The sequence below is a fragment of the Aulonocara stuartgranti genome (assembly GCF_965226115.1).
Source record: "Aulonocara stuartgranti genome assembly, chromosome: 2".
Lineage (NCBI taxonomy): Eukaryota > Metazoa > Chordata > Actinopteri > Cichliformes > Cichlidae > Aulonocara > Aulonocara stuartgranti.
The window spans coordinates 37,334,767-37,905,854 of record NC_138940.1 but is presented as its reverse complement, the minus strand read 5'-3'; the positions used below and the strand labels follow the sequence as shown (position 1 = coordinate 37,905,854).

At 39.6% G+C, this 571,088-nt stretch overlaps 2 protein-coding genes across 8 annotated transcripts; one reads left to right on the top strand and one right to left on the bottom strand.

The window, feature by feature from the left end:
* Nucleotides 1-14,482: 14,482 nt before the first annotated feature.
* On the bottom strand, nucleotides 14,483-61,120 carry glra4a (glycine receptor, alpha 4a). Of its 2 annotated transcripts, XM_082550316.1 has the most exons (10): nucleotides 60,351-61,120; nucleotides 35,666-35,790; nucleotides 34,711-34,778; nucleotides 33,329-33,552; nucleotides 28,292-28,374; nucleotides 23,885-24,022; nucleotides 23,420-23,634; nucleotides 21,955-22,104; nucleotides 19,625-19,735; nucleotides 14,483-15,430 (listed from the first exon to the last, which is right to left on the bottom strand). In XM_082550316.1, the coding sequence occupies exons 1-10, from the start codon at nucleotides 60,416-60,418 to the stop codon at nucleotides 15,137-15,139; spliced, it is 1,476 nt and encodes a 491-aa protein (XP_082406442.1). In that variant the 5' UTR covers nucleotides 60,419-61,120; the 3' UTR covers nucleotides 14,483-15,136. The 2 variants fall into 2 exon arrangements, with proteins under 2 accessions (XP_082406442.1, XP_082406443.1); XM_082550317.1 differs by lacking the exon at nucleotides 19,625-19,735 and having other exon boundaries at nucleotides 60,351-61,119.
* An 85,635-nt stretch (nucleotides 61,121-146,755) lies between these two features.
* Nucleotides 146,756-522,444, top strand: diaph2 (diaphanous-related formin 2). Of its 6 annotated transcripts, none has more exons than XM_082548121.1 (30): nucleotides 146,759-146,989; nucleotides 147,624-147,983; nucleotides 161,365-161,397; nucleotides 162,621-162,797; nucleotides 169,349-169,453; nucleotides 174,051-174,071; nucleotides 249,946-250,085; nucleotides 263,795-263,869; nucleotides 263,967-264,036; nucleotides 264,781-264,917; nucleotides 267,731-267,839; nucleotides 270,421-270,531; nucleotides 271,823-271,935; nucleotides 274,706-274,822; nucleotides 278,856-278,974; nucleotides 280,302-280,366; nucleotides 281,146-281,250; nucleotides 289,455-289,811; nucleotides 294,997-295,111; nucleotides 353,661-353,762; nucleotides 358,425-358,519; nucleotides 374,507-374,608; nucleotides 376,993-377,232; nucleotides 385,655-385,784; nucleotides 421,173-421,297; nucleotides 452,517-452,681; nucleotides 460,553-460,688; nucleotides 472,914-473,006; nucleotides 474,813-474,863; nucleotides 518,705-522,444. In XM_082548121.1, the coding sequence occupies exons 2-30, from the start codon at nucleotides 147,900-147,902 to the stop codon at nucleotides 518,767-518,769; spliced, it is 3,357 nt and encodes a 1,118-aa protein (XP_082404247.1). In that variant the 5' UTR covers nucleotides 146,759-146,989; nucleotides 147,624-147,899; the 3' UTR covers nucleotides 518,770-522,444. The 6 variants fall into 6 exon arrangements, with proteins under 6 accessions (XP_082404245.1, XP_082404244.1, XP_082404243.1 ...); XM_082548120.1 differs by having other exon boundaries at nucleotides 146,760-146,989; nucleotides 474,813-474,878; XM_082548117.1 differs by lacking the exons at nucleotides 474,813-474,863; nucleotides 518,705-522,444 and adding an exon at nucleotides 474,358-474,564 and having other exon boundaries at nucleotides 146,757-146,989.
* The last annotated feature ends 48,644 nt before the right edge of the window (nucleotides 522,445-571,088 follow it).

Genomic DNA, 571,088 nt, shown 5'->3' with positions numbered 1-571,088 from the left:
CACTTGAATCAAATGGCAAAGGCATAATTGGATTCAAATGAGATTTTAACCTATTAGGATGGTTTTCTGTATGCTTGAAGATGCTAAAACTTCAGTGCTTAGTTCTTTTTATATTAAATGCTAATGAGGGATTGATAGGTTAAAACAAAGCCTGTTCACGGCTCTTTAATTATCTGACAGAGACTAAAGGTTGTGACTGCTATTACGCTCAGAATTTTTCTGCCTGAATTTGTGATTTTTCTTTTCCAGTCGGTTTTGTAGATTAGAAGGCAATTTTAACAGGGCGTTCTGAATTCATCTAATGTGATAAAACTACTTAAAACAGGCAAAATAAAACTGACATGTACAGACGCCTGGGCATTGTTTGAGCTCGAATAAATCAGCCTGCTACGATTCAACACACTTTCTAATCTACAACATCACAAAACTGAATTTTCCCTCTTTGCTTTGACAAAACAGAAAAGGGCAGATAAAGGGTAATCCTCTCATGAACAGTCTGTTTTTGGGTGAGACAGAAATCTCAGAGTATTACTTTCATGATAAGAAGCTATGACAAAGTTTTTTATACTGGAGAACCAGGAATGAGTGCACAAATTTTTACCTGGAGAGGGTGTAGAGAAATAACATGATGTTAGATCATGTCGTCGACTGCTCCTTCTTGTGTGTCTTATGAATACCAGTGAGGCCACCTTCTGTTTTAAGCCCCCAAACTCTTGAAATCGAATGCTCTTTATAAAAGTAAATTTAAAGAGCAGTCTTTTTAACATTGCTATTGTCATCAACGATACATGAAGTAAAGTAAACTTGTACTTTACACTAATTTGTGGTTGTGTTTTTGGCCATTTGACAGCGTCTACTTGTCTAGCAGTCCTTTTCTTTTAGCTCTCTCCTCTAAGCTGCTAAACAATCTACTTTGCTGCTATAGAAAAAAAGCACTGAAAGATAACCAAGGCAGTTAAAATGGCTGTAAAGTCTGAACACGGAAACAGAGACAAAGAAAATCTTTATTTGGAATCACAGACTACGTATAAAAGATGGATGCAACTTCAAGATCTAAAAATGAAGCCAATGTGGAAACGCCTAAAACCTGCACGCTTTCCTGTGGAAAAAAAAGACCCTACTCATTATATTCTGAGTTTAATCACTAGTTTTAAGTTTAATTAAATATGGCATGATAATCTAAGGACTGAAAAAGAGAAGAAAAGAATGAGAGTAGTTTGCAAACCCAGCAAACTGCAGGAAAGTGAAATGACAATTTCCCCATATAGAAACAAGGAAAACAAGGATGCATATGTAAAAGGAATGCTGGGAGCAAAACCTGTGGCAGGTGAGGATCAGGTGAGGATCAGGTGAGTGTGTGACGTACGAGGTGTGTAAACGAAACGACAAGATGTGAAACTTAAAAAACAAAGAGTAAATTTGACATTCAACCAATCTCTGTCTCTCTTCCTCAGCTTGTCTTTATCCTGTCTTCCTTCTCTCACCCCAACCAATCACAGCAGATGGCCCCGCCCCTCCCTGAGCCTGGTGCTGCCGGATGTTTCTTCCTGTTAAAAGGGAGTTTTTCCTTCCCACTGTCACCAAAGTGCTTGCTCACAGGGGGTCATATGATTGTTGGGTTTTTCTTTGTATGTATTATTGTAGGGTCTACAATATAAATCGCAGTGAGGCAACTGTTGTTGTGATTTGGCGCTATATAAATAAAATGGAATTGAACCATATGATTAATTATTTTTACATTAATTAATTAAATTATTAATTGGTGCAGGTTTAATGATGGGAAGGAATTTTTAATATCTCTTTCTATTTATTGTGTGCATCTCTCCTTACTTGTAATGCTCTGTTTACTTTAAACTGACTTAAAAGAGGAAACCTCAATGATGCCACGGAAAAACTTTAAGATTTTGTGGTAATGGTGAACAAACAGCCACAGATAAGGACATTTTATGACATTCATCTATGCAGTTAACTTCCATACATCACGGGCAAACAATGAAAAAATGCAAGGTTTAGCCCACGCTGTGACACACTGGATAACTGGATGGGACAGACTATAACTCAGCAGGAAGTGGACAGTAAATAAAAGGGGGTGGTATCACCCACCGAATCCTCCCGAGTCTTGTCTTTCACATTTCAGCGCGGTGGAGGGTTTTTCACTGAAACAGTGTGCAGCTGCAAAGCTCACAGAGTTAACAAAGAAAGATGTGATGTTTATTTTTGAAGCTCCTGCAGAGACTGCTCACAGCAATGAGAAAAAAAGGTGAGAGAAGAGCTCGCACGCTCGAATCACTGGTGTTGATCCTGGTGCATCTCCTTCAAACAGCAGAGTCCCTTTTCTCCACCGCAAGCTTCCTGCATCATGCATGCTCACGCAAACGCAAACACACTCATATATGCACACCTTCATGCTTCAGCCCCCATAGACTCGTTGCCTCCTCTTCAATTACATCCTCACAGAATTATTCACTCTTGGCTCCTCAACGGGCCCCTTTTGTTTCCTAGGCAACAAGACTTAGAGGAAGTGCTGGCTTATCTGTATTTTATCAGGTTCCCTAGTTTGCGAAATATCTGGTAAACTTTTTCTATCAAACTTGTGTTTCTTAGATAACAGAAGCAAGGAGTCTTTTTTTTTCAGATTTGCTTTGTTTATTTTGCTTGTCATGGTATTGAAAGCATTATCACATATTTACAGTAGGTGGAAAGCCCTGCTGAGTCACTATTGGCCTCTTTGCCCACTAAAATTTCAGGCAGCTGCCAGTAATGAGTAAACACATTGCATCTCCTCCCCTATGACAAGCCAAGTGATTAACACTGGTTGTTATAATGCTGATATATAAAAATATCACATAGCCTGGAGAAAAAAGGTATTAAGCAGTGTACCTGTGACTTAAACTTGGACGCTCTTGACTTCAAAGTTCCCTCCTTGTGTGTCTCTGGACAACCTCCAGTTTACTTCTACATGGTTTTGTAGAAGAAAATAAACGTTTAAACATTGAACTATTAAACACCCTGTCGTGAGCTCCTAACAAACGGGTTCTGAGTTACTGTTAAAAAAGTAAACCAAGCAAACCAGAAAAACTAGTTTCTCCTACTTTACCTACAATAGATAGAAAAGAAAGTACCACTATCCCTTAAACTCCTTGAACTCTTTGCTTATATATTTCTAATATGTTCTCATTCAAAGGCTTGACATGATGCTGTGTGTCATGTGCTGCCTATCTCTTATAAGGCTGAGCTTTATTAAACAGGAGGCCCTGGTTTATGTTCTGTTGTGATTTTTGAGTTTTTCACTTCACTTTTTTGCAATTACTGATTCATTTCATTCCCTTTTTTTAAAATTTATTTTTCACTGATTAGGTTTGGGCACTAAAAACTACTTGGTTGGTGTCACCAAAAGACACTTTCTGGCAACAGCTTGCCAAAACAATAGTGCATGCGGAAAGTATTCGATGCACTTTACTTGTTTCACATTTTTCCTGTTGCAGCCTTATTTTACAATGGATCAAATTTATTTTTCACCTCCAGCTACCCCTGCAACTAAAGCATAGCTGCCCTGCTGTAGCAAAATTGTCACTGGTCTGCTGTTCTTTATCTACCACTGATGTGTGGATTAGATTCAACTTATCCAATCCAGCAGCACCCAACTACAAGGCTACCAGCCTTGATTCTGGATGTCATGTTGTTTCCAGTGGGCTGCAGCAACCACAGGCTGTGAACAGGGAGAAAGGATGATTTCCATTTCTAGAAGAAAGAGGCTTTCCCCATAATGCACTTGGTTTATAAACACTGTGTCCTCACACAGAAAACACAGGGTGACATGTTCATTAAAGCACTTCACTTACTTTCCCATAAGGCAGAGCTACAGCGTGTCCCATATTTAAACCACATGAAAGCAGCCTTTTTTCTTATTTATTGCTGTGAACCCATAGCCTGGTTGCACCACTTCAGTTCCATGTAAAACAGTAAGGATAAAAAACAAGAGATGAGGCTGAGGTACATGACATTTTCCTCTAACAGTATCAGATCACCCACCTCAGTAGAAGGAGGATACACTCATACTGAAGGATCAGATATTTGGATGACAGGAATCGGGCTGGGAGACCTACCACGGCACTCACAGTTATCTGTGACTGCAGGTGGTGAAGCACACAAAATGCTTATAGTGCTGCAGTCTCTTCATGGATAAGCTATAGAGGCAATACCGTCCTTATAGTCTTGGTATCTAAGGTAGGGAGTCAGCGAGTGCTACTTCAACCTAGAGTGTGCTGGAGCTGCAAAGTTTTTCTTAATTGGCTTAGCACATACAAACAAATTTAAATATATTAAAAAAATAACTTGGCTAAATATAAAAAGAACCTCCACCATGTTTTAGCAATTCATGTTGCAGATTTCCTATATGAACTGATTGCATGCATCAAGGGCAAATATTAGAGATCACTTAAACGCTCGTCCAGAAACTGTTATATTGCTAAAATATGCAATAAGGTGGTATTGTTTAAAAAGAAAAGGGTCTACTTATTTTGCTCGAGAGGTCTGAAGTTAAACTGCATACTAATTTAGAGCAGAGACAAAGCAAAGAATTAGCACACTGACAGGGTCTTAGCGATTCAGCATTACCTTTGACCTGCTGCTGAAAACAGCTAAGATGAAGATGGAAAAGCTAACCTTAAGAGACATCCCAAGCATTCATTACCGTGCTGTGTTTGGCATTCGTTTGGATATGTGATATTTAGGGAAGGAACTTTTCTTTGCCCCGTCGTTAATTAGTGCAGAAGAAAATGACCTTTTTGAATTGTCAGAGCTGGTGCCACCTTCAAGTAAGGAATTGGAGGACATTTTTTTTATGATGCTATTTGTAGATCTATTTGAAGTATCTATTTTATTACAAGATACATTTGTATGTATTAGGGCCATTTTAGACCTTAGAAATTCGAGATATTTACAATGACAATAGGAACTTTTCACAGAAGTAAGGAAATATAGTGATAATGAGCAAGATCACCTGCTTATCTGTTTGTGAAACTTGTGTCTTTTGGGGTGTTTCGAGTCTACATGTGATACAGGTAAGGGAAAAGCAAGTGTGATCTTGCATTAAACCTGCAGTCTATCTGGAAGAAAAACAGGGGGCAACTGACTGCAAAGAAAAAGGAAGTAAAGAAGTCTATAGGAAAACTGTCCTCTTGCGAGCTTAGTAAGCACTTAACCTGATGAGTTTATATTCTCAGTCATCACCACCGTAATGATGATTGTCTACATTATGGTCACTATTAGAGTAAAAAAACAAAAAGTAGAGTGTTCATTAGGAACTTCTAATTGGCCAGCTGTGACACTGTGAGTGGGCACACCCGGATGTCCTTATTCATCTGCATTACAAAGACAATAACAGTAAAGAACTTCACTGACCAGTCCTGGGTCATTTTGCAGTGAGAACGTTCATCTTCAGTCCTTGGTTAAACAGTACTAAGCACTCCTCATTTCTTTATTCTTTGCCTACGAGAAGACTTTCTTTTAATTTGTGATTCTGAGCAGTAGCTCTGCAGGCTTTCTGAAGGCCTTTCAAAGGTTTTCTTTGGACAACGGCAGCCTTTTCACTATTTTCTTAGTCCATCTTTGTTCATGACCATTTTAAGATGATTAATGAAGGCTGGTTTTGACAATGGCACGCTTAAGAGAGAAAAACAAGGAGAAAGGGCTGAGATGAAAAATTACACATATAATTGTATGGAAAAATCAATGGCAACAGGTTTTATTGAATCCAGATTTTAATATTTTGGTTCAAATCATCATCAGTATGTCTGTGGAGGTCAGGAGGGTGGGCAACAGCCATCTCTAAAACACAGTGGAGGCTCTGTCATGTTTGCTGCTGCTGGCTGCATTTCAGCCAGTTGTGTTGGGGATCTTGTCAAAGTCGATATGAACAAAGTACCATCAGATTTTCACACAGCATGCAATTTTCAGATATGGAAAACAGCTGATTGGCAATGGCTTCGTTTTTCAGCATGACAATTAAAGTGGTCTTGAAACACTTTCATGTCATGGAATTACCGACAGAGAGTGCAATCAACATTATTGGTAGAAAATGGAACAAAAGCCGGCCAACATTCAAGCAAGACATTAAGACTATCCTTCAACAAGCTTGGAGAACTACTCCTGAAGACTGCTTAAAGAAATTTCAAGAAAACTCGTCTAAAGACTTGAAGATATTTAATCGCGTATAGAGAGAAGGACAGTTGGCAACACATCAGCAAGTAATAACTCACTTCAAGTCTGCCACTTCAGGTCACAGTTGGTTCATTTTAATGGAAAGTCTTAGTGGGAAAACATACAGGCATGCAGACGTCTGCATGGACCCATGGGCATGAAAACATACAGTGCCGAAGCCAAATGCCCATGAAACCAAAGTTAGTGTGCAAATCCAAAGGTTAATAATCATCTGAAAAGTACGACCTCACAGCTAAAGCACAGGCAGATCCCATAATTACAATTATGCATTTCTTTAAATCCATATGTTACTAAAAAGTCTTTTTGGGGGCAGATAAGTTTTAGCTTCATTATTTCAGGTGCAATCAGTGTTAAACAGTACAGTATAAAATATAAGGTCATGTTTTTAATCAGCTTACAGAAATAAGCATTTGCCTGGAGGCTAATCAGGGGAAGCCAGAGAGTTTTACAGTGTTTTAAAGACAGCATAAATTATGGAGAAGCAAAGTACAGTAAGGTGCGAACCCCCTTCATAACCATAAAAACACCAGGTTAGAGAGAAGTTACAGCTAACTCCAAAGACTGCTGCAAGGCCTGCAAAGCCAGGAATTATGCAAATGACTGGAGTTCACTGGAAGAGTTTAAATTTTGTTGGTGATCAACACCAACATGTTTTTATTTTCCCAAAGATAAACGCCCTGATGACCTCAACAGTTCAGACTGTGTCACAGGTGCTGGGGAGTTCACCTGACCTTCTGTTCTGTTCTGTAAAAACAATAGTCTCATTAATAAGCAATAACAATGAATCTGCCACAGCCTGAGCTCAACCTGCAGAAGGCATGCTACCAGGGAAAACACTGTACTTGTACAAGATGTGCTTCTACAGTGTTTTAGAGAAGATCCAGGTGAGTCTAGAGTTTCCCAAGGATCCAACTAAAATTCCAAAAATACCCCAGGATTAGAAGTGTACCTGCAGAGTTTTTAAAAAGGCTTTTACCCAAGAAAACTGACCGCCGCAGCTGCTTGACTGCGTGAACAAGAAGCATCTCTTGTCTGCTGCTCTTTAAATTTCTGATGCACTAAGACGGAGTGAACTTGAGGTTCTTAAATTGAACAGTAAAGTTGCATCATCCATTCATAAGAACCTTACAGTTCACTTTATAAATGCCCTCAGGAGAAGGCGGCCTTCAGGATAAAGTCTTTTCTGTTTCCAATGATAAAAAAATGTTTTGACTGAACTGGCAGCGTGACTGTGAAAAGTAATCCCCAAAACTAATTGAAAAGTGACATCAAACCAGCATTTCTCTGTATGCATGCTGTTATGCTTGTCTACAAAATAAATGAATTAGAAACACTGGCATACAAAATCAAAGTATCAAAGTCTCTGGTGTTCAACGACTTTGACTATGAGTCACAGAAATAGAAGCAATAAAAGGAATGACCATTCCTTAAGAACAGCGAATGACTGTGTAAGTCTCTTTTGCTCTTTATTTTTTATCTCTTTGGTGAGAAGCCAAAGAGACATTTAGCGGTCTTAACACACACTCACGCACACACGAAGGCACGTGCGTGTGCTCACACATGCACCGTCTCACAGGAAAATAATTATTTTCCCTCTTAGTTCACCACTCTGAGCCAAACACCTCCAACTCTGATTTGTGTCAGAGCAGCAGCAGCGGAAAAAGGACGCGAACTGTCTCCCTCGCCTACTCTCTTGGGCATTAATGACAGTGACAGTCGTGTCTGTTAGACAGGGGAGAGAAGGAGGTGGAGAAAATCCTCTGTTCACTTGCACAGCAGCAGGAGAGGTGGAACGGAGGCAGACGGCCCTGGGTTGGTGGGTTGGTGGGTACTTACTGCCTTTTTCTTTGCATTTAGTTTATCTTAATAAGGCAATGTGAAACACGAACAAGATGCGAGGATCATAATTATAAACTTGTTTTAAGTTATGGAAAATGGGATTAAGTATGTAAAAGAACCAATATCTCAATGCAATGTTTGTTTTTTTGTGAAAAATGAGCTAATTTGTTCTCTGTGGACTACACAGAGTTAGTCCTTTGAATAAACAGGAAAGATTTCCAGAGGAAAGCACTCTGCCTGTAGGTTTAAACACTTCTGCACTGGCTTTGTGTTCCAGACCTGGGCTGGGGTTGAATAATCGATTTAGCTTTGATAGGTTTCTAACTGAGTGAACTGACCCAGAGGTGTCTACATGGCATCCAAAACATGAGCTAGTCAAATTTTCTAAATACTAATGAGAAAAAGTTCTTTGGTGCTTCCTTTATTACATCGTTTATTTATTACATTTATTACATCAGGATACAACAGACCATCCTTTTTAAAAAAGGACAGGAGATCATCCCATAATTACTTTGTAAACCTACACAGTTTTTTTTAGTGTTTTTGTATTAATCACATGGTGTTTACATGTAATGAAATGTAAATATAAACTTAAATGGCCAAAACTCATAATCATAATCATAAATAATAAGTAACATAAGTGATGCAGATCATGTAAATATTAATATTGTCTTTTCAATTTTGGACAATAATATACAATGTGCTGTGAACCCTTAAAAGAAGTATCTGTTTCTCCTTGTATATATAAACATAATGCTGCTGTAATACAATGTAATTCTTATGAAACTGTTGCCTGAAAATGGAAAAATATATCTGAAAAAAACTGCAAAAAGTTATAATAACATGATCAAAGCAAATTTTCAGATGTTGAATTAAAAGACAAGAGTCGACATTGTGTTTTATTTAACAGACACTGACACTACAAAGCCAGTTTGCCTTAGTTGTGTTTAAGGTTGTTTTATCGTTAGTTTAATTTAACTGTTGTCAGACACTGAAAGCCTTAATAAAGGTTAGAGTTATGTTGGATCATCCATCCAGTTTGATGAAAAACTATGATGGCACGGGATTACAAACTTATCTCAGTGTGGCAAACATTTAATCTCCCTTTGTGAGTCATATGCATTCCCCTTTCCAACCTTCATGATTAAGTGCTATATGACGTACATGAGGGCATTTAGATCCTCTAACCACTGTTTGATTTTAAACTACCAGCACAAGTGTGAGGAGCCACATTAACAATTAACTGACACCAAGACACAGACTGAGGGGAAGGACTTGACTATTTATTCACGTGAGGTGATCAGGGAAGTGGAACTAGCTGGTGACACAAGTGAAAGCAATTACACAGGTGAAGACAGTCAGTCAAAATCAGACGGGAGAAAGCACTACTGAAACAAGAGACTAGCAAATAACCAATAAAATAAAACAGGAAATGAGTAACAGCCATAACTGAAACAAGGAAATGCAGAAACAAGTACTGAGATGTAAACCAAGTAGGTTTGAAAATATATATATCTTTGACCCCGACCTCTTAGCATTAGGCACATTTCTAGGTTTAATAGTCCTAAAACTGTCCGTTCTCTTCCCCCCTGGTCTCCTTTTATCAAATGTACATGTCCTTATGCCCCTGTCTTAATCCTGGTTACTTTTCTGGCATAAATCTTTCTGGCATTGCACAGATGACATACTTTATACGCAATACATTGCATTACATGTATTACTACTGTAATATGCAGAGGAACTGGCATCATTCCTAATTCAATCTTCAACTAAACTCTCCCCAGGAGTTTTAAAATCTTTTAAAGTGAAGTAATTCTGTGGTTGACATCATTTCAGTTGGTACCTATTCTCTCTACAGAGGGACAGGGAAGTGACTAATTCCTTGTTTCTCCTGTTCACACACAAAGACTGTGCAGTGTGCATATACATCTATAAGCATTATCCATGTAAACCTTGAGCTGCAGTCTTCCCAGCTGTAGGGCTTCTCTCAGATGTTGGAATTACAGAAATGTAGAAGCACAGCAAGGGATTAGTGGAAATGAAACCACATGGGATTTCTTGTATAAGTATACACAGTGAGGAGTTTTTCAGTGCTGCTTGAAATATAGTTTTTTTGTCTTTTGCAGTGTTCTTGAAGAAATATTTTCTTGTCTCAGGTTGGAGGAATGGTTTAAAATGAGCAGACTGGATGTCTATCTGTCTGTATTTGAAAGATCCAGCTGACGCATCAATCATGGCTACATCTAGTGTCGAGTCATATAACCGGGCTGGACTCCAGCTTCACGTGTTTGCCTGGCTATCTAGCTAATATTAAAAGGCTGTCTGCTAGGCATGTTTTTTGAATGTGCAAAAATGTCAGGGTATAGATGAATGTCTGAACATTGTTGTTGCAAGAAGAGCAGAAAAGGTTGTTGATGGGTTTGTCTATTGAATTATTTACTAAAGCTTCAACACTGTGTCCAGTGCCTTTTCACAGCTTTCTAAACTTACAGCAGTTAGTTTCAAGAATTTGGCTGCAAATTCTTCATTAACAAAAGACGACATCACCTGTTTTTTGGTGTATCGAGCTGTGGAAGTAGTGGCTCCTAAAAAAGCTACAAAGCTGTGGTGCAAAAAAGGTGTTTTTTTTCTCATGGAAGTCTTCTTTACCTTACAATATAAAAGGAACATGAAACAATTTTTCTGATGATTTGGCACTATATAAGTAAAATTGAGTATCATGTTGTATTGACTGAAAGGAAGTTACTGTGTCTAGACTTGGAGATGATAAACTCACTGTTTATTTTATCTCCCTTTTAGCCGTTTTCCATATATCATATTTCTTGAGTACCTGCCGTGGATTTTCAGGAGATCTGAAGCACTATTTCCAAAGGATGCGGCATTTCACAAAACAGAAAAAGCACAGGATTTGAAATTAAACCTTCACTTGAAGTGTTTGTCAGGGGGATTTTGATTGCACTACTACCCAAAGAATAATGAATACGTATACACTGAAAAGCGCACTGGGCACCAAATAGTCACATAGATCCAGCTGCATGTGTGTCATTGTATAATGGATCATCAGTAGAGGAAAGACAGGATATTTGCATGAAACCATTGTACCACCTACATAGTACTGAATTCACAAGTATGCCTATGGGGGAAGAAAAAGGTGTATTTAAAGTGCAAGGACATCTCTATCCAAATGCTGGGTGACATTCACAAGATTTGCAGCCATAATGTTGTGTGGAACCAGCAGTTTCCTCTGTTTACTCTCATATATTTAAAGGTGACACGTGTAGCATTGTCTCACCAATGCATCACTGTCAAAAGAAGGCAATATTTTCCCCTTAGATGCTATATTTCTTTATCTAGCATTCTGCTATGAAGGTTCTTATACAAGCAGGGGTATATTTGTGTGATAAATGCTTGGCAACAGTGATCTAACTCATAAGCTCTGATTAAAATTATATCATCTATCTATGCTACACTAGGTTTATTTTTGATGGTTCCTAAAGCATTTTTTCCAACTAGATAAACAGCAGTTTGCTCAACTGATCTAAGACATTTTTAATGAGGACCTGAAGAGAAGAGCCAACGACTAAAGGCACGTACAATTTTGTCTGCAGAGAACAGGTGAAATGCTTATACTATGAGAGAAGAGTATTGATTGCAGGTCTTAGGTTGCACTCTTCAGTTTTAGCTCTGGCACTACTGACATTCAGTGAAAATGGGGAGGGGGGGAAAGCTGTTAATCACTCCCAAGGGAGACAGTAAAGGCATACCTCGAACATGATGACCAGCAGCTCCATCAAACGCATATTCCTTTCTCCCGTGCTCACTGTATGTTTATTCATACACAATCACATGGCTTAAAGTCATGTGTGTCATTTGTCAGCATTGAGCATTCCCTGGAGAAGGCCTTCAAATAAACAGTCACACATAGCACATGACTGGATGCATGTAAATCCGGTTGGAACAATGAATATTTTATGTTTTCATTTGGGTCCGTTCTTCCGTTGGGACTAATTTATAAATCAGTTGGTTTAATGGCTTTGGTTTTCTTTTTGGTGCCTTGTGGCAGTGCATGGGTTAAGGGTTTTTATTAAAGTCTCTTGGGAATTTGTGTGTAATGAAAGTTAGGGTGCAAATCCAGCCAGCATAGCAAAGATCTTGCTTTATTGGAATCCATCAGTCTTCCTCTGTCCTCAAAATAATGCACATTTTGAGCGGACATGCTGTTTTCTCGAAGAGGCAATAGAGCATAGTGTGCCAGAAATCACTGGGCCTATTTTGCGTGTGTCAGTCAATTGAAGATTTAGAAAAGCTTCTTATTTTGTAACAAATATGCTGTTTTCCCCCCTCAGAGTCAAAACGATTCCATCTCTGACTTACAATGAAAGGAGGCTACGCTGTGCGATACTATTTGTTTCGGATGTGAGAAATTTTGGTTAGTGTTTTGAGTTTCAAAATGTAATTTGACCTTTTGTTGTGTGGGGATCAACAATGTAAAATCTGAATGTCTGTATTGAGAAATTGGTTTTCGGTTCTGCAAACTGGCTATGTTTGTTGTTTTTGCAGCCAGGAACACTGAAATTTACACAGATCTACATTAGAATGCAACTAGATCTGGTTTTTTGACCAGCCAAAACAGAGCATATTTGGACTGGAAATTGCAAAAGGAAACAACAGCCATATGGGTACAATGCAAACTTTCTTCAGTCTTCCTTATTTATTAGTTTTGTTTCCTTAGACTGTTAAAACACTGGATTTTTACTCACCAAAAGTACAGCACAAATTTCCTACCATATTATTATTTGTCAGAAAACCTCATTAAAATGGTCCAAAAGGAATCAACAGCACAGCACACACAGTGGAAACTACAGGCAATGACAGCAACCTGCAGTTGCAAGGTGGTTTTAAGTGCAGCTCAGTATACCTCAGGATATTCTATTTCAGGTTAGCCACTGTTAACAACTGCTCACTAACCAGCCACAGAATAGACACTTTTCTCTACCTCAATCCTTGGTGTTCATACTTTGTTTAAATGCAATGTTCTGCTGTCGGAGCTTTCTTCTTGGGATTCATGTGGACCCACCATCTACGAGCATAGCCCTGCATGGCAACTGCACTCATCAATGGCAACAGTCTCTAACTAGGAGGAAAACACACCTTACATCACACAAAAAACTTCTCAAGAGTGCCTAAAGTTACAAGAAGATGGGCCGAACCGTAGAAATTACAAACTCCCCAGATGCCAGTCTGATTGAATGAGCCATAGTAAACTCCCACAGTCCAAACCCTCCTAGCTTACCCAAGGGATCCACTACAAACACCCACAACCACCATGGATTAAACCGATGAGATGTAAAGTGTCAATTTGTGACTTTTGTTTAAATAGAGTTAGACATGGGAAGGATTCTAATCTCAATTAACTAGAGGCAAAAAAGCAAATCAGCTTATTTCCCCAAATTTCCTCAAACTAATGTCCTAAAGGCTTCAGATTAAAGGGAAATGCATTAGCCATGGCATGCAACAGTCAACACTTTTGACATTTGCATGCCCTTGCAGACTGTTTTAGAAATTTAAGCTGTCACAAGCAAGTATGAAGGACTTCAAGGTATGTGTCCTTCAAGCTGAGGCAAAGAGTCCAACGTGTAAATGCTTTTTACATTTATATAACAGTAGCTCCTTATTTAAATCTTTCATCCAGTACGTTAGATTTTGATTCCAAAAATGGCAACATATAGGATAATATTTAACCCAGTAAAGTTTAAAGCACAACCCCCCCCCCAGAACCCTATTGATATAAGAGCAGGCAGATGAAACACACACATACACTAAAGGATTCTCACACACGCATTTTCATTACCAGGGGAACCATACAATACAGAGGAGTTGATTAGGATTGCCAACAAAAGGACAGTAGGCTCTGGCTGCCTCTCTGAATTCATTGTCATTAGCAGTGGAACACCAAGCCCTTTTCAAACTCATTAGTTGATAAAACAACCCTCTGATTTCCCATTAAAAAACCCATTCGTCCTCCCTCACTGGCGATGCTCTCCCTCTACTGCATCCCTGAATTTCCACACCTTCCAAACCACTCCTGAGGATAGCAGCCCTTATGCAAACTTTCAGTGAGTTCCTGCTAGATTTAGTATGCAAGTGACATGTTATCACAAATCAAACTCCAACAATCTTAATGTCAATTTAAGATTTTGCATCTGTAACATTTGTAATAATTCTTTATTCAGAACCTTTTTTAAATTTCTTTCCACTTGGGGTTTCAGAGCTGATGGCTGCTATTAAATGAATGCAATAGAAAAGTAATTGTGTGTGATTCAGCTATTCTGTGACTGATTTCTTTGACTACATTGTCCCTCCAACCCCCCAAAACGAATCATTTGAATACCAAGGTTAAAGAGAAGCAGAATCATTTCTGTTTTCCTGGCAGAATAACAATTTATTTAATTTATTTAAATTTAGACAAAAGGAAATACATATTTGTGCTTTGTGCAGTATAATGAACAGCTTTGTTATATACACCATTATATATAATCTCTTGTTACAGATACTTAAACTGAATGATCATCACGTACTGAATAGTCAGAAATATCAAAGACCCCCTTCCCCTCCCCGCCCGTACTGTTTGCACCCATTTGTTAAAGTTGTTTAAAAAAAATATTTTCAAAAACATTCATTCAAAGCTGGGTAGTGTCAAAATTCAAGTCAGAATGTCTTGTTCAGCCAGGACCAACTTTGCTGAAATCATTTATCCATCTTTTGAAGCAAAGGTCATGAACCCAAAAGTACCGTTAGTGTCTCGTCTCTGCTGTAATCCAGGCAAATCAATCCAAGACGGAAATGCACACAACAGCCAGAAACCACGCAGCATAATCTAGTTTCTCTCGACTGCTCTATGTCCAAGATCCTGAAGACGCACCTGAGCACAACATTTTTATTTTTAGCAGTGGTTCTGAGAAGCAGATGTGCCTTTTGACACGGTTCCTCACTGTAATGTAGATTGACAGGCAGTTTTGGTTTCGAGAAAACAAACAAACAAACAAACAACAACATCCCAGACTGGCAGAGTGTTTTACAAATTTGCATGGATGTCTTCATGTCGCAGCACTTTATAGGTGACCCAGTAGAAGATGTTAAATATGAGAAAGCTCAGGGGGAAAACGGCTCTGGATATGGTGTCAATTCGTTTGGCTCGGTCCACGAAACGCTTGTGAAGCACTTCTCCATCAAACATGGTAATTGGAGGTGGTGGTGGGGTGAACACGCTGGCTCCTTCCACAGCAGTGCCATCCTTGGTCTGCAGGCAGTGACCCAGGCCATAACCCCGGAAGTAAAAACCGCGGCTCTCCCTCACCAGTTCCTCCTCCTGTGGAGTCAAGCAGGGAAAAACAGATTGGCCTCTCGCTGTCAACATGGATTAGCATACAGCTTTCCACATTTCCGCTCAGTGGCTTATTCTTAAATGCGTCTGTGGTGTAGTAGCACAAAAGGGCGGCGCAGTGTAAGAATGAGATCACCCAAACAACAAATAGCAAAAAGAAAAAAAGAAAAAGTTGTGTTTTCTAAAATGTTCTGTCAAATTCCTGACATTTGTTTTTTTTTTAATAAAATAGCTTAAACAGAAGGGGAAAAAAATGATTGAAAACCTTGAGATTGAAAACGGTGATGATTTGTCACCAAGTGTATAACACCAGCCTAAGTTTAGGAGAATTACATTTAAGAGAAACAGAAGTCAAAACTCAAGCAAACTTACAATACATACATAAAACTGTATTGAAAAGCAACATTGTTACATTAGATTCAGAGCTGAAAAAACATCAACATCTGTTTCGCTTAAAACTAAATAAGTAGTGATTTTTCAAAAACTAGAAAAATTCAGCAGACAGGGGAAAAAAAAGAAGAAAAAAAACATGCCTGGGTTGAGGGTTGAAAATCATCTGAAAGCACAAATAAACTGTTAAACTGTAGCAGTTTACTTTGTAGTGCTGCATGCTTCTGCTGCCACAGTTATATCAGCATCAGCATAGGTAGCAGACAGTCAGTAGAGATAACTGCTAGCAATATGAAACGGGCAGGTACAAAGTCCAACTCCTGAAGGCTTTTACACACCAAGTGCACTGTGAAAAAAACGACACAAAATTCTTCGGGCTTCTTCAGATGTGACCTCGTAGTGTAACGTATATAAACACAGCAAGTGTTCCATCGTAGCGGAAAACGTAGACCGCAAAAAAGTCTGCATCAAGTGATCGTAAGCTGGTCCTGGTTTTTTTTTTTTTTAAACAACGAAAGGAAGAAATGGAGATTCTGGGTTCATCCCAGTCTCAAGAGAAGGGTTTGATCCAGAGTTGAAGCTGTATCATGTTTCATACATATTTCAGGAAGTCAGTGGGGCAGAATTGGGAACATCTGAGGAGGCAGAGAAACGATACCAAAGAGCTAATTGACCCGGATCAGCGTCTGGCTGTGGGTTGGAGGTAAACCAGTATTATTTTAGTATTTCCGTATCATCATATATTCAATATCAGTGTATGTTTTAAGCTCCAAGTGCAATTGCTGCCAAATGCAGTGGTTAAACTGGTCAGATCGGTTTATTTTCATGAAATGAAAAGGAAAAAAAATCAAGCTTGATCTGAAAAAATAAATGTTGCAAATTTGTCCAGTGAAATTATGCATCTGGTGTGTGAGAGCTGTAACATGTGACCACTTGCACAGTTAGAGTCTACTGTAGGGTGATAGACTGAGCCCACAATACTGCCAGAAATATGATATTTTCATATTAAATCATGCATTTGGATTTGATGATGATACTGGGAACAGAGAGAAGAGCTTGGGTCCATAGGCTGACTATCAAAAATGTGACTTCTTCCAGATTATCCTAAGAGCTTCAAAATTTGCCTGCCGTATCCCTGAAGATGTTGAGTTTAAAGTAGATTAAAAGTATCTGTAACAATCTACTTCATTCAAACAACCAAAGAAGTGAAAATGAGGGCATCTTCTTTTTGCCACTCTGAAAATAATAACCCCCATCTATCCCCTTTTCAAAGTTACAGAATGACAGACCTTTCAGAATGTTAATAAAATGGCTCAAAATATTAATAAAGTCATGATCTGGCATTATGCTTTGATGAATGGCTATGCACTTTTTTTTTTTTAAACAGTTATTGAGACACTGTTCCCGCCCTTTGAAGAGAATATTAATAGACATGCAGCTTAACTCTGACAGCCCTCTGACACTTTGAGAGATTCACTTTAGCAGGGGAAAGTGAAGATGTGGGATCTAAATTGGATGATTAGTAGTCAGTGTGAAGGGCCCTGAAAGCTCTGATCCCCGTGTCCCGCCTCTCTCTGTTTCTCTCTCACTGACCCCGGCAGCTCTCTGGTTCTCTGCTGAATGTCGTTTCTCAGTACTGTACAGATTTGGCAGAAAGATACTAAGAGTGCACATCTAAGTATACTAACTTACTGTAAACTTACACCTTGCGACCAACTTTCTGCTACTGCACTGGTAAACTGCACTATGCAACAGGTGGATAGGGAATACACTGCTCTTCTAGCACAGCTTAATTATCCCTCTGCCACCTTAAACGATACAGAACATCATGTGCTAAAGTCTAATGGTGCATTTCTCTAAAGATAATAGGCGCTTATCTCTGCCTTGTACTCTCCGCAGCAGCTATACTGGCATAACTTCAGCTGAACCCGCTCTGATTACCACATTGTGCTCTGTGGAGAGTAAAGTTATTGTCTAAAAACACAAATGATCAGAACAGGCGAGCTATTTTTTTTTCCTGCTTTAGTAAAATTTCATGTGTTTCATGATCTTTAATTACATCGGTTAGTCATTTTACCCGTGAATAACTATGCTTACTCACTGGTACAGAATTAGTTAGATCATTAATCATTGAATATAAAATGTGCATCTGAGTAAGGACTAATCTTTCAAACTATTACAATGGAAATACATTTTCAGTGTTATATGTCATCACTGAGCTGGGATTGGACAAGCGAAAGAAAATGGACGAGTCAATGGATGGACTGTATCACTGAAAGAAGAGTGTCCAGAAAATATGTAGGACACAGCTGAAAGGTTACAATGACAGGCAGTGATTGTTCTGCCACTGCACCAGAAACAGATGATTCTGTAGTAAACAAACAATAAAAATAAAAATAAATCACTGGGGGGTTCAGAATTTTTGAAAACCACTATCAGTGAACCAAATAAAACATGAGAAGAAACAACGTTTAAAAACAAAATCCAGGGTATGTCCAAATGTACACGGGTACTTTTGAAAATGAAGCTTTTTTTCTATGCGTTTGGGCCTTTAGGGCAGGGATAGCTCAGTAGGTAGAGTGGTGGCCCCATGATCGAAAGGTCGGTGGTTTGACTCCACTGAACGGCTACCCTGAGGTACCCCTGAGTAAGGTACCGTCCCTACACACTGCTCCCCGGGTGCTGCATTGGTGGCTGCCCACTGCTTCACTGGGTGAATGGGTTAAATGCAGAAGAACTATTTCCCTATGGGGACTAACACGCACACTTTACTTTACACTTTCGTCCACACGTAAATGGCGTTTTGAGATTTTTAAAAACTCCTGCCAGGACGGAGAGTTTCGAAAACTCACGCAACGTCAAAGGTGTGCGCCTTTTTTGACGTCATCCTGTGCGCCACATAATTGTGTACACGAGATAAATTTCTACAATAGACTACATACTGTTGCTGTTTGTCTTACTATATGCAGCTTTTACACGCTTACATATACACACGCAGTTACTGTCTCTCCATTTAGAAAAGACCAAAGACTGCTTCTATGCTTCATGTGTTTACTCTTTCCCGTCCAGGCTTCTAGACTTCTGATTGGCCAAGATTTCTACATGGTTAGGATTATGTCGGCACCTGTTGCTTTAGCCCCAGACAGACCACCACCTGACCAAGACCAGACCAAGCTCAATCAAAACTGAAATGAGGCAAAGTGAATAACTGCATTGTGGTCTGACAAATAAAGTCGAATATTCTCTGGACATCATGAAGCCGTGGTTTCAGCTTGTTATCAATACACAATTCAAAAGTTTACATCTGTTACTGTACTGGGGTCCATATCTAATAGCTTCCTCCTCCGTGAAGGCACTATTAATGCGGAATCATATTGAATGACACATTTCAAGTTTTAGAGAAGATGTACTACCACCCAGATGATATATTTATCCAGAAAGTAGTTGAAGTTTGTTCAGCAAGACATTATTAAACCACATTCCACATATAATACAACAGCATGGCTTCTCCTTCGACAAGGAAAGAATACCTGGAGCCTGAAAACAGGTTACACACCGGGGAAGAATAAAGGGCAAAGTGCAAAGATTTCCACAGCTAAAGGTCAAAGGGACATGACTATAGAAACAAGATGAGATCAGCACAAGTTGGGTTTAATTCAGGAAAAGAGGTCAGGAATTCACGTTTAAGGTGAAAGTTGCTCTAAACAATTTGAAAAAGTGGATGCATGGACAAAAATAGGGTTGGGAAGGTCAGGGTTGACACAGGGTTAGATTTTTTACTCCTTTTACCCTGGCGCAAGCGCTGCAGTGCTGATTGAGACTCCTGTAGGTTGAGTTGTTACCAGGGATGTCACTGGCTTTTCGCAACGACTCAACGCTCCCAGGCTGACTAGCAGATACCTCCATTGGAAAGGATGGTAGACAAACAGAGATAGCAGTTACGGACCATTTCATTTTTTATGATTAAAAAATTTGATTTGAAGGCATTTACCTTATATTTTTGATTTGTTTTGAGTATTAGAGATACATTTAAAAAAATCATGTTCATATTATATACACAAACTTTAGGTCCAAATAACAAACTCAAGTAGATGTTCTTAGCTTTTAATTAAAGACATACTGTGAGTGTAGCTGTTAGTGAAAAGAAACGGCTTTGAAGACAAAAAAAGAATCCTCAGGGAGCCGGTTCAAGTTATTTTTGTAAAGACTATAAATGGAAGTACAAATCCATGTATTTATTTTTACACATTTGATCGCTGTGGGTATGCACAGTATACAGTAGCTGGTTGAAATCTCGCCTCTCATTGATTAAGCCTCAGTCAGTCTGGGATTTGTTTGCCTTAGACTCGCAACATCTCTCTGCTACAACTACAGGGCCGGGCGTCAATATCCCTCAGATGTATAGTTTGTGCCCTCCAACTCCTCTGTGGGAGCAATTGTCCAACTGATGTGAACAGGGGAAGTCCTTTTCTCTACAGACCATTATTCTCCATCTCTCCTCTTTTCTCTCTGCTGTGCAGGAAGCAAGCTGTCCTGCAAATCTGCTGGACTCTCCTGCATTTACAGGGAACACTGCCACAGGTCTAGGAGGCTGCCTAGACTTGGAGGTGTTTAATGGGATTTTCAAAATGTCCTGTTTGTTTCTCTTGAGACAAACATCTCTGTCTTACCACTCTTTAAAGACTTTTATTTGTCAACTTACTTGTCTCTAACAACTGCTATTCAGGATATGGATTCAGTTTAGGAGATATATTTTTGGATGAAAGAATATGCCAGGACCAAAAACCAAAAGATACCACTTACTGAGGCGTACTTTCCAGAGGGTTGGTGTTGCAACTTTTAGACTGATCACTATTAATAAACACAAAGTCAAGCGTTCCAGGTAAATAAGAAACTATTAATAAGAACAAACCAAACTGCTAAGTTGTTGCTAAGATGCTCTATCACAGTTTTACCCTTTTAATTCAAATGGACAGCCTAATAATGGGAGTTATGCCTATTTATCTTCTGCACATACAATGTGAACATGCTTGTGCCCCTTTAATAGCAACTTACCAACTATAGCTGCAAACTTTATTGTGTAATAGAAAATTATGAATACATGGAGTTCAGTGTTTCACTGACATTTAGAGTGTACCTGCAGGCTGGTTGGCTTATTGGAAAGTGCCCATAGGTCATTTACATGTCTACCTGTTGGAATAGGTTTGTTTTAGTGTTAAAAAAAAATAGATGATATTCTTATATTGTACATTGTTGGTAAAAGTCAACTCTTAGCTGTGCTCAGGAAAATTACTCAAAAACTACCGAGACCAGTTTCACAAAATTTGATGAAAAAATAGAGCAAGGACGAAGAAAGAACCTGAATTTCTGTGAAATTGCAGTAGTTACTGGATGGCAACACTGATCGGTATAGCCTTTTCATATCTGTCATAACAGTCAAATTTAGAGTAATTCAGTGCCACAAGGTTGGTAAGAAGCCTGTTGCTTTGCATCAAAAGTAGTGTCAGAGGTAAAAGATCACAAGATCTTCTAACAGGTCACTGCTCACGAGCTGAACTGAAGAGACTGGATCTTCCTTATTTAATGTGACAGCCAGCTGTAGCGTGTTGACGCTGTCAGCTCCTGGATCTACAGCATCGCACAACAACAAGAGGCAAAATTCATTGCTAAATAGGATGACGAGGACTCGAAAGTCTTCTTTCTTCATCCATGCTTTTCAGAATCTACTAGATCATAGGTGTCAAACTCTGGCCCGCGGGCCAAATTTGGCCCGCAGCCTAATTACATTTGGCCCGCAAAGCCATAACAAATTACTATCAGAGCTGGCCTACTGGTATTACACAGCTAATATATATTGTTTAGTATTAAGCTTTGCTTGTTCCATATTCAGTTTTTCAGCAAAACGTGTTTGAGTCCATAAGAAAAGATTCATTCTCATATCTGGAGGAATAAATATATTTCAATAAATATTTACGTTAGCCCGCGACTTTGTCCCAGTTTTGAATTTTGGCCCACTGTGTGTTTGAGTTTGACACCCCTGTACTAGATTGTGACACTGAATACAAGTGTGTATGTTTTTCTTTCTGGTAGCAGTGTGTGTTTGCATCATTTACACTTACTATTCTCTGCTGCCGCTGCTTTTTCCTCAGCCTGATGAACTCCTTGTGTTGCCTTGAGACGAAGTTAACTGCTGCATACTCCAGAAGGGCAGCAAACACAAACAAAAGGCACACTGCCATCCAGATGTCAATGGCCTTCACATAAGACACCTGGAAAAGGACAAGGTCACAGTGTAATCAATAGCCAATCAATAAGGCTGATGGATAATTTCGTGGGTTGTTCACAGGCTCTGGGCTATAATGACATACATCTTTGGGATGGCCTAGAATTCAAATGAGTCAGTGGGTTGTGGGCTGTTGACACATAGCCATGAGGCAGGTCACAGCTAAGGCTTGGGGAGTCCCCTGGCCGTGTCATTCATGAGAGAAGATATGTCACACCACATCAGCAGCACCAACCGAGCAGGCACTCACTCAACTGAGCAGCATTTAACTGACTGTTACAGATACATACAGAGAAGCAAGGAAAAACAGAGAGGGATTGACAAACAGTTTCTTTTAAATGACTCCCTGTGGCTCAGGAGGTGGAGCGGGTCGTCACAGAATAAGCTGCTGTAATGTTATTGTGAATAGGTAAATGTGGCTTGAATAGTCAAAAGACTAAAAATGTGCGGTATAGATGTCAGTCCATTTACCACATAAAGACAAAATAAAGATTTTTTTTCATTTCCATTGACTTCACTTTGGTGGGCACAGCCAGTACAACTTTGTAGGAGTTATAACAGGATGCGACAAATTCTGATTTCTGTCAAACTCTCACTGAAGTGTCTCAGGAATTCAGTACATGCACAGTTTAATTCAGCTCAAATCTGGGACAAACTGCAGTCATCAAATAGATAAGTGCCGATTAAGGTTGTGTATAGATCTGAAATGGCTGACATAGTGTGTCTGATGCTTTTCTTGTGATAGTCACAAGGTCTTCGCATTAAATCTATACTCATACAGAACCAATTACACGTAAAACGTCTTTTACAGACATTGATTCTCTGCTGCTATCTCATGAAACATTTGATTTGTCTTGTCAGGTAATATCAGCAAAGTTAATGGTTTTTGTAAATCCTGCATTACTTTTATGTCTGAAAATGTCAGAAGAGTACAATTTTCACACTCAGTTCACAATGCCATTTATTACATATGTTTCACTTGGTCAATTACCTTTTTCTGGAGCTGATAGCGTTATGTAATCCTATTTCTTCTCATACTTTAAGTTTTTGGACAAATCTGGGAATATTATTAGTTTCAAAATCTGTTCATTTGTTTCCGAGGATAATATTTCAGGTCCTGTGGCAGAAAAGTTACTTCTTTGCACTCTGCTGACATTTTAGATGTGATTTATTCCATCTCAGATCTTCTAATTTTAAAAGCAACATGCTAAATCCAGCAGACTGATGTTTATTTTAAACTTCACCTGAATTTGAACAATTTTCCAGGGCTGTAGGTTTCTAAATGGTAGTGTAGGACTCACCTTGGGCAAAGAGGCTCTTGAGCCGGAGCTCTGTGTGGTCATTGTAAGTACTGTGGTGATGCCCAGACCAACTCTGGCTGGTGCAGCATCCATGTTTATCCAGAAAGAGACCCATGAGAGGATAACAATGAGAAGGGAAGGGATGTACATCTGGATTAAGTAGTAACCCATCTGACGTTCCAGGTGGAACTTCACCTCAATGCAGGTGAACTGACCTGCAGAAAGATGGCATAAGACAAAAGACTGCCTGTTTTGCTTTACTTGTTTTTCATGTTTTTGTGTCATGACCTGAAATATAAATACAGTAAGAAACAAGTTTGTCTTTTAAAATGACATTTTTCTTGAAGGCTACTAGACTTCATGCAATCAGAATTATGCAGGGTGTACTGGAATAAGATGTGGCTTACTGCGACATGCAAAAAAAGTCTTATAACATGGGTAACTTGGTGGTTACACTTATTGCACCTGTGTTGTAGTGCTTAGTGCAGTAGCCCAAATCCTTCTCTTCTTTTAGCACAAACTGAGGGAGGGTGAGATCATCGGCCACCTGAACGGGGTTCTCAGACAGCCACTCAAAGATTAAGTCATTCATCGTGTAACCAACTGTGAAAGGAAACCAAGGGGCACAAAAAGGAGAGAACAGACACAAATGGTGAGAAACGTGCTCTTCCAATTACAACTTAGTCTCTTCTACTCGTTCTAAACAAATCCCTCCTTGTTTCTGTGTTTTTCCCTTGCACCCTCCCTGATATTTGAAGCATTTAGCTGATATATACCCCACTATTTTCACATCATGCATTTTCCTACACTACTGCATATTTTGAAAAAAATGCATGCAGCTGCTAATGTACGTCACTTCACACACTCAGTATTGAACATGCAATACCTAAAAAGAGACAAAGTTCCATAAAACTATAACAAAAATACCAAGTTACCACTGACTATCTGCCAAACTGCACCAGTACAACAGCACTTTACAGAGTTATGGATAGCACTCTTCACAAAATACAAGATGTAGTGAAAAACAAGGCTGCACATTATTTAGTCGTTCGGAGACGAGAAGTGCAGAAGTTTACAAAAAAAAGTCTGTGTGTTGTTTAACTCAGATAACCTGCTTCAGCAGCTATTGAATATTCTTGTTATCACTGCCGTTATTCCTCCTCCTTAACCCAATTTTTCAAGGGGATCGTGCTACCACGGTCTAAAATCCGTGCATGAGAAAACATTAGAAACCTTGGCTAATGAGACTTTGAGAGAGGCAGAATGAAACTTGCAAGGCTGTGGTGATGTAATGCTCCTCTCCCCATCTGTCCAGCTACCAGCTACCCTCTGCCATCCTGTTTGTCACAGTAAAGGTCACATCATACTGCACAGCAACAGTTGTGTTGTTGTGGTTGTTTGAAGGTTACAGACTAAGGAGGCGACACGAGGAGCATATCTGCCTGAGAAACTCTGAGAAACTGGTGCCAACACACCATTAACGCACAAACTACAACATAGAATACGACTGCCACGCAGTTTAGAGAAGCACTTAGATGTAAACACTTGGGATAAGTCAACAACAAATACATTCACATGTTGATTTGCATCATTTTTTAAAAGGGTTACACTCCTCACAGCTGCGTGATTACAGGTGTATTAAAAATGCATGCTGCATGCAACAACAGCAAGGAGTTCCTCGCACATCTAAATAATACTGATGTCTACTGGGACCCTTTAGGGCCTGAATTACAAAAGACATCAATTATTCACGATGTTACATCCAATCCCACACCACCAGTCTGAAAAACACCACCACTAAAACACGCTTCTGTCGTTCACAAGGAGAAGTCACTGTCATTCAGACATCCTGCTACAACAACCAAGGGGAATACCAATGCTTTCCTGTTCTGTTCCTCTGCCAGACGGAGCCAACAGACGTCAAAACGCAACCGACACAGCTTTCAAGGTGCAATAAAAATGGAATTCATGAGCCAGCATGTCTGGAATATCTCAGCAAGGTAGAGTAATGAGCATTAGTCACATGCCATCTCTTTTTTCATGTTATAAAGTCTTTCACCTAATGAAAGTTACAGTTATGCTTCACACTTCCTGTTTTAGTCTTTCACTAATAGACTAACTTCCAAGTAGATTTGGGGTTACTGAACATTAATGGCTCGTGGCAAAGCAAACTAGTATAAGCTGCATATATGAGGCTTTGAAGTGTCAGAATAAGGCAGAATCCTATGGTTGGCTCTGTTTATATATCTGTATAAGCCCGTGGCCTTGGCTCTCTAAACCTCAGAAGATAAACTCCTCCCCCATTATTCTCCTCTCTCACGCTCTCATGCTGAGCAGATGGTGTTGCGAGAGCTCTAGTAGTGACAGCAAAACCCATAATGTCCTCTTAACATTAAGCTCAAGCCAAGGTGATCGCACCCTTGGGTGGTGTACACTAGCAGCATCCTCAGTAGGCCTTTAATCATAAATGATTACCTCTCCTCTAATGGCAGTGTGATGTGATACAGTAACCCCCAGAACTAACACACATACACGCACGCACATATAGACAGACACTGCCACATCAGGCACACATCTGTTTACCCGAGCGTCTCCTCTTCTTGCACTTCTGAAGGGTGAAATGTCTTTATATTTTATTAGATTAAAAAAAAAAACAAACTCAGCTTGTCCCTCTGCTTCTTGATTATTACCGAGTCAGGTACAAATCCAGATAGCGGTTAAAACTTTAAACTAAACTTATTTGGATAAAAGCTGAATCTTTGGAAGGCTCTGTCTATTTCACCCTTTGCCAAAGTTGAATTCTTTTGTCCCTGTGAAGGGAAATTGGGTCACCCCTAGGCACAGAGGGTGGGTCACATATAATAAAAGGGACACAAAATTAAAGTTTTATTATTTATATCCTGGAAATTGGTTTCATGAGGGCAGATACTATCTCTGCTAAAGGCAAAGGAAGTCTGAGAGAGGAGAATACTCTTCCTACTCGGTTTTATCAGTGCATAACATTTTAATAGGTTTCAAATATGTTTTCTACGTTTTTTCCAAACTCTCTGGTTTTAATAAATGCGGAGAAAATGTGGTGCCTTGGTCCAAACCTTTGAAACTGTCCACTCCACTGAGCTGACTGATTTGTCTGGCACTGTGACGTGAAAAAGTAGCTTCTCTGTCAAACATTCAGTCCAATGAGCACCAAAAAACAGGACTAAAGATTAGCCAGTGTCACTGGCGGCATCAATGCTGATGCCAAGCAGTTGTCAAGCTGTGCAAATGAGGAATCAGTCTGTTTTGCATTTGTGCTGCTGAAATTGACATGATCCCCTCGAGAGTATTTTACATAGATGGTATGCATTCTATACAAGGGGTAACATCGCAGTTTGATTTTGCTTTGGTCTGCTCTGCAAAACCAATATGTTTGCACGACTGCACTTCAGTGTCAACCTAAAATTGTGATAGCTTCAGACAAAGAGGTTAGTCTCTAAAGAGTGATTAGGGGAAAATCAAATCCTCTCTCCCACTGAAATGTTCAGGAGTGGAGACAGTGTCAGACTAAAGACAGAAACAAAGTGTAAGAACCTGACAATTCTGCCATGTTTCATGTAAGAAAATGTGAATGATTCAAGGGGGGAAAAGTTCATTTTATTTTTCCCTTCTCTGAGATTGCAGCAGCAACATAGCTGGGGTTTTCCACTCGTCCCTTTGCCCAGCAAAGTTTTCAGTTCCTCCCGGGGGATCCTCAGATATTCCCAGGCCAGATACGATATACTCCTTTGAGTTTCAGGCCTTACACAGGGGTCTTCACTCAGCAGATGTAAGCAGAAAAATCCCCCCCCCCCTCCCAAAAAAAAAAAAAAGATGCCTAGGAGGGATCCTAACTAGATGCCCAAACCAACTTAATTGACACCTTGTGGTATAAAATGACAGCTGCTATCAGTAGCAGCACCAATTTTCAGTAACTGACTAATATAGTTAGCTTCACCAAGTGGATAAAAATACTACTGTTGTTGACGTAATGTCAGTCAACATCTGCCTCTATAGTTGCCTAACTTCCACAGCTTAAAAGGTTTTGAAATGGCATGTTTGCTCTTAAAACGGGAACAAGAATGAGGCTGTTTTCGGTAAAAGCAATTGTATTTCATAGAAAAGCTTTACCTGATAGTGTAAAGTTCCCCACATCCTAATCTACAGGACAAAAAAAAGCAAACATCGGTCTATACAACATAGCGTGACTTTTGATCACTGTCACAGGATTTTTACCCACGAGACAGTGGTTCTTATACTAATTCTACAAATGCTGGTTATGGTTTGGGTTAATATAGACCCTTTTGCACTGTTAGATGTTTTGCTATTTGAAAACCCTTAAGATAAACTTCTAGAAAGTACAAAGCTATGACATCACAGCAACATGACCGGTCAGTTGTAACAGTGTCCAGGAAGCAACATTAATTATGGTGATATAGGAACAACACGGCAATATCAGATTGTGGATGGATTAAGTACAATTGGATCCTTGACTGCAAGACTGCACCCAGCTTGAGGAACCTATTTCGCACACATATGCTTGCACATTAGCATCTTTCTCAATCAAGCTGGTAGAGCGCTTACAGTTTCACCTTTGCAGTCGTAGTTTAATAAATATTTAATGTCCGTTACTGCTGTTAAGCAATATGTGGACAATTGCTCCTTCTGTGAAATAGTACGGACAATGGTCAACACCAGCTTGAGTAACAATCATATTAGCAATATCGATTAGAAACATGGACAAACATATGAAGCAATTACAAAACGTCATGCTCACACAAACCTGCAGAAAATAAGAAACCAAAGGAGGATAAAAGAGAAGTGAAACAAAAGGAAGAGGAGGAAATGAAAACTCACAGCTTTCAAGCTGCATGGTACAGGTCTGAATGTCCATTGGGAAATTCTTCAAATCCATAGGGCAAGACAGGGTAAGAGTCAGCCTGAGATAGAAAAAACAGATTGGAAAAGAGAAATAGGACGTAGAAGATGTCAGAGGGCACGACAGAGCTCGAGGAAAAGACACGAAGCATAAGAAGAAACGATCGATTACAACATTTTTAAAAAGTGGCTTTATCAGCGTCGGCTGCTTTGTTTTGCAATTTATGAGTCTGTATGAAAATGTTCAATAAAAAGTAATCGAATAAATAAAAATAATAAACAGGGATCTTTTTTTCAAAAAGAGTAGATTGGAAAACAGCTTGGATTTGTCTGCCATTTGATCGCTCACTCACTCACTCACTCACCACAGTAATAGAGAAGTAATTGGTGCAGGCATCCCGACTTTTATTTGTTGTTTTGATGCATTAAGCCTTCAAGGATTCTTAGAGAAGAGAGAGAGAGCTATTTGGGAGTCTGTCTGGAGGAAAGCTCTGTAATTACCTGCTGTAATGCATTGCCCAGAGGCGAGACAAGAGCCGGCAGCAATATACACTCAGACACCCATTTGCAACTGTGTTATGATGACAATATCTCTTTCACCAGCAGAAGAACAAACTACAAATACTCCACTGGTTGACTCGCTGCCTAAATTGTGTCATGCACTTAGAGGGAACAAAGATGTTTGATGCATAATTACCGAACATAGTTTGCAAGCAAACCTAAGAGATGCAGTAAATCAGTGGAATGAGGAGGTGATTATCTGTATTTGCAATACTGTGAGTCTGTTTTCAATGGATGATGTCAATGTTTATGCCTCTCCCTCTTCCTAAAGAAGTTTTTCTTCTCAGTAAAATAGTAATTTCATGATTCAAATTCAAATTCAAATTCAAATTTTATTTGTCACACACACACAGCCATACACAGTATGACATGGGGGTGAAATGCTTGTAGCTGTACAATGCCCGACCATTAAATGACAGAAGAAAAGTTTTACAATATTTACAATTTACTACAAAAATTTACAAATTAATTTAGGAATTTACAGTAAAGAATGTGCAAATAGCAGAAGAGATTATAAAGATAAGGATTATAAATTATAGGAATTATAGGATTATAGGAAATGTGTGGTGGTGCGTGTGGTGATGTGTGTGAGAGTCCAGTCTTATAGTGACGTGTTTGGGAGAGTCCAGTCCTACACCTGGTTCAGGCCCCGAATAGCCTGGGGGAAGAAGCTCCTCCTCATTCTCTCTGTTTTGGCCTTAAGGGAGCGGAAGCGCTTCCCAGACCTCAACAGTGAGAAGAGTCCATTGTTGGGATGGGAGAGGTCCATCATAATCTTCCTAGCTTTGGACTTGCACCGCTTGGTGTAGATGGACAGCAGGTCAGGGAGCTCTGATTGAATGATGCGTTCTGCCGAGCGCACCACCCTTTGCAGATCTCGTCTGTCCTGCTTGGTGCTGTTCCCAAACCAGGTGCAGATGTTTGACGTCAGGACGCTCTCGATGGTGCAGGAGTAGAAGTTCTTGAGCACCTTCAGTGGCAGATGGAAGTCTCTAAGTCTTCTGAGGAAGAAGAGACGCTGACGGGCTTTCTTAACCAGGGTGTTGATGTGACAGGACCATGACAGGTCCTGAGTGATGTGGACACCCAGGTATCGGAAACTGTCCACTCTCTCCACTGGCGTGCCACTGATGATGAGGGGTTTGTAATTCCTCGCCTGCTTTGTAGTGAAGTCCACGATCAGCTCCTTAGTCTTGCTGATGTTTAGGAGGAGGTTATTCTCCTGGCACCAGGTCTCCAGGTTCCTAATCTCCTCCAGGTAGGCCGTCTCGATGTTGTCGGAGATCAGGCCCACAACAGCAGTGTCGTCAGCAAACTTGACAATGGAGGTGGTGTCGGATGTGGCTACACAGTCATAAGTGTACAGTGAGTACAGCAGGGGGCTTAAAACACAGCCCTGAGGCACTCCAGTGCTGAGTGAGATGGAGGGGGAGACTTGTTTTCCTACCCTCACTGATTGGGGTCTGTCTGTGAGGAAGTTGAGGATCCACTGACACAGTGATGAGCTGAGTCCTAGATCCGTCAACTTGGTGAAAAGCTTAGAGGGAATTATTGTGTTGAATGCTGAACTGTAGTCCACGAACAGCATCCTAACATAATTCCCTCTGCCAGTGTCCAGGTGACTCAGGGATGTGTGGAGCAGGTGAGATATGGCATCGTCTGTGGAACGATTAGTCTGGTAAGCAAACTGAAGTGAGTCGATGGTGGCAGGAAGTGAAGAAGTGATGTGATCTCTCATCAGTCTTTCAAAACACTTCATCACAATTGAAGTCAGTGCTACTGGACGGTAGTCATTGTGGCAAGCGGGCTGTTGTTTCTTTGGAACAGGGACAATAATGGACCGTTTGAAGCACGTGGGAACCACAGCTTGGGCCAGGGAGAGGTTGAAGATCTCCGTGAACACCGGTGCTAGTTGATCAGCGCAGGCTCTAAGGACCCGGCCAGGGATTGCATCTGGTCCTGCTGCCTTCCTGGTGTTCACCCTCCTGAAGGTGTTCCTCACGGCATGCTCTGTGATGACGAATGCATTTTCTTCACTGGTGCACTCCGAGCGCGCGCAGCCGTTTGTTGTTTTAATTGCTGCGGCGTCGAAGCGAGCATAAAACGTGTTCAGCTCATCAGCCAGTGAAGCATCTGCATTCATCATTGAAGAAGCTGGTCGTTTATAGTCCGTTATAGTCCGCAGTCCTTTCCACAGGCTCCTAGAGTCGCACTGTCGTAGCTGTGACTCTAGTTTTTCCCCGTAGCTCCGCTTTGCCTTTCGGACCGCGCTGCGCGCTGCGCACGTTGTAGGACGCAGCCTTGTATAGGTCCATACAAGGGAAAATCAACAACAAAACATATAAACATAAATATCACTGCACAACATAACTTAACGCGAACAGACTTTTGTGATTAAATTGTTTTCTATTGTGTACATTTTATCAGCGTTTTAATTACAAACATGTTTAAAGCTTTAAAATGGGAACTCTGGACACACGAGCACGGAGTAAAACTACATCTACTCCTCCCGTGCAATCGTTTATTAAGTCGGCTGCAAATTTCCCATCTGGCGCAGAGCGTCATTAAACAAAATCGCATCAAAGACTCCGTCACACACTTGCCACTTGACATGTTTGCACCCTATTAATAGTTTGGTGACCTCCAGTGCGCATAGACATGCACTGGTTGGGTGGAAAGATGCAGTAAGATGAGTAACTGGCATTTCAGCAATCTGCTATATTTTAGTTAAGAAGTCATGTTTGAGTGGGATTTATTTTCCATTTCTCTGCTAGCACCAGACTGGGGAGCAATTTTTTTTTTTTTGGGGGGGGGGGGGGGCATCTTCACTGAATTTAGCAGAAATGGAGTGCCCAAGTTGAGTAACGATTTGCTGATGCATAGGGCTGTGCGATATGACCAAAATCTCATATCCCGATATAAGAATTCCATCATCCGATAACGATGTAAATCACAAAAATGTAACATTTTCTATAAATTCCGTGAATCTCGGGCAGCTCGACTTGCGTGAAGTGTTCTCAGCTGGGCGTCGTGTAGCTGGAGTCGAGTGTTTTAACCGATGCATGAAACGATACATTTTTAGACATAAGTTGTAACGGCCGCCATTTTCTTTGTGAGTATTTATTACACGGCGTGCTGCGGGGGAAAGCCTGTTCTGACCTTTGAGTCTAAGGTTTATTTTTTAGCACCTGGCGGCTCTTTTTTACTTCTCATCTGTAAATACTCTGCATACTCTTTTATGTGATTCAGTTTATTTTGAAAAGTCTCAACAGGATCTTGAACTTTATTGTGAAAGGTTTATGTGGAACATAAACAAGCGGACACGCGATGGTGTTACCGTCGTTGTTGCTAACGACAACGCATAAAAACAAGCGCTTGTCCGTCTGTAGTGTGGTTATATTAAATATAAGAGAAAGAGAGAAGTTTAAGAAATTAATATAGCCACTACAGTGACCATCGAAACCATGAAAAAAATATTGCCATAAACAGTTTATTTTGCGACACCACGAAACAAACGATAGCGTAAAATGAAACTATAGACATTTTTATATCGTCATCCGATATATATCGTTATATCGAACAGCCCTACTGATGCATATACATAGTTTGAGTTTAATGCCTCGATTAAAAAAAGAAAAAAAGACGCTGTTTAAAATGTAAACCAAAAGAAAATACAACAATTTTCCAAACTCATAATCCCAGATCTTTGTCACAGCAGCGCAAAGAAAACCTATTCAGTGTTTGAACTGAATCTAAGAAACAGTTTCAGTCCACCAATCTGCAAAAGACTGAGTCTACAAATTCTCTACAATTTCAGAATAATGTTTCTCTGCGTAAAATTGTGAAGGCTGCAAATATCTAATCATCTACAGCACATAATATCAAGAAAAAGAGTCCAAGAATCTGCATGACATGACCCTGTCTCACCTCTGAGATGTGCTGCTGCCAAAAAATTTAAAATGAGCTACACTTTTCTTTAAATAGTACATTTTCTCACTTTAAACATTTGATATGTTTACCATGTTCTTTACTGTGAATAAAATATGGGTTTATGAGATTTGCAAATCAATACATTTTCTTTTCATTTACATTTTACACAGCATTTCAACACTTTCTGAATTTGGTTTGGAAAATATTGTATGTACAGTAATGTTGTATATAAAGCCTAAAGAGGACAGAACAAAATCTGAAGTAAAATAGAAAGTCTCAAGCTCAAACTGAATAGAATTAAATGGACTTCACACATGAATAATTCCCTCTTTAGGGGGTTTATGGTTAGAAATGGGCAAAAAAAATTCTACAGGTCAGACTCTCACTCACAAATCCAAACCTACTAGAGACTGAAATTCAATAAATTCATGTTGTTAAAAAATAAATTGAAGTGTTTTCTAAACATATAACTAGATAACCCAGTACCAGTGGTCCTGCTGTTCTAGAAATATAATCTTTAGTTACCTGATACTGTAAAGAACGCTGCCATCTTGGAAAATCCGTAGCAGCTTGTTATCAGTAGTGACCTCATGGAAATTGGCTCCTTTCTCGTTTGCGAAGAATAAATCAGGTTTCCAGATAGAGTCCAACATGGATGGATCCAGATCAAGGGAGTCATCGGGGTATTCGCTGTATGCCAGACGAGGGTCATTCCATTTTTGCCGTAGAAATACATTGAGCCTGTAGTCCTGTGGAAGAACGCAGGGTAGTTAATGGAAAATATACCATCAGTGGAGGTTGCCGTTAGATGGAAAACTCAGAAGTGGATTGTTCTGCTGTAGTTTGAGAAGTTCTGGGACCAGTCTGATACGGGTCACTGTTTGTCCGTTCTTATTTTGAATTGAAGCTAAACTTCTCAAAGCCAGACAGAAATATCATGAAAGTTATTCTCTTGGGATGGAGTACGACTTTATACAACATTAATTCGAGCTATATAATTTTTCTACTTTATATTTCCTCATGATGAGAATAACACACTTTAATGAACATCCTTTCATTTGAGAAATGTGAAATGTGTGAAAACCCTGGAGACTGAGCAAATAAATGGAAAATCTGAAAAATATTCATATCACACCTAACAAGAAAGAGCAAGCGCTAAGGTCACTGCAGATAATTCATCTTTGTTTGCTGCATTATATTTGTCAGGTTTAGTAAAAAAAGAAAAGAAAAGACTGCGCTGAGAGCTGATAATGAAGGCCAGGCTAAGGAAATACACCAAACACAGCCTGGCCTGCAGCCAGAAGACATAAGTAATTAAATTAGAAATCTAATCAGTACAATTAATTCATAATTTCTCTGTGGCCAATTGCAGTTATTAAGGTTTTTTCTTTTATTTATTTAAAAAAAATAAGAAAAGTCCTGCAGTTAAAATATTAATGTTTTCTGGGTTAACCTGACTGTAGCTTTGGAGCTCTGGAAGTCCCCCGGATACCCTTAAACACTTCACTGCTTTACTGTAGTGTTAATGCAGACGTAAGGGGAGCCATTTTTCCTGTCCTTTCACCCTTCTCCCTTTTCTTTCATTTTCTCAATTTTTCATTTTAATTGCAGAGTGGACAGTTCATTATCAGCATGTCAGTGACCCCAATGGTCTCTGAAGGTTGCACTGTTATGCTCCAGGAAACAGAAATTGCTTCAGCACTTAAAGGATTAGAAACCAATAAGTTAGAAAAGGAAAATGAAAAGTATTTTTTATTATTAATCATGCAGAGAGATACAACTGTACCATAATCTGCTGCTATAATCATGTCAAAGAGTATTTACAATATTTAATTTTCTGGGCTACGAAGAAAAAGCAAAACTTACATTTTTAAGAAATGTGTAATATTTGTACATGCTCTTCTTACCATGGTCGTTTCTGTGATTGAACCAAAGCTGTTGATAAAAATATTACAGGTGACGTTCACAGGCGGACCTGGGGAAAAGAGATAAGAACATAGATGCACACTTGTCCCTGCGATTTATGAAAAAGCACCACTGTGAATATTTGTCTTTGCACCTTCTAAGGCTATAGAAAATGTATCCATTGTACCACTACTTTTCATCTGCTTACAGTGACTGTGACTTAAAAATGTTATTGCAATGCATGCAATGCTAATTCCAGTTCTGAAGTTGGAGTTCCTGCTATTCCTCTCACTGTCAGTGTAACGACAGCTTAAAAGCTTCATGTAAAAGTCTGGGCACAAAGATAATGACAGGAGGAACAAATATAGTCAGGCGTCTGAGAAAACAAAATAGTGCTCAGGCCTGTCTACATTACATAACTCAGGGAGGATGTTTTATAGAGTCACACACTCCACTAACAAGTACACCACAGAGGTACAACATTAAGAAAAATATTTTGTTGCTTAAACCCTGACACTGTGGAGCTGTGTTCAATGTGTGGAGGACACACATGAGAACCTTACTCTCAGGTGCTTTGTATGCACACCATCTACCCATATCCTCTCCTGGTGACTTGTGGGTGGTTCAAACTGTTTCTTCTCTAGAAAATCCAGGTAGCAGTTTTGCACATATATTTTGTATGTAACAGAATTTTGGTTTTTGGAAGTAATGTCGTACTGAGACAAAATTACAGCGGTTGGGTATCTCATAGCATAAAGCATACGAACAGCTTTAAATGTTAGAATTTTCCTACAGTTTTGGTGAAGACACATACACGGCAAATGCACATGAGCTTGGCGAGTTGTTTAGCTTTCACAGCACAGACTCACTACTGTTTGCTTTGTTTTCTAATGCTTGTACTTTCTCTAGGATTTTCTTGAGGGCTACTGCGACGGTCTGCCATGGCGTACGCTGTACCTTTGAAGTTGGGTCTGATCCGTGCATCATATCCTGATGTTTTCCCCATGAGTTTGTCCAGGAAGTCAGAAGGTGAAAGCTCTTGTCTGCTGGGGTGCTTTATCTCCTCCTTACAGGAGCTCAGTCTGACATTACCCAGGAGGAGAGGCAAAGATGGGAGCAACAAATACAAAGAGAAAGAGAAGAGAGAGGATATGAAAAACGGTAGTGAAGGAGTGCATTCATGTCTGAGAGGTAGCAGTGGGGGTTGTGGGCAAAGAAAAAAAAATAAATGAAGCCAGCAAGTCAGTCATCAGCACAAAACACAGCAGTAGATGCGAAATGAGGGTGAAAAATGATAACTGAATGGCTTGCCTCAGCTGGCAACTAAAAGCTTATCTATTTCCCATCATGACTAAGACTTATTGAAGTTGTTAGACCCTAACTACTGAGAAGCAAAACAGAAGCAGAGGTAAACTTGTCCCTCCTCTGTGCCTCCCACTGCTTGCGGCTTAGCAGGGGTAAAGCTTGACAGATTGATGGCTCAATTGTAATGCTATGAATGTCACACTGGGGAGAGGAAGGAGTTGATACGAGCTCCAGTAAGGCTCGGGCAGCCACTGACAAGAATAACCAACAGCCTGGAGTGAAAGGAAAAAGAAGAAGGGTAACAAAGAGGGATATCTTAAGGAACACACAAAGAACAGGACACATTGGATTTGACTTCTGTTTGGCTCTGGCTGCAGCGCAGCATATTGCACCCCATGAATTTGATACAACTGTTAACAGTTCATGATTCTGTCAAGATCTAAAGCTACGTACAGATGGCAGGTTCAGTCCCTGGGAAGGCACAGTATTGCTGATACCCTGTGTTTTCCTGATTAAGTCTGGAACCAGTCTGATTTACCAATCTTATGCTCTTTGCTTTAGAGTCACAAAAACTGCATGGGCAGTTCATAGTTTACAGGGTGACTTTGGGGACAATATTTTTTAAACATGTGTGAAGCCGAGTTGGTCCTAAGATATGCATTATTTGCAATAGCACAGACTACAATTAGGAATTTAATTAGGAATTAGGAAACGCCAGTTTAGCGTTTACTGCATGCAAGAAGTCCAATTTGTGACTCAATTTATACACTTGTGCCATTACTTATTTTATATTACTCAACAGATTTTTTTAAAAATTGAAATTCCTTCGCAGACTGATATATTCATTTCCATATGGTGACATTTTGCCTCTGTAATTCTCAGTTCTGATGGACACCAACTGTACCTGAAAATAGCCTGCACGGTAATTACTACAGTCACTTCCTCTTATTCCTGTTGCAGTGTGTGTAGGGGTAAAAGAATGCATCACGTTTGTTTTGTTCTTTGAACTGCTTTAATTTTACATCCTCTCATTCGGTTTTAGATGATCAGAGTCATTAATGGGGCAAACATTCACTTCTGGTGCTTCTTTAATGGAAAAGCTTTTTGTCATCAGTCCACTTTGATTTAAATAAGGACGCTGATTTGAGCTAAACGTATAATCTAGCTCTGCCATCTATTACTGTGACAAGACAGACATGTTTATGTATCACTGTGTGTAGATTTAGTTACTGAAAGAAGAACTCCTTGTTGTTCCAAAACCTGTGACTATGGCTCCGATACTAAAGCGTATTGCCTACCAATTGGAAGGTCTGTGATCGATGCATCTATCGGAGTGTGACTTTGTGTGTGAATGTTAGAAAGTCCGAGTGCTTAAAAAGTGGACTTAACGGTTAAGCAGTGTTCACCATTTTTCCAAGCAAGCATCTTCAGCTTTATTTTTTAATGAATTCATTCAAATGTACTCAACTTGCTGTTGTTATTCAAAGACCAACACTTACAATTTGATTATCACTTCTGTGATAGTTTTACTAGCAAGCTTTGTATATATTTTTTAAACTTTTTAGACTGAATATTGTGTTGTGCTTGCCCACAGTACTTCTGGTACAGTGCAACTAATCTGACAGCTCATCTATACCTCTGTAACTCTAGTTTTACTGTTACTGTGCTCATTGATTTTACCAGTGTCTGTACCACAAGTAAAGCGAGCTTGTTGCCTTGCATACATGGTGAGGTTAGATGGATTCACTGACAACCAAAACAACATGCCCATGAACATACAAGCCTTATCACTGGAGCCCTTCTTTTGCTTTCATCATAGAGACGTGCACATATCAGTCTTTTGTGAAAGCTCGACTCTCACTGGTCCCATAACTCCCCTCACTCCACGCACTCCTTCCCCTCTAGTAACACTGATGTAACACGCGCACCTCTCTTATCTTTTTTCCCCTCTCACAAGCACTTGGCTACAAACACAAACAGGTGCACAAGGGGGTGGATGGATGGTCAGCCTCTTACTTGCAGTAAGCCACTGATAACAACAAACAATCTGTCTTGGGTTGCGTCCCTTTCACAAACCAACACAGAACAATAAAGCATCCTGTTTGGCCTAAAGTGTGATTTTTCTCTCACAGGTGGTCACAAGAATTCAAAGACAAATGACTGTGACAGTAAACTCTTTAATCTTGAAGAAATATTGACAGACAAAGAATAAGACCCTACAACAAGCATGTGTTGGCAGTGTGGATGCTTTTGATGTGGATGGCTCATGATCAAAGAAAAGATGCTGTTACATGACATTTTGGGAAATAAAAGATCATGGAGAGGTGAACTGCAGTCAAGACACTCAGTCTGCCCCACAACGCTGTCAGCCTAGCTCACAGGACAAGGTTCACCATTTCTATACTGTACTATGCATGCGTCAGTGCTCCGAGCCAACTATTAAGACAGAAACTTCTAGTGAAATACAGCCCCACTTTATAGAGCTGACTGAGAGTAATTTCTGCTTATGGTTGGGGAAATGGCAGTATGAGATTTCTCAGTTAATAAGGTGCTGGTAGTTTTACGATGTTTCCTGATGGTGATCAAACATAATGAAAATACAGTATGCAGAGAACACAAAGTTTAAGTGCATTTAAAGCACACAAGTAAAGAATATTTAAAGAGTAATAAGATAAATAAACTCTTGAGGTCAATGGACGAACTTCTTACCCGCTGCTATAGGAGGATGTGTGGGTTTGTTTTCCCTCGGGGACCAACATCACCTCTCTATCAACCCTCACGCATATCCAACTGGATTTCTTGCTATTGTTTATGGTGTCACAATAGGATCTTATATAACTGAGAGGGTGAAAGAAGAAACAGCCTAAGCCATTTACAAGCGTGTCAAAACAATTTTATCTTTAGGTTTCTGGCACAAATACAACTGTTTGAAAATTTACTCACTTGCATTCCGACTAATGAGTCCTGACAGATGTTTAAGATGTAGTGCTGGAGGTTTTGGGAAAGACTGAACTCCTTCCAAAAATTTACATCTTTATCAGGAAACTCTGTCTTAGTCAATTGCTTTTGGATGTGAAGTCTATCGAGGTTTATGTAGTGTACAGGAATCACTGTTAAGATGGAACAATATAATAATCTATTGACCATAAAACTACAAGAGAGGCTGCAAGTGGCTCATCAGAACCCTTAAAAACTAAATTATGTGGTTCTTTGTTTGAATGATTCAATTATTAAGATGCTCTTTGCTGACATTTAATTAGCCTGACCTTTTGCTTCCCCTGCATCCCTTTCATTTGAGGATCGGTGCCAGGCTGCTGTTGAGAATAACAAGTCATTCCTTCCATTATAAAGCAAGTTTTGGCTGTAACACTCTCGTTAGCAAGTGACTTTTTATTGAAAACAAAGCTAAAGTCAAAGCCAAAAGGTGATTGTATACACACATATTTAGATGCAGGGAAAATTTTGTTATAACAGTGTTGCCAGTAAGAAATGTTTCAATGTCTTTGAAGTGGTAATTTGCTTTATTGCTTTTATAAACACCCCCCCCCCCCCCCGACTTTACTGTTTGAATCTATCATAGGGTGGTTTTCAGTTTGAAAGGCCTCTCTGCATCTTCCTGAACTCACAAATTCACATCAGTGGGGCAGCTACAAGAGGAAAAAGCTGTTTTGGCAAACCTGCCAGGAGCGTCTTATCAGATCAACCATGTGTACCCAAAGTAAGTACAACTGGGGTGAAGAGCTAGCAAGCATTTGATTACCTTTCCACTCCACCAGGCTTTCAACCAAAATAAATTCATTGAATAAACAAATAAACCTTCAGGTTGCCGTTAATTTTGGTCAATGTAACAGAAGCATTATCCTGCTATCTTGTGTACACATGACCCTCAGTCCAGGAAAAAACAAACAAACATAAAAAGTCTACGGATAACAACGCAGGGGCCAGTGTTAGTCAGGGTTGCTTTGTTTTACAGTTCTTCCTCACACAAAACAGACGGATTTTGAGAAATGTTGTATGAATAGAGATTAATTTACTAGTTTTAAGTATATATTTAAAAAAAAAAAATCCCAACAGAGAACAGTGCAAACTAATTAAGCTACAGCGAAACTGGCATCAGCTTCTCTTTGCTTACCAGAGCTGTATGGCCAATTCCTCACAACTTGCTCTGGTTTAGCTTCACCACTGTCATGTTGTGTTTTTGGAATATGATGATACTCGCCACCTAATTACTAATTAAAAATTGGTGAAAAAAAAAAAACGTGAAAACTTATTTTAATCCAAATTATTATCTTTTTTTTAAAAAACAAACAAACAAACAAACAAGCTATACAAGAAAACATTTTATATTAATTGATTTATTTCTATATAAGGAACCCCATTAGTTTCCACAATAGTGGTTGCTAAACAAATTTTTATGAGTGTTTAATTTGGTTTAGATACAACAGGACAATGCTGTTTGTTTAACGGCTTTGGATCAGAAATTGATCTTTTGTATTATTGTATAAGCTTTTTAAATTTGAAGAGCTTATTGTGATAATCACACTCTTGCACTCTTAACATTTCAGCTCTCAGCATTAAAAGCACAATCATTGCTGCACTAGCTTTGAATGTTGGAACTGGATTTAATCCATAAGATGTTTATAAAGTGCAAATATAATTTATAGGAATCTGCTGCTGTTGCAGGTCAAGCAGGTCAAGCAAAAAGATTAGCTACATAACTTGACAAATGCTAGGCATTTATAGTGCGGTGTATCCTTTAGTTATAACGGACATCAGCACATCCAGTAAAATAAAAGAGGCTTGAGCTGTCGTTCTCTATATATTACATAGAGTTCAAATCTATAAGGACATAACTGGACTGGGTAGGGTGAGGGGGAAGGGAGGCTAGGTCAGCAAGAGACCAACAGCTGCAAAATTCACTGATTCCTCTTTTTCTCACGACGTATAGCCTCCATGCCTCAGGAGATATAGAAAGCTGCCCACTAATTTCAAGGACAGATAACGAAGCAGCTAATTATCACATAAAAATACTACTTTGAACATATTTGTTCAATTTTTATTTAACTTAATAACAATCAGTTTATATTTCATATAACAGATAAAAATTGCACCAAATCAGATGGGATGAGGGTCTTCCAATGGAGTTCAAACATATTTTGTTAATTACTTTTTCATTAGAAAGACGCAGAAAAGCACATCTTTTCACAGTATGGATGTTCACTGGTTTCCAACCAGGAAGCACTGGGGGATATCAAGGCCATTAGATGTTCATATAGTACATGGAAATGCTAAGTTTCTAGTCCCATTAGCATAATGGGAAACAGAAGAAAATTGCTTTCTCTGCCTGTTGCCACATTGCTCTAATTTCCTACTTGCCAACTTGTCCTTGACATTTACTTGAGCCTCATGTATTGATCTAATACCTCTTAGATAATTGACAGAACTTTCTATCAGGCCAACCAAACCACAGAAATCATTCAAGCTTGTGACAGGCATCTTATCAAAATGGTGTGCTTCATGGAAATACAATGACATGCCATTTTTTGTTTTTAATGGCCTGTGTAGCCCTTGTCTTTACACCACTGTATGAGATGGCCTATGGCTACTGCTGTTGCTTTTTGATCAATAGGCACATTGGGGAATGGGATTTGGAGCACACTGTAATTTAACCTTGCACATTTATCTTCAATGACATGACCACTGCCATCCTGTAACACCTTGAGTATGAAAACACAGGTACCGACAGAGCATCCTACAGCAGATGATTTGTCACTTAATCGGGCCATCACCGGGATCTCACACTTGTGTTTTAATGCAAGATGCCTTTAAGAAATAGGTTAAAAAAACAAAACACAGAAATCCAGCAAAGACTTGACTCAGGACCCGAGAGATGCATCTGGCTCTCCGGTGGATCCATCTACTGCTCATCAGAAATGGTCTCAATGGAAGGGTGGATGTCATCAAAGAGAGAAAGGGATAAAGTATGTTTAACTCCAAAAGGCCTGAACTATGAATTTGTGGAAATTTCACACTGTAATTTTTGGTTGAAATAATCTTCAGTGTGTATGGAGCGGGTCTGGACAAAAGAACAATACTAATCCATGTATTTTTACATTTTGATAATACAATGTACTCTATTATTTTACTGGATTAGAAAGTGATAAACACCAGTTTTAAATGCAACAACATATATATAGTGCATCAAGAGCAGACAGGGTCATTACCAATAAATACATGTTTACAGACTTGCTTTTGCCACAGTAATGACAAGGACACAATGAGCTGTGGCTTGATGACAGATTCACGTTGCTACTTCAGTGAACTCTAACTAACAGCCAGGCTGTTCTCATACACCCTTTACTAATCTTCAGTTCTCTAATGTATTCTTGTCTAGTGACTTTAAATTTATAGCTGTGGGAAATATATTATCCTATTCTTCATGACATAATGCGTTTATCTGTGAGAATAACACTGCGTTAAATCTGAATCTACTCTCTCTCCAACTCCTAATTGCAACATCTGCTGTCAAAATGTCATGGCAGAATGAATTGTTCCTCCCACATACATTATCTAGCAAAAGTTTCTCTTTCTTTTTTGAGTAGATTTCAGAATATAGTCTTGCTATTAAAAACTTGGGAACCCAGAACATTTATATAAGGTACTCCATAAGGCATCTTTCAAATTTACCAAAGGCATTGAACTTGCTGATTGTGTACCTCCTGTTGGCTCTGGCCAAAGCCTAATCAACAAACTAAAGGTCTCCAACAGTAGAAGTTAAAATGGCAATTCCTGCGATCAACCAGGGACTGACTTGGCCCACCCAAGAGAGACGAATCTAACACAAAGCCTCCTCAGACCTACCCATCTTCCCAGATGTCTCTTCAAGCTACTTTGTATTCAGGCCACCTTCTTCACGTCTACAATCTGATATCAGCATGGATCGCCTCCTGTCAGTCTCTGTGAAACAGAGCTAGCAGGATTTCTGATACAAAGAAGGAACAATACCGACTGCAAAAGATTTGCCTTGATGTGTGCCTGGGGACTTGAAACATACCATGGCTTCATTTTCAGACTGCAACTGGATCAGAGTCATAAACATAATTTGCTACATGTTACATTGAAATTCATATTGTTATTATGAAACTTCTTATAGTTGAATGATTGTGTTCAAATGCAGGATAAAAGCCATGATCAAAGCACTGTGTTTATCTCCATCTTCACCATGTCTTACATTCAAGGCAACAAAATGCAATAATTAGCAAGTTGGGAAAGCATTTTTCTATGTAGCCAAATGGGCACGGTAATTGGATAACATAATGAAGGAATTTGAAGTGCGTCTCTTCACTGCTGGTGTCTGCATCACTGCAGCGACTCAACTCAGATCTCAACGCAACAGAGAAACCTCTCCAGTTCATTTCTTACAGAAGTAGACTACTGTCAAACTATGTAAGCTGAACACGTAATTACACGTTGTAGACTCTTCTGTTATGATAAATGTCTTCCATTTGCTCCCTGCACCTGTATGAATATGGAAAGCACGCATTGATGCTTCTTTTTCCTGTTATCCTTATTTCCTTTTCCAGTTATGAGCTTTTCTTTTATTAGCTATTTGCTAGCCACATCAAGATGATGATGTAATGGCGTTTCCCTCCCTACACTACATTGCGCACTAAAGCTTTTTCACAGTTCTGACTACTGTTTCATTATCATTTCATTATTATCTCTCAAAGGTCACTCTTTGTGGGGGGAAGTACAGTGCGGTGGCCCTCCTATTTTAACTTAGGAACTAGAGCGGTTATTGCAAAAAACAAGAAAGACATAAGAAAGCTAAGGGACAGTGTGTGAGTCAGTGTGCACTTGGCCTTGGTCATGGTCCACCTGCGCTTTTAAAGAAAAGCCTAAAAGCTGGTGGCTTTGCTGTCAATCTGTATAATAAAGTGAGGTTTTAGAAGGTAGAGCAGACTGTCATACAGAAAAATCTTCCCACAGAAACGCACAGCACTTTCACAAACGCACACAAAGACAGTAACTGCACTCTGCATGACCCATATATTGGACAGGACACTGAAGAGAAAGGAAGTTGTAGGCATAGCCGCTGGCCTGTTTCGCTTGATCAAGCTGCTGGCTGGAAGCAACGTCATGACAAAGACACCGTGGAGCTGGGTCTACCAGGGATTTTCTGAATCACACTCGTATAGAGAGCAGCCTTGCAATGCTTTGTGATATCAGTTTGTCGTTTTACCTGTGCTGATAATGTATAATTTCACATCGATGAAAGAAAAGTTAGTTTTTAGTCTTTTTACCAACTTTTTTAGCCTGGAATATTTAAGCAGCCCATAATTATTTTTGCCCATTAAAGTGTAAAATTGATTATAACAGTCTGCAAAGATTAGCTATACAATGAGATATCCCCCCCAAGATAATATTTATTTCATGAAACACTATTTTCTGGTAATCTTATATATTTTTTGCAAACATAACTCCTTTTCTCTCACATCAACACCTAGGGTGTTCCCTGCCTCTGGTGCTATAAAAGCTGGTATAGTCTCCAGCCCTCCCACAGCTATAGCTGAGACTTTGACTGCAGGCTACAATTTTCATGTTGCAATTTTTAAAATCACTGATTATGCCTCAGTAAACATGAGATGGTACAAAGCCAAGGGTAGATAGAAAAGTCCTCGTGTCTTCTTTCTCACAGATTTGTAAAACCCTCAAGAGAGGCAAAGTCTGGCTCTGTGAGATTTCCTCAGAGGCTCGAGTCCAAGAGACAACTCAGGCACTGCTCCATTTGCTTTGTGCACTTTTTCCGGGGTGATGTCTTATTCACAAGAGCCTCTTGGGGTGCTGGACAAGCATTGCATGTCTAGCAGCTTTTTCCAAAGAACAAAGGCATATGGCTATGGTAATCCTTCAGCCTGTTAAAGAAAAACACGTTCAGACAGACTATGAACTAATCCTGTTTGACATACACTGTTGTGCTTTTTTATGTCTTCCTATCAGGTGGATTTAATTATTCCACTGTGTGAGAGAGAAGCAAACAACAAAGGTAAGAAAAAGGTAAGAAAAGTGAAAGCCTTTTGATGTTAATTAACAGCCTTTATGTGACGCATCTTCTCATACACAGGGAACCACACCATTTAGCACACTATTTGAGGAGACAATGTTGCTTTTAGGGACATTAAAAAAATGAATAAAACTGGAAGGAATCTCAGTGGTCAGGAGGCAAGGTGAGAACGAATCTGTTCAGCTCACATGATGTCTGCTCAGTATGATAGAGAGATGTGTCTCCAGCACCGTTATGGATGGTTAGCAAGCTCAGAGGTGAGTGTGTGGACTGAGATAACCATGAACAAAGCACGGTCCTGCATAACTAAAAAGAGTGTGTGTCACCAGGTAAAAAAAGAAAATCATGGCAAAAGCACATCTTTTGAGCATAAAGCCAGTCATCTAAGCAGTGCCCTCCAAGAGAACCATACAAACATAATCAAAAACTATTCTCCTTAACATTGTGATGTTAAAAGTAATTTTTTACAGAATCTCACTGGGAAGTTGTACACCGTTATGATCACCAAGGCTTTTGAAATATTAGCTGGCTTACCTTGAAATGACAGTTTGAACATCACTAACAGAGAGATGATGAAAATCATAAAGACCAACTTTCAAAAGTGACTTTAAAGATGGCAACATGGGCTATGAAAATAAGGCATAGTCAATCTGCGTAAACAAATTTCAAGAAGCTGATCTCAGAAATGTTGGTAGTAAAACACATTTTAACTATAGGAAACGTCTAAACTTACCCATCCACCCTTCCTCGCTTCCACTTATCCAATTCATGATCAAGGGCTTAAAAATTAATATTTAAATGTAATTTAACTAATTCAAGCAATGAATATTATAGTTGTCCCATTTCAATGTTAGACATGGGACATCTATGGACCCACTAACATGATTGCAGCAAACAAACTTAAATGTCTCTCCTTTCTGGGGAAGACAAATGTCCCCCAGGCAATCGATTGAATCAACAAAATGAGGAAGAATTAGAGGCTCAGGCTGGGATCTAATGGACTCAAAGACTGTCTATACTTTTTTGACAGTCTTAAATGTGATATGCTGGTAATATTTTGTAACACTAGACATTTCTTTGATTTAGAGATTAAACAAGGGTTTCTGCTTTACTGCTTTCACGTAACGAGGTTAGCAAAGAAAGGCAAAATAACCATGCACGAGTCAATTCGGAGGCCACTGAATTTGATGCACCATCAACACCACTGTTGCGCCCTAAATTTGTGCATCCATTTGAAATATACTGCACACAAAATGTCAAAGGCTAAAACTGTGTTTTTAAACGCTCTCGCTTTAGATTTAAGCTAAATGTCTCCCACAGATTTCAGCTGACATGCAATTCAGGGCCTCTTTAAGTAGGGGACATGTCTCAAATTCAGGTAGGCCAGGTGACTTTCTGTAGGACGCATGCTGCCGAACTGCAAGAACTGGGTTTCACATCATTTTTGGAGAAATAAGCAGTTACTGAAAAAGACATGGTATAAATTGCAGCATGAATTGCTCGTATCTATTCTTTTGTTTGCTTTGAATCTATAAAGACAGACCTTTTCCCCTCTGATTAAATAAGTGCAATAATAATTACAATAAATAAATAAGATTCTAAAGACCTAGAAGATAATCTAAACTTTTCCATTCTTTACTTTTACTGTAGACCTCAGACAACAATTACTTTGAGAAAACAGATTCTTTTAAATTCATTCTTTCCAAGGAGCAACCATGAAACAGCGCGCCAACATAACACAGAATATCCTTGGGATTAACACAAACACCTTCCAAAAGCTCACACTGTTGTGCTCTCCTCAGCAAAGATTTCTTTTTTAAACTTAAACTTAAGCACTCTGTGATACCATGATACCAGAAAAAAAAGTCCGCTAGCAAGGCAGATTTGTGGAGGTATATGAACAATGTTGCTTTACCCTTGAAGCAGCTTTCTACTCTGTTGAAGAGAGTCACATGAAGGCCACGTAGGGTAAATGGGCCACTTACATCACAAAGTGTCACATAATGGACACATACAGTAAGTCCAACCATCAATATGGAGCTATTTAACTGATGGTTGAAGACCCTATTGGATCGGTTACAGCAAAGGCAGAAAACCTACTGAGATCAAAGCATCTCAGGAAGCTTTTTCCTCACCAGATGAAACCGTCATTTCTTGTAATTTGATTCTTACCATGTGAGAGCAAAAGTAAGCCTTAACACACAGTAATTCTTTGAGTGTATAGGAGAATTATATAGGGCCCTTATATAGGACTTTGCAAGTGAACTTCCCTTATTTAATGCTGCTGAAGAGGAGAGACTCCCTTACCCTGGGTTATCTGACAAATACAGCTTTAATCTTTCTCAACCACCTTTACCACCTGACAGATTCTCCTTTACTGATTGTATGTGACTTAGGGTGTAGTAAAACGTAGGAGGACAATACTTTTTATGCTGTTTTGACTTTATTTGGTAAAACTGGGTTTGCTACGAACTACTGAAAGGCTACGATTAAAACATTGTGTAAACATACATGCTGGTATGGATATTAGGGGTTCCATGGTATGGTAGTTTTTGCATTTCCTGGTCAAAAACAGGCGGAGACGCAAACCCAGCATCTAGTCTACTCTTAGTGCTGGTCCCTGTCTGAATGAATGGGCGGGTTGCATGAGGAAGGGACTCCACTGCAACATTTGTGTAAAATCAAGCATGTGGATCCCCTTGGGAAATAAGGGATCCGCCAAAAGTTTCTTCTTGTACACAATAAAGATTAAATCTGGTTTGTGCTGCAAGAAAACACAGTCCTTGTATTCAGCTTCCCAAATCAACATTAGGAATTCTGCTTGAAACCCGGGTGTAGTTTTTGTTTAACCTTATTAATTACCAACATCGCACAGTTATGCTTCCTAACTTTTACTCTCACTAAGCCAATGACAAGGCCAAAATGTGCCAAAGTACCTCGTGTTGTCAGAGGAGAATGACCACACTGCCTTCAGCTGAGAGGAAGGCAACAGTAACTCAAATAACCACTCAATACAACCAAAGTATGAAGAAAAGCATCTCTTTAGATGCCCCACTGTCATCAGATCTTAACTCAGAGCACCTCTGGGATGTGATGGAACAGGAGAGTCACATGCAAACAGTCACTAAATGCCATCATGTCAGTATGGCATTTACCTAATTGAAGAACTAAGGCACTACTGAAGGCAAAAGGGGCTTTCAACCGGGTACTAGCAAGATGTACCTAAATAATGTAGCCAGTGAGTGAGTGAGTCACACACACACACACACACACACACACACACACACACACACACACACCTAGTGAAAACTATGGTGCCATGTTTTGGGAGAAGACTGTATCTCATAGTTACCAAAACACCAAACAACCCCCACTCCCAAAAAAATAAGTTCCAAAGTCTTCAAACAACATTTCTCAACATGATCCTTATCATCTACTGCAGCGGTCCCCAACCCCCGGGCCTCGGACCGGTACCGGTCCGTGAGTCGTTTGGTTCCGGGCCGCCAGAGCTGAGGCTCAGGTGTGAAATGTGTGGTTTTCAGGGTTTTTATTGGTTTTCAGCGTTATTTTGTTATCGTTTACTCGGTTTTCCTGGGTCTTTTCACGTGTGTTATGAATAAATTTTCTTTTTTTCGGTACCGGTACTAGTTTTATTTTGTTGTATTTTTCCGCGACACCTTAAAGGCCGGTCCATGAAAATATTGTCGGGCATAAACCAGGCATAAAAAAAGGTTGGGGACCGCTGATCTACTGTACATACATAATGCATAAAATCAGAGCACAAGTTAGACAAGTTAAAAAAAGGAAAAAAAACAAACAAACAAGCAAAATGATTAATACATTGTGGTATGCTGCTGTTCGACTGTTAGCTAGCTGTAGCCTGCAATATTTGTCTGACAAAGCTGACACAGCCCTATGTAATTAATGATTGATTATAGCATGGTCACTCTAAATGGCTCGGTTAATGACTTTCGGATTCAATTACAAAGCAGCTCTTCAGCTTGACTCCACTGGCCACTTCTTCTTTTGGCCAGCAGCGTATTATGAGGTCTTGCTTTCTGAGACCACACTTTTCCCCCCTCACTCTCAAAGTGAAGTTTAATCAGCAAGGCCCATCTGGTCAGATGTAATGACATGATGGAGGGTTTCATAATGGTTCCCCACTTCATGATTCTAATTGTAGAGAGCATAATGACCTACAATGGTGAACCTCAGAGCCAAAGTGCTCTCCTAGTCAATAAGTGGGTATTTTTAATTTGCTAGAGCTAGAGAAGAAGAGTGGAGAGCTCCCCTTTATTGCATTACCTTACCACTGTGTCACATTTTCTTATCCAGACACTGGAGAGAGTTAGATTGTATGCTGGATTGTTTTGGCTGCAAAGATGCAGCAACATGTATTTGCAGAACACACCTGTGGTTTTATAACCCTGATGAAGCCACCTGAAACCTTCACACCTACCGCGCCTCCACCTCAGCTGGCTGGCTGCCTTCTGCAACCAAAACTAAAATAAAGAACTGCGACACTAGCAGTTTGACTGTGAAGCCAGGCCATTGTTAGAATCAAGAACAAGTAAGATTTGACACAAAGACTATGGTATAGAGCTTTACTCAGGTATACAAATCAAACAAGATCTTGCACTGAATTATTTAAGCAAGCAGTGAATGGAGCACAATTTACAACATTTTAAAGCACAACATAATCTAAAAGAGTCGGGGTGCTGCGTAGAATGTAAGTTAGTGAGTTGAAGAATTATAGAAGGCAAGTAGTTAAGCATACAGTTTTAAGGATGCCATCATCTACAGGTTTTAATATCAATAAATGATTCAGAGAATAAAAAACAAACAAACAAAACTATATACAAAGAAGACGACCCATAAAACTATTATTTGCAGATACCATCTTTGGACAGGTAGTTGCTTTATAAACAGGCTCATTTCTAGAATATTGCACGGCCTCCGGTACATTTTGGCAAACAACTGTCAGCGAAAACATATCTGTATGTAAAATTACATATTAAACCTAAAAAAAAAAGCAAAAGGAAAAAAAACAAACATGAAATAGATTATGAAATACTGCTGTTACTCTATAAACTAAAACAATTGCCAGATAGAAACTGTATATGTAGATCTGAAGAGTTTCCTGATCGGCAGAAACTTAAAAAAATAAAATAAAACAAAACAAATAAAGGAAATAAAACATTTGTTTATGTGGGTTTGTGAGAAGACCCACATAAGGAATGAGGGTATCGATTAAGTTGGCTTAATTACCTTTTGCAATTCTTGGCTACTTTAGGGGTTAACGCAGAGAAGGGAACTACTTCAACTTAAACCGTGCAGTTTTTCATCTTAGCCCACGACTGATGGACAGCTCTACTTAAATTAATAATGAAGGGATTGCATCAGGAGATGAACATGAAGTTTTGGTTTGTTTACTCAAAAGAAAGAAAGATGCTAAAAAGTTCTCCATTACCTGAGGAAAACTGCAGAGGCTACATAAAAATATTGATGCACGTCTGAAAGGTTTTTGGAGGTTCCCTCCATAACCAGTGGACAATGTTGCATTTAATGCTCTTTCAGCTTAGCATTAGCTGGCTACATATCTTTAAAGATTAAAAGTTTACCCTGAGCTGATGCGCATCAGTTACGCTTCATGATGCATTTATTATTCAGTGGCTTGGGGTTTTGATTTCAGCTGGCGGCAGAGGCATGTCAAAAATACATGGTTTAGTGTGGACAGGAAAAGACAGGCAGAGACCCAGTTCTCATCCTGAATACAAAACTGGTTTATGATATGAATGATCGTAGCCATTTAACTCATGGTTGGATTTTGTAACTGGCATATTTGCCCATATAAAATCCCTGAGGACAAAAACACTGTTTTCATCCACCAGCACCTGAAAACTATTCCAATCTGTCAAATGAGGCCATTACACACTTTTGATTTAACTAAAAAAGGGAAAGGTTATATGTGGTTTAACTGAAACATATGTCAAATAATCAGTCACACCTCTCAGCCTGAGGTGTCAGTTGACCAGTGAAGGAACAGGCCAGCTGCTAGAGACCATCACTGAACTGTCACCTCCACCATACATCCAAATACAAATCTAATGCCCACTGAAGAAATGGGTAGATCTATGTCAGACAGTGCCTCCTTGACAAGGGTGTGACTGTGTGCTACCCTTTTATTAAAAGCTGCACTTAAATAGAAGATAGATGTTCATTTTGCCTTTTTCCAGCTGCACAGAGTTATTAAAAACTGAGAATGTGCAGAAAAAAATATGTTTTTTCCCCTTTCCTTGGTAAAGTAGTATTTATTTATTGTCATTGTCAAGAACAATGAAATTGCGTTTGGGGCTTCCATACAACCCAAAAAAGAAGAAAATAATAAATACCCCTTAAAACCCAAGTGTACATATTTAACCCAGTGTGACTCCAATGCAATAAGACAATCCTTAGCAATAATGTTCGTAGAAATTCAGACAAAGACCTGAGAAACATGACAAAATACAACAATGCACCCATTCAATATTATTGTACTGTGAGATATGATATCAGATATGATAGTTATCTATTTAAGAAAGGGGGGGGGGGGGGGCAGGAGGGGGAAGAGAATAAAGATATGATGCACCAATGCAGACCAGTTCATTGCTATTAAGAAGTTGGATATGGTTATTGTCCGTGAGAGGGGGGCAGAGAGTTCAGGAGCCTCACAGCCTGTGGATACAGGCTGTTGGCCAGTCTGGATGTTCTGGCCTGTATAGACCTGTACCTTCTCCCTGAGGGCAGCAGATGGAAAAGGTGGCGCGCAGGGTGATGTTGGTCCCGCAGGATACTGTGCACCCTCCTCAGACAGCGAGTGGGGAAGATATTACTGATCTCTGGCAGACTTGTTCCAATAATTCTGCCAGCTTCTTTCACCACCCGCTGGAGTGCTTGCTGATCGGCCTTGGTGCAGCTGGGGAACCACACTAGAAATCCATACGTCAGAACGCTGCTGATGGCACAGTTGTAGAAGTTCAACATCAGAGATCTGGGAATGTGTGCGCTCCGCAGTCTCCTCAGGTAGTAGAGGCGCTGTTGGGCCTTCCGTACAACTGAGGTGATATGGTTGCCCCAGGACAGGTCCTCGGTCACAGTTACCCCCAAGAATTTAAAACTGCTCACCCTCTCCACCGCCTCACTGCCAATGAAGAGAGGCAGATGGTTGTTATGACCCCTCTTCCGGAAATCTACAATGATCTCCTTGGTCTTTTTGGTGTTTAAGACCAAGTTATTGTCGTGGCACCATGACTCTAGTTGTTGCACCTCTGTCCTATAGTTTGTCTCATCGTTGTTGGATATAAGTCCGAGCACTGTAGTGTCATCGGCAAACTTAACAATGAGATTGGACGCGCAGGAGGAAATACAGTCATGGGTGAAGAGAGTGTATAGCAGAGGGCTCAGAACACACCCTTGAGGGGCACCGGTGTTGACCACAAGGGTGGAAGAGGTGTTCTTACCCACTCTGACACTCTGTCTGCGGTTAGTGAGGAAGTCCACAATCTAGTTGCACAGAGAGGAGTTAAGTCCCAGTTGGTGGAGTTTGGGACGGAGTTTGTATGGCCGGATGGTATTAAAAGCCGAGCTGTAGTCTACAAAGAGGAGCCGTGCATAGGTGTTCCTGTGTTCCAAGTGCTTCAGTAATGTGTGCAGCACTGTGGCGATCGCATCCTCGGTTGACCGGTTCTCCCTGTATGCAAACTGGTGCGAGTCCAGGGATGGTGGAAAAGCAGCTCTGATGTGTTTAATGACCAGTCTCTCCAGGCATTTGGCGGGAATGGGGGTGAGTGCCACAGGTCTGAAATCGTTCAGACATGTGACATTTGACTGTTTTGGGATGGGAACGATGGTTGCTGCTTTGAAACAGGATGGTACCAGTGAACAGGAGAACGAGGTGTTATATATAGAGGTGAAGACGTCCGCCAGGTCCGCAGCACAGTCTTTTAGCACCCGGCCCAGCACTCCATCTGGCCCGGCCGCCTTCCTGGTGTTAATGCTCCGGAACACACGCCTCAGCTCATGAGCGCTCAGGACTGGAGCAGGATCGGTTGAGGGGAGAGGGGACAGGACAGGGTCGGTGTTCTCCCTGTCAAAACGGGCATAAAAGAGATTTAGATCCTCAGCCAGAGTAGAACTGTCGGCTGAGGGTGATGGTGTTCTTCTTTTGTAGTCCGTGATAGCCCTGATGCCCTCCCAGACCTGCCTTGGGTTTGTGTTGTTCTCAAACCTGGCCTCGATACGCCTCCTGTGCTGCTGCTTGGCAGTCTTGATGCCTCTTCTCAGGTTGGCCCTGGCAGCACTGTATGCCTCCTGGTCCCCGGATTTGAAAGCGTTGTTCCTTGTTCGAATAAGTTGTTGAACTCCGTGTGTCATCCAGGGTGGATTATTAGGGAACACACGGAATCGTTTCCAAGTTGTTACATTGTCCACACAGAAACAGATGTAGTCCAAGCCATACTTAACTTTTATGATATCCTCATTGGAATCTGAAGATTACAAGTGCAAAAACATGAACTCTTTGTTTATCTTTTGAGGACTTTTTTGTCTATTGGGTTAATATTTCATTGATAAGCATGCCTCTACTGCTCATGGCGGTGGTGGCTGTGGAGAGCAAACTGTCTGCTCGCCTCTTGTATCCAGCTTGGCTCTCATTTTTTCGTCATTAACTCACATAAACATCCCATCTGTTCTCCTTTCACACTTCCTTTTGCCAGTACTCCTTGCTGCTCTAATCTGTGTATCAGCCAAGCATGTGGGGATTTTCTGTGTTTTTGGAAAGAATGAGAAAACCCCAAAAGTGTTTGTTAAAGTCTAACTCAAGGTGAAATCACTGTTAGACCCTACCGATTTGTTTCTTTGTCTTGCCATGTGCAGCCGTCTTTTAAAACCCCGCTACACACGTCACATGTGAAGTTTAATTTTCAAAGGGTTTAAAAAAATGCATGGAAAAGTTTTCTCTGATGGAAGTGCCAGGCATTTTCTCACCGGGATTTTCCCCATGCAAGTGTTTTGGACAACTCCTTGTGGGCTGCAAAATGTTTAAAGTGAAGGCACACAATCTTTGCAGTCCTCTTCTCTCTGCTGTTTACTAGCCTCCAGATATTGCTTTGCTGTTGCAGATACTTCTGTACCAGCTGGGAGGACCATCAGAATTTAATTAAAAGCTATCACAGAAAGATTTTGTCCTCGCCCAGAAACCGAGCTTTTGAAGTCTATATTGGCTAAAAATCGTATTTACTTCTTTCCAGTGAACTTACTATAAAGAAATCCTTTTTCTGTTCTTTAGCAGTTGTTTTAGAACGGGCTTCAAAAGAAACATCAAGCTTGCCCTTAAAGAGCTGCTTCTTCGGCGCTATGCCCTCTCCAACGCTGAACGAGCCAAAAAGCTCCTCACCCTGTCAGACTTGAGTGGCAGTACTGCTCTCGAGCTCATGGAGAACATGTTGCCGTTGCTCATGCCGGATGACGGGGGAGTCCAGAGCGCGTCGCTGCCTGCCGCCTTACGCTTTCACGGCCCAGGGTAACGGACCCGCCAGTGCACCGTAGCAGCCGCGACCGCTGGCAATACAGAAAGGCTGCTCTTCATAGAGGACTCGCGCTCTGGGAGACGTTTTCTCGTGGACTCCGGCTCCCAGAAGACCCACCTTCCCCCTACCACTGCCGACAGACTAGCAGGGAACTTTGGCCTGCCATTTGTTTTTGTTTACCTGGATGATATATTGGTGGCCAGCTGCTCAGCGAGCCAGCACGAGTCCCATCTGCGCCAGATTTTCCAGTGTTTGGCAGCGCACGGCCTGATCATCAACGCTTCCAAGTGCCAGTTTGGGTTGCCTGTTCTGGATTTCCTCGGGCACCGCATTTCCGCTGAAGGTGTGGTTCCGTTGCCCGACAGAGTCCAGGCCGTTTCGACTTTTCCGCGTCCCATGTCGGTTGAAGTGTTGCAGGAGTTCTTGGGGATGATCAATTTTTACAACCGCTTTCTCCCCAGAGCTGCCCACCTGCTACAGCCGCTCTATGCTGCCTTAAAAGGTAAAACAGCCAAAGATCCTGTTGACTGGCTGCCGGAACGCGTCCAGGTGTTTTCCGCAGCCAAGTCTGCGCTGGCTGATGCCGCCCTGCTGGCCCACCCGTTTCCGTCAGCGGCGATCGCGTTGACCACCGACACGTCCGACGTGGCAGTGGGTGCTGTGCTGGAACAGTGGGTTTCAGGTCTCTGGCAACCGCTCGCCTTCTTCAGTCGTACGCTCCGGGATGCCGAACGCAAGTACAGTGTTTTCGACAGGGAGTTGCTGGCCCTGCACCTCGCGACACGACATTTTCGTTTTTTCCTTGAGGGTTGCAACTTTACTGCGTACGTTGACCACAAACCTTTGAAGTTTGCCATGTCCAAGGTCTCTGACCCATGGAGCGCACGCCAGCAGCGCCAGTTGGCGGCTATTTCAGAGTTTACCACAGACATTCAGCATGTGGCTGGTAAGTCCAATCACATGTTGGTTTCTCCGATGTATGTCAGCGTCGACTACGCTGCCATGGCCGCTGGGCAACGTGCTGACCCGGACGTCCTTGCCCTTCAGTCAACGAAAACGGACCTTATGCTGGAGGACACCCCTGTGTGGGACGGCGGTCCGCACCTGCTTTGCGATGTTTCACGCACCTTTTGACTGTGGTGGACTGCACGACCAGGTGGCCGGAGGCGGTACCCCTGGCATCCACGACAGCAGTGACAGTGGCCAGAGTATTTTTGTCAACGTGGGTTTCGCGTTTCGGTCCCCATGCTGACATTACCTCCATCCACCATATGACGGGCCATACAGGGTTCTTAAACAGGGCAAAAAACATTTCATTTTGGACTTTGGTGGTCGGCAGGAGGTTGTCTCTGTTGACAGACTTAAGCCTGCACATGTTATGCAAGATGATCAAGTGGTCCCGGCCCAGGCCACTTGCCGCAGCCACCCACCTGCCACCGGGCTGATGGGTTCTGTTTTTTCCCCCAGGAGCGTCCCACAATCAACGGAGCCCGAGTTATCTGCAGCTTTTTCTGACCGCCAGTGCCAGCCTCGCTCCCGAGCTGGGTCTTCCTCTGTCAGTTCCCCACCCCCCTGGTTCAGCCGTTCCGGCTGTTTGCTTAAAACCCCGGGTCCTGGACTAGTTCTGCTGGGTGTTCGGGGGGGGGGGGGCATGTGTGGTGGATCACTAGAGGGCTCCACTCACACCCGTGTTGAGGAAGTGTGTTGCTGTGTTTTGTGGCGTGATGTGTTCAGTTGATGTTGGAGAGGAATAAAGGAGTAGTGAGAACTGAGAGCTCTGTGTCGTCCATGCTTACCTCCACACAGTAACCCTTTTCCAGTCACTTCCCCCATCACAAATATTTGAAGGACAATCCTAAGCTGGTCAATATCTTCCAGTAGATGTATTCAGCTAAAGCACATTCCAGTTTAAGGTAGAAGTCAGAATTTCCAACTGGAACGCCCCCTCAAGTCGGATTTCCAAATCTGAAATTCGGAGCTGCCTGGCCAACCCCAGATTAACAATCCAAGATGGCGGCAGTGAACATAAACCTTGCTAAGGAGCAAAACAAATCCTGTTTTTTCTCGATTTTCCAACTTCACTACTGGAACATGCTCAACTCTACAGTGACATCACTCCTAGTTCAGACTTATTCTGTTATTATAACTGCAGTAACACTAGAAGTATCTCAGTGGTGTACACATCATTTCAATACAATGTTTTAATTAGGCCAGTTAGTCACTGAGACACAAATCTTTTTTTAAAGCGTTCAAAATTTTAAGTTAGATTTTCCTTGCAAATGCAGTGACACTGCATTAAAACTACTCCTCAATTTATAAACTAAATATGAGAAACCGAACGTGCCAGCAATGCAGTGAAGAATCTAAAAAGTAAAAATAACTTCTTTTATGTCTCTAACTGGGTTGCAGAATTTTTGATCATGTTTATCTCCAAATATGTCACTCATATGACGTTTAATGTTTATGGCTGACCTATTTTCTCAAGTTGAGGTTTGGGGTCATGTTAAGTCTTTATCTACTCCAATTAATGCATTACAGTTAAGAGGGAAAGATCCCATGCCTCCTCTTGAACTACCATGCTCTCACGTATGCCTGCCTGTGCGTGCACACACACTCACTCACTCACACTCTAATCAGGCTCGCAAGTGCCCAGCTCCATCTGATAAGACTTACTCTCTGATATTTTTTAAGCTCTGACTCATGATCTCTAGCTGACTGCAGGCAAGGACAGCAGAGATCCTTGGTGTGCAATCCTCTGCCCTTCACTTCATGCAATCCACTACTCTTCTCTTGCAATTTCCCAGTACACATGTCAGATGACCAGAGGTCAGGGACATATTTGCACAATTTCCTCTGATGTGATGTTCACATGGTGAAGACTTCATGTTTGATAGTTTGGCTATTTTTTTTATTACAGTATCAACAACCAACTCGTTTTTCACTGAACACCCCAAAGAGAAAAATTCAAGTTCTACCATGTGGAAAGTCCCATTCAGACAACACATCAAATGGTGTTAGTCAGAGGTGACGTGGCAGAAGTTCTCTGTTGTAATGTGGACCTCTTTTGCTAATTTGCAGCTAATTATTATTTTTTTAATTCTTGGATTTGGCTAGAGTAGCTTCGCATAACTCAGTTTTTTTTTAAACCTCATGCTGAGCCATGTTGCAGCCTCTCAATTCATCTGCTGTCTGAAACAAGCCATTTTGGCTCCTTTGCTTTCAAGGCCAGCCTCTCTTTGACCTAACTTACTTCTGATAGGATGCCGCTTATAAACAGGAAGTTTGAACAGCAGTTGGGTGTGGCTTCCATACTCGCAGCAGACCTGTGTGCCTGGAGTACCTTATTAGAGACAATCACTCTTATGAAAATCATATAGAGTCATTAATAGAGAAAAACAAAAAGTGAAGCCTGAGCTTTAGGCTCACGTGGATTGCTTCAATTTTATCTGACACTTGGCCGTGTTTAAGTGAATATTATCAACTTTAAGACTATAACAGAAAAAAATGAAAACATAATTGGTCCACTTTCATAGCTCCCCATTATAATGTGCGTTCTAAAAAAAAAAAAAAAAGAGGCAGTATGACTAAAACAAAAACTCATGACTAAGCCAAAGCTAATTTCTTTAGCTGTTTTCACATTTTCTGATCCAGCTTTACTTTATTTAAACAGTTATTTTAAATCAAGTTCAGGAAACCCTGTTCTGCAAATGCACACAATATTTTTCACAGCTAATATTTTAAAAGGTGTTGGCAATAAGGTGTTAGCAAGAACATTTACAGTGGCACTGTTCTGTTAAAGTGTCCAGTAAACTGTAACGGTGAGCAAGCACGAACCATAGCAAGGGAAACAGCTAATATAATCCAGCCAGCTGGTGTTTCTCTTGCAGTAGTGCGATAAAATGCAAAAGAAAATATCCAAAAGCTTAGAAGTTATGTATAAGTTAGTTGTTTAAGTGCTGCGGACTTAAAATACGACTTGCAGCAAAGCACCATGCTTATCTTTATGTTTGTCATGTTTCAGTTCTGTGAGTGCAAGTTTTAAAGATGCTTAAATTAACATAAATCAACAACTTTGCAATTAAAACTTAGCATTTTTAAGTTTCCTCTAGCAGGGTCAGAAATTGTTGGGATACCACACAAAGAAAGGAAGTGGATGGCAGAAAAGCTTCAGGAAAAGAGAACGTGTCAGGTTTTGTTCCAGGTTGTCATTCAAGTTAAAGAGACACAACATCGCCTCTTTCTACATACACACGTCAACACATAACCATCTCCCAACCCTCAGAGTATGATAAGAACTTGGTTATTACGCCCTTCGTTCCCGTTTCGCATTTCCTCTTGTTGACAAACACCCAGTCCAAAACATATGTCCATCCTGCTTGATGAGCACTATTTCACATGACATTTTTCCCCCAAATCTCTTACAGCACTTCCCACCTAACATACACCTCCCCCTCTTTCTCCATCTCGTTTCTCCTATCTGAACCATTTCTCTCCATCTACCAGCCTCATTCTCCACTTTGCTAATCTTCACACCACCTCCAGCTAAATGAATCACTCTTTCAATTTCTTGTTCCCATTTCTCCCCATCCCAGGTTGCTCCATTCCCATTTTCATCTTCCATCATTCCCCCAACATGTCCATTGACTCCATCTGATTCTGCCTGTCTTTTACACCTTAATCCCTTCCTTTTCCTTCATGCCTCCCTCCCACTCCCTCCCTACGTGGCTAGCAGAATGACTGGTAGGAGAGCATATAATTTGTCAGAGGAGGTGCTGTCAGTTGACTGCTCTCCAGGCTAAGAGCTGCTCTCCTCGCCCCTGGGTTCACGGAGTCACTGCTCTGTTCCGCTCTGGGATTATGCAGATCTTAATTCCCTTCCGCTCACACCTGAGGGTGGCAGGGCATGAAATAAGAAAAGTGTTCACTGCAAATAAAACTTTTTGCCACCAAGAGGAGGGAGAGAGGTTGAGGGAGGACGAGAGGAAGGTGACATGGAAAGAAGAAGACAGAGGAGCTTGGTTATTGTTAGATGGACTGAGTGAAAGAATGATGGCGTGGAAATAAAATGTGTTCTAGAACCCACAATGAATGATATTTCCTGCAGTAGTGAATAAACTAAGCACAGAAACAATATACTCCACTCCCAGCTCCCATTTTCAAACATGCATCCAAATGTTCAGTATGCAGCAGCTTTATTAGTTTTTATAACCCCAGCAAGCTTTGTAATCACTGGCTCCCGTTAAACTGTTCAGCACAACGACCACGATTATCCTACACTGGAGTATTAATGTAGCGATTTAAACGACCCACAAAAGCCATCACTCAACCTTTCAATGCAACCGGGAATTCCACAGGTAGTCTGACACCTCTGGGCAAACAGGGTTTAGTGACTCCGTGGTTACTTCATAGTTAGAGGCATCTTTTTGTTCTGTGCGTAAACAGCAGGTCTAGTTTTTTTTAATTAATTAATTAATTAATTGGTTTCTTGCTGGTATGTACCAGTCTTCCATTCCCCCTTCCAACCAGCAAACGTTTAGATGTTAATTTCTAATAAAGTCTTTTAAATAAGTAAACAAATGACAGATGTCTTACAGCCAGTAGCGTCGATTAAAATGGTTTAAAAAAAAAAAAAAGTTTATGCGAAGCAGTTGATGAGAGAGAAAATAACTCGCACAAACACTGAGAGAATAGCAGATTGCTCCCTCACCTGATAAAGACTCCTTGGAAAAAGCAGAAAGACAAGACATACAGTATCCGAATGACCTGTGGGAGCATCCTCTGGCTCGAAATCTCGCCCCACTCCCGATGAATAACTTGCAAGGTTAATTGTTGGAATCAGCAAATCCACTGAAGAATCGTGAGACCGGTGTGGAGGAAAAAGGCATCGTCTCTCTCAGTGATCCAGGCTGGTCTTTGGGTAAACTTCTCCCCCCTCCCACCAAGTCCAAGGGGGGGTGAACACATGCAAACAGCGGGCGCTGTGCTTCAGGCGGCTGGACGACACTGGTCAGACTGTCAGTGCGCTGGTGCATGTGTTCAAGGGGAGTGTCGGTTTACGCGTGGGTCTCTTTTTTCCTCTCTCCTTTTCCTTGACAATGTGGTTTCGTCTCCTTTTCACTGTATTTCCCTCCCTCGCTCCAAAACATTTGAAAGGAGTGAAGATTTAAAGGAACAGTAGCTTTTGTTTTGACGGCTGCCTCTGGTGTAATTATCCTTAATTAGAATGAAGGGAGTGAGGCCTCCGATGATGACCTAATTAGACGCTAGCTGATGACCAGTTTGGACTAAAACACTCAAAAACGTGTAAGTAAAATGTGAAAGTTCGTTTTTAAATTGTTATTATTTAAGATTTCTAGCGCAATAAAATAGCTTTCTTCAAGTATTATCCACAGCGCCACAAGCTGTTTTATGCCATTCACCATTTTGTTTTCCTGCAAGTATCAGCAGGTAATTTCCAGCAACAGTCCCCTGATAGCAATCACCTTTGACCATCACAGCCAGCAGCTTTCTATGCACAAATCTAATTAGGTGCCGTGGTTTAATTACACTTACAACATCTAGTTATCATTGGTAAACTATTGCTGTCAAGGGAGCGTGACCTGTAAATCCTTAGCCGACCAATCAGCATGCAGAATGTTAGCACTTCTGGACAAAGCTGGTTTCTAATCACTAATTTAGAAGAAAAAAAAACCCAACTAAATTACATAAGTCTTATTTATTTCAGTTCAAACAAAAAAAAAATCTGGGCTGTTATTTTAAAAAAGGATTATTATTATTATTATTATTATTATTATTATTATTATTATTATTATTATTATACCCAGGAGATGCATACCCACAGATAAACCTGCTAATTACTACTAGCAGACTAAAATGTCACTCACATGAAATGGATCAAAAAGCTTCTTTAAGGGTTTGTACCACATGGACAAATGAAAAGGTAAATTTGAAAGAAGAAAAAGAACAAAACAGCCATTTATAGTTGTTGCTTTTTGAGTAAATGATTCTTTGAAAACAAAGCCACATTTTGTACAAAGCTGTGGAATGGGCATTTTAACATGGGGGTCTACAGGTAGTGACTCGCTTTTGGACCCATTCATAAAGTAGCCATTGGAGGAGCGGCAGTTTTTGGCACTTCAGTATTAGCTTCATTTTTAAGCCCTGGAAGCTGCAGTATGGGCAAAGCAAATGTTGTTCACCAGTTTTTTTTTTTAAGGAGCTTCATTGAACCAAAATACAATATTGTTATCAACCAAATGACCGAGGTAAACCTGCCACCACCTTTGCGCCCTTTAATCCTGGCAATATTGTAACAAGAGTGATTTTCCACATGGAAACATCACCAAAGTGGAGCTTTTGCAGGGATGTTGCTGTGGTTAGCAAGTGCCCTATCTTCTTTGGAAAAAAGATCAATATATTTGTGGCTTGAACTAGATGGAACCCTGTCTACTACGGTAGACAGTGTTACTGCATCAGGTCATTGAATGCATCCCCATGTACTGGCAAAAGAAAGAAAGCAGAGCCAGTCTCAGTGTCCATTAGCTCCTCTGAATATTAGAAATTACAGGGCAGCAGCACAGTTGTCTGTTTTATTGTCAGTCATCTTTCCCGGTTTATTCCACTCAGCAGCTCTAATATGTTCTAAGCAGGCAGAACCATTACTTGTCTTTATATGTGAAAATACAGCAGATTAACCTTCGCCATATTCAATTACTTGGTCCCATTTCAATGAAGAACGGTATTAAAGATGCGTTAGGTTTCTCTTTCTTAAAAAGGAGTGAAAAATCACAAGCCTCTTTAGCTTCACATTCCAGTGGGCTTATGAATTTACATCGGCTCATTCAAATTCTGTTTTTGAGTTTGGCTTTGGTCTTTTCTATGAGCGAGCGGGTCACACATTCAGAACTTTAAAAGAAGTCAAAAGATATAACAGGCAAGCCCACGTAAAGTCTGAGAAAAATAAAAACAAGAAAACAAAGGGATTATCCAGAAGGTGGTCTAAAAGGAAAGCGGCGATTAAACCCTGCTGCAGACGCTGAAACACACAGCTGTAGAAACAACAGCCAAGGCGTCATTCTTGTAACAGTGCTTTCACCTACCTGAAGCGTGCATTTGTATTTAGTACATTATTATGTAAAGGCTCTGTAGATGAGACTTTACCATCAACATCTGATAAGTTTAACATTTTTCTGGCCCAGTTGGACCCTAGCAGACTTATGGGTATGTAACACATTGCAGAGACAAGGAATTACACAGGAAGGACTCGGAAAATGACATATAAACTAATAAAATAACATGGGTCACACCATCTATCAAAACAAGTGGAGCTGACTGGAAAAGAGGCACAAGAGGAAAGAATTCGGGAAGAGCGTGTGGGCACAAAAACAAAGGAAGGGAAAGAAGGCTGAAGTTAAAGAGGTCAGAGATGTGAAGGCAGAAGTTGCTTTGGATATTTAGTGTCTTTGTACAAGACACTGGCTGATATGGTAACATCTAAAAGTTGTTTAATAGAAGCTCTTTTGGCCTTTCCAGCAAAGAGGGAAAGGGTGGCTGTATTAAAAAAAAAAAAGTCTAGTAAAACAACATAAAAGAGACAGATCAGAGAATAGTAGTTAAAGTGGGGGGTTCTTGGGAAATTAGGAAAAATGATAAAGTTTAAAGAGGAAGGTAGATTTGTTGTCAAGTTTAAAGATAAAAGTGACAAGGCCTTAAACCTCCCTCTAGCTGAAAGATCAAAGGGGAAATGTAGTGAATGTGGAAATGATGCTAAATGCTAACATTCCTGTCTTCTGCAAATCCAGAGCCCAGGGGTTGAAGTAAAAGTTAACATCTACTGTGTTTAGTAGATGATATACATTAGCTGTAACAGAACAGAAGCTGTTACTGTGAAGAATTTAAATTCTCAAAAATTGAGGCAGCCATTCAGGAACTGAGACACTATAATTTTAACTAAGCATAAATACACGCAGGATGAAGCAAGAGCTGTGGAAATGCAAAAACCGCGACCAGAAGGAAAAATGCCCCAACCAGATTCTTTGAGTAAAGTTACAGGACACAATTAGCCCTTCATTTACGGGAGAACTGTTTCCTCCTGAATTCAGAGAGAACTGAGGTTATCATATTTGACCCCAAAAATCTCAGAAACATGGTGTTTAATCTGATGCAAGATTCCTCCAAATCTTGGAGACCTTTTTGAACAGGATATTTCCTTCGGTGTAGACATTAAACAAATATTTAAGACTGCTGAAATGCTAGTTAATGCATTTATTACTTCTAGGCTGGACTATAGCAGTTCCTTAATATCAAGCTGTTCTAAAAGTTCCACAAAAAACCCCAGGTAACTCCAAACACTGCTGTGAAAGTATTGACAGGGGCTAGAAAGGGAGGTTTTATTTCCTTTCTACATCCCTGCTTCTCTTCATTGACTCGGTCAAATCTCCAACTGAAAATCCTCCTCCTCACATACAAATACTTGAGTAATCAGGCCCCATCATATCTTAAAGACCCCGTGGTACCACATTATCCAAACAGAGTTCTTTGCTCACAGACTGCAGGCTTGCTAAAGTAGAATGGGAGGCAGAGACTTCAGCCATCATGCCCCTCTCCTGTGGAACCAGCTTTCATTTTGGGTTTAGGAGACAAACAGCCTTTCTAGTGTTAAGATTAAACTCAAAACTTTTCTTTTCGATAAAGCTTATAGTTAGATCTGGATCGGGGTGAGCCTGAACCATCACCTAAAAAGGCTGCAAGGGGGACTTCCTATGGTGTACTTAGGGTGAGTGGAGAAGAAATGCTATTTCACTCTTCAGGTGTTTATATACCACTACTACATGTCATTCGACTTTGTCTTCTCTCTCTCTTAGCTTTTTTTGTCCTTGTCCCCCTCTGATGTTGCTTTTCTTTAACCTCTTTCCCCTAATGCCAGACTTCAGCCTGTTCCTGAGCTTTGTTCAGCTGAAGATTTCTTCCTGTTAAAACTGAGTTTTTCCTTTCCACCACTGCTAAACACTTGCTCACAAGGGATCGTGTGATTGTTGGCCATTTTCTATTTAATATAGTAGGGTCCTTAAATTAAATAGATGTGCTATTGGCACTAGAGGCCAAACCACAAGATCACACATCAGTTGTGGTAGATGATGCAAGAGGCAGTTTTAGAAAATAAACACTGGCCCAGAGAAGCTGCAATATTGCATTACATGAAGTATGAGAGAGAAGCAAGAGACAGGAGTATAAATCATGATTATAGAATTTGATTAACATTTTTAAACTGAATGCAATGAGTTTGAAAACAGGCAGCAATTTAACCCTTTGAAGCCACGTTTAACATATTAGATAAATGAGTTTTTGTGGGTTTGTGAGACATTTAAGGAATAAATTACAATAAAGCCCTATGTTTCAAATATGATACAACTTTAAACTCATATATGCAAATATATGAGTTAATATTTAATGTTAATATTTAATGTATTTGTGTGCGTGGGGGGGGGGGGGGGGGGATGTTGTAAGAGATTTCACAAAACACAAAAAGTTGTACTTTTGGTAATTATTTAGTGGTTCAGGCTTTAAAGCGACAATTAAGAGGTGTATTTAAAGATTAGCCAGGTATTTTGCCTTCAAGCAAACCTAATTAAGCCACATTTAGACACTGTGATTCATGTAAATGAACTTATCACATGTGAGATGGGCTATAAAATTACAATTCTTGGGAGTGCACGTGGATGGTAAATGGACCATCCACATGCAGACCCGCTTTGTATTGCGAGCCTCATTAACCTTTAACACAAATATTCGTGCAATTTTTTGTTGTTTGGTTGTTTTTTTCTATTCCTAAGAACATTGTCTAACATTTTCACACACCCTCACACGGTTGCATCACGGGCAACTTCAACATGCAGACTGGAGTAGAGCCACTTTTCACAGAAGTGATTATGGCTGTTTATGTTAAGGTACAGCATCCAATAGAAAAGGGTGCAGGCATGGTGTGAGTTATAGACCTGGAGAGGAAACAAAACAATCATCATTGTGGTGGATATAACAGACTTGGAAGCATTTTCTGGCCACTGGTAAAGCAAACAACACAATATGGATTCTAAAGCCAACACGATGAAGAAAAAGTCATCCAAAAGAAAGAAGTCCACTGATGCTGATGAACCACCGAAATAGTGGTTACTAAAGAACATAGATGATATAGAATCAGTCCTATCTAGTAAAATCTGTTTCTCCCATAAAGATTCAAGATTATTTGACTTTCAACTCTCTGACTTTGCACCAGCTACATGTTTGCACAGAAATCACAGAAAAGGCAAAGACTAAATAGCACCCAGCTTTCAAGATATTACCTGAACAAATTGAAATGGTGAAAAATAAACTGATGAAAGAAACAATGCTGTACTTAACAGCACATAGAATAGACGGCAGATTGATTTTTGCCAGTAAAACCAAAAACAGAGAAAATACTTAATGAAGGCACTGCGATTCCTCAAACCACCTTCTAGAATATCACATTCCTTCAAGTCAAACGTTTTGTCATCAAATCCCACAAATCACCAAAATCTTCTGCAATACAAATAAAAGACAGGGCATGTGCTGTAGTTCTTGGATAACAATGTGGGGCCATGACACAGGCCAATAAGCTACTGGCTGCTCAGAGAGATTTTTATGATTTGATTATGATTCAATTTTTATTTTGATGTTGTAAAATGAAAAGGCACAACCCTAAAAAGAGAAAATACACAGCTGATAAGCTACCTAAGTGACATCTGAGGCGAATGCTGTCAGCGTCTTATCTTTGCTGTTATTCTTTAACCTCTTGCGCTGCCCTCATCTCAGCTTTGTAGATTATTAGGAGGCACAGTAGTGAAAGGTCAGATTGCAGCTGTGGCAGTCACTCTGACTTTTTTCCCTTTCACCCATACAACCAAAGGCGACGTTTTCTTTAACCAGCTTTATCCTAATATAACTGTGAAGCATGTGTGGTAACATGCCAAACTTGACCTCTAACACAGCAACCTAATAAGTTGGTCTCAGAGACTGGGGCTAATATTTCCCCTTGTCTTTAGCAGAAACCTCCTAAGAAATCAATATTTACGTTAGCAACACATTTATGCAGTATTAGAGCTGGGCGATATATCGAGTTTTTAAAACATATCGATATATTTTTATACGAGATATAAGATGTGACAATATCCTTTATATCGATATAGTCTATGTTACGTTATAATTATAGTTGTGGAGCCGCAAGTTTGCCTCTCTTTCGTCCACTTTTGTCTCTACGCAACGTTACTCCGCCTCGCCTTCACTGAAGACAACTCCCCCTCCTCCCCCATCGCTTCACGTGCAGGCAGCGACAAGACGGACACGGCAAATCTCCGTTAACGAGTTACTGCGCATCGCCCCATGCGTGGGGCTGGACGGCGTCAACGTGCTAACGAGCTAAACATGCTAACGAGCTAACAGCGCTAACCCTAAAATCCTTTCATTCTCTCAAAAGTTGACAGCGCGCCTTATGTATGAATTCTGGTTGTGCTTGATGGCCGCGAACCGATTTTATGTGGTACACGGCGCTCAGCAATCTGTCAAAAATGTTTGAGTACGACTTTGGTAAGCTACGGAGCTGCACCGCTTGATAGATTGTCGGCGCATTACGGCTACCGAGGAGCTTCGCGGAGTGATACGTACTGTGCATCAACGTAATATTACCGTATTGTGTGTGTATAAGGACCATAAATGGCACCTGTAAGAGACGTGGTTATGAAGCGGATTTCAAACTCCAGGCTGTCAGTCACACAGTAAAACTTGGGAACAGAGCAGCTGTGAAATCTGTCTGTCTTTGTTATTACGCTCAGCGTCTTTTAGTTTACATTTTGACTGCACAATTGTGAGCTCTTTGTTTAGCACAAAAACAACCTTGTTTTCTTTTATTTATGGAGCATTATTATTTAATGAATGCTCATAATTTAATTTTGAGTAATTTTTCATGTACATCTGTGCTGTATGTTAATAAAAGTGCCTGTGTGACATCTGGGACACAGCTTTGACTAAGAACTCTCTTTTTGTTCTTACTTTATGGCTTAAAAAAAAAATCGAGATATATATCTTATATCGCCATCCAGCTAAAAAATATCGAGATATGAATTTTGGGTCATATCGCCCAGCCCTATGCAGTATGTACTAAAATTCTATGCAATTCTCCGAAGCCCTGTTGCTGCCAGCATTTGTGCCAATTGTGAATTTCCTGGGAAGTGATTTGTTTTCTCCCTATGCTGTTTGTGCACTCCTTTAGTCGCAGAGAAATGGCTGCACAGCCTGGCACAAAATCCCAATCTCGAGCTCTCCCCCAGAGGGTTGGACCTGTGGCTGGAGTAGTCTGTTTGTGGTCTAACTTCTTCCTTATCCTCTGCTTCAGAGTAAATAACATTCTGCTTGGCTGTTGGTCTGGGTGAATACAAAAAGCTTTGTGCAGCGGTCCGTGCTGTTTATGGCCTAAAGAGGTGATTATCCACATAATGTTTAGGAACTTACACAGAGGCAGGGTTAAGGTGCCATCCTGTCTGGTTTTATTGGCTTTATCTCAGCTGTTCGGATTTGACAGGACTTTGGTAACAACTAAAAGTCTGTCCTCTTTCATCCATGTTCTCTGTATTTATACTTTTCATGATTTCTTGCCGTTGCACAATATTAGATGTAAAATTCTCCTTTCTGTACGCTACTGTGCATTCTGGAGAAAATGCCATATTTAGTAATGTGAATAGATGAGTAGATAAGTATGTGATAAAGAGAAGACAATGTAAATTAAGAACAGATTGCAGGAAAAAACACAAAATTCAACAATTGTGTCACACATACTAAGCAGCTTTTCAAAATTCAGAGGGGATTTGAGCAGACTCCTTTGCAATATTTCTTTTGCTTTGTTTGTTTTTCTTTGGGCTGTTTTGCTTTATCTTCTTTTTGGGTTTCTTTTCATTTATTGAGGTCCTACTTTTGGTTTGATACCATCTGTGTTGTTTTCTTCTTATGTCAATGCACAGACCTCTTTGAAATGAGTACTGCGGTCTTGGGTTTTCTTCCCAAAACAGTATTCATAAATACGTTTCGTACATTATCACCTAACAGAGTTTGTGAGGAAGAAACTTTCTGATCAGGTATTCTAAAAGGTACAAGGATGAACCTATTCAATAACTACCTACCATTCAATGAAGAACGTGCTTGGTCATATCTAACCCCCTCATACATAAATATGGCCCTAAACCCATTTCAGTCTAATCCTTGTGGCATTTGCTGTTTGCTCAGTCGTGTTTTCAGCTTCAGAAACTTGATTGCAAACTTTATGTATAAGTGTTATATTATTTGTATCATTTGATTAAATGTAAGGGACAAATTCTCTCATGGGGACATAAATGTGCAGAAATAGATGCAGATGCATAAAGTAAAACGAATAATCTAGACAGACATGACCATCCGTCTGCATGCATAAAGCATCCATTCATTTCATACTGCCAGCCAAGGTGGGCATGCAGTCCAAAAGAAAGCTGATAGGCTTTGACAGATGGACATGTGCGCCACAATGTGAATGACAAGAGTCAGTCAGAGCCAGTCAGCCAAAATATTGGAAGAATACAACGTCAAAGTCAGTCTAATACAACATCAGCTCTACATTTAATTCATATTAGCTGTAGTCAAAGTCTATTTTATGATTCCCAAGCACGTAGTTCACTCCAGCACCCTAACCCACATTTCAAAAGCAGTTGCCCTTAAAGCGCATTTAAAAGGAGGAGCCGTTTGTTTTGAAATTCCAATTAGCTTGCAGACATATCACAAATCAACCTCAGCTACAGCTTTAGACAGTAACAACGTAAATCTGTTGTATGCTTGTAAGAATGAAGTCTGAAGACATATTTATGTTTAACTTGTGTCTGAGTTAAGCAGCACTGAGCCACTGCAACAGCTGTTCAACATGGTTAAATGAAGATGGTTATGTTTATATTGCTCCACATGTCTGGGAAAGTGAATGACCATGAGGATGAGGCAAACAATAAATATACATTAGGCTACTGGATGAAACTGGAGCCAGCAGACAGACAGCAGTGTTTAGCAAAGACTGTTAGCTAGCAAATCTTAATTTTTTACAGTATAAAGATATGTGATTGGCTGTAGCGCCAACTTCCCATCCTTATTCCAGTCCAGTGGCACCACTGCCCAAACCAACTATTAATTTATTTGCCAATGCAAGTCTTTTAGATGTATTAAATACTTGTGATTGTTCTTCATTTATATCATAGACTTATGTAATGATAATTGTATTGTATTGTATTGTATCTTTATTTATTTCAGACATAATAAAACAAACAACCAAAAAACAAAAAAACCAATATATACTCGTCTACATGTACTTTCGTTTACGGATACGAATATATGTGTAGATATACACACACACACACACGTATTTGTACAGACAAGCAAAAAAAGAAATATAATAAAATAAAACACATTCGTCTAACATGAAATAACAATTGTTTGGTCTGAAAAGGAGTAGGATCAAACTGTATGAAACAAAATTTGTGCCACTGCAAAACCTTTGGTCATGACTGTGCTGCAATCTTTGAGATACAGGAATATAGTTAAAGTACAAAAATGTAACGGGCAGTGTCACGTTTGTAATCATATAGCCTTATTGTTTAACCATCCGTCCATTTTCTTCGCTTATTCTGGGTCACCTATTCTAACTGTCACAGGGCAAGAGAGAGGGTACACCCTAGGCAGGTCACCAGTCTGTCACAGAGACAGACAATCATTCACTCTCACATTCACACCCATTAAGCTAACTCCATTGTGCTGGAGGAAGCCAGAGTACCTGACGAGAATCCACGCAGGGAGAACATGCATACTGGATCTGAACCAACAACTTTCTTGCTGTGACAGGATGGTGCTAATCACAGCATCGCCATGCCACCCATTATTTAACCAAGTCATGGGTTTTACTTTTTTGTGATCAAAAGAAAGCCTACAAAACACACAGGTCTTGTGTGTTTGGGGTCAACGCTAGCTTGAGCTGCTAACCCAGGGAAGCCTACCATTCAAAAACACCTTGTGCATTTTCTTGTAAAGCTGTGTTTAATAGTACTGAATGTCATGACTTGTTACAGTTACTTTCAGAGGCTAATAATAGTCCAAAATATGAAAATAGGTCTCCAAAATACAAACCATTAAACATTAAAATTTTACTTTACTTTCTCTACACTCCCCCAAAGATACATGAATGCGGACAAAATTAAAATGAAGTGCAATATGTCGTTCTTTTTATGCTCCCTGACCTACTGCCACTCTGACCCCTGTCAGACGATCATGGCATTTATTTTCTTGACATCACCAAACAATTGCAAAGAGCTAAAAGGAGGCTGGTCAAAGCTTTAACGAGGGTCTGGTGTGTTTAACGGTGGTATGATTAGCTGAACAGACTAAAATGGAAAGAAAGGGTCCAATTTTGATGACTGGTGTGAATCTGGTTCCACATATTATGGAGGGCACTAAGAGAAAGGTCAGTAATGGATGTTTTGGAGGCCAGTTCAAAAACAAAGTGCATCTTCTTTCGGTCTTTCATGCTGTAGAGTGTATGAGCTTGTAGTATCTTCCATGTTGGGTAGCACCATTTCAGAATATAGCAAACATTTTGTGCTACATTCCCCCAAGAGGGCAGACACCGAGTCCGATGTTTTGGTCTTCAGTATCGTAGCGAAGTGAGCACTTTGTTAAATTCCAGATAAGAACTTCCTACCAGAGAGAGCCGCTCTCTTCCATCTCTCTAAGAAGAAGATGGGAAAAAAATCACTCCTGTTCCTTTTTGTAGTCTTATTTCCTGCTGACAAGCCTGTCAGAACCTCTGATAAGACCCTATATTAAAGATGCATATAGGACAGTTCTGACTGACTGAATTAACTTTGGACGATCAGCAACCCTGATCTGCATTTGTATTTCAATTCTCCACACTGAACCAAAAGACTCTTTATGTGTGAGTATGACCTTTGAATAGCCTGGACACTTATTACTTATTAACCCTATCTCCTGATTATTATTTTAAGGAACGTGACTAATACATAAACGCATGTATATGAGGAATTTGACACAAAGTAAAAACTGCTTTGATACTAAAAATATTATTAGTATAGGTTAAATCGAGGTTGGTCACTGTATAGCAGCTGTTCAGTTGCAGCTTTTTTAACACGAGGACTACCAAATATAAAAAACAGCTACACTAATTTTTCAAGTGCAAAGAAACTTGCTAAAACACAGCCTTTATGATGCAAGCATTGAATGAAGTTGGGTGATAGTTTCGACAAGGACTGAACATTGCATTTACTAAAGCACAGTTTTGACTAATAAACTGATGAAGCAACATAGTATAGCTGAGTCTCAGCAATATCAGGAAGTAGGATAGGACCCTTGGTGTCTAAACACTGGTGGTAGTAGAAGTGAAGCAGATGGTGACTCAGATGAGACTCTCTGAGCAACCAGGATGAGGCGGAGATGAAGAAAAGGCAAAGAGTCTGGGAGGAAGAATATTTTAGATCAGACAGCAGATTTGCTGGAAGATGGAAAGAATGTTTGCAAATTAAGGATTAATTAAGGTGATTAATACAGGATATTGCTGTTCATTAGCATTTTTTAAATTCTAAATAGGACGATAATCATTCTCTAATATTAGCCGAGTGTTTATTGCGATACAAAATGCTGGACTGATATACAGTGAAAACCCCACATTTTTCACAATTGATTTAAAGCTAAAAATAATAAATAAATAAATAGATATAATTATCCAAGTCCTAAAAAAAAAATCCAAGTTTACTGGTTTTGTATTCATATCTCTTAAATTTTCTATAGCATGTAAATATATCCTGAATGTACATGAAAAAAAGATTGATTCTGCCTATAAATTAAACACAGGTGCACTCAGTGTTTGCTGAAGCCAATAATAAACAATATGTTTGTGTTCTTTATCAGATACCCACTCTTATTTTTATTGTACAAACACAAACACTCAAGTCAGGCCCCATTCTCCACCGATCAATGGTAATGATTTTTATACTGAGCAGACTGGAATCGGTTTGCTCTGAGTCGTGTTACAACTGTGATGCAGTACGTTTTAGCTGCTGTGTCTTTTTATGACTCAAGTCACTATGTCAATGAGTTGTGACCATGAAATGCAGCTCAGCCTTTGCTGACGTGAACATGCAGCTGAGCGCAGCTTTAAGGCGCAGCAGCTATAAATAAGGTGCTTTATGCTGTCTTTGTTCTTTGACTTCACCGAGGCAAAATGTACTTCATCGGCTGCGAAATAAATTCTTGAAGAAAACATTTAGATTTCCTTATATTTTAAGACGAGAAGGCTTATAAAGGACGCTTTTGAAGATAACACTTTTAAACGGCCTTTGTGTGACTCATTTCTGTTAGAGTGGAGTTTGAAGGAGTGTTCAATGGCTGTCCTATTTTCCACGTAATGCCTGTGACACTCGCAGGGGTAGAAATGGTGAGAAACAACAATGCTGTGCCCCGCAGCTTCTTTTTATGTTGCTCTTGTGAGTTTGTGATGGAAATGAATAGAATCCAAAGCAATATGGTAATGTGTTAAATTATAATTAGCCAACAGAAGAAGTGAATTAAGTTGTCATTTTTCCCTCACGGACAGAAATCACAGCTTCATTTTCTGCAGTCATCCTTTAGTGACTTGTGTCTTTATCTTTATTTCATTCAGTAGGCTTAAACTATTATTGGAAGTTATGACTCTGTGTTTATCAGTTGCAACATACTTTATACATAATTTGTCTTATTCAAAATCATAATGATGGGTCAGAGTCACAGACACTAATCTGCCAAGATCGAAGCTGAATCATACCAGCACACATAACTTCTCATTGAACATATTCATTTTAGGATTTTGGATTAGAATTAAAGATGATTTACTGTTAACAAAATCACACATAGATAAACTCTGTTTTAACTCTCTGTATCACTTAATCCATAAAAAGGTGTGTTTTTTTTTAAAAAAATAAAGTCCTTTTATTTCACTTTTTAATAAAGATGAGCCAGGAAAACTAAGTCTCTATTGGAATAAAAAAGCCCTATTTACTTTGAAGAAGATAAAATCGCTGTATCGATTTCTCCTCTTTACTAACAATAGAATCTCTTTTTAGGGCAACTACTCAATGTCCATATTGCATGTGAGCATTGTTGCATGACTGACTGAGAAAAATGGGCACATTCCTTTAAACTCAGTTGTTGTATTTGTACGTAACATAGTCTGATTGAGTAGCTTTATTAGGAAGTGGGGAGTGAATAATGGCTCTACTATGTCATAGATACAGAGAGCACTACCAAAGCAATTGCACCTGAAATCGGTTTAATGCCAGTGTTTCCAGTTGAAGTACCAACATCTACCTTTGCAGTGTTTCATGGGGCCAGCTTTACACTGCCCAGAGTACAAAACACCAACATGGGTATGTGAAATTAACATGTGGATAACCTCTTATTATTTCAGATTCTGTTACAAATGAAGGTACATTTGAGTGCAAGCGCTATGAAAACATTTTCATAATTGATCAGTGACTCTGAGCTGCAATACAAATTAGTTGCAGAATTACTCAGGGTGAAAATAGAGCCAATTAGCACACAGTTGATTGACCCCTTTCTGGTCAGGATCCTTGAATCTTAGCAGGTTCATTTGTCTGCTCTCAATTGTTATTGATGCAATAGGATGAGGAAATGTTTCACCAACGTAATGAGTCTAAGGGGGATTTGAGTCACGTTTCATGAAATAAACAATGCAGAAGCTTTTCTGAGCTGCCAGAGGTACCCAGACGAAAAGGGTAGAAACTGCAGAGTTCAACATGATGTATGATGAAACCAGGAGCAACTGCATCTTATCTTTTTATAATGGAAAAGTTTGGTATTGTACTCTTCCACTTTTGCAGGTAACAGACCTTAAAGGCCACCATACCCAGACATCTCCTGGGTTGCATGTTATATAGCTGCTGCTCAAGCTTAAAGGAGAGTTTCATGGGGAAAATGCCATTAACTAATGCTACTGATTTCAGAACAGTCTGAAGAAAGAGCTGGTGATTCACTGTGCTGCATCAGGAATGTGCTCATGTGAAATGGCACTGTATGTACTGGCTCATCACTAAAGGTTGTAACTGTGCTAAAAAAAAAAAAAAGGTTTTACACTTCAGATGACCCAGTATGTTTCATTTGGTAATTTGTGAGGTCACTCCAGATCAGTTTATTACAGAAGAGATTTCACAAGGGATTATTTCATTTTCTACTTCAGACGTTAGACATCCAGAGGTCAAACTACCAAGTCACCATCTGCATTTTATTGCTTTCAAAGTAGAATAGAATAGAATAGAAAAGCCCTTTATTGTACAAAAAATACAACAAATTTGTGGGTGCTTCACTCAAATACTGTACAAGAAATATAAAAACACAAAACAAGATGCATTAACACAAACGCAGCTCAGTAAAAAGAGCACTTGGTCATTTCTATGTTCATGTATTATAATATATAAACCCCGATACCATTATTTGCCTTACAAAAGCAAATATGCATGTCTGAAGTACAAAAACTAAATTTAACATTTTTTTTGTACATTTTAGCTTTTATAAATAATAATTATTTGTCATAGGCAATACCAAATACTTTGCTGAAGAAGGTTAACATGGCAACATTCAACATACATTTCAGAATGATTAGGACTGACTAAGAACAAAATGTATCCACTCTACAAGAATCTTTTAGAAATTCATCTTTTTGCAATAACAAGGTTTCTTCCTGTTAAAAGGGAGTTTTTCCTTCCCACTGTCGCCAAAGTGCTTGCTCATAGGGGGTCATATGATTGTTGGTTTTTGTTCTGTATGTATTATTGTAGGGCGGGGGTAGGGAACGTTAGTCCTCGAGAGCCGGTGTCCTGCAGGTTTTAGATCTCACCCTGGGTCCCTACACCTGAATCAAATCATTAGTTCATTATCAGGCCTCTGGAGAACTTCAAGACATGTTGAGGAGCTAATTTAGCCATTTAAATCAGCTGTGTTGGATCAAGGACACCAGCTCTTGAGGCCTTGAGTTCCCTACCCCTGTTTTAGGGTCTACCTTACGATATAAAGTGCCTTGAGGTGACTGTTGTTGTGATTTGGCGCTGAGTAAATAAAATTAAATTGGATAGTGAATTCAAGAAGCTCAACATATTTTCAGTATATGCTGGCTTAAGGTTTTCGAGGGACTGTCACAGAAATAGTAAAATCCATTCAGTGGAAATTATAATATTTCCATACTAAAGAAACAACGATGAGCTAATAAGAAACAAATTTCTCTAAAGTGTGTGCTAAATATTCTCAAATTACTTGGCACCCTGACCTTCATCTGTGTTACCTGCGTGTGTCCTCACACTGACAATAAAATAAGCCCACAGCTGGAATACAGCCGGAGATTCAACAGCACTGTACACAACACAGGTGTTCGTTTATAGTCATGACCTTTGGTATTTCAACAGAAGTAAAGAAAAAGCAGAGGAAAGTACACTCTACAGCACTTGAGCTGGGCAATTACTTCTGCACACTTAAACATCATGATTCAGCAGGAGTGCAGATTGGTACTCTGAAAGTGTACAAATCTCTGTATATTAGTACTTTAGGCTTTTCATCTGTGTTTTATGACTCTAGCAACTCCTACCTAAATGTCATAACAGGTCAATTGCCAATAACTCTCCAAAAATAAAAATGTGTTTGTAGATTTGCTGGTCGAATGCCTCAATGGGAAAATGGTCTCCAGAGTAATATAAAGAGTGACAACCTTTGCTTTTGGAGGAAAAGGTGGAAGTGGCAGAGGCAGACATGCTTTCACCCAAGCAAAAAGGGTCTACTTCCTTGTGCAACCAGATTTACTTTTTAGATTTTCCTGAATGTTTTTGTTTACAAACCCGTTTGGTTAAGTTTAAGCACCAACACTTGGTCGTGTTTAAGCAAAGGTCACGAGAAGCTTCTCCACTATTTTCTTATTTATTGGGGAGAGTCCCACCTTATCTAATATCAGGTGGTTTACTGAAAAGTCAACACCAATTCTGAAAGGTTCACGGTTTTACATGGGCTTATTTGTATGACCCCTGAAATTTCCCCAGTATTTGGTTGCTTTAACACCGTCATCTACCATGATTTAAATGGTCAGTTGTAGCTTCCATATAGTTTTCTAAATTATTATTTCTATTCCAGGCAAACAATATTTATGTGTATATAAAGTAAAATGCCACATAGTGCATATTTTTAATTTGTTTTTGTTTGACCTCTTTAAGGTCACAAGAAAGTTCTATAATTTTCTAGACTTGTGCTGCACAAGGTAAAGTCCTGGTGACTGTGCTATTCTTTCAGTTACTCCCTCTCGCTGGTTGTGAATATTTAAGATAGCTTCAGACCAGCAGCCAAGGGCTCACAGTAGAGAGTGAAGCAGAGAGAAACATGCATTTAAAATCTGGGACAAATTTGGGAGGAAGAAGAGAGGGAAGGCTGAACAATTTGGGTCGACGGTCATATTTTTGATCTGGCAGTGGGCAGCGGGAGGGAAACATGACATGTTCTCAAGAGAGGATAAACTGGTGCAGTAGGTCAGACTAATGTAGATTCTCTAAGTACTGCTGACCAACTGCTGCCTGTAATGCTATTATTTTGCTTCCTTGTTTACTCACCTCTTCACCCTCGTTGCTAGTTGGGGATTTTATGCCAGGTCCAGTCGTATACACAAGGTCAGCCAACAGACCGCACAATGCATGCGAGGGGCAGGGGCAGACAGCAAAAAATAAGGAAATAAAACGCTAAACTAAGAAACAACCTAGGCTAAGTGGAATACTTGTCAAGCAGAGAACAAAGAAAGAGGAGTATACCCAGATGAGTAATTAGTTGATTCGACACAGGTGAGGCAGAATGCTGATGAGATGTAAAATAAGGTTAGTGATTAAAAACGAGACAGGAAATGACAACTAAAAGCCCCAAACCCTGAGAAAATCAGGGACAAATGGTGTAAAATCTCCTTTTAGATTGAGCCAAAGAGCTTTAAACTAAAAGTGGCAGATGCTGTAATACTTAGAGCGCTGCACATACACATTGGGGGAGACAAAACACGGTGTCTTGAAATAAAAGGTCGATAGGGATCAAAATTGTTTGTTATGACAAGATATTGCAAGTTTTTTTTATAAAGCATCACATTCGTAGCCCTGCTCCTCTCAGCAGAATAGATTGCCAGTGACAAACAACAGTAATTCACTTTCTCCTGCACTATGAATTGATAAATTCCATCACCTCCATCTTTGCACTGCAGCAGTTTTGACTGCAGCAACTTGAGAATAATGTAGTCAGCTGCTCCTATTTCTTCTCCTTCTCAAACGGTGCTTAAAAGCTGGAGGGGTGTGGATGGTAATTGGTTTGACTGGAGGTTCAGTCAGCTGGAGGAAGGGGGTTTGCCGGTAGTGATAACTGCATCTCTCTCGCAACTCTTCATACATCACTGAGTCAAATTTGAATAATTCATCAGCATGTTGTGGGTTTATTTTGTCAAAGCATCCCCAGACATGATGAAGGGCAGGGTTACAGTGTGGGAGGAGGAGGTGGAAGAAGAGGAAGCAGTAAACTCTTAGGGAATGATCAACAAAGTTATTAGTACTTGTCAAAAACTTGTCTAGCATCCATCATGGCTAATTAGGTTTATGGCATGCAAAGGCACAACGTCTTATTTTGAAAATGAATCTGGAGGTGATCTATGCAGAGCGACGGCTGCTAATGAGAACTGATTGTAGATCTCAAAATTATCTCACTTTCGCATTTTGAATTCTCTTTTTGAAATACTTCAGTTGCACTCTCAATTCATTATTCACCCTGTTGTCTAAGATGTGCTATATTGGTATGAAAAAAAATCCCCTTGGTTTGGTTTCTGCAGACAAATTAAGATCCTCACTCTTATGTATGAATTCCTCTAATCACCAAGTCTGTACATGAACATTTGGGTCAACCCTCAGCTTTTGTGCCCTGCAGCAAGTGTCTCTATTGTACCAGCATTTGCGCTTCACTCCTGTTTTTCATATTTTGTTTATGGTTTATTAAAATTTAAAAGTACCCAAACTTGTCCTCTTGCCTTTGTAAATGATAGTCACAGCCTCTTGTCAGACTGTATGCTTGGACCATGCTCGTCACAACCATTGCGGTTCTCCTTTGAAACCCCAGAACAGTGGTTTTCAAGCCTCAAAAGTACCTGTCGTGTTTTTTTTTTTGTTTTGTTTTTTTTATATTGCATAAATGACAGACCCTCAGGGACTTGTCTCACTCCAGCCTTTTCCAAATTTGCAAAACACTTACCACTTTCTAGCTTGCAAGAAATTGCATCTTTAGTCTTTCTCTACTTCAAATGCGTGTAAGGTGAGTGAAGACTCATTTGGTATAAAAATACCCAACTACTTTAAAATTTTCACTTCTTTTTACTTTTATGGGCTCTTATATTATTTTCATTTTATGGCTCAGAAACCCCTTCCTTTCAGGCCATAGAATTGCATGACGCTCTACCTCAATCTCACTTGCAGGCAGGGTTTTGGGAGTTAGTGCTCGACTCTCTTGGAGGCCTTCTTTAAACAGTGTCCTGCTGAGACACCTGCGGGATATTCTTTTCGGAGAAGCCGACATTCACTGTCTCTCAGACACATGGGTAACTCTCTGGGGAAGCAGAAGACACAAAAGCCCAATATCGCATGAAACCTGACACAACCAGTAACTGTAGATTGGTCCTGGATGCCCTGCTGAGATACACTAATAAGGCCAGGGAGCTAACTGACAGTATCCTCTTTCTTACCAGGAAAGTGTGGCATTTCCTGTTTTCCTTTATCTATGTGGCAGGAATATAAAGAAGTACGCTTTAAAAGGTCTACATAGTCTGACGAGATGAAGGGCATCGTAAGATACTCAGGAAAAAAAAATTGCCACTAAAACCACCACAATGAATTTCATTTCAATGATCTTTGTTGTTTCATCCTGGATGGTGGTTCTCACTCTCCCTAGTGCTGGATTTGGCTCTCAGTCTCCAGCCTCGTTATATTGTTTGAGTACACCTTGGATAGTTCAGTGGAGAACATCCGATTTATGCTCCTGGCTTCTATTGTTTTCGTGTCTTCATGCAGTTAGCCAAGGCTGTGAGTCTTTGCTTGGTCTCAGAGATGGGCAGCTTGTTGTATTTCTTGGGCATCCCATTCTTCATCACACCTTTCAGCAGCTCTGATAGTTTGCTAACTTTCCTCCATGTTGTCTTGATCTTGCCTTGGCACGCCTCTTTGTCGTTCATTCTATTGCCAAGCATCTCGAGGATCACCTTGGTATAGATTGACTATAGGTGTTTGAAAGAGCATTAGCGAATTATAGTATATTCAGGATTTATCGTATAATTGACAAATATTCAGATGCTCTGTGAGACAGCAGCCAATTTAAATTTCAAAATTAACCCTACAAATATTTTTAGGAGGTCTCGATTCCTTATGTGATGGAGGAAGAGTCAGGAGCCTTTAGATGGTAATGCACGTATACTTTCAGATCAATGCACAAATGGAGACACTTAAGTTTAACATGGCATTGTCTTTGGATGCTCACTGACTCTCTGTTGCCCCGTAATGAATACAAACTGCTGCGTAAAATTGAATAACACAGAAACAACACAAACAAAAATTCAATAAGAAGAAATAAATGGGGCTTTTCTACAAAATCAGGAAAGTGTATCTAATGCCTCAATTAGGCCCACTGACCACTTTTCTTTTCCTTCGTGATGGCCGCATAGATGTAGAAAAGAAAGAGAGAGAGAGTGGGAGCCTGTGAAATAAATCATTAAAGTAGAAAAATAAGGTAGCACTGACATTGGTGCTTGAAGTGATAGTAGAAAGAGGCCTTTTTGTGAAATGAGAAACCACTCTGTGGAAAACTACTTAGAAGCTGTCTTTTGACACTCCTGCTGTTTTCTTTTAATGATTAATAAAATTGGCGTGTTAGTGTTTGCTGGTCTGATTTGTTTAGATGGTGCTACCGCTCCTAGAAAGACAAGCACAGCTTATTCTTTGTCTCTTTTTGTCACTTTGAGGGCAAATAAAAATTTAGACCTCATTTTGCATCCCTCCGGCTTTACAAATGTAAGCTGCTGCCACAGACTCTGTCTGAAGCTCAGAATATTTCATCTTAAATCACGCTTTCCTCAGGACTTTAAAGTTACTGAGGAACAGAGTGGGGTTGTGGAGCTGGGGAAGGTCACATAATGGGTTTAATGTTTTCTTGCTGCTACTACAATGCAATAAAACCAGTAGACAATAATGGAATGATAGCAAATGACACTGGGGGACGCAATATTGCACCTCCTGTCTTACAAGTGAGGAATTACACCAATAAATATGGTTAATGGGAACACAACCTGGAGCACATGGAGGGGTTGCACGCCAACCAAACACTAAGCTATGTGTAAAGCTATAAAACAAAAGATCAGTGAAATTAATCTGGAAGGTGTTGCAGAGACACCTGACTGCAACTGTGCTGTAGCAGGAAGACGACTAAAGATGTCAGGGAATATATTAAAACAATAACCACACAAACACTGATGATGTTTCCCTTTGTGCCTTTTCCACTCATAATTCTCTCTGCTGGTCTCTATAGCAACCACGGGCTTTTGAAGCCGCGCACACAGACACACATTTAATGTCCTGCAAACTTATGATGTATCCCACACTGTCCAGCAATGTCCTTGGCTTTTTGTGGCAGGTCTATATTTCATAGCAAATACAAATATCTCCAATTATTTAAAAAATGTGTTTCATTCATATTGAACTAAAACTAAAAGTAAGATGCATACCTATAACTGCTTTGACAAGAGCTCGCTAAGACTGCGTTGTTGATTAAGTTTGGTTTGTTAAGCTCAAATGAAAACCTTGTATTTGGGTTTATATGGAGAGGAATATGAGCATCATGCAGTTCCCAATGTCATCAAGAGCCACATGGGGGAACTGAAAGGAGCAGGGGCGAGATGTAATCTTCTAATAATTCAGTTTTGTTCATTCGTGTTCTACTCCAGTTATAAAGGAAACATCCTGAAGAGGGATATGCAATAAAGCTCTTGCCTTCCATAAGACCCGTAGAGACCCATTGGTAGACGTAAATGTAGTTATGTGACATGTTGCACATCCTCAGGGATGTTTGATGAGGCTCGCTTCCTGATGCAAATCTTTTGTTTATCTTTTAATGTCATGTTTTTATACAGTAAAATGTAATTTGGGATAGGACTTTCAAACATTACAGCGATTACAGTGACCTTAACAGCTAAAATGTTATTTATTTAATATGTAGTTGTGGTCAGAACTTTACATACACTTATTATTGGCATGAAGGTAATGGTAATTTGGGGCTTTTCTTGACTTGTCTGAAGTGTTCTTTTTCCAAAGTGAAATGACTGTACACCATGGTTCTTTAATGAGTTTAAAAAACAAGAATCAGCTGCAAGCTCAAAGTTTAAAATTTATTTTGCATTTTCTCTAATCCACTCTCTGTCAAAAGTATAAATACAGGTTTTTATATATATACAATCCCTTAAACTCATCTACTAACTGATTTAAAATTTTTAATAAGTAGTTCTACAACTTCCAGAATGTCTTTTAACTTGACAAATCCAAGAACTATTAACTTCTCGTTAGTGATCATGATCATTAACGGGTAGTTTCTCTTTGCCAGAATAAAATGATTTGTTTGATAGCACTTTTGGAGTAACCAATACTCAGAAAAATGGGAAAATCCAAGGAACTCGGTGAAAATCTAAGGAGAACTGTAGATTTACACGTTGGTAAGATCTCCTCGAGCCACTTTTAAAACAATGTAAGTACAAGTTATTTAGATGTGTCCAGAAGAAGGCCCAAAATTTCAAGAACAGCACAGGAACCACTGACTGGTAGTCCACTAGTCTGCCATGAAATGGAAACTAGTGGACTACCAGCATCACTGCCCAGAGTGAAGTGAACAAATTGAAACAAACTAATTGTGCTGAGAGAGGGGTCATTTACTATCAGACACTTGTCGGCTACTAAAGGGTGTGGCTGAGTTTTAACTTGTTAAGGGACATTTAACCAAATATTAGTGCAGGTGTACATGTATGTTTGGATCAGTAAGTATACTTTTGGCTGTGTGTCGATTAGAGAAAATCCCCCCAAAACACTGCTGCTGTAGGTTACCAGTAAGTGAGTAAAGAGCCCAAGATAGGATGAGAAATGACATTACTGAAAACACAGCACAAAGATGCAGCAGTACACCATAAGAACTAACATTACTTTTCCTGTTTATTTTCAGCCCACTAGCATGACTGTGAACCAAGTTTCAACAACAAACACAACTGAAAGTGACACCGGTGACAAAACAGATTAAATGTGAACCCAGTCACATCCAAATTAACACGGACCTACAGCAAATAAGACACAACACTGTGGCAAAAAAGCTCCTATTTTCTTCTGTCTTTTTTATTCAGAATTTACTTGCACAGATGAATGAGCAACAAGCTCTCCACATTAATTATCACCTGGTAGAACACATAGACAGCTTTGCTGCTATGAACAGTAAATATAAACTGGTCAAAACTGTAACAGATTTGTCTACAGTTAAGTTCTATTATTGCGTCTCTTATTTTCAGTCTTAAGATATGGGTTACCCTGAACATATCATGTTGATTAAAGAGCTTGGGCGTACTTGTTGATCAACCCTTACAGAAAATTACAAGCACTGTTAATTTAGGTCAGCTGTAGCATGAACCTTTCATTGGGTGGTGGTCTCATATATTTGTTAGCTGTCATTATCACCATCACTATCGCTGTCTTTAAGGTTATCCTTTGTATGTCTGCAATCTCCATGGCAACCAGCCCCTTGTGACAAAGCTGTCGTGCAGCCAGTAAGAATACGTCTCAGGTTGGGATTAGAAGAGTGACACAGCTGGCGGGATTCATGTGAACCATACCAGACATGGAGGTTCCAAGAGTGTCATAAGATGAGAACCTCTTCCACTACTGTTGATGATGGCCTGCCAGGTGGACCATTTACCTTCCTGTTGTTGGCTCACAGCCAAAATTGTGTATTTTTCGCATCCATTTTGGCTATTTCAGAGATGACAAGGTCTTTCTTCTCCGTTTTGGTGGCTTTGGATCATATGTTTGGCACTCCACCCCATCGTCGAGTGGCTTTGTTTGAGATTGTGTGAGCCCTGATTTACTGGTTGAGTTGCACTCCACTTGCATCATGTTTGTGCTTGGAGATTGGCAGCTTGTATAGCCAGGTCTTGTAAGCCTCTTAGATCTAGAAGAGCCTCACCCTTTCCAGACTGATTGACCGTCCTGGCCGGACACAACAGTCAATCTTGTGCAGAAGTTGAGTTGTTATGCTTGAGACCACATGCTTGTCGTGCATAGTCTACCAAGGCCTCTCACGGGTCCCCCTAAGAATCAGATTGTTTCACCACCAAGAGTAAAGACGACGCTATCATTCCTGGTCACTCTCTGAATTGAAAGGCTGCAAGAATTGATGGTGGGCTTGATTTTCATATGTGCCCATGCAAATAGCTCCTCCGGCTTTTTAAGGAGCCTTACTGTGCAGGCTGGGATTTGGAGAAGGGTGGTGACATTGTCCAAGTCCATACAGCTGGGAGTCTTTGACCTGAAGATATGACTCCTCTTACCATGTGTTTTCCACCTATTAGGATGATCTCAAATACTAATTATTAAAGTCATTGTTTAGTATCATCATCTCAAAAACTCGTTGAATCTTTATTGGCATTTAGCAGGTGATTTGTTATTAACTTTCTGAACACACTGAGATGTTTCAAGCACCCATGAATCGTGCTCTGGGATTAAACGGGTTAAGTGCCTCCCAGGGAAGAGTGCAGCTGTGAATAAATGAGTCATTTTTAAATTCCATCTCTGCTGGAAGTCCAGCAGTGTTGATGGGAAAATTATATTTGACCAAGAAAGGCAAACCGTCAGAGTGAGAATGACACAGGCTTCCAATTAAACCTGATCATAATCTTGTAAGCCTACACTATCACCAGGATACATACATTATTGAGATTGGGATATGCTAAGTCTTCCTTGTGTTCACAAAGTGAATATAAATTTGCCTTATCTGGAAGTGCGCTGTGACCTTGAATGCTTAATAAGTAGCTTTGTTTTGATTCATACACTACCATTCTTCTTTAAAAAACAAACAAACAAACAAAAAAGACCTTTGAAGCTTGAAGGATGTTGTATAATTGCATAGCTTCATGGCTACACTAGCAGGCCAATTTCCACCACAAACAACCATGAAACAGAAGAAAGGTGTTTATTAAATAAGGCCCACACAGCAAGTAACAACAAAGCTTTGTTGCATCACCAAAAGAAGTCAATATCACTCTAAACTATAATAAATTAATAATTTCCCCCAGACCCTCAGGCATTAGGCGCTCATGCCTAAGGCAAAAGAGATGTTTTTGTTCATTTGTAAATTTTGGTTTGTTATACATACCTAAAACCTGCTGTTTGCAAATATGAAATATGTGTATTTTATGTAATATTTACCAGAAGTCCTCTCAAAGAGAAAGAAATGATTAGCATAATTTTGCTAAATGTAACTATGGCCTGGAGGGCCTGCAATTCAATGTTGGAATGGCAGGCAAAAAGAGGTTGCTCAGGGCAGACAGTGATGGATGGGGAGTGTCTGGAGCCATCGGCTTAGTGTTAAGCATACGCTGCATTTCTCTCACTCGTCCCGCTGCCCTTTAAGGAGCATCAGCAGGTGCTCCATAACTCAGTGGTATATTGGAGGAGAGGAAGGTGGGACAAACAGCACTGGTCAGCCCTGATAAAGGTCTGTGTCCTTGAGAGGTGACCAAAGAGTAAACAGCATGAGATAATCCCTGTCTTTGTCATGTGGACATGGGAATATTTGTGCATATAGGTGTGTGTCTGGCTGTGTGTTTGTAGAGTGACAGTTAGAATCGGGGGTAGTGCGGCTGCGTTTCAGGGTAGTCCAGGTAGGTCTGATCAAGGTGTCCTAAAAATCTTTATCAGCCCATCATGAAGTAACAGCCTGAAGTAACTACAGCATCGTTCTGTTTCTTTCTGGTCATGTTTACTAATTCAAATATTCTTATTGAGATCAGCTTTGCTGTGGTTTATTGCAGAACAAGGCTGCCGTGACAGAAAGCCCAAAGCATTTATTTAGACAATTATATTTTAATTCAAACTTCTTCTTTTTTTTTTTACTTAAGCCAAATTGCTAAATCTACCCATAAACAATGCAAACCACAGGCTTTGCTGCAGATTGTAAATGTAATTCATTATTACTATTAATAACGCTTTTCTACTCAATTTGAGCATTTACAGTGCTTTTTTTAATATAAACCTCATTCATCAATTCAGACACAATCCCCATAGAGATTAGGGAAACCAGGGATTGAACCCCTGACCTTCCAATTAGTGTATGACCCCCTCTCCTTCTTCACGAACCACAGCTGCTGCATTGTTCTTAATCTTATTTTTTTATTTAACAAGGATGCAATTTTCAGGAGTGTAACTTCAATGGACACCTTTTTCCATGTCTTCAGGTCTGCCATACCTCTGGATGTCATCTGATCATTAGCAAGGCTGCTTATCTGGTCCTGTGCGCCGGACCAAGTGTTCTTGGCCACTAGGATTTCTAGAAAAGTGCTGTGGTTGTACTTGCTTCCTAGCATTAATAAACTAGCTCTTTTACATATTGTGGCTCCTTAAGCTCAGTTTGACCTGTGTTCTTACGTTAATAAAATGATTAGTATGTAAAGAAACTGGATTGGCGTTCTCTGCCCTTTTTTTCATCCATTCATTCATTTTCTGAACTGCTTTTCCAGTTCAATTTCAAAGCGGGCCTGGACCCTATCCCAGCTGTCCCAGGCTAGCACATAGAGACATCCAACGCACCACACTCACACCACTGGGCATTATTGAATCACAGATCAGTTTAATATGCATGTCTTTGGGCTGTGTGAAGAAACTGGGGATTTTGGCAAACACTTGGTTAGGATTTTTCCTTTTCTGCCCCGTAAGTAAAAGGTGCAAGAAGGAGGTTCGAAGACGGAAATAATATAAATTTGAAACTTTCTGTAATGCCATAATATCACTAAGCGCACTCTTTGAAGTTTAGCGCAGAGCAGTAAAGTGAAAAAATGAGAGTGTCTGACTGGCCGACGGGGACCAGCTGAACCTGGGGGTAATCGTCCAAGGAATGTTTCATCAACTTGTACGCTCCCTACCTCAGCAGATTTGCATCCCCTCCTGTTCGCCTCATCTTTCCAACTTTCTCTCACTCCATCATTTGACGAATGACCCTGAACAGCTGTCAGGGTAGCAACATTTAATGGCTTCTGCAATCACAGTGACTTGTCTGCAGTAAACAGATCCCTTCGCGTTTCTCTGTCATATGGAGAAAAACAGCACAAGCACTAGCAGAGAATCTCTCCGTCACTGAGACCCCTACTTATGCAATCAAGTGGGTGACATATGTTTAAATGAAAAATTACCCTTGTGCTGTCACCAGTTGTATGAACAATGTCGTCATATGAATTTGTTAATGCGGTAATGGCATGTCATATTCAGGGTAAGGCAGGCAAATTAAATGGTGTGAACGGGGAAGGGAGTTCGTGCAGAAGTTAAAATATCAAGCTATAGTTAAAGGCAATGCACAGTAATAATGTTGTTACACAGTCCTGCAAAGTTTTTAGAATATGCTCAGAGAAGACTCATGACACATCGGAAAGGGAAAGAAAAGGTGGTGTATTTTTTCTATTTTTGCACTCATGCTTATGCCAGTGAAAGCCGCTGGGCTGAAAGAAAAAAAACGTGTTTCTCCAGCTGCTGCTCGGCATTAGGCAAGCATAAATTTGAGAGGGGTACAAATCCATCTCATTTGATTCTGTTTCCATCCTAAACTTGAGAAAAACAACAATGTTGTTACTCAGACTGATGAGCAGTGCCAGAAGTGGCTTCAAGCAATGATTGAGCTTTGATTTCTGAGTGTTTACCTCCTTCATATTCACCTGAAATATACCTACAATACAAAGAAGCTTACATAAAAATGAAAACACTGCTAATATATTTACTGTTCAAACGCATATTTTCTTTTTGCAAGAAAAAACACATGCTGACGGGTCCGTGTTGCACTTAGAGCGACGGGGTAAAAAAAAAGAAAGAAAGAAAAATCAATGCACACCTTGCAGTTTATGATGATATCATGACAGCACATATAGATCATACTGATGCCTCAAGGCTTTCTGAAAAGCTAATAAATTTATTTCCATTTTAGTGCTATTTTATTACCATCTGCTGTATTTCTCTTTAGTGGGGTCTTCTTTGACTCTAAATAAAAGCACACAGCATAATATGAGGCACCATCAAGTTAACAGCTGCTTTTGTGAATATTTAATGTTGTAACTACTGGAATTATAGCCACATAAATTGCGCAACACTATTCGTGTGTTTATCTTTTATTGTGAATGCAAACCCTTTTGTCTTAGGATTCTTAAATTACAACATATATTTGTACATTTTGGCTGCCAATGAAATAGTATGTCTTGATGTAGGAAAGGATTATCATTTATTATAGATTATTGCTGTGCTTTCTTATGTCTTCCACTGTTTAAATGCTGCTGTGGTTGTGTGGGTTCTCTCCAAAAACACCAACTTCCACTCGTGCTCCAAAAGCAGCCATGGTTTAGGTGAACTGTTGATTCTAAATGGGTGGTAGATGTGAATGGTAGAGGGTGTGGTTGCCCGTGTTAGCCCTGCGACAGACTGGCAATACTTCCAGGATGTATGCTGCTACTTGCCCTGTGACAGCCGGGATAGACTCTAGACTCCTGCAATCCTGAACTTGATAAGCAGAAGACAATGTATAATGGATTACCTCGATGTCTAAGTTTAAGTTCCTTTTTCCTAGATCTACAAAGTCGGTTGGCAAAGAGATGTTTGTGAAAACAGTGTCCCGACTGATCATGGCTTGCTGACTTTCACTACATGCACGACATTAACATTTTACTCAGGGAGCCACTAACCTAAACCAAATGGATTATCCAGTAGTGAAAACGTGGCTGATGCAGACTCCATGTGCTACATGTGAGAAATGATAACTTCCTACAGTGTCACAAGCAAATTCTTCCAAAATTCATGCATGATACAAGCTTATGATAACGCCTCCCATCATAAAATGGTCAGAGTTTGTTGCTGGCATCTATTGTCAGTCCCCATGGTCAAGTTATTCTTGTGCTGATATTATGCAGCCTGAACCTGGCATTAGTTTTCTGCTTCGTCTCAAGTGATGCTGTCCTGAATATTTGTTGAGAAAGCACTTTTCTTACTTGACTGAGTACCGGCAATAGAAAGTAAAGTGTATTTGGTCAAGCAGTCATGTGAACATCTTCGTCCGGGAGTCAGTGTGAGCATGCATGATAAATAGATACCTGTGTCAGCTGGTCATTGAGCCACATGTTCAATGATGTGCATCTGCACAGTGTGATGAATTGAGCAGTGAGATCTGTCTGCAAATGTTTTATTCTTTGTGACGGCTCATTGCTCAGTGGCGATGTGGAGTGTGGATGAGCATGAATGGCACCATCTGAGGATAACAGGCCTCATGGGCAGAGGGGGTGTGTGGGACCCTGTTTAGGGTACATCTGGACAACTGGCTGTCCTCTTCTGTAAGAGCCAGAGTCAGCTGAAAGTCCAGCTGTCACTTCTGCTGCAGTGAGGTCTGATTTCCCCCCTTCAGTTTCCAACTTCAGATCAAACTATGTGACTTAGTTTAACTTTAAACTTCCCATCTAGTGGTGACCTGGTAGCAGATTGGTCACAATCCATGATGCCACATAACCACAAATGCCCTGAGCAGCAAGTGCTTAATTTGTCTCTGCTTGGCCAGAGAATTAGCTGTGTCTCAATATCCTGCTTCTTCACTGTAACAGTCAAATACAAGAAATAGGTTTAAAGAAAGAAAGTGTACTTATTGCATTTTCCTAAGCCTCATCCATCCAGCTGAAGGCACTTAAATAATTTTAACTAAAATTCTCTGTTTATACCTGTGATTTAATTTGATTTGGAAAATATTCCAGTATGTTGTTAATATATCCCTTCTCTAAATTAAACTGAAAAATAATGTTACTTTTATCATGACATGTGGAAGCCATGTGTTGGTAAAGAAGGGAGAAAATTAATGTTTTTTTGAATCAAGCGTTTCCTCACATGATTGCTTTATATTCGTACTAGCAGCCTAATGAAAGACTCAAATAAGAGAAAATTGCTTATTGTATATCCTGTTTCCCCACTCAAGGGTCTATTTTTAATGTATTTGTACTAGCTCCTACAGATGTTTCTCATTTGATTCAGTCAAAATGGTTCAAACAAACATGCCAAAGTTAATAAAATGAAATTGTCTTTGAATGTTTAGAAGCGGCTGCATTGGAGATATTGCTGTAGCTGCTGCTGCTTCCTGAGTCTTAAACAAAACGTATCTGGAGGCCATGCAGGTTGTTGCGAATTAATTCTGAAACCTTCCACATGACAGTGACTTTATTTTGACCAAATAAAATCCGGCAGGGAAGGAGGGACCTAAAAACTTTTTAATATATTCACTTCTTTATATTTCACTGTTCCTATGAAATAAATTTCCACCACCGATTTGACATTTAAAAAAAATAAATTAAAATGTTTTATTTCCTTCTTTGTTTGCTTGTTTTTTTCTTTACCTGAGGAAAAAGGCCTTGGTGACGATCTCTCTGGTATTATTAAGACCAGTTACAAATTTAAAAAACAATAAAATGGAAGTTTCAACTTGCACTTAATTATAATAAACCTCCACTCTGTCACGTTTAAATCGGATAATACCTAACAAGAGAAGCTTACAGTGGACTAATACAAAAGGAGAGCAGACTTTCACAATAACTTTCCCTTTTAAAGCCTTCATGCACTCACAACACCTTAGGCCCACAATTCCAATTAATGAATCTCAACTTTCTGCTGTCTCCCTAATGAGGGGGCGTTCAGGAACTAAGGTGCTGGTCCTGTGACCCTCCTCTGATCTCTACATGTGACAAAATGATGCTTTACCTAAAGGACATTATACCTTCAGGGAGGGGCAAATGTAAATGATGACAGTACGCACCCCCCTCTTCATCTATGCCATCTTGTTCTCCATTATTTTTAATCACTGGAGTGCTGAAGGAGCAGATCACCTTGTTAAACTGTGTCTGCTGTGGTTGAAAACTCCGTAAAAGCTCAGTTCTTTACATACAGACTGAATAGACAATAAATGCCAAATATCAAGCAGAAAATAGCAAGATATGTTTTAAACACTGTAATATTCTTTGCTGGCTGTTCTCATTTTGCATACACTGAACTTGCCGAGATGTGTTTCTCCTCTTTTCCGTCGGTCAGTGATTATAGTGGATATTTACAACCCACTTGTTTTTTATTTGGATTTTGCAGAATATCCCAGCAGTTTGGTTGTAAAGTGGTTTATAGGGAAACTGCGTTTCCTAACCAGTGATCTTTTCAAATGATTGCCCTAAAAAACTGATTTTTTTCATATGCCTTTGCCCAAATCCAACGAATTGAATTTTGAGAATTCAATAGCCACCATTAGGTGGGAAAGTGGATTCAAAAGCACCCATCAGGATGGGGAAAAGTCAGTTGTCTTGAGTTTAAATTCGTTGACAGTTAAAGAACAACAACTGGTTTTCCGTCTACTACTTGTACCTTACTGCAGTCCGATGTGTATCTGACAAATATTTATGTTTGGTGCTCTGTGCAATCATTATTATGTGGTAAAGAGCAGAATAATGCTGCTATGTGTACTCAACTTTTATTTATTTATTTACATTTTTTATTATTTCTTCATGTAAGCTGCGTAATTGGCCGTAGGTTCTGCTGCCACACATTTGTGCCTGCAGACAGTTACAGCGGGATATATATGTCACTTGCTACTTACAGGATGCCACATCAGCATGAGTCTTTGTCACATTCACTCTCGCTAGAGTATACAAAAAAAACAAAAAAACAATGTCATCCAGAAGCTTTCCAAAAAATCAATTACAAACACTTTCAGTCCAGCCACACTGAGGATGTCCCTGTAGTTGAGAAATGCACTGAATTTTACATCCACTGATCTTGTTAGAGCCAAATTTTTCACAATTATCACAAGAGCAGGATAACTTTCTACTTTTGACAGCAGAAGTACCGTCATCGGGTCACTGCGATCAAGGGTGATAATAGATAAAGATGGGACAATAATAGGGATTGGATGATGGGACAATGAGCTGATATAAGCTGATATACCAACCTCATAATTCATTCATTATCTGTCCATATTTTCATTTAACTACACATATCCAACACTGACACAAGGAGAAATGTTATTTGTACATTACAGGGCAAGTTTCTTGTTCAGACTTTTTGATTTTGTAAAGTAAGCCCAGTGAGTATGCAAATTGTCATAGTGATATGGCAGGTGAGATGGGTATTGACCTAGGGAAGAGAGGAAATCAATATCTTGCCATTTCAGGTCCCTTTGGGCTTTTTTTAGTAACTCGGTGCACAGGCGTTAATCACTGAGTCAATTGTTTCATTAATCAAGTGAGAAGTCTCAGAAAGTGGAGATGGGTGTGAAAGCTCTCTCTCTCTCTCCTTCTCCCTCTGCCCTGTCCTCGCTTTGACAAGTAGATAACTATCCCTAAAAGAGAGGAGATAGAGGTGACTGTGCTGCACTGGAGCCAAATCTCACTGGGAGGCTGTCAGGCTGAGTTCCAATACTGAAAGGTCTCCTTTTTCCTCAGCTGCTGCTTTGGGGGAGGTGGCATGAGCAATTGTATTCTGACAGTTTCTCTAACTTCCTTAGTCTTGTGAAATCTACATAACAGAACAGTCATGGCTGCATGAGACATTTGATGATCTGTTTTGTGTCTTTTGTGGCTCAGGATATGGAAAAAATGTCAAGTGGAAGTCATGATAGATTGCTTGCTTGCTTCCTTATTGTACACTTTGAGATATATTAAGCTGGATAAACAACCAATTAGTTTTTATACAAATGTTTGTGGTTAGATGTTAGAATTCCAGATTTGCTTTAAAAAAATAAAGATTTTATGCTTTGTTTTATATATAAATATAATCTCCTCCCACTCCCACCCACTTGGGTGTGTGGTACAGGTTTGTTCCTCAAACCTTGGTCCCCCTCCAGAGGCCGGGGAGTTTGAGGGATTCCATTCAACTTTCTTTATATAGTACCAAATCACAACAACAGTTGCCTTTAGGCACTTTGTAATGTAAATTATAAAGACCCTTCAATAATACAGAGAAAACAGGCACTGGGTCACCTGATCCAGGCCTATACGCTTTATCAAAGAGAAGCTACATTAATGATACTTACCCTGGATCCAGATGAAACCATGCTGTCCTTTGATGTAGTCTCTCTCTTCACTTGCATACCCACCACGGAGTCAGTGGAGACTGTCAGAAAACGACTACAAGAAGACAGCTCCTTGGAGGCTTTTACAGACAAAAACATGGCTGTGCCATGGGCTCCCCCGTGTCACCTATTGTAGCCAACCTTTACATGGAGGAAGTGGAAAGGAAGGCTCTTGGCTCTTTCAAAGGAAGAGTACCCAGCCACTGGTACAGATATGTGGACGACACCTGGGTCAAAATCAAGACACAAGAAGTGGAATCCTTCACTGCGCACATTAACGCTGTGGATAAAAACATCAAGTTCACCAGGGAAGACACAAAGGACGACTGTTTGCCTTTCCTGGACTGCACTGTGCACATTGAAGAGAACGGCAAACTCAACATCGAAGTTTACCGGAAGCCCACACACACGGACCAGTACCTCCTCTTTGACTCCCACAAACTTGGAGTAATCAGGACCCTACACCACCGGGCAGAACATGTTCCCTCTAAGCCTGAAGGGAAAAAGAAGGAACACACACATGTAAAGGAAGCACTCAAAACATGTGGTTATCCTAAATGGGCGTTCTTAAAGTCAGCAAAGAGGCACAGAAAAGAAGACCAGACACCAGCGAGGGATGATAAGAAGGACAGACGCAACAATATTGTCATCCTCAGGAGAGTTTTCTCCAAGCACGACATCCCGGTGCATTTCAGACCCAGCAACACGCTCAGACAAAAACTGGTTCACCCGAAAGACAAAACTCCAAAACACAAACTTAACAATGTGGTGTATGCTGTACAGTGCAGCGAGGAATGCCCAGACCTCTACATCGGAGAGACCAAACAGCCACTTCACAAGCGCATGGCACAACATAGTAAGTAAGTAGGTAAAGTTTATTTATTAAACGCTTTTCATAGACAGTCAGAAAGCGCTGCACACAGAGATTAAAATAAACAGTACGATAAATAGCAAAATGCGCAATATACACAATATAGAGTTTAAATGTAAATTAAAATATAAAAATGTAAAAAGCATTGGTCAACAGAAAGCTTGTTTAAACAGTAAAGTTTTTAACTGTTTTTTAAAGGATTCCACAGAGTCAACCAAACGTAGTTGTAGAGGTAGACTGTTCCACAGCCTCGGTGCCACAGACTGAAAGGCTCCGCCCCCTTTCGTCTTCAGACGTGTTCTGGGAGCAACCAACAAACTCTGAGTCTGTGAGCGGAGACGGCGAGCAGCAGTGTATTTAGTGAGAAGCTTGGATGAATAATCTGGGGCCATTCAGTGCCCTGTACGTTAAAACAATAATTTTAAAACGAATTCTAAAATCTATTGGGAGCCAATGTAAAGAACATAAAATAGGAGTGATGTGAGCTCGCTTGCTAGAGCGAGTTAGTAGTCTGGCTGCTGCGTTTTGTATAGCTTGGAGGCAAGAAAGAGATGATTTATCCAAGCTGGTAAACAGGAAATTACAATAATCTAAACGCGATGACACAAATGCATGGACAGTTTTTTCCAGTTCAGCTAAGGAGACCATATGTCGCAGTTTAGAAATGTTCCTTAAATGAAAGAAACAGGAACGAGACAGAGGTTTTACGTGTGAGTCAAAGCCCAGAGAAGAGTCAAATATTACTCCAAGATTTCGAATATTTGGCTTAGCAGAAGAACAGAAAAGGGCAAGAACCGGACTGATTTTAGAATATAGATCAGGAGGAGCTATGATCATGGTCTCTGTCTTGTTCATGTTTAAAACAAGGTAATTGTTAGAAAGCCAATCAGAGATTTGAGTTAAAGCCTGGACTAGGGTGGACAGCCTATCCAGCTGATGAGGCTTAAAGGACATATACAGCTGAATGTCATCGGCATAGAAATGATAAGACAGGTCACTAAAAGACTGAATAATGCAGCTAAAGGAAGCATATAAAAAGAAAATAATAATGGACCCAAAACTGAACCCTGTGGAACCCCGCAGGTCAGGGCAGCAGTGTTTGAGAACCTATCAGTCCTAACAGAAAAAGTCCTGTCTGATAAGTAGGAAGAAAACCAGTCTAAGGCGGTGCCAGATACACCAGCCAGAACCTTCAGCCTGTTGAGTAGGATTTTGTGGTCGATGGTGTCAAAGGCAGCGCTAAGATCAAGCAAAATGATCACGGAACAATTTCCTGCATCAGATGCCATTAGTAGGTCATTATAGACCCTTAAGAGAGCCTCCATAGAGTGCTGCTTTTGAAAGCCAGACTGAAAAGGGTCAAAAATCTGCAATCAGCATAGTAAGGACCTGAACTGATTTTCTACAATCTTTTCTAGTAATTTACTTATAAATGGCAATCTTGAAATAGGACGATAACCACTAGGGGAGGTAGGATCTAGATTCAGTTTTTTTTAACAGAGGGGTTACCTCAGCATGTTTAAAATAGGACGGGACACAGCCTTGCCTCAGTGAATTGTTGATGATGGATAGTAATGTGGGACCAATGCTGGTGAGAGTCCCAGACAGGACAGAGGGGAAGGTAATACATCTAAGGAGCATGATGAGGATTTCATTTTACCTATTACTGCAATTAAGTCATTGAGTGTGATTGGAGAAAAATAAGTAAATGACCCGGGACAACAAGGGGCATCTTCATAGGGGGAGGCACTTGAGCAGATTTTGGATCTAAAGTCCATCACCTTATTTACAAAGTAATTGAGGAAAGTGCTGCAGTCTTCGTCAGAAAGTAACACAGCATGCTGAGTTGGAGGAGAAACAATACTACTGACTGTATCAAATAGAATTCTTGGGTTATTTTTATGACGATTTATGAGATTATTGAAGTAAGAGGATCTGGCCTCTTTAACTGACTCATTATATAAGTGAAGAAGTTCTTTGAAGTGTTCCCGATGGACAACCAGCCCAGTGGACTTCCAGAGATGCTCTGCTTTTCGACAGGAGAGTCGAAGACCACGGGTTTGATTATTTAACCATGGTGTGCAGGAACTAACAGTGCAATTACTAGTTTTGAAAGGAGCAACCTGATTAAGAATGGCAAGACAGTGTTCATTAAAAGAATTAATAAGGATGTCAACCTCGTCAGAAGAAGGTTTAAAATTAAAAAGAGAAGACAACTTTAAAATGACAGAGTCATCAATAAAGCGCCTGCACCTAATAAAACTTTGAGGAAGAGACTCTGAATTGAACGATACATTAAAAAAGACTGACTTATGATCGCTAAAAGAAACATCATTTAAGTTCATGTGGTCAAGGGAAACACCACAGGTGAAGACCAAGTCCAGAGTATGCCCAGCTGTGTGAGTAGGACCTGATACATGTTGAACAAAATTTAAAAAGTCCATAATGCTCAGGAACTCCTTAGTGGTACTATTTGATGAGTCCTCTGCATGAATGTTGAAGTCACCAACAATGATGACCTCGCCCAGTTTAATCGTGGAAGTTAAAAATTTTTGTAGGTCTGACAGAAAAGCTGCAGCAGACCCAGGTGGACGATAAATTAAAATGCCGTATATGGGCTGTTCTCATCCAATTTTTATTATAATCATCTCAAAAGAGTTGTAACAGCTTGAGGAGATCATCTGGCATAAGAATGTCTTTTTGAAAATTACCGCTGTTCCACCCCCTCGTCCAGATATCCGAAGCGCACAGAGAAATGAACAGTCAGCGGGACACAGCTCTAAAAGATGTGAGACTTCATTCTCACGCTGCCACGTCTCATAGATAAACATAAAGTCAAGCTTCTCCGTACAGAACAAGTCATTTAAGATATAAGACTTGTTGGCAATTGAGCACGCATTAATTAACATCCATTTAACGCTGCGACCCACCGGGACAGGGGTAGAGTTTCCAGGAACAGAGTTCGTACTATGCGGTAAGCTGCGCAGCAAAACAGGGTTCCTGCCGCATATAGAAGAGCCACCTCCACAGGACAAGACTCAGCTGTCCATCTGCTTTTAAAGGACAAAGGTCACTCTTTCGAGGATGCCAACGTTCACATTTTGGACAGAGAGGACAGATGGTTTGAAAGAGGAGTGAAAGAAGCCATCTATGTCCACTGTGAGCGACCATCTTTGAACAGAGGCGGGGGTTTACGACACCAACTCTCTGCCATCTATAATCCAGTTTTGAGATCCCTTCCCAGACGCCTTAACGCCCACTCACATCCTGGGCCGTCTGACCTCAGGAAATCACATGATAAGGTGGGGCCAGGTTTCACAGTGAGCTCACCTGAAACTCTGGCTGATTGGGACCCACGCCCGCTTTCACACCTTGGCTCATGTGATTAGAGGGTCATCAGGGGGTCCTTTTGTCCCTCTGTGGGGGGTCACTCCCACTGGGTTTAAATCTGGGACTCTCCACCATTTGACCTTAGAACTGAAGAAGCTTCTCGGATGAGAGGTGAAACGTCTTCAAGCAACTCAAAGAAGTCCAGACGCTTTTCTTTGCAAGCTCCTTTGACCAGCTACATTAATCTTAAAAGTAGAAAATGTATGTGTCCTGAACCAAAACAGGGATCTGGTTCTACGGAAGAGGGGCCTGAAAGCTGAAGGCTCCGCCTCCCATTCTACTTTAATTACCCTGGGAATCACAATTAAGGACACAGTCTGAGAGCAAAGCACTTTATTGGGTTGATACAGTACTATGAGGTCCTTTAGATAGGTGGGGCCTGATCATTCAAGACCTTGTATGTGATTAGAAGGATTTTAAATTTAGATTCTGGATTTAACAGGAGCCAATGAAGAGACGCCAGGGATCTTCGTCAGACTGCACTCCTCTGGTCAGAGACAGAGATATTGTGAATGCCTTGACAATGCATTTTAATAAAACTGGGACCACTTTGGACTTTACTTTCCAAATCTGCTCCAGTTGTTCCTTCAGCCCCGGCTGAGGAGCCGGTGTTTTTATAATGCAGACACAGAAGAGAAGAGGCAGAAATGATGAGCCGTTTATGGGAAATGAAGTTGGAAAAATAGACTGTGATGACCATGACAAAACAGACAATGAACAGGTTTCAGAGCAGGAGCATGCAAGGAAGGAACACCTGGGGAAACACAGCTGACACAAATGAACATGATGCTAGAGGGGAAGCAAAACTAAACACACTGAACATGGAAACAGTAGACCTTACAAAATAAAGCAGGAAACATGGAGAGACAACACAAGCTTGGAACATGGAACACAAGGAGAACCAACATAGACAAGGAGGCATAGAAGAAACATAAACCAGACTAAAAACTCACCAAGACAAATATTTCCTTTCAGCAACGAGTGTGAAAAACACACTTCAAACGTCTGCACAAATATTATTTGTAGTGAAGGTGAGACTTTGATGAAAGCAACACTGAATGATTTCATTTAGTCTTTAATGGCATAAGCAAAGCAACCGATACACAAAATATTTGAATCTTCATATTTATCAAAGCAGGCTTATAAAAGTGTTTCAGGAAATATCTTCTTACACTCAGTTTTGCTGTTTATATTTCAATGAACATGTTTCTATCTCACCTAATTAACGAAAAGTGACGAATGTGGATCATTGGCTTCATTTCCTTTTCTGTTAAACCAAAGAAACTGATATAAGCATTTTACTATCATCCACAACACTGTGTGCTGCAGTGAGGAGGAAAAATACATATTATCTCTTCATATTATTGATTTATGGCACCGAGTTACTACAGCAGATGTGGAGGGATCATGTTTTACACATCAAAGCTTGTTGTTTCTCAGAAGCTTTGAGAGAAAATAATGAGAAAAGGGTCATGATCTCATAATAAATTCCAGTAGTCTAGTACTTGCATTTATATGTGTGTCTGGATTCTTCTCCATAGAACATGCACTTTACTTAAACTCTCAGTTTATGAGTGGAGAAGTTAAACAAATCATAATTGCAGAATTGCAGCTTTTCTGCAGATCATCCTCGTGCCCTTCACACCATAAAAAATATTAATACAACAAAACCTTCTACCAGCACTAAAAACATTTAACCTCCTCTATGAACCCTTTCAACTTGCATTCAGCTTGTAAAAAATGTGCAAACTGAATACACGTATTGTCATGTTTAGTGATTATGAAGCACCGTATTGCTAAAAGTAAATGTTAAATTTTAAATAGAAAGCAGAAAGATAATGTATCTTAGCCCTTCCGGCAAGTTCAGTTCTTGATCATTTCAATCAGCCATAAGGAAGTGCTCTACTTAGAATCATAGTACTCAGAAAGTCCTGCAGCAAAGGCACATAGTTAAGATTCTGAGTAGGACCGAGATAAGAGATGAGAAAGCCAAAGTGCAAGCGAGAGACAAATAAAGGTGAGATGCAAGATTTCTCCTCACTGAGTTAATCATGTGAACAGATGAGACCAGCTTGGACCTATCTTGGAGACGCACTGGCAAAACAGAGCTGACAAATATGGCAACTGGAAGATGAGGGAAGCGATTACGGGCATGGCAAAGAATAAGGCCTTAGCACGCTGAAATCTCTTAATGTTCTTGGATGGCGATAGTAAGTCACGCTTTGGAACTCCATGCATGTCAATGTGCATGCCTAACAAGCCTAGCAATGTGCCACGTCTGCCTTATCAGTCTGCCATTCATTTGTGGATCAAGTCTGTACGCATGCACATTTAAGCATTTACATTAATATGCATGGACGTGTGTGAATGCTTAGTAATGTATGAACTGATTCACCCCTGGCTCACCCATTTCACCTTTTCACATGAAAGGTATTTATTTGGAAGGGTGAAATAAACCTACAAAGGGAGAAAGGATGAGGCGTGAGTTTCCTTTGATCAGAAACAGTAAGGGACCGCCTATGTTGAAAGTGTTGTTGTTTGCTTTCCTATTTAATTTGGGGGAAAAGACCTTGTGCCGGTAAGCTCTGTCTGCTGTAAGCTTGACAGACTCTAGTCGCTGGGAGTCTAAGGCCTGAAAAGTAGCAAAGTGGAAAAGTCTTTAAAAACATCTTTAGGTAAGAACAGGAGAAATGTGAGGCTGATTTCATTTTCAGTACAGATGAGGTGAATATAACTTCTGTGATTCTGTAATCTCAGCATGGAAGTTTGTGATCTAAAGGTGACAAATTGGAATGGTATGTAGGAGGGAACACTTACTAATCCTGAAATCGTATATGTTATGTAGGAAAAGGACATTTTTTTTAACGGATGTTCTCATCCTTAAAGACAGATCCAGTTTTTTTCCCCATGTGACATGGTTCATAGGTCATTTAATAACCTTAAATTACAATTCTAATTTGAATCAAAGTGACAGTGAATGGAGTGTGTCCAAAAGCACATTACCTGTGCTGCATATTAATGAGGACAGACTGCTTCGAGGGAAGCTCCTGTCTTACGGCAGTTTATGTCGATGCATGGTTACTAGGCCAAGATTTAATGAAATAGCTGTGCAAGAAAATGACTGCCTTTTATATGACGTGATGCCAGCTGTCTCAGAATGTCTTGTCTATCTTAGAGAAAATGCAAAAAGGTAGTAGACAGGATTCCCTTTTATGGCACAATTTTTAGTCATTTTAAGTCTCTCTCTCTCTTTGCTTGTTTGAGATGGATTAATAAAATAAAGTGTTGTGCTGTTCCTGCACTCTGACATCTTTCTGCAGAACTGGCAGAATGTAAAATCTCCCTTTTCATTAAGAGTCAAAATGGTTTCTTTGACAGTCGGTGTCAAAAACATGCAAGAGGTCTATTAATAAGTGATTGGAGAAGCACGCTGGAGGGGTAACCTCAGCAAAGCTTTAACCTTAATGGTCATCTTTTCATGAATTTTTCAATTCCTCATTAAGGTTGCATCCATTAAATGTGCATTTGTTTCAACTCTACACTGTCAAACAAATGATAAATACGCAAAGGTTATGAAACCGCTGCATATTCGCAGACTACATTTGCAAAGAAAGCCAGAGACAGTTGAGCAATTTTGATAAATGCAGCCTCAGGCAAAACTAGGAGCCATTTGTTGTTGCCTGAAGCCATAGAGCTGTGTAAAAACATAGCTTTATACTCAGTGCAAATCAGTAGTGTTAGGAAACCCGTGGAGTCTGAACGAAATCCTCATTTTTTTTTCTGTGTTGTGTAAAGGAGCTAAGGATTAAAGTATAAGCACAAGAAACGGTGTCAATATGTAATGCTCAGCACTGTGCTTTCTCACCATGAGGGAAAAAATCATTTCCGCAGGGTATAAATTAAGTGACCTCATTTTTCCCCTTCACGTCCCAGCCTAAATGTTGTTTCTCCTGTACTCCCCATATTGTGATGTAAATGAGATGCATATTTGGCTCATCTTGCTCTGCTGAAGTGGAAAGGTAACTATTTGCATTATGTTTGCAGGATGTAGTGCTCGCCACATTACTTTATTCCATAAACGCACATCTTCATGCACAGCAACACTTTATCTGAGCTAATTGGTCCAAAGCATACCAAAGCTTGGATGACTTGTGAGTCATGTCTGTGTGCAACTCATACTGCCCATCCTAATCTAGTCTGACTTATAAGGCGCGCACTTTGCTCTTGTTTTGTTGTTTTCTCCCCCATTTTTCTGCTCCATGTGTTACTCTGTGGAAAATACTTCAGGTCAATCAAATATAATGAATATGCTCAGTGTTCTAACATAGTCCATGAGCCCAATTAATTAGATTTTTGAGACAGCAAAGTATAATTTCACTCTTCAATTTCTTCTGCACCATTGTATCACTGACATAGCATTATTTTGTTTTCGGGATGGACAATTTATTCCTTTTTCTTCACATCAGTTGTAAAAATTGATTTACGATTGATTTAAATTTTAAAAAACCTGAAAAACTTTCAACTCATGCAAATGATCTTATTTTTAAGCAATCTAGAGGTGATGTAAGTGATAGGAGTTATCACCTAAAGGTGTAAGGAATTAATTGGTAGATGCAAGGTGTAATAAACGGGATTCGGTGTTTTATAAATAGTAAGTCAAATTATAAGGACTGAGTATGGCTGAACTTGTGTTATTGGAAGACACTGGAAACCATGTTTTAAGAGAAAAGAAACCTGAATCAAAGCTTTGCCTATAAATCGTGTTGGATTATGTTGGGATTCCTTGTTATTTGTGAATAAACCATCAAGTGTGATCTATCCTTATATCCTGCTATCTTTTATTGTATTGTATCGTATTGTATTGAAAAAAAATGTGTTGTACCACTGTTTCAATGCTCTTTCATATGATATATTCCTCGAAATGGTTTCTTGTAATTATTTTTCCAAGGTCAGCTTTAACAGGCAACTATTTAACAGTGAAGGACAAGGTCAAATGCTTAGCCAACCGAGAGGATAATGGTTCCCATGGGCTTTGAAGTTTGAAGAGTCAAAAGTTTAAAAAAATTGAGGGTAAAACAAACTTTTCACTTAGTTTCGCATCTGGGGAGACCTTGACCTGATTTTTAGCAAAGTTTAATCAGCTCGAGCCGTTATCAATATCTGCCATCACACAAAATTTGAAAATGATATCTAAAATTGAGCACGCTAGAATGCTAACAAACAAAAGACAGACAGACAAATCTCTCCCTTCCCTACATACGACGTGTATATGCACATATAATTAATGAAAATGATCATAAAAATTATTCCATGGTAACAATGGTTAATAACCATTAAAAATAATATTGTTATTTCAATAAGATGATGAAAATAAAATGAAACAGATATATATGACGCATTTTAAATGGTTAGTAAATATCGTGATGTGCATCTAAAACATTATTTGCATGGCTATTATAGAGTTGAAACACAGCTGTTCACAGCATTTACCGAGCGTGTTGAAAAATGATGCTTAAGGGTACCAAATGTGACGGTGACTGCCTCTGAGACCTGTCTCACTGTTGTAATGGCAGGTGCATCTTGGCACCATTGCCAAAGGGCACCTTGTTCTCTGGAACGTCAGTTTCTTGGAAAAAAACTGCAGTATTTGACACCCTGGGGCTTTGGCGGGGCTCTGTGACTTAGTAATGACGCTTTTGTTTCAAAACAATTAACATTTTGAAATCATTAACCAATATATAATATAGTATACAAATGTAATGGCTGCTGATTTCATCAATATAACATTTTTTATCATATCTTATCAGCTATGACACAATACATGCTGAGTAAAATACATAAAAACACAGACAATAATGAATGAAGTGATCTGAACTAAAACAAAAACAACATTTAACAGAGTTTTAATTTAAAAGATGTCCAATTTGTAATCAGAGCTTGTGCACTGACAATCTCTGTTGTACACAGAGTGCAAAGTAGTAGCTGAGCTGACACTCAGATATGTGTGAATTACTATCTTTCATGCTTGAGAAGACCTTACATATCAGTTACAGGACTCTTCATTTGGATGAAAACAAAGTAGATGCTTAGATAGCACCTCATCGAGGCAAACCAGCAACATAAATCATAACTTCTTCATTTCGCACTCAACACTTAGGTACCCATCTAAATAAACAAATATGACAAAGTATGGCACCGCTTGGGTGAATAACATTTCACAGTGCCTGGAACCAGAAGGCATCATACTGAGCGAAACGGCAGGGAAAACTGAGTTGGACTTGGCAAAACCATGGTTGCTGAAGTGGCTGGTTTGTTCCTACTCACCGTAGCAGTGTGAGACACCTCTCTGGCACTGCCCTCTTCTGAATTCAAGCCAAGCCCTCCTGCCTGTTACCGAGGTACAACGAGGTTGCAGCTGCAGAGCACTTTAAAAAGAAAAGCTAAATGCCTGCTGATAAATTGGAACCTGTGGTATGCTGTGTGCTTGTTCACTTCATGTGTTTTGGTGTCAAACGATCTTGCAGGTTTGCTGTTTCTGCTGTGACCTGTAGAAGTCTCTGCATTGAGACTTCTGCCCGTCTACAGGAGCTGTCCAGCTGCCTGTCAAAGATTTAAGTGTTGAATTTAACGTCTATATTTATACTGTCTCCAAACTGGACTGACCTCAGGGCTCAAACAGCCCACAAAAGGGCAGGAGATAATAGTCATTATGATGGTGTAATTATTTGCCCTTGTTGATTGCTCTATTAATGTTTCTGAACGTGAATTGTGGAGTTAAATCTTTGCAAATCCCCCACCACATACAGTGCTATACACAGATTACAGTATCACCTGAAACCAGAAACAAGTGAGACAAGCCAAACTGGAGCAAAGCTCTCACTTTTCTTAATATGCACAAACCCGGGCCGGAGGTGCATCTCAGATGAATAACATATTAATCACTTAAAATCCCCCAGAATCATTCGCTGCTGAAGAAGACTGCATTCACCTATGTTTTTGCAGCCCTGTGAACCAAGATAACTTTGAGGAGGCGACATCGTTCAAGTAGGCTTGGGTAATGTATTCATATCTTTGCCAGCATTGCATGTTTCGGACTGTTTGGCATGCTAGAAGCTGGTATAAATAATATGATGGACAGATTCAGACTAGAGATGTTTTAATTTACAAAAATAAACAACTGAGTACATGGCTGAATTACATTATTATGTAGCTTTAATTTATAAACTTGACTAATTCATAATTTGTAAGGAAGCAGTTAAAATATGTCTCCACTCTCTTCAATTGTCCGTAGCCAAGGCTCCATGTTATAGTCAAAGCATGACGATGAAGAAGATGTCAAATGACAGTTTGTGATCATTAGACACGTGCAAACGTTATCTGAAAATCTGAATATATTCTTCTTCATTTATAAGAGTCTTGGCCATAATGCTGTGTAATCTGTCTCTGTATTGAAAGTAATCACAAAGCCATAGAATTAAATCAGAAACTGTCCTGTGTCCAACCAGCAGAAACTGAAAGCCATTAATGAGAATTTCCCTTTCCGAGTGATACGTCGCTGATCATAACAACATGACAGGTATCAAGAGGATGCAGCACTTTCTTTTCTTGGAGTCAGTGTGTGAAATGGAGCTGAGAATTAAAATAAAATTATTATAAAATCCAGGAAGTGTTTTAAACCATAAACAGCCACTCAGGTATAAAGATATTGGATTAAAGCATAGCAGAGACACACATTATTCAGCCTTAAGTGGCCTATGATTGTAAATCTGATTTTCTTTTGTATCAACTACTTTTGAACACATACACACTAAGTCCTTATCATCAGCCTGCTAGCAAACATGGTGGCTTTTTAAACAAGCAAGCATATAGAGTCATTCAGAATCTGTTTTTCCTCATCAAACTGATGAACGTAAGTCTGGTGTTTAATCTCCTTCTCTAGGTCTTTTTAATCTCTACCAAATTTAACTCTTTAGCACCTAAACGCTCTTGTACTTTGCAGATAAAACCTTTATCTCTCATTTGGTGGCATGTGGAATACAGTGTTCATCACTGCTTTTAAAATGAAAGCAGCCACTAAGTAACTAAAAATGCTAATCGGAGCAATTACAGTGAAACCTGAAGGAGGCTATAGAAGAAAAATGATGAGTTGTTTTGAATTTTTTCCAAAGTGGTGAAATAATTGTGAAGCACGTTCAATTACATTCCCAGTGCTTTTATTCCTACTCCTAATGAGACATTGTGAATATGTATGAGTCAATTTAACAAAGTCTTACTAATGAAATAGTGGTCACATTAAAGAAGAGTCTTGCTAATGTTTTCTGTATGTTATCAACAATTAATTTTTTATGTTTTACTGTCACTTGAGATAGCAGTCTTTTAAAAGCTGAGACAATTTTTACACCTAAGTAAATAAACAAGTCCCTGGAGAAGAGCTTTTGTTCCTGTAAACATCTTTAGGGCTGTGGAAAAGCCTTTATTTTCTCCCTCTCTGTAAGCATATAGCAAGGCTTGCACTTTCTTTGGAAGGCTGATAAATATAAAATATTGCCCTACCACCTGAAAGTGCCCAGGCTGCTTTGCATGGCTGCACTTTGTATCTCTGCTTGTGACTGAAAGGAGGTGTTGCATTGAGCGAGACCAAGAGCAACACTGCTTATCTCCATGGGAGAAAAGAAATAAAAAAAGGCAAATTCAAGATTTAGCATGTTCTGGCCAACCATAATGTTGTTTGAACCCTTCAGTCCTTTTAAATAAATCTGTAGAGGAGTGAAAATGTTGCAGCTAGCGTGCTTATGTTGTACAGTCGTGCCAAATGCTGTCAGACAAAGTCTCTACATAGATTTGCCGGCGTGTGCCAAAACCCAGAGCTTTGCCAGGACATACTGTCACCCAGAACTAATCTAGCACAGACAGGCATGGACAGGTCACAGTTTTCACTAATTTACTCAGTGCAAGCCTCACTGCTGCTTTTTATAGCTGATTCACTGTGAATCTAACCAGCATTTGGAATGTGAAAAACATCCACAGATGTTATTTTCCCCTCTCATAGTGTTATTTATACACATATTTTATCAGTTCTGTTCATTAGCTACAACTAAACATAAGATGCAAGCGCATCAGGATGTAACTAATGACATGCTGTCCAAATATGACAGCACTCAGTCACGACTTATCAGAACAAATCACCCCTCTCCATGGAATAACAAAGCACCCCTGCTGTAAACACCAGGGTTCAGCAGTAACTTAAACCCCCTCTTTAAGAGCCTCAGTCTTTCATGCGCTGTCTAAAACCAATGAGTGCCACATCTATAACCCTGGCCAAAAGGCTCAGCTGGGTTTTGTGCTTCGAAATGGACTGCTGGACACCGCCCAAAAGCCCTCAAAGTCATTTCTCCATACTGTAGTCTTGGGATTTCTTGTTAATCCACCATACCCATCATCTATAAATAAGTGGCACACTTGTGGAGAGCGCAGTTTAGAAAGAGTGGTTTGAGGCCGGACACTTACAAGGCCTATCATTCTTCATTTCCAGTCTACTGAGCAAAGCAAATTGGAGGAGGCCAGCAGGAACAGGTACGGCAGACAGGAAATCTGTACGTCAGGTGTTTTAAAAAAAGACTTTCCTTGTGGTTTCAAAATTTGTCACTCTTTATGTCTAATAACTGCAACTGAGTAGAGAGTAGTGTCAATTTGAGCATGCATTCAGGGATTAGTTGTTCATATTTCTCAAAGTTTTCACCATCTGCCCGGCTTTCACTGTTCATCATTTCCATTTGTTTGGCAGGGCATTTTTACCAAACATTATTCAGAGAATCTGTGTTTTCCCTTAACCACAAAATGCTGGGGGCTTCTTCACTCCCAAGTCAAAGCTTGCACTAAGCAGTAATGTATCACAGCTATGACGGGGAATGAGTTGTTTGTTTCACATCACTGCTTTGCAAGATATTTGTTTTATAAATTGCCAGGGGGTAAGGCGATTATACAACCTAATTCTCATTGTGGCTTTAATTGCCAAGTAGTTAATTAAAATGCACAGTGATTGGAGTGTACACTGTCCCCCAGGATGTAATAAAGCTGATATTATAAATACTTGATTGTGAGACTGATACCAGATAATATGCGCTATCTCACCCATCAGGATTTATGAGGTTTTGAAATTTATACTTCCTGTCACCTTTTGTTACTGGGAGTCATTTCTGGAACCCACGTTCATTTCCTGTCACTAATAACCCATTAAAGGACTAACCTACTTGAAGCAAGAAGGATAGGCAATGTTTAGCAATGTAAAACTAGTTATTAGGCTTTTATTGCTTATGGGCAACGGGGTTAAACAGGCAGGATTAGCAGACTTAGTGAATGACAGGAGAATGAACTGAAGCAATGGTGTATAACCTTTGTTTAGGATTTTTTACTCAATTACTCTGCTCTTTTGTATTGCCTTAAGATCAGTTGATAAAACACAGCACTGTGTCCCTCACTAGCATAGAATTATAAAAAGCTTCTGAGTCTATTGTATGTTTGGATGCCGATATCTGCATGTTTCTTTCAAAGGGGATTAAAAGATATAATACATATCATATTTGTATTTTAGTGCATTACTGGTTTCTCACACTTGAGATCGGACATAGTACACCACTGTGGCAGAGATCATGCAGAGATCATGCTAGCAACAGCAGTGCAGCTCTTGGGGAAATATCTATATTCCCCAACTGGTTGCCGAGCGGTTCCTGAAGGTTGCCGGCTGTTGCTAAGCGAAATCACTTGCATACAGGGTGCTGCACCAGAAGCTTCCTTTGATCACCACCATTACCTGTAGTTTGCATAGAAGAAATCAATTTGTTTGCAAGTAGTTGCTAATTACAACATCTTGTAAAAATTGAAAAGGTGTGCTGCAGTCCAGTAACAGAAAACATTTGCCTTCAAAGTAAAAGTTGTGGTTCAGCACTGCAGCCAACATTTTCCAAAAGCTGCAACTTTTACTCCTTTTACTCCTCCACAATGGAAAAACACTAAAAAGTCACTGGCTGACATCTTAGCCAGCTCCATCTGTTTGGCTGGGGTCATTTGTCTTGAAATAAATGCACTTAATTTGGTTTGAGTTGCAGAAGGCTGCAGTTTTGGGGTAAATTGTGGATGCTGCAGCAGAAGTACACTCAAAACAAGACACTCTTCAAGAGTCAGTGAATAGCAGCCTGAAAAGGGAGGACAAGTGAATAAGACTGAGGCCTTATTTTTTCAACATGATGACAAAATGACAGACAAGTTAGCATGACATGGTTACACGTCACGTCTGCAAAACCTCAGTACTCGCCATGCTCACCCAGAATAAGCACTTTGATGTGAATCTGCAGTGCATATATTTTAGTTACAAGTGGATTTGTGATAAAATACAAAGTTTGCTTTGAAATAGTTTGCCCCCCCACAGTGAACATTGCTGTCACTCTGTAAATCCTACATTTAACCACCAAGAGACAGTCATTTCTGTAAAAGCTTAAATCTTCTTATTAGTTGTTTTGCCTCCAATAAAATGGCTTCACTTGTTTTTACAAGGCCGTGAAGCGCTGCTGTCCAGCTGGCATGCTCTCTGCCACTATTTAAACTGCTGATGGTTGGTTCATGTCGGCCACATGAGCAACACTCTACAGATAGCATTCAGTAGCTGTAAAACAGATGTGTGCTCTGAATGTTAACTTGTCACAAATGAGTGAGTTTATGATCGCAGTATGCAAAATGAGGGATTATGTCAGTTCATAATAGAATGCAACCCCTAGAAATGCTGGAGAAATCAACATGTCTGTGTGTTTTGGGGAGTAATCTATTTCTATTTCTTTCTCTTTTTAAAATTATTTTTAAAACAAGTGCTCTGTGAGGGTCTATTACCAGAGGACAGACTGGCTAGAGTCTGTCTCTTCTTGCACCTGAGAGCTGAGGCAAAAGTATGTGATCAGTACCCTTTATTGGTTTGTCAGTAAGATTATGCAAAAACCTGCCAGGGTGAATTTCATTAAATTTGATGAGCATGTGCAGCACGTGCAAAGGAAGAACACATTAGATCCAGATCATTTTAATTAAAAGTGAGCGTTATGGCAAAAGGGGGTGGGAGGTAACGAAGGGGGTTAGTGTTTGGAGGTATAGAGCATCCTCCATAAACTCTGAGTGTAGCACGTAGGGGATCGAGCATGGCAGTTGAGTAAGGCTCTAATATGTCAGTGGCACAGTGAGCAGAGTTAAGGAATAAACCACAGAGACAGTGGAGCTGATTGAAGCAGAAGGGATGAGGACTATGAAGTGGCACAGGGAAACACGGGATTAACCAGGAATGCAAGCAAGATGAGCTACAGCAAAATGAATAAAAGTTTTGTTTGCTCGGAGCTGGGGTTGATGGATCAGTAGATAAGGAGGTGAACAGGTAGGCTGGCCACAGATGTGGATGTAGAGCACCACAGCCACATGCAGACTTTTTTGAAAGTAAGGCAAAAATGCAGACATTTGAAGGGTGCCAGGAGAGAGCAGGCTTTTACCAAATTTGTATATATTTCTAAAGCAGTTTCCATCAATAGGTTTTCTTTAATAAAAAAACAAAACACTTTATGACATAATAATAAGACTGTGTCATTTTAGTTGAAGGGTATAGTAACAACTATTGCCGCTCTAGCTGGCAAAGCAAGATAATAACTTAGTGACTATAAACTTGGGGGGAAGGGTAAAGCTTTGTTATCTTCCATATGATGTCATATGAAAGCTCGAGCCAAAGTTAGCAGGAGTGCGACATCTTAAATAGGACGGCTGCACAATCGTGATTGGTTGGATACCGCGATATCTGTCAAGCGCATACACACCCTAATGTAGCTTGCTGTAAAATGCATGATGGAAACACACAGTTAGGCACACTAAGTGGGTGATCTAGTGGGTAGTACTGTTGCCTCACAGCAAGAAAGTTCTGAGGTGGAACTTTCCGTGGGCCTTGCATGTTTTCCCATCTCTTGTTACGTTTCTGTTCATGCATTTAAAATGTGTATATTTTAAGTGCTGTATCTATTTTTGCATTTTTATTTTTGAAGTGCAGTATGATTGTTGCTGAGTGCTCTTTGAGTGGTCAGTCAGACATCCATCGAAGTGCCTTCAAATTCCAACTTGGATAGCAAGAGCAGTCTTCCCCACAATCCAATTGGAGAGCTATTGCTTTGCTATTGCCATAGGCTTGGCAATATGGAGGCTAGTCCAACATACAGAGAGTTGGTCAAAAAGTAGGGCTAGATTTCACTGACACCCTGACATGCCTTGCAGCAAACAGAGTGCATGGAGAATGCAATGAGAACACAAGAATATCACTGACCCACTTAGAAACACCAGCAATAGCCAGTAACACCAACTTCAGAGACAGATGTAGAAAATAAAGCGCCTTGAGGCGACTGTTGTTGTGATTTGGTGCTATATAAATAAAATTGAATTGAATAGATGTTTCAAATTAATTTCATTAAATTTATCCTGTAAAACATGGCATGCCAAAAGATGACAGCTGAGTGTTTTACTTTCATGCCCCGAAATTAGAAGCAGGTACACTTCTGGCAAACACAGAAATCAGGTTTACATGTGCGATAATTTAATTAAACTTACGCATTTTCTCACATGTTTTTATAATGTGTAAGATCTGAATGTGGTCTAATTTGCTGATTACTCAGTTATGAATATTGCTGTTTCTAGTTTATTTTTAAGGATTGGCATAATGAGGCTGTGGACAGCTACAGGTACCTTGGTGTTCATCTGAACAACAGACTGGACTGGACTCATAACTCAGACGCCCTCTACAGGAAAGGGCAGAGCAGGCTGTACCTGCTGCGGAGACTCAGGTCGTTTGGAGTGGAGGGCCCACTCCTGAAGACCTTCTATGACTCTGTGGTGGCTTCTGCTATCTTTTATGGCGTGGTCTGCTGGGGCGGCAGCATCTCTGCTGGGGACAGTAAGAGACTGAACAGGGTGATCCGAAGGGCCAGCTCTGTTCTAGGATGCCCTCTGGACCCAGTGGAGGTGGTGAGTGACAGGAGAACGGCGGCTATAGCTGTCATCCCTGATGGACAACATCTCCGACCCCATGCAGCAGACTGTGACAGCACTGAGCAGCTCCTTCAGTGGGAGACTGCGGCACCCACGGTGTGGGACGGAGAGATTTCGCAGGTCTTTCCTCCCCACTGCTGTCAGACTCCATAATAAAGACTTTAACTGATCAAGCACACACATCCACACATGTGCAATAACACTAAGTGCAATAATCCTTTCTGTCATCGTTGTATTTTTACTCAGTTGTATATAGTATTTGTATTTGTATTCTATTTTTATCTTATTGTATATTTATTTTATTTTATTCTACTGTATATAGTATTTTATTTTATTCTATTCTGTACAGTTGTGTACTGTATTTATTCTTATTGTATTCAAATTTTTGCCTCATAACTTTTGCACTGTCCACTTCCTGCTGTGACAAAACAAATTTCCCACGTGTGGGACTAATAAAGGTTATCTTATCTTATCTTAAGTATGACGATGATAATAAAATATCACACAGACAGTTCTTTGGATAACTATTCCTTATCAAATGATGGATAAGGAATAATTTTGGAAGTACTAATCATGACCAATTACCAATTAAGTCAACGTTTCATTTGTTCCACAGTCATACTTTAATAATATGCAAGCTTTAGGTTCTCCTATTACAAAGAGTCTCCGTATCACAGTATTGCCCTGGACACTACATCTTCAATCTTCAAAAACCTCCATCAGGGCTAAACAGCTGGCACAGCATTATCGAATCAGGGTCTGATACCAAAGATGCTTTTCATTATGCCAATCACATATTCATTAGGAAGAGCTCAGATGCAAGGAGAACAATTAAGTGAGGAAAAAAAACAAGAGATGAGCAGTATATGTGGTTTCTTATGTGGTTCTCCAGAAACCTCCTTTCTCTATTACTTCTCAAGGGACTGGAAAATCTTCCATGATGAGGAAGATGGAAGGATTTCCGGGTCATGGGAGGAGAGAGGAGCAAGAAGAATAAATTAACATAATGACAAGTTCCCACAGGTGCTGACACGAGTGCAGTCCGCCTGCTGTTTTCTATCAGAGAAAGCCAACTAGCAGTTTTTCTGTACGTTTTGGCATCAATATTCTCATTTTTTCTATTAAGATTGCGCCCGCATGCATAAAACATTTTAACAGGAGTTCTTGTAATGCTGAGGTATCTGGTGTCTGACTTTAACTAATTATGCTGCTAGTGCTGGATTCCATATATTATACATTATAAGTGGATGTCTGACAGTAATGTAGGCAAATAAATGTGTGAAACCATAACTAAGAAGGAGAAAAATACAAAATTAAACTCATAAATTAGAGCCACATTACTATTACCTACCCAATATTCTCAATACAAACACACACATACAGAGAGTTTTTCCCATTTTATGAAAGCAAAGGTTTAAGTTCCTAACAAGCTACAGCATCGTCAGATCTCTCATCACTACTTACATAAAATTATCTGTGGTAGCTGTTTTTGCTCTCACTGAGAAGTGCCATGGGCGTCAAAGCAGTTAAAGAAGTCTAGCGGTAAAAAGCGTCCTTCTCCTGTCAGCCTGCTAGCCCAGCATACCGAACCGCTGATCCAACCTGACACATGAGCTTGAACGATCCCTGTAGGGTGTTTGTTTTTCCTTAAAGGCTTAATTATCTCTCTTTTTCTGAAAAATAACCCAAAGTTAGTATTTTTAATTTGCTTACCACTAGTTTGATAAAGCCTGGCCTTCAACTTTTTATGTGATCTTGTAAACTTATTCAAACAATATTTTACTGCAGCCTGTTGCAGGATTTTTAATGCAACAACCTAGTTCTAATTTTGAGTTAAGAACTTTGGGAAATATGTCTATTGGAGTTATTTTTCCAAGAGTTACTTTTAAAAACATTGCTCAATTAGAACTAAAATCAACAGCTGCTTAGTGTAGTGAACAGAGAGAGAGGGAAAACAACTGGTCTGTATGGAAAAGATGGATGGAACCACTGTGTTGTCACCAGTGTTGGTCAAGTTACTTGAAAAAAGTAATCACTTACTAATTACTGATTACTTCCCGAAAAAAGGAATCCTGTTACTTTACTGATTACTTATTTTCAAAAGTAATTAGTTACTTAGTTACTTTTTTAAAACAATTTACACCCTGAATAGGTGATAAAGTGATAGATCTTTCAGCCCAATTTACTTTTTCTGCATAATCCATCATACAAAATGTAATCAAACGGAAACGTCTCTTTTTAAAACTTGTTTTATTAGTTTTAATCTTTTAACTTTATGCATCAAGCAACAATTGGCTGTCTTCACCAGAGCTGCCCTTTCTCAATGATTCTACTCATAATTTTTATGGACAGAATTTATAGGTGGAGCCAAAAGGTAAAAGGCGTCCACTTTGGTGGATTCCAAAGCTCATCTCTGTTTTTTTGCAGATGATGTAGTTCATCCTGTTCTCTCAAACTGAAGCAGTTCACAGCCAAGTGTGAATTTGCAAGAATGAGAATTAGCAACTTCAAGTCTGTGACCATGGTCCTGAGCTGGAAAAGAATGGAGAGCTCAGTCATTACGTGAGAGCAGTTCCTCCTGATTCCAGGAGGAAAAACTCTGTGGCAACATCGTGGTTATAGTTTAGTCTAAGTCCTGAACTTGTTTAATCAAAGGTCATAATTATTTCATAAATATTACACAAACAGAATTGATGAATAATAAAATAGGCTCCAGAGTTTAGGAAAACTCTAAAAAAAACCTAAACCTACCTTTTTTTATTGCACCCCATGCATACAGGGATAGATCTTCTATAAATAAAATTGGTTTGGAGCCACTAGAGATACAGTGCAAATACAGCACATCTACGGTAGCGAGGGTATTTGACATGCAGAAAATCTGCATGATCAAGACGCTCCCCTCTGGCTCTTTAGAGTCGAATATACTTCAAGGCTCACTGTGTGCTCACGGTTTAACTATGTCAGCAGTGACTACATGATCACTTGAGCATGCTGCTTTGATGGCATACACCATTTGACACCAGTAGCTCGTGTTCCTTGCTTTCCCTCTTCCTGACCCTTGGAGACTCAGCAAATGGACTATCCACTGTATTGGAAAAGGGATTTCCCCTTTTAACACCACAGTGTTTCAGTCCACACCTTAGCTCTTTGCGGGTTTTACTCCCTTTTCTTCGATTCCTAAATGGCTGATCTATTAAGTCTCACAGTAAAACTTTTAAAGCTTTCATCCCATGAACACTATGACACCGCAAAACGTGTTTCATGAGTTTTAAAATTTCCCCTTTAGATTCTGATGTCAACATCTTCTATTTGAAGTCTGAACACTGCTGTCAATTTATCATTGTGGGGTTTTTAACATTTCGATCCAATTTTCTGTTTAGAAGATCAATAGAGTCACACGAACTGTTGTGGATACACATTCCTGCCTTTGCAGCAACACGGGAATGATTATATTACATACATACTAAAAATATTTATGTAAATAATAAATTGCTTCTGCTGTTGCTGTAGCTGCTGCCATCATTGCTCTATATTTCCTCTATTGTATATCTGAAATTACCTTTTTTTTTTTGCTTTCTGATAATGCTGTCTGTAAATATATTTGCACTGAGTTTGAGTGAATTACCAGAGATGAGATTGCACAAAATGCATTTTTCACCTCAGTCTTTGTCTAACATGCAATTTTTTCCTGATGGTTGTTGGCTATATACATATGCATATATAAACAACATGCTAAGTTGTTGCACTTTGTTTGTTGACAGTGGCAAAGTGAGATAAGTAGAGGTGGTGTGAACCAATAATGATTGCTATTTATGTGTTCCTCTTTTCAAAATGAAAAATTATTTTCTTCTGGGGTTTTTTCCCCCTTCGCCTCATTATAATACTCCACTCCATTCAATCAGTGGCAGGCTATTCTATTTCCAAGTGTCATGTTTAATGAACACACGGTTCATTCATTTATAGCTGGAGATGGGAGGGAAGAAGGGAGGGAAGTGGGCAGTGTAATAGTGACACAGAAAAAGAATAAAAATAATGAAAAATGATATAGGAGCAGGAGAATCGGAGAAAGAGCAGTGGAATTAAATAAGGGGGAGGAAAATTAAAGGTACTGGTGGGTGCAGTGGGGCAATCAGCTCAACATTTTGTCAGACTCGCCTTCTTCTCACGAGGTTTTTAAAGCCTTGGTCACTAAATTTAACCCAAACATGAGCATGCATGGATGCCTATTAAAGCCAAAACTGCAGTGATGCCAAGAAATGGACACAAAGGCAACCCTTATGGCATACTGTTGTGTCAGCTGCTGCAGAGGTGACTCTTTAATTATGACATTTTTGATCACTGAGCGTTGTGTTGAGTCTTCAAAAACCCAACTGCCTAAAGGGACGTTGTATTCTCATCCTTTGATTTGTCCACACTCGCCTCATTTTCTGAGGACAACAGCAATACTTTCAAGGTAAGGATCTGTATCCTCAAGCTAAAAAGAGCCAAGTCAACATTCCCCTTGGAATGCATTAGAGACTCATCAATGTTACCCTGTCTTAAAAATATCAAGTCAGCTTTTTCTTTTGCCCGCCTCTTGTGGCAAACACATTCTCATTAAATAACTTCCATAACAAAGGTGCAGCTGAAGACCAGGTGATGTTGGGGTTTTCACTGGCCTCAAGGGATGAGTGAAGGTTCAAGCAAAAACCTGCAACTACTGAACCGGTTTAGGATGAAAATTTAGTTTTGAGGATTAAATTGTCCTGATTAAAGTTAGACCCTTCAATATAAGGACTGTCCTCAGAAAACTGAATCTTGAAAATAATGGAGAAGAAAACGGTTTGTTTTTTTTGTTTTTTTTAATGGAGAATATAACCTTACTGGTACTAAATAGGTGGGACTCAACCCAATGGTGAGATTCCACCATTTACAGTCCCATTTCTATTTTTCAGCCCCATGAAATTGCCCATCAGTGTCAAACTAGTGCCATGAGGTCAAAACGAGTGAGATTATTTTAACTCATGGATGGTCATTGGTTTTGTGGCTGCTGCCATTCACCGAATAACCCCCGCGGTGTATTTTTCCTTTCTTTCTTGGCTTCTCTGTCTCTTCATTCTTATCTTCTCTTTCACTTCTTTTTCCAAGCCATCATGCATTTCTTCTTCTTTGCCCTGCTTTTGCTCTCACTTTATCTACCTTTGGCTCTGGATTCTTCCCCATGTCTCTGGCCAAAATCCAATATCACAAAGTTCTGTGTGTGCTTGGTCAGGAAATCCAGCAGGACAGTCAAACAGGTTGGAGATAAGATAGCAGTGTGGAAAAAAATAAGCAAAAAAACTAAAGATGACCCCCACAGGTTATGGGCTTAGAGGAAATCTTCCCTCTATGAAGGAAGAAAATGTAACTTTTCCCCCACATTTTGCATGTAAACACTATAATCCAAAGGGATGCTATTTGAGTATTCGAATCTATGTTTTCTCTGCTTCCTTCTTTTCCAAAAATATGATCTTACACATCTCCTGGCAATTGCAAATGTTGGCATCTTGTAATGTAAACACACAGTAAATATAGCACTCACCTTGGAAATAAAATGTGGGGGATTTTCCTGAATGTACTATGTATAGTTTTGTTTAATACGTTTTGTTTTTTGGGGGGTTTTGCTCTAAAATGCCTGTGATTTCTGCAGTATTTCCATTGCACTGTATTAACAGATTCTGGCTAATACAGCTGATTTTTATTTCCCAGTTTGAAAAAAAGGATGTGGTAGAAAATATTCTTCTTATCCCTGAAGCATTGCAATTTTGTTAAGCTTGAATATCGTCAGAAATAAAACATGTTATCACCATCTCCAGTGCCAGTTATATATGTACTTACTATCCACTAAGTTGTTGAAGGAAAACTTTATTATTAATTTTAAGTTTTTATAATAAGGTCACTATTTTCTTTCTTTTAATTCAGCATAATAAACAGTTTAAATAAAAAAGCTACACAGAGAATACCAGTACCTAGGTCAGGGGTGTCCAACTCCAGACCTCGAGGGCCGGTGTCCTGCAGGTTTTAGATACCACCCTGGGTCAGCACACCTGAATCAAATGATTAGCTCATTACCAGGATTCTGGAGAACTTCAAGACATGTTGAGGAGGTCATTTAGCCATTTAAATCAGCTGTATTTGACCAAGGACACATCTAAAACCTGCAGGGCACAGGCCCTCGAGGCATGGAGTTGGACACCTCTGACCTAGGTATTACGACCCATTGTTTTTGGCTACATGGGGTAATGATGAGCCAAAAAACTACACTGACGGTGGACAGCTGAAAAATAAAGATTTTTTTGTTTTATTTGTTTTATGGGCCTGAACATGCTTTGAACATGCTGTGTGTATTTCACTCAATGTTTTGGTGAAACAAAACAGTAACGCTTTATTTAAAGTGCGGTGGATTGTATAAAGCTGCGTTTTGGGAACTGCTGCCATAAAGCTTTGGATGGGGAGAAATTAAATTGTGCAGAATAAGCTGCCTTCCAGCAATTTATCCAAAACGCTGTGGGAAGGATTAGGCAGTGTAGCTACAGAACAGCTAATGGTGGTATAACTAGCTCCTGACTTTATATTGCAATGAATGGGGTATCTGGTCTGTTGTTGTTCCAAATCTGAATTTCTAGGTCACTTATCAGCTTTGGTGTTTGCTTTTGATTTTATTTCTGATGTTTTCTCCCCAAAGCTTCTGTTATGCAACTGTTTATGAAAATAGGGCAATGGTAATTAAAAGAAAAAGTAAACTTTTACAGCTCTATGCACCTTACATTACATTGAGACAGAAAAATCTGGGAAATCTGAGTCCGCCAGTGTGTACTGGAAAAGCCTGATTTTTAAGTGCTACAGTGGAGTCGCTTAGTGGTCATCAGATCAAATGAGTCAAGCAGAGACCAGTGAGAATGATCTTTCCATGATTTATACCTTAGCTGAAAGAGTCAGTGCTGATGTCAACATGCAGCTTGCTTTTGGTAAAAAGTTTTGGCTGAACTTTCAAATGGTGAAGTTACTCATCTACTTCAGTTACTTTAAAAAACTAAACAAGACTTCAAATACTTGACATGGGCCATATCCGTTGCATTAGGGAGTAACTTTATTCTGCACAGATATATGCTAGCTTTTTATCCAAATTCACAAACCCAGCTGAGAGTACTGATCACTGAGTCAAACGTTTCGGCTGACATTTTTCTTACTTGGTTTCAAATAGTAAAGATTCTGCAATTCTGTGGAAGTGTGCCATGAAGATAAGGTAAAGAGACATGTCAAAGTGTGCCTCTCCATCCAGAAGCAAGGCACATGGGACGTTTTTCAGCGAATAAGTAGGCCAACTCTAATTCTAATTTGACAGCCTCCTCTAACTCGTTTTCTCAGACCCTTAGCAAGAGAGAGAGGAGAAGCTTCTACAAGCAAGAGACAGAAACTTGGATGGAATAAAAAGTAATATGGGTATGCATACATGTATTTACTTGTAGCACATGTATGTTTGCATGTGGCTCACAGTTGATTCATGTCTCCATAATGTGGAACACTTCACTCAGTGCACAGCGTGGTCATAGTCAAGCACACATGCCAGCAGTGCTGTGTGCATGTTTCTAGTTGTGTTTGTGTGTTCGTGTATCGTGGTGAATATGTTTCCCCTAATGCTTGAATACTTGGGTGACTTTCCTTCCTTGGGTGTGAGTCTGACTGAATGCATCAGCCACCTTTTCAGCCTCTCCACAGGTGTTTTGTGGGCCATCGTTATTTTATTCCCCTTCAGACTGATTGAAGAAGCAGGAGGGCAATAAAAAGTCTGTTTGTAGCCATGATTTCACAGGTGAGAGGGCCCCACTTTTAGCCCATGAATATATTAACAGCAGGCACGAATGGACATCACACAGCAGCGTGTGACGGTCAGCACTGTCATCTGACGTCCAAGACCCATTTAACAATTCAGTTAAATTTGGCTTCTTATAAGATTTAAAAGTGGCCACATTGTATGCATATATAAAGCCAATATGCATATTCCAAATGATTTGCTGTAGCAGTTTGTATGTGGCTGTCTTCATCATGAATTAATAATCTGCATCATGAGGCGAGCAGCATCAATAAGAAACGTGTAGTTCAGTAGTTTGCAGTACCACATTTCTTAATCTTTACTGTCTTCTTTCCTTGTATTCGTCAGTTTGTTTATTTGTTAGACTATAGTCTCTTTTATGTTTATGCGAAAGAGGATTTTTACTTCAATAACCATCTATTCTCACCAGGTGCAATTTTATATAATGCAAAATACAGGGTGTACGAATATGGATACATTCCTTTTGAAACTCATCACCTTAAGCCCAGCATCAAGAAATAATTACAAAAATAACACACACCCAATATTGTTGCCTTTACCCCAGCTGTTATTTAATACATGCATTCTTTTGCACTACTGTCTGGTTTTTGCAGGCTTGTTCTGCCCCCAGCTGGCAATCAGTGAAATTACATTAATTCTGAAATAACAGTGCTAGCAGCACACCAGCATACCATCATTTGAGAATGTATCTAAAGTGTCATACAAAGCTGTATCAAGGGGATTACAGCTATTACATTTGCACGCTGTGTTAAAGTTCTATACAGCGTAAAGGTTTTTATCTGCCATCATCATGTTTCACATTAAGTGTTAAAAACAGGGTTTTATAATCTTACAAAGACATTGAGATTTGACCACATCGTCACCATCAAATGAGAATGAAATGAAATAATGAAATATGATGCAGTTAGACAAAAATGAATTGATGAGCCTCAAAATGCTTTAAAATAAATGGTGTCTCAATGTAAATTGTAGGGAGGGTTGTGAGTTGATTTTTAAAAATGAGTTTATGCAGGCTGTCAACTGGTTTGCGTTGGATTTATCTTTCCGACTGATAGTAAATATATCATGTTAATCTACCATTTTAATGTTTCAAGTTTCTAGCACAAGGCTGTTTTCCACCTCTTGAGCTCCTTTTGCTGGTTGCTTGTAGAAGATAACATTGGATTTAGAACTTCTGCCGCTGTACCAGCCTACCGTGGGAGCTTCACACCTCCTGCCAGGTAAATCTAGTCTGTGCAGGTTGCCTTATAAAGCTTATCAACCTCCAGCCCTGCAACATCATGGCCATCACTTTGGCCAGTTTCACCTCTTCTCCCCAGAGCTGAACTGATCTTCCAGCTGCAGCCTGGAGTGCAGACATGGGTTGTTCTCAGTCTTCATCTGCTATAACTTGGGTAACAGCCTTTCCTCTTAAAATTGTCTTCTTCTAGTAATGTCTTTTGACAGGCGAGTTGTTTTTGTTAGTTTTTTTGTTCCCCTTCACAGTGCAAAGCTTTAATGTTAGAAAAAAGAATTCAAACACTGTCTATTAAACGTGTGCTTGTTTCTTTTCACATTGGATCATCGGACATACTTTACATAAATTACACTAAATCTGAAACATTGTAGCTAGCTTTGGGGTAATAGCAAGTTTATGTGTTTTAAGGATGTAGCTACCCCTGCAGGCTGTGATGTTTATGGATGCTGCTATGCAAAAATCCCCTTTATATTCTTTAAGGATTGTCTTTATTATTTTCTATTTTAAGTATACATGTAAGTACGTAACTTCTTTAAATTGAATTTTTAGAAAATCTATGAAATATTTTGTTTTTGGAAAGAGGTATTGCTATTGCAGTGACAGATATTTTAATGATATGGTTGAAAATTTCTGTTAGATCTTTGTTAGATTAAAATACATGTTATAAAAAAGATGGGGTTTTTTAACGTTATAAAATTTGGGGTTTTGCACCATGCAGATAATTTTTCAATTTCTTATACATATTAGTTAATTCATTGTACAAAGTAAAATAAAACCAAAGCATATCTTCACAAGAAATGCAAATTGTTCACTTGTTCTGTATTTGCTTCTTTTCATAATTTTGTTTGTGACTTTGTTATGACCGAGCAGGCAGTAAAGGGGGTAGTTGTGCTGTGATTGGTGTCCTCCTTTTAGAGTTGTGGAATTAAGTGGGCCATGGGTCAGTTCAGCGGGTTAATTAGACATATTTTTCAAACTGTCAAACCCTGAGGACTGTGAACCAACTGCCTCTGTTTACATTCTAATGATTTTCCAGCCCATTAATCACAATGCTCAAAATTTTGGGACTGCTTACATGATACATTATGATCCTGTTAGGGGTTTGGTAAATGATTTGTAGTCACATAGACAAGATCGAGGTTGAGAAAATATAGCTTCTGTAATATTTAAAGGCTTGCTTAATTGCAGAAGAAAACGTGGAAAACATCCAGTGTTTCAACGAAATTGTAGCATTATCATTACTGTAGTCTGATTATTTAAAAATGATTTTCAGAGTTGAATGTCATTCTCTTTTTTCTTTCTTTTTTTGTTATTGAAATTTCAAATTGAAAAATGATCCGTCTTTGAAAAACGACTTCTCTGTATAAGTCCCAGTTCTGTTATTTAATAAAGTAGAGCATGTGCTTTTTACCTATTTAAAAGGACCCGTACTTGTTATTTTTTGACTCAACATAGCTTTCAATCATTCACAGAAAAAAGTACTCATCCGGGACTTGTAGACTTTGGTGCAGCCTTTCAGTCACTGCCTCAAATTAATTTTAGCTCTCCTCCCTTTAAGGCCAACTTTCATCTAATTGGCTGCCCTTGACAAACAGAGCTTGAAAAGCCAGCGGGTGGAGCTTCTGTGCTCATTGTGAAAGCTGTGTGCCTCAAGTGACCATAACAATGATTGATAATGATGCTCACATGTGACGTCATATAAACTGATAGTTTAAATCAGTCTGAGGCATGGGCTTTAAACTCATATATGCACTGACTTCATCATGAAGTGATGGCTTTGGCTGCAGCATCCACCACTCTAAGACCATATACTGAATGACAGGAAGAAAAGAGAAGCACAATAGGGACCCTTTAACAGTTTAATTATATTATCACATGAAACAATGTCTCTCTATGTGCTCAGTTTGCCTTTATGTTTGTGCAGTAAGTTCTTCAAAGACATAATATTCAAATCATTGAAACAGGTGAAAATCTAAGCAGTAAATGCTTGCTGTATCTGACATTTATTTCTAATAAGGATGTGTAATGCCCCATTTTCCATGATAAAGGTAAATGCCAGTGTCTTTTAAATTCTATACCTCAGTTTATAAGAAATTTTCCTCTTCAAAATTTGTGCCATTCAAGGTGAAACTGTTGTAACTCTGATCACTTGTTCAGACATTTTCTTTTAACAACATGACTTTGTTCGATTGTAAACCGCCGGTAGACTCATAAAAGATATTGCATCGCTACATTCAGGGGCTATTATGACTAATCTGACCTTCAAGCAGCAGAAAGAGTCTTTTATGGTGTCCTTACTTTCAAAAATCCATCCCGTGCTCACTATCTGTGCAGTTTGAGTCCGAAATATTCAATATTTATATTTCATGGAAGTCCTCATATACCGCACGCACAGAGTTTAAAAAAATGTTTTTGGATTGTGTAGTCAGAAGTGAGGCAGAACACAGGTCTACCACTGGATGGCATTGTGATTCAAGAAATGAGCATTGCCTCTACTCATCTTGAGTGTTTGTTCCATGACCTTCAGCGACTCACTCCCCTGTGAATGTTGTTTTAACAGTCCATTTATATCTAGCAAGTAAAATAAAGCTGTTAGTTTGAAAGAAATCATATAGCAAAAACAACTGAATGCCAAACATTAAGTGTCCTTCTTTAAGCCAAAAAGCAAACTTTACTCTTAATAACTCTGTGTAGCTCAAAACAAATACAACCTACTGCAATGATTTCAATGGATCAAATTTCACAGATCTACAGAGTTTAAGGGTACAGCATTTAATCGTACTATTCTGACAACAAGTATGCTAATGTGGGCTCCTGTCTTGTTGCCAGTGTGTGCATAAATAAACACCTATACATAACCAGTGGAATAACACTTCTAACAGATGTCCTTAGTTATTCTGTATTATATGATGTAAATTATTGATCCTTCAAGTTTTATTTTGGGGGTTTTTTTTGGGGGGGGGGGGGATTTTTGCATGCAATGCAAAGGCGGAGAATTACAACCACAGATTATTAGGTCTGTATTTTCTCATTTACGAGCGCCAACTGTTGTACTGTTGGTGGTTTGCAATATAAAGTGATTGATTATCCTTGAAAAATAGAAAATTAAAATCATACCGTATGATCATTTTTAATTTATATTGGGGCATTTTTTCATTACTGTTCCATTTTATACATTCATACCTGGGGGATGCCCACTAACACCAGTGTTCTGCTGTTCACTGAAGCATTGCTGGGTCTGACTTTTAATCAGCTCCTTTCAGTACACATTATATAAAAGGTTTTGCACCTTTTTCTATTGAGTGTAAAATTTGCATGTGATCCTTATTTTTGTTATTCGTTTTAAAAGAGTGCCTCAAGATTCTCAAATATGCTTGTTTCATATTTTGTTTTTGGCTAAATTTAAATAAAATAGTGATGCCCCTTGTTCCTGGTCTTTAAGTCAAGCTGATTTAAATATAGCTATCACACCCAGCAATTTGTTGGATAGCTTAGTAAATAATATATATGTATCAGGAACATGTAAAATATACATGTTATTAAACCATAAAATTGATTACCAGAGTTATTGTCTTGCAGAAACTTTAATCTTTCTAGTAAATGAAGTGGTAGATGAAATAATCAAAAGTGAGCTGAAGGGCTGACAGGTCAGCTATAATGGATTCTGTCCCCAAAATGAATGTATCCCTCTCCTACAGCGTCCTCATTCATCCCCTGCTATGTACTGCCAGTGTGTGTATATATGTGGGTTTCACCCATTCCTCCAGAGTTCTTGAGCGAACTGAATGAGGCAGAATAAATCATAGAGTGATCAAGATGTCATCTTCACGATAATGAAAACATGATGCCTCGTAATAAGTTTCCAGATCAAAGGGAGCCACTGGGGTTTAATAACTCAGTGCCAAGTGGCCGAAAAGTGAGGAGATGGATTTAGAAGAAATGAGTGGCAATAATAATCCCTTTTTCTTGTGAGTTTCTTTTCTTTTCTTATTTTAATTTGAGAATGCTGAGTAATGACTGTCTGTTGCACAAAGGATGTACAAACTCAGACTTTAGGTAGCATTTCTTGATGCATAGTATTAAATTGGATTTGCCTGCATCTGCGTTTTGTAATTTCTTTTCCACATAATTTACTTTATTCATGACATGGGATTCTGAATAATGCCTGTACGCCTTAGCTATCCTTTGTATAGTTGTATTAATCCACCAGAGGAGTGAAATAATTGCCATGAATCTCTTTTTTTTTTTTTTTTTTTGAAAAAGCGATGTAAAAAGGCACCTACTCGGTCTTTGGAGTTGGCACCAAAAAACAGCAGAGCAGCTTTTGAAACGATGGCATGACAACAGGACGAGAGAAATACAGTCAGTGGGAGCACCAACATTCAACAGCATGCAGCTCTCAAGTAAATAATTTCAGACCATATTTTTTGACATTCCAGGAAACTTTTATAGTGTGTTGTTTCTTCAGTAAATCTGTGTTTACAGCTTCACCCCTTCATCAATTATTCAACACAGAGGTGGTGTGCAGATTTCAAATGTGCTCTTGTATTTATGAGGTTTCTCCGGGTGAAAATGAGTGTGTGCCTGCTAGGTAGCATCACTGCGAACTCCAGTTTTCCTCACTGCAATTTAAACTGTTTTGTTTCATCTAATGCAAGATGGCATTCATCATTCCAGGATTACGCTTCAGCACTTTGATTCCAGAAGTTAGTGATTCATGAGATAGGAAGACAAACCTGGGAGGGGGGGAAAATGGATTCGGTATTTTGTCAAGCCAGGCTCGTGTCATGGTTGTGGAGAATAACAATGGCCAGAGTGTAGCTGCAAGAGGTGATGAAGGGGCCAAGCAGCCATGGCAACTTGATGTGAGCATATTAAAAGTGCAGAACACCAGTAGTCAAATAAAGCACTGGGTGAGGGTGCAAAGTCATTATACTGCATTTGGCATCAATACATGAAACGGTTTCTGAGACATGGCCATATTTCCTGTTTGGCAGCTCGATTGCCCAAAAATATAAAATACATCAGGTAACCTTGTTGATACTTGGTGTGGATTTTTTCCCTGAAGACTGGCAACACATTGTACACTGTTTCATAAAATCTCATATGGCACCATTCCTTATTGCAGAAAATGACATTAGGGTGCTTTGAGCTCAGTTTAGTCAAAGAAATCCGATTCGGAATCACAGAACTTATTTTAAAAGTGGGGTAAATGTTACAGCATAAACACACCTAGAACTTCAACCCATGGGTGGTACCATTGTGCTCAAGGGGACAGTCTCCAATCTCTGTGCCTAATTTCAAAATTGCTAACCATATGCTTCCAGTGGTTGAACAAGAGGAATATGTTTAAACAATAAACACCAATTTTGTTGTGAGGAAATTCATAAAATGCAATTTAATGCACACTGACTTTGTGGAGCTTAACTTATATTAATAGTGGTGAGTTATTTAAGCACCTCACTGCTTGTAGACGTGCTCCAAAACACGATTTCGAGAGAGCTAGGGTGGCTCGTTTCACAAACCTAACCACGTAGCTGAGAGAATAAGCCATGGTGACAGCTTTTCCTTTGTAAAAAGCTTAGCTCGTACTAGACGGTTGGATTTAATCATGCTCCTTGACCAGATGTGTGTTTCAGATGGGAGATAATAAACCAGACCTTCTTTTTTAATTTTACTTTTCGTTTTGTCTCTGCTGTCATGTGTTTTTGGCTGTGTAATGAGTTTTTGGCTGGTTCATTTGTTTTCAGCATTGCTTTACCTGAACTAAAAAGCTCCCCAGATGTGTTGGGTTCTAGTGATGTCCCTCAATTTAAGCCTTAATGAAAGCTTTGTCCTACCGCTGTGAAGCTGTTCCTTGACAACACTTCACATTCGCCGGTCTAAGAAAAGTACCAAACGAGACGCGCCAATCTCCTTCGCTCTGAAACGAGCTCCCCTTCTGTGATGAAAAATGCAGCCTGTCTCTTTGCTTATTGCCGTGGCATTTAGGTGGCTCAGTGTGGTGATTTGGAGAGCCTGTAGTGTCAAACCTATTTCTCCTGCTTGTGGCTTAATGCTCTGACTCAACAAACCTGACCATTGTCATTTTCCTCCATCGGCTTCATGGTGGCCGTGAAGAAAAGACAAGAAGTGTGGGTAATAACCTTCAAGGAAGGGCCTGTGATTGCTCATCTATTTCGCACAGAAGCCTTCTCCCTTGCCTCCCCAAAGCAGTAAAAACTTATATAGGAAGAGGAGTGAGAATGGCAGCACGGCAGACACAGTGTTTTGTTAGTGGTGGGAGATAAAAGAGGAACCTGTGAGTGGGAGAGAAATGTATTGCGGCTGCTGTAGCTAGTGTGTGTGTCTTAAGAAAAAAAAAAAGGGGTCTTCCACTGCTGGGCCTTCTTCGCTTCTAATCCTAATGGGTTGCTAGGGGCACTGCATGCCTCTTAAACGAACCACTCTGCCTGCTGGGACCACTGACCAGAAGCACAATTTACCAATCTCACTCTCGCAGCCTAAACCGTCACAAAATAGATCATAACATTTTCAGCACCTGGCAAATGGGTAAAAGTGGATAAACACGTCATATTTATAGAATAAGAGGCTTTACACTTAAAGAAGTTGCAGCCATTTGTTCAGTTATCTCTTGGTGCATGGTAAATATATTATAAAAGAAATGTTTTTTACGGTACGTAACCTGTGAAGTCTGTAAATGTATCCCGTCTGATTTCATATGGAACAATCGGCTAACCTCGCCAATCATTATGCACGATGGGGTTTGTTCCTATTTGTTTGGGATAAGCGTGTCTCAAATCTCCTGATGTCTTCGGATGCCTCACATGTCACACAAGTGCGGTGGTTCAATCCCAGCTACCCCCAAGTCTGCATGCTGAAGTGTCCTTGGGTACATTCTGGAGCCCAAATTTCCTGTGATGTATCCATCAGAGTGTGAGTGTGTGATTGTTAGAAAGCACTTAAGGCATTGAATAAAGCACTGTGTGAATGGGTGATTGTGGCTTGCAGTAAGAAGTGCTTTGAGTGTTCAGTTAGAGTAGAAAAGTGCTATATAAGAACCAGCATTTACCATTTCAAAAGAATCTGTCCTAGGTTTATTCTATTCAACTCATACTTTTACCTGCATTTATTACTGACAAGAAGAAGTCACTGTTGTATAGATTACAACAAATTACATCCATATTTGTGCTCTCTGCAGTACCGGTTTCATGCAATTGCACAGTAGCTTTAAAAATGTTACTTTCTAGGTTCCCCACACAGTGCTGTTGACCTTGCAGAGCAATGTAATTTGATGGTAAATGGTTGTCATTTGTTCTGCCATGCCTCATGAAGCCATCTACGTTGTTATTTCTTGCCCTAGAGCTCCCACTGATCACCAAATTACAGTGTTGCATGACTAACTGGATGGCCACAGCCAGAAGCCAAATAAATTACACTGGATCGTTCATGTTGCAGAGTCGTAGTTTTCAGTTTGCACTGGTTTACATACGGGTTTTTTCCACATAGTGGCACACTGAGTAAGGATTTTATGCAGCACAATTAGCAGATAATTTCGTACAAACGGCACAATGCATGCTTATCGGAGGATTAGATATACTGTCTGATTTTAAACCTCTAGATGTCACTGTTGGTTAAGTGCTTCTCTGTTGCTTTCCAGTGGGTTGTTTGCATGGATCACGCAACTTGTATAACAGCAGATGGTGCTGATCATCACGACTCACATCATATTTATTTATTTTTTAGTTGTTGTAAAAAACCACCCTCCAGATAAATAAACATTACAACTGATGGTACATGTTGGCTCAATGCAATTATTCCTAATGAAACAAAATAAGATATGAAGACTTGGTCGACTGTTGGAACCTGCAATTAGGCTGAAACAATTCAGGTGTGCAGTCTTATGTCTCGCCCTTGAGGGAGACAAAAAAAAACACACACACACACAACCAAACACAAGAGTCTATCATCCTCACTATTAGTTCTTCAAATGCCTTTCCATGTAGCACCGTAGATTAATATGCATTCATCTTGTCCCTGAAAAATTAGTCTGTCACTTACCGAAGCCCTTCATGTTAATGTTTCATTGTATATAATTTCTGTTCTCAGAGAGGTCATTTCTCTCTGTTTGAATGAAAAAGTCAGACAGTACGCCTATAATCAGTGATCACTGTCTGTAGTACTGCATTACATCTGTATGCCTGGTCACAAATATTCCTTTCACTGATTTTCTGAGTCGGTGTTTTTCCTTGTCAGAGTTAGCCCTGTGAAAGAGCCGCAGTCAGGGTTTGCTGTAACAGTGTTTTTGTTTGCCCAGAAAGGCCCTCTGGGATCCTTGCATGTTAGCAAAGCCAATCAGTGCCGTATAATTGAAAAAGAGCGACACTAAATGACCTCACATAGGAGCTAAGCTCCATTTCCACTGTACAATTAGATATCAAGGTCAATGATGTCTGTTGAAAGCCAACTGTTGTACTAGGAACTGTGTTCTCACTGGATGGTGCAGATAGGCTCGCTTGGAGTTGTGCAGGAAATATGATGAATGTAGGGTGGAGTCTGGTAGTGATGATATGAGAACAGAGGCTTTGAGAGATGATGGAGATTGGGAATGTGTATTTATAGTTTATAGGTTTAGGTTTTACTGGTTTTAATCCACTAGAACAGTCAGCTTGTTGTAATTCAGTTATTTATTTATTCATCAACTGTACATTAGTCTTTCTTTATGAAATGTTTTATTTGGATCTATGAAACATGAAATGCTTTGGTGAACAGTTTTCACAGTTTTCTATTTTCTGATCAACTCATTTAAATTTCTCAGTGTGATGTGTTTCTTTCCTTTCTCGCTCTTTTTTTGTGTGGAGACTGTGGAGGCCCCATTATGTATCAGATTTACTGTGTAAAAAATTATGAATTAGTGTGTCAAACATATATTATTTTCAAAGTTGTTCAAAGTATGTCAAAAACTAGAATTCGTTTTTAAAAAAAATCGCAGCATATTTGAAGGTCTGCGTAATTAAGATTCTTTTTAAACGTAAGATTGCGTCCCACCTTATTCATTTCATTGTTTTAGGTAAACCAAATGAATTTGTCTGAGTTTCTCTTATCAAGCAAATATTCTTTTAACAAAACAACTCGACTTTTTTTTTAATAATTAAAAAGTTAATGTACTAGAATTTGCTAATACGTTTTACATATCACACGAGTTCAATTTAAAAGGGAAAATGTTCATGGTTGTTAGATAAAAATAATGAGATTATTACTTTAGGCTTTAGCAAGTCTCCAGCAGGGAGTTCAACTGTGTTTGCAGCTTCCATTGTGTTTTTCCTCTGTAAATCTATGACAGACTAATGGGGCTTCCCACCAGGGAAATCTGCTTGTCTTCCTGTCCCAGAGCTACCCTCTTCCTGTCTCTGTGAAGACCCGCAGGCTGCTTCGTCTCCACACCGGAGAAGCAGAGGTGGAGTTCACTGTATGTGTTTGAAGAGCCAGAAATAGTCCACGGTATCACACCTAATGTGTTGACTTCGACACAAACGTGGGCATAGGGTGGCAGTTTCCAATTTCTTAAGCGACACATAGACATACAAAAACATAGGAAGAAGCCACAGGACCTTTTACGGGGTAGTGTTGTAATAAATCTATCTGGCATAAATATCTGTCATTGGTTCATAATAAATGTGCTTAGGATGTGTATTCATGCTACATCTACCATGTAGCAGCGTTCTTTAATTCAAAACACAACAAAATATTTTTGGAATAGACTTTAAGTCCTGATTTATGACTCCCCTGGGATTGTAGCTCTTTTCAGTGTGCTTCTTTTTTCCCCTTCTATTCCCATTTATTCTTCACTGACCACAACCGCTGACTGCTCCAACTCCTCAATAATCCATGCCATGTGTGTTCTAAAAACAGAAAACAACAACAGCCCAGCTATAGCTTGTCCAATTTGTTTGCTAACCTTGCCTCTGCAGCTTTGTCTCCAAAATACTTGATGTGAGTCCTCCCACTGATATACTCTTCTTTAAAATTTACTTTATTTAAAATCCTGCCCGGTCTGGTCACTCCTGACAAAAATCTTATTCTCTTCAACTCTCCCACTTTCATCTTGTCCTCCTGTATTTTAGCTAGTGCTGCCATTTGTAAAGCATACATCATAGCAGGTCTCATAACCATCTTCTAAACCTTCCCTTTCACTATCCATCACTACTTCTGCTCCCTGCATCTTCACTGTTGCAACTCTTTTTTTATTCCTCTTGTCTCCGGAGCATATCTCCCCCTTTCCAAGTTCTCTTCTACCTTCTTCCTACTCTCACTACACATCACGTCATCCATGAACATCACAGTCCATGGTGACTCCTGCCTCATCTTGTCTGTCTGCCCATCCATCACAATTGCAAACAAGAAAGGGCTCAGAGCAGATCTAATGTATTCCCACCCCCACCTTTGACCCATCTGTCAGTCCTAGCACCTCACACACTCACCACTGTTTCACTGTCGTCATATATGTCCTGCACCAGCCTCACATACTTCTCTGTTGTCCTGACTTCCTCATTCAGCACCACAGTTCCTCCTCCCTATCATATCTCTAGATGCTCTAAGACAGTCCAACTCCTTCTGACCTTCTCTGTAAATCTCCCTCAAGATTGTATTAAACAACCTGCTTAAAATGTGAACTGTTCTCTCTCCTTGACATCCCCATACTTTCTATACTCTTCATTGTCTTCATAGCTGCCTTCACTTCCTCCTTGCCAATCCTTTGCACTTCTCGATTCAGTCTCGCATCCATCCTCCTCTCTCTCACTCTCATTTTCATTTTTCATCAACTCCTCAAAGTACTCCTTCCATCTTCTCAACGCACTCTCTTCATCATTAGCACATTTCCATCTCTACCCTTAACCACCCCAATCAGCTGCACCTCTCTCTGTCGAGCCCAGTGGATATAAGTCATTTTCTCCACCCTTGGTGTCATGCTTTCTTTATCTCCCTGACTATCACAGTGTTTCTTTACTAACGTCTCCCTTTGAATACTTCCCAGTACTCCCTTGACACCACCTTGCAGTCTCTCTCCTCTCCACCTTCTACATAAGACGTAGTCCGCCAGTGTGCAGCTTCCTCCACTCCTCTTCACCACAGCCCTTTCCATCCCTTTCGCAAAATCCTCTACCATCTGCCCTCCTGCATTTCTTCCCATACTTACACCATACTTACCCAACACCCCTGTTCCCTTCACCTACATGTCCGCTGACGTCTGCTCCAATCACCACTCTCTCCCCCCTGGGAACACTTTCCACCACTCCAGACATCTTTTTTCTCTTATAGCTGACATCCACCTTTTGGGGCATTCAGACTGACAACATTCAACATCGTCTCTGCAATTTCGAGCTCCAAACTCATGATCCTGTCTGACACTCTTCACCTCCACAACACTATTACTTCAAGATAACCCCCACTCCATTTCACTTCCTATCAATACCATGGTCAAACCGTTAAAACCACCTCTAAAGCTCGTGGCCTTGCTTCCTTTCCACCCAGTGTCCTGAACACATAATATATCTACTTTCCTTCTAACCATCATATCAGTTAGCTCTCTCCCTTTGCCAGTCATAATCTCTACATTTAAACTCCCAATTCTCGCCTCAGCACCACCTTTCCTGCTCTCTCGTTGCATCCCTTCTCTTCTTTGTATCTAGCCAACAATAGGTCAGTTTCTACCAGCATCCTGTTGACCAATCAGGCATGGAAATGTCATTCTTAAAAATCAACAAGTTTGATGCTCTTCCTGATGTACCCATCCCCACTCATGCAGGCTTTGAACTATAAGTGTTTGAATTATGTGCTTTTGGCTACAAATAAAGTCCTAAATCTTGAAACTCACTCAAACTGTTATTGAGTCAATGCGTGAGATTAGTGTGTGACTGCACACTTGGTTGTTGTCACTGGGAAAGAGTGGGCCTGAAGTGGTTCTTAGTAAGATAGGGCTCATAGTTTGTGGTGGCAGCCACTTCCACTCATGTGTTTACTCAAGCAGGGCATCTAAGAGGCAATTTTTGCACCAGATTTGTAGATCTTCATGCAAAACAGCTTGACACTATTGAACAATGCCAACCAACAAGATGGCAATATTCAATTCTGCTAAGGCAGAAAAAAACCAACAGAGCCACTCTGTGCTGTCACAACACTTAAGACATTTATTGAGTTGACAGTTAACTTGTGAGTGACTGGCACCCTCTTAATATTCTTAGTGGGGTCACAAGTGGAACATGTCCATGGAGATTTGATTTTGTGTGTTTCTCAACACTGAGGGCTTTCTGTGCCTGCCTGGGGATTTGAAATGCCTTGAAGGTTTATGATGCTGATGCTTAAGGCATAACTGCTTCAATATTGTACTTTTATCTGTTTCCACAGTTTATTTTGTTATCAAAAGTCTTATCAACAGTTTTCTTCCAGTGCGCTTGACTTTGCCGGTCAATCACGACCTTTGATGTTCTTGAAATGACCGTGGACATAGAATTTGCAAAGTCACAGTGGCATGACCTCAGAATGCAAATGAAGATATTCACTCGCAAAACAATCTCTCCTGCTGCATATAGAAACTGTGCAACACTTTAAATGTTCTCTTTACTTACACTGATCTTCACTGTTCTCTGAACACTGACTGTTTAAACCTAAAATATATAATAAACCTATGAGAAACTTTTAAAAATGTATTGTATGCTTCTTTGATACCAAAATAAGAATTGGAATCAGACCGTGTTTATCAAACCAAAGCCAAAAGTGGGGTTTTTTTAAAATTTGATTAAAGTTTTCTCTCGAGCATTCAATGCAGTGATGCTGTGCATTCTCTTTAAAAAATGCAAATAATTAGTTTTATTCTACCTGCATGAAGGAATAGTAATTACAATATGTATGTATTCCACAAAATCAACCTACCTCTGAGAAACTGGTGCAGTGGGAAGGAGAATGTGATTATTATCTGCAGAGATGTTGTCACGCCTATAAGGACTTTGTCCCCTAGAAGGGAAGCACTGTGGAATTACATTATGGGCTGAAGTTCAACTATACTTCCTGTACTTTCCCTGGAATTTGTGCTTGAGTTATCAGCCATGCTGGTCATGCACTGTGTGGATTTTACAGTGTATTCTCAGCAGCTTCCCATTTCAAATGAGTGCATTAATATTCTAGCTCATGTTTCTATTTTCCTCAGTTTTCTCCTTTCCTCTCTCATATTCATGTGGCTCAAAGCAGTCAATACCAATAAAGGATATAACTTTTTCATCTAGACATTTGCTTCTTTTTATGGCTTTATAGTGCTGACTTTATATTCCCATGTTCTCATAGATCCACATATCAGTACTGACTCTACCATCAGTGTCTTCTGCTTTTGGCCAGTGGAACAGTTGAAGGCTAAAGGCCTTGGTCAGGGGCATGTAGCCACCGGGATTCTCGGAGCCGCAGTGTACATACAAATGAGACACGCACAAAAGAAAAATAAGAAATGCACAGATGCCAAAGCTGAGGTTAATGCATAATGTAGGATTTGTGCATTACACATGAGAAGAGTTAAGAATGATTTGGCAACCTTAAGTCTTATGATCAGTTCATGTAAAAGCTGTCTTCATAATCTAGCTTGTATATGAAAATGTAATTTTTCTTGGGTTAATACTTCTTAACTTGGAACCTAATATTCTTATTTCCAAAGTATGCTTTTAATTTGGAGAGTTTTCAAGTATAATATAACTTTGCTGTCATCTCAGGGACTCGAGGCTTCTTTGCAACAATGTCATCCTCAATTAATTAACTTTTAATTTGACTGGATATATTTTTGTGAACATTGGTTGGCCCCAACAATAAATCAAAACTGAGGCTGGTCAGTCCATGATAAAAATAAAAAAAAAATCACATACTTAAAAGATGTACAAGACTCCTACAAGGAAAATAAAAAACAACATGGCCCACAGAAAGTGGTGACCACTGCAATCTGTTATCCTGATTAAGGTCACAGTCACCTGTGGGGACTGTCAAGTTAGAAATGAGTAATTACCCATTTTTAAGTCTGTAAAAGGAAGAGTGCAGAAAAGTGTGTGGTGTTGTAAAGCCTTTTGTGCTGGTGCCCTGAAAGTCTTTTCAGTTTAATATTTGTCTGCACCCTTTTACAGGAAAGCTAGGAGTATATCCTGTTTTGTACTCATTTTCTGACTGCCCTGAACAATGGCCCTTTCTCAGGGTGAAGCTGCTGCGGATAGAGAGTCAAGTTGTTTAGTGCTTGGTTTGTGCACACTAATTGCCATCCACTTATGCCTGTTTACACAGACAATCCACATCCCAAAGGGAGCAAACAGGAGCAACAAGTTCTGTTCCAATTTAGTTATCATTTGAAAATGTAGTTCCATGTTTGCTTTTGTTCTTTTATTTGAAGTTCACAATAAGAATTTGGTCTTCTTGTTCTTTGAACTATGGGATCCAGTCAATATTACTTACAAATACTGGACAAATGGTAAATGGAGTGATTCTTATACAGCGCTTTTCTACTCTCCTGGAGTATTCAAAGTGCTGAATACAACACGCCACATTTACCCATACACACCCATTCACACAAGCACTTCAAGCTTTGTCAGTGCTTTAACTAACATACACTCATACACATTCATGCGTATGATGGATGCATCGGAGAGCAAGTGGGGGTTAATATCTTGCCCAAGGATATTTGGCATGCAGAGTGGGGGAGCCAGGAATCGAACCACCAACCTTCCGATCAGCAGATCACCTCCTAAACTACAGCCAAGTATTTATCAGGTCAACATTTTCATCCAGTATAATCAGCTTTTTTCCCTCACCAGTAAATACTGCAAGAAATCATCGAGAATTCATCCTTCTGTTCCTCATCTATCTCAGCTACACTTTACTTAGTTACTTATGTATTTTGCTTGGGACCAGAGTAAATGCAGTGTCTGTGTCATTTGGATGATACACATAATATGGTCATGGATCTCATATTTTGGTTATATATATATATATTAAGCATGCTGATCATACTCTGACCAATAGAAATTCAAAATGACATGAAGTGGGTGAATAAAGCACAATACAGAAAGCAATGAGCAACCACAAAAATAATGCATTACAAGGAGGAGCACCACGGCCAGCTCAACAAAAACATTTTAATCAGAATATAGCATCAAGTAAGTAAAACCTTTGGGACAATGATCTGGTTAGTTAGTAGTAAAGTGGGTTGTAGTCAGGTTCAGCTGCTTTTGTGTGAGTGAAATAAAAACTCTTCCAAGATGTCACATGAATATATGTCATTGGCAGATGGTTTACTGTGTCTACCAGCAGAGTCTCGAGACAGTGGAGAATATTTTATTTCTCTAGAAGAGCAGCACAGGGCCTTAGAAGGTCCTTAACCATCAGCAGGACCCGTATCTGCTTCTTTGTGCAAGAAAGAACAGGTTTAGCACTGTAGATCCATACAATATGACCAGGCCACTGGTGTGAATGTCTCTGATCAAATAATCAGAAGCAGACTTCATGAGGGTGGCCTGGGAGCTTGAGTGCTCACTGCCTGGCACTGTGGAGCCATATTGGCTGTTGCCATGGAATACCAGAACTGGCAGGTCTGCAAATGGCACCTTTTGCTTTTCAGGGAGCAGGTTCACCCTGAGCACGTGTGACAGACGTGAAAGGATCTGGAGAAGCAGTGGAGAATATATGCTGCTTGTAACATAATTTAAATGACCAGTTTGATGGTAGGTCGGTGATGTTTGGGAAGGGTTGTATACAGGAATTAAGGGCATTAACTGGCTCCCATGTTTCTTCGCAATTGTTTTTAACAACATTCCCTGACATTAATGCATTCCCAATCCTCGTACCTCAAACAGGCTTTTGAAAGGTTGTAAAAAAAATTAGAGCTTAATAGTTAATGGGTTGGAACTTAAACTGGTTCTCAGAATGATAACAGGGCATATTTTCTTTGTTTATATTTGGCTTTGGTTTCCTGTAACGAATTGTGGTGGATTTTTGTGTGATATGTATAACTATGTAACTATATACACTATATATCTATGTGCACTGAACATCTATATTTTAACTTTCATGTAGAGTCTTAAGCACAAGACATTTTGCTTCACCGAGGTTTATTAAGGTGGTACAGTAACAGGGCAGTCGATGCTGTTGAGAGTTCGCCTGAATAACTCACTCTCCAGCTCCGGTAACTAACCTTCACTAATACTCACTCAACGTCTTTCATGCAGCACAACCAAAGCAGTAACATTGCCTGAACACATCACGATAAAATATCATACGATATAATCACACACGCACATACTTTGAACTACACTGAAGTGTTTTAAGAACCTATGTAGTTATAAGATTATATATCGTAAAGATTTAATAATTAGGATTAATGTGTGACCTTTGACCATGTTGTGACCTATTGTCAGAAGGCAAAGCAAAGGGTTGACCTAAGGGTGTCCCTTTGGGCAGGGCCCTCAGCCAGAGCCCTGCCCGTACCCTGGCCTGTACCTGACCCCTGCAGCTGTGTTTGGGTGAGTGGGAAAGTTACCCAGCAGCAGGGGGCGGGGATACTGATCCCTATATATTAGGGGAGCAGAGGACACCCCCAGCACTTTTTTCCCCTCTGCTGTTTCTCTCTGTCCGTCTCTGTGTTGCTCTGCTGTCTGTGCTTAAGGCTGTACACCCCGGGGTTTGGCTTTGCTTGCTTTCTGCTATGTAACTCTCTTGCTAAACGTCTGTATGTATTTTTCCTGCTGTTCATATGATTCAGTGTATTAAACTCTGTTCCAAGAATTCTACTCTTTTCCAGAGCATCTTTTTGAGTGTCTTGATTTTAATTGGATCTAAAAGGGTTGGATCTCCACATCGTTGGTGGGAGAAGGTTATCAGGATGGCTTCAAAATGACCTCACTCGTGTTGTCTTTATGAGTCATTCTAAAGAAACCGAAACCCACAATCTGCCTTCTCAACAGGCAAGATCACATATGACATAAGCATCCTAGAATGGGCTGTGAACTTTGGAACATGTATAACGTGTTTTTTATAAGAAGCTCATGCCAGCTGTGAGGCATGGTGTTGGGTATGTTATGTTTTCAGCTGTTTCCTTTAATTGGGGGTCTTGGAGGCATAGCATGCTCCCCATTTCAGATACTGTATCAGTATTCTGTTATTATGTTGGATAGAATTTTGCACTATAGCAAAATGTGCATGAAGACCATGCATGAAGCATGAAGGCATTTTCTCTGAAAATTCAAGTTAAACCATAATAGCACTAAGTAATGCCCCAACAAGGAAGTATTAAATGCATTATGGAAAGGTCTAGTCTAGGGACACAAGTAAAAAAGAAATATTTAAATCCAGCTTAAATATTTGGGGGGATTTGAAGATGGGGAAACATGTAAACTATACCCTCAGACCTGAACCTCAGTGAATTAAATATTATTTGTGTCACAGATAAAATCTGTCGATATTGATTTTGAATGAATTATTTTATACTTGCTCTAGTCCTCGATTATACTGCTTTTATATTGGATTGTAGTAACTGTTTCAAAGAGGATGGATCAAACATTTGCTTATTCAAATATGTCACCAAAGCTAACAGTTTCCATGGAACCCACTGACTCTTTCACAGGAGAGTGCTGTACGAAGAATTACTGAAAGAGGGTGAGTGTGAGTGTGGCTCTATTGATGGCGGTGTTGTGGGTGTTTCACAGAAAAAATACAAACAAATCAACACCTTGAACATTCATGAGCCTCGGGAAATGCATAAAGTGCTTGACATCAGGAAGTCTGCCATATGTTAAACATCTGGGAAATGTATATTCTTGGAGGAAGTCATAAAATATCTTTCAGTAAATGTAACCCCATAAAAGTAAGACTGAGGCAAATACTTGATTAATTCTTGTTTTCAGGCTAGATTTTAGAACTAACAACTGTTCTTTCTAAAAAAGCCCAATTTGTTTTCAAGCCAAATAAAAGCCTCTGCTGTAGCATCTTGCTGCAGTTTAACATACAAATCATCAAAAGTTGCTCTTGCGTTGCAGTTTATATTAATAGTATCCTTACAGATTGTTACGGTAGCAGGGTCAGGTTGTCCAAGTTTCAGTTTGGTTTGGATCCAAGATATGCGTCTGTCAGTCGTGTCTTGCTTTTTTACATGTATATGCATGTCTTGGCTCTCGTGTATACGCACTAGTCCCTTTGTTAGATAAACATGTTCAACTGTTTGGTTTTTTTTCAACTGTTCAACTGTTGTCTAATCAGCCAATCAGCAGCAATGAAGTGTTTTTAGCTATGCATTAATGGTCTATCAGCCTACTGAAGTTCAAACTGCATATCAGAATGAGGAAGAAGGTTGATTTCAGTGAATCTGAACACAACATATCAGTATCATATGGACAGGCCTGGGTATTAAAAAGAAGAAAACTGCTCATCTACTGGAATTTCCCCACACAGCCATCTCCAGTGTTTACAGAGAATGGTCAGAAAAAGAGAAAATATTAAGTAAACAGCAGTTCTCTGGGCAAAAATGCATTGTTGATGCCAGAGGGCAGAGGAGAATGGCCAGACCACTTGAGCTGATAGAAAGCAACAGTAACTCAAATATCCACTTGTTACAACCAAGGTATGCAGAAGAGTATTTCTGAAGAGGATCGCGTCAAACCATGAAGCAGATGGGCTGCAGACGTCTAGCACGGTTTCCTGTCATCATCATCATCAACTTTATTTATAAAGCACTTTAAAACAACCACAGCTGACACAAAGTGCTGTACATTGGAACTGTAAAATAAAATTACATGAGATATAAATAAAAAACAAATAAAAGAAGAGTGAAATCATTAATTAAATAACTACTGCATTAAAAAAGAAACTAAGTCTCACTGAGGTTAAAAGCCAAGGAATAAAAGTGGGTTTTAAGACGTGATTTAAAAGTGTCAGCAAAGAACAGGAAACTGAGGCTACAATTCACACAGGCTCATCAATATTGAGCAATAGAAGATTGGAAGAACATTACCCAGTGTGATGAATCTCAATTTTGGGGTCAGAATTTTGCATGAACACAAAAGCATGAATCCATCATGCCTTTTATCAACAGATAGACTGCTGCTGCTGCTGCTGCTGGTGTTAATAGTGTGGGAGGTATTTTCTTGACACACTTTGACCTCTTAGTACCAGCTGAGCATTTGTAACAGGTTACAGTCTGAGTATTGTTGCTGACCATGCCATCACCACACTATATCCATCTTCTGATGGTTGCTCTCAGCAGGATAACGCGCCATGTCACAAAGCTCAGATCATCTCCAAATGGTTTCTTGAACATGAGTTCACTGTACTTACATGACCTCTGCAATCATCCAATAAGAGCACTTTTGGGATATGGTGTATCGTGTACGCGCAGTCGACAAAACTGCAGCAAAATGAACTCAAGCTTCAATTGTGATGTTTCCAGCACTTTGTTAATCTATGCCACAACGATTATGGCAGTTATAAAAGCAAAAGAGGGTCCAAACTGATACTGGCAAGGTGTAAGTAATAAATAGTCCAGTGAATGTACGGTTAAGTTTGCAAGCCTATAAGTTATTAGTAATAGCAACCCGTGGACTTTTGAGCTTTGAATTTCAGCTTTTATTCCAGTTGTTCACAGATCTTACAATATGTTCCACGTGAATATTAATATAGAAGCTGACTTTTCTGATTCTGATTGAAAGAAATCTGCAATTTCTATGATTGTGTTTGTTTCCAATAAAATATTAAAGTTAACCAAGTCAAACCAAGTTTTAAAAGGTCATTTTTGTTACCCATCTGTTTCATGATCTCAGATCTATCTTTCTGATTTATTATCATCATTATGCAGTAGAGGTCAAGGAAAGGTCTTCATGCTTGATGTCATTCTGAGGCTGATGTAAATGGGATATTGTTCAGTCTCTGTTCCCACTTCAGCTCATGTGCCTGTTGAGTATAAATGATTTGGAGGCATGCTCAGAGTTTCAATTGTATTTGCATAACACTGTGTGGTGACACGGTGCTCCTAGGAACATCTTTGTATTGTCACATGAGAAATGTTTTTAAGTGCCCTTTAAACAGTACACTCATTCAGCATGCTTTCATGGAAAGAGGTAAACCAACCTCCAGAAAAGCTATTGTGTACAATTAAATCTGAACTTAAAAAATGAAAAGAGTTTATCATGGGCAATTATTGTTGGGTCAAACAAAAATTCTTTTGGCTTTTATATTCCAGTGTTTCAGATGTTGGTTATTAACTGACTGAAAGCATCTGAGACAAATAAAGAAGGTTTTTTTGTTTCTGGCTTTTAGTTATCAAAACCACTACTTTTTTCACTTCCCTCAACAAAAGTTTGCCACAAAACTCCCTTTTTATAAAAGGAAGAAATAATGCTGATTGAAATTTTGTTCTAATAGTGAAACAAATATTTATTTAACAGCTTTGGTGCTAATAAAAGGAAGTAAAAGGTTCATATGATAAGATTTATAAAGCTACAAGATTCAGATTAGACTGACGCATTTTTGTAACAGCACCTCATCATAGTGATACGGTATCTCTAACTCTGGCTAGTTTTACAGAGTGCTTTACAACTATTTCATCCATTTGCACAAACTACACACTCATCCTTGGAGTCAGAGCTACCATAAAGGTCTTCACTAGCGTTAGGGAGCTTGCCCAAGGACATAGCCGTGGCCTTACAATAAGTACGCACTAGACCTCCAAAACAAAACAATGAGTTGAATCCAACCATCTTCAACTAAGATCTCCATAATTCATTGAATGATTGTTTCAGATGCAAAATGAATACACAGAATAAATCTGAATATGTGGTTTTCAGGCTCTTATTCATCTTAGAATGTCCAGATGACCCTCTTGGGAAAATAATGCCTCCTATCCAGAGCACCTGTATGTATTTAATTACAGAGCTATAGAGGAGATGTTGGTGCCAGTGAATAGCCACCAAAAAAATACAACAGATTCACCAGGGTTAGGACACTATTGCAAGCGATAACATTAACATTAACACTGCGATATATTATTTACGAGTATCAAGAATATGTTAGCAATTTGTGAAAAAAAAAGACAAGGCTTTAAAAAAAAATTTCACGGAAACAATTTGAGAACAACAGTACACCTATAGACTTTGAAGCCTATTATTATATTTACTATATTTGTATATTTATTGGTAGTTTAGCATACCATAATTAAATGCAGCTTTCACATAATAGAAGAAATACATTTTCTACTTGTGAAACTAAGATAAAAGTCGGCTTTTATGACACTACAGCCCCTTTTTCTGTTTTTCTGTGGATGGGGTCATCTTCCGCTTTTCACCCCATTTTTAGCCACATCTCTGCAAATCTGCAGACAGGGGAGGAGGCAACCTTTGGTCCACTCACTGAGATGAACAGTAGGTTTTTGGACTTTAAGAGGAAAATTGGTACAGAGAGTCAGTAAATATCTGAAAATGACTCTCCTCTGTAATATGTTTCACGGCATCATGGACGGCGAGTTCTAAGATTCATGCAGTGGATTGATCTTTTCACAGCGGAGTTGTGGCTGCTTCTTTATACCAGCCCATCATCATCAAAGCCAACAAGCTGTAAGCATAACATTCTACTGAGATGCCACAGCAGCCCCAGCGCATGACTGCATTTCAACAAGTTGAAATAAGAAGTTGGAGCTTGCACTTTCAAAAGGATGCCTTATGCATGATTAGGCATACGTTTGACACTGACACTTACTAGTAGTACTTCTAGAATTTTTCTATAAGATTCCTCTTAAATATCACAATCTGCCGCTCCGAGTCCACTTAATAATTCAGCAGAGGCAGGGATATGTAGTGCAAAGTAGTGCCCCAGCACCAGAGTGTGCCACAGAAATATAACATCTTTTTATTAATCTTCTTAAAAGAAGTCTGTATTTTCTAACTTGCACGTGATGAATAGTTGTTTTTGTGTTGTTTTCTTTTCCCTACACATCCAATAGGTGACATGAGTCCAGTATGGACAGATGGAAAGCTGAATGACCTACTTAAATATCAGGCTCTGTTTTCAGTCAGCTGAACTCCAAGTATCATTCAAAAGAAGCTGGGATGTGCTAAAATAGTAAGGGTGTTTGTTTCATGAAATTGGCTATTTATTGACTGTTGTACTGATGAGGGAGCATTAGGACATTACTTTTTGTTGTTGTTATTGTTTGTTTTGTTTTGTAGAATTTACTGTATATTCATTCAAAACTGTCTTTTCACACTTGATGTTTATTGTTTGGTTTGACACTCAAAAAGATAGGCAGGAGGCAGGACAAGTCCCTCCCGTATCCAACCTGTGGCATGGCTCCAGTGACTTTGCATTTGAGATTATTTTTACAGTTGCTGTGGACTGCTGTTGCATCCTCTCTTCCAAAAATTTGTTAGTAAAACCAGCACAAATCCAAACATCTTTCATGCAGTGCAAGTGGCGCTGCACGCAGCACCACGCCTGTGTGAGCGGAGAGCTGCAAAACATCAGATGTTGCAATCCTGCCATGTTTTTCAGCCTTAGGCTAATGCAATTAGTTATCCACTGCTCCATTTACAAAAAATGTAAATCGTAGGAAACAAGACTCTTTTTAAAAATCCTAAAGAATGTTTGTGTTTTGGCAGGCTAAGCTTAAAGGTGTTTTTCAATTTGCATATTTGTTTTGGGTTTTTTTGTTTGTGTGTTTTGTTGTTTTTTCAATTCAATTCTCTATCAGTTCCTTCTCAACAGTTTATCACACTAATGCAACATACTCGTATGGTAGAGTATTGAAGATGAAAAGTGGACATTATAACATAATGTCACTACTGTATTCTGGATTTTAACTAGTTAGCTTAGACATTCTTCATTAGATCACATGAAATTACAAGATTGTTAAGGTACTGCCCAGTGGAAAATAAGCCACCCCTGTCATGCTCCTAGGTCTTTGACCCAGAATGATCAGTTTTTGGACTTTCAGATTCAGTTTTTTGTTAAATTTTTCACTTTTATGCATAGTGTGCTTATTGTTTATATTTTTATGGTTGTGTATTCCTTAGATATTTTCCATTTTTAGTCCTGGTTGTTGTTACTGTTTGTTTATTAGTTCTGTCAGTGTTTTTCTCTGTGATTTCCTTCTGTGTAGTTTCCTTATGTTAAAATGGCTTGATGCATGCATCAATCGTCCGGGTAAGGAAATCCCAAAAAGTTGATTCAGTTCATCTGGACGTAGCGTTTTCAGTGGGAGAAACCTTTCGTCACTCATCCAAAATGACTTCTTCAGTCTTTAGCTGACTGCAGGTTTCCCCACCCTTTTAAACCACACATTTGCATAATAAGTGAAACTAGCACCACTGGCAAACAATGGGCCGTGAAGTCAGCTTCTTGATCATTAGTATGCAAATTGTCATGACCGTTGATCAACAACCACTGATCCTCACGTTAAAGTTAATTTTATGCCTCAGTTTCCCTTTTTGGTTATTATTACTTCCGTCCTGTTTTAGTTTGATAGTTAGTTATCTTCTGTGTCTTATATTTATTTTTTCTTCCTCCTGTGTGATTCTGTGCACCTGTGTCTCGTTTCCTCCCAGCTGTGTCTAATTCCCATTAGCCCTCAGCGTGTGCGAGCATTGAGTACAATCGTTCCTTTGTTCACTGTGTCACTGTCTGTTAACATGCCCTTGTGTGTTCCTTCTTACTGCCCCATGTTGTTTTGGATTTTTGTACCCTCTGCCTTGACTTTAATAAAGGTTAGTTTTTTGTTTTTTAGCCTCAGTTTGGAGTCTCATGTTTGGGTCATCTTCCTCCAACCTTTCACACCCTCGTGTGTTTTTGTTATCAAAAAGTTCTCAAGAAAATATCCATATAACAGTGATGGCATGCATTTTTCTAAAGAATAAGTTGTTTTATTTTTAATATTTTACTTGCAATTTGCCAATTATAGTTTTCAGTCAGGTTTTTTTCATAAGGTGCTCCTCCTATTTTTTCTCAGCAATGGATCTAAAGACACACCACCATTATAAACTTACTGCATGTCATTGCATATATATTATATATCATAACATATAATACATTTAAATGAAAATACCTACTGTACCTGCTGTGGGTTATAATGTGCAAGTGCAATTCCTCTTGCAACTTTATTCTTCTTGGCACAAGTCACAATGACAACATTGTATTGTTATGTGCAAGTCATGCTAACAGTACAAGCACAGATTCTGTGGCCATCACTCAACTAAATTTCTTGTTTGTTTTACTTTACTACCTTACTTCTTTTCTGTTTGGTTTTCTTTTATTTTCCAGTGCTGTGCATATTATTGTGTTTTGGATTCCAATCATTTCGTTAGTGGTCGAAAGGTTGTAACGCTAACTTAAAAAATGAGATAAAATTGCCTCCAAGCCTCTGTGGACTGTTGCCAACAGCCACACTGGACAATCACGCTTAGGCCAAGGACCACAGTTTTAGAGCCATGACCAAATTATTTACTCACATTAGTCATGTGTGTTTACAACACATCTTTGGGTTCTATACTTTTATTCCTAATAGGAAGATTGGCCGCAGAGAAATCAAGTCTCATTTAGAGATGACAGCTTATGGTTGTCATGCGCCACAGAATGACATGTGACCATGACAGCATGACAAAGAAGTTTTATTTATAGACTGAAATTACCAGTAATGATACGTTTTGGTCACGCTGTGGTTAGATCAACTCCATGTTTTAATTTTGAATATTGTTTTTCTTGATTACAGAAGTCCGATTTATGTTAATATGAAATACTGCAAGCGTCTGTGAGTGTGTGTGCACGTGTGTGTATGATTGACTATAGCAGCTATAGCTCTTGATACGGTTTCATTAGCAACACATAATTTAAGTAGGTAAAAGGAAGCTCCAAAAATATTATTTATTAATTTTTTTAGTTTTGGAATACAAAGTTTTTTTGTTGTTTAGATCACAATTAGTGGTTTACTGTAACCATAACATTGAATGGTAGATTTGCACTTCTTCGCAATCAGATGAAATAAAAGACACATTAAATATATCGCTGAAAAGCGCTCAGTATTGATATGAAGACAGAATAGTTAATGATTGTTTGTCCAGTCTTTGTCTGTGGGGTAATCAGACAACTTTACATGTACCCTATATATATAGCAACAATTCATCCTGCCCCTGTCTTCTGAAGAAAAGGGCAAAATTGTATGTTGTGATTGTTTATCACTTGGCTGACAAGCTCTTTCAGTGTCTTCAGTTAAGTTCAGTTAAGTCTGTTTGAAATGTTAGCCATACTGTTGCCCATCATTCAATCTGGTGTCCCAAGCTTGGGTGTCCCCAAGCTCAGAGATGCAAAGGTACTTTTTATAGTATCACATATAATAAAATGGCAACTTTAAGCCATAATATAATTATATAACAGTAGGTATTGGAATGACATACCTGTTCTAATGCTGCAAAACATATATTCTGGGTAAACCCAGGGCATTCATTTAATAAATACTTATATTAAAAAACAAAGTCTGCGCTAAATTATTTTATGTTTCTAATTTATAATATTTTGCTATGATTGACCTTTAAATGATGTATTATTACAGTAGGCATAAAAGTTTCACAGTTCCCTTTGAGAATTTCTAGTATCTGCTGCTGACAACTTATTTCCCCTTATATGGAGCCGTTGTTTTATTTAAGAGTCCATATCTTCTTTTTTTTTTCTTTTTTAAATATAGTAGACACTCCACTGAAAAATGTAATAATTGTTACAGTCAGTTTTTAGAGAATTGCTGTAGCGGTCCCTGTGTAAAAGAGATTTAATAGTCTGCATTGGGAAAATGTGAATATAAATTTTATATGAACATAAAATTCAGAATTGGGATCTGGCCCACCAATTAAAGATATTACACCTGATTAATTACTTATTTTAGTGCCTGGGGTCTTCTCCTCAAACGCACATCTGCATCTACCTTTTGTCTTTATGCAGTCGCAAACAGCCAGGCCTATATGATGCACTCCATTGTATAGCTGGGTAACAATGGCACCAGCTGTTTCTGCAGACACAAAAAGTTGCGTGTGTGTGTGCTAATATTAATAAACACACACGCGCACACGTATACACACTGGGTGTGTTTCCCAGACGCAGATTCCCGCCCTGCTTCCTATCCGCGCTCAGCCGCTCACACGGTGCCTCCGTTACAGATCTATTCTTACAACTGCCTGAACCCCATCCACGTTGTGTGAAATCGGTGCGACCTCTCCGTCACAACCGACGCCACGCCGACCTCGTGACTGCCAAGACATCTGCCCAATAGTAGCTTGAATTCTACGTCATTCAGTCTTTCAAAGTCCAGTCAAAAACGGGTGGGCGGGATTTCCGTGGGCCTGGTATTCACGTTTGGTTGTAAAGGTAAGCCCTGGATGGGATTTTTATTTTTTTTTAGTTTTCTTTTTCTTTTATTTAATCTTCACGTTTGGATTTGATATGGTTTCATACGTGCTGGTGTGCTACTGTGTCCGCTAAAATAAACAGTGCTTGCCGGGCAGTGGTCGCCCATTGCTCGCTTGTGTACAGCAGTGTAAAGTATTCTAAGCAAGAGAACAACGGTGATTTCCCTATAGTACAGCAATTGTATATATATTCTGATTAATGACAGTTAAATAGTGGCTTTGACGAGGCACGTTAAAAACTGTCAGGGCAGCCTGAAACGTTTTTGTCTCTCTATTACTCCTCTATTGCTAAGTTACACGGTTGTAACTTTGCTTTCTGCAACAATTTAGCCGCCTGTTCCCATAAACAGGGGGTCAATTAAATGCTACTTTAGAAGAAAAATATAAAAATAATTGATGGCTATTTATAGCTAACTCAGGTGGATCTGTTTTACCGTTCACGGTTAGATGTCTTTACTGAATGCATTCTGCATACTAAACACTGCTGCTTATGGAAACACGCGTGGAGACAAAGCATTTGTTGAAACTTAAAACCCGGGTGAATATGTTGGACTAATCAGTTGTTGTTTACACACTCTTGTGTTACTTTCTAGCTTTTCCCCCGCGTGTGAGCTGACATACTGCTACGCCGAGGAGAACGTGTATCCACCCTACCACACCTCTTCTTCAAGCAAACTCCTCGACTCTTTTGGATGCTATTTGAAACTTGAAATTGTTCTTCAGCCTTTTAAACGGAATGAATTTTGAAAACACATAACTTGGAGAGCGTCTAGTAAAAAGTGTGTTGAAATAGCCCACCGGTGGAGTTTGTCAGCGTTTGAGGACGTCGCATTAGGCGTTTCTGGAAGGGAAATTAACTTAAAGCTGCAATGGATCAAGCCAGCGGTGGGGAGGATCCAAATAAGCCCTCTAAAAAGAAATCCAGCGAGGATGAGGGTAAAAACAAAAAGCTGGTAGGTATTCTAATAGCTCACTCGTGTGTAACGTGCGTGGAACTAGGGTGTAAGTCAACTGACACATCCTGTAATCCCAGAAGCAGCCCATTATGTCACACTCAACTTTATTAAGACCCAGAAAGTTGCACTGCTTTGCAGCTGCAGAAGGTTTCATGTTAGGTCTGTGTCAAAAAAGAAAAAAGATTTATTGTAAATGCTAAGGACAGTCTTCCTTTTACTTTTAAAGCTCATGATGAAACCAAGGAGCAGGACAAAGCATATTCTCGATGCAGAACTTCCCTGTTTAGTGCAGGACGAGACACAAACAGTAATTCATGTGTTGTTGTTATGGTTTAATGTAGGGGCTAATAGCAGCTAGAGTTGAGCAAAGAGGTACTGTTTCGCTGAGTGCTTCAATTTTCGAGGCACTCAGTGCATCATGTGATTATTCCTGTCAATACATCTCCTGATAGGTTTTTGAAGAGCATCCTTGTTGTGACAGTTGGGGGTCTTATATTAATATGCACACAAAGCACAAGTTAATTTACTGTATGACTCAGTGTACAGCATGATGTACATGAGGTTTGTGGGGGCGATTTATGAACAGCATGAGTGTGTGCAATTGATAAAACTTGTCCTCAGGCAGCCCTTGGGCAGTGTCTATGAGATAACAACTGAAAACCCATTTAACATTAATTTATCGTCATTACATTGGATGGACTTTGTGCAGTAGTTTAACCAGAGGAAGGATTGTGCTTATTTAGAAAAGTAGCAAACCCGAATCTACATCATTAAAGCCGTGGTGTCATTAGGTCCTGCACGCCATATCTTGCCCTGAAATGACATTGCAAGATTTGGTGGAAGTTTTGTTTTGGCTTATGTGGAAATGCTTAAACAATCACTTTTGTTTTTTTTAGTCATGCTGTTCTTAAAAGTTCCTGGGAGAAACTAATACACTCTTCTGAGGAATTGTGTAAACAGCATCTCTCCAAAATCTGTAATTTCCTTATTTGGTAAACTGTAGCTACAATCTTTTATTTACCGTCCACAGTGCCATGTTAAATGATAAATCTAAACTGTAATGCTGAGGGTGTGAAGTGCACGTCAGTGCCTGCATGCCGTCAGTGCTTGCAGAAAGCAGTGGTTTAAAGTTATTTTCCATGACCAGAAACAAAAAAGCTTGGCTGCCGTTTGATTTTCACGTCTGTTTTTCCACATTTGTGGAAAAAGGGAAAGTTCGGCTGCCGTTGAACTTTGTGCAACTTTCTCATGTCACCTCCCAAATCTTCATTGTGAGCTCTGTTAGTGTTGCTTTATGTTGTGACTTATTGGCTGGGTAGGTCACAAGTTTAGTTGCAGCCACAGTTCCTAAATAGGGAACTGAAAACGGCACAGTTTAGATTGACTAGTGTTTCTGTCTTCACTCAAGCATACTGGAATGATTGAAGGACAACATTCTGAATGAAATGTTTTTGTTAATGCCTCTGATATTTCTTTAGGTGGTGCTCATTGTTTTTGAGCATTATTGCATGTTTAGCATTTTTTAGTAATTGTCCTAAAACTGAAACACACAAAGGAAATTGCTGGTTGTTTACACCAAAGTTAAGGTAAAGGAAAGAGTGGCCAAAATAACTGCCTGACAGGAAATCCCAAAGTGGGGCGAATTGACATGCACTCCCAGAGCTACTAATGGGTGTTCCTTTAAGAAATCGTTACGACAGCCTTAAACTCTTGACTATCCTGCCTCCCAAGTTTAAGATGTTTGCGAGAGTGCCAGAATGACATCATCAGTCAGTAAATCACTCAAGAAGTCTATGTAAGACCAGTGTTTGGTTTTGTTTTACTAAAAAAATGGTCTCATGGTCAGGCGTGTTCTCTGTTGCGCAACTCTCTGAGCACAACAGGCAGAAGCAGAAGGCAGCTTCAAATGCGGCTGTTGCAAAAATACTAACATTAGCTTTAAGTTTGAAAGAGGAAGCTGATTATTCTTCCTTGAGTTCAGTTTTGATTTGTCCTCTTGTGTTTATCCCAACTTTTTAGCTGTCCACAGTCATGTAAATAAGCTAAATTAAACAAATTCAGCTGTTTAAAGGGCTAATGCAACAAAAGTGCAAGCGCTATGCAACTAAATCTCTAAATTTTACTACACATATGCAGGGTTGTGTTGTGACATTTTTGGCATGCAGTGCAGGCTGTGTGGATGTGGAACAGACTTGAGGGAGGGGTAATACTGGCTGTAAACAGCATCAAAGTACTGGTTTCATAATCACACCTAGCGCTGCTAAAGAGCACTGTCCCATGTGCTTTGGTGATAAGAAAATGCAGAAACTGCTGTGGTTTGGTCAATGCAAAGTCAAATCAGTCTTTAGAGGAAAAACACTGAAAGCTGTGTGTTTGTTTAACAAGTCACTGGGCAGCATTACATCACGGCAACACCATTTGGGCTATGGGCCCAGGGTGTAGATACTCAGCATAGCATTACAACAGCACTGCAGTCTTTTGGGTCATAACTCAAATTTTCAATAGTTCCTAGCTTCTCTTTGTTATAATGTCCTTGTCTTGAAGTTTTGCAAAAGTATGACATCCAGGAGAACAGCCAGATGGAATGAGCTCTTTAGTAAAAGGAATTCAGAGGAGCTGGTTTGACCGAGAGGGAGAGAACTGTTACTCCTTTTGAATTCCAGATTAAAAGATGATCTCATAGTGTAGCAACTCAGAGGAAGGAAGCATCACATTGCATAAATATAATAATAACACTGAGACGTTAAATATTAGGATTAGGAATGTGGGAACCAATAACTGGGAACCAGTTCTCAGTTATATATATGTATATTGTAGTAGACCTAAGCACATGCATGCCTTTCTTTATTCTACACTGTGTGAAAACTACTGTATTGAATAGGGCTGCCACAAACGATCATTTTGATAGTCGACTAGTCACCGATTATTTTTGCGATTAGTCGACTAATCAGATCATCATCCATTGAACGTAAAAGTACAGCTTATTGCACCAGCAGCATCTGCTCTTATATAACTATCATTAGCTTACAGCTTTAAGTGTTTCAGGTCTGTGCTAACTAAAAATAAAGACAAGATGATAGTTTATTAAATTTTAATGAAACTTGCAGATTGTCTCGGTGAAGTTTAATAAACTCCTTGCTATCTAAAATATAACAGGACACCGGAGTAAATTCTGGAGCATCTCACACTTCTGATGATCAGCTGTCTGCTTGATGTTTATTCAGCTGTGTAAAAACTATAACTTTAATCTCAGCCAAACCGATTTACTCAGGAACAAATAAAATACTAAAAAAAAAAGCCAAACAATAACATTTTAAGTTATCTAAGTGACTCATATATCATGTTTAACCTGAGTAGCGAAAGACGGCGGTGGGTTTGAAAATGATTTGCGGGGAGTCCGGTGTTCTCACAGCGCTAGTGAGCCTAGCCCCCGGCTAGCTATCGAGCTAGTGGGTAACAGACGTCTCCAAAAACGTCGTAGCGCTTTTGAAAATATGCGGTGTCTTGATAAACTGAGCAGATATTTGAGGTTTACACAGCTACATTCTCGCCTGAAAACATGTTAAACGTTTATTTTATGACCCAGAAAGAATAATAAGAGTAATATTAAAACTAACTAGCTGCGCTATGAATTCTGGGACACAGCTTCTTCTTCTTCGGGGTTTAACGGTAGCTGGCATCCTTGTACATGCAGTGCTGCCATCTTCTGTTTCAGTCCGTTATTACACTCTTAAATCCTGCCACTTATTCCTGCGTCTTTTGTGATCTTACAAAGCTTCAAACGACGCGTCGACTATTAAATCAGTCGTCGACGATTTTGATAGTCGACGTAATCGTGACTAGTCGACAAATCGTGGCAGCCCTAGTATTGAATATCAATATTTTTCACTATACTTTATCAAAGTTAGACCAACATTGTGGCAAGACTATGCTGAAGTACTCAGTATATTTATCAAATGCTTTAGCTCTGGTGGCTCTGTGGTGTAGTGGTTTACACGTTCACGTTTCGAGGAGACACAAATCCCTTGGAGGTTGCACTAAGAAGTGCTTTCAGTGTGGTTGGGGTGACCCCTTGTGAATAAAGTCTGATTTAGAGTTATGTAGGAAGTCTTTATAGAGCCTACAATGAATCTGCATAAGTGACTGGGATCAGCCAGCTTTTTTGTTTCTTCTGGTGCATTATGTGTCATTTCCAGCTGTTTTTGTGTGGGGCTATTGTAAGATACAACGATTTTACAACAATAAAAGTGCTGATGATCAAACTTTCCAATTTGTCAATACACAGTATAAGATCCAATCTTCTTTATTGCCTGCAGGCTTGACAGGTAATGTAATGATGTATACAATTTGTACTTGTTTCTTTCTATAAGAAAATTGTTTAAAGTATTCAGAATCTCAAACATCGTTTGTTCCTGTTTGCTTTGTAGTACTGTGATAAGCATCTTCTCCTTAACCTAATTAATTTATAATACACATCGATTGCAAATTGGTGAAATGGTTGGTTGGGAGTAAAGTGGTTTAAGCTTTAAAGAACATGCATGTCTGTACGGCAATTTGTTTAGATATGAAATGTGAAGGATACAAGGATAGTAGGGGTGCAACGATACACAAAAATCACGGTTCGGTTCAGTTCGATACTTTGGTGTCACGGTTCGATATTTTCTTGATACAAAAAAACGTTCATGCCTTTTTAATTTGTCATTTATTAAAATTATAAATATATATTTTAACTCAAAAGTACAGTTTTTAAATTTAATGTTGCTGAAACAACAAAGTAATAAATAAATAAATCTATCTGATGGAGAAATCCCTCATCTTTGGAAAAGAGAGTTTATTACAGAGAAATGTCTCTTTCCAAAATAAAAGCTCTACTATACGCTTCTTCTGGGCTATATTCTCAGCAGCATATTAAACATATCAGGTCCCCATAAGGAGAATCCTGTGCTAACGGCTGTCTAAATGACTCGGGTAAAGTTTGTAGCATGCGTGCTTGTTGTTTTTGTCTGCTTCCACTTGTCTTTGCACTAGGATGCTGTCAGCGTTCATCTGCGCTGCGCTCAGTGGATCTGCGCTCGACAGTGCAGCCTAGGCGGAGTAGTCGAACGCAGATCCACTGAGCGCTGAACACAGACAGCATCGTCAGAAGAAAAGTTGATAAAATAAATTTACAGTTTTGTATTGTTCGATACATATGCGTACCGAACCGAAAGCACTGTATCGAACGGCTCAATACCGATACGAGTATCGTTGCACCCCTAAAGGAAAAAAAAAAAAATTTAAAAAAGGATCCTATTTGTTTTATGTTGGCTTCGAGCCTATTAAATTAATTCTGAGTTATTATTCCATGTTATCAGATGCACTTTTGCTCTGCTTCCTTTTTTCTTTTGACAGTTGGTTGCTGTTGCAGCATGAGCCTGCCAGATTGTTTCATTATTTGTGGTTCATAAGCTGAACTAAAATCAGAAACACTCATTAACTATGTTTTGGCAAATATTACATGTTATTAGTCCCTATTAAGTGTTGTTAAAATAAGTTTTAAAAATATGGCAGACATACTGTTAGTGCATGGTAAACGTTGGTTTTTGAAGATAAAGGGCATTTGTGGAAAACAGTTTCCGTAACGCTCTAAAAGTGTGCAGATATAAGTAATTTTAGTGGCTTCAGATTATACTGCAAAACTCTATGTCAGATTTAGTGAGACCAATTCCTATTTCAGATGCATCCATTACATTTTTTTGCACCACCAGGATTTATAATACATCGTGGTTGCACATTGAAGCAAAGCATGCAGATTATGTGTCATGTGTCAACAATGTGGAAAGGCGTATTTAAAGAAAAAACAAGTGTTCAAAACGATAATGTCACATTCATGCTGAAAGGCATTTATATTCAAGGTAAAAAAAACCAAAATTCTACTATTGTGAGAAATGAGATAATAATGATCACATAAGTAAGGATTGGCCTGGTTATTGTGAATAAGGTGACAAATGAAAGTGTGGAGTATTTGCAGGAAATATGGAAGAGAGAGGCCGGATGTCATGACACAGCCACAAGGCACTGGGCAGTGAAAGAGGTTTATTAAAAAAGCAGCAACAAAAAACCCCACAAAAAACCAAAAACTTGATACCACTTTTGTAAATGTGTAGCAGGGATCTGTAGGGTCACACTGAAGCTGGTTCTGTGCTAGAGTTAACCAGTTTGCTGTTAGCTGCCATATTCTACTCCTGATAGCAAGGATAGCAGTGTGACACATACTGTATCATAGATTTGGTCTCAGAAGCATTGCTGTCATGAAAATAGGCTGGCAGTTTTAGTCAGGTGTACTAGTAATTAATTGTATTTTTTTATATCTGTGATTTTTATGTTGTGACATATCAAACTGTCTGGTGTATAATAATATATATTGAATAGCTATGTGGACAGCTAAGTAGGAAATTGATTATTATTGCATTGAAGCTGGGTAACTTTACTGGCCCCAGAAACCGTCAGCATCATCATCTAGCACAGCGGTCCCCAACCCCCGGGCCTCGGACCGGTACCGGTCCGTGAGTCGTTTGGTACCGGGCCGCGAGAGTTGAGGCTCAGGTGTGAAATGTATAGTTTTCAGGGTTTTTATCGGTTTTCAGCGTTATTTTGTTATCGTTTTTATCGTTAACTCAGTTTTCCTGGGTCTTTTCACGTGTGTTATGAATAAATCTTCTTTTTTTTGGTACCGGTACTAGTTTTATTTTGTTGTATTTATCCGCAACACCTTAAAGGTCGGTCCATGAAAATATTGTCGGGCATTCATTTAGTTAAATGGAGTTTATTTTATTCTATTTTAATCATGTAGGAGACGCGAAACAAGCACATACTTTAGTAATGGGTAAAGCTCATACTTCTAACACTGCTGATAGTATCACATCATGAAGCATACTTTGAATTACTTTTTTGTTTTGTTTTTTTGTGTCATTTGATGCATCTGACATTTTGATACGTGAGCTTTAGGGAAGCCTCGGAAATCATTTTAGGTCATGTTGGCATGTGGTTAACACAAGCTGTCAGCTTGTCACACACTTGAGCCATTTACAGTGCTGTGGTTAAATATATTAAAATATTTCTTTATATTTTGCAAGGAAAATGAGAAATGGGTGCAGCAACTTATTGAAAAGATTACAAAAATGCATCTAAATACGAAGCGTAAGGCAAAACCAGAGTTTGTACAATTCTGATGATCTTGAAAGTCAATATATACACTATAACAAAGCTTATTCATGCAAACAGCCTAACTCTCTTGCAATTTCTTTAAGGAGTCTAAGATTTTTTTTGTTCTATGTCAAGATGTTTCCACGCTGCTTAAATAATCCAGAGATTATCAGCTCTGAGGATGTCAATCCATGACTGATAGTTTTTCGGTTTGCTTACACAGATTTGGTAGTGTGTTTGACATCATCGTCATGCTGAGAAATGTAGGCATTTCCAATCAGATGCTTTCCATGTGGTATTGGACAGAGGAACAAAATCTGATGGTACTTTCCTGCATTCATAATTGCATCAGTCTTAAGAAGAACACTGGCTGAAATCCAGCCTCAAATCATGACTGAGCCTCCACCGTGTTTTACAGAAAGCTATAGACACTCACTGTTCTAGCTCCTTCCTGCTTTCTCTGTACATACTGATGACAGTTTGAACCACAGAGTTTATATTTCATCACTTCATAAGAGCTGTTGCCACAGTTGATTGCTTATGTAATCTATCTTATCTCAGCTTTTCTCCCAACTTTCATTTTTTTAAGAATTGCTCCTTGACAGTCAGCCGTCCACTGAGACTATTTCTTTTGAGCCTATGGCAAAAAGTAGATCTTGGCTGGATATTTATCCATTTCTTAAGAAAAATGTCCAGCTACTGTTCTTTAGGTCAACCATTTTTTCCTCCAATTGTCCAGTTTCTTCAAGCATTTTAAGGATTCAGCCAAAGAAATGCAAACAAATTATACATTTTAGCAATAGGCTGACTGTTAGATGGCCTAAAGAAACAAATAAACATTGCAAGGAAATTGATCAGATATAATGGCTGGGCTGAGAATCAGTGCAAAAAGTAGCCAAAGCAAAGTTTAGACCTTCAAGAAAGCTTGGAGAACTATTGCTCTACTTAAAGAAATTAGAAGACTGTCTAGCTGCTTGGAAACAAAGAAATGAGGGGAGGCTCAATACTTTTGCACAATACTGTAGGTATGCCCTGCATTTTATTTGGCCAGTCTTGACAAGATTTTGTCATACTAACTTTCTTTTTTATATTTTTTACATACTCTGTTATTATATTAACATGACTGGCATTGTGTTGGGGGGGGGGGGGGGTGTGAGCAACAGCAGGAAACAGACCACATGTGAGTCTTTTAATGACATTCAGGAAGTTTGAGAGAGGAAGTGGTGACGAATGCTTTAGTCACACAGTGGAAGAAACACATTCACTCCTTTAAAGTCCCCCTCTGTCATGAGCCTTATTCACGTGTATCAGTGGATGAGATCTGAGACATGAAAATAGGAAGTTTGTTTTTTGGCTGCCTCAGTAAAACTTGTATGACATGCATATATGTCATGTCCATGTATGCATGAATCATACTGCAAAATTCCTCTCGCAGTTGGAAAAAAAATGTTTGCCAGATCAGGTTAATTTCAGTAGACTTTAAAATACAAATGACACTTTATGTGATGTTATGATCAGTGTAAAAATATCTCCTTCTTTTCTTACAAACCTCAGCTCTTATAATGACCACATATCTTGCCACCTTCAAGGATACAGTAAGAATTTGCTTTCAAAAGAGATGGAGATAACCCGAGGGCAGTACTGTGCTAGTCCCCAGTCACATGGTCAGACCATCCATTGTGGAGCCATTCAAATCTTAGCTGTACTAGCTTTTGTGTGCTTCCTCTTTTCAGTATCTGTTTTGGGAAACTAAGCAGTACCAGCACTTCCACGAGACTAATAAGGCTACCACAAACTCACACACTTTTAAAGACACTCACAGAAACGTGCTGCATTCCATTTTTAAATTAACTGCGTTTTTTTCCAAACCTAAATAAAATAAAGCAAAGTAACCTACGTCAATATTAAACACTGAGGGAGAAGTGTTTATGTCAGGTCTTTTTTAGGAGAGCAACCTTATTTTATGAGCTCGATTGAATCGTTACTTCACTTTATTGAGATGACAAATGTGTCATTCTGCCTTTAATATGTTTTTCTGTTATCTGCTGTCTTTGGTTGTGTGTGTTTTTGTCTTTCCGTGTGTGTATGCTTGTGGCAGTGCCTACAGTAATGACACTATGTGAAGCATGTAGGGCACATAGGAGTCAGAATCTTTCAGATTTGACAAGTGTTTTAATATAGGTATTTCTGTTGTTACGATGTACCACTTCATATGCGGCTCTCTCAGTCTGACTGAAAATAAAACACTGATTCACTTCTCACACTGAGCCACTTGTAAATTTGCTCACAAGTCTGGATAGACATGCTTTGTGGCAGTGAAATCTTTTTTATTTGTCTTGTCAAGCTATTTTTTTTATTAATCTTTTTGTTAGTTATGATATTGTTAGTCTGTAAAAATCAGACTATTTTCCCTTAGTGACATCTTCAAATTGCTAGTTTTTATCAAAGTAGCAATTCTCTGAATTCCTTCAATACATCTTTCAATAAGCTCCTTGGCTGTGTAAAACTGACTGATGTTAATAGACCTGCTGTAGATATTAATCTCCAAAGATGTTCAGAGATTTCAAAAATCTCTCCGGGAAGTGTCGGAACCGCTAAGATAGAAAACATGTAGTTTAAATAATAATCACACTCAAGGCTATAGAGCAGATGTTTATTATCATTTAACGATTCAGAAAGAATTATTGGAATATTGTGAGTGGAAAAGCACGATGAGGGAACTTGTATTTCTATGTGACAGCTACATTCAGTGTGATAGTAAATGTGTTCTAATTGAAATATAAGTCACATTGATTGCCAGGTTTAAATTGTGTCTCAGTGTCTTTTTTGCCTCTTTTCTCCACCTCCATGCTTTGCTTGAAAACATTATCCTCCCTGTGCAAACATATGGAAAACCTTGATACATACCGTCAAGCAGAATACGTGCGCACTGAGAAATCTTTAGCTTAGGCAGTGTCTTGCATTATCTCTGTGTTTGCAAAAGCAGTCATTGAGAAGCCATTGTAACAGGATTTATTTAGATGAATTAATTTGTTTTGACTTGGTCTAATTCAGTTACACGGACCGTATTCTGTGTGTCTGATGCCACTCCTTTCAAACTGATCAGTACATTGGTAGTGCAGCAGATCTTATCAGATTACACAAAGACAAATTATGTAATTTTGTTGTTTGATATGACAACGACGAGCAAGCGTTACCCTCCGATGTAGTGTGACAGTTTTGCGGTGCTTTGTTTTTCTTCGGAGGAAAGCAGCTTTTTAGCATAATCCACACAGTATCTCTAGATGAATGGTTTTCGAGTGGGAGCTCTAGTGTACTCTTTTGAAATGTTGAGGAGCAGCAGACCAAATTTGAACGGCCTTTATACTGACATTTAGAACAGGTCAATATTCTCCTCGTGTTTTTAACTGTGGTTTGACAATGACCACAGACATGTAACTGTGGCTATCTGTGTATAATCTGCAGTGTTCAGACAGGTGTACTATGTTGACGTACAGGTTTCTGAATGCTTTACTGAATTGAGGTCATCACTGCTAAGCTGCTGTGTTTTGATAATGATGCGTTCACAATAATTCGTTTCTTACTTGGACACAAAATTAAGATAAGCATGTATTTTAAGTAAGTTTCAATGCAAGCTGATAACTCATGTAAATGTAATTTTATTTACATAATGTGAAACCACAACAGTTGCCTCAATGTGCTTTATATTGTTAAAAAAAACCCTCTATATTAATAAAGAGATCAAATATTTTCTTTTTGACCAAAAAAATATTTTTCTGTTGACAATAACTTTGTTAATTTAAATTTTCTGAATAAGCAACAGAAGTTAAACAAATGAGCGCCTAATAAAACACAAGGTTTGGTTTTTTTTTGCTGTGCTACTGATGCTTACTTGCCAGCATTCAAGGCTAATTATACAATTTTTACAGTTTTCTTAAAGTCTCTTTCATCAGCTTTGATTTTATTTCCCCAAAATTTAAATTTTTCTTGCTGAAAATCAGGAATCGTTGCTAAAATCTGCTAAAATGTAGATGAACAGAGCGTCTGATTAAACAGGGACACGAGGTAGTTTAATGAATTTACCAAGAACTGTCAGAAGCACTTTGTGTTACAGGCCTTACTGCCAACAATGGCTATCTCACAGTAATTCTTTTTTATTATTAGAACTAATTAAAGTAAAAGCTAATTTCCTTCTAAACCCATTTTACAGTGGCATCGTGGCTACTGATTTTATAGTGATAGTTCCAGTGAGTGAGTTAAAATGACATCACGCAGATGGTCTTGTTTAATTGGTTGAGTATAACAAGCGTTGCTATTTAAAAGATATGCAATTATAGTCACTTTGAAACAAAACTAGTCTTTTGTCCAGCCTGGAAAAGAAACGTATTTCTCCTTCCACCTGGTGATATTTTATATCTTTACACGAATTAATGTAATACTAACATTAATTGCAGTTTGTAATATTAATTTTAACATTTATTGTAGGAAATATGCATACTTGTATGGTTTTGTGTCCCCAAATTGGTTCTCAAGTTGTGGGATATTGCTTTGTGTTTTCATTTTTAAGGATCTGCATGGACTCATAATCATATTTGATTAAGGAGGGACCCAGAGCTAATTTGATTAGGTTATTTAGAGAAATATGTGTTTGGTAATAAACATTTATTATGATGAAAAAGTTTACTTTAATAAGCGGGAGAAGCCCAGAGGACATGCAAGCTTAATTGTTAGATGTTAAATTGCAATGTTGCGATGTTGCCAAGATAATGGGCAAGGAAAGGCCCTCAAGTCAAGGCAATTAACCAAACAGTGGTTTGATTGTTGTTAAATTGATTAGAAAATGTTTAAGTACTCCATTTGAAAATTAGCTATTGTTTCACACAGTTTTAGGCTGCTAGAGAATGCTGGGCTTAATGATACATACGTACTGAGTTACAAATGAGAAAAGTTGTTGCTCGGGTTAAATTATTAGCGTTACACATGTTGGGAAGTGTCATGCTGCCTTTTTAAAAGCAATAAAGGCTTTCACAATACCGAAACAAATACCTGGACATCCCCAGCAGAACCCTCTATATGTAACGCCGCCTGTGTTATTTTAACTTGAAAAAACAGCTTAGGTAACACTGCACATCGAGACTTTGTTCTTTCTAGTCAATAGCTTTATCTCCCAACTGTTGATCAGTTGTAGCCGACAAAACTAGTGATAGATATGGCAGTTTGAGTGTCTGCCCAGAGCGACAGCCGATGAAGACACACAGAGGGAGGTGCAGGTTAGCGCCAATCTGTTTGCTCGCCCCAGCATCAGTAGTTTCCTGATTAGAATAGTGGCGAAATCCGCGGCTGGAGGCAGGCTTTATGGCCATCGCTACCCCACATCTTCCCACTCATTAGTACTTTACAGCTGAGCGCCACAGCATATGGCAGCGTTGCTACTGATTCCCATTTGAGGTGTGTTTCAAATGGCTGTCCCTTGCCGAGCCACAAGCCTTTGGCAGTAGCCATTCTTAGTGTGTCTGAGATGAAGATAAATATCTGGATTAGGAGAAGCGGTTGAATTTTTTGGGCCACTGTCACTACAAAGGATGCTCTTCAGAACACAAATTACAGGAATAAAAGAAGCTTTTGGTGTTTAATTGTGTCATGCTGTAACTACATTCCCTGGGAAAATGTATTATTTTGGGAATACACAAAACTTTAACCTAGCAGTGCTAACTTGCATGTTATTGGGTTTTTCTGGTTTTTTTTTAACCTGATGTGGATGTGTTTGATTATGGGTGCTTTCTGATGGACCTCATTTTGTGTGCTTGTATTTGTCGTGTTCATTCTTGAACACAAACGTTTTTACTTTTACCCTATTGTCTGGGATCATCAAGTGTTACCATATCCTGCATATGCACATGTACAGTATTTGCTCAAGACAGGAATGAGCTATTGCCCTCTGTGGTACCAAGACAATTTGCACATGTGTTTTATGTATTCTCTAATGTATGCAAGCATTATTAAAAATTTAATTTGGTATCTCAGAGGGAAATGCAACACCATTTTCTACTCTGTGATACCAAAGAGAGAGAAGAAAACGCTGCGGTATCCAGGGGACACTGTACATGTGAAAACACTTGAGATGGGACGTGCACTTGCCAGTGTTGTCGTTTTCTGTTGGATTGTTTTTCACACTGTGCCCTCCCTCCAACAGAACATACACATAAAAACATTGGCTGATGATATGGTAAGGTGCTTGGTTTAATTTTGGTGTGATTAGTTTTGTTTTACATCCTCTCACGTTTTCTTATAGCTGCATGGGACTTTTAACTGAAGTATATGGATGGATCAAATGTGCCAGAAGCAAATTGTTTAAATTGCCATTTTAACTGTATATGAGTTACATCATGTGGCAAAATGATACCGTGGGTTTTTACACATTAGCAAATAATGATAAGTCTGTCCGCAGTAGCGCTCTCTAAAGCTGTGCCGTGAAAGACATTTTTTATTGTAGTGCACTCTGCACCAACAAGGTCTGTTTGCCTAAATTTTTCATTATGAACATAACTTAGCCCTCAGCATCTCTGCTTTTGTAAGCAGGTCATAGATCATTTAGTGTGCAATTATTAGTAGCACTTCTGATTAGATGGTTTTACCTGGGGCCTTTTTAATATCCTTAGTTAACAAATAGCCCGACGCATGTAGTATTACATGAGTTTTGGGATGTACAGCCAACATATTATTATTACGTACTACTGCTGCAATAATCAGCTTTCAGTATGTTTGATCCATCCGGTAATACTTCAGTATACTGACATTTGCGACATCGTGTATGTCATCATTATATGTCTGTCTGTTAATTTCATTTATATCTGTTCATTCATCCAGCATGTTCTCTCCCTTTGATAATACTAACAGTGACTGGTTGCATGCAGTTCATATACTTTTCTGCTTTTACACTTAATGTTACTGCATTCATAAGAGTAGGATTAACCAATTAATATAAAAAGGAATGTCTCTTAGTACCCTACCCTGCAAACTTGCAAAGTGGCATTGTATGCTAGAATCACTTGAGCATAAACTGAGCAATCCTGTGGGTTTGACGTTAAGTATATTATTTAGTTGTTTGTTTGTTTTTTAAGTCAAACTGGAATCTACTAAATACAGGTGTTTGCTGTATGCGGCAGATATTTTTTGTAATTATTTTCTTCAATACAAAGTAAAAATGAAAGAAAAAAAATCTATAGTTTTTTTTTGTTTTAACCTCACTTTCATTTGTTTGCAGAAACACATCTGTTCCTGAAATCAGTGCATAATAATCGTGCTGTCTTTTGATAGCAGGAGACAATCTTTCAATCTAGTTGTTTTAAAAAATGTTTTTTTTTCTTAATGATCCATATACTTTATAGTCAAAACAAGCTCACTGGCAGTGCGATATTTTAATATGTCAATGAATCTGTTTTCTTTCAGCGTGATCGTATTACCAGTTTTAGGAAAACGGGGACGAAGAAGGAAAAGCTCCTGATACAGCACCCAACAGATCCCCTGTCTACCCAAACTGAACTTCCTGTTCCTCAGCCTCTTTTTGATGAGCGGTCCATGAACCTCTCAGAAAAAGAAATCATTGACCTCTTTGAGAAGATGATGGTAAGCTTTGTGTTTTGTGATAATAGAATGATTGCTCTCCAGACCGACCCTGGTTTTATACAGTGTCTCTTAAAAAAGTCCTTTCAAACAGGGATGATATGCTGTTCTTTTAACTAAATAAACAATTTGATTAGCATTAACAACATTATGATTGAAACCAGGATCCCACAGAGCTGTCATCTAGTCGAGACAGCTTTATCTGTGGATTTAGAGAGATAACTGTGATTTTTTTTCAGTGCTTTAACGTTAGCATCAATCCAGGACTTAAAAACCTTGGTGTAACTTATACGTTTATAGAGTTATGTCCATACCATCTTTGTTAAAGCCCCACAAAACAATATTAGGATGACACACACAACCTTTAGTACCTATGTGTTAGCATGATATCCTTGGGGTAATGTAGACAACTCCTGCAACTCCTTCTTACTGATCCTCATTTGAAGTAAACGGTGTGCAATAAATTAACCAATTTTTATTAAAGTCTATTTTCTGGAGTTTACCGTGATGCTTAAATTATTTTTAAATAGCTTGTCTTTAATTTTAAATATCCAGTAATCCCATGGTTGTATTGACACAACCATTTTTATTTACCTGTATCTCTGCTGTTGTCGAAAGACAATTATAAAAGCACCACTAAACTATAATGTAGCACCGGATGACATATATGTTCATTATGAAAAATGCAGGCATAGATTATTTTGAAACAACACCACAGTCTTAATAATGGTGGAGGCTTTCACAGTCTCCAGAGATTAGTTAGTGGAGGAAAGAAGCCAATGCTTGTGATTGAGGAAGTATTTTGTGTTGTTGTTCTTTTTTTTTTTATTTTTTAATTAACAATAAAAGAGTCGCTGAAAATTACGTGGTTTATAATTGATTGTGTCAGCATCATGTGATTTCTCTCCTGTATCATGGTGTTTATTTTGCCCAACCCTGAAGAAGGCCTTTTTCGCCTCAGGTGAGACGCCCGGGCAGTACGGGTTACACAGGAAACTTCAGTGTTGTCTCTCTAATTTTGCTGCGTCTGCATTGCAGCTCTAATAATGTCTCAGTGACTGAATCTACATTGATGTGTGACATGCATTCATACTCGTTTCGCCATAAATTTGTATTTTTCAAAATACTTGTGTACAGATTGCGATAAGTTGCCCAACAAAGTTGCAAAGCAGTATAAGCAGATAGGGCTGCCACGATTAGTCGACTAGTCACGATTAGTCGACGCGTCGTTTGAAGCTTTGTAAGATCACAAAAGACGCAGGAATAAGTAGTATGATTTAAGAGTGTAATAACGCACTGAAACAGAAGATGGCAGCACTGCATGTACAAGGATGCCAGCTGCCGTTAAACCCCGAAGAAGAAGAAGCTGTGTCCCAGAATTCATAGCGCAGCTAGTTAGTTTTAATGTTACTCTTATTATTCTTTCTGGGTCATAAAATAAACGTTTAACATATTTTCAGGCGAGAATGTAGCTGTGTAAACCTCAAATATCTGCTCAGTTTATCAAGACACCACATATTTTCAAAAGCGCTCCGACGTTTTCGGAGACGTCTGTTACCCACTAGCTCGATAGCTAGCCGGGAGCTAGGTCACTAGAGCCGTGAGAACACCGGACTCCCAGCAGATCGTCTTCAAACCCACCGCCATCTTTCGCTGCTCAGGTTAAACATGATATATGAGTCACTTAGATAACTTAAAAATGTTATTGTTTGGCTTTTTTTTAGTATTTTATTTGTTCCTGAGTAAATCGGTTTGGCTGAGATTAAAGTTATAGTTTTTACACAGCTGAATAAACATCAAGCAGACAGCTGATCATCAGAAGTGTGAGATGCTCGAGAATTTACTCCGGTGTCCTGTTATATTTTAGATAGCAAGGAGTTTATTAAACTTCACCGAAACAATCTGCAGATTTCATTCAAATTTAATAAACTATCATCTTGTCTTTATTTTTAGTTAGCACATACCTGAAACACTTAAAGCTGTAAGCTAATGATCGTTATATAAGAGCAGATGCTGCTGGTGCAATAAGCTGTACTTTTACGTCCAATGGGTGATGATCTGATTAGTCGACTAATCGCAAAAATAATCGGTGACTAGTCGACTATCAAAATAATCGTTTGTGGCAGCCCTATAAGCAGAACTGCATGTCTCTCTGACATCTAGGAACTACTCTGTACTTTGTCTTTAGAATTATTTATGGATAACAACGTTAAACACAGACTTCGGCCACTTCTCAGTATTAGTTCATTGTGGTTTCTGTGTTTTCATTGGATTTGTTGATATAAAAGATTATGGAACCAATATTACCTTTTAACTGAACCAAAATGACCTGAGATTTATAGAAAATGTAAATGTTTTATATTCAGATGTTAACCTTTTGTGAGGCCGGTCTCCACCTACGTATTCCTTAGGCCAGTGTGAGAAGTATCAAACTTTGAAATTCACTTCGCACTCATCCGTGGGGTCAAAGCTCTGTCACACTTGTGATTTTCTCCATTGAAATGCATTTTTGGCCTTATGTACTGCAGGATTGAAATCTTACAAAAAGCTTTCAGCCCATCTCTTTGAAGTGAGGAGCTGAATTACTCTGGCTTCATTGCATAGGTTGTGTGTACTATTGTGGATAATGTCTCTGAGTGTGTATGTGTGTGTGGTACGGTGGCTGCCTTTCCTTTTTTCTCATACAATGGTCTTTATTGCCAGGGCCAGAGAAATACGACCAGTGCTCCTGGTTTTCATCAGGCGAGTGCTCAGTGTTTTCTTGCCTGGGTGCTCATCCCTGTCACTCAGTTCACCTCTCAATTACTATGTTTGTGCTCACAGTGGCGTGACATTAAACCCAGGCTTCAATTTGCTCAGTGACAGATGACACAGAAGGCATGTTTGTTGGTCTGACATTTGACAGGCCTTGACACTTTGGGTTGGGAAGTATAATTACAGTAATGAAATTAAAATTTAAAAAAGGGTTATTTACTTATGTACTTTTTAAGCAAGCGCTATTTACACTCATAGACAGTAAACTTTTCTGGTCAAACCTAGTAAACACAGAACTGTGGTGTGTAGTTTCTTTTGATGATAGTAGCTTCTCTTCAACATCTATCTGTTCAACACACATTCCAGTTGCTCTCTGTCTTCTTTGTCTCTACACCCATTCTGTAATTGATTGTTATTATGGTCCTACATGTTGCAGTCTTGATGTCTAGCTGGCTTCAAATAAAGGGCTGACCCATGGCATATTAGTGAGACCCCCTACTGTGCGTTAATGACTAGCAGGAAAGTGAAAATACTTTTTTCCGCTGCAAAGTGGTCACACATTGCGCCGTGTATCTCAAAGCTTAAATAGCACGTAGCCTATTACTGAAAGGTCATCAAAAGGGTTTGTCAAAATATAGGAAGAAACACTCAGTCAGTGGCCAGGAAAGCCAAATGAACTCTTTCTAGAATTTTTGAAACCAACCATTAAGAGCAGGAGTATATTTGTAAAAGTACAGGGGGAAAGTTAAAATGCATGGAAAAACATTTACTTTCAGCGCTGCCTTAGGAGGGCATTGTGTTTGTATGTCTCCATGCGTTTTGTCACGGAATTTCCTAAGATGTGCACAGCTTGAATTCACAGGATCTCATCAAAATGCGTAGACATAAATCAGTTGCTGGAATTTCATGTATTTGCGTCTCACTAGAAACGCAGCTATAATGCTGTAGTCGACTTCACTAATAGCACAAAAACAACATATAAAAAGAATTGACTGTTCTGTTGAAGATTTTTACTAAACCTCGAGGTATCACGATAACCACAGTCCTTTTTTTAATGTGTAGAGTTATGACTGTACACTAGCATAGGCGTGGTGTTTTGTGAGGTCAAACGCATGAACTCATCTCCTCAATTTAGACCGTCTGCCTGATGGTGTGAATATGGCTGCTGCATATTGGCACTCTCCTCCCAAGTTGCCATTAGCAGTCGTGGCATTATTGCCCAGATGATGGTTTTACTTGGCTGCCAGCATGAAAACCTGCAAGAGCATGACATCCATACTTGATTGATTCGACTGATTTGATTTCTGTGCCAATTTGTCTCTGTTTCCGCTCTTTAGAGAATATCTTTTTCGAGCAGGGGAACGGTATTGAGGTGCGCGCAAAGACAGAGGAGCAGTGAAAGAAGAATGTGACATTGCAGTGCTGCTGTGGCTAGTTTGGGGTTTTATGTGCCTCTCTGTGAGCCTTGTCAGGATGAACACTCCTCGTAATAAGCTCCTATGTGATCCCTCAGCAGTTCCACTCTGCACCAGGACATTAAAACCAGCCCACAGGAGAATTACTGCATGTGCCCTTCCACACTCATGGATCAGACTTGAGGCTAGTGGACAAAATAATTGATTTGTCACAGTTGAAGCAAAACATTTTATACTTCTACTTTTCTTAGATCCAGTTTTCCCCATAGGGTGAGCACTCCATACTGTTTTCTGCCTGAGATGCATTTGATGGCTCCCATTAATTTTCCCTTTCAATGATACAAAGCCTGTAGTGCCCTGGTTTTGCTCTGTTTTAGGCTTACCACACCACAGGATTTTGGAATTTTAGGGCCATCTTGTATTATTTTATATATATTTTAGAAACTAAACACAGCAGTGAGTGTCTAACGGTTTGCATTGTGCTCAAGATTTTAATATTAGGGCGCTTACGTCCACATTATATGATCCATGCAGTAATTTCTTTTACGCCTTTTTAATACAAGGGCAAACTCATTTTATAGGTCAAATCATAACCTTAAACTATGCAATAATTTGATGAAAATCTGTCGCAGTTAATGAATACCTGAAATTTACCATCCACAGACTTTAGCAGATGCTTGGTATCTTCCCTGGTGAGGTGCTGCCAGGCCTGTGGTGCAGCCATCTTCAGTTATTGCTTGTTTGGGGACTGGTCTTTAGTGAGTCAAACACCTGCTCAGTTGGATTTAGGTTACTGGCTAGTCAAGAGCTTTGCACAATACGTATGAAAACTCGTTGATTGCTTCGACTGTATTTAGGACGAAGCAATCAGCAGAAAGTCTGCTGTGTTTTTATTGCCTGGCTACTGTAGAAATACATTCTTAGTCGATTTTGCCAGACCAGTGTGAGACAAACAAGGAATCTTTTTCCCCGTAACTTCGCCGTCATTTATACAAGCTCAGATCTCCTCATTTCAGTCACATCAGCAGCATAGGCATGATATCTTGAGACTCCTTTTTATGTAGCCTGTGAGGGTATAATTAATAATAGAGCATTAATCATTTTGGAGGCGAAACATGAGGGCTCATTCCTCGAGTTTGCCCCCTGACAAGCGTCCCGCAGGCCCACTGCTCCTACCCCTCCCATAATGTACTCACCCCATCACATTTTGCCTCCTTTATTGAATGCCAATTAAGCAGATAAATTAGCAGGGTTCAGAGATTAATTGAAAAACCTGCTGGTTTCCTTCAGTGAAAAAAACCTGCCAATTGTAAAAGTTTCAGCTGCACTTTCTCCCCTCCTCTATCTCCCATAGATATTAATGATTTTTCTAGCTCAAAGGGTATTTACTAGAGGAAATATGCTTGAAGGAATTCAGGTCACCGTGCCCCTGGATGGAATTCCTGCCCATGCTTCGCTAACAAATGAAGAAAAACCTTGTGAATCAGTTTATTTGTGGTAAGACATTCAAACAGTGTTCTTACTTTCAACTCACGCGCTTCGTTTTTTTCTCTAGCTGAATTTTACACTTAACTGCATGAAAGGAAATCACTGTCAGAACAGATCAACGTGTACTAAAAGACAAATGATTTTCTCTGCTTCCCAGCAGAGGGCAGCATGCCTCCACACCTTTAGGTTCGCCGTTCTAAAACCCCGAGGAGGATGTTTTTTCACTCTGTTCATTCTACCCATCTCTTTGTGAGAGAGTGCTTCTGATAAACATCCCCCTCCATTCTAATCATCATGTCATTCCCTAGCTTTTAGTGCTCTGTCCAGCCTTCGCTCTATCCCTGATGTCTCTCACATGAAAGACCTCTTTTGTGATGCAGAATTAAAGTAGCATGAAGATAATACTCCCAATAACACACAGATGCTGCCTATCCAGCCTATCTGATGTGATTGCATGGCCTCAATAGAAGCAGTGTGTTTGATTTTGTTCTCCTGTTCTGAGTTGGGGTGTACAGTTTTTATTGCTGCAGCCTTGCTACTTTCGTTTCAAGGGCTAATTATTATTGCCATTATTTTCTGCTGCGGAGCCACGTGACTTTAATAAAGAAACAGACAGCAAACTTTTTTCAGCCATGGAAACAGGATTTTCTATTAAAGGATTTTAGTGGAAATGGAACAATAATTGTGTGTTTGTTGAAAAAGCTTCTTCTTGTTAGTGAAACCATTGTGCTGTAAATAACCTTGTAACAAGTTTGAGGTTGTGAAATGCAGTTGATTTGAAATGTTTTATTAAATTCAAGTTCAAATGTCAAGTATTTTTGTAAAATCTGTTTTTACTTAAAACTGTTGAGTATCACAGAGCTTCATTGTTAACATTTTGACTTTCTTGTTGTGTAGGAGGACATGAACCTGAATGAGGATCGCAAAGCGCCGCTGCGAGAAAAGGACCTGAGCACCAAACGCGAGATGGTGGTCCAGTACATCTCAGCCACGGCCAAATCTGTAAGTGAGAGAATGCATTTCAGAGTTATGTCTTTATAAGCTAAGATATATTGTACAGTTGTAACTGGTGGGCTGCAATGTCACGACACTTAACACTCCTCTCTAGAATGACAACATGATGCTTTTTGCTTGCTTTGTCATCTGCTCTTGCACACGCTCACTTTTGCTGCCTTTCTTCACACCTCATGCTTGAAATCCACGCCTTTGATTGCAGTTTTGATCTATATCCCTTACTTCTCCTCCTGTTGTGCCAAAATCTTCCAGATTTAAGGCAATCCCTCACTTACTCAATCATAGGTGGATGGTCCAGTCACATGCTTGCATGAAAACGGTTGGTTGTCCAGGTGTATAATTGCATGTGAATTTTTGATGGTGTCTTCTTGCTGCATTATTTGTTTATAAAGACGAGAGGCACTGCAATCAAACACAGGAGTGAAATAGGACAAATGTCTGACCAGTAAACCTGTGATAATTCTTTACACTGCACCATAGCATGCTTTACCATTTAGTTTTGCATGCTATGGATGCTTAGCAGAATTATTTTGTTGGTCTGTTGACTCTCAGTTGTTTTAAAATGAGATTAGATATAAAATTAATTAAAATGATTTTGCCTGTTTTGTGTTGGAGTAATTTGGTGGAGAGGCGATGCTTAATCATTTTAAGCAATAACAGTTTTGGCAGCGATCCATGAATGTATGATAAATTCTTGTATTGTCTATTGAAGTTATGGCCAGCCTCGTGCTGTAAAATTCAGATCACTTCTGAAGAAGAAGAAGAAGTAGAAGAAAAAGTGATTTCTGTCCTCTTTGTTTCCTGAACCTGGTAGCTCCTTCTTGACATCATCATTTATTACCTGCCTCATTGTTATGGTAATTAACTGGCATTATTGATAATGATGATTATCCGAGATGATTGAATTCCACACAGGGCCCATTATGCTTTGTGAGCACTGATATTTTATTCAAATGAATAACGTAATCCATGTAGTCAAAGGACAGAGGACAAAATGGGATGTCTGTCAGCACCCTGCTATCACATTTAATAGGTCTGAAGAAAGGGGATGGTTGAATGTCAGTGGTGATTGTGTGCGTGCTGATTCATGCAAGTGCACATGCAGTCACACTATAATACAGGACAGCTATATATCCAAACACCATTACATACCAATAATACATAAAGATAATGTGCTTCAACTTAATAGTTTGCCATTTCTTTACATATGATTGCAATAGTAATGTGACACGGCTGCCAATTCGCTGCAGTTAGCAACGTGATACACAACAATTATTCCTGTAACTACAGTATGAGAGAGACAGGAAGACTTTTATTTCAATGTTTTAGAGTATATCAGAGATTATTCCAGGAAGAAATTCTGTTATTTTAAGAGTATAAAAAAATATAAGACACAAACAAAACAAGAACAAAAAAATGGCCAAGTTGGATAATTTAGTCATCAGTAGATTTGTTCTCCTGTTTTCAATAAAGTGTATTTATACAATTAATTGCCTCGCTTTCTTTTATGTCCTGATAGATGAAAAAAGATATTTCTTAATGTTACTTTATTTAAATATTTACAAATGTATGTAACAGTAAAGCTTCCTCAAACCGCCTTGTAGTGTTCCTTTGCTGTTGGACTGTGTGATGTGGGTTGTGGTAACCCAGTCACTCATTGCTGCAGTGTAGTTTGTCAGCAGTTGCCTTACAAGTGTGAAGAGGGTTTACATTTTTGAGACCTTTTATAATTTAGACTTCAAAATCACCATCATTTTTTTCCACTCAGTCTGCACGAATGAGCCTATATGTCTGTAAATTAAAGGTTGGACATTATTGGGAGCTAATGCTGCATATGGGTGCTAATACGCATGTGAGTGGTGATTGAATGTAGGAGTGCATTTTGATGTCTGTCTGTCTGGATTCTCTGTCTTGCTGTTGTGCATTCAATGCTAATGTCATTTTGCTCATCTAGCAAAGATGTATGCTGCATTGGGAGGTTGTGGTTTTTGTTGGTGTCAAACGGCTACAAACATGCTTTGTTTGTCTTTTTCTTTTTTTTTTACTCCACACGCTATTTAATAGGTGTCTGATTTGCACTTACCTTTCATTTCAGTCATTGAAATATAAGGGGGACAACCAGGACCATTTCTTCCACACTCATATGTAGTCAAATTTGTGTGTAGACACTTTAATTCACCTCTTTCTTTCTCAACTTAATGCAGTTGCAGAGAACGTAGATTTGGAACTAGAAGTTTAAATCAGTAAATGCTGGCAGAACAAGAAATATCCCCCTTGTATTGTGTAACCCTTTTCTTGTCTGTCTCTGCAGACTTGCTCAATTGAACATGTGCCTTAGTGTTCAGGAATAGGCAGTATTCCTGGAGTTCAATAGCTTTAAGTGCTTCAGGTTTCTCTCACGGGGTGCTCCTTTCTTGTATGTACAGTATATTCACCTTTCATGCTTACTGACATACCACATCCAACTGCTGTTTGGCTCGAAAATGACATAAAATGGGAAAAGACTAATTCTTACTTTGTTTTCTCTTGTAAAATATGTCTTTCAAAGGGAAGTTAAAGCTTTTCTTCTTCTCTCTCCTGTGAATTGCCACCTCTCTCCTGGTCTGTTGCCAGGAAAGTTTGAGAACACTTCCCATAGTATACCAGGGTGCCTCAGCAGGGGTCTAGCAAATTACCCCCAACACAAACGGGATGTCTTTTCACAGGAGAATTCCACATTAACCCTGTTCATTTGAATATGAGCTGTGTTTCAGTGGAATCCAACGCTGCTCTTGCACGAGTGTGTCTACTGACATCATTGTCCATCAGCTTTGCATGAACAGCTGCACTTCTTTCTCATCTTATTTTCCTGTGCTTTCTTCCCTTTACATGTGTGCCAAACTAATCTAAACAATTGATACTATTAGAATTTCTCTGAGATTTAGTTTTGACTACCAGCAGTGAATATTTCAGTGTATAATTCCAGACTTGCTCTATCTCATCCAGCAAAGGTGTTATGGCAGGGTCTTAACAGGGGGACGTTCTAGTGTAATTAACGAAGTTTTATTCAAATATTGGTTTGTTTGATGCAACCAATGTGCCACCTTCTTCTCTGAGTGGGACCTGGATTTGCTGAGGTCATTCAAGCACTTTATTGTTAGCCTGATAAGTGTTTACGTAATTATTTGGAAAAAAGAAAAAAAAGAGTAGACATAATTGTATTTGTTCTGAATAAAAAAATCTGTATACTTGCACCTATTGACTTTATACGTGTGCCTATTGACTTCTCCTGCTAAGCATCAGAACTCAAAAGGTAGTAAAATGAGAAAACTTGTCCTTGTTTCAGAAAAAGGTGTTACATTGCACCCAAACCAAAAACTCGTTAGTGAAACTGTGCCGTTCCCCCTTAAGCTCCTCTCTGACTATTATCTGAACACACTAAAGATAGTGTCTGCTATTTTGGTCAAGCTGCTATGAAATAATATTAAAAATACGTATTTGATCTGGTTGGCATCAATATCCACGCAAAATATCTGAGCTCTGAGTTACATCAATGTGACTCATTTCAAGGAGTCTAATCTGCAGGATTCAGGTAATGCACCGTCTTAAATAGTGATATGCTGCATTCGCAGGAAAGCAAGGAAAATGTAGTTAGAGTGTGAATACAAAGTAGTATTTCTGCGATCAGGTGATGACGTGTAGAAGATGCTTTATGTGATGGAGTGATGGAGAGGGGAATCAAGCATCATATGGCCACACATCTAGAGAGTTTGTGCGTGACAGTAAATGAAACAAAAAGGTAGGTTTTGTACTTCCCCTCTCTGCATACTAGAGAGACGGGGTACCCTAGTGTGTCCTGTAACTTCCTGCAATCAAAATGCATTTCTTCAGAAGCATACGGCAGAGAAAGAAGAGCTCAACCACAGATTAGAATACATTTACTCTGCTGACAGACACACTCCTACTGTGAAACAAGCCCCACAGTTGCAGTAATGAAAATCACTTCCGTTACCTGCCACTATTGACAAATAACAAGGTTAAACTTCAAGAATCGTGCTGACGGCATGGGTTCAAGGTAGCTCCGCCACGCAAATTTGACACCTGAAGCCCAACGTTAATGGCAGCAGATTGATTTCAGTCCACAGAGCCTCTTTGCCCACACTAGCCACTGTTCTGTTCTGTACCACTCATTCAATCAGGCAGTCACAAGGGCAATCATATTTTATCCCCTTAATCATTTAATTAATACCTTGTGTGGAAGATGGCATGACTAAACATGACTTCCGCTTTTGTTGCCGCAACTTTTACTTCGGCGTGTTTTCATATGCCGAGCAAATATTCATATTCAAAATAATTGGTAAAACTGCAGCTGCCAAACGCAGACATTATCTTCAGCATGTGACGACAGTTTTGAATGTTCTCTTGTTGGCTTTTTTCAATTGTAAGTGTATAGTGTGTGCTTTAATTGTGTGAAGAATTTTTGTGATGTCCCATAAGTTACGCTAATGCTTCAACGTGTAATGGAGAGAATTCTCTGGCCTTACTAATGATTGTGCTGTTTGTGTCTTTTTGCACATTAACCTCCTCCGCTGATCGCTGCATGCAGATAACTGGGAGCAAAGTTGCGGTAAGTAGCCCATTATTTATTTAGCTTGTGAATCTTCGTACTTCTGTGTATCTGTCTTTATTCACTCCCTAAGCTCACAAATACACATTGCACATCATTTTATCTCGTTTTGGAAGGATGTTGAGGAGCGCATTCTGAACTGTGCAAGTGAGGGTCATTTCATTTTCTTTTCATTTTCACCTGTGATATTACTAATGGGCTTTAATTTGAAAAGGCTATAAACTGTCAACACTTTTCCTGCATGCAAATTTTTAGCACTTTAAAATGAGAAATCTTGAAATTATACAGCCTGAAAGTGAGTCAGGACACCTTTTGTTGGTTTTTGCTGTTTCTCTTTGAAATTGATTGCAGTGTAACTTCTATTAGCATTTCAATACTTTAATATCCACAAAGAAGGATAGCTTTTACACAAATTCTCATAATCTTCAATCTAATTTGTTTATCAAAATCATTTTAATGATAATAATAATAATGGATCGCATTTATATAGCGCTTTTCGGGACCCCTCGAAGCGCTTTACAATACCACTATTCATTCACTCTCACATTCACACACATTTTGTCTGTGAGATACAATGCACATAGAGAATATACAGTAAAGCTTCTCTGACTACCCCCCACCACAGGGGGTAGCTCTACACGTCGCCTTGCTGTTATTTGGCGCTACATAAATAAAATTCAATTGAACATGTTTAATTTGACAGATGTTCTTCCTGACACAACCCCAAAGGGATTCGCGTTTCTTTTTGAGATCAAACGGAGGATCTTTCTTAGGTGCACATGTACCACACTTTGGATCCACATTAAAAATATACAGTATAACACTTAAAAGGACTTTGCACACACTCATAAATACTGTACACAGACACACACTGACCCACAGTGCACTGCAATATTTTTCTGCCTAAAGCAGAAATATTCGACCATATTAGGATAGTGGAAAAATTTATGGTTGTTTATCAAAATTTGCTGTCAACAGCTCCCCATGTGACAGGAACACGACTGGTTCCTTACAAATGCTTATTCTTCTTCTTCATTTTACTTCAGGTAGTTTACTTGAAGTATACTATTGGAATTTCCCACAGTATTGGCAATACACATTCATTTGTTCACATTATAATATACAGATTACTTATTTTCACCTACGAAATGGCATCCCTCTTTTGTAAAGAAGAAATTATTTTGTGTTTTTTTTTTTTATATCTACTGGTTCATAGTTTGGCAAGTGTTGAATTGTCACTTTAAACTGTGGCTTATTACCTTTTGAGAGCTTTGTGAGGATTAGGAGGACTGTAAAGCTTAACAGAAACCCACAGACAAAGTAAAGTAGCACTGTGTGACCTGGCCTCTGCTCTGCTCATGAGCTCAGACAAACCTCGCTCTGCAAGGCATTTAACAGAACCATTTGTATCGATTGAGTTTTCTCCTTCTTTGTCAAACTGTTCTTTTGTGCTTGGTTATTTCCGTTGGAAGAACTGGTTTTTCAGCTCTGCCCCTATTGACCTGGACTGAGTAGCTTTCAATCAGCGGCAATGGACGATTTGTTTTCACTAGGCATAATATGACAAAATCATACAAGTTTGAATTGTGAGACCTAAATTAAGAAGTTCTGCAAACCATGCAGGCACCCTATCAAATGCATTGCTTCCAACTCAAGAGCATACTGATTAGGGCTGCCACGATTAGTCGACTAGTCACGATTATGTCGACTATCAAAATCGTCGACGACAAATTTAATAGTCGACGTGTCGTTTGAGGCTTTGTAAGATCCTGAAAGACGCAGGAATAAATAGTATGATTTAAGAGTGTAATAACGGACTGAAACAGAAGGTGGCAGCACTGCATGTACAAAGATGCCAGCTGCCGTTAAACCAAGAAGAAGAAGCAGTCTCCAGTATTGTAGCTGTGTCCAAATTTACGGGCTGCATCCTTCGGAGGCCGCATTTATAGGCCGATTACGTTACAGCGACGCGACGAAGGCTTTCCAGATTCAAAGATTCCTCCAAATGTGTCCTCCTTTTCCCCGAATTTGAAGGATGAGTCGGATGTATCCTTCGTGGCCCAACCTATCCCAGAATTCATAGCTCGGCTCAGCCTATTCCAGTTTCCAACAATGGCGGCAGCTACTTAGTTTTAATATTACTCTTTCTGGGTCACAAAATAAACTTTTAACATATTTTCTCGGCGAATATAGCTGTATAAACTTCAAATATCTGCTCGGTTTATCAAGACATCGCATATTTTTAAAAGTGCCCCAACGTTTTCGGAGTCGTCTGTTACCCACCCGCTCGATAGCTGGAGGGTTGAAGGCTCACTGGAGCCGGTGTAAAACACCAGACTCCCTTCACTACCTGTTATATTTTAGATGGCAAGGAGCAGACGCCCGAGTTTATTAAACTCCACTGAGACAATCTGCAAAATTCATTAAAAGTTTAATAAACTATCATCTTGTCTTTATTTTTAGTTAGCACATACCTTAAACACTTAAAGCTGTAAGCTAATGATAGTTAGCGGATGCATGCTGGTGCAATAAGCTGTACGTTTTACGTCCAATGGATGATGATCTGATTTGTCGACTAATCGCAAAAATAATCGGTGACTAGTCGACTATCAAAATAATTGTGGCAGCCCTAATACTGATGCATTTGTAACCTCTATGCCATCCCTCTACCAGTAGCCCATAGATATGGCTAACATACAGGCAGGTATAAACTGTCATTCTTGAAAGCCCAACTGAAAGCTAGTGGGGTGCAGATGGAGAGCATTTAGCCGATGATGGCCTACAGTACAACTCCCTGCTTTGCTGGCAGATTCCCATTTTCATGCTGTCTGCGTGTGTCGGTTGGACAGAGTGCTCTCTTATGTGCTGTAAGGGAAGTGTTGGTTAGGATTGTCTGCAGGGAAAATACAACTGTAACTTCTCTGTCTAAGGCATGAAACCTCCCTGGCACTCTCCTCATGGAGAATGAGTTAGGAATACAGAGACTGTGGGAATTACCTGTAATCCACTTTGACCATTGTTAAACTGTACAACATTGCAAAGCCGCATATGCTCTCAATGTGTGGATTCCCTATTAATGCCCCTATTCTGCCCCTGTGTCATCAAGTTTGTGGTCTTTACCCTTGATGTTAAGATTCATTGTATATAACATATACATATAAGTAACTGCATGTTTTACGCAGTGCGCTGCAGTTCCCTGTACCCACTACAATGGCTTTATAACGTCAGGCTTTGTAAAACTTGGCCTGATTTACGTCACAAGTCAAGGGCCACATTGTAACAATACATCAATGTCTGCTGCAGTGTTAACGTGAAAGCCTTTGATTGTGAGAGGTTGTGTGATGCAGGCAAAAGAAAAAAAGAAACTGCAATCTCTAGACCACAGGGAGGTGATCAATATCTGTATGACTGGACAGATGACTGCTTATTTCCATGGTAACATCGTGGTCAGTTCTGAGATGTCAGGTGGTGATGGCTGGTGTGGTTGTGTGTGTTTTCAGTGTGTGGGTTGGACCAGAGATCCTAAAACGCATCAGACAACCTGAGAAAAAAAGTCAGAAGAGGCTGTATCGGCTTCACTATAGCTGATGAACTTCATAAACTGTCTTCTTTTTTCTGCTGCATTGGAATGTTGGCATTTTAATTTCAGTGTAGCTAAAGATGTCTTTAACATCAACTTTATTTTCTTGTGTGCAGAGTTGTGCGGATGTATGCAGTTATGTGATTGTGTATGCTATAGGAGGATAGGAATACATTAGAAAAATCTCACATCCTAATGTCATGGAGTATAACTTAGTTCAACTACAAGGTCGTTTTCATTAATCTGTTCAAATGTGGCTGTATATTCAACATTTAAATGAAAAGATGTTTGTGTGTCTATCACGCACAGCATTGCAAAAGCACTAAACCTTGATATTTTCCTCATTTTTGAGATAGTTTCATTTGCAATCCACCTGAGGTATTTTATTGATGTATTTTTTAAATCATTATTTTCTAAAGATGCATTTTTCCTCACTAATTTATTAGTTACTGTTAAAAGTTAATCAATACCTTAGGTAAAAATTCACATTCAGAGCATTCAGTCAATATGCAAAATTTGGACATAACTTTTTATGATCAGCAGTCAAAACCCCTAAATTTCTTTTTTTAGAGAGAAAGGCAAGAGAAATGCACTTACCCTTTAGCACTGAAATGAAGGATGTTGATATACATTTCTTTTGTTTTATTGATTGATATTATATGTATCTCAGGTGAATTACCTGTGCTCCTAATCTTCTGTGTTAGTGCCAAGGATTTTTGGACAATCTGTTAGCAAATAGTTATCGTTAGGATAGAGAATCGCAAAGCATCCAGATGGGAAACAAGGGACATAGAAAGAGAGTTGCAAGGATATGAGGCATACATCTGGCTCCTCTTTAACTCCAATCAAGTGTTCGTTCACAGTGCCAGGAGTGCTTGTGAAGGACCCTAAAAAAAGTAAAAAGTAAAAGAAATATGGTGAGCCTGAAAGGAAATCAAGGCACCCTCCCTCCCTGCTTACCTTTTAAAACCACATACCTCAAAAGACTTTTTGTTTCAAGCAAGCTATTAAACTGGGTGCTGAGGGTTGAGCAGATTTGATGTGGCACATGTCCTTGGTTCTTTAAAAGAACAGGAATGAAAAATTAATCAATAGCGTGTGCCTCCCATGCCCTGAGCCAGTGTTCAACATAGATTCTATTTTAAATTAAGATCAAGGAAACATGCTCTGGAGGGGACCGTTTCAATAAGATGTTTCTTTGATTGGCTGAAAGCAAATTTTAGAATTCTTCTGATTGACATAAAAAGTTGCCTGAGAGTGAGATTAGGAAATATTTATTTGACAAAATACTTTCACATAGGATATCTTTAAATATGCTTTGCTATCATTGTTAATAAATACTGAACATTTGTTGCTTTAATGACTCAAATTAGAGGAAAATTCTACTCCCAGAATCCTTCACTGGGATGTGTTAGGGCGCTAACATGTAGACTACAGTTTGAAAACCCAATGGTTATCATTTGGGGCTCAGATGTAAATATCTGGATAACTAGTCATGCCTTACTGTTCTGTGCATAATTTCTGCATTTGACTATGGCCCACGAGTTTGAGATGATGGAGAGAAGCATTCTTTATGTAGGAAAACCCCGTCACACCTACAAAGTCAAGCTGTACTAATGCAGTTGAGGGAAACGAGCCCACACTGGAATTGAATCTCTCTGAATAACCTGGACATCAACCTGACAAATCCAGGTTCCTCCTTTCTGCTCCATTTGCAGGTCAAAGGGAACCCTTTTGTCATAAACAGTTTTATAGGCATGTTCCTTTCTTCCTTTGTGAACTCATCGATTGTATCATTTGCATCTACAAACGTTCCTCTTTCCATCCTTTTGATTCAGGTTGATATCTTTTTCATTCGTCCTTAGATCTACAACCAGATCTAAAACTGTATCAGTCTCTTTTTGTGTGTTTTTGATATTTTTTTGTGTTTGAAAGCATTTTGTGTGGTGAATCCTGTGATGTTATGGTGGTGAAGTCCTCTTTTGATCATTGACAAGGAAACATGTACATCCTTTCTTGACTTGTTGTGGAGGCATAAAGGGCTCTCTTGTCATTGTTCAAATGTTTTTTTTTGTCCATGAGAATTGTGCTTCTTTGTTTACCAGTTCATTTGTTATGTCGTAGCTTTGTAGCGTATCCAGGTTTGGTAGACTAACCACCTTTTAATGTCAGATTTGTTCATTTATAAGCTCATTATTGTCTTCATCTTACTCATTATCAGTTTTTTCTTGTTTTGTAAAAACAGTCCGGTTACTATTATACCCTTGGCAGTTATTAGGCAGAACATGCTACATTTGCCACAATGCCTTACAACAGGTTGCTCGTTCATGCTGCTCTAGACATTTTAGTGGTATGGTTTGGGTCCATTCGTCCCCTCAGACAGAAGGGTCACTGCAAATCGATACAAAGCTTTTCTGAGCAATCACCTTTGTCTAATGATAAAACTTTACAATTCTGATGGGAATGGTCCTCTCCAGAATGCCTCCAGCCAATGGCGATCAGAGGTCACTGAATGGTTTGATGAGTATAAAAATTAATCACATGCTACAGCCTTTGTAGTCACCAAATCTCAACCTAAATTAACACCTGTGGGAGACAGATGGACTTTTATGTCAGAGAGTGCTTTCGAACACCAAGTAGGAGAACATTTTTTGAGGAAAAACTCACAGAATGAGCATCATGGCACACTGAGGCTCTTCTAGGAAGATATGAGGGTTCAACACGGTACTTTATAAATACTTTTATGGATAACTTAATAACATTGTAAATATGTAATAGCTATCACAGTTGTCATGTCATGTTGAACTTTTCCTACCAGCTAATGTTGTTTTTTTGCCGAATGACTTGTCTTCAGGCATTTATGGTTGGATTGACCTTTGCTGGCTGTGGAAGAAGCAAGGTTTTAGCTGTGACAGAGGCTGGGTTGTGTGGGAAGGATTAAGTCAACAACAGCTCCCACGGGGGATGAGAAAAAGAGGTTACTTTCCATCAGCATTTGTCCTCTTTTTATTTTTTGTGCTTGAGTTTTTATGGGTTTTTTCTGCCTTTTCTGCAAGCTTCTCTCCTTCCTTATTTCTCCCCTCACACATCTTTTCTATACAACATATGTCTTTTCAAAGGAAGAAACAATCATTCCTCTTCAATCAGAAGAGGCGAGCTGAATCTCGTTATTTTGAAGGGAACATGAAAGGCTGAAGTGGTCACAGTATGCTGATATTGAATTGAACAGTGACTATGGCAGTGCTTTATAGTCTCCCTATATTTGTGTTGGTGTGTCCACATGAACGTGTTTCTGTGCTGGTAGTAAGAAGCACTGTTTTTCTCCATGAATTTTCAGCACACTTGCATATTACAGCGACGATTTAGATATTGCACAGGAGAGACTGGCTATTTTAGAGAAGGGCGGGGAGGAAAAAATAGGATTCTTAGTTCTGTTGATTGCATATCTGTGAATTTTATGTACTGTATGCACATCCCACACTAGTGATGGAGCTTGTGAATACGGGCTATGCTCTCAGTTGTACATCTCTCTCCCACAGCTCTGTCAAACACTCAACAGCACTGTCGGCATGCTCAGCTCGGCAGGAGGCTCCTGCAGGGCCGCATTAGGCTCCATAAACTTTATAGCATATTTTTACAACCCAGCTCTCTGTATGCATCCACCATCACATCCCATCGCATCTGCTTTAACTGTTCACACAGCTGTGAAATTCTGTGTATCCCCATGTTTTATGGTTGCTTGCTTCTCCAGTCACTCCCGATTTCTTTATTTGCTTCTTTAGCTCTTCGATACCCTCTACATCTGTGTATATTTAGTAAGTTATTTGCTTTGGTTGATGCGGTCGGCTTCTTTTTCTAGATGTGATCTCTGTGAAATGTGGGCTCTGTCTGAATATGTCAAGATTTGCATGGAGAATGCTTGCATTGGGCGATGTGAGAAAGCACTCCTGTTCATAACCTTGCCAGGCTCTCTTCACACTCACTTGCATTCCAATGTAAGAAGTGCATTGACCCCGCTGATCTGTAATATCTCTGTTTTGTACCTTGGTAGTTGAAGGACAGGTAGGAAGAAAAGGTAGCTGTTGACAAATTGACAAAGTTGTTGCAGATGTTGGGTTTGGTGAGAGTCACATTGACGGCCTTTTTTATAATCCCTCACTATTCTTGCAGTAAGCCCACCAGGACCTGTGGGAGTGCCCTACTGCTCAGTCAACTAGTCCACTCAGCACAACAGCGTGCTAACAAGGTATAGTCTCTGCCTATCAGCCGCAATGCTTTCATAGCGCTGTCATACTTGGACGCACAAGAGTAAAGCCATATAATCGCCTCATCAACAGCCAGGTTTCCCCTGATTCCCTAGACAGCTCTCTGCCGTAATGATTGGTGACATGATCAAGGCCAGATCACTTGCTGTGTTATTGTCTGGCTTGCAGTTTCTTTTTGAAGGGTGCTCTGGAGAGATGGGTCATAGTTTTAAACTGGAAACCTTCAAGCTATATCACTTTTTCGCTGTTTATTGGCATCATGTGGCTAGTTGGCTTGCCGCTCACTAGTTAGTAAATGGATGGAAGAATAAATGAATGAACAAATGAGAATACATTAACTAGTAATTAGGACTGTGCAATTAATCCCATTACATTTTTTTTTTTGCTTCAAACAATTATGAAAATAAGATCATCGAGATAAAACAATAATTGCGCTCCATTCTCTTTTGCCACAAAGCTCCTGTTTTGTGTTAAATACAGAGCATTCTGGTCTTTAAATGAAGAAAAAAGCTAAAATCTATTCAGTTATTAACCTTTGATTTTAGGGTGGTCCACAAGGAACACTAGCAACAACAGAATTTTAACAACTGTAAAATGCATGATGAAAAAAAAAGAAAAAAAAAGTCAGTGAATAATCGTGTCAAGTAATTGTGATCTCATTGTTCACCGGCATAATTTGGATTATGATTCTTGCAGTATTTGAGCAGCCCTACTGGTCATGCACTAGATAGAAACACTCAGGTTGCCATGATGTACTTTAGGCTTGGTTGGTAAAGCGTAGTTCAGCTGTCCCAGAGAATGCGAGTCTTATCCTGAGTGAGTTGGCAGCACCTCGCATTCATGCATGCTGGCTGCTCTCTGCTTGTGTTAAAATGCCAAACTGGTCACAGTTTTTTGTGAATTGCACGGGGACATCTTTGTGTGCTTTAATTGTGCACAGCCTAACTTTATGTATTGAAGACAAATATTAGTATTGAGATTGGGTTTTGGGTGCCTCACAACAGTGTTGATAACATTGGATCTTAGTCAAGTACAGTAGCTCATCGTGGACGATCGTGGTCTGTCTCTGCTCAGATAGACATGGCAACAGCTGCAGTTCTCCAGCCACTAATGCAGTACTGAAGGCTAGCACTTGGTGGCAGTGGGTACCCATTGAATCGACCAATACATTGTTGCACCACAGGGGCTCAAAAGCCACATTGTTGCTATGGAATTGACCTAATGGGTTTCTTGCCGCCCATGCAACACACGGCTATGTGTGCCACTAATGCCATTTGTTAGACATCTGATCTTTAAAAGGAAGAATACATGTGAAATGGCTCAATAGGACTCAGGCAGGTCTGTCTTCTCTAAAGAACAACTTTCCCTTACAACTCTAGAGATGGAAAGGAGGCTTGATTCATTTATTCATTTATTGTTATTTTTCCTTCAACCTAATACAAAAGTGAGACTGCCTCTTACATGGTGGAAGAGCGCCAAACTCTATTGGGTACACTCGTTTTTTTTTCCTTTTGATTTTTCACTTGCATAATCTGGGCCTGTAAGGAATTATGTGTTCCCTTGCCTGCCATTAACAAGACCCATTCTATTGACTTCCCATATGCTACGAATGATCAGTCCAACGCTAAAAACAGATTTAGTCTCTTAACAATGAGACGTCAGCTATGTTTATGGAACAACACCATCGATGTCTCTGTCCTTCCTCCTGGTTGTCTGTATACATCCCTTTATGCTTTATGCCTGTACACTGACACCATATCAATGTCTCCCTCTTTTTGTGTATTCTATGCAGTTGCTTTTCCTCAGAGATACGAACATCAAACCTTCTGACCATATCTTTCCATGTGAGCCATATTTGCTTATTGACAACCAGTGCTCTTGAAAAGACACATTCGTGGCAACATGTGTTCTGCTGGAGCATGGTCTTGGTCAGGCGTGACTTTCAGTTACAGGAGAGGTTGTTTTTCAGGATAAAGATTGTTGATCGAGCGCAGCTAAAGAAACAGCTTTGCTCTTCAACTCATCATTTTTTTCCCCATATTATCATTCATCTCAGGTGCCCTCGCTAACATAAGGCATCCATTTTTAATGCACAGCCATATGGTGATCTTGTTTTTTCTCACAGGTATTGTGCCAAATAAATATAAGTAAATGGAGCAAAAAATGTATTTATTCACATATATGTTTGACTATATCAGTTGGTAGACAGGATGTATCAAGCTCTTCCTTAGAATGGAGCCAATTACTCGATATTGGCCTGAGGCTGATTTGATGGCAGATGTATAGCGTTTGTAATAGTGATGTCCTTGATGTTGGCTATAGACGCAGCATGAGGTGGCATCCAATCATGCTGAGATGGCTGACCTGTCTCTTTATATCCTGAGTGGTCTTGAGAAAAATGATCTTTCTTTCAAAGCTGATTGGGTGAATGCTTTCGTCATACCTGAGATGCAGGCCTTGAGTCAAACAAAGTCTGCAGCTGGATGTAATAAAAACATAGGACCTTACAATGCAGACCCCTGATGTGTATAATTACACAGTCATTTAATAAGACAAGCAGCAAATTCAGTGTCATGTGTGAGGTGCTTTTCTTCTTCCCTGTCAAGATTTCCCATGTTAGCTTTCAGTTGGCTGTCTCTGCTGGCGACGGGTGTTGTTTGCTAGATTGTTTGTGTGTCACCTCACATGTCTCTGTGTGAGGAGGAGACATTTGCCACCACAAAAGAATGAAATTGAGAGGGAAAAAGTTCTTCCAAGCCCTGCAACTAGAACAAAAGAACAGAAAAAATCATGATGTTATTATCCCAGCAACATCTTCTGAGCTTCTGATATAAATGAACTAAAGGTTCTAAAATTGTCATTTGAATTATGCCTTTCATCTCCCCATGGTTTTTAGCGAAGCAGTTCAGTCCAAGTCTCTAGTGAATGTTTTTTCTTCTCCTGTTTGCATTTCTGAACAAGCGCCGTAACTATAATGAATTCTATTATTTTAAAACCAATTACTGTTAGTTGGGAGCTTTTTCACCACTGCTGTCGTGCTCTCAGAGGAATAGTGTTGTTGCAGTGTTGACTGCACTCAAGCCATGATGGTGTTTCTTCATATTTCCCTAACTATCCATATTAATGTAACTTTCTGCTGCATACAGTATGTGCTCCATATACAGGACGAGTTTACATTTGAAGCAGAAGTAAAGGAATGAGTGCAAAGAAGATTCATTTTTTTATTTATTTAGTTGAATTACATTTTCTTTAATTATTTGAAAATTATACAAGCCAATGAAGTGTTTGAATTAGGAGGGGAAAAAACTGAATAAATAATACTTAGCCTTTCACTCACTGCATATTTTTTCTTCTTTGGGGAGGTTTATTACATTTAACAGTTTTTTATTATTTAAATGATATGATGGCAAAAATAGTAAAAGGCTAAACATGGAACTTAAAAAGAACTGCCATCTAATATGACTGCAGAACAAGAAAATATGCTCAGGTAAGTTTGAATCTTATATATGACAGGGTTATTAAAATGGTCATTTATGTTCTTATTAGAGCAGGGCGATATGACCAAAAATATTTATCATGATATACATTTGAAAATTTGCGATAACGATATAACTGACGATATAATTGACACCAGACAAAATACTTTACAACTCCTCAACTTTATTAGTGCAAAAAAAAAACCATCAATGTATTTTCACTTAAACAAGCAGCTGTTTTTATATGTGCATTAAAGTTATATAAAAATGTAACATGTATGTATTTATAAATGTATTTATATTTAAAAGTGTAATACTGTAATTTTCTGCTGCTCATTCCTGTGCAATATCCCATCTGCCCTCCCGTCATATTTCTTGTCAAGATTTTCTTATTTAATCACTAGTGTACATATATTTATATTTATAGATACATATATATTTAGTCATCTTTTCTCTTTTACCACGTCTCTCTAATTTTTGCTCCTTACTATTTTTCTATTTTTTTTTATTATATTTTCTTCTACTGTATCATGCTGCTGCGTGAACTGCTACTCGTCAAACACATTTCATTGCAATGTTGACCCTGTGCTAACTTGCATATGACAAATAAACTGAAAACTAAAAACTAAACTAACAGTGCAAATGCAAATTCCTCGCTGACAGTTTAACCAAAAGGCATTTCCAGTGTTAATTGGCCAAAATATCCTCAGCACAACCATGTATAATAGCCACAAAACTTAAAAAGAGGTTATACACACACAATACGGTAACATTATGTTGAAGCACAGTACGTATCACTCCGCGAGGCTCCGCCTACGATAGCCGTAATGCTCCGACAATCCATCAAGCGGTGCGGCTTCGTAGCTTAGCAAAGTCGTACTGAAACATTTGACAGATTTTCCAGCGCCGTGCACATAAAATCGTTTCCAGGTCAGTAAACACAACCAGAGTTCATACATAAGGCACACGGGATTATAAGGGGCTCTGTCGACTTTCAGAAAAATCAAAGGATTGATTTTAAGTGTGACGTATTTTCCAAACAACACGGTAATAACGACGGCCCGCTAGCATGCGCTACCAAAAATAGTGCTTTGTTGTGTATCTGACGGACGAAAGCTAAACCAGTTCCACACCACTGAAGCTGCAGCATTTTTACAAACCAGTTCTGGTTCATCTGTTTCATTCAACGATCCGCTTTCGCTCTTCTCATTCTGCATCGCCGCCATGTGCGTATGTAAACAAAGGCACTGCGTATGCGCGTTTTACCCATATTCTATCGTGATATTTCATTTTCCCATCGTTGCCCAACATTACACCGGTATTACCGTGAACGGTATGATATGGCCCAGCCCTAGTTCTTATAGCTGTAGTTTTTAGCAGTGAATTAGCACCAGAACATTGATAACTGAACTATTGTAAATTAGATTAAGATTACAGTGCTGTTTACTATACAGTAATCTCAATTTCAGAGTTTAGGCTTAGATTAATAGTTACCTTTATATTTACAACTAGATATTACCAGTTGATATCGCAAAATTACCATTTCCAATACAAAATAATATTTTTTTTAACATTTAAAACTTGTGTTCTTGAGATTAAGTTACCATGCCCAGTCTGCGTTGTTTGCCACACTGTTAATGCACATAAAGTGATAAAGATAAATAAAAAGGCTTTCATTGTTCCTAATTTCGTTAAAAATTCCTAATGGAGAAAAAAAACGTTTGTCACCAACTAAATCATAATTGTATTTGAGATAATCAGCAGGATGCTGTGTTATGTGCCACATATGTTAACCTTTGAATCCTTTAAACTGGTCCACATTTCTGTCATTTTCCAAGTTAGCTGTGCGCTCAACAGTCAGGAAGAACACGGCAACATTATTTGTGGCAATGTTCATTGTTTAGTTGCTATGAAAGTTGCAGCAGTGGCATTCCCACTGTAGTAGCAGGGACTGGAAGCAACACACACACACACACAGCGTCACTATCACAAGCAACTCAGGATATACAACTCCTATTAAAACACTGTCATTCCCAAAGTATTGGTACAAATCAAATTTTGGTGCAGTACAGTTTTATCAGCAGGGTGCAGTGGAAACTTTCTAGCATTTGAATATCCAGCAACATCACATAGTGTGGAATATACATGCACATTCAATATATGCATGTATATCTGTACATAGACATTCATGTATTACAAGATTTTTATTTTATTTTATGTAATTAGTGCTTTGGAGCCCAACATTGGAGTATCATTTCACCCTATGTTAGACTACACAGTTTTCTTTGTTCATAGTAATTATATTTATTCGTGATCGCCAACTGTGTGTACGGACACGTTACATGGACTAATAATAAGGTTTCTCTTTGAGGCCAGTCTCCATTATTCCTCTTTCTATGCATAAGACTAATTGGCTCCTGCTTAGCCAGTGTTTGGAGGTGGATACTTTTTGTTCTCTTTTTTAAAAATGTTGTCCTCTAATTGAGCAACTTACATTCAGTCACTTGAATTATCAGTGTGCTACTTCAAGTTATACTTTGAAGTTGTGGTGAACAATACAAAATACTGTTTTTTAGTCTAACTTTACACCAGGTCACCATGTAGTATTTTCCTCTCTATACATGCACACAGTCTGAGAGAACTAAGCAAAGAAAAAAGATTAGACACGTCCACTCATTAAAAGCCAGCCACTCATTCTGCTCTAGAAATTGATTTATAGCTTATTTAATAAGCTGAAAGGTTACCTCAAAACAGATTTTCTCCATAATTGACCAATTTATTGCCGCTCGATAAGCATTCATGTCAAGGCAAGATTTTGAGGTATTTCTAATTCCCATTTCCCACAGTTTTCCTCTCATTTATTAACACTGATATTATTCTGCAGTGATTAGTTATTAGAGAAGATATGAAATATTCAACATGTTGTTTTTTGGATGTTAACAGGGTGGGGTACAAAACCTGGGCACAATGACTGCAGCATTAGTTAGCATCACTGAATGTTCTCCTAATTACCTCACTTTGCCCAGCAGCTGTCTGCTATTAGGGTCCTTTGTTCCAGATGTTATCTCATTAGAATGGCATTGATCATCCTAATGACTCAGGGAGAGATTATTGGTCCACATTAATGTGACCCGCATGTCCCTCCTTCTTCCCTGAGGTCAAACAACAATAACTCCATCCATCCATATGTTCAGCTGACAGTGCATTATGGCCATTTTCACCAGTCTTCTGTAACTTGTACATGAAATGGCAAATGCAAGAATGTAGCAGAAATGGCTAGTGGCACATGTTGTTTGTAAGGAGGCAAGTTTTTGCTGTAAACACTCAGCTTTCTATGAATTGCCCTTGTGTCATTTTATTAATGGCTTTTCTTTACCAATAAAATGGACAAGGTTTAAGTTTGAAGAAGTGAAGAACTGAAGAAGCTTCTCGGATGAGAGGTGAAACGTCTTCAAGTAACTTAAAGAAGTCCAGACGCTTTTCTTTGCAAGCTCCTTTGACTACGATGACCTGGATGATTGAGAACCTTCACAGACAAGGTTTAAGTTTCACGTTTCTGTTTGCTTCATATTATGTTTCAGTTTGAGACATTGAAGGCAATCAGTCATCTTGCCTGTGAAACCAAGGTTTTCTGAAGCAAGGATATTTGCTTTTGTGTACTTTCACACTGACAACAGTATCCAGTCACCAGTGATACTGAATGGGCTTGTCCGTGTTATGCTACACCCAAGGCTTTCATTTGGTCCATGTTTGTGTCTCTTTGAGTGCTGTAAGTATATATGCACATATCTGTTTGATTTGCTGGTTTGTCTTTGTTTTTTGAGGATGTATTGCTGGTGCTTTAATAAGAAAACTGGGAACATTTGAGTCCTGATCTTACACTTTTGGTCTTGAGTATTTTTATGGCCAGGCAGGTTTGTGCCGGGCATCGCTGACAGCTAAAAAGCAAGTGATTCCCTCCCCTGCCACAACAAGCACACAGCACAGAAGCACACAGAAATCTGTGTGTCTGATCCCTTTGTTTCCCTTTCTGCTGGCCTGGAAGCTGGCCTGGAAGCTGGCCATCTCAGAATTCTGTGAAGCCACCGGAGGATGTTAGAGAGGAATGGCAGTGCAGAGCTGGAATAAAGAGGACGACAGCTGGAAAGGTGGAGTGACTAGGTAATCTGGTGTAAAGATGAGGAAGGAGTATTCAGGCAAAGTGATTGGAAGAAAGTTCCTAATTACACTCTACGTCCTCGCTGTGTAACTAATCCTGACTTGCCCACTTCCCTCAGACTGTGGGGTAGATCTGCTAGAATGTGCCTCTGTGGTCAGCTAATTTCCAATATAACTTGTAGGTCTCTTTTTCCCGCTCCACGAGAATCTGTTGTATTAACATGGTGCCTCTGTTTTATACTTTAGGCTCAAATGTGTAGTAAAACAATCGCGCTTAATTGCATCTATCTCAGTGGTTCAGTCTTCAAGTTTTCAGGCTCCACGGCCTAATGAAGACGACGAGGCATCGGTTTAATTATAACGTACTCGTCTCTTATCCAGGAGAGATTGTTTTTATTTGGAGCCCTAATGAATTTCTCATCAGTTTGTTATTAACATTGTGCTATCTGGGGCTCAAGTGGGGAAGCAACCAATTACATGGCTTTGTTCTCCCCGATGGACAAGAATTTGCGCCTCCATTGAGAGAGAAATAACTTGTACATGCTGTTGGAATAAGGGCCAGCTTTTTGAGTCATTGAGAGCTTGAAAGTTTTCTGCGTTAGGTAAAGTAGAAATGGCATTAACGCAATTAAAATGTTTTCATATTAAAAAAAAAGTCCTGTATAGATTCCCACTTGGTCTGTTTTCTTGTAAAAACTACCTCAACAATGTATAAAACTCTTTTTTTGGAAAATGATGGGCAGGAGCTGAAATATTGGCTTGAAGAGGGTTAACGCTACACCGCCTTGCCTTGTCAGACATACAGTGGGGCAAAAAAGTATTTAGTCAGCCACCGATTGTGCAAGTTCCCCCACCTAAAATGATGACAGAGGTCAGTAATTTGCACCAGAGGTACACTTCAACTGTGAGAGACAGAATGTGAAAAAAAAAATCCATGAATCCACATGGTAGGATTTGTAAAGAATTTATTCGTAAACCAGGGTGGAAAATAAGTATTTGGTCAATAACAAAAATACAACTCAATACTTTGTAACATAACCTTTGTTGGCAATAACAGAGGTCAAACGTTTACTATAGGTCTTTACCAGGTTTGCACACACAGTAGCTGGTATTTTGGCCCATTCCTCCATGCAGATCTTCTCGAGAGCAGTGATGTTTTGGGGCTGTCGCCGAGCAACACGGACTTTCAACTCCCGCCACAGATTTTCTATGGGGTTGAGGTCTGGAGACTGGCTAGGCCACTCCAGGACTTTCAAATGCTTCTTACGGAGCCACTCCTTTGTTGCCCGGGCGGTGTGTTTTGGATCATTGTCATGTTGAAAGACCCAGCCTCGTTTCATCTTCAAAGTTCTCACTGATGGAAGGAGGTTTTGGCTCAAAATCTCACGATACATGGCCCCATTCATTCTGTCCTTAACACGGATCAGTCGTCCTGTCCCCTTGGCAGAAAAACAGCCCCATAGCATGATGTTTCCACCCCCATGCTTCACAGTAGGTATGGTGTTCTTGGGATGCAACTCAGTATTCTTCTTCCTCCAAACACGACGAGTTGAGTTTATACCAAAAAGTTCTACTTTGGTTTCATCTGACCACATGACATTCTCCCAATCCTCTGCTGTATCATCCATGTGCTCTCTGGCAAACTTCAGACGGGCCTGGACATGCACTGGCTTCAGCAGCGGAACACGTCTGGCACTGCGGGATTTGATTCCCTGCCGTTGTAGTGTGTTACTGATGGTGACCTTTGTTACTTTGGTCCCAGCTCTCTGCAGGTCATTCACCAGGTCCCCCCGTGTGGTTCTGGGATCTTTGCTCACCGTTCTCATGATCATTTTGACCCCACGGGATGAGATCTTGCGTGGAGCCCCAGATCGAGGGAGATTATCAGTGGTCTTGTATGTCTTCCATTTTCTGATGATTGCTCCCACAGTTGATTTTTTCACACCAAGCTGCTTGCCTATTGTAGATTCACTCTTCCCAGTCTGGTGCAGGTCTACAATACTTTTCCTGGTGTCCTTCGAAAGCTCTTTGGTCTTGGCCATGGCGGAGTTTGGAGTCTGACTGTTTGAGGCTGTGGACAGGTGTCTTTTATACAGATGATGAGTTCAAACAGGTGCCATTCATACAGGTAACGAGTGGGGGACAGAAAAGCTTCTTACAGAAGACGTTACAGGTCTGTGAGAGCCAGAGATTTTCCTTGTTTGAGGTGACCAAATACTTATTTTCCACCCTGATTTACGAATAAATTCTTTACAAATCCTACCATGTGAATTCATGGAATTTTTTTTCACATTCTGTCTCTCACAGTTGAAGTGTACCTCTGGTGCAAATTACTGACCTCTGTCATCATTTTAAGTGGGGGAACTTGCACAATCGGTGGCTGACTAAATACTTTTTTGCCCCACTGTATATGTAACATGATATTCACAAATTCAACCTTTGTTTCTTTTTTCCTGAACATTTCAGTCCTTGGTTGCAATGGTTCATTTCACCTCTGGTGGGAACAGGTTGAGTGGAAAATGGATGTTGAGAATTCATACAGTGAACTGAAGTAATGATAATTTGGCGTTCTTACCCTTGATTCTGGCTGCATATGGCATGACTTTCTTAACCTAAAAATGCATTTGGGACTAATCTAATGGGATATGAAAGGAACATAATGATGTGTGGGGCCTTGCTATTTGCCTTTGTTCACAAAACACTTCCCTAGTTTATTGCATTTTACGGTTGAAGGCCTTGATCACTAGTATTATGGTTTTCTAAATGGGAGTCAATAAATTACCCTCTGATTAAAGACGATGCCCTCACTTTAGGTGTGAGAGCCATTCGCTATGCATGGTTAGCATGAATCTTTTGTGTGCACTAGTTTAATCACTCGAATTCCTCTTTCATTCTCAACTCTCTTCATCTCCATCACTCTCTGACTTCTCTATGACAGTTGAACAGGGCACAAACATTTTTATGCTAAGATCTCAAAGGGCTTTGCGAGGGAGATGGAGATTTCAAATGCATCTAACTGTCTGTTACCCAGACAGAAAGTCTTAAGAGTTTTTAAGACAGAAGTCTCCTAACTAAAAGTGCTTTTTAATAATTGTTTCTGGTACCCTATTCCCCCTTTGACAAGAATGCAGTTTACTTAATTAACTTAAGTAAAAAGTGGGAAAGTTAAGTCTATGACATGAAAAGTTTTCTAGTTATTTGAAGTATGCTTCTTAATGAGCAGTTTCTCTCTTATACATAAATGCAGCTCCTCACTGAAAACATGAAGTGGAGTTTTTGCTTATGGAAAAACAAGGATGTGGTAAATAGCAGGACAGATGGTCTAGGTCTGTTGACAAGAGCTTCATGCATGGCAACTCGGCAAGAGAATTATACTGCATTTCTGCTGACCCCAGACTGTGAAAAAATGTGATGCAAACCCCCTCCATTCCAACCACCCTCCCCCCACACAGACACACGCACACACACTCACGCACACATGCACACAGGCATACACGATTCCCCAGCCCACCAGTTTGTTTCATGCATCTTCAAACCTCAGTCACACTGATTGATACACTGTGGAGTAGCCTCGAGCTTCATTTTCACATGAAAAAGCATATAAGTTCCCTAAAGCACAGAAGACTTGCTGGCCATTATGGGACTGGAACTACAAGCCATGCAAAATAATAATCTGTTGCAGCCCCACCATACCTCCACCCATACCCTATTCTTTATGTTGCATTAATGGATGAGGAAATAAAATATTAAAGCTTAAGTTAATTAAATGTTTTTGTTGGTTTTATATGAGCCTAGTTTGGAATTTGTTATAATTCCACAATGGCTGCATGAACATTACTGAATATTGAAATTCAAGAAGAAAGCAAATTATGCTTGAATAGGAATACTGAATACTGAACAATATTTGAAGATAAGACCTGTCTCACTATGTATGATAGGATTTGCGCGACTTTCAGTGACCAAATATGATCAGCAGTCTGGGGATTTTTAGCACCTGCAGACTTTCCAGTAAGTTGGTTTTGACACTTTTGACACATCGGTTTTGTTTTTTAATGACTAAAACAACACAATGTATTGGTGTGCAGAACAGGTGCATAGTTGTAGTGGAAACACCTCTGCCAGGTTTACGCCCTACCCCTTTAGTGTGGATTAGCCCCACTGCTGGAGGAGGATGAGAGGAGGGTGTCAGGAGGATAATGAGGGCATGTGGCTGGCCCAGGGGCAGTCAGCAGGGCCCAGCTAGGTGGATCTGCCTGTGTGGCTAAGCCTCTTAACTAACACCGTCCTCACTGGCATCCTCAAACTGGTATATCATCACATGCTGCTTTTGTGCACGAGTGTCAAGCAACATAAGTCCTAGAAAAGCACCTGTAGTTCTGAGAGCCACATAAAAATGGTTTGAGTAGATGAATACCTACAGGAGTCTTTAGTTCACAGAATAAAGATTAATAGGCTCATTTAATTTCAATTTTTAAAAAATTAACTATTGTGTCAGTGACATATTTTTTCAGTACTGTGTAAAGCAACAGACAGTGAGAGGAATAAAAGGATTCTCATCCTGTCTCTTTTTCAGCACATCTCTCGTTTCCCTTGCTAAATTCTACATTGTTTAGCACTAATATATATATATCTCAGTCTTGTTGAATAGGCCACACTGTACACTTACATGAAACGTCCCTTGTTATTGACTAACTTCATCTCTACCTTTTTAGACTTGGTGAAAGAGAGTGATTAATGACATAGACGATTAATGAATGGATGGACTTCTCATTCAAATAAGTGGCAGGTGGGATTGGGAAAGTTTTTGGCCGCTGCTATGGTTTCTGTTCTACATGGATGAATAATCAATAAAAATATTTAAAAAGAAATGCATGATATGGGCATAATTTGTAATATGATATTGTACAGTAAATGACTACAAGCACTGGTTGAAAGTTACATTAATATTAAGCGCAATTAAGTTTGATTTACATGTACATTTTCATGTTATGCAGTTTTAGCCTTCGACACCAAATTTCTTAATCAGGTAAATGTATTAGAATTTTACTTAAAATAATATGATGAGCTTGTGACCGTCTGTTAATTTTCAAGTGAGTTATTAGCAGATTAGGTCTAAAGACATCTGCCTTTAAACTGCTCAGAAACAAATCCAGTATATATTATCACTCAAATCAATAAGAATATTGTATATCAGAACTTTATTTTTTCTCTTTTGTTTGCATATTAATGATCTCAAGAATCACGAGTAGAAGCAGAGTGAAAATACTCTAGCCATAACATCAACAGTACAATACAGAAAAAGGGCCAAAGGCTGCTAATGTTGAGCTTCTGGTTGTTGGCTCCTAGATTAGCTAAGATAGTTAAAATACTAAAAACAAATATAATCAGCTCAGGCAGGGTGCATATCAGATGTTGCATATCTGATTCCACCCGCCCATCTAGTGCTAGAGTTTTTGTAACAGATAAAGATTGCGTATTACTCATCAAATTAGACACCCAGCCCAAAAGACACCAACACCTCTCTATCTCTGTCTTTCCTTGCTTCTGTGTTTGTTCCCAGTCTGTTTAAGCTGTGGTGCTTGCTGGAGAGGATGATTTTTAGGCCCTACATGCCTCAGAGGCCTTCTTGTGCATTACTCCTATCCTTACCTTTCATTTACAGTATGGGACTATATAACAACCTTTTTAATAAATATTTTTATTGAACGTAAGCCTTAAAGCCACCTTGTACCATTCTACTTATTTGTATACAAATATAAAGCACAGCTAGATGAAGCTAAGTAAAGCTAGGAGCAGCATTGTCTTTGATATTTTAGGGTATTGATGACAAATTAAAAACTTTCCTGAGGCTACTGATGAGCAATTATCTTGTCCAGTTCATGAGTCACGTAATTTAATGCGAAGAAAAAGATGAGAAATTCATTAATCTTGAGCCAAATTCATGGGGTTGGCTGATTATCTGCCTGGCTGGTTACTGGAACTGATATTTCAGACACCATCCATCCATTTATTGTAAAAATCTGCTGTTTTAGAAATGATCACTCTGTGACTATTGTCACATTTTTGCATGCAATTCACAGTTACATGTCACAGCTATTAGCCAATCATATACTGAAGGCTAGCTGAGGTAGCAGTTATTGCCAAGTGGCATTAAGTAACGCAGTTAAAAAACAAAAAACATATTGATCGATCTCTCCAAGTAGGTGTTGCTGTAGCTCATCTACTAATTGGAAGGTTGGTGGTTCAGTGCCTGGCTGCTCCGTTCTTCATGCCAAAGTATCCTTGGGCAAGATACTGAACCCCAAGCTGCTCTCCGATGTGTTCATCAGCATGTGAATGTGTATGAATGTTAGAAGGAAAGCACTTAGGTAGCAAAAGCATAGAAAAAGTGATTGTATGAATGGATGTGAATGTGTGAAAGAGGCATAAAACATTTTGAGTGCTCGAGTACAGCAGGAAAACGCTCTATAAGAACCAGTCCATTTATCATTTCCAGAGTTGCAACTATGATTTGAATATACAGTTTGACCTGCCTTATATAGGTAAGATTTGTGATATGTTAATGTTGACCCATGATTAAGCGTTATATGGCACAGAGAAAGAAAGATGGAAAATAGTGGAAAAAAGAAGACTTATTTGTTCCAAAAGTGTTTCCGTATGCATATATTTGGGTTTGTTTGTGTTGTGTGAGTGCAGTGGTGCTCCAGGTACACCATAGATGCCTGTCATTCTCCTGCTTTAGTCCCGCCTCTATAAATAGAAGTGTCTGTGTGCTGCAATTCCTGAGGGGCTTTGTACTCGTTTCCTTTTTTTCTCCATATCCTTATCCCCTGCTTCCTCCCCTGCTCCATCCTGGGACTCTGTTTGGTTGTCTGTCCATATATCACACAGCCATATTAGGGTGCAATATCATTACTGAAAAACAGTGCACTTTGATACTGATTATCCAAATGTACACAGCATGAACATGGTTACTGCTGTATGGGTTGACATTTGTCTTAAGCTTGTATTGCATTTAGGCATACGTGCCCCTCATGATCATGATTTAAGTGCTTACTATGATTTGAAATAGCAACAAATAAACATTTTCTAACAGGTATTTTTTCTGTTCTCAAGCTTTGCCCCTGGTTGTTTAAAGATTGCACAAACATGAACGAGAAGCAGATTTTGGATCTTTGGCAACGTTGACTTGTGTCATTGACAGTCAGACAGCACCACGTATTAAACTTCAGTACTGTTTCTCCGTGACAGTTTGAGGGTAGAGGATGGTTTTGACGGTTAGAATTTTAATAGAATCTAAACAAATCAGATGGTGAAACTAAGGTCTCTGCAAGTGCTACGTGAGGTGCTTGCCATCTTTGACTTGTTTAGACAGCTTGACATGCCATATGGCGCGCAATCAGATAGGTTGACAACAATTACTGTTTGATTCTAAGCTTAAAGAATAGGATAAGGTCTGTAAACAAACAACAAAAAATGTCAAAATATTCTTGATTCTACTTCACATGGGATCTGCTGCTTTTTTAAGCTGCTGGAGTGAAGATGCATTTGCAAATTTTTTAATGTTGGGCTGTACAAAGTTTGTAACAGTGAAATAATCATTGAAACATATAGGTTTCGGCTTAATGCAACACAAAAAACAATGCTGGGCTAAGGAATACAAAATTATGCAAAAGACCTACATTTAAAGTAGTAGACACAGGCTAGGAGAAACAGGTGTAATATTTAAACTGTAGGGGTTTTTGTTGTTGTTTTTTGTGAGTACACAACCGGGGAGGATCCAGGAAGTTGATTAAAGTGGAAGAGATACTTCATCACTCGTCCAAGTGACTCCTTCAGTCTCAGCTGACTGTATGTTTTCCAAACCTGATAAACGCTATATTTGCATAATGACTGAAACTAGCACTATTGCCCAACAATGGGGTGTGAATTCAGTTTCATGATCGTTACTATGCAAATTGTTATGATCATCGATCAGTGGCCATGACTGCCATTTGCAGAGAACTGGGGAATGGCAGCAATCACACCCTTGTAGCCCCCTTTCTCGTTCAGGATAGTCGTTCCCTTTTCATGTAAATGGCCTCCTTGACTCAAACCAGCATTCCTGCCTGATGGTTACTGGTCTGTTTATGTAAATAGACTATGGAGTCTTGGCCTGACAAGCTAGCTCTTCTTTGTTGTGCTTAGCCAGAGGTTATTTGGTTTTAACAATATATCATTCACAGCAATCCTTATGGCACGTAACTGCGTACACTATATTGCTCTGTTTGTGCTGGGGGACCCAATCTTTGGGGTGGGATTAACAAAAACAAGACATTTCTTCCACTGAAAATGCTGTATCAACATTGAACAGAATCAGCTTTTTGGGGTTTCCTTACCTGGATGATTGAGCATGCATCAATACACCTACACCATTCCAGTTATAACAGTATGCCAATAAAAAGCCACAGTAATCAAAGATAGTGTTTACTTTAATACCTTAACACATGGCACCAATCAAAAGACTTAAATTGCAATGACATTATTACCTGCCACTGCATTGTTGTGCCTCATTTTTATAACTCAGTTGGCGTCACAATCTTTTTATCTGTAAAAATCTGTACTTTTGTAAAGAATGAAAAAAGATTTTGAACTCAGTGCTTGTGAAAAATATCCAAAATAGCTTCTACAATATATTTTTGCAGCATTCCTAAGACACAGTCCTACTAAATATGGTTTGCACAATAACAGCATCCTGCATCAAGTCTTAATTAGTACTCCGATGCATTCAGAGTAACTTAACTATTGCTATGCTTATTTACAACATTAGCATTATTAAATAGCCTGATAAATTGAAAACATGTGGAGACACAGAATTTTGTGGCCAAGATGGTAATTTGTGTTAGATTTAGTAAGCCAACCCCCAAATCTAAATAATGGAATTTGCAGAGTGCTTGCTTTCCAAATAATTACCATCAAGTGGGACGTGACGGCAGGAGGCTCCAAGGGCTGATGTGAGCTCATCAGGGAGGCCTGCCATTTACTCCAATTGACTCAAAGGCAGTCTGCTCTCCCTCAGGTCCTCCTACCCACACCCTGAGATGCTGACTGTGGGGTACTGCTAATTAACTCAATGAAGATGAGGCTTCTGCCACAATTGTCTTAAATAGTGCTCAGGTGTGCCTGCACTTTTATCTGGCTTAATACCGGTTTTACTTTCCTTCCTGTCCCACACTTATTGTTTGTCTTGCATTATGTTACTCTGTTTGCTGTATTATCTCTGGATTACTTCTTTATTATTTCCCTGTTCACTGAAATGCAAATGTTTTCAAATCCTATATAAAGAACTCCAAAATAACAAACTGAGAGGGTTGAATAATGCTCTTTCGTGTATTTAGCCACAGCTGCCTTTGTACAACTCATAACTTTAACTCCAGCGTTTCTATGATAATGTATTTCTTTCTTTATTGGTTCTTATTATTCACTCTAGGGGACCCCCCCCCCCCCACTAAGTTAATTGTCTTTCGAAGGACTTGGAGTAAGCTGTGACCTGACCAGGAAGAAGAGAGGCAGAGAAGGTAATTACTGAGAGGAGTGCCTTTTTTAAATGAGGAAAAGACAATGGAGCCGCCATCAATAAGGACAAACTTTCCTCAACCCTCTCGCTGCACACTCTGTAATGAAGACCTTTGCTTTTGGCTTAGATAGATGAGGGTAGCTCTCTCGAGCAGCTGAGCAAGAGGCAGGTAGATGTTTGTTTAGGGCTGGTTCATGTTGGATATATTGGAATGGGAGTGGGCCTGTCAGATAGAAAGGCACATTGAGACCAGGGTGATTAAGGAACAGAGTTGATGGAAAACGAAGCACTATTGACAAGGCTTTGTCTTCCCCTGGTCTCCCTTGTGCCCACATTGATGCCCCTGTCTGGTCTCCTCAAGGCTAAGCTACCCAACTGGATTCACAAAACTTAAGAGGGATTGATTGGTCTTCAGCAATTTTCTATGCAAGCCGAGGCCAGCGTATCGATCTTGCAGGTTCCAGGAAAGGTGGTCTTATGTTTATATTACTGTTAATCATTACACTCCCCTCCTCTTCTCAGGCACTGATGAGTAGGTCCAACATGTGCAATTAATACCCCTGGTGCAAACCTTCAGGTTGTTTCTATGCATGTAGTTTTACATTGCTACACACATGGAAGCAGACGTGCAATCCACCTCCTTCGCATTTTTCGTGTTCAGTACACAAGCGTAACAACTGTTACACATTCATGCATATACTTATCTTGTACTTCTCATCAAACACACACGGATACACAAAAATGTGCACATATAAACCTTAAAATTCACCAAGAGAAGCTCCTGCATGGAATTTACAGCCAGTGCTCCTGACTTGAAAGCCTCTCTGCTGCCTCAGATGTGACATCAGCTCGTTCTGTCTCCTGCTCTCCCCCTCCTTCTCTTACTCCCTTCCTCTTTCCTATCCTCTTTCATCAGCTGAGCCCATCTTTTGACACTTCAGAAGGTGTTCCTCACATGCCTGTCACCTCTCCCCTCCTCCACTAACACTTTCTTCCCGGCTCTCTATCGAGAGCATGCGTCTCTGTCTGAAACTTATGTACTTTGTAGAGTTAACGCTTTGGCGTTTGCATCACCTTGAAGTCGGTAAGTGGTACTGAGCGGTGAGACCGATCTTTAGTGTTTAAAGAGAGAAGAGCTCTGAAACATTCCGTGTTAGTGTGGCATGGTGAGCAGGCAGACATCACACTAAAGAAGGGGGGAGGGAAATAAGTGTTTCACCTTTGTACCTGTGCTTCCTTACAACTTTGAACAACAGACTGTGAAGAAGGGGGGGAGGTTAAGGACTTCTGTTTCTCCTTTCTGTAAAAAAATACTTTCCTCTGTGCTCTGGAAGTATTTCAGTTATGTATGAATCTACCATCAAATGCATCTTTTCAGACTTATTTGATGCCAATTGCAATCATCCTTTTAGAGACTATAAGTAAACATTGGAAACTGTATAAAAAGTCATCAGGAGAGCCGTGCCAAGCATGGTATGTTAGCTGCACTTGAATACGCTGATTGTTAATGTATATTTCTGTGCTTCAAGTATAATGTATTCCCCAGTGAGACAGTGTACAGCTATGTAAACACCTTATGTGGGCTGAGCTTTGTCGACTCCCACATGCATGCTTAGGAGCAGCTTGGCTCAGGCTCAGAGGAAGCATGTTACCTACCAGTACGGCTGAAGGTGGTCTTTGGCACAGAAAAATGTGATGCGCTTACTTGTATGTGGGTTTTTCTTTCTTGTGTAACAGTATGTCTATCGTGCAGTCACAGAGAACTAGTGGTAGTGTTACGGCCGGGACCGTTTCAGACGAGTGACAGGACTCAAACGCAAGACGCCGAACAGCTCGTAAATATATTTTAAGAATAATGTTTAATGTGCACACAAAATATTCATAAACAAAAGGTGAGCGTAGACGTTAACTAAATAATGATCTGGTCCGGGTCCGGGGATTGGACTGGAAAGCAAGTCACAAAAGGTCCAGGGAAAGGTCGGGGTCACTGTAACAGAATGCAAATGTTCAAAACATCGATAAAGGAGGCATATGAATATGTTGTTTGGCTCAAAATCCTCCTTCGTACTGTGTACTTGCCAACGGAGGTCGGAGATAACATAGAGGGGGAGTAATCCGGGTGTGTAAATCCAAAAACTCCTGGCGTGGAGGCAGAGAGGCAGGTAGGTAGTTTTGGTGGTAGCCTGAGGGACTGCCAGAAGGTCCAGCATCCAAGTAGAAGCTCTTCGCCAGGGGTTTAACAGTTAGGTGTAGCTGAAAAAGGGAGGCGCACAAAAAACAAACATACAGTGAAGCAAAAGTGATTCACAAAAAAACACGTAAGGAAATTATGGTGGTGGCCTGCACTGACTGATGTTTAGCAGAGAATCTGGCGAAGAGAGATTGAGAACGCTGGCCTTATGAGTCCCCCGGCTAATTACCCACAGATGTCAACGATCAGCAAAAACCACTGAGGCCCCTCCCAGGGGTGGAGACGCCGGCTCGGAGGGAGACACACTGGCACACACCCGGACCATGACAGGTAGAAAGTGTTTTAATGTGTGTGTGCGTGTGTTTTGGCACTTTTTATTTGTTGGCTCAAAGAAAGCCTGAGGGTCTGAGAGCCATGTACTTTTACTGCGATCACTGTTAGGTGGAATAATACCAACCTTTTCTCTTGTCTAATCAGTTTTTATTTGCAGTATTTTGCACACATAAACGTTCATACACATGAACGCTATGCACATACACATGTATGCAAGCCTTGCCAGACTTTCTTCCCACTTTACTTGGAGGAAAATGGATGGGATCAAAAGGTTAAGACACATGGGAAAGTCTGGGATAAGCAACATTATAAGGTCATTGTTGTAACAGATCCTGGCAGGAACAGGTTAAGCTAACAAAAGTCTCTCACTAAGATTTTTAGTATGTAATCTTCACCTAAAGAGACATCATTGGCTCTAGTGGCCTTTCAGCACTGTTTTCTTCATAGTACGTGTAGGTGTAGAAGCAGGGTTCCATTTCCATGGTATTATCCTATCCCCATGGAAAACCATTGCTTCTATTGGGGTGTAATCCTCAGCATGGGAAGTGAAGGCATTTTAGGTATATTAGTTTATCTATTTATTTATTTATTTATTTTTTTGCACAAAGCTAAAGAAAGCCATAGGAATGCAGTTTGTGCCATGCTGAGATCAGTATGTGTGCATTCCACACAGAGACAAGAGAATTTTCAGCCGGTTGAGTGAGAGAAGAAGACCAGACAGGGGTAAAAGGGGGAAATGCTATGCAGGAATACGGAAACACTGGCTTCCAGAGAGCTTAACTTCATTATCTAGTGAACTTATTATTCCCTAGAGTAATGCTAACACTAAATGAGGTTTTTTTTAATATGCTGGTCAGACGCGCAGCAGTGGTCACTTGAGCTTTGCAGGAAATACACTCAAAGGAATAAGCAAAGGAGCTCACAATTTGGCAGGGTATTTTCTGCCCCTCTGAATTTAGATATTCCCCAAGAAGAGCAGGGAGTGGTGTGTGGTTTTATTCTGTTTTATGATTATTGTCTGTTGTTTTGTGTTTTGTTGTTTGAACAATGGCCCAGTGCCATCTTTCTCTGGGTTCAATAAACACTTCCTTGACATTATTCTTAGGCATCAAGCCAGACCAGGGCTGGGGAATCACTCTTTTATTAGAAAACATGAATCTTGTCACTGGGATGCCTAAGGAATATTGATGGTAGTTGCAGTACGGATGGCATTTGCAGATAAAGTGGAGCTTAATATTCAAAATTATCATAGTGTTATCTATGACATTCTTCAAGTAGCGCCTAGTTCTTATCGATCCGATGCTGGTTTCAGAAACGAAAGAATTAATTAAAGCTAGAGATCGATTTTTAAGATAACACATTTTGTGCTGCCTCTCTGATGCCACATCTACTTGGGTATGATGGATGTTAAGAGTATGGTTCTAAGAATATTCAGGGCCTCATGCATCGGTAAGCTAGGACAAAAGTTTTCCAGAAAAGTTTTGTTCTTAAAAGTTTGCTGGAGCGACTCTTGTTTTCTTTTCTTAGCTTGTGACTTGGCTAAACTCTATTGTATCATGGTAATGAATTCAGAGTCCTTTCACAAATTAGATTCAGAGTACTTGGAATAATGGTCCTTTCTAAAATGAAGTGATATTGCATGCCATCATTTGGTGTATTAGAGAGAAGAAAGTGCTTTTGTCGCTCATTGTCATTTCCTTGATTCTTACCCCTGCAGTTGAACTCCTTTCTGAGCCGTATTCTTCTTGAATCATTTCTTTTTCCTTGTTAATCTGTCGTTGATGGATTTTAGTTTGTCCTTTGATGCGCTATAACTGACAAACCGAGCTTTTCAACACACTTAATCTCACTTTGATGAATTAGTTTATCTTTTCCTTTTGCCATAATAGACACATCAAGTTCTTAAACAAAAAACAGCTTTCCCTGCGCCACAGTCAGTTAAATAGACATCATTTCGCGCTGACAAGTTAATGCTTTGTTTTCCTGTTTATAGGGTGTCATGTGGGCACAACGAGTAAATTATTGTCACTGCTGTCAGAGGTATTACATTTCCAAAAGTTTGCTGTTAGTACCGTTTGCCTAATTTTGTGAGTAACTTGGCCTGTCTGGAGGGCCTGATACTGCCTGCTCTTGTTTATGGCAATGCCTTCCCGAATTGGAGCAAATTAAGATCCTCATTATTTTATTTGCTGGGTGCAGGGTTTTTAATGGTCTTTCAACAAATTAAATAACCTCGGGGCATGGGCAGGATTAATTAGATAATAAGAATAACATCTCTTTTCATCCTTTTTTACGATGGATTATGTCTTGATGGTTCCAGGGATGAAATTGGCCTCTGTTTTAACTGCAGATCACAGTGAGAATCAGTGCGGGAGAAAATCTACTAATTATTTACAGAGAACCAGGAGAGCCTCTTTTTTTCTTTTGTTAACCTCACGGGTAGTGGCCACCTGGTTGTATGCCTATAATTGCAGTATCTACTAAAAGTTGCAGAGGCATGATACGTTTTATTTCATTTAGTGGAAATAATTCAAATAAGTGGTATTATACATTTCAGGCTCTTACACGTGAAAATGAAAAAAAAAGCCAGACTGTGATTTCAATTCCTACTTTGTCTAATGAAAAATAATAAAGACTTAAAACTGTAAATGTATCTTCAAAACAATTTAAAAAAAAATTGTGTTTTGTGATCGCCTCTTGCAGCCGCAATAGTATGACTTCTCTGGGGTGTAGAACCAATGAACCTCTCAGTGTGTAGTATTAGGCTGTTTTCCAGTTCCAGCAGAAGGGACTTATAAAGTTATTGGCATTGGCAGAAAGAGAGTCGGATCGCCTGGAAGCCGATACGTCATGCTTGTCTCGTGATTATAAAATTAGATTGATAAAAGCATGGAGTAAAACCAAGAACAGCTTCTCAGTTGATGGTAAGAAATTAAGGGGGTTTATTTGTTTTTCTTTTCTTCCAAAATGTGTCTATCTTTAAGGTTATTTATAGCCTGCTTTGATTATGTCATTTTGTTACTTTATTCTTTATGCTACTATGAATACTGATATTCAAATAATTTATATATACACAGGGCTCTAGACTAACTTTTTGACATGGGCGCACCGGTACGCCTAACTTTAAAAATTTAGGCGTACCGGCACAAAAGTTAGGCGCACTCAAATTTTTCAACCGCATCGCTTAACACCGCAGTTTTACATGTGCACTTTCTTTGGGGGGGGGGGGGAAGTCCATACAGACAATATTAATTTCTAAATTATTAACTAACAAACTTGTGCTTAAAGTGCTTTGTCAATATTGTAGAAAATGTTAAAAACTTAATCATCATCTTGGCCTCCTCTGACGACCTGTTTGCTGCTGTCTGCTGCTGAAAGGCCGTGGGGAGAGGGGACACTTGGGCAGTGCATTTACTGCAGCATATAATGTGCTTTCTGGATACACTGTGCTTTTTCAGCATTCAAATATTGATGGCACCGTGTCAGAGCACTGGCTATGAATTTCAGACAGATCAGGCCTTAACTTAACAAAAAAGTTATCAATAGTTCTTTTCATCTTTTCTTATTACCCACAGCTACAGTACATCCACTTCTCTCAGGCCTAGGCTGCTCACTAGGGCTGAGTATCATCACTGATTTCTATAATCCATTCAATTCCGGTTCTCAAAGTCCTGATTTGATTCAATTTAGCCTCAGACAGTCAGAAATATTATAATTCTGATCATTTATCAGTACTGATACACATGAGACTTCATCAGAATTGTGAAAATCACAGCAGATGCCTTTGTGTGAAAGTAACTGAGAATAAAACAGGAAAACATGAAGGAGATTTTCCTGGTCTGGCTTTTTATAGCAGATAACCTTAAAAATATTCTGCAATTTTGCATAATTTTAAGAAATTTAAATTTCTTCAGTATTGAACAGCAGAAATTAGGCTTTCTTGTCCGAGGTCATTTAAGTGAAAAAAGAAAAAGCGCTGTAAACAACGCTAGACTGGTGGGTAATAAGCGAATGAATAATGCAGAAAACAGATTTGAGACGGGAAACTGTTCCTGAAGTACAGAGAGAGAGAGAGCTGTGCAAGTGTGATTTTTATCGTGGTGGAAGCAAAACAGCAAAAGTCAGAGGGAATTCATGACGACATTGATCAAATGTGAAGCGCAGTTTGCTGCTTCTTTTGCTGCAGGCTCGGTGAATTTTGGTTGGAGAGAGGCAAAACCTGCAGCTCAGAATCAGCGCAAAAAGACGTAAACACAGCGCGGACCCGAAGAATCGCTAAGCTCCGACAGCGTGTCTGTGTTCAGGCCGTCGGGTGAGAAAGCCGAGAAAGACGAAGCTGATTCTGATGTGTTGGGTCCGCTCCGTGTTTAGGTCTTTGTGTGGAATCCGTTAATGAATTGATATCGCTTTATTCAAGCTACTCACCTCTCTCTTCCACCTGCACTTTCAACTGGACCACGGCCAATCAGAGAGGTCCCGCCCCTGACTATCTCTGATTGGTTTAGTCCACGATAGGGGCATAATGTGTGTCTGTTGTTGACCACACGGAGAGTTACAGAGATTTTTTTTTTGTTACCGGAACAGTTGGTCGCACCTGTGCGACCAAATATTTATTTTTAGTCGCACCACTGAAAAATTTGGTCGCATTTGCGACCAAATTGGTCGCACTCTAGAGCCCTGATACATAAACTTTTTATTCCTGCTAGATCAAGTTAAAGCATGCATTATTTTATGTGTGTAGCAGTACAATTAACTGAATCCACAGCCAATCCTATTAGAGACGTGTCAGAGAGTTAGTTGAGGGTTAAAAAAGAGTGTTTGACCTGTGTTTGTGAGATTCTTTCACAGAGAACTAACCACTTAAAAAGCCATGTATCAATCATAAGCACTCGCTGGAGATTAACCCATTATGTGTTAGTTACCAAGGCTGGGTAGAAGATTACAGTGCTTTCTTTTTAGTGCTGGACTTTACTGTGTTATTCTTTGAGAGGTACTGAGCACCCCACCGAGGAAAGCTGATTAACAGATTCAGCGTTGTGTCTGGTTGCGCATAATTACACAGTTATGTTAGCTGCTGCTGCTGAAATGTATCTTTAGGGTATTTTACTATACGACATTTTTTTGTCTATATTTTTGCCATTTCACTCAAACTTCTCTCATTTCATGTCGACGTTCTCCTCTAATAGCTCTTTTCTTTTTGCTTCCTTTATCTGCCTCATACCACTCCTGGTCTCATGTCACTCGTGTCACTCGACTGATTTCCTGTTTTTTGCCTTTGTCTGAATTCCTTCAACCGATTATACTGTATATCACCAAAGGCCTTTTTCATCAACGTTTATCTGACTACTAGATTTCGAGATATTCCAAATGAGTGACCACTGGTGGCTTGTCTTGGCAGACAACAAGGAGATAATGCATTAAACCTATGCCAGAAATGTTCCAGATGAATCATTAGAAGATAAGTAGCAGTCTTCCGAATTGTGCCTTTATATGAAAAAAGCCTAGTCGAGCACTGTTGAGAAAAAGTGTACAAACAGAATTAAGCTTATTTAAAGACTGGACCAATTATGCATATAAATCACTCCATAAAGGCACCTACGTCTTCTACATTTAATACCAGTCACTTAATATCTGAACATAGTCTAATCTAGCTGTGTGGAAAGGAACCTTCCCTTGCAAAATGTCCTCAGTTGAACCGATTCCCTGGAATAAGTGGCAAAACAATCTCAGCTGTTAAGCCTCATCAGTTTTGCCTTACATTGTACATTTAAAGAGCAAAAGTCTGTCCATACATACTGCTAGGTCCTGTGCGGTAGAAGTATTGTTTAAGTCTGTCTTTGATTTGAGGATACGGTATGGATGAAAGGAAGTTGACTTTATTTCTTTTTTATATGCTAGTATATTCTCTTTGACTACCTAATAGACTGAAGGCATATCAAAAGCCTCATCAAAGCCGTTGACTGAGTGGAGCATTTATGGGGTGTTAAAGCGCTTTGCTTCAAGAGCTGTGGTTTAGTACAATCTAATGACTGGAATGATGCGCTCTCAAAGATATCTTAGGCTCTCAAGAAACACTTTGCATTAGCTGTTGGAATAAAAATTGTTTGTTGAAGTGGAAGGACTGTTTTAAAATGAGGAGGTTTGAATATCTATCTGCCTGTCTGGATTTATAGAGAGATATCTGTTGGTATAAGGTCATAATGAGGTGAAAGTTTATTAGTTACAGAGAAGTTGTGAAGAAAATGCTGCTGATGTGCCTGTAACTCTGTCAAAGGAATGACTTTGCAGCTATTGTTAATGGCCTCTTCACTCTGAGGACTGTTTTTCATTATATTGCAATTAATAACCAAATAGCTTCAGAGTAAGTAAAATTACTCCCCTTTCAACTCACTATTCTTTTATGTGATTACAGGTTGACAGCATACAATACATTCTATACTCTATATTCCATATTAACTCTATATTAGTCTTGTCAGTTCATGATATTAAAGTCATATTGCATTTCACATTGTGAGATTCAAATTGTGTTTGTGCCTGATATATTTGATTTTTCCCCCCCTATTGTTGACCTTTACGATAACTGAAAAACTGTCTGTTTTATATCTGAATGTTTCATCAGGGAAAATGAAGTTATTACAAAAATTAGATTGTTTCATTTGCTTCCATCTTCTCTGAAGAGCATTTAAATACACAATGAGCTTTTACACATCAGCACAGCGTGTTGCTGCTGATGAGCTAGCGCTGGTGGCTGCACACTGAAATGCACTTCATCTGAGCTCGGAGGTATGCTCCAGGCAAAAGTTAACTTCTTAAAATTAAACTAAGCGTTTGGGTACAGAAGTTTATGGTAATCTGACCAATGTGCCTCTGATGCATTACAGAACATTTTAGTGCTTGGTGGGGAATATTAAATAGCCGGTTGTGTTAGTCCGCTCAGTGATAGAGGAACAGTGGGTAGGTTTGGAGAGGCTAATTTTCTAAAGTTGCTTTAGGTTTTTGCTATAAACCTCACAGAGACGGTGACCATATCAAAGAGCTCTGAGCTGAGCTCTGCACCGAAATGTCACAATCTTGACAAATCACCCTGGATATATTTTACATTATTATTATTATTATTATTATTTTTTAAACTTGGCGTTTCTGCTTCATTAGATGCGGCACAAAAGTGACAAATGTAGAAGGAAAAGGATGGCATTTGATAAAGGTTGGAAACGACTCTCACACCCACAGTAGCGCACATCTAATTCCGACCCTAATTCAATGAAGCTATTGGAAGCAACGGATTTTCTCAGATCAATTTTTGCTGTAATATATTATCAATAGTCACTCTAGCAGGGACTTAGGATGCTGTAGTGTTTTATAGAGACAGATTGGTACAGATTTTTAGGGAATAAAGTCATTATAGCGACATAGTTATACTAAAAATGGAAAATGGTGAGGTTATTATTTATAAACTTTCCAGCAACCTATCACACAAGCTAGTTTCCAGTGTACTTTTTAACTCTGCTTGACTCTGTACCTCTGTCTTCTCAGCTGTGATGTGTTCTCTGTTACATGCAGACAGTGCTAAGAGTATTGTAAACAACTGAGTCGGAGCTGGTCTGCTGAGCAAAAGTATGTGGTGACACCATTTCTACATTACCCCAAGCATCTTTTTCTACAGAATGTTCTGCAAAAGAAAACCGGAGCTCAGTAAAAATTAGGAACAGCCAAATGTTGAGGTCTAATCTTTTATAGCCACCAGGGTGTAAAGATTCAGCGAAATTGCTTTTTTGCTAATTTAAAACTCTAGCTGGAAATATAAAGTCTTATAAAAGTAAGACAAGTCTTTGTGTAGGGACAGGTGAATTAAGAATTAGCAGAAGGCCTCAAATGATTGCCTGTTCTTCGTCCCTTTTAGTTTTGAACCGGGCCGAGTAACACCTATAATTTTTATTTCTGTGTTTGTCTTCAGTTAGTGATAAATTGGTTGCAAAGCGTATGGATTCCTGTTGAAACCCCATGACAATCATGTGATGAGTTATGAACTGTACTGTGATTTGCAAGGTGTATCGCTGCTCACAGTGGAACACCACTGCAGCAGTTTTGTAGCCGCTGTGAAATAAAAGCAGTTCCTAGAATGGCTACATCTGTAAAGAGAGCAGCTTTGGGTAGCTACCTATATGTCTTTCTTTACTGGCTGTGCAGTATAGTCCACCTAGCTTTTGAGATCTTTTGTATAAGTCTTTGCACATCCTTTGCTTTCTTTTATGCTTAAAGGCCTGGGAATGGCACACTCGTCTGCTTTCATTACACCATTCGATAACTCTTCCATGCCAGTTGAAAAGACGTAGCTGTGCAAAAATAAATAGTGTTTACTGATAAGAGTGGACTTATTTAATCGTTCAAAAATATTCACATCCATGTAAACAGTACGAGTAAAGGTATTTCTTTTTTCACAAGTCAGAGTGAGACTTGTAAGGCCTCCATTTTTGTGTCAACCATCATCAGAAATCCTCACTTGCACAAATAAAAACTGCATGTGTCCTGACACTGGCACTGACTGATGGACAGGGTCGGGAAGGGTAAATAAAGTTGTTTTTCCCCCTTTCTATGTTCTACAGAGAAGTCACAAGTTGTGCAGCTATATTGCCTTGTCAGTCTTGTGTAGGGCGGGGCTTATTTTATTTTTTTATATGCAAGTGATGCACTGTTTTATCAGCATGCAAGTGTACTTATACACCTTGTTATCCAGCTGGGTTTGTAGATGTTAACTCTTTTGTTTCCCTGTTCCCCCTCCTACCTCGGGCTGCATAAAAAAGAGAACCTTAATTGATGTAACGGCTGTTTACTCCCACATGCATGAACAGATGTATCAAGCATCATGCAGTGCTAGAAGAAGGGGAGAAGAGGGAGGATACAGTGAGAATAAAAAGTAATTGCAGAGGGGGCACCAATTTAGATGTTCCCAAGTGATCCTTTGGTTACTAAGGGACAGAAACTGAGTGGGTGTGTGCACAAGAGTAGGATGGAGAGGGTGATTTGATCTCGCATACCATGAAAGGTTCGAAGGGAAAAGCAGTGATGGCCATATACACCCAGGTCGAAATTTATTCCCATTCAGAGAACCATTATTTTTGACCTTGCCGTGCCTAGGAAAGCCAAAGTAAACAGCGGCCTAATAAATCAACTTTAACAAGCCTGGTAGTTCTGGCTGGGGGAGCAGCCATGCAGCTCGGACACGCAGGGGTGGATTAATCCACACAACCCCCTCTCCGCAGAGGATACCTGTAGAGTGTGATTTGACTGATAGTTTGTATGCAGACACATAGGGACGTTTAATTGCTCCACTGAATGCCTCTCCCCAGCCAATGTGTTTGTATTAATATTCTGGTATGTGTTTGTGTGGGAGATTCAGAGCAGTCAAAAGAGAGGATGCATAATCACACTCTTGTGCAGGATTTTTAGACTACACTAGAAATTTCATTACATGCTTACCTGATGTTCCAGTGCAGGCAATATTTGTAGAGCAGATTGACTTGGCTGCCTATTTGATTCCTCATCAGTTTCATATCCCCTACACGTCAAGGGATGATTCATGCTTCACACCAATGCAATGTAAGTGCATTTGTAAAAATCCTAATATTCTCTGGATACGGAAAAGTCATAAAACGGTTTACTAGTGACTGTTTTGTTTTTGTCTCCCATTTTTTTTATGTTTCAGATCATAAAAGGAAGAGTTATTAAATTATGACACGATGCTCAATACAACCTGGAAAATGTGTGCATTTAAAACACGCACACGCAAAACAAAACAAAAGAAAAACACAAAGCTCTACACACACCACTCCATTCTCCCATAGCAGCCTTCTCTGCCCCAAGTCTCCTGTTCTTTGCCTCAGGGGCGTAAATGTGAGTGGTTGCTGAATAGTAATTTTTGAGTGTAGCTTGTGGGATGAGTTTAGAGTGAATATATGGAGAATTGGCACTGTCAGTCAGTCAATAAATCAGGCTGTCATTCTGTCTGACAGGTGGTTCAGGAAGGATCCCTGATATCATGTACAGAAGCGTTCCGAGCTTCTCTTTACGAGACGCAGAACAAAAGCAAAAAGTAATTCAATCTGATGGCAACATAAATGAGCCCAAGTTCATTTGACCAGCAGCATATAGATGGCAGACTTCAAGGCTTTGTGCGGAAACCCCATGTTCATCATTCATACAGCGCGTAAAATCTTCAAGTAAGGACACACACATGTGCATGTATGTAACAGTCTGAGTATGAGCACGTGGGCGTGTGAGTGGGCAAGTAAATGCAAGAGAGTTATTCTTCCATTGTCATATTTTTGGCATGGCTGTGTTGTGTCCCAGGCTGCTGCACAGTTGGTGAATATCAATGCAGTGTGGCGTAGTGACGGAGACTGGAGCTGACATGTTGTCACACTGTGATGAAAAGCACTCTGAAATGATGTGGCGGGAGTGTTCCTCCTGTCCGCAGAGAGATGGCAAGCTGGCTGTGGCATTTGTGTATTCGTTTGTGCCTCCATGACTGTGTGAGAATGCGTGTGTGTGTGAGTATTTTTTTGGTTTTTCTCTAGGTGCGTTTGTGATTGTGCGCTCCTATTGCTTGCTGCTCAAACCCATATCACTTCATACACAGAGTGGGTGGCTTTGCTTCTTTTGTGTTTTTGTTGTAGCGGTAGCAAAGGTACATGTGAGCATTCGTAAACCAACCCCAGTGCTACAATTAAGGTAGTAAAGAATGTGGACATCAGGAAAATGTTCATGTATTCAAATTCTAAACTTCAGTTTTGCACACATTTTAATTGACCTGCGGCTTCTTGACATGTGCCACAGACACACTGGCATGACTGTGTATTTGCCCAAATTCACAGAAATGCCAAGAAAAGATGAAGCTTTTTTTGTCCCTTGCTAGTGTTCCTGAATTTCACTTGCTGTGAATATAATATCTCTGTGAACTTGGTATACTCTCAAGCTTCTACACCCCTGGAGAGTGGACATGTGAAAGGAAGAAAGTCACTGGTTGGAGCTGCTGCCTTTCCAGATCTGTGCAAAACATTAGAAGGGCCTGTTCAGGCCTCTGGTTTCTTGTTTTGGTCAAAGGTTCAGCTCTCACTTTGACTCTGGCCCGTTAAAAGCTTTTCTTATTGCATAAAACGCAGTCTCTGTGGACCTTCAGGTAGGTAGATAGATAAGATGCAGACCCCACCATGTCACTGCCAAAACTCTTTCTGTTTAATTATTGAACAGAGAGGCATGAGGAAAACCAGTGTATGAGGGTTTGCACAGCGCTTAACTGCCTGTTTTTATTTTTAAATGTGCTCTCACTTAAATATACAGTGAAAAAGTAGTTAAACTGTTTGATTAAAAACAAAACAATTAAAATGAAAGAATCGAATCGTCTTCATGCACCATCTCTATGTTACCGAAGAGTTCAAGTATAGAGAGAAGTGTTACTTGTAATGCTTGTGTTAAGAAGTTTTATTACATGTAACCTTGAGAACTGCACCGTGTAAGACAATATGTACTCTGTGGAATCAACTTTATTTGCTCAACTGCTGCATTTCTCTTTGCTAGTGTATTAAGTGCTTGCGCTTCAGTGTTTGGAAGAAATTGGTTTAGTGAAGTTGGAGAAGCGATGAGTTTGAATTTCTCTGGTACTTTTCTTTGTTCATATTCAGTGTGCTTATAGACGTGAGTACTGAAACGCATATGTTTGTATTTTTAAATGTTTATGTGGAGGTATGTGTGCCCGTCCTCCGGTATTAGCAGAGTGTTACTGAATATGCAACACCATCAATCAGGGAGTTGTCTACTGTCTCCTCTGTCTTAATTGCACCCCTAACCCTGCGTCTCCTCTCTCAGACTTCTCTTGCAGACTTTGGTTGCAGCGTAGCATTTCATTTCCACAGAGGAGTCCTTTTTGATACAATAGTCTTATTGAAGTACTCCTCTCCAGATGTTCTCTCCATAGATAAATCTGCTATTCAGATCTCTATAATTGATTGTAATATGCAGAATTAATGCCTGGGGTTATAAAGAGAATTCTTGGACATTTTTCACTTTCCTTTTGAAATTCAAAACAAGAAAGCACCACAATGCACTTTTTTCTTCTGCCCAGACTCAGCATACGGGTGCAAAGTAGCAGTGCCTATTTGCATATTCTCTAGCTGATTCTGTGCAAAACAACTTGGGTATTGTTACAGACGTAATTAGGAAGATGATCAAACAGGCTTTTTTGCGACTTTCACTCGCTCACCCTCTCATGTCGTCTGGAGTAGCACCGATACCATTGCTGCATTTCCTCTCAGATTGAATTTTTTTTCTTCCTTTCTTTTATTTCTTATTGCAAAGACCGACTGCTAATGAAGATTTCCGTGCACAGCTGTAATGGATGTATGCGATGTATTTAGAAATGCGTGCTGTTGTCAGGTTCAGAAAGAGACAATCACTGAGACAGACGAGACAGACAGCGAGGAGAAGTGAGAGAGACAGACTGATAGAGTGACAAAGAGTGAGGATGAGTAGTGAGCTCATTTGGAATTCCACTGTGTTGGTAATAATAAGGGAAAGTCGGCAGCCCTTGTTGAATTATAGATCACACCAGCATGATTGGTTGAGGTTAGGCAATTGTAACACCAACTTAATAATTTACAGATTGTACTACTACAGTGATCATTTTTTGGGGAAGGTAGGCGTTCTTCCGGTGCCCCCACATGTATGACAGAAGAGCTGCGTGTCATACTGGCTGTTCAAAATTTTTACAAAGACAAATCTTTCACATACTCAGCCTGCTTTTAAGCTGCTGATTGGTACTTTTTTTTTTACAGTCCTTCAGAATGATTTGATTTTAAATGAAGGTCACAATATTTTGAGGGTGGTGTGCTTCTGCAGATAATTTTGTTTTTTTGGTCTGCTTTTTTAACCCTTTAAAGCCGGTCAGAGGGGGCACGCTCCGTTTTGCATAACTATTTTTAAATCCGGTAGCACTGCAACCACGTGAGCTAGCGCAATAGTTTTTTTTGCATATGAAACTGGAGGAGTTGTACTTACATCTTATGCCATCAGCTTGTCCTCGGTCACGGTTTCCTTCCACATATAGCTTTGCAAAAACTGCATAAAAAGCACTTGCAGCAACAAAAACATAATATTCCAGAAACACGCTTTGCCGATCCGATCAGCTGTTTGTAACACTTCCTACGTCCATCAGCGTGAACGATCACATGTCCGCCATGACCTGCCCGAAATCAGAAGTGACGTCATTTTCGCAGAAATGTAGTTTTTTTTACCATCAGGGCCTCATGAGCTTATACTGGTGTTTTTAAAAGTTATCTTTGACTTTATGACTTTCTGTGTCGTTTCTGGGATGCTGAGGACTCATATTGCACTGCTGGAAATATTTTATTTTGATGCATATGCTGCTTTTTTGCAAATTTGCATTATAATATTTATTTTCGTTTTTCCTGCAGTATATAAAAATTAGTGTATTTCAAAAATAAAACTATGAAGACACTCAAAATAAATTTCCTGCGGTGGGAAACTATTTTGTGCAACTTTTTTGTATTTACAGTTTTGAGGGATAAGCCTCTTAAATTTCTCTAACTAGAAATATATGTTAAAAAACAAAAACAATTTTAAATTTCTTTGTAGTTTATTGCACTTTTTTGCAATTTATGTAATTAGTATGCACTTAATGCAGACATATTATTAAAATTTAGGCTGTAATGGTTGTATTGATGTATAGCAACTTGAAATGCTCCCAAAAATGGCTCCACAGCATGTAAAAATATACTATAAGCTCTGGCGGACTTGGTTCTGTGGCAGGTCTTAAAGGGTTAAACTCTTTCTTTGTGATTTTGAAGTTTCGACGTCTCCATCTGCTCCTGAATTTCTCTCTAACCTATATCTTCCATGTGACCTTGTGGTGACAATGGGCACTGGGCCACTCATTGTTCGCGTCTGACTCAATGATTCAACCTACTTAGCTTCATCATTGACAGCTCACATGCTGATGATTAAATCTGCACAGACTCCAACACATACACACTCACACGTGCATTATTATAATGATCTACCTTTGGTTGTTATTGCTGCCACATCGGGCTTTGTCCCTGTTCTCTCCTAGATGTGTGACGCATTGATTATATATGTGCCATGTCACTGTGACTTCACACAGCCGCAGTTCGGTCCATTCTGTTTTCAATGCCTGTATTTATGAACAAAGGATGTCCCAGATTTCATTTTGCAAGATATGTGGAGGCATTGTCTTCGGAAAAATGTGGCAGGGAGCAGACTTCATGAAGACGCTGTAGGAAATGAGAATTTATAGTGTTAGAAGCCACCGGGGTTGGCAGTGATAGGACCATGGAACAACCTCATTAACTTCAACCCGTGTTGTTGACAGAAGGTGAAAGTCAAGTCAGGCAACCGCACTCATCTCCTTCTCGGCCACTTTTCCCCACTGAACAGCCTGTATTTTCTTTTGTCCTAATATAAGCTGACAGACAGTTAAGCATCCTTACCGCACATCTATCTGTGCATGCAACTTTATGTAACTAAGCGTGGCTATGGTTTGCCTGTCGATTGCAGAGCAAGGACTTCCTTAGGCAGTGGTAAAGTTGCAGTTAAAGATGTTAGATTGTCTGAGTGTTGCATCATTTTGAAGGCAGTGGCCTAATAGCATGCATTTACAGCCTCTGTGTTGATACCGAGTTAGTATAGTTTCAAAAAACAAATGATCTCTGTCTTTTGAAGCATATATTGCACATGAAGTGTTTAAAGCATAGTTGCCTGATAATGGAGAAGTCGTAGCTTTAAAATCTTCTAACTACTTACAGTCAGACTTTGTGTAATGTGTGGATTATTCTTTTTTATTTTCTTAAGAGTCTACGCTTGGAGAGACAATATTGATAGCGTGATTATGTGAGTGTTTCCTGGAGGTTTGGCTATTGTAATATGGTGAAATACCATGAATGGGGGATTGCAACATTTGCAAATCAGAACAAGATGACATGTAATCCAGAAGTCTGTTAGATCATTTGTGCAACATAATATGTTTAGGCACATCTTGTTTCTTCTTACAAAATTCATATCTACATCATGTAACTGATCGTTGCTGGTAAACATGAAACTGACAGCTGTTTCATAAAACCTGTATGTGTAACTGTGTAAAGACTGGAATTTATGTTTCCTTCGTTTGGCCTTTTGTCAGCTCAATCTTTTACATTATGTTTGTCTCATGAACTCCGCAGTTAGATAGAACAACACTACTCTGGGCCACAGTTTGTAATGTTTCCATTTATGTTGATCAGTGAAAATGAAACGAACACAATGGGCTTTTTTAAAAGCATCGTCTCTTTTTTAAGCGGAGTGGTTACACAGCCTATTTGTGACTGTCAGTTTCATTAGGATTAAAGGACAGAAAGCCAGTAACAAGATAATGAGCGCTTTCTTTTTTTGCAGATCAGTACAAATAAAAAAAATTTAAAAATGCAATTGCAATGGAAGAAAGGCATAATTGGCCAGCCATATTTAGAGGACCTAATGAAGGGCAACTGAAGCAAAACTACATACGTACTGTTTTAGAGATTGTTCTTGTTTGTCACATTTCTTGTGGAAAAAATAATCAGTGAGTATGTTGACAGTGGAGATACGCAATAATGCAGTGTTTGGAGCTCAATTAAAGGGAGTTAGATTCATTTTATTTCGAGGTAGGCTCGCTCTTATCTCTCTCACTGCCACGATCAATATCTGTTATTATGTTAAGGTTTGAGTTAAAGATTTTACGCATCATGTTTCTGTGCTCAATTGTTCTTTTGAAAAAGTTCCCATTTTCAAGATGACTGTCTCTTTCTTGTGTTCAGTCGTGTATAAAGATGAATTGTGCAGAAAAAAGCACATATAGCAGTGGAGCACATGAGTAACATTCAGTAACATAATTGCTTGGAATCAAATATTTGTCCAGATATTGTGCAGTCATACCGCCGAGACAAAGTTTGTTTTGGAAAGGTTTGTCGTAAATAGGCATTGAGCTTTTATCTTTTCTCTGGAAATTATCATTTAAATCTGAGCAATCTGCTGCCTCGTCTTTCCTCTCAGAAGGGGGTCTGTGAACCTTTTTTTCCAGCCTAGTAGAGAAACCTCTTTTGCCCTGCAACTATTTTAATTGGGACGCCACGGTTGAAATTGGAGTGGCGGAGGCCCACAGGGACTCCTATTTCTATCTTACCCCGTACCCTTTCAACTTGCAAGTTAACAACCATACCCAACCCTTATGTTTAGACTCACAGCGTGATCCAACTACCATATATCTCAAATTCACCTCTGTTTTCCTTAAAATCCACACAGCCTTTCTAGCAACATTTTGTAGCATTGAAATCCCAAGTCCATCAAGTTTTGAGTCTGGAGCTCATATTGAAGGGTCCTTATATGTTGTGTTCTGCATCTTTGACCCTCTGCATGTATCCCGATACTGCTCTCACTTTCTTAAAAGTGGGCTATGCTTTATTATATTATATTAATATTTATATATTATTATAGTTTGCAGGGAGGTTTGAAATGAAACATTTTGCAGAAATCTGGAAGTTGGGGCTTGTGCTGCACACACTGTTGGTATAAAAACTATTTTTTTTCCAGATCCAAATTTAACTTCAGTGTAGTTGTTAGGAATTTGTTGATCAATAAGTACTGATTAAACAGTGCATGTTTGGTGCCCCTTTCCTTTGTGCTGGTTCTATAGCTATTCTTCTGTCTCCTGTACCTTCGTTACTTGTCTCTTTTACAGAAACCACACACACACACACACACACACACACACACACACACAGGACAGACAATCTCAATGAACATTTGCCAATTTCCTTTACCCATTTTCTCTTTCGCTCCGCCTTTTCAATCATGACACTGTTGTGGATCTTTGAGTTCTAACTTTCTCTCTCTGCAGGACAGAATATCATTTCTTCTCAGATGTGCGTGCGTGGGGGTGGCTTCTCTGCGCTACTGGTCTCAGAACCTCAGCAGCATCTTTAAAGCTTTGTCAGTTCTTGAGAGTGCTTGGAAAAGAGAAGATGTTTGCAAGCTCAGGCATCCTGCCAGTGTGTCCATCTTTCTCTACATGGGCTGCTGCTGTTTGGGGTCACAGCTCAGGTCAGGTTTAGAGTCTGTCAGCAGGATTAGTTTTCCTTTCACTGTCGGGTGAACACACATATCCAGTATACACACACACATATATATATATATATATATACACACACTACAACAGTATATGAATATCTATAGCCATCAAGGTGCATAGGAACACTATTCCTTTAGAGCACTTTTCTTGTAGTCTTGTCATTCAATTCCCAAACTGTTGATGATGGGTTATTTTTTTAAAATGTTGACTAAAAGTCATTCAAACTACTTTTTTCTTTTGATGTTAGCTCAATTATTCATTCATGAAACATATTTCACAGAATACTGAGCCCATTTCGATATTTGCGAGATTACACGTACATTTAATGGGCAAGTTTACCTTGGAAAATGCAGTTAATACGAGAGCAATTTTTATATTGGCCTCAGTTCTTTAAATGCATTCAGAGCTAGTGTTAACCATGATTGCTGCCTATTTCCAGGTTAAAAATAACCTCGCGATCTGTCAAGTAGTCGAAAAATTAATTGATAGCAGTTTTGGCTTAGGTTTTGGCACTTTGATGACCATTTGTCAGTGCTTGACAGTAAAAAAAGTTGTTAACAGAGTATCTGATAAACAAAATTCTTGTTAATTTATTACAAAGCATGTTTAGTTACAGGCTATGACTGCTCTTAATAAATAAATTGCCTGGAAACTTTCCAGAACCTTTCCAGATTCAAACAAGCTTAAAAACAGGAAAATGTGAACAAGGCTTTTGGTTTGTTGCGCTGTCGTATTTGATCGGTGCAGATAACAATTTTCAAAATACACTATGCTGTCATAATTTAAGACAAGATTTACTTGCCACATGTTAGCGGAGAGTTTCTGTGTGTGAGCCTGCAGTTTAGGTAATGGCGTTTTTGCATCATGTTGCTTCAGTAATTCACTTTTTAAAGCTGAGATTAGAAGACCTCATTTGAAGCACTTGGCACAATGTATGAATAGATATTATATGTAATTTGTCAGACTTTCTGATGCCGTGTTTCCTCTTCTTCACTATCCACTATGAACACACACCCGTGTGCATGGACGTGTTCTACGGCATATGTTTACTTGACGCACAATATTATCTTTGTGAGCTTTAGCACTCTGGTTAAACCCTTTAGAAATGCACCGCTCAGCGAGGCTTTGAGCTCTTCCTCCTTCATCTCTCGTTCTCTCTCTCTTTCTCATTACACTTAGTCTGTGCTCTCTCTACCCCACTGTCCTGTTCCTTGGAGGCAAATTTCTGACATGAGATGGAACTGCAACTTTCCTCCGTTCTCCTTTTGATAGAGGTGTGGGGTCTAATGAAAGTGAAGGGATGGAGACTGGGATGAAGCTGAGGGACTGTGTAAACTGTGGGGGTCTGGGTCTGGAATTGGATAGTTAGAAGGTTGCCACAGTGCATTAGTGCAGGGGACATGGAGTGGGAATGTCGGGAATGGCTTTTTTCACCAGTGATTGGGTCCCCTGTCACCAAGCCTGCTGGTTTAAATGATGCCTGATTAATGGAATGAGCCACACACTCCACATGGACTACACTGATAAGGACTCCATACAACACAAGTCCCCTGTATTATTTTCAGCACAATTGTAGCATGAATCTCTTCCAGACAGTTAAGATTATCCAGTGAAACATTATTACCCACAGTGAAATAATTTGTCACTGTATCCTGGGTTCACAATTATGAGTTCAGTAATTGACTTTATTGTAAAAGGATAGCAGGAAAAAAACTTCTACATCTGGTTGTGTTTCTCAGCGATTGTCTTTTGTGGGACTGTGCAGGTCAATCAAGGCCTCTTACCTCGATCCCTTTATGTGCCTGAAATGTCAGTGCGAGGAAAGAGGATGTCAACACAGTAGGCGAGCCTTCAGCACTATAGTAGACTACAGTACATCTGAGAGATTAACCAGGTATTCAAATGTATTAGAAACTATTTCAAAGGATTAAGATGTTTCAGCTTCACCTAAAGTGTGACACCAAATACAGTTTCTAGGAGAGTGGGTAAGCGGATTTAAGCTCCCTCCTTTCATTACGTCTTAAATGCTGTTGAAACGGCCCGCGACGAGGTGGCGTCAAAATGTGCAGAAAGGATCGATTCCTCCTTCTTAGATGCCAACAAACGCTGGGCCCCACGTCCTCGCGCAGATGCATTAGAAGATTAAAAGTAATGTCTGGACGTGGCAGCCGCTTCCTAATTGATCCTAAGCCTCCTCTGCCTACACACAATCTCCTTCTCCCCACTCTGCCATCAGATGAGGTGCTGCATTGTATCGATCCCTGACGCCAATTTCTTGATTGCAAATTCTAATGTGGAGAATCCTGCCTAATGCCATAATCATACACTTGTGATTATGGGGGAGTCTTTTCTAATCAAAGACCCAGGCTGCTGTGCCAGAAGGCAGCACGGGGATGCAATCAGTAAGTGATGGTTTAAGGAGACACATGGAAAATATCCAGTCGTATTTTTCTCTCACTTGAATTCTAGCAAAGGCATGATCCTCAATTGTGATTACAGAAAACTAGGCGGATGAAAAGCCAGCGCTGTTGAATGTCAACTGAAGTGAATCTACAGTAATTGCTATTTGCATGTCAAATTATTGTACTCATCAGAGCTGAGGTGGGATCCTGAAATGACTGGATAGCAATTGTAGCTTATTTGTGGTACTGTGCAATAAAAAAAAAAGCGTGGCAGAGTTCATCTGAGTTGGTAACCAAACCCAACTTTGTACATATACCAGTAAAACAGTTTACCTTATTTTAGAGGATCAGAGACCTTTAAGCTAAGAGATCGCACTAGCTTGTAAGCGATGAGCTGAATTCGCCGGGTACCACTGACATCTCTGGGCATCTGCTTTAGTAGTGCATCAAAAGTTCACCCGAGGTCACCATTAGAAGCTGGCAGGGTGAAATATGTTGTTTCCCCCATTGACACCAGATACTGGCCCAAGTAGCTAATTAGCTCAGTAAAGTGGTTGTGTGCAGTGGGAGGTGGAATATGGATGCTTCCTCTTGAGCTCACTTTTTAATAAGCTGATTCTTCTTTTTAACAGAACAGAACGACCCCTAGCATCCACCTGACCTCTGCACTTAACATGTGTTAAGAGCCAGTGCAGTAGACTAGAAAGTCAAGCTGTGAGGAAGGGAGGAGGAGAGAGTGTGTATGTTAGAGAGACTAAATTAAAAGATGTCCTCATGCTACAGCCACCTCAAACGATCTTCCTCGTCAAAGCAGTTCTCCTTGTGCAGTTTGCACCAACCGAGACAATCAGGATGCAGCCCCACATCATGCCTGGCAATATATTCCACCTTTTAAACACAGTGTTCAAGTACTTACTGTTTCCTTCTTCACTCTTCTCCACAGTGTTTCAGTGCTGTAAATAATGCTAATAATTTCAGGATGTTCACCTTGACAGGAAAGTGGCTGTTTTCTTTCAACAGCTCATTCAAAGACTCATGCGGTGCATTGTTTTTGGTGCGCAGCAATGAGGCACTTGAATTGCTATTGTTTAACCTATTGGGAATAGAGCTTGATGTACCTCCCATCTTCACACAGATGGAAATGAAATTGGTGTGGTTGTGCACATACCTTTCAATGGTATTGATAGATTAGCATTCTGGCTTGTTGATGCCCTCTGTGTTGCTTGTGTTTTTCATGTATTTCTCTAGGAAATTGAGCTATTCCTTCAACGCATGATATGAAAGACATGAAGTGCATTCTGGAATAAATGAATGACTAATAGTTATAGTGGGCAATTTGGCATCAAAACTGCTTCAAATCGAGCTGCCAAATAAATGATGACTGAACTTTGTCAGATCTCTCGATTTGGTCCTTTTTATAAAATGTTGTTATCATAAACAGCACAACTACCATTTAAGCTGTGACACCTTCCATTCATTTGTTTGAAAGTGATTGTGATAAAAGATGTAATTTTCAGACATTTACATTGTGTTTTGAAAATGCTAACATTAGCATCGAAATGTGCAGAATATAAAAAATGAGACGCATATCGTCACAGGAAAACAATTTTCCCTTTAACAACATAAATGTGTACAAAACAGCTACAATGAAAAGATATTTCCACTTTGATAATGTACTTGTCTTCCGTGATGACTCATTATAAATAATGGTTTTCAGTAAGTATTAAAATAGCAGCACAGAGCTCATCAGTGGCAAATGGGTCTAAAAATGTGCACTTTGAAAAGTAATACAAGCAGCCATCAAGCATAGCAGTAAATGCAGTTAATTTATCAAAAATAAACAGAGAGCAATCATACATGTACAGTAGCATTTAAATCTCTACTGTAGTGTCCTCATTTCATCTAAACATTATTCTCCTGTTACTGTGTTCCTGTTTCTCTGCCAGCTTGATGTTCACCCTGCTCGCCTGCAGAGGGTAGTCACTCACTGCATTAAGAACCACACACCTAAATCTTAATTTCATATAATATCCATACACAAGCGACGCACACGTGGGTACACAGGCAAGGGTGCACACGCTCAAAAGCACAGAAACAAACTGGCCTCTGTCATTACACCAGATTGTGAACTCTAGTTAGATGCGTGTGAGAGCAAGGGAAATATACAACTGACAGTTGTTGAGAACCTCTAAAAAAATCGAAAAATAAGCCCCAGTCCCAGACAGGTGGAGCTGGTAGACTCCTATACCCAGTTGCAACAGACCATACACTTACCAGGGTTTCCTAGATGAAACGAATGGGATTTTATGTAAACTGCTTGTCAGCAGAGATACACACTGATCCTTTTCTCCACAGAGCTGGGGATGTGAGGATCCCGGTTGCTACAGTATGGCATGTCGCTTGTGTGTGTTTGTATGTGTATATGTGTGCTGCTTCTGTCTGTTAATGTCTATTCATTTGTTCTGCCAAGGCAAATTTGGGGGAAGAGAAGCATAAATACATACTTGTACACATGCTTGTCATAAGAGCGCTCGCTATCGAATATGATGCGGAAGCTTTAATAATGGATGTGAGCAGCAGCTGGAAAGGTGGAAAGGCATTGATTTATACCCACAGGTTTCCTGGGATTTTTATAGGATTGGCTAAATGTCATTACACCCCAGGTGGGGAGGTGATGAACTGTAATAAACTTTGATGTGGATGGGTGTGTGTCTCCTGTCATTGGCTCATAAACCGGAACACTGTGACAAGTCTCAAAAGATCTACTACCCTCCCACCACCTGTCATCGTTTCAAATGTGTACACTGCACATAGCCACGCTTGCACACCGAAATCTGTGCAAGTGCAAACACGAATAAATGGGTTTGCACATGAGAAGACACATGTGTAGTAGCCACATATGGAGACAGAGAGTGCAGCAGAAAGAAAATTCAAGCCAGAACGATTCTGGAACAGTTTTCCCTTCATGGTGTTGAGTGAAGACAGTGAATGTGCTTGTTGTAGTAATGATTAAGAGCTGGAATCTACTGCATTATTCTTTTCACATGTTGGGAAGTATTGATTTCCTTTTCAGTGTCCATCAATTTGTTCAAATATCCAGTATAGGCAAGCATGCGCGATGAAACTGATTGATCCCTCTTATTAATGTGCAGACATTTGAAGGTTTCATTTTAACTCCATGTTGGCATAAAAATCAATGGCTTACAAAATGAGTTTTAAAGTTCTGTCAAGGTTAATCAAGATGAGTGAAAACATTCATTTTAAACTTAACCGGCTTGATCCTTCATGTCCAGATTTACCAGATTTAAATACGAAGCTGGTGTTCTTCTTCAGCACCTTAATAACTTTACCCCAAACCTTTAAAACCAAGAGTGCTTGATTTGGTGTTTGGTTATTTTAAGCTGAAAGTAGCTCTGAAACAGCATAGCCAGCTAATGTTTTATTTAATTTTGGTTTAAAGGCACACAGAGGGCAGGATGGTGGTGTGTTGGTTAGCAATGTTCCCTCACAGCAAGAAGATCCTGGCTTCAGATTTAGCCTGAGACCTTTTCCTTTTGGAGTTTGCATGTTCTTCTTGTGCTTGTGCAGGTTCTCTCCAAGTACTCAGGCTTTCAGTCCAAACGTGTGTTTGTTGGGTTATTTGGGAACTCTAAATTGCCTGTAGGTGTGAATGTGATTCCTCTGTCGTAGCCATACGACAGACTAGTGATCTGTCCGGGGTGCAGCCCTGTGAGAGCTGGGATGTGCTCCAGCCCCCCTCCCAAACTGGATAAGCAGAAGAAAATGGAGGAAACAAAGAAAATAAATATTTTGATGAGGTTTTTGTCCGTTTCCTGTTTTTTCATCCACTTATTATGAATTTCCTATATTACAATATTATACATACTATATTACAATAAATGATTTTGTAATAATTATTAGTTGCCATTATACTACTGCAGTAACTGAGTGTGACTGCTCATCCAGCTAAAGGAGTCATGAAGCTCCAGCTCAGTCACGCCCTGGATATTCGGTGAGAGGTGCCAAGAGATTCAAAAATACTTTTCTTTATTACATTATATTGTGCATTGTAGAGAGGAAAAAACTAACTGGTAGGGGTGCAACAATAACAAAGTAGCAGCAAGTTTTGGGTGTGATGTCTCTCCAGATATGTTTCTGTTTCCTTCCGCTGGTGAGCTGTCTTGTTATACGATGTGTCACAGGAAAGCGAGGCAGCTAATGTCAGTGGGGGTTTTTTAACTGTGGGTTTTGGAATTGGCACAATAGCTTGGATCTGAATGTCAAAGTGAATGGATTTGTGGTGTTGCCATTTTCAATTTAAGTTCTTACAAACTTCACAGAGCGGGGTGGTCTGTTTGACGTTTGGCTTTCCAAAACCATTCCATTTCCACGTTGCTAAAGAAATACGACTACGTTCTTATTTTCATGTTTCGTTGTCCTGAGTTGATCCTGAAATTATTATGTTAAACGGTAAATTTCACACATGGAATTTGTAATATATCAGAAAAGCCTCACTTTGAAGTGAGTCGAGTATTTATTGCTTTACTGTCAAAATTACTGTCAAAATATTTCACCGTTTGTGATTATGCTTGTCGTCTGGGTTATTTTGCTGTTTGGCCGTCAATAAATAAGTGCAGCCAGAATTAAACAGCCATTAATTCTGCCCCGTGTTCCTTTAATCTCAAATGAGCAAATCTGTCCTTGTTTCCTGTGAACAAACAACTGTAGTGGATGCACCTTGAAGGTCAAGTCCCGTACTCTAATTAATTGGCCTGGATGTTTCTGATAGTGTTGCCAGGGCAGAGATCTTGCAACATTAATATTCACACTCTTGTTTATGTGCTGCTGTATTGTTTTTTCCCCTCTGCTTATTATTGTCACCTCATTCAAACAGAACCTAAGCTGAAAAATCCCCATAGGATAGTTGTCAATTACTTAATTGTTCCGACGTGGGTGTCTCCATTACGGAGTCCAGGTGCATTCTCGGGGTCCCACTTGGGAGGCAGCATTCACTACACTCATGCCGCCAGTGAGCCCTTACCAGGGGAAATAGAGGAGCGCTCTCACAGATCCTGGGGATTCAGGAAGTTTTCATTAAACATGCCAAACGTTGTCGATTTGAAAACACAAAGAATGGAGACAGGATGAAAGGGTCCTTACTTTTGATTGAGGCATGCACTTGATGATAAATTACTTCAGCTTTTTAAATCCTCTTGCTTGTTGGATAATGATAGCTTTTTAGCTAAAGCACACATCGAACTCACCGCTCCCATAATTCTTAGAAACTCTTAAAGAGCTTCACACCTCAGTGCCTGTGTGCATTTGTTGTATTTTACCAAACGGGGCCAATTGTGTGCATTTACAATGCGATAAACCTCATTATGTCTGCCCACTAACCAGTTGCGCATTATCTGGAATGGTTTATGGGGCTTATACAGGCCAATTTACCACAGCGCTTGGTTCCATTGTTGGTCCATGAATGTGATGCTTGTCTTAGCCTGACTGAGCTAATGTTACTCCTGCTTAGAATGAGGATGCTCTCTTCCTTTTCACTCTTTGTATTTAGGCGATTAAACCCCGGGGATTTTGCATCCACAGTGGGACATTATTGCCGTCACTGGTGCATGGCAAGTTGAATGCACCTTTTTGCATGTTAATCATTCAAGTCCTGCACTTCCGTGTGTTAGGAGAAATATCCCATTAAGTAACTTGAAAATCCAAGCGAAAGCTACTGTTTATTTTAGAGACAAATGTTTATGGAAGTTAAAAATTTCCATGCTTGCAAAGTTTGTTATGCTTTTATTTGAGGATCCCAAGTTTAAAAAAATGAAATTTCTCAAGATATTGGGTTTGTATTTTCAGAGAAATCTGAGCATTAGAAAGACATTTTTAGTTTCTTAAAATGAAGTCACAACTTAGTCTCCTTTTCTGATTACTGATCAGTTTAATCATCATGTGCAGTTTGCCTTGACCAGGAACTAAAATGTTGTCTCAAACACGAAGATACAATGCAATTTCTGCATTCCTTCAGTCGCTCTAATTGATGTCTAGTCAATATATATTTCAAAAATCAGTGTTCTGTGACCTGACATTTTCTGCCTACACATACTGACATGTTCAAACAACATCGCTGCTTTCGTGGAACCCACTAGTTCAGCTTTTTTTGTGGTCAGAAAGAACAGATGCAACATTACAAAACATCAAGTTGGCTTGTATATATCATTATTTCTTCTAATAAGAATTTGAATATTAACAAGTAAATACATAAAAGTAGTTGCTGTTACTTGCTGTGCCTCTTGTACCACATGTGGAGAGAAGTGAGAAGAGAGGCTGTTTATTTCAGTAATAACAGTAATACACTGTACTAATCTGTCCTCCTGTGCGAAAATAAGTACATCTTTATCTTTTGAATGCTATGGTTAATGTATTAGTTAACTATTTTATTTTTTAACAAAGATGGAAATGAAGCTGGGAAAGAGTAGAATGCATGCTGGTATTGTTATTGTAGCAGATCTGTGATAAATCACCCACATGCACGAATCATACATCAATAATAGCCTAATTTTATGCATGATCAGTGGTGAAGACTCAGAAAAATTCAATTGCATGAAAAACATTGTCAATATTTTGGAGACACAAAATCATTTTTACTAGGGAAATCATATTTTACTAATAGGGGACAAACTAATTGTGGTTTACCTGCAAATAACACCTTTCTGACGTGGCATGCCTGATCATTCGTAGAAAAAACATAAAAAAAGAAGAAGAAACTACTTTCCGTGTCACAGTTTACCCCTACTGACTGTCTATAACAGAGCAGGATAGTGAAAAGTTAGATCTGTAAAAGTCACATTAAGGGTTTCTCGATAAACCCACATATCATGATATCAACACAAATAGTCCTCAAATTATAGTACTCGTGTTTTCACTGATGAAAACATTTGATAATCTAGTGTCCCTGTTTACAGCAGCAATGACAACTGAACCCGTATTCTTGTTTATCTGTCTGCCCTGTTCCCACCGCTCCTAACATCCCTCCAAACAAAAATTCCATTATTGTGACAACTCTCTGAGGTGTTTGTGGAGGCAGTGACAGGCAAGTCATACTCACTCGCCACATTTCTCTTGAAACCTAATCTCAAACATGGCCTTGTTCACCCACTGATAGGCAGATAAAGGTGGAAAAGGCTGCCGATACACTTGCTGTCAGCAGCGCCGCCTGGAATATGTCTTCTCTCATTAATATTGACTCTGCGCTTTGGTTTTATAGTATCTTGCAAGTGACCCATGAAAGATGAACTGGAGGCAGGCCTCGACGCTCAGTAGCCGATGATTGCGGCAGGAACGTCATCGCTACACCAGCTAACGTTAGCTCTAAATGGTGTTGCTCCACATAAAGTCGTGTGTATAGGCAGAAGAACTCAGGGGCAATTTAATATTTGTGGGTATTGATCGCGGACCCTGTAATGTAATTTCACCATCCTTTTTCCTCTTAGCAAATATTGGGGTTAAAAGGGGACCGTCACCCATCGTAAATCCTCTTCCGTTTCCCATCTGTTTCCTCTTCATAGCTCTCTCTCTCTCTTTCTGAATATCTTTTCCTCTCCCTGTCTCCTGTTGCCCATTGGGCAAGGGCCCAGAGGAGTAGAGTTCTTTGGCTGATGGAATTTTATAGTTAGCTTTTTGGCAGACTCCTTCATTTCAATTCTATCCTTGTCACTCTTCTGGCGGCCCAGAAAGCTGTCTGTATGGAAAAATCATAAAATCCTGTCTCTGTCACCAGGCAAATTTAGATAACTAATTTTCAGATCAAATTATAAATCTTTTAACTTGGCTGCCTGTCTGACTGACTGGCTGGCAGAGAGTAGCCCACTGAGCAGAAGTTTGAGCAATCTTTGCCTACTCATCATTCCCTTGGAGGAGGCATATCAGTCTGTAGTGGCTGGCTGGGGTAGTGGGACCAGACAGAGTTACGGTCAGCTAAACCAAATGGAATGAAATGAATCAGTGAGTGATTCTCGGGCAAGTAATATGTTCATGTTCTATTACACACTGACATGATTGGAAGTCAGATACCAGGAAGTCGTGCTACTCATCTGGAATGTTGTTGAAATCATGCTGCGTGTGTATCACAAGTGACACCACTGGAGGAGAAACTACCACAGCGTCCTTGTATAGTCAACTAAATCCAAGCACACACACACAAAACAATAAGAAAAAAACTACAATTTCACTGTTTTGGGTTAAATATAGATCTTGAGGTGAGTGCTGCACATGCAAATACAGCTCAGCTGTTCATTTATCTGTGTGTAGTTGCAGATATCAGCTGGTAAAATCTTTTAGACCTGTTATATCTGTCACGGTCTCGCTGGCAGACCGTGGGGATGTGGGGAAAGGAGGACCCAAAATGCAGGACTCTACAGTGCAACAGTGTTTATTTACAGTGGTGACAATCCGAACAACAATAAATCCCCCCGTGCGATCCCAACTCCCGTTCCGTGTCTTCTCCTTTATCCCGTGCTCCGTGCTCTGTCTCCGTTCCCTGTGTACTCTCCGTGTGCTGCCTCCTGGTCGCCACAATTCCTCCTGAGGAAACACGCATACCAAAGGCAGCCGTGAGTACAAAACCTAACAGTAGACTTGCACTAACCTTGCACAATACACTTAAGACTGACGGGAAGTCACTCAACGATCCAGCGTCGAGGAGCTCTCAGCCACACTGTTTTGAAGCTCCTCTGACGAGGCTTGATCGGCGCCAGGTGTGTGTGGATTCCTGGGTGGGACCGGTCAGCTGGCAGGGCCACACCCACCAGGCCTAAAAGTGCCTGCCACGACCGCACCCTCACATACACAAGCACACACCCCTAAACACCTGACAGTACACCAACACGGAAAAACAGGACAGCAGACACAACCATAATAACAACAACCACAATAATGATAATAATAATAATAATAATAATAACTACAATAGTAGTCCACACTGCTCACGGACCCCGAATCCCTGGAACTGGGTCCGTGACAATATCTTTACAATATTACCCTGGATTTGTCATCATTTCTTGAAAAGCACACTTTCATGTTGTTGTCTAGTGTAAGATACCACTGTAGGACTCGGTAGATAACAAACTTGAGACAATTACTTTATTCACATTTACTTTTTCTTTTTCTCTTTTTTTGTTGTGTTGTAACTCAAGCACACCCCTTTCTTTTGCAGAAGTGCACCTTCACCCCTGCTTAAAAGATCAAACTCACTTACTGTTTAGTGTTGCTGGTATAAAAATTGAACAAAAAAGAGAGCCTTAGGTCAACAACATATATCTAGAGGAAGTAAAAGTCTGAAGTTTTCCATCTGCGACTCTGTGGGAGTTTTATTAACGGTTGCCTTTGTCTTGAATTTGCTCTTAGAATGTCTCACCCACTTCCAGCAGCACGTGGCTCTTGGCAATCAGCCTCGGCTCTCTGTTACTTTCCTCATACCTGCCGTGTAGGTCCATGAGGCATGCAAATCTGCTGGCACAGTGGTGCCGTGGTGTCGGATCTATTGAGATAGGCTTTATGGTTAATATCACCTGCTGGTCAGGGCCTTATTCCTGTACCGCATAAAACCGCTTCCTCCACTACCCAGTCAAGTGCTCATGCACATCCATAACTTTCACTCAAAATTTCCATTGAAAAGACTACCTAGACTGTCTCTTAATTTGTCACTGTACATAACACTATGTCAGTAGTATTATGCTGCTGCTGACAAGCTGTAATCACTGATAAAATGTTGGCCAGTATTGTTTTTTTCTGTGTGATCACAAATTAAATAAATAAAATAATTTTTGTTCTATTTAAAGGCAGAAAAATTCCCTTAGAAAAAAAAAAGAAAATGATGCCTTGAATTTAAGTAGCTCTTTTTTTGCTAAGTTAATAAATGATTGCGTTAAATAATCAAGATTACAGTATAATTTCTTTCATAGCCAAGCACGTGCACCTTATTGCTTTATTGTAGAAAATCCTAGTTCACTAGGACTGAAAATGAAACCCTTTTACTTTCACTGAAGTCTCCTTATGTTGCCATCCACCATACCTCGCCCTTTTTTTCCTCTTCTCATGCTCCGTTGCCTGGTTCGCTCGTATAACATACAGCATGTAATACTTGAAGTCATTCAAGCACGTTTTTTTCTTGATGATGCTGTGTGTGGCGGTACTACCATATAAAGCTTTTTAGATGAACTGTCTTTGGAATGGCAATAGGTTTATCCACGAAAAAAAAAAATACATCACACACGCACATGTGCGGAAGGAATTTCTGCCTGCCTCCGCTTTGAAGCCGCCATGCTAGAGCTGCCTGTGCGTTACTAAATCCCATTCTTAAAGAGCGCTTTACCCCCCACGTTTGAGAGGCCCTTGGCATTGGCAGAGAACACACACAAAGGCGCATGCACAAACACAATCTGCATGCCTGATGCAATGTTCAGTCACTTGAGCAAACAGACACATTATGGTACATGAAACAGCACTGCAGTGTGCTCTTATTAGTGAAATGGTACTTACACACTTGCTCAGTTCCTCTTCATAGGTCATTTACTGTATACAACACTGGAAGGGGCAGTTTAAGTTTGATTTGCTACATTGCTGAACTATTGTGAGTATTGCCTCATTTTGATTTTTTCTTTCCTTTTCCTATTGCTCTTCGAAGACCTATGTATGACAGCAGGAGCTTTCCCGATGAAGGTCCGTCTAAAGCTAAGGTTTTGAGAGAGAAAAGATGACGATCAGAGAGAGAAGGGTACAGGGGGATAGATGAAGGGATGAAGGAAGGCTGTGGCCCCGTGAGGCACCTGGAGCTGTGGTGTTACTGAGAAATATGGTGTGTGTGTATCTGAAATCCTACTGGATAGCCTTTGGCACAGTCTGCCGTGTTTGTTACATGCAGTCCTTATGTGAAAAATCACCTTCACCCACTGGAGGAAGCCCGATCTCTGGTGCCAAAGCTTTTTCAGCATAGTTTTCCTGTTGCATAAGAAAAGCAAAGTTCAAATGGAAGTTGCAGTAGCAATTCAGAGATCTGAACTGGATACATTTGGAAGGAAAATGTATCCTGCATGTGTTTGGCATGCATATCGTCCTGATCCTGATCTTCATGTTTGAACTCAGTATTTCTGAGCCGTCTACATTTTTTTTTCTCCATAGGTTTGCTCGCATTACCATGTCTTCCAGGCACAGCTAACGTCTCCTGGTACTGAACCTTTAGACTTTGATATTTTCAGTAGCCTCCCCCACCTCCCAGTATCTTGCTAACCCCTTGTTGGTAGAGTGGAATTTGAATAAACTAAGAGAAAGCAGTCTCTCCGTGTGTTCTGTTATATTTCAGCATGAACACACCCTGGGCAGCATCTTTAACCATAGTACTCCTCTGTGACCTGCCGGGATCAACAGGGAGGAGTGCAGAGATGGAACGAAGGCACGGAGGAAGAGATGTCATTACCAGGCTGTACTCCAGGGTTTAGCAGTTCACTGCAAAGGTTAACTGGTCTCACTGCTTGATATTAGTCGGCATGGCTATCATTTCCCAGGATATTTTTGGCATCCTGATATTCTCAGTGGTCTTCTTTCAATTGTCATTCAAAAGGTGGCCAATGGAGGCGACCCGCTGTGCTGAATCGAGTAGTGAAGAAGTTCCATATGCACCCATCTGTTGATGTCTATTCTTATGAGACTCTGATATCTTCATTTCCTTCTTAACACAAGAGATCACTTGTGAGTGGCTGCAGAAAAAAAAAGCAAGGGTCTCTTTTGAGGGAATAGGTCTAGAAATAATATTACATTCTTACAGCAATAATAATAAAACACTCCATCTTTCTTTTATGACTCTGCAGTAAGTGAGTTGTTTCTGCATCTCAGTACTGAATAGAGAATAGGCAGGGAAGGCAGCACACAAAGCAGAGAGGCAGGGCCACTGGTCTTTGATGAATGTCTCTATCTCCAGGCATTAGGTGTTCTATTTTTCATAGCCGGCCCTTCGGCCATGCTGGAGCGCTTGGGCCTCACATGCGCATTTGTGCAAGGTGCCACAATCCTGAGAGGTAGTGACTAATCCAGGCCTTCTACCTGGGGACGAAAGTGGCTGCTACCAGCACAGCCGAAAGGTCACACCTGTCAGACGTGGGGGAAAAACAGGCCAAAAAAGGAAGGCGGCACTGTAGTGGTCTCTGCTTGAGAAGCTACAGTGTCTTCAACGTGTCTCGAGTTCACCTTGCAGACACATGTCCAGCAGATGCACTGACCAAGATGGAAATACTGTGTGCATATGACAAGGCTGTTACCTATTCTCTTACTTCATAACAGAGTCTTACTGGGTATGTTTTTCTTTTCTTTTTGGACAGGTGAAGTTTTTCAATAATTAAACCAAGGTTGAAGTTTGTGTTCACTGTTCAGGGATTTCTTTTTAATATCTCTGTAATAAATCATTTGCTAATTGATTTATTTACTATAGATGTGCAAGTTAGCAGTGGATGCAGATATCATTTTGATTAAATGTCTGATTTGTATATCGAGACCACACATTTGCTGCCAGATAAAGACATGCAAGCTCTCTTCTAACTAAAGCTTTGCAATCCACTTTCTGCTTTTTGAATGTAGTGTTGCAGTGTTGACATTTAACCAATGTTCTTGGCGCATGGGAGACGCCATTGCACCTCACCATCAGCTAGGCAGCATGCCATGCTTGGGACATCAGCCTCAATTCAACAGGCAAATTAATCTTGCTTTGTTGGAGTAGTCAAGCCCAGCCTAGGAGAGAGTTCGTTTAGCTGCTACTCTGCTGATGCAAGTGCTTTCTCTCGAGTTTAGAGCCTTCATTTATGGGCTGTTAAAGATCTCTCCATCTGTTATTAGGCAGGACCTGAACACAGATGCTTTGATGAATAGGTGTTTCTACTGCTATTGAATGGGCTGCAGACTCTCAATGGAGACAAAGTAATAGCGTGGATATCAGAAGAAGTAGTTTTTGTTTCCTGAGTCTTCAGTGTAAATTTGCAAAGTTTCCAGTCTTACTTGATTACCGTGGGAGGGGGCTAGGTTTGGGATGTAAGTGGAGGAAATCAGAGTGGAACTGCATTGCTTTTGCTTTCTCTGCAAATTTATTTTGATATATTTTCTATTTACATGCACACAAACATCAATTCAAAGACCCAACGCCGAGCGCACACACACATTCACATTCACCTTCTCCACACATAGTTGTTGTGTTCCACTTTCAGTACAGATCCTCTCTCTCACCCTTATCTGTTAGCTGTGCTGTCTGTGTGATGAGAAGATAATCTCTCAGTATGGGTTTTTCATGGGAAGATATTTCATAGATCATGTTTTTCTTCTGATGGGGTAGCACCAGACAATTTGAAATCCTATTTATCTAGCTAACAGGGAAGGGGAGAGGAAATGTATCTGTGGTTATTAGAGATGATACAACCCCAATGCAGACATGAGAGGGAGATCAAAGCTGAATCCGACGTACCCAACCCACTGCTTCGAGGTTTGGAAAATGCCGAGCTTTTTTCTTGCTTTGTCAGTTTGAGTGCATGTGTTATTTTTGGTGTTTTGTTGGGGTTTTTTTTGCTTGGTTTTTTTTGGTGTGTACATTCCTGTGTTTACCTGGTCAGAGCTCAGTCTGTTCCCATTTTAAATCCGTCCAAGTTTAGGGTCAGCACTGCAAACACAAACATTAACACAAATACAAACACACTTGCATACCTCCCACTCTGCTTCTGGCAAGGCCCATCTCCATTCTCCTAGGACTGTCATTGTCATAAATCATGCTTGTCCCCTCCATCATAATCTGCCCGCTGAACCTGTGTAGGGATTGGACATCATTAATGTCCCTGCCAAATCATTTTTACCTGTGCCCAGTTTTTTGTCCCATTCATTCTGCCTATTTTCTCCCTCTCTTTTATTTATTGTACATTCTTGAAAGTTTGTTCTCAGGTTGGAGAAATGACTAGAAAATGATGGTCTGTGGGTTTTGTGTGCTTTGCTGATAAGAATGCAGAATATTTCAGTAGCAGAGATTACGCACGGGTATGCATGTGTTAAGTTAATCAAGATAGACCCATCAACCTTTACTTAGTACAAGCTGCATAAAACGTAGTACATCCTTATTTCTCATTCAGAGTTAGGGAGTGAGATGGAGGCCCCCACTTTGTATATGCAATTAGGATTTTATTGTGTAAACTTTTTCTTTTGTTTCACACAAGCTGTGTAGATGAATGTGGGCAAGTCTATAGCACCAGTAAAACACAAGACTGTGAACTTTGGGTGATCCAGAGGTTTGGATCACCAGTCTGGCACCCATCAGTAGCAGAAGCGTAGGGCTAAGGCCAAGCCGGCAGAGCTTGATTAATTTCACACAGTGACAAAGACACAAAAGGCCAACAGCAGGCGGTAAAAGGCCAAAGCAAAACTACACTCACTAACATGAGAGAAACTAAGCTGGAACCAGGCAGTCTGCACTGTTACACATACCTCAGCAAATACAGTAATACAACATTTCATAGTCTCTGGTCTCTGCCTATGTGTGTGTGTACTATTGCTGGATTACAGAGTGACCCTTTGTGAGTCAGCATACATGCCCGAGTGTATTAGAAATATTTATTATCATTCTTTAAGCTCTATATAAACTTCTCAGGTCCAAATCATGTGAGGTAAAACAATGCTCTGTGGCTTGTCTGGTTCTTATTGCTTGCTTTGTAGCTCTCTATTAGCTTTCAGGCTTAGTCATGCATCCTCATAATGGCTAGACACCTTAAACCCACTTCTCTCTCCGGATGAATGTTTTGCTGATGATCTGTTGCCTCACGTTGTGTCTATACACATAATCTCTTGCAACTTTTGAAGTGAACAAAAGGTAATTGAAGTGTTGTTTATTCTTAGAACTGGGGTTGTTATTCAGCTGAATCTCTTCGGAAAGCATTGGAGAAAAGATGAATATCACACTAACGTGGACCTTTTGCCCCCATATTGTGCTTGTCCTATGTATGATTTATCGAGATTAGTCCCTTATGGAGAGGATCATCGAAAAAGGACAGAGGTGTGTTAAACAGGTCACACATTGGAAACCAGCATCAGTGCTCCTTCTCATTTATTAATAGTGTCAGCGTTGTTTCTCTTCCTTCAGACTTTTTTTGTAGTCCTTTTCCAAACTTTTAGTCAGTAGTTGCAGCTCTTGGCTTCACACCCGAGGTCCCAGAGCTAGATACAAGAGCACAAAGTACAGAGTTCATTAGGCCTTCACATTGCAATCAATGCAGCAGAGACAACAGTGAAAACCTAAATTAGATCCTGTGTGACTTTAGCTGCTTAACTGCTCAGTTGTTAACCCCATCCGCCACAACAGTGGGAGCACATGAGTGGGAAACAAATGACAAGAAGGCTTATTGCATCTTTCAAGGTTTTTTCTTCCTGTCATTATTTTTGTCATTAACTGTGGAAATTTGTCCACTTTGTCACCTCATCTACATGCAAAATACCCCGCGTCTTCGTGCTTTCGGGAAACTTTTGGGACAATATTGAGCCACCTGCTGACCTTGAATTGATTGGTGAGTGGTTGGAGTGTAGTACATTATCTTGAAAGCAGTGTGGGTGAGTCACTGCAAGGGCTTATTTTTAGTTTGAGCTAATGGAGAAAAAAATCCATAAGTCTCTGTAATGATCTTATTGATGGAATTTCAACTCACAAAACCCAGTCCATCAGTTGTCTTTTATCCATTTCATCACCTTTTGTTAACATTCGCTCAGTAGCTGGACAACTTAGGCGGATTAGGGAAAAAAGCTCACAAGCATATATAATGCATTGCAATGAGAATGTAAATGGATCAAGCACATCATTTCTTGCTAATTCAAGTAAAACTGTGCAGAAGCTATAGCTTCTAGCTGTAATGTTTATTAGCAAGTTTAGGTCCAGTCACAGTTTTTCCAGATTTTTCCAATAGTTTTTACATTACTCACAAACAGATTTAGAATTTTTAGATTTTATGAAATGCAAATATTGTGTATCTAATTATACACTCAACAAAAATATAAACGCAACACCTTTGTTACTGCTCCCATTCCCCATGGGATGGACGTAGAGACCTAAAATTCATTCCAGATACACAATATAACCATCCCTCCCAAACAGTGGTCACAAATCAGTCCAAATGTGTGGTAGTGGGCACATCTGCTATATTGAGATAATCCATCCCACCTCACAGGTGTGCCACATCAGGATGCTGATCTGACATCATGAGTAGTGCACAGGTGTACCTCAGACTGCCCACAACAAAAGGCCACCCTGGAATGTGCAGTTTTTTGCGCTATTGGGGGTCTGGGGACCCAGAACCGGTCAGTATCTGGTGTGACCACCATTTGCCTCATGCAGTGCAACACATCGTCGCATGGAGTCTATCAGATTGTCAATTGTGGCCTGTGGAATATTGGTCCACTCCACTTCAATGGCTGTGCGAGGTTGTTGGATATTCGTGGGAACTGGTACACGCTGTCGTATACGCAGGTCAAGCACATCCCGAACATGCTCAATGGGTGACATGTCCGGTGAGTATGCTGGCCATGCAAGAACTGGGACATTCTCAGCTGCCATCTGCCCTGAACAATGTGAACCATGATTCATCCGTGAAGCGCACACCTCTCCAACGTGCCAGACGCCATCGAATGTGAGCATTTGCCCACACAAGTCTGTTACGGCGACGAGCTGGAGTCAGGTCAAGACCCCGATGAGGACGACGGGCATGCAGTTGAGCGTCCCTGAGACGGTTTCTGACAGTTTGTGCAGAAATTGTTTGGTTGTGCAAACCAATTGTTCCAGCAGCTGTCTGGGTGGCTGGTCTCAGACGATCTTGGAGGTGAACCTGCTGGATGTGGAGGTCCTGGGCTGGTGTGGTTACACGAGGTCTGCGGTTGTGAGGCCGGTTGGATGTGCTGCCATATTCTCTGAAACGCCTGTGGAGACGGCTTATGGTTGAGAAATGAACATTCAATGCACGGGCGACAGATCTGGTTGACATTCCTGCTGTCAGCATGCCAATTGCACGCTCCCTCATTGCTTGTGGCATCTGTGGCATTTTGCTGTGAGACAAAACTGCACATTCCAGGGTGGCCTTTTGTTGTGGGCAGTCTGAGGTACACCTGTGCACTACTCATGATGTCAGATCAGCATCCTGATGTGGCACACCTGTGAGGTGGGATGGATTATCTCAATATAGCAGATGTGCCCACTACCACACATTTGGACTGATTTGTGACCACTGTTTGGGAGGGATGGTTATATTGTGTATCTGGAATGAATTTTAGGTCTCTACGTCCATCCCATGGGGAATGGGAGCAGTAACAAAGGTGTTGCGTTTATATTTTTGTTGAGTGTATTTTGGACTGGTAGATGTGGCACTTGTGGTACTATGAGGCCATTGTCCAAAAGGAAGAAACCTGCAAAGCCAAATGCTCTTTTAGCCATCAAACAATTCCCTTATTATGATAAATAATGGGAAAACTTAAACAGGTATCATCCAGATAATGTAGAAAAGACTAAATAACATGTTGATAACTGAGTTTATTCTCACATTTTGCTTGTTTTTCATGTAAAAAGAAATCACGTCTTTCGTGTACTACACTGCTACAAGTAGATGCGCAACTTAAGACTGCCCTCTCTGTCTAGTATGTATTCAATTTTACTCCCTCTACTTTTCTCACTCTCTTCTACCTGACTTTCAGTGAGCTGGCTGACATCTGCTCCTATCTTCATAGAAATGTCATTGAAATTCAGTGCATGCGTGAGCCCTGCAAAGCACAGGGAGAACTGCTTAGGGGAATATTCTGCACCACACACAAACATAACCCAACAAACGTACGTGTGCAAACACGGGCTCTCAAGCATGCACACACTATTGTGTGAGCAGAACCATATTAATGTAAGTGTGCATACACACAAGAACACACAGACATGCAAAAAAAAAAAAGCTCAAAATTTGTGTTACAAGCTTTCCAGCGGTCCTACTTGTCAGGCATTAATTAACTGTGGCGTCAGTGGCCTTTAGTTAATTATAAATAAAAAAAATTCAAAAAGCAGTGCTGTGTTTAAAAAAAAAAAAAAGGAGAGAGAGCTGAAGTTAACAGAGTAAAATTTGGGTACATTTTTGAAACGAACGCCCACTGTGCATATGGCTGTGTATATATGTGCATTGGGATGTTAAAGTTGTTACAGTACAGCTACAGAAAATCAGTAGGCTAAGGCCAAAGTTCTGATCGAAGGAGTTACAGACATTAAGGTTCCAGGACCTAAAACAGAGGATCATGTAGGCGCTCCAAAACCATACCCGTTTCTGTAGCCATAAACTTCCCACTAATTCCCCAGTGGGGGAAGTTATGTTACAGCCTTCACAATTACTTGCACCAATTCAAACGGTTAACAAAGAACACAATTTATTTGGAGACTGCACAGACAGTAAGGACCACACTGGTGTGAGCTTAAATCAAAGTAATTAAACTTTAAAAGAAATTAAGCTAAAAACTATTAAATCATCATCATATCATCCATATGATGATATCTGACCAAAGCATGGTGTATGGTATAAGAGTTGCATCACGTGTATGTACAGGAGTGTGCAAGGCATCTTCTTTTGACAGTAGTTTAAGGTATAAAGTGTAAGTAAATGGTTCTTGAAAAAATACAAAATTACATGATCGGGCATGTGCGCATTTTTTCCTTTATTGACAAATTTTTTAATTGAGCTCTTAAGTGTGTAATTTATTCGCTTTAAATATGAAGATTGCTCTGTGCTTGAGTTTTCCCCCTGATCGTGTTTCATCGATTTCTTTTTCTTATTCACATGCAGACATTTAAATTTCATCTTCAAGTTTCCACAGTTCAAAAGGTTACAGTGGTTCACTCGCTTGCTATTATTTGCATAGACTTTTAATGAGTAGCTTCTGGATTTTCCTTTTCATTTAGCCAGTAGTACACTTTGGTTTGAGTTTAACTGATGATCACTGCTTTGCCCCCTGGTGTCAAGTGATGATTAGGAATCCAGCGTTCCTCAACAGAATATTTTTGGGCAACATTTCGCTTCAGTTACCGTAGATGAAAGTTGTCATATTGCAGGTCAAATTTGAGCTTCAGGTGAAAGCCCAGAGTTTGCTGACGTCGCTTATTTTTCGCCCTCACCTTGTTTGTATCAGGAGCACAGCCAGCAGGATCAACATACTTGTGTGTGGTTTCTCCAAAACCTGAGCTGTCTGGTGTGGGTCAAGCGAAGGGTAAAAGTGTGAAAGACAAAGGAAGGAGGTGAGCCACTTAAAAAGGTGATCGCAGTCACCCTTGTTACTATAGCAAAGGTCAAGGTGGAAGTCTCAAAAATAGGTTAGCCTACACCAAAGACTTCTAGTTTAACTTTGGCAAAGTTTATGTGGTGAAAGGTTGCAACATAAGTGCTACAGGATGGAAACTTCATAATTGTTGTTGCAGCAGCACCTTCAAAGAAACTCCCCTGCAACAAAACCCCGCCAGAAACCACAAAAACCCCACACATAGAGCTTTCGATAAATGATTTTATTATTTGTGATATAGTTCCTGGTAGAAACCTTTCATTCACGTGTGCCTATTCCTATATGGTGTGCTGATATCTAAAGATATGTCAGGGTTTTTCTGTAAGCATCAGAGCATCTTGTTTGGAAAATAAAGGCTCGTATATAAAAAAAAGTCCTTTCTTTAATAATAATGGAAAAACTCTAGAGCTCTAATATAAATGTGTATTCAGCCCTATGGTTGAATGGTTTAATGTATATACATTTTTTATATCTGACCTTTCAGTGTATTCATAGAAAGCAAGCCCTACCTCATAAAAATATAGAAGCAGCAAACCATAAGTAATTGAATTACTTTGCCAAACTATTGTGGGCATCTTTGTGTTAAAGGAAAAAAGAGGGGGTGGAGTTATTGTTGCTTCTGCCTTTGTGGGCTCATCCTCTAGACTAGGGCTGGGCCATATGATACCGTTCACGGTAATACCGGTGTAATGTTGGGCAACGATAGGAAAATGAAATGCTTTTGTTTACATACGCACATGGCGGAAAAAGCATGGCGGCGACGCAGAATGAGGAGGGCGAAAGAGGATCGTTGAATGAAACGATGAACCAGAACTGGTTTGTAAAAATGCTGCAGCTTCAGTGGTGTGGAACTGGTTTAGCTTTCGTCCCTCAGATACACAACAAAGCACTATTTTTGGTAGCGCATGCTAGCGGGCCGTCGTTATTACCGTGTTGTTTGGAAAATACGGCGCACTTAAAATCAATCCTTTGATTTTTCTGAAAGTCGACAGAGCCCCTTATAATCCCGTGTGCCTTATGTATGAACTCTGGTTGTGTTTACTGACCTCGAGACGATTTTATGTACACGGCGCTGGAAAATCTGTCAAATGTTTCAGTACGACTTTGCTAAGCTACGAAGCCGCACCGCTCGATGGATTGTCGGAGCGTTACGGCTATCGTAGGCGGAGCATCGCGGAGTGATACGTACTGTGCTTCAACATAATGTTACCGTATTGTGTGTGTATAACCTCTTTTTAAGTTTTGTGGCTATTATACTTGGTTGTGCTGAGGATATTTTGGCCACTTTCCACTGGAAATGCCTTTTGGTTAAACTGTCAGCGAGGATTTTGCACTGTTACATTTTATATAACTTTAATGCAAAAACAGCTGCTTGTTTAAGTGAAAATACATTGATGTTTTTTAACTAATAAAGTTGTGGAGTTGTAAAGTATTTTGTCTCGTGTCAATTATATCGTCAGTTACATCGTTACCGCACATTTTCAAATGTATATCGTGATAAATATTTCTGGTCATATCGCCCTGCTCTACTCTAGACTGTGGTGATCAGCACAGAAATGCAGAAACACCTCGATGCCTTGGCCACAGACCAGAGTTTAATAAATAAACTCTGCAATGCTTTTTTTAACCAACCCAATACTGCATTGTTGCTTTTTTCTTCTTGTGTTTTCTGTTTCTTCTCAGTCTGCTACTGTTTTGTAGTGAACTTGTCTTGTCTGGACACAAAGATATTAGACACAAAGACAAGCTATTGACTTGATTATTGAAAGAATGTTGTAGGCCTAATTGTGTCCGTGTTATCACCACGTTGTAGTTGCCCAGACGTAGGAGAATAAAGCTGCCTGATTTTGTTTTCTGACCACAACAGGCAGAAGATGGAGAGTGAAAATAAATAAAAGAGGCGAAAAGCCCCTGGTGTGTACAGATAAACACATATTTCTTTGTAGCTTTTACCCACGTTTCAAAAAACACCTGACTTTGGATGGAGTAAGATAGCAAGGGAAAAGAATAAATATGGGAAGAGGGAAAAAAAGGCAGAATTGTAGATGGACGATGAGAGGAAGAGATGAAATACTTGGCCACATGGTCTGGGGGGAAATCCCCTACTGTGCTGGGAGCCCTGCGCCCTGGTGGCTAGATGAAATGTCTTATCTGTCGGCACCAGAACTCTGTCCTTTAAGTAGGGCTAGGGAAAAGTCATTGTCCAGCCAACCAGCATCTCAACTGATCCGTGTTCCTGTTGACCTTTACTGTGACTGCTGTCACACTCACATGCCAAACTTTAGATTGTGTTAAATGTTGAATTTCTCATTTATTAAGTGCAGAATCTTCCACACTGGTCACTTTGCGATTGTTTTGTTAGAACTTATTTTCTTTGGCGGTTGAGTCATCAGCATTATTCATAGGTCATGTTTATATTATAAGAAAAAAAGGTGAGACATGAGACACTTTTTCTACCTGTCGGTAGACTGTGTATCCATTCTTGTGGTATCTTTTCTCTATAACTAATACAACTAATTTATCAACTCCTAATGAACAGGAAATTAAGTTATAACATAGCTGTCGTGCTGCTTCATATGCACTAATTGCTCAGATTCTATCTTTATTATTGTATTATTTTTACATAGAGCAGTAGGATGTGCTAGTAATTTTCATTTATTAGACATAAAGAAGCACTAATTGTTTTTTCCCTCTCTTTCTTTCTTTCTTTTTTGTGATTGATGTCTTGATTTTTGGAGGTTAGAGTGGGGACCATATGCTTTATTATGTTTTGATTTAGACCTGCCCTGGTCCACTTCAGAATAGCCTTAATGTGTAACACAGGTCTATCTAGTTATTCTGCATTTCTTTAAAATAATCTCACGCACCCATATTGTAAATGTATTTGTATTTGTATAGCGCTTTTACTAGTCCCCCAAAGCGCTTTACACACCCAGTCACACACTGGTGGAGGCAAGCTACAGTTGTAGCCTGGGGCAGACTGACAGAAGCGAGGCTGCCACCAGTAGGCGGTAGGTGAAGCGTCTTGCCCAAGGACACAACGACCGAGACTTTCCGATTACAAGACGAACTGCCAACTCTTGAGCCACGATCGCCCTGTTGTACATTTTGCTTATCTGCTACTGTGGGAACTTTAAAGCGCTCTTTGTGGGAATGTTCTGAAGTGTTCTCGTTTTGGTGCAAAGCAATGCACATCCTGTCAGTGCTGACAAATACTAATTTTACTGTTGATCTGTTGATTCAGTATTACATCTTCTATTAGATGACTCCAGGTTTTCAATAATAGCGAAAAATTATGATTGCCAGGCATAACCGCTGCCAAAACACTGGTGGTTCAGAGGTGGCTTCCACCACATGACCTGTCAGTGAAACACTTGTTATGCATCTTGTTGGATCTTTTGTAGCTAGAATCATCCTCAGCTAGAGTTAATCATGCGAAACCCTCAACTTTCCAAAATGGCTAAATGGAATTAGATATATTTATATGTATTTATTCTTTCTTTACTTTATTCTTTGTAACTCCTTGGTTTGTTGTGGGTTTCTCTTTATTTATTCCTTTGATTTGCATCGTCTTGTGTTATTTTGTGGTCATGGCTGCATCATGATGTGTCAGTAGGGTGAGTGTGGTTGGATGGGAATGGGCGATGAGTGGTTAATAGTAAGGGGTAAAGATTGCATTGAAAAAATACTCCCACAATCTTTGGCAACAAATTGAATGATAATCTGTTTTTGTCAAAGATATTTGACAATATGAACTCCATAGGCTACTTTGTGAACTTATTTTGTAGTGATCATTAAAAATCTATTATCATTTTGGACATTGCATCCACGCTTTAAATTCTTATTTCATCCAGTTTTGCTTTTTGAAAAGTCCTCACATTTCAAACTAATCATCTTCTTCTCCTGTCCTTCCTTCTTGCATCTTTTGAATCTTTCTTTCTTTCTGACAAGGAGGTTATCACACATTAAGCGTTTGTCTTCAAACGCACCAACTGTAACAGTAGCTGGCAGACAGATTGTGTGCCAGCCTGTAGAAAAGTAATCTACATTTGAAATTACCTGTCACTTCAAAAAAAAAAAAAAGCAGCTCCATTTATGTTCTTCCCTTCTGTGGCACTAGATAGATGCTAAAGTACCATGACCGCAACTTTATTGATATCTGCACGCATGAACGCATGGCAGGCATGTGTTTAACGTGTGCAGGTGCGTCCACGGGGTGACATTACTTTCTGATTTGTTGAGTGTGTATCTCTGTGGCACCAGCTGGCAAAATCTCCAGGCTGTAGCACATGAAAAATGAACTTGCTTTGATATTATTATGTATTAACGTGGCTATCAGATTTAATTCTTCCTTAATCAAAGGTGTCAGAATGCTCTAACCCCTGGTTATGAGGGCCAAAGATCAGTTCACAAAATGATGATAATGCTGTTAAAAGGAAATAATGAAGAGTATACGATAGACTTATGTTGTAAGTATGTCGATTTCTTTCTAAACAGTAAAAGAAGTAGTATTTGAAGAAGTCTCCAAACATGATTTTCTTAAGGTTTTTGTGTGATTGTACCATCATCGTCCTTTTATCTAAATAACAGCTGTTCCAGTTAGGTAAGAGCATGTGTACTTCTCCCAAGTTGTTTTGGTAGATGGTATGTTTTATGAAATTTCATAATACATATTTTAGTTCATCAAATCATCAGAAACGCCAGAAAAAGACATCATTTTTGTCAAATAAGGTAACAAAGGCATTGCCTTTGTACAGAATGATCAAGCTTACTGCCGCATGCCGTCACCCCCAAAGGCCCATTCTGAGCCATACACAAAACCCTGTTGTGCATATGTGCATATGTGTGAGAAAGATAGAGAGGTCGCGCAGCAGACTGAATGACAGAGGCATGTCTGGCCTGGAAGCTATCTCCTAGCACTAACTTCCAGGCGAGACATGTTACTGCTTATGTGGTTTTCCAGTAAGCTGACAAAGAAGCTGAATAATGTATCTATCAGTCTGCCTGAGTGTGTTGAGCACTGGGCACTGAAGAAGCTGCCAGCTTGTTATAAGCTCATTACAGGTGAAGATGACATGTGGAAGTGCAGGCGCCTTGGCATTGTCTCCCTGCCCTGCCCTCGATAGAAGGCACTGCACTCAGTCACTCCCCGTGGCATACAGAAAGGTAGACAGAGGTGATAGAGGAGGAGGGAATGAGCCTCAATGCTCCCCTAACCCCCCAAAATGAAATTGACAGGCTCGGTGAAGTAATTGCTCCCAGCACTATTTTCTTTGGCAGGAAATACTGTTATCGACAAATAGGGGATTCAATAAGCGGCAGGAGATGAGGCTCTAGGCTGTGGTCAAAAGGCTGTGTCTGTCCTCTACTGTAGAGGTGTTCTATCTTTCTGCCCTGCCCTTTCTCCCCGTACTCTCTTTTTGTATCTCTTCCCTAGTTTTTCTTATCACCCTCATACCCCCTGCTTCTTTGACTTTTCATGTCTTACTGCTGCATCACACACCATCTCCCATCCCTCCATTGCTTCCTTTCTGTACGGACTGTTTTTGACAGTTTTGTGCTGTTGACCATTTTTTGAGAACCTGATGGGAGGAAAACTCTATTACCCAGTAGTCAGCAGGTAATCCCCCCTCCTGCTCCTCAGATTGTTTCTCTGCTGCCAGTATGGGAGTGTAATGTTGATATTATCCCAAAGGATTCTATTGATTTGGGCTAGGGTCATGAAAAAACAGTTTATGGTCAGTGTCTTTGGTTTCCAGAGGTCAGAGCCTGTGGTGAAACCAGAGCTCTAGTGTTTCTGGATATAGCGGTATGCTTGCTGGGAACTATTGAGGGGTAAGAAGATTAATAAAAAGTGGGTGATGCACTTGCCTCTCACTGCCCAATGCTGAGGAAGTATTTTTCTGCGAATCGTGTCTCTTAATCAGTTGTATCCAAAAATAAAACGCCAGTTTAAGCAGCATTACATTTATATATTTTTTCCCTCTAACAGTATGCAGTGGTTTTTCCTGCAATGTTTTGATAAACTTTTATATTATTATGGCTTTGATTACTTTGCTCAAAAGTGGAGGTATTTAAGGATGTCACATCTGTGAAAGTCTGAATTTGTCAAATAAACTTTTTCTCAAGTTTGTAAGAGTTTCTTATCAAAACTGTTCAGTTACTGAACCATGATATGGTGAAGCTGGAAGCCTCTGAATTTGAATCTGGTCTTGCTTACTATCCTCTGGGTAATCTATCTAACTCCTGCTGTAAAAAGACTTTTGGTCAGTTGTATTGCTTGTTATTCCAAATTGCCTATGGAGGAAAGGTAAAGAACTTAAGGGCGTAAACAAGGGTGCTGTATAAATGTGTGAAAAGGTGAATGTGGCTTAATGCTTTCAGTGATCAGTAAGACTAGAAAAGCAGTTTGTAAATGCCAGTCCATTCCTTTCCATTTCATCAAGCTCTACAACAACCAACATCAAGCTTTTGCCAATTTGCGGGTATTTGGTCTTCAGATTTAGGTGAAGTGCACTAATGTGATTTTTAACACTCACCAGGCATTATTTTCCAAACTTTACTGAGCAAAGTTCTGACATGACCTCTCCACTATCTACCCAACTGAGCTGCTTTAGCTTTTGTTGTTGTCAAAACTGAATCGCTGCAGACAGCAGTGTGTTTTCAACACTCTGTCCTTCTGTACAGAAACAAAAGGTTTGGTTATCTGACTGCTGTGATTCTGCTTTTTCAGGGGATAAACAGCATATTACACCAACTCTCAACAATGCTCATTCTGATAATCTAAATCTAATTATTTTTCTTCTACTTTTTTAGGGGAAGTAGCTTTTAAATAGCTTATATGCTGCTTGTGCATGCTTAGCATGATTGGATCTGACACTTAATGGTAATGCACCATCTTAATCAATAGTTTTAATGACTTAGGTCCATTTACTATGGAAGATCCTTGTCCAGGCTGTATTGGGTAATGAATACTCTAGATCCAGTCTTTTTCTTATCTACTTGATAGAGAAAAATACATCTTTGAGGCTCATCAGAAAAGTAAGTATTTTCAATTAATGAACACTTAAGCGTACCAGTAAAGGCAGTATGTCTAGTAGCTCATCGGTCCAGTTCCTTTTCAGATAGAGTCGAGATCAAGACATAAACATCTTAACTGGTATGGATCAATTGTTATTTCATCTAAAATAAAAGCCTAAATGTAACATTTGGAATTAAAAAGGTACTCAGACACTCAACCACAGCTCGGTGATACAGTGGTTGGACTGGTGCCTCACAGCCAGAAGGTTCTGCATTTGAAGTGAATTGTAGTAGTTTGTATGTTCTTGCTGTGCCTGTTTGAACACGTCAGGACCCCATCTGTTGTCATTCTCTTAAGCCATGTTATTTTTCATTTTTTAGCTTTTTAAAAGAGTAAAAGTAGAAACAGCTAACCGCTGTCCCTAAATAATAATTTGTTACCATGTCTGAATTAACTGATTCATATCACAATATTAATTCAGAGTGCTTTTTATCAGCTACTCTTTTAGGGATACACTGTGGCTTCTGAATATTTTTAGTGAAACAATGAAGATTATTACATTGTGATTGAAAATGCTAATTACTTGAACTCTGTGCATATCAAATTTAATAAAGAGTCATTCAATTATAAGTCTAACAACACGCGCACGCGGATGCACACTGAGTTATTGAGTTAAAGGTTCATCGAGTTAGACATAAATGATATGAACTTTTCTTTGAGAACTGATTTCAAAAACATAAGCTCTACCACTCAAGGATTAAAAATACATATGTTCTTTGAAGTACCTTAACTGCCAGGAAAGTGTAATTGTTATGTAATTTCTATGAAACAGTTTTACATCACTGTCAGGCTTCAACCTTGAAATCTATTTCAAGGTTTGTATTTCTCATTTTGCTCGTTGAGAGTTTGGAGTATCTGTCTCTCTACTCCAAATTGAATAAAAATCTATTACATTTTGCATTTCTATATATGTGGTTTTATCATTTGCTTCTTACAGTTACTATTGTAGCTTTTCTCTGGCTGTCAACATTTTAGAATTTTTAAGGAAAGAGGCGTATGGTTGTTAATGTTTGCAATATTTAGATTCCAGAGTATAATTACCGATTAGGATTCCTGTATGTAGAAGTTTTAATACTTAAGCTAATGATAAGTCATATTTTCAGTCACAAAGACAGAGTCACACAGGAGAGTTGATTATTTTTTAAAGAAAAATAAGAGATTAACAGTACAAAAGAAGAATGGTTCATGCATTTGAACAAAAAAAACCCCCCCAAAACTTTTCTTTTTCAACTGGAATTTGTAGATCCATCATTAATATTCTTACAGCCGATACAGTATATAAGCTACGATGTGTGATTACATTTCTTCTGGTAATGAAATGAAATTGCTTTTGGCAGGAATCACTCAAGTAATTTACAGAATGTGATTTAGCATTTTCCGGAATCTAATACATATGAGAGATTCTGTGCCATTATTCGGTCAATCAGTCTGTGAGCTCAGTTTACACTGAAAGCTCAGAATCAGCGGTAGCTTGCTGTTCTTAGACTGCATCTGGTTTTTGCAACAAAAAATGTGCTTCTTTCATGTTCACTGTGCATTGCAGGAGATCAGCAAGCTTCTCTTTTCTCTAGATAAATGAGTTAGCTTATTACTTCCCAAACTGGCTATTAGCACATCTCACATTGTAGGAAACCAGCAATCCAGGGATGATTACAAGGCAAACGCCCAACTCTTGAGCCACGATCGCTGTAGTCCAATATATAGTGCAATGTTAACTCCACTGTGTGCTTAGACAGTGAATGTAAAGCGAGTGTCAGTGTGTTTCACTGTTGTGCTGAAAATGTGTGTATCGCTGCCAATAGATGCCAATAGTCTCATTGTGTAAGTATCAGTGTAGCAACAGATCCCTGTGGAGATTAAACACAAGAATCCATTTACTTCAAGCAGGAGTGGCTGCAGAGAGCATGTGCAGCCTGTTTTTGGCTCTCTGTCAGTACAGTCCATCATTAGAGTCTTGGCTGACTAGGAAAGGGAAAGTGGCTGGTGCAGCTTCTCCTTCTTCTAAAACATAGATGTCCGAGCCAAATGTTATTATTATAATTATCATGTAATAAAAAGATGAAAAGAGATTTTAATGTGAAAAAGTAAAAAGTTAAAAAAAAAAGCCCACACACTCATATTACTACATACAACACACTGATAAAAGGGATTTTTGATTAACACCAACAAATTCTTCTTTTTGTTTTATTCACCTGCAGTTTTTCATTCGCTTCTGTGTATTTAGGGAGATATTGTTCCAAAAGTTGAGTTATAGTATGGTCTGCTGATCTCTAATAACTGTCCCACTGATACTTTGTTTGCAGGGTGGACTGAGGAACAGTAAGCATGAGTGTACCCTTTCTTCCCAAGAATACGTCCATGAACTGCGTTCTGGCATCACAGAAGAAAAGCTGCTCAATTGCCTGGAATCCCTCCGAGTGTCTCTCACTAGTAACCCCGTCAGGTTAGTAAATGAAGCTTTTGTCACATTCTGCCAACTGTCTTGTTCCCGGGCAAAAATCTGAATGATAAGGAACCCCACCCCCACAAAAAACATTTCTAAAAGAGTTTTTATTATTGGAAACACATTTTTGCTGTGAAGGATTGCTGTTCTGATGATTTTAGCTATTACTGTCCCCACACATTATGCACTTTCTCCACAGTTTTCCCTCTAGTCCTTATATAAAAAAACATATAGATCTTTAAAAGCATCATTTTAACTCATGTAGTTCATTCATCGTGTGGTTTTTAAGATCTTATTCTTCTGTTCTTTCTATTTTACTTCCTGTATTTTCCCACACAGTCTGTGCATTTGTAGTCCAGTTTGTTTCGTTATTGGAAACTCCTGATTTTGATCTCAAAAAGCAAGCTTTTGCTAATGAGCACATCTGGCTATAATAATTGCTTCTTAGCAAACAAAAACAAACATAAAAGGGGACTTTTTCTTTAATCCTGTGTGAACCTGTATCACTTGTTTGCTTTTCTTTTGGGTCATTTGTTACAAGGCTTTCCCCCCTAGCCATTTCTATAGTAGGTAACTAAATTCTACCATCTCTCCTGTAAACGAGATCTTCAATCATAATTTAGTCTCACTGGTGCAATACACACTTAGGCTTAGTGACAGCAGATTGCCTAAATTATTTATCATCCCACTGTTCAGGAGCCGTTTCCTAATGTGAATCAATGAGTGGTGCAAGTAAATGGTCACTGTATAAGTGGAAGCATTTTTATGTTGACCCTGCATACAGAGAACAGACCTGGCAGCATAGCCTCAGAGGAGCTTTTATCTAATCTGTGTGCTACTACTGGCATTACTGCTCCATCCCTGCATTAACCAGTTTGAAAGCAAAGGCAATATAGTTACATGCTATTGCTCAAATTGTGCACAACAGCTGCTCAATACAGCCAGTTATATACAGAAATGGACACATTGACAGCAATTCTCTTCTTCCACATCAAACTTGTGAGATTAAAGAATTCACCTGAAATGCATTTGAATTTTTAAGCACAAGAATATTCAGGTGGCTAAAATGATTATGTGACACATGCACACTGTCATGTACTAACATATAACCGTTTGAGCTTAAAACAAATGCAAGTCCTTATATAATATGTAACGACATGAATTAATAGCTAAGTAATTATCCCTAGAGTGATTGCATTCTGTGGAGTCGCTGCCCGAAATCTGCAGCAAGCTGTAGGGAGTCAGCCTTTCCACTTAGAAAGGCCAACTGGTGCCTAGGGGTTCTAACTGAGGCCAGGCTTGCCCTGTGGGTGTTTTTAAAACGGCTGAACCTTTGACCAGCTTATGAGTGACCCGTGCTTTATGAAAAACTTGCCTCCCACGGATGACTAGACCTACCCAGGGACCCATCTTTGGATGGTGATTCTGGCCAGGACTGTGCAAGTGTTGTCCCCTGCCTGTCTTTACAGCTCTTATTATTTTACTCTTGAAGCATGAATAAGGTTTCCTCTAATTAATATGTACTTAATTGTTATGGATCACAACACACAGGAACTCTGCATTTCACTCACACTATGTTAATGTAACCTTTGGTATAGTTTGATTGTATGTTAGCATATAATGGAAATAACCATGAAGTCTGTTCATGCTTGATTTTTAGTTGCACCTCAGAATAATGATGCACTTGACTGCTTTTAAATATGTGTATTTTAATAAATTATTTAACTGTTATTTATATATGGTACTTGTACTTCACAGTTAGGGCTGCCACGATTTGTCGACTAGTCACGATTACGTCGACTATCAAAATCGTCGACGACTGATTTAATAGTCGACGCGTCGTTTGAAGCTTTGTAAGATCGCAAAAGACGCAGGAATAAGTAGCAGGATTTAAGAGTGTAATAACGGACTGAAACAGAAGATGGCAGCACAGCATGTACAAGGATGCCAGCTGCCGTTAAACCCCGAAGAAGAAGAAGCTGTATCCCAGAGTTCATAGCGCGGCCCAGCTTAGTTTCCAACAATGGCGGTAGCTAGTTAGTTTTAATATTACTCTTATTATTCTTTCTGGGTCACAAAATAAACGTTTAACATATTTTCAGGCGAGAATGTAGCTGTGTAAACCTCAAATATCGGCTCAGTTTATCAGGACACCGCATATTTTCAAAAGCGCTCCGACGTTTTCGGAGACGTCTGTTACCCACTAGCTCGATAGCTAGCCGGGGGCTAGGTCACTAGCGCCGTGAGAACACCGGACTCCCGGCAAATTGTTTTCAAACTCACCGCTGTCTTTCGCGACTCAGGTTAAATATATATGAGTCACTTAGATAACTTAAAAATGTTGTTGTTTGGCTTTTTTTTTTTTTTTTTTTTTTTAGTATTTTATTTGTTCCTGAGTAAATCGGTTTGGCTGAGATTAAAGTTATAGTTTTTACACAGCTGAATAAACGTCAAGCAGACAGCTGATTATCAGAAGTGTGAGATGCTGGAGAATATACTCCGGTGTCCTGTTATATTTTAGATAGCAAGGAGTTTATTAAACTTTACCGAAACAATCTGCAAATTTCATTAAAATTGAATAAACTATCATCTTGTCTTTATTTTTAGTTAGCACCTTAAAAGCTTAAAGCTGTAAGCTAATGATAGTTATATAAGAGCAGATGCTGCTGGTGCAATAAGCTGTAGTTTTACGTCCAGTGGATGATGATCTGATTAGTTGACTAATCGCATAAATAATCGGTGACTAGTCAACTATCAAAATAATCGTTTGTGGCAGCCCTATTCACAGTACAACTAAACAGTACAAACAGAAAGGAATACAACAAAAATGTATTGCTTCACAAAAACTCTGGGAAAGTGTCAACAATCCAGATTATCTTTTCGCATTTAAAAGCAAACTGTGTTGTTGTGTTTTTGAAATGGTCACCATTTGTTCCACAGGCATCCATCTGCCTCGACGTCTTCAATGTTTGCATCTTTTTAGCATCTTTTACGCCCAAAGTAGGGAGTGCATGTCAGTATTTAGGCCATGCCTGATAGAAAAAGCTTTTTTTTGTTGTTTAGATTTGCTTCTTTTTTGTACCTCTCAAATATAAATATGAATTAAGAGCTCCCACAACCACTAAATTGGTTGTGGCAGATCCCACTTATCCAGCCCATACTCAGTGTTGTACTCAGCGTTGTGATCTCAAACATCAATGGTGCAGCATCTCCTCCTCTGATCCTGAGCTCTGGGCAAGCAAGCGTGCTGATAACCATAAAGGAGCCAAAATGAAAATGAGGAGAACGTTTGATATTAGCCCTTTTTTTTAAGAAGGCTCGAAATAAAAACAACTGGTGACCAACTAGGTAATTTTTATGGTGTTTTTTGTTGTCACTTGAGATAACGTAGCCTCAATAACATATTTGAGCCTTTTATAATTACTTAAATCATCTGCTAATAGTTTAATCTTTGAATGTTTTGAACATGAGAGGAACATGAGCTGTTTCAGTGTAGGGATTGATACCGCAATTAAAAGTAATTAATTCATCATTGTCAATGGCATGTCACCAATCATTGACGAACTTAAAGCAAATATTGGTGTATAAGAAACTGAAAAATAAAGAAACAAAAAGACTTTCTGTGAGGCAAATGCCTCCCAGTCTGTCTCCTTACTTACTTCCTGTAAATTTCAAACGTCATTTTGCATTTATGACAGATAAATGATCATTTTAAATGACAACAAACCGACCCAAACTTTGTTTCTTTTAACATAAATACAAATGCAAAAACGAGATAGAAGTCTCCCCATCAAAGTGTAGTTGTTCTTCACTGTCAGTGCTTACTATTGCTTTTTGTTTTTCCTCTGATGTTTGGGGAGGCTGCTAATTTGCTCCCAGAGGCCTGTGTTTGTCTAATAGTTTAATTGGCTAGGCTGCGCACCTGTTTGGCAGCACAGGTGGCCACAGGGCCATTGTGCTGAGGGCCTTATCTCCCAGGCAGTCCCACACAGGTGTGTGGCATGCAGCCTTTGCAGATCCACCCACAGATGGCATTGCCTGGAGCATCCAGTGCCTTCTCTGTTTCCACTCTCTTTTTCTTCAACTGCCATGTTTTCCACTTCTCTTTCTGTCAAAATTTCCCCAGCTAATTATTTATCCTCTACTTCATTCTCCCCCTTTTAATTTTGTCATTTGGATACTTGCTTCTTAATTTAGAAATGTCAGATTGACTAGCCACTTTTCATTAATTTCGTAATCCACTGATGTGAAGAGAGATGCCAACTTACAGAAAATTACCACCCCGTTATTTTCTCATTTAGAGAGGAAAGAAATCCTGCCGCGTTTCAACCCAACTTTTCCCACTCATGTCACTGCTTCTTTGTCTGCTTTACCACATGCGGAGACATTGATATGATTGAGATAGTTCTACATTATTAATATAGCAGTCGACTGACACTTTTTTAAAATTTGCCAGTACACTCTTCTTTCATATGTTTAGATTTTTTGCATCTGGTAGTTTCAGTGTTCATGACCTAATCCTAACTGCTGCTCTATTAATATACTTTTAAATAGAAAAGAGGAGAGGGGTTTAAGTGGTTATCAGCACAAAAGCACATTTTCACTGTCCAGGCTTTTTACTTCTCTCAGTCTTGCCTTCGGCATTACACTGTGACTTTGCTGAATCCCTACAGCTACCTCCATATTAGATCTGCTGGCCCTCAGATCCCTAAGACATATTTAACCAAAATTGAACCGGGCTCCTAACTTTTCATTATGTGAAATCTTCACGGTACAAGTCGAACATTTTATCTAGAGCATTTTCTTGCGGGCTCTTTTTGTGGAGGCGGGAGACATTTGCTGACACTAGAGCTTCTCTCTGTGTCTGTATACTCAGGGTGTGGGTTGTTGTGATGATCTTGCTGCTCTGCCACACTGGGTGTTTTTGAGTCTGAATCAGTTTCACCAGCTTTTCCCTGGTGAATGCTTGTGGTTGCATGGAACGGTAGTAATGGGCTTTTTATGGGCTGGGGAGTTGCAATGCCTGCTGACATAAAGTTGCTCATCCTGTTGGCTGTCTGTCCTACTGCCCAGCATGATTAAGCAATGAACAACACACTAAGAAACACTGACATCTCTGCCAAGGACATCTCGGTGCTCTGCATATACTTTATGGTCAAAAACCATTAAACATTACTGCTTAATCTATGTCTACTATTTCATATATATTTTGAAACATTTTGTCAAATTTCACCTGCAAAAATATATCAATATACTTGAGCTTGTTTACATTTTACATTTCTGGCAAAAACTCACACAAAGTCAATTATAAGGTGTCAAAAAAGCTGCTCCCTTGGCATAAAAGTTTAAATGTAATAGCACTAACTGGGACTCTATATGCCTGAGTCTTACTCCCTCGGCCTTTTCTGTTTGCTTCATGTACAACGGCCAATTAACGCCAGCACCCAGAAGCATATCCATCTGTCCTTCTGCTGTTGTGGCTATTGAAACAAATGTGAGCATCTAAACAGCTCACAGGTTGTGTATCCCCCCTCGACAGTGTAGGCCTGAAATCTCGTCTGGCACAAGTACAAAGTGTGAATAGTGGCCCTCGATAAGACTGCTATGAGTTAACACAGCACTGCACTGATGAATGATTCTTGTGTGAGAATTCAGACACAGTAGACATCAATGAGATAGCTCTGTCAGACATAGATTCTTCACAGAGATGAATAACTGTTTCAACTCTTGTCATTTTTGATGTGGAAATATGGCAGTGAATCATCCATAATTAATCCTCTGTATCCACTTTGTTATCCTCGATAGTCTTTTGTAAGCTTAATCAGACTTCTTGTCAATTTGATTTTTTTTTTTTTAAACGTAGCAGAAAAAACAGCTGTCCCTGCTTAAGTTCAGGGAGATGAGTTAGCTCGGGACATGAGACAGACTCTGAACTTTGCGGATTAAGCATTATTTCTTTCCATCCAACTTTGTGGAATAATAGAAAAATAGCAATTTAATTCTCTGCCGTGATGATCTAGTTTTATCATCTTCCTTTAGTAAAAATTTTCCAGAGTGGTCATTTTCTTGGCAGTGAGAGTCGACCACGCTCAGTCACCCTCAGGTTCTCCGAAAAGTTTACTCATCAAGGAGGAATAAAACTGCAAATGACATAAGTGTTTAGTAGAAACCTGAAGGTAAAACGCACTGTGGCCTTCTGTTGTTTCAGAATAATTTATTTCATTAGAGAATGCATTTTTGCTTTTTACTTTGACAATAGTACGAGCATAAATCACTTAGAACAGTCAGAGTTTTATTTGACTGTTAAATTTGGCACCGATGTTATGACACTGTCCTCGGACGTGAGAAGGAGTGAGAAATGAGCAAGTGAACTAGTTTGTACCCTTGCGGCTGACTTCAAAGTTGATGTTTGCCCTTCTTCTTCACAGGCAATGAAAATGATTTTGGAGACATAAATGTCCTCAGTGTCTGCGTGCATTTTAAGAGTGATGCCTATTTCATTTTATGACACCATCTGTTAACCTCCAAGATAGCCATATCTGTTACAGCCCCAAAGCATGCATACATAATTCAGACATATCTGATTTGAATTTTATATTGATTTCGTTGGAAACTATTTGCTGCAGTATCGAAAATAGCTGGTAGATATAGGAAATAACTGACTATAAATCTATAATTATTGTTCTTCGCTCTTAGTCATTATTCATAGGTTACGGTTCATGTTATTCTTTTTGATATAATGCGATATATAAAATTGTGGTATAGTTAAGTGGAAAGTATTAAAAGAAATAAATAACACCTGTTTCATATTTGACCTTGTAAACAAACATCCTAAGAACTTATGTCAAATCTGTGGAAAACGCTCATAGTGACACACTTTCCTTTATGCTTATGAATAAAAGGATTTATCACCTTATGTGACCTACAAAGGCAATCCTTTCTGCCGCAGAATTTAGTAGAGCTGCAGAGCCGTCCTAATGTTTCACTAGTTGTCTGCAGATATTAAATACTGGCACCAATTCTGGTGAACATGTTCTCAAAGGTGAACACTGATACTGCAATTACATCTCCTCTAAAAGGTGGCAGCAACAAAAGCTTGAACAAAATGGCAACTTAATGACTTTGAAAATAGAATTATTTCTTCCAGGGAAGTGCTTGCCATTGCATTTCCTTCAACTTGAAAGATGAAGCTCATCTTTACAGGAGCCTGAGGAATGTGTTGATACATTGCGTCAAACCTAATGGTCCATTCTTTAATCTTCCTCAATAAACGCAGCTTTACACAATACCACGCAATTAAATTGAGAAAAAAGACTGTGTCCAGCAGTGTTTTAGCAGTAATACTGGTTTCTGTATACCTTCAGGTTGCAGTGATGCTATGTTGGTGTGTAGGTATTCTTGGTGTTGTTCTGGGGATAATTAGAAATTCCAAGAGTGTTTTGCTCTCCGTGGGGAGTCATTTCAAAGTATCTAGGGAGCATGGTGTGCTGTCTGTCAGCTCTCTGATGGAGACCTCCACTCTCCAACCTCACACTCCTTTCATGTTCACACACACGCACGATACTTTCAGTTCTACATTCACCTGTGTGGTACATCTTTAGTCTTTGTTAAAGCCATGTTTCAGTATCAAGCTGAGACTTGAATACCATTACAAGTGCAAAGTGCTCCCTTTGAGTACTGCACGGTTCTTGTTCCTGCGCTTCCTTGACTATGCCAGAAATTACATTTGTGGAGTGCTGACACCAGGTATATTGTCCTCAGACTGTATTACGTGGTTTTGTAGCACTATGAAATAACAGCACCGCTGCAGATGACTCTGTGGACAGTTCTTCTGCTCTAATTCAATAAAACCACTGAAAAATTGGTTGCAAGGAATATACTTTATGAAACAGTTTATTCATATGGTACACACAATCGTAACATGTTCTGTGCTGTGATGCATTATATTTAAGAGTTGCTATAGCCCAGCGGTCCCCAACCCCCGGGCCTCGGACCGGTACCGGTCCGTGAGTCGTTTGGTACCGGGCCGCGAGAGTTGAGGCTCAGGTGTGAAATGTCTGGTTTTCAGGGTTTTTATCGGTTTCCAGCGTTATTTTGTTATCGTTTTTATCGTTTACTCGGTTTTCCTGAGTCTTTTCACGTGTGTTGTGAATAAATCTTCTTTTTTTCGGTACCGGTACTAGTTTTATTTTGTTGTGTTTATCCGCGACACCTTAAAGGCCGGTCCATGAAAATATTGTCGGGCATAAACCGGTCCGTGGCGCAAAAAAGGTTGGAGACCGCTGCTATAGCCAGCCGGAGTTGGAGACCAAAGATATTATGAAGACTGCCGAGCAAAGTGGCAGCACGGATGGGAAAGGTGCATGTTAGCTGTGCTCTGAAACATCCTGCCTGCTTGCTGTTCTCTGTCAGGTTCAGCACAGGTCAATGATTTTGACTCACTTTGTATGTATAAATGCCAGATGCTGGATGCACACAGTGTCCATAATACTTCAATATGTATTTCAATCTCTTGATAGTTCACCTTGCCCACCCCCTCCCCCAGTGCTCATCTACAGTCTCCTAAATATTTAACTCAGTTCTGTGTGAAGTAAAGGTTTCTGTGGCTAAGGATCAAACAGCATTAGAAACAGGGTGTAGGAGTTTAAGAATTATTTTACAGGATTAAAACAAATGTTTTTGTCATTGATACTTGCTGGCTACAGCCTGGTGTTGAATTAATTCATCAGTCTATCCACAGTAATATATTATAGAAACTTCAAAGTGTGTGCAAATAATGTATGGCGTTTGTAGGCAAGCTAATAATGTGGCTCTGGGGATGAGAGTGCTAGTTGCTGTGTTTAACTCTATGTTGGTCCAGTAGCAATACTTTACGTCTAGACTAATGAGTCAAAACCAGAGCCAAAAGAAATGAAGCACTGATTATCACATAGTGCGTGCTAAGATCTGAGAACACTCATCGACAGTCAGCTTTGAGAACAGTCAACACAATGTGCAAGAAGACGGTTGTAATCTCCAAGCATCGAGGCCGGGTAGTCCCAGTCATAAGTGGTAAGTACCCACCAAAGGGAGGTAGAGTGGAAGGACAAACCACGAAATCCATCAAACTGTGATACGATGGAAAAGCAGAGACAAATGTTGCTGCTTTTAATAGTTATTTGTAGAAAGCATTTTGCTTAAAGATGTAAGGAACAGAAAGATAATGTTCATATTTAATTTCTGTCATCTGATATGCACTGTGCTTTATAGGCATTTAGGGTGGCTTTTATATTGATCACAGTGTAATGTACCCCCATGTTTGGCATGCCAAATCACTAAACAGACGCTGGTGGTGCTTGGTTTCAAGATTTATTTTTCAGGCCTATGTGTTGCACCTTGGCCCTAAGTCCCGATTCTGTAGTGGTGAATAGGTCAGTAGTCCCAAGGAGGAACAGTTGTATGCCTCGGCCCTGTAATGTAATATGAAAGATACTTTACAGACACAGAAGCTTTCAGTAACATAACCCTTCACCAAGCTCTGATAAAATAATAAATCTGGTCTATAAACTGAAATCAATACACACACAGTCTATCCAAACACAAGACCAGTGATCAGACAAACAAGGTGGGACAGTGTCTCCCTCTCGCTGCTTCTTCCAATGCTGAGTCACTTAGTGTGGCTGGTGATGTGCAAGTAATCTTCTCTTTATGTAGTAACGCTTCCCTGGCGATGTACTTGTAAAACTTTATTCTCTTTTCCATGATCTTTGCTCTGAGTTTGTTTTAATAACATACAAAAGTGTAGGCTAAAAAATAAGTTGCAGCATATCTTTCCATCTAAATACTATTAATTTGTAAAGGAATCACTCTTTTTTAGTATGAAATATAGTAAATATAATAACAGAAACAATTTTACACTTCAAACAAGCTGCAGAACCAAATATAAGAGGCATAGACATTGGTTGCATGCATATAACATATGTAACCCGTGACATTAGTACATGTTATAACATAACTGCTCTTTTTACTGCAGTGCTGAGAAAAATCTACAATCTAGTTGAGACTTTATGGACCTGAAATCTTCATTGAACAAACATCTTGTTAGTAAAATGTAGTTCATTCTGAACTCTTGTTTGTTAGATAAGCTGTGAGAATTTCACTGCATACATTTTCTCGCAGTTAACATAACTGCAACATAATTGCATCAAGCTAGCAGAGCCCCTCCCCTTCAAAAGAAAAAAACAAAAAAAAACCCCACAAAATATAAAATAAGAAATTGCTTCCCTAAGACCAACCATGAATTTTTCATTTTGCCTGGGGAATATACATGATTGCAGAAAGTAACACAATTTGGTGGCACTTAACTAGAGGATTATAGCCATCAATATTAGATGAACAAGTTCTCCCCCAAGTTAATGAAATTTTTAGATGTATTCCCACATTAGGAGAAGAAAGTGATAAGGAAAGGATCTCATCTCATGTTGTTTCTGCGTTAAGGTACTTTACATTTGACCAAACAAGAGCCTATGGCCACATCCGCAGCACACGTTTTGTTGCTCTGCTTACTAACTATGGAAGTATTTTGTATTTAAAAAACAACAATGTAGATCTGTTACAGAGGCTGGCATCATTGTTATTACTTTATTATTACCGCACCATAGTGGGAAAAGTAGGGTTATTTGTTTTAGTTGCTGTAATAGTATGCTGTCCATTCAGGTAAGTTCTCTGATGAACAGAAAGGGGCCATTTCATAGCCTGAGGACAAACACTCTAAAAGTACCATCTCTCATTTTCTTAGTGGTAACTTTGGGGACATTTGGAAGGCAACCTGTAGAGGACCTAAGGGTATACGTGAGGGGACAGAAAATGATAGACAGTCTGGGATGTAGGGAGGACTGAAAAACATTTAGTGCCTTAGAAACCTTTAGGGGACTGCATTATGTTGCAACCTTCAGCAAGACGCACATTTTGAAGAAAAATTTAGGGCACAGACAATCGCAGTTTCTCTTCTTTTCTGCCTATTCTGATTCAGTCCAGCAGTCATACAGAAAGGCAAACATGCAGCAAACGTCTCTTGCTTATTTTACAAGTTGAATTCTCCTTTAATTAGTACAGCTTGCCTGCTAAAAGAATGCATTTGTAAATCTCATAGTAAGGCTAGTTTTCTCCCATAAAGCTGTTTTTGAATTTGTTTGGTTTTTCGTGATGATACGTCACGAAAGTGCACCAAATTACACGAGAACTAGAAGGACATTAAAAGCTTATCCAAAGAAGAGTTTTGAATGTTCTTCAAGAAGCCTCAAAAACTATTTAAAGAAATCACAAGAAAGCTTACAGACCGTGCTGAAGAATGAAGATGTCCACATCAACTAATGACTTTCAAACTTATCAGAATTGTCCAAACTCTGCTGTCCCTGCGTTTATATGTTTGTTTGCTGCACTTATTCTCAATTTGACAGCAAGATATAAAGAAATGCAGAGCATTAGAAGCTATTTTGCACTATGAACTGTGCTGCAGGTGCTCTTCGCCTCAGTATCTGCTCTGTAACTTCATGCAGTTGATGTGATTTGCAATAATATCTAGGAGGAGTACATATAGTGCCATGCTTAAATTCACTGAACTTTTCTGAGTGACCTTGTGAGTGACAAATGGCAGACTACATGGCTAGGTGCTTGATTTTATTCACCTGTAGCAATAGGAGTGAAACACTTAGGATTAAGACATGCGTCCTGATATTTTTGTCCATGTAGTGCATTTAACAGGAGGCTCCCTTTTTCCTCTTTTTCGTAAAACACGACTATAAACCTGATGATGTTCCTATCCAAGCATTTTTTTCATCAAAAATGAAGTTTTATCTTCCTTTTGAATTACCCTTTAATAAACGACAATTTATATATTTACTGAAGGGGGTTTATGATTTGCATTTCAAACTGAAAAAAAAAAGCAAAGAGAGAACGAACACTATCAAAACAAACAAAACACTCAGTCTCATAGTTTAATTGGAATTATAGTTGCACAGTTTGAAAGTACAGAAGTGGCATAACCCTTTCAACAAGCACATTGTCTAGATTGCGAGCACGGAGTGTTAATTTGTAAATTAATAGGTAAAAAAAATCAGCCACTATAAATAACAGTAGCATTGCTAAAATGTACTTAACGTGTAAACACACACTCCTTTGAAGGTGGAAGGAATCATGCTCTGCAGACAGCAAAACAGAGTCGTCATATTACACATTTACACCTTGTTTACTGTGATAACGAACATGATTGCAAAGCATGAAATTGTAATTATGTAAAAACCTCCTTATGGCAGAGGACATAGTATTTTTTTTGTTTTTGTCTGCAGTGTTCTCGGAGATGTCTCATAGCGTCCTACAATCCCATATTACAGTTACACTGTGTAATGAACAAATTTCTGTTCACAAATATTGGTCCAATTTCCTGCTCTCCGAAGACTGACATTAGCATCATTACTAAGGAGCATAAACAAAGACTGTGGACTTAGTGAATTGTGATTCTTGAGCCATGTCGCCTCCTTTCCCTCCGCGTTGTCGCAGCCTTTCATTAACTTCTACCTCCTCTGTATCACATATACATACAGCTTCATTGTTATTCTGCAGTAAACTGAGCCAATTTGGTCTTTCTTTTCTTTTATGGCTTCCAGCATGTGCAAAGTACATGCTGGAAAAAAACATTCAAATTGGAAGGCTCTTGGTAAACAGACATTTCTAAACATTATAATGTGTTTTGTTTTTATTAAGAAAACAGATCATCATTACATACCACAGTAAATATTAATAACTTATAAACTGGCGCTGCTTGTCTGGTAATGAAATGTGAGTAATGGTAGGTAGGGTTTGTTGTGCGTGCTAATTTAGTCACAGATCAAAGAAATACCTCACCTCAACTTTGCTAGTTGCCTTAGGCTAATGCATCTCATCCCTAATTGAGGGTCTCTTCCGACTCACTGAGTCAATACAAATGGCTTTAATACTGAAACCATTATTATTTCAAATCATTGTCAAAAAGGTGGGATAAATCGTTGACTTATGCCCCGTTAATGTCATAAAATTGCCCCATATATTTTACATTATTGACAGTTGGAGGCCCAAAAACAAGTAATGCTAATGATATAATCTCGCTGTGACCACACAGTCCCTCCCAGCCTCCTCCTGCTTCTCTCTTCCGCTGGCTTAGACAAACGGGCTCATCTGCACTGGATCATTTGCTGTCTCCTGATACGCTGAGGTTTATAGCCAGTTATCTCCCGCGATCCATTATCGATTACAATGTTATCTTCTTGCATTGCTTAATCTTTTGGCACAGTAACGTTGTAGCTCAGAGGGGGGGTGGTGCTGGATACAAACTGCTTGGCAATGGGAACACTAGTTAAGATGGATGGGTGTTCATTTGCTTGTAAATGGGTATAGTTTAAATGTAAACTGATTCAGACTGTATTCAGTGTCAGAGAGAGGGCAGGAGGGTTTTTGATTTGCAGCACTTTCTGTTAGGAATTAAAAATCACTGCAACAGTCAATTTATCGAGTTAAGTGTTAAACCTCTGATATTACTCTGAGTGACTCATTTCCTCTGAGGTTAATGCAATATTGTTGTTTGTGCTTGCTTCTTTCTGTGAATCAGCGTGGCTGACAGCAAACCAGCATGGCAATAACAATTTAGAACGAGTATCGTGTGACCAGTTTTTTTTGTCTATGTGTTTTATTTACAGTTGGGTTAATAACTTTGGCCATGAGGGTCTCGGACTTCTTCTGGAGGCACTGGAGAAGCTGCTGGACAAGAAACAGTGAGTCACCTCATATATTTGTTGTTGAGTTTTTGCACAATGTGCTTTTCATTCAATCGCAATACATAAAATCTGTCTTTTCTTTTTCTTTTTTCAGGCAAGAGCCCATTGATAAACGCAACCAGCATAAACTTATCCAGTGTTTGAAGGCTTTCATGAACAATAAGGTCTGTATGATTCAACAGACATAAGGCCATCCACACAACTGATCACCCACATAAAAATCTCTTTTCGTGTCGGTATGAAGTGATATTACTCTGACGCAAACGGAAAAATCTAAGCGAGTACACAGGCCTGAAATGTTCACCAGCTGAACAGTGAATTTATTTTACAAAAAAATAAAAAGCACGAGAGAGCAAACTCTTAGCTCACTTACATTAAACATTTTATAAATATCTCAAGAGGCCAAGATTCCAAACCTTATTTGAATCTGAACTCCGACAAGCCTGGGATAATGGGAGCGTAAAGCTAATTTTACCATTTCAAGCCCACAGTCTCAGATCTTTTAATTATCCTTTTTTGGGTAGTCTGGCTCATTTCTCAAAAGTGGCACACATTTCAAGCATAGATGAACTGTTGATATTGCTTCTCTTAGAGTTAATCCCCACATGTGGTCATCTCTACCCATTCTTTCAGTTGTGGGGAGACTACAAGGTACATGAGACTATAAGTATTTGTCCCTATAGTCCTGTCCTGAATTAAATTAATTCATCATCCTCTCTATTTTCTCCCTCGGCCTCGTTGTCCCTCCTTATAAGAAAATTAAGGCCAACTATAACTTACGTAGATTGGAGATTTTTTTTCAGTTTTTTACTTGAAGTGAAAGTTCTCTATGAATGCTAATGTTCTCATTAATTTATACCCAGTGGACTTTTTTCTATATCCTCTCCTGTCTTCTTTTGTGCCCGTAGTATGGACTGCAAAGGATCTTGGGAGATGAGCGGAGTTTGTCGTTGTTGGCTCGAGCGATTGACCCCAAACAGACCAGCATGATGACAGAGATTGTCAAAATCCTCTCCGCTTGCTGCATCATCGGAGAGGAAAACATGTAAGTTCCATTCAGAGACATCACGTTCACATGCGTAGGTAGTCTATCAAAGTCCAACCACAGATGTCTGCAGACACAATAAGTTCTGTCTCAGTGCGTTAAATTGGGAGCTTTGGTTTTTTGCAGGTTTAAAGATTTTAAATAAGGTTTAATTTGAATAAAATTCTTATTTGTGGTCTTTACTTTGGGTCATGTGGATGAATTGACCTTTGAAGTTGCTACCGTACTTTTGCCTATCCTATCTCCTATGGGGATTTTAAGTGTTGATAGGATCACATATTTCTCAGGTTTTCTATATATTTTTCAATAAATTGCAGCTGATATAGAAATAAATGATTGACTGATGGAAAAACAAAGAAAAACAATGAAAGACATGACCCATCACTGCTTTGTGTATACAAATCCCTGTTTCTGAAATAGAGGGAAGAGTGCAGGACATCCCTATAATATTACTGTCGCTTCAATCTTCTCTCACTGGGTGGCATGTAGTCATACAGAGATTGCACCCCATGCTTGTGTGTTTACCCGCTATGAGTTGCCACTGCATTTACAGGTGACCTTAGTCGGTGTAGAAATCTCTTGGATCACATGCTCAGATGATGCAGTTTAGTCTGTTTAATGTGGTGAACTTCTCAGTGTAGCTTGCTGCAGACACAACCAGGCTGACAGCGTATAAATTGGATTTAGGGGAGTGTTTTTTATTGTTTCCCAGAGGGCCAGACTAGAATAACAATGGCACTTCAAAGTCAGTCTGTATGCAGTGCTGGAAACAAACAAACCCACAAATTCTGTTGGAGAAGCTGAGTTCAGGAATGTGTCTGCTATCTCTGACAACTCAGATAGGCCTCAGTTATGACTGCATATGTTTTTGTTTTTAATCCAGGTAATTTTTCTTATTTCTTAATTTTCTTTGTTTAGATTTTTTGCCCTGTATCAGCTTCTAAAGATGCCACTTAAACATGTGTTTACTATAATTTAATTGTCAGACAAGAAATAATTATAACTATATGTACTGTTTGTAATAAAAAAGAACATTTTTACTTCTATAAATAGCAAATAGATGTGAGACATTTTGTTTTGTCATGAAAGGTGAGGCATGGGTCAGAACACTAAGACAATAATGACTACTCTCCCATTTTTCTAGTAAACAGTCCTCCTGAGCCAGGATGTGCAAACCTGGACACTTTAGGGATTGGGGGGGCACGGTTAATGAATCCTACCATCATTAATTCTAGTAATTAGAGTAACAAGGGATTACATTTAGGTCTTTACATTGTCAAGGCTAGAATGAGTAGCAGAGCTGCCCTCTATATTAGCAGGTTATCACTATTAGCAGTACTGGGGTACTGAGTTTCACATAGTCAAAATACAGACAATCAGTCACAATTAGTTTGACTGAACATTTTAGCAATGCACATCATTCCCAGAGCGAGCTTGATTTTATATAATAATGATTTTTCAGATAGATCCATGTTCTCTTCAGTCCCTTCTTTACACAGAGACTGCATGCATACGCACTCATACACAACTACTATTTTAAGCAGATACTGGCTATATAGATAGGACAGACCTCCCTCTCTCTGTCTGTCTCATCCGTGTCAGTCAAAGCATTCAAGAAAATGTTGAAGTAAACATGAAGATCGTCGCCGTGATCATAGCCTTGCATTAAAATGCCCGTATCTTGTAGAAATGACAGCCAAAAGAGCTGAGGTGTCACTTTTTTAGCTCAGAAACTTCCTCCTCAACCGACATTGTGACGCTGGCTCATGTTCAACACCCACTTTAGCTGACAGCATCAAAAGGGAACACAGCGAGTTAAGCAGATCTATCTTGCCTGTTTTGAAGCGTCGTCTGAACTGGCTTTAAAGTTATTCAGTATGCAGCTCCCCGCGTTTGTCTGACTTTGTAACCTCTATCACAAAGAATCATCCTTCTATTTATCTGTTTGTCAGGCTCAGTCTGCACATACAGTCTCGTCGGTCAAGCACATGGTCTTCCTCACTCACAGATTTCCTTCTGGTTATTCCAAATTAAGAAAAGTCAAAATTGCAAGTTTATTTGGCACATGTGTGTACATACATAAACATGCATTCATTTGTATAGTGTGACTGTTTACTTACAATGCTAATACTATAGCATTTATTCCCTGACTTCCATGACAGTAGGCTGAGCTCTGCATGCCATGGCAACGATGGCTCTGCAGTGACAGGGGCCACTCGCTGCCAATTATTGGGTACACATGTTGTGAATAACTCTTCATGTAACCGCTCATAAGACATGAATTTACTCTTATTGCAGCCCTGTTTGTGTGGGTGTGGTTATGTGCAGCTTACTTTATTCAGAATTTAGAGGCTAAAATTGTCCAACACTCTATTTAGTTGAGCTGCCTTGAGCCTTTGCAAGTGCTCTAATTTGCTTACCTTCTCAATAGGTGTATTTGAGTGTTTGAGCACTAGTCTGGCTCTCCCTGCAATAATTTGGACCCCATCTCGTTCAGCCAAATACACGATTCCACAGCTGCTTTGACGACTAAACACATTTGCAGGAAAACCCTGTTTTTGTCTGCCATCGCCTTAGTAACAGTTAAAATTGGACACTGCAACAATAAAGGACTAAATTGTATACAAAGGGATTGAAAGCGGTAGAATTTGTCAGATTGACCAAAGATGGGCTGAGTAAATGTTCATGCCAACACACAAGGGAAAATAAGATACATGATGCCTGAGGTGAAAACTGTGAGTAAATGTCCTGGTAGCGATGTGATAAAAGTGTTTGTTGACTTTTGTGTTTGCCCGTTCTCTGTTTTCTACCAGCTTGGATAAGATTCTGGCTGCTATGACAATTGCTGCAGAAAGGAACAATAAAGAGAGATTTGCTCCAATTGTGGAAGGACTGGAGAACCATGAGGCCCAGCAGCTCCAGGTTACACACAAGTCCACTCACATAAGCATTCACACACACACAGCATGCATTCATCATTCCCCTTTTATTACCTTTGGTGGATAAAAGTGACCTTCGTGTTTTAATGGTAACTACAATAACCAGAACACTGTTGTTCTGTAACACGCTGCACTAGGTTTGCATTCGTGCTTCCAAACTTAGTAGTTACATTGACACAAACTTAGTAGTTACACTGACACAAACTTAGTAGTTACATTGACACAAACTTAGTAGTTACACTGACACAAACTTAGTAGTTACATTGACACAAACTTAGTAGTTACATTGACACAAACTTAGTAGTTACACTGACACAAAATTAGTAGTTACACTGACACAAACTTAGTAGTTACATTGACACAAACTTAGTAGTTACACTGACACAAACTTAGTAGTTACATTGACACAAACTTAGTAGTTACACTGACACAAACTTAGTAGTTACATTGACACAAACTTAGTAGTTACATTGACACAAACTTAGTAGTTACACTGACACAAACTTAGTAGTTACACTGACACAAACTTAGTAGTTACACTGACACAAACTTAGTAGTTACATTGACACAAACTTAGTAGTTACATTGACACAAACTTAGTAGTTACACTGACACACCTCCACAACCAGGTGCAATTTGATTCTACAACTATTACGCTGAGAAGCTCTACTCAAACTCCTCCTTCACCGCTGCTGATTTCCACATTCATTTTGAAAACATCACAAAATAATAATAAAAAGGATGTCGAATCTCTAATTTATATTTTTCTCCCGTCTTTCTTTTTTATTCCTTTTGCTGCTTCATTTAAATTCTCCATTTTACAGATACTTCACGAGTATTCTTCAGCAACAAGAAAACTTTGTAATAGCAATAACAACACCCCTTAAAACGTGTATTTGCGAAGCCAAAAGGAGGAAATTGCTTAAGAAATTACTTTAGCTGCAGGGATTGAGAAGTCTTGAAGGAAAAGTCATGAAGGAAACTGATGAGGCGGGTGGTAGAAGAGAAAGTAGATATTCTTTTATTAGGAGACTGTTGTTTTTCCGTTAAATTTTGCCGTTAATGAAATGAAGCTGGTAATTGTGAAGTAAATTAAAATGCTTTGCTGATGCAGGGGGTTCGGAGGAAATTAATAGACTTTTTATCCAAAACCTGGAATGGGCTCCAGAACTAGACCTCGCTAATGTGATTAAAATGCGTTTTACCCCAGTTCGGGGTATATTTGTCTGCCGAGCATGAGAAGAACTCTGACTTTCAGCTTTAAAACCGTCCTGGCAGTGCCACTTTTAATTACGATGTTTGGAACCCCCTTTTGGCAGCACTGCAGCTCTCTAAACGTAACGCACATAATGCCCTTACCCCCAACTGCTTCCCACTCCACAATACATGACTGAGGTATGTTTGAGGTGATTGATGTAAGTATCTATCTGTATGCAGCAGAAGAGAAAGAATTTTTCATGAGCTCCATGACTTTCTTCACTCACATAAATTCTGTGAAGGTTTGGTGGAGTTTCTTTTATGTGTCTGGCCTCTGGTGGATACAGTAAAATGTCAGGTTTCAGTGCACAGTTCTCAGTTTGAGGCTCTCAAGCTTTTCTCAAACACGGAGAAGTCTGTCATCACTCCGGTTCCTGGCAGTAGTGGCACATAGTCAGCTGCAGTGCATCCTTTACTACAACAAACGTATACTTTTCAAGAGAATATGAATGCATTTGGTAATGCTCCTACGAGCGCTGCAGTAACAGAAAAATCAAAGGTTCGTGGCGTTATTTTCACTTTTGTTTCACTGAGTAGAAAATAAAAAGCGTGTTCAGGTCGTATTAAGGTTGGAAAAAGTTGATTCAGGACTGAATGTTGGTCTTTATGGAAATAAACCTTAAACTGATTTTGGTAAAACTTTTTACCCAAATAGCGTTTTTTTAACCTTGAAAAATCATAAAGCTTACACAGGAAACCACACAGACTCAGAATTGTTCCGATTGCTGTTATTAATGCATACATACCGACAGCACAGGGTCAAGGTTTCAGGAGGCAGTGTTTTTAGATTGTCTGTGGGAATCCTTTAGCCTGCTATCGATTGTCTGTCTAAGGGAAACTATCTTATTCACGACTTCCTCCCCTGAAACACGTTACAGGTCATTATAATTCATCAGTAATTTCCTCGTTACCCAAGCAGCCTCATCCACCTACCTAGCACACACACACGCACCACCACTCACTTTGAGGATTTCTCCTTACCAATAAATCCATTAATAATGCACATATAGTCAATAGACATACCAGGGTTGTATTTTCTACTTTCTGCAATTTTCCATTTGACTTGTCTCTCTTTACTTCCCTCGCCTCATCCTCGCGGTGCTTTTTCTGTGATTTTGCAGTTTGAAAGGAAATATTAAGGTGCAAATATTCACCTCAAATTGCAGTTACGCTGCTTAGACTAAACATGCATCTTAGAGTTGAGTTACATATCTGATGATGACACTTTTTTTTAGGTAAAATATTTAGTTTCTCCTGAGTTTTTCTCTTGATTTTGTTTTGTTTTCGTTGTTTTGTCTGCTCCACAGGTTGCCTGCATGCAGCTGATCAATGCCCTGGTCACCTCCCCTGACGACCTGGACTTCAGGATACATTTGCGCAACGAGTTTTTAAGATGCGGCCTAAAGAAGATCCTTCCTGTGAGTTAGCAATCTCCAGAGAACACATTGTTTACATGCGTGTCATAAACATAATTTTGCATCGTTATTGCCAATCCTCCCACGACAACTTAGCTCTCTCTTATTATAATTACTGAAAGCAAGATTTCCTTTTCATCACAACCCAAATAGCTTTTCGTGCACTTTAAACTTCCAAATAATTGGGATGTGAATGTTTTATGTAATTGTGGTCAGGCAGCATTCAGGCATTCAAACCAAATTATTGAGATGTTAAACTGAGTTATTTTCATTACACACATACTAGAGGGATACATTTTATTGTTTTCATTTAATTAGTAGTAGTAGAAGCTTGTGCCAAGTATTATGCACTGCTAGCACCTCATCACGCAGGCATCATTATCGGCAACCTTACGCATCTTCGCATGAGCCGAAAGGCAAACGAGCTCCAACACATCATTCAAACTCTCATTTGTCACAAGTGGGGTGAAGATGTCACAAAGCCAGTTGTTAATAAGTCATCCCAGCTGTGCCTGTTGATTATTACTGTCATTACTTTAATTATCTTCAATTCTGCCCCCTGATATGAAAGAGGCTCAGTGTACAGCCATTCATGAATGCCACGTTTACCGCTTTTAATGCCGACATTCAAACTGACACTCTTTCGTCTAATTATGAGTTATGCTCAGGAGTCAGTGTTGCTGTTGGCAGAGAACTAGTCCACTGAAAAAGAAAGAACAATTTGTTTTGTTCTTATAGTCCTTGATGCATGTATTTGGCTCTCCTCCTCTTCTCCTTCCCTCCTTTTTTTTGTGCCATTGTGCACCTCCCTCCGAACCAGCGTTGCTTGCTGAAGACAGATGGTGCGCCCAAAAAACGGTGCAGGGTGATTGATACCTGCAGAAATTGGGTTACATTTGGCCCTGTCTCCATCTGTAAATTCCACTGCCAGTGATTCATAGAGAACTTGTAAAGAGCACCTCTGTAGCCCCTTGTGGCTGGAACAGGTGTGCAGGAATTGGTACTGTCTGGAATACTTAGTGAGAGTTCACAGCATCTCAGTTCCCAGTTTTCTGTACACCTGGAAGAGGGAGATGAAATTTTGGTGTTAGTTTTTTTTCTCTTATTATTATTATTTTTTTTTAGAATAAATTAAGTTATAAATACCATAAAGTGGAAGCCTGTGAAAATTGAAAAGTAAAATTTTCACAAACCCATACATGCTAATGCGTCTGCAACATAATAATCTGCAGTACAGGATGACCTTTGGTAAAACTTAATCTAAACTATATACTGTATGTCTAACTCACTGCAGGAGCTAAAAGAGACAGAAGAGCTGGACATCCAGCTGAGGGTGTTCAATGAGAACAAGGAGGAGGACTCGATCGAACTCTCACATCGCCTGGATGACATCCGCGCAGAGATGGAATATCCTTTTGTCCTCCCTCTGTGAGAATATACAGATTCTGCAGAACTAGCAGTGAGAGATGAGTGTATATCGTGGGTTTGGTTAAGCTTCATAGGCTGAAGCCCCCTCATGGCTTTGTTCATTAGAGAAGGATTCGAGGAGCTTGAGCACATTATCCAGCTTCATCTCTGGCCAGGTATACTAGGTAAATAACCTCGTAATCTTAACCTCCAACCTCTCTTTTTTTTATTAGCTCTTCTCTTCTCCTCTTCACTTCACTTTTTGTCTTTTGTCTGTTATCGTTGGTCGGACTCTAGTAAGACTCCTGAGGGAGATATCGAATAGGAATACTCTTTCCCTTTCTTACCATTTAACATTTACAGTAGACAATTAAAATTTCCCATGAAGTGATATTGTCCTAAATGGTAACATATCATATTTTTTTCTGTTTAAGTAACAGTCTGCTCTCGTTTCCCTGCTCCAATTTAGAAAGGTGAATTTTGACCTCTAGCTCTCTGTGGATGTCCATTTAACTCCAAACACTCACAGTAGAAGTTAATAAGGTGATATGTAATTTAGTCCCAAGTTGGAAACTTCTTCAAGCACCCCAGACAAGAACCTTTTAATAATTCACAAATCTTCTCTAAGGCTATGTATGAATAGCTGACATTGTTATGCAGATGTTCATTCCCACAGCCTTTTTCTTCCACCAAATCCCACAGTCCTAGTACATGCACAAAGTGCTACTGTGAGTGACAGCTGCTGTTGACACATGTAGGTTAGGGGAGGAGGTAATGTGTGTGTATGTGGAGAGACGATATAGGGGGAAAAAGTGCGCCGAGATTAATGATGTGCTTGAGCAGGTTCACAAATGAGAAGGTCCAATGTTTGTTTCGAAGGACAATTTGGTATTGATCTGTTAGGTATGAGCATAATCTCAATGCCCAGGGCTACCCTTTGTCTCTTTGCCTGCATGCGGACACATTCTTATATATGTACAGACAGGTAGTACCTCTGTTACCTGAAGACTGTATATGTGTCTTGCAGCAGTTTCATGAATATTAACCTGAAAGGCCTGTCTCCTCTGTGTCCGACCCAGGTCCAGGTGCCGAGGAGGTGACTCCAGGCCACTAATAAATATTAATGATCTGTGGAATGGTGATTGATTGACCCCAACACAGACTGGCCTACATCACACTTGACTGCCACTCATGTTTATTCATTATTTGGAGAGATAGTGTAAAGAGAGACAGAGAGTAAGAAAGTGAGCGTAGAGGAGGTGCCAATGAATAGATTGGCATTTTACATTAGGTTTATGTCTGCAGTTTAGTGATAGATGAAGCTAGTTGGATACTTTCCCAGTGTGAGCTCTTTCTCATGTCCTCTCAAATGCTGCTGTGGTGAGGCTATAATTGAATCTCACAGGCCTGGTAATTCTCACAGGCTTCAAACTCCACTAATGCAAGGAAGGCAAAATGATACTTTAGAGAAGCCTGTATTCCCATCCCTGCTTCTCTAAAAATTTGATATGGGATAAGAGTTTAATTACAGACATTGTTGAAATTAATAGCAATTAATCGGACTGTCAAACGGTGTTTAAAAGAATTGATCTGCTCCAGTTGCAGTGCGTGCAGATCGTTTTGTATGGGTGACAGCAAGCCGGGCCATATAAAGATCGTAGTTCAGTTTCTGCACATTCATTTAACGGATATTTTCTGTACCGAAAGCAGGATGGAGGGAAATCACGACATATGGTGCCAACATGCTGCAAATTTAACGCGATTGCTTTGTAGTTACTGCGTTTCTCTTTGTAAATATTTTAACATACATTGTCAAGATCTGCACTTCGTGTTAGGATGGCAATCAGGTTTTTATCTCTGCAAGCTTGACAGTGCAGTCTCCTTAATCTACTTTTTTTCTGCACATTTCTGAGAGGCTTATTCCACTTTTTATTTTCAGAGAAGATGAGTGCCCATTGGGAAATCGTCTTTTCTCAAGCAAACAAATCAGACAGACTCCAGATCACTCATTTTCTGTATTTATTTAATTGTTAGAGTTACGCTTTAAGGAGGTTATGAGAACAGCACAAATATTTTACTGCATTAAATACGACATCAAAATTGAAACGTTTTTCTCTCAGTAACTTTTTTTTAATTCATCACTTACAATTACATATTTACACATGAAGAATAAAATGTAGGCTAGTTCAGTTTTATGTCTGTTTTCAATGCCAAAGCCATCACTACCTCCCCCTGGGAAATGCAAACATAAGATGTAATCAGTAACTTTTGGAAATCAAATAAGATCAGTTTTTACTCCTCCTACATGTCAGTTTCAATTTCAGTTTTGAGACTCAACTGTACTTTTGCCCTACGAATAATCTGATGCTCATCATTCTTAGCTTAAAAATTCAAGCCAGTTTTTCTCTTATTAATTTTCCATCTCTTGAAAAGTCTGGAATAAAAGGGATACCAGAGGGGAGCATTTTTCATTCCTGATCCCTTTCCACAAGTTAGCTGTTTACACTGCTTTAGCTCTCTCTCTCGAGAGGACGGATAAGAGGAATCGCATCTCTGTTTGCTTCTGCGCACAGAGTCCTTGTAAGAAAAGCTGGCAGAGATAAATAACTATAATGAGAAGGAGTAAGAAGTAATGAAAATCTAAATGTTTATTGCAGTTGAATGATCCTGAATAAGTTCAGGTTGGGGGGGGGGTTTCCAAAGAAGTTAGCCATATCTGCAATAACATGTCAATAACTAAAGTTGCTTGTCCTTAACCTTACTCTTGCACTGATATGAATGAGGTGTACCATCTCCTGTCCAATATGGTGAAAGACACTGCCTCAGAGACCTACTTCCTGTCAATCCTTCAGCACCTATTGCTCATCAGAAATGACTATTACATCAGGTAAGTTGTGTTTGTGTTTTTTTACCTACCACTCTGTAAGTTTGGTGTAGTTTTTCCTTTACTTTTTCCCCATAAAAAGTGCTACAAAAAGCATAAATTTTAAGGTTTGACATTAGGGACTTGGTTGCTTTGACTGACAGGTGGAGGCTAGTTAAGGAGCTGGTGTTTTCAATCATCATGTTTATGATGCTGGTGCTTTCTGCCTGGTTATTTGTCAATAATCTGACAAATAATAAGGCTTTTTTTGTTTAATTTTGTTAACATCCCTGTTACTGAGCACGAATTAGCAGATATGAAATATGTGAAAAGCAGCTGCTCAACTGGGTCCAAAAGTAAAATAGCATTAAGTTACAAAACATGTGCACGTGTACACTGTAGTTACATTCTGAAAGGGGAGAAAAGCTTTAAAAATAGCTTGTAGCTATTTTTTATTAATCTCCTTTATTGTGAACTCCAAAGTAAAAAAAAGAAAGAAAGAAAAGAAAACACTGATCAGAGTACTGCAGGGATAAAGTAATGCCTCCATAATTGCAACCTCAGTGGACAAACAGATTTAGTTTCCAGGTTGTCTGCATTTTTTTAAATTTGGTGCTGAGATTCACTTGAACTCAAGCAAGTACTGATTAGATTTTGGGGGGTGGAGGTAAAGGTCTGATATCATTTCGTCCAATTCATGTCAGTGTTGATTCCTCAGGAACAGCTGGGCCTAATTTTATGAAATCTAAGACAGCTCTAACCCAGGAAATCAAACGCCAACTTACTGTACATTAAGTTTTACATGAATGTAGAATGGGATAAAGTGACGAAGCGGTGACATTTTCTATCCAAAAGGTCCAAAGTCGACTTCACTTTGACATAATGTGGAAAATGAGGGAACATTTTCAACACCATAGATATTTCATTCTTGGCAGGTTGCTAAATTCTTAACATTGCCCTTGTATTATATTTCTTCAAAGTCTTCACTACATAAATTATAAATCTATACAGGTATGGTTGTAAACTGCAACTTAACTGGTTAGCAGAGGCGGTAGTTTTAATTTAATTGATTTTAACCTGTGGGGGTTGCTTTTTATTTTACCTTTGAAGAGGAAAAATATCAGTAGCCGGGAAGGTCGACACTCTTCTAAATAGAGTGATTCTGGTGATTTCGCTGCTGTGTCAGATCTTTTTGCAGAAATAAGACTTAAAAAAGAGAGTTCAAAGATGAAGGAAAGCTGTGAGGAGGACGATGAATTTACCATAGACAAGTTGCTGTTCCCCTCGAGTTATGAATTATGTATTCCTCATCTATTCGGAGGAAGTGAGAAATAGAATTCGCATTAACCATCCAGTATCACTATGTCCACCTCAGCTCGAGTGCCCACAGTGTAAGCCAGCAGTAAAGAGAGATCAGTACCAAAACTCGTAAAAATCGGACGGCCTTTTTAAAGATATGTTTTGGAATATTTCTTTCTTCTTGAGCTTGCATAACAAAAGCAAGGAAAATCTCATACCCAAACATTATCACCCGAAATGCATTATGACTGAGGCCTTTTTATTCCTCGTACATCACTGCTGTGCACTTAGGATGATGGAGGACACAGTGTTACACTGCATGCAGCTATTTCCAATAGATACTATCGGCTATTTTTTGGCCTTTGCCCTAAGAGTTATCAGCTTTTAGGGTTGTGGTTAAAATGTGTGGCTATACCATTTCCACAACATGAAGCTAAAACAAAGTGGGAGGCCAGTAAATGGTTGGGTTTAACTGGGATTATTTACTGGTGGAAGTCTTTTAAAGGTAGCTTTCACATGAATAAACTTGTAGTTGTATTTTTCTGTACAAAGTAAGACATTACATTTCTTTGTCATTGTATTAATTTGAATTACCGCTACACTTGGCTCCTTAATTCTCCTTTCAAATAATAACATTAAATGAGCGTTCATTAAATATTATAATTAGTCTTCTAATAATAAGACCTTCTGTAATGGGCAGCTGCTCTGTCTACTGTAATTCCTTCTAACACAACACTAGTTGTTTTTCTCCCCTCTGGGGTTTTGGTGTATTTTTGATAATTAATCTCTTCCTGAAAGCCTAATGAATGGGAGCACATCAAACCCACCCAGTAAATATAGAGCAGATCTGCTCTTTTGGAGCCTGGTGATATGGGGATTACACTGGCTATGTGGAGCAGAGCTGGATCAAGTGGCTGGGGCTGTGCTGAACTGCAAGCTATCACTGGAAGAAATGAAGGTGCCAAAGTAAAAGAAGAGGTGGGGAACGATGCAGGGGACATATGCTTGCTTCTGGAGCCCAGCCCTGCCCACTGTGGAGGGGCCTGACAGTTCTGGGTCACTCTCTCCGTCTGCAGTTATCTCCACCCAGCCCCTATCTGCCTGGTGGTGGCGGAGGATGGAGGACGGAGGGAAAATAGGGCGGCTTATTGAGATAATAATGTGGTGTACATTGGTGACAGTTGTAAGCCGAGTGCCATAGTGCTTAAGCCATGCAGGGCGATGTGTGAGCTTTCACTCGCTTGTTCCAGTCATGAGTGGGCGAATCCACCAGGCTTAATGTATGGCATTTCATGCTTTCAAAACAGAGCACCTAAATGCTGATTTATTCTTATTTGCTTTGGCTCAGAATTTTGTGGCTTTTCATTTTCCTGCTCATAACATGATATGGTCTGTCCACCCACAAGGTATCATCAGAACATAGCCTTTGAATTTTTGTGCGGAGTTAAAGCCCCGAAGAAAAAAACAAAACAAAAGTTTTCTGCATTTAATGTTTGATAACAAAGTGTGTTCCTTTTTGCTCAGATACATACTTGAATGATGTACTTTTTTATCTTTTCAGACAAATTACCTGACAGCAGACACATTATTCACGGTTCTGCCTGCTAACATAATTATTTATTTTTCGTGACATTAATGCTCTTTCATTGTAGTGCTCTGGTACAGAGCCATTCAGGTGGGCAGTCTTTGATCAGACTTTGAGTGTCTTGTTTAGATCAAAAATGGAATAAAATATTTTCTAAATAACAATAGAATTAATCTACATGAAATTAGTATTATTTGCCAGTGAAAGCCTCTCTGGACTGGTGTACCATGTAATTGTTCCTTTTAACAGAGGGACATAGCTTTTGCTCACTGCACCCACTAAAAATATGTTTATTTAAAAGAGATGAAAGGAGTTCATGTAATTATTGAACCACTGGGTTGTTTATCCTGTTTGTCCAATTGATAATGCTATATTCCACCAATTAATTGTATAATAACCGTTATTGCCCAATAAAAAATAAATAAATAGCATTGACAGGATTAGTCGGTCCTATCTGTGTGCACCTGTAAAAAGGATACTTTGTATTTATTCATTTATATTTAAAATAATTGAAAAAATCCATAATTTAGGTTTAATTTGATGAACATCATTAAGTGTCAGTTTTTCACATTTAATGGTTTTCTGGTCAATGTCTTGCTTAGAAAATAATTATCTCTTGCTTAAACTGCCATTGTATTTGCTAAATGTCACTTGCAATTAAAGCTGATAATGGTACAGAGAAAAGGTCACATACCAGCCTGTGTGCTAGAGTCGGACTCTCGGGCCGATTCGCACAACCTTCTTGAAAACACCAAGCACTCTGTCACACTCCTAACTGGCTGACATGTTTTTCTATTCATTGTGCTTTCAATTACTCACATTACACTGATTAGATTTACATTTCAGTTTTTATGGTTTCTCTAATTGGCAAAGATGATTGCAAATTATGCAAGAGGGCAAGCATGGCCTCGGCTACTGTCAGTCACCTTGAAATTGAAAGGCTAACACATACTTGGGTTCTGTGTACCCATTAATCTGCTAATTCCATGTAAGGGTTGATCAAATTTAATAGGGTGCCTATTTTGTCCAGCAGCACCCTTTTTGACATGGCATTTTGTGACCTCTGGGTTGGATAACAGACTCATTTGTGGTTAATTAGCCTTGTGGAGTTTGCGTCACTCATATCTTTCTGTGGTTTGTCTAATTGTTCTACTGTGTTTCGTGACTCTTCAGGCCTCAGTACTACAAGGTGATAGAAGAGTGTGTGTCTCAGGTGGTCCTCCATCGCAGCGGGATGGACCCGGAGTTTGTCTATAATAAAAGATTGGATGTGGACTTCACCCACATGATTGGTAACTAGAGAATTGTTTCATAATCATTTGTTACTTGCTAATTACACATACTGTAAGACGGCACAGCGATGCAGTGGTTTGAACTGTGCCTGTTATGATATGATGTGTGTTGACAAACAAAATCTAAATGTTAATATGTGAATAAAAAGTCACCTTTGCTTAAGGTAAAACAAGTACCTTAAGTAAAGGTGACTTTTTTTAGATCCTGTGCTTCAGGAGTTATATTAGGAGTTATATTCATTATTCTCCCAGAGCCTTCGTCTAACATCTCCAGTGACTTGTCATAAGATAAGAGGGTCATTTAATTATTAGTTAACTGAATCCAGTTAATTCAGGAAGAAAAAGCCCTGTTAGACTTTAAAAAAATCTTGCTTGTAGTCTTCCAGTGAAAACATCTATTTGCACTGTGTTACTAATGGGTATCTTTTTAAACAGAGAAATAAATAACACCACCATGTGTCTCTCAGTTGTGTCACCAACAGTTCTGCAACTTGCCAACAAAGGGTCATTAAAAGTTTCTAAACCTATGCACAGAGGATCGGTGCAGTATTAAAGACGTTTTTTTTCCTTCTCAGTTCACTTGGATTTAATCAAGTAATTTTAAAAAGAAACAAAAAATCTGTTTTTCTTTTCACATCTTCATTTAGTTTTTGAAAGGTGTCTATTCACTTGTGTTTTTATCCACATTCACCACAGGTTTTTCATTGTCTAAATGAAAAAAGTGTAGCTAAATATGTGATTTAGCAAATAATTAACGCCTAGAATTTGCACTTTTGCTACCTACAGGGCAGATGTAAAATGTGGGATTTGTAAAGGCAAAGCTAACAAAATAAAATAAAAGATAGAGACGTCTGATTTGATCCATATTTATATACTCTGATTTCTTTCTTTTTGTTTCAAGGCACATACCCTTAGGCAACAGATAGCTAACAGTCGGTGGTGGTGTTCTTGTTACAATAAAACACTGATGTTAATAAAGAAGTGGAATAGATGAAGGGGTGAGAGATAAGTACATTTGCTAATCAGAACCAAGAGTTGCACAAGGTGCTTAAATGTTAATACAATTTTAATGAAATCTAAAAAAAATAATATTATGTTATCGCTGGCTGATAATGCTACATTAAATGAAATGAAATTAAAAATTCAGTGATTGATGCGATCTCCCAGACCTAACAGTTGTTCCAAGATTTAAAAAAACAAAGAAAAAACAATCCCCAGCTTTTATGTACTTTTAAAACAATATGCGACTGTAAATCTCAGGAGCCTGTAAGGCACACCCACAGATGCATTTGAATTATCTTTTGACCATGGCCAACTTCTCTTGCAGATCAGCTTGTGGATAAAGCCAAAGTTGAAGAGAGTGAGCAGAAGGCAACAGAGTTCTCCAAAAAGGTGAGACATTAATCACTCCAGCAGCGCCCCTCGGTTGGTCAGCTCCCATCAGGAAAGTTTTTTCTTCCTCCGAGCTCCCAGACAAGCTATTGATTTTCCATGCCCTGATCAATACCTGGCTGTGACGGTACATGATCCGTATCAGCATTACAAGAATCAATGCAGATGTTCTGATGTATACTTATTTGTGCACAGGGCCAGGGTAGAGTTAAGTTATATGCAGACTCTGATACATGTTTTTAAGCTGATGCTTTATGGGCCTCTTACTGTATTTTAAATTAGTTGTATTTTAAATTACTGGCTTGATTGATGGTTTGTATTTTTGGAGAGAAATAAAATTCAAAACCTTTCTTTCAGCGTCGTACTTTTAGTAATAAATTGTGTTTTATGGAGAAACATTATCACGGGCTGACAACACCCCAGTGGGGGTCCTGGGAATGTTTTTTCCTTAAGAATCATACCCCACCATTGTACCGGGCACCCTACTGGGACAGTGAAATCATTGTAACGACACGGCATAGTTTCTGCAAAGGTTAGAACCATCAGGATACATGAAAGCCAAGCCTGAACCAAAGACAGAGGACAACAGGGCTCTGGGGACACGGGACCTATGAACAGAAATTGTCCAGAGAGTGTAAGGTGGCGTGTTTTGGTGTCTGTTGACATGCCCTGTGGCCAATCTCTGGAGACACCCTGCTGCTCACCAACCTCTGTGCCCGTGTGTTTACATCTTTGTATATGTGTTCTGCACATAGACATCTTAGTATTTCTTGTTGCAGTTTGATGAAGAGTTCAGTGCACGGCAGGAGGCCCAAGCCGAGTCTCAAAAGAAGGAAGAAAAAATCAAAGAGTTGGAGGGGAAGATCCAAGCCCTGGAGTCCCAGGTAAATCCATTTTTACTCTACAGAACAATGTTGCATTCCCCAGAGATCTTTATAGTGTATCTTTCCCCAAAAAACAAGAAAACAAAGATAGGTGAAGCTCGGTTGTCCAAAACTTTTCTGTTTTTAAAATGAAAGACTAAGAATGTGCAAATAAATGTGTTTGTCCTAAAATCGTAGCACAGAAAAGTAATGGCGCCACTAAAAGAAAGTTTTGTTTTTATCCGGATACCTTTCCACCCCACTTACAGATGCAAAGCTACTGTAAGTGGGAGTTATCACCCATGCAAGAACATTTGATTTAATAAGGGGTCAATCTCCTTCTTAAGTTGTATTTCTTTATATGGACGAATTGCTCTATTGAAGCTTTTCCTATGAAATTCTATCATCACAGACATCGATTGCATTTCTTTTTCTTGGCCTCCACATCATTTCTTCCCAGGCAAAATCTTCCATTTTGAATGCAGAAAATGACTGCTATTTCCCCCTTAACCCAATTTCAAACACTTTAGTACTACCTTGGGACAAAAAGGCAGTTTGCCTCCCTGCTTAGGGAATTTAATATAAACCAGCATTGAAAGATGGTATAGCTACATCCGTACCAGAGGTTGCTTTTTCTTTCAAACATTCATATCTCGTGGCTTATGTTGGTACTTACCAACTGATAAACTGCATATGTGGTCCAGGAATCACTTTCACAGCTCAGAACCTTTCAGATCTCACGTCAGTCTACAAAAAATACTGTTGTGCAGAATGAACTTCAGCTGGTTTCATAGCCAAAGTTATGTAGCCGTTTTCTCCTTCGGATTCAGTTTGTGTGTAGATCTCACTTCTGTGCTTCATACGCCTACAGGGTGTGTCGCCACTTCTTACCTGCACTTGTAACCTCTGAGGTGTCAAATTGAGCCATAACAAAGGCAACGCATTACATCTAACCGTTTAATAGAAATGTAGGTGTGTGTGCAGGTGCACAGCCCTGATAAAAAGAATGAGTTTTACATATTTATAATTAACTTTTAACATCCTTAGTAAGTTCTAAAATCATTTTAGTTCAAGCTCAGATGAACAACAATACATTACAATACAAACTTTAGCCAAATATAACAGAAGCAATGTGTGAAAAACCAAGTGCACCCTTCTAGTTCTGGGAATTAAGAGTTTAAGTAGCAGTCAGGTACTGCTAATCAAATGCACTTGATTAACTGATCGTGTGTGAGCACCTCTTTAAAAGCAATTCGTGACAATTTGCACATCTGGATGGTACAGGTGTGGGCTAATACAATGCAAAGGAGGAAAGATATCAGCAGTGATCTCAGAATAAGCAATTGTTGCTGCTCATCAGTGAGGAAAGGGTCATAAGTACCTGTCCTAATGGTCCCACTGTAGTCCATCATTCTACAGTGGGAAAGAGTATTTGCAAGTGGAAACATTTAGTCTTCCCAGGAGTGGACTTGCCAGCCAATTCACCTACAAGCTACGTATGTCAGACTCTGCAGGCTTCAGTTAACAAGTTAAATGTTAAAGTTCATGTTAGAAAAGGACTGAACAATCATGGCTTGTTTGATAGGGTTGGCTGGATTAAGCCTCTTCTCTCCAAAAACAACATGGCAGCATGGCTTGGGTTAGGAAAGCTGCATATGACCAAACCACAAGGCTTCTGAAACCATCTCCTTTGGATGGATAAAACCAACGTGGGGATAATGCACAGCACCACATTAGGGAAAACTAAACACAGCACATCACCACAAGCATGTCAACTGTCAAGAACAGTGGAGGAAGGGTGATGATTTTCAGGCAGGCTTGTTTTGCAGAAATAGGACCCTGACAGTTATTGAGTAGACCATGAACTCTTCTGTATACAAATGTATTTTACATTCAAATATGAGGCCATCTGTCCAGCAGCTAAAGCTTGGCTAAAACTAGGACACACAACAGGAAAATGATCCCAAGCACAGCAGCAACAACAAAATGGCTGTTGAAAGAAAAGTATCAAAGTATTGCAATGGCCCAGTCAAGGTCCAGACCTGAACCCGAATGAAAAGATGTGGCAGGACCTTAAGAGAGCTGTGTATAAATGAATGCCTGCGAACATCACACAGTAAATACGAGGATGCGAGAATTCCTCCACAACAGGAACTGATAAAGTCATCCAGAAAACGACTGATTAAAGACATTTGGGAGTTATTGCTGCTAAGAGGAGTTCTACATGCCTTTGAATTATAGGGTTTGCTTTGTTTCTCACACATGACTTCTACATTTTGGCTTAATTTTAATAATAATGAGACAGTTGCTGTTTATTTCAGGTTGTATTTACTTAATTTTAAGACCTTGTAAGGAATATGTAATCCTTTATTATGTCCTGATAAGTCAAAGCTTACCATAGAGAGCGTACTGCAGTAAACATCTGCATACCTTAGTATTTACTAAGTGTCTGATCAATAACAGGACGTGTTTTTACCTGTGACATCTAAAAGGACAAATCTCTTCTGCTCCTGTATCCACTGAGCATCTATAAATCTGTGCTGCTTGTTCATGGGTTTGGTCATATAACAGGTACCTCAAACAGGCTGAATTTGTTTTGGCTTTTCATTGTTCCCAAACTAGTTCATCACTCCTTTCCTAAGCACTGCAAGCCCATTTTAATCAGTCCATAATCGCCACCTCCCCTGCTCAGCCTTGTTCTTTCTTTGCCTTGCTCAGTCTTTGTGTACATCAGGTTGTGCTACCTTTACCTGAACTAATTCCCTCGTTGGAGCTTTTAACAATCTTTTTTCTGCACTATAACACACCTTTCCCTCATCTTCCCACAGCAGGTCTGTGTCTTTTGAAGACTAGCTGGCTATGGTGCATTAACACGTAGCGTACAGCAGAGATGCCCCGGAGAGTCAAACTCTCTCTTTCTCTGTTTGTCTGAATGCTCCTTCAAAGAACAGCTACTGCTGGAGAGCTGCAGAGACATTAACCTCGACAGGGAAACATGTCATTTGTTTGGCACAAATTACCAGAGTGTTGCTGTAAGAACTTTAGATTATTCCCAATTCAGCCTAACGTAACTACGCTATATACCGTATCGTATTTGTAAGAGAAGACTGCACTTGCTATACCTTTTGTCAGAAAATTACAAAAAATACTGGGTCTGTAGTAAGAACTCAAACAACGATGTAATCCTCTCAGACAGATGAGATTCTGTTACTTCAGGAAGACCGGTCTGTAAGAATGTTTTTTTCCTTTTCCGTGTTTGACACGATACTAGTGCCGTAGAAAAGTCATTAACTGTGAGTGCGCAGAGCCTTTAAATCGGTGTGAGGACACGCATTCAGCTTGCCCATCAAAGCAGCTGTGCGATTACTGCCGTTTTACTGAATATGAATGAAGTGGGAGCTAACGCTAACCTTTCATCTCCTACACTGAATTCTTGTCAGATATTAAAACTCACGCATGCCTGAGTTGCTTCTCTTCACCTTGTTTGTGAACCAGCACATTTAATGAGAGTGTTTCTTCAGAAACTTTGGCATTGTAACAAGCAGCCTGTTTGATGTGTCTGTGTGATTATCTCCCAATTGAGTTGAGTGGAAATTCTCCTTGTAAACATTAGGAGAAGGACTTCGAAATCACAACAAAGTGCAATCCATCCACCTTTTCCCCAAACCTTAGCATGGATCCATTCAAGGCAAAAGGGAAGATATTCACTGAATTGGCTCCGGATTTGATGAATAATGTAGCACTGCAGTGGTAGACTGGAAAACTCAGTGCCATCCCATTAATAGGTTTTAACAACCTGGGGATCTTGTAGCTGACCCAGCATGGCCCCGAGAGCAACTGGAGGTGCAGTAGACTACTTTCTCTGCCTTTTACTGCCAAACTGCTGTCTACCTTGACTGATTAAAGAATTCTTCTAAACTGATAATGCCTGCAGAAGTTTCAGTGTAGTAAATATGTGTGCCTTTGCGTTTACCCCAGCATACACAGTTAAATTTAGAATATTCACATCTGTCATACATCATTACATTCTTACACATGCTTTTATTCTAACTATCTGGTTTTCTCAGAAAGCAGGGGAAATGATACCTGCTGAAAATCTTGCTCTTTAAAAGCACTTTGGGGTCCTTGGGGACTAGTAAAGCGCTATATAAATACAGGCCATTTACCATTTAAAACTTAGATATCTCATAGCTTTGAACTTTTAATCCCTGAGGTTGAACTATAAAGTAGCATTTCTCTTTGCTTTGAATATTGCACTTCACTACCATTATACAAAATTCTTTCAAAATAAAAAACTCTTCTTAAGACACGCAGCTGAAAAGTTTCCATCTTCTCTTCCATTACACACATTCAATATTTAGTTTTCTACAGTTCATAGTAAGGAATGTTCTGTGGGAATAACTCCATAAAAACACAAAATTGTTGTTACTTTGAAATATATTCCTATCTTCTTTCTTTTGGCAAAGTTGCCCGGAGTGAAATATCAAAGCAAAATCGGTACATTTCTAAAACAAAGGCTGCGCAGTAAAATCAATGCCCATCACACATCTAAGAGTTCTGGGTTGAAATCTATTTTGTGATGCCAGAATGAGAAAAAATTGAAATAGAATTAGGTTTTTGAAGGTACACCAACTGTCAGTGATGCTGCGCCTTGTTCCTTTCATGCAGTCATTGCTCCGCGCCGGCGTTCTTTTGAAGAAAGATTAGATGTTGTTTTCAGTGTAAAAGTACAGTACACTCTACTTTGCCTTTTGCACATCAAATAGCTTGTTCAGACAAAATGGGAATATAACACTGTACTGCCATTGTCATTAACTGTGTGAAGGACGTCCTTGTTGTTTCTCTGGCTTGATTGTGTTTGGCGTGAGTACTGTACCTGCTCTATTGTACTAGTCTTCCTGTTCCCTGTCAATCTAACCCACCCCCATTTGTGCCTCTTTGTTGCCCTCTGTGCCTCTTGTAATGTATGTGTTCCCATGTGTATCTGTGGTGTGTGTATGTGCGTGTGTGTTGTATCTGCACAGTTAACTATTGAAAATGACAAGCTCAAAGAGGCTCAGAGACTCATCAGGGAATCTGAAGCCAAGGTGGGTGTCCCCGTTGCATGTGTGGCCCTTGACATAATCTCACATTTAATCCCCGAAAAATCCAAGTGCGTTTTAATGTCATTGATTTGTGGTGCTTTAAATCTGTTTTTGGATTGTTGGACTGATCTTTTGTCTCATATTTTCTCTCAGCATGCTTGCCCTTTGTATTATATAGCACATATTACATAGAACTTTTGTGAACTTCACAAAAAAAGTTCACAAAAATACTTTTTTTTTCTTTTGATATAAATGAATTATTGCCTCTTGACTTTACTAATCAGCAACAAATAATGTGCTCTGTATACTGCATGTGTGGAAGAGCGAGAGAATATATCAACTGAACGTTGAGAATCTCTATAGCTGCTTTCAGCCGCACACATTGCTTGCTTGTTTAATGTAATTTTCATAAGTAAACACTTGTGATTGAATTTCTTTATCAGAGATGAGATTGGGCAAAGATTTAATCACATAGCATTCAGAGTTAATTACCTGTCACGCTGACCTCCCCTTTGAGTTCAGAAGAGTATGAATCCATTTGGGTGGGTTAGATTTTGTATTAGATTGGTTGTCTACTTTACACAGAGCTCCAGATGGGCTCTGGTAGAGTAACATCAATAAAAAAAGGATCACTTGCCAGCACAATATATTTTAATAAAATATGCTGCCAAATACACATATTAGATCTGAAGTAAAAGTGAATTTAAATTGTATTTTAGTAAGTAATCATGGTTTTTGCACATATAACATAGACCTCTATTTACTAGTTCACATATATATACTTTGGGTTTGTATATTTTGTATACACTGCATGCAAATCATGTGTGACCTTGATAATTGCAACACAAGAATCACCTTATTTCCTTTAAGGTAAAAGACGTACAAACGTTTATTCGCTGTACAACATTTTGAAAGTGTTTATTTTGATACCCGAGGAAGAATATGCCGGCGGCAGTGGTTTGGGATCCCAAGAGTTCCATGGAACACTGGGCTTATTATTACAGGGTAGAACAGGGAGGTGGATAGAGAGAGAGATACTCGGAGGGCCCCTCAGTATGGAAACAACGGCACTCTAATTTAGCAGCTAATTTGCTTCCATTCTCTCATATTAATCTTAAAAGAGAAAACGGGCCACAGAGGGTTTGAGATTGACAGACATGTAATCATTGGATGTAGATTTTACTGAGAGGCTCTGGGCAATCTGTGAAAAAAAAACTCCAGGCAGAACACCTTTTTAATTCCGTCTCTAATAAACAATCCGCCAATGCTATTATGTAATGAAACAATATGTAATGTCTTTAAATATGAAGCCAATTGCATTTTAAGCACACAATCAAGTGAGTAGGGGAAATTTAAATAGTACGGAATTGGTTTTAGAAATGAAAAGTGCAAGAGGAAATCCTATTTGGTAAGAGCAGACATCTAATCAGCTCTGAAAATCAAACCCTGTCAGAGCTAGGGTGTACTTACTGTATTTGCATTATTTATTTTTGGTATATATCAAGCAATTACAGATTTTTGGTGTTTTGTTGATTTATTAGGCTGGAATAAAAACTTACAATTTACAAATATAAACTTTATTATTAATTATCTCCAATGAGAGGACGGTTTTCCAAACACATAAGGCCTCCCTCTGCACTTCAGTCCTTCTCGGCTCAGTTGTCCACATGCAGCAGGTTCCTTTTGGAGTACCCCTTTATCTTGCAGTAGATCATCAGTAGCAGTCCAAGACAGTTTAGTTGGAGTACATCCAAATATAAGACAAGAGACGTTTTGGGGAGTAGCGGTATTGAGTTGGGAGTTGGGAAGGACTGGGACTAGCTGGTTACCAGCAAGTGAGCTTTCAAAATAAGAACACCTGGAATCTTTCTGTATGAGGCCTCATAGATAATGGTCACAGACTGAAAACCAAGGCATAAAGGATATAGGGTTCGAGACTATGCACAGACTATGCACAGAAAGAAAGGTATAACGATGCAAGACATTTTGTGTGTTAGTAAAACTGTCCAAGAACATGGTAGCTACTAGCTACCGTCATTCTCAAATGAATGAACCACCGACACAGTCTTTCTAGGTCTGACAGCCCAGCCAAGCTGATTAATCGTGGATAAGTTGTTGTTGTTAGACATGTAACTTAGAACTTTGTGGTTGCTGTTGAGATCCATCTTTTGGAGACATTCTGTTCCCCAACATCTTTTACAGGGCAATCACTGGTACAGCACTCCACCAATCAGGCATTTATGGAAGAGCGGCCAGATGGATGCTAAAAGGCACATGACAGTCCACTGGAAGTTTGCCACTACCTGAATAATTATCACAAAATGAGAAGCAAATGCTCTGCTAAAGCTAAACACAAATTTAACTATAGCTGCATTTAACTATAATAGTGCAACTCTAGAGAGACATGAACATTGCTGTTCTTTGACACCCCCTATCATACCTAGTTGTGCCTGAGCATTATTGCCATAGAGAAAAGGAGAAACTCTAAAAAGCTCAAAGACTTAAGGTTCTTATTTCTGCCACCAGAATGTTAACCAAATTCTAACTGAAGAATCTGCAAATGGAATATTTATATATTTGATTGAAACATAATCTATAAAAGACAACTGTTGTTACTTTGTTGCTGAAATATTGTCTAGTATTGATTGATGAGAGAAAAAATCCATTATAAAATTAGGCTGAAACATACCAGTGTAGAAATGTAGACATCATAAAAGGAGCCTGAAAATGCTTTGAAGGAATGACATATATGGAGTGGCGTGCAAAGGGAACGATCCTTACAGGGCTGATAGCAAAAGTTAACTTCGCTAATTTCCAGAGATATGCCAGTTAGACATAAGAAAATTCACAGACCTTTATATGTCTAGTGAATTTGCTCCCACTTGACATTATAATTCTTGACTTTAGTGGCAAGTTTCAAGGATATAAAACGGATGCATTCCATTAAAGGAGGTAGATGTGGCTGAGTTTGTAGAGCAGGTAATCAGTAAAAGCAAGATTAGTGGTTTGCACACATAGGACACGGAGGCCTCTTTACTGTCCTTGTAGCTTTTTGTATTAGGAACATCAGTTTCAATCAAATCAAAGGGAGTTTACATGCATATGTGGGCCATTGTTGACATCTGTGTTCTGTATTTGCAGATTGCTACAGGCCTTACTGCAACTGGAGCACCACCTCCACCACTTCCAGGAGGTGCTGGAGTTCCACCACCACCTCCACCTCCTCCTCCCCCACCTGGTGGTGTTCCTCCACCTCCTCCACCTCCTCCACCTGTCCCTGGCCATGCTGGCATTCCGCCACCACCACCTCCTCCACCGCCAGGTGGTGGACCACCCCCTCCCCCGCCACCACCTGGTTTTGGGCCTCCACCCCCGTTTGGAGGCCCACCAGGACCTCCACCACCTCCTGGATTTCCTGTTGTTAAGCTGCCTTATGGACTGGAGCCCAAGAAGACCTACAAGCCTGAAACTGTCATGAAGAGGGTCAACTGGACCAAGGTATAGCAGTCTGAGCAGTCATTGGCTGCAGTAGATAATCTTATGTTCACTTATAGTATTAGTTACTTAACAGTGTACAGATGGTAAATGGCCTGTATTTATATAGCACAAACACACATGCACATTTATATAGCGCTTTACTAGTCCCCAAGGACCCCAAAGCGCTTTACATATCCAGTCATCCACCCATTCACACACACATTCACACACTGGTGCAGATGCAATGTTACACTTCCATTTTTTTTCCATTACCTAATTTGCACATTATTTACAAGCATTTTTTTCAAACAATTTGGACTGGCATTAGAAGCTGATTGATTGTATATTTTGTAGGTAGGTTTGCAGAGTGATAAAGTGTAAAGTTGAAGGTTCAAACTAAAAGAAACCTCTCTTTAAATCTGTTTCTAATCTAGTCAAACATTCGTTCAGCCATAGGCCAAAGTGCTCCATACTCAGCACCCATTTCAAAGGATTTAACAGTAAACAGTTTTCACTCAAATGTCCTTGGATTTGCACATTCTTAGCATAATTGAATGGAGACTTTGTTGTGTAATTTTCCATCACATTTGAATATAATTTCAATAGGACATTCTCTTGATTTGCATTGTATTTTGCCATAGATAATTTATCCGTTGCCCCAGGAGTTCTCAGGATTATTTTAATGGTTCTTTACTGATACTTATGTGACCTTGTGTTTTATTCTGAAATTACTGACTGCAAACAAAATATCAGACTAGTTTACTTCACATAATGCTAGAAGTGCAATGATTTTGTAGAATCAAGCCACTTAAAAAATAATTATGAAGGCTGTCGACAGTATCTATCCGTGTGCTTATTATTTTACAGTGCTTAAACAGGTCATGCACATTTTTCTGTCTTATCCCAATTATTTATCCAACCACATGCCACCAAAGGCATAAAGCGACAATGTGAAAATGCAAGTCAACAGTGATTGCACTGCACTAAAAAGCACTGAGGTGGTGTTCTGGGTTTGAATTATTGGTCACCTTAAGAATTCTTTAAAATGGCAAATATGCTAATGTTTGACTCTGTGTAGGAGGTTCCTGAACGGTAAGTAAGATTAATAATAATGGGATGTCATACCCATTGTGTAAACAGTCGGGGAAACAGCAGTTTGTTTCTTAATAGAAGGCATTCCTGTGTGTTTGTTTTTGCCTTGATATTTTAAATGTGATTAGTCATTTTCCTGTGAAATATCTATGTGGTTCAGTTGTGTTATATGACTTGTGTGCATGCGGTGTAGCACAAATGACCGTTGTCTCTGAAGTGTACAGAAACAGGTTAATGTGCAGCAGCATTAACCTTGCCTCCACAGGAAATGTAGTTTTGTGATGCAAATGAAATTCATAACCACCTGAGGAAAAACAATCTGTGTCTCTTGTGTCGATTAAGTGGGACATGAGTCGTCTGTCTTCGCTGTGTGCAGCAGGCAGAAGTATAGGAGTACTAGGAATGATTTGGTTGTATAAAAAAGAAAGGGGAAGGACATTGTTTCATAATTTCAAACCTTCCCTCTATTAGACGATACATGTCCAACAAAAGTATCGTACAAATGAGAAAATGTGACTCTTATAGTTTTAAGAAGATGTTGAGCAGCTACCATCCATCCATCCATCTTCGTTTACTTATTCGAGTCTGAGGGGCAGAAAATGCCAGTAGAAAATTTATCAGTCAAAGTCCTGTACAGCTCTCACTACTGCTGCACAGGGACTGGATAGAGGACCAGTATCCTGAACCAGTCCAAACAGGATCCCCTAGGCAGACCTTCCCAAAGTGTGGGGCCATTCCGGGGGGGGGGGGGGGAACCAAAACTAAACGCTTGGACACTGCTAGCACGGGGCGCCCACAGAAACGCAAAGCAGGAGATGAAGCATCGCTGAATATGTTTCCAAACCAACTTCATTCTAAGCCAAAGACGAGAAAATACGGTGAAGGAAATCTTCCCTTTGGCTTCACCTGCACAAGTACCAAGGTAGGTCTCCCTGCAGGATTGGTTTTCCCTTCGTCGGGAGCAGCGCTGGGTTCTCCAAATCACGGACAAACAGGATCCCACGTTCTTGATTTTTACTTTACAAACACTTGTTGTAATGACTAACTACTCCTGACATTTTGGAGATGTTTGCTCTTATACAGTAAAGTTGCAGCGGGATACAAATAACATCAGGCTGATCCTGCCACGATTTGTCTAAATCACGGACAAACATTTTTCTTGTAAAACAAAGGGGGGCCTAGCAAAAAAAGTTTGGGAACCACTGGCCTAAGGAATACGGTTGAATGCCTTCTCCAAGTCCACAAAGCACTTACAGACTTGTTCGGCAAACTCCCACGTAGCCTTGAATGTCCAAAGGAGGATAAAGACCTGGTCCAGCGTTCCAGTACTCATTGTTCGTTTCCATGAGATTCGACTAACAGACAGACTCTTCTCTCCAGCAGCCCACATTTCCATGCGACCCTACAGAGGAACATTAAACAAGAGAATCCCACAACATCTAGAGCCAGAACATAGTCGGGGTGAATTTCATCCATCCCAAGGGACCTGTCATCTAGGAGTTATGAAGTCAGTGGCGTCCCACCCTCACTGTACACAGTATGAGTAGAGCATCACTTTCCCTCCTCAGTTACTGATGGTTTGCCAGAATCCCTTTCAAGCTCTCTCAAGGAGTCTGGTTCTAGACCTTAAGCCATGTGTTGAGATGATACCTACTATATCTACCTGGTATTGCTCAACATCACTCATTAGTTCAGGCTCCTTTCCTACCAGAGAGATGATGGAAGTTTTAAGAGCTAGTTTCAGTAGCTACAGGTTTGACCAGTTTGCCTTGGGCTACGCAACCAGCATAAGCTCCCAATAACATAGCTCCTGGGATCACTTCGACACACAAACACCTTCACCACGATAAGGTGGAGATTCAATGGATGAGTTGTACAGAGCACATTGAGGTAGCTCATATTTAAGCTCAAAATTAAATCATTAAATTGCAGTAAGTGCTTTCTCACAAGCATAAAGATGTAATTTGTGTTTCGCTCTGCTCAGGTCCAACAGGGTAAAGCCAATATTCACTTACAGGCCAAATGTTAAACAAAATATTAGGAAAATGAGAAAAAAAGTTCAGATTCATTCAGTTTTCTTTTAAGCCAATTTAAAATGGTAACACTTTATTTATTTTTTTATATATTCTGTATATATAAAAACATTTTATGCGATTTACCTCAAAATACCTTTGTATTCGGTCTTGAAAAAATATGTGACTAATTCACAAGCTTTTATAGTGTCTTTGGTGCTTTGTTTACCTGCAATTCAGGACCTCACTTAAAAGAGAGATGGACTGTGGTTAGATTGTTTCATGTCATTGCCTTGACTTAATAGCACAAAGTAGGAGCAGAAAAAAATTCTAAAGCGCAAGCTGTTTTGTTGTGCTACTTTCATGTAGACGAAACCTTTTAGTTGGTTAGGTATTTGGTTAAGTATTTTTCTGTTGCTTTTATTTCTGTCGGTTTAAAAAAACAAGAAAAAAGAGTGGAGCCTGAAATCTGTGACTTCACAGACTCGCACTCTGCATAGTGTATATTGGCAGATATACATGTCCTAACCTATAGTCCTATAGTTGCAATTAAAGTAGTCACTTCTGGAATTTCAATGTTCTTTGATTAGTACTTCCTTTTTATTAATAGAGTTCAAAGGGCCAGGCGTGTCAGTGACTGTCACACAAAAGCCATAGCCACCCTTTGATAAAATTCATGAGATCCCTGTCTGTTTTCTGCTTTTCATGTTGTGGACAGTCAAATACCAACCCTAAAATTGCTACTATGCTGTGTGTCCCCCCATTGGTCACACGCAATTGTGCAAACTATAAATTGCTTCCACATTCTAAACACTTGGAAAGCTAACATTAAGTCATTTTTAATATTTACATATTTATCCATCCATCCATTCGCTTCCGCTTATCCTTTTCAGGGTCGCGGGGGGCGCTGGAGCCTATCCCAGCTGTCATAGGGCGAGAGGCGGGGTACACCCTGGACAGGTCGCCAATCTGTCGCAGGGCCAACACACAGGGACAGACAACCATTCGCACTCACGTTCACTCGCACATTCACACCTAGTGGCAATTTGGATTATCCAATTAACCTATCCCCACAAGCTGCATGTCTTTGGACGGTGGGAGGAAGCCGGAGTACCCGGAGGGAACCCACGCAAACACGGGGAGAACATGCAAACTCCACACAGAAAGACCTGATGGTGGAATTGAACTCAGGACCTTCTTGCTGTGCAGCAACAGTGCTAACCACCGTGCCACCTTATTTATATTTACATATTTATTTCGGTAAAATTCTTTTTCTTGCTACAATAATTTGTAATTCTTGTGAAACAGCTGTTATACGCATAGGCAATTAAAACAAAACAAACAAACCTATTTTAGGCACATGTGTGTTATGTTTGTATACGTGGGTCGAATAGAAGCAAATAAGAGCACAGAGGTTATCTATCCCGGACACCAAAACAAGCTCATGATTGACTCTGCAACACTGTTATACTTATTACTGTTACTATACAGCATTGGGAGTAATGGACCAGAGCTAGATGGAGATTGGTCTGTGTTGCATGAGTGTTTTACTTAGACGTCTTTCAGTGTGAAATGACTGTGTTTTCGAAGATGGTTATTGGCAGCTTTGCACTGGGTCAAGTGCAAATTCGAGTGTTTGACAAAAAGCCACAGATATGGTCTCATTATAGCACTTAATACAGTGTACAGCGGAAGTAGGCAAATGGTATAGATATTGATGATACACTACTACAGTAATTACATGTGTTCATGTCTTGATCTTCCTTTACACGCCTCCATTTTCGTCTTTACTAAGCAGCCGTGTGATTCCTACGATGTTGGTTTTTGTGTCTGTTCACTCGGGTAAAGTTTAGCATGGCTAAGTTCATGCGGTTTCTCGTCATATGCAAATATTAATGTATCCCTCACGTTCTCCTGTTGCTGTTTGGTTATTTCTTGTTTGTCACTCAGATGCTAAAGATGCCACTCAAGGGCATGTGTGTGGCCGCACGCAGCAAAAACACTCACAAACTCCATCTCCAGTGAGAAGAACTTTTGAGTGGCAGCTTGGTGGAATGACGGTTTCTGATTGTGGTGATAATGGAATCCTTGTGTCATTGCAGATAGTGCCTCAGGAAATGGCAGAGAATTGCTTCTGGATCAAAGTCAAAGAAGAGAAGTTTGAGAATCCTGACCTATTTGCTCAGCTTTCCCTCTGCTTCTCCTCACAGAGCAAAGGTAAGGAGGCGTCATCTTTCTCCACCCCATCCTTAATTAATCAACAGACATATGCTTCCTTTGGCGTCTTTTCTCACTTAAAACGTAATTGTCTTGACACCACCACCACTGTTTCTGTTTGGTCTCAGTTCAAATCTCTATGCCAGTTATGCATACCAATGCTTGTGTTTCACTGTGTTTATGTGTCTATGAGGAAGTTAAAATGCCAAGTAGCTCCTTTTTGTATTTGTTGTTTGTACCCACTGAGTAGTTTCAGATCAGTGGTTTTTATTTTTGTGTGTGTGGACGTGCACAAACCCGAGCTTGTACATATATGTGTGAATCAAGAGCGGCCATGCTTGGTTTGGTTCTTGCCTTTTCCAGTCCAGTAGACCAATCTTCCATCAGGGAAGACGTGAAGGCTTTGGTGAAAGAAGCTCTGGGAATTTACTTATCCCGGCCAGTTTGTTTCTCAGATACACAACCAGGCTACCTAACTTGCTGATGAACAACACAAGCAGTGCAGCGCAAGTTTGTTTTTATATGGAAGAATATGTGTGTGTATATGTGTGTGAAGGCACTTGATGTATTCCTCCCATGACAATTTGAGTGTTTTCCACTTCTTTGACAGCGAGCGTGTGCATGTGTGTTTGTGTATTTATGTGTGTGCAGCACACCCCTCTAATTCGAGCAACAGTGGGAGGGGAGAAGTCAGAGTCCTGTCAAGCGCAGAACAGTCAAATCGGAGCTCTGTCAGCATGTGTGGACATAACTATACAGAATCCTCCAACTTTTCTCTTATACCCACCATCTGTTTGGACACTAGTCAGCCTGGCAGCAGCTTCTTGCTCCGTCTTTCTCATAGCCTCCAGGTCTACAAACGAGAGTCGTCTCTTTTTTGTACTGCGAAATAAATAGCAATTTTCCCTTGGCTGCCGCAAGGTGATTTACCAGCATAATACAGATGGAAGGAGAATGTGGGCTGCAAAGAACAGTTATTGCAAAGCTTAATGAAGTGACAGGGATAGGCCTAGCAGTCATGCCACTCCCTTCTCATCTTTCACGAAGGGATATCTGCCAGGCGCTATAATTTTTAACATGTACTCTTTAACGCTGTTCAAGTAATTGAAGTGAAACCCTTTTTTTTTTTGCAGTTAACAGTTATTTACTTTTTCGTTTATTAGATTAATGAGTTGTTATTGAGGAAGAAAGTGTTCATATTAAGTGTAAATCAGCGCTACGCTTGGAGAGTGCAGTAAAAAATGTTTCCCATTGATTCTTATAATAAATTTGAACTTAACCTTTTTTTGGTTTCACAGACACATGGCTTTAATTCAGCTTTAAATGTCCTTTTAAATTCTTTATTAAAGCCACTTTCTCGCCCACTGGGGATTAAAAAAAACGTCCATAGATAGTCCTTGTTCCCGCTGGCAGGGTAGGAATTCATGATCCAGCATTTCCCCCGGGAGTTACCTTTGCTGGATCCCTATCAATTACCCCTGCAGCGGCTTCACTGAATCAGCTCTTTTTCCTCTATTGTTGAAACAGAACATGATTTGCTCATGAATGAAAAATGCTGTTTAATGTTGTATATCTTCCACCCCCCCCTCCCTTCCCTACAGTGAAGTTGAAAGTCAATGCGAAGGGCTTTGATGTAGATCGTATTGCAGAAAAGGTGCTAGATAGGATTTTACTAAAATGAGATAGTAATTCATTTGTTTTCCTCTTCTCCATGTTTCATGCTTCATTCAGTTCAATCTGAGGATAAGCGTGCTTAAAAATGAAATATTTTATCTTAAAAAAGAATAAGTTTGACCTATATTGGTGTAAAGTTTTCGTCTATCTCAAGTCCAGTTGTTTAACTGAGAATGGTGAAGTTTAAAGGAGTTTTGGGGGTGGGGGGAGTTTCAGGTGTCGTGACCAGCACTAGCAAGATTAATTTCTGAGGTCTCGTACTCTCAGTGTAACCTCTCATTGTAGCTACGGACCATAAATCCTTTGTGCTGATTTGACAAACAAGTCACTAGTGAAAACCGACTTCATTTGTCTGGGATATTGCCCAGACAATATCCCTGTTTTTGTTTTTGTTTTTAAATAACACGCACACACACTTGTTGTTTTTTCTTTGCTTTTTTGTGGTCCCTCCATCTTTGCCACAAGATGTGGATATTTATAAGTCAAGCACACTTTGGGGGCCTAGTGTATCGTGAAAGATGAGGCAAGCAGGTGTAAATGCCTTCCCTGCAGAGCTGCCCTCAGAAAATGGTGCAAAAAAGGCTTCTGTTATCTCCACGTTTCTTGGGATTCTTGCTTGTTACTTGCATTGTTGAAGAACAACACTTTGGCAGTAAAAGAAAAAAAAGAATCACTTTAACAGCCCCCAATTTTCAGATGCTTATTGCGCTCAGAGGCCTCTAAAACAACTGAGAATGCTAGACTGTCATCTCCCCTGCTGCTTTTATGAGTCTTACTGTTTAATGAGTTTTACCAAGAAAAGGAAATGATAATCAGGAGGGATTTCAAGCCTGGCTTCAGTCTTTTAAAGTGGCTATTTTTTCTTTGTCATTTATTATAATATGTTTTTTCAACTTGATTGAAAACTTAAAACATAAGTCACTACTCTGGGTCTTAACTGACTAAGTCATACTTAACATTTCTTTTTCCGCCTTTGGATGTTGAATAACATAAAAAAGTTGTATTGCACATATTGAAAATATAGCAGTTCCATTTAACCAGCCCATTAAATGGATGTGGTCACGATTAAACCAGGATGTAGTTATGCAAAAGAAGGATTTTAGATAGTTATTCTAATGCTTTGAATAATGCCGGTCGAGGCTGCATCCTGAAAGGCATACGGTGTAAAAATCAAACATGAGGGAATCTAACAGCAGCCAAAATATACATGTAAATATACAGCACCTGTTAAATCAGTGCTCTCCAGTGATGCATTGTTGTGGTTACAAGTTTCAGTAACTTTGTATGATTACAAAGAATAAATACAGCATAAATAGAGAAAAAGACCTTCAAATGAATCATGCCCCCTCCAAGAAAAAAAGAAAAAGAAAGAAAACTTTAACTCAAGCCATCGTCAATCAAACGTACACAAATGTAACGGTTTAAGGCTGTACAGCAACACAATCCAGCTGTTTCATCCAAAGTTTATTTATTGAACGACTTGGTGTTAATTCATATTTTTGCTGTAAGTGGAATCAGTGTTGGTCAAGTTACTTGAAAAAAGTAATCAGTAACTAATTACTGATTACTTCCCCCAAAAAGTTATCCCGTTACTTTACTGATTACTTATTTTCAAAAGTAATTAATTACTTAGTTACTTTTTAAAAACATGATTTACACCCTGAACAGGTGATAAAGTGATAGATCTTTCAGCCCAATTCTACTTTTTCTGCATAATCCATCATACAAAATGTAATCAAATGGAAAAGCATCTTTTTAAAACTTGTTTTATTAGTTTTAATCTTTTAACTTTATGCATCAAGCAAAAATTTAATTATATGCAACATTCTCTGACTGGAAGAAATTAGTTTAACATTTAAACCTATTTTCTGCACATTCCACCACATAAAATATATATATATTTTTTGTGTTTACACTCAGTCTTTCAAATAGATGCAAGTAAAACACAGCAGAAAATAAATAAAGTCAAAGACTCAGCGGTCCTGTTGTTCTATTTTCACCTGTAAAGCAGGAGTGGGGTAGGCGGAGGGTTACCCTGGTGCAGGTGTGCCGCGGTCAGTGGAAGAATCCGCGAGTTTCTCTGTGAGTTTCCCATTACGTCGTAGCTACTCGGTGCTTGTCGGAAGTTTAGGGGTTTTTTTCGCTGTAAAAAGAAGTTTTCTTCCCACGCACAGCGGACACTAATGTTTTTGTCACTTTTTATGGAATCAAACTCAAAGTAAGGTCAGTACTTCCACGCTTTAAACGCTGCAAGCTCATACTCTCTCTGCACTCCATATGTGATCCATTGTTGATCTGCACACAGCTGTTGTCATTAACGTCGCACTCGCTTACGTCACTGTCATGAGACATTCTCGCAAAAAAATCACGGTTTTAGTAACGCAGTAACGCAGCGTTCCTACGGGAAAGTAACGGTAATCTCATTACCGTTTTTGCAATAGTAATCCCTTACTTTACTCGTTACTTGAAAAAAGTAATCAGATTACGCCCATCTCTGAGTGGAATACGCTTCTGTGGCTTCTATAAAGGGAAGAGCATTCAGCCCGATTGTTTCAGCCTAGCTGTGCTTTATTCTGTTTTGCTCTTGGAAGGATGCAGCATGTTGAAAATGTGTTACAACTGTGGACACTGATGTCGTGCCATCGTCTTCACCTTTGACACCATTTTGCAGTTTGTGATCAGACAATTGTTTCCACCCCACAAAGAGCTGAACAAATGTGTTATCATAGAAATCTCGGTGTTCTATTAAAACCACCCAAGTAATTGTGTATGATACAACACTTGGTCTCTGTAGAACAACTTGGACTCAATTGTAGAATTATCTTATTTTGCATTCAGATAGTTTTTTACCCTTTTGCTATTTGTCTTTTGTCTTATTCGATCTTCTCTGCCTTTACTTGGCTGTATCGGTTTTTCCCCTTTACACTCTTCCCCATTGACTTGGCTCTCTTTTTTTCTTTTACTCTCATCTCCCCTCAGTTCGCTTTATCAATCAGTGTGTTGTGCCTTTGTACGGCTCTTGGGATCAAAACAGATTCACTCTGGGATTGAATGCGTGTAGCCATGGCCTCCTGCATTTGAAAGGCAATTCATTCAGCTGGAACTTTGCGGTTCAATTTGAAACAAGATTGATGTTGGCAAACTTCACACCCCCTTTATTCCAAAATGTTTCCTCCATTGCCCTCATCAATTGGTGATGGACAAAGGGCATGTGCCAGTTTGTAATGGTGATGTCTGGGGGGGCTTCTCAGCAGAAACAACACAGAGAAAGAAAGGAGATTACTCAACAACAACTGAAATCCCGACATGGACTGTATGTTCCTTATGTGTCATATATAAGTTGCAGAGAGGAATATATATAAAGCCTATCCGAGCTATCATAGAGTGACAGGCGGCGCACATCCTTTTGTTGTTCGGGAATTATTTGTAAATTTAAAAAGGAAACAAAATCAAACACACACAAAGAAAAAGCGGTGTTAGGGATCTATCTAAGGTACACATATTGAAGTTTCAGTGTAAAGGTCAGCACTGAACTTGGCTTAAACCTGACTACAAGTGATGGCTGCAGTCATCCTGCCCCTCATAACAATAAATTAGATCAAATCCTTCAAGAGTTTTCCCCACTTTGACACCCATTTTTGCTTTACCTCCATCCCCACAGCTCTGCCCCTCACACATGCTCTCCCCTACTGAGCCAATGTGGTGTGCACACCAGCTGATTCTCAATCCCTGCTACAAAGCCCCAGCAGCAGGGCGGTAATGGCCCAGCCACAACGGCAGTAATGATGGAATCAGTGGGGGGTTTAGCTGGCTCTCTGACTCTTCCTAATAAGTCCCCTAATAACTCTGTTAACATCAGGGCTGACCTGGCCACCGGATCAAACACACTCACGCATGATCGGCCACCTCACCAGACACTCGGCAGCGTCTTAGACAAGAAAACTGTTGCTGACCAGTAGCCCCTGTAGTGCTTCTTCACTATACTTAACAGACGTTTTGGCTCACAAAACATAGCAGCAAATGTTGCAACAAGTGCTACGCAAATTATTTTAATCCCGTTAAGCGGTATTCATTTACTAACAATATGTCTCGGTGATAAAAACCTTGAAAAAGCTTGTTGCTCTTTCAAAAAACACATCCCTAGGCTATTGCTGAAGCTCTTCCTTTTCAGCTACACACAATGTAATAAGGACCTTAATCTAATGAGTTTAAGCTCAAGTGAAGACATTGTAGCCCACTGTGGGACAGTCTGCCTTGAATTGATAGCGTTTGTGCAATGATTAGCTTTTGATATCTTCTATGTCAAAGTGTTTGGGAGTCAAGCTTGATGGTTTGCCATGCTTCCCTGGAGTACACGGCTGTTTATTTCCGATTGTGTTAATTGAGAGGAGGGACCGTTCGCCAAGACAGCTTTCTCTGTGTCCTTATCCTGTGCTTTTCTTCTCCAGAAATCTCGTTCTTTCTTCTTTCTTATCTCGTCTTTCTCCGCTTTCTTCTGAAATCATCTCTTTGGACATGATGGTGTCCATCTGGAGCCGGGGCCAGCCTGGTAAAAAGACACCCACTCTCAGCCTCATTGTTTAACAGCTCCAGTCTCTCACAAACAAGATCTCAATTGGCATTTTACCACATACTCATTTTGTAAATTGTCATCGGTGTCTGAGTGGAGAGATACTTCCCTTTTGGGTGAATTGTTTTGATTACCCGAGACCTTTCCTCACATTTCAATCACTCAATCATGCATTCCAGATTAAATGTCCATTATTACTTGAAACGAGGCTGTTTTGGAAAAGAAACGCCTCAAATTGTGCAATTTTCCACATTTTATGGGAAGGCCATTAATTGCTGGTGCAGGCAGGGGACATTTGTCTCAATAAAACACAAAACACCCCGATGTTCATTTCTCTCTGTTTGGGGCAGCGAGCTCACTGCGGATATCTGTGGGTCAGCCGTTTTCTTTGCTCATCCCTGCACATTTTTAATATATTACATATGAATGGAAATTAGGCCCTTAAATATTAATGACTAGTAATTGGTTTATTGTAGGAGACTATATTATATGTGTGCATCTTTGTAAGAGAGTGAGTCAGCGAGAGAGAAATTTCCTCTCATTCCCACTTCATATTGCCTTGCTGTGATGTCCCACTGATTTTAATCTTCTCTTCTCAGATGAGAGCCATTCTGGCTATCATGGTGCACTTTAACTTTAGCCCTCTGAATATTAGCTTTCTTTGATACCTGCCGCTTACAGCCTCCCAAGTCTACATCCAGCTAACTTTTATGTGCCTTCAGGTAGACTGTAATGTTCATCAAAAAGCTGTCTCTTGAAAAATAAATATCCCCTATGCATCTAAATATTTTATTTCTTTTTCTTCATGCTCGCTCCCTCGGATAATCTCAGCTAACGGAAATTTGGGATATGTCAATCTTTCTTGTTATCGTTCTAATCTTTTTATTCTCCACGGACCTTAAGAGGTATATATTTTCCATCAATTTGCCTTTATCTTCTCATCAACATTTTTAAGTATTCCCCTTTATTGAGCTTTTTCTTTATTTTCTCAGTACCCTTGTGACAAGGGAGGAGCCAAAGTAGCTTTTAGCGCACAAGCGTCTTTTCCCTTTTGATGGCAAACTAAGCTTGTTTTGTCGAGCTATATTTCTAGAGTGAAAATTGCGAGACATAAAGTCTATAAATACATGAGAGAAATGTTGAATGACGTCTTGTATTTGTCAGTTATAAATACAGCTCCTTAGTTAAATGTTAAAGTTCCATTTGTTTTGCCGTCTCCACTATTGTGGCTGTGAATATCTTGGCCACTCTCCCTCACAGTTACCCTTACATGGTGTTTGCGGGTGTGTAATGCATAATAACAACCATGCTTCCCAAACATGTCAGAAAATTTTAATCTATTCTAATGTAGCATCTAATAGAGTGAAAGGGGCATTTAGTTTTAAACAAATGGAAGAGTATCTGAAGTTGCTGTATGTGTTTGTGCGTCTCCCTCGTGTTTCGTCCAGTAAATCTCCCGTCTGCACGCCTTCCTAATTGAGTGATAGGATTCTTATTAACAATGGGACTTGCCTTTAAAAAGATGACAATGTCAGCACTGTCGCCGGAGCTTTTCACATGAACAACCCCGGTGGAGCCTCATTAACTCACCCCCATGATCCCAAACAGAAGAATATGGAGCGCATATCTAATCCAGCTCAGAAGTACGAGTGCTAGAGCTGTGAGTTTTATAAGGAATCCGTAATGTGGGCTCACTGCTCGCTGTGTGCGCTTCATTGAGTGAAATTCAAAAGTTTTTAAAGTTTTGCCTTAAGTGTTGCTTTCATTAGCGTTGATAATGAAGTGAAGTGGCTTGTCTGCATGCTGCATGGGTGATATTTATATGATTAATATATTTATATACTGACTGAGCGCTAGTACACATGTCTAACTCTGACCTGTCTGAACGCACTGTGGATCTACCTCCGTCTTGATTTTCATGTAGATAAAGATCAAAAGGTGCAGACAAACCTCTGTTTCTCCACTAGCTAACACAACGCCTGACAGTGCAGACTAGCCTGCCGAGTTTGTTACATGGCATTAAGTTTCATTTGTCTGTGAACCTCTTTGGTGGAATTGCTTTGTGACTACAAGAGGGCCAGGCTGTGACACTCCCACAGCCAATCCGGTTGGAACGGTACAGAGACGAGACGGAGCATCGCCGGGGGGAAGAGAGCAAGCGTGATGTCACAAGCAGGATAGTAAACAATCAGAGGCCTGCGTGTTCAAGATGGTGCCTCCTTGAATATAAACAATCATGACTTCTCATGCCAGAGTGCGGTAAATTTCTGCACAGATAGAAGAGGTTGAGGTAAGCGAAAGAGAGAATAAAGCAGACAGACCGTCGTGATTACAGATTGTGATCCAAAGTCACCTGAAAAACGAAAAACAAAACAAAACACTAAAAGCGGCGACACTTAGAGGAACTATATCAAACTTGGCACCGCTGGAATAAAACTTTTTTGTTACGTAAATATGGAATTGAGCTTTGTCAGATGCAGCAGTTAGTTAAAATATGTTGCTGTCAAAAACCAGTAAGACATCCTGACTAATGATGCTTTAGTCCCAGACAACCATTTTCAGAATATGCTAATGTAATATCTTGTATGATATAGTTGTCTTGAATTTTTCATTACTGAAGTAACTTCATTTTAGCATTCAGGATCAATACAGACTCTACAACAAGCAAAGGAGCCTGCACTTTTTAAGTTTTTGATGAAGACCATCAAAAGCCCTGTGTCAATGACAGACAGGAAGGATGTTTTCCAGTACTGTGTGCACAAATTAATGTTAAGACACTTTTGTTTATCCAGCTCAGTGAAAAGGTTGAGTGTTTTCTCTGGCCTTGTAAAGATTGAGCACCACCTCTCCACACCAGTCACATAAACTCTCCTTTAAACTTGTCTCAGTTTCCCTTCAGGAGACACTTATTGGTACAGTTAGCCTTTGCTTTTAGCCTTTGTACTTCTCCGTCCTCCCACTCCATCCCTTTATGTGCTCCTCACCATCTTTCTCAACCTGTCATCTCGCTTGAACTTAAAGATGGTATCTTGCTTCTTTTTCCGCTTATCATTGTCTTGCCACTATATCCATAGCATACAAATTTCTGTGTTTCATTTTCTGTGTGAATGTTTGTCTCTGTCTGTTTTCCATCACAGCATTAGGTTTAGACTCGGCTCTCTTTGGCAAAGTTTCCTCCCTCTGTCCCTAAAAGTTGACTCTCTCAGTAGGTGTAACAAAAAAAGGAGAAGAAAACTTAATAAATTAAAGAAAACTTTTTAAAGTTCATGTTATTAATTTGCTCATCTAACAAGCATATGGTCCAAACATATTTTAATTTTTTATTTATTACCTCTTTGCTTTTTTATTTGTTACTCTCGTGGCCTTGACGGCTTCTTTAAAAAAAAGATGAATTTTGAAATAATGATTGAAAGTGTTAAACAAGCCACATAGTTACTATTAATGGCAGATGAGATTATAGATGCATCGCAAGTTGCAGTGCAGAATCATTGAATGGGAATCATGTTTTTCTCTAAACCGCCATTTTTATAGATTATCTCCTCCTTTGTTCCCTCTTTTTGACCGTGTTTCATTAAACACAGTTTGAAAATGCAGAAAAAGCTAAAGCTGGAATGTGATAAATGTGCAGGAGACTGAGCAATGATGTTCAGCATCAACCATTATTTCAGTGTGCTTGTTTTTTGCCTTTGGTGCAGGCGTTTGCCTCTGTAAGCAAACACTTGATTCACAGAGTCAGAAGGTTTCTGTTCCTGCTGTGAGGCTATTCTCATACTTCAGCCATGTTAATCTGTGTGTCTTTTGGTAGTGTTTCACCCTTATTGCAGTTTTGCTCCACCTACACATGTTGAAGGAAGCAGTTCAGGACAGAGACAGTTTGCTTTTACACTTTACGTGAGCACACTGAAACCAGCTGTAACGCTGCAGCAATCAAGCACATTTTAACTAAGATTCAAAATGAGTATTAGCAATTCTGCACTGTTTACATATTTGTACAGATAATACCAGGGTGTTTTGGGAATGTTGTTTACTGAGACTTTCATGCAAATAAGGCCCCGTTGAACTGACTCAGTCCACAGTGGGTGGGCATGCTAATAAACATTGGATTTCAGTGAGTGTTTCATCATTTCCAAATTCTTCCCAGACCTCTGACCTCCGTTTTTCATCGCGGGATGAGGACCGACTGATGTCAAGGCCACGTTTAAATGTTTTGCTGCGTGGAAAGTAGAGGTCCAGTTGTAGTTGGAGACTATTAAGTAGCAGAGCTGGTGGTTTTAAAGATGTGGCAGATTACTTTGACTGCATGGATTTGCATTAAGTTGTTTCTGCTCTCTTGGCCTTTTTTTTTATCACCTTTCCAACTCCCCTCCAATCCAGCTCAGTCTGAGGTAAAGCAGCTTATTAACCTTTCTGAGGCCGCAAGCATCCCCAGGATGGAAAGACACCACAGACGTACTGTGTAAGACAAATTAACCTAAGAGGATTGATACACCTTGATTTTAATTATAATCACACGAGGCAGCAAAATGCATTGGATATTTCATGTCTGCTGCAAACATGAATATTACTATATATTGCTGTTTTATTAAAGTTCAGCTGTGCTGAAATGGAGCTCTAAGAAAAGCAATGAAAAGGTTTCCAGCCAGTCAGTCTACACTTCTGCGTTCTTCACATCTTGTTACTATGATTTGAATTCTTATTATAATATTTTCTGTTAACCTAACATGTTGAATACAGAAATGTCAGCGTACCTCCTATTACCTCTTACTTGCACTTTGCGACTAATGCTCTGTATCGCTGAGTTTAATGTCTCCTTTATACCTTGAAAGTGTTGGGACAGTTTCCTAGCCATCCCTCAGATGGGTTCAAAAAATTTGCCATATGTATTCGATTATGCAGGACTGCACTGCATTACTGTGCAAGAAACCTTACTGCACAGTTGTTCATTTACACTCATCCCCATGTAGATTGGTGCCAGTGGACATATAATTCTCCTAAGGCGTATTCCTTTCATCTATCAGCTATCTGCCCCAAGCGATCAGTGCCAATTTCTCCCAAGCAAATGTATATCTTTTATAAATCTGCTACAGCTGTGTCTGTAATTGACTACCTATAATTGAATATGTGAAGCCCTCCCCTCCAATGTAATTAAGTCCCACTGTTAGGTGAATGCGATATGAAGACAAGCACATACCAGTCACCTTGTGGCCCATTATTCTGCCCCTAAAATGGGTATTTCACCCTCTATGAAAGAGAAAAACAATTTGCTTCACAACACTCTCCTTATGTACTTACCAGATTAGTTTAATGTGAGTTAGACAAGCAGAGTTTTTTCTCCCTCTTTTTTAAGAGTCTTGCCCCATTCTTGTGAGGGTCCCTTGAGGAATTTCTTCAAATTTGGTTCAACTGTTCATTTGTACTCGAGGATGAACTTTGATAAAGGTCACTGCGACCTCACATCCATATAATTCTTGTAAACGAGACGTACCAGGAGCCCACAGTGGGATTTTCGATAGACATGGGAACTCGAGGATGAACCGATTTCATTTAAATGGCTAAAGATCAAGGTCATTGTGACTCCACAAAACACAATTTACCCATAACTCAATAATTTATATGCTAATTATGAAAACATTTCACCCAAATGTCTACCATGATGAGATAATAAGGCGAGACCTTTTATATATTTGGGTTTCTAGTAATGAAAGTAAAATTCACTGCTGTTGTATAGATTATATGTGGTGCATATAAAGAATTTTACAGCAGCATTTATATTTAAATCAGAGTCGACTGTCATTGCATCAGCTTTGCATTCTGTTAGGAATCGGTGTTATTGAACAACAACAAAAAAATCAGCTTTAATATGTTTATTAAATTCCTTCAAAGTGTTGACTAAAAATTATCTGGACAGTCATGGGTGTAAAGTGCAACTTTTAGTGGTTGCCAGAGGCGAACAATCGCAAGGCGGCATTTCTAGTTTAATCGCTGCACTGACTGTAATGAGCGCTGATGGCAGGCAGAGAACAGGGGCAGCAAAAATACTCTGGGATTAATTGTTTGTTTTTGAGGACTCCAGTTTGCCTTCCTCTACTGGCTTTAGCCAAAGCTTGCACACCGGTGGAAGCAAAGGCACGTGCAGGATGTGATGAGCTAGTGGTGTAGTGGATGACTAAGCAGGGCACCCTGGCCCACCCATAAGTCCCTCTCTACATCTGAGGCTGAATTTGTTCATTAAAGGTGCAGGAGACTGTTTGACCTTAGGCAAATCTCCGATGACCCCTTTCCCTGTAAATGCTTCATTTGCTTTGCTTCACACATATTGGACTGCCGTATTTAGTCTAAGCTTCTACTTGCTCCACCTAAATTGTATACATAGTGTGTTTGTGTGTGTGCTAGTGCGTGTGCATATTTGTATGTGTGTTAATGAGGGCTCCTGGTGGTGTGTAATTAACACAACAACAAATGTCCCTAAAGGGTAAGATTAACGTTGAACACATTAGACACAATGGAGCTCGGGAGAGACTTTTTTTTTTGGCAATTAAATGTTTTGTGTGTGTCTGTGTGCGTGCGTGTGTGTGTCAGACCATAACTCATGTTGGCTGTATTGCTGCCATTTCTGTCTCTCAGACATACACACATACACGTGAGCACACAGTCACACAAAGCCAGCAGTCCCTCTGGATTTGCGGGCTCCTCACATGCAGGCTGGCAGGATTCTGTCTGCCTTCCTTTTCCCGACCGCCTCCTCCACACAACCTGGTCCAACAAAGATAAACACATGCTGGGTAGATTATTAGAGAAGTACCAGGGCCCCACAGCAGAGCAGCCAGTGCACAATTGTGCTTCGAACGTGGTGGTACCTTGTAGAATCCGATGCATTCACCCCCAGGGTGTTCTGATACATACTTAGACACAGGTGGGCGCTGATACCGGCATGTGAGCTACAACAGACTCCGCTGACATTTCATTGTCAAAGAAACTCCCGGCACATTGTTTTCACTAATGGCATTTCTGCTGGTTTAGATGCTTTAGCAGCTTTAAAGGTAAGCGGAAAAATGGCGTTTTTTTTTTAATTGATATTGGTTATTACACAGATATGCAGTGCAGTAAAAACATCGTCATTTTCTTAATCTCGTCAAGATGACACAACTCATCTTGGACTACACAAGAATTCCAGTGATGATAATGATGATGAGTAAACCACTTTTAGACATTAACTGCACAATATCCCAAGCGAGTGCTGATTGAGAGACCTAAATAGCCTTCACTCAGCAGAAGCACTCTCCATCTTCCATCTTGTCTTTATGCTAAGATAATATTAGCATTGGAACGCCAGGCTCACGGAAAATGACAGGTCTGGAATTAGAGTTTTTCTCTTAATTTTAGTGTCTGTGAAAGAAAAATGTTTTAAAAAAAGGGTTTAATTGCAAGATAGTTGGGAGCATTCGTGATCATTTTAACTTTAACATCATTATGTAAATTGAATGTATCTGGGACTACTGGTTAAGCAGATGCTAGTGACGACAGATCTAGATGATGCTCTTAACAGTTTATTTTTAATTTTTTTTAGGTGCCCTGAACCTAATCTCCCTCTTACCATACGTTTGTAGCTGTGGGATTGCATTAATTGCGGAGCGGTTTTTCTTCATATCTCTTCATACTAAATTTAAATGTAAATCCTCATTTTAAAGCCGATATTTCGGAGCGTTCTTCCTGAGCGCTCCCAGATCCTTCATGGGGTTTGCACCTTTTTTACTCTAAATGAGTTTTGCACCCAAACTTGTGTATGCTTAAGAAATAAACGTGCTCTAAGCATGGTTCTGTGTCCAGGGAAGAGTCGAGGGAATAGTAAGAGATGCCATTGTTTTATTAACCACTTTCACTTGAAGATGTGTGGAAGCAGTAAGCACCTGAACAGCAAATGGAGATGTAAATGGTGAACATGTGAAAGAGATGTTTAAAGGAGTGACATTACTTGAGATGAAAGTGATGATAAAGGGAAAGGGATGTGATAACTACACCGGTGCAGGCTGTTATTGCTGCTGAAAATGATAACCTATCTCAGTGGAGCATTTGTGTATACATCACCACACTTTCGTCAACTGTATTAGACCAGGATTTAGCTGTGGAAGGAAACATTACTCCCCTATTACTTTGATATTTTGTTGAGTTTACTGACATGTGTCTGGAAAAACTGGGATTTTTAAAAGGTTAAGTAGCGTCTGAGATTGACAGCAGTGGTATTCAGTGGATCAAAAGTAAATGTATGGAGATGTGTGGCCTATTTTGTCTACCATATGGCACAAGGGACATGAAACACACACCAGAGGATACCTACAGTGGCCTTGACAGGCGTCCTGTGCTTCTATCATTGTGTTGTCTGTTGTAATTAGGAAAAACATGCTGTCAAACCAACAATAAACACTCGTTTAGTCATGTCTGAAATTTTCTCTGCTGAATGTGGCTTGATGTCATTGTCCTTTAGCACAGAAAAAAATAAGTCCCAATTATTGTAACACATTCTCACCAGAAAACCTGAATAGCTCTTTGCTAGCAGTGCTGTAATTCAAGGTCTCTTAAGCTTTTAATCACTAATCAAAGCTGACAGGTCAGGGGTGTATTGCTACCTTCCAACAATCATTACTTAACAAGCTGTCAAACCTGGAGAAAAAATATTCATGTTATCTGGTGTTAGACGCAGTTAGCACGCGCAGTGTGTCCCACGCAACATGTGAACTTGTCATTTATCTGCTAAAAGAGCTTAAATATGCACATAGGGGTAGTTGATGTTTATTTAGCCCTGCAAACAGAAAAAAAGTTTCAAGGTGTTGGTTATTATGTTCAAAGTATAAACATGCTGGAAAATGCGTATTAGAAGTACATACATTTCATTATGGAGTTTGCTTCACATCCAGAAATCCTTTTTCCCTCATTATGATTAAGATCGTTATGATGGAATTAAACTACAAAGTCAAGCAAGTTTATGTTTCTAGAAAGTTATACCTAATAAATATTTGGTAGAATAGTTTTAGTGTTATTGGTAAATTTTCGATTTAACAGTATTTAATTAATTTATATTATTAAACTTGTCATATAACAGGTTACTGGAGTCATACACGACTCTGAGTAGATATGGCAAATAGCCATGAACATAATAATGAATATAAACTCAATCAGTCAATCTGTTTTGGTCTTATTGTATTAAATGGAAAAGCATTCAGTATATTTTTTTTTACTTAATCTGATACTGATTTCAGTCTCGTTAGGTTAGTATTTTTTAACTCTTTATTTACAAAATGATTTTCTCCCTTTCTTACTTTTAATCTAAGTACTGGGAGGTTTTTTTTGGTTAAAATCCCAAAAATGTAATTGTTTTCAAACTGGATAAAAATCACTGTGTGCTACAGAAAACCATAAGCACTGCATTCTGATCTTCCTTTTTAGCTTAAGTACCTTTGTCGTATGGTACTTGCATACCACAGTGAGTGTTTTGATTGAAATGATTTTTGCCTGTCACCATTCCACTTGCAGTTATCAGTTTCCTTCTACCAGTTGGGGGCACTGTGATACAGGCCAATAGCTAAAACCTCTCTGAGGTTTGAATCTGTGGTTCATGGTGAGAAGTGCACATTCTCTATAGTCTCATTGGAGCTTTTAAAAATATCATATATATATATATAAACCTATGGAACACAGACCTGACATCAAGATTTAATCAGATCACACAGCGAGAGGTTTCTATAACATTAACTTTCCGATGTTTCATTTCCAATAGGAGGAAGGGTTTTCAATACCACGGTCAATCTGTTTTTTAATCTGATCAGGGTTTGTGTCAAGTTGAGTTGAACCTTTCCTCTCAGGAGTTTGTGCCTGCAAGACTACAAGTTCAGTCTTGAATATCACCGAGAAGATAAAATTAGGCCGAGGAATGTTCACTCCTTTGCAATATATGTGGAGACAGCTTAGAAAAACAGTGAGCTGAAGGAAAGGCCAAACTGTTCCTTAAAATATAGTGTTTGAGATTTGAAATGTTGAAAGGTTATGTGATACACAGAGTTAGGGTAAGAAAACTATGTTATCAGAAACAACTGGAACACCGTTTTATGGCTTAATTAGATTCATTATCTCAGTATGGAACATTTTATTTCCTCAGATAGTCTCCTCGCAGTCAGGCAGACATGTAACGAGCCTACACACGTGTCACTGTATACGGTATAATTGGCCTGATTTTAAAAAAAGAGAGACAAAAAAGGATAGTATCTTGAAGCAATCGCAAAACCATTGTGGACTTACTAATTAGTTTGAAATGTTGTTTAAGGAGATTTAATTAAAATTAATGGGTCTCATGAGTCTGAGACGTATGCAAACAATATTTACACATGTCAACAAATTAAGTGGTGTTTAGCTTTGACTTTATCATAATAAAAATGATAATGTGAAGAGCTCATGTTAAGTAACTTGCATTATGTATGTAAAACAAGTGCAGTTCTATGGTTAATGACTGTTGTCATCTTATGTTATGAGGCATACAGTAATGTTAATTCAGGTTAAATATATTTTAAAGTGTTCATTCAACAATTCATTTACCATTATAAAAACTAAAAAACAAAGCACATGTGTGGTATTTAGGTGCAGGTCATTCGCTCTTTAACGCTGCAACATGTTGATACACTGCAGTGTGTATGTGAGTCTCCAAAAGCTGATTCTGTTCATCTGGACGTAGCGTTTTCAAGAAACGAAAAAAAACTGAAAACGCTACGTCCAGATGAACAGAATCAGCTTTTGGAGATTTACTTACCTGGATGATTGAGAATGCATCAAGATGTCTATGTGATTATCAGTTATCAAATGACATTGTATCTAGCGTGTCCCACGTTTGGTATGGCTTAAAATAAAAAAAACATAGACAGGAAAAAAAAGGAAATTAAATTTTGACATCCTTGGAAAACTGTAATCTCCCAAGAACAGAGAATATTTCCACTAGCTGTTTGTTTTACACAACAGTTTAAACTGACACGGTGGTGGCCTTATAACAAAACACTGGAGAACAAAAAGGTTAGCATTCCACTAATGCCATCCCAATGTGAATGCTCCAACTTGGACACGGTTATGTTTGATTCATGCATTCTGATCCACTTTGCTTTGTTGTCCTTTTTCCCCCTTCTGCTGTAGCATTTGGTATTCCTCCAAAACTTTGTATGATGAACTAGAGGGCTTTAAATCTGAAGCAGTTACAGGAAGTGTTGAGTTTGTATTAACAGCCCGATGCAGTAAATTTCACAGCACAAAAACGGAAGAGAGCAAACCAAGGCTTTGTGCTAAAATATTAACAGTTACAGTTATCAGGTGGGAGGACTTAACAGAAATAACAGCTCACTTATGAGAGGAAAGTCTGTATACAGCAATGCTTATCAAGGTTCTATAAATGTTCCCATAGATAATGGTCAGCTGCACTTTCATGAGTGGACAAATTTGTGATTTGCTGCACAGTTGATTGTGAGTTTTTAACTTAAGATAAAATTGGTGCGGATGGGTTAAATGGGTTAATTAGGCTGCTTGGTTGAATGTCTAAAGCCTGACCAGTAGAGAGGCGGAGAGGAAAAAGGCAACTACCTCAGGCTTTTCTTGTCCTTGCTTGTCTTTCCTTGGCAAGTCATTATTGACTGTCCAGGAAGATGCACAATATGCACTTGGTTTCTCTTGCATCCTGATCAGAATCTTAAAGGCATTAGTTTTCTGAACATGTATATTGTTTGTCAAGCTTGCAGTCCTATAATGTAAAGAGTGAAGTACACCTTTCCTTTTTGCCTTCGAGAGAGGCGAAATGCAAATAATGAGTAGAGCTATGATGAGTGTGGGTGTATTTCACTGGATTTGCTGAAGCTCACACACAATATGTGAAGGTTAATTTTGCATGGAGAATTGTTTGCATCTAAAGATAACTTGCATATTTGTTCAGGTACATTAAATGTAGGATTGGAATAGAAATTGCACTCGGCCTGCATTATTTAGTAGTCAGTGAAAACAGTGCGCGGTGAAATAATGGTACAGCCAAACTAACACTGTTTCTTTGAGTCCATTGCTGATGTTTGGAGCTTAAACAAAAAAGACTTACTAATGTTAATGTGTCAATGCAGGGTCTCTTTTTTTCCTCACAAAATTTGCTATGACATCAGCCTCAGACCTTGGAAATATGTCTTTTAGCAATGCGCCATAATCAGTTAACATGGCTGATACGGGCCAATATATTGATGCATCTATTATTCAATATAACACTGAATCTCAAAAGGTGCATTATATTTTAAGTTAAAGACCCTATAATAATACAGAGAAAACTTCAACAACCCTCTATGAGCAAGGACTTGGCGACAGTGGGAAAGAAAAACTTCAGTTTAACAGGAAGAAACCTCCGGCAGAAAAAGGCTCAGGGAGGGGCGGGGCCATCTGTTGTGGGTGAGGGGAGGGAGACGTGACAAAAGACGAGCTGTGGAAGAGAGCGAGAGATTAATAATAACTAATGATCAAATGTGTAAAGCGTTGAATAAACACTGTACTATCAATAACACAACATGTTTGATTCAGTGGCGCAAAGATGCGATAATGTTACCCAGAGAATGTTTGTGAGAGAAAATATAAGCAGCATGATGGATATCTGCCTTTGAGCATTTCTGTATTCAGTCGTGTATCACACTTTGCACACGACTACTCTAACAACTGATTTATTCTTTATTTTATATAAACATTACGTGCAATTTCTAATTTCTCAAAATAAAGCCCCAAACTATCAGGCTATTGCGATTGTTTGCTCAATTTTACTAAAACCTTGACACTTGCAACCTGTTACTGTGAGCAAATCAGTAATCAGAAAATCAAACCGAAAGGTGTGGATCATTTTACAATATTGTTACGAAAGCTACTGGTGGGATTTCCAATTAAGATGCAATCTGTTATCTGTTCAGACGACTAATAAGCACAACAAAGCCATTGAGGGGACCCCCTGGAATTCACATCAGACCACTTGAAATAAGCATCGAGTCCTCCTATCTGATGCACTGCCAGTACCTGTTCACTTTCCCAATTAAAACCGAGGCAAATTGTTGTGCTGTTAATAAAGATTGTTTTAGTTATACTGTCATCGTGACATATAATGGGCGGACGCCAGCTAACTGTGTGGGCTGAGAACATTTCATGTTGTTTGCGGTGATCTTTTCATCTCAGATCCATGTGCATGTGCGTGCGCCCGTATATGTGTGTGGATAAACATAGCCACATGCTATGAGAAGCTATCATGGGTCAACATGGAGGTGTTCTTTTGTGGTAATTAGGACTGTGCCACTCCGAATCAGACGCAGAGGCCACCAGTGAAAGCACAGCATTGATGACCTTCACTTTATGAGAAAGCCAATTACAACATGAAAAGAATGAGAAAAAGGAGCGAAAGTGGCATGAAAGTGAGGCGCAAACAGACGAAGACAAGGACATGTTTTAATCCTGTTTCACTTCAAATTTTGTTTTTAGCATTTTTGGGCCTTGTAACAGAATGTGACTAAAGCTTTCAAACAAATATTGGAAGTAATTGTTACGTTTTAGGTTGCTTTGCTTTGATTTGTGCCTGTCTATGTGTATGTGTGCATCTGCATGTACATGTGGGTGGATGCTAGCAGTCCATTTAGCCTGCAATGTTTGTTTGTCATTTTGAAACTTATAATTTTAGTGCTTTGCTTCGCCAGAAAGATGATGTCTAACACTTGAGGCATACAAACATGGAGTAATAAATACAAAAGCGCTACAAAACTATAGCCTCAGACGTAACGTTATCGATATGTTGCTGTTATTGAGTCGGTCCCATCTGCATGTGCAGATGTAGTTGTCTGCATGCATGAGGATTACTCCTTTAACAGGGAAACTTGCTGGCTCAGCAGGGGGAAGTATGAGAATTTCTGGCTCCGTTGAAGGTTGATAGGCCCACATACACACATCCCCTCAGAGATTACGCACTGTGGGCAAGCCTCTCCTCAGGGCAAATGGCACTCAGGGAAAATATGTCTCATCCATACCATGCCTCTTATCTCTTCTGCTGATATAAGCCTAACATGCATGAAGACAGGGCAATCTATTTTGGTACATACAGAAATATTTGTGTACGTACACATATACTGAGAGAAAGACACAGTCATACAGAAAAGAGTGACTGAATCCAGATTGTTTCAGGGCAGAGTGGGGGGGACTAAAGTAGATGCTGTAGTTTAATTAGGCTCTGACAGCACCCACTGAGAATTGCTCCTGAATTTGACACTGTTTTTCAAATGTCATCGTCGAGTGCTCGACTTAGAATGAAATGGGAGTCATTATTCAAACTGTGTCACGTTCATGTTGTTTTATTTTTTTCTGCTTTCATTTCCTCGGAATAGTATTGTAATTAACAGTGATTTAATAACTATGTGCCACACGATGGCTGCAGTACGATCTCTTCAGAATGACCTGTCAGCTGGAGAATCTACAAATACACAGTCAGCAAATGTGAGCAAATGAAAACAATTTGATAGCCACTGATGGCCAACCGAAATCACAACAAGAATAATTTGTCATTATTTTTGTACATGTGCATGAGACAGCTGTCAACCTGTGTGCATTTTAAATGGTGGCTGTACACTCCCACCCCTCAGTATTTTGATAGAAGTGAAAAGCAAAGCAGAGATATGTTCATGTTGTATATACTGACTTGTCAAATCGTGTTTTCCTACCTGCTTTGTCTGCTACCCATTTCAGCAAACATATGGTGTCATTGCCCTTGGCGCCATTAAATAAAGCAACATTTAATTTCAGTCATAGCTGTTATGAATAACCCAAGCCATGACCTGAAAAGGAAGAAAAAAGTATAAAAAATGTATAATAAAGAAGAAGAACACGTATATTATCCTTAGACAGGGAATTATGCCTCTGCACATGTTGTTTCTTTTCTTTTCTTTTTAAAAAAAGAAAATCAAGAAATTCTCCAAATCTGAAAAATTCTGATTCTGCATCCATGCAAACATAAACCATGCAAGTGCACATTGTAGTCCTAAAAATGAAGGCATGCGGGCACATATAGTAGTAAAAAAATAACGATTTTAAAGATTTTTATTTTTTTTACAGCTGTCTCCAAACGTACGTTCAGTACACCACATCCCACAAAAGCCTGTTACTTTCTTTGTGTGTGCTTTTGTGTTTTCATGCTCTTTGTAGGTCTCCAATTCTCTCGCTGTTTGAATTCCCTGATGGCCAGGGAGTTTGGACACTCATATCAGTCGGGCAACACTCTGTCTGTGCCTTCAGTCCTCATCTCTGAGTGATTCACTCCACAGTGATCAGTGGAGTCCACTGAGGATAATTTATCAACTTTTATACTGCACCACCAGATACAATTCTCCTGCCATGCTGGAAATTGTGTGATTTTTACTGGGGCTACTCTCCCACGGTGGAATATAAGCTAACATCCTGTGTAAACAGTAATGCTATCAGTGATACCTTTGATATACCTCTCTGTAACCCTTAGAAGTCTAAAAGGTTTTGCAAAATCAATTTGTACACAGGAAATTTAGCTAGAAGTCAGTTGTGTAATTTCTTTTAGTTGTTTTAAGTTTTCAAATAATCATTTAGTTGGATGTCTTGCCTGCTAGTCAACTCCTTTATATTTCTCATTCTTAATAAAAAATATGATATTTTTATTTTAACTCGTATAACATTCAACAATAACAATTCATTTGTTTTTAAATGTTTTCCTCTTTTCCACAAATCATGATTTATTGTAATGGACATTGTTCATAATTGATAACTGTGGCTATGATAGAAAAGTTTGTTTCATGTGGCCATAGTGACTGAGCTTCTTGTTCAGTAGAAGTTCATATTATTTACATTTTCAGTTTATTTTTAATTTGATTGTCACAGCAGCAGTTGTGTGAAGGATATTATAGGATATTACAAGCTTTTTTTTCTTTCAGCAGTATTTCTCTAAAACAGGCAAGGAAACACTTTAGTGTCGATTGGTATCACTCTAAGAGGTTGGGCATTGGCCTTGGCTGGGGCCAAGAATCTGAGTGCCTTTCTACATCAGAGTTACTTATTTGACTGAAGCTTTTTTGGTTTATTTTCGTAAATCTCCAATTAATATTAATATTCACTAAAACTCTTTTCTATGAATAATAATCAAAATAACCGTACATGTCAGTGTTACAAATCATTTTTAACTCTTTGAATTGAAAGAAGCTTTAGTTGTTCAGTTATTTTGTTATTTTTTGTTGGTATTTACATGGCAGTGGTGGGGGAACAATGCTGTTTTCTCTGAATTTTAATGATATGGATAGCAGAGAATTCATTTTGGCATGAGGAAGATGAAAATGTGTGTGTGTGTGTGTGTGTGTGTGTGCACGTCCGTGTGTGTTTGCATGTGGATAGACAACCTGTGGACCAGCTTTGTAGTGGTAGCCACTATGGAAGGTGTAACATAGCGATGTGAGCTTTCAAAATTCATTTGAATTGTTTTCATTGCACCTCCATGGCAGAGCACAGGACTTTGTTGAAATTTTAATGGATCTTTGACCTAGATTTGGCGTGCATGCATGTGTGCGTCTGATGTGTGTCAATCTTACCATTGTCAGCTGAAGAACCACACTCACCATTGATGGAATTGAGCAAAAATGTAGCGCAAGCAGAAATATCTGGCGTGCTGTCTCGTCTGCATAAGCCTGTATTCAGTCCTAAAGGAAATAATAATGCTAGAAAAAGAGACACATCTGATGAACGTCTGTGTGGCTCCACTTTCAAAATTGAGTGCTGTGCATAATAATTTGCCACTCATTTATGCATTTATGAAAGAATCACCCGTGGGCTTTTGAGTCTGCTGCAAAATCTGCTTTATTAGGAAGGAAGGGGCTGAAAAGTCAGGCAGACAGAGGCAGAAAAATGCACTACTCATCACTGACAATCATGCCATAGCTTAGTGTATGCACTGACAGGGTAAAAACTGAATTATGGCTTTCTTCGTTTCAATTTGGCAGTTTGGTGTTCTTCCTTTAGCCACTTTGTTTTGTTTCTAGCTGAGCAAAGACATCTCTTAAGCAAAGTGAAGCCCGTTTTGGGAATGAAAGAATGAAAGGCCCACTCTAGTGTAATCATCTTCCCATGACATAAAATCTACGTCTGCTGTCCTTTTCACGGGGACCAATAAAGTACACTTTCTTCTTCTTCAAAGCAGAATTTGGAAACTTAGGTTTAAGGCCATTAAAGCATCAAGTGAAACATCTTTATCATTGTCTGCAGCAAAAATAAATGTATCTATATTGTATCTCTAAAGGGAAATATACGTGTACTAGGCACCTGTTCTTCTCCTTTTCACTATAGCAAATCAGATGTTGATGAACAGTGCTCATAGTAAAGCCGATTCAGTCTAACATTTGCTCTACAGTAAAGGTAGAAATGTATTTAGATTTATATTTAGGAGTTGGTTCCAGTTGTGCAATATGTTTTCTATATTATTGTTGTTGTTTTTTTAATGTTTCAGCTTCAGAGTTAGCCAATTTTTTATACTTTGGTTTTATATTTTGAGCCCAAGTAAAAGCTACTTCTTCATGTATCATCACATAACATGTCAAAGGTTAAAATCTTTCTGTAACAAAACCAACCCGCAACCTAATTAGTCGAGCTGCCTGCCAAATACGCTGCTGCATTGTGGATATGGACCCCTGACTGCAGCTGGAAGTAAAATTAAACCAGGAATGGGGAGGTAGAAGAGGATTCCTCAGTAGGTGATTAAAAGTAACCTTTGGAGCTATGGAGAAGCTGTTAGCCATGCCCTTTATTTCCCTGCAAATGCCATCTGAGAACTCTGGTCTAATGATGCAACACTAGTTTCAAGGCAATTACAATCCCCCAAAACTGATCCGAAAGAATTGGACTTGTGAGTCGGAGAAATAAAGAGGTAGGGAGTGCAAAGGTACATGTCAATCCAACATGGAGTTAGACAATAAGCAAGGCGGCTGGATGATGTAGAGTCATTGGTTATAGTGTTTTATAGCCACCAACCATTTTAAGCTAGTTCAACTGCAGTTTCTGGCATGCTTTATCAACTTTTTTTTTTAACTATAGCTATATTAGCATTCTTTTCACGTGCCTGAAACCGTAGGATGCATCAACTTTCCTAGCAGGCAAACAAAAAAACGTGTCAGCCCTTGTCTGCCCTTCCTATTAGTGTAGATGGGGCAGCTCCTATGGCTGCCTCCAGGTATGGCAGCAGCAGGGGATGCTGCGCCCTGCAGGAGCCTTGTTTTGCCATAGCCCTTGTCCTTGTAACCAAGGGAATTCTTTGAGGCCCTGCCAATCATTTTATAACAATCACAACAGCAGCTGTCCACTTTGTTTAGGCCCAGCGTGAGTGCAGAAACATATACTTATAGACTTGCACTGAGATGGGGATAAATAAAGAAATCCACTACACACTTGCCTAGACACACAAATACATGCACAAACAAACAAAATTTGATAATGGTTTAATTTGTGGTGGAGATACAAATACAAGCTTCATTGAAGCAGATGCTCATAAATCCTCTTCTTGCAACTTCTACTGCAATAAATGCTACTATTACTACTACTAATATTAATAATATCGTTGATATAATATTAAATCTTTCTATAAGATGATCTAACAATGATGGTGATCATAATAACTGTTATTATTATGTAATAAGCTACTATAAAACTACAGCTATTGCCGAATACTATAATATCATGTTCGATTACATATGCATGTGATTTATAACTCATAGTAAACCTACAGGCAGCTGGAAAACATTTAATACCATTCAGAAAAAAGGGGACACTGACCTCACCTGTGTTGTTTATCACTAAAGGTACTAAAGGCGGACTTTTCTTCAAAACGTTTTTTTGGTTTATATAAATTGTTTGTCACCAGAAGTCTTCGTGTATTTCTTTGACGTCTGAAATAGGCATTAAATCAAAGTGTTAAAACTTACACTTTTGCCAACAGTCTTCATCTATTTTCTTACTTTTGCTGGCGCATTAAAAGTTTTGTTGGCTAGATGGCTGTTTTTACATCAGCGAAATCTGTATGTCTCGTCAGCAAGTGCACAGATGTGTACAAAACACATTGCCCTGCTAATGGGCACATATACCACCTGGGTTTAAGAAAAAAAAAAGAAGGAAAAATTAGGAATTTCCCAGCGTCCAATGAGAAGTCCAAATTACTACACTTACATTTGAATATTGAATTTATTTGTAAAACTAGAGCGCATTCACATCTTTTTAATATGGTAGTAAGATGATACAACGAGGATCGCAATGGGTTGGAATGTAGGGTGCTAGAAGTTGGTAGATGTGTATTTTTTTTATTGTTGTGCTAGAAAATCATGCTTTTTCCATTTTTGTGATCCAAAACACTAACATTTTGTTAAGTGTTGAGTAAAGTGGTTACATACAGTATTTGTTTTGCAACATGGCTCTCTTGCGGTGTTTCTCACGTAGTTTTGCCAAACAAAACCTTTTTAAATTTGTAATAAGGCTGATTCTGTATGATTTTTGTTACTCTAACATGGGTAAATATTGTGACAGTGCCATGTATGTGGCACTCATGAAGTAGGGCAACTCAACAGACTGAATTAAAAGGACAAACAAGCTAAAAATAGGTGTTAAATTCACTCTAGGAGACAGCAGGCTTTACAGTGAACTGCCTGTGTTTGCTTCTCTCACCTTAGGGAGTCTTAAGGCTCATAATCACAGTCCAGCATGAGTAGGCAGATGGCCCCCAGTTATACTGTGACCTCACCAAATCTGCATACATCAACCGTCTCTGTGTTCAGTGGAAAAATCCAGAAGACCGTTTCGGAAGGTTCTTGGATCCAGTTTTCACTTCAGGTCTAAAGTTGCGGCTTGTATGTGAAGAAGAGTAATTTCCCGTTTTCACATCTTCTTCAGATATTTCGGTCTATCTTACAAGTGACGTTAAAGAGTGGGGAAGATGGAGAGCAGGTGTACAGTGATTGGGATCATTGTAGCAGAAAGCTGTGGGATTCAAGGGACCTGGCCTGACAGTTAGAGTATGCTCCTGTGTTCTTGACTCCCTGCTAGGCCCCAGCTGAGGCCATCTGTTGGGGTGAAGCTGCAGTCCCAGACTGTACATCACTGTTACAGCCATGATATAGCAACATACAACAAAAAAAATATTCAAGTTATAGTTATATATTACGTGTAAAGTGCAGACTCTTATACTTTATTTAAACTTTATTCACATCTAAAGAAATGGAGTAATGGTTTGGCTTTTCCAGCTCTTTAACAAGCAGCTCTCTTTTTCTCAGAGTAGCTATGTCGACATATCATAACAGGGTAAACACAGGTGTAATTGATAAAATTAATTAGGATTTTTCTAATTGATGCGTCAGCCTCTGCAGTGAGCCAGCATGCGCAGCACCCCAGTCTTGGCCCACCGTATTATAAGAATGCCATAATTACTATTATTGATTACACATGTTTACCCCCCCCCCCCCCCGACATGTCAAAAGGGTTCTGAGAAAGCAGCCTGTTGGATAGTTAGCTAAAAGCTCTTTCACGGACAGGTGTGGGCTATCCGTTTGTCTCATCTACGTCAATTAAACAGAGTTTTAGGATCGATTCAATTTGTTAGATTTGCTCATATGGAAGCTTTTGAAGGCCTCAATATTCAAATAACACAAGCGTAGTGAATGATCACAGGTCCTTGGTAAAGTCCTTCCACAGCATTCAGCAAAATGACGAATACTTTAGCAGGTATATGTGTCATTATCCAAGCCTACAAAAAAATGAAAAGACTTCCCTGGTGTGTGCGCACATGTGTATAATAGTAAAAAGCACTGTATGTACATAATAAGAGGCTCTTTATGAATATGTTTGAATAGGTGAATACGGTTTGTAATGTAAAGCGTCTCGAGTGGCTGATAAGACTGAAATGTGCTGTGTGAATGCAGTCTTTCTTGCAAATGTTGAGGGTTCAGCGCGGGGTTCAGTATGCCTTGATAATAAAACAAAAACAAAAGGAAAATAACGGCAGGTTGTTCTATACCAGAGAACATCTGAAAAACACAACACTGTAGGTAGTGCACCCTAATGCTACCAACCACCTACCATAAAACGGTAAAAATAGGAACGAGAAGGCGCAATAATTAACTGTCTAGCCGCTGCCACGGTGTGTGGCTGCTGCCGCTGCGCAAAATCATGCCAAAGGAGAGAACTTAACTTGTGTTACTGTTACGGGCTAAAACCATCGCCATCGAGTGTCAAAAAAAGAGATAAAATCCACATTTTTAAAAGTTTTGCAAAAAGTACATATTTTTTTGAATGTTTATTTTTGTTACTATTTTTATTTGTATTATTGTAACTATTTCACACCTTTATAGTAAGCAACAATATGGAGAAGCTGCTACCTTGAATATATTCTCAGGTTTCATGGTATTTGATAATCAGATTAAATCAGATTAAAAAACATGCTTTGATTGTGGATGCACACAAGTGTATGCAGTTTTTGTAACCAGTGGTTTGCATTTGCATCGACTTTAATCGCTGCACTGTTCCTAGAATGGCCATCTGAACTTGGAAGTTTTGCAAGTCATTCATTGCCTCCTGTTGCCTGTTACTGGTCAACAGTGTCATGTAATTGGTTGTGGGTTGAATTTTTGGCTTATTTTTACAGCATGTTTACTTTTTTGAACAACTTGAAAGTTGTGTCTGCTCCCACTGTCACTTGCAAGTTCCATCTGGTGTGGATGCCATTAAATGAACAGACCTAGTGTCGCAGTGGGTATATTGGTGGTGAGCCGAGCTGGTGTCAACAGCAGTCTGAGAATATGCCAAAGTTGCTTTGTTTGAGAAGATAAAAACCTTTTTTTTCTTATTGTATTACAGAATGTAAGGAAAGTATTCTGAACCAAGCTGAACAAATTGATGTTCTCATATATACTACTGCATATTAGGCTGCTCTTTCGAGGCAGGACCTTTTAATTAAAAATTTGCAAAATCTATTATTAAGTGGGAGTGTTGTTTTTCCTGTGGTTTGTTAGGACATATCCCACATCAAAGATATCTTTACCCTTTTAGCTCTGCGAGTGCATGTGTGCTATGTTTACAGGGCTACTGTAAATGTATATTTAATTTGGCCCAGCTACAGAGTATTTTGTGTGTATTTCTGGATAAAAATATGCTGGGAACTAATTTGTTTGCAATCCACACATGAAAGAAAATGCCCAATTTGCAAAATTGCTAGAGTTGATGTGGAACTCACATACTGCACTCCCACTTCATGGTTGCTTGATCAGTCAAAGCCAACTTCCCCAGATGTACTGTAGTTTCTGTACACTAGCAGGCTTTCCAACACAAGTGTTCATGCACATGCAGGACAACACAAAAACATGTGCAAGTAACACATTCCCTCAATTTTCATTCATCATCACAAGGAAGTTGTTGATTAAACACTGTTTTGGAATTTGAAAAACACACTTAGACTCTCTGATGAGCACTCTTTCGAGTTTCTTTCCCTTTTGGAATAGTTATATGGCTTTCCCCTCTGGTATGTATGGGTCTTCATTTGGCGATAAGAAAAAGCCTTGTGACATGAAGCAAACTTGTGGTGGCCTCTCAACTCTAGGTAGAAATTATATATATATATTATTATTATTGATCTGTGTGTTGGGGGTGGTATGGTGGGGCTCTGCTGCTTCACATCCTCCCAGCGCATTACTTATTCCTTTTCCCTATCTTACCTCCTGCACGCACACTCCCACAAACTCAGTCTGGGCTCAAAGCCACATTCTTTCCACCACTCCCTTTTGATTAAATTGTGTGGGAAAATATTCATTCATGCTCTGTCATTGCTTCACTTGTATGTGTTGATGAGGTTGTCTTTTATCTACATTCTGACTAATGTAAAGGCCCTTTCATTTGAGGTGGACTATACGGGCTGAAGCATGTGATTTCTGCTTGTTTATTTAGTTCATAAATTAAAAAAAAGCACAGAGTGCAGCTAAGTTCTTCATCATTTTCTAGTCATCTGAATTTCATATAACCAACTGTATCAGGTTATTACTATGGAAATCACAATGTAACTGTTGCAATACTGTCACAAACCAGTGGCAGTAATGATGGTGTCGAATTGTCTATGCAACCTGAAGAAAGGCAAAAAGTGGGAAACATGTATCATATTGTATTCTTATTAATTGTGATCCAGTTTTATCAATAGTCCAAATCAGTTGGTTGAATTGTCAGTTTTCCTGAAGAAAAAATTAGTTTGGTTTTCTTCCAACTTTTGAGTTTGAACATCCACTTTGTATATAATGATCTTAAAAATCTTAAAGTAATTTATAGAATCAAGTTGTTCATTTGTTTTTTGTGGCAATTTCTGAAGTTAACATGGCTTATTTATTCAATGCAATTCATCTCAATTTTATTTATATAGCATCAAATTCAAACAGTTGATGATATTCTGGTATGATTTTGTACATTCTTAAACCATTTGCAAATGTATTCAGTGAACTACGTGGAGAAAAACATGTCAGGAACATTTTTATTAAGTGATGATGGTTTGGTTTGCTGAGTCTTGTGGCATTTGGCGTACATTTCAGTTTCCTTATACTTTACCACGAGTAAGCATTAATCCTTGTATCCCTGCCTCTTCAAGCATATTCATTCAGTTGGATCAATGGGCAATTGGATTCATGTAATTGGGTTCTCTTACAATCGCCACTCCTCTCGAGGTTTACATATAAAAATGCATTAATGTGTATCAGACATGGTTGCCTTAAAAAAATAAATCAACAAATTTACTCATTGTATGTTTAACCAATGCTACTTTTCTTCTCTGTCTTGATTTGTATTCATTGTGTGTTCCTGTATTCATCAACTATCACTAACGAGATCTGTTTGTGTTGCCAAAACTGTGAGAGATTTTAGAATTGTGTTTTGAGGTTTTTCACACTGTTGCTGAATTTCTATCCAGCCAGGTAGTTAATTGCATCCACCTTGCAGCCCCAGGTGTAAAGCAGTCCCTGAGTCTGAGGCCCACTGATCAAACCTTTTTTTTTCCTCTATGAAACATCTTTGTAGACTTCAAGGTTTTTTTCTCCCTTTTAAGAGCTGCAGTCCTTACTGGGACAAAAATTGTGAAAATCCAAGCACCACCTTATGCTGTTTTAATCCTGTGAATACGAATGCAGAGAGCAGCACTGTCACATTCATAGAACAGCATTTTAAAGAGATCTTCCCCAGTGTGCTCTGTGATCAGCACCGCATTGTGCATATCCGACATGTCCTTAAAGTGCTCCAGGCATTGCGATCTGACTTATTTTCTTGAGTGACTTCTCCCACATCAAAATCGTCTTACTCTAGTAACATGCTTAGTGTTGCTTGCCCACAGAAATAGCATCCAAAACAAGGTCACTGCCAGATGTCTTTTTAACAGCTTTAAGTGACATTCTTATTGTAAAAGTCGATCCTCCGTCATTGAGTAGATTCGTCAGAAAAGGAGAATGTACCATAAACACAGTTAAATTTTAGCTCACTTTGGTGAATCCTGTAGAAGTAGTACTTTTATGAAACCTAACTTTTAAGCCGATCTTTATATAGGAATACATTCTCCATTCATCTAAAAATGGATGTATGTCAGTAATACAGGCCATGTGACACATCAAACTTATTGGTAATGTCACAAGAAAAACAATGGTGTGCTTGGTTTCAACGTATCTTTATTCTTTCATGAGTTATTTACAAGTTTCTGACCAAAATGTGTTCAATGTGCTGCCCATTGTGTTGGATTGTCAATGCAACCCTCTTCTCCCACTCCTCACACACTGATAGCAACACCGCAGGAGAAATGCCAGCACCCATAATGTGGTGGTGCACCATCCTGCTGGAAAAACTGAGAGAACGTGCCAGCTTCAGTGCATAAAGAGGGAAACACATCATCATGTAGCAATTTCAAATATCCAGTGGCCTTGAGGTTTCCACTGATGAAGAATGGACCCACTATCGTTGTGCCCCATATACCACACCAAACCATCACTTTTGTTGGTCCAACAGTCTTAGAGGGATCCATCCAATGTGGGTTAGTGTCAGACCAATAGCGGTGGTTTTGTTTGTTAACTTCACCATTCACATAAAAGTTTGCCTCATCACTGAACAAAATCTTCTGCGTGAGCTGAGGGTCCTGTTCCAATTTTTGTTTTGCCCATTCTGCAAATTCTGTGCGCCGATCTGGGTCATCCTCGTTGAGATGCTGCAGTAGCTGGAGTTTGTAAGGGTGCCATTTGTGAGTATCTAATATCCGCCGAAGCGATGTTCGACTAATGCCACTCTCCAGTGACATGCGGTGAGTGCTACGCTGTGGGCTCTTGCTGAATGAAGCTAGGACAGCCACTGATGTTTCTTCATTAGTGACAGTTTTCTTGCGTCCACATTTTGGCAAATCCAACACTGAACCAGTTTCACGAAACTTAGCAAGCAGTTTGCTAACTGTAGCATGGGAGATGGGTGGTCGCGTAGGGTGTCTTGCATTGAAATCTGCTGCAATGACCCGGTTACTGCGTTCACCAGATATCGACACGATTTCGATCCGCTCCTCACGTGTTAACCTCTTCGACATGTCAATGGCTGTGAACAAAGAGAAACTTGTAAATAACTCATGAAAGAATAAAGTTACGTTGAAACCAAGCACACCATTGTTTTTCTTGTGACATTACCAATAAGTTTCATGTGTCACATGGCCCTCTTCCTATTGAAAAAACAAAAGTTGTATCCAAGATGGCCGACTTCTAAATGGCCACCATGGTCACTGCCCATCTTGAGGAGTTTGCCCCCTCACATATACTAATGTGCCACAAACAGGACTTTAATATCACCAACCATTCCCATGTTATTACGGTGTATCCATATAAGTGGCCCACCCTGTATATGGAAATGCTACACATTAGTTCTGCTACACAGTCAAACAGAATATGTAGTTCATTTGCAGCAAGTCGGTTTGCAATTAACTTGCTGCACAACCGCTGATCTATCTTACTGTAAGAACATGTGACTTTTGAACAACTTGTGTTTTAGACTTCATAACTTACACAGGGTATTAAAAATGCACATGGAACACAAGCAGTTTTGTTCAAGTGCTGATGTTGTTGAAAACCTTTGTTCTTAAGCTGTCTTTATTGTATTGGAGATTCACAGATGAAGCGCTCACATTCATCTCTGTAAAGCATAGGTAGCCCCAATTTATCAAACCTCACCGGAACATGTCAAACTTCATTCAGTTTTGCTGCACAATGAAAACTCATCATTTACCAATCAATAAATCTGTATAGCTGAAGTCAGATGTGGGGATGATGAAATATGAATTATGAGTTTGCTGAGGCCTTCTTTTTTGCACACATCCATCATTGTCAACAAAATGAGTCAAGCAAATATTCAATTAAGACCTCAGGGCTCCATTCCTAATTCATTATTCTGGGGTTAATTTGCAACCGTAGATTTGTCTTTTGTCACTTTGAGGCTAAGAAAGGATGGTTAAATAATTACTCTCACTCTTCATCATCCTGGAGTCCGTGGCAGCGTTCTTTAACTTGGTTCTTACCAAGTTCTTGTGGAATTTATAGCATATAAGTTACTGTTAAGATGGCACATTTGAACCATGAGTACAAGCATTTTGGAGAAAGCTCAAAAATTAAATGTAAATTTATTATACTTACCTTAGGTAAGTATAATAAATGTATTTAATTTCACTGAATGGCACACATTACTTAAAGATCCATTAAACACAAACAAACACGTCAGCAGTATTATTTAGCTACAACACTAAATATGTAAGTCCAAATTAAATTCCTCCTCACATTTCCAAGCCCCAGAGCACAGAGGTGAGAGCCAGACTATATGCTGCTGGCACTTGCAGTGAGCTGTGGCGCTCACAGCTGCTGCAGTGCAGGATGACTGCAGGATGTGGCAGGTGGCAGAATTCGGAATAGTCTGGCTGCTTTTTCCTGATATTAGGCGTGAATAGCGTATTAAATCCTTTCTTTAGTCTCATGCTAACATTGCAAACTTCTAAAATTAGCATTAATGTAAGATCAAAGAGCTTTTAAGAATTTTAGAAGAAAGTTTTATTTTAGTAACATCTTATAATTCAGTGCATTAACGAACATGTGTGATGTTTCAAGTCCTAGTCATAATGCGAGCCAAGCTGTCCATCAATCTAAAAAAATCCTTTCCTATTAAATCTAATTTTCAAATTTTGTGTATCACTGAGTGGGTGATACTAGTGTGAACCACATTATTTGGGAAAGTTTTGGAGCCTTCATTCTGCTACAAATACAAATACTGAGGTGACACTTATTTAATGCTGAAGGATGGACACATTGTCACTGTCACAGGGCAACATGTTTTTAAGAAACATTAACAATGGCCTCATTTCTATGCATAAACATTCATCGAGTGCATTGACCCTTTTTGGTTGACCCCAGGTCATTACCGTGTCCTCACCTCTTGGTTCCTTATGCTTGTTTTGTATAGAAATTCCCTCTTATTTTCTCTCACACATTACCAACACCATCATAACAGGCAGGGTTTCTGCCAGTTAATGACCTCCAACTATTTCTGTTTGGCAACAGAATAACAGAATAGCTAGCAACCTATCGGTAATGGTGAGGAAAACTTCCAGAGGAAAACCCAATGCCAAAGTCTAGAGCTTTATCAATAAAATGTTGTTGTTTACAATCTGAGATCAGCACGAGCACAGTCTTTTGAAAACTCGTTCACTTCTTTAGTATTTACTTTTACATGTAATATTGTGGTGTTGTGAGTGATTATTTTTTATTAAAATGAGTTAAATGTCTGTTTAGTTGCTACTGATATGCTTATTTTGTTGTGTTTACATGTGATCTCTATCTAAAAATGTTATGAGTAGATTTTTAATTACTTTAATTTAGTTTTTGTTGATTTATTAAAATTTGTAAGATAAGTAGGATGTTGGACAAGATAAAGCAGAAACAGGTAAACTAATTTTCTATGTCGTCATTCACACTTGCATGTAGTTGTGTGTGTGTGTGTGAGAGAGAGAGAGGATACAGTAAAGACTGTTGTAAAGAAAAGTTAAAAGTTAACCTTTTCAACGGATATGTTCACCTTTTCCAATAGCACATGTAGCATCCTAGCAACTCATTAACTTCCATATTGGTACATTTGTGGGCAGATATTTTCTGTGCTTATTTAAAAGACTGTTTTCTGTGGTCTTTTATAAGAAATATTAGTAGTAGTTGTTGTAGTTGGAGTAGCAGAAATGCCTTCTTTTGATCCAGTCTGCAGTTCCTTACCTCCAATGCCATCTTGCATAGAAAACTCTTCTCGACTGCAGAATTTTTAGTCTTGCCTCAGGCTACCATGCAGACAGGTCCAGCTCACTGATTGCCTTTTCATCAAGGGGGCGGAGGTGTGCGGTGAGGAAGAGGTGAATGTCGCACTGAGTGGCAAGTGGTAGTGGAGCCCTGGGAGAGCCATTGGCTGACAGGATGAAAGTTAAACAATGGCCTGTGGTTTTGTCTCACAGCTGGAGTCAGCTTGTTGCCTTGGGGCAGGGGCCCATTTTATTGACTAAGCTGGTACCCCTCACCTTCCCAATCCCTGTTTCACATGGATTTTTCTTGGCCCCAGCCAAGTCTTAAGAGATGCCCATGTGTTATTGATTTAAATGTTCACCTTTGTAGACAGCAAGAAACTGTATTCTGCTTTTCAAATTTACCATTTTCTGTCAGCTGTGGATTTAAGGTTCCTTGAAGCTGAATTTCTATTATCTATTCCTTCATCTCAAACCAGAGGGGCCTCCAGTCCCAGAGATCCACATTCCATTATTAGTCTCACTACGAATACATATCAGTCCTATGTCCAGCCAAGAGGAGGGATCATCTTCAGTTGCGCTTGTGTATATGTCAACAACTGTCACAGGCAATCTGGAGATGTTAAAACAAACTTATTTTATTTCACTGCTATTGTGTTAATGCACTATAATATGCATCAGTAGATGGGTGTGCTTGTTAGCCTGGGCACCCACCAAAGGTTCATTAATCCACAGGGAGATCAAAATGACAAGCACTGGTGGAACTAGGTTACCGTGGCACTATCCGCCCACCATAACACAGAGTTTGTGGCACAGATGGACCAGCGGAAGTGCGTAGGTGCAGATCACGCTTCTTCTTCTGTGCAGACACAGTGCTGGTGATGAGAAAAGGGAGCGAGAGAGAGACTGACTGGCCTATTTTCCATGTCTGTCATGAAGAGAAAGCATTGCAGGCTATAGCAGCAGGAGAGTGCATAATTATGGTTAAGCACTTTCACATACAATAATTCATTTCTAACTAATGTTAATTAGTTATCCAAAATGAACAGATATCAAACGAACAACAGAAAGTTACAAATAATTTAAATGTATCTCTTTCTTTTCCTTTGCTTCTTGCTTGATCTTTTTTCCTTTACCTGTAAGGTCCCAATTGGTAGCAGGAGGTCGTTGAAAGTTGCTAGGTGAAACTGGTCACAAAAAGGTATCTAGTGCTCCACCAAAATACTTAAAAGATAACGAAACTGTGAAAAATGTGTGCAAAGTAGTTCCTTACTCCAGCAAATAGCATGCACCAAAAGATGCAATATTTACAATGAATTTGAATGGTGTCTTTTTCTGGTTTTCCAAGTTTGGTTATTATTAATTCCTTGTAGGCAAATAGTTGTACACGTTTCCAACCTCCATGCAAACTACAGGGAATCACAATCTGCTAGCATCCAAAACAATCACAAGGAAGTTATTGGTGGAACATCATTTTTGCAAGTAGGTCCACCTTTATGCAATAGAAGCTGACCTCCATCGATTGCTCCCATACCAGCCAGGGAATAAACATTTTCTCCTAGCCACTGGAAGTTTCCAGGAAGTCACTCTAGACCTATGTGGCTGAGGCAGCTTAGATTGTTGTTGCTTATTTTAGTAAACAAACAAACAACTGCGATACTTTAGGAACTTCAGTGGTTTAAAAACACTTTAAAGACATTCTGATTTCACAATACTTATAAGTCTCTACACTGATAACATTTAGTGATAAATGTTATCGAGCATAATGCTGTAGTCTTTTTATTTATCCAGCCAGGTGTCTTAAATGTATTTTTTCTTAATGTGTTGACACAGCATTGACATATTTTACATATAGCTGTAGTGTCTCGTTTGATTTTTGTTTGAAGACTGCTGTTATTTTGTCTCTTCTACTTGTGAATTTGGCATGTTTCCAGTTATTGAACTGGATCTGTTTGATATAGCACCAAGCCTGACATTTCAGCTGAATCCACTGACTCTGCTTGCTTAGTCTCAATGTTATTTATAGCTGTTTCGACTCATTAAAGTAGATTGTCCTACAATATTTTATACATGTTCACAGCCGAGATTTTCATGGAAATTGAGAGAGTTCCCAGATTTGCTGGTGTAAGGTCTATTTATTACTGAGGACAGTCAGCAATGGAACAACAGTCTGGTCGCATTGATGAATCTGCATTGTCATCTTATTAATACCCCAACACGGCCTGGGCGGCTGCTATGGATTTTCCATCTAAATGGATTAAGCTTTCATTTCTTACACCTAATCACAAAAAGAGGGTGAGCATAAAGAAAACATGATGAAGGTCTATTCATAGCACTTTGGTTGACCCTTTTCTTTTTTCGGGAGCTCCTAACAGCAGATCAGCTTGTCCTTATCGTTGTTACCTTATGTGTATATATGATGTCTTTGCAACGTATATGTATCTATCACATTTTATATGTTTCATCTCTTGTGTTGGACTTTTAAAAATTGGAGTTTTAAAAATTATAATGAAGTTAAAATTAACAATTGTAAACAAAGAAAATTACCCTTCTCTGAAACATGAAGTTTAATGTAAAGTGTGTGGCAGTGTGTGTCACTGACACTGCAGGTGGGGAGAGAGTCTACACATGAGCACACTCAGAGTTTTAGCTTGACCTCTGCAATGTCACATGTTACCAAGATGCATCTTGGCAATTGTCCTGCACTGAGGGGATTTGTGGAAAGAAGAAGAGGGACGAGAATGGAGAAAAGGATAGGTTGTTGGAGTCAGCCCCGGATTTATGTGCCTGTAACAGAGCCATTTACGAGGACACAGTTGCCCCTTTTCTTCAGGCGGAGTTGCTTGTTTGCCTCAGAAGCTGCTGTGCAAATATTAGCCGTCATGGTGCACCTGCTACCATTGCGGGATTCTCTCCATCTCTCTACCCTGTAACGATATACACTTCATTTGTCAAGCACACAATGGTTGACAGACACACAATAAAGGGGCATTTCAGCAATGGCTTGGCCCTGCATTTATTCCCTGACACGGGGTAAACGGTGATATGACCTCCCTTCCCCCATGACTGGTGCTGCTCTGCTTTAATCTGGGCTAACAGGCGTCATGCACGAGGACTGGTCACTAACAGACCACAATAGTCATAAGGAGATGACCACAGGTTGCCAACACCACAAACCTCATCTACACATGGCTTTATAACTCATGAAAGACATCATCGTGTTGGGGATGGTAGATGGCAGTATGCATTTGTCGATGGAGGGATTAATCTCATTGTCTCCTTATTCAAAGAGCTTCAAATCCAGTTAATACCCCCTTTTCTCATAAATATTTATTGTTGCATGTTGCTAAACTATGCCGGCCCTGTGTTCCCCACTACTGAACTATAGTTAGACTTTTTCTCACTTTAAAGACAGATATTTTATCATTTTCTTGTGAATACAGTTGTTAATTAAACCTCAAATGATACCTTTCAATGCTGTGACATATGTAACATTTTAGTCGACCAGTTCAGAAAATCAAAAGACAGATGATTTCCACTTAAATTCGATCTTAAATAAATGATCTTTTAATGGTTTTGTAGCTCGCAATGTGGCTTTAAGCCAAACTAACTGATGCTTGTAAGAAGTTCCACATTTGTGCTAAAAGCTAAAAGATGAGTTGTAATTTACAAACTAATACTTGGACACAAAAGAACCAAACAAGCCTGTTATTTTAAAACATACACAGAAAACCCATATTTAAAAAACAAACAAACTGAGTCTTCAAAACTAACTAGCTACATATTACATACCTAGGAGACGTATACATATTTGCAAGTATATGTTTTATTTATGGGTTCCAAAATGTAGATGGTGCTGAGGGTGTGCCGCTGTGTTGCCAAGTGTACCATAAACTATAATATCCAAACAACATGAAGCACAAAGTGTTTATAGACCTCTTTGTTCTCCTCGGTCTCACTCTGTGCAGCTGCCCTCAGTGTGCCCTCTCTTCTTTTTAACATATTGCTTTGTGCGTGTGTCTGGGATGTGCTCAAACGCACACATGCCTGTGAACACAAACACCACTACCCTCAGCTGCACAGAGACGGGGGTCCCTGGAGTGGGCAACAATTACTGCGTGTATCATTGCTTACTCATTATGTCTGACAGGCCACACCACTCTGCGCTCCCCGCTGTCTCCCGCGCATTGCCTCCTGCATCATCCTACTTCCCAGTGCAAACACTAGCGCGGTGTGGTCGCTTGTGCAGGTCACCGTCCATTCATGCAGGGCTTCAGTGAAAGTCACAAGGTGTCAGTTTACTTCTCGCACTTAATATAACAAAGCCTTTTTCCTGCCAAATACCTATACAAACTATTCAAAAACTCTAGCTCAGAAACTATGATGTATTTGTCCTTGGATTCTTTAAACAGATTGTTTAGTGTGCTGCATTCACCTTTATATAATCAAAGGAAATTGTTTGTAATACTGAATATGTGATTAGAAGGCCACCAGCAATAAAATGTAAGTTAAACTACTTATTTTAGAATTGATTTAAAGGTAAATGTGTTACCTTAAGAAACCCTGTAAATTTGAATCATATTGTGTCAATCCTCTAGTCAATAGATTCTTCAATCAGTAACATAAATTATCAACAGAATTGGCTAAATGTAATGATTATATGTAGCTTTTTGTAACTCGATATTGCATATGTTCAGATGCACTGGATATAGGCAGAAAAACAAGATCTTTGAAGAAAAATGCACTGTGTGAATTGTAGGGGTTAGACTGACGTTAATGCACAGAATGCAATAAAGCCACTTACACTCGGAAAACACCCGAGCTGTTGCAGAAAGTCACAATTTAATAAACCTAACAGAGCCGTGTTGTCTTCAGAAAACAGACAAGATGCGTCCCACATAACAACAGCATCATCCGCCTGACCCCACCTTCAAATCACAAATACCACTGGTGGCAAGCTGAATCCCCAGGGTGACGGGGTCAACACCACCTGAAAGGCTTTTCTTAACTTTTTTATGCTCTTGCAACTGCAAATACCAGAAACATCTCAATCACTTATGCTGTAAAGCTTCTGATTATTCTGGATTACAAGCATAGTATTGCTTCTGCTTGCAATATATCGCCTGAAGTTAATCCCAACACACTTTTGTCAAACAAGGGCAAAATGCAAATAGGGAGTCAAGACTCCAATTAATTGGCCATAGATATGCAGCTACATGAAACCATTATTGAGGAGCAAATGGCTTTAACTTTGTTTCTAATGTAATATAAACTTTAATTAATAAAGTGTGTGATGAAGTGGAGACTTATCAAACAAGCCCTGTGTCCATTAAGGGCCCTAAACCCTCACAAGGCAGTCTTATTAAACCCTGTTTCAAAACGTGTTTATGAGCCCCATGGAGAAAAAACAGGGAGAAATGCCGAGACATGAAGAAAAAGAAATGAGTTTGTGTAATTAGTGAAAATTAAGAGCTTTTAATCCAGGAGGAGGGATGGTAGAAAGGGAAGTATGGAAGAAGAGGGAGTTAAGAGGGAAGTATTGGCACGGTGAGATGGGTGGGAGGGACTGTGGAACTAATGCTTAGCTTACTTTTGTTTGCCCCTGAAGAAATGAGCCAGGACCCAAAAGCACACACCTAATAAAGGAACTCATAATAAAAATATGGTTATTTTTGTAGGGGGCTTTGAAAGCACAGCTCCCTTCACCTAGAGGAGCCCTTTGTTGAAAAACATAGTAGGGCCTCGTCACATTTTCGTACCCAGTCGTGGGGTTAGATGCATATTCAGTTTCATTTCATAACTGTATATGAGTATATGATTTGATATTGTCAGATATTTCATTCCCTTGATTTGGAAGTAGATCGTATTGCATTTTTTAAAATTCTGTAGATAAAAGTCATTTTCTATTAAGCTAAAAAATAATCAGTTTTATACGTGTTGGTGTTCCTACAGCACCCGTGCACGTCTTTATCTCAGTTGAAGGCTTCTCAGACTTTATATTATCTACAGAAATGTTATTTCCTGGTCCGTCTGAGGGTGGCATTTCTTTGCTCCATTTCATGACATACATCGAGACAACGTCTGCTGACAGTTTCTGCTTCACTAGCCCTGACCTTCTAAAATGAATCCAGATGTTTCAAGTGATGGACAGAAGAAGTGAAGACCGAGGGAGCAGTCATGTTTTGGAGACAGGGTGATAGTATTACATTAGATGGGAAAGTACAGTCATTCCCTCATCACAATTTTCACTGCTACAGAAAATAATGCAGACCCCAGTCAACGGGGCTGGCATGACATGCTCATCTCGGTCATCCTCCTGTCCAGATGTGATGTATTTTTCATACCCCAGTGAAATGTGATTTCTTATTCTTTATAGATGATTTAGAACTCTCATTGAATAGATCTTTTATCTGGATTTTTACTATATGTTTACTTTGTTGAAATATATAACATGAGAAATCTAACTTTTTCCCCTTCCTTTATTTTTGCTTTGATGGATAATGGAAAAAACAAACTCCTTGTTTTACGTGCGTTCCAGTCCAGCTTACAGCAACAGGCAGATGGTAAATTCAGAGTTAACTGCTGACAATTACTTCATCCGGCATATGAGATATACAGCCAACACATATTCCTGTTGAATTCCTGCCCAGACTCCAGTGCTGCGTGTTTTGTCATTTTATGATTGTCCCACCCTTTAAGCAACAAGTAATACACAGCATTTGTTTTAAATGAAGATACTCAAGAGAGAGATTAATCAGCATTAAACACCAGGACACGTGCGCATATGTTTTTGTGTTTAACTAACATTGGTCTAAATAGAGATAAAAAAAATCTGGTGGCATGTTTTTGTTATTTTTGTGAAATGATGACTATTTTTGTTTAAAAATTGTCTAGAATTTCTGAATTGCATTCATTCTAGCCTTTATAGTTAGACATCTGTGGTTGGTTGTTGCTCTAAAACACGCACTGCAAATAAAGTTGAAAGGAATGGCAATTTACTGGCTACATTCAAGATGGTCTGCCATTACTGTAGACTGTGTTTGTAAGTGAAGGGAATGGGGTACATGTAATGTATCCACTACCTTCCACTATACACTTTGTTCTCCTGGGAAATGAAGCCAGTGTGGGCTGCCTTTAAATCTGGGGAGTCCCATAAGGCAGGGGCCCATCAATGGCCAATGGGAATACTCTGTGAGCTCCCAGCTCTGATAAGAAGACAGCTACCTACAACAGAGGAAGAGGATGGACAGAATGAATGAGGCTGGGAGACAGTGTGCAAGAGAGGAAGAGTAAGGTGCTGCCATTATTTAAGGGAGAACAGGTGAAAGTGGGATGCTGCTTATGCTTTGCTTTAAAAATGAGCCTAATTAAAACGCGTGGGATACTAGCCTATTAAATAAGGATGGCATAAACACATTGTATATGTATTTTTTTAAATTTGTTCTGCAACTTTGACACACTCACACAGACACATGCACAGGCAAAGGCTATAAACATGGGGACATTTCTCTCTTGTGCGCATGCGCCAACCAGCGTGTAGCCTGTTACAGTCGCTCCTGCTTTTCTCTTAGTTTAGCTCTTTTTTCTTACGTATTCTTTTTTTTTTCTGACTTGTATTTTCCTCCGTTTTCTATCTCTTACTCAATCATGTGGATTGAGAGAGTTTTTGTTCTTCTGGTGGCCGTGGAACTGTTACTTTTATCATGGAACGGGACCGCGGCACATCTCCTACACGCACGGACTGTTTACTCCAGAGATCAGCTGATCGCCCTGATGCCGGCCGGCTCGCTGGCCAGGCCCGCAGAAGTGCCCGCAGAAGTACCAGCTGAAATTTGGAGGAAAACACATCGGGGATGCAGAGGTCAAGGACAGAAGAGAAGAAAAAAGGTGACGGTGAGACAGCGGAGGCTCGAAGCGAGGAGGAGGTTTAAACCGTGTCTGCCGTCTATCGTGATGGGAAATGTGCGATCGTTGGCAAGTAAAATCGACGAGCTCTCAGCACTGGTACGGAGTCAGAGGGAATACCGAGAGTGTAGCCTGATGTGTTTCACCGAATCATGGCTGCACCAGGTCATTCCCGATGAGAATGCTTCCGTGGAAGGCTTCCACACTGTTCGGGCGGACAGGGACAGCATCGCTAGCGGTAAGCGTAAAGGAGGTGGGCTTGCTGTTTTAGTTAACAACCGGTGGTGTAACCCTGCCAACATAACAATCAAAGAAAGGATTTGTTGCCCGGACACTGAACTGTGTGCTGTTGGACTCAGGCCGTATTATTTACCCAGGGAATTCTCTCACGTCATCTTGGTGGCTGTTTATGTTCCCCCCTCTGCTAACCCCACAGCTGCATGTGACACTATCCACTCTGCCATAGCTCGGCTACAGACTCAGCACCCGAGTGCCTTTATTGTGATCTCGGGTGACTTCAACCATGTATCACTGGACAATACACTACCAACATTCAAACAATATGTGGACTGTCCCACCAGGGGAGAGAAAACTTTAGACTTACTGTATGCTAACGTCAAGGATGCATACAGCTCCTCCTCCCTCCCCCCACTTGGTAGGTCAGATCATAACCTGATTCACCTCACCCCCCGCTATGTGCCAATTGTGAGGAGGGAACATGTGACCACCAGGACTGTTAGGAGGTGGTCAGAGGAGGCAATAGCGGAACTACAGGGCTGTTTCGAGGTGACCGACTGGGAAACACTCTGTGAGCCTCACGCCGAGGACATCAATGGGCTTACTGAGTGTATCACAGACTACATAACTTTCTGCACCGACTCCATTGTTCCAGCTCAGACTGTTCATTGTTACCCAAATAACAAGCCGTGGGTGACTAAGGACATCAAAGCCCTCCTCAACAACAAGAAGAGGGCTTTCAGAGGGGGCAACAAAGAGGAGGTGAGGAAGGTCCAGGTGTTACTAAAGGACAAGATCAGAGAGGCTAAGGACAATTACAGGAGGAAGCTGGAGTGGAAACTCCAGCAGAACAGCATGAGAGAGGTGTGGAGGGGCTTGAAGACCATCACTGGATTCAGGCCAACCAACAGCAGGGGAGCTGAGGGAGGTGAGAATAGAGCCGACGAGTTGAATCTGTTTTTCAATAGATTCGACACCACAGTGTCTGCTCCCACCCCCACAACCTCACCTGCAGTCAGCCTGGAATCCAGAGCCACACCACTGTGCCAGCCTCTCTCTTCACATGTTGCCTCCTGTGAGATTCCTGACACCCCTCCCCCACCCATCACCTTCACTCAATACCAGGTTGAGATGCAAATGAGGAGACTTCACTCAGGCAAGTCTGCTGGACCAGACGGAGTGAGTCCCCTCGTCCTCAAGGCCTGTGCCCCCCAGCTGTGTGGAGTCTTTCATAAACTGTTTATGCTGAGTCTGAGTCTGCAGAGGGTCCCGGTGATGTGGAAGACATCATGCCTCGTCCCTGTACCAAAGACGCCTCGTCCCAGTGGCCCCCAGGATTACAGGCCCGTGGCACTGACCTCCCACATCATGAAGACCCTGGAAAGGCTCATCCTGGACCAGCTGCGACCCATAGTAAGACCACATCTGGATCCCCTTCAGTTCGCTTATCAGCCTCGTCTCGGAACAGAGGACGCCATCATCTACCTGCTCAATCGTGTCTACACCCATCTGGACCAGCCGGCGAGCACTGTGAGGGTCATGTTTTTTGACTTTTCCAGTGCTTTCAACACCATCAGGCCGACCCTCCTGGGTGATAAGTTAGCAGCGATGCAGGTGGATGCTTCTCTGGTGTCCTGGATTGTTGATTACCTGACAGGAAGACCACAATATGTACGTCTCCCACAGTGTGTGTCTGACAAGGTGATCAGCAACACAGGGGCACCACAGGGGACTGTCCTCTCCCCCTTCCTCTTCACCCTCTACACCACAGACTTCAGCCACTGCACAGAGACCTCCATCTTCAGAAGTTTCCTGATGACTCTGCGGTGGTTGGATGCATCAGCAGGGATGATGAGACAGAGTACCGGGCTGTGGTCGACTCCTTTGTCACGTGGTGTGAGCAGAATCATCTGCAGCTCAACGTGGCAAAGACCAAGGAACTGATCGTGGACTTCAGGAAGACCAGGAAACACTTGACCCCTGTTTCAATCCAGGGGGTCAGTGTTGACATTGTGGAGGACTATAAATACCTTGGAGTACACATTGACAATAAACTGGACTGGGCTAAAAACACCACAGCACTTTACAGGAAGGGCCAGAGTCGTCTCTATTTTTTGAGGCGACTGAGGTCCTTCAACATCTGCCAGAAAATGCTGAGGATTTTCTATGAGTCTGTTGTGGCCAGTGCGATCCTCTATGCTGTTGCATGCTGGGGAGCAGGCTGAGGGTCGCAGATGCCAACAGACTTAATAAACTGATCCGTAAGGCCAGCAATGTTGTGGGGATGGAGCTGGACTCCCTCAAGGTGGTGTCGGAGAGGCGGATGCTGTCCAAGATAAAGACAATGTTGGATAACACCTCCCACCCACTCCATGACATGCTGGTCAGTCACAGGAGCACGTTCAGTGAGAGACTGAGATTACCCATGATGCACCACTGAACGACACAGGAAATCATTCCTGCCTGTGGCCATCTCCCTGTACAACGCATCCACTTAACACACTGTTTGCTGCTACAGCTACACATGTTTCTTTTCCAACTATTTATTTATAAGTGACTTATGTATGTATGTATGTATATATATGTATATATTGTACTATTCTTAGTTAGCGTATTGTCTGTCTTGTCTTAATGTTGGTTTAAAATGGAGCACTGTAACAAAAAATAATTTCCCCCAGGGATAAATAAAGTATTCTGATTCTGACTCTGATTCTGATTCATCCCGCATCTGATGAAATTGGTAGGCAGAAAAGGTGTTCTGTCCTTCACTGGTGGCCTACTTTGAAAGTTAAATAGAAACTACTGGAAAAATAGAATGCCAATATAGTACTTAATATGCGAGCATATCAAGCCTAGTGCAATGCTGTGGAGGCACAGCTGAGAGGAATATGAAACTGCCGGGCCAGGTGCTTGGTTCCCCCGAGACAGTAGGGACCGGAGGGTTTGGAGAACAGAGGAGGTGTTTGAAGTCCTGGAGGACGGTGCTGATTGTGGGTGGTATGGGAAGTCATAAGTTGCAAAAACACATGCTGCCGCCTGGTTGTCTGAAATAGGCTGCAGATAACTGGTTGCTGCAGTTATCTGAGCCTGAAATGCATGTGCAACTTGGAGGTGTTGCAGATTCATTTTCTGTGTTCTTGTTTGAAGTTCTTATGAAAGAGGATTATAAATTTTTCAGACTGCAGAATTGGAACTGTCCTCTGGATTCATCCTAAAATGAAGGAATGCCATTTATATATATATATATATATATATATATATATATATATATATATATATATATATATATATATATATATATATATATATGTGTGTGTGTGTGTGTGTGTGTGTGTGTGTGTGTGTGTGTTGTTGTTTTTTTTTTTTTGAAGTAAAGGTATTTGGAAAAATTAGATACCGAATCCAGCAAATATCTGAATTAATGCAAAGTTAGTATAATTTATGCACCTTAGTCATTCATTTATCCATATATTACAGCTCTACCATTGGTAGATCTATAAATCAAAAGTATGTCTATAGAGCAATTCGAAGGTAGTGGGGAATGAAAAGTGAGATGCTGGAAAATATCTATCTGTCCATCTATAGTCATAGGCAGACATCTCTGAATTCCATGGGTTACATGGCTGGCATGAGTCTTCTGTATATCCCCTTTCTAGATGAATATTTCTCCACCTTCAATAGAGGATTTATCCGTTGCTGTTGATTCTGTGAACCTCTACTTCTCTCCAGTCCCAGCACTCCTACAAGGATCTGTGTGAATCAAGCGATATGGTTGGAAGCAGAAAAGGAATAAAAAATGGGAATTTAGTCGCGGTGCACTTTTACTTCACATGAGTCTTGATCAGTAATACTTTCAAATTCTAAAAATGTTCATTCTTTTGTCTGTCTGACTTTAGAAAAGTCTCTGATTTCTGTCATGTTATTTCAGACTGGCTTTTAAATGACTGTATCATTCCCGAGAGCACACTATAACGCATAGCAGTCACACCACTCAGTGTCGTGAAGTAATCATCTGTACATATTTTGCTACAGTACATGTTGATTCACGTGGACGCATTTCTCAGGTGGAGCCCAACAGTTCAGAGGCTGCTTAGTGAATGACAGCAATAACCGTTCAGAGCAGCAAATTGCTTAAGCGATGTACTTACATGTCAAAGCACCACAAACCCTGCCTTTTAAAGCCGTAATGGCAGTATTTTAGTTTTTTACTGTGGTTTCACCAGAGTGGTATCTTAAAAGCACATGAAATGTAGAAATATCATTTATTTGGAGGTCGAAAAAACTGTATTGTACTGTGCCGTATGTGCAGTTGCCCTGCAGCTTTCCCTTGTTATACAGTGACAGTGTGCTAGTGTGTGGTTTGAAGTTTGATATTGTGCTTTCAAATGTTTCATATTTTGCAGCGTACCGAATGCTGAATACGATACGCTATGCACAGCATATTAAGCATTCATAAGTTGCACAATGGAATAAACAGATTATGTGTATTAGTGTAGCATCTGTATGAATGTGTATTGCTGACCTTTTCTTTCATTTCAACCCAGATCTGTCTTCTTTGCAGCTGGAGAAATGTCATTGTGATTATTTTTTTTTTTTTGCTTCTATGATATGTCTTGGCAAGATCCAACAATTTTTCTTTGACTTGTATGCGCTTATGCTTTAATATTTCAGAGGGAAATCGAAACATTCACAAAATATACCTGACAGCTGTCACTTGGCTGGAGATAAACATCTGGTACTCACACAACCTGCTGTTGTTTAAGGCTAGTAAGGACAATGCATGTTGTTGTGAAACACTTTGCATTAATCTTTTGTTTTTTGATCGCGTATTCCAGATGCAGCTATTTAGGTGCATGTTCTTTTATGTGGACATTTTTAATTTTTTTTGCGTCGAAGGTTGTTACCGCCTCACAGAAGGAGTTTTAACATAGACTCATACTAACTAACATACTAAAGGGGCGATCGTGGCTCAAAGAGTTGGCAGTTCGTCTTGTAATCGGAAGGTTGCCGGTTCGAGCCCCGGCTCGGACAGTCTCGGTCGTTGTGTCCCCTTCACCAGAGGGGCCGATGGCGCAATATGGCAGCCTGGCTTCTGTCAGTCTGCCCCAGGGCAGCTGTGGCTACAACTGTAGCTGCCTCCACCAGTGTGTGAATGTGAGAGTGAATGAATAGTGGAAATGTAAAGCGCTATAAAAATGCAATCCATTATTATTATTATTATTATTATTATTATTATTATTATTATTAACTTGTGTGAAGAAAGTAGTTCAGAAGATATCATCAAAGTGATAATGGGTGTGTTATACATTACCTCTTCTTTGGCATGACTAATTTTATTAGCTTCACTAATTGCATTCATGCAATTCATAATTTAGAGCATTATGTTACAGCAACTTCAGGTGTATCAAAATAGTGAATGTGTACGGACTTGAATTATTTCAGTTTTATTAGTCTTTAGTGGAGTGTGCTGATATAGATTGCCTCCTACAAAGATAGAGGTTGATTGTGAACTGAAGGTAAGGGCAACTACTAAAACTCGAGGTCAAAAGCATGGTCTTTATTAGTTTCCTCCATTTGCTCATACACTTCACTATACAAGGAAATCTACACTTAGTGACTTGCTTGGTGCTTCAGCAGCCTTTTTACTGCTAACAGGTCAATACAGAATCCCATCTGAGTCATCCAGGCTGCAAGGTAGCAGCAGGACTCAAACACATCATAATCAGACCAATAAGAGGCACTTAAAGAGTTTGTGCCCCTGCAACAATAGCCCTAATTCTACTGCAGAATCCAGTTACAATCACCCAACTGTAGTCATCAGATGTGGAGTGCCACAGACAAAAGCCAGCTTTGCATTGGGGCTCTAAATTCTTACTTTTTCCTACAGGGCAAAGCCAAATCTGTTATTATCACTCATTAAGCCTGACTAACCTGTTTTTATCCTTTCTCGCTAAACAAAGGTTGGATATGATTATCTGCACTGCATAACATGCAATGTCAAGGCCTTCATACTAGCCAAATAATTACAGGTTATCAGCTTTTGATGGCACAAAATTATAATAAGGAACTTTTCAATTATATATAAAGGTGTCCATTTTACATGTGCATATTTACAGATCAGCTCTCAATACTCAGTCATTAAACTCTCCTGTTGCTCCAGGGTGTTTTTAGTTGCTCCTCACAATTATGCTTTTTAGGTCTCTTATGGATCCTTTAGTGGCCAGCAGCATGGAGTGATTTTACTAACAGAATGTACCACAAGGCCATACAATCTTTGTTTGTGTGTAAGCATGTTACAACGCAGGCTTTCCGAGTACCAAAAACAGCAATATCCAGATTGCTCACATTTTTCATTTTGACTCTCCTGGTATCTTATATGTTACCTGGTTGTTTCTCATTTTGCACGTGTTATTACTCCATGTGTAATTAGGTGAATCTCAACCCAGTACTATATTTAAAAGTCTGAAACAGATATAAAAAAAAGCAGCAGCATGATAGTTGTTCTTATTCAAGGATTAATACTGTAGGGAAACAACACACACTATAAAATCTAGTGCTGAAAATAAAATAAGTGTAGCTGGATGCAATCATAACACAATGGTCATCATTCGGTGTTAGCAAGTAAGAGGAGACATCAGATGAATCAAAGAAACAAGCTACGGAAATATAAAGTATTAGAAATATAAATATAATAGAGCGCAAGGAGAAAAGAGGAGAAAGAGAAATGATCCTTGTAAACCTCGAGGCAGGTGAGGAGCTCAGCAGCTGTGGTTTTGGGAGTTTAATGTAGTTCACGACTGAGCGCCTCTCTTTACACTCATGTTCTCTTTGCCTCGATTTACCTCAATTCTCAGATGCTGCGTGGCGCATCTTTAATCAGGGTACGTCTGCGTTCACTCCTTCACATTCCCACAACATGCTATTCTGCAGCTGTGTGAAGAATAGCCATCAGATAGTGACAGGATTGAAACTGTAAACATGTAGCTTTGAGAAACGCTTTTGTGTTTTTATGCACGTATGGAAGGGGGAACACATATACATTAGTGGCAACCGCATAACCAGCTGTCCTTTAAGTAATAGGGATCTTACAATCACACTGTATTTTCCTATCCCTGTGCTGATTGCCAAGGATAAACCTATTGCTGTTAACAAGTGTGAAGTCAAGCTGCCAGGAAAAGAAAAAGTCATTTCCCCCTCCTCTTGTCCTCATCTCTCTGCAAACCTTGACATTTTCCAGCACAGAAATGTGAAGTATTTCTTAAGTCCTTTCACGCCTCAGTAGACAAATTGGATCAACCTATCGGTTAACCTTCACAAGAAGAAGAGATAATACTTGAGCGCATTTCTTAAAAATAAAACATAAGCATGGACATCTTTTCCTTGTTTGACAACCGTTCATACACCAGTCTTCTTACCATTTTGTTTAGACATATGTTGCCTGTAAGTTTGAGTTTTTAAGCAGTAGTGGTTACAAAGAGAGCTTACAGTTGCATAAGCTGATCTGTCATAACTTTTTAGCCATTAGTCTAAATGCTATAGACTTTTTACAAGTTGCATCTTGATCTGAGGACTTGAAAAGAAGATATATCTATTGTGGCGTGGTGGTAGCACAAGGGTATTTCTTGCCATTTCACGACAGGAAGTGTTTTGGTATAAACCTCATGGTCAGCTGGATCCTGTTGGGGTAGACGCTTGCATGTTCTCCCTGTATCAGTGTGAGTTTTCTCCAGACACTCTAGTTTACTCCCACAGTCCAAAGACATGCTTGTTAGGTCAACTGGTAATTTGAAACATTGGGTGTAGGTGTGGAAGCAAGTGTGACTGGTTGTCTGTCTCTTTGTGTTAGCACTGCAGTGCATTTGTCCACAGTGTACTCTGCCGCTTGCCTGATAGGGCGCAGATGGATGGATATATTCATAGTGTCACAACCTAAGCAAAAGCACACGCAAATGCAGTAAAAATGCAGTTTACAATAAAGATGCCAAATGCCCTGAGACAAAATGCAAATGAAAATAAAACACTTCTTTTTCTTCTTTGTTGAGCATCCTATTTTCATCCTGAAATAATGAACAAGCAATCACAAAAAGAAAAGAACTGGGGTACCCATGAGAGAGAGAGAGAAAGGGGAAAGAATAACTGCTTTATAAAGAGAAAAAAAAGACAGATTATGTTCTGTCAGCTGACAAATGTACAAAATGCAACCCTGTCGAATATACTCAGAAAGTAGGACAGTCACTGCGCACACAACCCAAGCAGTGTTTTTCTCTATTAGACAGTAGAAATCCCAGAAAACAAAGAAACAAACAAAAAAGTAGTAACTTAAAAAGCACAATTAGTCTTTGTGCTAGAGGAATGCATTTAATTTCAAAGATGAGACCCTAAATGGAGTGCCTAAACTGCAATTTGAGTATTCAGAAAGACTCAAGATTTTATTTATTTATTGACATTTGATGATAAACCACATTTCATTTTATACCTCTACAGTAAACACATTAAATCCTACATGTGAATATGACAGTCATTGGTTTAGCTACGGCTTTTTTCTGCTGCTTTTGCTTTTTAAGAGTCTCTCTGAAGGCCCACAAGTAAAACTGACATCCGTATTGTCTTGTAGCCTCCAGTGAGACAGCCCACAAACATCTTTCCTTGTATTCCTTTTAAAAGTGACCAGCAGTACAGGTGCACGTCCTAAAATCTCCAACTATTTCAGCTTCTTTAAGTGTACTCGCTGGGCTTGGTCCAGTGCAGCATTGAACTGGTGGAGGTAATAGAGACCACAGGGACATCAGTAATCCTACCAGTTGTCCAAGGAACAGACTTAGTTTCAAATCTCTATTCTTCGTCCCCCTCATAGTCATACAAGCTGAGCTTCAGCGTCGTCTCCTGAATGCTAAAGTTTTGACTGCGTGACAGGGTCTTAAAGAGACGGCAGGTGCAGTCATTTGGACCATCAGCTAGTGCCTTCCCACCAGCGCCCAAGCGTGTTGGGTCACAACAAAGTGCTTTGGCATAACCAGAGAAAGGTTTCTCAGAACTGATTGGATGTCAGGCTCAATCCATTCACTGCCCCCAGGAGCATGTCTCCATGACCAATTTAAGAGAAAGAGTTGGAGCCTTCCCACACTCCCCTGCCTGTGAGAGAGGCCAATAGTCATTTGTAGATGTGTGCAGATTAACTACACGTGTTAAAAGGCGACACCAAGCCCCAGGTGATTAACGGTGCTCAGAGTTACTGATTCTTTTTCTCAGGGTTTGTTGTTGTTTTTGTTTTGTTTTGTTTTTAAATTGTATGTAGTTGATGGTAATGTTTTACTGTGTGTTTTGAACGGCACCATCATTTCTCCTCCCTGCATAAATATCCTCAGTATATTAGATGAATTATTGACTGTGCTAAACTATGTGGATGCTTCCAGTTTGGATAAGAGTTTAGGTAAATCAAACTGACACCATCTGTCTCTGGATTCATAACATCTTTTGTACTCTTAAATAGATCCTAGATATACCCCCAAATTACAACAATAGTACACTACCAGTTAAGTATGTAATTATATATAAATATGTATAATCTTGTTATTCCTGCTTTAACTGACAAAAACTTACAATTTTTATGGGAAATATACACCATTTGCAAAGTCCAGGGCACTAAGGGAGATCTGTCTTGTCTCAATTGGAAGAGGAGGTGTTTTTCTCCCTGGGCTCTGCTCCAGGCCCAGCTGCATACCTTCCACCGTGGGCTTAGCCTCTCCCTGCATACTGAAAACATCACTGGCCATAGGTCAAAGCGTCACTCTGCAGGACTCATCCTGCATTCTGTACACACACCTTTTATTTAGACATCTCGGATAATCAGAACCAGATGCTTTCAGATAGTAGAGCCGGTAACTCGAGAGAACTATTGTGAGCTTGAAAACTCATATCGTCATTTATGACTCAGGGTGCGCATACATATTTTCTGGAAGTGTGTTTTGACACAGTGGTGTGCTCACACTAATATTTAACACCCTATCCACAGTTACCATCATCATAATCATTATTAGCCACTTCCCCCTCTCCCTGTTATCATTAGGCATGATGATGATTGCATGGTTGAGAGCTACATCTACATCTCTCTCTCCCACCCAACTGCAGCTTCATTCTCATGGCTAACCTTGAGCTGAAGAGTCTTTCTAAAATAAAATCATCTTCAACGTTTTAGTTATGTCAAGGTTAGAACCTAGCAAAGGAAAAAGGTGCTTGAATTTGTTCTCTTGCTGCTAAGAGATCTGGTTTTCCCAATCCACAGGGAACAATTGGTCTAATAAAAAAGAGTAAAGATGTATATTCATGCAAATGTCACGTGTTAATCGCAGTGTGAGTATTCTGTTTTAACAAGGCTGAGTTTGAATGGGGGGGGATGGGGCTTTTTTGGCGTTTTCATGGTCCAAAAGTGTGTACTTGGGGGGGTTGGTATTCACACAGTGGTTTGACTTTGGCTTTGAGAGTGAGACATCTGTGAGCCTTTGTGTATTAGAGAAACTTAGTCATGGATTTCATTGGTCATATGTTAAGTTTAATTCTTGAGTGTGTGCTCTGTTTTTTTTTTCTGTTTTCTCTAATTAGACGCTGAAAAGTCTTTACCCTCTCATAAGACATTTAACTGGGCTCCTGCTCATTATAATTTACTCCACAATTGATAAGACAGCAAGCATGAATTGGTGCTACCTTCACTGTATCCATGCCATTCACCCCACCAAAATGTTTTACAGAGTGATTGTTTTAAACAGAGATGCTGAACATGAAAGGAATTTGCTGGCTACTTCGCGATCTGTGTACACACCACGCCTCTGTGGAATTGTTTTTTCTGTGACTGAGGCCAGTGACTTTTCCTCAGAATGCATCTCCTTTAGACAAACTGGCAGCTCTCCAGTAGCTCAATCCTCAGTGTGAGTCCCTGAGATGGAGGACAGGGCACATGTTTGCAGGCAGATTGCACATTTGAAGGAATAAATTGCTTTGTAGAGGACCAGACTCCACATTGCCTGTTCCACTCTGTGTTCTTTTGCCTTTAAATATGTTTGTCGAAGACCTGTCATCTGCAGTTTTCTGTTATTTCTTTTCAAGGCCCGCTTATTTTCTGGTGACTGGTGCTGGGGCTCAGCCGGATGGTCTGTGTCCGGAAGTGAACATGTGGTAGTGTTTAGCTTTGTAATGCCCTGGGTTTTATGGACGTCTTGAGGGAGATATTGCATGGAAGGCACCCAGGATAGTGTTTCTGGGCCAGCAAACAGACTGGATATCCAAGTGTTGGAGAACTCTTGTTATCACAGAGTTTCCCAAGGGTATACCTCAGTCCAAGGCCCACAGAGAAGGCTTAACATGGAAGCCAAGTCATCTTTAATAGGCCAAGTCGTTTTTTTTCCTGCTCAAACATTCACGTATTTTGTTCGTTAAAACCTCTATCAATTTGGTGACTCCTTTTGGCATGGAGCAAGCTTTAACTCCCCCTCAGTTAATGTAATGTGTTACAATTACAGTCACCAGAGGATTCTCTTCATGTGGTTCTGCTGGCGCCAGCAGAATTTCCATGTGTTTTGTTTAAACATGATTTCAAAACATTTCCTCCCCGACAGTCTTCTCAAATCTTTTCAGCCTTGCAAGTTAAGATGTAACAACAAATCCATGTGAATTAAAACTACTTTTCACTGGTACATTTTCCATACTAAACTTACACAACCCATGTCATGTCAAAAGCATTTGACCCTGTTGTTTGCCTTGGAGAAGAATACGGCCCAAGAATAAGCTTCCTGAAAGTTGAGCTTTAGATAGTACAGTAGGGTGCAAATTTCAATAAACGTTTCTTCCTTCTTTCATGAACTGAGTACTCTCGATGAAAAATGTATTCCTCACCCAGACCATCGCCCAATTTTACCAAATAGCAATAATTACATGATTATATTAGCTTTTAATTAGAATTCTGTTATCACTACGTGTTCATCTGACTGCCTGACACAGAAATAATGCATCTATGTGATAGGACTCCATTGTACACAGAAGCGAGGGAACCAACAAGCTGCCAAGAAACCTCCAACATTGTTCCCGCCACAAATGGTGCTTCGCTGCATGATTGCTTGAAAGATTCCATTAACAAATATAACTGTGTGCATGAAAGATGTCATTGTTGTGAAAGTATTACATTTTAGCCACTGGGCAAGTAATAAAACACGTCTAAATATTGACACAGGGTTTGATCAGCTGCTGTGGCCCTACACGTTAAGCTTTCTTGGCAGAAAAGGAGTCACACACATTCCCAAAGTTGGATTTTGGTGGAAATAAAAAGTAAAACTTTTGTCAAAATGTAACTTTGTCTCAAGCCATGTGGAGTTTGGAATATTTAGTAACTATCTGACAGCTCCTGTGTTTTGAACACATGTACAGAACTTCTTTATTGTTGCGGCCAACCATCTGGTTATATGCCACCTATAGTCATCCTCCCCACACACCTGGGACTCCAACTAGTGTGGCAGCTTGAATGTGTGCAAGCCCTCCAGGGCCCATCAGTCCACATGCAGTGCCCAGAGGAAACATGTGACATGTGGCATAATTGAGTCAGCCAGCAAATACTGTTGCAGAAATCAGCCTAGTGATGCCACTACTCAGTGCCCAGTGGGAGAGCTCTGAGCCGTATAGATGGTTTTAGAAAAAAAAATATGCCTGTTTCATATTATAGAGGGCACTGTTTTTATGTTTAAATTGATATAGCACAAGGCCCTTGGGACTAGGGTAAAGACAGCTAAGGCACTGACCAAAATGGCCGGGATCTCCTTGTTGAGAATTTGAGGTACTGAAATGAGAGATTCAAGAGGCCGTGTGGAAAATGTGGAGGTTGAAAAGAACACTTTGGTGCCAAAAAGCAGCCTCCTCATGGCTCAGTTTGCTCTCTGTCTATGGGGCATTGTTTCCTCGTATTTTCATTTATTTATTTATTTCCTCCTCCTCAGATCCTTTGTTCGTGCCACATAGGAAATGAAGGATGATTTCTTTGTTGGTTACTGGCCCTGCACTGTATATTGGATTTGTTGTTTTTTAACTCATTAATATTTTTTTTTGCGTCTGTTTTCTTTGAGGAATTCAGACGTTCTGGCATGACATAAGAGAGAGAGATAGATAGATATTAGTAATTATTTTTAGTTACTAGTACACAGTGTACAGTAGTACAGTAAAATAAAAATAATTTCATTATTTAATTACTTTGTAGAACAGTCATTTATTACTTTTGGCTTTTTCAGTAGTGCTATTGCGTTCTTCCTAATTACTTGTAATTGTTAATAAAGGTACCTTCCTGGCAAAGATTAAACTAAAACACTATCCATTAAAATATTGAAATAAAGTGGGATTTTCTCTTATGACATTAACTTAACTGCAAGTATGTATGAGGGTTGTGCCTTGTGTAAAACACTTAAAACACAGCCACTAATGAATTGGCTAACATCCTCTTCCTAAATGCATTTATGAATTCTCAAGTCCCACGTCTCACCCTTTCTGTTGGCATGTGCACACTCGTGTATTATATTGCAAGTTAAAGTGCTGTGTCCTACAGCCTCCTGAAGGATCACGCTATTATTTTGACAGAAAATCAAACCATAATACTTTGTGTAGCATTTGTATTATAGGTACAGCGTTTTACCAGTAGTAAACAACTGCATCCCAAATGTCATGTGCGTCCTTGAAAGCACTTGAGTTAGGCAGGTGCCTTTAGCATTCCTTCTTCTGGCTGCCCAGGAGATGTTGCTTCTTTGAGTCTTTCTTCAAATATGCAAGCCTGCGCTGAGGGAGCAGATTGTTTGTTCTAGATTTCCTGGGAGACTCCCACCTTGGGCTTAAACTGAGCAGTTGTGATGATTAGCAACAAAGTGTGCTGCCTCTCATAAACCACTGGGGGAGAGCGAAGGATCTAAGGAATCTTCTTTCTCATGTTGCTGCATTTTTATTCTGAAGTCTCTCCTGTACTGTAATTACAGTTTAACAGATTTAGGTGGACACAGGTGTTAAAGTTGTCTGACAGTGCACCTGAATTCCACCACAGAGGCTTGTTTTGTATGAATAAAGTAGAATTACGTTCAGTATTAGCAAATTCTCTGTGAAATCTCACAGCCAACTAAGTTATTAGGTACTGGTCTTATTATTTTGGACTTTTTGGACATTTGATAATTGTGATAGTGCTGTCTACCGTTATGCTATTTTTCCCCAGCTTCAATAACATAGTTGAGACAAACATTAACCTCCTAAGGCCCGAACTCTTCCACGGCAGCATTTTTAATTTCTCTTTGATATTTGGGCTGATTGGGGCCCGATGAATGTAAAAACAAAGAATTACCAGATTTTTTCTTTTTATCTTATTTTTGTTTTTAAGAAAAATCAGAGCCACAAATGAGGATATTCATTTAAAATGTTGATAGAACAGTAGCAGCATAATGTCCTCGTAAGTGGATCTCAGGCCCTTGTAGAGCAAAATTGAGTATTTTAGTCTAATTAACCCAAAATGTGATGTCCACATATGTGGACGCAGGTCCCAGGAGGTTAAAATGCTTTGATCATGAGCAGATTTCTTCTTTCTGAAACACATCTGAGCATTTAAAGTCCAGCAGGTGATAAATTCATAAAAATAATTCATCATGACATTTAAAGAGTTTAGTTTGCCAAACAAAGTAGAAAAAAGGAGTAGCATGTGTATGATTCTGTCCCCTGCAGGCTCATGTTTTTAGACAAATTGGGTGTTACTGCAGTACTGTTATTGTGGTGTTTCCCCAGTGTGCAGACTCAATAATCTGTCCATTATGAAAACATAGGGTCTCTTCATTCTTAGACAAATTCGTCTATTGTGTTCAGTCACAGACTTAATACTATTTTTTGGGATTTGTGGGGGCTAACACAATTATCTTCCTGGCTCTAGGAAGTTAACAGGCAGGGCCTAAGGGAAGGAGCGGTGCTTATCAACCATCTACCCACTGTCACAATGACAAAAGTGTTGGCACATGCAAATGAAGATAGGAAAGTTGTCTGCAAGACTTTCCTCTGATGCTGCAGATGATTATATTGCCTATTATGTAGTTCCACTTTTATGTTTAAGATTGCTAACATCAATCAGTTCTGCCTATCACCAACCTTATATGACATATGTTAAGGACTGCAGAAAGCAATGCATTCAAATCAGTTCCACTGTAGAGTTTCCATGTATTGCTGCTTATGTGTATAAAATGGCAAAACCATGCACATTTGTGAACATTTTTACCTATTGAAGGTTTATTTATTTAATGTAACACATTTAGAATCGGTGTGACTGTTTCGTATATATTCAGTCATTTATTTTAGGTTTTCACATTAAGTGTAGAATACATCACAGGCTGATCAGTTAGATTACCTGCCAAATGTTTCAGCAGTAGCTGATTAGCTTTTGCCTTTTGTCTAGAGAAAAAAGATGCAGGACCAAAATACTACTTTCCGGGTACTGAAGCAATGGTTTTTAATTGGTTTATGCCATCTGTTGGCATCTAACGCATGTTGTCCTGTACGCTTACTTTTAATATGCATTGAGATTCTAATGTATGTAAATTAATTATTTTTCTATGTTTTGAGAAATGGTGGAAAAATGTTGTTTAATGTCATTCAATTCTTGCTTTTATATAATGGTGATTGCAGTTAGCTTCAAAATTGAGCTTAATAGTATGCTCTTGTCCCCAAAATGAGTATTTCTTATGTTATGTATCTATATATCTACGTATGTAATATTTCTTTTTTTTTTCTTGCAGCAAGAAAAGACCTGAAGGATGAAAATGAAGAAAAAGTGCCACAATTTAAGAAAAAGGCAAAAGAGCTTCGTATCTTGGATGCCAAGACTGCACAGAATCTTTGTAAGTAGATGCAGTTATTTGTCCTACAGAAATGAACCATAACCATAACTGAATGTTCTTCCTCAGTAAGGATGGTGTTTTGTTGAGTTTTTTTAATTGGTATGTAGTGTTTTATTTGCGTCCAAGCCTTTTGATTTGTAAAGCACATTTTTGTTAGAACTGAATACTGAAATTACATGTAGGTGTTTAAAATCACTTGTGGCCGCGACTAGCCTGTTTACCTAGTACAGGTGTATTAAGTCACCTTCCAGGCTTCTTCTTATTTTGCTCTTCAGTTAACATGCAAATGATCTAGAAAAAACAGACAGAACTCCTACTCCTTCTTCTTAAATAGTGTGTGTGCTTGTTAGCATATCTGCCTGTCTGAAAGATTTGGTATAATATAGCTCAGAGTGACAATATAGATCATAACACCTCAACAAATATGAATGTCACATGTTAAGATTATGCCAGTCAGTTGGTGCTTGCTTGTGTAGGCTCTCTCTAGGTACTCCGAGACATGTGTGTTGGGCCGTAGGTGTGAGTGTGAATGAATTGTATGACCAGCAATCAATCTAGAGTGTCTCCTACCTTTTGCCCCATAACTCTCAAAATAGGCTCCAGTCCCATGATGAAATACAAGTGGTTAAAAAATGGATTAATGTTTAGATTGCAGTCCACTCATTTGTTTACATGTGTCTTTTACACTGTTGTTATTTAAGCAGAAAGGGTGAGAATTGTAAACAAGTGATGACATATTCCATAAATAGAGATGTGATAAATTACTTAAATTTGCTAAATATTGAGCACAAGTTTGAAACACAGAAGCCTGTTTGCTGCATTTGTATGATTCTGTCATTGCACGTCATTGCATCCTTGTATGGGCTGTGACAATGTTGATATGATAGGTGTCACTGCCATCTTTTATTATATAACAAGCAGATGGGCTTTGAATTTGACAGGAGGCAAAAATAAGAGTGTAGAAAACCTCACCTTCAGGAAGGAAATGGGTTGGAAGCATGTTGTTGTACTTAGTTATGCAGCTCTCCTGAGCCGCGTTGACACATACTACAGCATCATAGATCATATTCTGTGCGTGCCTCTGAGTTCCCTTTACAGTTTTGATGTTTAGTAGTTTTGAAGGTCCGGTGACTGAGATATGTAGGTAGTTGTAATGTAAATACCATGTTATGTATTGTGGTATAGCAATCATGCGTACCAAAGTCTGATCATTTGAACTTATATTAAGCTTAATGTTGGCTTTTGACTTTAGGGTCAGCCCAAATTAGAGAAATTAACTTTTTGATTATTTGAATGTACATATGAACCTTGTTTAAGAATCATGAAAAGCTGAAAGCTAGTAAATTCAAATTTCAATGAAAAACTAACATATGTTCTTTAACATTTCATATTGCAAATATTTTAAATACAAGAGAGAAGTTGACCAAAGTTAAATTACTACTTAATGTTTAAGAAAATTGTTCATTACAGTGGCCTGCTATTGTACTGAATGTATACATCACACCTTGCAATAATGGTCTTAAGACTTAAATGGTGTTGCATAGACATTTTTTGGGGGGGTTGCAGTTAATGTATAGAAGCTTTGACATAGTGTAGCCCTAAAATCTTAAACTATATATGTATATATGTATATATGTATATACTCTCTCTTCAAAGTTCTTTTCAACTTTTCCTTACAGTACTTGTCATCTATCGGTCTTGTGCCGGTATTTAGCCTTAGTTGGGGATATGTATATATATATATATATATATATATATATATATATATATATATATTAGGGGTGCAACGATACACAAAATTCACGGTTCGGTATTTTTTCGATACAAAAAAATGTTCATGAATATATATTTTAACTCAAAACTACAGTTTTTAGATTTAATGTTGCTGAAACAACAAAATAATTAAAATAAATGGTAAATGGACTGGTTCTTATATAGCGCTTTTCTACTCTTCTGAGCACTCAAAGTGCTTTATATAAATCTATCTGATCGAGAAATCACTCATCTTTGGAAAAGAGAGTTTATTACAGAGAATATGCTGGCCTGAAACTGAATTTAATAAACTCATAAAGGCAACGTAAACAGATTTTTAAAAATAAGGCTTACACTTAGTTAGCTTACTAATAATAATTACAGTAGCTTGTCAAGACAATGTACTACAGTTCATATGAATTTTAATCTTATTCAGTATGTCAGGTGCTTCAAGAGTAGTAAATCTCCTACTCAATATACTTCCCCAACTGGAACAAAAAAGTACTCGGCACAATGCTTTTCTCTCTTTTATCACTTTTCTCTGCCGCTGTTTTTTTTTTTTTTAACACAGCTTGTGCACAATGTAGCAGCTGTATAAAGAGAATTAATAAATGGAAAACCGACATAAAATGCATACTTAATTTAAAATTAGCAAATAAAGCTGGATTACACGGGCAAGAAAATATTAAAATATAAAAAAATATAAAAAATATATATTTTATATATAATGTTTAAGAATTCATGTATTAAAACGGGATGATATATGTACCAACTGGTTTCTCAGTGAAGAGTTCCTGCAATTCTGCTTAGAACTAGAAACCATTGAAAACCAATTGTTTCCACAAAAAGAATTAATGCACAAACAGAATTCCAACGCATTTCAGAAAGTAAACTTGCAGGGCAGCATGCCACCTGTTTTCACTTCCATTGGAGATATTTAGGTTTTGTCAGAGTCTGGTGTGCTATATTCACTACTTTTTTTTACTATACATGCAATTTTAACATCTTCATGTGCACTTTGTCTCTATTCTTGCTGGAGAAGAGAGTTGAGAGATTTAAGTCCAGAGGGACACTTAGAGGTGGGGTCTGCCTCAGTGAGAGAGTGTTGTGAGAGGAGATACAAACCCTGCGTTCTTGTATTTCCTGAAAGAGAAAAAGGACTGAAAAAAACTCAGCATAGAGCTACGATACTTAATAAATTTATTAGACCACCTTTCATAAAAACCAAGAAAACACAGATATTTAAAAAATCTGTCAAAAATGAGTTTAAAGCTAAAAATCATATTGTTACTTATTAGACAAACAGAATTCATGTTTATATTGCTCAAATTAATTCATCGAGCATAATGTTCAACTATTCAAACTATTTTTTTCTTTTCAGGAAAATAAATAACTTCAATTTGACGCCTTAATAAAAAAATAATGATGTGTGTTTCCCTTTTTTATATTTTTTTGAAAAACAGTACATTTGAAAATTCATGGATAACAACAGTAATTATATCACAGCATTAAAAATGTCATGTCGATTAAAGTGCTTCCACATGCTGGCGGATTAACTGTTACAGAAACATAAAATGATTTTGATAATTACCAATGCTATTCATTTAGAGCAGCTATGCCATAAACCGTGCATTGCGTGGTCTACTACATTTGCTGTTGTATCTCTATAGATGTAGTATCACTTATAGTATCGCTTTCTATCCCTTTTCAACAGTACAGAAAATGGAACATAAGAATCAGATGTTTGATTCCCGTATCAGTAATGCAGTAATGCAAAGCTCCTTTGTATACAAACTAAAACGAAAAATACACCTCAGTGCACCTGGAAAAACACATACATACTAATCCTCATGGGGGAATGTGCAGGTGCAATTTTCTGCTAAATTGTGCACCAAAACGGCATTGTGCTGCTGAATCTCATCAACACACCTACACCTACACCATCACAGGAAATAAGAACCAGGTGCAAGCTGATAGCACCAAATGTTGGATTTTCCGCCTGGAACTTTTTTTTTTGCCTTCCCATCTACGTTTCCCTCACTTTGAATCTCCAATGTGTCCTAGTATCCAATACATATGACCTATGAAGGGCGACTCTTAAGAGAACTCAGTACTGAATATCCAGCTGTAGGTCTATTGAAGAGGCAATACAAAGCAAAGACAATGTGCTTTATATGACAAAAAATGTTGAGCTGAGGAAAGGTAGGTATATTATGTAGTGAAACCAGAAAATGATGCTAGATGTTATGGGACTAAAGCTCTACAACACTATATCGTAAATCAAGGTGATAGCAACGGCGTGTTATGCTTTGACTGACTTAAACGCAGTAAATACTCTGTATATTAAGTAGCAGTAGACTATGAAGAGCTGAAAAAAGGACGCACTCCTTCTCTGTTGCACGTCACATACAGACATCAGGTCCCAGTGCTTCAGTAGTTAAGCAGCTGTTGAGTGACTCTCCTCCAACTCATTACCAAACCTCCATGTGTGACTTCCACCTGGATACACCATCAGCTCCAGTTTTCAATGTAGCCACCCCACCTGGAGTGTGAAACAGCCATGAGGCTTTGCCCTGAGGCAAATTCACTGGGCACCTTTGTATCCACCCTTACAAAAGCATGTAGCTGTTCACATGACACAAACACTCCTACAGCTAATTAAAAATATTCTCATTATTAGTATTGTTATTATTACCTGTCACTCTTTTACGTGTTGTTGTTAAATCTTGATTTTTCTTTCCTGTCCAGCTTTTGTGACACAGACTATCCAGTCGAAAGGCTTAAAATGCATTAGTTTTTCCAAGTGGAAAGTTAGGTCTGTGGTCATTTTGTGCTGAAATGTCTCTTTGAAGCCTGCAGTCTAATAAAAAAGGGAGAGGAAATGACTCTTTTCTGTCTACATCACAACAGCAATTTTCTTGGGCTCGTTCCGCCTGCCTTATGAAGAGATCCGGGACATTGTGCTCCAGGTAGACGAGGAGAGACTGAGTGAATCACTCATCCAGGTAAGACTGATACTCAGTGTGGTGCGTAAGTACCCCCCTTCCCCCCATTTTTCCTTTCTTTTTTACCCTTCTCTGTTACTTTGCAGTTTCTAAAAAATGTGTGAACTTTGTGTGTGTGGAGACCTGGTGTGGTCTCTTTTTTTTTTTTTTTGCACAAGTCAGTCGTCTCATTTTCATGTGGACCATAGAGACCCACCCTTTATCCTATTACAATGGATGGAGAAGGTGAAGGCTTGGCAAAGTCTCCTCAACTCCACCCCCATCTCGTCTTGTCTTTGTTTTAAACCGTGATTAATGAGCTTTCTAAAGGCTACTTGTTTTTTTCTATTTTATTTTTCACTGTCTCAAAAAAAAACCATTAATTGAAAACAAGGTGGATGCACTTGAGGTGAAGATGCATCACTGTGCAGCCTGAGCCTCAATCTGCACTAACATTTCTTGCACTGTCCTTGTGAGTAAAGCAGCATGTTGGCTTTTATTACTGTTTTATTTCTGCAGTAGGAGGTGTGTACCCTAGGGGTGAGTAGCAAATAGAACATTTGATTTCAGTATAATCTTGGCAGTGATACACTGCTTTCTGTGCATGAGTGTGTACAGAAGTCTTTCCCCCCCCCTTTTCTTTACTTGACAACCAGGAGTGGACATTGTTGAAGTGGCTGCTGATTTCAAGCTTAGGTCCAGAGAAAGGGGGAAAAGTTCCCACTAGCTCGAAGGGTGTCCTGTGGTGTCTGGCATTGGGACAGTTGATCTATTGGGTCCTGTGGTTGTGAGGTGGGCTTCTTTGGATTGCGTTTGCTCTGACACATCCTGTAGATGCTCAGTCAGATCAGTGTCATGTGTTCCTCAAGTCATTCCTGGCCAATGAGCTGGATCACACTGCTTTTGTGTTAAAGTTCTAGTGTGGTCTCAGAATGCAGCTGTGGTGTGGAGGTGGGTGATTACTTGGTTTGCACCAATGTTTAGTAAGGGAGCACATGTGCCAACATAACGCCCACATAATTCCCAGGAAAAAACTTCCCCAGTATAGCTGTGCAAAGTAACAATGTGATTAATGTTATTCAATTCACTTGAAAGTGGTCTTAATGTTGCTTCTGGTTGGTATATTGTATATACCAGTATATATCCTTTACCACCAAAACTTGCACGATTTGTACATCAACTAATGTAAATCCTGCAAAATCAACCCTTAAACTGACTAGGTGAAAGTACAGCCATAGGGTGTGTATGAGAGGACACACATCCCTCCTCTTTGGGGCGGAAGTATGTTAAAGTACTAACACATTGCCAGTACACACAGCACCACATATGATGTGATGAACAAATCGTGGCTGAATGTAGCAAAAATACACCAATGAGAAATGTCTCAGGGTTAGTCATATGTAGCTTTTTCAGCATTCAAACAGCTAGAAAGAGGTTTTTATTGTCCCCATTTACTTTCTCCATTTTACTCTTTATTCAATGTGAAGCAGGACAGTGGGGTTTCTAACAAAAAGGCTCAACGGGGCTTAGGAGAATGAGCGTATGACTCAGTAAGAGCATCTGAAAACCAAGCTAATGTCATGAAATCTAGGGGGAGCCAGGGTGACCAACCGGGTTAACTTATTGGTACAGAAGGGGCACACATCTGGCATGTATGTCACTGCTGGTTAAATAATGGTCTGCATGGTCTGAAGTAGAAAGTTCAGGCGGAACAGTTTGGATAGCATCCCAGTTATTAACAATTCTTTCTTCTGTTAATTCACCTGCTGTTATGCTAATGTTATATAATGTCTCTTTTGAATTTGCTTTGAATTAATTAAATTATGATTCTCTTACATTAGAGGTTTACTAGCCTTTATATATGGTGTATAAATAGAATTTGAGTGGGTGACAATGCATACATATTCTATTATTGTGGAATATAAGCTTTTAACTAAATCCAATGCAATTGTTTAATGCATGGATATAACACTGATGCATTCTCATTTTATGAGAATGAAGTTCATTTTAAATATTAAGGTTGAGGTATTAAAAATCAGTTTGAACCCACAGACAGCTCAAAGCGCATGTCATGTAGTGGTTAAAATGTGAAGCTCGAGGACTTATTAAACTGTGTTTGACTGAAAGCACGATTTGCTGCAAATGGTACATTGCAATAATGTTTGGCAAGAGAGGGAAGCAAAACAAATGCGTAAATTTTTATTTACATGAAAATGTTGCTAATTGTATACTTAGATAACCATCCTACTGAAATATGAATGAGGTGATTATAAAGCAAAAGCGTGCAGAAATGAGCTCGCAAATTAAACGAGGCAGCAAGCAACACATGCCCAACAAATACAATTATAGCTATAGTTGAAACTGTGCAGAGGCGCTGAAGGGAAGCAAAAAGACTCCCTGCTGAGTGACACAGTCCTGAGTGTGGGCTCCATCTGCACAGTGCTTATCCACATTCATTATGCTGATTAATCATTCCTCACCACCCACTTTCAGCCACACGCCAATCACCATTTATCTTTTGGACAGATGCACACACATAAAATAAAGCAAGGACGCTTTCAAAAGTAAATGAGTAACAACAACAACAACAACAATAAAAACATTATTAGTAAACTTTCTTCATCGTATTCTTCATCTTCACCTTCTGCTTCTTGCTCTTCTTAGCAAAAGTGTACATGCTATTGGTTTTACACCAGTCATTTACTGTTACTGAACTACAATCAAAATGTGCAATGGAAATTTTTAGTGGTTTTTTTTTTCATTCAAAAATTGCCACGTTGAAAAATTCATTTGGCAATTAGACAAAGAGTGCCTGTATTTGTGGTGAAGAAGAGGAGACATGAATAATTCCTCCTTTTTAACTGGCTGTGCAGTTTTCGTTATGAAACGAAAATAACCAAGTTCAAATGTCTGTTCAACAATTGGAATCAACCAGATAAGTTTAAAGAATGGTGAAAATGGAAAGAATCAGGGAAGCAAGAGGTGTTCATAATCCATCTAAAACCCTGTAACTCAATCTTATTACCTTCCTTCTCAGTCGACATGTCTAATGTAATGATTTGTCAGCAGAATGTGGCAGTACGCTGGCCTTGAAGTACCCCTACAATGTGTCACCCTGGCAGAGCGGATAGATAGGAGTTGATTGGCTCTCCTTATTCTGCATTAGGGCCCATCAACGCCTCGGAGATGATATACACATCCCTGAATGTTAGCAGACAGTCCTGGATCTCCCCATTCATCCATGCCCCACACGAATGCTTGCACCCTTATTTTCATCTCCATGCACCCAGCATGCAAACATAAGTACGGCACATGCAAATGGATAGACGGTGTCAGTTATCCCCTCTGTTTTCTAGTCCCTGTAAAACTGCATTATGCATCATCTAACCAATAAATGTGTGCACAGTCCTCAAACACACACACACACACACACACACATTTGCATTCTGTCATGCCCTCTTTCTTTGTCTGTGCTCTTTGTTTGACTACAATAGACATAGTGCTGGTGGTCATTTTGTAAATCAGGTCAGCTTCATCAAATTTTAAAAGACAGAGTCACCACACTACCATATAGATTATAACAGTGTGGACAATGACAAACAACAATACCAGTTGGCTCAGTGAAAGCAGGTTGAGTCTCAGAAAGCATTGCAAAGGTCTGCTTTTAAAAGAGCTGACATCCTGACAAAGCTATTCATTGCTTTTATTGGTGGCAGGAGAAGCAGCAAGGGAAGGGTCCTGTAGACCTTTTTTGTGTGTGAAAGAGTCAGGCACATGTGGGCTTCAGGGCCAGGTTCTATTGTGTTTGCATTTAGTTTTGGCACTGCAAGACTACGAGACCTAAGCAGCACTCTGGCTAAGAACACATCTTCCACACTTGCATTATTTCAATCATTTTTGTGGATATGTACCCATGAGCCTACTGTTACTGATTTAAACTGTTGCCTTTGGTGTTTTTATCTGTCCAAAAGTACCCAACAGCCTCTTTGCCCCAGAGGGGGGAAGGCTTAACTGGCATAATGATGGTATTTGGTCCCATGCCCTTACGGTTCATGCCAAAGGAACACAAGGAGGCCAAACAATGCCCAGATTATTAATAAGCACTTGTAAACTTGAATAGTTTATAGTGCAATCAACTGGTACACATGCAGGGAGTTATTAGCTCATAACCTTTCTCTGTTAGAGTAGTTGTCACTGGAGAATTGCAAAAGAAGTTAAAGTTGCTGACAATGTTGCCATTATTGTATTAAACAGGGTTTGCATTCTCAAAGAGAAACTGTGTCCAACGGCTTATTTAAATTATTTTTTACTTACAGTAGGACGGATTAAGAGGTGTTGGTTTTTAGGAATTTAGATTAATGCTTAGCAAGGATACTCTCCAAGCACTCTCTCAGCTCGTTCTTTTGTCTTGCCACTTTTTTCCTTATTATTCTTGTACAATGTTTCTGCTGGACTACCTTGCATTCCCTCATTGCTTAATTGGCACATCTTGGGAAATAGTTCTTTGCGATTACAGTTTATAAATTCTTAAGCTGTCTACAATGCATGTATACCCTCTTCTAATGCTCCCCCGGGCAAATATAAGCTTTTTTAGGTCTAATCAGCTTTTCTCCTTCCATCAAGCAAAAACAGCCCGTGGTTCTTCATGCTGTATACATAGTTGGAGATCACAGCCCTTGTGATGTCCAATTATGCTCCATTTCTAATTTAACCATTTCATATTAAAGCGCATCACTACATTGACCTCAGTAGGTGAGAGCAAACATGTAATCATAAAGACTATATTTAAATTAGGCAATTTTAGTCTGGGAATTCATAAATGCAATATGCAATATATGCAGTATTTTGCATCATCATCCTTTGTCTTTTAATAGATATCAGGTCGATTGCTGCAGTTATTTTTGAGAACTTGCCTCCACTTTGCATCCTGGGTATTTCAGTTTCTTCTCTTTCTTTAGCCAATCCAACTCGCTAAATGAAGTTAAAAGAGGGCATATGTAGGGGCTTAATCATGCTGCAGCATCAATCTTGGATTCACCAAATTATAAATAAAAGTCTTAAAATTCAGATAATTATTTCTCTCTCTCTATTTTACCCCATCTGCATTGAGAATTAAACTTTAGGCTTCTGGAGAGCAGCTCTTTTCTCGGTCTCTACTAAGAACACACCACGTGATCTAGCTTTTTGAAATGGGGGAGTCATCACTAAATGTTTTAGTACGCCCAGTTTTTGGTGCGTGTGGTAAGCTAACTCTCGTCAGCGGATGATATGGCCCTAGGGGCTTGTTTTGCAGAATATCAGAGTGGCTCCTTAATGTTTAATGTCTGCCAATGTATTTTATATTACCCCATCTTCTTTTCAAAAGGAAAGGCTAATGACTAACACTGCACCGCTGCTATTCATTTGTAATTAGTATTGCCCTATGTTGTGTGCAAATGCACTAGTAAAAATATCAAAGAATTGCATAATAGTGGCCATTAGCTTGCATTTAAACTTAGCATATCCTAATTGAGTCAGTGTATGCATATCACTTTTATTACTCATTGGTTGACATACCAGCGCTTTTAGGTAAATAGTGGGACATTTCTTTATTCCTTTTTATGCTTTTTATATAAGCAGAAAATTGTTACATACATTGCACTCAACTCCTGATTTAGTGCAGAAAAAATGAAAATGATACAATGCTGCAATATCAACAGGAACAGACCAATAGCCTGTATGTATTACACCTTCTTTTTCAAGTACAGCACTTATTTAAATAAATATTTCCCCAGTCTGACCTATTCTGACCCTGCTGTGATATCCTGTACATGAAAACAGGAAAAGCAGTCTCCGCTATCAGTTTATAGCATTTCTTTAGTCCCTGTTTTGCTCATTGCATTGTAGGTTTTTGAAAATATGTTTTCATTTTCAAAGTGAAAGCAAAGTGTCTAACAGCCCTAAGATAACAGCAGATATCCTGACTTCATGTTTCCTTTGATGGCTTTTTTCTTTTTTTTGGGATCTTCTATGCCTTACTTCTCTGGGGAAAGAAATGCGCTGATGTGTAACATGTATACGTAGAAATTTAAATAATTTAGGGCTCTTAATATTTTTCTGATTCTCAAAGAGTGATGATTATGTGGCTGTCATTTCATCAATATCAGTTCACATTATCAGTGAAGACAATTTAAAGTGGCAGGCTGAATAATCGGTCGCTAACGTGGCTAATAAATGCTGCATAAAAATGATGATTACTTCAGTTCAATCGGCTATGTGAACACAAATGGATAATTGATGCTTCACAAATACGATATACCTTTCACATAAATGTAATATTTACTTTGAAGCTCAATTTATATGTAAAGCTAATGATAATAATAAAGGTTCTTCACTGGCAATGGCAATTTTAAAGGCGTATCAACTTACTGCATCATATACAGTCCTAATACACACTGACTAGTTGGTCTCCCAGTAAACACAAGTGTTGTCAGCTTTTGGCTTTTCACTACATCCCTTCACTTCGCCATGGCAACAACCTTTCCACCAGGTCTCACAGGAGTCTTCGGAACTAGCCTTGCTTGTTATTATTGTTTATCTCTCTTGTCAATCACCCAGATCACCACCATGCTCATCCATATGCATGGCCCTATGCAGTTGCTCATTGGCTGCTGGGTCTTGCAGTGCCCATGCCAGTCTTTGTTCGCTGCTGTAACAGGTGATTGTAGCAGACTGGCACATTGTTGGGCATCATTTTCATGGTGTAAAAGTGCACATGTGGGGCATGGTGATAAGTATGGGCCTGTTGGATTAGAGCTTAAGCAGGAGAAACGAGCCCCCATGGGCTTAATTGTGGTTTATTTTGGCACACAGCACATAACTCTACTCTGCATCAAATGCCAATTTAACAATGAAATGTGAAATACATTATGCAGACTTGGGAGGGCTGGAAAAATAAGACAGGAAAGGAGAGGAGGTATTGAATAAACAAAGTAAAGGCAAGGAAAAAGAGAAATCAGGCTTGATTTGGTGCTATATCAAAATGTGTTTTAGAAGTGATGGCCAGCACCCAAGGTACTGCATGTACTTTTCACTGATCATCACCAAGCTGCTGATCTGTAACCACAGGGTCCTGGCCAGGTACTCTATCCTAAGGTTGAATATTGATTAAAGGAAAAAACACACAGGCACAGACACACACACCTACACACGCAGTAGGAAGTCCATTCACAATGCACCACAGCAGTTAAATTTTGATTATGTGCGGTCCATTCAGCTCCTTCTCTGGCGTACCGGGTGCTGTATTTCCTTAACCAAGTAAAAATTTGTTTTCTGTTTTCACTTTCCAATTCGGTGTCTTTGTTACTGTGACAGATGGCACATCATTCAAAGAAACCCTCTCAGAAGGCAGACTCCATAAACAAATTAATTTCTATTACTGTTTTGCATGCATGCTCTGTTCTTACATGATTGACAGTCGCCTCATATATGCTCTGTATTAGTAAGACTATATGAGACATGGCAAAAGAAAAATGGATACAAATGAGTGACAATTTCAGTGCAGCTGAGTAAAGTTCACCCTGCTATCTCCACCTTGGCAAGTTTGTTTCTTAGCAAATGATTTGAATATAGTTTCCCCTGGTATTCTTAAAACAATATGAACATCATAGAGGAGTGATAATAGTTGAATACATGTTTTAAAGCAAAGTTTATTGTCAGTTATTTATGAAAAAGTTTCATTTGTAAGTCCTAACGGCTCGCACCTATTCAAGTGAGAACGGATGCACTTTAATCTCTTGCTTTCACTGCTTTGTGTGTGTGTGTTGCTTGTTTCTGTCTCTTTTGCCACCTCTCTGTTTTAATTTTTCTTTTTGTGTGTGTAAACTTGTACTTGCTTTCTTACCCTCACTCTTAATCGCACTTCACACCTTCCATCATAAATACAAGTGCTCAGGTATGCATGTTTAACAAAAAATCCTCATATTTTATCCTAAAAGGCAAATTTAATGTCACACTAAGTCTGTCAGCTTTTCCAGCCCCAACCCTGAAATTAATCCCTCCCCACATCTCTCCCAACCTGTTTTCTTCTCTCTGTGTGTTTGTCTTTTTCTCTTAGACTGCATTTCCCATTTAGTTTAATGCGATTTTAGAATCTGCCACACTCAGTTCGTTGCCTGTCAGTCTGTCACTGTCGCTTTGCTCACAGTGAGATTTGACGTGTTTATGTCGTTTGGCAGGATGTAGATTGTCTAAACTATGCAGCTGTAAGACTGATGTTCTTTGTTTAACATGTTTACCTCCGAGACATGATTTGCCATTTCTTTCTGCTGCTTGTTCTTATTTTTAACCTGTACGTCGCTCCTGTAGTGTCAGATTTAATTGTGGAATGTTTTCTAAGATATTTTTAAAAAGCACAAAAGTAATTGTAAATGCATTCGATATGATTTGAAATATAACAATAGTTTATTTGAGATTTGTAAACCTAATTTTTTTGTAGTGCTGAATATTTCCAAGCCAAATTTGTGTTGCAGTGTACTTTATTTCGTTGATTGTTTTTCAGTCAAAAGTGCCCCCGTTTGCATAAACAAAAACACAACTTGATAGCCTTTGTTCCATGTATTCGGTTTACAGTAATAGTAACCTTTTGTTTGAGATTGATGCCGTCTACGCCCACAGAGCATTGTGCAAAGTTGCTTTTTTCTTTCTTTTGACTATTAAGCTTAGTTTGAGAAAAAAAACAAAAAAAAAAGAAACTTTTGAAATTGCCCAAGTCTTTCTTTTTAGACTGTCAGGGGCTGGTTTAAGAAGTAAGGTTTGCAGAAAGCTGAGAAGTCTTTGCATCTGTTGATTATTTTGTTATTGATTCAACCCAAAGTCTTCACTGATTTGCCATGAGCCAGGTAAAAAGCCCGCTGAGGTGTCACGGCAGATAAGTGGCAGTCCCATGTTGTTCTCATCACAAGTGTGGGAATAATAGCAAATGTTTCTCTGTCTTCAAAAACTGAGGAGAAAATCAATTAAAAGGAGAAAATCACATCTGTCAAACACATGGCAGGCATGGCTTGTCTTCTGTCTTTGTTATAAACCTTCCATATGCTCTTTAAAAAGGGGCACAATTTACTCAGATCATATTTTAGACATCTCGTTTCTCCTTTATTTAACCCAACTTAATAAAGAGTTTATTGCTCTGAGAAAAGTTCCATCGATTGGCGTATCTCTAATATCGCTGATTGTATCTCAAGGGTTCTTGGGCTTCTTTATCATTTTGACTTTACTTTTGGGAATATGCTGCTCAGAGCTCTGGTATGAGTTGTAGTATTATTGTACTTACAAGTCCAAGTCAATGAAATTTGATGATGATATACACCATATATACATATATGTATTTAGCAGATACAGTAAGCACTGTCACTGTAGCCTGAATGTCAGTGTTTTTCTTAAGCACTACATCACCAATCCTTTTTTTAACCGCATGCAAGCATTTAAACTGTTTGTTAAAGTTTATAGTTATTGCATACCCAGTACTGCCCATTAAGTTGTTCTACCTTGGCGTGTGAGTGCTGAATGCTATGAAACTGTGAATTGACAGCAGCAGAGATCAAAGTGTTGAAGTAAAAGCCCTACAGACACTGTCATCCTCTGCAAATGTTTAGTGAACCGAAACCTGTATCTCATTACTTTTACACTCTTCTTTACCCTCTCAGCTGCTTCCAATCCCCACCTTGACAGTCTGAGTACTAATAGTGAAATTATTCCTACATATATCTACATATATATATATATATATCTATATATATATATATATATATATGTAAAAGAAAAACAAAACAAAAAAAACTAAATCCCCTCCGGCCCTGCGGACAGTCTTTATCCCCTTTATCAAGCTCGGCTCCTCTACCAGATGCCTGGGAGCATAAGGGTCCTGGTCAGTATCTAGGAATGTTCCTAGGAATGTGCTTTTCTGGACAGAGAACAAGAGAGCAGAGATGTCCTTCACGGGATGTGCTGGAGCCACTTTTCCAGGTTGGGGTTCACTGCCCCAAGTGCTCCAATTACCTTCACATTCCCACACCTTCTATAGCTCCACTCTAAGTCTCAGTATTTGTTTCCTTCTTCCTGATGTGGTATCGTTACATCTATTACTACGGCCTTCTTCTTCCACTTGTCCACCACTACTCAGGTTGGCTAGCCATCACCAGTTTATCCACATGTAACTGAAAGGCCCACCTGATCCTAGCTCAGTCATTCTCAACCACTCGAGAGGTTTGACTTCGGGACATCCAGGCAGGCTTTTTTGTCTTTATGTCAGTGGCTTCCACCTCCTCCTTTGGCCAGCTTATTAAGCCAACTTATCTCATATCTGGCGCACGTAGGTGTTGATTGTCCAGATCTTGTTATTCCTATTCAGTTGGATCCTCAGGACTTGCCGTACTCTTTTGGTAGTACACTCCCCTCAGTAGGACTATGTTCCCTCTCCCATCCGTTCCCTTCACATCTAACTACACTTCTTTAGTCTGAATGACATTCCATTGTTGTTGCTGTAGATCCTGGGGGTGTGGATCGAGTCGTGTTCACTTCTGGCATACAACTTGTATGCCATGTTGCTGCGATCTGTTTTTAGATGCATTAGCCACTGAGTGTTGCAGTTATGTGTTGCATCCTTCTTAAACTGTATTCTTTCTAATAGAATACTGCTTAAAATAACCCTGCATTTCGTTAGCAAAATAAATTAAATGAGTCAGGTTGTGCGGAAGTATGTGATGCTTTATTTTATTTTCTTTCCTTTTTTAAACATTTATAGTATTTATGGAGCAATAAAGTAAAATAGACAATAAAGCAGCAGGGTATGCTTTCGGACATTCCCTTCTTGTGACTGACACATAACTGCTGTGTGGATTTGCACTGTGTCCTTAAGTTCCCACTTTCATCGTTGTTTTATGTTTTAGTTTTTTTAAGCAAGACATGAAAAACTAAAATCCTCAGCTATGCAAATCCAAACAGTTTTCAAACTGACAGGTGGCCATGTTGTCTTTTTAATATAACGTGTAGACAATGACATTGCCAGTTTTCTACTCATATCAATAGTTTCTTCACTACGTTTCGCATAAAACATCTTACGACAAATGCGTATACAGTTGCTACACACATTTCACCTACACCTGCTTTCTTTTTTGAGGATTTAGCATGAACAACATGCTGTTGTTGCTTCATGTTTCGCCGTGTCTTGGCACATGTGCTGATACGTAGCGCCTTCATCTTCGCCCAAGGCGGTAAATGAATGTGTAGTTTTGCTAGCATACTTGCAGTAATCTCTCCTAGACTGCTGTGTGTGTCTGGTGGCCTGTGGTGAGGAGTCTGGCCCAGCGTCATCACCCAGACTCCCACATTGCTACACATATGGTGCTGCCTTTGTGTCAATTGTACTCTATGGGGTTTCTGATAATTAACAAGATGACAGACAAATGAAATGACAAGCACAAGGTGGATTAGATTTTCCACTACCTTGTCTTCTTGCTTTGTTTTTCATTTAGTTGCATTCAACTTCCATATTTTGAATGTTTTAGATTAATTTCACTTTTTTCGCAAGGTGCTCATAATGTAACTGCAGTTTCTACTTTGCAAATGGCAAATTTAACAGACATTTTCTGTTAAAGTTTATATATGTAATGCCTGGTCTTGGATTTACATGCTGTGTAAAAGTGCCGCATCAGTTTTGAAAGGTACAAACATTATTATAAATGGACTGGAATACATTTATCAACAAGGACTGCCAAGGATACTTTTCCTTCATGTCTCTTCTGTGCCAGACCAGACTCATGGAAATGGAAAGACATTGTGAAAGACTTACATTATGAGTGTGAAGACATATCCCTAATTATTTGCCAGAGAATAATCTAAATGATTTGTCACAGTATTAGCTGTAGCTATTGCAACAAATGAACAGTTTTCCTCTATATTACCGTTGTTTTATTCAGAGCCAACTCTACAATGTCAGACAGCACTGTTACTAATCCGACTGCTAATATTATCTTTTAGAGTTCACGAGAAGAACTTTATTCACAGCTTATTTTGTTCTGAGTTTATCTACCAGGAGAGTGTAGATAGTTTTTAGATTTTTGGAATTTTATTGCATACAGAAAAAGGCCATTCGGTTCAGTGAAACATGGATGTCACACATGAATTTTGGATAGTAAGCTGTACCTAAGCGGTCTAAACGGCTGCATTACTAAACATATTTGGATAGAACTCCTCGGAACACTTTAGCATGATCCGAAGTTTTCCCAGTCATTATTAACTTCAGCATGATCCTTAAAATTACAATTGCACCAAGATTTTGTTGTTGTTGCTCTGTTTTTTTGTTGTTTTTTTTCATATCCTAAAAAAATATTTATGTTCCTGTTGACATGATCAAAAGCCTTCATTATAAAAGCACCATTGCTTGCTGCAGACCTTAATTGGGGCTTTGGCAAAAGCAAGAAACATTTGATTTAATGGCTTCATCCCAAACAGGACTGCATGGCTTGTATTATAGCTCACTTTTTATATTGCTGAATTCCCTGAGGGAAGGACAGAGATGTCATCATTAGTGGGAAGTAGACTCTGGCTGTGTTGTCTGTGATGACTGCTGAGGTCTATAGCATGGTCAGCCAGGCCTGTGGCCCAGTAGCTGTGTCTGCTCTCTGTTTTCCCTGTCTAGGCTTCCATCTGGCCACGTGATCCTGCGCCAGTCTGCTCCTGCTGAATAAATTTGGGGAGCTAATGAGGAAGGAAGCTTTGTGAGGAACTGGAAAAGGGCACATCTTCCTCTCTTTTCCTCTGAAAAAAGGAGGTGGAAAAGTCGCTGTGGTCAATTTTATTAACTTGGCTGACCTTCACACAAACAATTAACATTTACAGAAAACGCAGCCCCTCCCATTATCTTCCTCATCTCCATCTTTATCTTTAACTTCACTACCAGCAGGATTGTTTTTTCTTTTGCGAAGAAATTTATAAGACAATTGTAGATTGATGGACAACCCGCTGCATGTATTTTATAGACAGTAGCAAGGATATGTTGGCAATACTGCAGAAATTTGGATATCTTTTATTCGTTATCAGGTTTAGTAATTGGCTAAGGGCCACCATTCTCACAGTAATAAACCAACAGTGAGCAGTAACTGCGTGACCTTATCTTGTCATTGTTGTATGAGTCCATCAGCAAACCACTGTGCACTGAGTAAAATCTGTTCCAATAAATCTGTTAAAAAAAGTGTGTATTCATTTATGTATACTAAACAAAACTAGACAATCCACTAACTGGGTCACAGAGCCTGGACCAAGTCTAAACCTAAGCAGCAGGTGAGTCCAAAAACAAACAAATAGCAGTTCTGGTCACCGGCCACGGGACAAGCGGCACTTCACTGGGAACTGCCAGAGGCGACGGGACTCCTCAGGCAGCTTGGTTTGAGGTTGTCAACAGACGCGACGGAGAACCTTGGGCTTGGGCAGAACAGGACCAAGTGGCGGAGCACAGACCTCTGGCTGGGACAAAACATGCTGTGCCACAGATGAATGAGGTCCACACGGCGTGGGCACCTCTGGGTAGGACAAGGCAGACGGTGCAGAGAGCTCTGGCTGGGCCTGCACAGGGCACACAGCAGGCTCTGGATAAGCTACCATTCTCATTCTGGAAAAACATATGGCTGAACACCAGTCATCCCCACCTATGGAACAGCTACAGGTGCAGAAGTGGACTGGGTCTCAGCTGCCCTCGCCCTGGAAACTGGTGCAGGGACCCACCGGACATCAGCTGCTTCCACCTGAGGAACTGGTACAGGTCCAGAGGTGGACTGGGTCCCAGCTGGCTTTAGCCTGGGAACAGGGACTGCTGCAGGGGCCAACTGGACACCAGCCACTCCCACCCGAGGAACAGGTATGGGTGCGGGAGAGAGCTATGTCCAACCCGCTGGGGGAACTGGAATAGGGCCCAAGTCACAGGTGGAAAAACTCAACCAGTTTCAAAAGCACAACAGTCTTTGTATTTATGAATTGAATGATACAGGTTGGGGAGCAAAAACAGTCTTTTGATAGTCCAGCACACATTCACAGTAAACAGTCTTCAAAGAGGATAATTCAGGGTCCTCAGAAGTGACTGGTTCAGGGAAATAAACTGTGAAGTGACTTTAGAGTCGCTAGCCCAGCCTCTTTGCAGACTTTAGTGGGTCAGCTACATGATGCACACGTTTAATGTTGGTCGCTTTTGAAGCAAAAGAAACAGTCTTAGATTTTGATGGGCTAGTGGTACACTGAACAGTCATTAGGTCCTTTGCATAGCAAACAACAGTTTTTGACTTACCGTGAACACGAGGGAAAAGGTCTTTCTCACTCACAGGGAATTGCTCTGCAAAAGAAGAGCAGCGACCATGGGAGCCTAGCATCTTCTTGCTCCGACTGCCCCCGACTCAAAACCTTCAGCGAGCCACACAGCGGCATTGAGGTGGAAATGCCAAGCATTTCAGCTCGTCTCCCTTGGAACATGAGGAGACACAATATATACAAGGAAGGAGGAAACAGAGCAGAGCGGAAACACCTGGGGAACACAGCTGAACATAGTCCGACTGATGAGACGGGAAGCAGAACAGAACATAATGCACCCAGGACGAAGGACTGACAAAATAAGACAGGAAGCACGAGAGACGCACACAGACTGACTACATACAGAGGGTGAGGGCGAGAGCATAGAGGAACCAGATAGACACATAGGGACATGACTGGGGTAACAGAGGCAAATAAACATGGAGACAAGACTAACTGCACAGGGAGACACCTATAATTAACACAGAAAACTAGACACAAGAGGATGGGAAACACTAAGGAAGGACTTGCTCTTACACAATGTATAACAGAAGAAGACTAAATATGCCAAGGGAATGGCTACAAGAAACAATAATGAAATTAACCAAGCGTAGAATTCATAATAAAAAAATCTAGAAAATCCACTAACTCAGAACGCTGGGTCGCAGACCCAGGACCATGACAAATAACCAAAGTTCATGTGTTACTTTGAGGCTTGTATGCTGCTTAATATGAATAAATGTTGTTGATACCAAGCGTAGTATTATGTCTTTGTGCTGATAGCTACAACAGCAATCGGGGTCATTGTAGGAAGAAAAAAACGAGGTAGTAGTGTAATATTCAAGAAAAAATAACAATGAACAATAAAAAAACAAATCTCAAAGAATAAAATCATGAGTGTATTAGAAAAAAGCCAAAAACGTTTTCACAGTCCTGGCCACTTGTATGTTTGGACTTTCTATTGATCAAGTTTCTTCTATCAGTGTTTCGGATTTGTCCAAATCTTGTATTATAGTTGAATGAAGAAACACATTTTAGACCCTGTTTTCTGCTCTTAATACCAGTTCAGTTTTATCAACCCCTGCTGTGGTTACTTGCTTTCATTAAGAAATATTCTGCTTAAGTTATTACGACACATAAACTATTTCGTTGTTATGATGCTCATAGTTCTTTTTCTCTTGCATTTCCAAATTGATGTTGATTATTCATAGTACTGTGTTTTTGGTTGTTGGTTGGTGTTGAGGAAAATACAAAGCACTCTAGTGGTATCAAGTAGTGAAGTAGAGTAGAAAGTACAAGTAGAGTATCAAGTAGAAATACATTTTACTAAAATTTTACCTACTTACTGTATAGTCTTCACGTAGACCTGGATCTCATCTGCAGGTTGACTTGTTAGGAAAGGCATGTGTCCATGAGGCAACATGTGCAGTTTTTCAAACTATTTACTAACCTAGTAAACTAAATAGGAACACAATAGTGTGAGTCCAAGCAAAGAGCTGTTGTGGACTTTTTTCTCATCTTTTTGTGTAAGCTAAACTGTCCTCCGTGTCTGTGCAATGATTTTCATGTTGATGTGGAGAGAAAATTACATTTGCATTAACAGTAGCTCTGTTGTTGTGGTGTGTGTGTGTGTGTGTGTGTGTGTGTGTGTGTGTGTGTGCGTGTGTGTGTGTGTGTGTGTTCTTCCATTTCTAGAACCTGATAAAGAACCTGCCAGAGCAGAAAGAGCTGAATGCGCTAGCAGAACTAAAGGGTGAATATGAGGAGCTTGTGGAGTCAGAGCAGTTTGGCATTGTGGTGAGTATAATTTTCTGGTGCCCGCTGCCTCCCGGATTCCAACAAGAAAACAGTCTACACAATCACATTCCCTGTATGTTATAGTCAAATATTTGCAAGCACACACTGTTTAAAAATTGAATTTTTACTTCATTACACACTCACTTTTTTGGGGAGCTGCTTGGTTTGGACACTGGTAGCTTATGACAAGGATTTTTAGAAAAAAGCAAAACTTCCAAATGACAGAGGCTGTAGTTGAAAGCGTCCTTTTGACTTGAGCAAAGAACAGTTCAATCATTTTTGATTAGAATTCTGCATCAAGAACTTACTGAATGCCATATTTTGACATCAGCTGTCAATGTTGTCTCATGATAAAATCCTACCCTGAGGCTACCAATGCTGTCTGTAATAAAGTCCTTTGAAAGGTACGCAGTTGACATCAGTTGGCTTGGTGATCTTTCCCAATCCTCTAATCAATTTACCATGAACAGCCAAATTTCTGTCTTTTGCAGTGGTAAGATAAATAAAGTTATAGTGAGCCTTTTCGTATCACAACTTCACAAAGTAATCTTCATGTCTAGCACTCAGATCTAGCACTATAATTGTTTGATCGGAGTACGCATACACATATAAAGATACGTAAGACATATGAAGAGCTTTGTCCTATTTTATTGTTCTTTTTTGTAATTCACAAATTGCCACAGACCTTTCAGAGACTTTCGTAACCACGAATCACCTTTGAACAGACTGAAATAAACAAACAAATAAATACAGATAAATATACACAAAATCAGCTTTGGACTTGTCCTCTAATTGAAACAGATGCTACTGAGGATGACCGACAAAGTCAGGTTAAATTGTTTTACTGTAAATCTATTCTAGGAGATGGAAAGTACATCATCAAGCTACTCTGACCTTTCCACTTAGTTACAGCTATAATGACTTTTTAATTAACTGCTCTCGCCATCCACTTACCAAGTGAAAACCCAGCACTTTAGGCAACTGTAAAAGAAAGTGTTCTTTAAAGGTAACTTTACAACAAGACACAGAGGTACATTATACAGGTCTACAAAAGAAATGCTAGAGCTAAATGTTAGACCTCGGGCTCACAGCTATATGTTACATTACACTATTTATCTCTTTACTTGTCTGTGTCTTTTGGAAGATGTAATGAAGCAGAGGGTGGCAAGTTTCCCTCATGATCTCACCAATGTTGTGATCGTACGCTGCCCCGCTGATGAAGTAGCGCCTCATTGTAGAGATATTCAGTTCCCCTGGGAAATAAGCTATGTTCAGGCTTTTCTCTACCAAAGCTGTCACCAATACGCTTGCTTTCAGTGTGTAAGTTGTACTTATTGTAGACAAATCATTTCAAGTAAGAGAGAGAGAAGGAATGTGTGTGCATGTGTTTGTGATGGAGAGTAAGTGACTGAGTGTGTATAGCTGTGCCTGCAAGGAATTAAGGTAGAGGGGATTATGGGTATGTATTGCTATATATCGTATGTGTTTCTTGTTTGTTTTTCACCTGATTAGTATTTCTACTGCATTGGAACATATTGTGTTTCACATTATTTAAGACAAATCTGTTTAATAGATTTCTGTGTGAACGTGGAACTTGTTTATGGTAGATTTGCAGTTTATTGCAGCAGTATTACACTTGAGCTTGAACACGATGGTGATAGCGAGGTGCTATAGCTTTATAGGATTTCTGTACTTCTTTTCTTTTTTTTGCTTGTTCATTTTATGAAAATGTAGTGTACAGTATGAACCCACAATGTTTTGTCAAATATCTCTTAGATTGTGGATAGTGCTACTTCACTGAAATCTGTAATGATTAGATTCAGAAAGCCTTTTTGCTTTGATGCTGATGATCTGCACACACACACACACACACACACACACACACACATATATATATATATATATATATATAGTTGTAGGTTATTTGTCTAACGAGTGCTCTGGCATGCAAGTGCAGTTTGCTTGTCAAGTAAGCCACAAATTGCTTCCAATCAGCAAAGTTTTGCTACTTACTTAATACATATACATTTATTGAGGGTAACTCACCCAGATAATGAGCTCATTGGGTTGTGTGTCGTGACGCATTATTTTTCACATGAAAATTGTGTGCCTGTCAAAAATCTGCTCATTTGTTAATTAGCTGAAATGAAAACAAAAAAGTTTCATTATTGAATAATAATGGAATTAAGAATATTTTCCTAACACACAATATGGGTATGTATATTTGAAGATCTGTGGCAATGAGTATTTATTTGCTTCCACTATGACAAACCCAGGATGATTTTACAAAAGTAGGTGTACAAAGAAAGTGCTTGTTTGATTTTTTTTCTCTTTTTTTTACACATAAATGCCACTTACATTCTTTCTTTATGTTGTCACCTCAGATGAGTTCGGTAAAACTCCTACGGCCACGTCTCAACGGCATTCTGTTCAAGCTGACGTTTGAGGAGCAGGTGAATAACATCCGGCCCGACATCATGAATGTGACATTTGCTTGTGAGGAGGTGAAGAAGAGTGAAGGTTTGAGCAAACTCCTGGAGTTGGTTTTGCTGGTTGGCAATTACATGAATGCCGGCTCAAGAAACGCCCAAACCTTCGGTTTCAACGTCAGCTTCCTTTGCAAGGTAACGTAAACAGCACACATTTAAAAAAACAAAACATGTTGGTTAAATGTCTAAAATGAGAACAGAAATGAAAATGAAAGGTGAAATTTAGTAACTGTAACTGTATCACGTGATTTTCAGCTAAAGGATGGCAGATTTATAAGAACATAAGGGAGTTAACTAATTAATTCAGAATCATTAAATCAGCATTTTTTCACAGTTTCGTCATATTTTAACATTAAAGATGATTCAAAATGTATTGATCTGATTTTACGTTTTAAGTGATCCCAATTTGTACAAAAAGTCAGTACCCCCGATGTTTATGCTGCACTTCTCCTCCAAGTTAGTAGCGGCCAGGTAGTTTTTTGCATACTTGCTGACAGACAAACAAACAGCAACATTTTCCCTCCACCTCAGCTTTCACCTTGGAGGAGGAAAAATGTTTCAATAGACAAAATAACACAAACACTGGGAGGTATGAAGCTGCCAGCAAAGGCTACATCTGTGTTCACTGCCAGGTAAAATCACAGCATCCAAAGGTGTGAAAGAGAAGACTGGCAGCCATGCACACACACTTACAAAAGCACAACAAAGCCATCAGCCCCACAGCCGAAACAGCTAGGGTTAGTCATGATACCATGAGTTGAAGTACATTTGTTATTGTACATGATTGATTGACATAAGTACCGTATTTCCCGGACTACAAAGCGCACCTGAATATTAGCCGCACAAGCTAAAATCAGGGGAAAATACATTAGCCGCACCTGACTAAAAGCTGCAGGTGTTTCAATCTTGACTTATCATATGTAAGAGAATATGCACAAAGCGAATCAGGAAAGAGATGGCTGTTTGGAGACACACCCCTTTTATTAATATTTTGAAAAACAAGTTATGGGTACATATTTGCACATGTAGTACATAACAATAACCTACAGCACACCAGAAAAATAGATTCGGACTACCTTTTAGGCTCAGGTGCAGTGACACGGCTTTAACAAGAAGAAAAGTCAGTCATTCACCACCATCTTTCTCTTCTTCCTGCGCACTAAAACCACCAAAGTCCTCTTCTCCAGTGTCGGATACAAACAGGCTCAGGATGGCTTCGTCATCCACTCTCCGCTTCTTTCCTTCGTTGTCACTTTCAAAACCAAACAAATCCTCGTTGTCAGTGTCAGAGTCGAACACCCTCAGAAGGGCCGTGGCGGTGTCCTCCTCTCCATCATGCAGCATTCAGCCCTTCGAAATCCGTTGGTGATTGTGGATGTTTTCACACTTTTCCACGCTGTCAGAATCCACCGGTGGAGTTGAGCATAACTTGCTTTTCGCAAGTTTATCGCCGCTCATCATCCACGCCTCCCGCTGAACGCGTAGCGCTACTTTGAAGTTTGTTTTTCCCGTTACTTCGTACGGCACTACGTTGCCTGGCGGACGGACACGTGACCAACACACCACTCTTGAACCCCGATCTTTCGCCAGGCAACGTAGTGCCGTACAACAGCGGAACAAACAAAACAAATCGTCTTACGATATGACGAAAATCACGGACAATCCATAGAAAAGCCGCACCTGACTAAAAGCTGCAGGGTTCAAAGCTTGTGCAAAAAGTAGCGGCTTATAGCCCGACAATTACGGTAATCACCCAATATTTTAGGCTAAAATGGAACAATATCGCAATATCTATAATAATATATAAATTTAGTTAAATACAGACACCTATATACAGACTTTCTGCACCTCTGTGAATGCACTCTAATAGCTTCTAATTTGCTTTTCTTTGTCGTTTCTAAAATGTCCTGATCTGTTTTTGTTTGTTATGCAACTAAAGTCACCTTTTTAAGGAGTTTTCATATTCCCAACTCAAACTCTTACATAGTAGAAGAAGGGGAAACTCTTTTCAGCTGCTCCCTTGTCACAATGGGTCACCACAGCGGGTAGTTCTGTGTGTTTGATTTGACAGATTTTTTTTGCCGGATGCCCTTCCTGACACAGCCGCAAAGGGGATTTGTCTCTCTGGCTAGAAGTGAATCAGCAACCTTTTGTTTACCAAAAAAATTGGTAATCTACTAAAATATCGAACCACTAATGATTCTGTACTTACGCAAAAACCAAAAGTACGGAACAAAAGAAACACGCTGACATATATTACACACATAAATGCATAAAAGAAGGAACAAAGACTCCAACCAAACATTCTCTTTGTTTTTCTTGCTTTAATGTAGGTTTATCTGATAATAAACTAATAAAATAGTTACTGGGGGATGTTTAGAGAATGGACAAACCTCCCCTTAATACCGCCTGTGGTTAGCAATCTTGCACTGGTGAAAAACAATCAAATAATATTTCAAATATATGTTTTGGGCATTTTGTTCTGTTTAGTTTCATTTTTTGGTCAAACTACTGTTTGCTAGCTGTGTTTCAGCTTTAACCTCCTGGGACCTGCGTCCACATATGTGGACATCACATTTTGGGTTATTTAGACCAAAATACTGAATTTTGCTCTACAAGGGCCTGATATCCACTTACGAGGACATTACACTGCTACTGTTCTATCAAAATTTTAAACGAATATCCTCATATTTGGCTCTTATTTTTCTTAAAAACAAAAATAAGGTAAAAAAAAAAAAAATCTGGTAATTCTTTGTTTTTACATTCATCGGGTTCCAATATGACCAAATATCAAAGAGAAATTAAAAATGCTGCCGTGGAAGAGTTCAGGTCTTAGGAGGTTAAAAAAAATAGAAAAAATTTAAAAACAAAAATAGAGCTGATGTATTCTGATGATCTCTCACTTCATATGATTTTTTTAATATTAGACAACTATGCATGAGTTTTAAAGCCACCCCATTCTGCATGTATCTGAAGTTAGCAATCCTCCATATTTCTTGTACAGCGAGAGCTTTTCTATGGTGGATGCAGTGTACTGTACTTTTGGTATTCCTGCAAGCTGACTAAATCAGTGTGGAATATCAGTGTAGAGCCTGGTAACCCCTCAGGGGGCTGATTGGCCATTATTGATGGACAAGGAAAAAAAGTCTGCTTTCTCACTTTAGTCAATCAAGTAAATGGCCTCCTAGGTGGCAGGTCCAGGGTACCTAATGGGCTCATCATGGAGGAGGTTGATGATGGGAATAAGCAGCAAGAGGAAAGGCACAGGCTGACCCACCTTCACCTTCCACCTCTTGACTCCCCTGGTTCAATCTCCTATCCTGTGGAGTACTCACTGATATCCTGGTCACATATATTAAGCAAGCTGAAATTCTGCTAAAGGGTTGCAAGAAGTTTAGTAACTGTATTGCTCAAAGAATACCTGTATTACACTAAATACTTTAAAAGCAAAATTCGACAAAGCATGGTCATTCAGACTATAGAAAGAGAATGTTTGCATCTTTAAATGTGTGTCATACGTGTATAAATACTGCATGAGTCAAAGAATATTTGTTCTTTCAAATAAAGAACACCTGGTAATGATCATGTTTGACTTAAGCTAGAGGTAACAGGATGTCTAGCAGGCGCTTGACTTGGTGGAATGGAGTCATCTACCCGACAGTTCTGACCTTGTAAAAAAATACAGTATTTCTACAGGAATTACTGTTTTTTTATAGAATTACTAGTGTCTTTAAACTCCAAAGCACAAGCATTTATATTGGAGTTGAGGAAACCTTACATTTTAGTGTAGTGTGCATTTGCAGAGCTTTTTTTTCTCAGCAGCTGCGTGTACTTTTATGTTCAAATGCCGCTTTTGCTTTTTTTCTCTGTTTCTTATGATCCAGTGTAATATTTGGTTGTATGAGTAATCATGCAATATATTTGTCTTTTGAGCTGCTCCATCTGCAGCAGTTAAATTGAGCAATCAAGGGCCGACAGTCCTCTGTTAATGTGAGGGTTCTATATTCCCACTGCCACTTTTTCTGTTATCAGTTTTTCTGTTGTTTTCATTTATTTATTTCCGATCTACATATTTAAGTGGGAACTTGTTTGCACGAGATATGTCCTGCTACTCTTAGTTCTCATGTGTATGCACTTGTGAAGGATTTCAAATCGTGTTACCTCAAATCAGGTTTTGTTATGAAAGACTGAACGACAGAACTGTTCAGGATTTGCTTTCAACAACACAGTAATGAAGCTTTTTTCAATCTGTTTCAAATGAAAAGGTTTGTCTAAAGTAGTGACATGTATTTACACTGTAGTTACTGTATTGTACGAAATATTTTATTTGGGTAGTTTAAAAAAACGCATCTAAGATAACAGTTAAGATATCCTAGGAGACGCTCCTCAGCTTGGAGCTCTGACAGTAAAAGTCACTTTTAGTACTGACTTTCAAATATCCAGTGCAAGGCATGGACTGAGATTAAAATGGCTCTGAACTTTGACATGTGCCCAGGCACCGCACAGCCCCTGACACAGTTCTCACGATACCTCAAAGCTGCATTGACTCAAAATCCTGATGTAAAATAATGTGAAAGTAACATCAGCATCTTGGGCTTTATACAAAGTCCTTCTGCCCTTATAGAGGCCCTCAGCCGGATGTGTTACTACTACCAACGACTCCTTCTGTCTTGTAGCGTTCTCTCTTTAAAATACAGTATACTTGCAACCATACATGACTCATCTTGGAGGGTTTTCTTTGCTTGTTTTTTAATAGTAAACCATTACCAAGTACTTAACATGGCGCTGTAGTGCTTTGTTTTGTCTTTCTTTTTTTGTTTTTTTTTTCATTTAACTCTACAATTATCATTGAAGTAGTACAATTTATTTGGATTTCTTTTTCATTTCAGTAAAGCAGCTACGTTGGGCTATCTAGGGTTTTGCTTGTTTTGGGATTCAGTCTTATTATGTCAGAGAAAATTCACCTTACAATGCTAATCGTGCTTCCAGATTCATCAGCCCCGTTGTTACAGGTGTGTGAACTCGAGCACGTAGCTGTGCTCTGCCCTTATAAATGTTTGTGAAGAAAGGGGTCCTTCTGAAAGGTTCACTGAATTTGAGTGTGGCACTGTAATAGCATGACCATTTATGAAATTTCTTCCCTCCTATCATTCCATAATGACGTGTGAGTGGTGTTATTGCAAAGTGGAAGCATTTAGGGACCACAAGCACTCAGCCATGAAGTGCACAAGAGGGCTGAGGCGCATAGTGCGTTAAAGTAGTCAGCGCACTGCTCCTCAATAACTGCGGAGTTCAAACGTCCTCTGGCGTTAACATCAGCATGAAAACTGTGCACCAGGAGACTCGTGCCATGGGTTTCCAAGGCTAAGCAGCTCCTGTATGTATAATATGGAGATCTCTCTTTCCTGATAATTCCCTTATTCTTAATAACAAATGTGCGCATCATCCCAATGTGTCCTAGATTTGTTCAAGATAAATATAGGGTGTACGTTGTAGCTGAGGTGGCAGAGAGGGTTGTCTAACAGCTAAAAGGTTGGTGGGTTGATACATTGGTCATCAAAGTATCCATATGCAAGATACCGATATGCTGCCACTCATGCATCTATCATCGTGTGAATGTTGAAAAAAGTACTTAGCCATGGATAAAACGTTGCATGAATATATATGTGTGTGTGTGAATGAATGAGACTTATAGTAGAAAGTGCTTTGAGTGGGCTCAAAACATAAATCCAAGGCATAGTTGCTCTTTTTACAGTTGGAATGGTTGAAGTGCATCAGGAGCTGCACATATTTTTAGATGCATACATCTAAAAATATACAGAACTATCAATTTAACACCTTACAGACAACCACAACAAACTTTATTTATAGAGCACATTTAAAAACCAGTGGTATACCAAAGTGCTCCACATACGAGAGGGTCAGATATAAGTAAAAGAGAAAGATGAAGGCCATGGCCAAAACCAAACATGCTGGCCAGTTAATGGCAGTAAAAACACAGAAACAAAATTGATACCACAAAAGTCTGTAGTAGCGCTGCAAAGAAAGCAACTGTGTGCACAGGAAGGAATATTTAGATGCCAGACAAGAAAGAACAAACCCATTTGAGAAAAATTAAAATGATCTGCACGCTGTTTGTCTTCTGTTAAATAATTTAAACCCTAAAATATTTTTAATGACAACATTTATATCCTCTACACGTTTACTACTGCTAGAAAATTATGGGCTCAGTAAAACACTCAATACTCTTATTTTGAAAAGATGCATATGAGTGTTATTTGTGTATAATAAATATGAAGTTGTGAATATAACGTGGCGGATAATGAGAGATGCTTTGCATGCTCTTCAGATGACAGGCAGTCTCCTGTCTCGGTGACAACCTCTACCCTGTGGGAAAAGCAAAACAAGGAGATGTGTGATAAAACAGTTAAAGTGTCCAAATACTTTAGATCGATAAGTGAACGATAGAATGACAGAACAACCTGTTGCAGAGATATTGAGGCGGTGACTTGTGACTCATATATAATCTGCCGTCAAAAATATAAACGTAGACTGCTGTTTTATTGAGTCACATACTTTTGATCTAGATGCGTGTGGGTGGATAATTGAATAAACAGAATAATAAAGAATAGCTGAAGATGTACTCTTTGTTCCCATTACTGACTCTGTTACATCGAATGAACAAAAATTCAAATTCACAGGCGTAGACGGCTGAGAAACCGCAGTGCCCACCAGCCTACAAAGCAAACAGAACACGCTGATAGACATTTATGTGTTCACCAGTTGTAATGTTACAGAGTCACAAGTGTTACCACCAGAAGGGATTTTCATGTTATCACTGTGTTAGAGACGTGTTATAATCACAAATATAAACAGTGAGGCACACATTCACATTTCAGCATGGTTTACCTCCTGGCTGCGTTTGACCAAACTCCTAAGGAAACCTTCTAAATTATTATTATTATTTTTAGAAATGACATCTATTACCAGCTACAGTCAGCGTTGACCAGATCATGTTACTTTTTAGTGATGATAATGTCTGATATCTGAAATAGAATAAACAGAATGTGTCCCTCAGTCTTGTTGAAACTGATACAATAAAGAAAAACAATACAATGCAATTTTATAGGTCTGTGATTACCCCAGATAAGGATCATTTTTTTGTTGTTATTATTATTATTATTATATTTTAATTGTCTCATATTACATATTACTAATCTTGGAAGTTTCTCTTCTCTGCGCAGTAATAACAGTTTGGCAATATGACAATAAACCAATTAAATTTCCATGAAATTCAGTTGTGATTAGCGAAACGATGATTGATCCTCTTCTAATGACAACAGTGTGTGTGTTTTTGAGCTGATGTGTGACAGCGTCTCTTTGCCTGTTCTTTTCCCTACATGTGTGCACATGAGCACACGTGTTTCCATGCGTACATGTGTGGGCATGTCCAGCTGCAGGCTGTTTACAGGATGGATATTATCAGTATGAGTACACTGAGGTGGGCTGTGCTAATTAGCTTTCCCAGCATGCCATTCAAACAGCATAGCAATCACAGTGGGCAATGAATATGGAACAAGTTCTCTATGCACTGATGTGAAGAATCCAAGCTTCAGCTTATGAACAGACTCACACACACGTGGCAAATGCAGTACATTACTTTTGTTCAAACTTTCCTGCTCCAGCGATTTATTCTCAGGGGAGTGGGGTTATTATTTGTGTATATACTGTACATGCATATGTGTATTATTATCTGTTTCGGTTTAGTCTTCAGTAATTGGTTGCACATTTTCGGGGGGTCTCATTTATTTTACCTTCTCCCTATGTATTGTAATCAGTTTGAGTTGGAGTTCTCCAAAATTTGGGCGTTTGGCTTGTTAGGAACTAATTTTGTTGAATGTACAGCAACAGCCCCCAGAGAAATCCCTCTTGTGTTTCTGAGTAAACAATTATGTTTAACATTGTCAGTGTGGCTATGGACAATAAAATATAATGTAGAGATACAACACATTGATCCCACGAAATATATTGTTTTAGCAAATAATATTATATCTAATTTAGCCACACTTCCACTCTCTTTCTCTAAAGCACATCTTACTAGTTGCATTATTATTACCATGCAGTTGGTCCAAAATGACAGCCAATGCTTCGTGTATATTAACAGGAACACATAAAAACTGCTTTTAAGTAAAAGGGCCATTCCTATCATAGTCTTCAGTGATATAAATCTTTGTTTTTGCCAAAATGTTGTGATGAAAAACACTTTCCTCTTTTCAAAGCTTGCCTACATCGACTCAATTTTAATTAAAATTCACATGATTATTTAAGGAAGCAGGCATATCAAGCCGCAGATGTTCCAGAGCTGAATGAGGGAAAAGACCATGCTTAAAAACTTATAACAGTCACTGATTTTAAGTGAAAAGAGCGCCTGGTATTGAGGATTTAAAAAAACCTTTGGTTTGACAACATGTACCTTCACTGAGAAAATGAAGGGACATTGTTTTCCTCAAGTAAATGACTCTAAACATCTGTGAATCTTTTTTTCCATCTTTTTCAGCTCCGAGACACTAAATCTGTCAGTCAGAATACAACACTTCTTCATTTCCTGGCTGAGAAGTGTGAAGAGAGCTACTCTGAAATTTTGAGGTTTCCAGATGAACTGGAGCATGTGGAGAACGCTAGCAAAGGTACGTCTGTCTGCCTGTGTAGTATGTCTCAAGACTTTCCCAGTCACAGACCAGTTTGCTAATACCACTATAGACATCTTTACTGTGCTATTACCACAGCACATCTTAAACTGGAGTGGAATTTGCAACCATCTAGATATCAACGTATTTTATAGTTTAACCAGTTTAAAATATCCCCGATGGTGTATGTTCTTATAGTCTCTTACTTTTGTGAGCATTATGGTAGCTCATACTGAGTTAAAATGATGTAATTAAAGTACTATAATTAAAGTACTGTATGGACACTTATACATTTCATCCTTGGACGTCAGCCGGTACTCTGTCTCTGTGACAGGAATAGAGTTGTTTGTCTGACCACACTGTCATTCAGCCTGTCAATAAACTAATTCCACTTTAATTCTATTCTCAAGCAATTGGTGGAATCCCTGCAGGCTTATTTACTTTGTTAGTCTCGTAATTGGTTATTTAATCTAATTCAACTAATTATGTACTTGACTGGGACTGCCAGCCATTGTGTAAGTGGGCTGAATAGTCTTCAACCGCTGCATATATTAAGATGTCCATGTGCACACATTTTGAATTGTATCAATTTTGTCATTTCATGGAAATGAATTATTCAAGGAGAAACCAATTAGTTGTGTGAGACCAGTAAATAAATGCCTCTTGGGAAAAAAACAAACTTCAGGATCTATTTAAGAAGTAGGGATGCAAAAAGCGGTTTACTCGGCATCTCACTTACACCACATACTGTCCATTCATCAATCATCCCGTATAGTACATTACACTGGATTTTCAAGCAGGCGGTCTCCCGTTCACATTTTTACACAAAATATGCTAATGTACCTACAGGTCATTGTAGTCAAAATGGTATCTTTATTTTTTTTATTCGTACATGTGCATTATTTGATATATGTTATAGAATTTATAACAAGCTCAGAAACCACAGAAATTGAAACATCTCTTCTTTTAATCGGTTAAAAAGCTCTAAAGCTGACAGTACCTGCACTTTTGGCTTGGATGACATTAACAGTTTTTACACCCACTAGTTTGATTTTAATGTATTGTTGTTGCCTACTTTCAGAGGAAGTTCACAAATGTTTATGGTAACAAGAGCACAGTTAATAATGTTCCTCAGGGACATATTAGGTCCCTGAAGGTTAATTGCTTGACGCTATTTCCTGATCTTTTACAAGGTTTTGGTCTCATTTTAGGCAAACTGACTATAGAAAATGTATTAAAATGGTTTATTCATCTTAATTTCATCTGAATGCACATTGTACAATCTAACAGTTTAATATAAAATCAGAACTACTTTCACATTTATTGAAAGCTCTTTTTCATGTTACATTACTTGAACCGCATACTGTTTAATGATTTATTGATATAAACATCCATGGAAAAAAAATAATGTTATTGTTTCTTTGGAAACCTTTTGGCTTTGTTAGAATTGTCATATTAAGTCTATACAATATAATTAGCATTTACCCTAAAACAACAGACCAACAAAATAAAGTAATTTCATATAGAGTAATATGGAGCTGCACAGATGACCTTCATCCTCTCCTAAATATATATATATATTATTTCTTACAGTAAATCTCAGGTGTACAAGCATATGATTTCTGATTGTAAATTGTTAGAGGCTTTTAGAGAGCGGCTGATTTAAAGTGACGTAGGGAGTGATGTGTGACATGAACGTATAATGAATACACTGGTTTAAAAGTACAGTTAATAAGCCTCATTCGTAAGGGCAGTCAATCCTGTCTAATGTCAGTAGGAAATCGTAGTTTGTTTTTGTTTCCTTGATTAGCTACTTTAGTGTTCTCTAGTCTAAAGGGTTTTTTAAAAAATTACAGTACCGCAACACCACTGAGTTATCGTGTCAGACTGTGCAGCTTATTCGATTATTTCGCTGCCAGTCGTAGTCCAGTCTGTTTGTTTTTAAAAGTTTGGGTTACCCAAAAAGGCAGTTCAACTTTTTTATACCTTATAGGCTGTCTTGTTAGGAGGAATGTGTGTACCATAATGGAGATTAGAGGGTAACAATAACTAAGTCCAGCACATGTGAATGTTCTCAATGGAGACCCTTCATTCCTCATAGGATTCAGCTATTTTCAAAGCTTACCTCTGTAAAGGTCAATTTTAATTAAAATCCACGATTATTTAAGGAGGCAGCAAGTTGCAAATGTTCCAGATCTTAATGAGGGAAAGGCTCCTCCTTTTTCCACCTTAAGCAGTTCACTGTGGACATATAGTTTTAAAGAAATGTTACTATGAAACATGTGAACTTTTAGTAAAATAAGTACCACACTTTACATTTTACTTTATTCTGCTATCCAAATGACAATCAGGCACTTCAACATTAACAATAACAAAAAAAAAACTATGACACTGGCTAAATTATTTGCTTCTGTAATTTCAAAATTAACTGTTCTCTGCTCAGCAAAAGGATACTTCACAACAAAATGGTAGCAAAATTATCAGTATTAACTATATTTTTCATTAGGAATGTGGAGCAGCACTTCTACTTAGACAATGTGTCACACGTTTTAACGAGGACCCAAATGCAGATGCTAGGAGAATAAACTTAATGAAAGCAAGCCGTTTAGTAAGGCTGCACAAAATCAAACGAAATAAAAAAGGCAACATGAGACTCAGACTTTCACTAACAACAAACTGGGCAAAACTAAACACAAAGAACATGGAACATGGACGAGAACGATGGAGGTAGAACTGACAATCTGGCCAAAGGCAAGGGGAGACTGGGACAATATACACACAATAGGGTAATCAGGGAAGTGGAGGCAGCTGGGACAACAGGAGGAATAAATCAGTAACAAGAGGGAAGCGAAACTGAACACAATGCACATGAGACGAGAGTCTGTCAAAATAAAACAGGAAGTGACAAGCGCACTCAGACTGACTAGACACAGAGAGAGACGAGACGGGCTGGGGACGTCACAGGAGATAATTAAGCAGTTACAGCAGGCAAGTGCTAATGAACGGTGCAATTTGTAAATGGGTTATACTCAAATATGAGATTGTCATGGTGGAAAGAGACACCTTTAGACCATGGCAAGAGTGAGCATAACACAAGCCACATGGTGGTCATCAGCAAACTCTTTCTGGCAGATGTCTTGTAGCAAACAAGTGTTTCCAAATGGGCTATCTAAGCTGCTCTGCAGAGGCACAAAAAACAGGCTAGGGTAAGGACTGGAAACGCAGTGGTTTGCCACTGAAACTTGAGTGCAGCAGACAAAAGTCAAGCTGACTTCCCTTCAAAAATGGAAGAGACCCAGCAGCTCCATCAGCTCAGAATTGGCAGAAATCAGTGAGACCCTGGTATACTTGCCTACAGTTCAGAGAAGTCTGCTCAAAAGGACCCTTTAGGGAGGATTTGTGGCCAGAAGAGCAATTCCTCAGTTACTGTTGCACCTATTTTTGAAAACGCAAGAACTACGATACAGAAAAAATGCCCTCCCTAAAAATGTTCTGGAATGATGAGCCAAAATGCAAAATATTTGGCAGTTTGTCTGCTGAAGGACTTGAGGGCTCCAAAATAAAGCATGTCTGCAGGCAACTGTGAGATTCTTTGCACGATAGAACTTTTACTGGTCTTGTAAATCCTAAGCTCACAGGCAAATTCTTATCCATCACACAGTACCATCAAGGACACATCCGGCCAGGCACAAATTCATTCTGCAGCATGACAACAGCCTAAAACATGCAATCAGAGTTATACTGAAATGTTTTTGTGCACTGATAATATGATTCCCAGAGAGCCCTTACATAGTCTCAGATGTAAACATGCACGAAACACTTTGTATATACCTTCTGCACTTTGTGTGAAATTAACTGTTCAGTTCATTACTTTCATATATGCGGACCCTGTTAGTGGGAATAACACAGGGGAATACTGTTACATATTTTTCATTTAAATAAGTCTCACCACACTTCTACTTTTCACTTCTACTGCACAATCCATTATATTCTTGCTGTGAGAGGAAGCGCTTAAAACAAACAAAATATAAGCACAATCGTAATGGCGTGCACAACATTTAATAGTGCAATACTACATTTTCTCCTCCGTGGTCACCATAATTATTTTTGATAATTCTTTCAGAATCAAACATTTTAAATGTATTTTGACTAAAAAGATTTCAGTACGGGACAAAGCACCAGCCTTTGGCAGAATATTGATAAAGCCACTGTGATTCATTTGAAAACAGCCAAGAAAGTTCTACTTTTTGAGAAATTACATGTCCAGAGGACTTCATATTGTTGATTCATAATCTGTTATAACATGACTATAATTAACTTGTTTGTTTAGATTTGCACAGACTGACACAAACAATGTACAGTACACAAGAGTGAGACTAATTCAAATAGATTTGTATGATTTTATTTTCAGACTATTCTTTCAATATTATTCTAGTCAAATAGGATGGCAAACTAATGATGCTGCCATTTTTGCACAACGTTTGGTAGTATTTCCTGCAGGCATTAATAATTCAGCACGCCATCATACGGACTGATTAATTGAATGCTCAAACTAAGTAATTAATGGGAACTGTTGCAGTATTGCAGTAGACTGTGGAACAGGATAGGCAAACCATTAATGTGCATTACAAAAAACATCAAATAAAGTGACTTGGCTGCTGATTTTGGTAAACCTTTACTTTAACTGTACTACATTTACTTTCATTTAACAGTTATATTTGTGTGCATTTGGTTAATAGTTTGTTTTAGGTTGCCCCTTTGATAATAATCCTACTGTAGTTAGCTGTATGAGCTGTGGAAAGTGTATGTTGTGGCTGCAAGGTTTTTTACTCAAACAATGTAAATGCTCAAAATTTCAGCAGCTTTATTAATAATTCAGCTGCCCAGCACACACAGTGGAGTCCTGGCTTGTTCTTCGACATAAAGCAGCATTCTAGGCAAATCTTTTTCTAGGATGATGCACTGTGGGCAATACTGAGGCTAGATAGTCGTTCTGTGTATAAACTTTCATTTATAAATATATTATTGAGTGTTGGAACTCTAATCATTTGAAATGTAGCGATAGAGTCTATTATTTTCATACCCCTGACCCCATCTTAACAGGAGTGGCAATGGCTGGAGAGAAGTGTCATTGGCCAATTTGCCTTGTTAAATTCCCCCAGAGATGAATATGTGGGGCCTGACAATGGGAACTAAGTCTGTGTGGTGATTCCACTCAATCAGTGGTGCACTGACAATCTGTCTTGACAATCCGGGAAAAGAGGAAATATGACACAAATGTTCTCATAAATCTATTTAGTATAAGGCATAGCCAAGGGCAAAGTACTTTGGAGCCTGTGAGAGGGAAAATGGAGAATGAGGGGAGAAAAAAAAAAGATGAACTCTGAGGATATTAATACCGCTGTGAATATATCTATTATCCACATTCATTTCAAGGCACTGCAGCATAATAAAGCAGTGCCCATTTCCCATTTAAACTCAGAGCAGTACTTGGCTCTGTATTACGTAGACAAAATGCCTTTCTCGATATGGTGGGACACAGAAAGGATCATTTGTCTTTTAGTTTTTGTGCAGTTGCATAGAATCATTGGGTTGAGAAGATATTCCCCTCTTGCCAGTCCAGGGATGGGAGGGTATCTTACTGAAGTCAGCTGCAGAAACTTGGGGAATGTGAAGAATAGACATTATTCAAATCAAATAAGTACTGCTGCAATAGACAAAAAGCTTATTTATTTCTCTTTTTGGCCAAGAGACTTTCTTTTCGTTATTAGAAACCCAAGTTGACTCATGCAGACAGACAGACAGACAGATCACAGACAGACCTATTTACCTGGTTTTAGAGCTTCATTTGTTATCAGGTCTGTTTCCCTTGTGGGTACCTTATTCAGCACCAAAGAGGCATTCCCCAGTTTTGTCATCAGTTCTACTTTTTTTCTGTTTTGTGTGGTGCATTTGCATTGGATAAGGAAAGACTGTGTTATACTCACACTCAGATAGGATTTCAGGGCAATATTAATTTGATTAGCACAATATAATTATATTCTAATAATATTCATCAAATGGAACTAAAATGAAATGGGTCATTTGGCAAATTTTCACTTGTATTTTAGGCACTTTTTGTTCTTTATTTAGACTATAAAGGTGCAGATTTGTGCTTATTATTGCTCTCATACAACACCTCAGTGTTATATAAGATCGTTATCAGTATTTTTATGGACATGGCAGATTCACATGCTAATAAGTACATAACCTCTGAAAATGTTAGAAACTACTAAAGGTCTCCAGGTAATACTAGGTTGGATGAGTCTTGAGCCACCCCAAGCAGTGAAAAACAACAACAGTAATCTATTTCACAGACAGTTAAATCTTCCTTTGTAGATTTGTAGGCACACTTTTCATTCTTGCTTAAAAGTAATTGAATGACAATCTGACTTAGGTGCATATTAATATTCTCAATGGGATTTCCATTTGCCTTTTAATCATGGGAGTTAATAGGGTGTAGTATGGGGCTCGCTGTTGTAATTTATAAAGTGGCAAATCTGAAGAAACTTTTTAATATCTATTTTAACATGTAATTAATGTGATTTATACAGTTGTTTTACAAAGAATATCATTTTAATTTACAAGCTTTGGTAAACTGTCCACAAGAGCTGAATTCCTTTGGGATGCCTCCGGCTGTAGAGAAGCTGGTCATGACTTTGGAAACTTTGAAGGTAGAAGCACCTGATCTCTAAGGAACATAACCTCGGTCCTTGATGGAGATTCACCTACCAGTGGTACATTGACCTAGAGTGCACACCTGAGACAACAGTAGACTGGCTTTGTCTTTGTACTTATAAATCCTAATCAAAGGGTGGTTTTAAACCCCTTTGAACATCTATAGAAACACTGAAGATTTCAGCTCACTGATGCTGTCTACAAGGAAAAAAGGAGAGGAAGTGGCCTACTCCTGACACGCAGAGCTGGTAGAAAAATTGTGCACACCAAGATGACTTACTCGAGTCACATTTTTCGTTTGCTTCTTAGTAAATCTCCCATCAGACTTAAATGCTGAAAACCTATTTAGAACCAAAACACACATTAGCTAATCGACAACCTTTTTTCATTTTGAAATATGACTTGAAGAAATGTTGTTTAAGAACTATTTAAAAAGAGGTGATTTTATTATTGAATAAATTAGAGATGGCACGATACCACTTTTTTATGACCGATACCGATATCATAAATTTGGATATCTGCCGATACCGATATGAATCCGATATAGTGTTGTTGTTTTTTTGTTTGTTTTTTTTTGTTTTTTTTTTTTAACTTTTAATTGCAAAGCAGGGAAACAGCAGTCACCAGCATATACACACACAGGACAAAGATGCATCTACATGTATAGCAGGACGTGGGAGGCAGAAAGAGAAAGCCAACAGCAATATTCATAAACAATGAAAAAGGTTAACAATCGTCCCTTTGTTGCCAGGCTAAATCCCGTAAGCCCGATTTCAACCTCTGAGCAGAAGGAGTGTTCAAGTGGGCCAAAAAAGGGTCCCATATGCGATAGAAAAGGAAAGGTTTGTCCTTAAGTGCTGTAGAGAAGGCTTCCATTGGCATGATACATATCACAGACTGTAGCCACTGGTTGACAGATGGGGCCTTATCAGAAATCCACAGTACCATAATGCACTTTCGAGCGTAGTGTAGCAGTATGTGAAGGAGATCTTTGCTGCGAAAGCCGGCAGGTAGCTCATCGTTCAGTCCTAACAGGCAAGTCCTTGGACCCAGATGCAGTCGGCAATTAAATATAGTACATAGCTTGTCTATGAGTGATCTCCAAAACTGTAGAATAACAGGGCAGCTCCACAGACAATGAAAAAAGGAACCAACAGCAGACTGACATTTGTTACAGAGATTAGGCAAAGCTGGAAACATCATGTGTCTCTTCTCGGGTGTAATATAAAGCCTATTTATAAGTTTAAACTGCCTTTCCCAAATAGAATTAGATGCCAAGGCTTTAAAAGGACGACAACACAACTCATCCCAAGCTTCAGCATCTATAGCGCCTACGTCTGATTCCCATTGGCCCTTGATTTTGTTAGAGTTATCCATTCTAAGATCAGACAGAATGTTATAAATCTTTTTAGTGATACATTTTAGTTGGGTAGTTTTTACCATGAGTGATTCTATAGGAGAAAGACCGAACCCTCCATTCAAATCCTTCAATTTAGAAGTAATATAGTGCTTTACCTGAAAGTACTTCAAAAAATCCTTATTGGTCAGACCAAACTTGCTTTTCAGTTGATTAAAAGTAAGAAGAGAGTTCTCATGAACAAGATCACCCACTGTATTAATCCCTTTTTGAGACCAGTCCTCAAAACCAGCCCGAAGACCAGGTAAGAAGTCAGGGTTTTCATGAATAGGAGTAAGAAGGGAGAAACAATTATAATATCCTTCCAGGCGCCTGACTTTGCGCCAAATAACGAGCATATTCTTTAGCACCATATTATCTTGTGTTAGAACTGTGGCTTTACCTGAGGAAATATATAGCAGGTTCCGCAACGGAATGCCCTTTAAAGAAGCGGACTCAGCGCTGAGGTAAATGGAATCCGGATCGTCCATAAACCATTCTGTAAGAAATTTAAACTGTGCAGCCAAGAGGTATTGTGGGAAGGAGGGAGCGGCAAGACCGCCTTTCTGAACAGGCAAACACAGAAAACTGTATCTCAGCCTAGGTCTTTTCTTACGCCATATAAAAGAAATAGTTGAACCATTTAATTTTGACAAAACCTTTTTGGACAGAGCAAGCGGTAACATCTGGAATAAATACAAGAGGCGAGGGAGGATATTCATCTTGACCAGATGAATACGACCTAAGAGAGACAGAGGGAGGCTGCACCACCTACCCAAATCGCGATTGATGGTCTGAATTAAAGGGGTGTAGTTCAGACTATACATTTCTTTTAGATTCGGTGAAATCTTTACCCCTAAATAAGTGAAACCGGAGGGAGACCAACGAAAAGGCTGAGAAATGTTTGGATCAACCTCATTTAGAACAGAGAGGGGCATAGCCTCACTTTTAGAAAAATTGATCTTGTAGCCTGAGAAGGAGCTGTATTGGGAAATTAACGCAACTAATCTAGGAATTGAGTGAGCAGGAGAATTTAGAAAAATTAAGACGTCATCTGCATAAAGTGAAATCTTATGTTGAGAATTGTTCAAACAGAGTCCTTCAATAGCAGCATCCTTCCTAATGGCTGTGGCAAGGGGTTCCATAGCCAGGGCGAATAACAAAGGGCTCAGCGGACAGCCCTGCCGACTGCCACGTTCAATACTGAAATTGTCCGACCTATAACCATTGGTAATCACTGCCGAAAGAGGGGAAGTATAAAGGATCTGGATCCATTTAACGAAGTTGTCACCTAAACCAAATTCTTGAAGTGTGAAAAGAAGAAACGGCCATTCCAGACGGTCAAAGGCCTTTTCAGCATCAAGTGAGATGACTAGAGCCTCAGGGTTAAACAAAGATGAGTGCTGAATAATGTTAAGTAGGCGCCTCACGCTATGTGTGGAATACCGCCCCCGTATAAAACCAGTTTGATCATTCTCAACGATCGAAGGTAGTATTGGCTCAAGACGTACAGCCAGGACTTTAGCAAGTATCTTCAAATCAAGATTTAAAACAGATATAGGCCTATAGGAGGCGCATTCTTCTGGAGGTTTCCCCTTCTTCAGAATTAGCGAAATATTAGCCTCCATTAAGGAGGGGGGGAGAGTGCCTGCCTCAAAAGAGGACAGAAGCATCTTATACAGTGGGGAAGTCAGAATATTACTAAATTTCTTAAAGAATTCCCCCGTGAACCCGTCTGGACTCGGGGCTTTGTTATTTGGAAGCATCTGAATAACTTTCAAAATTTCACTTTGCGTTATAGGTTTACATAAATCATCCCTTTGGATTTCAGTAACTTTAGGTAAATTTAGTCCTAAGAAGAAGTGATGCATACCTTGTTCCAATGTTGGTTTAAACTGGGAGGTATATAACTGCTTATAAAAAGTTTTAAAAGTATCATTAATAATTAAATTGTCATATTTAGGTAAACCAGATGAGTCTCTAACACATGGGATATTACAACCAGCACCCTTATTATGAAGAAGATTGGCCAGATAGCGGTTAGGTTTATTAGCAAACTCATACAACCTCTGCCTCATGAAGAAAAGAGATTTCTCAGCCTTTCTTGTTAATAGTGCCTCCAAAGCTGTTTTAACCACCTGAATTTCATTCCTTAATTGCTCTGAAGGTGATTCATTATGTTTAGCTTGCAGTTCGTGCAATTCCAGTTCTAATTTCCGTTGTTCCATCTGATTTTTCCGCTTCAGGCCTGCTGAATATGATATAATCAGTCCACGGGTGTAAGCCTTCAGGGTGTCCCAAAGCAGGCCTGGAGAAACTTCAGGGGTTGCATTGACCTTTAAAAAATGTTCAAGCTGATCATTTAAAAATGTTTCGAACCTTGGGTCGTGAATCAAAAAATTGTCAAATCTCCAGGTATGAGACCGAGGGACAGGATTTAGATCGCTTAGCTGAACAAAAACCGGCGCATGATCTGATATAATAATATCGCCTATTGTACATCTCAAAATGTTTCCCAGTGATCGTTTGGGGGTGAAAACGAGATCGATCCTACTACTTGTTCTATGAACACCGGAAAAAAAAGTAAATTCTTTATCGTTAGGATGAAGAGTCCGCCAGGTATCAACCAGATCAAGTTCGTTACAAGTATCTAAAAGTGCTTTGGCCCTTGTAGACATTTGAATTTGTTTAGGAGGGGATCTGTCCTTAGTTGTAGAAAAATAACAGTTAAAATCACCGGCTATCACAGAATTATCACAAACCCAATCAGAAAAGGAAGAGAAAATATGAGCAATAAAGTCACTAGACTGTACTGGTGGAAAGTAAATATTCAGAAATGACACCGCCTGACCACCTAGGGTGCCTTTTAAGGAAACATATCTACCAGACTTATCACAAATTGTTTGGTCAACTGTCAGCGGTAGGTGTTTATGTATTAAAACGGCTACACCGCGGCTCTTACTCGTAAAGGAGGAACTAAAAACTTGACCGACCCAATCACGTTTCAGTTTTAGATGCTCCTGAGGAGACAGGTGAGTTTCTTGCAACAAGGCAACATGTACATTCTCCCTCTTAAGAAAGCTCAATATTTTTTTCCGTTTAATAGGGTTATGTATACCTCCTACATTCCAGGAACAAACATTTAACATTGAATTATCACTTATCATACAACATTTTAAATAAGCATGGAACCACGCTCAGGTGACCAAAGCATAGCTGATATGTAGGGCTCCCAAACACTGCTCTACAACACCAGTGGCAAGTAAAATACACATAGAAAAACAAACGTACTGCTTTGCTAACAATTAACAAAAAACTATTTACAAGAAACAGAACCGTCAAGAAACCAGTGAGTATGGAGGTCAGACAAAGGTCTCCAACGCCCAGCAGGGGGCGCAAGCAAACTTTCCAGCTTGGACATAGAACGATGCTGGACCAGAGTACGAGTCTTTTCTCAATCAGTAACGTGAAACAGTTGCCCGCCCGCAGCTAAAACAAGGATTCGGATTATAAATGGCTAAATAAAATAGTCTATGTGTATGGGGTTATTATCTCCGCACAGACCCGAAAAGAAAAAAAGAAACCAAACAGAAAAAATAACAATAATAATAAACAGGGAAGGAAGGAAAAAAAAAAAAAAAAAAAAAAAAGGAGGAGGAGACGAGGGATTGGCGAATGCCTCACGTATGGGACAGGAGCACAGATCAACAGTCCACTGGAGCCACCGAGGATGAGCGCGGCCCCGCCCCTTGAGGTACGTTATCCAGGTAAGCTGAGACTGCTTCTGGAGATCTAAAAGATTTCTCCTGGCCATCGATCTTGATCCTAAGGACAGCCGGGTACATCATAGCGAAGGGGACACCCATCTACCTAAGGCGTTGTTTGACGTGGTAGAATCCCTGGCGTTTCTTCAGAACAGCGGCGGAGAAGTCCTCGAATATCATAATAGGAATGCCATTATGAAATAAGGACTGCTTCCTCCTAGCCGCTTGCATGATCCGTGCTTTATCCTGGAAGTTGTGGAGCTTTATGATGACCGCGCGGGGTCGCTGGGCACTGGAAGGGAGGCGTGCAAGCACCCGGTGGCAGCGATCGATTTTAACAGCGCCGCCCTTGAAACTCACAGCCACCAACTCCGGTAACCACGTTTTGAAAAAAGACACAGGGTTGGTACCTTCACTGCCTTCGGGTAGCCCAATAACACGTATGTTACACCGTCGGCTCCTGTTCTCCAAGTCATCAATCTTATCCAAAGCGGCCTCCAGCTTGAGCTCCACTTCAGAAATCTTGGCGCCATATCCCGCTGTAACATCTTCCTGCGTTGATATACGTGCCTCTGCCTCCTTCATTTTAACATCCAATGCAGAAATGTTAGCTGCGCATGTTTCCAGTCTTTTCAGAACTGGATCAATCTTCTTCTCAAAGGAGGCCTCCACCGCCCTCAGCACCTCCGCCGATATCCTCTCCACCAATTTGTCGACGTCCATTCGGTCGAGAAGTGGGAGCGACTGGGCCTCCGCCATAACCGCTACAGCATGATCGCTGAGCGGAGGGTGATTTCCTCCGGATTTGCCCGGTTTCGACCCAAGGTTGAGCTTCTTCTGGGTGCTTGGCATCGTACGAAGTTTAAAAGTCGAAATAAACAGAGACTTTAACCAAATAAGACATATAAAGGCCTAAACAAATGCCAAGCTGCGGGAGCGGGCGAGAAACACAGCTACTCCGCCATTGACGTCACCGATATAGTGTTTTTTAATCAACAAAACTGTTTTTTAAATATCTTGCTGCATTTTGTATAAGTTCATACTCAAGTTTAAAACAACAACTACACTAAAGCTATTCTGTTATACCTGTATGCAAAAAAAAAATATTTCATAGTTCAGCAATACTGATCAATCTAATAAACTTAAACCTACACCATCCTCCCTATTCTGGTATTTTAAAGAGTACTTAGCGTAAATATTAAGCAACCTAACTAATAGGGTTCCAACTCCCAGCAACAACAAAAATAAATAAATAAAAAATAGGGAACCACCCCTCACGCTCCACCTCATGATGCTTAATCGACGTAATCAACCTTAATTTGATGCAGTGTGAAAAAAATGCACAGAAATCAATTATTTTTCAAGAAATATTAAATAGATTCAACATCTTTCTTCAACAAAATTGCAGACTGCACAGATGGTACCTTCCCAAAGGAAAAAGTACTATAGCTTACTAGGGTATATATATTAGACTTAATAGTTACTATATACAGTAATTGACTTCTATTCATTTTACATCAAATTAAAACTTTGGGTGTAAGATTCGGATAATTATTTATTAAAAGCTAGACATTTTAAATGAGAATAAGAAAGAAAAGTATGTCTTTGTGCCCCCTTTTCCCTGTTCATGCCCTATCGGCCCCCCTGGCTAAACTTTGCTAGATCCGCCCCTGCACAGTTACCAGCGTCAGCTGTAGAAAAAGATCCTGGTGTAGAAACTAATATTAAATACATTCTAACAACAGCTTATCAAGCTTAAACGTGCTGCTGTTGTTCAGCCGATGGTTTCCTCTTTCTGGTGCAAAGTGGGCCAAAAACAAACCAGAGAGACGGACTCGCGACAGAAAAGCCGATCAGCTGATCATTAAGCAGTTTCATGATTGAAGTAGCAGCGAGAAGAGGCAGTCGCTCCATATATTGTTTGGTAAGCTTAACGCAGGAATGCTTTACAAACATTCAGAGATGGACTTACACACTTGCTTTACTTCTCTCGGGGATAACTTTGTCGGAGATGAAATGCCGGGTTGCTAGCGAAGCTCCAAATGCTATCCAGACCACCGACAGGTCCCGCATGCCACAGCCGCTCTATCACGTGATGCATACTGCTCCGACTGCTAACGTTCTGAGGTGAGTTACGGCGTGTTGCAAGTTTTGTGAGGTGCTTTCGTGATATTTAATGGATCGGATTACATTTTTTATTTTTCTCCGATATCCGATCCAGTAATTTAGGTCAGTATCGGACCGATACCGATACGTAATATCGGATCGGTCCATCTCTAGAATAAATATTCTTTAGTGCTATATAGGGCTGCCACAAACGATTATTTTGATAGTCGACTAGTCACCGATTATTTTTGCGATTAGTCGACTAATCAGATCATCACCCATTGAACGTAAAAGTACAGCTTATTGCACCAGCAGCATCTGCTCTTATATAACTATCATTAGCTTACAGCTTTAAGCTTTTAAGGTGCTAACTAAAAATAAAGACAAGATGATAGTTTATTAAATTTGAATGAAATTTGCAGATTGTTTCGGTGAAGTTTAATAAACTCCTTGCTATCTAAAATATAACAGGACACCGGAGTAAATTCTCGAGCATCTCACACTTCTGATGATCAGCTGTCTGCTTGAAGTTTATTCAGCTGTGTAAAAACTATAACTTTAATCTCAGCCAAACCGATTTACTCAGGAACAAATAAAATACTGAAAAAAGCCAAACAACAACATTTTTAAGTTATCTAAGTGACTCATATATCATGTTTAACCTGAGCAGCGAAAGACGGCGGTGGGTTTGAAAACGATTTGCCGGGAGTCCGGTGTTCTCACGGCTCTAGTGAGCCTAGCCCCCGGCTAGCTATCGAGCTAGTGGGTAACAGACGTCTCCGAAAACGTCGGAGCACTTTTGAAAATATGTGGTGTCTTGATAAACTGAGCCGATATTTGAGGTTTACACAGCTACATTCTCGCCTGAACATATGTTAAACGTTTATTTTGTGACCCAGAAAGAATAATAAGAGTAACATTAAAACTAACTAGCTGCCGCCATTGTTGTAAACTGAGCTGGGCTGCGCTATGAATTCTGGGACACAGCTTCTTCTTCTTCGGGGTTTAACGGCAGCTGGCATCCTTGTACATGCAGTGCTGCCATCTTCTGTTTCAGTCCGTTATTACACTCTTAAATCCTGCTACTTATTCCTGCGTCTTTTGTGATCTTACAAAGCTTCAAACGACGCGTCGACTATTAAATCAGTCGTCGATGATTTTGATAGTCGACGTAATCGTGACTAGACGACTAATCATGGCAGCCCTAGTGCTATACAAATAATTACAGCCTTGGGAGTCCTGAAAGTTGCTTTAAACTAGACATAAATAGTGTATTTTTTAAATACCATAGCAGGAATGCTTTCATTATTTGCAACCTTAGCCATCAACTTTATGCTATGATAATTGTAAAAAAAAAAAGATAGTTTGCTGCATTGTAAACACTAAATGCACATTGTTGATTTAAACATGTGATGCACACCGATACCAATATCAAGTACACTTGACCAGTAGTCATCTTAACAGCCACCATGACTAGAAATGGAAACAATTTTCTTACTTGTTGCTGAAAGTATACCCTTCCCTGGACCTGAAAGTAATAGAGGAGGATCAGCGAGGCCAGCAGTGTAAATGGACAGTCTGTCATGAAGAATATTAGGAACAGGAAACAGACCTGTCTAGCTCCACCAGCACAGGATGAGTGATGAGCTCTAGAGAGTTTTCGTTTTTTCTGTGCTCACTTCATGGTGGATGAGTAGTTCATTGTAAGAGCAAAACAACTATTCTCTTTCTTCATTTTTTTTGTTCTTTTTATTTTTTCTGTCCATCTCCCTTTCCCTCCACCTCTGATTTCTTACATCACCACTTTGGCCAGTGAGTATGACTGTAGACAGAGATAGACACATGCAGGGAGGCCAGCAGCCCTGCTTAGCATCAGGCTTCAGTCTGTGGCAGGAGAATTCAATGAGAGCTGACAATGAGACCAGGAATGAGAATAATGCTTTTTGCCAGTCTAGAAATTCAGGCTGTCGCAGTAGACCATTTTCAATGCTGGGAGTGTTCCAGTAGCTGAGGTGAACAAGGAAGCTCCATTTAAAAAAAACTAGATTTTTCTATACTAACACAGCAAGAACCATTCTTTCCTTAAGATGAAAATAATCGTAACATAATTGCAATAATTTAATATCTGAGCAGATAATATTGCACAATTATTGTTATAATGACATATTTTTTCCTCAAAAAATGTACATGATTTTTAATAGAAAATATAGTTTACTGCTTTTGCAGATCTCTGTTTCATTTACATATATATATATGTTAAGGACTGCAGGCCTTCATAGTATTTATGTACCACAACATCATTTTTAGGGGTGAGGCAGTGTTTGTTTGCAAGATAGCCCTACAGTTGACCATTTACTAATTGCACTAGTATGTGGACCTTCAAGTATGTAGGGAATGCTCCAGTACCGCTCAGATAAATGTTACAATATTCTGTACTCCTCAGAGATTTCGGTCTCCATGTAGCAGTTTCATGAAGTCATTACAATGCTCGACATTTCCATTGACTCCGAATATTATCACAAAGCTTGATTTATATGGTATGCGTTGTGCAATGACAAAAGCATATGACACGATGCATTTGACCTGTCATAGCAAGGTTTAAGCAACAGAACTAAGAAGTCATTGACAGGAGTTTTTACTAAACATTGGGGAACTTTGAAGTTGTTTTTCATCTAGAGAATTGTGATAGCATGTCTGTCAGGCTATTCTGATAAGAAAGATGATGACGATTGTTGTACAAATGAGCCGGAAATTGAGTTTTCTCTGAGGTGATCCCTGCACTCTCCTGATAAGGCCCTGTTGCAACATTACAATAACAAGTGCAAGGATTTGTGATATTAACTGACTGAAAGAGCGTAATCCACAGTACAATATGCCCACCCAGTTAAGGATTTATGTTATGTGCTTGTGTGATGCTTCAGTGGTAAGGTCTATATTTAATAGGCTAAGCTTGCCAAATAGGTATGACACTATTGTTCAATAGTCATTTTGGCATCAATGCATTTACTTTTTATTTACCCAGTCATTTACTTTTAGTTCAAAAACTGGAATATAAAATTTTATTTTTGAAGCCCAGACTGTTGAACACTTCACTTCTAAATACGGTGTGGAAAAAAGTGTTTTTCATTTGGATTCAGAAGTCAACTTATAATAATCTAACACAGAAAACAGTGTTTTTATAGCCGAATGCCACAAACGACTTTGAAAAACAGGATAATGTCAAACAAAATAGCAGAGTGCTAATAATTTTACACAAGGACAATCAGTGATTAACCCTCTGTAGAACCTGGGACCATTTCGTGGCCTTTGCGTTTTTTAATTCCACGCCATTTCCACTGTGTTTAATGGAGTATAGCCAAATTTTCTAACATGTATTTTTTTCCCATTTTATTTTGAAATTTCAGTCTGAGTTTTTTAAATGAGCTTAAATGGCTGAATAAAAGGCATACATCCACTATCGAACCTCGTGGCCGATTTGTGCCCCATTGAAACCCTTTATAAACGCTATTTTTCACTGCAGGATTTATACCGTTAACATCTGGGTGATGGCTTAGGTTTCGTTTTTGTTTTGGAGAAGAGGCCTTAGAATTGTAATTTTTTTATTTGTCCACCGGGTGGTGCCCTTGCTCCACATTTGACCCGGGGCTGGAAAACAGCGGGCTGCTTAAAGAGACCTGCGGGAAATGACGCCTCTTTTCCGGCGTGCTGCAGCGGCTTCGCCCGCTGATCGGGCGGGACAATTTTCGGCCCCAGGACCGTTTGAGGTTGGATTTTTTTTTTTTAATCAACAGGAAATGACGTATTTGTTGTGACGTGGTACCGGATGTGTGTGTTGGAAAAAGGGGTCCGACGCAACATGCCCCGGTCATCGTCGCGAGTCAACCCGGGAGCATGCACCGATTCCGGGCTAGAGGAGAAGCATTTGCCGCCTGGAGACCATTTTCTGGTCCTGAAAAAAAAATAAAAGGCGATCGAAATGACTGTTTGTGCCAATCTTTAGTCCATCTAAAGGCCTAATTATAATAACAATCAAATATTACTTCAAATGTTTTTTTGGGAAAATATTTAGTTTTTTAGGTTTTTTTTTAGTTTTTTTGTAATTTAAAGGGTTAAAACAACGAAAATATAATTAAAACTTTATATGAATATTTCAGGGAGAAGTAGTTTTAAAAGACTGACCAATTTAAAGTGAAAAAAAAATTAATATTTAATATTTTTATAGCACTTTTTGGGCGTGGTCGATAGTGTGCATTTTATGAAATGCGCTCCTGGAAAAAAAATAAAAGGCGATCGAAATGACTCTTGGTGCCAATCTTTAGTCCATCTAAAGGCCTAATTATAATAACAATTGAATATTACCTCAAATGTTTTTTTTGGAAAATATTCAAGTTTTTTGTTTTTTGGGGCTAAAAAAACAGGGCGCTCATGTAATAAAACTGGGATTTAAAGGGTTAAAACAATGAAAATATAATTAAAACTTGACATGGATATTTTAAGCAGAAGTAGTTTTAAAAGATTGACTAATTTAAAGTAGAAAAAAATATTGATATATAACATTTTTAGAGCACTTTTGGGGCGGGACCATTTTGGTCCCGAGGTTCACGAAAGGATGGGATTTTGAGGTTTTACCAAGGGTTAATTAATATCAGGCAAATTTTATACCCAATTCCACAGATTTTTTTTCTGAGTGTCAGGAAGCAACTAACAAGCCACTTGTTGAAAGAACTTCAGATGTTCAAAAAGTTTGCTCAAAAATCATTTGTGCTTTAAATAAATGGAGAAATTAATTTCAAACTACACTTTTAATTGCAAATTTTCTGTCAGATGGGAATAGAGAAATTACTTCCAGTTTGTCACATATATGTTGCCATTAGGTCCGATAAGTCCGAAGCTTTTTCAACATGTATAGCCTTTATCTATTGAGCCGATTCTAGTTCTCATTCTTGTTGTTTCACACGCAGGAGTCACACCATGACGCGGAGGAAAAATACACATTATAACAGACATGCTATTTACCCAGAAAAGCAACACATAATTTACTGACTAGGTGGTCATTGCGGTAGAGTGCCTCTGTTTTGCTCTCCATGCTTCACTGCATGCTCTGCCTCTATTGACCACTGTTTGAGAAAACGTGTCTTTGGATGAAATGCTGTCATAAGAATCTGAGCAGCTTTTGCCATCTCCTGTGCAATTGTGGGGGTGAGAATTGATTCTGGATTCTAAATTGAGTATTTTTTTTTATCATGGGTTTTCATCAATATATAATATAAGAGCATAGGCAAACATGACAGTGCTACTCACTGGAGTCTTACTAGGCCCAGGGGAACAGATTCCTATGTGTCCCTTTTAGTTAACACATGCCACTGCGTGAAGATTCCACCATCACTCCTTTTTTAACCCTTTAAGACCTGCCATAGAACCAAGTCCGCCAGAGCTTATAGTATATTTTTACATGCTGTGGAGCCATTTTTTGGAGCATTTCAAGTTGCTATACATCAATACAACCATTATAGCCCAGATTTTAATAATATGTCTGCATTAAGTGCATAGTAATTACATAAATTGCAAAAAAGTGCAATAAACTACAAAGAAATTTAAAATCATTTTTGATTTTTTAACATATATTTTTAGTTAGAGAAATTTAAGAGGCTTATCCCTCAAAACTGTAAATACAAAAAAGTTGCACAAACTAGTTTCCCACCAAAGGAAATTTATTTTAAGTGTCTTCATAGTTTTATTTTTGAAATACACTAATTTTTATATACTGCAGGAAAAACGAAAATAAATATTACAGTGCAAATTTGCAAAATAACAGCATATGCATCAAAATAAAATATTTCCAGCAGTGCAATATGAGTCCTCAGCATCCCAGAAACGACACAGAAAGTCATAAAGTCAAAGATAACTTTTAAAAACACAAGTATAGGCTCATGAGGCCCTGATGGTAAAAAACTACATTTCCGCAAAATGACGTCACTTCTGGTTTCGGGCAGGTCATGGCGGACATGTGATCGTTCACGCTGATGGACGTAGGAAGTGTTACAAACAGCTGATCGGATCGGCAAAGCGTGTTTCTGGAATATTATGTTTTTGTTGCTGCAAGCGCTTTTTATGCAGTTTTTGCAAAGCTGTATGTGGAAGGAAACCGTGACCGAGGACAAGCTGATGGCATAAGATGTAAGTACAACTCCTCTGGTTTCATATGCAAAAAAAATTATTGCGCTAGCTCACGTGGTTGCAGTGCTACCGGGATTTAAAAATAGTTACGCCGCTCCGACCGGCTTTAAAGGGTTAATACACCTGAGAGGAACGAAGACGTGGCAGTACATTTGCTGCCTATGTTGAAGCTTTCGCTGTATGTGTTACATTTAGGTCTACCAACATCGTGCTTATCTTCATCTGTCACCTTCCAAATGGTTGTTGCCACACATTTTCTTTACATTATGCAAAATTGTGCACCAGTGACTTGATGATGCTTTACAGCTGAAGTCTGAAGTATGGGGTTGGAATTTTCAACTGGATTGTTCCCTAAAGTTGGACTTCCAACATGGAAAGTCAGAACAGCCGCTTACATTTCCTCGGTTTTCTAGAATCACTACTAGTGCACACCATGCAGAAGTTTACTGTTGTCTGAGCTCTGACTCTAAGGCAAACAGAACGCAGCATTGTAGCAGACTCAGCTATATCGTTGTGAACTAGTTTACAAGTTGGTAAATCATCCATTTTTCCTCATCTTTGTGTATAAAAGCAACTGCTGTTGTTGATCATATACTAGATAAATCCACTATCATATCAGAAACTGCTTCTTTTGTGCTGTATGAACTGTATTGTGTTTGTTTGGCTTTGAGATGTAAATCAGACCAATCTCCTCTAATTTTGTCCTCGGGCCTTGTGAAATGAGTTTAATTTAGCAGCAAGCCCTTTATTTAAAAAATAAATCTAACAGGTCCGCACGATGACCTTTCTCTTACATGTTGACGATTTACATTTTCCACCTTCTTTTTTTTTTACAGCTCTGTGATATGGAGTCACACTGTGCAATCCATATTCAAATATTATTTAAATCAGTTGCTCCACATTTGCATGTGAAATTGAGAATTTGAGGCCAGGTTGCCTGCATACTGAGCAGAGGGATAACCTTCATTGGAGATGGGGATGATATTGCAAATTAATGGGACAGGGTATTAATAATTGTCATGAAAAGGAGGTTCTATATTGCCCACCACCATAACAGAGTGTTTTCCTCCCATGTAATGAGTATGATATCATTTCCACCTCTGTTGCTTTCATCTCAGGAAATAATGATGCTCTCTTCAAATAAAGACAGTTATGGCGTCACTCTTGCATTAAACACAAGACGGTGGCTTCCACAAAAAATGCCTTTCATATTTAGGGGCAGAATACAAAAACATAAATAAATCGACTTGCCTCAATTTTTCCCAGGAAAACAATACCATAGGTTGTCTGTGCAAGATATGAAGTAACATCATGTTTTAAAGTTCGGTGACCTTTAGTAGCTGTGTGAATTAGTGCATGTAAAATGTCCATTGGTGGGGTAGAAATTTGCACCCCAGTAACCAAGAAAGATATCTTTTATAAATTTAACAAACAGTCGATGCAACTTAAACTGCAGTCTGTTCCTAATCCTAATCAACACACAAGACAACATGCAAGAACTTCAAAGAGCGGGGTCTGTGTGGGCAGTTCACACCTTTTGCGAGACTTCGTTTTCTTCTTTTGACTGTAGCTAGTTCTTCATATCTATAGCAGGTCGTTATCATGCTGCAGAAGGAATTTAGTGGTCAGTCACATGTCGACCCAATGGTACTGCATAATGGACAAGACCAACACTTTCTCCGTTATACTCCATATTTATTTATAGCATTATTATATGCCACTACAATGTGGTTATTACTTGTAGAGTACTGTCTGACTCTATAGATGGTGCATGGCATAGTTCGAATAACCAAGGCGTATGTATATAAAGATAACCATCTTTACAAGCCAATAATCCAATCAGCAAATTTCCTAATTTTCTGTTAAATTTGTTTATGATAAATTTTGCATGCACCAATGAGATAGGTGAAGAACGAGGTCAAGTACGTGAAATTTCTTTTCAGCTTCTACAACTAATCTGTAACCCAAGTTATTAAGCAAAATAGTAATAAATAAATAATAATAAAATTTCTGTGTTTGCTATTTAGGTATAGAAGATGACCTAAAATGTTTATTTTATTTTATTTGCATAGCTTAAAGCTATAGTTTCCTAAAGCTCCACTGTTCATTTGGGTTTATTCATTATTGTGTATTACAACTGATATATAATTTTCAAAGTCCATGCAAGTTGTAATCTACTATTTTGACCATGATTCAAATATCGTGATTGTAAAAATGTGAATACCTGTTTAATGGTCAGCTGCAATTCAGGTGTCTTGCTGTCACCAGTTTTCCTCTCCTTTGCCTTGACATGGCATACCAGCTGAGACCTGCTCTTTACCGAAAGGTCTGTTTTTATTCCACCAAATGAAGCAGAGGTAAGAAGGGACAGAATCGATTGTTGCAGGCCAAATTGAACCTGTGTCGAGCTGCAGGCAGCCACAAGATAAAGCCTCTGACGCTGTCTGCTGTGTTTATCATCAGGTGGCCTTTTCTGTGTGTGCTATGCTGCGATTTTGATGTGTTAAGTCATAATAGGGGAGCCACCATTCTTTGGAGGGGCTGCCAATAAAATCTCAGACAGAGGGGATTATGTTTCATGTCAGCCCATTATTGTTTCCAGCTTCCCCTGTACACTTTTTTCTTTACCTGGAGAGGCCTCTGCCTCAGTTTTGCAGCTTTCTATTCTCCTCTGCCCTGCTTACCCTTTGTTTATATTAAGAATGAAAACTTTTAAATGCTGCTAGTCTTCACTTTGACCAGTTAAGTATTATATAAGGGCATGTTCCTCACTGATTTTTTTTTCCGCTTTGAAATCCATCAGTCCAACTTAATCAAATACATGGTACAAACCTAAGTAATTCTAAATAGCTGAAGACACAGCAGTCCAATTCTGTTTTTCTGCTGGCTCAGTCCTCATTTAAACTGTTTGCTTTTTTGTCAGAGAAAGCTTTGTTTAATATTTGGTAGAGAGAGGAATATGGTGTGGGATTTCTTATGTATTTATTTTTTTAAGTAATTGGGCTCAGCCACCTCCTAATTGTTGTAGTAACTGGTCTGACACTCCTTGTGATTGTTGGTCTCCATCAGATTGCCATAGTCCCCCATAGTTTACATGGAAGACATCAGGTTGTCTGCAAACCGTTGCCGACTACTGGCCAAGCTGTACTTAAACCTGAAAAAGTGAAAAGAAATCAACATCATCATCAAATGAACAGAAATCAAAAATACTTCCCTTCAAAGTAATAAATAAATGAAAAACATTCTTGGATGGTTTAGAAAGATTCAGCCGTTTAGGTCCTTGCACAGAAGCTTACCTGTACACAAATACTGACTCTACAGCTGCCATGGCAACAGGATGGGTCTTTTTTGAGCAGTTTTCTACTCAAGATATACACAAAGGTTCATTGCATGCTACTTTATAACATCATTTGTAAAGGTGATGCTGGTCCTCTGTGTTCACATTTGTTCGTCTGCCATCGTGTGTTATCTTATGCTGCTTGGTACTTGTCACCAGAATAACAACAAATTACCCGACCTAATGTAATGAAATTTTATGGAAAAGTCAAGCTTAGGCAATAAAGGACCCTATTAATATTTATTTAATATTTAGCTGCTTCCTTTAAAATTGTGAGATAGCCAAAAAGCTTCCAAAGGCCAGTGCCCTATGCTTTACCAAGATATGAGCAAGTTATTGTTGCTGGCTGTTACCTTACTCTGTCACTTCAGCTGTATGAACTTGAGAAGGGTACATTCATGGTTGTCTATATTTTAATTACGTGTGGCTGCAAAACTATGAATGGAGAGTTTTTGCATATGCATCTTGAGCATGAGCACTTTTTGATTACACAGCAGGACCCCAATTACAGGAGTGACATTTTATTTTAATTTGACTTGCTATTCACAGTTCAAATCAGATGAGGCATTGTCTAAATGAAGTTTAAAACCAAGAAGGAGGGAAAGTCCGCTTGAAATTTGCCTGCAGAAAAACGTTCTCCCTCCTGTGACTGGAATCATTTTATTATAATAATTCCCCCAGGACATATTTTACAGACACATTTATGATACTTAGAAGGTTAAAATTTCATTTAACTGGTGACCTATATTCATGGAGTGTCTAGCGTGCATCTAGAGCAACAACAGCTTTTAGCAAAGCCTAAAGCTGTTGGTTATTACAATAGGGTGACTGGCTGCAAGCTACAAACCCCCCGTAAGTAATGGGTAAATGGGAAAGCACAGTGAGGCTGCTGTGGGCTACTAGATAACAGCAGAAACACCCCAGTATTGTATATCTTTTGCAATTTTAGGTCCATTGTGTTGTTGGTAGTCTTTTGGCACTTGTAGCAGTCCACTCTTTAACTATATATAGATACAGATATAATAACTATATAACCTCTGCAACTACGATCACTTAAAATACCCTTTAACATATTTATTTGTTATGTGATTATCATTTTGTTTATCTATGCATTGCGTCCCAGAATAAATGGTTAACTGATTTAATAATTCCTACAGAATCTTTGCAAATAGAAAGAGTGATTTCAATAAGAATCTCTTCTTTAGCTGACTGAAAGACATTGCTGTAGTGTTGCAGTGCATCTGTCTTTAAAAAGACACTTGCAGATTATATTGGTTCAAAAGTTGGCTACATTGGTTATATAGAAAGAAGTGAAATGGACTAGTGTACAAATTGGCGAAGGCATGTGTGATGTAGACCAAGGAAATTGTATTAATTACCTTAATAATTGGCCCCTACATTAAAGGGATCTCAAGGCTTGGTTATTCTTTTGGGGGCCTTTATTTACTTGGTTTTACTTCACTTGTTCTCACTTGTTATCAATAAAAAGCTCTTCCTTAAGGATAAAATGTTCAATTAAATTGGTAGTGGTTGCCATCTGCAAAGGTTTTAGATTACAGTGTGTCTTCTTCACTTGACATGAAGTCACCAGTTTTTATCAGATGTGGTCAATAGATAGTATTTTACATGAAAGAGTAAAGTTCTTTACATTTTGCCTCTCATTTACAGAACACCAATACACCAATGTTTGGAACACATTAAACTGTGGCAGCTTCCTGCATTGTGTTATAGCTCTAACATAAAGGAGCAGTCATCCCACCCCTCTCTGCAAAGACAAACAAGTTTATGTAACAAGTGCAGCGTCTAAAACATGAGCCTTCTTTGGGTTTCCACTCACAGTCCCATCCATTGAATTTAGTTGGACAGCAAGCCAATGTTAGAAGCACTATATGTAAAGGATTATGGTACTGACTTAAGATTTCTCTCCACTATTAAAAGGTCTCCTTTATTTCAATTTATATTTTACTCTGTGTGTGCATGCAGGCTTTATATTCAAACTTTCAGTACTGAAGTGGCTTTCAAGGTCCTTTTTCTATTACATTGACTAATGCAAGAGACTAATTGTTTCACATTGTTGCAGGAAACCCAGTCAATTTTCTTAAACTCAGCTATGTGTCAGTTTGTCCTGCCACATATATCACAGTCCGGGATTGCTCCCCATGCTATATTCAACTACTCTGCATGTGGTGGGTAAAAACAAGACAAATAGCCAGTTAATTCATCTCGTAGCTCAAAAGTCTCATTACCCTGCTGATGAGTTTAAGGATTGCCTGAGGTGGAAAGGGACTATGTTTATGGCTCGGCAATCGTGCGTACCAAGTCTCGTCTCCTGAATGAAAAACAAAAGACATGTCAACACTCCAGCCAAATGAATACTGAATACAACCCTGTTTAAATACTTAATGATTCTACGGTTTAAACATGTGTTTCTAAAGGGATCATACGTCCTCTTTATATGGTGACTTCTAAATGAAGACAAATGTGGATTGTGCTGGAATTGATCTGACCTTTCTCATCATGTAAGGGTTATGAATCTTACTGAGTCTACTTTATTAGTGTGATATAGGGACATAGGAAATCCTAATTTTGGTAGCCACATGTAGGTCACAATAAAATTACATGCAGAAGTGGAACAAGCAGCTGGTAACAAAACTATATTAGAAAAAAGGAGGGTTTCGAGCATTTATGAGTTTAAAAAGAAATTAAAAATTTTCTACCAGAAAATGTTTCCACATTTTGTCAGGCTTGCCCATTGATTACATAGCACGCAGCATTAATGTATTTATAAGTGTAATCCATCGTTTCCACGATTTGACCTGCATTAAAGTAAAGATAGGCTGGATATTTTTTGTGCTATTGGAGAAAAAATAATAACCTTTTAAAAAATAGCAACAGAGGTCTAAGAGGAAAGTTGAACTGCTTACACTTCCCAAGCCCCCTGGGCTTTTAGCATGTATGAAGCAAGTGAATATGTTGGGAGAGCCTTAGAACAAAGTGTGGAAGGTGCTTTTTTTCTTTCCTTTTCCAGGAAGAACTGTCAAAAGGCTGCACCCCAAAACACCACTCAAGATTTTGAAAAGAACTATCAATCAATTTCCACTGCTACCCAAAACGCACAAGTATGAGTTGCAAAGATTAGGTTTAAATCCAACCTGCAAAGGTTGCTGCATTAAGAATGAGGACTGTACCTTAAACTGAATAATTTAAAATGTATTCCTGCTTCCACTGCCAAATACCTTGTACACAGCTCCACGGCTTCTAGTGAGTTAGCATATTTAAGACATTCAGTTACCTCCACGTCCTCCTCCTGTTGTTAAGGAACCACTTTAACCAGTCATCCGCACTGGAAGATAAAATCTGTTTGCTAACTGGAGGTGACCTAACGTTTAACAGATATCTCGTCACTATGGCTACTTAGTTTAAGGCCAATCAAAAACAGCCTGGCTGTCTTTTCTCCTGAAATGAATACATAATTTAAATCTAAATCAGGGATGACAATGTGATTATGACCGTTTACAGAGCTATACTTGGATAATGCAAAGGATTGCTGTCTGTGTGGATGGTGACAAACACAGAATGATTAAAGGGTGACATTTTAATACTGGACTGAAGAACTTCACTGAGAGCCTGAAGTGAGATCTATCACCAAACTAGACGGGAATTTTCCTTTAAATGCAGATATGCTGGGAGTTTAGTTATCTGTCAACATCTCTATTTTTGTAACCATTGCAAAATAAATGTTTAACAGAGTCATAGACAAGTTAGACAATAACAACAACATGTCATGATCAATAAATCCAGTGTTGTGGAAGAACACTGGAAGAACTTTATCAGCAAAAAGGAAAATGGGGAGGCCAACACAGATTTGAGTCATCGTCCACCCTACACAGTTCTTATGAGTCATACACCATCACAAATGCACAAACACATTTTTCTTTATTAAAAAATCTACAAAAGACTGATGACATTTATCTCTGAATTAAAGGTAGAACGTGGATCTTCAGCCATACATACAGTGAATTTATGTCTGAAAAGCTCTCACTAAGTACACATCAGGCACATTTTGTTTTGTCATAAAAAAAAAAATCACCTCATGTAGTGCATACATATTAAATTTGAAGAGATGCATTTATGGTCATCAGTGTTAGATTTTAGTCTCTGAAGACATTTTTTTCAGTACATACATTTAGTTTTAAGGGGGCCATATTAGATTAACAGTTTTAGGCACTGCAATAATCCATTTCTATCTTCATGAGAAAATATTGCTTTAAAAAAATCCCAGGATTGGTTTAACTGATACAAGTAAAAGTTTTATCTATTACGTATATTTGTTTAACTACTGCAGAGAAAGTAGTTACATTTCTTACTGTACCTGATAGACATGCTGTATATTTATATCAGCCATCTTTATTAAGATTTGTGTAAATATGCCCAACTACAGACTTTGATCTGTGTGGCTCTCCCAGAGGGAGCTCTTGCGCTACAAATGGGAGGAGAACAGAGGCCAGAGAAACTGAGTAAAGAAGAGAAGTAAGAGTGACTAACATTAATTTAAAAAACAATAGGAAAACTAAGAACTGTTTTTGTTTCTTTTCCTTTATTTTGTCTTTTTCTTCTCCTCCTCATCATTGTTGTTTTGCTGAAAATTCATAACACTTCCACCTGTCCCTCTGGAGTAAACTGAGAAGAAATTACGGTAGGTTATAATTAGTATACATTTTTGCCATCTTCAATTTTTAAGTAATAGAAAGAAAAAAAATCTCATTTTAAAAAGTCGCTTCTCTTCTGTGAATATGCACCGGTGAACTGTAGATCATGATGGGATGTCACTGACAGGTTTTCTTAGATAAATAATAGAAAAATATCAGTCAAGTTCATGACCCTCTCCCACAATTTATCCTCTTCTCATTCTAGTGTTCCCACAGCAGTTGGCCTTTCTTAGTCTAGACTCAAGCAAAACCTTTGATAAGACTGAATGTAAACTAGTTAAATAGCAGCAATATTGTCCCACAGATTATTACTATTACTATATGTAGAAATCAGACATATTTTTATTGCAATTGAAAAAAGTGTTAACCTGAACTCGGCACAAAGCATATTTTGTACTTCTTGCATCATGTGTAGTGTATCACATATTTACTAGAATCCAGCAGTTTTCCTTTGCTCTTGTGCTGATGCAGTTGCTCTTTCTTTTAAGATTAACTGTATTAGAAGATGTGTGTTCAGGGGCGCACGAGCACGAACACACCCTTGGGCATACGCCCTGGTAATTGGTGCTTGCAGCTACTGCATATTAATTGACATTGTTATATTCAGTGTTAAATATTTAAAAGCTGGGATTTTGTTGTTGGTTCAGTTTGAATCTGTTTTTTTCTTTCCCTAAGTTTTTTTTTCCAGCTCTCTCTTCTTTTTTCTTTCTTTCTTTTTTTTGCAAAAGTTCTCTGATTCTGAACTATAGTGCATTGCTGTGAAGAAATATATTTATAGATTTCAGGTCAGTTAATAACTGAAGTAAGGTTTTGGTGTCTTGGATGTAGAAATAGCAAGTTAAGTGTTTCCCTTTAGAGGTGTCAGGTGAATTACCTTTAGCCATGTGATAAGGTGCAACTTTGAAGTTGTGAATGAGGTTAGAGGCAAGACTCAACCTCTGCAGGCTATCATGATGACTTGGTATGCCACACCAAGTCATATCCATATCCATCTTACTGTGAATGCAGTCCTGTTTGATGTATTTTAAGTTAGTCATTTCCTTCATTATTATTTTGAAGTTATACATGTGTGCATTTCCTTTTGTGTGTGTGCTTCCAATTCAGCGTCAGCCAAACTGTGGTATTGTGATGAATTGTGGCATAAATACATACTTTAAAAGGCATTCAGGCATTTGTTATTGTAATTAATTAGTAGTTGTACTTGTAAGTGTGACTGAAGCATCAGCATGAGAACATAGCTGAGGTTTTACTTATTCTGCTACTTACCCAACAGCACACTTATTTGGATAACCTAGTCAGCCTAACATGAGTGCAAACATGCATGAAAGATGGAACACATGCTTGCCTCTTCAAGCTACGGTAACTCAGCTTCCATTGGTGTTTTTCATACACCTTGCCTTAAAATCAGTTACCCTAACCGTCCAGCTGTATATTCCTAACTCATAATTTTCTGTTGTTGGCATGTCACAAGAAACGTATCATAACAATATCAAAGAAAAACACGTGTTGACAAAGAGAAATTACCATCTTCAGGTGCATTTAGGTTGCTGGCTGTCAGGAGAGAAGAGGTAAACCCTTTGAGATCCTCATTCTTTTTATTGCAGAGGGCATAGACTTACATATAGCAGCAACACATCACCCTGACTGATTTCTTCAGCACTTCCCAGGGAATTGTCATCACCCCAGGTCAATGTCTAAACTTTCCCATGCATCAAAATATATTGTAATTGACTCCATTTGTAATTCCTCCAGAGATCTGGCACTGGGCTGTAGCTCTGATGGCTGCCAAAAGCAATAAAGTCTCATAGACATGACCCCCATTGCAAACAAGCCCTGCTTCTAGATCGGGAGGAACAGTAAAGTGTGTGTTTTTTGGTGCCTGGCTGTACGTTTCCGATTGGCTGCAGCCCATACTTCCATTCAAATGTCATAATTAAAAAATTATGCAGTCATGTTTTATTCTTCTTGGTTTAACGTTCATATCTCTCCTTCTCTATTTTTGATTGATCTGGTAGCTTAAGAATATTGGATATGGTGACACTGCAAAATTTAGCTGTGTTTTTTTCCAGGATGGGGAGAGAGTGGTGGTTGTAGCGACTCCAGGCTTAACATCTGAGGCCTCTGTTCAGAAGTGATCATAGCAAGGATTTACAGATTAACCGTTACGAATTTAAACCTTCTGATTTTACTCTTCAGGGGGTCATCAATTACAATCAGGCAAACAAATCCTTCATTATGGTAACAGTTTTTCTGCATGAATGCTTTAAGGAAAATGCAAATTAAAAGAAGAAATAGAGCAAAAGCAAGAAGGTTTCATCCTTTTATGTGCAAACAATTAGTGTAAGATTGATGGAAAATTACAGCTGTGACTATTTTTGCACACTGTGCTACTTCCTGCCCTCTGAGTGAAAGTAATAATATCGTTTATCCATACGATGCATCTAAATAATTCAACAAACTGGTGTTTTAATTGTTCACACATGAATAGATCACTAAAGAAGCTATCTTTTGTTCTAGTAAACAACGGGAAACCATACCAAAGGTAGATTATCATTTCCAATGGTTTCAAATTGTACCCTAATATTTACAGGTAATCCTGAGCTCCAACTTTATGCTGTCCATTAAATTTACTCATTTGCGGCTTTCACCTGCCTGCTGTTTTTAGGAGTACATGATTCAAGGTAATCAGAAAGAACAATGTGACTATGTTGTCACAGCAACACTATCACTTTCAGTACTGCAACCTGAGCTGCTTTGATTCCTCCTGAAAAGGAAACACATGCAGTTGTGTTTATCCTCTTGTAGCTTTCCTCTGCTGTACAATAGTCTGTCTCCCACTTCATCTCTTATTTGCTTTCAGGTGCCACCGAGACTAAAGAAAAAGATAAAGGAAAATTCTTTGTCATGTTAAAGTAGAGGTATTTGAAGTAGCACTAATGTGTACAACACCTACTTAGAAACGCACACAATCAGTCATTGTCTTGACTGGTAGTATTGCGCTGATCAATAACCAATTTTACTCTGATGTGATGAATATACCTTTCAGCACATATTATGTGTAGCTGGTCATGTGAAGAGTTTACTGAAGGTCATCCTGTCTTTACATGTTGCATAGTCAATGAAATGGTGAGAGCTTTGCGTGGGTAAAAATGCAAGCGTGCCTAAAACTGTTTTGGATTCTCGAAGAATTTAACGCCTATAATCTCCAGAGGCTGGAATATTTTTCCACATATGAAGTGCTATTATACTAGCCACTACTGTACCTCTTAGACTTGCAGATTTCAAATATTCACAGAGAATTAATGCAATGGAAAAACAAGTTGATTCAAATGAGAATAGCTTCGGCTGTCACTGTAAAGAAAGGCACCCATTTTTTTTAAACTTTCATTCCTCCCTGCAACATGAATTTCAGTTAAATTGATCCAATATAACATTTGACTTTTTAGTGTTTTATACTCATCCGATTATTAAGTGATGACGTGACGAATCCTACTTCCAGGTCTAAAGTAGTCTGCGTTTAATATGGCTTTTGTGTTGTTAACATGTTTAATGTTTTGTATTTTCTTCTATTTGATCTCAAAAAGCTCCAGTCAGTGATCACTGTTGACCTCCCTCGGCTTTTATTACCACTAATCATTTATTTAAGCTCAGTTTTTAAAACCTTAGGATGTAGCTACAGCCCAGCCCATGCAGCAGTATATGAATGACTAACCTCGTATTGTGGATGGATTATCGCAGTTGTTCTCCTGGCTGAAGTTTGGTCCTTTTACAGCATCCTGCCATGCGATTACATTTGTTCCTGACCACCGAGAACACTCACGTTAACTTTTATCGAGTGGAAAAAAAGTTAGCTTGTTTATATTATGCTAACATAGCTGTGTTGCTAGCGGTCACGTAGCACATCATTATATACCAGCTAGCCCAACTTCAGTGACCCTACAAACGTCACTGCTGTTTAGTTTTCTGTCTTCATTTATGTTGGAAGTGATAACAGAGCTGTACGTTTTAATTTGTTTCCAAAACCCCGCAGTCAGGACATGCTATATTGTATTTAGATAGAAGCTAGCGAGCTAACTCCCTGCTAACTTCTAACTCTGTTAAATGTCATAAATTCCGTTTTCATGGATGCCTGGATGTTAAACTCAATTGTTACACCTGGTAGAGCAGAACGCTGATCATTTTATTAAAGAGGAAAGACTTTAGACAGTTTTCAACTCTCAGTAATGCCATAGTGATGTTTGATATATGGACCTGCAGCGGAGTTTAGGCCCAGACACAGCTAGTGACGTCAGACTGAACAATCGGATTGTCATTAGTTTTTGAGATATATTTTAATTAAGAGATCATTTTTAAACCTAATCAACATATAAAATTGAAAAATGCTTTTATGCAGTCTGTGTTTGTGCATCCTTTCTGTGTGTCCCTTTTCCCTGTGTCATATCCTCTCCAACATACACTTACTTTGCTAAAGGAATAAATGTATTTATCAATGACCTTCTCTTAAGGATTTATGTTGCATTTGTCTTTGTTTTCATAAGTCTTTAGATTATTTAAAACTTGATCTTTTATGCTGCGTTGGCAGCGATGTTCAAAATAAATCTCTATTTCCTTTGTAACTTTTGGCAGCATTGCAAGAGCATTAGTTGAATGATTGGTATTATTTGTCAATAAATCAAAATGAAAATTGCTCCCCTCAACAGATGACTGAATAGAAGGTTGACATCTTCGCATTATAGCGGTTGATTTGGTATCGTGAGCTACACAGTATTTTTCCCTGGCAGTTTATTTGAGGGAAACAAGGCAAAACGCGATGAAATACATTTTGTCTGCCTTTTGTTCTGAGGAATGACTAATGCCGCAATGGCCAGTTTTACCGAGCTCATGTCAATAAATTAAGGATGTCGTTCGCAGTTTTCCCCTCACTCTGTAATTCATACAGCTTAGAGCATCGCTTTAAAATGGCTTTTGTCTTTTCTTTACTTTCTCTTTTCTTCCTACATCGCCACACATCACTCATCCCTCGCTTCTGTGTGTATGATATATACCTACCTGCCCTCTTTATTTCTCCACTCATCCACTTGGAACATGTATTCAGCGTACAGAAGGTATCACTGTAGCTAATGACATCCCATAAGAATCAATGCTGGATTTTCTACTTACATATACAAATTTATGAAAAGTATAAAGTGGCCTACAGCTACAAATTTAATGCTAAATGCATGTATGCAAGTAATCTGTTATGTAGCTGGGTTTCACTTGTTTCCCATCTGGTTTACTTCCCATGTTAATGTTTCTGTTTTGAATTCCTATGACCCCTCTCTGATCTCATAAAAAACACTATGCTTGGTTCCTATGATCAGTTTTTCAGCCAAGCCATTAGTCAGTACTGTCACTCAATCCACAAAAAAACTATCATAAGCCATAACAAATGACAAACGCATTCCCAGTGGCTTGATGTGAATTTAATTGTTTTGCCTCTTGCTTCATCTGTCCACTGCTCGCTTTCCTTTTTCACCATTAGTAAGTCTTAGATCAAAGTGACAAGCACATGTGGATCTCAGGGGCCCTATCAGTCGAGAAACAGACTATGTGATAGTGTGGTCTTCTCAGTGTCATTCCCAGGAGTCAGTTCTACCAGAATTGAGAAGGAGGGATTGTGAGTCTCCCAGTCTACCCAGCTAGCTAGCTGAAAAGTCTAATAATGACAGTGACCTTACCCATCACTCTCACTGCATTGCTTCTAGACCAATCACAATAGGCAATTTCTGTGTATGGGTGTGTGTTCTAATGGAAATGCAGCTTAGATACCCTTTGTGTTTGTGTCAGACAGTATAGTGCATGCGATCCAAAATATTGCTATCCAATTTTATTGTCAGAAAATGAGAGAGGACAAACTCGAGCTGTGGAACTGATGTAAAGCAAGACAAGGTTGACCCTTATGTCAGTGAGTCCTGCCACAGCTTTCTGTTTCTCTTCAGTTACAGACAAAAGGATGTAAACACTCAGCAGATGTCAAAGTGGTGCCAAATATTAAAAGTTGTCCTGGGTTGTTGTATTCAATCTGTACTTGAGACAAATAATAACGAGTTCATGCAAAGTAGAACTGGATGGCCCATTCAAATAACATATAACCTATAAGATATCAGCTGGCAAGACCTGTTAATCAGCAGGATACATGTTACTCTGCCGAGTAGGTAGTTTCATCTGCTTGTGTTTAGTCAACATTGTGAAAAATCAAAGCTAGACTGGAATGAAAGCTGACACTCTTAAGATGAAGAATCCCAGAGGTTCTTGTGACCTCGTGTCCTTTCCTGTTGTGCAAGTCCAGTCAGTGACTTTATGAATGTAGCTTCAACTTACATATCCTCAGAAAGTAAAATAAACCCATGTTTAGCTGACCCACGAACCCTCTTTCACGTAGGTTCACTACCAGCTTCACTTCTAACTACTCCTATACAAAGATGTTTCTTCTCAATACAGTACAGTATTTTTGTCAACTGTTTCTCTTTTAGTTCTCAAAAGGCTCGGGGCTTACAGTGTACAGGAAGCTCAAAGCCAGCTTAAATAAAAACAAATAAACAGAGATACTTTTAGTCATGTGCTCTTTATACCATCTCCTCATTCCTCTGATATTAAAGAAAGTTAGTTACTGGCTTTCTGATCAGCCTATTTTTCTTTCCTTTCTCAAACTGGGCAATACCATTTAACCAACATGACATATGTTCAGTTTGAGCAAACTGGAATTTGTGTGTCAATAAAACTAAACCCTTTACAGGAACCTAAACATGCCACTGCATCCATGCTCCTGTCCCATTTGATCCCCTAAGACACTGCATGCTGTTTGAAGTCTCTACTTGAAAGGCCTGATCTGAATATAGTGGATTCCACAGCAACTCTGCAAGCAGTGATTACAGACTGATTAATGAACCACTGCAGACAGGCACACACACCCAATGTGCACACATATTACCACTCGTGCTCACTTTTCTAGGCCATACGCAGATGGATTATGTGGAGTCACTATGTCACATCGGTCTCCCTCTGCGGTAGATATGTTTGTTTAAATGTTTAACGTTTTCAGGGATGTGTTGTTTTCATCATGGGTTACTCCTATATGGAGCAAGAGCCCGCTCAACTGTTGATACTAACCAGCTTATTGTGTGTGTTTTCACTTTTCCACAGTGTCCGCCGAGATCTTAAAAAGCAGTTTGACCAACATGGAACGGCACATTCAGAGGCTTGAGAATGACATCGAAAACTTCCCCAAAACAGCCGATGAACAAGATAAGTTTGTGGAAAAGATGTCTATATCCTTTTTTTATTGTGTTCATTCCAAGACAATACACAGGTTTGGACGTAAATTTGCTCCCTAACAACATTCGCTTTGAGCGATATTAGGACATTCTTTGTCCTATTTTGTAGCGAGCAGTGGCAAAGTTGTGTGCTGTTTGTGTTCAGCCTGGCTGTGGTAAGCAGTTTAAGTCACTTGGTGTGATAGGTGGCACCCTAGGGAACTTGGGGAATGGATCTGGCTGCCTTGCTGTGAGACGCTGATCAGATCTCCCTCTTCAGTCCTCCCTGGGTCCCAAGAGTGAAATCATGCCTGTGGCTATTTTTACTTCACTCTGCCACTGCTGCCTGTCCCCTGGGGACCTCTAATAGGGACTCTGGCCCCTCATACCAACTTATCGCTTATTCCTGATTTCATCTTTTGGCCGACCACAAACCTCTCCACACAGCCATCCACGAACTCTTTTCTCATGACACCTCTCCTGTTTTGATAACAGAGTGTTTCACTTACACCCAAGCATCTCTAGTCCCAAATTGAATTAGCCATGTCTCTGCACTTTCTTGAATGCCCTTTCTGAGAGGAAAGGTTCTCACTGTATAGGTTTGATCAATAGTGAAAATCAAGTCTGTTGTCAATACCCTGAGGCTAAGGTGCCTTTCATGGGGAAAAACACAGTGAAGCAGTCAGCAGGATAGCCTATGTTTGTCTCTAATGTTATAAAGAAAAGAAAGGATTACTCTCGAGTAATTTAAAACATGAGTGGGTGTTTCCATATGCTAGGGGCTCACACAAAAGTTAACATATAACATTATCTTTACTTCCTTTTATCTGATATCTATTTAGGCTAAATCAGCACAATTGGAGGGACGAGAGCAATAGTCCCTAAAAATCTCTTCAAACCAGAGATGGACATTTACATTTTTACATTTAAAAAAAGAAAAAACTGATGCAGAGGCTTCCCTGGCGGCAGCTACTATATGAAGCAGAGCAGGCAGGCAAGAAAGCTGCTCTTTCCCCCAATGTCAGTATTGATTCCCAGGCTCCGTTGAGAACTAGAGGCTTGAGTGAGAGGAAATGGAGAAGTGTAGATATACTGCAGTATGGTTCCTTTTCACTGTCTGGAGTTCCTCCCCAGAGAATGGCAAAGAGAAACTGGCTGGCCATGACCTGAAACATCACCCCTACCCCACACACCCACACACCCCTACCCATCCTACCTGGCCATGCTGTGGTCCTAGGAATGACGCTCATACAGATTTACTGCAGTAAAACAGATTTTGTGTCTTACTTTGCTAAAGGTTGGAACAATGACATGGTTATATTTTATATTTTATTTTGCAGTGTTGTATTCATCGTTGATTATAAAGTTACTTCCCGAATAACTGGGAGAATAAAGAAGGATGTGATTTTCAGTATTTCATGCATTCTTTTGTGTTAACATGTTAGGATTTATAAAATATATATATATGTTGTTTTATTGTAGCACAGTGCATATTATCAGGACGTCGAAGTAAATTACGTTTTGCACTGTTCATTCCGAGAATTGATTTCGGGGGTCTGATACAGAGGGAAACCTTTGCCTGTATGTGTCTGTGTGCGTCTGTGTTAATTTAGCTCTTTTCTCAGATTTTGCTACCACATTAAATCTCCTCAGATATCAGATCTTGGACTGTTTTGTGTAAATGAGCATTGTGATGGAATGAATCCACATGCATATGGACCATAAGGAGAGATTGAAAGTGGAGACTGCTTGAATCACTGAAGTTTGTAGTACCAGCGTTTGCTATGAGCTTAGGGGGGCACTTTAATGCCGAGTGTTGGAACAGTGACAGTGTGAAATACAGGGCCGTATTTTGGGGGTTGACATTTCCTTTGCTGTACATAAGATAGCACAATCAAGGGAAACATACCTTTTTAAACTTTATGCTGGGATTAAAGAAAAGGATGTTGGTTCCTTGAAGCATGACAGATGGAAGAACAACAACATCTAAAAGTCATGCATTTGATGCTTGAGCAACCCTGAAAAAGTTAAGTGAAGCTCTGTTGTCTTGACGGCTGGGCACTGTGATGAATTAGTCAGACTCCGTTTGTGTGTGTGTGCTTGTGTGTGTGCGCTAGAGAGAGATGCAGAGAAAATGGGAAGGTAATTTACATTGGATGTGTAGGTGAGTACATATGCTTCTGTTCCAGTCTGTATGTCTTTCATCTTTAACTAGCAAAAAACCATGCAAGGTTTTAAAAAGTGTAGTGACAACTTGATAAAAAAAAGAGGTAAAACAAAGAGGTAAATAGATGGACTTTTTCAACATGATACCCCGCTCGAGACTGTATAATCAAAGTTACATAGAAATAATGGTCCTCTATCATAGACCTGGGAGTTTTAGGGGTCTGCACAATATCTTAGCTGTTCCCAGTAAAAGACCTCTGATGTTGTGCCTGGACTGGACTGCTGGAGCTGCTCATCTATTTTGAGGGATAAAGCTCTTAATAGTCCTATTACCTCTGAAATGGCTTTGGTTTTTACCTTCCACATCTGCTCCAGTTGTTTCTTCAGCTCTGGTACTTCTCAATTTTCTCTTGCGCCTTCTTTCTGATGTTGCTGTCAGCTGGAATTGCTACATCTATCACAACTGCAGTCCTCTGCTTTTTATCAACCATCACTGTGTCTGCTTGGTTGGCCAGCAACTGCTTGTCAGTCTGGAACTTGAAGTCTCATGGGACCTCAGCCCATGTTCTTGACCACCTTCTGTGGTGTCTCCCTCTAGTACTTTGGGACTTCTAGTCCATATGCAGCACAGATGTTCCTGCACACTATTCAAGCTACATGGTTGTGCCTCTCAGTTTATGCTGTCCCAGCTTGCAGCTTACATCCTGTTACTTTGTGCTGGACTGTCTCTTGGGTCCTGTTGGCTTTGGTAAACTCCTGCCTCTGTTACTCTAGTTTAAGGGAGAATTTAAGCGTCCGGTATCATTCCTTAATATGCCACCACCTACCTGAGTGTCGTTGCTGATCATGTGCATCCCCTTATGACCACAATGTCATCATTTTTTTCTAGCAGGGTAACATGACACAAAGATCAAATCAACTTCTTTCTTGAGCTTAACACTGACTTCAGTGCATTCAAATGGCCACCAGACAGAGGTGTGGACTCGAGTCACATGACTTGGACTCGAGTCAGACTCGAGTCATTAATTTTATGACTTTAGACTTGACTTGAAAAAATGTTCTAAGACTTGTGACTTGACTTGGACTTTTACACCAATGACTTGGGACTTGAATTGGACTTGAACCGGTTTACTTGAAAAGACTTGATATTTTACCCCAAATATAAAATTTAACATGCATATTATATAGAGATTGAAAATGTGACGTCATTCACGGGTAGAACCGCAAAGGATTCTGGGAACTCGTGGCAAGCGGTACTAGCGCACGCAGGCTTTCAATTAAAATCAGTCACACAGCGATAAAAAGAAACACAAAAATGTCAAGAAGCTGTTGTATCATTAACTGCAATAGCCGGTCGCATGACAGCCACGGGAAGCCGACGGGTAAAGAGATCGGTTGTTATCGGATTACATCGTTGAAGAGAAATTGTTCATGTTTCCGAAGTAACAAAGACGCGACGGATGGCCTGGATTGCAGCCATTCAAAGATCAAATATAACGTCCCAGAACACTCCAGCTCACAGGTTAGTCTGCTCCAAGCATTTACACGAAGGTCAGTGTTTTTTAGTAGTTAATACGTCATTTTCATAACATAATTGGTGATATAGGTTACAAGCAAGAACAGAAATTGTCGCGCTATGCTCCTTTATTTATTGTGCATAAATAGTGAATTGTCCTGACACAATATTGCGTTTCGCTTCTGTTATTATGGTACACTGACAAAAACATATACTTTTATTCACAGGATAAAACAGTTGTTTTGTATCACTAATTGCCCAGTACGATTACAGCATACAATATTATTGTCACTGCTACATTTCTGTGATGCTGCCAGAAATTATTTCCACTACTAATTAATTACCGTTGAGCTCAAAGGTCCTATTAATAAACGGTTAAGGAATGTGTATTTATGACGACAATTTGTGAGACTGGTAAACTTATGATACGTACGATGGTCTTTACTTTCTACACGGTGCATTTCAAGGTCCTGCACCCATCCGTCGGTAAACTGTACCTGGACTTGTTGCAGTGACCGGAAGTTACTAAACTTCATGAGTGTATGCACTCACTCCAAGAACCGTATGATTATAAATATGCATATAAATATGCTAAGATGAGATAGCTGACTTCATCTAACTAGCAAATGTTGTCCAGGCTACGTTGGTGATACAGTTTTTTTTAATGTGTATGATATTTTTGTCATGCGATTTTAAAGCCGGTCCTACAACCGCATCCAAGAATAACATGCAGCTTATCTCAGAACTGTCGGTGAAAATTATTCTTGGAGCTAGGTTTAATTGAGCTGCATTTTAAAGAGGTGCAATTTCACAATTTGTGTATATTTTCTAAGTTCACTATTTTGTCATGTGTTGAGAAAAACACAGATTTAAAAATCACATGGTCTAATATTTACATTTAGCATAACTGCAACATTATTTTTTCGTTTGTTTTTTTTAAAGACTCGAAAGGACTTGAAATTCAAAGTTTCAGACTTGTGACTTGACTCGGACTTTTACACCAGTGACTTGAGACTCGACTCTGACTTGCCTGACATTACTTGAGACTTGACTTGAGACTTGAGGATAAAGACTTGAGACTTACTTGAGACTTGCAAAACAATGACTTGGTCCCACCTCTGCCACCAGATCTCAATCATAGGACAAAGAGGAAAACGAAGACTAAGAAGCCAGAACTAACTTGGTGGAAGCACTTCATTTGGCTTTACTGATACATTTTTCTCTTTCCATTACTGTAATGTATGCTAATTACTGAATGGGGTGTTTGTTCAGCAGTTTTGTGATCTCTATCTGTCAGAAGTAATGGGGGCTCACAAAGGCTGTAGAGTTGAGACACAAGCCCCCAGAGAGCCCTATTTCACCAGAGAGGCTATCGCTATGATGTGCACACACATGCACGCTGCACTTTGCTGCTGAATATGATAAAACAGAATAGGATGAGATTGTGCATGCTAGAATATTGATGTAGAGAGGTGGTTTGGTGGGGAGGATGAGAGACCAGAGTGGACCCTGATGAATACCTTGACATGCCCAGTACATCTCTGTGTACTGTATTCAATGACTTAACACAAACTACTGATATTTAGTTTAACCTTTTACTTCCCAGAGTGCAATAATCACAGAACATCACTGTTGCGTCTTCATACAAAAAAATAACATGGTCCTCTGACTAAGAAATTAAAAATCTGCTATTTATATTATACTATGGGGAATCTTTAGTGTATTTTATATCTGTGTTTTTGCGTGTGTCACATTTTTACACAGTGACTGAGTTTTCTCAGTGAAACGTCTTTTGAATTCTTTCACAAGGATAAGTGAATAGAGCTGTGTGCCTTTAAGCTATTGTACATGGCTGTGTTATTAGTTGAATAAGAAAATAGTCTTACTTTACCCCAAAGTTTAGATAGTCGAGTCTTGAGGAGTGCATTGTCATACTGATGAGTTTAGATATCAGTCTGGACTCCTGAGTCTTAGAGAAATCAAAAGGATTTGTTTCCCTGTAGGAAGGATTTTGCCAAACTATCATGAGATAATTCAAATTGGTAGAATTCCTCCCACATCCACACCTCTCTTGATAATTTCCCAACAAGAACAAGTGACGATTGAACAGCAATACTTATTTACAGTAGTTATTGACACCTCTGGGTGATTAGAGAGCCTGAAGTCCTAGGATTTGGACCCACATAGATAATAGTGTGAGTTTCTCAAACCAGTTTAGTCCTCTAATCAAGACACTGTTTTTTCCAGTCCCGGGGCTAGCTTCTAATACAAACTGACAGATGCATTTATACAGGTACCTCCTTTTTGTTGTTCTCTTAGTCTTCAGTCTGATTTAGTTCGCATTTCAAAGGAAGAAGTTCACCGCAGTGTGTTTATGGATGGCCCCTGTCAAAACAGCAACAGTTGGACACTCTGTTGGCTTCAGGCTAGGTTTTTGCACAGGTGCAGAAATCCCCTGCATCAGCACCACACACTTAAGGTTAATAAATGCCTCTTAGTGAAGCAGTTGTTCTGTTATAGAGGGTGAGCTTGAAATACCCCTCACTTGTTTTGTTTTTTGTTAGCGTGTATTTTTTGCGTTTTTATGCTAGACAGTGTAAGTGTTGTTTGGAAAAGTTAACACAGTTCATTACACCTTTATGTGTTTCAGTATGTAAGTCAGATTAATTAGAGAATCATCATGTTTATTTCTGTATGTTTGTGTAAAATAAAACTGGGTTAAAACATGCTGGTGGCAACACGCTGAGTAGCTCCGTATAATGTTTAAAGCAAAAGTACCCCACCCCCCTCGCTGCAAATAAGCTCCCTCTCTTAATCACCACCTTCCTCCAAGCCCCTCATGGCCCACCCCGCCACCCCAACTGAAGTGGTTTCTTTTGCTAATGAAATTCACTGTAAACTGTGTGGCCAATTAGCTAAAACACAGATAAACCACGGAGCCTTTTAATTATCCAAAATTCAGGGGAAACAAGTGTAAATAAGTAGCAGTGCTCCCTGCGTGCTTTAGTTCTGCTAGTGTGCCTTGCACCTTAATGTAAATGTCCAAATAAATAAAGATAACCACTCAGATTTAGAAAGAATGAGTCAGTCACAAGAATAAATAGTAATTCCTCACTTTGAACGTGGCATCTCAGCAGACATACTGATTTTTGACAAGCAGACAAATGACTTATCTGAGCTGCAAAAAGTTGTGAAAATGTGTTATAATTCTCAAGATGCCAGCACGCTTCTCCATAGAAGTATGAACCCTGTTCAAAATAAACAGTATGCATTCTTGTGCGAGCTGTTCTCATCAATGCTGGGATGTTCACTGTTCTCCCAGCACTGCACTGGGTGCTGTTGTTCTACAGAGAGCAAGGCTGCAATAAAAAACAAGATAAAAAGCTATATTTTTGAAGAGGTTTATGAATGAAATATAACATGTGTTGTTGCATTTGTTTTTATCTTCTGAGCTTTATAAATATGGGTGTTGCTGAATTATTAGTGTGTTTAAGAAAAAGACAAATAGTGTATGTCTGTGAAGGTTCTCAGTCATCCAGGTCATAGTAGTCAAAGGAGCTTGCAAAGAAAAGCGTCTGGACTTCTTTAGTTGCTTGAAGACGTTTCACCTCTCATCCGAGAAGCTTCTTCAGTTCTAAGGTCAAATGGTGGAGAGTCCCAGATTTAAACCTAGTGGGAGTTTCCCCCCACAGAGGGACAAAGAACCCCCTGATGATCCTCTAATCACCTGAGCCAAGGTGTGAAACTGGGTGTGGGTCACAATCAGCCAGAGTTTCGGGTGAGCTCATTATGAAACCTGGCCCCACCTTATCATGCGAATTCCTGAGGTCAGATGGCCCAGGATGTGAGTGGGCGTTAAGGCGTCTGGGGAGGGAACTCAAAATAGTGTAGGCACTATTTCTATAGACTAATAGCTAACATGCGCTATAGTGCACTGAGGTGTTTTACTTTCTGCTCAAATTTAGTCAAACGCTTCAAAACCACTTTACAATACAGGTGGATCCAGGCGGGAAAAAATAGTTCTTTAATGGCAGTCACCTGATTACCAGCTGAATATGGTTTTCATTTACTGTAGGTGAAAAACAGGAAGCAACTGAAGTAAATATAAAACTTCACAAGGTCTGAAACTCAGCATTCGGTGATGTACACGGGTTCCAAACTGCTTTGCATCACTGACTGCAAAGAACGTGTATCCATGTCTTAATCCTGATATTTAAAATGGCATTAGGTTACGCGGAAACTTACGCATCAAAAATTAAGATAATGGTAAAGTTTCTGTTAGGGTTAGACAGGAGTAGTTAGGTTAATTATCCAGGTAATGAATGCAAGTCAATGTGATGTCCTCTTAGGTGTTGTTGGTAACATGATCAGTAACATCACTCTGTGACACCCATAATGTGTCAACTGGGAACTTGCCAAACACTTTTATACCAATGGGACCTATGTGACTTTCTACATGCAAGAACACAAGACTCTAATGACATTTATATGCAATGTAAACAAAATGTCGTATTGGAATTTCATCTTTCTAAGCTACCAGAATAATTTCAGTTAATGGAAAATCCAAAATAAATGTAGTCAAGTTACAAATTACAAATTGCAAAATAGAAATACACAGATTATTGTCAACATAAAGGATCGTGCTTCACTTGGCTTTTCTGTCGCCAGTCGTGTTTACTGCCAGACCATTTCTGTGCTCTCTAGTCATACGAGAGAATTTCCTCGGAGTTTGCCAATCAGTATCTTGTTAGGCTGTGACACTTGGCCTGATGTGGCAGCTTCATTAACCAGCAGAGTAAGCTTGCTGATAGACTCCCTGGACTGTAGACTCTAGATGCAGGAACGGATGTGGTACTGGAGTATGGGAGGTACCGCCATGATGTACTGGGGATATACTTGTGGACTGATAAGCCCTCATGCCCTATCAGTCTTGTAGGGTCTCCTCAGCGGTATGTTGTATCCTGTTGGGTTTCCGGCATACTCTCTGGAGTCCAAATCACTTTTTTGCATCCCTGCTGAATACATTTATTATAATGTTTGTTTAAAGTTCACATATAGCACAAAGACTCAAGTACTAATAGATAATATATCCAGAGGATATAAATCATAAAAAGCTGTCATGTTCTGAATAGAAAATGATTTGTTTAGTTAATCGGTTTTATCATCATGTTTCCATGCGTTGCTCAGCTGCTCTATAGCTTTGCCACTATTGACCCAGGTCTCCGCTGATTATTTCTGCTCTACTGAAAGCCAGGCTAAGGACCCAGTGGCAGAGGCTTCAATCTGCACCTCATTACTTCCCCAAAAGGCCTGGGCTTAGTGCAGGGTAATAGACAGAGGCCCAGTCGCCCTCATTTGTCATGGGCTCCTGGGTTTGATGCAAAGCCCCCCTTGAGCACTTGTTGCTGAGCTCTAATCCTGCAGTAGACACCAACCACGCTTCTCTGCTTAGCCATCCCCGCTCTCTACCGTCATGGCTCATGATTTCACATTCATTTGATGTTTTAATGAAATCCCGGAGACTCAGGTGAATGGCAGGCCCATTGTTGGCAAATTATTCTATCAAATGCAAGTGGATGGGAAACGTGACTAGAGTTATTTGTCTAGTAAATATGAGCCACTGAGGGTGTACAATGCTTGTTTTGTTTTCATGTGAACACACAATATAAGACATTTGGAGTTAAATGACATAGGTTGACTTAAAAAAGATGGTTTGCATGTTTTGAATAACTGTTTGTTATGTCTATTCACTTGGCTTATATGACAACTAATAGCAATGTTACATCTACTATAGCAGAATTTATATGTGAAATAAGTAGCTTTTAATGCTGGCAAGTAGATCACAAAGCAAACCTTTGTACAAAGCTTTTTAATTATTCCAGTGTAGACCAGTATATTACTTTGTAGTATTAATTGCTACAAAAAGGCCTGAGTATCCTTAGCAGAGTATGCAGGTTTAAAGTCACTGCAAAATGTAAATCCTTCCAAAGTTTGAGTACTTACTGTCCCCGAGTAATGTTATTACTTTCTTGCTGTTGCTGTCCAAGGGATATATTGTTGTACAACTGTTTGCTACTGGGTCTCTATTGATTTATAACTTGTGGCTAGCTTTCCTCTCCCCTGACAAAACCCACGGATCGCTGCCTCTGCATGACTGTGGGACATCTCTCTGGCAGCATGCTTGTACGTATGACCCCAAAAATCATTTGCCAAACTTATTGACTGGATTTGCTTTCTTTAGAGCAATTACTTGTTCATTATGCAAATAAAGTGCACTAATTGCTTCACATTTGCTAATTGATCATAAGATTCGTTATATGTTTGACATTACAGTTGACTCTTTCAGGAAGATTTTGTCTCCAGCAGTTTAAGCAGTGCATTTTGTGAATAAATTAATGACAGCAAATAACACAGTGGGCCATTTCCCTGGCATGTCACTGTGCACTCAGCTCTGCAAATTCGAGACACAATAGAAAAGTCGGAGGAGAAAGAGATCGCTAATTAAAATGAATCTGTGACAGTCAGAAACACTAACAGTTACAAACGGCAATCTGATGGTAGTCAACAGGGGATTCTCCATTAATTGGCAAAATGAGGCTCATCAATCACACAGAGGGGGAGTGCTGCACAGACAGTATCCTGTCAGAGTCACCCACTGTGGGGGGAGCAGCATGACGTTTGTCTCAGGGACAGAGTCATGTAGAGAAGGAACAGTTTCTTCTCATCGCTCTCTCTTTCTCGCTCTCTCTCGCTTCTTTTTCTTTCTTTCTCACTCCCTCTCTCGCCCAACTCTCTTTCTCACCACATGTGGCTCTCAGTAGACATCTCACCAACTCATTCTGACAGGCTTTGTTTTTCCCTGTCTCATTTCAAATGGGGATTGGCTGGCATTCACTGCCAGTCAAGGCCGAGACAGAATTGTCAAAACACCGTGTTGAATTCCAGCTTTTGGAGGATATTCTTTGCTGATGACATGTGCTGAGAGGCTTGTAACTCCATGCTACCTCGTCACATTCAGGCAAAAATGCAGGTACTGCTGATTTTCTATACAAAAAACCTTGATCATGTTGCTGTATTAAAACTTTTTAACCAGTACTGACAGCTATGTCTGAAGACTTAATTGGCATGTATGACTTCCTGCCTACAATGTAAGTGTTCACAAAGCACAGGGTTAATCTTTAAAATCTGCATGACCTTAAAATGACAGTAAAATCTTTGTTCGGTACGATCGGTAAGCACTGATGCCCCTATGATTGAGTAAGCCAAACAAATGCCAGGGAACATAGTAATGTGCCTCTGCAGGCCAATAAATGTGCCCAGGCAGTGACTGGTTGTTTTGTCAATTGAACCAATCAATGTGCTGCGCCTCTTCTTTGTCACTCACTTAGTTTAAGGTGCTTGCATGCAAAGTGTGACTTGAAATAGTTCTGTGAGTCTATTTTTTAAACTTAATATATCTGGTATAGGGCTGTTCGATATAACGATATATATCGGATGACGATATAAAAACGTCTATTGTTTCATTTTACGCTATCGTTTGTTTCATGGTGTCGCAAAATACCAAGCGCCTGTTTTTATGCGTTGTCGTTAGCAACAACGACGGTAACAGCATCGCGTGTCCGTTTGTTTATGTTCCACATAAACCTTTCACAATAAAGCTCAAGATCCTGTTGAGACTTTTCAAAATAAACTGAATCACGTGAAAACGTATTATTGACGGATGAGAAGCAAAAAAAGAGCTGTCAGGTGCTAAAAAATAAACCTCAGAGTCAAACGTTAGAACAGGCTTTTCCCCGCAGCACGCCGTGTAATAAATACAAAGAAAACGGCGGCCGTTACAACTTATGTCTAAAAATGTATCGTTTCAGCATCGGTTAAAACTCCAGCTACATGACGCACAGCTGGAAACATTTCACGCAAGTCGAGATTCACAGAATTTACAGAAAATGTTACATTGTTGTGATTTATATCGTTATCGGACGATAGAATTCTTATATCGGGATATGAGATTTTGTTCACATCGCACAGCCCTAATCTGGTATAGATTGCCATAAATGACAGACCATACTGTTATATGAGATGCGCAGGTAACTGTATATTGATACCATGATTACTTATTTGCGGTGAATCAAATCAAATCAGCAATATGTGAGAAATGTTACTCAAATGGAGTATAACCAACTGCATCTACAGCTTTAATCAACAGGTCTAATATACTTCTTGTCCAAGCAACAGTCATGGCTGTGTTATTTATTCATTAATTTTTTATTAACAATACACTACCAGTTAATTGGTAGGTGTGTTTCATCCCTGCATAAGATGATAGGTTGAGATAAGTTGTCCCCTAAAAGTCCTTCTGGTTGGGCTGATGATTAATAGGTCAGTTTTCTGTGAAGTGGGACCTTTTGTTAGTCCTCAGTATTTTTTCATTGGATGATGCGATATCATTTTAGGAGATAAAATCCTTGAACCCACTGGGATTAACTCCAATAGCAAAGATATTCAAATAATAATGGACATGTTGCAAAAATGTTTTAAATGGCTTCCATCTTCTTTTCTATTTTCTGTCTTTTTCTCACTATCCCACTCACAGTGTATTCTTTTAGCCTCTTAAGCCGTGCAATTTAACAGCATGGGACTGTGTGAGATGCATCTAGTACCTTGACCTTGAAATGACTTTTTGTGTTGACAATTTATACTTGATCCCTGGACTTTTTCCTTTGATGTGTTGCAGCTTTCTTTCATAACTTAAAAACACTGGTTAGGAACTGTAGCGACAAAATATAACTTTCTTTCAACAGCAACTTTCAAGGACCCTCGTGCAGGTCGGAAAAATATGAAAAAATGTCCTCGAATTTTTGCAGATTTTGTTTTTTTAGAGCTTACAAAATTAATTGAAAATACAAATAGGAGGTATTAAATTTTTATTCAAAATTTTGCAGACTGGAACATTTTAAAATGTACGTTTTGCTGTTGTTGTTATATCCCAGGAGCTGTTGTGTCATTGGTTTGTGACAGTACCTGGCAAGAAATAGGTATAAATGTTTTACAGGTTTTTTAAATAACACTTTGATCAACAAAACGTAAGCTTTTCATAATGCGTTTTGTGTCTTTTGCTTATCCCAAAAGTAAAATTCAAACACGCATATTCCCTTTTTTAATGTTTCTTCTTGTATATTCCAATCATTTTCTTTGTACACTTCATTTGGACACTTTTATATATCCAAGATTTGGATTGAAAGCTTTGTAAGACAAGATAGATAGCAAGCAAGGTTAACTGAAAGGACACATCCATTAGTGTTTTTTAACACAGCAAGGTGGTGACAAAGTGTTGTTCCACCGTAACACTTTGTCGCGACTTTTACCAACACACCCAAAAACCTTTTTTTGTAAAAGTCCAATCGAACAGCATTTTCATCTGTAGGGAGCAGATTATGCCATCTATAATTGTGATTGAAAACTGGTCGGAAAGGTTTCCATATTGTTTCTAGAGGCAAGTTGAAACCCGATGTAGCAAAATAAAGAATTATTTCAGCCATTTGAATGACTGACTGCAGTTTCCATGCGCTCTATGCTCTTGAGGCACATTTGTGATGGATAGTACAGCAGAGGTTATGATGCCTCAAGCTTGTTTGATGCAGCGGTCATATTCTTCAACTTCTGTGAACAAGGTCATGGTGCTCCTTTTGCAATAAAAATCTATTTTCATGTACTCCATTGCTCTATTCCTACACTTTGCATGAGGAAATCGAATTTTTTAGAATGTAATTTATAAATGTGGCCAACTTGTACACTATCCATCTGTTTAATAAGCCTTTGTTCCAGGTGATAAACAGTAAATACATATTAATTGATGTGATGGTTATAAAGAGGACTGTAGCAACTATTTTTGTCATAAATGTTATTGTATTATTACTGCTAATATAATTATATTTAGGATTGTTGCTGGATTTTCACAAAAAAGTATTGACAACACAATACTACTATGCTATAGTGGTTTCTGTGTCACCCAGGTTTTTAGCCTTTTTACAACATTCATTTCAACAAGTTAGTCTACAGTATAATTTTGCATTATATTAAATATTGCACTAAATTTTCATCATATACTGTGTGTTAGTTGGTCCACAGCAGGGTTCTTCTTTTATCCAACTTCCCAAAATCCAAGGAACAAATCTAAATTAAATTTAAATGTAAATTTAATTAACTGTATTGTACTTTAGTTTTTCACACATAACAGTGACCCTTTTTAAGGCATAAAAATAATGTTAAGCATGGAATCATAATTTTTATTAAACAGTTACTATGGTTTGAATTGCCATGGGTAGGAATGAAGCATGTGTGCTTCTGTGCTTCAGATCATTGAGAGTAATCGTAGTTTAAGCCTCACAGTAATATTTGTAGTGTTACATGACCTGTTTGAATTGTGGTAACACTAAAATGATTTGAACTAACAAAGGTTACCAGGTGACTACAGGTCAGGTATGTCTGTTGCACCAGCTGAAAATTAGGGCAGCAATGAAGTGTCTCCATTATTGTGTTTTTCTAGCTTGTCTCGCAATAAAGGCCTCCTGAAACAAAAAACATTTAGCAGCTTTTCCATAACTCATATCTCAGAGATCTGTATAGGCTAATGTCTGGAAAGATTTTGGGATAAAGGACAGCATATGAATTCCACTCTTTTATTAAATCCCTAACCCCATCCATAAAGCCAGATTTATAAAGTGCTATCCTAACTGACAAGACGAGGCGGCAGTCCCAACATACACAGGGCTATAATATCTTTTGCAGAGTCATGGAGTCCCGATCTTAATGCCATGAAGTCATTCTGAGGAAGAGCAGAGGCAACTGAGATAGTCCAAATGTACAGAAGAACATTGGCAAGCCTCCCAAAAGGACTGGAACAACATACCTTTTAAGCACCTTGAAAAACTAGGCGAAAGTGTGTGTAGGAGAGTGCTATATTGATTTAAAGTATTGATTTTATTTGGCTGCATAAAACTTTTACACACGGTAGTATGTGTGAGTGTGAATATGCATGTCTATTTAAGGGTTTATCAGTGATAGTTGTAGAGAGCCAGTAATGTCATTAGGCATCTTGTTATCACTGGTGAGAGAGAGAGACTGTAGGAGGGGTTTTGCAGTGCTCTGTTACACAGAACTATCAGAGAATGGCAGTCATTGTGTGTGTGTGTGTGTGTGTGTAGGGTGGTGTTTAAGGCAAGCTTGAAATGTGTATACATGAGATAGCTGCAAGGCAGTGTGAAATGATAGCTGTGAATAAGACATTTTCCATTGAAGTGATTAAAATGATTGAGGACAGCAGCGAACTCATTCATCTCTGAGCAAGGTGATGAGGGACATTCTGTACGTGTGGGTATCTGGGAGAAAGTGCCTCTGTGCGTTCATTTATATGTGCAAGCGTTTGTGTGTTTTCGTGTCACAGATGTAGAACAACTTGTGAAATGGGACTGGCATGGAGGCGGCCCGAGAGATGTGGAGCGATGCCCACAGGAGGGCCATGTCTTTTCACTACATCTGAAAAGACAGCCAAATATTTATCATCACCCCACCACAGCCTACACTGGGTGGTTTAATTTGACCTTCATCAAAACAAAGTAAACAGTTCCCCATTTCTAGCCTCGGTGCCTGTTATTTTCTTGCTATTTCATTTCCATGTGTGTGTGTTTTTCTAAAACAGTAATCTTAAAAGAAGAGTAGCACTAGTTTAATGGAAGTTCCTTTAGATTTCCATGAATGTGATTAAATTTGAGTTTAATCAGTCTCTCTCCGCTTTAATTACTTGGACGGATGGGGCAGGATGTCGTGTGTTAGTGTGTTAGTGTGTGTGCGTGTGTCCCTACCTTCTTGTGATTGATGATTTTATACATTTTAACATTTTTATCAACTAGATCTTTTCTTGTAGGAAAGGTTAAACTGCACCCTGCACTTTAAATCTAAGTAGAGCTGGCTACGGTGTTTTTGTTGGCTACATATAACCACTCTTAAGCACATAAGAGAATTTCCAACCCACTTTGCAATGGCAGCCTTGTGAAAGACTTGATTTGAGGTCTGTACATTCATGTTTCCCTTCACTCTCTCTCTTTGAGTCTCTGCTTCTTCCATCAACGGTTCTAATCTCCTGAACGGCATCCACACTCACTGTTCATCCCCTGCTTTTAGGATTGGTTTCACACAGTGATCCCCTCGCTGACCAGACAGACGACTCGACAATTAACCTCCAAGGCTGACCTGAAATATCTCAAACCTTCTCCCCTCAGCATCCTTATTGGCCTATAATAGATTTCTAACAGGTGGAAAAAGGAGGATTGAATTTCACCCATCTAACCCCCAGGCTGTGTGCAGAAACACAGTTCAGTTTGTTGTCTTTTCCCCCTTCTCGCTAAATACGACAGTTGGGAATGGGGACACATAGTACCAGTGTGTTAGGAATGCCTTTAAACTTCGTGGCATTCTTTGTGTAATTATTGCTAAATGTGTCTCCATTTCCAGGCTTTTCCTTCTGGTTATTGTGCTAATACCGTTAAAGCACTCTAATAGAGCTGGTTAGGCTAAAACTGCATTCCCATGAAGGAGATTAGTTCCTGTGTTATTTACTGTCACTTTGGCCATTATTCCATGGTATACAGCTGATGTAGCATCTGTTCCCTACCTTTTTGGTTCATCATCCGACACAGTGCAGTGAATGTGCCCTGCTGTGATGTAGACACAGGTTGCAAATCCGCTGAATCCCAGCTCTTTAGTCTTTTGACTGAAGCTCAGTGGCACGCTTTGTGATCTTTCAGTGCACTACTTTGGCACTCTGTGTTGGGCTTCTATTGTTGTGTTTTAAATGCACAATTATAGTGCAATTATAAGAGTTTAAGTCGAACTGTAGCATGTGACTGCATGCGTAGATGGTCATTCTGTTGGTAGTAGAGGGTGAGAGCATGTGTAACCAGTAAGGTAATGATTCATAAGACAGCCAGTAGGACTTATCCACTAATAGATCTCTAGGGAGATAACCTAATCCCCCAACAATATCTCCTTATCATATTACAAGTGAACTCTGTACCGAATGGGCTTTTCTATCCACAAATGAATACTAAGCCTTATACTTACCTTTAAGCTTATTAGATTTGATCTGAAACAGAACAGTATCAAGTATTCTCCCTGATGCCAGACTGATCAGAGATAATAATCCTTTCTGAGATTAGTTTTAATTTCACAGTCTACTGATTGCCATGATTTTATATGAAATAAAGTTGTTTTTTTCAGATACGTACTATTAAAAAAACAAAACATTAATTATATAACTCAAATGGAGTCCATTAATGTGAGGAAGCGATTCTGCGCTGGAGATTTGCTACATACTGTAGGACAGTAGATGTGTAATCTGTTCATTGAGCGCTTTTGTCGTCTTCAGAGATCACAAGAGGGAGCGCGTTGGCTCACTGGCAAATGAAAGTCAGACTTCTTTTTCTGTGTGCAGATTGGAGATTTGTAGTAATGCCCATCTTTAACTTTTTGTCTGCTTTCACAGAGATGACACGATTTGCACAAGATTTGTCCCTCCTCTTACTTGTCAGTTACTCTTCCTGTCTCCCTCAGCCATCGTTTGCTTGCCTCTCCTTTTGCCTCTCTACCCATTCTGCTCAGATTGACTAAGCATTTAAGAGGGTTTCTAACTCTTTTCATGATTCTGAGTGATTGTATAAATGAGAAGATGAGCTGAGCAGAGAAGATTTTCTGAACACTCCCAGGGCATATAGTGGATTTTTGGACCCTTCAAAAAAAGAAAAAGATGCAATGAGTCAATTCTTTGTAAATGAACAATGTTATACTCTCTCATTCTTGTTGCAAATAGAAGGAAAAGCAAAATTTCAGGCTAATTCTACAACCCCACCCCTTTATTATCTTTTTTTTTCTTTTGGTACATTTGTGCCATCATTTCGTAAATGTGAATACAAACAATTATATGTTATACCTCAGAACTAAAAAGGAATTAATTGCTCATTAAAACCGTTGCAGAGCTGCAGAATTACACTTGAATTGATTGTGTATGTAGTATTTGCCCAGCATACTAGAATTTACAGTCTCCAAACGATCCTACAGTACACTGTCATTAATGTTTTTGGCAGTAATTGCATTGGAAGTATATTTATTTTTACAATCTTTCCTGCTCACAATTATTACATTTGAATGTTCTATCCTTGAGTTTTTCGTCCTTTTGTGTGCGTATTTGTAATGGCTTTAGATCCTTTTGTTCTTTTGATGTCAGTTTTTTCATCTAAACACCAGTTTCTCTACTTGGTGCCGTGTAAAGGCAGGGACGAGACTTTCCTTTGCTGTTCTGTGCTTATCTGGAGTTTATTTATTTCAGTCTGGATGCGTTTCTCACTGGAGCACAGATAACTAGTCAATACAGGAAGGGTTACAACAAGGTTAATTCAGCACTTATTGAAATTTTACAGATGAATTATTGTATTGTCCCACCACCTGTTTTTTTTCTCCATAACAATGCCGATTTATAATCGAGTCACTTTATACATTTCAGTGTTTTTGTCAAGAGATTTATTCTAAAAGACACTTCTTCAGCTGAGAGTCAGAGAGTAGAAACACACACGCTGCAGTATTTATTTGCAAGGGCAGTCACAGAGCGCTCGCACCCAAGAGTGTGGCTCAAGGACTCGCACTCTGCCACTGCCTTGCTTCTTTATTTATACACAAAAGTAATACAATAGTGATGCGTATGCATGTGTATATGTGCGTGTGTTTGATTCTGAAGGACGCGGCCCCTCTTCTTGTTAGGGAGCGCAGATAAGAGTGTCCAGCTCTCCTCTTCCTGGTAGGGAGCATGTGCAGTTCAGCTCTTATTATCACTGTGGGAAGAAACTTACAAAAGACAACAGAACAAGTCTTGTTGTGAACAACAGTCTAAGTTATGAGGGGCTGTACAAGCCAAAATTAATTATTTCACTCTCACACACATACATTCTTCTTTCACACACATTCTCACATAGTTTGATTTTAATTTTTATATTTAGATATTTTTATTCTCATGTTTACACATATTTAACATGCACATTGCACATTGTGCTCTCTTGTACATGTATTTTAATGTACATATTTACAAATTTTCACTCTGACCTACATGCATTTTCATTTATGCGTTCCTACATTTTGCTCTCATTTACATGCATTCAATATGCATTTAATCTCACAAATAATATATGTATGTAAGAAGAGAATGCATACATGTCTGAAGAAAATATAGTATGAATAATGTATGTGAATGAAAGAGTAGAGTGGAAACGGAAGGCTGGGTGTCTGTACCGCTGTGATTGGCTGAGACGCGCGGGTCACTTTCAAGTGTCTGACAGCATGGAGGGGGGAGAAGAAACTCGAGTTCTTCAGCGAGCTGTCTATGGCGTTATTTTTGTGCCACTATTCTGAGCGCACGTAAAAACAATTTGAGCGCAAGTCAAAAAAAATTTGCAGGTGCAAGTGTTGCATTTTGAGGAGAAATTTATTTTGAGCGAAGAAAAGCTGAATTTGAGTGAACAAAATTCATTGCTGCGTGCAAAAAATGTATTTCCAGTGGTGCATCAAAACTGTCAATGGAGAATTGTACTTAGTAGTTCGGCCCACCGGGCATTTGCCCTGTTGTGTGTGTGTGTGGATAATAGGAAACACTGAAATACATTTTTTGCACGCATTTTTTTACGTGCGCTCAGAATAGTGGCACAAAAATAACGCCATAGACAGCTCGCTGAAGAACTCGAGTTTCTTCTCCCCCCTCCATGCTGTCAGACACTTGAAAGTGACCCGCGCGTCTCAGCCAATCACAGCGGTACAGACACCCAGCCTTCCGTTTCCAGCTCTTGTTTCATTACATGGCGTCGGTGTGCGTTCAATAGGTCGCTACACAAGTTTGATTCATGATCGTTCCACACTGCTTGTTATTAGTGCAGCATCAAAGCTAGACTTGGTAAACACATTTGCATTTTAATGACTGATATAGATTGTTCTCTTGCTCAATACCGCCATCAACCCACAGCCCACCCCGGCCCACACTGATAAAAGGCGAGCAGCACCTAGTCTAGTTAAATCACCTGTTTTGTAACACAAGCACACGCATTACTGTAAGTGACAATTAGAATACAGATGTAGCATGTGGGATGAACTGCATCATTTTAGGAATAGTGTTGTGGCTTGTCAACTCTTTAAGATTTTCAGAAGGTAATTAAAATAACAAAATACAAAATAACTGGGTTAATCTGCACACATTGAAGTGCCTCAGCTAATGTTAATAGACGGAGACTGAGCAGTTGAAAATATCTTGGAGCACAAATGGATGTCATCAGAGCAGCAATCAGCCTTTGACAAGTGAGCATTTGAGGAGGCAGATCATTTTTTGTGTCCCCAACTCACGTTTTCTTCCCCGCCACCTGCAGAGGATGATGCTACCCATTAAAGAGAATTTACCTCTGTGGGCATGTAATCTGATGCAAATTAGAGCAACACACTGCCAAATGACTGCAGTGACAGTGCTACGGAGCAATTGTAGAAGGTAACACAGCCAACCTATATACCTGTAACTGTAATTTGACAAGCGTTTTATGAAAAAAGATGAACATATTGATCTTCGTGTCAATACACTAAAGCAAGGAATGCATGATACATTTGCCAGTGAGTAGTTCGGGCTTTTTCCCAACACTACTATCACAGTAAGCTGTTTGCAATGGCCCTGTGCTGGTACACCATTAAATATGTGCTTGAAGAAGAGTCTCTTTATTGATGTGCAACAAGAAAAAGAGACAATGTTGCTAATGCCTGTTTATAACATGCTTTTGTTCTTTCCCTGCTGCTTTCTTCCTTTTTGTTCAACTTGTGATAATACAAACTTCTTGCAGCATTTACTACAGAGATAATTCATGTATCTCCACAGAGATAATGCGAGCAAATATTTTCTTCTGAGGTCCAGCCATGTTAAGATCCTGCTGGATGTGTATAGAGGCTCCAAAACCACACATTGGCAACCAATCAAGCCAGTGATTTTCACAGATAAGAAATATAATTGGTTCAAAAAACAATGCAGGGATTTTTGTTTCAAAAGTTTTTTTTTTTTTTAAATATTACTGATAGTAACTGTTGGCATTTCACAATAGTAGACAGGCTTGAGGATGGGAGGAGTGCAGCTGGGGAGGCTCTAATTTATCTGTTTGTCTGTGTTTTCCTCCCCACACTAGAAGGGGGAGGAGGCTGTAACAGGGCCCGGCTCCACAGGGGACAGTTGTGTTTAGTGGTGGCATTGATTTTATAAAAGGTTGCGTAGTGGGGAGGCTAGGTAGGCCTGTCAACTTTAGCTCTCACCAAAGCACATCACACCGGCAATCTAATTGTGCTCTTTCTTTAATCCCAAAACTTTAAAAAGGGTGCAGTGTGCAAACATATGCCTACACATCCTTCCTTACAGCGGTGCAGCTATTACAGTATGTATTTACTTGATTCTGCTGTCAGATAGGCGGTGCTCAGTTCCATTCGTTTACCTCTTCTCATCACAACACCACTCGGTATGTTTTTGCAATTCGATACGCACACTGAAAGCAAGTGAGTTAAAAAAGTGTCCAAGATTTTACCAAGACAAAGATGGATTGTCAGATTTGCACACTTTGTTTGACAGCCTGTCCTATGAAAATATAACCCATTGCAATTTTCATTTTGAAAACGGTTCAATAGTGGGAGGCCAGAAGAAGTAACGGGCTAAAGAGTGAAATATGAGAGGACCAAAGAGATTAGGACAGGAAGGGAAAGAAAATACTGGCAATGAAAGTACTTTTTTGTACAGGTTGGAGGACACACACATAGCCAGAGGCAGTTCATCAACTGCTTGTCAGTGCCCCCCCACCCCCTTTCTTTTTCCTCTGTCTTCAGAGGGGAATCTTGTCAGGGTCAGGTGCAGAGATAACCTAACTTGTACACGCAGCATCCACTACCACTCCCCTGAACTTCTAACTAAACTACTGAACTTTCATTCGCTGCTCTCCGTTTTAGCTCAGTAACGTCTAAAATCTTCATAACTTGTTGAACATTCATAAAGATTTATGAGAACTACTCATACTTGTTATTAAAGCACAGCGACGTCTCGAGAACGCGCGTGTCAATTTAATCGTGGTATTTATATTTACATGTGTAACAGCTGCTGCACACATCCATTATTCCACACACAAATGCAATTTAAGTGCCAGTTTTCTGTCACTCGTTAGGCACTATATTGGCAAATTTGCTTGCCTTCTAGCGAGCACATCTTACTGTATTCCCCCCTGTCAATTATCTTTTCCTCCTCTTTCTGCACTGTGACACCCAGCAGCTTTTTGACTGGCGAGTCGCACAAAGCTCCTCTGTCTGCCCGCTGAGCCACATGACAAAAAAACTCTTGGGGAGATCATTTTATCTTACTCTTGATTGCCAGATAATTATCAGTTAATTATTTAGAGCCTTAAATTAATTTGCTAAAAATAGTCTCTGTGCTTCTGTGTTGCCAATGGAGACGGCTCCATTATTCCTTTCTCCCCAGTCTCTTCTTCTCCAGCCCCACGTCTTTGACAGCTACTTGTGCCACTCATGTCTGACTCTAATCTAATAAAGGACGGGGTTGTCCTTTTGTATTTAAAGGAGCCTCATTTTTCAAATGCTTCAGCACTGACTCTTTGAATGTCTCATTGTTCTTTGAGTGCAATTTACAGCACGTCATTCACAGAGCACAATCACACAGTTATAGGACACTGATTTATTTATTTTTTGGTTTTATTGTTATATTTTTGTCGCCAAAGTTCTTACAAAACCTGAAGTTTAGAAGCCATATGATGGTGAGCAACATAGCACAAACTTTACTTGTGCTGTACAATCTTCTTGAGTTAGTAATATCTCGTTTTCACTTACCCCTCTGCTCCTAGGACACTTCATTAGGTTGAAAATGCTCTGGACAAAGAAATGTCCGATAAGTACTCTTAAAATGGGATTCATTGGCTTAAAGAATCGAAACTTGTTTTATTTTTTCAAACGCACACACACACTCACACACGCACGTGTGCGCACACATGCCTTCACACTCGTGCGCACACCAAACCGGAGGCCAAACAGGATGACCTGCTGAATGGGTTTGTGCTGTGGTAATGATAAGGCTATTGAATGGAGCTGTACTCTTGTCACGCTCGCTGCTGGGCCGGTGGGCTGACTGAAGGAATCTAATCAATATACAGTCTCTCTCCCTCTGCCTTTTTTTCTTTTTGTACAAACACATTAAAACCTTGGCCAGTTGTTAACTAGTTGTTCTCATAGAGACATTCTGGCTTTTGAAAGCCATCATTATCATCAAATAAGAGATATTGCCTCTAGCACCCTTACCTTTGATAAAACAAAAAGCTTGTTATATTACGGAAAAAAACTAAGGAAAACCATTTAGCGTTCAATTTTTATTACATTTGAACTTTTTAATGAAAGCTGTGTGAAAGCTACACTCGTAGACCTTGTTAGATCTCGGTTTTCTCCCCTTTTCACTCACACTTCCAATTGATCTGAATAAATCAGTCTGTGCAGTCATTGTTGTGAATTGTACAGTACAGAAAATAATACACTGCACATCAAACAGATGACCCCTGCTCTCATTCGCCTATTAAAACAGACAGCACTTGAGTTTATCGTTGAGTTATTTACATTATATCAATATCATTTGCATAACATCAAGAAATTTAGCAACAGTTCTTGTTTGCTTCGTGGTGCTACATAAAAGGTTGAAGCCGTCCAGCATGAAGGCAGGAGATTCCATTGACATTTTAAACACACTGCGGCAGTCTGGAAGCACACATCAAAGGCAGCTCAACATGAAGTCCATTTGCAAACCACACTGCCTGACTGGATTACTTACTGTGTTTAGAAGGTATGCATTAAGTGGCCACCTAAGAGGTCCCGCTTTCTACTTTATGCATGGTGATTACATAAAGAAGATAGAATCTGGAGAAGCTGTGAGCAAATCTAGGTCAAATTGCTCGTTTCAGAGCTGAAGCTATTGGTAGCTTGTAGATAAAATATAAAGCGAGCACCACAACAATGCCAACAATTTAAATCTTGGACCGATTGTAATAATTTGCTTTAAGCCAAGTTTAGAAACTAACAAGTAAAGCAGCTTGAAAACTTGCTTTGCTAATTGAATATTAGCAAATGCTGCATGTTTTGGAGTGGCTGCAGCTGGCTGCTAAAGACAGATTCAGTTGTACAGCGTGGCTGATATCCCTAATAATGACACAAAGTCAGTGGTCATGTTTGTGATGTTGACCTTTTGCCAATTAATTAGTTTTAATTTGTTTGCTATTCACTTACAAATGATAGTGTCTGTGTTTATATTTTGCACAGCTTCCTAACTTATATGAATAGCAGAACGACAGCATGGTTATGACAGTGTTATCAGTTGGTGAAATGATAATTAGAAATTGATAAAGCGCATTAAAACGAAAAGACAGAGCGAGATCCTGCTCAATAAACAAATATTACAGTCCAACAATTGTGATTCATCACTGTCACTGTCAGCTAGAACTACAAAGGCAGGTTATACACAGTCAATACCGTGTGCCCTACAGAAATAAGCATCTGTTTACTCCCACAGTAACAAAGCCAGACGCGTCTTTTAAATTGATCATAAAGCAAGAAAAGACGATTTTCCTGCCAAGTAGAAGGTGAGGAACATGGTTTGTTTGTAGTATGATGTACTAACTAGGACTAAGGTGAGCTAACTGTTGCGTCAATATCTATATATGTATAATAATACATTTTACTCCAATATTCAAAGGTGCACAGTGAATACATCTAAACGTGATTAAGCGTTAGAAGGAGAGTTCCTATAATTATGAGACCAAACAATCACACTCATTTCCTTCTACATTCCACGGTCTTTTTATGCTGAAGGAAAAATGTGATAGTTGGATTCACTGAAGAACAAATCAATAAATGTGCAACACTGGGTATCATTAGCTTCCCAAATTACAAACTCCGTGTACCAGCATTCTGCACTCTTTAAAATTGGTCGAGTTGCATTTTTTGTGGTTGTTGAACTATGTAATAATGTTTACAAGCAAGCTTTGTCTATTAAATGAAATGTAATAGCTGCGTTGCACATACTTTCTTCTTCGAGGGGCGTCTCACCAGTTATTGTAATGTTAGGACGGGATTGATGTTTACCGATTAGATCAGGGGAAGCAAGAGACTTGACCTTTTAGAATTTGACAAGTATAAACGTTGTAAACACAGTGGATTTGCATTGTCATGTTTCCGCTCTGTGAAAATTACACAGAGAGGCGCAGGCCCCGGGCATCGATGTGGCATGAGATTATTTTGGATAAGGATGAAAGGATGACGACAACCAGGAATGGTTATCAAAGATAAAATTGTGTGTTTTGTGTAAGTGTGGGTGTGTGTTGTCTTCGGATTTACTCACCAGCACCGTGATAGTGGACATCAAATTATTTTTGCCAAATTATTTTTTCCTGTGCTCTGACAGCTTTTTTAATAGCCTATCCATGATTCAACAGGTCATTCCCATGGACCTAATCCCCTCATTTCTAATTCATATAGTCTCTTTTCCTTTATCAGATGTAGTCATTACACCCACTAGTCTCCCCCTCATTGAGTTGTTATAACACCAGCTGGGTGCTGTACTGAAGAGCTTTGAATGCTTAAGTAGAAGCAACCTTCCTGTCTGCACGTATAAATATTTCAGACACAGACAGGCAGAATAAATTGACAGTAAAATTGACATTAAATCTGTCTTTTAATTTCCAGAGATAGAGGAGGCAGGGGCTGTAGGTGAGATGATGGAGAGGAGTATAGAGAGAGTAAAGGTCGTGACCCCAGTGTCAAAGTGGTAATATAATTCACTGAGCCTCTGTTGTGTGGAAAATACATTCATCACAAGTATTAAATATACACCACATCCCTAGTACTATGCAGATGTTTCAGGCACTGTTGATGTGCACTGCAGTCAGGAAGGTGCAAGATGATTCCCAAATTCTTTCTGCGTCATAACAGCGACACCAAGCACACAGCCTGTGTCACAAACAGACAAGGAGTCACGCAATAGATCCCATAGAGACAACCTAGACCTACAGAAGAAATGTGTTAGGATTGCTCTAATATTAGAAAATGTAATTGATAGCATTAATCACGACATTATTGGCACCTTTCAACATCCAAGAGAAATTGCAGAAAAAAGAAATACAATTTAGTGTGCAACGACAAAGATGGATAGGACAGGACTGCATTTCTCAGTGGCACACTGTTGATTTTCATCCAAGGTGTTGTTTTGATTACTTTGGACAAAATCCAGCAGCTTTCAGTGAGTATTGTTTCACTAAGGCATTCAGTTTGGTACAGATTTAATTATTCCCACATTGTAAAATGAGCCTGTCTTGAATTCTTGCATTTTTAAGTACGACAAATAGGCTCACATATCAGACAAATACGAGCTGAGGTTTAAGGCACCTAAAACATTCATATTTTTTTAAATTCAAATTCAAATTCAAATTTTATTTGAATACATACATACATAGAAAGTGTTCAGTATTACTCTGTAATACATATATTTAACTACTGATTAAGTTTTGTCATGTTTTTAGCAGTCTGTATTCATTTATCAAGTGATTGTAGAAGGTATGTTTTGTTTTTGATTATTTTTATTTTTATTTGCTTTTTTATTGTTGCGAGAGCTCTTGGGATGGAAAAATCGTGTTATGTATAATTGCAAATACAATTTCTCCTTTGCCTTCTACATAGATTGTTTACTTGCATGCAACCAATGTCTACTAAACCCGATTTGTCAATAGAACTTGAGGAGAGGAATTCTCACTGTTTTCTTGCATTTCTTTTTAATGAAACCGTTTTTTGATGTTATTTAATTGAAAAAAAGAATATTGTAATCATACATTTACATTGATTAGTGAGTAAATAAGTTGTCCAACAAAATACATTGACATAAACTTAAAACTCTGGCTAGAGACCGACCACATGTATTACACCAAGGGTGGAGGACTAGGCAAATTTGAAAGCAGTAGAGAGAGAAGGCCATCATAGCTAGGATTATCTGCTTTAATTGGGAGAGTAAGAAAACAACTTCAATTGTATAATACTGAGATCTAGTTGTGAGATTTTCCACACTGTATCCTTCAATATGAAGGCACGTGCCTCCTTGAAATTTTGGCAGCTTCCGCCTGCTCGCCCTCCTAACCCCCCCACAGTATTAAAGCATTTAAGTTTATCCCACTTCTTCAGTTTTTATATGCAGATGAGAGAAGTGATGCAAGCAGAAATGCAGATTTTTGAATGTCTAAGCAGCAACAGTTACAAATAGTTTACTCATTCATTAATTTATTAAGGAACAACCTTCTCTCTCTCACTCTCTCTGTCTGCCCTGCCTCTGCTCTCAATTCCTTCATCCCTTTCTCATCCCGTTCTCGCTCTCAACATGATGGGTTATGTCCAGTCAGTGGGCAGCCTTGGTGTAATTTGGCCCACAGGGGCTGTTGGCAGTAGGTGTGGGGATAAAGGGAGCAGGGATAGTGGGGTTTGGAGAAAAGCAGGCTTAGCGTGGGGCCTTGGATGGAAGGGCCAGCAAGCAAAAGCATTAAATAAACATTAATGGAACTAGGTTACAAGAGATTTATTAAGGAGGCTTTTTGGGGCCCCACTGTAGGGTTTTATGCAGCACTTTAATAATTCTCTCATGCACACAGGTAAACAAAGCAGGTAATTTATTGCCATCCTCATAGGTGGCCATTGTAAAAGCTGTCTTAACTTTGTTTTTGCCCACAAATGGATTTGTCTATTTCTTTGGGATTTATCATGACATTGAATTGAGTTTGGCTCCAAAAAGCCTTTTTAACATCTAGGGTAAGTCTGACTTGGATATGATTTTGATGTTACGTTATGGTGATGAAAACAAGCGGACTTAATCACAGCTTACTGATGTTAAATGTGGCCTTTTTGGCATGCCATGCACTGATTAAACACAGTAATGAGGACACTGTACTAGGACAAAGACAGAATTTTGAAATTGTACAAGGGCAGGTTGGGTTTTGGCAAAGAGAAAGAGAATTTAAAACCTACAGTAAAGCAATGCTTTGCACTGACACCACACTTTGTATCTTACGTCGTGTAAACCAGCACCATCAGTTATGATAGTCAGAAACTTGTGTTGCTACGTAAGCCAGGGGTTTGCGACCAGCTGCTATTTTGCAAGCTCCGTTTAGACTAAATATGTTTATCTTTCAAATATATCAGCTTCACTTAGTTTTTAGTGTTTAACCACATGAAATAAAGACTTGTAAAAAAGTTCAAAACTGACAAGATGTACCACTATAGAGTGGCAATTTAAGAAAAAAATCGAATCTGTCAAACTACATAAATTCCACATTTGTAACATTGAGCCCTCAAGCAGGCGCAGTTGTCCTGTTCTGTGTTGATGAGGTTTAGTCTTCAGGAAGCGCAGGCAGTGGCCCTTTGAGGACAACTAGAAGAGGAGAGCAAAGACTGACGAACAGGGTCAGGGCAACCAAAGGCTGCATGCTGCTTTACCTTGAGACCCATCCCCTCTGCTCCCTGCTCTGCTTCAAGCCAAAGTGACTGGAATACCAGACACAGTTCAGACTACATACTTCTGAAAGTTTTCTCTAAGTAAAGGAGAAAGAAAGAACTGCTTGTTTGAGTGAGGGAATTTAATGGAGAGAATATGATGGGGAAATGTAAAAAGAGAATTATAAAGGGAATGTGTTTGATTGAGACAGTGGTGGACAGGAAGAAAGTAAAGGACGGATCAAGAAAAAATTTATCTTTACAGAGGAGAGAGAATAAAGGCTGCAATGACTGTGAGAAAGTAAGGGAAAGAAAATAGTAACAGACATCCTGACAGAAAGACATTCAAAGAATGGCATTGCGACTGTGTAGTGTGTGTGTGTGTGTGTGTGTGTGTGTGTGTGTGTGTGTGTGTGTGTGTGTGTGTGAGAGAGTCTATTTGCCTGTTCATTCCGTTTCTGTATGCGTGTTGGATGAAGGCTCTACCATACCGGTTGTGTTGCTGCAGGATAGTGTGCGTCAGGCTCCATCAATATGACATGTCTTTGATGTGGAAATACAAGGAGCAAAACCCCAGCCAGCCTCAGTCCAGTCCCCAGTGGGCCACATCTACCACAGTGCATGTGCATACATGAGTATTTGAGTGAGTGAAAACAGAGAGAGGGGAGAAAAGTAGAGAAAAGGAAATGCAGAGAGCCACAAGCCACAACAAGCACTAAACATAACCACTGTCTCAATGCTTAACTGCCATTCTGCAATGAGGCAACAGTTGTGACCTGAACATTTTCAGAACCAAAGGGACTGTGCACTCAGTCGTCAATACTGTGGAATCAATATTGTATGCAAAGTAAGTTAATAAGCATATCTGTGCCGCTGTCGAATGATAAGGTGTCGTGATGCTTTTTGCACCAAAACTGACACATTGATTTGGAACGAGTCTCATTCTTGTTTGCACTTCATAAATAGTAATATAAATATTTCACATTTGTACATTTTCACAATTATTATTTTATAATTGTTAGAATTGGAGGTTGTTAATATATCCCAGTCTGGCAATAAACAGTGACTATATTGGTGTTTTTGGATGAAGTGCCACCACTTGGTAGACTGGACCTTTTAGAGAAGAGAAGGGAGGATAGTGTTTAGACTTTATGAAACAAATGCAGCTCCTACACTGAATAGATATATTACTTTGGCAAGGTTTTACATTTACATTTATCTATCAGACCTTCAGGTTTTCACACACATGTCGAATGAAGGGGAGGTGTATAAAAGACGATATAAAAGCAGTCTGGGAGAAACAAGGGGGTAAATCACAAACAGGAATAAAGAGAAGGAAGAGGAAAGAAAAGGAGGAGCTTGCTATGAACCTGGACTGTGTCATTTCTGCTGTGTGTTTGCGAGCAATGGCTTCGAAGGTCCAAATCAAACCAGACAGGTCTGTCATATACACAACTATTTTACTAGAATTCAACTTGTATCCTACTTTACTGCTAAAAAAATGTTTTTGGATTTGTGGTTGACCCTTTGACGGCTTCTGGGGGCATGGTAGAGAGAGTTTAAGATTCACTATCCTTTTGTAGCTTGCCAACTTTACCAACTTCTGAATACCTGAGTGGAATATAGCTGTAACAGCTACATGCAGCACAGGGGAAAATGGCCTTCAGCATGGGAGTGTCTCTAAAATCAAGTGCAGATATGTCTATGCCAATTCTCTCATTTCATTCTCTAGTCGTTTAAGTGGGTTGATGAAATGTAATTCATATAAAACTCCAATAAAAATTCAATAAAAACACAGAAATTTGGTATTAAAACCTTTTTCAGGAAAGGTTTTATAGCCACCCTTGTATTGTAATGATGTAGGCTGCTAGCATGTTCAAATACAGTGTGGCTACACTGTAACATGAGTACAGGTTTTTGCTAACTGTAGCTGGGACCTCGCCATCAAAAAGAAACTTTTTCTACTCAGCTCTTCTGTCGCCTGAGGCTGGGGACTGATGTAGTGATTTGTGCTGCTCAGTGCAGCCAACAACAGAGCAGTTTCCACGCTTACCTCTTTGCCTTGACATAATGCTAGGAGTTCCTGCAATTGCAAGAACAAAAAGGCACACCTCAAGCCATTTAGCTTCGTGCCACTGCAGATGTGACAGATACAAAAATAGCCTCTTAAGAAAGAAGATGGAACTGATTGAAGGCACAGCAGGTGTCAGACACCACCGCCTGTGTACTGAAACTAGTACTACTCGAGTTTCTATAGTGTTTTTTTCTCCATACTTGACTGCTTGCTAGCATGTACTTGCATGTCTGTAAATGTTGGTAGATATGTGTATTTTGTGTCGTCCTCATCTCACCTGGACTACATGAGTCTCCGAGTGTCCAAGTGCAGTCTCTATGAGAGGTCAATGGCTGCTGCGATAATGCTTAACTGATGCTGGCTGTCAATAGTCATTCACCAGGAGAAAAGTGCTCCGCCTGTTCAGTAAATTACACAGTGCGACGTGAGCTGTGAGGTTCAAAACAACCTGACCCCACTGTTGTTGTGAGAAACAATAGAACAATGGCTGCAATCAGCTTTTCCAGCAACCATCTGTGTCATGCTGCTGACTACAAAACACCTTTCCATTACTCCAGGGCTGCAGCTATTAGCTCACCATGCCATTGACTCCAAAGTGAGATGGAGAGGTTATTGTAATGCCACATTAGATTGTCTCTGACCCTTCTTTATCTAGTATTTTGTTTTGCTGACCTTGGCATAGGTGGGCTTTTTGAATGCTATAAAGCTTGTGAAAGTGATCATTTTTCACAATGACTTGTTTTTCTAGAGATCAACACGCTTGTGAGATGTGAGATTATATTGGAGATTATTTTTGAATATGCTTTGTGTATGTTTGAGACATGTCTTTCTCCTTTTTTCCTTGACTCTCTGCTTCTCACGGCTTCAGCAAGAGTTCCAGGGAGCAGTATGAAAAATTGTCCACCATGCACAAGAACATGCAGAAGCTGTATGAAAATATAGGCAGTTATTTTGCCTTTGACCCCCACTCGGTCAGTGTGGAAGAATTCTTCGGAGAACTGGCCAACTTCCGCATGCTCTTCATGGTAAGTGCAAACTTTCTGATTTTTTGCACACGAACACAAACACGTTCCTTCAAAGTAGGCACATACGTTGACTAACAGAAGCCCCCACCCACACGTGAAAACTTGTGCGAAAATTACACTGCTGTACTTTCATGGATGCACTTGAATAGAAAAAGGGGACGCCGATTATGTCGTATCGCACTTCCATTAGTTTGAAGGACTTTGGAAGGATATACAAAAGAGAAATATCAAAATCTAAGCAGAAGAGGCTGAGGTGTAGTCATTAGTAATGGACCAGCTCTGAAAGCAAATTTTCCATAATGCACCTCAACAGCTTCTCAACCCTTCCTGTCAGGTAAATGCTTACAGCTTTCAAACTCTACACTGTTAGTCCATAACTCAGACTTCTTCTGCTTATAATTTTTCCTCATGTTTTCAATCGCAACAACTCCAAAGACATCACTATAGTCTTACCTCGGTTATTTTGGCAGACTTGGTACATCTTCAAAGCCAAAAAAGAAATTATGAAACGTAGATCATTACGTGAACAACGATGGTGAAATAATATCCGTCATCTGATAATCTGTCAAGATTTTCTGATGTTTCTGAGTCACTTTTCTGAATATTTCTTTAATGTTTATTCAAGATATTTGGGTTTTGGTGAACAACATGTTAATAAACAGGAGAATTACTGTCACGCCATGTTTGATTTACCTGTCTTTGTTCTGAACCTCAATTTCAGAAATGAGGCCGATTGTTTTTTTTAACACCCAATATTTAACATTTAACATGTCGATTTTTAGGAAAAAGAGCAGATAAATGTAAACTTTCTCTTCATGTCAAACGTCCTTGACTTGAGAACTGGAAGAAAGCGTCCTAAGTTACAAAGAAAAAATAAAACGGGTCAATCAAAGCAAGACTACTAATAAAAGAGGCGTCGGCAAGCTTCATAACCTGGTAAACAGTGTCATTTACATATTTATTCTTTCACATATATGTAAATACAATAAAAATATATCTTTCCACTGATTATAAAGTATGTTTTGTCTGCAATAAAAAGTATATATATCATATACGATATCTGAGAAATGCGATGAGAAAGGTTTGAGGTTCACTAAATGTGAAGTAGCATTTTAAATTGGATTAAGGGAAATAAAAAAACAGCCTCTGCTACTTACAGCAGTGAATAAAGGGCAAGGGAGATTAGTGTGTAAGAGGTAATATTAATGATAAGATAAACATCCTCTGTTAAGTAGTCTGTTAAACATTCATTCAAGCGTCTGTGATTTTCGACCTTGAACAGTCTAGTCATCCCTACCAGCAATGCCCCGAAAGCTCCTGGTGTCAGGATGATGACACCGTGTCCAGACGGCACACCCTCAGTCTTCACCATCTATTAATGTGAATGGCAAGGTCCCCTTGTCTGAATCCTTTCCTCTCTTTTCTCTGATCCCCATTTGAAACCAACTTTTCATTCCCGCTGATCAAAGTGCACAACCATACAACATAACGCTCCCTTGAGGATTCCAGAGTTGCATGTCTCTAAAAGAAGCATCCACCCAAGAAAATAAATTATTCTCTCAAGCAAATAGCTGCAGATGAATATTTTATTACTGATTTAAACTTTCCTTCTATGGTTAAGGGGAGGGAAATGACTGGGATATAGTTTTGTGAAATGGGGGTTGGATTATAAGTTAATATATTCATATAACAACAATCCTTTAATCACCATATTTTTCAGTTTTCGGCTTTTCAGCTCTGCTGACAGGAATGCTAATCTCATCTGCTCGCAGAGCACAAGAAATCAATGCTTGTTTATACTTTTATTTCTCTTACCCTGTGAAAACAACTGCGCTAGCTTCTTTTCAGCACAGCGAAAGCTTCTTCTTAGCTTTTCTTGTCAGTGAAGCAATTTTAGGGAGATACCTGCATCATGTTATTTATCTTTGAAAAGGTTGACCTGCATCAGCCGCTGCTGATTTGTTCCAACTGGCAAATTGGAATTCAAGTAAATTTAACTTCTTAATATGCCTGGTGTGTCTCACACTCTTATTTCAACATTGAGACATTGCATTGTTTGACTTTCTTCCGTCTGTGTTGCATTGCCTTGTGCAATGCATTCACATCACAAAGCATCTGCAGTATTAAAGAATTCCATTGCAATACAGTCACCCTAAATTGCTTTTGCTAAAAAGCTAGGGCTTAATGCACCCGACCGACATGAGGCATTTGAGTAAACGCATTGACAGACAGTCCTCACAGAACTGAATGTAACTGATAAGAGAATCCATTAACTCGATTTCCCTTCTGTTTCATTCTCTTTTTCTCCCTCGCTCCTGTCCCATTCTCTCTTTTTTCCTGTGGCCAATGAATTATTATTTGATTTCAGTACATGGACTCAGTATTCCAAGAGTCCAACAATTTGTTAATTTAATGCTGCTGCCATATTCTGAAATTGAGTATGAGTGAAATGCAATCGCAGGGTCTTTATACGTAATCCTGACCAGGAGCATGGGGATGAGGATTTTTTCATTAATGAGTTATCAAAGCACAGCAGATGGGCTGGGATGAACTAACAGTCTTCCTTGTTAATTGAGTGACTTTCTAATAAGACCAAAAGACCCAAACTGGGTTCACAAAGTAGCAAGATAGAGCATCTAAGAGATTAGAATGATGGTTTCTGTGTCTGTGTGTGGGGGTGGATCCGTCCACTTCTTAGCCCGCATGATATTTCTAAAGCTCCCTAATTCCTTCACAATATGAGAAATGATCATAATCAAGCTGATGATGCTAAAGATGACGCTCTGGCAAAGACTGAGCTCTACCTTCTTGCTGAATCACTGTCACATTTCCTCAGGATGCTTCTAGTGGTGCACAGTCATTAAATTCTTTGCACCAGATTTTAGAGGTCACCTATCAATATGGGAATACATGTATACTGCAGAGCAGAAGTCTCACAATCTGTAACCTATAACTTCTTGAAGACATTTCCCCAACATCCTGGCACACATTGTAACAGATGGCTAATAAACACATTTGCTGCTTAAAGCCCAGGCGTTGTAGTGTTTGTAAAATTCAAATGAGATATAGCAGTGACACTCTCTGTGTGAGATCACTGGTGCAACTGAGCAGTTGGAAATACTTATTGCTCCCTCATTGGACTGGCAAACCTGTATGCATGGGAGGGGAACCATGCTGTGGGAGATGTATTGTGTTGTAAAGGGTCAAGGAAGAACAGCAAACACATTTCATGAATTATTGAAAGAACGGACCTGGAAAGGGAAAAGTCTGCGTGGCCTCGTTGGTGGGTTGGACGTGGATGTTCCACAGCATTCAGTTTCAAGCCAAGTATAGAGAGAAGAGTACCTACAATCTCCATCGCAAACACACTGAGTGTGACACGCACTCTCATCTCGTGGCCTCTGTGAGCCTCGGTGCTGCAGTGTGCTGCTTCAGTGGTGATGTTGTCAATCATACTTGAAGATGCTATTTTACAAAACCACATTTTGTTTTGTCTCTCGGTTTAAACATCCATACAGAGCACAGCCAGGGCCCATAAATGCAGGGTTTTACAGCTTTATTTAAGGGTTGTGGGGTTAAATTGTCGCTATAAAAGATAACAGTCGTTGCGGTGGATATTCAAAGGCCAGTTTTTAAGCTAAATGTATTTTCTCGAAGAGCATTTCCATTTCGTTTGTGAACAAAAACCTCCCGTGCTCAATAGAAATATCATTTGCCCACCAGCAAACTCAGTAAAAATATACCGGCTGCTGTTTTTGCTTTATGTGTTGCAACATTTGAATTTGAAAAGTCTCTGCTCAATTAAATGAGAAATTTGCCACACCTTGACTAAAATTAGATTTGCACTTAGATTTACTGTGTGTCACAGGTGGTCAGGTAATATAATCCATCAATGTAATTTGCGCTGGCACTTTGCAGCCACCTTGGATCAGGTATTTCGAAGACCCACTACAATCACAGGCCACTTCATTAGTTACACCTTGCGAGTACCTGAACTGCCATCATTTTTTGTGGCATAGATTACTAAAGGTGCTGTAAACAAACAGCATTATGTGACTCAGCTGTTCCAACACATCTCAAATATGGTCTGTTGGTTTGAGATCTGGAACCAAGTGTGGACTTGGTCTGTTGTAGCCCATCTGCTTCAAGGTTCACTATGCTCTTCATTCAGAGATGATCGTCTGCATGCCTTTGTGATAATGTGTGCTTATTTGTGTTACTGTTGCCTTCCTCTCACCTAGAAGCAGTTTGGGCCATTCTCCTCTGACCTCTGGCATCAACAAGACATTTTTACTGAAAAAACTGCTGCTCACTGGATATTTTCTCTTTTCTGTACTACTCTCTGTACGGCCTAGAGGGGGTTGTGTAAGAAAATCCCAGAAGATCATCAGTTTCTGAAATAGTCAGCCCAGCCTGTCTTGTACCAAGAGCCTTGCCACATTCAAAGTCACTTTTTCAAAATAATCTTTCTTCCAGATTGAGATCCTCACTTTGAAATTAAGCAGATTGTCTTGACCATGTCTACATGCCTAAATGCACCGAAATGCTGCCACGGGATTGGTTAATTAGATATTTGGGTTAACAAGCGGTTGAACAGGTGTGCCGTATGGAGTGGCCTTTGTGTATATAAATGATTGGAGTGTGAGCCCCAGGACTAATTTCTGTGGTATCAGGGGCATTAAAAAATCAAGGTTAAAGAAAAACAAACAAAAAATAAAGCATTAACAGACTGGGGACTTGCAACAAGGTAACATTCAGGTTATGGATATAGTAAGATAGAAAAGTCATTACTCGTTTTGTATACAGTGTTGTAGTGTAACACGCATCAGTAACACAGAGGTTAATGAATCTTATATATTGTTTAGCTCATTAAGTAACAGAACGATGTCTTTTTTTTTATTTAAATTTTTAAAAAATGTAATAAATAATTAACCTCTTGTGCGACTAATTATAGTAATGAGCATCACCTAGAGACCAATGCCATGGCCAAAAATAAACATTTTCATGGTTACTTCAAATTACATTGTTACTTGTACTTTGATCTTGAGCGGTCGAAAGTGCTTTGGAGACCAACTGCAACGCATGTGCTTTCATAACTTAGTCTCAGAATTTATAAACAATATCTAAGCATTTCAAGAGGAACCCGAATTCTTGCCTTACGTGTTATATGGGTTTAAATCAGGTTGTCTGTATGAGGTGTGTTTTTGTTAAGCAGATCTCATGATGATGATGGTTTCCCCTTCTGTGTCTTCCTACGATACAGAGCTGCCAAGAAAATGAGACTTGATACAATCAGTCGCTGCCAGTGGCAAAATTGGGGTGGCCAAAGAGAATGGTAGAGCGAACACTATGAGTGAACACATATTTGGTGCTATGGTAATTAGTCGTGCTGTTTGATTAGAGCAACATGATTATGTTGCATAATCATGTTTACAGTCAGAATTAGTTGTTTGTTTAAAATAAGTTTTGCCGACAGGATTTTTTATGCAATCTGCATAATTTACAGCAACTAATGCTGTAAGTGTCGAGCATTACAGCGACAGTATCCCCAAAATGAATCTTGTCAGCGGACGGTGACAAACATTTTGAACTCAAATAATCTCTTATTTGAGCAAAAAGTTAAGTGTTTTACTAAATATATACTGTTAAGGTTCAAAATTGAGGAAGGAGAGTACAAACCACCCATGGTCCAGAAGCTCTTGGTCAAACAATGATTTTTAATGAACACACGTGTGGGAAGACACTCTGTACGCAGACAGCAAGTAGTCTTCAACTTAATCAAAGCATGAACAGATATTTTATACCATCAGGGCTTGATTTACTGACGCCCCTTCATGCGTCACAGACAGGATATATACACATACGTCAATATCAAAACAACCATGACTTTTAACACAGAACATCATCTTCTATTTTCATGGCCGATTCCTCCGGTCAACCTTTCAGTTCCTCTTTCTTGCCGAGAAGACAAGGACGGTTCCTCTTTTACCGAGACACTTTCACCGTTACAATCCAGACATGACTAATCTCTCTCTCCTCTAAATAAATCTAACTCATGTGTGTGTGTCACGACCTCACATGCTCTCTGTGTCACCTCTTCACCTGTTGCACTTCTGACCTTTCACTAGACCAGAGGCTCACTGAGACTATGTGTATGTCTTCTACTAAATAAATGTTTTAACCAAGAACCTCTACTAAAACCTTAATATGAAATGACCTGATATAAGTGTTTTGTAAGCATGTATTGCAATTCCTTCTATGTTCTAGTTTTCCCTCAGCATGTATCACCTGAACAGTCACGTCAGTGAAGCTTAAGACCTTTAAAGAACCTGAACATCAACTCAAATAAGCACAGATATGCATTGTGTACACAATAGTTATAACTGCATCTGAAATACAAAATTAACATCATCATAAACATCTTAAGGCCATCTTAAAGCTATCTGTTACATTGTCAAAGCAATGATCGTCTTAGCCTGCTGCTCAAAATAACTTCCTGCTTTCACTTCTGCAAACTCTCTGCAACTTCCTGTCAGCCTGCCACTTAGTCTTTCTGAAAGACACACACTGTTCAACCTCTGAATGCAATATCCATGCTGCAGATTATATTTATTATTTAACAATAGCAGTAAAATAATTTCCCTGCTCCACAATACCCATGCACTGCTTTACTAACTCCAAATAGCAACATAGTGTTCGGACTAGTTTGTGTATCTGTTTCATTTGCACAGCTTGAATGCGATGATGATAAAATATTGGTTGAAATGTGAGTGTTTACAAATCTTTTTCAGCCACAGAAAGATAATTTAACTTGGTCCATTTTCAAAATGCAGTTAATACTAACACTCTCCCCTATTTTTTTAAATTACTTTCTTTTATTCTATTACGACTTCATTATTACAACACCCCTTTACCCCTCTATCTCTCTCTTGCTCTGTCTCATTGCCCTTGTCATCTAACAAGGAGACAGTGACAATGAGGGCTTGTGTCCTTGGACATGGAGAAAGGCTCTGCTATTGACTGGCATGATGAGCTGCTTTTTCCTTGTTCCTTTCCCACAATCCCCATAATCCCCCTGTCTTAGCTGCCAACACGAAACACACATCAGGACCACAGGGGCATTAGATGGGGGGCCTACTGTCGCCACTTATTATATCAGTGCACAGACAGGGCCATGCCTTCACTTACGGATGCACACACACATGCATGAGGGGAACACCACAATAAGCAGGAGGGCAAAAATGGCTTTCACCATAGGCACATATGCATGTATATGTATAGATACAGCATAACCGTTCCCACGTGCATACCCACCTACAATGGGTCCTGTGCAGGGCTGCACCACAGACCTGAAATGAGACAACTTTTTCTTCAAAGGTCACTTGGTTGCATCTTATTCTCTGTTGGCACAAGAACAAACTGACACATTTGTAAAGGCTGAATACGTACTGTTGATTATCTCTCTTTCTCTGACTCCTGACATTTCAGCTGGCCATGAAGTAGGCCAAAGATTATATCTTTTTCCCTCCTCAGAGACCATCACATTTCTGCTACACTTTTTAATGTTGCGGCATGTCCATACAACCATTTTGATGTCTTTTTCATAACAAATGAGCTTGTGATAAGAAAACTTTGTAAGTCTTGCAGTTGAATGTTTGTGGCCCCACACATAAAGCATGATATGCTGTTTTGTTTTGTTTTCCCAGCAGTTTATCTGTAACTATCAAACTTTCCTCTGAGTAGAATTTCCTAATGACATGCTGCTGCTTCTGAACACTATACAGTAGTGAATATGCTTAAAAAAGTGGCTGTGGCAGGAGCCAAATTCTGATTTTATCTGTGTTTGTGTCTCTGTGCGTGTGTCTCATCAGGAAGCAGTGAAGGAGAACCACAAGAAAAGGGAGATGGAGGAGAAGATCAAGAGAGCCAAGCTGGCGAAGGAGAAGGCAGAGCGTGAGAAGCAGGAGCGCCAGCAGAAGAAGAAGCAGCTGATTGACATGAACAAAGGTATGCCACTTCTCCCCATGCCGCCACCGAGCCGGAGATAGGAGAACTCGGAGCACGAGAACAGGAGGATGGAAGGGGATTTCGTGGAAATCTGCTTCACATAGATTTGAACTGAAGGAAGAGGATAGTGTGTAGGAGGAGCAGAACTTATCTTTCTTAGCTATGAAGGAATTCTATATTTACTTTGATACCTAGCACAACGTTTCCAAACAAAACAGAGGTTATGTTTACACGTTACGTCAAGTTTCGTCCATGTATGTAGAAAAACATATTTTTTCATAAAGGACACACATGTATAATGTTATACATATTTTACATAGTGTATATCGTTCAGTTTTGTTACCAGCTTCCATCGGGATACGAAAGAACTTGCAAGGAAATATTTGTGGGCATGTAAAGATTGAAAGCTGTGCACGACATATAGAAAAGGCAAAAGCTTGTTCTCCAGAAGGCACGTCCAATATGATTGTGGTCATTTTATTAGTCCATTGGCCCATTTATCCATTGGTCTTGTCGAAGCTGTTTTCAGGCGGCATGTTACATTTAATGTTGCAAATAGCTAGAATTAGACTGTGTCCTCAAGCAATGCCAGTAAGCCGTGTATTGATCAATGAAAGTCACAGTTGTTCACACATGAAAAATAATAGTGACAGAGCTGGGTGCCTGTGTGTAGTTATGCCAATGACACTGAGAAGATATTTCAAGCCTGGAGGGGCTTTGTGAGCAGTCAGTGTGTTCTTTTCTTCTTCATTTTTTTCTTCTTTTCTTGCACAAATTGACTGGGATTTTCACAATTTACCAACTTCTAAATGTCAGCACCAGGCAGAGACCTCTCTGTAGCTCAGCCATATTGGGAAATGTGACAAGACAGTTCTCAGTATGCCACAAACTCTCCAAGATAATTGATGCATGCTGCATTTTCTTTTTCCTAAGCAGTGACCTCTCTGAAAGCCTCACTTTTAATAATCCAACATGTCTGAGCTGAGGGAGCCTGTCTACCCCTCTCTCTCATTCTGGCTAACCAGATGGAGAAGGATAGAGAAGTAGGTATGATATTAAATATTTCTGCCAGAGCAGATTTTGATCTCAGTTTCTGAATGCCATAATATGACTCGTATGAATAAAACATAAGGATGACATGGGCAACGTTGCCTGCGGCCTTGGAGATAGTGGGGATTGTGCACCAGCAGCACCAGCACCTAGCTCGTTGGACTCTTGCGATAACAATGACCTTTGAAATTATGAAATATGCACTTTAAAATTCAAGTTGTATCAAGCCCGAGCTGTATTTTTTTCTTATGAGAAGGTTCTTACCTACACGGGCTTTAAATGTTCATATTTTTGAGTACTAACTTCTGCCTATGTGGAATGTAATCAGAGGAAGATCGATCAAATGCAGAGATTTTTAAATGTTCTCTGTGAATGAGAATCTGAACTTCAGCCAGAAGCAGGTTGGAGGTTACAGCAGCTTGGTGGTTTGTGCTTCTGTTTTCTCTTAGCTTCCCTTTAAGCTGTGTGGTTTGAACACACATTGCAGGATATTTGGTGCTTTCACGTCTTACTTTTTCCCTCCATTTCTCTCCAGTTAACAGCTTTGGCTTAAGATTCTTGGCTTTCTTCTCCAATCCTGTTCTACAATTCTACATGTGCTACCGAATTAGTTATTTTCACATCACTATTTCAGCCTGAGCGTCAGCAATGTTTCCAGAGATGGATCGTTTAATACCTTTAATACACCTTTAATTAATTATGTCTGAAAATAATTTAGTGTTTTCGAAGGTTGAAAGGCTAGAATTATAATAGTCGTGTCTTTATTGTATACTAAATTTGTTTGCAGGCTAAATATATAGATGGAAGGGAGAGAGAGAGAGACAATGAGATCAAATATAAATAAATTTAGATTGCAAATCCATTAACATAAGCAGCTAGAGTAAACATATGGCTGTTGTATTATGAGAATTATGCTCAGGTCATTGTCTTATCTGTTTTATGGATTTACAGATTTTCTCATTTTATTGCTTAAGAGAGTCTTTGATGGATCATAGTATTCAGTTTAATGCCATTTCAAGAGGCTATTTTTGAGAAGGGATAGATTTGATGTCATTTCACAAATTGCAACCTAATCCTCTTCGCTTGCAAATGATTAAGAACGAAATACATATTTAATGGGAGTTTAATTCATTTAGCTTGTGCCAGGATGGCACCAGGGTGGGGGAGGGTTGACGGACAAATGCAGTAGGACAATCATTTTCCCCCCCGAAAAATCCCATTTCCTAGTTGATAAAACTTGCAATTATGCTCTCTCTACGTTCAGTGACACACACACTTCGTCAACAAGCGTGATTGATAGATGAGACAAGCGCTGAACACGTTTTCTTTGTGAAGTATTAGAAATCCTAACGTAGGAAATTGCTTATGAAATCATTACCCAGTCACCCCATTTGTTTTAATTTGCTCTAAGTGGATTTCCATATTCTCTTCAACTGACCAGATGTTCAACATTTACTAAATCACTTTACTTCACTGGAAATAACTGTTGAACACTGTAGAATAAATCCAAACTAATGGTTCTGTCTAAAACACGAGAAGATGGCTCAGCGCAGCAGGATATTTTTTATTGCAGCATATGAAACAATGTCACAAACAGCATGCTGAGTGTGTCAAGTGCCCAAGCATGGTAGAGCATCTGGACTTTACTTCTCTAAGGCATTTGTGAAGAGTAGCAGACCCCTTTGGCTGCTTGCTCGGCTGGCATCTCTGAGGTCAGTGCCCCCGTCTGGGGCAAGTGTCTGAACCCACATGTCAACTGTATACCCCAGTCAAATTCACTAAGCTTTGAACAGAGCCGGGAAGCACACATGCTTCTTTGAGCCCAATTCAGCTTGGCATAAGGCACATAAAAGGAAATAAACACGCAACCAGAAAAAAGTAATAAGTCAAACATTTTATTTAGTCCATGAGAAATTTGTTTTCTTTTTTTGTCTATTTTTCTCAGAAAAAGATACAAAACCAAACCTAATCTAGGTTCTGTGTAAACGTTCCCTTCGCGACGTGAACATCTAAAAATACACTGTCAACCTGAAGAATATAAAGCTTTAAAGCATACTGGTTATAACTTTCGAAGTTCACATTACCTTTTATGAGTGTACCAACTGCCTGCTAACTCAGTTGGAAACACAATGAAATGTTATCCAACTTTATTACTTTACTAATTGCGGATCTCAAAAGAAAAATATTTGAATGGAAAACTATATTTCAGTAAACTCAGTTCTTATAATTGTACTACAGGGTATTACTAAACGCAGTGGCTGCACAGATGCTGTTTTTATGATTAAGTTTTACTTGCAAAGGGATCATTGTTTTAGAGACAGAATTAGAGCCCACCCAGCGTCAGTCCATTGCAACAGCTGGCAGACACACTGACAGAATGTGGATCCATACATTTGGTCGCTCACTGGGATTTTTACAGCAGATAAATATGTTTAGGCAAAATGTTTGTGTTTGGGATGACACATAGTGTATTCACCTTCATATTTTTTCACAAAACATCTGGTTGAGGTTGACTATGTGACATTTTCTCTCAGTGTCTTTAAAAGTCCCAGAGCCAAGGTTCAAACCAACAGACATTAAGCAACATTTCCAATAATTCAAGCCCTGCTGTGTAAAATATCGTTTGTTGTTCATTTTAATGTAATTGTAATTATGTAATTATTACGTGTTCTTTATTCTACAGTTTCTATTTATCCAACCTCATTATCTTGTATATAAGGAGTATATGCAATGTATATAAGATAAATTAGCTTAGTTAGGTTAGACACAGTGTAACATTTAAACATGCAATCAAGATGACATACATGTAACTTTACGCATACATTAGAATGTATTGGAATGTGAATCAAATTTACCCTCTTATGAACATGTTGTCATAATAGTGCTTTTTAAGTTATTTCTTCTTTTTTTTTAGCAAAGAATTTATTTTTCTGAAAAGCAAGTGTCAATTATTGTGGCATGCTAAATTAAAATTACATATTTCTCTGCAGCTGGCTGGCTGGTTGTGGCCGGCAGAGCCCTGTCAGGAATGACAGCAGTAGAGATGCAGATTGATGGTTTCGTGTGACACTGACAGCTGCCGGTAGGCCAGTGCATATTTGCTATGCAGCCATGCCAGCCAGGTGATCATAGTCAGGGATTGACAAGCGGCAGTGGGTTGGACAGGTTGGCTGTCTAGGTATGCATGTGGCTCCACAGCACAGCAGACATGGCAAACAATATTACCAGGGGAGATAGCTTATAGAGACACGGAGGTCAAAACCCAGGGGAAAAAATATATACTTCTGAGACATATTCTCTCTTTTCCTCACCTTTGCTTAGAAAATGAAGCTAGTTTTAGAGCACTGAAACTGACCTTCTTGTTTGATATATAATATGACGAACAAGGATAGACCTTTAAGAATTCAACAGTGATATATAAAACCTGTTTTTCCACAAACAATAATATCTTCGAAAGACCAGCCATGCCTTCCTTGTCTAGTTATAGATTTGTGATTTGTGATGACTTATGAAAATGAAATCTCTTTCTACATTTGCATGTGGATGTAAGTGCAGTGTAATGCCAAACTTTGAACAAATTGTTTTTTCTTTGTCCTTGCATGTAAGCTGTCTCAATTTAGAGTGCAAAAAGTGCAAGCCATCATCTGAAACTTCTGCATATGGACCGGTGAATTCTGCTATTACCCTGAAAGACAAGAACAAGGGCACCAGGATTATCTGCTGTCATAGACCTATTCTAATAAATTACAGCATGTTAGATTGTGCTGTATCTCCAGTAAGAATCGGGGTCTGCCTCAAGGAGATGATGGCACAGAGATTATAGAGGACTGCGTTTCAGTGCTCTTGGCCCAAATAGAATAAACTGAAACATGTAGGGAAAAAAGGCATGCAAGGATTAAATACACTTTGTTGAAAAATGCCATTTTGCAAATGAAAGTAATACAATAAAATAGTCATCCACTAAATTCCCCGATTTTGATATTTCCAGTACATCTCTAAAATTAAACGTCAGCATATTAAAGTGACCCTCATGCTTTATGGGGAAGCTTTTAGTATTTCATGATAAATACCCCACTCATTAGCAATTAAAGGCAGCATGGGAATAGTTTTTATCTGTCTGCATTTTGCATCACTTTTTCAAGGTGAACTGGTGTATTTTCTGATATTCTTTAGTATTAGGAGAAATGCAAACAAAAACAAAAAGTGTGTTATTTATGTAATTTTAGGAAGCTCATCTCTAATCACTGTCATTTCTGACTTTGTTTCCTTCTGCACGGATGGAACATTCCTTCTTGCAGTATTCTCTCTCCCATTGCTTTCAGAAATATTCTTCTTCTGCTTGGTGAAATCAGCTCCGGCACAGTTGAATCTCATTAATTTGTGGGTGGTTCAAGTGTCTGATCATTTCCCCTCCCAGATCTGGACCTCACCAGTCACTTTACAGTCAATCAAACCTAATTACCCTCGCTACAAAGACCGTCAAATCCATTTAGCTTCCCCAGGCAGCACCGCCTTTCACTGATGTGAACAGCCCATGTGGGGTTTGGTTCAGATGTTATCTTGATCTGGATTCCAAAACTGCATCCACTATCCAAATATGCCACTCACCAAAAATAAACACTACTCTGTGCAGGATGGATGAAATCCACAATCTTTAGAGCAGCTGAGTATTCTTCCACTGGCTATTTGGCAATGCATTAATCTTACCTGATCTTTTAACTGACCCTGGTTTTTCGCGGCGAGGTTTTTATAAACACATATGTACTTTTTTACCATTCAGGCAAGATTCCATTGATTGTACTTTACGTTAGAAACTGCCATCAGAACCTGTCATGTTGATGTAGCACCAATATTTTAGATTTCTTGTCCATGTTTCCGAAAAGCACAGTCAAAGTCGGCATTGTTCACTTGTTTATGTTTTACAGATTTGAGGTTTAAACCAAACCGCATTACACCTCCTCCATCATTGCTGCAGATAGCATTGCACAATAAAACACCATTCCCTCTCAAGGACCCAGCCTTGAGACACTAAAATGTTAAGCCGAAATCTTTGCATGGACTTTTTCACAAGCACTATGCCAGCTGAATGTTTGTAAAGACAATGACCTAAGAGTTATACGCACTGCGGCTTTTCACAATAGCTAAACAGCAGCTTTTTGCTGTGATAGCTGATGAGTAGACAATGACACAAGAAAAGTGTTGCATGAGGTGAAACAGAAACAGTACTGAAGATAAACTTGTCCCCACCAAGACCACAGAGTGGGATCACTTAACAGGGAAAGTTTGGTTTATAGAAGACACCATTAAAGTATGTATAGACCTTATTGTATATGGCCTGCTGCGAGGTCACTTCAAAAGATTCATGTGGGTCAGTCACTACCATAATGTTGTTAAATTAAGCAGAACCTCATTAATGGAAAAAGGGCAATAGTGGTCTTCTCTGATGTGAGGACAGGCATGGCCCTGCTGGCACCCTGACACGATGACCCCATGTGGCTCATCTAAACTGTGTCATCTTAACATCTGTCAGTGCTGGGTTGGAGCTGTTGTTTGTGTGTTGGTGTTACTGGCCAAACTAGCCAAAAGCAATGGATAGATGGTGATAGCAGTATGCTAACTTGGGTGGCCTGCAGGCAGTAGAAGCAAATGATAGCAGAGGAAACAGAGTGTGGTGATGACTATGTTGAAAGCATTTCTCTTCCCCCCTTCCCATTTCCCAGTGTCCCCTCCCTACTGTTTCTCACTCGGGGCCTAGCAGCATCCATCCAGATGGAGGGTTTATTTTTGTTTTTGTTTGTTTACTTATTCATGCATCCAGCTATTCGGGGCATCGCTAGGGCTTTTGTTCCACCACAGAATGCAAATCGCCACGGCGGCTAATCCACTTTCATCTCTCCCTTGTCGACATCCAACTTCTTTGCACGTTTCCTCCAGTCTCTCGTAGTCAGGGCAGTCATCCTTTCAGTGTGTGAGATCAAGCCTGCAGTGACCAGGCCAGCCTACCATTTCTCTGTACTTTATGCATGTCAGCACAATGCACCGTTCACCTTCCACCCACCTTTAGTAACTGCGAGACGTTTTTCTGGATCTGAGTGTCTTCCTTACTTACTTTCCCCTGACCCTGGCGCCAAACAGGACCTCACAGCACAAGTTAAGTAGTAGCAAGACTGGCATTCCTTCTGGAATGGAGAGTTGTGGGAGCATCCCTAATTGAGTTAGAGAGGACATGAGTGGCTTTGCTCATTTAGTTGTTACAGTAAAACAGTCCAGACCAATCAGCAGGCAAATTTTCTTTTGTATTAGCCGGTTTACCCTTCAATTCCCATTCGTCCTCCTTTCTTTTTTCATTCTTCATTCAAGTGGAACTAGGAAGCTTGCACACACTTATTAAAGACTACGGCCATTCTGAAAAGTTTCTCAGATTATTGTGCCAAAGCTTTCGTCACGGCAGCGATACTGCAGGGATATGGTAACAAAAAAGGGTCAAAACAAAAAGAAAGACATCTAACAGGTGCACGATTCCTCTCCTTTGGGCGTTTGTGTTCTCTGCGGCAGTAATGCTCTTTGTCTGCCCTCTGCTGTGGCAGGAGGGCAGGTGGGTGAGTAGAAGGGGTTGCTGTGCTCAAAGCTAGCTAGTTAGAGAGCAGGCAGCAGGGCAGTGAGAGGAAGGGGGTGTCGAGTAATGCAGGTGGTTGTGTATATCTAGCCGGCCGAGCCTGAATTCAGGTGTGAAAATAACACAAAACCAGGTGCATGCAAGTGAGACTGGAGAGATGAGATGAGATTAAAAGAAAGTGTGGTTGTTGCCTCTCCACCTGGCCATAAAGCAGAAACCCACCCCCCTCCACCGAGGCTTTTGTTTCACGGCTAATGGTCCAGGTTAATTGCACAGGTGACTTTCTGTGGGGGAACAGATGGGCTCAAATGTGTTCAAAAACAATCCCAGCAAGCAGAAAACAACTAAGAATGAGTTGTTCCTCTCCTCTTTATTCTTCCTTTCCCTTCTAATCTTGTCTACTAAAGTCATGAAGGGTGACTGCAGTGAGGTTAAACTCTCACTGTGTTCTTCTCTCACAGTGGGTTCAATTCATCAAGCACAAGGCCGGTAAGCTCTCATTAGATCTCATTACAGTGCAAATGAGCCTCAGGAATTTGCTAGTGGAAGGATAGTAGTGGATAATAGACAGCTCTCCTATGCCTTATGTTGAGAGACTTTGATTAGAGCAAAGTATTTTAAGTGAATAGAAATTTAGAGGATAGTGGAAAAAAAATACGATTGATTGAAATACATAAATAGCTTTTTTTGTTTTTGCTGACCAACCTGTCGTACTGGTGCATACGGGATATCATAATTTGCCATTATATCAGAAATCCATACTTGAAGCCAGAAGCTTTTTAGGATTCTAAGAATTATTTGTCTCTTTCCCCTCAATGAATCATGAAGGCAGCATGTGAGCCATCAGAAATTGATTTCTCAATTGATCCACTGTGGTTTTTCTCCCCAGAAAAAAAAACATGCAGGGGGTGACAGAAAGCAAATTGAATTTGCTTTCTGGCATTGTTGACACTCCTGTGTAATTATAGCAGTGCCATGCCTTTGGTGCATGGTACATGTTTCTCTTTCTCTTTTCTGTTTCGAATAATTATGCTTCGTCACATTTTCAAGGTGACAGCTGTTCTTTTACATTGCAGTGCATATTTTGAGTGTTGTAGATGACTGATTCTAATTGGCCTAAGTTAAAAATAGATGTTTTTTTGTTTAGTTCGTGTACATTATGTAAGCTTTTTAGTTCTAATTGGTCATTGACTGACAAGTGTTCTGAAGGAGGCGTCGGTGATACATTGGATTTCTGCAAAACTTGCAAGAACCATATCTCAGTTAATTCATCATGAGCATCCACGTCTGAGTCTTTCTCCCTCTTCCTACCTTTACATTCCTCATGCTGCTTTTGTTAGTAGAACATATACTTGCTTGTGGCTATACTAATCTGCAATAAACATATTTATTTAGCTACTAAACAAATGTGAAACAGGAATTTGTATCACATGAAATGTGAGTCCAGGCTGCAGTATATGTTTTAGAAGTGATTAAAAGTAAGAAAAAAACCTAGCCACAAAGTTTTGAAGAAGGCTTTCACACCCTCGTGTCTTGCCTTGCTCCACTAGTCCATGTCAATAATCCCACCCCACCTCTTTACTTTGGTTCCCAGTGCTGCCTTCTGTGGGTGGACTTTGACTGTGTGTTCTTCCTGATCCTTCTTAATTCTTTCATTTGTTATCTTATGCTTACATAATAGTACATAATCAAGGATACGCTTGCAGTATCTCTGCTCATCCTTTTCCTATCCCTCCCCTACCTCCCTTTACTATTATCAAAGTTAAAGTGCCCCTGGGATTGGTGAATGATACTTTTCTTACTGAAGGTACTTTTTTCTTAGTGAAATAATAATCTTACAAGTTTAGTTTTTATCCCAATCCTTCTGACACCGCATTGCTCTTTCTATCCCTCCTAATTATAAAATGTGATAGTGCTGCTTGTAAATATAAGAGCCAATCCCTAGAACTCAGTTACAGTTGGCTCAGCTTCTGGGGCCAGCTACTACCTGATATCCAGGTAAAGTGAGGTAAGCAGGATCAAAGAAAATAAATGGAAACAGTAGATCATCTCTATCTGGGAGGTAAAGTTTCATAGCTTTGGTTGTGATCTTAAAGATTTAACTCTTTAAGAAAATACCTAAAAGTGTAAAAGCTGCCACCATGTTCCACACTTCCAGAAGCTTTAATAAGATCATTAAGGACCTCGGGGCTGTCCGCATAGGTGTTTCATCACTGGAAGGGTTTGTCAATGTCTTGGGTCTTAGCCCATCTTAACCCATTTAGAAAGCAATTTCCTGTGAGCAGAGGGGATCTTTCCTCTTGAGAAAGATCTGTGGGCATAAAAGGTTAGCTTTTCTGTAATTCCACACCATGCAGTGTACCAGAGCTGCTAATGAGAAGCAGATGAATATTTGCCTTAGGTTTAACAGCTCAAAATAAGATGAGTGAATTGCAGGAATAAGGCAGAAATATCTGCTTAAGTGGCCAATGTTACAGTAAGCAATGGAGAAAGTTTGCTTTGAGGATTAGTGGAATAAGTGTAGTCAAATAATGTGCAGTTTTCTCCCCGAATAAATGCTTACTTTGTCTTTGCAGATTTGTAGAATATATACACCATGTGTATGTGTTAATAAGTTCAGACAGTCTGAAGGCTCAGTTGGGAGAAGTTCTTGGTGAGGCAAAGACCTGCTCAAGTTTAAGCTTTGGACAGCTTAGGACATAGTTAATTGAACGCTGTGAAGTAACTGGGGAGAACGCTTCCCATTTTAGTCATTTTGGTTCTTTCTGTCTGCAGTCCTCTCCCTGAACCTCCGTCTTCTAGGGCTCCAAAGTCCTGGCCATTACAAATGATGAATTGTGCTACAGTTAAGCTAGAAGTAGGACGAATTGATCAAAGTGTCAGGTGCCCCCTGTGATGTTTAGGTCTCCACGAAGAAGGCAGTGAAGAAGGAGCTGTCAAAAAGTTTCTTGTACCACAGTGGTTGTAGATAAATGTTTACCTGCCACTTAACACGTTGTGTCAGACTCACAGTGTGTCCTTACTAGCCTACATAAGAACGAGTACCTAATGATCTTGGGATTTGATATAGTTATAGAGGCTGCAAGTTGTTCAACATATTGTTCTCCAGGTCCACAGGAGATGAAACCCATGCTCCCCCTTTTTAACCGACGAGCTTGCTATCTGAGGTGTAGTGCTGCAATTTGAGATAAGCACTACTTGGCGCAGCTTTGGTTTTGTTCTGATAAAGCTGGTCTAATTAAGCTTGATTTAATCAGGATTGCTTTTAAGCACAGCACACAGTTGGAACAGATACTTTGATTTCAAAGTAGCCCTTGGGAAGAACTTGAGGAAGAAAGAGAAGGAATGAGATAGAGAGTAAAATTAGTGAGTACGACTGAAGAGATGCTTTTTTAAGCATAAGACATGCTTCTATTCTTAGTTGTACTGTCTTCTTTTACTTCCATGAATGATTGCAGGTGGGATGGTTTATTGCTGAAGGACAATAACAAGAAACATGTACAGGTCTCACTCGCTTCCTCAAAGTATTTGTGTACCAATCCATGTCACTATGTTTTGTTCATAAATTCAATTTGCCTGAGTGTTGTGTACACACAAATAACGAAAGATTGATCATCCTAGGAGTTGGAAAAGTACCAGTTGTCTCCACTTATTTTTGAACATTTCCCTTCATCTGAGCGCAGTGCAGAAATAAGATGCCTGGGCCCTGATGGTAAACACTGGGAAAGAGCTAGTTCACTCATATGCGCAAAAGAATTGATGACCGAGTCTTCAGCTCCACAATAACTCACCCTAATGATCCTAGTTTAAAATAATGTCTGTTCTGGACCAGAAAGATAAAAATGGTGCCCCTCTGACTCATTAGTATCAGGGCGTAAAGATAGATGACCCAGATATAGAACCTAAGCCTCTTTCTGAACCCAGTTTCCATTGAGTGGTATACTGCATGTGCACAGTATGTCCACAACTACTCATAGTCTTGGCCTTGTGGACATTTTAAGTGTCTTCTACCTGTCCCGTCAGCCATCCTGGCTGCCTCCACTCCTCTTATTTCGTGGATCCACACAACAGCTGGAATGGTGGACGAGGGGAATGTTTTTCGAAGGCCAGTCCCTGTGTCATTGACTAAACAAGACAGAGCGCTCGGGTATTGAGCGACTCCACACTAAATCTTTGTAAAGAGCACTTAGCTCCCCTGCGTTAGCCACAGAAAGAATATCTGTCAATGACCATCACTGGATGCTTTCATCCTGAGGCTCCTCTAAACTCTAAACTAAACTCTTAAGTGTATTTTCCTCCTCCCCAGCTGTTTACTGAAAAAAAGGCAGGCTTCAGTGACAGGCCTCTGTCTCAATGCTCTTGCACTTGCAGGGATTGTTTATAGCTTATTCAGGAATAAAGCACTCTTTTATTGTGATATATGGTGACCTGTAGTCAGAGAGCACCCACAACACGATGCCTAAAATTAGAGCCATATAGTGTGTCATACAAGTGTGTCTGTAGTTATTATGCACTTTACTATGATAACATTTGTGCTTTTCTTATGTGCTTTCTCCCAGAGGGAGACGAAACCGGTGTGATGGATTCCCTGATGGAGGCTCTGCAGTCAGGGGCCGCCTTCCGTGATCGGCGAAAACGGACACCACGCAACGGTAAGACAGACTGCCGACTGACAAAATACTGTATTTAGGTGCCATTGTGCACTTTTTGTTGTTTCTGTCAGTTTCACTTGTCTGCAGAAAAATACTTGTCCCTTTAAGTTGGTAATAGCTTTCTTGCAACACTGCTGTCTATCATTTAAATTAAACGTTTCTGTGAAAGTGCCGTTCATTCACCGCCTGTACCCGTGTGCGACTGTTTCAAGGATTCATTGCACAGATACGGCATTGATACATGTAGAAACATATGTACATATAAACAGAAAAAAAAGGGAGGCATGTGTCCTGGTGTAGGTCATTAGAAATTTATTGCCCCTTTCCCATTCATGAAGCACTTAACAGTAGGGCCGAGGCTGATTTAGAGAAATCCTGGTGCTAATGTATTCCATTCTGCCATGATGAATAGGCCATGCCCAGAGGAGTACCACCTAGTAGGGGCGCAAGGGTCAATTGATATGCAAGTCAGAGCTCTGCAGAAGAGTCACAGGTGCTGCTGTCTTCACACTGGCAATCATATTAGGAAAAAAGAAAGGAGAAAAAAAGACAGTTGGCTGGAGTGGATGATTGTGCTGTAGATGTTGAAGAACAGTAAAACAAGGATATATTTTAAAGGCAGACCAGAAATTGTTTTGTTTATATCTAAAAAGTACATTTTAGGTTGTTTTTCCCCAATATTTACATTTACAGACATATTTGCAAATAAACTAATATTTGGTGCATGATTTTGTAATGCTTTATGATAGATATACTGTAATTGAATTAGAATTATCAATAGAATATTAAATATTGTTGGGTAAGTTTCGGATCATTCTTGTAATACAAAAGATGCAGTGAGTTCCTGTCGCATCTAGTCTCCCCTCAATCCAACATGCAAAGAAGCACTCTCCAGAAGGTGCATTTTTCTTCTGTACAGTCAATTGAAACCTCCTGCAGAGGTCATTAAATGAACAGTAAACACAACAGTGGCTGAAGTGCTTGAAAAAAACGTTAAAAGCAGAACAAACAGGAGAGCAGAACAGCTGGAGTTTGTTTTTAGCCTAACACGACCTGTAGCTGCACTTCCTCTTTCTTGCATGCATAGCATTACCTTTCAGATTATCATGCAGGTTAGTTGTTGGATGAGTGCTTTACTTTAGTAGTGTCTGTCAGTGGTAGATATGAGCACCTGTCCCTGCAGTGTAAAGAGATGTCAAAATTAAAGTCATCAAAGAAAACAAAAACTGGAATCTGGAAATAGAATTTATTTTTTCTCATACTAAATAGGTATAAAAATCAGTTTGCATTTCACTGGAGTAACACTCTACCTATGTGACCCAACATCTCTCTGATTGCCCATCATCACCAGTCCGTCACAGAGAGACTGTAGGAGACAGCCAAAGCACGGGGACAGCATGCTTTCTCCAGACAGAACGGCCATGGCTGAGGTTTAATTTTTTAACTACGTTTTCCACATATAACAGACTATATAACAACAAACAAACACACCCACACTTTCTTCTTGTCTCAACAGCTATAATACTGCTCATCATTCTATAAACAAAACCTCCTCCATTCTTTGCCTGTAACATTTTCATGCTATATTTCTGTTTGGGGGTTTGTTGTGAGCTGGTGTCTGAATGTTTGGGCAGGTGTGTTAGCAAACCTAAAGGACTTTTTGCCACACTATGGGAGTTCTTCTGCCAATATCTGAAATGTGTCACTTCTGATGCATCTTTGTCTGTTTCCCTTTTTCTTCATTTTTGCCTTCTCTATCTTCTTTTTTCTTTCTTTCCTTCCCCCCCCCCCAAAACATTGTTACAGGTGATCAAAGCCCTACCAGTCCAGCCCCGTGGTGGTCGGGTGCTAATTATGGTAACAGAACTCTAGGTGTGTGTATTTAACTATCATTTTAACCCAAATACCACCTTTGCTGCACTTTTCCTGGCTGCATACCTTACACATCCTTCCTGTTAAACACTCATGCTGAGCTGGTCTACAACATGCAGAGTCCTGTGCTGAGCATTTAACCGAGAAAAGATTGAAACTGTCAGAGTTAGAAGAGTTGCTGTCACCAAAAACATGTTTCAAAATGAAATAAAAATCACAGGACCTATAAGAGAATATCATTTGCAGTGTCACATCAAGTGCATAAAATATCGATATACAATGTTATTTATATTATTGTTATTTATACACCATTTTTGCACCAGCATAGGTACAAATATCCCTAAGAAGTACAATACCAGCCCCAGTGTTTTTGGACATGAATTGACAAAAACCTGTATTATGTATATTAGAAGTAGAGATTAGAACCAAGACTTGCAAACAAACTAATCTCAGATAAAATCGGTAATTTTTAAAAACAAATACAGAAAATATTCTGTCATTCATAAGAATGTAAAAGTTGGAGCATATTTTCTTACTAGAATTAGTATTGTGTGATAAAAGGATCACATTAAACCATGCAGGAGTAGAGTAGAAAATTGAACTGGACATTAATGATTTTAATGCTGGGTGACAGCGTGAATCTTACGCTCTGTCTTCAGAATCCATATGTAATTAAATGACTTAGCCTTGCATTAGCACCTCGATCCTTAATGCACCTCGTAAGATTAATGCAACCCCTAAACGTGGCCGCACTACTCGAAGGAAGTTGTCTCAGCACAGTTCCTGTCTTATGGAGCAGCTACAGTTGTCATCTAATTTCTGTGCTCTTCCTAAAAGCCTGTTGTCACAGCATGATAGCACTTCCTGTCTTCTAGTGATGTTGAGCCAATATTCTGATGGAGAGGTCTGTGGACCTCAGTGCTTTGGTCACTCACAAGGTTTTTGTGTATTACACCTACTTTTTCCCTGAATGTCAAGCTGATGCGCAGTAGCTCACAGTGTCCTTCTAAAGGATTCTTGCTTTTTATGCTCTGCAGGCTCCCTGTATTTTTGTTGTTATTGCTGCATGTCCAAGAACCTGATACTGTGCTTGTGGATGTATCTTAAAGGTGTCATGTTGCACTTTTTGTATGCTGGTTTGTTTGTTTTTTGTTCTTTAATCACACATATCCAACAGTTATTTTGATATAACCTCTAAGTGGACATCTAAAGAGGTGAAAAAGTTTATATATGCCAAGTTAACACTTGATGTTTTTAAAGATCGTTAAACTCTTATATGGGAACAACCTAATGGTTATATTTAAGGTGTGAAAAGAACCTATTACGTAAAGTTAGGCTGGGCTCTGTGCACAACAACAGCTGTGAATGTGTTTAAACCCTGCTGTCCAGAGTGGAAGTACAGATTGGTAATACTAGAGCTCTCATATTAGCGCCACTATGTCTAATACTTCCAAGAACATTTGGTTGACAAAGGTTTTATTTGTTTCTATGTTGCATGAATTGATTTGGAATTGTTGAGTTTCTACAAGCCTGGCAGGGTCGTAGAAACCTAACCTTGTTCATTTTATTGTGAAAGCCACTTGGCCATGCCTGTGGTACTGAATAATGATGTTGTCACAAGCATGCCCCATATGAGTAATTTCTTTAAAGTATATTAGAGTCTTGTTTATGACAGAGGGTCAGAAGAAGGATGAGAGTGGCACATTGTAGCTTCATCAATGCTACTGTACAAGCATTGCTCTATAAACATAGAAGTCAGTATAAAAGCACTTGTGAAAGTATTTTCCCTGTAACTAAATGTTTTTGCTGGAGTGATGCAGTGGTTTGAAGTGGTAAAATAGTCACCTTTTTTTCGTTGATGAATGCAGAGATGTCTGCATTCAGTCTGACTTACAGTGAAAGCTTCATGAATATCATCCTTGGTCACTAACGCTTATGAAAAAATAAAGTGTTGCTAAAACTGACTGTGTTTGGACTTTCAAAAGCAAAGAATTTTCACTAAAACCACCACCACAACTCTTAACAGCAATTATATGATTTGCCAAATTTGAAAGGAACTTCATAGTGCAGGCCTGCCCAATCCCGGTCCTCGAGAGCTACCGTCCTGCAGCTTTTAGATGCATCCCTACTCCAACACAGCTGAATCAAATGGTTTGATCTCTTAAGCATGCCATCATGTTTGGCAAAGGCCTGATAACAAGCCATTCATTTGATTCAGGTGTGTGGGAACAAGGATGCATCTAAAAGCTGCAGGACGGTAGCTCTCGAGGACCGGGATTGGGCAGGCCTGTCATAGTGGGATACACCTTCACTGAGGACATCCATCTTAACTACTACTTCCTGCAAATACCAAAGGTGAAACTTCTGACACCACTGCACAATATGAAATAATATGTGACCAGTGAGATCACATAATTACAAAACTAGATACTGCCCATCTTTATTTAAAACGATTTTGTTCGCCTTGATTAACCTCCTGTTAATTTCATATTTTGTGCCCATAAATTGTTTTCTTATTTTTGGGAAGTAACCAGGATGACACTTTTCTTTATGATGGATTTTGCGTCATTACGATAAATCCCTGCCCTCCCACCAAGTGCACAGCACTGTGAAACTACTAGAATGCATTGTTTACTGACAGCTCCCTGTTTATTTATATGAAGCCCCATCCTGGTTTGATAAACTGCCGTGTGGAGTCTCTTCTCTGAGGTGATAAGAGGGGAACATTTCTTTCTAAATGTAATCAGTTGCTATGCAAAATAAGGATACCTTGTCTCATCCAATGAAAGAGGACAATGTGTCCATATTGTGTAACAACGTGTCTGCTTGTCTTTGGGTTGCTATTTCAGCATGTAAGGTGGGGAACTGGTGGTGTTTTTGTTTGTTTGTTTTACGTACTACAATATTTTTGCAGTACGTCAAGAATAGCAACATATTCTTCGGGTCAGTGAAGCAGTATTATTTGTGTACTATGTTTATGTGTAAATGCGGTTTCTGTCTGGCTCAGGGATGACAATCCAGTCCCTGAATTTTCTGTTAGAAAAGGTTCTCAGAACAGTTATAGCAGACATTGTGGCAAATCTATTCAATCCTGCTTGTCATGTCTGTTGTAATCTCATGCTTTAAAGCTTGATTAACCTCCTGTCATCCTTAAGCGAGCAGTGTGTGTGAGAGAGACTCCGTTAGTCATACAAGAATCTTCACTTGCGTTGAAAGGAGTTCATTTAAACCCAGCATGCTGTTCTTTGTCGTCCTTTAGGCTAAACCATACTTCAGCAGACTACCTCAAGTGTCAGGCTGAGCACAATTCTTGCCGCCGTCAGTCTTAATTACACCCAATTCCAGAAGCATTTCCTATTTCCTTGTCTCCACTTTGTGTAAGATGGAAAATCTAACCCGCGAGGCCATACTCATGTGTTATGCAATTACACCAGCCATTCCTAATTCAACACACAGAAAGTGGATGGATTGATGGAGACCAGGGAAACAATGTTGCTGTTTTGGAGTTCAGGCTCATTTCAGGAAGTTAATTTCTGAAGGTTGCTTTTCCTTTTTGGGGTGTATTGCAGCTTTTGTTTTTCCTTTTGCTGTAGTGTAATTTAAAATTAAGTTTTACTAAAAAGACATAAGTTACCATACACCTTTTTTATCTCTTATTCCCTTTCTTGTGAGACAGTTAACCTGGGAATCTGGCAGGAGATTGGTGGGTAGAGAGCAGGAGCCTCTCATACATCCTGGCTCATCGATTTTCGGTCAGGGATGAAAGCCACAGACTCAGTAGGTCTTTCATACTGGGGGGCATCCCAAAAGACACATCAATCAGATTTCAAAGAGATCCAAGCCCATCTTATTTATTTACCACCTTTTCAATGTCATTACAATCCCAAACCACGGCCTCTCTCCTTTCCTTTGTCTGCCCGAGTCTCCGGCTTCACCTTCACAGGTCAGTCCATCAAAAGTTCCCTCCTCTGTTCTGTCAAGTAAGTCTCTTAAGGACTTACTTGACAGCGAACAGAGAATGATCATCTTATTTCCATTAAGAAACAGAGATGCAATGATATAAAGCTCGTCGGAGTTACGGAATTTCAGCCTAACAGTCTAATCCCTCAAAGCCCAGCAGTTAATTCAGCTGGCCAGGCCAGAGAGTGAGCTCCTTGTATGTTTAATGAAGATTAAATTATCTATTTTCTCTCATGAAATTTTTATGGCAGAAAGTGGATGAATCTGCAAAAAGGAAGGCAAATAAAAAGTCCAAAGGAAAATGTCTTTAAGATGAGGTTGGTAAAGGATATTCCAGTTTTCATTTATTTCCAACCACCTCGTGACATAAATGATGGCTAATGCATATTACGCCTCTGTTTGTTAACCACATCACCCGTATGCAGACAATCACAGTATGTTCAGGCTGGCAGCTGTTTTCTCATCTTTCCCCTGATCTGGGAGAAAGTCAGCCATTTGTTTCTTAAATTACATCACAGGAAGTGATAGTGATCGTAATTCCCTTAGCAATTAATTTGCTCACACATATGTTGTACTCATCGTTTTATCTCTCTGTGTTGTCTCTCAACCTCTCTGGCAGTTGTTCTCCTTGGCTGTTTCACACACACACCTTCAAACATGTGTGACATATCTGATAGGGACTATTGCTGTAGGGTGCCTCTGAGTTGAGGGCTAAAGCTCTTTGCCTCCACAAGCTCCTGGCCTCCACTTTAGGGTGTTGATAGATGTTATTCATTGGGGCAGCCCTAGAGGCAATCCTAAAGGAAGTGGAGCTAACATGATTTGAGGCAAAGAGGCCCAGAAGGTGTTGGTGCCTCATACTGCAACGTGGATGGTTTAGTAGATGTGAGATATCAATAGAGCAGATGAGAGAAGAGTTCTGTGGAGACGTACGGCTTAAAATCTATCACCTGTTTCTCATAGATAAGGATATTTATCAGCAGCCAAACAGAAAAGGCAGATGGAAAGGAACTGAGGCGTGGACAGCCATTCTCGTCCTAGGACTTGGACAAAGCCATTGTCCGTCCTTTTGACCCACAGGGCATCTCTGTACACCTGATCATTTTTCACCCTCAACAGAAAACCCATCACGGAAATATAGATGAAGATTTTATGTACCATTTGAGTACCCTTGGCACATAACTGATTTGTTGCTTGACTCTGCCAAGAGAGGATGTAAAGTAAGTGAAGTGTGACATAGAGCATTTGAGAAGATAAATCAAATCTTAATAATGGCCTTCTCTTTGGACACCAGGGGTCTCTCGCCCCTGCCTCTGTTCTTAAGTACCATCTAACCCCTTTGCTGTTTGAATCACACGAAAGCTATCTGCTTGACTACAAGGTATCAACAGGGGGCTGTCCGACTGCCCTTTTGATGCCATTATCCCCTTTTACAGCTCCCTGTTTGAAAAGACTTACCTTTGCAACTTTGCTTCCGTCCCCTACGGACGTGCTTTTTCTTTCCGTTTTTTCCCTCTTCTTTTTGAAATAAAGTCAGTGATCAAGAGGCCTGAGAGCTCTTAACACTTATGTCCAGTATTGTCTTTCTTAATTAGAACAGGGTGTTGTTGAAGAGCTTCGCTCTCCTGCCTAGTGGATCATCAATAAACAACTGCAGAGGGCAAATCTGTACTAATTTATCATATTCAATAACATCCTAGAGCGTTTGCAGTGGGATGTGTGATTTCCTTGCTCACTTTCCAAATAATATTGGCTTTCAAGTATGTGGGCAGTTATGAAAGGTCACCCTAAGTGTAAATTGTCAATACTGGATCAATTTTGGAGGGCAAATGTGCTTTGGAGGCCCCGTAATGGAAAGTTTTATCTTATTTTTACCCAAGGCACATTCACACAATAAGATTGATGCCATTCATTGTTTGATGTATTCCTAATAGACCTATAAAGTTGCAGAGCTTAAAGCCAAAGGAATGCCTGTGAAAGCCAAATATAGGGGTGGCAATTGGACCATCCCACTAGCTGAAAAATTGCCCTCATATAATTCCAGTGGAATCTCATCCAACCTTCTGCTTAGAGCTGAGGGATGGGAAACTTGTTTCGCATGAATTAAACCTTATTTATTGTTCATTAGGGATGCAGCAGGGCCAACTGATGATCAGCTAGAGAGCAAATAATGCGCAGTGGAATAAGATCTCGTATGGTTATGGCTTCCCTTGACAATGAGACACGGTGCCAGAATCAAATGCTTCCTCCTCGCCTGTCATTTTTTTAAAAAGTCCTTAATATGATGTGGCTATTATTAAAGCGGAAGACATTATGTCCAGACGGATGTTTGCATTTGATCTGTCAGCAACTATCTACAATCTGTCAGACAGAATGAGGTGCAGATAATGTTTTACTTTCGCATGTGAAGGCTTGATGTGGTGTTGAGTAACATGGAGGTAAAGAGTGAGTTATACGAGCAATTCCTATGAATGCAGATAAAGAGAGAATGTGTCCAAGAATGGTTAATGCTCCGTTTGACAGGACGCACCAATAAAGGTATTGCAGGGAAGAAGGATATTAAAGAAATCACATGCTCTCAGCTTGACATTGCTTTCCTGCTTTATTCTTCACATAATAGTGTTACAAGCTAAATTTAACATGTTTTTCAGTAAGGTTGATTATGTCACACCTCGCCTTTCTGGAGTGCAAAAAGGTGCTCCATCGTTCTAACAATTAGAAGATGGCGAGTTTGAAGTTCTGTATTTTTAGACAATAAAGTGTATTGGATAATTAGTTCACTTACACTTCTGTTTTCCTTCCTGTGGAATAAAACTCTGTAATCAACACTTATGTTAGTTATTTAACACACAAATAGCAAAAGCTGTTATTAAATGAAAAAACTAAACTAAACGTTTGCATTCTGAAAGCAGTAAAAAAAAAAGATGGCAAAACCAACTGAAATATAATACAGTAAGAATAAGAATAAGAGCCTTTCGTGTGTTGCAAATGAGTCGGACAAATTCTTTTTGAAACTGTTAACAGCACCTGTGCGTAGACCCTTCAGTTAACAGTAAGGGGTGTTTCAGAGCTGTGACAACTACAGTAACCCTGTCACACCATTAGTAGGACGTGCATACTTTCACTAACAAGGTGTTTTGCTTGCTTAAAAGGATGTATGCAGTAGACCATTTCTGGGGTGTGGTAATTGTTATACAGTGGTTAAGACACATTAAATGAAAAGTAATGGTGCTTATCATAATACTTTCTCAAGAGCAAATGCACTCAGCTGATCAGTCAGTTCCTATTTAAACGAGATAACACAAGTTAACATTAAGAGGATAAATAGCAGAGTGGGAACACAAAGTGATTGTATGTGGTAAGAGGTGTGGAGAAGATATAGAAAAGTGTCTGTGGAATGGATAGAGTAGGTGTACCGCGCAATGAAGGAAAAATGCTTGTAGTATAAAGTTAAAGAAAGCAAAGAGACTGAGAGAGTTAAATGACAGCACAAAGCTGAAAACGCATACCAACACAAACAAAAATGCAGTGCAATCAGCACTAATGCTTCCTCCACTCAGAGAATCCCACCAGTCGAGCATGATTGTGCTTGACATGGTTCCATCATTAATGCTGACTGATGCCCATTTTCCAGGCTCTTCACATTTATTTATTTATCTGTTTATTTGTGTCAACTTTATTTATTGATGGGCCTAAAGTATATGATGGCAGACCTCCATTTGTTCATATAGGAACGTTAAGGCATTTACACATGAATGAACAGATGACTGTGAAAGGACAGAGTTCCCTTTTTTTATTTAGATTCCAGCAGCTGAAATAGCTATTCGTCTCTGGTAATGGAAAAGTGATATGCCCCATTTAGTTACTTAGCACTAATCCCAGTGGTTTAGCTGCTTCTCTATCTTTTTTCCTTCTATCGTTCATTCTTTTGACTTCTATTTGGTTAGTGTCTGATGGACGGATTTGAGTGGGGTCAAATTACTCCCTTGCCTGTGTGATTTTCTTCCACTGTATTAGTGGCAGCACTCTCAGCCACAGTGCATGCATGCAGCACATTGCTGTTGTCGTTGACCAAAAAGTACCCATGAGGGTTTTAAATGCATGCACTTTTTGAAATCACACTGTTCACATAACCTCCATTTAAAGTTGCTTCCATTTGGTTTTCCTTTTTTTTTTTAGTTTGTTGTCAGATTTTAATAAGACGCCCTCTGATTTGTGATCTTGATGATACAATTAAAGTGTAATGAGCGCAAATATAGTTGATGTTTATTCTCACAATGACATATTTGCTGTTGTGAGCTACTGCGAGAACACTGATGGTTAAATACCCACAGGTGTACAATTTGAAATAATTTGCTCTGAAAGCCAATATAGTTGCCCAGAGGTCTTCCAGCAGACATTTGGTCATTCTTGCGGTGGAGCTAAAGTATTCATGATCATTAAATTTCTAGAAAGTGCTTAGTTTTATGTAGTATTTTGAGTTTTTCAAAAATAATCTTGTAAACTATAAACAGAGAATTAGCTGTTTTATAGTTGTGATAACGAGTAATAGAATTAAAGGAGAACTAAACGGGGATGGAGAAGAGTGGTCTGATTTCAGACTGAGAAAACAGATTCGATTATTAGCAGTATTAATGGGATGGAAGAGACAATAAAACAAAAATGAGCAAGGAGTGTTTTGCTATGCATCTTTTGGTTGTGTAGCAATTACGTCCCTCTAAAGACAAGAGAACTTGTCACATATTTTTACACATGACCAAAATGTTAAAAGGAGCTACCAAGCTCCTTCTTCAGCAGTGGCTGATTGGCATCTGCGTGCTTACAAAGACAGGGATCCTACCCAACTGACTCTGTGAGTTTATCTGAATTTATCCAAAGCAGTTGCTGTGCTGAGAAGGAGGGTGGAAATAAACAAGAAGGAAACACAACAGCTTGGTATTCATGAATTCCATAAATTACAATGTTACTCCCCTAAGAGATGAGTAATATGTCAAGTTTAAAAATAGACAGTTTGCCACAGTACAGACCCTCTGCCTCCAGTAGATGAGGATTAAGCAAATACATGTTAAAGGGCAGAGTTGGAAGGGAGTGGAGTGCATATATATATATATTAGGGGTGCAACGATACACAAAATTCACGGTTCGGTTCGGTTCGGTTCGGTACTTTGGTGTCACGGTTCGATATTTTTTCGATACAAAAAAATGTTCATGCATTTTTAATTTGTCATTTATTAAAATTATAAATATATATTTTAACTCAAAAGTACAGTTTTTAAATTTAACCCTAACCCTTGTGCGTGTTTTTTATTTTGACAGCGTATGCACACCTGCGGACCACTTATGTGCAGCCCTGGTTATTTAGCTCGTCATATTGCAGCCACAGAAATTCTTTTGTCCATGAAACCATGAAGCTGCACTTTCTTTTTGCCTCATAGTCTGATTTGTCATAACTTCTCCGTTTTGTGGTAAGCTTTTCTTTGGCTGTCACTTCTTCACCCTGACCTGTCTTATTTGGCTCAGCAGAACTAAAATATATATCCTGCTACTTTTACACACGGACTCACATAAGCTCAGCGATTCTCTGCACGATCAACCTCTCACATGTTTAAGCTGCGGGAGATTTCACTTGTCATGTTTGCATAGTAAGCTAACGATTAATAAGACGATGTCAGAGGAATTGGTGCACAAATTATCATCACTCACAGATCAGTGCTGTCGCTCTCTATACACAGTTCGCACGATTGCAAAGTGAAAGCAAAAAAACAAGCGCAAATTCAAACGCGATTTCAATATGTCACATATTGACAGTGGCTCACCGATGCCAATGACATAATTACCCAGCTACATTTCTGAAAGAATGCAGAAGCATTGACATATATTTTCCTTCCTACAATAGCCCGACGGGCAGGGAAGAGATAGATTTTGGTAGCCCGACTGAAAAAAATCGCTAGCTTCGGGACGTCGGGCTAGCGATTTTGCGAGCCCTGTATCTGATTGAGGAATCACTCATCTTTGGAAAAGAGAGTTTATTACAGAGAAATGTCTCTTTCCAAAATAAAAGCTATACTATCCGCTTCTTCTGGGCTATATTCTCAGCAGCATAAGGAGAATCATGTGCTAACAGCTGTCTAAATGACTCGGCTAAAGTTAGTAGCATGCTTGTTGTTTTTGTCTTTGCACTAGGATGATGTCGGTGTAAATGTGCAGTCATATTCGTTGTGTTCCCACTAGTGCTTTCAGGTTAATCTCGTTGAAATGACCTTAACGCCACAACACGGCAAATCTCCGTTAACGAGCTACCGCCGATCGCCCCGTGCATGGGGCTAGACGGCCAACACGTTAACGAGCTAACTGCGCTAACACACTAGTTCACATCAATGTAATTAAGCATTGCATGGCACATCCAACATACTGTTTTACTTTAGTCCATGACTCGCTTACCTTCAGGGTCATACGTCACATGAAAACCAAAATAATTCCAAACGCCAGATCTGAATGAGGGTGGGGGAGGTCCATCTTGCAAGGAGAGCTTAACTTCTGTCTCGCTAGCTTGCCCTGCGCTCTTCCTTCTGACTATGCTGTCTGTGTTGAGCGCTCAGTGGATCTGCGCTCGACAGTGCAGCCTAGGCGGAGTAGTCGAACGCAGATTCACTGAGCGCTCAACACAGACAGCATCGTCAGAAGGAAAGTTGATAAAATAAATTACAAATGTTGTATTGTTCGATACATATGCGTACCGAACCGAAAGCACTGTATCGAACGGTTCAATATCGATACGAATATCGTTGCACCCCTAATATATATATATATATATATATATATATATATATATATATATATATATATATATATATATATATAGATAGATAGATAGATAGATAGATATTAGTCATTGGGTTTTTCTTGTTAACTACATAACCTGAGAAGCATAGGGTCATTACTTGAGTGCTAGTAGAGGTTGCAGAGTTTCTAGCATCTCCACCCTGAAGGCAGTGCCCACTAATAAAAGGGTGAGGCTGCACACTGCATTACCTCAACTGTTATTTTTTACTCTCCTACTCCAGATGAGCTTATTCCAGTGGCTCAGGTCACTGTTGCCCCAGGGCAGATTATGGCGGATGGGAGCTGTGATGTTCCTTAAGATTTCCGACAAGAAAAGAGTGTGTGTCTGGGCGTGTGTGTCTATACGTTTGATCTCTTTGTGTGTGTACTTTGTTTTTGGTTGGTTGTGTGTGCTTTGTGGGAATGTTCACTGAAGCTTAGCATTTCTTAGGAGGCCAGCAGTTGACCTGATTTCTGCGTCACAGGCTCGCTCCCACAGGTTCACTTTTTAAGGAAAATGTCAGTCTGAAAACTTGAACCACAAATACGTTGCCTAAATCACATGAAACACACTGTCCGAGGTGTACTTCAAATGAACTGGCATCAGCATTGTATTGTACAGCTCACATACTGTGTATATAGATTAGTATAATGTCCTGGCTAAATATAGTATTATATTATTGCTATAGCATGTTAAACCACTTATGGTCCACGTTATTAAAGTCTTGTACACGGAAGGGCTCTTTTTGCCTGATAGCACCATTAATATGTTTACATGGTGTCTGTCTGAGTAATTGATTTTTCTTTTGCCAATTGTCAAAGTTTTATGACCGTCAATATGGGCTGCTAGAATAGATGTTTCCTGCTTATAAACCTTGAATAATTGAATAGGAGAATCGGTCAATGAGCGAGGGAGAGGCACAAGGTCTTGATGGCTTGATGGCCAAGATGACAGCTTGTGAAATAGAAAGACAGCAGACAGATTAGCCAATGCGTCATATTGTCCCACTGCTATGTGTACACTATGCTCTCTCAACTCTATTTTTGCTCTCTTACTCTTGCTGTTCCTCTTTCTTAGCCCATTACACTCCTTACATGCTCCTTTGCCTCTTTTTTCTCCTGTTTCACTGTCACTCCTCACTAGGGATGGGTATCGTTTAGGTTTTATCTGATACCGGTGCCAAATCGGTACTTTTGAAACGGTGCCGGTGCTTAAACGGTGCTCAAACCGGTGCTTAAAGAATGGAGAACACAAAATTGGTCCAAAAACCTCTCATGTTCAGCTGGTTTTTTGTAAAAAGATAACAATGTTAGCCTTTTCTGCAGCTATGGGGCATATATGGCATCACTCTTGGCTGGAAGCAGTGCTTAAACAATGGAAAAAACACAAACTTTGTCCAAAAACCTCTCATGTTTAACTGTTTTCCTCTTTTTCTTTGGTCATTTTAGCCTTTTTGGCCAGGGTGAAGGGAGCATCTGCCATCAAACAAGAAGACAGCCGCATGTAACTACGACAGTGTTTGCTAGTTCACCTTACATGCATTAATGTAATAACGTGGTTAGCCTACTCAACGTAAATTACACACGAACAACATTAAGCTACTCACGCAGAGAAGAACGGCTGCTGCTGCATCATCATCCTCATCATTTCTGCTACACTGGCAGGGCTAGGGGCCAGGACTCTCCTCTTCGGGTTTTTGGGGGATGTTGCTAACTCCGGTCCGATAACAGGCACCACACCCGCAGTAGATGCGCTTGGTGTGAGGTCTCGCAGCAAGCTATCAAATACGGCGCATTTCTGGGCTTTTAAAAAAAACGCTATGCGTCGCCAGGTGTTTCATCAGATTTGAGGTGTTACCTCCTTTGACAGTATCACAGTATCAGCTTAAAGCACTTGTTGCTGCTGAGTTTGCATCTTTTGCTGTGAAGTACAGCCAGACTTTTGACCGCTTCGCCTTGGGCATTTTTAATCTGTAGCTCTGCTCTAAAAGAACGTACGTACCTGGCCCCGCCTACTATCCTCGGAAACGTAAAATGATTGGCTAGAATTCAAAGTGTATCACAGCTCAGGGGAAAAAAGAACACCGAAATAAAGCACCGAAATGTGCGCTGCTTTTCGGTCTGGTTACTACCGTTTATGTCAGAACCGGTGCCATCATGGCACCAGATACCGGTACCCAGCCCTACTCCTACTTCTTTACAGTTCTTTTAAACCACCGTTTTTACCTATCAGCTTCACTTTGTGCTTTTGCTGTCCTTCTCTACCACCCCAGTGCCTTGTTTTCTTTGGATGGTTCACTTTTCCTTGCATCCTTTCTCTATCCATCCCAATGACCTTGTGTCACTCCAGGCAGAATTATTACTCTTGGATGGAACATCAGCTCAGTGGCGCCATACTCCGCTTTCTCCACCCGCGTTATCCGTTTATGGAGTATCCCCTTTTGTGGTGAGCCATCCTCCTATAGCCCAGTAATGATAGGAGTCTTGGTGACCCTGTGCATTTGCAGTGTAATACAAGACTCTCATGTCCATTACATTAATTCCTACACATCACTGCTGCCATGCCTCTCAGTATTTTGTTACATTGCGGGCATTCTCTTTCCTGCATCACCTAACTGTGGCCACAATCGCTTTGCCCAGGAAGGTGAGAAAGGTAATTGAAAAATGTTTTATACAGAATTGGATGAGACGTTTTTAGTCCAAAAAAAATTCTCAAAAACATAATCTGACGAGTCTGTTTGTGTTTTGTTACTCAAGTGGATGAAACATGTTTTCAGATCAAATAAATTGAAGCCAAGTGCCCTCCACCCCCGCACTATCCCTCTGTTGTCAGTCATCTCTTTTCATAATAGGGAAGCAGGCCGCTACCATAATTGCTTTGATGGTCCAGCCTGAACAAATCACTTCTGGGCATAAAGAGAGGCCTTGGAGATGGCAGCCAGAGAGAAAAGGTGCGAATGAATTAAAGCACTTTGCGTTCCTCTGGGGCATGTGGCCCAGATTTTTCTTCAAAGAAAAAAAATATAAGGAAAGGAGGAAGGAGTGTGGGGGTGGGGTGTGCCTCTTTCCTCCTAGAATAAATGGCAGTAAAAGCAATAATGCACATCCAGCCTCCATTATGCCAAACTGGAGAGCTCTATCAGGGAAGACACAAAAGCACTGACATAGTTAACTGGCAGGTGGAGAAAGGAGGATTTCACTGGAAATAATCTGATTTTGAACGGGGCTTCCATCTATGGGAGAACCTCTGGTCAGACCTTTTGTGAGGGAACAAAAGTTTGGCCCTTTGGAATCAAAGCTTTGAATGCTTCAGAAGAGTTGGGTGAATGGGCCATGTGGATGTCCCAAGGCCCAGGGTGCTGTGAATTGCAACAGGGGCAGACATCAGACAGGGCCTTGTGCATCACCATCCCGCATCAGTTGAACCTGATGAGAGCCAAGTGCCTTTTTTTCTTCCTCTGCTCCATTATGTGCTTAAACCTTGAACCAAACAGAAAGGGTTTACTTTTTTGCTTCTAGTAGTCACTTATATTATTGGAACTGTATTCATTTGGCTGACAATCAGAGGAATGTGTACATACCCACTGAAGAGACCAGAAGAAACTTAAATTATGCAGCTCCAGTGATCTCTCTATGACGAAATTGCAGTATTATGCATAAAGTCAGGGCATGATCTGTAACTGAGGTGACATAGGTATGCCAGCATAGATAGTAAATGTAACTGATATCTGAAAATTTGTCTATATCTCAAAGCTGTACATATCTCAGATTCTTTTAAAACTGTGTGTTTCTGCAAAACAAAAGTCTGGTGGATGACTAACTGATGTGCAGGCACTTCAGTCATTTTCATTATTTTATTTTGAAGCTGAGTTGGGGGTGGATAGATGGTAGGCAGCTAAGGGGAATCTGCTGTTTTCAGTAAAAGTTTAATTATGACTACACACTGCACAGGGTGAGTTGTCATGAGTGTGACACAAAAGCAGTGGGGCCATTTGACTAATCCTCCTACAACTCTACAAAACCTCCAGGGGTCACAAGCCCCAAAACAAGTCTCCATGGGTGTCTGGAACATCATTCTTTTCCAATGGATTGTTTTTTTTGAAATTCAGGGTACAGCACGCCCCTTGTTAGTTCCACCCTGATCCTTTTTGTTTCTTTTTAAGTCATCCTAACAGCCCAGTCTGCATCCCCCAGTTTCTTGCTACGAAACCAAATATTCAACGGCCTTTTGGAGGGTACAGCTTTTGTTTGTGGTCGACAGCCCATTACAATCTTTCAGAGCTGCAGGTGCAACACTCTTGCAAAGGAATTACTGGTTCACAAAAATGCAAACAATTGATTGCATCAAATAGATAACACTTACAACCGTGGATTTTTCAAGTATTAAGCCTGTCGAATAGTTGTGTGTTAAGTGCATTGAAATACCAAAGATAATGAAAGTGGTATATTTTGCTTAAAAAGAGCATTTTGAGAGAAAGTAAGCATCAATCTCCCCTCGTCTATATCTTTGGTCTGTCCTCACTATCAGTTTCCACATTATCCTATAAGAATATATAATTTTGTGTAATTTCTTTAAAAAAAACTAATTTTGCTGCTTTATTGTTTACCTTGTCAGCTTGAGTTAAGCACATTCATCTTATCCACTCATCTGATGTGTTTCGTTAGCAGAAATGAGGTTGAATACATCCACACACAGCAAGGACAAACCATTACCAGCAACAGCCAGCTAATTAAGGAGTCTCTCTGACTTGATACTTGCCAAGAAGTGCGCATTGGGTTCGTAGCCATGTATCCAACCATGTGTTTCAGGGAAATGTCTAAGGCATTATTTTTGCCCTCCCTCCATCCATAATTAACCTCCCCCATTTATAATTCAGATGTGTTCTTCACACATCTTCTGGTGATATGACATTATTGCCGTGGCTAAACAGACACCGAGGTGCCTCGAGTGCATGGGCATGTGTGTGTCTTTGTGTCTGCGTGACACACTTTAGACTGGCAAAGCTCCACCCCAGCCACAAGTGCAAAGCAGAAAACAAAGCTGCTCTTGCGCCCGTTCTTTGTCTTATTAAAATTGTCAGTTTAGTGAGAGGTTTTATAATTTTAGTTTCATCTTTTATTTCCACATGGTGCATGGCATGTAGAGCAAAGTGCATGAATTTAATGTACACTAATAACCTGTCAACAACAGGTTATTGCAGGACGATCAATTTATACACTTTTTTCATATGCAGACAGTTTTTACCTTTGTAGCTATACATTTATGGGTTCATCACTAAAACATAGTTTAAATCATTAGTTATGTATGCTGAACAGGAAAAAAATGAGTGCACTCTTGACGTGCTTTTCATAGAGTATCATGAATAATATGTTTGCCTTTTGAAGGACAGAAGGAAGGAGAGTCACTGTGTAAAGAAAGGAAAAGGAAGTCATAAAAAGAAGGAAGGAAGGAAGGAAGGGATGCATGATGGCATCAGATGATGCAGAAAGGTCATGAGAGAGAAGAGCAGCGACTTAGACAGAAAGGGACAGAGAAGAAGTAGGCATGCCATTGCCAAAGCAGCACTCAATATTGTGTCCAGTCCTGAAGGATGTGACATATTTCTCCAGTCTTTGTTGGCCATTTTAATCAGCTTACATATGTCCTGGATGGAAATTGAATTTGTCTGGAAGAGAGGAAGATACTTTTTGGCTCTACCACTTGAATCTGTATGTGTGTCTATGCCTGTGCACTTGCTTGTGATCGCCTGCGTGTCTTTTTGTGCATGTGCGTGTGTGTGCAGGCATTGTGCGCATAGAGCCAACCAATTCATAACAGCAATGGATTGTGTTTCTCCCATACATCATTGTCAATGCTGCTCACCTCAGCAGTGCCAGCTTATTTAATGGCCAGGACCTGAACTCAGAGTGCACAAAGGACCCCCACGCCCCCTTTTCTATCTGTTTGCCCTCTGGCATTTAGAGGAGTGTGTTTTGTGTTTGTTAGATGTGTGAAATAGATGATTTTTCTCATTTTGTCAATGTGTGAATATTTTTTGTTTCATTTTTCGTTACATGGGATATTTAGAAATAGCACCTGGGATTCGGCACCTGGGAGATATAAAACACCCAGCACGCCCCTGCGGGCGGTTTATCCTTCAAGCTCGGGTCCTCTACCAGAGGCCTGGGAGCTTGAGGGTCCTGCGCAGTATCTTAGCTGTTCCCAGGACTGCGCTCTTCTGGACAGAGATCTCCGATGTTGTTCCCGGGATCTGCTGGAGCCACTCGCCTAGCTTGGGAGTCACCGCACCTAGTGCTCCGATTACCACGGGGACCACCGTCACCTTCACCCTCCACATCCTCTCGAGCTCTTCTCTGAGCCCTTGGTATTTCTCCAGCTTCTCGTGTTCCTTCTTCCTGATATTGCTGTCATTCGGAACCGCTACATCGATCACTACGGCCGTCTTCTTCTGTTTGTCTACCACCACTATGTCCGGTTGGTTAGCCACCACCATTTTGTCCGTCTGTATCTGGAAGTCCCACAGGATCTTAGCTCGGTCATTCTCCACCACCCTTGGGGGCATCTCCCATTTTGACCTCGGGACTTCCAGGTTATACTCGGCACAGATGTTCCTGTACACTATGCCGGCCACTTGGTTATGGCGTTCCATGTATGCCTTGCCTGCTAGCATCTTGCACCCTGCTGTTATGTGCTGGATTGTCTCTGGGGCATCTTTACACAGCCTGCACCTGGGGTCTTGCCTGGTGTGATAGACCCCAGCCTCTATGGATCTTGTACTCAGAGCTTGTTCTTGTGCTGCCATGATTAGTGCCTCTGTGCTGGACTGAAAGACAGCACAGAGGCATATATATATATATATATATATATATATATATATATATATATATCCAGTTGGGGTTGTGGAAGATTGCACCCAACTTCATCTTGAATTTAATATGACTACTGTATATGAAGGCACACTCCATTAATCTGTACGCCTACTAGGGTTTTGAACAGTTTGTCTGGCACAGACTTCCATCTGAGGAGTTCATCCCTCAAAAGATCACCATTTTATGGATAGCATCTTTTTTATGAATTTGAGCCAGAGCAGTCTTTTTTCAGCAGTTGTGATTGATCACAAATATCACACAGCATGCTTCTGACTTGCAGTAGAGATTTTAAATAAGGAAGTCTTGTGCCTTTGAACTGTCCTGGAGTGAGTCAAGCATCCTCTGAAAGGCAAGGCCAAGATTACTGACTCTTTTCTACTGTGCACTCGTGTCCTGTCTTTTTGTTCATGGAAGTAGGGCATGTCAGTGGGAAAAAGGGCAGCACAAGATATAGCGTGGAAAGAAGCATCCTGCAAAGAACTTCCTGCTTTGTGATAAAAAGAAAGAGGGTTCTATCACACAAGATTTTTGCAACGATATCACATCCAGATGTGAGCTACTTGCAAGTATCCTTATATTATTTTTTTGCACCTTTGCCAGCACACTTGGTTCCACCCTGCTACCATATTAGCATAACCTCCAGAGTAGGTCACAGTTGCTCACAAATAACTAAATACAGTACACACTCTTTTTAGGTCACTTCATTTGCATGGGGGTGGTGTTTTTGGGGTGGAGGTTATAAGGTATTCTTGATTCATATGCAAATGGGACAGTTATCAGCAGCCAGGACCTGATGAATAATGGGATGTACAAAACACACGGCCCTGCATAAGGAAATGAAAGAGTGCCTCTTTTCTGCTCCACTGATTTCATTATAGACACTATTATTGGCTTAGAATGGCAACATCTATTATCTAGAGTCAGAATGTGACCATTTTTTTGATGCAGACCGTCTTTTACTCTGTCAACTGTCATCAAATATAGCTGCCCCAGATAGGTCAACAGGCAAAATGTGTAGAATGTGAGCCTTGAGGCAGTGGTCAGATGAGGGAAATGTTAATGTATTTCTAGCCTTTGGATGGTGCTCTGTCCTCATGATGGTCACCCATGAAGCCAGTCTTTGCTTTCAGTATGTTGTTTTACAGTTCATCACCATCATTTAGCAGGTTCATAAAGTTCATAAAGGATATTTTAAAGAGCTATACATGTATATATATTTAAAGCTACCTTGTGGTGTGACAATGTTTCATTGGGTTCTGACAGCTAAGAAAGAGACAAGCATGTGTTATTCTACTAATACATATATCATCTTTGAAATGCAGTGTCACACCTGCCAAATGGAAGACCCTTATCTGGCCTTTATTACGGGCACAGGATAATTTTGAGTGGAGGATCTAAAAAGAAAGGAGACTGTTTGGCAGATGGCAAGAAAACAGGAGGGTTGGCTGCAAATAAGACTAACAGTGGAATGATGCAACGAGGTTATTTTCCTTTTTAAATGCTACACAATAAAGACATAATGAAAACGTAAGGATCTTCAGCCTTTCCACAGGATCCGTGCATTTTCATTATGTTTTCATTTTCGAGCGCTTGAAAGGGAAGAACCACAACATCGCTGGGGCTTATTTTAGTTTATGATGAAGTGCCTAAGTTGCAGTTTAAATTCTGTCATACCCCAAAGGTTATTAAGTACAGAAACAAAATGATGCATGTTTATATTGCGCTGTATTCAAAATTGTGTCGGTAATGCAGCTCCAACCCTGAAAATCTGTGAAACCAGAGAGGGAAGCGATTTTTTTCGATGCTGACTCTGTCTCAAAATTCCCCTTCTGCTTCATATTTAGTATAAAAATGCTTCCAATCTGCCTTTTTACATAATTATTCCCAGATCAGTCAGAGCACAATACATACTGGTACTTTCTAAAAACCAAAATCTTGGCAGTGGCCTGAGGATTTCTAAGAACCCTTGTATTAGATAAGAAACAAAAGGTACATCTTGGACAGTCTTGCCATCCTATATCCTAAATGACTCTCTTGCTGCCACAAAAGCATGTGATCACAATACACCTCCAGTCTAATCCCTAAATTACCCCACAACGATTGCTATCTGTCTTGCAAAAATTGTGTAAGCTGGCAAGGTGGCAGAGGAACAAAGTGGATAACAATATCTTTGCCAGCCACGGCATAGGACAGACACTTTTATCGGCGGGGCCCTGCATGTTGTGAAGTTAAGCAAATTGGTTCTGCTTTCTGCAAAGCGCAGTGTACTTTAGGTACCTTATAAAAGGGTTTATGATGCCTCTTGCCAACCGAGCAGAAACATTCTTTTCTTCACAAAAATATCTGGCTTTGGTTAGATTATGTCTGTTTCTATTCCTGTGCTTGGTGTGTTGGGGCTCAATTTGCCAGGCCCTTCACCTCTCAAAGCTTAGCCTTAATCTGCATTTAATGGAGGCCTGGAAAAGCCAGGAATGATTATCACAATGTTATATGCTCAGAAGGATTTATTTAATAATTTGTTGAAATGTATTTGACTCCTTTCAATATGTCATCTGGATGACAGAGTCAGAGGTTATGTTAATTTTTCTTAAGAGGATAAATAAATAATCTGCAAGTATAGAGAGAGACAACAGATAATTTTAGTATCTGAGGATTTCCCATTGAGTTGACTTTTTTTATGTTTTTCTGGTTAATTTGCATGCACGATTGGTTGGGTTTGTAGGACAGTTTGATGTAAATTGGGTATAACTCAGCGGAACAATAGCTGTTCATCGTAGGTGACCTACAAAATGGGAGTGCTTATATATTTTTTGTTTAGTGATCAATTTTTTGAATTTCAAAACAAATCATGTTGCATTGTACGTTTGATTATAAAATGTTTTATTTGCTGTGACGTGCCTGTATTATTTGTTCAGGAATTGAGTTTGTAGCACATTAATTACTGTCCTGTTTAAATTCCTGTTTACATCCCTTTTTTCATTTGCCAGCATATTCAGGGAACCTTCAGGGCACCTTCTCTTTCACATGCACGCATTGACACAGGCAGACACACCATCCCCTTTACTCTCCTGGTCCTGTATATAGTCCAACTGATTGGATGAATACGTTGTGCCATCCCATATGGTGGGCTGTCCTGCTGGATCTGATCACGCTGGTGAATGAAGAAGCCCATGAGTCACCGCCGGTTTGTTCTGCCGCACTTGCCACGCTTTGCTGTCGCATACCTCCCTCACTCGCTGCGTCCGTTCTGCTAGCCAACAGACACCATGCCTTTTAAACTCTCTCGCCTTGTCGTTCACCGTCTCCCTTTCTCATGCACATCATAAATGCAGTCTCTCGCATGCCCCCTCGTGCTCCTCCTCTTTTTTCTTCCTCTGTCACGCTCTTTCTCCCTCCCTTTCTTTCGTTTCTCTCTACCTCCCCAGATGAGAAGTCTGTGTGCTGTTCTCTGACAGTCTAAACGTCAGTATGTTCCCCAAGCTCTGCACTTCCTTCACAGTCAGTACCGACATCATTGTCATTTATAAACATTTTATGCAAGCTCTGTAGGGTAATGGCTAATTTCTCCCACCACACGGCTCTTCATTAAAAGTTGATTTTCTGTCAAAATGTATCCCAGTCAAATTACGTGCAGCTACTTGGACAACTTTCGTTTTAACACAGCATGTGCATGGACGATGATCAGCAAAGATGCTCATTTGGTTGAAAACCAAAAGTTTAGTGAAGATGATCTGATTAAATAAGCGACAGAGCACAGAGAGATGACTTCACATAGGTAAACAATACACTGAGAGATTGAGGGGATGATCTTTAAAACACAATTTCATTATCTCCTTAAATCAGGACACCTCATTACCATGACTAACACTATGGCCACGTATCAAAGAACATAATACAGCTTGATAGCATCATCACCTTTAGTGCTCCCCATAAAGACTCAGCTGAATAGGGCATTGATGAGAGCCTGTGCATTTCCACACGGGTTTTGGAAGGTTATTTTAGCATTGGAATGTGACTTTTAAGGCATTCAAGTAGTCATCGCTTTATCTCCATGTGGCTTTGTTTATTGGAGTTACTACAAATTTGACATATGGCACCAAAACCACACATATTTCTGAATGCTAAACCAGATATCTAGAAGAATCAATCAGTGAAGTGAATGTATTTTGTACACACGTCGTCATAACAGATATGCAGAACATTACATTTTATGTAAATTTTACATCGATGTTTTACTATTTTGACTTGACTATGACAATAACATTTTGGGAAATAAACCTTGTTGTTTTTATTTTGTGGTACATGATACATTTACACCAATTAGACAAAACATAAAAATCACTAAGATGAAGTGATGGAGTGAATGACATTGATCATCTCATTACAATTTAATGTTCTGCTTTAAATCCTTTGGTGCAGGCATTTAGGATTGAGTTTCTTGACACATACCACCCACCTCATCAATGCTGCAGATATAGCACACACCCCCACGGCAATAGCTTTCCCTGATAGCGGCATCCTCCTTCAGCAATTTATTGCTTCAATCCAAAGGAGGTTGAGGGCAGGAACAGCCAAGGCATTGGCCTGGCATCCAAGTACCCTAGATCATTGTTTTAGTTGAGCATCCCCAGGATAGAAAAGTCCAGTTCACAGAGACTCACTGGACCCAAAGGATCTGCTCATGCCAGACACCACAGGACACCTCCAGAGGTCCCGAGTCCATCCCTTGGGGGATCTAGGGTTGTCAAGTGGTACAAGGATACTAACCTAAATTAATATCAAATTACACACTCATTTGCAGCTGTATCAATACCAATAGTTTCATCTCCAGACACACAGTCCCTCCCCTCATTAGCAGCTAGGAGTAGCTGAAACTCACAACTTTGAATAATAATTACATTTCTTTATATAGCACCAATTCACGTCGCCAGTTGCCTCAAGGCACTTTATATTGTGAGATAAACATCCTCCAATATTAGAAAGCACCCCGACAATCACACGGCCCTGAGCAAGCACTTGGCAACAGTGCGAAAGAAAAACTCCCTTTTAACAGGAAGAAACCGTGGCTGGTTGGTGGTGACAGGAGGGAGACAGTACCAAAGACACATTGTGGGAGAGAGAGCCACAGTTTAATAATTGCTAAAGATTAAACACAGCAGTGATGTGTAAACAAGGTGAGAGGCGAGTGAAGAAACAAAAGCCAAAGGTTTAAGCACCAACTGGGTGGTAAAATTCTTCTGACATGTCACTGCTTGTGATGCCCGTAGTTGGATGGGTTTTTTGTATTTTGTTAATTCCACTATAAGCATAAATGTACACACCCACAAGCAACATTATGTTTGCAGCAACACAGATTGCAAACAAATAAGCACATACGATCCAGAGATGCATTGTTTTGGGAGTAGGTTGTTTATGATAGTCAGCTAAAGTAAAGCAGTGCTAAAATGCCACTAAAATGCCACATTTGTTCTTCAGTATTGGCGAAATCAATGCATATCCAACAGGTTCAGTGCTCTTTGAACCTGTTGGATATGCACCGCTTGTCAGCACCTGGTGTAAAAATATACTCTCGTTCTGAGATTTTAGGCTTCTATTCACTGTTTGCCAGGAACATTAAAACAGCCTTTTCGTGTTTTGTAATTTCTTCTCTTCCTTGATGCTATTCAAACTCCGTTCTCTTCTCCATAACAATCTCTTATTTTCTTGTTTATATTTATGGTTGTTTCTTCAGTATTATTTTTCTGAAAAGGAAAATCAATACGCTCACTTTCTCAGCCATAAGAAACAGTTGAGAAAGTAAACAGTTACAATAAGTAATACTTTCTGTTCACATTCCAAGTGTGTTTCTTTTTCTAAGTAACTGAAAATGTGTGCACATGCTCTTTGTCTAATTATCTAGTTTTGTCATGTTGCCACAAAGAAACCACCGGGGGCTGGAATGACTGATATCAGGAGCATATCATCACCATGGAACGACTGCACTGGCGATAGTGTTAGCGGTGTCTAAATTACTGCTCTCTGAGGTACTGGCTGCTTTACCATCATTAGCACGGCCATTACATAGATTGGTGAAGGAAGGATGCTGACGCCCTGGCAGGAGACCAGCTGAGTGTTCCTCAGGCTTGGCAGGGTCGCTCACAATGTGTAGTCTGCTTCTGCCGTTCACATCCTCCTCCCACAATTTTTCTGGTGAGACCTGGCTGTTGCCGTCAGAGGCTGGAGATTAGGTCTGCGTATGTGTGTGCTTTTGTATTATTACTATCACTGGGAGTGCCAAAACCATCATAATGATGTTAGCCCATTGCCCTCCCTCTGAAAAATACTCATTTATACCAAGTCATCTTTTTGACTCTGTTAGTGGGAGTATTTAGATGTACTGCTTAAATAAAGAACATTTTAAGGTGGGAATGTGTGGTAAGAGACACCAAAATTTATCTGTGTGTGTTTGCTTGTGTAAGGAAGAAATAGAGTGGAGGAAGGGAGTGAGGGAGGTCGAAGTTATTAGTGCAAAATCTTGCCTAGGGCACCAAATGCCAGCCCTGGGGGCAGTGAGCAATCTTTCTAGTAAGTCTACTGCCACTTCTATCAAGTAGCTCAACCTTTCATGAAGGACCCAGTGTTTCTGTCCTATCCTGTAATACGACCATGCACTCATTGGAAATATGACCTCTGGCTTTAACATTACTTCGTTAACGAAGGTGAAGAAGTGTTAATTGATTCTGCGCATCACAAATGACATTTCACTGGAGCTGAGGCAGAGTTATGAGTGATGACTTTAAATACACGTCTCTAAGTGGCAGACTGAGATGGATAAAATAAGGCATGGCTCTGTATTTAGTCGATTACAGGGCGGATATGGGGTTGAGCCGGCACAAATCCACACAGAGCTACATCAAGTACAGGGGTTGGAGCGGAAAGGGTTCACCTTGCCAATAACATGACATTTTCTACCAGTAATAATGCCGGCTTAATTTGGCTCTGAAGAGCATCTGGTGCAAATTGGACATAGTTGCTCTTAAGCGTCATTGCATGAATGATAGGCCTTCTATTTATACCTCTTTCCACTGTGATTTGTTTGAATCTGTTGGCGTGAGGAGCCATTATTTACATGGGATGAACAGAATATGGTTTTATGTTAAACCAGGACAGGAATGACCAAGAAAGGAAGCACATCGGTATGCATGACGTACATACACTTGACTTTTTTGTGTCCATATGTATGTGTGTTTATCAGCATGTACCTGCGTATGTGCGTGCATGTGGTACCTTGGCGTGTGTTGTTGGGGGCCACTGAGGAGGAGCATGTTAACCAGAGGAGCAGCCGGTCCACCAGATGTTCCTATTCCCGCTAGGCTTGTCACAAGAGGACCTTTACTTCTCTCCCCGTATTGCACACAAATTTGCACACATATACAGGATTTCTTCATCAGACTCTACATAGTACATAAACAGAGAACCTGAATGAAAAGCGTCTCTGTACAGAGTGATGCTTCTTCATTGTGGCTCAAGTCAAGATGATGTATATGTCTGAGTATTCCCAAAGTTGAGACCACTTTAAATATTCATGTCAGCCATGCATTGGTAAACTGTTTCTGTGACGCTGAGGACAAAGCACACCACTTGTGGCAATCGGTGCAATTCCCCAATCCCGGTGGCTTATTTTATTTCCTGCACATGGCAGTATGGAGTCATTCTCGTCTTGATGAATCATGGTCGGGTACTTTTCATGGTGCCATGACCCTAGGTGGAGGATGTAACCATTTGGAAATGTCATGAGAAAGGTCGACACCAACATCTCAGCCCAGTTCAACGGGCTGATTGATGAGGTTCTAGCAAATGAGATCTAGTAGGGGAACAGTGGAATGACCAGGTCCCCATAGGCACCCCAAAGGTCACCCAACTTAATTTCAATTAGGCCAGGTAAATATGTCGTGCTGAGAAAGTGTTTGGGAAATTGATTTATTTGTAATGGCATCGTGTTTCTGAGGATTAAGATAAGGCTAATCGACTAAAGAAGATGGTAATGCTAGTAAGGTATTGATGGAACAGTTTAGGATAAATATGCCAAGTAAGCTCATAACTCCACTCAGTTTCAAACAGCGGCACAAGTGCTGTTTATTTTTTATTACTTACAGCGGGGGAAAATGCAAGTCTCAGTGCTTCCTCTGCTCCCTATCAATCACTGAATTGTGCCAGCACTGAATCCCATCAATTACTGCCTTCTGTTTGACACGTGCAACACAAATTCTGATTAGCCATCAATTCTCCAGAAATAGCAGCATTGTAAAGAACAAACTTGACATTTTAAATATATTAAGTAAAAGTTTACCACCAAGCTCCCTTCAACCCACCTCCTCATCACTACGTATGTGTCAAAAGCACCCCCACACAAAATGCTTCAAAATGAGTCACAAATTGCCAGCGAATGATTTCCTGTTCAGGAAGAATAACAGGGTCCCTTCTCTGCCTTTGATTCGGGCTCTTTTTCATCCCTTCTTTGTTTACCCATGCTGTCTAGCAGCCGCTCTGCTGGAATCCCTATTGATAGCTGTCTGACAGTGGGTTGGGTGGCTAAGCAGCCCTGAGGGTGTAGTGCGGGGTGCAGTCTGTGGTTGTATATCATATGAATGTATTAGAATATACAGTATTTTGTGTCAACATTGTGCTCTAGATCTTACATGTGATCAAGTTACCAGATGTGTGTGTAGATATGTCTGTGTAGGGTGCGGGTCTGTTTGTGTGTCTAGTAAGGGTGATGTGGCATGGAGGTCACTTCTGTCAGATCCAATGTCCAGGCCCATGCTGTGATGTGAAGGGCACTGTCAAGAGACAACCACAAGGCAGCACAGGTACAGCTGCCCTCAGTGCTCTTTTTCCTCTGTGGCACACACACACACACACACACACACACACACACACACACACACACACACACACACATTGATGGGAACTCGCAGCCAAAAACATCCATGCTCACTGTAAAGTGACACACAGTGGTGGGAAAAGTGGGGTGAAAGCCCCAGGATTGTGCACTCGCTTCAAAACAAACGCTATCGCCTACTTGTTGGCTGTCTGTTTGCTTGTGTTACGGGTCCCAAGGATGAAGACCACGATGACAAATATGTTACCTGTAAAAGCAGGTGAAGAGCAGAGTAAGGAAGACACGATGCGTCTCTGCTTTCCTCCAGAAGGTGTCTGAGTCGGATTTATTTCACACAAATAAATGCTATAAAACACTAAACATGAGCTTTCAATATACTGTTCAGCTGGTTCCTCATTTACATCAATTACATTTACTTATTTCACAACATCAGTGAAATATACTCTTTTTAACTGGTTCAGTTTCTCAAGTTCACACTTCTTTCCATAACAGCTACATCCTTTTATCATATCAATAAACACATCACATTGTCTTCTGCAGTGTCTTACTGGCTAAACAGTTCTATTCAATAACAGCATTGGTAAATAAATCACATTTGTTTCCTTCAGTAATTTACTGGCAAAATCACTATTTAGTGCATCATGAAACACAGCTTGTTGAATCAACCCATGAATGCCTCTGTTAGCTACACAGAGTTGCTCAGAGTGCTTGTGTTACACTAGCTAATCTACTCAGTCACTTTAACAGAACTATTAACATTCACATCTCACAGAACTGATTTGATTGGAGCATTACAACACGTTTGCACAGAGCATAGGAGCGCACGGACTCTGCTTCACGAGCGCTCCACCTAACGAGCGGGCTCGCGGTGCGGCCGCGCGGGACACTCCTCTGGTTTCTCCCGTGTTTACATATAAATAACTCGGGCGGACCGCCTTAACTCTCTCATTCACATTAACGTGGGTAACCATGGTAACAATAAACACCATTTACCGACCTGCAAAAGCAGGTGAAGAGCAGAGTAAGGAAGACACGATGCGTCTCTGCTTTCCTCCAGAACGTGTCTGAGGAAGCAGCGGAAGGTGGGCTCCACTTACTGCACCCCGAAACTCCGGAGCAAGCACCAAAGTTCCGCCCTCACTGCTTTCTAACATAACATCCTGTTACATGGATTTTCTATCCTTTTAAAGAAACTGAAAATAAATACATATAGTAATGAAAAATGTCCCGTTACATGAGTGTTTTACACAAAATAATATTAATGTGGTCATTCCCTCACAGGGGTGCCACACTTGGAACCAACTACGTGAGGTTTCCTTTAAATGAAAAGGTAGTCGCTATTGACGACTCTGTGGCTCAACTGGTAAAGCTGCGTTTTTATTCCAGCGTGGTGAACTTTGCAAGAGCAAAGGCTGATAAAGTGAACAATAACCTGTGAGTGGAAAACTGGATACAAGCAGAATTTTAAAGAACATTTATTACTGCAAATTCAAATAGATGACATCTTAGGAGCCTAAGGGTGTTTATAAAATTTGAAAATCTTCCAGTTTATGGATTTCTCTCACATAGATTTCAGGGCTGTAGATCTTTTCTCATAGCACTACAATCAAAAACAGTTTTTTCACTGGTTTTTGGTCATTTGACGGGCCGGTTTTCCCGCATCTACACACAGTATTCGACTTAGAATCCTTCTCTTTCTGCATTTATTCTGGAGTGTGTTATATACTCAAAGTTTCATCCGTCCCTCTAAGTGCGTGGCTCATAGGTTGATCAGTTCAATGTTAGAGAGGACAAAGAAATCAGAAAAAAACAGTTCCATTTACTTCAGGTTAAGCTACAGCAGAACATGAAGCAAAGCATGCTCATGCTGACGGTACATGCGATAATCTTTTTATTGGTCATCACTTTAAAAACACACAGAACCCTGGACTTGGACCCAGAAATGCAGCTTATGGAGGGTTCGAGTTGGAGGAATGACTTTGTGTGTGTGTCAGTCCACTGTGTGCCTACAAATCTATCTCTCTCTTCACGTCTATGTCTCTTTCTTGTGGCTGTTCTCAGGCTGTATCCCTCCAGTGTACACTATGTCCACACTGCGGTAGAGCAGCTCTGAAACTTTAATGCTAATTGATCCCAGTGAAGAAGTGCGGACACAGGTGTGTTGCCGCGGGCCCTGGCTCTAACATGGATGCCAAGGGATTCTAGGTAACTAAGGGGCTTATAGGCCAGGGCAGAAAGTGCCACTAGCCAGGATGCTAGTGACCCAGTTCTTTTTTTTAATCAGCACAGGTTTGATGTGCACAGTATACACATCACTCAGAGTGAGAGAAAAAGTATAATGGGCCTTTTCAGCCACTTAGTCCCAGAAAGAAATGGCCCCAGGAAATAGATCTTCAAATAAAATTGTATTTTCTCAGTGAAACTCCTAAACTAAGTGTAATTAAAGATAAGACTAATAAAAATAAAAGCATATCTTTTTGTCAGAGATGGAATCTTGTCAAATTTGAATACCACAGCTGAATTTTTGTTGTTGTTTTTCCCTAAAATTCAAGTGTCTTTTGCAGAAAATGACTATATGAGAAAATATGTGAGAACTCGCGGTGTAATGCTCTTGTTTCTGTGCATACTCAATTTTAAGAAGTGTAGTACATGTGTGTTAGTTTTTGAACAAGTATGGTAATTGTGAGCCTTTGAGCCCCAGGAAAACCCACATCTAAATCAGACTCAAGCTGCTGTGTAAGTTTGCAGTCTTGATTGTGTGGGTGTGGGTGGGCGGTTGGATGTATCTGCTCCTGTGTGTGTGTTGGTCTGAAAAGAGACTTAGTGCTGCCAAGACACAGGTGTGCGGATTAGGTGTGATCTCTTCTCATATTCTCAGTAGTATATCTTATTTGATGGCTTTTCTGCCATGCAAATCTCATCAAAAACTAGCTAACAATAGCACCACGTTGACAGACGCCCAAGCATCTGGCGGGCCACCACTCTGAATGTTCAAACTGCTGTGAACAACCTGTCTCCAGAAAAGGAGAAATAACTAAGAAAGTAATTCAAGGACTTTGTTTGTGCTTACGTGTTTGTGGGTTTTTTGTTTGTGTGTGTGTGCTTGAAAGAGATGAGAGAGAAAGAGGGGAGGATAGTGCATGTTGATAGCCTCATAAATCATGAACGAGATAGTGCTGTATCTTAACCACTGTTGAGCCAGGTGATGGCATGATGATGATCTGAATGCAACTCTGCTTCTTCTGTTTCAGCTACCTCCAGCTACTTTGTTCCCTCACTCTGCTCAAAGATAGAGAGAGGCAGGGAGAGAGGAGAGAAATAACTTTGGCTGGTACAGGGCCCCATTAAAGTGTGATGAGTGGCCTCAGTGAGGGGCTCTGTGTACAGCACTTTATTCAGGAACGATCACTTATTTATAGGTGTTGGAATTGTGTTGTTTGCTTGTTTTATTGAAAACCTTGTGGGTAAAGTGGCGGCAGGCCGCCTGGCATGTGAGCGCCGCATCTCTGGAGGGCATCCCTGCAGAAAAATCTTCCTCCTTGATGAATAAGTGAAGGAGGTGGATAAATTTTTCATCCACACTGAATCCATTGTCGCTTGAGATGTCTGGTCTGTTGGTATGTGTAGTCATCTTGCTCCCGCTTCATCTGATGCCAGCGCATACACACACTCAGTCACACATATAAGCTCAAAATGTATACTCGCACACGTAGAAGCACATCCACCATCTAAGCTGTGGACGTCGAGGAGTTCGACAAAGAGTGCCTGAGAAATGTGGTGGAATATCGATGAGTTATTGTTCACTCTAAGTCATATCAGTGCAGACAGAGCAACATCTAGAAAGGGGAATAAATAGATTTTGAAGTTTAAGAGGTGATAATGTAATGGCAACCTATTCAAGTTATGGCTGGGAATGCCCCCACGTTCCTGAACTGGAAAAGCAGAAGAAAACAGATGGATAGCTTTTGGTAAATTAAATTTAAAAAGAAAATTTCAAGTAACTTTATTCAAACTACAAAGAAGTCAGTCACACGGCTGCTGCTTTATACAGTACCACTATATACTTTGCATCTATCACCTCTACTTTAAGTTTTGCACACCAAAACGCACGTTGACAGCAGCACAAGAAAAACACAAGCAAAAACATGAAGGTAGCAAAGTGTAGCCCATCGCGGAGAAGCTTGTGGTGTTTTGTGTACATGAGGGAGCATCTCTCAGTATGAATGATTTATATTAAAAGAAAAAGTGAAAAGTCTTTCAGGAAGCACCCCCGCACCCCCCATGTGAACAGACGGGAGCATCTTCACATGGCCAAATGGGTCTGATGGTGATCGCATGGAGGAAAGAGCGAGGCTGCTCACTGGCTGCAAAGCCTTCTGCGGTCTCCACCACTGCTCTCGCTGTGTGCTGGGACACTTCAAAAAGGGGATTAATAAATAAATAACACACAACACCATGTTTTATTAACTCGGGTAAGGCACGAGTGGGTAAAAGTCCTAGAGAATCCTGAGATTTGATGGAAGCTTGGATTGTTGCTGGAAAAAACTTTGCAGTTTTCTAGCATTCAGATTTTTTTAGAAGAACTCTGCATCCTTCTGGGCCATCATTCACCAACCTGGGCTATCGTTAAACACACACAGTTACGTTTATTTCATAATATGTGTTTTACAACATGTATGTAGGGTTGGAGCATTGGGGCAGCAGTCTGCACAGACTTCCCTTTCCCCAGCTTCCTCTTCCTGCTCATCTGGGGGGACAAAGACATTCCCAGGCTGTCTGAGAGATAATCTTTCCAGTGTGTCCTGGGCTCACCCTGGGGTCTCATCTCAGTTGAACCTACATATAACATCTCACCTAAGAAATATCCAGAAGACACCAAGTTCAGATTCCCGAAGCAGAGCAGTAGCCTTACCTGCTGATCTGAGCAGATTTTTTTACTGTTAGCTATTTTAGCCATGCATGTTTTTTATTTATATCCATTACATAACATATATCCATGTTTTTGTCAACACTTTTAATAAAAGGAGCGTTTTGCAATACAACACAGTAGGGCTGAAAATAACCTGACCACCATGTGTTTAGTTATCCGGTCGTAAAGTCTGACGTCACTAGCCGTGTCTGGACCTAAACTCCGCTGCAGGTCCATATATCAAACGATCACTGTGGCATTACTGAGAGTTGAAAAACTGTCTAAAGTCTTTCCTCTTTAATAAAATGATCAGCGTTCTGCTCTACCAGGTGTAACAATTGAGTTTAACATCCAGGCATCCATGAAAACGGAATTTATGACATTTAACGGAGTTAGAAGTTAGCAGGAAGTTAGCTCGCTAGCTTCTATCTAAATACAATATAGCATGTCCTGGCTGCGGGGTTTTAGAAACAAATTAAAACGTACAGCTCTGCTATCACTTCCAGCATAAATGAAGACAGAAAACTAAACAGCAGTGACGTTTGTAGGGTTACTGAAGTTTGGCTAGCTGTAGCTAATGATATGCTACGTGACCGCTAGCGACACAGCTATGTTAGCATAATATAAACAAGCTAACTTTTTTTCCACTCGATAAAAGTTAACGTGAGTGTTCTCGGTGGTCGGGAACAAATGTAATCGCATGGCAGGATGCTGTAAAAGGACCAAACTTCAGCCAGGAGAACAACTGAGATAATCCATCCACAATACGAGGTTAGTCATTCATATACTGCTGCATGGGCTGGGCTGTAGTTACATCCTAAGGTTTTAAAAACTGAGCTTAAATAAATGATTAGCGGAAATAAAAGCCGAGGGAGGTCAACAGTGATCACTGACTGTTTTAGGAGCTTTTTGAGATCAAATAGAAGAAAATACAAAACATTAAACATGTTAACAACACAAAAGCCATATTAAACGCAGACTACTTTAGACCCGGAAGTAGGATTCGTCACGTCATCACTTAACGATCGGATAGGAAATGAGAAAGATAAAAGCGACACTTGAAAATGAAAAGGCTTGGAATTGGTAGATGTTTTCTGCATACATTATTCACATGATGCAGTTGTCAAAATAATTTTCCAATCTCTTGAAACTTGTCATCGACACTACCGTAAATTAATACTAACGATAAAAGCGACGTTTTGCTATCGACACAGCTGTCCTTCGCTTGTGTAGCTGGCCTCTCATTAAAGAAACCACCTGGTAACCTACCTCCTTCACCCACTATGTGGTTTGACAGAAATTCAAGACTATTCCTCGCTATATTTATGTGTACGCCTAGGGAGTTGTACTGCTTCCTTAACATGGCACAAACAGATGTTTGTTTCCATAACCCCCTTCTTGGAGTGAATGCAGGATGTTTTTATAGCTTGGCTTGTTTTATGAGTATTAATACTGTCAGCATGATGCTGAGATTCCACTTGTCAGGTGTTATCTCCACATCGCAAATGGATTAGTGAAAGTGCGTGACTGTGATAGCATGCACATGCCTGTTTGTGTATCATCGTGCGTGTGTGCGCTGCCAAACTTATTTGTGTTTCTGAGACTTTGTGTGCGAATTATGCACCTGTGAGCATGTGTGTTTGTGTGTCATCTTGAGCGCACTGTGAAGGTGTCATTGTGAAGCCTAAACCCTGTAAGCTGTCAGACAGTGAGAGATGCTGCACCTCTAAAGGGCATGCTTTCTGGGCCTTTCCTGTCTATTATAAGCCCTGCAACACTCATCAATGCTGTTGCAGTGCACCCTCATGTCCCTCAAGCAGCCGCAGAGAGAAGCCACCTTTCTAACTAGGAGAGCCCTTGCCTCTAAACTTCTCATACCCTTGTCTTCCATTTTGACATGATAAACGCAAGCAGCAGTAATGAGGCATCGGGTTGTCAGGGCATCCATTTTGTTTTGCTCAAAACTGAGTAGAAGTAAAAAATTCCTCCCCGATCTCCATTCTGAGACACAAAGTCACTTTTCTCTCGAAGCTCTTTGTCGCTTCACTTTTTGTTTCAAACTCACTCATTTTGACCCACGTGTTATATGAAGTCTTATGCAGGGGGAGGGGCTTTATAGGACATTATTATAGGACATATTCGTTCCACAGAGCCTTTTTGATTACACAGGGCAGTATGACGCCACCGGTGGTGCTAGCATTGCAGCTAAGATCGACTGCAGCGAGGCTAGCCAAAGATTGAGATGTGTCGTTATCTTGCCATCTGTAACAGTCACGCCTGGCGTCGTCAGAAACAGATCGCCTTGATACCAGCCACATCAAATCTCCAGTTTGCCAAGAGAAAATAGAATAAAACAATCTATCGATCTTGCCCCACCTCCCTGTGTATCAACACAATCCATCTGTGTTTATCAGGCTATCTGGCTTCCTATCTTTTGTTGTCTGCAGACAGGCATTCTTTTCTTCTCTTCTTTTATTTTCTTCCTTCCTCCTCCCACATTTGTTTGGTGATCCATCAGCCTATTTACCTTATCATGCTGCCAAACCATCCATTTACGCTCCCATCTGTCTGTCAAACTATATCTTAGCTTCCATTTGTCTAACTATCTCTCTGTCTACTCATTCACCTGTCAATCATGCAGCTTGCCTTGGCTGCCGCAGGTTCCAGCTGTTCATCTGGGTGAGGCTGTGTCTGACCTCGTCTGATTAGGAGACAGTTGGATAAAGTAATTAGATTTCTATCGCTTGATCTAAAGTTTTACACTGTATTAAATACACTGAAGTAGAATTTTAGCATAGAGTTTTAGCATCAGGGTTATTCAGCTAAACATATATGAACACTACTTATGGAGGATTGATATTTCAGTGCCTGAAATGTTTCCTAAATTTGTTTCAGGTAAGATATATACTTTAAAAAATCAAGTTTCAAATGCCCACTTTCATTAAATTTTACACAACATGTTTCGTGCAGACTGTTATCTTTGATCTACATAACTGCCGCTATAGAATCCAAATGGAAACAGGTCATTGCTTTGGATCAGTCCAGTTCAGATCAGGCCTCAGTGGAGCAAGCCGGCCACTGATGTCCGTGTAGTCAGGAGGTCTGGCCTCCCACAGAGGCCCAATCAGTCTTATAGGATCAGTGACTGCCCCCCCTAGGCACCAGAGTGCCTTGGCCTGATGGATTACTCTCTCCTGGCTCAGGCATGTGAAACCCAGGCCTTTGCTGTGGGCCCCATCTGTGCTCTCCATGGCTCCTGCATGCCTCATGGTCATAGTCTTGGGCTGCTGGTGAAGCCCCAAATGAATCTCAGTTTCAGTCCAGTGTGCATATTTTGCCACTTCTACCATGCCTCCATGCATGACTTGTGTAAAAGAAAGATTTAATTAGACCCACAAACATTTTTCAGATATTTTGTCAGAAACATAACATATATAGCATGCTTATTATTGAATGTATGACTTTTTCTCAAATGTAACATATTAGAAAAGTAAACATTTGGCAATGGCGTCAGGGTGGTTTGGGTTGATTGTGACTCTGTTTTCTGATATTTTATAAATGAAGATGTTGATTTACTAAGCATGTTATTACCAGAAATCAAATATTAAAATATTAAGGGATAAATTCACAAATCTGTTGCACCACCACAACATTAAAAAATATTTAAATCAAACACACAAACTGATTTGCTAATGTTTGTGACGCACAGTTCACTGCAAATGATGCTGATATTTAATGCCAAAAAGAAGATGTCTTATTTTATGTGCTTGATATTGCTACACATAGGAGACATGGAAATTTAAGAGCACGTGTTGGAAGAGTGAGACATTTCTCACAGCCAGGTGAAGATGTGACTACCAAACATTACCAAAACACCTAATTCTAAATTTGCTCAGTGAATTTAGTGATGACCTGAAACCTCACACCTAAGAAGTCATGCAAAACCAGTGGCAACAAAACTTCTTCGATGTTTGGCGTTGGGTTCTTTTTAACATGCTGTGGCTCCTGTGGCAGGAATTTCACAATCTGCACAACGGAGTTCAAAGTGAAAAAACTGAAGAACCAAGAGAACCGACTGATGTTGGCTGTGGACCCTATCCTAACCAGGCCTAATGCATTTACATTAATAACATTTAAAAACATGTTTTACCTTAATAAATTACACTTAAATGTAATTATAGTTAGGATTTCAGGACCCAAGACATGGCACATGTTTTTTCACTAGGAGCTGGGCACTTAAAACAACTGATTTTAGTGGCGGACCTACACAAATTGAGACACGTGAGCTATAAAATCACAGATTTCACACACGAGACCATGAAATGAGGCAAATTGAGCACAGAAAAATTGTGTTAGTAGTGTTAACGCCCCCAGTTGCAGAGTATAGAAATAAACTTTTGTCAATCAGGTATTTCCGGTTTGTTTTATACCCTGAAGTCATGTAAGTTGTCTTAATACAAAAATACGTGATGTCACATGATTTACAGTCCTGCATTGGAGTCTGTCAATTACTGAAGTCTGTTTCCTTCATAATAATCACAAGCGTCCAGTTAACGTGCACGTGTTTGATCTGTTATTATACACTTTTCTGATTACAATAACAAACTGCGCCTTTTCTGTCAGTAGATTACCCACAGCTTGCGACCTTGCTCTAAAATGCGCAGCTCTCGGCAGATTGGACATGTCATGTTAAAATGAACTGACTGCACCTGTGTTTAGAAAACAGTGCGACTCTCGTAAATCACCGGCAAAACTAACCACAATTATCGGTGGTATATGGGGATTGCTCTCACACGTTATTGTGCCCCATTTAGTAAATGTGGCCCTAAGTGTATGGATAGATTCAATTTTTAAATGAAGCGGAAATGCTCCTGCTCATTTTACTCAGATCGAGATGTTAAACATAGAAGCTGCACTGTATACTTACGTGTTGTGCCAAAGTAGGGAGATAATGTCAAAGTATAAAGTAAATTCAAACAGTAGTCACACAGGTGGGCAGTGCTTAGCAGTTTTAGGAATATGCTCTCAAGGATATTTGTTTTCTTTCATGGTTATACTTAGGTTTAAGCTTCCCTCCTGAAACGTGACTGCTGAGAGGACAATCATGAATGGGAGTTTTGCCTCAGGCACTGATCGATCGCAAAAGTGTTTTCATATAACTGATCATTTGGGCTGTGTTTGTCTGTGCATCCCAGAATGCTCAGAGGCACCGTCCCATGACTGAGGAGTCAAGTCCTGCAGAGATATTTTAAGGAGATTTTTGAACCTGAGGAGCCCAGTGAGGAAAGTGTACTACCCTTTGTCTGTGAGGCATGTTGCCTTTAGTCAAAAACCTAACAAATGTGAGCCAAGCTCCAAGAAGAAACATGGATTTTTTTAGGTTACCACACACATAAAGTTAAGTGCAGGTAGTGCAGACAGGTTTTATGTGCGCAAACACATGCAAAACCTCACGTCTTCTCTCTTGCTGTTTTGTCCCTGGTAGAGAGCTGTCAAGGTTTCACTGGTGAGAAGGCAAAGTAATATTAAAAATAAAAAAACATTCATTTATAAGCATGAGCAGTGATTTCCTGTACTCTCCTCAAAAATATTTTATGCTTTGCAATCAAGAGGCATTTCTCTTAGAGCAAGCTTCTCTCGGGCTAGTATGGGACAGTAAGTTCCTGCGTGTGCATTATGTTCTGCGTGGATGTACCACATTTACGCACAGTATGCCCGACATTAAAAGCAGAAAAAATGCAAAGCGTAGAAAGCAGCAAAAGAGAGAGCTTCAACGATCCAAAATGGTGAGATTTCTCAGTGAAGGTGGACAGCACTGTTTTTGCAAAAGAGGATTTTAGAACTTAAGTGGCATCCTGGTAGTGAGAGTCGTGGGCTACTGGGAGAAAGAATGGCTGTATTCACTATCTGGGTCAGTCACTATTATTACCAAGCATGCACATCAAAGTACCCACAGAGATAGAGTGGTGATAGAGGCATGGAAAGATTAACCACATCCCTCTGCTGTGTTATGACCACCTTGCTCTCTACGAACCTCTCTTCGTTACTGTTTATCTCAACAGGCTCTGTTGAACTCACTTTGCTTTCAGATTCTGTATACAAACTGTCAAGCAGGAATGGGAACCCGTATACATGGTTGCCAGCTCTGAATGCTTTAAGATTAAGTGTTCATTTTAAGCCAGAACTCTGTGTTACTGCTTGGTTTGCTTCCTGTGCTTCCTGGGTGTTTAGAAATCACAAGTGGCCAGCTTTTTGTAGTAAACAGCGGAGGTAATGTCAGTAATAAGAGGGATTAAAAGGGGGGAGGGGAGTAGAACAAAGTGAGAGAAGAAAATTGGAAAAAGGATACAGGATGAAAAAGCACGGTGTACACTGGAAGGCTCCAAGAGATACAGAAAGTGGAAGAATTTCAGTATCTTGCCTCAGCGTGTTTATCTAGACCTGTCTCAGACATTTCCCTTTGTCATGCCAGTCTGATCGCCTTTGCCTGCTATGGCATGCTGAGAAAACACACCAAAACACATCAAGCACCAGATTGCAGCGCCCTCGCTCTCAGATCTCCTGACACTTGTACAGCCCACTCCTTTGGGTGTTACTTAACGGTAAAAAATGTATATTACTGGCTATAGACACTTCCGTGCTTGACTATGCGCACATTTAAAATGTGAAAGTCATGCGGCACGGTGGTTAGCACCGTTGCCTCACAGCACACCTGAGTTCAATTCCACCATCTGGCTGGGGTCTTTCTGTGTGGAATTTGCATGTTCTCCCTGTGTTTGCGTGGTCCTACCCGCCCCGGGTACTCCGGCTTCCTTCCCATCATCCAAAGACAAGCAGTTTGTGGGGATAGGTTAACTGGAAACTCTGAATTGCCCATAGGTGTGAATGCGGGAGGGAATGTGAGTGCGAATGGTTGTCTGTGCATATTTGTTAGCCCTGCGACAGTCCAGGGTGTTCCCTGCCTCCCGCCCTAAGACAGCTGGGATAGGCTCCATCGCCCCCTGCAGCCCTGAAAAGGATAAGCGGAGGTGAATGGATGGATAAAAAGTCATAGATAAGAAGCTACTTTAAGCTGCTCCCGTATTCACAAGGTCGTCACCACAGCAGGTAGCTCAGCATGTTTGATTTGGCAGTTTTTTTAATGCCGGATGCACTTCCTGCCACAATCAAACCAGGGATCTTCCCCTTGATAGGCAAATGTGTAAATGGCTGCACTGTGGTAGATAACGTGTTGCATTTTGACTGTAAGGAAATACCTGCGTTCACAGTAGTGTGTGAAAATTTGTGAATGTCATTTGGGGCATTTGAAACACAAATAAACTGGATATATCAACACAGTTAACTGATTAACTAATTAAAAGATTAAATGTGAGTAGAATGTCTGGATTGTAACACTTTACCTATGGTTGCATCTTTTTTGGTCCATTTGCATGAAAGCTGATTGGTTTACACATTTTTGTTTTTCATGTAGCATTTCCTCTGAGTACAAATGAAAAATGCTGATAAGTATAGTGATGGAAATTCTACATTTTTATGGTTAAGTGTACATAAAGACAGATTTGAAAATGGACACCAAAAGTTGTTTGGTTTGCTTTTACAGCATTTATTATTAGTCCATTTAGTTTTCTTTTGTTTTTATATGTTTTGGGGGGTTTGGTACTCAGAACAACTCTGCAACAAAGTCATCTGCATCTGTTCAGCTTCTGTTACCAGAAGCAAGATGAACTTTGTTTTCTGCAAACTACAGTTGATATTCTCCGCTTGTGGCAACAAAAAAAGAAAAATCTTAACTACAGAAAATCTACTTTGGGAAGATCTTCATAGAGACACAGGAGAAACAAAGCTTGTTGCACCTTTAATCTTTTAATCTTCTACAATTCTAGTTTGTATACCTTTGAGCTGATTGTCGTAAATCATTGAGTGTCTGTAACATCACACAGGACACTGTGACACAATGTTTGTATTTTTTCACCTCATCACAGCTGCTCTCACCTTTTACTCAGCTGCACAATGTTTTCTTTCTTGCTCTTTATTTGTGGTGATTAGTCTTACCAGCGAACGAGGGGCTATGTTTGCCACCACTGTAGTTTTGCGATACCTGGGTCATAATTTTCAGTTAGAAGAAATAGCTTCTCTCACTCTGCATCCCATTTATATGCCGTATCTTGTTTCTGTGTACAGAGTTCCATTACTCTGTAGCTCGGAGGCTGGTAGAGGGGAGGGAGGCGGGAGGTAAAGGAGATGAAAAGGAGTGATAGAAGGCTGCGGCTGTTCCTGTTGCTGGTGCTGCAGACGCTTTCCCCCTCAGCAGAGAAGCAAACAACATGTTGATGTGCAGCAAGCAGAGATTTAATCACCTTTGCTATGTTTCAACTCATCAAAATATGAAGTGCGGAGCAACTCAGACAGGGAGAATTAGACAAAGGCAGTGACATGTCAGAGGCATCATGTCATCGCTAACTTATTTAACCAAAAAGAGAGTCGATGCAAAGCTATCACAACAGCTACCACAAGAGCTCCAGCTCCAGTCTTTACTCCAGATACTCTCCTGCTGAAGCTATTTACACAAAAGGCTGGTGATTATGAGCTTTTTATTGTGGCCTTGAATATGGGTCAGTGAACATGAGTGGCATGTTTAGATGTTGGGCAGTTGCTACCCAGACAGTATTTACCTAACATTGTCTAGTGCCTTCTAAGCCTTGTGGTTTTTACTGGGCTCAGAGTATCCGATGTGAAAACCATTTGGTGAATGAATGATGGCTTTTTCTACTTTAGCAGTGAACAGAACTGCATCATGATGTAATTCAGTGCAATTAGCCATTAACATAACACAACATCTGTCATATGAAGAAATGGCATCTCTCTGGAAGCCCTCCAAAGAGTCAGGAGAAGGTCGGAGTTGACTTTGCAGGCTTAAAAGGTCTCTGCTTTTCGCTGCTCTGTAATCTGGCGTCCTCTCCTCCTCCTATTACCCTTGTCTTATTCAGAGCCTCTCCCTTGTGGCAGGGATCATCATGATATACATGCAAGGATTTTCCTCTGCTAACACTAAAGGAACAATGTATTTCCCTCTGTTGGTGTGAGAGAGAAAAGGAGAGTGTGTGTGTGTGTGTGTGTGTGTGTGTGTGTGTGTGTGTGTGTGTGTGTGTGTGTGTGTGTGTGTGTGTGTGTGTGTGTGTGTGTGTGTGTGTGTGTGTGTGTGTGTGACATCCCCCTCCATCTGCCATCCATGGTGCTTTTAGTAACATTTTGAGAAACAGTGCCAGCCAGCATTTAATTAAGTTCTGGTATGCCAACATCTCCCTGTTGTAACATGGAATATCTCTTCTTTTGTCAATTTCTCTCCTGTTTCTGTGCTGCTCTGTGTCGGTCTTACTGTAACAGGGAAAGATGTCGCCTCTGGGAGAAGCAGGTAAAGAAGCCATCAAAACCAATGCAAGTAGAAAGAGTTGCAATCAGCGCACCAGAAGAAAAAAAAAAAAACTAGTTGTAGAGCATCTTTTGTGTGGATCTCTTCTCCTTTTCCCCAGTTTCACTTTGTTTCCCTCTCTTCCTGTATATGTGTGTATGTGAGCTTTCAATTCAGTAGAGGCTACTAGTAATGTTTCTCTCCCAGTAGAAATGGCTGCTGTTTGTTCAATTGTTGTGATAGATTGATGTGGGGTGGGAAAAGATGGGCTTTTATGCACCTGAACATAGGAACAGAAAAGTCTTTATGAGAAGCCAGTAGCTCTCCATTCAAGAATCGTCTGATGGGAGATGCATTTTGCTGGAAGTTTTTCTCTTTTTTTGCAAAGTCTTTCACGAACGCTTTCCAATATATTCAGGCAGTCAGGCAAGACACAAATACCCCCAAAAGGGCACTTGTTATTTGTTATTCCACAAAAATGCTGCCTCCAGTTTAGGGCAGTTTTCCTGTAGGGTTTCAACAAGTGGCCACCTTAATGGTTTCCATTCTTTTCAGTTTGCACAGAATACAAAATGACTCTTCAAATGCCCACCAACGGTTTGCACTTGTGATGTAGACAGTTCTCATATAATTAGCTATGCATCTGTACTTTAAATAATATTGTGGTTATCTGTAAATAGTCCTATAAACAGAGAGGACGGCTGAAGATCCATATTTGCCTGCCTGATGTATACTGGCTGGAATCCTGTTTCGACCACTGTGGCTTACTTTAAACTAATAACGTTGACTGTCTAAACCAAGTTGGTTGATGGTAAGTATCCTGAATGCAATGTGTAGAATGGCATCGCTCAAAAAATGGATATGATGCTCTATTAAAAGGAAAATCATATTTGTACTGCGAATTTAATTTTTCTTCCGATTTTAAAACGATTTTTTTTAGCTTGTCTTTCGTCATTTTACTCATCTAATAATTCATAATGCCTTCTTTAGACAGCCGCCTTTGATCCCTTTCACTATTGTTTTTCCCATTCCTATTTTCTATCCCATTTCCTATTTACAGTAATAGATGTAACCCAAGATGACCTCAGATCAGAGACAGTGGGTCTGTATTCTCCGAGCTCTGTTTTTCATGTTCTTCTGATAGAATGAGGGTTAAAGGGGACTGCTTGCGCAGAAATGAGGTTACAGCAATTGGGCTTGCAAATGATTGGCAGGGATAGATTGTGGATGATCTAGTTTTTTTTTTTCTTTTAAACTGTCCCCATTTTTGCTTTCTTTTTTGTGTAATGCTGCTTGTTATTTTGAAAAGAGGGAGGTTGTGTAAGTCATGCTTACAGAATAAAGCACAACTTGTGAACAGAAAAAACGAGTACATGAATAAAGCAGTCGTGATGTGTTTGGATGCGCTGCCAGAACATGGTAGCTTTTGCAGTGGCCTATTGTATATGAATCTATGTTGTACTAAAATAATTTGAGAATGCAGGACCTTTATCTGTTTTCCTTAAACATCTTGAGCTGTCTTCCTTTCGGTCTCTTTCATCCCTCCCTCTTTCTCCCCCTCTCCTCCTGTGCACCATCTGCATGATGCTTTGTATCCAGTCTGAAGGAGTGCTTGCTGTTCTCCGCTGTGAATGTGGGAGTCGGTGTGGCTCTTGCGTGTGAACGTGTTTGTGTATGTGTTCGTCGGCATCGCAGTCACTCTCAGCTCATTACCTGACATGATGGATGGTGCAAGTGCCATTAAACAACGCCCAGCCAGGGACGCCTGGCACCCTACAGCTGGCACTGAGTAATGGGCACATTGGCGACGGCACGCTTGGAAATACCAGGGAGTCCTGTGTGGGTGTGCCTGCAGTCAACTCCATGGCTATGCTTCCTGGTTCTGTTCAGCCCCACCTGCCACCTGGCTGCCCAGTAGATGCCATGGGCATTTCTGGGCAGCCATCGTTGGATAGCATAGGAGGCAGTGTTTGTATGACTCTGTCATAGAACTGGCAAGAGAAAAACCCAAAGTGTGACTGGCCTGCTTTCTGACCACAAGTGCTACAGTGGCATATTCTCTGTTACTAGCAGCGAATCATATCTGATTGAATTTTTTCTGCATATTTTGACTCATGTTGGTCTTTTTCTCATTGAAGTTTGGACTCTTAGGTTGATCCTTTTCATTTCTCAAAGGATCTTTCTAATGCTAAAGACCTACAACACAATGCTTCTGTCTGGGTGCTGTATTAGGGCCTTTGCTAGTTCACCAGACAAAAGCTTTTCTCGTGAAGCAGGAAGTGTTTAGTGCACTCGATGCAGCTGAAAACATTCAGTTCACAGTAATACAAGGTTGACATGTGAATGAACCGCATAGCTTCAAATAAACTCTAGAGTTCAGGTAAAAGTTGCAAAGGTATTGACAGTTGAACACCAGAGGACGTCTCTCTAATCTCCAGCACATTTTAGCCACTAAAGACAGTGAGGACACCACGTAGTTTGGCCATGGGCGGCTCTGCTATCACCTCCGTAGCAGCTTGTTGCAGTGCAGCTGTCCCCTGCAGGGAGGCCACGGTGGAAACGTGTCACGATGGAGAGAGCACACAGGCTTGAATGGAAAAAGGCCATATGTATACTATTTTTGTAGTGGTATTAGTTTTTGTGCGTGGTGCATTTACTTTGTGTAGTGTGCATTTGCTGCATCTGATGAGAGAATAGTTGAGGGGCTCTTGAGTGGAAGTCTGGATCAGGAGCTGAATAGAGTTACTATGACACCAGAGACAAGCACCTCCACTCCAGCAGCTTCTTCTGTTCCTCCCTCCTTCCCTGCTGCTCTGCTCTCAATCAGCCTGGATTTTCTTCACGTCGTTTCTCCTCTGTCTTTGATTTGGTTGAGCTCCTGTGCTAGTATGAATCAATGTACCAGCGCTTTCATGTTCCTTCTGATTCTCACATTTTGTATTTTTATTCTTTGTCTTCCTGTTTTTTTTAACCAGACAACCGTCGTGCAGTCCTGGAAAGATCTCGCTCACGGCACAACGCAAATCACCAAGCTCGATGATCACCCGCGCCTACTATAAGACGCTAGATAAGTGCCAAAGAGGGCTGCGAGGAGGAGACCTAGAAGACATCTGAAAGAGGGACAGACCACCCCTTACTGTGGCACATACACAAACTCCAAGGAATCCCACATACACACAGCACCAAGTACAGAACAAACAAGCCTAAAGAAACTACACAGAACTGAAGAATCATTTTCATCCAGTTCATATTTATTCAAGAATTGTTCATCACTTTAAATGTTTGTCCTCTCTAGCTGGTTTGATATTAAAAACAATACATTTTAAGGTTACTGCAGAGAAATGAAACGTTTTGATTGTTTGAAAATCCATTTTCATTCTTGCAAGTCTAAGCCTTCCACTTAAATCCTTCTGTAATCAAAATACTTCACACTCAGATTTGACGTGAAACATGTATTGAACATTGCAGCGTACTGAAGAAAGAACTAATGCCAAGAAGGACTGCAGAGTCGTTCATTCCCGTGAACATACCACACACCCTTTATTTTGCAAGCAAGCAGCGGGGCAGCTGTCCTCTAAATGGAAAACAGGGATTTAACACCCGTGTTGGCAAGCCTTCAACCTGCTGATGTTTTCTCGAGCAGCTCCCCAAGCTCTTATCAAAGAGGGAGTAGCTGTTTAAAATTTCTTACTGCCAGTACCTCCTTCAACCAACATCAAGACAGTTTTCACAACAGCCAGTTGTCTCCGTAAATCAGCTCATTGCATATACCACAAAGCCACAAGAGCTGGCCCCCGTCTGTACCGATATTTCAGAGCTTGTGACTCATGGATTTTGAAACTGTAATCTCCATTTTGACAAGATGCATTTTATTTTTAGTTGTGTAATATCTAACTTTGCCTTTGGGTGCTGATCTGTCCCAAGGTCGCTTTTGCTTCTAACATGAGAGACTGACACATTTTTAAATGCATCTAACTGCCTGGAGGAGCTAACATGAACTTTTTGACCTTTCCTGTGATCAGGTGTTCAGCAAGGGAAAAAAACGACAACATTACCATCATTTTATTATTAATCTGTTTGAAATACAATAAAGGCACAGGCCGAAAATGAATCTATCTGTAAACTAGCAGTAAAAAGGTTTGCACTTTGTCTTTCATTTGGTTTTTAAACACTGGAATCTCCAGAAAAAGAAAGAAAGAAATTATGGAAAAATTTTGAACCAGGTTAAAATAACAAGTGTTTATGTAAGCAACCTGTTGTAGTAGTTACTGAAAGGCAGTGCTGTCACCAGTGCCTGACGTAGGACTCGTCTCTATGACTACAAAACAAAAACGAGGCTTGCAATCTAACATGTGGTTAACTTTGTGAAAGGGTCCGTTTTATCCCAAATGTTGACCTTTTCCCAAACCTAACTGAAAAACATAATATATATTTGGTGGAACATGAGACATGATTTTATATAAATATGTAAAAACCCTCGTAGGTTCCAAAACATTTAAATTCATCTGACTGAATGTATGAGGTCAAGCAGGGTTTTAAGACCACCAAGAGGTGGGATTTGTGTAATTCTTCTACCTGGACAAACTCCTCCAAACAGCCACCTGGTGTGTGGCGTTTGTGTACGTGATAGTTGAAACTTTGCTGTGAGCTTGTTTCTCTGTATGGGCTCACTGTCACACAGTTTCACGTGAACTATTTATTCATGTATTCATGCCTAGGGTGGCCCTTGTTCCCTTACTTCCCTAAACTGTAAGCAGATGCTACTAAAAACAACCGCTGAATCCACATGGAGACCGGGCACGAGCAGAATTATCGACTGAGGGGCACAGTAGACAAGATGATCCTTGTCTTGGAAAGCGAGTCTCCAAACGCCCTCCGATTCCCCAGCACTAAGGGCATGAGCAATCATTTTACCTTAAGACAGGTTACCATACTAATAACAGAACTCAGCTGTAGGCTTTGTGTGTCTGTGTGTTTCTGTGTGGGGCAATCGTCTGTGTGCACCATGCCAGCTCAGTAATCGGAACAGGAACTCGGGCAAAATAGGATTCCATGTGCTCGACTCCTGGGCTGAATAGATGGAGATTTTTTTCATTTAAACAATCTGCCAGTGCAGCTTATGATGTGTCTGTTTCATGATGCCTCCTCTCCCAGCCTGCGCACTTCTAAAAATGCAATTTTACACATCATCTCGGCTCAAGGTGCACCCACAATACTCTGAGACGTCTGCATATTTAATTCTCCTCTGAATATAAGGTTTGAGCAGTCATACAGAGAAAGCAGAGAGAATGAGGTTTCTGCATTGATGGCAGTTTTAAAGACGTGTTGCACACAGCGCAGAGATTGCTGTGATTTTTCTTCCCTTTCTAGTAGAAACTTGCCCTTTGCCCTCAGCACAGTTTCAAGCAATTAATAACAGCTATTGTTTTATCAGTCGTCCAACTACAGTGATATTTAGTGCTTTATGATTGGATACTGTGTATGCTAAAACAACAAGTGGTTTGCGGTCAGCAGTAACAGTATGTTTTTCTCACAAAATTTGACTGAATTATTCTTTTTTTTGCTCATTTTAAACAACTTTCTTCCACATTTGCCAAGTGTTTGTTTAGCTTTTTTTCTCTAAACTATAAAAAAAGACTGTACAGACAAAAGCTTTTCTAAAACTGTAATTGTTATTTCAACTTTGATCCAATTAAGTCATTCAGAGTAGGAAATTTGATGTTATTATGATAGTCAAGTGTTATTTCTTATCAAAACACTGGTGCATCTTTTTAGAGATGTCATTTAAAAATCTGTTTTGTAATGATTCTGATGTGCACCGTGCTGAGCTAAGCGCTACACTGTTTGCCATTATAGAAGTTCCAGATCATCAGTGTTCACCTTGAATACGTTTTTGTTTTTGAATGATAACAATGAGTGAAAACAAGACGCTTCTACAACGACAACATTTCCATCGTCCCTGTGAGTGATTCATGTGTTTCTCCCCCACACCATCTCGTAGAATATTCAGAATAATGTGTTTTTTCCTAGAAGAATAGTAGAGAGTCCATTGACAATGAACCCGAATTGGTCTGCCGTGTTATTGTAGAAATCAGCATATCGGCCCATCCTCTTACTGGTTGTTACTAACAAACCTCAGCTGATGGTGTTCTCATTGTAATGGTAAGAATGGCGAGGCAGGGGTATAAAGGTAAAGGTGCCATTTCTCTGCAGTGGCAAGTGATTAAATGAAAAGTTTGAAATGTTACTTACACTCACTGACTGCGCACTTTACCTCACAAGTTATTCTGCTCAGGCGGAGAAAGATTTGTTTAAGATTCGTAAATACAACATTGCCACTAACAGAGTGAACTATTTGCAAAGCATTTCTTTTGGTAAATAGTTCCCAGCTGCCACATATCCAGTTCTTTCCGACTTTGTTAGCGCTTACTATTGATTTGTGGAAGAACAATTGTGGCTGAATCAACAAACAATGTTCATAACTGTTGACAAACCCTGTCCAACCATGGTGTGTAAGCTGCCATATCCCTGCCTACCTTTCTTGTTGTCACCGAGTATGTTTTATTGTCATAAGAAACATTTATATTTGTAACATTTTAAGTTTATTTGTATCCTTAGAAACATGAAGAAGCAAAATGGTTATGCACACTGTCCTTCCATAAACTATGTACTGGAATATGATACTAAATAATAACCACTTTGTTATATAAACAAATTTCTGTGCGCGTCTTTGTCTCTTCTTCTTTTGCCAGTAGTTTTTTTGTATTCACACGTCACAAGTATTTCTTGATCAAGTCTTCACCTTTTGTCTTGCTGTGTACTTGGGTCTAAAATTACATCTTCGGTTCATTTTATAGCACGGCAGAAGATACCTGCTCCTCTGACTTATGGACAGAGCTTACAGAGAGCTCCAGGTTTTAGTACATGATAAATGAGACAGCTCCTACCTATAAAAGCAACATATTTGGACCTCGGTGTCCTCGCTGCTTTATCTTGCACAGTGTCAAAGGCAAAGTGATAATGCTGTCATGTCTAATGGCAGCTTAGGGAAATTACTAGTGTCTGAAAACACATTTCAAAGAATTCTTCTCATTTTAATCATTTTGCAGACGTTTCTCTCTACTGTGACTTCAGCTTATCTCCACCTATGTTAGACAACGGGGAAAATCAGGGTAGCAAACCAATAATTTGTTTATTATTTGATACTAAAGAATTTTAATTTGTAAGCCGGGGAAACATTTTCTCTGGAATTTCATCTTTTATAGGCAGTCAAAACAAAATTTGCAGTTTAAATCTGTGTTAGGCAGTTTGACTTTAAAGTTAATAAGAGTCTTTTTTTTTTTTTAGAGCAGCAATTTATGGAAAAAATGAACTCTCCATGATGTGTTCCCGTGCGATCAGTTTGTGTCAGTCTGTACGAGTCTCACTAGCGAGCGTCGAATTGCAGGGCAGGGCTGCTCCTGTCCTAACCGTTTGCTTTACAGCCCACCGACCACCACCACAAAGTCTGCTCACATGTAATGGCGTGTTCTCCCTGCATGTGCCATGTCCCTCATCCCAGCTGCAGCACGACATCATAAAATAAGGGCTGACATCTGTGAGTATACCTCGGGTCACAAGGAGCTCTCTCCCGCTCCTCGTGTGCACTCGCACACAGAAATGCGCGACGCTTCTCTCGACGTGTCTTGGGACTGATCTTCTCTGAGCCTCTTCTCCTCCCAGTGTGCAGCCAGACAGATGGAGATTCATCTCTCAACAAGCTGTGATCTGTGTTTAGAGATGTGTGCTGCAGAACACAACTCTAATTAGGTTTATTGTTGATCTAGGGAGGTTAATTTGTACTTGGCTGCAAGTGCTAAAGAAGGCCAACCTAGTTCCTTACGAGGCACCAGCACTGCAACCATAAGAAGAACAGCTTTTTTATCTTCTTGACTTTCGAGGTGATTCAGAATTATTATACCCTCTTGCTATATTTGTCTAGTTCGGTATAATTGCGCTTTGTACCGGGCTGAGAGATCTGTCATGGCCGGGGCGGTAGAACTGGAAATGAGATACTAGAAGTGTGTTTGTCTAATGAGCTTAGGGGTACAGTTGTGTGGATGTGGCAGGTATTACTTATTTTTTTATCCTGTTTTCTTTTTTACAACCTCCAGGTAAGTAGCCTTGTCAAACTCTGAGAGATGAGCCTGGCCCACACAAGTTTTTTCTCTCTCGCCACCTTCTTTCTTCACGCTATTCACAGTCGTGTTTCTAATGCACTCTGTGACAGATCAGTTGTCAGCGGGAATACAACATAATTATGTTTCATTTCGCATTTCCGCCTAATGGAATACGCAAACATTATGGAGATGAGACAAAGCAGGCAGTAACGATTCCCTCCTTACCTGAGCTAATTCTGTCTGAGGAGAAATCTTATTCAAGCAGCACTTTGCGCTTAACCATGGCACTTTGATAAAATGCATGCATGTCCAGGGTGCATGGGTGTCTAAATAAATTTGCCTGTAAAAGAATTTACTTGTCTAATGTTCTGCAGGTGTGTGCCATTTGTGAAAGGAACAACTCTACCTATAGGCCTGTTTGGTACTTTGCAGCTTGAGCAGCATTGCACATTTGTCTTGGTGTATTTGCCATTAACAGCTCAGTGTCATGAGCATGTAAGACTTACAGTTAATGTGACCATCACAGTAGTGCTGCACCGAAAAATGCATTTTAAGAAAACACAGCATATTCTTGTAACGACAGTTTATGTTATGGTGCCTATTTTCTTTTAACTCAACAGGATGGGAGTCATCAGCTTTGCACTGTTTAGAAGCTAAACTTAAATATGATGCCAATGGTACTTTGTCTTTACCCGCTGTTCTGCTACGTGAGCATAGACTGCACATTGATATGTAAACTACTTGAATGAAAGGGCAATAGCTAGCAGGAGCGCTACTGCAAACTAAAGTTTTGATTAACAAAGTGTAAACGTTTTTGACTGCGACAGTAACTGGGATGCTGGTGAACAACGGGATAAAAAGTCTTACTTATCGAGAGAACTGAACAGCTGTCTCCTCCCAGTGTCTTTGAATACAACCAAATACTAAACCAGCTGCAGTGGAGGTGGAGCTGACTAAGAAATGTGTGCACTGTATGCTCACAGTGCCCTGGATTTTTTTTTTATTTCACTTTAAATGGGAACATAAGTTTTTCAAATTAAAATAATTTGATGCTGAATAAGAGTGAAAAGCAGAGACTGGGACCAAAAACCATTCAGGAGAATGTTTACAAAGTTAAAGAATCAAGTGAGATGGTTAATTTTCCCAAACATAATCTTGAGTGTCACCACCTGCTGGCTATGAGGACAAAGAGGCTGTTTTAAGGCACTCGTTCAAAGGCTTTCCTCCTCAGACCCAGATACTACGTTTATGATTAATATAAAGCATATATATATATGCTATAATTGAACATAGTGGCCAAACTGTGTAGCTACAAATTCATTCATTCGCTTCCGCTTATCCTTTTCAGGGTCGCGGGGGGCGCTGGAGCCTATCCCAGCTGTCATAGGGCGAGAGGCGGGGTACACCCTGGACAGGTCGCCAGTCTGTCGCAGGGTCAACACACAGGGACAGACAACCATTCACACTCTCATTCACTCCTAGTGGCAATTTGGATTTTCCAATTAACCTATCCCCACAAGCTGCATGTCTTTGGACGGTGGGAGGAAGCCGGAGTACCCGGAGAGAACCCACGCAAACACGGGGAGAACACGCAAACACGGGGAGAACATGCAAACTCCACACAGAAAGACCTGATGGTGGAATTGAACTCAGGACCTTCTTGCTGTGCAGCAACAGTGCTAACCACCGTGCCACCGTGCTGCCCGCTACAAATTCATAATGCCAAAAGGCATTTCTATTACATTTGTTGGAAGGGCTGTTAAGCAGTGAATAAATTTTTCTGAGCATTTAAAACTCCACAATCCCAAAGACCCCTTCATTATCAGAAATTGATTCCTTTAATCCAGTAACTATCAGAAAGACTTAAAAGCTGTGTGATTATATTACCTAATATGTGTGTGGAGCCTAGGGGAAATCAGGGTAATAATCTAGCAGGAGTCATTTTTTTGCTGAAAAGAAAACTACTGTTCATGCTTTATGGGCACATAAATGAAGAAACTTGTGGAAAACTGCATGCCGCGTCACAGAAACGGTGAAAGAAAAATTGACCATAAAAACGACGAAATCACTGTGGAATTTTCATACAAAGCCATGAGGTGGCATTCCTCATGGCTCCGAACAGAGAAAATAAAAGTTAAAATAAAACTTACTACAGCATGCTGCATCAAAGGTTTTATTATTTATATTTCAAAATGATTTTGTTTTAGTCTTAAGGCTAAGTCATTAGTAGGCACAGGTGACAGGTGGTTGCCAACAGGGGTAGTCATATAGCTAGCTATCTGCTAAGCCTCGTATCCACCAATTCAAGTCACTGTTGGAACTCTGGTCTGTATTCATGGTGCAGCTGGCCATCACAGCATTTTTAATGTGGTTATTTGTGATTAATTGTACTATAACCACTTCAAGAAGTCTGTGCTCTTTACGATGTTGCACCCATAAAGTGTGTTTGCATGCATGCATGCATGCATGCATCAGCAGATACCTAACTGCAAACTTTAGTGGGGGTGATGTCGTGTAAATATGTCCCAGGGTGTGTCCATCTTTTATATACAGTCTATGGGTAAATGTCAGAGCACCACTGTGCTAAAGAACAGTTTGGCACAGGTGCTATGACTGTAGCCATGTGGAATAGGAGTTGCAACTAAAGATTATTTTTCTTTATCAACAATTTAAAAGGCCAAGGTGATGTTTTCAGCTGCTTGTTTTCAGCTGCTTGTTTTGTTTGGCCAACACTGCAAAGAAATTCTTCAAGTCACAAAGAAATTAAACCAACATTAAAACAATGGAATGTTTTGGCACTTTTGACAAAAACAGATGGACTTTGCGCTGACTGATTAATTCCCTGAGCCGTATAATGAACTGGCTTCTATGCAATAACGCTGTCTGCTCTCTTCTTTGACTTACTCAGCACCCAGATTCAGATGTATGAGTGCCTCCAACTATCTGACTGTAAAACATTTTTCACTCCTGTGTTGTTCACTTGCAGACGTACAAGCATTCTCCCCAGATCTGCCCTCTATCTCTCTCTTTTTTTCCCCTGTCGGCCTTGGAGTCACTGGAAGTCACTTATCACTGTGTTTCTGCAGTTTTCCCACTCCAGTCCCAGAGTTTTACTACTTATAAATCAATACATCTTTTTTATTTGTTTGTTTGTTTGTTCTGAGTACATGAAAATGTAAAATGACCTAGACAGCAGATGTATCTTTTGCCTCGCTAAGCTTCAATGGCTGCACTAGCACTGTGTCCAACAATCCTGCCTGACGTTGAGTGATGGCAGAATATACCGAAAGTGGTGAATTTAATACAGAAATATTCTTGCAGGAGTGTGTGCTTTGCAATGGATCAAATTATTATACTGCATGCCCACAGATGAGAACTGCTGGTACTCCTGCATTCAGCGTGGCATTTCCATGATCACAGTTCATTGCTTCACCTTACTGTATGTCTTCTGCTTTTTCTTCCTGCCTCACCCCACTCAGGAGACATGTCTCCCAGCAGGGAGAGGGTCAGCTCAGAGGAGACTTCAACCTGTCAGAAAAAATTCACATCTAGCCCCTCATGCCTCTCTTCACCATCCAACCCTTCTGTCTCTCACATCTCCAGCGCTCCCTCCCTGGCACCCATCACTCCTCTTTTCCTCTGCTACCCTCCTCTTCTTGCCATTTGATTCAGATCACTGAGTTAGCCTGCGTCTCCTTTGTCTGACGCCCCATTTTGCCAGGCAGATGGACAGGAGGAGAGAAGACGGACTCACATCGAGGTATGCGTGTGTGTTTATGAGATGGAAGGAGAAAAAGAAAGGGAGGAGAAGTGCCGAAACTTTTCTTGGAGGTAAAAATGTCAAACAGCAATGAAGTGAGGAGACTTTTATCTGTCAAACCTGTATGAGGTCTTGCCTTTCAGGCTACTGAGTGACAAGGCTGCAGTTAAAAGAGAGCTGAGATGCGAAAGTGAGGGAGACAGAATGAGTTTACCTCTCATTCAGTTGGCTTGTCATACAGTATCAGCCTTATCTGTACATGCCATATTTTACCACAGCCAGTGTTTTACATCAAAGGATTTCTTTTAAAAGTAAAGCAAAAAAACAAAAGACCGTTAAATGCTTGCTTTAAAAATAGCCAACAAAACCAAGATTAGTAATCAAATATGTTTTTTCTAGCTGTGTGATCTTTTGAAGTTACAATATGACCAAAGAGTGGTTTCAAATGACTGACTCACTGTATACTCACTGACATGCCCTACATAGCTTACTACTAAGCTCATGCTCTTTGCCCATAGCAGTGCCTCCACACACAACGCAGACACAGGCCTAAGAATAGAGGCGGGATTGATGGAAAAAGGAAAGAAGGGAGCTTGGTAATTGAGTAAGTGCCCTTCTGGATGTGGAAGCCTGAATAAAAGTATTTTTATAAAAAGCCTTTCTTAGGATCATTTCACTCAAAAGTACATAAAAGCTCTTTCAAAGTTTCTCTGTGTTCTTTGCCCTCAACTGAAATAGTCCCTGCGGAGAATGCAGAAACACACAAACACTCACGCACTCAGCACTGAAAGACAAGGATAAAAGGGTTGACCCCACGAATGCATGCGCATAAATACACATGCACACACGCGTGCACACGTGCTTACATGCACTCATAAAAAATAGAGGCCATTCCATTCAGGCTTTTTTTTAAGTTTTGCATTTTAACCCACGTTTATTAATAATGCTCTAGTTGAAACATAACAAGTCATTTTGCACAGAAAGGGATTATAAGTGCGCAGCCAAACAAAGTAGACCTGTGAAAAACTATAACCTGAAAGCGAGGGGAATGACCATGAGAAAAAGAAGGAAATACTTCATTTAACAAACAAACTCTGGTCACTCAGCTGTAGACAAGGTGGAGGATACAGAAAAGATGAAGAGGAGCTTTTGTAAACAGGAAACAAACCTACAAAATGATGTAAAACAATGTAGCGTTATTTTTGAGCGATATAAAAAAAGAAAAGTTAAGAACTTCCGCCCATTAACGATTCACACTGATTTTCAGGGGATGATTATTTTTAACATAAATTGAAAAAAGTGTGTCACCACTGATGAAATAATGGAAAAAGGTTTGGCTGTGGAGGCTTATTTATAGAATGCTCTCAAGATGTACGTGTAGTTCACTCTCCTCTACCATCACCACAATCACCACGAGCATTACTGCCAGCGTTACGCTGTACTATAATCAACAGAGGCTGGAAATGTGGCAAGAAAAGAAAAGAAAGGAGCAAATTTCCAATTCGTAAACTTAAAGAATAAAAGTTTCTAAATCTAGGAGAAACAAACTTTGATAGAACATACATTGATCAATGTGTTTGACCTCCAGGATCCATACTGCTCGTTTTGTTCAGAGTCAAGACTGCAAACAGAAGTCATCCAAAACAAAAAGTCGTAATTAGCCATATTGTTGATATGAATATCACAATGAGCCCTACACAAAGGCATTTAGCTCCAAAACCGAGACAACATAAAATCCAAATGAAAATATTTGTATATGTTCGTGATGAACATAAGCACCAATCTTAAAGTTTTGATGATTGTCAGTTTAGTTAGTGCTGTAGGCAAAATGTGTACATAAAACACAGGTTTTTTTCTTTTAATTTTAATTGTTTTGACATGTTATATTTTAAAAAACATGAATGATTCATAGATTTCTTAACAGCTTGACAGCTATATTTATGGCTGCAACAAGTTTACGTTCTGTGTCGCTATATCATAGCATGACATGAATAGTAAATGTACTAGAAATGTATTTGTAAGTAGGGCTTATGGAATGGTGTCGACAGGAAGAGTGTAATTTATTTCTAGTGTGCAAGAAAACGGCGAATCATGAAGGAGCACCAAAAAACAAAACAAATCCAACAACAAGAAAAGTCAATAACCAGATGAGCCCAAACCTAAAGGTAGGGGTTATCGGGCGGCTATCTACCATAACAGTACTGCCACAAACAGTGTCGTCAAGGGCCACCCGAGGTCTGTATTGTGCATACTATGATAAAAAAATCACAACTGCCAGTTGTTTTCTAGTAATTACCTGTGCATTAGTTTCATTTTCACACATCGCTTCAAGTTTGTCACACCAAGCTGATTCACTTACTCAAACAGTGAGTGACAACTGTATCTGAGTCATACACGCCCTTCCTCTGGCCCCCGTCTGTGACTGAATATGCCACACAGCAGTGCTCATGTGGCAATGGCAGCTTCCCTTGTCCTGGTTCCAGTCTGCTGTGGTGGTGTGGTGGCATGTTCCCTGCATGTGCACGTTCACCTGCATGGGCCCGCATACCAAATCTGGAGTTTTTGGTGTCACTACATTATGCTGTGTGCTCCTACCCTGCCTGTGATGTGCCCTTCAGGAGAGCAGTGGGAGTAACACAAGGTGACTGTTGATATTAGGATGTAGCATTTGCTACGCTGGGGCGCCTCCCTCATTGGTATTTCATGTAGAGCGCCGCCGCACTCGTCACGTTTCATAAACTTCCTTATTATTCACTGGCGGGGAGTAATTTTGTTCTGCCGCTCGCAGTGAAAGCAAGATAGCAGGAGAGAGGGAGGGATGACACTCTGAAATCCTTCTAATAATCATTTTCGCTCTTCCTCATACATGAACTTGTTTATCAGAAGACCAGGTGGTTGAGTGCCACTCACCTCCCTCCACAGCTCAAAAACACACTCTCTTCTGTGAATCCTGGGGGTGATCATCTGTGAGTCCCCATCCAGTTGCACTACCTCCATACAGTGTCTCATCATAATCAGTGAGCTTTCTGGAGCTTAGGAAAAAAAAGGAGTTGTCAGAAAGTGACACATGTAGTTCTAGCTAAGGGAGACATAGACCAGGGAGTATCCCCCAGGTCCCACTGAGCCCTGAAATCCACAAAGAGCCATGGATTTGTGCCCTCTGATGCTTATGGCACCAATGAATTGCTTAAGTGCGCACCATATGCAGCAGGAAGCTTTCCTCGCACACGTCCTTGTATATCTTTGTTTCGTTGCAGAACGTGCCCATTAAGCTCAGCATAGCAGTGAGAGTTTTTACACCAAGCAGGTGGCCATGTTGTACTCGGCCAGAAAGCATAAAAAACAGCCTGCACCCGGCAGCTGCCTGGCCATAAAACACATTTATACTATGATGTCCATGCCCATCCCTAAAGCGTGCTTCAGGGTACTGGGCCAAAAAGTAAACCCTGGTATATCAGATGAACTTGAGTCAACTTTAAGGCAAAAAGAAAAGAAAAGAAAAAAAAACAGCAAAAAACCCACTTTGACCTTTAAAACGGAGTCCTTTATAAGTGTGAGCTCAAGCATGCAAAATTCATCACATATATAGGACCATAAAATAAAGTACATAGGAAACGGCATCTTCTCGTCAAACTTTCTGTGTGACTTTTCCTTTACCCCTTTCTATTTTCAAGGGGTTTCTTTGTTCCTGAATACCAGACCTCCCCTCTTTCTTACTTTGTTCGAGAGTAAAGTGCCAGTGAAGTTGTCCCTGAGGCAGCAGATGCACTGGAGCATAAAGTGTGCCACAAGGTGGACTGGCGTATTAATGGAGTCCGGTTAGAGCGGCTGACCTGTGAAGCAGTACGGTCAGCTGCTAGGTGAGCACGCCGCTGCTGTAAATCCCAAACAGGCGTCCCCTGTCTCTCTCTCTTTCTCTTCTCCGTCACGCCTATCAACCACCACTTCCCTTCTATTCAGCAGCCCCCGCACTGCTGCTAACAGAATGTCAAGTCAAGCTTTGTTACCGAAGGCTGACAGAGTGGTCAATACGGTTTGGATGTTCCAGGTTGAAGCTGTAATCGCCACCGTTTTCACTTTCCTTTCATCCCATAATGACAAATAAAGAATAATTTCACTTTTAAGGATTGCATTCATGTTTCCAGGCAGAGTCGGGATTCTGCTGTGTTAGATTTATGACCAACATGAGGCTGGTGACTAATGGTATAGCCCGCTGGGACGCTATGATCTCTCTCTACCCTGGATTTCTGGACCTATGGGTTAAAAAACCTTTAAACAGCCAGAACTCTTACAATGGAAAGCTTATAACATTAACAAAATTCATTATAATGTTACGTTTTACATACATAAATTAATCAAGGCTACAAAAAGAAACTTGTTCTGAGTATTAATCCCTTTGCAGTAGAAGCAATTGCTTTTATAGTAACAAATGAGCACATTGATCACGCAGAATGTTTGTGTAAATATGTCTTTGTAGTTTTGTCACGATTTTTTCCCCCTGACAGACTGTCTCAGGTCACCTCTATACAGGTACGTATCAGTTTCTGCGCCCATGTCTAACCCCATCTCCAGAATTTGCTTCCAATAATGTATAAAAGAGGGCACAGACTTTGCATGTGTTGTCAGTACCAAGACATGATCCCTGACATCTGGAGCCCCGCACAGGGCTCATACTGAATGATAATGGCCTCCCCCACTTTTGATGAATTATTAAATTCAAATTGTTTTGCAAACAAAACATATTTATCAACACAATGAAATCTGGGGTGAAAGCTGGAGCTTCAATATTTAATTTTCACTGTAGACAACAATATAGCCTTTGGCCAGTTTCTAGTACATAATTAATGAAAGGGCAGCAGAGCTAACAACACATATAAAACAACGACTGCTGTCATATGAGTGCAGGTTGTACCGCTATAAATACAACTACCAGTACTTTGATTCAGAGATGATATTTTAAACAAAGAATTTTGAGAATTCTAGGAAAAACAATAGAAAACGTCCCTGTTATCTTCTTTCACACTGGAAGCAAGTCGCTCATCGCACATCGTTTTGTTTTTGACGATCGGTCGTTAGTAGAAATTCAAGGCTACGGTTGCCTGGGTAACCCTCTAACATATTTACCACACTGTTTAGATGTGACTGAGCGATATCCTTCACTCTGAAGTGAAGGATATCGCTTCAGAGTGAAGGTCTCAAAGACTTTAGAGTCAGACCTGTTACAGATCGTCAACTTTTCTTTATTATCAGGCGTGTTTCCAGAATCACTAAAAACTGCTGTAATCAAACCTATACTGAAAAAGGACAATCCTGACAAGACACAAATGAACAACTACAGGCCGATCTCAAATCTCCCATTTTTAAGTAAGATCATTGAAAAAGCAGTTTCTCAACAGCTCAGTTACTTCTTAAAACAGAATAACTGCTACGATGCCTTCCAGTCAGGTTTTAGACAGAACCACAGCACTGAAACCGCTCTGACCAAAGTGTTCAATGACATATGTCTGAATACAGACAGTGGAAAAATGTCAGTCTTAGTTTTACTGGATCTCAGTGCAGCATTTGATACTGTTGACCACAACATATTACTCAAACGACTGGAGAACTGGACAGGTCTTTCAGGAACTGCACTAAACTGGTTCAAAACATACGTAGAAAACAGGAAATACTTTGTATCAATAGGTAACTTCACATCTGAGCAGACAAGTATCACATGTGGAGTTCCCCAAGGTTCCATCTTGGGACCCCTTCTGTTTAACATTTACATGCTCCCACTGGCACAGATTATAAACAACAACAAAATAAACTATCACAGCTATGCAGATGACACACAAATATATATCACAATGTCACCAGGAGACCGAGGCCCTGTACAGGCTCTTGGTAAATGCATTGAGGAAATTAATGACTGGTTGTGCCACAATTTTCTCCAGCTAAACAAAAACAAAACTGAGGTAATAGTCTTTGGCGCCAAAGAAAAACGATTACAGGTCACCAGAGAACTTCAATCTATACATCTAAAAACCACAAACCAGGCGGGAAATTTGGGTGTAGTGATGGATGCAGACCTAAACTTAGAAAAACACATTAAGACAATAACAAAGTCAGCTTACTATCACCTCAAGAATATTTCAAGGATCAAAGATCTGATATCTCAACAGGACCTGGAAAAACTAGTCCATGCATTCATCTTTAGTAGGCTTGATTACTGTAACAGCATCTTTACAGGTCTACCTAAAACATCAGTCAGACAACTACAGCTCATTCAGAACTCTGCTGCTCGAGTCCTCACTAAGACCAAAACAGTGGACCACATCAGTCCAGCTCTGAGGTCTTTACACTGGCTGCCTGTCCGTCAGAGGATAGACTTTAAAGTTCTGATGCTGGTCTATAACGCTCTGAATGGTTTAGGACCAAAATACATCAATGACCTCCTGACCCAGTATGAACCATCCAGATCCCTCAGGTCATCTGGATCCGGTCTTTTATCAGTTCCCAGAGTCAGAACCAGACACGGAGAAGCTGCATTCAGCTTTTATGCTCCTTATATCTGGAACAAACTCCCAGAAAGCCTCAGATCAGCTGAAACACTCAGTTTATTTAAATCCAGGTTGAAGACTCACCTATTCTCAGCTGCATTTGAATAAAGCACCAAATCCACACTTTAAGCTTAAATTTCAAAACTTACATTTAACTACTGATTTTATCTACTGTTCTGATTTTATCTGTTCTGATTTTATATACTGTTGTTTGTTTGTTTGTTTGTTAATTAGTTAGTTAGTTTATTTGCTTGTTTTAATCAATTTTAAATCATGCTTTTTATTTGTTCTTGTTTCTAATGTCTCTGTAAAGCACTTTGAATCACCTTGTTGTTGAATTGTGCTATACAAATAAATTTGCCTTGCCTTGCCTGATTGGCTGTCACTTCAATCGCTCATGTCAAAGTTGAGGAAACTCTAACTTTGCATTGCCAGCGCTTGTTTCCTCTGTCTTGCCTTTCTATGATCTCGATGAGCTGCAAATCCCTTCCTGTGTGGCCTAACTTTTCCTTCTTCTATTGTTGATCTCACCGTAATCTCCTCATATTAAGGCCTTATGAGCGGCTGAATATCAATGACTGAATGCTGTTGTGGTGATATGTGATCAGGCTGATTAATATTTAATCTTCTGTTAAAAGGTTGCCCTCCTCTTGATTCTGCACTCTTTCCTTCAGTCTCCGGCATCCCATTGAGAGAATAAGCTGGCACACTGAATATCAAGTGGCTGATTGGGCTTCTCATTGCAGACCCTGGCAGACCTTAGTTGCCAGATGTGCTTGTCCATTGGTGTCAGCAGCAGGATTTGTCTCCTGGGTTTGCAAGGGTTTGTCGGGTTGGACAGACGGTGAGGAGGAGATTGCAGAGTGAGTGCTGTCCCTCACTAGGGTCTGCCACTCATTCTGTCTTTTTCTCTGTTCATCACTGCCAGGAGACTGCTGATGCTGCTGCCCGGTGTCTGTACCTATCCTATGGTGCCATCTCCCATGCTACGTACTCCACCTGGATAAATCTCTTTTAATCTTCCATGTCTGTGATTGACATTATTCAGTGAGGTTTTTTATAATCCTGCCACAAACATTAGCAAAGTTGGACCTCAGTGATGCATCTTGGATCACAGAGGTGCACACAGGTTGATGAATGTGCACGGCACAGGAATGAAAGAAAAGCCTTTTTAATTTTTCTGTTGATTGCTACGTGGCAGAGTGTGAAAGACATACATAACAAGGTATGATACTGAGGTGTGTGAAGGTTGGAGCCTTGAGGTTTTTTTTTATCTTTACTTTGTCCTATAACTCTGCTTTTCCTCTGGGTAATGAATAGAAGCTGCTCTGTTATGAAGTGAAGAGGAGCAGTTTGCTGCCGCATTTGAGGGGCACCTTCCTACATTTGATTATGTGTTTCAGACCTTGGAGAGCTCATTTAGACATACTTTATTGTTTCCAGCAGTACCTCTCAGAAGCACTGAGGTGGTGCTGGTTGCTATGGAGGATACAAGAAAGCGACGTGGTTGTGCAGATATGGAGAGTGGATGTATGTGTATGAATGAACGTGTGTGTATGTTTCAGGAAAGGTGTCCGTGTTAACCGCTAAATCATCCCTGCACCAAGGTTTTTTGCATTGTGTGTTTGTTGTGTGTGTTTTGAAGCAGCCAGCAGAGCGGGGTAGGGGATGGGGGTTGGAACATCTGCACACAGTGGCACAGGCCTTCTGCCTTTACACACGGCTCCTGCCGAGCAACGCTTCACGGCCTAGCAGGCTGTGACCTCCCAGAGGCTCCAAGGGAGCTCTTCCTCTTAAAAGCCAGCTGTGCCTCATACTTTCTGCCCGCCAAATATTCCACAGTCCAGCTGTTCACCTGAGAAGTATGGTACACAACCCTCTCACTTCCTTTTATACTGCTGGAGAGTCATCATGCAGGTTTAAGAGAGCATTGAGCATAACACCTGTGTCTTCTTTGTTGTTACTGCCAAAGCAACAAAGTTGCCCTCTCACTTTGTGTTCCGAGTTGTACAGTTTAGGTTTTTCAGATATATGTAATATAAAATTAACGCAAAGTCATTTGGCACATTTCTTTTTGATAAGGTACAAGATGTAGAATATTTTCTTCCTCCTCATGAATTCTTTGTTCCCGTGTGTGACCTCAGTTTAATATGTGGATGTTTAATCAGTCTACCTGTCTTCAAGACAGCTGAGTCCACTTTTAAGTGCTTTTTATGTGGTTTTCTTTTAAACGTCAATCTGTTTCAGATTCAAATAAAAATAGATTATCTTTAAAAGGCCTTACATATTCTTAATCAGATGAATATCTTTGTGCATGTAGACTGAGTAAAGTGAGAAATGTGTGACTGGTTTCAGAGCATGCAAGGTAACACTTTGATGTTTTCAGAGTCACATTAAAGGATACGCTTGGAGCAATAACATTTAGCCGCAGAATTAAGCCGAGTCTCAAGAATAGTGGAGGCTTCTGTTATTGTGTCAGAAATAGTCTTGAGTGATTTGTCATATTTGTGTCTTTGGTGTCAAAGTCTGGCTTCGGTGAATAGAAATAATTTTTGTGATCGATTTTTGGTTTTCAACCAGAGGAATTCATTATATGGTCATTTGTGAGCATGTTCTGGAGCCTTGTACTCTATCAAGGCTTTAATTATTTCAATGACTGTGACTCAGGTGATGAATACGATGTATTTGGAGGTCTGAGTTTAAATTAGCCATTTATTATTAAGGGTTGCATGACTTTGTATAAAGCACCTGTTGCTCTCTAGGTAAAGGAAAATAAAGATAAAGCAACTAAATTCTATAACGAGACATCTCACCTCTGCAAACACGAGATGCACATAGACTGCTCACCTGGAAGCACATTAATATTAATTAAGGGAATTAATTTTAAAATTAATTTTGACTAATTAATTGTAGCACTGTAGCTTTAGATCCAAAACTGATCTAGTGTGCTGGAAAAAGAAATTTACATGATTGGTTTTTAAGAAATTTGAGCAGCTTCAGACAGGTGGCTTTTTCACAAATGCGGGGGAATAAACAGAGTTAGAATTGTGTAACATGGTAAAAATTCAAGGTTCTGCCTGCACCGTCTATAAAGTACAGTGAATAACAACTGCAGAATAAACGCACGCACACACTGCATGTCCAGTAGCCCCTGGTCATTCTCTGACCTCTCTCATCAACAAGAAATATCTCTTCTGTTCACTGGGTGCATTTCTTCTCTTTTTTTTACCCATCTGAGTAAACTTTAGATCAACAATCATTCCAGGGTCCACTTGCTCTGCTCATTTAAGCTATAAGTAGAATATACCATGAATCTTTATATCCCTTTCATCTGTTCACAAAGAAAAAACAGATGATATTGAGCTGAGAAATAAGTTGACACTAAAAGCGGATACTGCCATCGAATGACACGGCGGCTACAAGCACATATCAAAACAGACTATTTGCCCTTTTAGAGGATCGGAGGGTCAAAGTAATTTTTGCTTTGCTCTTCAGGATTTCTTGGATGAAAATTAGGAGAAAGCGTTTAAGCGGGCAATCAGAAATTAAAAAGTTTAATGCAGTCTGAGGTTAGTAAGACTGATAATTGCAGATATCTAAGCAGTCAGTTCATCCAAGGATGAAGAGTAGGTAAGACTACAGTAGGTAAAAGAATAACCTACACGCTCATTTAAGTTAAGAGTTCTAGCTTCACAATGATTCATGACTGCCATGCCAATGATATATAGGTGCCCCCACTCCCTGTCCTTTAATTTATGAGCAAGCATGTTTAATTTGTCTGTGGCTTAATTTGGCCCATATACCGCATGTGACGTATGAATATGTTAAGCAACTGATGGCTTGCACTTCGTAGCAGTGGCTGACTGAAACATATCCTTTGGCACAGACACCTTCACTGTCATCTGTCCAATCTAAGTGACCTGGCAATTAAGCTAATAAGTGAAAATGGCACCTTCCCAGTGCAGCTTTAATGAGCACCATGTTGAGCAGAGGATTCTGTTCATGAAGAATTGTTAATGGGCCTCTGATTCCCAGTAATGAGGAAAAAATGGTAAATGCACTTGAACTAAAGGCACCTTGTAATTGGTCCATGGTACATAGTTTAGCAGAGTCTTATTGCGATCTTTCAATGTCAGTCAAGGTTTTGACAAAGGTTTTGACACGGATGATCAGGAGCTGAAATATAAATGTGTTAGGTGTCTGTCTCTCCAGGGCTGGCTCGTGGAGGCAGGAGACTATACAGAGAAGCCCAGACCTCTCTGTCCCCAATCACTTCCTCCAGCCCATCTGGGGGAACACCCAGGCGTTCCCAGGAGTGCTGAAAGATGTATTTTCTCCAGCATGTCCTTGTTTTGCCCCGGGGGCCCCTCCCAGTAGACTGTGCCTGGAACACCTCACCTAGCAGGGACCCAGGAGGCATCCTAGTCAAATGCCCAAACTACCTCATCTGGCTCCTTTTAATGCAGAGAGGCAATGGCTCTGTTCTGAATCCATCCTGACTGAAGTCCTTGCCCTTTGGAGGAAGTTGATTTCTGCCACTGGTATCCATGATCTCATTCTTCTGATTACTATCCAGTATTGTAACTAGAGTTGAGGGTCAGGATGTAGGTGGGAAACCAACACCTTTTCTTTTACACTCAGCTCTCTTCACCAAAATGGACCCGTACACCATTGGCATTCCTGCAGATGCAACCTCAGTTTATCTGTCCAAGGTACCTAAACTTCTCCACTTGGGGCCTGCACATCCATAATACTGTGGTGTTGAATCATTATTTTAACATAAACACAAGGGAACAAGGCCTATTGCATATATTTTGTTTCTTGGGAGGATCAGCATGTCCGCTGTTAATTGCTGCTCAATAGCTCAATTCCAACTTCTTCTATTAGTCCAGTGTCCTTGAACCAAACATTCAACCCAAATTACAATACGATAGCTTTTTGCAGAGCTCCTTGACCAGTGTGTGTGAGTATGCACATGAAAAGTCAGTAATGATAATAATAACAATAATAATAACGTCATATGATAGTGGATGTCATGATTTCAGAATACCATAAGTTATCTCTAAGGTGGTCCACCCCATTCAGCGAGTATTTAGACTGGATATACAATAGGTACTGTTTGGTTTCCTCAACAATCTTCCTATTCCTGCCATAGTAACTGGAGGTTTTGCATTGTTGCCATGCTTGGTGAGACTTCCATTGTATGTAAAAGCTCACTAATAGAACCCAGTGGGGCATCATTTCTATTCCACTCATGATGAAGACGTCCTCTCTCTCTCTCTCTCTCAGACTTGATATTTTTCTCTTGGCTCTCCTCTGCTCTGCCTGTGGGGCTGTGAAATGTCTCTGTCTGAGGAGAAGGCCCCCTCGTCCCTCTGGAAGCCATTAGAGAACCTTTATGAATATGTGCTGAAAGGGTGCTTTTTTCAAGGGTGGGGACTGAGTGGGTGGGTAGTTGAGGGGGATTTATGTGGAATGCTACTATTTACCTTAGATTTTCTTGTGAAGCACACATGACTGGATTTCTGTGCATCTTTTTTTAGAGCACAGTTTTATGCTTTCATGTGCCCTCTGAGTTGCTGGTGGTGCAAGTGAAGTAAAGCACCTGCACAGATGTTTTACTTTCAGGATCTATTGCAAAACATTTTTTTTTTAACTGCTGGCCTTTACAGACAATGGAATTCCTTTTGATAGCTTGTGGTATATATTCTGTTCTTATCTACTTTTCCTTAGTTTTCCTACTGACTTTTTAGTGAGGGAGGGTTGAGTATAGTAAAGTTAACTCGAGGCACAAACAGAGTGAGTACATTGTGTTGGTAAGTGCTGCTCAATATAAGTGCATTTTTGAAAGGAGTATGGATGCAACAGGGTTCAATTTGAGTGGCTTTTATGCATTCTGTCCCCATGAAATAAATATCATATTTTAAAAGCCTGTATGTAAAATTGAGCCATGGTTAAATATTCAGGATGTTCTTGAAAAGACAGTGGCCAGGATGTACAAAGTGCATCACTTTACTTGTGGAATCTAGCCCTAAATCTGATTGCTTTGACTATGTACTCCTACTGGTAAGCCTGTGGCAGATTATGTTAGCGTATTAACCGTGGTGCTTCTAGCAAGATCAACCTACTGTGGTTATTTTTGCCTCTTGTGGATCCTTGCTCTGTGGTAACAAGATCTGATTATGAACAGCTATGAATGCAGGCTTTAAAATGGGAGAATTAAAGAGGGAAGGTGGTGGCAGCGGTGGTTGCCCTCTGCTTCTGTATCTAATTAATTGCAGAGAGGGCAACTGTTTTGAGTGCTACCTGATGGTTTGGACTGCAGGCCCGCCTGGGTCAGAAGAGTGCTCCTGTGCTCATGAATCATGCTGCTGGGAATAGGAGCCCAGCTGAGGTCCAGTGGGGAAGGGGAGGGGGGGCTAAGCAGTGCTACAAAGGCCTCATCCACATCACAGAGGTCCTTTGGAGCTGCTGCTAGCTCAAACAATCAATCAGAGACCATTCTATAGTAATTACACCCAGGGAGGCACCGCACTGAGCTGCCCACACCTTGCAGCACATACCCTTCTCTTCATTCCTCCCCCCACTATTCAGTTCGCAAGTCTGACACTCTTTTTTATTCCCACAAGCCCTACTATTAACACCCCTCCTCCCCCAAATTTCTTTTTCTTGCCTTTGAGTGTGGTCCTCCAATTGCCCTCTGTTTTGAACTAGCAGTCACAAGCCACCATTGCTGTGTACCAGCGTTGCACACAGTTATATGCAAATGCATGAATATGCTGCAGATTATAGGGAAAGGAGAGAGGTGGACTGATGGTGTCCGTGGGGGGGAGAGAGACAGGAGTATGTAGGGCACAGTGTGTGAATAAAGTAATGATTTCTCCTTCACACCTCCCTTGCTAATTAGTGCAGGCTGCCTGCTGCCTTGAAGGGGGCGGTGTCTAGGGAGCCCTGCTATTTGTCTTGAAGAATTACCGACAAAGAATTCACATCGCTCCTTAATCCCTCAGATACTGGATGAAATTCAGCATTTAACTGACTGCAGCCACCTGTCAATTTGATTTAATGATTGCAGTGATCATTTTTATCCTCCACTCCTCTCTGCAGCCATGCAACAGCGATGTGGCATAAGCTGCATCCCATTTTACCGCCTCTATGAGTCTCCGGCTACAGACTATAAATGTGTCTCCATATCGCAGCGTCCTCTTCACAGGTGTCAGGCATATTCTCCCATCATCTTATATGTGTCCCTCACTTCCTTAGAACTGTTGTTACCCTATGCATTTGTAAAGCTGTTAGCGTAGCGGGGACATCTCTTCATCTTGTGTCAAGCTGCAAGAATGAAAGCAACAGCGTGCATAACATTTTCAAATGATCAATTCTATGTATTAACTTTATGTATATCTTGTGCCATCAAACTGCCATAATTAGCAAATGGCATTTAAATCACCTTTTTAAATGATTTTGTTGAGTTCAAATCGGATTTGAGAGGAATTTAAGAGTGCAGAAATAGTTTTAATAGATTTTCAGGGAAAAATAAACAAAACAAAAAACAAAAACAGAATAGGTGTCTAGCATTTTAAGGACATGTGATACGTGTTTGTGTGGGAATCCCATTAACATTAGCCTGAGGAGAATCTCATCTCCATAGCAGCTGCATCTGATATGCCTGCTATGGTACAACAAAGAAGCCAATCATTATGGAACTTAATGATGTCGTTGGGTATACAGTTTGCTGCATTATCAAATAGTAATACCACGCAGCACAGAAAAATATAATTTTGATAAGAATTGAGTAAATTGAGTAAATTGACTTGAGTTCTTATACTGAGTTGACTTAATACTGTATGAAGAAGTCATGTGAAAAAGAAAGTTTTCACATGACTCTATGTCGTCTAGTGAAAACATTATTTTTCACATCATTGAACAGTGTGAAAAAGTAACACTTTAGAGCATCGACTTCTTGAAGTTCATAAAGACTTTTTGTAATTTGCTGTTTCAAAGCTGTAGCCTGGGTGAAGAGTTTTTACCAACTACTTATTGTGAGGAAATGTGTTTCAAGTAGGATTTTTTTAGAGCACATGTTGGATAAGGCTAATTTATAATTTAGGCCTCAGAGCACCTTGTTTCCAAAAACATGTGACACTGTGCTGAATGGAGTAAAAAACAGACTCTAAAGACTTGCAGTTAATTTAAAACCTATATTTAATTTAAAGTAAACTCCAGATTTGTGTAGTGTTGAAAAAGACACCTTGTGGAACATCTTAAAACTAATTAGGTTTTGTCAGCAGGTCAGCAACATGACTCAATAAAAAGAGTTTTGAACACTTTTGAAGTAAACGAGCAGTTCACCACTAAAACCGCTAATTTCATCAAATTACTCAGTTTCTGAAAATAGAAAAACGAATTTAAATGTCAGTGATTTTCAGACACTCATGAAACAAAAATGTGTATTTCATCACGTTTTGGGATCAGGATACTTCAGAAAGATAAATACGCGTATAAGATGCACCCAGCGATTAAAGTTAGAACTTTAAAATTAAATACACAGACATGATCAAGGAACTGAAGTTAGGTGGAAAAGTCCTTTCAAAATCATAGACCTTCAATCCTTCAGACTGAAGGGGCCATGGGTCATTCAGATTGTTATCAGTGCACTGTTTGCATAACCAGCATCAGTGATGGTGGTGGGGAGGGGTATTTATGCACAATTACAGCTCAACGATAAAGGTTTGGGAAAAGCATGTGGCAGCATCTTGTGAGTGCTTGCTTACTCGAATCAGACAGAGCCAAATCACTTTTTGCAAACATGATAGCATCAATTCAGTTAAAAAAAAAAAGCACAGAAACCAAAAATAAAACTTGAAAGATGAGATTCTACGCTGAACCTCAGTGCAACAATATATATTTATATGTAGGGAGAGAGAAAGAGAGGGAGGAGGGAATGTCTAATATTTTGCCCACCTCGATCGTCAGTGTGAAGAGACTAAATGCCATAATGACCTCGTACCAATACAACTCGATTAAAAAACATTATAACCTTATTAAGGTAGGATTTACTGCAAGAATGTTGAATTAGACTGAATTACTTTTAGCTATAGTAGGTGCACTTAATGAACTGGCAATTAAGAGATGTTTAATCAGTATAATGGGATTTTAGCTGCTTTAATTGCACATGTTATCCTCCTGGCTTAGTTTATTTTGCCAGATCAGTGCTTGTGCTCTGACCATAAATTCTACAAGAAAGAGGTAAGACGTATGTGACAGCCTGTTAACTGTCACAGATATAGCGCTTACTAATCTTGAAAACTCTCAGAGGAATATGACACCCACATACCAGGCATGCCACACCAAAAACAAAGGCATCGTGCAAAAATACAAACATAGCAGTGCAAAGAGCAAGCCTATTTTCAAGAGCGCCAGGTTGGATTTCAAATGTCACTGTACCGCTATTTGTTCTATACTAATACGGTTTTCTATGATATGTGTGTGACTGCTGTCATGCTCTACTTCGAGTTTTAGAGAGCTCCGCTCTAATACCTCAGCAGCAGTTGGTTTAAAATGCTCCCGTTCCTCCTCATGGTCCACGTATCCTTAAATCACTGCACTGGCTTTCTGTGATGTACAAATGTGCTCTATAGATGAACTGACTTGACCCGACTTGGCCTCTCCATCTGTAAAACTCGCTGTAAAACTAAAGACCACTCTGTGCCAAGACAAAAAGAACATTCTCCTACAGATGGTGTGCCATTGAACCGCTCTGTGATGCAGCATTGAGGCTGTACAGTATAAATGCCCCTGTGCCAGAGCCATATAAAATGGATGACACAGGCCTGGTCTAAGAGGCTTTGCCAAAGCTGTGGCTTACCAGTCTCACAGGTGTTAATGTGTGCTCTGTCTGCCACCCTCACTGAGAAGATTGGGCACCTCACTCACTTTCAACAACCCAGTTACCACCTCCAGTCCATTCAACGCTTTTTGCCATTTTTAGTGGATGTCTCTGAGATGTCCTTGTGAGTGAGTGACTCAGTAAGTCTGTTACTATGCAGTTGCACAGTAATTTTTTGTTTGGTTGTTTTGATTTTTTCTTGTTTTAATGACAGTAACCCTGACATTGGAAAAAAGAGGAAAAGCAGAGAAGAGGGGGGGAAACAATTTATTCCCGTGCCCATGGTAACAGTAAAATGAATAATTCCTTGAAGATCATCTTTAACAAAGCAGAGAGGGCTGGGAGGATTTATGGTCACTGTTGGTTATGTTGAGTTTTTGATTAGGGGCTTAAAAGGAATCCAAACATTTATCATCATTTTTTTTCTTTTCATAAAACACACTCAGCTCCAGCAAAAATAAACCCAACCACCCTGTGACTATCAGCATTGCTATTTGTCTGAAATCTTTGAGTATGCCAGGTAACACTATAATCTCACACCCTTTCAACTTTCCCTTCTCCACCAGGGGGTATTTTTGTGGGATTTTGCTTTATTGCCAGAATACAAATATAAATAGAGTTCACAACACAGGAATTATAGCATATTTTGTCTTGTGCACATTATGAATGATTATAAGTGACAGCGAAAGTGTCCCGTCTTGGGTAGAAGCTGCATATGAGAGATTCTCTGTTTTGCCATGACATAACAACCAAAACCACATTTTAAAAAAAGAAGACGAATATATTTTTTTTCCAGTATAGAGGCTTAAATTTTTTATCGACTCTGAAACAGCTTTCTGTTTTTGCCATTTTTTTTTCTTTTTGAAATCATTGGCTGAGGGAATTACATCACACTTACATCATGCTAAGCTATGAGGCTGTGACTGTTCAGTACTGCAAAACATATTTTTGGGGAAAAAAGAAGTGGGTCTAAGCCACATGATCTTATTGGTAATTTGAGAAATATTCTGGTCAATACAAATCTATAAAGAAATAAGTAAAAATAATGGAGCTGTATTAATGAAAACAGACAAATCCTAATTCCACAAACAATACTGTAACATCCTTTGTCACCATATGAACAGTACATTTCTATGCATGTTAGAAAGCTTATTTAAAAGCTGTTAAATCTCTCACTGCTGCTTATGGATATTGGGCTTTAAGTGGGGAAGAGTGAAATCCCCCCTGTGTCTTAGTGAAAATGTGGGCCTTAGCAGACTGGATTTCAGCTCAATCGAAGCTGTAATTAGTCGTAATTTACGGGACAACTCCTCCCCAGCGACCCTGCTGTGCAGAATCCCCTGGCCACTTGGAAAGATCATGTTTTCTTGCACAGTGCATGGCACTCAAATGAACCACAACACAGCCATAATGGCTCGCTCCCCACTGATTTGCCCACCTTGTGTAAGGTAGCTGAAAGTCACTTCCTGTGATGTTCAGTGGAGCATACACACAGCTATTTGCATCTATTAAGATGTGAAGGAGCAGGAGTGCCCAAGCCGCCATAAACACATCAATAACTGAAGCAATTGGACTCGCTGGCAAAGTTGGGTGTAATCTGAAGATGGTGCTACTCGGTGCTACTACACCATCGCTGCCTGTAACTGACAGCGTGTTTTTAGATCTAATGATGCATTTGCATGTTGTTGTTCTGAAATCAGTCCAGATGCAATTTGAGTGCATCAATTTAGAGTCCAATGTTACTCAAGCAACTAATGGACTCTCGGGCAAAATGAAAATTGCTTCCTAATGATCTGACTAAGCTTGATGGGTGAATCTAAATTGATTAGTGTGCTAACATGGATGTAATATGGAATTAGCCTTTGAGAAGTGATCACATTTTTCTGGTACTTGCTGACCTTATTACATTCTAGCATTCTGGTTATAGCTTCTTATTGTATGCACTTCAAACTTTTTGTGTGTTGATCATACGCCTCTGTCAGTGCGCCCCAGGGTGGCTGTGGCTACAACGTAGCTGCCATCACCAGTGTGTGAATGTGTGTGTGGATGGGTGGATGACTAGATGTGTAAAGCGCTTTGGGGTCCTTGGGGACGAGTAAAGTGCTATATAAATACAGGCCATTTACCATAGCTCTCTGCTATTTTAGAAACACATTTTGACAGAGGCACAAGTCTGGGGCTAAAAGATGAAGCCATGGCAGCAAATTCAGTTTCAGTTTTATTTGTCATATGGAAGTTAGCACAGGGTCAACATTGCAATGAAATGTGTTTGACGAGCAGCAGTCACTCAGCAGCATGATACAGTAGAAGAAAATATAATAAAATATAATAAAATAAATAAAATCAAATAAAGTAATAAAAAAAATAGAAAAATAGTAAGGAGCAAAATATTAGAGAGACGTGGTAAAAGAGAAAAGATGACTAAATATATATGTATCTATAAATATAAATATATGTACACTAGTGATTAAGTAAGAAAATCTTGAAAAGAAATATGACGGGAGGGCAGATGGGATATTGCACAGGAATGAGCAGCAGAAAATTACAGTATTGCACTTTTTAAATATAAATATCAATAACAATAAAGTGGAGTGACCAGTGCAGATTAAACAGAGTTCAATTCAATTCAATATAGAAATTGAATTGAATTCAATAGAGAAAAGCATGTTTACAGTCTAAACATAGATTTTAAGTATGTTGTAACTAAGACTTGACGCAGCAGATATATGTTTTTGTGTGAATGACCCATACAGGTGCAGCTTCCTAGTTTAAGCCCCCTAAAAACTTCCCTAAAGCTTCAGTTAAACAGTGCATGGCTTTAAAATCATGTTGCAGAAATGTGGTTTGTGCTTAAGCAAAGGCATCTATCACAGTCATTGGTTTTTTTTACACTGTCAGCTAGTGGCTGGTTGAAAACTCAACTTGCTGGTGTGTTCAAGGACAGTCTGAAAAGCACTGTCTGTTGACAGTGGTGATGGCAGTAATTCTAGTACTTAATGGACTAAAATTTATGTTTTCACTGCAATTATTGTGTCTGCACTGCAAAGACAAAATATTTTTTCTTTGGTTGTTTCAACTATACCTGTTGATCTGTTTGTTTCATCATGATATTTTTTCCCACCCTGTCACATTTTCTCTGTTCTCAGTTCCATCTTATTCTTGCCGTCCTTCTATGAGCCGATCAGTCTCTCACTCTTGTTTTGTTAAAGCTCAGTATTGCTCTTGTATTTTTCCTGTCAGATCATCATGAGTACAACCCTCTTCTTCTCCCTCTTCACCTCAGAAAGTAGCATCTGAAGTCGCCACCCATTTCTGCTTCCTGCTAATTCTGCTCTGCCATCCATGACATCCAGACCCAAATTCAGTTTCCTATCTTTAGTTAGGACACTGCTCTGCCTTATTATATTATAAGAATTATACTTTATAATACTAGATTTACTTTATTGTATTTTTTAATGTAATTCATTTCATCCAGACAAAGACATGCAGATAAAACCTACAATAATATCTTCTATGACACTTAAAAATACCCTGAAATCAGCTTTGTCCCTAGCTGCTACCAGAAAGGAGAAAGCATAATTTAGGAGTCTGAGTGAAAACAATATAAGCAAAATGTGGACCAGACGCTTTGATTCAGCATGTTACACGAGGTCCTCTTTCTCGTATAAAGTCTTAGGGACCCTTGAATACTGGGATAAACTGGCAGCTGGAGCAAAGCGAAACACGCATTCATCACCCCACCCCACATTCTCTTTGCTTCTGCCTACTCATCCTCTACGCTGGTCTCGACCCTTTAGAGCAGCTCACCTCTGCGGGAATGAATAATAAATGTGACTAGACACATGGGTCAGAGGTGACATGTCTGTGAGGGAGCAAATTCCTCCTTGATTAGTACATAAAAAGCCAGGCCCATCTGCCTCTTCTCTGGGATTTGACAGAGGTCTGGTTAAGAATGCCAGGAGCGTAGGGACAGCCAGGCAGAGATGAAGACTGGGTGTCAGTAGGGGGTGGCAGTCCTATGTGCCATGCGCGGACAGACCCACAGCAAGGGGACTCATTTTATCATCTCCTTACATCACATATTCTCTGCACTGCCATGTCCAAAGCTTCAGCTTGCCCTTAGTCTTAATGTGGTGTATACAAATCAACCATTAAGTAGGAAAAAATCTCGAGATAATGTCCTAAAACTTGAAAGTAATGGGAACTTTTAATGCTATGGTTACACTTAGTGGTTGGAGACCACGGCACGACCAGAGTTATTTACTATGTAACGTGTGTGCAATGAAACTGTGATCTTGCTGGCTTTAAAATGATTGATTCAAAGATGGGAACCAGGTCTGCAACAACTTACACTGAGCTACTAAAGTGAAAGTGACTTAATAAATCTGCTGTCAGTTTGGATTGAATGGGTCCAAAAATTGGAAATTATTTGCAATCTGCATTTATAAATTTGATGTCAGTTAGTTGCAAACCTTCGCCAATCTGCCTGAGAGCGTCTGTAATCAGTCTGGGTTGGATCATGATTGTGTGGAGACAGGTTGGCTCCCACCAGGTGACCTATGCAATCACCTTGCATTTGCAAGTGGTCACCAAGAAGGTGCGTCTGGGTGTATTCGGTCACATTTGGTCAGCAAATATGAAAAAAGTCAACGTAATCACCGGGCACCAACAGATTACCCGAAGAGACTGGATCGATGGAAAAAAAAAAAGATCATCTTATGTTGTTGCATTACACTTGGCACAGCAGTAGTCCTTTCTATGTCTCAATGCACTGTCCTGCAGAAGTCCCATTCACTCTTGACCTGAGTGATTCAATTTATACAGGCCAAAAAGAGAGCTGACCGCAGACTTGCCCCTGTGCAGTTCTTCAACTCACATAAGGGTCTTTTAGAAAGTTCAAGGCCATCTGCAACACCACCAAGAATCCTCTGAACCCAATGACCTCCCATGGGGGGCATTATTGATTTTATTAGTCTTCATAGAGGGATTAACAGCGGGAGCTCCTCTGTAGAGATGCCCACTCATGTATACTGACAGGCTCGGGGTGCAGGGAGGAAAATTACCATACTGTCTCCCATAGAAACAATGCAATATATACATGCTCTAAACGAGACCGGAGATAAGCAAACATGCTGGAAGAGGAAAACACGGACCACGTTCACCTCGAGTAGGGAGAAAGAACATACCCTTTGGCAGTGGCTATAATTAATATGCTAAATTGAATTGCAATAATCGACTAGGGGACTGGCCTCATGCTCTAGAGGTAGGATGATTAAAATGTTAGGCTCCAGTGAAGGGGTGATTGGGACCCTGGTGAATTAAGGATTGGATTTGATGGGAGACAATGCGGCTTCTATTTTTCACTAATTAGCCTCAGATCCATAAAACCCGTGAAAGACTTCAATTGTGTATTACTCCAGCCTCTCAATTACATCCATTCATTAGCTGTGAATGGCCTCCACCAAAGCATTATACCACATGCATACGAGAATAAAGGAGTGAATGAAAGACTGAGTTGACTGCCCTAATGCCACTGGCTCCCATTATTAATATGAGGGAATTTATAAATAATGTTGAAGTCCTTGTTACACGGCCACCATCAAACACAATGCATATTTGTGTGAGATGTCAAGAAATAATAGGTTTCTATTTAAAACCTTGGAAATCTCACGCACACACAACAACTGTGGCCTTGCAGACATTTATCAATATCAGCTTTTGAAGTTGCATGATCAAACCACCAATTTTCAATGCTTTTGTACAGTGTTCAGGAGGTGATCGATGTCCCAATGATGAGCTTCTCTTTTCAACAGGGTTCAGTGATCAAACAAGAAGAAAATGGAATGTGGAATTATGCACTCAAAAGTACTCCAAGGCCTCCTTCATAGTCTTTTTTTAGATATATGTTTTTTAATTATCATGAAGGTACATTTACCCCACATACAAAAGATGTTCCTAAATCGTCAAGCTACTGAGATATCAAACAGTATGCATGCAGACTGTGTATCTAAGGAGCTTTTTAAACAAAAAGACTAGATGTGTTTGGTTTTGTTGTACCTGTATGTAGATGTATTCCTCCATAGGCACAATCTGTGATTAAAATCTCTTTTGACATTTCTTTGTTGCAGTGTCTTTGCATTACTCCAAGTCAGTTACAGTGCTGTTCTTCTCCCATAGCCAAAAAGCCAAGCCTGAGGATTTGCTACGTTTTGTTTTGATGTGTACATTTCCTTAAGAAGATTACAAAAACCCAACCTAAATGCTGTCCTGTTTGTAGCTAGTGCCTCTGCATGTGTGTTTGCACGCGACTGCTGCGTCTGCCTGTGTGTGCATACAAAGACAGAGATAGAGAGGTATAGTGACAGCAGAAGAAAGGTGCATGGTTGTGTAATGAAAGCCATGATTACCAGGTTGAGAGACGGGTATTGTTCATGCGATTGACATGTCCCTTTCAGTTACGAGTGCAGTTTTCTGTCAGAGACCTGTTTTTCCTCTGTCTCCCCCCCCACCCCCCAGAAGGCCATGCACCTTCTGCTGCTGCATAAGAACACAAAGGCATCACTCTCCTGGATAGGGAGTGTGCTCGGTGATAATGCATGATTTGCATTTAATTCTTGGATATGACAGGCTCCCTTATAGTACTGTAGAACCCCAGGCCTAATTTACATTGTGTCCTTATCTGGTGTCACAATGCTTTGTTAAGGGACAAACATTGCTGTATGACATCTATCTGCATGATATGGTACTGATATGGGTAGCCGCTGAACATGTGTATTATAACAATAAAACAGGCAGCTGATGTGTTGGGGATATTGTAGTTATGGCACCTGTGTGCACTTCTGCTTTGAATGAGGTAATGCTTCTGTGTTTGTTCCTCCTTTATCTCTGTTTGTTTGCAACTGAGCAAACTGAACTATTAAAGTAAAGGCATACTTCCCTTTCTCCTGAAACATAAAATTGTATTCCGAATGTCAGACCTATTTTCTCATTCATTTATCTGAAGAACAGTCTGCTTGTAAAGTGCCATTCATGTCACGACATCTTCAAGTATCTGTTTTCTTCACTTGTGTCCTCACATCCCCCCTTAACACCTTCCAGCAGTTACTTACGTGCTGCACTTTTACACAAAAAGGATACAAATCTGTATCTACTGTTTAAAGAAAAACACAGTTTCATTATTTTGTGCTGCCTTAACTAAAAGTTATTATTATTTTATATATGCTGACAGCTTATTCTGGATTTTCCCATACTGTATACAGACATCTTTTTGCTTCTGTAGACAATGAACTGTAAAAATATTAATGTACATATATAACTATCAAAAGATTTACTATTAGCTGATTATGACAACTGACTGACAATTTGTTTTGAACTGTTCGTTTATTAAAGAACCTCGCTGTGAAAACACCTCACTTCCCACGTATTACTAGCACACTCTACTTAAAGATTCCCATCGCTGTTATATGGATTCATATCATTGCTCTAGGTATTTAAGACTGAGCTCATTTGAATCCTTTACATTCAGTTAAATCTACAGTAATGCATCATATTTTATAGAATAAATGTGTGCAGCATGCATTGCTGTCCTTTGAGGATAACCTCTCTCTCTAAAAAGATATAAAATACAAACCTGTGTCTATCTATGTATGTAAGTATTCTTGAAACACTTCCTGTTTTTCAATACAGACCTTCTAGAAAACGATAACCAATTTTCCCCACCACTAGTCCTCCAGAAAAAAGTTCCAGACACACAAATCTAGAATGTCACATATCAGGTCAGTGCTTCTGGGTTTGTGATTCCTCAGATATTACAGAGTTTTAATTCCTCCTTACATGCGACTGGAGAATTGTAGGAGCAATGGCTGCTGAAATTGAGCCATATTGTTGCTTAAGATTCTTTTGGTCCATTGGGAGAAGATGGAGAAAAAACCCCTCAACCCTGACCCTGGAGACAGAGAAGCACAATCTGCTGCACACACACCTCGAGCTTATACCCTTCCTCCTCCCACATCAATGAGGTTTTTTTCGGTCTCTCAGCAGTGCTGCACTGTCATTTGCTCTTCTCTGCCTGATTATGGCACACATAGAATGTGTTAACCCATTGTAAAACACATGTGGTCTGGCATAGTATGATTCCTACTCCTTGACGAGCCAATAAAAACGTATGGAGCATATTGGCATTTCCAATGAGGCCCTGCCAGGCACCTGAGAGATATGTGCTCTCACTCAATTGCAGGGCCTCATCTGCCACCTGCACCTTTTATAAAATGAATTTGTCACATATTTGAGGCCAGGAAAGTGCCCGGCTGAGTGCCACCTCCATTTGAGCTCAATGGTTTGAACACTATCAGAGGGGATGTGTCAAAAATGGCACAATTTAAATTGTATGTGAAGTGCTTCACCATGTGCTACTGCTTGTTTTTTGTGACAGGAGGACAAGCCCTCAAGCACAATATATATATAATTTTTTACTTTGCAAGTGTTATCTTGGCAATTCTACTTTCACACCATAGATGATTGGAAGTGTTAACCATGTTTCCTGTGTAGCAGAGCATGTCCCTTTGTCATGTCCTCCTGTCAATGGAATGTTATGGCAAATTAATTCCCTCAGGATCCCAAGTCAGTCCTCCGTTACAGTCACTTTGCCCCCTTCACTATAGTTTAAGCGCTCAAAAGTCAGGAAAAAATTGTCTATTAATACAGAAAGCCTCCATAGGAGTTTAGATTAAGAAGAGTTTGGTGGTGGCAAATGATGTGGAGCAACAGGAATTCCCATAGGAATCACAGTATGCCGCAGCATTCCCTAGACCTTCACAGTTTAATAACTCAATAGATTACCTGCCTCACTTTCCAAGGACATTAAACTAAGTTCTACTGAGGATCGATTGGAAAGGGTTTTTTGGATATCAACACTGCACACTTCATTTCCCACAACATAGGCCCTGCATTTAATTATACCTCATGGAATGGTCTTAATTTCAACTATGTACAGTTAATAGCTGCCAATGCGAAGATGACAGATGCACATCACTGTAAAGAAGAAATGTTTATTCCAACTCTCAAAAAAGTATCTAACTAAAATAATAATGGATTGCATTTATATAGCGCTTTTCGGGACCCCTCAAAGCGCTTTACAATACCACTATTCATTCACATTCACACACTGGTGGAGGCAGCTACAGGTGTAGCCACAGGTGTCCTAGGGGGATTGACAGAAGCGAGGCTGCCATATCGCGCCATCGGCCCCTCTGGCCATCACCAGTAGGCAGTAGGGTAAAGTGTCTTGCCCAAGGACACAATGACCGAGGCTGTCCGGGGCTCCAACCGGCAACCTTCCGATTACAAGACGAACTCCCAACTCTTGAGCCACGATCGCCCTCAAAAAAAAAAAAAAAAAAAAAAAAAAAAAAAAAGGACTAGAAGGACATAGAAAACTCGATGTACGTTGGGTTAGTGACTCATGGAAAAATTTCCTTCGAAGACTTACTGAAGAGTGTGAGAAGTGGGTACTTATATTTTAAGACCTGCAGCAGGCAGGGAGGAGTTATTGGTGCACACTTGCTTTGTCAAAGTCAAGAAGGTCTGTGGAAGGTCTTTTTCAAGTGTGACACTCATTGCTGCAGACTATTTACTCGCGCTTGTGCTTTTATTTATCGGGTGGTTCCACACCATGAATTATCTAATGTCTTATGGACTGTAAATTTCCCCAATGCAGTCCTGCGCCCTTCCTGTACACTTAACTACAAACATACGCATGTGTGCACACAAGCCGAGCACAATCACGAGACAATCGAGGTCCTCCTCAGATGACTCCCTCAAGTTTACAAAGTATTAAGGCACCCGAACGCCACATTTGTTTGCAAGGGGTAAGTGATGGAAGCATCTGCCGTAACAAACCCTGTTGTCCTTTCGAGGCCCTTGTGTAGGCAGTAAAGCTGTTGTCACCAATCATTCAGTGAGAGTACTTCAATATTGTTTAGTAGCGCAGCTCATTAAGCAACATAACCGAACATGCTAACTTAATTTATAGTGAGATATATTGTGGCCTGGCCTACAGAGAACCATTGTCCCGTTGTGCCATCGTAGGTCTGGGCTACAAAATTGCAATCAAAAGCTGCTAATGAATTGTCCTATTCTCATTTAACTTGCTTATTGTTTAGCAGACAGAAAACAATGACGAGTCATTTGACCATTTGACACTGGAATTGTTTTCTACTCCATCATCAAGCTATAGCATATTGGCCAAAATACACACAGGTGCACACACACACCTGCTGTGTTACCAGTACCAGTGAAATATTGGCATCTAGACACACATAAGACTCATCAACTAGGCAAACCAGGTGGTTACACAGAAGTGTTTAAAGTTAACTAAGTGAAGAGGCAAAAAAATAATTGCTTTCATCTCCTGCCATTTTTTAAACTTCTTAAAGAAAAGAACTTCCAATAAAAGGCTCACACACCAAATAAATAAATAAATAAAAGGCTGTGCAAGGTCATAAATGAAAGAAATGTAACAGTCTGACAGTTTACCTTCTCTCTTCCACACATCCCCACCGTGCAACACATCTGTGTAAGTGACACAGACGTGCTGACTGCCCCCCCACTGACGACGAGGTCACACTAAATCCCGGTGATCAGGAATCTCAATGGGGTGCTTTAGGCTTCTTCCCAGGCAACAGATCCAGGGGCATCTCTCTAGCAAGCGCCTCTGGGGAAAAGTCACACTTTTAAAAGACGGAAATTAAGTGGAAAAATGTCTGCTCACTCACTGATGTAATTATCTGTCCTGGATTAACATCTGTTCGCAAGCCTGAGTGCCAAGTCCACTTCAACATGTGCCAGTACCTCGTGGCAGTGCCGGGTATGTGTACCTGTGTCTATTTCCAAACACTGTGTATCTTGGCACCAGCTGTAGCAACTTTTCACTCTGACATCCTCCACCCATTCAACATCTGTGTATTTATGTGAACATCTTGGCTGCAGTCATTGAGAATACCAACGTTGTGACACCACCTGATCAATTTTTCCAGTTTAAACATGATACTGCAGCACCGCTTTTCTTAGATGCAATTATTGTACAAATTACTTGAGCTTCACAAAGCAGAAGGAGAGGTGAACTACAGAGTATTTACAATTATATAACCAGATAATATCCCTTTATTGGTTGCTGTGATTGTTAGAGTTGCCAGAAGTATCTATTGTTTTTTGACCACCAGTTTCTTATTATAAAGTTAATCTAAATAAGGGATGAGTACCAACAGATTATGCATTATTTTTGGTGGGAAGCCTCTGGAAAGCTCATTACCATGCTTCATTTATCGGTATCATATGTCAAAGTGAGTGTCAAGGTGGGTGTTCACCTGGTGGCTTATTCTCACCTAAACAACTCTGTTGTAACAGAACTCAGGTGGCCTGTGTGCACTAGAGGACTTGCTTGATATTCAGCTTGCAAACCTGAGCTAATCCATTATGCATCAGCGTTGTTATACTCCTTTTTACTTTTCCACCTTATTAGAAGGGTCAACTTTCCCTGGTGCTGCTCTCAGTGTGAGCTAAATGAAGGATTCCATCTGAGTTGTGCTTATTGACATGCAATAACCAAAAGGATTAGACTTTACTAACATCTCACTGTGGAAATGCCATCCAATGTAAGTGCATGGACTGTATTTGGATGACCCTTGGGTATACATGGTGAATATTCCCAAGAATGTTAAACCCACCGGGAGCAGATTATAATTGAACTATATCATGCAAAAGAGAATCTGCATCTCCTCTTGTTAACTGGGCCCTAATTATCTTTACTCTTTAGTTATTGGAGTAAAGGGGATAAAGTATTGTGTCCTCTCTATTAGATCAACTGTCTGGGGAGTTTTTTAGCTATAGGTTAATGAACTGCAGTATATCAGGCAGAATGCAATCACAGCTCAGCCAGTATTACCATAGATATGATGCCTCTGAGCATGTGCATCAGGGATAGGGAAAGTCATCCCTCAGGGGAGCATACCCCTGTAGCTTCAGAAATGTATAATTAGCATCAATGCTATGATGGTTTTCTCTTACTGAACGCTCAATATTTGAAATCATCTGCCCTGGTTGCCACACAAATGGCTCTGGCTGTGGGATGCTATCAATTACACTCATTACAATGCATGACATGCTTTACAGAGCTCAGTTAGTATAAGATTTGTGTAGCCTTTGGCTTGTCAAATGATTTTATAATTGATTAGATTAATGCTGATCAGTGCTAAACACTGAGCACAGGGTGGACTGATGTCAGGGTAGATCAGATAATTGAACATAGAGTTAGCCTGAATATGTTATGCGTGATTAAATGGTTTTTAAACATTTTTGCAATTAGTAGTAAATTATTGGTAAAAATGAATGGAACATCCTAAAGGAAAAAAAAATTCAATTACACTAATTACAAAATAGGTGCATTTTGTCCCCAGATTTAATTAGTTGTTCTCTAGAACATGTTAAGAAAGTTGATGAAGATACAAACCAGAGACTCTGATGATGGTGACGACATGTTACGCTGTTTGAGTTCTATATTTGTTTTCCATCACATAATCATCATCATCTCCCTCTGTAGTATTAGCCACTCTGTCGGAAAAGTAGAAGATAGAACATTTTCATAACTGTATTCGACCTATTAGCTTGATCCTCGTTAATACTATTTTGGCCTAACCATTTGAAAAAAGCAGCGACTTGATGGGCAAAGATGGCTTTAATCATAGATTTCAGCACTTCTCTTCTGGCCTGGCTGTGGTGTGCTAACACCATGCCTGTGTGCTAGTGTTAGCTCTGTTCCACCAATCGTTCAAGCTGTGAGGTTACAGGTAAAATGTCTGCACCTTAGATATAGCAGCATGAGCATGATGTCATATTGGAGCTCGGTCCTCAAATGAGCGGACCGTACGTTATTCACTAATGTTCACAGAATGTGGGCTTCTCTTGCATCAGCACAGCCCTCAGCTCTGAAAAGGATAGTGCTTGTAGCTTCCCTGCTGGTTCTGCTTTGCTGGCAGACTCAAACCTTGCAAACTACCCCTTCATGTTCTGTGGACTTGCTCTCCACTGGTAACATGATGCCATGCGTGTGGGAGGTAGAATAGCTAATGACGGTTTCCTGACTACCAGCTTGCCTGTAGACAAAAGAGGGTCATCACTACTGCCCAGAACATTATCAGATGCCATCTCCCCTCCCTGTAAGATCTTTATAGTTCCCACCACCCCAAACACACTCTTTGAATGAACTGCTGCCCTGGGGCAGACATTTCAGGACAGTAAAAACAAAGACAAACATTTGATTAAAAATAACGCTTTTATCTAAATGCTGCACTAGATGCTGCTGAAACTGTACAATTTTGTGAAACCAAAAAGAGTTGTGCAACGAATGCCGGTAGAATAGGAAATGTCTTGCATCACGTGTGGTATGATGTGTGTTTTGCTTTCCTTTGTCCTTTCAGGTAATTTTAGATATTTGTTTGTGTTTATAGACTTTTTCCAGACCTTTGCACTAATTGAACATTGTATCCAATTTTGTTGTACATGCACAATGACAAATATATTATTCTATTTTTTATTCACAAATCCAGCAGTAGCTTCTTTTAACTTGCCACTAGTTTTAGATAAAATACTTTTATTTTGGCAACTTATTTTTCATTAGTTTTAGTCTTACATGGTGTGTCTACTCTGTCATTTCATGTGCAATAAAAGTCCAGCTGCCTGTATGGTCTTTTCCCCGGCATTTTTAAAGTCTCCTGAGTTTTTTGCAGTTTCAAATATGTTCTTGTGTCTCACAAGGTTAGTGCACGCCTGTTCTTATACTCAGTGCTATCAATATCACTGTGCTCTACATGAAAAGAAAGGCAACCTCTCCTCAGTAAATCCTGGTAGCTTTTTCAAACTGTTTGAACAGAAGCACTCAGTTTAATCTAGTGTTAAGTGTAAATGCTTCCACAGCTACTGGTTCCCTCCACTGAAGAGCAGCTGATCAAACTGCATCTACTATTTACTACACGGTTTAGTCACTTATGATTATGTTTATTTCTGGTATTTAAACTGACACTGGATAGCTGTATGTCACTTTTTTTTTTTTTCCTAGAACAGGGAAGCTTGTGGATTTTTTTTAAGGGCCTTACATGGCTAATCATTCATTTTTTCTTTATGTTTCCAGTGGTTGTAGTTTCTTGAGTTCCCTGACTTGGGTATCAACAATCAGCATCACTGCCTGGGGTGGTTATTACCCTGCAGTTGTCCATCGTTTAATAATTTCATTGTGAAACAAAGCCTCGAGGCAGGTATTTTGAATCTGAGTATTTTTTTATTACACAGGTACTTTGAGTAATCACCCCAGACTGAGCATTGATTAGGAAGGTCTGGGTAGACACTTTCTCTACAAATTGTTTGCAGACATGCTCAGGATGTGAGGTAATTTAAATAAATGAGCTTAAACAAGAAGCTTAATACAAATTTAAGCAACCAACCTAGTAACTTCAGCTTGAAACGTCATAATTATATCTTCATTTGACAGGTGCAGTGGTCAGATTTATTTTGATCAATACAGCTTAATCAACACAGCACACACCTTGTTGTTGAATTGTGCTATACAAATAAACTTGCCTTGCCTTGCCTATTCATCAAGTCACAGATGCCTCGATGTTCTGAGGCACTGCCATTAATTTGTAATTTTGATAAAGGATCTGTATGACTTTCTGTGTAACAGCAGGTCCAGTGCTTCTGTTGTTTTCATCCATTTTGTTTATGAGACAAAATCTCTGACCAAATACCATCTTATGGCCATCTCCTCTCCAGCTGGTTCACAGGTGGCTAAGTACACTTTGCTCTTATTTGTCCGGCCTGGCTTTTCAATATTAGTCCTCTCTCCATCTATGGAAAAGGCCCTGATATTGTTATGAGAGGGGAGCATGGAATCAGGAAGAGCAAAAAGGCATTTGGCTGGCATTTCCCAACTTGGCTAAATCCAACTCCCGGTGCCTGGGCCAAACTGTTTCTGTTTGAGCACTGATGATGACACTGTTCCAGGTCTCCACCTGAGTCCTCCTCTTCTGATCAGTGTGGTGACCGTGCTGCAAAGGGATAAGCAACAGCAGGGCGCTCTTATCTTTCCCTAGTCTTCCTGCGCTGATAAGCATAGAGAGATTATCAGGATTGAAAGGTGTTAGAGTCACAGTCTTTTATGCTTGACCTAAGATCGATGTACATATGTCTGTTTGACAGCAGCTCTGGACATACAGTCAGATTTTATGTTTTGCATAAATAGGCACTTACGTTCTACTGTGAGTCGCTTTTTAATAGAAAATGCTTTATTTCATGCTTTTTAAAATTCACTGTTATTTACAGTAAAATAAAAACACTTTGTCCCTTAAATAAATTCAATCAAGTATCTAATGCATTATTGGGAATTTCCCAAGAGCTGCAATTATAATTTTATCATGCTTGCTCAGCTTTCTTATCCTAATCACATACTGCTTTGTGTGGTTTAACATATTTAGAGGGCTAAAAGCCACGCAGTGTTTTATAACAACAAAACCTTAATTTTCATCCAAAAACTAATAGTATTGATGCATTGTGCTACACCTACTTTATCCTCATGCAAAATGGGCTGATGCACTCAGGGTAACTACAGCCACATTGTGCTTTGCATGAGCTACAAATTCGGACAAAGAGACTTTTAAGGAGAACCAGACACTGCTTGCCGAAAGCCTTCGGTCACACACAACTACAGGCTTTCAGTTGTGCGAAGAAGATGTGAAATTAATAACCATGAACTTTTCAAAATAATTGGTATGGAAAGAAGAGTACATTGCTTTATAAGACGATTGCATGTCACTAAAAAAAGGCTACAGACTTGACCTTTCCCCCCCCTCATAGACCTTAGAAAAACTTCAAAGCCAATAAGTGATTATGTAATTTTGCATATTTTGCAGGCAAGAATAGAAAGAAGAGTAATTTGATTACATATGATTTGAAAGCTAAGCTTTTATATTCCCATTGTTCTTAAATGTTAAAGAATTTTGTCCGTGCTGATTGGTTTCTTGGAGAAAAACGACTATCAATATATAAAAAAAGCATTTAGTAAAACAACAACAACTTTTTTTATTGCATGTAGACATGAATCTGTCTACATACAATACATAGAATGAGCTTTTCAGAAACCTTCTGTTCATGTTTTGTTTTTGTCTCAAATGTGCTTCATTTGCAACTTTCATGGTCACTCTGGCTGTGCTTGCAACTCTTAGCTAGCTTGATTACTAGTTTGCTAGCTAAGCGCAGTCATTTACAAACTACAGAAATGCACTTTTACAGCCTGCAATCAGCAAATGATGACACTGCAGGAAGAAAAATGCATGACAGCTGACCTCAGTTGCATGACATGAGCACAGTCAGTAAAGCTGCATTCACTGGTGAAACACAGCTTTCATTCAATGGTCTGTCTGTTTCAGCTCTCTGAATACAAATTACAGTTTTTACCAAAGTGATATCAAGTACTTTACATTAAAAATATGGTCCAGAGTAAAGTCAGTGTTGTAGATGGGCTCGGGTGGATAAAAGGAAGGATGCACAGAAAGATGGAGGCATGGCGTGCCCTTAGGGGTGGGAGGACTTGGAATACCTGGTCCAAATACCAGGGAAGGCCAGCTGGGGCTTTTGGCAAACATATTTTAGAACCAAGTGGCAGACCCTGAGCCCCTGAACTAATCCTGTTGCAGGTGATTATGTGGAGAGAATATGAGAAAGAGGCAGAAGACTACACCCCCTTCTAGCTTCCCCTATACTTCCTGTATCCTGCTGTGGATGCTCTTTGAAGGAATATGTCCAATTTGACTACACATTAAAAATCAAAGCTGTCCATTTGAATCATCATAGAAATGATTTTTAATGTGGCCAGTTTATGATGAACAAACATGAATGTTACATGTCAGTTAATGTTATTGTGGTCAGATGATTATGTTGCAAAAGCCAAGCTTTAAAGAGAAAAATAACATGCAACAAATGTATGACAATGTCTCGCCTTGAAGCTTAAACGGGAGGTAAGTATAGATGCATGCTTTTAAAATACTGCAATTTTATAAGCACCCACACACTGAAATCATCACCTGCCATGTCAGTCCATGCCGACTGAAAGAGTCACAGTTTTGAGGTTTTGTAAGAAGCGACTGAGCAACTTCGGGCTTAAAGCACAAAACAATTGTAATGTAAAGGTTTTAAACACTTTAACTGCAGATTGCACATGCTAGGATAAGTATATCCCGTGGATGCTCTTAAATCAAAGTGATGCTCAATAAAAGGAGCTAGTACTGAATCTCCAAATGAAAACTACTGTTCAGTTTTCACACAAATCTAATGCACACCATAGGTAACTTTAGAGCTCGTTCATACAGTGCAACCCTGTCATTAAGACTTCAGTCATGAACTATATAAAGTTTGGACTGCCGTTATAAGCAATTAGTCGAAACTATGGAATTAGTACAGTCTTTTTGTGTGGGCTGCAGCACTTTTCAGCAAAATCAAGGCATGCCATTTAAGCCCCAGGGGGCCCTAAAATTGCTTCTTTTCAGGTTACCTAAATATTCAAAAGGTAAATGACAAAATGGTCTTTTTTCTTTCTCCTATTCTTTTCTCTCTGTTGCTAGTTGAGTGGCAGGTACAGCCTGTGACAAACAGGGCTTGTAACATGCTCCAGATCTGTCAAGGCTGATTTCAGTGGCCTCATTTGACTAACAGACTAACAAAAACCCCCAAAAAAACAGACACCACGCCCAGTTGATCATGAGATTATGAGACGAAATGAGTGGTTAAAGATTAAATCTGTTTGGACTTCAACAACCTTTATGTGCTTTATTGGATTGTACAATAACCTCGCTAAATGATTCTAACACTACATGGGCAGTGCAGATCTTTTCTGTTGACGGTGGGAAAAGGTGCTAAAATGATTCATAATCAGGTTGTGTCTGCAAATATGTTGCTGTGTCTGATTGCAAAGCAAAGCGATTAACCATGATGGATGGCATATTATTGATGAGCTAGAGCTTAGATTTCATTTTTCCTCATGTTTGTTATCACAGTGTTATGTTCATATTCATCCTCAAACATATTTTCCCAGGTTATATATAATCTGCATTTAAAAAACAGTAAATTAATACTAGATAAACAAGTAAAGTATTCAATATATCAGTTTATTGCTATTATATGACCAGGATGAGAAGATTTGGAAAAATAGCAGATACAATAGGAATTTGTTTTTAACCATAATTAGCGAGGAATCTGGAATCGATAACTGGGGAAATATAATTGACGAAGGTCACCATTGCCACACTGCTAGATATCACTCTTCCTGGAGGTAGCTTAACCAGCTAAATATTCGCACGCGTTAGCTGTCACTTCAGCAAAAATAATCCTCCTTAGACCCCTGCCAACCAAAACTCCCTGCCAAAGCATTTTCCTCAGTGCTATTAGAGGATTTAGTCATGTGACTGTTTGACTTATTTTTTTGGGCACTTCTTCTTTTATCTTACTTTTGTCTTGTCTGTCAAACTGCCTCTGAAGTCATGTTTTACTCAAATTTAATCAAAGTTGGGGAGTTGGAAGGACTATAATGGGATTATAAACACACCCAAAATGAAGTGACCAGAAATGCAGTTCAGTGCAGTACGTATGTTGTCTGTCTGAAAGAGAGAATCGCATTATCCCAAAGGTTGTTGTGCACAATCCATTACATGGGTTGTCTATTTACTTGATATTTATTGTTTTACTTGGCTTTCCAATTCAGTTTTATGCTCTGTATTGCTCAGACTATGTTTCGCCGTTATTTTCTGCTTCATTGGGATCTGCAGGTAAGGTGAGTAGGGTTTAGCTTTCAAATGATATGATAGTCACATGGAGACATTGATCATGATGGATGAGATTGCGCCCCCCCCCCCCCCCCTCTCCTCCCCCCACTGTTCCACCCATAGTATTTGATGGGTTTTTTTATGGAAGAATAAAGAGCGTGAGTAGCATCCAGCAGACACAGAGGACCTCTCATAGCAAGACAAAGTGAAAAAGTAGGGATTTATATAAAAAGGATTAGTCTTGGCTGATAATACATTTGGTCATTTTGCTTCATGAGGATTCTAAAATTAAAGCTTCATATGAATATGACTTCTCATGGATTCAGAATTCATTTTGAGCCATTTATTTCTGTCCTTGTCTCTCTTCCCCCCGCTCTCCTCTCTTCTCTCTTAGAGCCAAAGGTTCAATGATTAAATGATGTATTATGTGGAATGCATCAGCCAGGTTGTGTACAATGCATCTGTTTTGTTATTCTTCCAGCATAGCCTTACCCAAGGCAAGCCTCTGATGCAGAAATGGCCTCAGCTGCTGTGTTCCCATTTATTTATTGTCATGCACTGGACACCTATTTGTACAGTTTTCCACAAAACACAAACTGGTTTAATTGCTACAACCACCAGCAGATTTCCAGAGTCCTCGTTTTGACAGCCATCCATGATAATATCCTGCTGGATGATACTGTGCACATTTAGTGCTAGTTTATAAATAATATTTACACTTTAATACATATTACCTGGTGTACTGTATATTTATTCATTTGAAATGCGATCACCCTAACATTCTGTTTTTGCCACAGTGACACTTTCTCTCATTTTTATTAAAAAGCCATGCAAATCACAAGTATTTGCATAACATCAAAGAAAAAAAACTATATGGTGAAGGTTATGTTTGTTTTTGTAAATACAGTTAGAGGGTAATATTTTTGCAACCAATACCAAATAAATTGCATCTTGCCATTATTAATGGTTCCAGCTACTGTTCACATACAGTGGTTATATAGCCATGGATATATCCACCATTAAGATAAGTTATTAAATAACTGAATTATCCCTCCATCCATCCATCCATCCATCCATCCATCCATCCCTCCCTCCATCTTGTAGGGGCCTTCAGTCTATCTAAGCTATCACAGTGTGAAAGGCATTCAACAATACCCTGGACAAGTCGCCAGTCTATTAGAGGGCTAAAACAGGTAGACCACACATAAAATCACCAATGAACCTTTGGACAGGCACAGACTTATACCACGAGCTGACGATGCAATCCACCGCACCACTCTGCTGTCCATAACTGAATTATGCTATCTAGTTTTTGGTGTCTCAGAGATATTGTACATGACAAGATAACTGACTTTTTCTTTTTTGATTATCTTTGTCAGTTTGCTAGTCCCTGTGATAGAAGTGAATTATCTTGTTGTTGTGTATTTATCTATTTAACTGCAAAGAATTCTCAGCTGACCCTTGGTTTACTTCATTCACTGATGATAAATGTGCAAGATGTGGGGACTGGGAGGAGGAAAGTGATAGAGATGAGAGAGAAAACGTTGTATGTCTCTGCTGTTTAACACTAACAACAACTATTTTTACAGACAAATATTTTCTTTGGTAATTATAGTGGAGCCTGTAGGGCTCAATTTAACAACCACTCAAACACCTTGTATAATTATAGTTGCTTAATTGTGGGATAAAAATATGATAGTATGAAACACATTTTGTATTTATGGAGTATTTGAAACATATTTTGATCATTAAAAGAAACCCACAGAAGGTGTATATGTGAAATTCATCCTAAAGAATAGAATAGAATAGACACTTGAGAAGTGAAGACAAGCGGAATATTTCTTCTTTTTCTTCCTAAAACCTTGTGGCAAACTTTATTTTTGAACCTTTGTATTCTTCCAACCCCATACAAAGCCATGGTGCTGGGTATGGACTGACCTGCATTTACATAGAGCTTTTCTAGTTGTATTGACCACTAAGTGTCTTCCCCAGTATGATTGGAAATCATTTTTTAAGCTGAATTTAACACAACTCACACAACTAATTAAAATTCTTGGACATAGGAATTACACAGAAACACGATACAGTACAAGTTGTATATATATATACAATAAAAAACACTTGTGCATGTTATGCATAAATAGCTTCTTGTGAAGAAAAGTTTTTTTTAATTTTTGGTAAATTAATTGTATTTTCACATATTAAATAGATTTCTTTTCAGCTCCTTTTGATGTGTAACTCACCGGGCTAAAGAAAGGAGGAGAAAAAATTCCCTTAGATTTACTGAGGAATGGAGTTTGAAAACTTTCAAAATGTAGCACATGAAAGTGCAAAAACAAATCTTTGAGGCAACAATACCTTGTATTCTTTAAACCCCCAATGTGTTATTATTATAACAGCAACTATTTAATGAGCTGTTCCTACAAATAATATTGTTTGTGCAAAACTGCTACATTTCATCTTAATTATATATCTATATGCATTTGCAGCATTTGTTTAGTTTTTCCTTTAGGTATAACCTATAATTTTCTTTCTTGTCTCCATAACTGGCAACATAATGGTGGAGATGCTCCCTGTTCCGTGTTCTGTGTATCTCTAAGTGTGCAGATGCTGCCACGCTGCAAGCTCCAAATAATCCCACATTCTGGCAGAGAACTATAGCCTAAAATAATGGGCAGCACATTATCTTAGCTAACAACATATTTCTGTGTCAAGGGCAATTTGGCAATAGGCTTGATGTTTAAGGGCTCATAATCATTCAAATAGCATTAGCTAAACACCCCTTTAAGAATGTGCGAGAGCATGCGCGCACACACGCGCATGCAAGCGTGTGTGCGAATGTGTGCAAACACACACGCACACGTACGCCCGTACACTACCACACGCAGCATGGTCTGTGATTGATTAGAGCAGTGGCACTGGTACAATAGCTCGGAGGGGGTGCAATCCTTAAATAGCAGATTTGAAGGAAAAGAAAGGCAAGCCAAGAATTCTGATCAGCTGAAAGAAAACTGTTCTGGGTGGTGTTCAAGTACAAACACACAATCTTTAGAAGTAAAAAAAAGGAGCAACTTTCTTTCCCAATGCTGCATGTAAGCCAGCATCTTACCTAACATTGTCTATATGCTCAGCAAGTGTGGTTGTACAGTCATTGTGCTTTTTACTGCTACCTAAACCAGTACTCTCCAACATATTTATCATTACTCTGATGAATTGCTTACCATAATTTTGTAAATAAAGAGGTATATGCTGTAGGAGCAGTTAGTTATTTTATAAAACTTAATAATATATACATAAATACAATATAATAAAATAAGGTTTTCTACTGTGTAACAAAGCAAATTAACATCATAAGACAAACAGGTTTAAAAATTAGGAGTCTTTCCTTAAAGAGAAAATAAATGTAAACAAACAATGTGTCGAGTTCATGGTTTTCGCACGTGTACTAAAAAACAAAAAAAAAAGCAACAAAGAAAAAAGAAAAGGAGCTAATTTGTACAAAATGTGCAGGATTTGAGGGTAAGAGGAGAATTCACAAGTATAAAGTGACGCTAGCTTTATTAGACTTTATTTCCTAACTTCATATCAGGTTCTTTTTTCCCACTTTCCTGGTAGAAAATATCACCCTTCTAAATGGCACAGAATAGTAATGCGTTTATTCAATTAACAAACAGCATCGTTCTGTTTTCAAACTGATCCTCTAACACATCACTCTGTATTTCTATCAGCTTCACAAATCAGCCTTCCCAGAAAGCCGATAAAAGCAAAAAGACAACAAATTAATATTAATAATCTAATAATAATTAATGGAAATTCGATTGTAAAAAGTTTGTGTAAACCCAAGATTTATTTTCAAACCGGTGCAATCTACTTTCTTTGCTAATAAACTCACAGTTACCAGTTAATGCATATTTTAAAATCTAGACCGTCCAATACGTTTTGTGTGCAAGGAGACTCATATGTAATTTCACAGAAAACTGCTTGGACAAGTGGAAAATCGCATCTCTTCTACCAGTGACTCCCTCTCCTCCCCTCAGTCATCCACCATTAAGCTTGCACAGTAGCAAAACCTGTTGGCAGTCTAAGCCATGCTGCTACCTGCTGAAATGTAACTAAGACAAAGCTCCTTTATCTGCCCTACTAGTCTGCTGTCCTTAGCACACAATTTACTATTCAGTCATTTAACAGATGCTCTTATCCAGACAGAGACATAAAAAGTGCATTCAAATATGAGGGTGGCTGTAACAGCCTCATATTTCCAGCCTGTCCTCCAAACAATGTCAGATGTGAAGGGCACTGGTGCTGGAGGTCACGGGAGACCTGTCTGGATGGCAGACTGTAGAGATGACTTACTTTATGACTCCCTCTTTGGCTTTCTCTCCCTCCCTGTCTCTCTGCCTCTCTCGTCCCCTCCCTCCCTCTCCTTGGCGGATTTCTCATTTCCCATGTTTTTTCTACCTGCATGCCACATTACATTTTGAAGGTGAATCCCATAAATACTGAAATTACTTTGGAGGATAAATTACCTGGAGTTTTTTTTTCCTTTCCTCCCGATTACCATTGCATGGAGTCCCTGGATTCATTTTCCATTGACAATTTCTACTGGATATTCTTGAAGCAACTTCATACATTGTGAAAAGGCTAACAGTGTACTTTCCTTCACAAATACTGGCTTGAAACAAAGGACAAATGAAGGAACTGAAAAATGTGGTGATTTATTTAATCCCTTTGAAATGTATATCATTTTCAGATTTGGTCCCCCTGTCTCACGTTTCTAATTCAGTCTCAATTTTTATCTAAGGAAACAGGCCCGGAAAATTAATCTCCTGAAGACTCTTGACAGGGTCATGTCCAGACTCTCAGACATTCTCAGCAGGTGCTTGCGTTGTCTGTATGAGACTGTGTGTGTGGAGCGTATGTGTCAGCAAGTGCAGCTTTTACCTGCAGTTCTTGATTTTACTGTCTTATTTTTTCGTGCTATGCCTGTCATTGTTATGCGCCAGCTATCAAGACAAATTCGCTGCGTGTGGACATCAATGTGTCAATCACAAATTTTAGCTTACATTTGTTTCAACCTCACCTTTTAGCTGAGTTAACAGCTTAAAATCACAAATAGTGTGTATGTTAATCTGTAAACTGAACTGGCTTTTTTGTCATTTGGTGCTAAAGAACATCCTTCACTATTTGAACAATGATCACAAGAGCTCAAAGCCCAGTGGCCATAAATAAAGTTGTTGTCACGGCAAAGAATTACAAAGCCTATCTTCTGAATGAAACACAGGAAATCCAAGACAATCTGTGACTGGTTGCTAAGTAGGTTTTGCATTGTCTAATGTTATATAGTCTCTGCCTTTCTGCCACCAGTGCACACTTCTCCAATAACATGTCAACAAGCGCCCACACATACCAAGCGTATGTGTGGGCGTGCCATGTGCCAGAAGAAGAATATTAACCTACATCCCTATCCACTCATCCCCTAAACCCATCCTCTTGAGTGACAATGCTCCTGCTATTCATGCCAACAAAAAAAGTTCCTATTTTATATTGCAGACTGAGATTTAAGGAGGACTGGGAAATGTACATTAGCAATGTGGCTATGCCCCCCGTTTTTTGTTTTAAATTTCAGAATAAGCTTTAATTGCCCGAGTAAATGAAAGTCTGGCAAGGCTTGTTTTGTGAATCCGTGTGTCACACTGGAGGCATTTTGATTTTTTAAAAATTGTCAGCAAAACAAAAGCCATGTTCTGAAAGGCAGATTTATAAAAAACAACAAGATACTTTCCATGTATCAACAGTCTCATCAGCCACTTATAACTCAGGGTTATTTTGTCATTTTCTGAAGGGCATATTTCATTAATTTTTCCTTTAAAGTGTCATCGGGATGTCAATGGTGTATTGTGACATGTTTTGAAGTGATGAGCAAATAAATTTAGTGGAAATTACTTTGTTAAAATATCTGAAAATGGATAGAGTTTTCAAATATTTTTTATTTTCTCATTTCTATTCTTTCTCATCTGCTTTTCAAGGATGACGGAAATTGTTTAAGCCAGTGTAAGTCACAAATGCTGTTTGATAGTTTTTTTGGCCAAGCCCTGCCAACTCACCCCAGCACACACAACCACTGACACCCTCCCACACCCCCTACATACAGTCTCTCTGCAGGCATGCCAGTACTGAGCAGTGCTTTCACCATACAGAGCAATGGAGGGCCAAGCGGCAACTAGGGCAGCGGGGGCACAACCTGTCATGGAACTCTGCTGCCAAGCCTCAAATAACATTTGGAGGTAGCCTTGACTGAAAGTGACTTTCAAAGTTTATCCTAGTATTGCTAAGACCCACATTCATATGAACTGTGTACAAACAACACTAAAGGGTTGAAAGCAGTTTCTCTTGACATCCGTGCAAATTTAAAAATATGGTATAAAAGTTAAATTAGCGATCCACTTCATCATGACTGAAATCCATTTCCTTTAAAAGGCACCCTCTTTCAAATCTCTGGTTTTATATATTAAGACACCATAAAAAAAATACCTGGTCGTTAGCAGGTCTTACAGTTAAGTAAATACAACCTGAGATGGACAAAAACATATACATGTTTAACAGTGTCATTATTTATTCAACAAAACCTGAGCCAAAATGAATTATTCTCTGAGTACCGAACCCACACTTCAGCTGCAATGACATAAAGTAATGGTTTTCTGTATGATTATCATTTTCTCACATCGCTGTGGAGGAATTTTGACTCGCTCTTCTTTACAATGTAGTTTCAGTTCACTGAGTTTTACAGACATTTGCTTATGCACACCTGTCTGAAGGTCCTACTAAAGCATTGCAATTGGGTCGAGGTCTGGAGTTCGACTTGGTCCTTGCAAAACTTTGATTCTTTTCATTTTTTCCAGCAATTCTGTTGTAGATTTGCTGCAATGCTTGGGATCATTGTCCTATTGCACAAACAATTTAAAGCTATTGTCACATTTGTTTCTAGAATACGTTTGTACACAGAGGAATTCACGGTTGACTCAGAGACTGCAGAAACAACTACTTTGGAGATGTTTGATGCAGACCAAACATCTCCACTTTGGACATATCTGGCAAAAGGATGTTATGTCAGAAGTCTTGTGGTTCATTCAGATGCAACTTTTCAGACCCAAGACATCCTGCTATGCTCTTTTTTAGAAAAAAGACTCCTGGCAGCTTGTCCCAATAAGCCATATATCTTAAATGCCATATTTTGCAGTTTACCTGGGGTTGTATTTAAATCATTTTAGTACCTGGAAAGGACCAGATTATGATTAAGATTTTTTATTATGTCCTGATAAGTAAAACATGAGAACCTTTTACTGTGACTGGTAAATCCACCAAATATAGGTGCCAAAAGAAAAGACAGATGACTAAAATCTTAAGGATAGATCTTCTGGGAATCATAAAGGTCTATCGCAAATTTAAACTCATTCCATATTAGAAATGCTGTAATATTTATCTTGGTAAGTAAAAACTTTGACCTCTTGGTGCCATTACAGTAAAAGTCAAGGTATTGCACATCCTGGTGGGATTGATCCACACTGTAAGAAAAAATGAGCACACAAGGAAGAATTAGTTTCACTGAATATTTTTGTGGTCAGATATTAATGTAACATTGCCTCTTCCAGATATACCATGCCAATACAGATATACCATACTATTGGTACCCTTTGATTTTACAGTAATCTCAACTAGAGAAAGTGAAGAGTCGTTTTTTACTTGTAAATGTGATTTCACTTGTAAATGCAATTGCCAGAAATCCTCCACCAAGTCATCAATCAACCTCAGTTCATTGGAGGTTTGATTGAATTTCATCATTTCTTTCAGTCTGAGAGGTTCTGGGGGTCGATAAGCCTGATATTTGTGTGGTAGTGTTAGTCACATTAATGATACAAGAATGATATAAAGGAGGAGAAAGACTGTTTTACACAGTCCTATGAAGCTGTGTAAATTTGCCTTGTCCTCTGTGTTACATATCTATATATCCATATATATTATATGTTTAATGGGCACAACATTTGGACCCATCAACATGACGCCTGGAAACAATTATTATTATTTACATTAACTTGTAAGCTCTGCCGCCCATTGGTGTGTGGGTGTGTGTGTGCGCGCGCGTGCGAGAATTGGA

Coding starts and splice junctions, on each gene's coding strand:
- diaph2 (XM_082548117.1), top strand. CDS start 147,900: ATGGATCAAGCCAGCGGTGGGGAGGATCCAAATAAGCCCTCTAAAAAG. Junction 161,398..162,620: donor AAACATTGGCTGATGATATG/GTAAGGTGCTTG, acceptor GTTTTCTTTCAG/CGTGATCGTATTACCAGTTT. Junction 353,763..358,424: donor CAAGACTGCACAGAATCTTT/GTAAGTAGATGC, acceptor ACATCACAACAG/CAATTTTCTTGGGCTCGTTC.
- glra4a (XM_082550316.1), bottom strand. CDS start 60,418: ATGCTCCCACAGGTCATTCGGATACTGTATGTCTTGTCTTTCTGCTTT. Junction 28,375..33,328: donor AGCGTTCTTTACAGTATCAG/GTAACTAAAGAT, acceptor TTTCTATCTCAG/GCTGACTCTTACCCTGTCTT. Junction 24,023..28,291: donor TACCATGCAGCTTGAAAGCT/GTGAGTTTTCAT, acceptor TTCCTTTCACAG/TTGGTTACACGATGAATGAC.